This window comes from Chrysemys picta, chromosome 1 (genome assembly GCF_011386835.1).
Source record: "Chrysemys picta bellii isolate R12L10 chromosome 1, ASM1138683v2, whole genome shotgun sequence".
Lineage (NCBI taxonomy): Eukaryota > Metazoa > Chordata > Testudines > Emydidae > Chrysemys > Chrysemys picta.
The window spans coordinates 292,248,997-292,720,455 of record NC_088791.1 but is presented as its reverse complement, the minus strand read 5'-3'; the positions used below and the strand labels follow the sequence as shown (position 1 = coordinate 292,720,455).

The 471,459-nt window shown below is 42.3% G+C and overlaps 3 protein-coding genes and 1 long non-coding RNA gene across 29 annotated transcripts; 1 reads left to right on the top strand and 3 right to left on the bottom strand.

Moving 5' to 3' along the window:
* Nucleotides 1-38,429: 38,429 nt before the first annotated feature.
* Nucleotides 38,430-40,924, bottom strand: LOC101943534 (E3 SUMO-protein ligase KIAA1586-like). The gene is given in 4 exon segments (XM_065582083.1): nucleotides 38,430-38,766; nucleotides 38,768-38,814; nucleotides 38,816-39,424; nucleotides 39,426-40,924. Coding segments are annotated over 4 exon segments (1,146 nt in total). The 5' UTR covers nucleotides 39,579-40,924.
* Nucleotides 40,925-51,164: 10,240 nt separating this feature from the next.
* On the bottom strand, nucleotides 51,165-117,045 carry AKAP11 (A-kinase anchoring protein 11). 11 transcript variants are annotated; one of them, XM_065581173.1, is made up of 13 exons: nucleotides 116,872-116,988; nucleotides 114,314-114,465; nucleotides 111,613-111,720; nucleotides 98,210-98,326; nucleotides 85,239-85,286; nucleotides 83,048-83,182; nucleotides 79,806-80,070; nucleotides 74,522-79,184; nucleotides 71,263-71,418; nucleotides 64,333-64,416; nucleotides 63,562-63,608; nucleotides 59,611-59,771; nucleotides 51,165-55,592 (listed from the first exon to the last, which is right to left on the bottom strand). In XM_065581173.1, the coding sequence occupies exons 3-13, from the start codon at nucleotides 111,670-111,672 to the stop codon at nucleotides 55,446-55,448; spliced, it is 5,883 nt and encodes a 1,960-aa protein (XP_065437245.1). In that variant the 5' UTR covers nucleotides 111,673-111,720; nucleotides 114,314-114,465; nucleotides 116,872-116,988; the 3' UTR covers nucleotides 51,165-55,445. The 11 variants fall into 11 exon arrangements, 9 of the variants coding, with proteins under 9 accessions (XP_065437245.1, XP_065437246.1, XP_065437244.1 ...); XM_065581174.1 differs by lacking the exon at nucleotides 116,872-116,988 and adding an exon at nucleotides 115,482-115,591; XM_065581172.1 differs by lacking the exon at nucleotides 114,314-114,465 and having other exon boundaries at nucleotides 116,872-117,045.
* A 3-nt stretch (nucleotides 117,046-117,048) lies between these two features.
* LOC103306512 (uncharacterized) lies at nucleotides 117,049-164,210 on the top strand. The gene is made up of 5 exons (XR_010597785.1): nucleotides 117,049-117,190; nucleotides 118,713-118,851; nucleotides 145,867-146,028; nucleotides 158,385-158,703; nucleotides 163,222-164,210. It is a non-coding gene; the product is annotated as an uncharacterized LOC103306512 (long non-coding RNA).
* DGKH (diacylglycerol kinase eta) lies at nucleotides 149,857-422,444 on the bottom strand. Of its 16 annotated transcripts, XR_010597782.1 has the most exons (32): nucleotides 421,153-422,444; nucleotides 412,277-412,459; nucleotides 278,537-278,647; nucleotides 276,869-276,949; nucleotides 241,170-241,274; nucleotides 240,696-240,828; nucleotides 227,261-227,367; nucleotides 226,409-226,534; nucleotides 225,384-225,486; nucleotides 223,355-223,517; nucleotides 219,870-219,984; nucleotides 218,789-218,928; nucleotides 216,550-216,637; nucleotides 212,842-212,927; nucleotides 209,477-209,576; nucleotides 207,261-207,537; nucleotides 205,483-205,611; nucleotides 195,076-195,210; nucleotides 193,377-193,494; nucleotides 192,496-192,606; nucleotides 192,238-192,334; nucleotides 189,140-189,247; nucleotides 188,399-188,453; nucleotides 186,283-186,396; nucleotides 185,862-185,996; nucleotides 184,062-184,228; nucleotides 175,096-175,201; nucleotides 173,597-173,689; nucleotides 161,528-161,647; nucleotides 161,296-161,404; nucleotides 159,701-159,831; nucleotides 152,010-152,287 (listed from the first exon to the last, which is right to left on the bottom strand). XR_010597782.1 is itself a non-coding variant. In XM_065581182.1 (31 exons), the coding sequence occupies exons 1-31, from the start codon at nucleotides 421,513-421,515 to the stop codon at nucleotides 152,198-152,200; spliced, it is 4,044 nt and encodes a 1,347-aa protein (XP_065437254.1). In that variant the 5' UTR covers nucleotides 421,516-422,444; the 3' UTR covers nucleotides 151,542-152,197. The 16 variants fall into 16 exon arrangements, 13 of the variants coding, with proteins under 13 accessions (XP_065437259.1, XP_065437260.1, XP_065437254.1 ...); XM_065581182.1 differs by lacking the exon at nucleotides 188,399-188,453 and having other exon boundaries at nucleotides 151,542-152,287; XM_065581184.1 differs by lacking the exon at nucleotides 188,399-188,453 and having other exon boundaries at nucleotides 151,542-152,287; nucleotides 192,238-192,331.
* Nucleotides 422,445-471,459: the final 49,015 nt, after the last annotated feature.

Genomic DNA, 471,459 nt, shown 5'->3' with positions numbered 1-471,459 from the left:
GGGTCTCTCCCTTCCAGGGGAACCCCCACCCCCTGGCCCCACCTCACCTCAGTATATGGCTACTACCCAGTCCCCATCTAGCCCCCATTCACTGGGGCAGACTGCAGTATATAAGTCACTCAATCACAGGCAAGGGGAGTTTGGACCCTACGTTTGAGCTGCCCCCTGCAACCACAGTACCTATTCAGCCTTATACTAGGCCTGCAGCCTGGGGGGTTTCCAGGCCAGAGCTCCCCAGATCCTCTGGCCTTCCCCCAGCCCTGCTCCACCTCATGTACTCAGGTACGCTCCCCAGCAGCCAGGCCCCTCCCTCTCAAAGGCGAGAGAGAGAGAGTATCTAATCTACTCCTAGCCCACTGCCCTCTTATAAGGGCCAGCTGGGCCTTCACTGGGGCATGGCCACAGCTGAGGCTGCTTCCCTAATCAGCCTTGGAGCTGCTTGCCCCAGCCACAGCCCTCTCCCGGGCTGTTTTTAACCCCTCCGGGCAGGAGCGGGGTAATCACCCCGCTACAGTGATCCATGTTTAACGTTCATTTAAGACATGTTTTGCTTTATTTCATTCATATCTTTTTGCATATATATTGTCATTTTATAACATTTTAATCGTTTTTTATTTGATTTTATGTGAATAAAGGTGTTTTTCATGTCCTCTCTCTCTCTCTCAATTTCAAAAGCACTATCTTTCATCCCGATGCAGAACAGGAAATTTTTTTAAAATCTCAAAAATTTCCATGGGATGTGACCAGCTCTATACATAAGCACCAGCAAATAACTCCACTGCCATTTTAGTCTTACAATTAAAAGGGAAAGGCAATTTAAAAACCTGAACCTGCAAACACACACATGCATTACTTTACTCAGGCGAATAGTCTGATTAATGGGACTGCTCACATGAATAAACATACGTACCTGTATAAACATTTGCAGGAACAGATGCTCACAATGCAATGTAGCCAGGAGCACTTGGTTACTCTTGGTTTACTTATTATCAAATAAAATTTACATGGGTCATCTGTCAGTGAAGCAGCTTCAAGAAGTTTGTGGGAATAATGTTAGGATGCAACATTTGCTTACAGCAGACTGGCAACAAAATAAAATCAAAGCATCACAGAAATTAGACATAGCAAAGCTAGTATTTGCCCAGCCAATACAAGGAAGATCATGTAGCTAGCCAGAAAAAATAGGATTCTCTCTCTCTCTCTCTCTCTCTCTCTCTCTATATATATATATATATATACACACACACACACACACAAAATTATAATTTTTTTTCTCTTTTCTTTTCCTCACTATGAAGGGTTTTAATTAGTCTTGCTTCATTTTCTCCTTTTTGGCTGTAGGGTTGTTGAAGAAAGAAAAACTTGCAAAAAATGTGTTCTAAACAACAATTCAAACCATTCAAAAATAGTTCAAAAACCTTCCAAAAAAAGGTCACCTGTCAGCAGAGACCACCCACCAAAAATTTCACTTTGAGGTGGAAGTTTCAAGAAGGTTGAAATAACTGAAAACAGGAGATTAGAAGAGAAAATGTTATGCAGCCTGAGGGCCACTACAATCTGCTTAAAATTTGCTGTTTCTATTAACATTTTTGCTAGAAAATTAATTCTCTAGAATATTCACAAAAACTGAATACAAGTGGGATGCCAATTACAGCCAAAAGTTAATTCAATTTGAGTGAATATTCCTGAAAGCAATTTCTTGCATATTCATTCAGCTTTATTCAACACTAGTGCAACAACTGAAAAGTAAAGGCTGCTTTTTAGCAACTCATGACCTGTGACATTTGATGGAATTCTTTTTAATTACACAGTATTTCTGATTTTTAAGTGCCCTTTTCACCAGGACTGTGCTGCAACATTTCCAATAAAATGTATAGAACAAATAGGGTTGCCAGGCATCTAGTTTTCAACTGGAACACCCGGTCGAAAAGGAACCCTGGTGGCTCCGTTCAGCAAAGTCCAGTCGGTGGCACAGCGGGGCTAAGGCAGGTTCCCTGCCTGCCCTGGCTCTGTGCAGCTCCCAGAAGCAGCCGGCATTTCCAGCTCCTAGGCACAGGGGCGAGAGAGGCTCCGTGTGCTGGCCGCACCCCAAGCGGGAACTGTAGCCAATGGAAGCTGCAGGGGGGCGGTGCCGCCCAGTTCTGAGCAGGGCCGGCTCTAGGCACCAGCTAAGCAAGCAGTTGCTTGGGGCAGCAGATTTGCAAGGGGCGCAAGAATCCAGCATGGGAGCTGAGAACCAACAGGGGGCCCTGGGAGCCCTTTGTTAGCTCCCTGCCTATAGAGCCAGCCCTGGAGCAGGGAAAGAACTACATTTCCCAGCATTCCCTTGGCCACTAGCAACAGAAAAGGGTGGGGGAAGGAGTATGGAACTGAAATCTGCAGCTTGCTGTGAATGGTAGGAACAGAGACAGCTCTAGGTTTTTTGCCGCTTCCCCCCTCTCCCCGGGCTCCCCCCGCATCCCTGTATTGCCCCAGCCCTGGACTCTCCCTTGCCCACACACCCTGCTGCCCCAGCTCTGGCCCCCACCCACACCCCTTGCCGCCCCAGCCCTGGGCTCTTCCCCCCCACCTGCACCTCCTGCCACCCCAGTCCTAGGGTCTCCCCCAAAGAAGGAATTGGGGGGACTAAATGGATGGTGCACCTCTCCATCTGAAGCCTAGCAAGGGAGGTATGTGGATCCCACTAGAATTTAAAATGAAAAGTAAGTTAGGGGAAGCTCTGGACCTGGGCAGCTTTAGATACAGTACCAGGCACTTAGGAGGATTTCCACTTCTGAGCCATGGAAGCAGAAATTGACTTTTCCTTTCCAGATATACCTAATATTCAGAAAGGGAATCTAGCACCTGCCTTCCAGATTTGAACACCCTCAAAATTCAGGAGTGCTCAAGCTCAGTTTGGGCGGCTGTTACTTCATTTCCCCCAAATCAAATATACTGATCCACTGTAACTTGCTGTAGAAAAAGTAGAATAAATTGAGCAAGAAATGCTTCCCAGTGGTTATTAGGACTGGAATTGCTATTTTCAACAGCCATTGCTTTTTTAAGTTTTAGTTGTTTAAAAGGAAGACCGTGATAGTGCATTCCCCATAGAAACAAAGAATGGAACAAAAGAATAATAAAGGCACCTCAACTTTTTCTCATTTATGTAGGACAGTCTTATAATATGCATCCAGATATCCTCCAGTCACACAAACTGAAAATTGTTCCACTTTACTGCAGTTCTGTAACCATACGGGAACCAATCCTGTCTGTATTCTGCGCACATCCAAAATTCCTGCTGAATGACCCGCCCTGGGAGCGAGTTACCAGTGACCCAGGGCTGGGGCGGCAGGAGGGTGCAGTTGGGGGCAGGGGGAGAGCCCAGGGCTGGGGTGGGGGACAGCCAAAAAATGTTTTGCTTGGGGCAACAAAAAACCTAGAGCCGGCCCTGGTTCTGAGGAGCCGTACGGAGCCAGGGCAGGGAGGGAGCCTGCCTTAGTCTCACTTCACCACTGACAGGGAACCACCTGAGGTAAGTGCCGCCCTGCCGGAGCCTGCACCCCAAATCTTCTCCCACACCCCAAAGCACAGCTCCAGGTTGGAACCCGCTCTCACACCCAAACATCCTCCAGGAGCCCACACTGCACACCCCCTCGTACACCCCAACCCCCTCATCCCCAGCCCCACCTCTGAGTCCACACCCCCAGCCGGAGCCCGCACACCATCCCGCACCCCAACCTCCTGTCCCAGCCCTGAGCCTCCTCCTACACTCCGAACCCCTTGACTCCAGCCCGGAGCCCCCTACTACACACCAACCCCTTCATCTCCAGCCCCACCCCAGTGCCCTAACCTCCAGCTGGAGCCCTCACCCCCTCCCACATCTCAACCCCCTGCTTCAGCCCACTGAAAGTGAGTGAGGGTGGGAGAGGGAGGGAGGGGAGCTGGAGTGAGCAGGGGCGGGCCTTGGAGAAGGGGCGGGGCAAGGTTCGGTTTTGTGCGATTAGAAAGTTGGCAACCCTAAGAACAAACTCGCAGAATGTTTGTTCCTGCTCCCACTTACTTCAGTGCGTGCAGGATTAGGCCCCTAATTATGCTACAATCTTGGAAAATCTATGGTGAATTCTGTTCTTCACTCTATTAGCTTGATCCTGAAAAGTGCAGAGAGCTCTGACCCTGACCCAGCAGAATACTTAAGCATGTGCTTAACTTTACACATACAAATAATACTTTTGACTTCAGTGGAACTATTCACATATTCAAAGTTGAGCATGTACTTAAATGCTTTGCTTGATTGGGGCTGCAGTGTTCTACACTTTGCAGAATCAAGCCCTGTGTCCGTATCTTACCACTGAAAAGCAACATGGGGTTTAATACCTAGAGAGAGAATGGTTATTTTGATTCTACATTAAATTTATGGTGCAATTTTCAGAAGTTCCTATTTCATGTTCACATTCAGCCCTGGCATAAGTAGCTGGAGTAGCATTAAACTAGCAGATAACTATCCAACATGGATGACTACTTTCTTCACTGATGAAAAATTGTACATGTACATGCAACACGTGTAACATTATACAAGGGAGTTTCAATTTACCCAAAATTCACTGCTAAATTTATATAATGGACTTATTGGTAGATATTTTTAATACACAGATTCAAGAAGCTAACAAAAAATGTCACAAAGAAAGTTTGCACTGGTCTCAAATCACAGCATTTCTGAGTACTTATTTAATTTTGCACTACTGCTAGCACATTTCACACCAGAGACATGGTAATGGGGAGCAAGGCATGAATGATGATGAAAAAATTGGCATTTTCTTCTTTTTTTTATAATAAAGGATTTTATTTTAGATTTTTCTTAGTAGACTGTGCTAACCATCCAAATCAAATAGTATTGATGCTCAATAAAAATATTTTGGTTTTTATTCTTGTTTAATAGTATTTGGGGAACAAAAAAGAAGTAGGGAAAGATGTGCAAGAAAATAAAATTCAAATAATCTCAAAGTTTTGTACACTTTTTAAAAATACATAATTTTCAATTAAACAAAACTCTGGAAATAAATCATCCAAACTACCCCTGCTAATAGTTTACTGTCTGGTTTGAGTGAGCTTAACCTTAAGGTGTGGTAGGCTCTGGAAACTTACTGTGACTCATTGAGTAATAAGTAGCTACAACATAAAACATCAACCCACACACAATTTCTCTGCCTCATTCTGTATATCTTTCATTTGAAAAGAAAAATAAATGAATTATTTCATTAAATCTGTTTTTAATCTTTATGACAGAAAATAATGTATATAAAGGAATAATACTTTTTCTTGAAAACGTATTAATATATCAAAGAAAACAGTTACCTTTTCCATAACTGGTGTTCTTCAAGATGTGTTGCTCATGTCTATTCCACAATAAGTGTGCATGCTCGCCACGTGCACCGGTGCCGGAAGTTTTTCTCCTAGCAGTATCTGTAGGGGGAGCACCCCCGGCAACCCCTGGAGTGGCGCCTGCTTGGCGCGGTATAAGGGGAGCTGCGTGCTCCCCCCACCCTCAGTTCCTTCTTGCCAGACAACTCCGACAGAGGGGAAGGAGGGCAGGATGTGGAATAGACATGAGCAACACATCTCGAAGAACAGCAGTTACGGAAAGGTAACTCTCTTTTCTTCTTCGAGTGATTGCTCATGTGTATTCCACAATCAGTGACTCCAAACTATCTGTTGGAGGTGGGTAGGAGTTCACAAGTTCCCAGGACAGAGGACAGCCCTGCTGAACCCGGTGTCATCCCTGGTTTGGGAGATGATTGCATAATGCGAAGTGAAAGTGTGAACCGACGACCACGTGGCGGCCCTACAAATGTCCTGGATGGGAACGTGGGCCACAAAGGCAGCCGATGAGGCCTGTGCCCGGGTCGAGTGTGCCCTCACAATGGGTGGCGGGGGGACACCCGCCAGCTCATAACAGCAACGGATGCACGAAGTGATCCAATTAGAAAGCCGCTGAGTGGAAATCAGCTGGCCTCTTGCACGCTCAGCCAAGGCGACAAACAGTTGCGAGGACTTTCTGAACGGCCTAGTCCGCTCGAGGTAGAAAGCCAGAGCCCGCCGCATGTCGAGCATGTACAGGCGGCATTCCTCACTGGATGCGTGAGGCTTGGGAAAGAGGACCGGTAGAAAAATGTCCTGACCCATGTGGTAGGCGAAGACCACCTTTGGGAGGAACACGGAGTGTGGGCAGAGCTGGACTTTGTCCTTACGAAAGACTGTGTACGGCGGTTCGGAGGTCAGGGCCCTGAGCTCTGAGACTCGCCTGGCCGACGTGATAGCGACCAGGAAGGCCACCTTCCACGAGAGGTGAGACCAGGAGCATGTGGCCAATGGTTCAAACGGGGGACCCGTGAGACAAGCCAACACCAGGTTTAGGTCCCACTGTGGAACCGGGGGTCTAGAATACAGGAAAAGATGGTCTAGACCCTTAAGGAACCGGCCAGTCATAGCATGGGAAAACACCATGTGTCCTTGCACTGGCGGATGGAAGGCCGATATGGCCGCCAGGTGCACTTTGATGGATGAGGGCGCCAGGCCCTGGGCCCTCAGGTGGAGGAGGTAATCAAGGATAAGCTGGATCAGGGCGGTCATCAGGGAGACACCCCGGTCTGTCACCCACCTAGAAAACTGGGACCACTTCGTCAAATAAGCACGGCGAGTGGAAGGCCATCTACTTTCGAGGAGGATGCGCTGAACTTGCTCTGAGCACGTCCTTTCTTCTCCACCTAACCATTGAGCAGCCATGCCGTAAGGTGAAGAGCCACTAGGTTGGGATGGAGGAGGCGGCCCTGGTCCTGTGAGAGCAGGTCCGGGCAGAGCGGCAACGGCCATGGCGGAGCTACCGCCAGGCCCGTGAGGGTCCCATACCAATACTGGCTGGGCCATGCCGGGGCAATCAGGAGGACTCAGGTCTTGTCCAACTTTATCTTCTCCAGGACCCTGCTGATTAGAGGGAACGGGGGGAGGCATAGAGAAGCCAGCCTGGCCAAGACAGTAGAAAGGCATTGGAGATAGCACCCCTCCCCAGGCCCCCCCAGAGCAGAACCGGGTGCATCGCCGGTTCTGCAGAGTTGCGAATAGGTCCACCTGGGGAGTTCCCCACTTTCGGAGGAACCGGTGGCCCACTCCCAGGTGGAGGGACCACTCGTGCTGTGAGGAGAAGTCCCTGCTCAAGCGATCTGCCCTCTTGTTGCGGCCAGTCGGTGAGTGGAAGGCCTTCAAGTGGATGTCGTGGGCTATACAGAAGTCCCACTGCCTGAGGGCTTCAAGGCAGAGGAGTGGGCCCCGCCTTGCCTGTTGATATAGAACATCGAGGCCATGTTGTCCGTGAGGACCCTGACTACCTTGCCCTCCAGGTGCGAGCAGAAGGCCATATATGCCAGCCGCACCGCTCTGAGCTTCTTTATGTGTAGGGTCAGGTCCTGAGCCGACCACAGGCCTTGGGTCTGAAAGCTCCCCATATGGACCCCCCAACCCAGGTCTGACGCATCAGACACTAACTCCAGCGACGGGGCTCTGTACCTGAATGGGACCCCTTGGAGCATGTTGTTCAGGGTGGACCACCAACGCAGAGAGGTAATCACAGCATCCAGCACGGTGAGGACCTTGTCCATCCTGTCCGTGGCCTGGGAGAAATTAGAGGCCAACCAGACACTGCGTCCAGGAGCACCCCAATAAATTCTATGCGTTGGACTGGGACTAACATGGACTTGGTGTTGTTTACCAGTAGGCCCAAGGCAATGCATTTGGACAGGTGGAGCGCCACATGATCCCTCACCTGTGACCGGGAGGTGCCCTTGATAAGCCAATCATCCAGATAGGGAAATATCTGTACCCTCCACCGTCTGAGGTAGGCTGCTACCACTGACATGCATTTGTAAACACTCTGGGGGCAGTGGGCAGTCTGAACAGGAGGACCGTAAATTGGTAATGATTCTGTCCCACCACAAATGGAGAAAGCACCTTTGCCCCTCGAATATGTGGATGTGGAAGTACACGTCCTTTAGATCAAGGGCAGCGTTCAGTCCCCGGGATCCAGGGAGGGGATGATGGAGGCCAGGGAGACCACACGGAACTTGAGCTTCACCATGTTCTGGTTCAGATCCCGTAGGTTCATATGGGCCTGAGACTCCCTTTGGCCTTCGGGATAAGGAAATAATGGGAGTAGTACCCCTTGCTCATGAACTCCTCAGGCACCGCCTTTATTGTTCCTAGTTCTAGGAGCCACCCCACCTCCTGCTCGAGCAGAGCTTCATGTGAGGGGCCCCCCAGGAGGGATGGGGGTAGGGGGTGGTTGGGTGGGGAGGAGGTAAACTGGAGGGTGTAACCCTGGGATATGGCGTTAAGGACCCATAGGTCTAAAGTGAGCTGAGACCATTCCGGAAGGAAAGCACACAACCGGTTGGAGAAGGGAAGCTTTATTGGGGGTGGATCCTTGATGAGGACTGGTGGGTTGCCCCTGACCATCCCGTCAAAATCGCCTTTTCCCCACCTGCTTGCCCTTGGAGGGTCCAGGCTGGGGGGCAGGCCGAGACTGCCTGTGAGGGCGTCTCTTATAGTCCCATTGCCTCTTATGGGTGGCCTCGTACTTCGGGAGGGCTGCTGGGTCGGAGTCTGCTGAGGCTTGAATGTAGGTGCCAGAGCCGGGACATAGAGACCCAGAGTCTGGAGGGTCATGCGGGAGTCCTTCATGCCACGCAGCCTTGTATCTGTTTCCTCTGTGAACAGAGCTTTCCCATCAAATGGGAGATCCTGCATGGACGATTGCGCCTCGCTGGAGAGCCCGGAGAGCAGGATCCATGACACCCTTCTCATGGACACCGCAGAGGCCATTGAATGTGCGGCCGTGTCCACAGCATCTGAGGCAGCCTGCAGGGAAGCCCGAGCTGCTGTTGCCTCTTCTTCCACCAGCGCCCTGAACTCCTTCTTATCGCGCTCCTGGACGGAGACCTCAAATGTAGGCAGGGAGCCCCACAGATTAAATTTGTACCGACCCAAGAGGGCCTGATGGTTTGCCACTCGTAACTAGAAGCTCAAAGACTAATAAATTTTCCTTCGAAAGAGTCCAGCCTCCGAGTGTCTTTGTTCTTTGGGGTCGTTCCCTGTGGTTCACGGACTCAACCACCAGGGAGTTGGGCACTGGGTGGGTATACAGGGCATTTGAAATTTTAGCCACCCCTTCATGGAGCGGCAAGGCGACCCTACTCAGTGCCGATGGGGACAACACGTTAAACGGGGAGTCCGAGGGCTACTCCATATCCTCTGCCTGGAGGTGGAGGCTTGCTGCCACCCTCTTTAAGAGCTCTTGGTGGGCCCTAAAGTCCTCCTGCAGAATGGAGGGAGGCGGGGCCGCAATCACCTCCTCCAGGTGGAGCGAAGAGGTCGGTGCGGTGCTTTGGGTGTTGGCCAGCACCAGAGGATCCACCACCTGGTTGGACTCCGAGCACGGTACCGAGGACGATCGTCCCACCGACTCCTTTGTTGGGGGTCTGGAGAGGGAGGCCAACGGTGCTTCCAAAGCTCTGGCCATCGAGCGAGCTCCCACCAGGGGGCTGCGACAGAGGCCACGGTGCCCACTGGTACCACTGGGCCGGCCACGACACCTGCTGTGGCACTGGCGGGGCCGGCTGCCCAGGTTGGCCGGTCTGGCCTGTCGAAGGATGGCTACGAATGGAGACTGGGCTGGCATAGGATCCACTGCTATCTCTCGACCGGGAGGAGCAGCAGTGTTGGGATCTGCAACGGTCACGGGACCATGATCTCAACATGCAGGACCGGTACCGGTACCGATGGTAATGGCTGCTCCACGAATGGCCTTGACAGGCGGACCCACGACAGCGAGTTGCCGGCAATCGACGCCCAGGGCTGCAGTGCCTTGGCAGAGACTTGGAGCAGAAGCCTGAACAGGAACGGCGACAACGACGTCCACCATGGTCCCGTCAATATCCGCTCTCTGAGAGGACCAGTGCCATGAGACCCTGCTGGACGGGACCCAGCCCGAGAATCCACATGGACTCTGCCCCAAGCGGACGCTGGGCGGTGATCGGCGTCGGGAACGTTCCCTCAACCGAGACCGGTACCGAGCCGGGGGCAACTGCAGAAATGCCAGTGGAGGCTTGCCTCTGGAGCATGGGGTCGACATCGGCCATGCTCCGGGCACCAGCATGGACAAGACGTCCCGGGCCACCTGGAGGGCTTCGGGCGTGGACGGCATCCGGACATCCGGAGAGGCCTGTTCTGAAGGGGCCGGACTACTCCACTCTACGTGAGTCGGAGGCCTAGGGCCCAGTGGGGATCGAGAACTGCCTGACATGGGCCTAGCCTCTGTCCCAGACTTCCCTTGGTGCCGCTGCGAAGAGGGAGTCTTCTTGGCCCTCTTGGTGTGCCCCATGGACAGGGAGCAGTGCCGACTGGACGATGGCACCAGTGGATTGCCGCATACCGACACCGTGGTTCCCGGTACCGGCTCGGAGCGGCGTGCCGGGGTCAGGGTCAGCGCTGACTCCATCAGAATGGCTTGGAGCCTAATGTCCCTTTCTCTCTTGGTCCGAGGCTTAAACGATTTGCAAATCTTGCACCTCTCGCTGATATGGGTTTCTCCGAAGCAGTGCAAACAGTCTGTGTGCGGGTCGCTTCTTGGCATAGAACGCCGACAAGAACCGCACGACTTAAATCCCGGGGCTCGGGGCATACCCTGGCCCGGGCTCACTAACTAACTAAACTAACTACGGTAACTAACTTCCCGGTATCGGCTCGGAGCGGCGTGCCGGGGTCAGGGTCAGCGCTGACTCCATCAGAATGGCTTGGAGCCTAATGTCCCTTTCTCTCTTGGTCCGAGGCTTAAACGATTTGCAAATCTTGCACCTCTCGCTGATATGGGTTTCTCCGAAGCAGTGCAAACAGTCTGTGTGCGGGTCGCTTCTTGGCATAGAACGCCGACAAGAACCGCACGACTTAAATCCCGGGGCTCGGGGCATACCCTGGCCCGGGCTCACTAACTAACTAAACTAACTACGGTAACTAACTACAGGTACTAAACGAATGAACAGTTCTGAGGACGAGTTACAGCAAAGCTGGAGCAGAGCAGTTCAGATGCACCTTCACTGGCGGCAAGAAGGAACTGAGGGTCGGGGGAGCACGTAGCTCTCCTTATACTACGCCAGGCAGGTGCCATTCCAGGGGTCGCCGGGGGTGCTCCCCCCTACAGGTACTGCTAGGGAAAAAACTTCCAGCACCGGTGCACGTGGCGAACGCACACACCTATTGTGGAATACACATGAGCAATCACTTGAAGAAGAAAAAATAGATAGTATATTCTTAATAACTCTATTCTGCAATCAGCCCTGTTGCTTTTCTAACCTCTGATTTTTTAAAATGAAGTTTAACATGTACACTATAACAAGCAAGCATTTACGATATATGAAAATAAATGTTTAATGTGTACACAAATATTATTAAAGATAGTAAGGCAAATCTAAAACAGAAATCACAGAATAAATATTATCTCCACCCTTCAAGATATGAGTGCAAAAATATGCTCTGCTCCTGCAAACCCTCATATGAATAAATCTTTGCTCGCATGAGTAATCCAACTGATTTCAATGGATCTACGCACATGAGCAAGGGTTGCAAGATTAAGCACATAATTAGGACAACTGTTGTCTATTTCCAAATATCATATTGCATATTATAAGTAAATGAGGCAGCACCTGCTATTAATACAATCTATTTCTTATTTTCCACTTGCCAGCTTTCCAGTATCTCAGGAAAATATTTCTTTGCTCTCTATCTGCCAGTAACAATCCAAACTATATACTCTTTGGTCAGGTCTCCAAGTTTTGGCATGATTTGTAATAAACATAGCTTTGGTGTAGATAAAAAGTAGGTGCCTAAAATGTGACTAAGTATAATTGTACTTTTTATCAGAATCCTGTGATCTTTTAACACTCCCCAAATATGGGTTTTATATAGCCCGCCAGATGAGAACACTAGCAATCTATTTCAAAACCATTTAAATCAGTGATACTGAAGTATAGTACCTCATACAGCTCTCCTCATGGATATGAATCCTGAAAATGAAGCACCTGTTGCCATGGGAACAAAATGACAATTTTGAACAACTATCTATATGCAGCCAGATGGGTTAAATCTGTATGTGCCATGGTAGCTAGCTGAGGTAAGTAAAAACACCTCACATTGAAACATCTTACAGGATGTCTCTGGGCCAGTTTCTCTGACTGTGTAAATTGGCACCACTCCATTGATTTCAATGCTCCTGTGCCATTTTACACCAGAGAATTTGGCCCTCTGAATGTCAGTGACATGAAGCCAATCACAACTGTCAGTTGGAATCCTCAGTTTGCAAGGCCTATGATTCAGTGTGTGACCATCTCTCCCGCACTGCCCCAAACTCCTATGCCATGATAGCTAGGGTTGTTCAGAGCTATGCGAAGATGCTGTCAAATAGGTAACATCTCTAGGCCTGGTGTGGGGATTGGCAGAGGATGATAGAGAAACAATGAATGTTAAGATCTGGACAGGAGGTTTAACAGCATTGAATGAACCAGTCCTGACCAGAACTGGGCTTGTTGTAATTGTAAAGAGGCTTCGCGCACAGAGCACTAAGTAATACTCTTCTTATTGTAACTGTTACATAGCTTTTTAATGAATAATGACACTTTGAGATCCTCAGACGGAAGTAACTAAAACAGAGCAAAGTGCTTGACTGTCACCTACTGTTTAAAATAGGTAATAATCCTATTTTGCAGATGGAGAAATTGAGGCACTGAGAGGTTAAGTGATTTGCCCAGGCTCACTCTGGTTCTTGAATATTGGCTACATAGATATTTCTATTCCTAATAACACAGTGAGGGTGCAATTTGATGTAATTCATTGCTGTACTCATTATTCTCCATCCATATGCACATGGCAAACACAGCCACCTCAGCTTCTCACCCTTTTCTTTTGCCTCCTTGTCATCCCATTCCAATGTCCAACAGAGAGGCTGTTGCTGGACTATGCTGAACCATCCTAAACTGGGGTGGCTTTTATTCCTGTCTTAGAAGAATGCTTCTGCCAAATTGCACGAAATAGAAGGGACTTCTGAAACATTCTTCAGGAAAATAATCTAGATCTCTCTACAAGGCTAAGGGCTTGTTGTTTTCTTTTAAAATAGAAGACCTTATATTCCAATAGCACTTTCCTAATTTTGGTAGCATAGGCCTCTATTAGTGGCGAGGGATGAGGTTACTCTGAAGGGCAGAATAAGTGAACCATAATATTCATAGCCCCAAGCAGCAGTTAGACATCCGAATCAGTGATATGATTGTGTAACTCGAAGACATCATGTGCAGACCAGAAAAACATATAAGTAGAACAGTGGACAATTCTAGAGATTTCATGTACTACACTGTCTACTACAGTCCCAGGTACATGTACACATCATACTAGTGGGCTACAGCAGTTTTCAGAAAGAAGTTTAAAGACAGTGTATAGATTAGCAAGCAAATAGCAAATACATAAACATTCACATGGACGCATTTGGGGCCAGGTTTTCAAAAAAAAAGACTTGCAATTGCGTGTGCAAAAATACAAATTGTATGCCTAATTTTTGCACAGTTACTGTTTGCACATGTGAGTCAGGTAGTTGCACATGCAAAATACCAGAACTAGCTAGTTGTGTGTACAGGCAGTCAACTGGTGCAGGTAGTCACTGTCATAGTGCATACATGTTAGCGACACAACTGTACCCATACTTCTGTACATGAATTTGCATGCCTAATGTATTTTATAATTTTGCCCTTTTGTAAATGCTATGGTAACAAAAGAAATGGGAGGAATGGACAGGATATCAATTTTCAGTCTATGAGATTACTCACGTGAGTAAGGGTTTGCAAGATCAGGCCCTTAGACATGGATTTTAAAAAAGCTTGTTTCCTGCACTACATTTGTAGACAGCACAGCGTTTCTCATTGTCCAGTGTCTCACGCAAATTTTGTTTGTGGCCATCTTGGACGCCTACAGCTTTAAAGGCAGTAATTATCCCAACCCATATGCTGCCGAGTGCATTTTCCACTGCAAATGATAGATGGCTTATCCACAGAGTTGTTTCCTAACGGTGTTTTCCACGTGTATAAAGCACTTTGTGGATACAAAGGGGGCATGTCTGGTCAATACATTATGGAAGTAAACACTATGTATAATCTGCAAGCCTCATCTTCTCCTGGACATACTTAATAATAAGTACATTTGAAACATGCAAAAGAGTAACAAATAACCCATTTCTGCTTGTTAATTTAGAATTGATCCCTGATATTCAGCACTGGTGAGGTTACAGCTCAAATTGTGTAGACAGTTGGCACAATCTTAAATTAAAGGTACTAATAAACTGGAAAGGATATGGTGGAGGGTACCTACCATGACCAAAATGATGGGGTAGGGAAAAATCTTAAAGAAAACAAAGAACCAAATGTGTAATCATAGGAAAAGAAGTTTCAATGGAACATGACAAAGGACTACAGATACACAAACTTGTCTCTCTCACCAACCAAATTGGTCCAATAAAAGATATTATATCGCCTATCTTATTTCTCTATGGATACACAAGGTATTTTATGAGGGAAAGAGAGAATCTGTTTGCCCTAGTCAAAGAAAATAAAATCAGAAATAATGAACTAAATCTGCAGCAAACTAAATAGTAAGAAAGGCAGGGAAGTGATGGAATTGCCATCACTTGAAATTTTTATGGCTGGGCTTGATAACTGTTGGAGATGGTAAGTGAATGCTACAAAGTCTTGTCAAATCACATGAGGATGAAGTAATGAATCTATTAAAGGCTTCTTCCAGCCCCCAAATGTGTACAATATTGTGTTAATGTAGCTGGTCTAAAAGTTGCAGTTGATTCATAATACCGTATCAAAAAGGCTGTCCCTACTAGCAAAATAAATCACAAAATAAAACTTATTTGAAAATCATATGGTTAGATCTTTATTTTGATTAATAGCATGTAACTATAGCTTAAGAAATTAAATTCATAATTGCAAAATAATTTCCATTTATGTTAAAAAAATGTCTAGCAGGTAGAAGGCTGAAAGTATAAAATATCAGCATTCAAAATTTTAAGCAGAATTTCACAAATGGTAAATCCCATCACTACCATTTGAGTTGAGTGAGCCAACCTAAGTTTTGTGCAAAATTGTTAATGACAGCAATGGAGAAGCGTTATTGCACAATAATACATGCATATGTTTCCATTACTTATAATAACTAGCAAAGCTAGCAATAGTGTATTATATGAGTTAAACATATCTGTGCAATCCCAAGTACTGAGCAATTATCTTATTTTTGGCAAATTTTTGCAACTTGTGGAAAACACCACAGTTCTCAAATATCAGTGGGTACATTAAGGGTCATATTATCAAATATAAATGCCTAAGAAGCATTCACACAATATGCAGATGCCAAAAAAAAGTTGTGTATACAAAATTAATTACCGTGCACACAAATGTGTACTTATGCAAACAAGGGCCCATTTTACATGTGTAAATGCATATTTTATATTTGTAATGACCTGTTTCTACAAATATATTTTCGATAAGTGTTTTGAAAAACTAGTCCTTAAATCCAGTTCGAGTGACATTGTGGATATTGAGAGATATTTTTGTTTAATAATATTGTTAACCCCAGGCATTCAAAAATTCTAAGTCAAGGGGACCCCAAAATAATGAGAGTGGTTTAAAAAATCATGAGCTTTCAAAACCATTACAGTTGGGTTCTTCAAATCCCACAACATTCATGTGAACATCAGAATGGCCACCATTTCCCATTACTTTTAATGGGAATGAAGCTATGCTACTCCATACTACAGATGGCTGCCCAATCTCCAAAAGCTTTGCAAGTAGAGCTGTAGGTACTACTTGTGAAGATGGCTGCCATCTCCTATTGATTTCAATGAGAAAGTAGGCTGCCCTCAGAGAGGATGGTGGACCCCTGTTTTTTATGAGTGTCCCAGGCAAGAGAAGATGAGTATACAAAAAAAATGTATTTGCAGGCCCCGGGGATTCAGGAATGTGGACTGAATGGAGGACAGGTAATATGTAGGGCAGAAAGGGAGACTGAGAGCAACATGGGAATGTGTGGGGGTAGGAGGAAAACTTGTGGGAAGGCAGGGAGAGGGAGTAGGGAGCAAACCAAACTAAAGGGAAGGACACGTGAAGAGTGAGGGTGAGTGTGGGCAAGAGAAATGGACAGAGTAGAAGATTTGGGTGGGAACAGGATAATATTGGTGCAAGAGACAAGGGCAGTGTGGAGTGGGCCAGGCTGGAGGAATGGAGAGCAATAGAGTAGGAAGAAGAAAAAGTGACAATACTCCCACCCCAGGGTTTAGGAGAGAGTAAGTGGAATCCCCTTCCTAGAAGGCTGGGTGGATACCCACATTTGCATTTTTGCGTGTCTGTCTGGGTGGGTAGGTGGTGTGCACTAAGGCTGAATTTTCAACCTCAAATGATCACACATACAAATTAGAGGCAAGGTTTCCACTAAAGGCTCAAAGATCTGAAGGCAGACTGAAGAACAATGGGATGTATTTGTTTATTTTTAATATCATGATTTTAAACTAATCATGAATTTTGGGTCTGACACTATTTTTGAATACTTGGGGTGGGGAATACTGTGATAAAAGGTCTTGAGATTCCTAACTGGGAACTTAGACATGTTTAAAATATCCATATGCAGGCCCCATTTCATGAAAATACTTAAGTGCTCTGAAAAGTAATGTTTTCATGAATCAGGGCCATATTTGAGAAGAATTAGAAATGTACATGTGAAAAATGAAAAATCAAGTATTTAATATGTTTTTAAAAGTACAGGCTGACAACCAGGGCTGGAAAATATTGTATTTAATCTTCAAGAAAGAGTAGTTTAATTACAAAACATTGGAGTACAAATCTTTAAAAGGATAATTTATAGATTTTAAAATGTGTGTGTGTGTGTGTGTGTGTGTGTGTGTGTATTGATAAGTAAATGCCATTCCTGTTCATTGAAATAATACAATTATAAAAGGTAAATAAATTAGTTTAGTGGTTACCAAATATTGATGCTCAAAAGAAGCAACAAGCCATCTGCAGTGTTTTCAATGGGGATTTCCAAAAAGTATAAGGTCACTATTGAGGCTACCTTAGAACAATTTTTCACGACTCTCAGTCTTCTGAGAAGATTAAAGCAAACCGCAACATTTCCCTTCCTTGCATCAGAAAACACCACTCATACCAAGGTGTCAATATATGCTGAAAAACCCTGAATTGTGCAATCCCACAAATGAGCTACAGGACATTACATTCGTACCACACTGGACTGGTAAATGGTGGCTTTCCTCATTTGTTTCCTGTTCAGAGTTCTTTGAAAAACGTTGACTTGTTCACTTACATTACTCAGAGGAGGATATAATGAGCAATTCTTTTGCAGCATTGGCAGAACTTGAAGTATAATGATAATAGGAGCAGATTCTGATCATTTTAACTCAAATTGAGTAATACTACACCATACAAGCAGTCCCATTTACTTCTGTTGGGTACACACAGAGTAAGCTGCTACTTAATATGAGTTAAAATATCAGAATCTGGCCTATGACTTTTAATATGTAACATAGCAGACTAATATCTCTTGAAGCTTTCTATTCATGCTCACAATCAAGACTATTTCAGTAAGTTAGCAACCAAAGACAACAACTTTAACCAAGATATATATATTATATATATTATATAACAACTTCTATTGTATTCTAAAAGCTCTTAAAGCATTGAAAAGAGATTCATAAGTAGATGATGAGCACATGGTAAGGTAAGTCCTCCATGTGTCAGCATGTGCTGTTCTATTACAGTCAAATTTATGCTGCAACCACGTTAGCACTAAAAATTAAATAACAAAAGCAAGGAATTCAGGGGGATGGGGTGACAGCCATAACCCCTACCACTGAATTAGGATACATGTACCTACTGTGGGATGGGATGAGACACTTTTTTGAAATATCTGCAATATCTACACAGGCACAATGAAACAAGTGAAAGTATGATTTTTCTGCTCTGAAAAAATGGCTCTGTAAAAATGACATGAGATTCCCATATTTGTCCCTATCTCTGTTTTCACATATGGTCAGTTTACAAGTATCAGGGGGTAGCCGTGTTAGTCTGAATCTGTAAATAGCAACAGAGGGTCCTGTGGCACCTTTAAGAGTAACAGAATAGTCTTAAAGGTGCCACAGGAGTTGCAGTTTACAAGTATCAGAGTAGCAGCCGTGTTAGTCTGTATCCGCAAAAAGAAGAACAGGAGTACTTGTGGCACTTTAGAGACTAACAAATTTATTAGAGCATAAGCTTTCGTGGACTACAGCCCACTTCTTCGGATGCATATAGAATGGAACATATATTGAGGAGATATATATACACACATACAGAGAGCATAAACAGGTGGGAGTTGTCTTACCAACTCTGAGAGGCCAATTAATTAAGAGAAAAAAAACTTTTGAAGTGATAATCAAGCTAGCCCAGTACAGACAGTTTGATAAGAAGTGTGAGAATACTTACAAGGGGAGATAGATTCAATGTTTGTAATGGCTCAGCCATTCCCAGTCCTTATTCAAACCGGAGTAGATTGTGTCTAGTTTGCATATCAATTCTAGCTCAGCAGTCTCTCGTTGGAGTCTGTTTTTGAAGTTGTGATATATGCCATCATGTGCCAGCAATGCCCCTCTGCCATGTACATTGGCCAAACCGGACAGTCTCTACGCAAAAGAATTAATGGACACAAATCTGACATCAGGAATCAAAATACTCAAAAACCAGTGGGAGAACACTTTAACCTGTCTGGTCATTCAGTGACAGACCTGCGGGTGGCTATATTACAACAGAAAAACTTCAAAAACAGACTCCAACGAGAGACTGCTGAGCTAGAATTGATATGCAAACTAGACACAATCAACTCCGGTTTGAATAAGGACTGGGCATGGCTGAGCCATTACAAACATTGAATCTATCTCCCCTTGTAAGTATTCTCACACTTCTTAACTGTCTGTACTGGGCTAGCTTGATTATCACTTCAAAAGTTTTTTTTCTCTTAATTAATTGGCCTCTCAGAGTTGGTAAGACAACTCCCACCTGTTTATGCTCTCTGTATGTGTGTATATATATCTCCTCAATATATGTTCCATTCTATATGCATCCGAAGAAGTGGGCTGTAGTCCACGAAAGCTTATGCTCTAATAAATTTGTTAGTCTCTAAGGTGCCACAAGTACTCCTGTTCTTCAGTTTACAAGTAAACATTCATGTGTTTGCTATTGAATCAGTGAGACACACTTAAACAGGGACTACACAATGACATTTTTATAGTCATTTTGCAAAGTTGACGTACATTTTAACTTACACCTATGTGACATTAAGTTTTGAATTTTCATTCCCTTGCATTTTTTTCACAGAGAAATGGAGGGTGTGGGGGAGAAACCCAGGAGTCATTTGCCCACCACTTGTCTGGCCATGAGCAACCCCCTGCTACAGTAAAATTCTATGTGCATTTTCATTTCCAAGTATCCAAAAAAGTGTACTTATGCATCCCTGAACAGAATGGAGTTTGCTCAGAGCAGTCAGCTGATAGTGAAGGAATGAAACATATTTTACACTACTAGAACACTTTAGAACATTTTTTGTTATTTATATATCAGGATTGAGGCTACATTATTCCAGGGTCTATATGCACACACAGACAGTCCCTGTGCCAAAGAGCTTACTTTTTCTACTATAAAAATAACTGAGTAAAATAACAAACATGTAATAAAAGAATTACAGATGTACTGTAATGCACTGGAAGTAAGTATGCTGCTCATTCATCATTTGAACTTACCCCAAAACTTACTACCTTTGAGAGGCATGTTTTTGAGTAATAGACAGGACTTATGATGGGCCCAGGTTCAGTGGTCATCTCACAATGTCATAGATTTAGAATGGGATTTGCAAAAGCACCTAAGTAATGTAGGAGCAAAAGTCCCACTGACTTGCAATGGGATTTGTGCTCCTGAATAACTAACTAGATAACTGTGATTCTTAATTACAGACTTCATTGCAAATCTAAGGTAAATTACTTTTGGTATATGGCCTGCCCCTCAACTTCTAGTCATGTAAGAGGACACTTCCAATCATTCATTCACATATCCACAATCCAAAATTATAGTATTAGACAAAATTTTAAAAAATAATAAAGGAGTTCTTTACCTCAACAGCTCTGCCAAGTATATTTAGTACAATACAGGTCTCTCTTTAAGCCTTACTTCTGCTGTGATGACTCCAGGTAAGATGATTAGCAGGCCCACACACAGCTGGTGTACCCAAACCATGTTCATATTACTGTAACGTCACCATCTTCAAACCTCACCCTTCTGTTTGTTTCTTGCACCTTGTCATTAACAAAGACTATTAACTGATCCTGACTGTGGCTGCTAGTTGTTACAAATAATCAATAATCATGATAATATAACTGCTACTATTATTTGATAATAAACATTCCCACACAGGAAATGGTTCTGCACAGTGTGAAACAATCACCTGCTATTGGCTTATGACTCCAAAGTTTCCCAGAAGGCAGATAATATGGTAAATACTGAGTCATATTTAATTTCAGTTTATTAATGGGAATTATACAATTCAAGGTCAGATCTAAATCACTAAGGCTAATGAAAATCAGGACTAGGGGATTTCTGGTTGATTAGGATTATTCATCTGGCAACCAATCCTGCTTATAATGAGCATTTTTAAAAATAAGAGTCATCAAAATCCATGAACCCGAGATGTCATAACATGTCACTGGAATAAGTCCAGGCAAATCTTTTCCAGGCTTCCTTCATTCATCAGTGTCTCTGGGCCCTGCCTTTCACATCTCGCTGATTGTCCAGTATATCTGCAACAAACAGTATTTTTTGTTGAATAAACCTTAGTTGTAGATAATCAGTGGATATTTTATATATATAAATTAGCTCCAGTAAGTTCCCACATTGCCGCACTGAGATTATATTATATAGTGGTCTCCCTGTCCCATATTGTCATGTGTTTTTCTCTGTTAGAGTCAAGCATGATGTGTTTGTAGCAGGATGCTGGTTATAATCCATTATGGTTAAAGCCGCGTAAATTGTTTCCATTTTGACTCCTTTTATTCACCTGCTGGTAACTTTCTACAGTTTCAGCTCTGTGGCTGGAATTTTCCATGCTTGTTCTCTGCCCAAAGATGAACTTGCTTTTAAAGTGGGTGCAAAAATGAGTCAGCCCTTTTTGTGTAAGAAACGAATGAGAGAGGTGGTGGATACAGTACTCCCATTCTTTTAAAAAGTGTGTGGGTTTTGGGGTTGTTTTGGAGGGCGGCAAAGCTCTGTAATCGAAATGGCTGAAGGTGGAAAGCTGGCCTGGTTTTAGAACTCATTACAGAGAAGTTCGAGTTTTTCTGTGGGAGAAAAGTGATGAGGATTTGACTAAATGATCTGCATTGGATAAGCATGTAATAGGCAAATGTAGATTTTATTATTTTTTACTAAGTTCAATGAAGGCCTGATCTGAAGCCCACTGAAGTTAGGAGGGGATTATTGATTGACTTCAAGGGCCTTTGGATCAGGCCCCAAATGTGCAGCAAAGGAAGAATGGACAACACATGCAAGCACAGCTAAATTATTGAACTGTAGTCATTTGCGGCAGAGGCTGAAGCAAGTACTTCTGCTACCCTTATAAGATGAGCTCGCGCCGTGACAAGGGCTCCTGACCACCTTGTGATGTGTTCAGAAACGGAGGCAAAGGCTCTGGCCAACTTTGCCAGGTGCACATGAAACGAGGAGCAGGAAACAGACGATGTGCTAGATGCACTGATGAAGGAGAGGTTGGGATCTGACAGGCAGGAAGGTTTGAGCGCCTACAGGGCTGTCATCATTTTTCTGTAGTAAAAAAACAAATAAAAGAACACATATGGTAATTAATCTTCCCATTAACTGCACTAGTGAAAAACATATAGAGAAGCTAATATGGTGTTTAGCCCATAGTTATTGCATATTCTACATATAGTATAGCAACTGGGTTTAAACTAAAAAGCAGAAGATAATAAGCACACTACCGTTTCACTAACGTATTGTTTGGGGGCAACTATTATCTATAAATGATTTTAAAGACCTTATCAGACAGTTCTTTGCTTCATTTAATAATATATTATGGCCTGAATCTGGAATTAAATTTTGACACTGTTAAATCTAAGAGATTACCAGTGAAGTCCCTTCTCCCGAGTAAATAAAGACAAATCAAGACAACATGAAAGGAAAATAAAATAGCTGGAAAACTTTGAGCTCCAGTTTCTCTCTGCCAGCTGACACCCAGACACTGGAACGTACACATATGGTCAGAGTGGGGGCGGCTCATGGTGTCTGGCAGCAGCTCAATTGCATGAGGAAAAAAGCAGCATCTCATCCAGCTTCCCTCAGCAGCTGGTGGAAGCACTGGCAACAGACCCCAAGGGACCTAGCCTGAGTGTTAACTGTGCTGATGTTCGAGGCATCTTGGTTAAGTTTTCTCTTGCTCAAAAAAAAATAAATCAGCTACAACTCTGCAGGTGTTTTATTCTCTGTCACACAATCACCATGTCCTCATTTGTAAACACCCGTTAACTCAAAACAAGGTTCAGACAAACACATTTCTTCACACCAAGACTGATAGTGTCATAAAATTCCATTTGCCTAAAATAGAGTAACTTAACAGTACATTTCTGACAGAGCTCCACTCGCAGCAGCTCCCATTGCAGGTGCTAAGCAGTTTTGAAAATCTGCCCTTTAGTGAGTTAAAGCCCTATGGGTAGGATGATGGGACACTGTGCTATATTCATCCTTGTGGTAAGTAAATGCAGGGATTAATTTATCAGAGTCAAAACATAATAATTATTAACAAAGTCCTAACTAGCGCCTAAAGGCAACAGGGTTTGTCTATGTTTTCACAACATCCTCGTATAGTTAAATCCCGAGAGAGAGAGAGAGAGAGAGAGATCTATATTTTCCCTTATTTATTTATTGAAAGATGTAAGTTGTGAAATGAATGGTCTCAAGAAAGAAAGAAAGCCCCAAGCCAAAGAAAGTCCCTTCTTGGGACAACATGCCTGAGTGAGAGGAGGTGAGCTGTAGCATTTCCTTCTGACAGAATGCCAGAAGACTGATCATCACAGGGCAAAAAATGGTAATAGGAGACAGGGAGGATGCGACGTACCGCAGACAGGGCACTGAGTTTTTTGTGGTTAAAATGACAGCAAATGCACACCTCTGTCGTCAACTCTCAGTACAATATGACTAGTAAAGACCACTGAAAGCCATATCCATGAGGAAATTTAGAGAAACCAAAAAGAACCTCAAAACAACTGAGGTTTTGTTTATGAATAATGATAATGTACTGAGGAAATCCATTATCCTATTTATGGTTTGTTATTCAGTGTCAGTGCCCATAGAGTACAGCACATTGTGGATATATACATTATATCATTAGAACGGGTCAGGACACCAATGTTATGATTTTGATGCAAGATGTAAGCCAGGAACTGAATGGTCTCAAAAAACAAACAAAAAACCCAACCTACTGTTTGGGACAACATACTTCAGTGAGAGGAGGTGAGCTGTACTGTTTCCCTCTGACAGAACATAAACCCTGTAACCTCAAAAGGTGAGGGGGGCTTTGTTTGCACTGGTGGGGGGAAAGGGTAGGGCTCCTCTAAGGGTCCCCCCTGAGCTGGGGGTTGGGAGATAGGGAAGTTTCAAGCATTTTAGCACAAATTATTTAACTTAAAATTTGTACAAGAAGAGCATTATTTGTTATTTGTCATTGTCTTACTTAAATTGTTTCTAATCAGGAAAAAAATGTGATTTAGGTGACCAGGATACTGTGAATAGGCAAGGTAACTCATTTTTAAACATTCCATGAGGTGAAATTTATTCTCAGACACTATTTGAGAAATACTTGTGAATACAGCTGATCAAAACACAGAATTTCTGTTTTACAGGCAATCCTGAGGTTTTGACACTTGTTTGCATCTCAAATTGGGGCAAAAAGTCAGAATAAACAAACATTTGAAAGTTCCAAAAAATTTAATTCTGAGATATCAAAACATTTTCTTTCAGGTCGGTTTGACAATCTGTATCTGCCGATGCTGCTTCAGTACTTCATGAGAGTTGTAGTTCAGGTGCGCCCCTATGGGTTGGGCTTCCTGGCCAGACTACCTCTTCAAAGATGCATCATAATCATAAAACTCCCATGATGCTCAGCTAGAGAAGACATCACAGTGCATTAAAGGACATGTAGACCAACTAGCAAGCCCCACAGGGAATATTGAGGGCATTCAGTAACCAAAATACAACTCCCATGAGGCACGGTGGTGGCTCAGGTAGATGCAGATTAACATTGAACTGATCCAAAACAAAACATTTCAATTTGAGTCAGACCAGCCTGAAACAAAATGCTTTATTTCGATTTGCCTGGTTAAAAAATTTTTTGGGCAAAAAGTAACATTTTCCTATGATAAGTTTTGATTTTTCCAGACACACATTTTCCATTTAAAAGAAAAGTCTGAAAATTTCCAAGTATCTCTACTTATGAATAATAATACACCCATGAAATCAGAGTCTGCTCACAAATGATTTGCAAATAAACACCCGCCTCAGATTCAAAATGACTGCTTCCAAATCTCACGATTTTATTGTAGGACTCATGATATGATTTAGTGTTAAAGCCCCAACTGCTGGAATCAGATTATTACCTGAGAATGTCAGTTTCCAGTAAAAAGTAAAGGTAAGTTTCTAGCCCTCATGATTGTGGGGGAAAAAGCTTCAAAAAGTGAACCCTAAATGCCTAAGCACCAGAAACATGGGTGGTGGGTATAATAGGCCAGCCCCTGGTACTGCTGCAGCCACCAGGCCCCCGGTTGTGGAGTTTGGCGGGGGGAGTTTTTATTTTATTATACCCCATGCAAGTTCTGGGGCAGCTGATGAGGCAGTAAATGCTATTCAGCTTCCTGGGTTCATCAGTAATCTCCCTGGATTCCAGAGAGATTACTGATGAAACCAGGAAGCTGAGTAGCAAACACCACCTCCTCAATCGCCTGGGGAACCTGCATGGGGCATAATAAAAACAAAAACTCCCCCTCCCAAAAGCTTTTTCTGGTGGAGAATCCAAGACACTTTCCCCGTGGTGGCTTGGTGTCTGGGGAGGCGTGGTGCGGCTGGCTCTGGGCTCCTCAGGGCAGGGGTGCTCAGGCCTCCAGCCAGCCCAGTGCTCCTCTGGCCAAGGCAGGGGGGCAACTGGGCACTAGCCTCCCCTAAGGGGGGCTCCACCAGCCACCCATGACCAGAAAGCACACAAAAAATACCCAATGTTTAAATTACGTTGTAAATATCATTATATGCTGGGGGCCTGACTCATGAGTGTGGAATACTTGAGGTTGGCAACACTGCTATTGCTTGTAACAAATTATTTTACCGGTCACCCAGAGGAGAGTGTGGATTACAGTCCCATGCCAGGACTCCTAGGGGCCCTGCCAGCAGTGACACCAAGGTGGCCGTACTAGGCACCGTCATGGGCAGAGGCACCCTAGCTGGGACAGGTGCGGCCCCTGGTGGTTTCAAGGCTTTCGAGGCCGGGGCCATAGGAGACCAGGAGGGGACTGTGTGCGCTGCCACATAGGGATGCGCTGCTGTGTAGGAGTGGGGTTCTGGTCCTGGAAACAGTGTGGTGAAGTTGCGCCTGCGCAGTGTGGCTCTTCATGCTGGAAGATGGTGCTCATCAAGGGAATTGTGAGTTGGGGGCTGGGGAGTGCCCCTTACCCTGCTCCCCAGCAGAAGCGCCAGGCAGGCAGAGCCGGGCAAGCTCCCAACCCCACTCCCTGGCGGGAGCTCGAGGCCCAGATAAAAACATCTGATGGGCCGGAAGCATCCCGTGGGCCATGGTTTTCTCACCCCTGTCTTAGGGAATGGCTACATTAAGCTGTGCCACGGTAAGCTCTCTAATGTAGCTGCTCTGTGCCGACAGGAGAGCGTTCTCCCATCAGTTTAACTACTCCATTCCCCATGAGCGGCAGTAGCTATGTCAGCAGGAGAAGCTCTCCTGCTGCCATAGCACTGTCCACATTGGCGCTTATGTCGGCATAATTTATGTTGCTTGGGGGGGGCGGGGGATTTAGTCACCGCCCTGAACATAAGTTATGGTGACATAAGCACCAGTGTAGACATCGCCTTAGTATAAATAAAGTTACATGGTTGGGTTTTTCTGATATCAAAAGATTTAGTTCATTCATCAGGGCTGGAAAAAACCCTATACAAAACAACCTGTACGTATTCAGCAGTCCAGTGACCACAGGTACATTTATCAAAAGCCCCTAGACCCACTTTCAAAAGTGACTTGGGCACTTAGGAGCCTAAATTCCATTGATTTCAGGCTCTAAGGGTGGGATCCATGAAGGGATTCAGGCATTGCAACTCTGATCATCACAGAGCCTAACTAGGTGCTAGAAACTAGTCTAAGTAGCCTAGATGCTGGGAAAATCACAGGAACACTACTGCAAGCCACAAAGCCGAGTTACACATGGAGGCTCCTATCCAATGAATGTTGAGAGATAGGTGCCTTAGTCTATCATCCATAAAAGCCAGTACACTAGGCAGGGAGATGCCTAAGCTAGCCAGTGGGAGATACTGACCGAGGTGTTTGTCCCTCCCCCTGCCCCCTTCCCCTCACAGTGATAGGCATGTAAGTCTAGGCTGAAGGGAGGCGCCTATTTCTACTTAGCGATCCATGAATGGGAACCAGCCACCTGCTGTCAGGCAGCTTTGGTTCTTCAGGCATTTCTTGTGGGAATGAGTTAGGCACCTGCCTCACTCTACAAAAAGCAGCTGTGTTAGCAACAGCTGCTGGCCACCTTATAACTTTTAGCTCAGTAGTTAGAGCACTCACCTGGGATGTGGGAGGCCTTGGGTCCAGGCAGGAAATTGGCTTCTGGATGCTTAGAGTAAGGCAGTAGTGAGCATGCCCAGAGGAAGAAATTTAGACAGCTAAGGAACTTTTACCTGAAGACTTAGGCGTCAAGTGAGTTTTGGCACCTACAGTGTTCGGCAGAAGTTTTGTAAATCACAGGGGAACCAAAACTGTAACTTAGGCACCTAAATCTGGTGTTTAGGCACCTAAATATCTTTGTGGATCTGGGATGAAGTGCTCAAATCACTTTTAAAAATGGGACTTATGCTTCTACGTCAGTTAGGCATTTTTGAAAACGTTACCTCATATTTCATAGCCAAAAAATATTGAACTGATTAATGACTGACTGGGGGAAAGAGGTTTGGAAGCACTTTACTGTTGTCTCATAATAGCCAAAAATGTAACAAAGTGAATGGAAGAGGGATGATGTAAGAGAAAAAATCTCCCAAAATAAGTGTTTTTCTGTCACTCTCAATCAGGACTTGTCCAAATAAATCTGGCGCCTATTGCAAAATCATTCAAGTGGTTTCCGGTCTGTGATAAAATTTACCATATGACTTTCTGTCTGTCCCCAGCCTAAGTCAAATAGCTGTGCCAAATCTTCTGCAGAAAGTTTGAAATCCACAGGGTCAGTTGGGGTATGCCCAGGACTGGCAAGTGTATTTTTTCCTCCTCAAGAAGGGCTTATGTTCTCTTCAGAAAGAATCAGCTTATCCCTCATACCAGGTAAATTCTATGTGTGGCCTCTATATGGAGTTAGAAGCCTAACTTTGGCAGCAAAGTTTGAAATTTTGGGTAGTGATTTTTTAACTTGACGATGAATTAAGCAGGCAGGTAATTCCTGGATGTTGCTAATTCTATCATGGATGATGAAATAAAGTAGGTAAAGGAAAAGTTTGTACAACTGAGAGAGTTTTAGTATAAAACCAGAATGCTAATTAAAGGGGCATCATGCTGTTGATTTGCTGATAACTGCACTCCAGGCACTATGGGTATGTCTACATTACAAAATTAGGTTGGTGTTATTTAAGTTGACATTGAGCCTCTGATTTAAGCAAGTCAATTCTGCCTGTCCCCACTATGCTCATTGTGTCGGCGGAGCGCATCCTCACTAGCAGAGCTTGCAAGGATGCGCAGAGCACTGCACTGGGGGTAGCTATCCCACAGAGCATGGAGCTGAGTGGAATGTTGGGTTGGGCTTGCAGTGCCTCATGGGACCAAAACATTTGTGCAGGTGGTTATGGGAACATGGCATTAGCCTCCCATGATGCACTTACCTCCCTGAAATCAATGGCAAACAAACTAAGCTTTTTTCCCTAAGCCTGAGTTACTCACGCAGATGCCATAGCACGGCAAGCATGGCCCCCACTCAGCTGTACACTGTTGTTGTGAGCATTACAAACACCTCGCGTCTTATCCTGCAGTATTTGCTCATCCGAAGCAGGAACCACCACTCGGAACAATGTGATGCCACGCAAGCAGCCCTGCTGGAAGCCATGGAGCGGAGCAATTTGCAGATGCTGGCAACAGTCGCGCATCACCTTTACATGGTGGTGCGCCGCTTCTGGGCCCGGGAAACAAGCACTGACTGGTGGGACTGCATAGTTATGCAGTTATGGGATGACGAGCAGTGGCTGCAGAACTTTCGACTGCATAAGGCCACATTCATGGATCTGTGCGAAGAGCTTTCCCCAGCCCTGAATACTCACCTGGATCACCTGGATTGATCGGTCTTCAGCTGTCATTAAGACTGTGCCGATCACAACACGTCCACCATTCTTCTCGCATTCTTGCCTTTCTTCTCCATGTTCGTCCTAAACGTTTTACAATGGCATCTTCCCACCTTCTTGGAGGCTGACCAGGTGGTCTTTTCTGTTCGCGCGGGTACCACTCAGTAATGATTGCGGTCCACCTATTGTCCGTGAACCGTGCTATGTGGCCCGCCCATCGTATCTTATTATAGCTGCTTTCCACAACAGTATCTTTCACACCACTGTGTTCTCTAATCGTTTCATTTGGGATACGATCCAGAAGGGAAATTCCCAACATAGCTCATTCCATTACCCTTTCGGCTACTGACAGCCGCTGTTCTTCTCTTTTCATCAGTGCCCACGTTTCACTGCCATACAGCATGGCTGGCAGCACTGTTGAATTGAAGATATTCGTACGTGTGGTCTTGTCGATTTTTCCTTTGAAGTGTTCTTGATGGAGTTAAACGCACACCATTTTGCTCAAATCCTTCACCAGAGTTCTCCGTTCATGTCTTGGCACATATTAACTTCTTGGCCCAAATATATGTACTGTTCCACTTCTTCAGTTTCTTCTCCTGTCACTGTTATTTGGGCTTTTCATAAGACATCTGATCGCATGTATTTCATTTTGCAATGGTTCATTTTCAGACCTACCCGACTGCTTTTCTTGTTGAGTCTTCGTAGCATGCTCTGCAGTTGGTTGGTGCTTTCGGCAATTAGTACGTTGTCGTCAGTGAATCTGAGATTAACACCACTCCTGCAATTGATCTTGTTCATAACCATTTCAAGGCAGGTGGTAAATAGTTTTGGTGAAATCGTATCTCCTTGCTTTACACCTTTCTCGATTGGGATGCGGAGGGGAGTTTCGATGAGAGTAATGTCTGTTGTACATCCAGTATTCACTTCCTTCAACAAACTGATGTACTGCGTGTTAATGCCCTGCTCTGTGAGCGCCTTTAATATTACATTGAACTCAACGCTATTGAAGCCCTTTTCATAGTCGACGAAAGCAATGCACAGCGGGAGTTTGTATTCCCTCGCTCTTTCTAGGAGCTGGCTAAGGGTAAATATATGGTCAATCGTGCTGAAATTTCTTCTAAACCCTGCCTGCTCTCTCGGCTGTTGTTCATCCAGACTCTGCGAGAGTCGGTTCGTTATCACCTTTGTAAAGAGTTTATAGATATGAGAGAGCAGGCATATAGGGCAATAGTTCTTAAGATTTTCTCGATCCCCCTTCTTGTACAGCAAGATGGTATTCGACTCCTTCCAGCTTGATGGTATTTTTCCTTCTTTGAGATATCGACTGAATCTTAAAGCGAGAGCCTTCCAAAGTTTTTTGCTTCCTGCGGAAATCATTTCTGACATTATTCCATCTTTGCCTGGAGCTTTTCCCTTCTTCATCTGGTGTAGTGTACTTTGGACTTCACTGACGATTATTGGGGGAACGCGTTCTTCTGACTCTTGGAGCATTGGGAGAGGGATGTTGATTCTTGATTTGAACAGTTCTGTATAGAAGTCCTTGCAGACCTCCTCCATCCCTGCTCTGTCAATTACTGTCTCTCTGTCCTTGTTCTTCAATGCTGTTACACTCAATCTATACAGCGCCAATTCCCACTTGCATGTCCTGAGGCTCTTGCATGATTCAGCTGTGTTAAGGAGCTTTTCTTTCCGGAAGTTCTCAAAGTCATCCTTCAGTTTTTGCCGTATAAGCTTGCACAAAGTGGAGTACTCGAGGTTGTTATCCGAGCTCCTTTTCATATTTCTCCGCTTCTCTAACAAGCTTTTTGTTTTGTTCAAGATTCTTCCCTTTGCCTTCTTCATCGTTTCAATTTCAGCTGCTTTTATGCAACGTCTTAGCTTGTCAGCAAAGATACTATAGTCCTTGTCACACTTTTCTGTCTGGCTCCAGTCAAACCCAGAAATCGCTTTCTTCAGCTTTGCTTCATCGAATGTCTTCAGGCACTGTTTCCTGTTTGCCATCTGTAAAGCTTTCTTTTCCACTACTTCATCAAAAATCAACTTCGCTCTAAGCAGGCGATGGTCACTGCCGGTGTTGAAGGGCTGCACCACAGACATCTTGAATGATGCGCTTTTTATTGACTAAAATATAGTCGATTTCATTCTTACTCTTCACGTTTGGCGCGATCCATGTCCACCTTTTTGCAATCTTCTTTTTGTACCAGGTGTTTGCCACGTACAGTTTCTGCCATCGTTTCTGCCATCGTTACCAGCCTCTCTCCTCTTTCATCGCTGCCGTATCTCCCTATGAACTTTTCGCCAGCTTTCCCTCACCCGACCTTAGCGTTGAAATCTCCCATGTGACAGTATAAGTGGACTTTTGCGTGAGGGCTCTTTCGAGCTCTTGGTAGAATTCTTCCATTTCTTTGTCCTTACTTGCACTTGTGGGAGCGTAGGCCTGGATGACTTTGAGGATAGCTTTTGACTCCATCTGAAGATGCAGCACACCAATATGTGATATTAGTTGGCATAATATGACTTTCTAAACCCAATCCTCACTGACAATAAATCTGACTCTTCCAACGTTTCTAGCGCCATCTCCCTTTCCGAGCCTCACAGTGCTTCCATCCTTCCAGTTGACTGCCAACTCCTTCTTTTGTCGGGTTTCGCAGATACCGAGGATATCGCATCTTATCCTTTTCTTCTCCTCCATCAGATGGTTTAATGTTTCCTCCCTTGCCAGAGACCTACAATTGTAAGTACACACAGCGAGCGTTGTCCTTTTCCATTTTGGCCTACCACCTGACATTTTTAGCAACCTTTCGTTGCTCAATTTCCACTCCACCACCGAAGAATGGTTTGATGACACGCAGGGAACTAAGACCCATTTACTTGTGTTGTTTTAGCTGTTAACATTAAGCCATCCCACTGGCTAGGCGGGCAGGCGTCGTACCTCCTCAAGCTTAGCTAGCCTTCAACCTCTAAGGAGAAGGAAAAATGCTCTTTCATCTGATAAACTATCCAATCCAAGGAGGGGGATTGCTCTGACACCTTTGTAGCATGGTTAGACCTACCAGGGCATACGCCCCAAAACCGTAGTTGTCAGACGGCCAGGGTCACCGCTGCACCACGATGAGGCGCTGAGCAATACTAAAATGAGAGCTGCTGTGACAGTTGAAAAGCAAGTGGTGATAGCTCTGTGGAAGCTTGCAACGCCAGACTTCTGCCAGTTAGTGGGGAATCAATTCGGAGTGGGTAAATCTAACGTGGGGTCTGCTGTGATCCAAGTTCCCAGGGCAATCATCAGCTAGGAAGGGTAGTGACTCTGGGAAATGTGCAGGACATAGTGGATGGATTTTGCTGCAATGGGGTTCCCTAACTGCATTGAGGTGATAGACGAAACCCATATCCCTATCTTGGCACCAGACCATCTTCCCAAAGAACACATAAACCGAAAGGGGTACTTCTCAATGGTGTTGCAAGCACTGGTGGATCACCAGGGCTGTTTCACCAACATCAACATGGGATGGTCAGGAAAGGTGCATGACATGTGCATCTTTAGGAACTCCAATCTGTTCAGAAAGCTGCAAGCAGGAACTTTATTTCCAGACTGCAAAATTACCATTGGTGATGTTGAAATGTCAATCGTGATCCTGGGAGACCCAGCCTACCCCTTGCTCCCATGGCTCATGAAGATGTACACAGGCAGCCTGGACAGCAGTAAGGACCGGTTCGACCATAGGCTGAGCAAGTGCTGAATGGTGGTGGAATGTGCCTTTGGATGTTTAAAAGCCCACTGGCATAGTTTGCTTACTAGGTTAGACCTCAGTGAAAGCAATATCCCCGTTGTTGCTGCATGCTGTGTGCTCCATAATATCTGTGAAACAAAGGGAGAAAAGTTTCCGGTGGGGAGTTGAGGCAGATTGCCTGGCAGCCAATTTTGAACAGCCAGACACCAGGGCAATAAGAAGACACATTGAGGCACATTGCATCTCCATAAGGCTTTGAAAACTAGTTTCATCAACAGGGCCGGCTCTGGCTTTTTTGCCGCCCTAGGCAAAAAAGCCACCCACCGCCTCCCTCCCCTCACCCCCAGTGCGGCAGGGGAGGGCACTGAGCCCGGCCGCAGGCCCGCAATCCCTGATCGGCCGGAGCACCAGGGGGAGGGCGGAGAGCCCCCGGCGGCCAGAGTGCCAGGAGGAGGGCGAAGAGCCCGGCCGGGGCTCTCCGCTCTCCCCAACTGACCGGAGCACCAGGGGGAGGGCGGCGAGCCCGGCCGCGGCTCTCCGCTCTCCCCGACCGGCCGGAGCGCCGGGGTGAGGGCGGTGAGCCCGGCCGGGGCCCTGCTCTCCCCGACTGGCCGGAGTGCCAGGGGAAGGGCGGCGAGCCCGGCTGGGGCTGCTCTCCCCGACCGGCCCGGGGCCCCGCCGCGCCGCCCCCCTCCAGGCACTGCCCCAAGCACATGCCCTGTTCATCAATGACCCACAGTATTATGACACATGTGTGTGTTGTTCCTTCCCAAGCTGTCCCCTTCATTGCATGTACTCCCCTGTAAACTACACCCCCACTAACTACAGTATGCTGAATGAATAAAGAGCCTTTTCTCCTCAAGCCATTAATTTTTATGATGCTCACAAACAGTGAGAGGCGGCAAAGAAAAGTAAGATAACCTGGGCTGATAACACAGGGGGGAAGAAACAAGGACATCTTGCTTACAATTGCACTTCAATAACAATCAAAGGTGTGGGAATGGGTGCCTTCTGGTCCTTGTACCCTCCCATGGAGTTGAGTGTAAGGGACACTGGACTTCTCCCCCACCCCCACATCCTAGGCCGTCTGGGAGAGGAGGATGTGGAACTTGTTGATGATGGCAGCAGGTTCAGCATAGGCTGCAACAGAACTCTAGCATCCAGCTGCCTTTCTTAAACCTCAGCCAGACGCCTCAACATGTCTGTTTGCTCCCTCATAATCCACACCATCTTGTCCTGCGTGTCATGCTTGTGTTCCCTGCATGCTGTCCTGTCCTTGGGGTCACTGTGCAGGCTCTCTGACAGTGCAATCCTTCATGCACTGAGCTCCGTCTTGTCACTCTCAGAGACATGCTTTAACTCATTGAACATGTCCTCTCGAGTCTTCTTTTTCTGCCTTCTACTCTGGGAAAGTCTCTGTCCCAGCGTGTTGGATGCACCTACAGATGAGGTTTCAGCTGCAAAGAATACAAAGCACAAGGGTAGCATTGACAGTGCATACATTGTTTCTGGTGCAAGGTTAATTCCTTTTATAAAAGAAATACCCCTCAATGCACTTCCCTGCAAGCCACAATGTAATCACAACCGCTGGCTACAGCAAGAGTTGGTTTGCTGCTACAGCCATGGTGAGTCAGACTATGAGGCATGGGCGAGAGGTCTTGTGCTGCACCTTTTGTTAAGATATCCATGGGATCAATGGTTCCAACCTCAGCATAACCCCCTTTCCCATAGAAACCTGGATGGTGCTTGAGGACAGGCACCAGCGTAAAGCCCCACAAATACTTTGATTGTTACAAAAACAGCACCGGGTTGGGGTGGAAGGGAGACAAACAGGAAGCATTGCCCCTCTCCCCCCCTTTTTTAAAATGCTGGCTGCAATACAGGATGATCCCTTCTAACCACAATCAGGGCATGCTCGGGAAAGCGTGGTTGTGTGACCCAGAATTCACTAAAGAGAGGCGTATTACTTATCGAATTGCTCTCTCCAACAACAGTGATTTATGTGCTTCTTTGGTTTTACATTGGTTGTGTTACTGGAAGCTTATCTTCCTTAGTCAAAATATGCACATTTCTCTCTCCAGATGCAGGATTATTCATTATTAACTTTCTTTCTTTCACTACCCTTTAGATAAGCTGCATAGTCTACTCTTTTGAAGTCCCAGTCATTTCCCTAGTTCCACTACATCTATTATAATTCAGTAATATTGCCTTTTTCTGTGAACCATGTCCCTGCATTTCAGCAATCAGACAGTATTGTGTATGGTGCTTGGTCTGTAGATAAGATAATAAATGATCTTACCTACATTTTGCCCATGTCACAATTTTATTCTCTGTCATCTATGAGCCTGGGCAAATGTGTTTTCTTCTGAATCTGGCATAGAAATCACATCCTTAGTCATAAAATTTATCATCAAATCAATATCGTCCTATAATCAGGAACTGCTGCTCCTACTGACATGGAGGGGGAAAGAGAGAGGAATGTGTCTTCAAGACAAAGTAGGAATTTCAAAGGTAGGCTTTACATTTGGTGATAAACCAAGTTTTACTGTTATCTCTGACAACAAGATAGTAAAAATGAAGCACATAAGCATGTAGCTAGTCAAAAAATAAAGCACCTGGCTCATTTGCAGATCAAAACTACACCATATGGTTCCTAAACACTGTTCAACTGTTCATAGGATTAGGATTATTTCAGATACTTCAATTGATACCCCCCCTTTTTTTTTGTTTAAAGAAAAAGCCACTTGCAGTACATGTAGATGATTAAACTACATAAAAAATATATCACTAAAAGTCCTCAAACAGAGAAATCCAACAGGGTTCTTCCTTAAAGATACAGTTAAGTGTAAGGATTTAGATAGGAAATGTTTGCAAGATTATGATACAAATCAAAGACCTGAATCATTGTTCTTTGTTACTGTATGTACTGTATCCAGGCAAAGAAAGTACATGCAAAATATCCTAAACTTCTACTGATGTGCCTTAGATGAGGAATGGGAGCACTGGGTAAATTTCCAGATTTTATTATAGCATTTTAAAGCTCCTAATTTTGATCAATTGATGCCTTGAAATGTAGCTTGAAATTGCCAACGAGCTTGACGTTGAACTAGTAGAACTTGTATAAAACCACACACGATTCTAGAAAAATGGAATATGGAAAACCCTGACTGATTAAAAAAAACTGTCCCAGATGCACTGACTCATCATTATACATTAAATGATTAATCACTTGTCCTCATTGTTAATATGAAAACAGGAAGTGCACAAAACCCGCACATAGTGCACTTCTATCTAATAAACTCTGACTAGTCAGGCAAAAAGAACGCACTGCATCAACTATTATATATTAATTTAATATATTGGCATATACTGAGAAACTGAAACTTTGCTAATTTATAAACAGCTGACAGCGACTATGTATGGGACAAAGTTCCTCCTCTGCCTTGGTGGGTCCTGCACTTTCTGGCGGATTTGCTCACCTCAGAGGTTCACGGCAGCCCTCAGTTTGGCCATTTCTGCTAGAGGCTCAAACCTGCCATTCACTCAGATAACCTCATCACTGGCCAGCATGGGGGAAATGGAGAACAATCCCCGCAGTCTCTATGTTCCACTTAGTGGGTCGGGGACAGGCCAGATCCCTTTCCAAATTAGACCTTCCCTTCTGGTGTTGCTTACAGACCAGGTCAACTCCTCCTGTGTCCGATCAGGAGTTGGGGGGATGGCTTCTCTGCCAAGAAGTCCTCCAAGTCTGATGAAGCCTCTGAAAATGGCAGGTGATACCATGACCAACAGAGGTGTGGGGCAGCTGAGGAGGAGTGGCTAATCTGCCAGTGTTGGAGGCTGCAGGGCTGAGAGAAGTGGCAAGGGTGGGTACAGCAGTTCAAGGTGGGTGGTAGGGACCAGCAAATCCATCCATCCCAGTGTCCAGGGCACATCCCGTTGCCTGCCGAACCAGGATAGGGTACGTGGAGCCAAGTGCCAGAACTCTTGCCATGGCTGAGGAGCACGCACCCGCAGGCTATCATGTCCCTTGGTCATCACAGGGACCGGCGGTGCCAGTGGGTCTCGCTTCCAATTTGCTTTGCCCCCGGCCTTCGGGGGTGGCCCTGCAGGGTCATCACATGACGACATCTCAACTGACCAGGCCTGCCTTGGGGAGGGAACGTGATGCATTGCAGCAGTCCATGACAGGGATTTGCTGCAGTGTTCATGAGAGCGCTTGCAGCTCTCCTTGGTTGCCTTCTCACATCTCAGCAGTGACAGTGGATCCAAGTCTGAGGCCGAGGGCAGAACGCTCACCCCTGCTGAGGTGTGGTGCACCATCAGTACCAATGGTCCGGGATCGGATTCCGCACAAGGCTGGAGCACCTCCACCATGAGGCACTTGCGGAGGCGCAGAAGATGAGCATCATGGATCTTTGACAGGAAGGACTTGCAGATGTTGCAGTGGGCGGCAACATGTATCTGGCCCAAGTAGTAGAGACAATCAGTGATGAGCTGCCAAAATCTTAACAACTGGTTCCCTATAAAAAGTTCTGATTAAGGGATGTGTCACAGCATGTATTTTTTGATTCTTTCTCCATAAGAAGTGGCAATGCATTCAGTCATTGGGAGTCATACTTAACAATAAAAAAAATAAAAAACATTTTTACATGTTTATTACAATAGAAACAAAGTATTGCTTTATTAAACGAATGTAAAATACATTTGAAAAGAAGAAAATATAAAGAAGAGATGTATGAGTAAGCAAACAATATTTAAGAATGAAATGCCTATTATTCTTGTATTTTAACATATTACATGTGAACTACTTAAGTTATTAAAAATAAAAAGTGTAATATATTCATGTTGAAGTATACAATACAACAAACAATATTTTAAAGAATACTTAAGTACATTATTTATTACTAATTAGGTAGTAATTTCCAAATGGCTTCTTGATCTTCTCCATAATCTTTGGTGTTGGATACACGACCGCTGGTATCTAAAGTGTATCGATGACTTCTCATCCATGATTTAACATATGGTATTGGGTTCCAAGAACTTAGTAGTTTTCCCAACAAATTGATGGTCATAAAGCTTGAGATATGTTTAATTGTTAAATTCGCCCTTTTATCACTACAAATAATATTCATCAACGAAAAAGCTCTTTCTGCTTCTGCAGAACTAATTGCAATTGTGTTCATAATTTGCTTTGCTTTCCTTATTGTTTCCAGATCAGGAAGATTTTTTGATTGAATGTTATTCTCTACCTAGTCACGAAAATCATTTAAAATCAACTACAAATTTTATGAATTTATTTAATTCAGGCACTTTTTCTTCTCCTGATTTCCAAGGTAACAGGACTTCTTCAATATTCCACGAAGTGGGATCCATAACATTGAATAATTCAATTATTTTAGGTGTATTACTAGAATGACCTAAATTATCTTCTTTGTATTTAATGTGATTTTTATTTAATAATCTTGCCTTCATTTTTTCAATAATACACTCTCTATTACTTTGTCTCATGGCAGTGATTTAAACCTTACATTATCTTCAACTCTATGCACTTAAAAGCATCACTTTCTATCATTTCATTCATTTTATTTTCGTGTATACCAGTGTTTCTCAAACTGGGGTCGCCGCTTGTGTAGGGAAAGCCCCTGGAGGGCCGGGCTTGTTTGTTTACCTGCCCCGTCTGCAGGTCCGGCCGATCGCAGCTCCCACTGGCTGTGGTTTGCCGCTGCAGGCCAATGAGGGCAGCTGGAAGCGGTGGCCAGTAAGTCCCTCGGCCCGTGCCGCTTCCAGCAGCTCCCATTGGCCTGGAGCAGCGAACCACAGCCAGTGGGAGCCGCGATCAGCCAGACCTACGGACGGAGCAGGTAAACAAACTGGCCCGGCTCGCCAGGGGCTTTCCCTACAGAAGCAGCGACCCCAGTTTGAGAAACACTGGTGTATACCAAATCTATCTTTTAACTGTATGAAAAAGATCAATCGTTCGTTTGATTAGCTTATCTGCCTTTGTTAAACTCAATTGTCTCGCTTGCAGTGCATTTGATAATAATGCAAGTTCATCCAAAATGTCAATCATTAATGCCAAGTCTTTTAAAAATTCTTTGTTTTTCAATCTTTTTTCCATGCCAGAAAATTTCTTATTTTTGGAAAAATAAATATAAAGAGCTGGATAAGCTCTCCAGACTGCTTTGACAGCTGTAAGGCTACAAGAAGCCCATCGTGGACCAAAAACATGGCCTATTTTGATGATTTCAATATATAGTTCTTCAGAAACTTGTTTAAGTTCAAACTGACTTATTTGACTGCTGAAAAATTGCACAAATCTTGTCCAAAAAAAATCTTGAAATGGCTTATTTCATTGATATCATTTATAGCATCATCTAAAGCCAGTTGTAGCTGATGATTCAAACAATGCCAAATTATAATGTTTGGAAAATCTTGAATCAGTCTTGTAGCAACTCCAGATTTATGTCCAAGCATGGTGCTTGCGCCATCAGAACAAAATCCAATTACATTTTTCTTTAAATATTCTGTGTCAAATCCTGTATTGGTTAACATATTTCTCAAAGCACTATAAATATTGTCTGCTTTTGTTGAATCTAATTCCACTAAATCAAGCAAAATTGTTAGTGAAGAATCTTGTAATTCACATTTTATAAGAATTACAAGCACAGTATTACTTGAAATTGTAGAAGCTTCATTAATAATAATACAAATCTTTGAATTGTTTTTGATGATTTTACTAAAAATTTGTTTTCTTATTAATTCAGCAATATGCGCTACGATTCTGATGGCCAAAAATCGAGAATGTAGGCAGTTTCCTAAGTCGGTTTCATTCTTAATTTGTAGCTCTACTTCATCCTCCATATCTGACATTGGTCAGTTTCTTTTTACTAAGCTGTAAACTATGTTGAAAATTTTGCTGGTTATTGCAATATTTTTTTTCAGTAAGTTTATCTATCACTGTAGTGAGAGGTTCTTTTTTAGATTCATTTAAAATATTTATAACTTTCAAATGAGAGCTTGATTTGAAATGTTCCTTCATTTTTTTTCTTAATGAAGCTTGCTGAACTTTTTTATCAGTTCCAGATGCTTTCATAGTACACTTTTGCCATTCCAAAGAAATGTGTAAAGATTTTCCTCCAAGGACCCCCAAATGTGATGTATTTGCACAATGGGAACAGCCAAGTTTTTTGCCTTCAATTATCAAGTCATTCTATTTCTTTAAAAAATATTCTGCCTGCTTGGAAGTCCAACAATCGGGTACTAAATTTTCAAAATCATGTAAATCCTCTTCCATTGCAGACACATTTTCAGATGATTCAGCATTTAAGGTATTTTCATCACCAAAATTATTGTCATTGGTGTTTTCAGTATTTAAATCATTATTTTCACTGCTAGAACTACTGACTAATGACTTTGTCATTTTATTAGAAAACCAATCACTAATGCTTTTCTGGCATTTCATTATGAAGGGTAAATAATATTGAATAGAAAAATTTAATCTTCGAATAACAGTCCAGTTAGTATTAGACACCGAAATATCACATGCAATTTACTAGAAACAAACGGACTATGACTCACTGGTCATGTTGAATTGTATAGAAAACAGTTGAGCAAGTGCACGAATGAGGCAAGAGTGATCCCTGTTGTTAAAATAAGAAACGTTTGTCTCGCATCAGGATGAACTTGGATGCAACCGAGTCGCAGCCTGCAACGGCATTAGACGCACACGCGCATAGCAACATAAATCTTGACCTATCTGTTGTAGAAATGGCTCTTTAACTGCTAGAATTTCGCATCCCTTTGCATTTGAAGTTTATTTTGTACACCGTATTATTTTCTACACCATTTTATAAGAGTAAGATTATTCGGTTTTAAGATCATTTTATAACATTTGTTTTCGTAACAATTTTTAACAACCGGTTCTAAAACTGCTTCAAAATTTAACAACCGGTTCACACGAACCGGCGCGAACTGGATCCAGCTCACCACTGGAGACAATGCATGTGCTCATCATTCCCAGAGAACAAGCGAGGGCATGAGGCGCAGTTCTTGAACCCCAGAATGGGGGGCATAATCCCCCAAAGGGCTCAAGGGAGGCCCCATACAGGGCTACTATGTACACTAAATAACTTATTAACAGAAGTAAAAAGAAAGAAGCAGGTTTCAGACCAGATTTCAGAGTAGCAATATGCATCCGAAGAAGTGGGCTGTAGTCCACGAAAGCTTATGCTCTAATAAATTTGTTAGTCTCTAAGGTGCCACAAGTACTCCTGTTCTTTTTGCATATAGGGACCGTCACTCGAAGAAGAATATTTACAGAGGGATGAATGGAGGAAAAAAACAGGGTGGGGGGGGGAAGATAGGGAAAACAGTAAAATACGTTTACATCCAACACAACGGCCCATGGGCCTAGGGGTACCACAATATAAGAGGGCAGACACCGAGAACTGCATCTAGACTCCATGGGCTGTGCATGGAGGCTAACCCCCAGCCCTGCCACTTCCATGACCCTCTGCCGGAGCCCAGAGCCCCCCTCCCCCACCGTGGACCCCAGCCCCCACCCCAAGCTAGCCCCCCTAGCCCCAGAGCACCTTAATTTCATAGAATCATAGGACTGGAAGGGCTCTTGAGAGGTCATCTAGTCCAGTCCCCTGCACTCACGGCAGGACTAAGTATTATAGACCATCCCTGACAGGTGTTTGTCTAACCTGCTCTTAAAATCTCCAATGATGGAGATTCCACAACCTCCCTAGGCAATTTATTCCAATGCTTAACCACCCTAACAGTTAGGACGTTTTTCCTAATGTGCAACATAAACCTCCCTTGGTGCAATTTAAGCCCATTGCTTCTTGTCCTATCCGCAGAGGTTAAGAAAAAAAATTCTCCCTCCTCCTTGTAACAACTTTTATGTATTTGAAAACTATCATGTCCCCTCTCAGTCTTCTCTTTTCCAGACTAAACAAACCCAATTTTTTCAATCTTCGCTCATAGGTCATGTTTTCATTTTTGTTGCTCTTCTTTAGACTTTCTCCAATTTGTCCACATCTTTCCTGAAATGTGGCACCCAGAACAGGACACAATACTCCAGTTGAGACCTAATCAGCATGGAGTAGAGCAGAAGAATTATTTCTCGTGTCTTACTCACAACACTCCTGCTAATATATCCCAGAAAGATGTTCACTTTTTTTTGCAACAGTGTTGCACTGTTGACTCATATTTAGCTTGTGGTCCACTATAACCTCCGATCCCTTTCTGCAGTTCTCCTTCCTAGGCAGTCATTTCCCATTTTGTATGTGTCCAACTGTGATTGTTCCTTCCTAAGTAGAGTACTTTGCATTTGTCCTTATTGAATTTCATCCTATTTACTTCAGACCATTTCTCCAGTTTGTCCAGATAATTTTGAATTTTAATTCTATCCCCCCAGAGCACTTTATAAGTGTACTCTCTATGCCATTATCTAAATCATTGATGAAGATATTGAACAGAACTGGACCCAGAACTGATCCCTGCGGGACCCCACTTGTTATGCCCTTCCAGCTTGACTGTGAACCACTGATAACTACTCTCTGGGAACTATTTTCCAACCAGTTATGCACCCACCTTATAGTAGCTCCATCTAGGTTGCATTTCCCTAGTTTGTTTATGAGACGGTCATGTGAGACAGTATCAAAAGCTTTACTAAAGTCAAGATATACCACATCTACAGCTTCCCCCCATCCACAAGGCTTGTTAGCCTGTCAAAGAAAGCTGTCAGGTTGGTTTGACATGATTTGTTCTTGACAAATCCATGCTGACTGTTACTTATCTTATTATCTTCTAGATGTTTGCACATTGATTGCTTATTTTCTCCATTATCTTTCCGGATACAGAGGTTAAGCTGACTGGTCTGTAATTCCATGGGTTGTCCTTATTTCTTTTTTTGTAGATTGGCACTATATTTGCCCTTTTCCCCAATTTGCTAGAATCTCTCCTGTCTTCCATGACTTTTCAAAGATAATCGCTAATGACTCAGATATCTTCTTGAGTATTCTAGGATGTATTTCATCAGGCCATGGTGACTTGAAAACATCTAACTTCTCTAAGGAATTTTTAACTTGTTCATTCCCTATTTTAGCCTCTAATCCTACCTCATTTTCACTGGCATTCACTATGTTAGACATCCAATCACCACCAACCTTCTTGGTGAAAACCAAAATAAAGAAGTCATTAAGCACATTTGCCATTTCCACATTTTCTGTTATTGTTTTTCTCCCCTCATTAACAGGCCTACCCTGTCCTTGGTCTTCCTCTTGCTTGTACTGTATTTGTAGAAGGTTTTCTAGTTACCCTTTATGTCTAGTTTGATTTCATTTTGTGCCTTGGCCTTTCTAATTTTGTGCATACGTACTTGTGTTATTTGTTTATCCTTTGTAATTTGACTTAGTTTCCACTTTTTGTAGGACTCTTTTTTTTGAGTTTTAAATCATTGAAGATCTCCTGGTTAAGCCAGGGTGGTCTCTTGTCATACTTCCTATCTTCCCTATGCAGTGGGATAGTGTGCCCCAATAATGTCTCTCTGAAAAATTGCCAACTGTATTCAATTGTTTTTCTCCTTAGACTTGCTTGCCATGGGATCTTACCTACCAACTCCTGGAGTTTGCTAAAAGTCTGCCTTTTAAAATCTGTTGTCTTTATTTTGCTGTTCTCCCTCTTACCATTCCTTAGAATCATGAACTCTACCATTTCATGATCACTTTCACCCAAGCTGCCTTCCACTTTCAAATTCTCAACCAACTCGTTCCTATTTGTCAAAATCAAATTTTGAACAGCCTCCCCCCCCCCCCGTAGCTTTCTTCACCTTCTGAAATAAAAAATGGTCTCCAATACATTCTAATAACTTGACTAATCTGTGCCCTGCTGTGTTATTTTCCCAACAGATGTCTGAGTAGTTGAAGTCCTCCATCATCACCAACTTGTGTGCTTTAGATGGTTTTATTAGTTGTTTAAAAAAAAAAAGCCTCATCCACCTCTTCTTCCTGGTTAGGTGGTCTGCAGTAGACCCCTACCATGTCATCACCCATGTTTTTTTACCCCTTTTATCCTAACCCAGAGACTTTCAACAAGTTTGTCTCCTATTTCCATCTCAACCTCAGTCCAAGTGTGTACATTTTTAATATATAAGGCAACACCTCCTCCCTTTTTTCCCTGCCTGTCCTTCCTGAGCCAGCTGTACCCTCCTATACCAATATTTCAGTCATGCGTATTAACCCACCAAGTCTCTGTGATGCCAACTGTCATAGTTGTGTTTATTTACTAGCATTTTGAGTTCTTCCTGCTTATTCCCTATACTTCCTGCATTAGTATGCAGATATCTAAGATACTGATTTGATCCCCCCCCTCCAGTTCTGTCTGGTCTCTCCTTTATCCCTGCTATAACAGCTCATGCTCCTCCCAAATTCTGACCCCTTCTCCCAGGTCTCCATGTTTTTGACTTACCTGTGGACTTTGGTCACCTGCCCCCTTTGAACCTAGTTTAAAGCCCTCCTCACTAGGTTAGTCAGTTTGTATCCAAATATGCTCTTCCCCTTCCTCGATAGGTGGACCCCATCTCTGCTTAGCAGTCCTCCTTCCTGGAACATCCTGTGGTTAAGGAAGCCGAAGCCCTCCTGGTGACACCATCCTCGCAGCCAGGCATTCACCTCCAGGATGCATCTGTCTCTGCCGGGAGGTGAATTTGCGTTTAAGCAGTAAACAGAGTCATCAAGCAGGAAGGGGAGACAAAGGAGGTTCAAACATGTGGAAGAAACAAGCAGGGACTATTCTGCCACATAGACTCTTGTTTGTCTGAGCAATTGGCTGAACAAGAAGAAGGACTGAGTGGACTTGTAGGCTCTAAAGTTTAACTTTGTTTTATTTTTGAATGAAGTTATTTTTTGCACATAGTTCTACATTGGTAAGTTCAACTTTCATGATAAAGAGATTGCCTACAGTACTTGTATTAAGTGAACTGAAAAATACTATTTATTTTATTTTTACAGTGCAAATATTTATAATAAAAATAAATATAAAGTGAGCACGGTACACTTTGTATTCTGTGTTGTAATTGAAATCTGTATATTTGAAAATGTGGAAAACATCCATAATATTTTTATAAATAGTATTCTATTATTATTTAACAGTGCCATTAATCGCACAATTAATTGTGATTAATTTTTTAATTGCTTGACAGCCCTAGGTGAGGAAGACAATACACCCAGAAAATCCGGGTCATGATCTTCCTCTCCACATAATCCTGTGGAGCCAGTTGCTGTTACTTAGGAGAGGGGAAATGAGACTCTAGTAGAATGTACAGATATCGATGCCATGCATAAGGATCCCATAGACCCCAATAGGCCAGTACAAAGTGGCAAAGGCTGGTTGGGAGAGGCTCAAGGCAGTGGACACCAGCAATCCCTTGCCAGGTACTCTTGCTTGGACAGTAGATGGGTCAAGGAAACTCTTGAAAACCATGTCTGGGCTAACATCCCTGGGAGATGATTGTTCATCCTGGTCACTGGATTCAGCCTACAAGGTCAGATCAGATCAGATTCCACTGTCGGTATTGTTGACACTGGTGGAAGGAAGTTCTGGCTCGACTAGATGTGGAACTCCTTTTCCTTGTGGTAGTATCCTCTTCTTGGGTTAAAATGTCTCTCAGAAACAAGACTGGAAGTAGAGGAAATTATGGGTCCAGTAAGGTGAAAATGCCCTCTGTGGTAGTCTACATTTCAATCTGTCCCCAGGTACAAGGGAGTCTGGTTGTTGATTCTGCCGGATCCAGTGCCATAGCAGACTTAGTGCTCAGTGGATCCTTAGGGGGCCAGGCCAGCACTGTTGGAGAGAGCCCAGTCTGGACGTCTTGGTTGGTACCAGTGAATGTTGGTCCTTTGGCTTGCTGGAGATCCTGGCCGTCACCAGAGTTGGTAGTGAGGCTGGTACTCTTAGAACTTTGCTTCAGCATGATTTTCCTCCAGGATTAGGAGACTTAGGCAGACCAGATCTTTGGGACCTGTGCATGAAGACTCACCCAACTTGGAAGGAGTCAGAAAAGGACCCCTTCTCCTGGAAGCAGATTTAGAGAGGGATCTGTTTTATGTCTGCAAGACTGCCCCTTACTCTCCTGAGAAGCCCAAGACAATGGGTCTTCAGATTTTCTGATCTGGTTTCTGCTCCAGAGCTCATGCTCAGCAGCTGTGGCTAATGTATTCTCCCTGGCCTGGATCTAACTGAGACCTTTTTTTTTTTTTATGAGGTGCTTCCTTAGTTAAAAGCTTTTGTCTCGCTCAGGTCAGGTGTCAAGGAGCAACAGATACTGCACTTGACAGAGCTACGCACCTCACCAAGGCAGTAAAGGTACCAACAGTGGTGGTAGCCACTAAGCAAGAAGAAGCAAGGACAGAAGACCGTTTTTAATCCCAGAATTCTAGGTACAGCCACGCTCCTCAAAGGTGGGCTGGAGAGAGTCCCCAGGCTTGGGAAAAACTAACCTATGATAACTCTGTAGAATACTATAAAAATTAACAAACTATATACAATTCTAGTTACCGAGATGAAAACAATGCAATCATAACTCCAGTCACAGGGGATTCTGACTCAGGGCATGCAGTGGAAAGGAGGAACTGGAGACGTGGTCAGTCCACACTTCCCTTATACCTTCAGTGTAGAGCAGGAGGAGATTCAGGGCCTAGGTGTGGTCCAATGACACTATATGCAATATTTTCTGGTCTCAGGTGTATGGTGCACATGCATACTCACATGTGGGATACATATAGGGACCAGCCCTGTGTTTTAGATATGAACAAGATTACAGGTTATAGTACTTGCCAGACTTTGAATATAACACAGATATTATGTCTTTGGGAGAATGGTGCATGCTGGGAAAGGGTCATATGGGACCTCAGTCTTTTAGGAAATTTCTCAAGACTTCTGTGAAAAATCTCCAGACTTTTAACAATGCAGCCACTGTTGGTGCTAAGGTCATGGGTGCTACAACAATGAAGATGACACTGTATAAAATCCAGGAGGAAGAGATATGCTGGATTATTATTGCCAAACCCATGTGTTCAAAAATTATGAGTCAGGACACCAAAAAAAAAAAAAAAAAAAAAAAAAAAAATCACGAGACTGGCTTTAAAGCCATGCGATTTTAAAAAATAATTGTGTGTTCTTTCTTTACGCATCTGGTTTTTATATGCACTTGGTTTACATTTTCAAGCTTTTCTCCACAACCATGATGGCTAGAAATTTCGTTGAAAAAGAAAAAGAAAAGAAAAAGTGAGGCTACAAAAGGTGGGGGTTAAAGAAAAACATCACATTGTGGAACTTGCAAGAGCTGGCAATGCTGCTTGTTGTTCAGGCATAGTGAAAATTAAGCAGCTCTCCAACCCTCCATCAGACCCTGACTTCTCTCTCCTTTTACCCAGTAATCTGGATTCATTTTTGTAATATGGAACATATAATTCTGATTGCATGTATGCACCTCTCCCCGCCCCGCACACATCCTCCAACCTCCCTCAAACCACACAGCCCTGCCTGCAACCTAGCTAAAGGAAACCCATTACAATATAATTAAAAATGAGGTTGGACTTATGTTTCTTTCTTTCCTTCCAATGACAGAAACGCTGAGCCATAAAGTGCAATGTTGGGGTGCAAGGTAGCCATGAAGAAATCTCAGGGTTTTCAGTTGTTCTTTCTCGCACAGCCCAATGGCAGCTATCTTTAGAAAGGCTTGAGACACATAGCACCTATCCCCTTGACTGCCTGGAGATTAGTCACCCTGCTACAGATACTGGATTTATTGCATGACTGTGTATTCGCACATGGGAGTTGTAAACACAGGACACTTGTGAGGAAATTAATCTACCTTTAAATGAACTGAGATGTCTGGATCATTAGGGTAATATAATGAGTAAAGCCCTTGCTCTCTAAATTAAGTAGATAATACATGAATTTTTGGTAGGATGATTGAAACCTCATCTTAATTATGGAATCCAGTGTTTAGGTTTTAAAATAGAAAATTAAAAAAGAATGATGCTACCAAACAGCCTTTATTTTGTTAACATGAGTACAGAGGGCTAAGGGTTATCTGCCAATTCATCTATATTAGAGCAGCATGTTCTGTGGGTGGTTTGCATAGGAATGCTTCCGTACTCAAATTATTGTTCTCTATAATTATAGAAAGCTATTACATTGAGGGAAAATATAAAACAAGATTAACCCTAAGCATACCATAACTACAAGGTAAGCATGCATACTAAACAGCACGCTCAAAGACAGTATAAGGAGAAGGAAAAAAGTATCTTTAATCAAAAATGATCCTTAGTTCTTCTCTAAAGCTAGGTCTATAAGAAGCCTTACAAACAGCTTCTCAAAAGCTCTTTGATCACATTAAGGAGGCCCCTCCAGACTCTTTTGGGAATTTCCAACACCCACCTCTTTATTTTCTCAGGCAGTCACAGGAAGAGAGAGGTTTTACTGAAGAAGCCAACATTTATGAGGCCAGTCAAGATGTTCCAGCTTAACCCTTTCACTACTCCAACCATCCCACCCCAATGTCAGAGCAACCAAATTTTTTCTGCTCTCCGGATTTCAACTTTAAATTGAGATGTCAGTTCAGTTAGCTCCTAAATCAATGGTGTCTGAAATGTGCACCCTTGTGTTGCTATGGAGATGCTACAGCATAGTTCCTTTAAAACTCAAATGAATTTATTACATGTTAATTCAAAGTAACTAGTTTTAATAATTAATGGGTATGTTACATAATAGAATAAATTTAAAGAGTTCAGTTTAACGTAGCAGTTAATAAATGTTACTCTGTCTCTGGAAGTGATTTCCCCAGGCAATTATGTTACAATTAGCTTCTTCCTCAGTTTATTTTCCATGGAGAGTTTCTTGCTTGGTCATTTCTTTTATATTCCACTCTTCAAAGGAAACATGATTTATCTCCTGTGAATCTAGGGTTTCCATGGTGACAAGATGGTAAGTTAGCCCTTTACTGTATTTCTGTTCATATTACACTAATACTCTTGGAGGAGAAGGAAAAGCATGACTGATTTTGTGTGGTTAACCAATCTGGCTGTAATGTCTGCTGACAGCATAAGGTGAAGACGTGATAATCGTGAAAACATACCCTTTTTCAATGAGAAATAAATAAAAAATCATATCCAGTTTGTTATTAAACATAATGGTCCAAACTGAGATGATGTAAGCAACTCTACTGATTTTGCTGCAATTGTGACTGCTAATAGCAGGGTGAGTCTGGTCTTATGTCTATGCAGGGTAGCAGCTTCCATACAGCACAGCAAATATGCTTGGTCTGTGCAAACAATACCGTATGTTAAATTTACATTATATTTCTGTAGCTACTTAAGCTTTCTGGTCAGCATAAAATTTCAGAGTTTTGACAGTAATGAAACAGATCCCAAACCTAAACAAGCAGATTTTTTTTTTAAGTGGGGGGAAAAAAAAACAAAAACTATAATTTAGGTTGTTTCTTCTGCTTTGCTGCTTGATGGTTTCTGGGAGGTGACCTCCTTCCATGGCTTACACTCCAAACTGAACAGTCTCCCCAGTTGTTGGTTTTTAACCACTCCCGTTGGCCAAGAATCAGCAGAGTGGGAGTCACATCAGGACAACAGGCTGCGGTCTGGAAAAAAACAGTGTGAAGATAGCAGTGCTGATCAGATGGGGACAATGACACAAATGAAGTAGGTGTGAACAAGGAGGTACCCTTGTGGACAAGTGAGGTGTTCTGGCCACCGGGTTTTTGGAAGGTGAGCCTGGGAAGCGTGGCTGTGGATAGAGGAGTTGATGTGAGAGAAGATACCACAGGGATAAGCAACAGACAGAAGGAGAACTCTAATCCATCTCAGTAGTTATACAACTATATACATCCAAAACATGGATTAAACAAATAATCCCATCTCTGCCACCTTTTCCACAAACAGGAACAAGGCTCTTTATTATTTTTCTTGAAAACAATGCTGAAGAGAAGGATCTGATATTTTCTCCTGAAGGCCCTGATTCATGGTCCTTCTTAACTGTTGTGGAAAGGAGCTCCAGGATCAGGGGCCAGTCACTAAGAAGCTTCTTGTTACCACTCACACTGGTCTCACACTTGTCACAGATAGTTCCCTTGTTTCTGAGGATCATAGACACTGCAACTTGCCTTGATGGGGTGTGGAGGGAGACGGGTTACCAGGCATACAAGGTAGCAGTCAGAGCATCGTTCTTCAACCTCAGCCTGCAGTCCTAGCATGACACTTCCCTGGCCACACCTCAATCTGATCCTCAGGACGGTAATCAGCATGGAAGTCAGTCACATTGGGAGCTCAAGGTATGGACGGGGCAGAAGCCAGCAAGGAAACAAGGGAGGTGTAAGGAGCGGGAGCAGCGTATGTGCTAGTGGAATGGTATGGAGTAACTGAGGACAACAGAAGTTTTAGTACGTCTGGATTAAACAGACATTGCCAGACTGACTTGATGTAGTTACATAGCTGAGCAGAAATCAGAGAGAACCAGAACCTGTTACAAAGAAGTTCCTAGAGGCAAGAAAAATCTCCAAATCATGAATATATCTCCCCTACTCATCCCCACCAAATTTCCTTTTTGTCCTGTTTACTTTTTTGCCATGTAATGTAGCAAGCGTGCATACAATATATTTTCAAGCCATTCAGTAGAGATTTCCATTCAGTTGAATGTGAAACAATCAAAAGCATAAAAGTCTCCCTTCTAATGGATTTCTTGAAGCAAAGAATGTTACCAAATGAAACTATCAAGTACATACAAAAATATCCATAAAGACCACTTGGGTTTTTTTTTTTTGCTAAAATTATATTTTTTTAAGAATTGTGAAATCAACCTCCCCAACTTCTTGCTCCTCAAAACAACTGTTTTCAATATGTTAGTATAGCAACAAACATGTTAATGTAATTTACTTCTTCCTTGAGTATTTGACTCATTCTCCACATTGTGTCTTTGAACTTAGCACCGTCTAGTCACTTTGATGTAGTTTACAATAAAGCAATTCCTTATCTGACAAGTTAAGCAAACCAAAATTAGTTCATAGAACACCAGATCAGTTAAGTATTTTTAATCAATATACATATGCATATATTTTCATTACCACATATCTTCTTGCATTTACCCTGAAGTCTCCATAGCAGTCTTTCATCCTTAGGGATTCCTCAAACACTGCACAATCTATGCAGGAATCACTTCACCCAGCACTGAACTGTCAACACTTCAGGGAGCTGCTAAGCACACAACACTACACTACTGTTTAGAACACTGTATTGAACTGACAAGTGTAGGGGAGACTTAGGTGGGCAGGATGCAATTCTCAACTTGGAATTTGACAAGAAAACCAGCATTAACTTCTCTAACTTTCATAAAAAGGACCAAGAGATCTTTTTACTACAAGTGGTCAGAACCTTGGTTTTCACCTCTCATGCCAAGGAGAGCACTACCATGTTTTTTAACACCCTGCTGGGACACCGATTTAGTGCTAACTCAGTTAGAAGACCATCTACTCTAGCACTAGTGCTATTTACTGTCCCAGCCTTTGAGTTCTTTCACATAACCAGGACCAATCCTACTTAGTTTGTGAGAGCTGAAAAGAAAAAAGGAAAATTTTAAGAGTTTACAATAAATGACAGTTCTCTTGAAAGCACACAAGATGTGTTTATTTTATTTGAAGCCACTGCTAAAAACAAGGACAAATTTAGTGCAACCTGAAGTTCATAATCTGGTAACTGAATACATTATCAAATTACTAAAATGGCAAAATATGTCACTTTTTTGCAGTACAAGACCTTTATATTGTATTCATTTAGTATAGGTACATAAACATTTAAAATTATTCACTCTGCTTCTGGTATACAATTGAGTCACTAAACTGGGCTGTGAATTATCATAAGAATACACAAATAACCAAATAAGCAGCAGTTACAGCTAACAACAATATAGTTTGGTATTAAATACTATTCAGACATTACAAAGAACAATGACCCTCTAGAACTACAACTCCAGCTATACAACAGGAATGTACAAAGATGGTACAAAATAAAGTGATTACAGTGGTCAGACACTGTACCTACCTCTTCAAAGCTCAAGTACAGTATAAGTTTGACAGTAGTGGCTCTTGCTGAAAATCTGAAATTGTTAAACTAAACCAAAAACAACACAAATTTCTGAAACCAATATTTTATTCCTTCATATAATTCTTTGTAAATAGCTAATGCAAATACTAACTCCTCTTGTGCTGGTGACAATGTTTACTACTTACTGCGTTCCCACCTTCCCAAGTCTGAGCATCTCTTTACAGAAGAGGTCCCATAGATACAGTTACATTAGAAAAATGTAACATTCAAAATCGGATACATCTTTGAGAGACATCATAAGTTCCGGAATGGTGATTTTTTCGCTCAAAGAGCACCAAGGATAGATGTACTATTTATATCACTTTTAACTAAGTGCCTAGGCTTGAGTTATTTCGTGTTCTCATTTTGAAAGCGAAACACTAGATCTTGCTAATGGCATTTTACCATATGGGCTTGTTAGAAATGCTTTAAAAAAATCCTAATATTAAGGCTTTTGTTTGCATCTTGTTTTACAAATTGGAAGAGAAAATATATTTGTTTTAACATTGTCATTTTCACTGCTGTTTTATAGAGGGACCCTTCTTAACGTGCTTTAACTACAGAATCTTATAAAATATATCAAAACATTACCAATTTTCAAAATACCAAAGATATATTTATAATTTGGTTACTAAATGGTATTCTGGAACAGTGTAGCTATTGCATATATTTCTATCAATCTAAAATTAAAGAATAACCAAAACAAGTTTCCCTAATTTTAGTATGCCAATAAATACACACAATACACATAATGGGATAAATTCTGCTTTATTAAACTTGTCTAAATCCTGGAGATACTTCAGATTTGGTCTGGTTTGAGAGATCATCATTTGGCCCACTATCTCGTTCACGGTGAATTTTCATTTCATTACACTTGTACGCTGAAGGGAATGGTTTAAATAAACTAGTTTATGGAATAACCTTTGATTCACTTTAGAATAGAAGACAATTTTCCTCATTAACAGGACAGATTATGTCAATCAGATTTGTTCAGGATAAGGATTCCCACGAAATGTTATAGCTTTGTTTATTTAATGACAATTGCATGAAAGTTAAATTATCAGTAAACTTGTCTCCTATTTTTAATATCCAACTGGTAATTGAAAAAAAAAAAAAAGAGTCCTGAAGCCAGATGACAATGCCTTAACATAAATTTAAAGAAGATTTGTAAAAAATATTATCTACTTTAAAGTAAAAATTAAGTATTTTCCATCAAAAACCTATACACATATATTTGAAATCTGTGCTAATTATTACTTAGAGAAAAAGCTAATGGGTCAAATTCATTCCTGATGTACCACTTAGGTCAATGCAGTTAAACCGTGGATATATTTGGGGCCAAATTCTCTAAGCAAGAATCACTTTTTAAAAGTTATACTATCGTTTTAATGTAAAATGAACTATTTCCTGCTTAACTACTGTTTAAATCTTCATACATGTCAAAGAACCTACTCATCTGTCTACCTTTTGTAGAAAACCAACCTCATAAAAAAGTGATAATCTGTTAACCGACTTTGTAGAAATCCATCATATTCTAAAATTTGTTAATCTGTTGATGCTGCACGGAAATTTTTGGAAAATTGTTCTTTTTACAGACAGTTGTGTATTTACATTATTTTTTGTATTTCTCATCCCTGTTTTAATTTGGGACACTAATGGGGACTTGGAAACCTTGGACCAATATTCTGTGCTGTCCTTCAACCCTTGAAAGATCACTAATGGGATTGCAAAGAGCGTAAATCAGAGCAGAATTTGGCACAGTGGAATTGTTTTTAAGATTCATTTGGCTCGCGTTGCTTATCACTTAAAGTCAATTTTCTATTTGTGATAATTCTATTGATTGCTCTGGCAAACGGGAGAGGTCACAAACGGAGCTTGGTTTCAAATGAGGACTAAGCAGAAAGAGCCAACGTTCTCAAAAAAAAAAAAAAAAAAAAAAAGACAATCAACCAACCATGCACATGCACACATACCAGGAAAACATAAGCCCCTGAAAAATATCTTTTTTGGGGAGGGTGGGGCTTGGGGAGGATGACAAAACAACAAACCTTAATTCTTCATATTTTCAAAGCACTGTAAAAAAACAATTGTCATTATTTGCATTATACACACCGGGGGATTTAAGACAAAGAAGTTAAGTAATTTGAGCAAGGGCACATAGCAAATCAGAAGCAAAACTAGGATTAGAACTGTCTCCTTGTGCTATACTTAAATCAACTAGACTAAACTGCCCATATGAAACAAAATTATCTCTAAATAGGTTTTTTTTTAATTTTGCCATGAGACACCAATTGTTTTTTTTCAATTAATGAGATGATACAGCAACATAAAATTAAACTCAGGTAACAGTACCTGAGCAGACATAAGAAACTGGAAATTTAAACTGGTGTCAGTGGTCTAGGTTGTATACATTAATTTTTTTATATATATTAGACACATACATACACACACACACAAAAGAGGACTCCCATTAGAAGTTAAGTCATCTTTCAGTTTGATTTGAAGAAGGACCTGTATCTTAACCACATTCCAATGTTGGCAGGGGGTGGTCTTTTTATAGATTACTGGAACGGCTAAAAGATGAGCACTCTCATACTTTTTCAAAGCACAATGGCACTGCAAGGAAAGTGCTGGTGGGCTCACCAGCTATATGCATGGACCCTTATCTGTAACCAAAGATGAAATTGTGAGAGTTGCTGAGCATATGCAATTTCCATTGTAAGTTCTCAACTTCCTAGGATCTGGCTCTAAATTTGGTGATTTAAACAGCTACAGTCCTTTAAAGTCAGCTGGCTGTTTAAATTCCTACAGCCACCCAAAATAGATAAGGCACCATGATTCTCTTGCAGTGACATCACTTTTGAGATAGCATCCTGGTATTCGTCAGGGAGCACTTTATCCCCTAAAGGGTCTGCAAAACAAAACAAGATGATTAACTATTAGCACTTACAAACCAATAGGCATGTAAAGACACACAGACAAACCCTTCAAGCATAGGACAACTAGACAGCATTAGTAACCAACCTCACAGTTCCATTTGCTAAAAGACTTGATTGAATGGCTTCCTTTAAAATAAGAATTTTAGCAAAAGGTATTGAAGAAAAATGACAACCAATTTGCAAAACTTTTCTCTTTTTATATTTTAAGAAAATTTATTATTTTAAAATGGTCCTTATTCAGAAGATCAATTTGTGACACAAAAATCATTTATATGTGGAGGATTAGGGATAAGGAACTGTTTTTCTGAAAAGACGGCAAAATTCCAAGAGGAAAATCTCCAACAAGTACTTACTATTTCTAATGCATTAATATGTCATACCAACATATCAAAATGCTTCAAAACATAGAATTTGCAATAAAATTGGTTGCATGTAAAATTGAAACGTTTCTTTAGCAATTCAAACTTAATAATGCTATTAATATAGTATGCCTCCAATTATAAACAACTATACCAATACAGTGGGAATCCCTGCATATCCTGTTTTATCACCTGTCAACTATTGTCCATGGACAAGATCTTTCTTCATACACATTCTATAGTCTGAACACAGCAGTATATACAAATATGCGTGGATGGACAATACCCTGATATCAATTATGAAGATATGCACTGGATAAACATACCATACACAGTGTCACAAAATACTTACAGAACAGCTATATTTACTTTCACCCCAAAGTCTCTTAAAATGCTGACAGTTAATAGACCATTTGTCAGTTAAATTTTAACACTATACATCTTTGTCCTTCATGTATCCTTCTAAAGGAGAAATGAAGGGAAGAATATTGGGTCTTTGGATTTTTCAGACATTTTCCAGAAGCCAGCCAAATAAAGGTTTATTCAGAAGTCTATCCCCATCAGACATCTTCTCCATCATTTCACAGTATTTCAGCACTGCTTGCAAGAGATCTCCCACTTTCCAGTCTCTCTCTCTCAGTCTTTTTGAAAGCTAGAGAAACAACAAAAAAATATTTAAGCTAGTGAAATAAATAGCTTGAATGATTGACAGTTATGAAAATTCTCCTTGAAACATCAGGTCTTATTAGAAAACCAGCTGTGAAGAGTTAAACATTATTCCACAGCTATAAAAACAAAACTTCCTCAAGGACCAAACATTTTTTTAAGTTAGTTTCCATAAAAATTTCTTCTCAAGGAAGTGACATTTTCAAGTGATATGGTCTCACAGCAGTGTGGTCTGTGGTTGATGGGGATTGCAGAAAACAGGAAATTCTGAATTTAAGATTAATACATTTGCTACCATCCCCAATAGTACACATGTAATACTGTAAAAGACAAAAGTTAGGATTAATATAAGGATGTGGATTTTCCTTTCACAACATATAGTGTGGTTTGGTTGGTATATATACACTCTGCCCTCAACGGAAACACAGTCTCCAGTTAGGAAATTTCAATGTCTCCAAAGAAAACAAACAAACAAAAAGTATAAGTTGAACTTCCAATTACAAGCAGAGTCAGTGTAGTTGGAAACTACTTTTCCCTCAGAGATCTGAACCAGGAATCCTCATATATTAGATATATACTAAGCACTGTGAGACAGTGACAAATTAACATGTTTTGCAAGCCTCAAGTTTTACAACCTTTTATTCTGGTTTCTTCCACCATTGCACCCACTGTTTTTCTTTACATTTAGCTCATCCATGCTTGTCTTCAGTAACTGAAGGCTGTTAGTCCAGCTTGAATCCCCTCTCTAACAAATATTCCACATCAAGAGGAAGTTAAAATACAAAAGAAACAGATTTATAGCACATCTACCACTCTTGTCTAAATGAGTAGAGTAGACCCCGGCAAATATTAAAAAACTGGCAAATACTAAATTTAATTTTTTGAGGCACAGAAACTATTAGCAAATGATGTTGAATTTGGAAAACAGTTATGGCCAACCAAAAAAAAAAAAAAAAAAAAAGGGGGGGGGGGGGGAATTCAAAAAGTCATAACACATTTTTTGACTTTTCACTTTTTTTCCAGTAAACAATTTTTGAGCACACACCCCCTGCTGCGCCGGCTCTACCATTTTTGCCAAAGCAAAAAAAAAAAAAAGCGCTCTTCCTGCCGTGCACCCCCAAGGATCCTCTTGCGCACCCCACTTTGGAGACTATTTCATGAAGATTCCAGAAGTGAGGCTGCTCAATTGTCATAATCCAAACATAAATTTGGCTGATGTTCTTAAACTGGATTATTTTCTAGTGGCTAAGTAAATATATTGTAAACACTTTATCAGTTTTTGTAATTCATATACTGGGAAAGTAAAAATATAATAAAATAAAGATACAAAGACGGCATCTGGCTCTTCTAAATCTTATTGTTTCAATTCAGGGTTCAAAGTCCAAGCCCATACTTTCTTCATCAGACTGGTCTATTTCCTACTGTCATCAGAACAGCTATATATTTCAGTTTATTCAAGTAAAAATGAGGTATTTTTAAATGGGTGGATGGAGACCAGGACGCCTATAATAGTTAGGTCCAGTTTTGTTCCTTTGAGTCCGCAGTTTAATTATTTTTCCCTCTATAAATGACTGTCATCTTTATTAAAGCTATTTATATTGCTCACTGTTTTTTTTTTTCCCCTTTTTAAATTGTGCATTTTCCAGAACTCTCTTGAGCTTCCTGTTACTGCATTTGATGAGTGGTAGCAAGTGTTAAGAATAATGGATTCTTCGTTGGGTTTACAGAAAAGGGATATGGTAGATTTATTAAGTGTGCATGATACGGAGATGAGAGTTGTTTTCATTAAGTGAGTTATCATTTGATTAAAAAACAAATTTGATTATTAAATAAAAAAATTGATTATTTTCCCCTTTTTAAAAATAGTTAAGGGCCTGATCTAATGTGTATAAAATTCACTGTGACAAGCCCCAAGACAGTAAGCCCAAAAGCGGAAGGATATAGGTCATATGTTCAGATTTTATGAGATCTTTTAGTAGGAGTTGCTCTGTTCTCTTGGTGTCAAGGATTGTCAATTTCAATTTAGTGGCATCTCATCTGACAGCTATTTCAGAAGTACTTCTATTTATATATTAGTATTCAAGTTATGGCCAGTTGGGGAGGTGCTGTGTACTTCTGAATAGTAGGTAACTTAAAGTACCTAAATAAGGATTTAGAGGCATGAAATTTTAGGCACCCATTTTTGAAAATCAGTTTGTATGCCCACAACCTCCCCCCCCCCCCCCCCCCAAAATACTGTATTTAAACAATTACATCATATTCTTTATAAAAAGACCTTGTGGGGTTAAAATACTGTTGTTTACTTTTAAATCTTATTTATATTATATCATCTTCAGGGCAGGAACTGTCTTCTACACTGCATACTACTACTCTACCACTACCGTACAGAGCCTAGCACAATGGGGCCCTGTTCATAGGCACAAAAACAGCAAACAGAATAAATAAAAAATAAAGAAGTGAAATGCACAGAGTTCGGAAGTTTAGTGTTTTTAATTCACTGAAAGAACTGAAATCAAAGGAGTTACTCTAGGTCCTAGAATTAGGACCAATATGCTTGGTGTTTACTGGTTGATATATCTGATTGTTTGTTGGGAATGTTAAAATGTTTTTATGGAAAGTAATCATCATATCTGGAAGAAATGATTTAGTTGGGGATTAGGTCCTGCTTTGAGCAGGGGGTTGGACTAAATGACCTCTTGAGGTCCCTTCCAACCCTGATATTCTATGAAATAATGTTAATAAATAATAAACAAACAAACAAAACAACTAGCGTTTATGCAGTACTACATAAAGTGCTCTGAGAAGCCAGATAAGTAGCATTTTCCCATTTTACAGATGAAGAAACTGTGCATAGGAATCAAGGTTGGTTTTTCTTTGTTTTTTTAAAGGAAACCTCCAAATTAAGAATAATGCCCTGATTCTGAAGTGGGGCTCTGGATAAACTGTCCACACTGAAACTATAACAGGAATGAAGCCCAAATGAATAAGAACAAATGAAATTTTAAGAATCACTTTAGAAAATCTTTCATCCTCCAAACCTTCAATCCTCTGATGACAGTTTTCCGAGTTATCCAGAAATGACACTGATGGTACCTTGTTTCAAACCATAGGAAGATGATAAGTGTTATTGGGTCAGATTGGTCGTCATTTGTTAGTTAAGTTCAAGCATAAATCTCACATGGTGCATTAAAAGGTTACAAATCTGTGAGAGGCACTATTTCCCCAGTATATCCTCTGACTCCCCATTGTTATCCCATTTGATTTCACCCAACATGTTACTACAGTATTCTAATTTTTTACCTGTGGTAATTCAAATATTTCAACCCACTTCAAAATAAGGTACTGGGAAAGCTCAATCAATATACAATATCTGGTTTCAGTAGTCAGTTCATATTCTGATGCTTTCTGAACTGTGTGACCACTACCTCCCAGTGTAGCACTCATAATGGCATGCCAGGATTATGTTTACCAGAGCCCTATCACTTAAAATGATTGCCCTATCCCTGTAAGGGTTTGGAGCTCTGCTGACTTGATTAATGATTACACAGTTGGGAAGCAAAGTGTGGTCCCAGGAGAGTATGGTGTGCTCTACTGGGGATTGCACAAAGCTATAAACCAAATAATTGCAATTTAAGATCACTTGTATGGATAAGGTCTTGGCAATGGCAAGGGTCAATTTTTTGCTAACAAACAAATGCTGCAAAAATAATGCTTGAAAATGGAGTCCATTCAGTTAAAGGGAAGCTTTTATATTTTATCTGCTTTTGATTAAATTTAAATGAAATAAGTCATTAAAATATATGGTTAACTGAGCACTTGATACAATTCTGTATATGCTATATTCAGAGACAAACAGGCTCTCATTCTCTCTAAGGATTAAAATAATTAAGTAATTTATCTGAATACCTCATACTTCATTGGCAAATGCAGCAGAAACAGATAATAAATACTATAAAAAAATCTAATCACACTTTGCAATCACATGGCAACACCGCAGTACTCACGAGAATGAATTCCTTCGTAGCAGTGTCATGAAAACGAAGCTCAGACACCTCTGTTTCAGAAGCCGCCAGCCACTGCAGGGTCGTTCTCAGCTGGGGGTCCACCATATGTGGTTCCATGTCAACATTCACTATTAGCAATGCCTTTCCTACCTGCCCCACACCTAATATTAAAAATAAAACGAACAATCAAATCTGCAAGTCAACCCCAGACTCTTTTGAGACAGGTGAACTAGATATTTAATGAAAATGTATATATTAAATACCTCACTTTTAACTCTCATTTTAACAAACATATTTTGATCAAGTAGCAGAGATTAGAAAACACACTGGTCTGAAAGCGTCCTATTCTCCTATATAGGTTGGGATGGGGAAGGGAAAGCATTACTAGCTCCACAACCTGTGGCTGAACTAAAGCATACCTGAAGGCAGAAAGAAATCTAATCTTGATTTAAAGAGTCCAAATGATGAAAATTTACCACATCCCCTTATAATATGTTTGAATGATTAATTGCCCTCAGTTAAAAATCTGCATTTTACTTCCAGTCTGAAATTTGCTAACTTCAACTTTCAAACACTGGCTGTTAAACTTTCAACTGCTAGATTAAATAGCCCTTTAGTATAATATAACTTCTCTGTACAAATTACACAGTGATCAAACTGCCTCTTAACCTTCTATACAAAACACTAAGTTGATTGAGCTCCTTTAACATTTCACTGTGAGACACATTTTTTCAGAACTCAAAACCATACTTTCTACTCTTTTCTGAGTCATCTCCAATTTTTCAAGATCCTTTTAAAAAAATAGGTACCAGAATTAGGCGCACTATTCCAGAAGTCATCTCACCAATGCTAGACAGAGAGGCAATAGCCACCTTCCTACTCCTGCTTGATGTTCCACTATTAATACAACTAAGCATCATGTTAGCCCTTTCTGCCACAGCATCACAAAGGCAGCTCATATTTAGTTGGTTATCTGTGACGTCCATTGCACTCTTTTTGGAGTCCCTCTTCCTCTAAGTATGGCTTACATTCTTTCTTCCCAGATATACGACTATTTGTATTAAATGCCTGTATTAAAGTACACAGTTTACATCAGTTTAGCTTCTATAGGCTTTCATGGAATAATTTATATAATTCTATTGTAGCACACAATTTAATTGAAATTCACACCAATGGGGCAAAGCTCAGCAAGGAGGAAGAGAGATCCTGTAATGAAGAGGACTGCCCGCCCTCTGGGAGGAAAAAAAAAGGAATGCAACTGACAATGGGAGAACCAAGAGTTAATAGTAGGTACACATTTGGCAGACAACGGGGAAATGATTTGGCTATATGTCTGGAAGCTTGACATGTCATAGGAGGAAAATGCTAATTCAGAAAATCCCTGATACTCAAATGGACTGAAAGTGATGTGGTAACATGTCTACATATGATGGACTTGCCCAGTGATTACATGCTTTTCGGTTTCATATGCTACTTATTCACTGAGGAAATTGAAGACCTTCACCCAGAAATCCTATAGCTGGAAAGGTACCTCAAATAAAATTAGCTTAGAGAATGTTTGCAGTGTTGTTGCGGCTGTGCTGGTCACAGGATATTAAAGAGACAAAGTGGGTGAGGTCATAGGTGCCGACTCTGTGGGTATTCCGGAGCTGGAGCAGCCATGGGGAAATATGGTGGGTGCTGAGCACCCACTGGCAGCCCCCCTATTGGAACTTCCCCCTCCCCTCAGCGCCTCCTGCCCACCAGCAAGCCCTGCCAATCAGTGCCTTCCCCTCCCTCCCCATGCCTTCCACCCACTGCAATCAGCTGTTTCACGGCCTGCAGGAGGCTGGGGGGGGGGGGGGGGGAGGGGAGAGCGAGGAAGGGGTGGGGTGGGAAGAAGTGGGTGGGGGTGGAGCAAGGGTGGGAAGAGATGAGGTGGGGACCTTGGGGGAGGAAGGACAGGAGTGGGGGTGGGGTCTGGGGTCAAGCACTCCCCAGCACATTGGAAAGTGGGTGAGGTGATATTTTTTTATTGAACCAACTTCTGTTGGTGAGAAAGACAAGCTTTTGAGCTAACACAGAGTTCTGACCAGAAGAAGAGGTCTGCATAAGCTTGAAAGCGGCTCTCTTTCATCCACAGAAGTTGGTCCAACAAAAGATATTACCTCACCCATCTCTTAGTTTAGAGAAGACAGAACTAGTGACAGACATAGAATCATAGAATATCAGGGTTGGAAGGGACCTCAGGTCGTCATCTAGTCCAACCCCCTGCTCAAAGCAGGCTGAATACCCAGACAGATAAAGGGTAATCATGATCTCTTCACAAGTGGTCATTCTCTGATAGCATAATAAAGTCTAACCACACAACAGAACAATTAGAACTGATTTAGCTAAACAGATAAATTAACAAGAAATTCTGAAAGATGGAACAGACATTAGGAAAACTGAATGCAATTTGCATTATATTTGTTTCACACTTAGCTACCAAATGAATGCAGAGTATGTATTTTTCTGTCCATACTGTGACATACTCTAATGTTCTTCAGGACAGGGGTTATCCTACCTGTGTGTTTGCTCAACATGCACAAAGGGTCACAATCCTGATTGTGGTCTTTGGGTGATACCAGAACGCAAGCAATAAAATAATAAGAAACAACAATTCTCTCCATTGAATGATGAGTGGATAAGTGTATAAAATGGAAATAGCTGCACTAGAAAAATGGACCACAAAATTCCATAATAAAAGAGTAATATATTAAACTCTAGAAAACATTTTGGAATTGTGTGAAAAGTTAAAGATCAAGAACTGTTTTACTTATAGCCACTTGGTGGATGCTACAATTTAAAGCTCTTTCAATCAAGTAGGAAACACAAGGAAAGCTAACAATTTAATATTGAAGGCACTGCAGTATACCTACAGAGCAGAATACAATTTGATTACATTACACAAAAGGTATTAGCTGTTAAAAAGATAATTGCGTAGATAAAGACAGGAGAAGCAGGATTAATTCAGTCAATCATCTCCCTCAGATTCTTGCAGATGCTTAATGGCAAGCCAAACTTTCTTTGCTTTTCCTTAACATCTACTAATTTATTTTTTCAAAAGACGGTGGTTGTATTCCACATCAGAAAGTATGTTTCCCCACATCAAGTCACTGCAGTTGTGCAGCAAAATTCACTCCCTAGTGGAAAGAGTTAACTAGAGGTTTATTCTTTCACACTTCAGAGGCTTGTCAGTCAGCAAACTCCTTGTGGTCCCATCTAAAACATCTTCCCAATATATGGAAGTGTCAGCTGGCACAGAGATGTCATAACCAGCTCCTCCTTCATCTGGCCCACATAGGGCTCACAGACCTATAGATTTTAAGGCCAGAAGAGACTGACATGATCATCTAGTCTAATCTCCTGCACATCACAGAATCTTACCCACCTACTGCTGTAACAGACCTATATCCTTTGGTTGAGTTACTGAAGTTCTCAAAATGATTTAAAGACTTTATGTTACAGAGAATCCACCATTTACTCAAGCTTAAATCGGCAAAAGATCTGTGCCCCAGGCTGCAGAGGAAGGCAGGGTCTCTGCCAATCTGACCCAAAATTCTTTCAAACCCCGACATGGTCATCAGCTGGACCCTGAGCATGTCGGCAAGACTGACCAGCCAGACACCTGGCAAAGAATTCTATGTAGTAACTCAGAGCCCTCCCCATTTGGTGTCCTGTCTCTGGCCATTGCGGATATTTGCTACTAGCAGTCACAGATGGACCACATGCCACTGTAGACATCATAACACCCCCTCCATAAACTTATCAAGCTCAATTTTGAAACTTGCGTTTTTTGGTCCCACTGCTCCCCTTGGAAGGCTGTTTCCATTGCTGTGTGTGTACTACCAAAGCAAAATAATTATTAAAACTAACTCATGTAAAATTACAAAAGTCAGTTATCGCAACCTGTACTGAAATCATCATTACCTTCTACAACATTCTTGGGGTCTTCATCTTTATCTTCTGTTCCATCACTGGATTTTAAAAATAAAATATCAAAGAATTAACAGATACCCAATACATTCACGATGGATGGAGCCAATCCTAAGAATCAGTGATGAGTGTTAAAGAGAAAAGGAACATGACCATGAAAAAGCATCTTTGCTTCTTACACCATTTCATGTTGTAATTGGGTTTATTAACAAGTTCCCAAGGTTTAAAAAAAAAAACAAAAAAACTAATAAATAAATCCTACCTTAATATGAAAAAAATTCTAAGGGATTTTAAAAAGGAAAAAAACCATGTTGCTACTTTTGAGTAAGCAGGAAAGTTTATTTTAGCTTCATTACAAAAAACAAAATAGTTCACTGCATTCTTTCAGTTTATATTATTCATATTAAAGACCCCACTATAAAATAATTTTAAAAGTTTTCATAAGCTGAAGCAAAAGAAAAAACAAAACAGAAATCCTGTAGGAAGCAAGCACTCTTGTTTGCATGACAAAGCAAATGAACGACTTAGAGACTAGCAAAGCAGAACATGCACAAAAGGTATTTTTCATTTTGCAATTAGACATTTGCATTTTAGCACAGCAGAATTTATCCATTCAGTATGAATTCATTGTCATGATTAAGTGAAAAAAGCATGTTGATAATGTATCAGATTAACACATTAATTGTATCCCTCATCTTCAAAAGTGATGATTTCATGCATTAATTATGAGGAACCTATCTGTTCAAATTTTTGGACTCGACCAACCTGTCTGATGTTGGAAAGGATAAATTCTCCTCATACATATCTCCTTCTAAACCAAGACTGCTCCAGCTACTGCTGTTACCATTACTGCCAGGGGAAGAAGAGAACAGAGCTGAACTAGAAAAGAACAATAGCTCAAACTAGAACCTTTATTTTCCTCAAAGCTGCTTTGATGTAAGTAGGTTTGCTGGAACAGAGTATAAGCATGACCATCAGGGCTGTTCAGAATAGTAAGCTGCACAATCATGAAATCTGGTGAGCACTATAAACAGTTGACAAGATTAATTTGTACTCACACTTATTTTCCAAGTCACTGTTTACAGTAATTCTGTCCTTGGGCCCAAATCTAAGATCTTTATTTGTGCAAATAGTCTCATTGATTTCAACAGGACTGGTCACAGGTCACAACGTAAGCGTATACATATAAAATATTAGGCAAGAGCTCGTACAAGTATACACTGTGAAGAAGGCTTCACAATAAAAATATATTTCTGTAAATCTCATTCCAAAACCCCAGCAGTGATCTACAACAGGTCTGATTAGCAGGAAAAGTTTAGAATTGAAAAATGAATAATATGCAGAAAATATTTTACTTCATCCAAACTATAAAATTCTTTACAGGTGACTTTTTTAACATTGCTCTTTATTATTTAGAACGCTTCTAAAACATGACTTCTTATTTTGCTACAAGGTTTTATTTCACTAGTAGTTGGAGATCCAGTCCACAGACAGATTGAATTTATTTTTTATGTTTCTATGCAGGACAGGGCTAAATTGGGTAAAACACCACCCTAGAACAAAGAGGTGAATGCTAATTTAACTTGAATGCCTGGAACCTTCCAATATATTTTTTAAAAATGTTGCAGAACTCTGATTCAGCCAGTTTGGTGCACTTAACTAAGAACATGCTGTGTTTTAGTATGTCTGTTCACTATTCCAATAAAGAAAAACAAAAGCAGCGATTTCTAGAGTCTCCAAAAAAAGCAATTAAGTTCTAAAATTGCAGCAAACCAACTAAAATGGCACAGCTTTAAAAAAAAATTCTCAAATTCACAGAAGTATTGGACATGCAATTACAACAATAACATGGATAATTGCAATACTACAAAAACTAATTATTATACAGACAGTTGTGAAAATATTTCTCAAGCAACAGTGTGCTATATACTATGTGAACATTTTCATTTTTATATATACAAAAAAATGAAGTTTTTAGTTCTGAATTACAAATATAGCATTCCACAGCACAAACATTAAATATAGTTTATTCAGATGACTGCTTTACACATACATATAGCACCTTTCATCTAGACATTCTGAAGTGTAACTAAAAAACAAACACAGAAACTAAAAGAGATCAGTAAAAAGTGACTAGGGCCTCAGTCAGACTGTAAAAGAGAAAAAAAGTATGATGCTTGGAATCTAATAGAATTATCTTGTACATAATGCTGCTCTGATTATGGAGCAGCTTTATATATTTTCAACAAGCCACACTAATGTTTCAATTACTCAAACTAGATACTCAGCCACGTGGCTAGACTGTGTAGTAGCAAAGTATCTGTTTTCATAAGAACATAAGAATGGCCATAAAGGTCCATCAAGCCCAGTATCCTGTCTGCTGACAGTGGCCAATGCCAGGTGCCCCAGAGGGAGTGAACCTAACAAGTAATGATCAAGTTTCCTATTTTTTAACCAGTTACCAATCCATGAGAGAACCTTACCTCTTATCCCATGACTGCTTACTTTGCTTAAGAGCCTTTGGTGAGGGACCTTTTCAAAGGCTTTCTGAAAATCTAAATACACTATATCCACTGGATACCCCTTGTCCACATGATTGTTGACCCTCTCAAAGAATTCTAGTAGATTGGTGAGGCATGATTTCCCTTTACAAAAACCATGTTGACTCTTTCCCAACAAATTAATGTTCATCTATGTGTCTGACAATTTTGTTCTTTACTATAGTTTCAACCAGTTTGCCCGATACTGAAGTTGGGCTTATCGGCCTATAATTGCCAGGGTCACCTCTGGAGCCCTTTTTAAAAATTGACGTCATATTAGCTACCCCCCAGTCATCTGGTACAGAAGAGGATTTAAATGATAGGTTACAGATTACAGTTAGTCCTGCAATTTCACATTAGAACTCTTCAGAACTCTTGGGTGAATACCATCTGGTCCTGGTGAGTTATTACTGTTTAGTTTATCAATTTGTTCCAAAACCTCCTCTAATGACACCTCAATCTGGGACAGTTCCTCAGATTTGTCATCTAAAAAGAATGGCTCAGGTTTGGGAATCTCCCTCACATCCTCAACCGTGAAGACCAATGCAAAGAATTCATTTAGTTTCTCTGCAATGGCCTTATTGTCCTTGAGTGCTCTTTTAGCATCTTGATAGTCCAGTGGCCCCACTGGTTGTTTAGCAGGCTTCCTACTTCGGATGTACTTAAAAAACTGTTTGCTGTTACTTTGAGTTTTTGGCTAGTTGTTCTTCAAATTCTTTTTTGGCCTTCCTTCCTAATTATATTTTTATACTTCATTTGCCAGAGTTTATGCTCCTTTCTATTTTCCTCACTAGGATTTAACTTCCACTTTTTAAAGGATGCCTTTTTGCCTCTCTCTGCTTCTTTTACTTTGTTGTTTAGCCATGGTGGCTCTTTTTCAGTTATCTTACTATGTTTTTTAATTTGGGGTATACATTTAAGTTGAGCCTCTATTATAGTTTCCATGCAGCTTGCAGGGATTTCACTTTTGGTGATGTACCTTTTAATTTCTGTTTAACTAACCTCCTCATTTTTGTGTAGTTCCCCTTTCTGAAATTAAATACTACAGTGTTGAGCCGTTGTGGTGTTTTCCTCACCACAGGGATGTTAAATTTAATTATATTATGGTCACTATTACCAAGCAGTCCAGCTATATTCACGTCTTGGACCTGATCCTGTGCTCCACTTAGGACTAAATCAAGAATTGCTTGTCCTCTTGTGGATTCCAGGACAAGCTGCTCCAAGAAGCAGTTATATAAGGTGTCAAGAAACTTTATCTCTGCATCCTGTCCTGAGGTGATATGCACCCAGTCTATATGGGGATAGTTGAAATCTCGCATTATTATTGAGTTATTTATTTTAATAGCCTCTCTAATCTCCCTGAGCATTTCACAGTCACTATCACCATCCTGGTCAGGTGGTTGGTAATATATCCCTACTGCCATATTCTTATTATTCAAGCATGGAATTACTATCCATAGAGATTCTATGGTACAGTTTGGTTCATTTAAGATTTTTACTTCATTTGATTCTATGCTTTCTTTCACATACGTGCCACTCCCCCACCAGCACGACCTGTTCTGTCCTTCTGATATATTTTGTACCCTGGTATTACTCTGTCCCATTGATTATCCTTATTCCACCAAGTTTCTGTGATTAATTATGAGTTTGGTACTCTAATGTATTATGCAGGTTGAACCTCTCTAGTCCGGCACTCTCGGGACCTGACTGGTGCCGAACCAGAGAATTTGGTTTCCTGGTGCAAGTGCTGGAGGAACTAACTGGGGCAGAGCTCTTGACCTGCTGCTCACAAACCGGGAAGAATTAGTAGGGGGATGCAAATGTGGATGGGAGTTCAGGAGAGCTGGCTGTATTTTAAAGAATCCTTATTGAGGTTGCAGGAACAAGCCATCCCTATGTGTAGAAAGAATAGTAAATATGGCAGACGACCAGCTTGGCTTAACAGTGAAATCCTTGCTGATGTTAAACACAAAAAAGAAGCTTACAAGAAGTGGAAGACTGGACAAATGACCAGGGAGGTGTATAAAAATATTGCTCAGGCATGCAGGAGTGAAATCAGGAAGGCCAAATCGCACTTGGAGTTGCAGCTAGCAAGAGATGTTAAGAGTAACAAGAAGGGTTTCTTCAAGTATATTGGCAACAAGAACGAAGTCAAGGAAAGTGTGGGCCCCTTACTGAATGAGGGAGGCAACTTAGTGACAGAGGATGTGGAAAAAGCTAATGTACTCAATGCTTTTTTTGCCTCTGTCTTCATGAACAAGGTCAGTTCCCAGACTACTGCACTGGACAGCACAGCATGGGGAGGAGGTGACCAGCCCTTTGTGGAGAAAGAAGTGGTTCGTGACTATTCAGAAAAGTTGGATGAGCACAAATCCATGGGGCCGGATGCGCTGCATCTGAGGGTGCTAAAAGAGTTGGCGGATGTCATTGCAGAGCCATTGGCCATTATCTTTGAAAACTCATGGTGATCGGGGGAGGTCCCGGACGACTGAGAAAAGGCTAATGTAGTGCCCATCTTTAAAAAAGGGAAGGAGGAGGATCCGGGGAACTACAGGCCAGTGAACCTCACCTCAGTCCCTGGAAAAATCATGGAGCAGGACCGCAAGGAATCAATTCTGAAGCATTTAGAGGAGAGGAAGGAGATCAGGAACAGTCAGCATGGATTCACCAAGGGTAAGTCATGCCTGACTAACCTAATTGCCTTCTATGAGGAGATAACTGGCTCTGTGGATGAGGGGAAAGCAGTGGATGTTATTCCTTGACTTTAGCAAAGCTTTCGATACGGTCTCCCACAGTATTCTTGCCGGCAAGTTAAAGAAGTATGGGCTGGATAAATGGACTATAAGGTGGATAGAAAGCTGGCTAGATCGTCGGGCTCAACAGGTAGTGATCAATGGCTCCATGTCTAGTTGGCAGCCGGTATCAAGCAGAGTGCCCCAAGGGTCGGTCCTGGGGCTGGTTTTGTTCAATATCTTCATTAATGATCTGGAAGATGGTGTGGACTGCACCCTCAGCAAGTTTGCAGATGACAATAAACTGGGAGGAGTGGTAGAGACCCTGGAGGGAAGGGATAGGATACAGAGGAACCTAGACAAATCAGAGGATTGGGCCCAAAGAAACCTGATGAGGTTCAACAAGGACAAGTGCAGAGTCCTGCACTTAGGACGGAAGAATCCCATTCACTGCTACAGACTAGGGACTGAATGGATAGGCAGCAGTTCTGCAGAAAAGGACCTAGGGGTTACAGTGGACAAGAAGCTGGATATGAGTCAACAGTGAGCCCTTGTTGCCAAGAAGGCTAACAGCATTTTGGGCTGTATAGGTAGGGGCATTGCCAGCAGATAAAGGGATGTGTTCATTCCCCTCTATTCGACATTGGTGAGGCCTCATCTGGAGTACTGTGTCCAGTTTTGGGCCCCACACTACAAGAAGGATGTGGAAAAATTGGAAAGAGTCCAGCAGAGGGCAACAAAAATGATTAGGGGGCTAGAGCACATGACTTATGAGGAGAGGCTGAGGGAACTGGGATTGTTTAGTCTGCAGAAGAGAAGAATGAGGGAGGATCTGATAGATGCTTTCAACTACCTGAAAGGGGGTTCCAAAGAGGATGGATCTAGACTGTTCTCAGTGGTACCAGATGACAGAACAGGGAGTAATGGTCTCAAGTTGCAGTGGGGGAGGTTTAGGTTGGATATTAGGAAACACTTTTTCACTAGGAAGGTGGTGAAGCACTGGAATGGGTTACCTAGGGAGGTGGTGGAATCTCCTTCCTCAGAGGTTTTTAAGGTCACGCTTGACAAAGCCCTGGCTGGGATGATTTAGTTGGGAATTGGTCCTGCTTTGAGTAGGGGGTCCGATTATATGACCTTCTGAGGTCCCTTCCAACCCTGATATTCTATGATTCTATGACTGCCGAACCATGGGAGGTCAATGCAGAGTGCCAGCGGGTCTCCATAGGTGTGGGAAGTAGTAAATTATTATCTGTTTTCAGAAGCTCATAACTTTCTGGAAAATATTTCTTTCCAGCTCAAATTTTACATGCATAGGTTAGCCCCAACCTACAGATGGAGTTCTAAGGAAAGTTGGGGGGCGGGGGGGGGAGGGGGGAGTTCTCCTGCTTATGAGTTATGAAAGGTGAAAAAACGTCATACTTTTCCCAAATTTAAGTAATCTGAGATATACTTTTCCTCTTACAACTAAAACAAAACAAAACAAAAAACCAGACAAAACTATAATCTGAAATATTCATGTTAACTAGTCCTCAATAAGGATGAAGCCCTTATGTTATTTGAAAAAAAATTAAGTTAATTATATACATGTACAGTGGAAATTTTTGTTACTGTGGGAGCTACTATGCTAACTGCAGCTCTACATTAACATACTAATTAGTATCTTTGCAGATAAAATGGATTCTCTACTGAAATCTTAATTCTCCTGTGGAGCAAATGAGCTCTGCAGGAGGGAGCCCCTATTCTGAAGAGTTTATAAATCAGTGTAAGGGTCAGTTTTACAATGTTGAAAGCAACAGAGCTTATAAACTCTCCAAGATCAATAATTTCCGTTGAAAGAATTTACAAATTCAATCAACAAATCCACGAATGTGTAAACTCTACACACCTAACGTGCGCCAAATTTTTCTTGGGTTTTTTTTTTTTTGGTTGGTTTCCTCTGTTTTGGGGCTGGTTATTTATTTTTGGTAAAAACCAGCAAATTAAAATACAAAATCTTAATGATTAAGAACCTAAGCATTAAAAATTAAGAAAATAAAAGTTACTGTATTCATGTTATCCATGCCATGTTACATATACATTGCATTTAGCACTCCTGTGTTGCTTTTAAAATTAGTATATTAATATACTGTCATTAAATATATATGGTATTCAGATTTTACTCATGACGTGTGAACATTACTATAAAAACTGTAACTTGATTTCTTGCCATGAGAGTTTAAAATGCATACCTTAACTATTGATATAGGTATGAATGTGAATTAACACTAGAAAAATCCCCTTCTGAAGGGCAACACTGATTTAAACATAATAATGCTGAAGTCAATTTTAGTGAAAAAGCATCTTTCTGAGGAAAGAGAGAAAGCTAAACCAGATCTACATACATTGAGGTGATTCTGTAAGCAAATAAATGTGTTTACAGTTACCTGTCACTGAGGTGAAGGAAACTGCTGCTCTCATCGGGATGTTCATCTTCAAAGCTTAGATTGGACCAGCTGCCAGTGCTATCATCACCAATACTGAGACTCATCTGCTGGCTAACTATAGATTCAGCTGAGTGAAATCCTTCTCTTCCCATAGAGCTAAACAAAAATGAAGATGACAGCATTACTAGGTGTATTTCACATGGTTCTGCAAAAATTCACTGAGCCTAATTAGCAAAGCAGGGGACATTTGTCAACTGACTCAACTATTCCCTTTTGGATTTACAATTCTCAGAGACTATATATTACACTTTTGTAAGGAGATTCAAGTCTGGGAGCACCACTTAGGACCATCTTTCACTGGGGAAGTTGGGCAGTAGCATGGACACAAACCCTAATTTGAAAAACTAGTTTGTAGCATTCCAGCATTGGCATAGCCCTAGTGCCTGGGCAGTTCAGTCTTGTAGACTTCACATTTACTACAGTGACTACACCTACACAGGGAGGACCTGGCATCTTTGGACTTGTCTGCACGACAAAATGTTAACTAAAATTTCCCAATGTCACTCTGACCAATTTAGCTCCATCAAGGGTAACACAGTCACTGGCATTTTAAGCACCCTGTCATACAGAACTGCACAAGGGTAGACAACATGATGCTTAAAATGCTGGAGGCCTCCTACAGCCCTCTCTGTATTAGAAAAAATGTCCTAGTGTAAACATAGGCTTAGTCTCCCTGTTTCAGAAAAAATAGGCATGTCCATTTATTTATAGACTTTTCCCCTCTGCACAAGAAGCCTGAAAAATCTAGACTTTCAATACCTAGAACCAAATCAAGTGAGCAGGCTTAATTTGCATTAAAATAATTTGCATTATAAAACCCTTCATCAGACCCATTCTAATAACACAAAAGAAAACTGAGGTCATTTTGCAAAGTGGTTCAGTCTGAAAATTTGCCTGGCAAGTGCATATAAACTACGCTTAGGGACATATTGTGGCTGCCCATGTGCAGCTGTGCTATGGCTAGAGGGTACAGAAAGTCCTATTTGCTCACCAACCCTTCAAAGGAAACAGTCGTAATACGGCTGCTATGTTCACAAAGTACAAAGATGACCATGATTGTGCTACAGACAACACTTCACATTTTAAATGGGGTATGTGTGGTTCTGAGGTGTGGCAAGAGTCCTTTTCCACAACATTAGCCAATACCATTAGGTGAGTGCTATGAGGGGAAGGAGGGAAAAGGGAGAGACAGGCAGAGACACACACACATACACACACACACTTTTTATACCGTGTACTAAGTACAAATGATGAATATGTTCCTCACAGCAACCTCTGGAGTCCGTATATCTTATAGAGCCACAATGTCTCCCTCTGACACTACTGGACTGGTGCAGAGCTGCTTCTCCAATCCATCATTCTCTTGGGCTCTCAGCACCATAATTAAACTTGAAACTTTACATGAAGTTTTGATTAAAAAGCTGCATTTCTGAACCTCTTGCTAAAAAGTGACATTTCTGACATCAACAGTATAAGAACTCAACAGCACTTTATTTATAAGGTATATTCTCATTTAATATTACATATACTCTGAATAAGGATTCCAAATAATATAAGTACAAGGGCCAAGTAATATGAATTCTCAGTCTTCTATCTTTATATGCTACAGGGAACTTTCAGTGGAATGTCTATACTAGAAGGCAATCAAAAAAGGACAGGAAAAGTTCCTTCAGTTTTGGTAGCAGTTCTGTGAAAGAATGAAAGATCTATCTTTTAGAATATAAGCTCTTCAGGGCAGAGACCATAATTTATTGTGTGTTTATACACATCATAATTTTGCCTTGAAGAACTGGGAGTAGCCTGGTTGGAGCCATTAGGCACCACCACAGTATGTTAACATATCCAAGTATTACATTATACATCACCAGACCATCTCAGAGTCAAGCAAATAAAACATAGTTTATTGCCAAGCAGATCTCACTCCAAGGCCATGATGAGATAAATACATTGTTATTAATTATTACTCAGTGAAAAACTACGCTGAAGAGCTAGGTTTTGCACTTGGACATGAAAATGGTGTTATTTGAAGTCACTCTGATCTTTGTAAAATCTATTTTCATTAAGAACTAGATGTTAATGTACCTTCTCATTTACTAATTCAACCACATTTGGTGCCATCTTCTATCAAGATATTTAAAGACATTCATTTCTTTCAATATACCTAAAAAATATGGTATAGTTTAAGGACTTGTAATACATTAGTCCTTATCAATAATGTAGAAGGAGCCTGCAAACCAGTTTCTAGTCTGCTTTAATAATCCTTTATCAACAAAAATCATATATAAAAATAAAATCATTCTTATTTAATATTTCATATATACACAATTTTTTTCTTCCAGAAATTGAGACAGTGTTAAAGTGCAATTACAATCAAAATAGACTATTTAAACACCTACTTAATGTAATACGTTTGCTCTTGGGATATGTCTACACCCAGCCGCTAATTCGGCGGCTGGCAATCGAAGTTCTGGGTTCGACTTATCGCGTCTTGTCTGGACGCGATAAGTCGAACCAGGAAGTGCTCGCCGTCGACTGCGGTACTCCAGCTAGACGAGAGGAGTACCGCGGAGTCGACGGGGGAGCCTGCCTGCCGCGTGTGGACCGAGGTAAGTTCGAACTAAGGTACTTCGAACTTCAGCTACGTTATTCACGTAGCTGAAGTTGCGTACCTTAGTTCGATTTGGGGGTTTAGTGTAGACCAAGCCTTGGCGTACATTGCATGTCACAGATTCTGTAAGTCAGTACTTTACAGCTAATGCAGCTATAGACAGAATTGGATTATACTGTGGCGCACAGATCAACTGAATTGTCAACTAAATTCCAGTAATTTATATCACTGATAAAACATTCTGATCAGGATGTTAGAGAAAAAAAAAAGTCACGGAATCCCATTTACCAGAGTCACCCATCAGAGCATAAGTACATTCTAAAGTAGGCTAGAAACTAGTTTGCACTGACATTGAGCTCCTGTAACTGACAAGATCATTATTATTATTAATAAAAAATTCCAAACAGCCTGGAGGCTACCAGCAGGAGGTTCCAAAGTAAACTTTATAATTTAAAATTGTATTTTCAGAACGTAATTGTGGCAAAAAGTGCTTCTGACCATATAAATTTTCAGATTAATAAATTAAGCAAAGTGGGTGCCATTTTCTGGTAACAATAGCAAGAGAATAAGAGGGAGAGAATGTAATGTTACCTTATGTTAACAGCCTGACCAATATTAGTCATAGCTGAAGTCATTATTTCTGTAGTAAGGCTTTCAGCAAAGCTGACTCCACCATGTCCAATACCACTATCAGCTGTCAGACTTGTGTTGCTCAGCTCTCTCTCTGCTTTCTCAATAGCTGCACCAACCACCTTCTCAGAAAATACTGTCTTCTGTTCCATGTCAATGTGAATTTTGGGAATATCAAGGTGAAAAATTCTTGATTTTTGACAGACACCACCCAACCCTGAATTGGGGATCTGCCTGATTCTAGGGAGGGGTTCTTGTCCAGGCAGATGTGGAGATGAACTTCCAGTACAATACTGATATTCCTTCATACTACAGTATCTGCAGGCCGTTCCAGAAAATGGAGACAACTTTTCTGTGTAAGTGAATCTATCCCCATTTTTCCTGTTTTCAGCAGCTTGGAGAACAGCAGACTCCAAACTCATTTCTAAGGTGTCATCCACTACTTTTCTAGCATACTCTTCTATAGCTTGAATGATGCCTTCTCGGTAGCCATATTCATTTAAATTGCCTGTGCTATGATACAGTTTATGTTTTTGTGAGAAAGGAAGAACTGTTTTAGAAAGTGTTGTTTTAAGGCGGTCCCCTGTGGCTTCATCAAATTTAGATTTTCTATACAGACAGGAATCTGTTAAGGATTTTGGCAAGCAAACTGCTGACATTTTCAGTTTTCTTCTGACATCACATGTTATACGATGAGCAAGGGATTCAGAAAAATGTAACAATTCTGTACCTTCAGTTCTGTGTACTTTGTTTATTTCACAGGCTTGGCCTCCACACCTATGAACACCACTTTTCATTTGCCATTTTGTATCCATATCTTTGTTCAATATTTTGAACAGCTCAAGCCTACCATTTACCTGTGTGTTCTGTACAGGAAATATTCTTCTGTTGTATGTCAGTTTGATTTTCCTGGCAGCTTGTTGTAGGCCTGATTTTATAGATCTATAAGCAAGTCTACTAGCATACTGATCCATTATTAACTCACTGTTGCCACCTTCCCTTTTCAGAACTCGAATGATGTGATCTGCATATTCATCGGTCACGCTCTCACAGCTTGGATACCTGTAAGTCAGACCGGTTGTTCCTAAATTCTGAGGTAAAGAAAGTACGGATGAATCTACCTCTCTGGACCACTGGTTTACTACTGGACACCACCTCTCTTTTGACCTACAGTCTCTATCATCTTTTCTGAGAGAAAGACAATCTACATGACAGTTAACCCGCTTCAACCTCAGCAGCTTGCAATGCCTTGATTTTATCATCTTCTTAGCCTCACTGATAACCTTTCCAGCCATATCACCTGCATAATTCCACAACGAATGTAAAGTTTCTTCTGGGATATTTATAAAGGCAGTATACCCACATATTTTGTTTTGTGCATTTAATTGGCAGTGTTTGTCAGATTCTCTTTTAATTGTTTTATCATCTAAATGGGAAGCAGCCATTTCAGTTGCCATAGAAATGATATGACCAGCTAAATGATCAGCATACTGTACAGTTTTCTCTGAATGTTCAGTTTTCTCCACAAGCATTTCAGAGTGTTCTTCGTCTTCACTGCTTTCAACTTCTTCAGAAAGTGATCGCATGAGTTTCAGCATAAACTCTTCCTTTTCCAAGGAGTTATGTTCAGTTGCAGACAAGGCAGCAGCAGATGAGTTATAAGGTGTAGAAGGTGGTGTCGCAGGTGCAAACTCCTTTGCTAATTCTCCCTTGAGTTTCTTGGTTAGCTTCCTTAGGTTCCATTCAGAACTAGTCTGAGATGGTACTAAAGGAGTTGGTGGTGGTGTACCAGGTACTGCACAGACATTTCCATCTCTAATGCTTGATTTATCTTCCATCTGCAAAGAATCTTCACAGCCAAACATCACCAAAGAAAGGTTACTTGCACGTAGAAAACAGCTCTCCTGCCCAAAAGCTGAAGGAGCTAGCGTTGTTTCTTGCATATCATGTTTTTTCAATAGTTTACTTTGGGATTTTATTGAACAGCTTCCTGAATCAGTAAACTCTTCTACATTACACCTAGCGAGAGTCTCAGTAGGACAAGGCGGTGGAGTGCTTGAAGAAAACCTACGTACTTCATTTCCTTTATGTTCCTGAACACAATCTTTAGGCACTGAAAGTAAACACTGAGCAGAGTCAACTGACGTAACAAGAAAATTAGGTGGGTTATTCAGAGGCAGCTGTTGCGGTTCCACAATTATAGGAACAAATCTGTGTTTCTCAGATTCTTGTTTCTTTACTGCACTACGCAGTTCTTTTTTACAGTTATCTGTGTTTATCTGTAAGCCTCCATTACATTCTACAGTCTCGTGTGTGTGAGAGAATATTGATTTAGTTTCATCTACAGAATGTTTTACAATATACTTGGACAAATGATCAGCAAAAGTATTCTTAGGGATATCTCCACCAACACACTGACAACGAGGTGTTTTTCTAGTTACAAAATCTGTATATTCCTCCACTGTTTTGGTAACCCCGGATGAGGTTATTGCTTCATACGCCTCATTTACTATCATATCTACCATTGTTCCAGAGAAACTGTTGATGCTTGTTGGCCCAGTTGTTAAATCTGAAATATTATTCACTCCAGGATTGTTTGTTTGTTTGAAATCATTCTGGTTAAAAAAACATTGCGCACTACTTTCACTGTGATCTGCAGTCAGGTAAATATTTCTAAGAGAAGCCACTTCCTCTTCTCTCTTTTTTGTTGTAAAATATGGCTGTGTAGCGTCTTTGTACATTTTCAGACTGCCATCTGCTGTCGGACAAGTCCATACTTTTGCCTTATAAACATCAGATGAAGTCTGATGTTGACAAAGTGCTGTTCCAGCTAAGGGCACTGGTATTGAACTTACAACACCAGAAGTACAAAACAAGGCTTGTTGTACAGTATATTCTTTTCCAGTTTCTTGTATTGGATTCAATGCTAAAAGTGCATTATCATGAAAATTAGGAAAAGTAGTGGTAGTCTGTGTTGACTGCAATGTACTTTCTGCACTTACATATTTTATGTTGTCCATGGAAACACTAATTGCTGCTTTCGTTGTGAAGGTAACATCAACCTGGGACAATTCAATGAAAGCTTCCTGAATGACAGATTCAGACAAATCTTTGGCATATGATCTCACTACTTTGTCTTCATAATCAAAGGGCCAGTCCTGTGCAGTCGTTGGTGTTGATGGATGTGAAAACTGGCAGACTTCCATGATTCCCTCAAAAATAAGTTCCTCAGTGAGGTCTGCTGCAAATCTTGCAACTGTGTTAGTAAATATTTGTTTCTTTACGTATCGCATTTCTTTTAAAGCACTTGTTATAGCTTCACTGACCATAAAGCTTGCTAGTCCATTAATGGCACGTTCCTTCAGTGACAAGGCTCGCCGCCTTCCTATCTCATAAAAAGCCATTTGAAAGACTGAAGAAGTCAATCTAGCAGCCAAGTGACACAGTGCATTGGTGCATGAAGAAACTCCTTTTTGTAAGTCTTTAAATGCACTACCAAAACTTTTTTCAACCAGTTCTGTTGCAAATTTTTGTACGCTGTCTTTAATCATTAGTGATTTGTGTTTAGATTTAATTTTCTTATCTGGCTCCTTGTCAGAAGTTTTCCTCTGGAGTTCTGCGTTTTGACCTTTTCCCTCTTTTGAGACAATCCTATTAAGGCTGGAAATGTTTTCAGCATGTTTCTGTAGTGATGTAGACGGAGAATGAAAAACAGAACCCAGTATTTCAAATGAAACACTGTTTGCATAATCTGAATATTCATTATAAAGTGCATCATGATTTTGATTAAGCCCATCTCCATAGATATCCATCCGACAAAGACATTCAGTTGAAGCACAGCTCCCTAGTGGGCTGAAAGCTGATGATCTTATAGGGCTGAACAAACTTCCATTGTCTTCTCCTGTTTTCACTGGCCGAGGGGAGTCTGGAACATCAAAGAGGCTGCTATAGGGCGATTCTGGTTTACGAGGAGTTGGCTTCCTTACATTGGCTGGAAGAGTGGGACGATCAAACTTGAATTTTTGAGGATTCATAGTAGTAGTTTTAGAATACAATTGTTCAAGGGCAAGCTTTCTCTTCTGGGGTGGATTACCAAGGATGGGATCCCTTATAAGTTTACAAGTACTTTCCAGAGTCTGTTCCAGTTCATCAAACTGATCAAAACTATCAAAAAATTCACTTACTTCTGAGTCTGAGTCCTCTATACCATCTTTCACTACTGGAATTTTTGGTAGCTGAAGTTTTGCCTTCAAGCTTTTTTGATACCCTTCCTCATCTAAGAAGATAACAGGGCTAGGGCTGGAGCAATCTGACTCAGATGATTCAGCAGGAGAGGAAGAAAACAATGTTTTATGCAAAACATTAACATGTTGATCAGAGGAATTACATGGCTTGTAAAAACTCCTCTGTATCCAAGGATCAGAAATAGAGGTTGTGACTGAATTCTTTACAGATGAAGACAGTTCTTTAAGTCCCAAGATATTTATCAGAGAAGCAGAAGATTTGGCAGATGATTTTCGACGCCCAGAGCTCACAATGATCTTTGAGTCAATAGCTTCTAAACAATGAGCAGGGATGGTCTGTGAAGCAGCATCCCGGTGATTCTTAGTAGTATAGGTTGTACCTAAAAAGAAAAAGAAAATACTTTAAAAACAAAAGAGACTAAAATAGCAAACTGGGTACTTGATTTTGATAGCAATATCTAGATTTGTAATTATTACAATAGCTTAGAGGGTCTTTTAAGACTAGAGAAATTTTTAAAGAATAAAGTATTCCATAAACACTTTATTTTGTCAATGATAGTTCCCCTACTACTGCAGGGGAAGTTCTGCCCTTCTTCTTAGCATATGCGCAATGTGCCTTAGGTGGCGCATGGCCAGGATTCTTCACGGAATTTGGTCCACTGGTTGGATCATTAGCTTCCCCAGCCCAGGCTGGGTACTGATGAGGAGTGTGAAGTGAATGGGACTAAGAGCTCTCGCCTTCATATCACAGATTCTACTTTTTCTGGATCTGACACTGAGTCAAAATCTTTGCTTTATGTCACATGCATGCTGATGTGGAAAGAATGGTGAAATCTCATTTTTTTTTTTTTTTAAATTAAAGGGGTCTTGTATGATGGCAACTGGCAAAAAATAATTCGATATGGGTTTCATGTAGTTTACCACAGCATAAAAATCTCTCTTTAGCCTAAATTGCAACAAACGAGCTCTGCAATCTATTTCAACGGGGCATGAAAACTAACCAGCATTTTGTATCTTTGAAGGTTCATCCTCATCTAAATGCTCAAAAGCAGTGACAAAATCATCCTCAATTGAAGACACCGACTGATTAGTGTCATCATCCTCTGCATGGGACATCTCTGTTTCATGTTTCTGTAATGAGTATACTTCCATTGTATATCTTACACCAGTAGCATATTTACTCAGTAAGGTAAATACAGAATCAACTTTGATCCTTGGGAACGAAGGAGACAATCTCATCACACAAAGCACTCCAGAAAGGTGATTCTTGAGAAAGAAAAACAAGAAAACAAAACAGTGTTCTCAATAACACACTTTCATCTATAATGTAAACTTGGAATCATTTAAAATGGCAAGAACAACAAGAGCACAGGTCAAGGACATAAACTGTAGTGAAATTGCCACTAAAGACATTTGTTAATACTACTGTAATTTAAACGGTATAACAATAATTTAAGTCTTCAATGCATATTACAAAGAAAACTCCATTTTACAGATGAGGAGAGTGAGGTAAAGAGGTTAAGTGATTTATCCAACATCACTAGAGCCAAGTTTGGAGACGGTTTAGAGGCCACTCTTATCCTCTAAGTCAGGGGTCGGCAACCTACGGCACGCGAGCCGATTTTGAGTGGCACGCTGCCTGCCCGGTGAGAGGAGGAGGAGGAGGGGCCGGAAAGCGCCATGCTGGGGGAAGAGGGAAGCTTGGCTGCTGCAGGACCAAGCTTCTGCCTCCTGCCCCCACAGGGGAGAGCGGTGGGGGGGGGGTCCCGGCCCCCTGCCCCACACAGCCCCCCCGCCCACCGGTCTCCCCTACGGGGGCAGGAGGCAGAAGCTTGGTCCTGCGGCAGCCAAGCTTCCCCCAGCGTGGTGCTTTCCTGCCCCTCCTCCTCCCCCTCCCTATCCCTGCCGGCGACAGCCCTTGCGAGGGGGAGGGGGAGCGGAGCAGAGCCGAGCGGCAGCGTGCTCCCTGCTCCATAGAGGAGGCAGAGAGAGGTAGGGACGGGCCTGGGGGAAGGGGGTGGAACAGGGCATATCCCTCCCAGCCCCCTGCCATGAGCCGCTCAGGGCAGGGGGCTGGGAGCCCCCCCACGAGCTGAGCACCCCAGCCTTCTGCCTTGCACCTCCACACACACCCCAGCCCTCTGCCCTGACCTCCCCCCAACACCCAGCCCTCTGCTCTGCACCTCCACACACCCCAGCCCTCTGCCCTGACCTCCCCCCAACACCCAGCCTTCTGCCCTGCACCTCCACACATACCCCAGCCCTCTGCCCTGACCTCCCCCCCCCCAACACCCAGCCTTCTGCCCTGCACCTCCACACACCCCCAGCCCTCTGCCCTGACCTCGAGTCACCCCCAACACCCAGCCCTCTGTCCTGCATCTCCACACACACCCAGCCCTCTGTCCTGAACCCCCCCACACCCAGCCTCCTGCACCTCCTCCCAACACCCAGCCTTCTGCCCTGCACCTCCACACACACCCCAGCCCTCTGCCCTGACCTCGAGTCGCCCCCAACACCCAGCCTTGTGCCCTGCACCTCCACACACACCCCAGCCCTCTGCCCTGACCTCGAGTTGCCCCCAACACCCAGCCTTGTGCCCTGCACCTCCACACACACCCCAGCCCTCTGCCCTGACCTCGAGTTGCCCCCAACACCCAGCCTTGTGCCCTGCACCTCCACACAACCCCCAGACTTATAGAGACAGACCTTCTAAAAGACGTTAACATGTATTACCGGCACGCGAAACCTTAAATTAAAGTGAATAAATGAAGACTCGGCACACCACTTCTGAAAGGTTGCCGACCCCTGCTCTAAGTACATTCTGAATATAGGAATTCTTTAGCATGAATAAATCGCTACACTAAACAAAAACAAAAAACAAAACAAAAGAGAAAAAAAACAAACTTCTGGTTTGTTCTAAGTAGTTTTACTCCTGCAAGTAATACAATTACTTCATTATACATTATTAGTCAAAACAGTTTTAACAAATTCTAGCTATCTTTACTGACATTTGGAGAGGAAATGGGAAGTATCAAGTGTTGGGAGCACCTAACCTATCCTGTAACTTCTCTCCCCTGTTGTTTGACAGAAGAATAGCACTATATCCAAGAAGAATAAGGGCATATCTACATCACAAAATTTAGTCGACATAAGTCAACAAACAGCCACCTCAGTAATTAATTTGAATTTTAATGTCCACCCTATGCTCCTTCTGTCGGCGGTGTGCGATCTCACTAGGAGGACACTGCCGTCGACCTAACTACATCGACTTAAGCGCTATACTTCTCAGAGGTGGAGTTATTAAGTCAGCATAGTGGGTGACTTACATTGGCGGGAGCAACGTTTTAGTGCAGACACTTACAGAGTTAGGCTAATAAGATGCCTTACGTCGACCTAACTCTGTAGAGTAGACCAGGCCTCACTCAGCCAGTTTCATCTTCCTTCCAAATGGCAGTACAAAGGGACTATGGTGTGGGGAGCAGAGATATGTGGACTACTGGATGAGCACACAGGCATTTTGCAGACGGCAGCTGAACATGCAGTTCAGCTGCTTTCACTGCATGCTCACTGTCAGGCAAGTCTGCTGATGCTCAGCCATGTTCAACACAGCCAACTGTGGTTCACTTTGGGGATGTCTCCAATTTTTTCCTCTTGGCCATCGAGACTCAGACTTTTGAATGGTGAAGAGGAAGGGAGAAAGGGCCCCACAGGGACTGGTTCCTAGCACATTTTCCTGCACAAATTTGCTGTTGCCTAGTTCAGTGCTTATGGCTTCCACAGCAGAGTATCTTCCTAGAACTAGGAAGGAGAGAGGAAAGTACCTATGATAAAGTACCTTGCATTTCTTAATATTTCATAAATTGCAGCAGGAATGTCTTTAGTCAGTATAATATTTATACCACTATTAATAATATTAAAAATACCATCAGACAAGCTGGGTGAGCTCTGTGCAAACTCTGTGTAAGCTCGAAGATGTGTGTCTTTCACCAACAGAAATTGGTCCAATAAAAGATACATTACTTTACTCACCTTGTGTCTCTAATATCCTGGGCCTAACATAGCTACAACACTAAAAATACCAGAGCACTTATATAACACATATAGCTGCAAAATGCATTAATAAAGTAGCAATACTTGGCCAGGTTATTGCCAGGATTACTTTGTAACACACATTTGAAAGATGAAGAAACTGCAAAACACATTCATATTCCGTGTACCTTATAAAAAGGATTAGGAATTTTACCTGATGTTTAGAGACATCGCTGGTTTCCATGGGTTTATTTATATCCTTTAGAAAAATAACTTCATTTTCATTTAGACTACAGAAATGGAGTGATTTCAGAACATCTGGGAGCTCTACAGAAACAGCAGCCAATTCCTAATTCAAACACAAATTCACACACTAAGCATAAAACTAATATGTTAATGGTAAGGAAACTTTTTGATCTGGAGCACTAGAAAGTTAAATAAATATCGCCAGCCTCTAAGTCTGTGAAAATCACCACTCTCTTTCCCTTCAGTTTTCCAATTATATTCCCACACCAAATTGAAATCCTGCTTAAAAGGCTAGTTTACAACAGTGTTCTAATTCAAATCTCAAGATACCTCTACCAGAAGAAATATAATATCACTGCCTCTCAAGACTCAGGGAAACTTTTAAAAGCACCAAGGAGAGACTTGGGAGTAGTAAAGAGCAACAGAACATCACAGCAGGTATGTAAACACACAGAGGGAACATTTGCATACAACTGTTTCCATCTGGTAATCTCCACATGCTGTAGGTTCACCATTATCAGGCTTGTATCTGAGCAGAATATTTAAAAAAAAATAATCAATTCAGGCTTATGATTAACTAGGATTTTGGTCAACATGGAATTATGTTTACCTAAAATAAATATGTTGAAAAAAAATGAGCGTTTAATATTATATTACTTACTTTTTAATACAGCATAAACATTGAGAAATTTTTAAAATTACGCTCAATCCACTATAAATTATTGAACACAGTGGACCCAGCTTTCTCTTAGTAAACAGAATTCTTTGTGCAACCTCAAGTAGAGAGCCCAAGGTTTGGACCTGTGTGCTTAGAAGAATATCTGTAAAGTGATTATTTTTACAGCACCCTTAGTGTACTTGGCACTGAATGCAAGTCTAAGCATAATTTAACTCACAATATTTATCCTTTTGTTTTTACCTACCAATGGACCGTTAACTATGAAAGCCTCTATATTTAATGATTAACACCTTCCACGATACACCTTGTGATTTATATTAGCTATGGAGAGGATAAGTCATTTTGAGGTTCATGACCTAATCAGCAGCCTCTTTGGTATGGTTTTCTAAGACATTTATTATTTTCCATTACAAGAACACACACAAAAAGTAAAATGTCTAAAAGGTACAAGCTAAGTTTTATGTCTCCTGATTTTCTTTTACACTTTATTGCACATGTTTAAATGCAAATACTGACACCCTGAAACCAAAATAATTTTAAAATTAACCACAATGTACTAATAAAATCAACAGCTCAGTGATACTTCTAAGATTTATTTCACACCACTCTACTTCAAATTGCAAGTAAATCATATTTCTCACTTATTTGTAAAACTCTAACTACACAGTAGTCAAAAGTTCTACTTTGATATGACCTATAACATGCTGGGAAGGAGGAAAGCATGAATTGCAAAGTAGTTTAATATATGACCTATAACATCTGGAACTAGGAGAGAGAGAACTACAAAGTAGTTTAAGGGCTTGTCAACACAGAATGTGCACGCATTTAATGAAAGGTAAGTTGTTAAACAGATTTAGTTTAGTACAATTTTGTGCCTGGAGTTTCTTACATTGTTTTAAACTTGTCTGATATCATTTTAGCTTGTACCTATAGTTTACAAGAGTGTTCACATAAAAAGTAGCACTGATTTATCCTCACTTCTGAAGTTAAACCAGGCCTGAGACTAAACACACACAAGAGAGGGTTAAATCCCTAATATTTTTTATAGTTGCATGAAATAGTCATCATACTTTTGTTACACTCTTGTTTTAAAAACAAGAACTGCTTATCTAACTCTCCTAAGACTATCTTAAGATCTGGCCACGGGTATTTCAAAAAGCACAGACCCCAAGGCTGGCACTCAAATTAACAAAAAAAAAAAAACCAACCAAACAAAAAAAAAATTTAAAAAAATGGAGGTTTAAGATTTTCCAGGCTTCTATATTCCAAATGAATACAAAACACTGGCGGTCATATGAAAATAAAAAAAATTAAAACTGTTAATTTCAATGTTTAAAACAGACCATTTATTTTAAAAAGCATGTTCCACAGCATATTCTTGAAGTAAAATAAGTATTAGGGCTCCCACACCAAAAACCATGAAATATCTCAGTTATAACTCAAGTGCTGGAGACAGTCATTTTTTGTATATACACATTACCTGCATATGAGCAGCATCTGTCTCTCCAGCAAAACCTAGAAATGTGATCTGTAAAACAAGCATACAAACAATTTGAAATACAAGATCCAGAAAGAGTATCCTGGTTTTCTAATTATAGAGAAAGCTGCTTAGAACTGAAAAGTGTAATGACTATTTAAAGTAAAGCTTCATACTGTTATCCTCAAGATCCATTATGCCAGGAGAAATGGCCTTGTTCGGAGAATATAAATTGGTTCTGTTTTGCTCCAATAATTTAGGAGGAAAAACTATCTAACAGTTTGTTTTGAATCATAAGATTAGGGGGAAAAAAGTCTCATCTAATGCTTTGTTCCAAGTGCTAAATAAAAATACTGTTTCAGGAAGGCTCTTGGTCAATCTCGATGGTCACTGATTCCCAAAGGAAAGAAACTCAGGTGCCTGAAAACCAGTCACAGCTGCAGGGTGTAAGCAATTGATATCCAACATGTCCCAGTCTAGGAGTGGAAAAATTATGAGAGTCCATCCCAAGATAGGTAAAAGCAGAGAGTATGTACTCAGAGACCAGAAAGGGGAGAGCTAGCCTGTAACCATACCACAATCTCAAACTTAATTCCATTTTAACATCGGTTTATTTTTTTATTTGGGAATGCACTATACAGATTTCAATACAAATGATGCTAAAATATTTACTAAAATAAGAGTCACACAGCAGTTTAATATTAAGGTCAAAGCTGCGATACAGGCATCTACTCTGCAAAAATCCAAGATCTGCGGAATTTGATGTTATTTACCTTGGTAACCACTGCTCCGACTTCAAATATATTACACCTCTACCCCGATATAACGCAACCCAATATAACATGAATTCGTATGTAACGCGGTAAAGCAGTGCTCCGGGGGGATCTGGCGGATCAAAGCAAGTTCGATATAACGCAGTTTCACCTATAATGTGGTAAGATTTTTTAGCTCCCGAGGACAGCGTTATATCTGGGTAGAGGTGTACCACCATCTCAGATATACTTTAATGTACACAAAAACTAAGTTTAAAAAGATTATTAAGGTTGTAAAGTCACAAACAAAAAAGTTAAGAAATGCCAAAATTACAGTTGCCCATACAACCTTAATTTTGCCTCCTGCTGCATATTCATTAGGATATCTTTAATTACATGATCACATACTATTTTAGCCACAGGACTAGGCCTCATTTAGTGCACAGGAAAGTGTCCATTTAATTAGCAGCTATTTAATATTGTGTTTTAGTTTCATTGTTCTATATCAGGGGTAGGGAACCTATGGCACAGGTGCTGAAGGCGGCACGCAAGCTGATTTTCAGTGGCACTCACACTGCCTGGGTCCTGGCCACTGGCCCGGGGGGCTCTGCATTTTATTTCATTTTAAATGAAACTTCTTAAACATTTTAAAAACCTTATTTACTTTACATACAACAATAGTTTAGTTATATATTATAGGATTATATAAAGAGACCTTCTAAGAACATTAAAATGTATTACTGGCACGTGAAACCTTAAATTAGAGTGAATGAATGAAGACTCGGCACTGCACTTCTGAAAGGTTGCCAACCCCTGTTCTATATTTACCACATATTATTATTACAAACCCTGCTCTGAAGGCAGAATTATTCATTTTCTCATGGGCTCTTCTCTGATGTTCATCACTATAGTATCTTAGTGCTTTACAAACACTAATGAATTTAAGACACACACACACACACACACACACACACACACACACACACACACAGTAAGATGAGGGAATATAACTATCCCAATTTTACAGATGGAAAAGGAGTTTCCAGTGTAGCATTCAACTGCCTTAACCCGGAGACCATTCCTTCTCTTCCTGCAATCCCCTGCCTCATTCACTGCATGCCTTCCAACTTCTGGAACACATGAGACAGGAGTCCTATAGACAATAGCCTCCTTCACTATACAATCTTGATTCATCCCCAGAACAGATCCATCTTGTGCACTGAATGAGGCAAGCAAGGGTCCTGTGGAAAAAACAGTATGTAATTTAAAGATGGCACTGTAACACACAAGCACAAGGCAGCTGAATTAAGGTTGCGCACACAAACTTAACTCTGGCATTTCTAAGTTTGGATTGCTTGATTTTGCAATCTAATATTCCCATAATGTAGGGTGGTGGGGGAGGGGGGTAATATAACTTCCTAGGTTTTTAAAAAAGCTAACTAAAAAAAGACCCCAGGAATTCCATCATGTGGCATTCATATTGGGTTCACATAGGTCATCAGCAGAGCTGGAAAATTTAGATCCGCCACACAAACCTCTATTACTTGAGCTAACTGAGTAACTGATATTGGTAGTAGGTGGTCATCCTCTGTGGACCAGCATTAGAGATGAGTCACACTTTGCCAGTGGGCTTCTCAGCTATTCAATGACAGCAGAACAAGAGTGACATTCAGGAATTTGGGGTGCTATTCCAGGCTCTGGAGGGAGTGTGCTTTACGGGGCCCAGACTATTTTGCCCATCCCCCACAAGCTTATCCCCTTCTGCCTCATTCCCATCAACCTGTCCCAGACCCAGTCCTGTCTCTTCCCCACTTCAGACTCCTTGTCCCAGTCTCCACTCCTCCGGCTTATCACCCCAGTCCCAATCTCCTTGCCTAGCCAGTCCCCCCAGGCTCACTGTTCAAGCCCCGATCTCCCCCACTCCCCACACCTAGTCCTAATATCCTTGCTCAGAAAGTCCCAGTTCTGCTCTCTCCCACCACAACTCCCTTTACCCAGTCTCCTTGCTCAGTCTGTTTACCCCTCTTGGCTACTTATCCTATCTATCCTACATGCTCCCAGTCCTATACTCCCTTTCCAGTCTCTTAGAAGCATAAAATCGTAAACTGGAAGGGACCTCAAGGGGTCATCCAGTCCAATCCCCTGTGCTCAAGGCAGGACTAAGTATTATCTAGAACATCCCTGACAGGTGTTTGTCTAATCTGCTCTCAAAAAATCTCCAATGACAGAGATTCCACACTCTCCCTAGGCAATTTATTCCAGTGTTTAACTACCCTGATGGTTAGGAAGTTTTTCCTAATGTCCAACTTAAATTGCAGCAAGGGTGGTTTTAAATCCATTGCTCTTTGTCCTATCTGCAGAGGTTAACAAGAACAATTCTTCTCCCTCCTCCTTGTAACTATCTCTTATGTACTTGAAAACTTATGTCCCCCACGCAGTCTTCTCCAGACTAAACAAACCCAATTTTTTTCAATCTTTCCTCAGAGGTCATGTTTTCTAGACCTTTAATAATTTTTGCTGCTCTTCTCTGGACTTTCTCCAATTTGCCCATATGCAGTGTGTTTATAATATGCAAATTTAATCTAGGAAAATATTTACATATTTACATAATAAACAAACTCAACCTGGATGCTGAAAGTCAAGCTATTATTTTTCTTTTACATATCACTAGTAATAAAGATAATGAAACTGGACTTTGGTTAATAATTATGTTGATAAGCAAGTCAAAGAGAATTCAGCTCACTTTCAAAACTCACTTTCTAATAATTTCACTGGTTCTGCAGTGGTAATAAGAGTTAAAACTAATAAAAGGCTGTCAGTAAGGTAAGCAGACAGAATATATACAAAAAGCAGATCTGTTAAATGAGGTGCTATTTTCATAAAACATTGAAGTTGATAATGCCTCTTCAATTCAACCAATATGCACATATTTGTACTGCAATTGTTCTCTCTCCTTTACTCACCATATGATATTATATTTGAAGAAACTGCCTTTATAAAATTCAAATAGTTTTGAATGAATGCAGTTTGGACTGAAAGGTTCAAAAGATACCAAAAAAAAATCCAACACAAGTTGTTTTTTAATCAAACTTGTTCAGTATACCTTATGTTGAAATGCAATCATACAGATTAAATTAACATTTTAATCACCCTGCTCATCAGGAAACCACAGAATGTAGGGCTGGAAATGACCTCAAGAAATCATCTAGTCCAACCCCTTACAGTGAGGCAGGATTAAGTACATCTAGATCATCCCTGTCAGGTGTTTGTTCTTTAAAACCACCAATAACAGGAACTCCCTTGGTAAGCACTGTTCCAGTGCTTAAAATATTTTTCCTAATAAAAAATAATGTATAAAAAATAGAAGAAAGTGGAAGTTGTTAGTAATGAATATAGATCATATAGAAGCTAAGAACTCTAGAAAACGGCTAAAGGAAGCAAAGGGACACAGGAGAAATCTAAAGCCAGCAGAGTTAAGGACAATAAGGAACAAAAAGAATCCTGACAATAGTAGAATGAACTAATTTCTGATGTCTTTTTTGAAAACTGTTCTTGGGTTTTTACTCGAAATGCAATTCTATTTTGACAAATGTATTAATTGGTTTGTGGGGTACCACATTTATTGTCTTCATGATTTAAAAAAAAAAAAAATCTGCTCAGTTTGCAAGTACAGGAACTCCTCACTTAACGTTGTAGTTATGTTCCTAGAAAATGCGACTTCAAGCAAAATGATGTTATGTGAATCCAATTTCCCCATAAGAATTAATATAAACGAGGGGGTTAGGTTCCAGGGAAATTTTTTTCCCCAAAAGATTATATATTATATATATACACACACACACAAACACACAGTATAAGTTTTAAACAAACAATTTAATACTGGTACACAGTGATGATTGTAAAGCTTGGTTGAGGTGGAGGAGTCAGAGGATGGGATATTTCCCAGGGAATGCCTTACTGCTAAATAAACTAGCAAATAAACCCTTGAGCCCCTCAAGGGTTAACTCTCACAACACTCTACAAGGCAGCAGGAAAGGAGGGAGGGCAGACAGACACACACCCTGTGTGTGAGAGAAAAAAAATGCACATTTCCCCTTTAAGTAGCTGACCCCAGGCTTAAGTACACTGCCTTGTTAATTAAATCAGCTTGCTGAGACCTGAGACGCTCCCTCCCTCCATTGTATGTCCCCCCTGCTCTATGGAAGATGGGGTAAGCGGGGTGCAGGAGCAGGGGGGAGGGGGAGATACCCTGACATTAGCCCCTCTTTTCCCCGCTCCCTCCCATACAGCAAGCAGGAGTCTTTGGGAGCAGCTCCAAGGCAGAGGGCAGGAGCAGCACGTACTAGTGGGGGGAGGGACAGCTACTGCACAGGGAACTTAGGGGAGCTGCTGGTCCACCCTTGTTCCAACCACCCACCAGCTAGCTGCAACGGGCTGCTCTCCCTGCAAGCAGTGGACAAAACAGGCGACTGCCAAACGACATGAGAAGGGAGCATTTCACAACTTTAAACGAGCATGTTCCCTAATAGATCAGCAACTTAACATCGAAACAACGTTAACGGGGACGACTAAGTGAGGAGTTCCTGTAAAAGTAGAAGGCTTTTCTAACTGCTTAAGTGCAAACTCACCCTGCAGCTCTGAAAATCAAGCTGGATATTTTTCTTCTCATACAGACCAGATTCTGCTATTAGTTATACCTGTGCAACTCCATGTTATTCAAATTATACCCTCATTTAAATATGTGGAACATCTGTGTTAGACTTCATCAAGATTGCATAATATAATAGAGGCAAAAATGTGGTCCTTTAATTAAAACTTTAACAACTCTGTTGATAATACATGAGCCAGAAGAGAATCCAGCTCCAACTCTCATAGCTGTATTACCCCTACAAAAACAGAAGTAAACTTACATTGTCAGTAAGTCAGCAGATATGACTATAAACACACAAAGGGGGAACAGATTTACAGAGCAAGAATATGCCATTTTTACAAAAAGTCACTTTTCAGATGAGAAAAGACGGTTACTCACCGTTGTAACTGTTGTTCTTCGAGATGTGTTGCTCATATCCATTCCATTAGGTGTGTGCGCGCCGCGTGCACGATCGTCGGAAGATTTTTACCCTAGCAACACCGGCGGGTCGGCTGTGGAGCCCCCTAGAGTGGCGCCTTCATGGCGCTGAATATATACCCCAGCCGACCCGGCGCCCCCTCAGTTCCTTCTTGCCGGCTACTCCGACAGTGGGGACGGGGGGCGGGTTTGGAATGGATATGAGCAACACATCTCGAAGAACAACAGTTACAAGGGTGAGTAACCGTCTTTTCTTCTTCGAGTGCTTGCTCATATCCATTCCATTAGGTGACTCCCAAGCCCAACTTAGGTGGTGGGGTCGGAGTGAGACATTGCTGTGTGCAAAACCGCTGATCCGAAGGCAGCATCGTCCCTGGACTGCTGCACTAGTGCATAGTGAGCTGTAAACGTGTGGACTGATGACCAAACCGCCGCTCTACAAATGTCCTGGATCGGAACATGTGCCAGGAAAGCAGTCGAGGAGGCTTGGGCCCTCGTGGAGTGAGCGGTGAGGTGCGGTGCTGAGACACCTGCCAGGTCATAGCAAGTCCGGATGCAAGCCGTAATCCAGGAGGATAGGCGTTGTGAGGAGACCGGTGAGCCTTTCATTCGGTCGGCCACTGCGACGAAGAGTTGCGTCGTCTTTCTAAAGTGCTTTGTGCGGTCAATATAGAAGGCCAGGGCCCTTCGCACGTCCAGGGAATGCAAACGTTGATCCTGGCGAGTAGCATGTGGTTTAGGGTGAAAGACCGGGAGAAATATATCCTGGTTGATATGAAATGGAGAAACCACCTTAGGGAGAAAGGCAGGATGTGGACGAAGCTGCACTTTATCCTTATGGAAAACTGTGTAAGGGGGCTCGGACGTAAGCGCCCTGAGTTCAGAAACGCGCCTTGCTGAGGTGATGGCTACGAGGAAGGCTGTCTTCCAGGATAGGTACAGAAGTGAACAGGTGGCCAGTGGCTCGAATGGAGGACCTGTGAGCTTGGAGAGAACCAGGTTGAGGTCCCACGTCGGAACGGGCTGACGTTGTTGTGGGTACATCCGGTCTAAGCCCTTGAGGAATCTAACGACCATCGGGTTAGAGAATACCGAAGACGCGAGTTCCCCTGGGTGAAAGGCCGATATAGCGGCCAGGTGAACTCTAATTGAAGATATCGCCAACCCCTGCTGCTTTAGGGAGAGGAGATATTCCAAAATGAGAGGAATAGGTGCCTGCAACGGGGACGTGGCTCGTTGTTCGCACCAACAGGAGAACCGCTTCCACTTGGCCAGGTACGTGGTGCGTGTTGAGGGCTTCCTACTGCTCAGCAGAATCTGTTGAACAGAGTGCGAGCATTGCTGCTCTGCCTGGGTGAACCATGGAGCAGCCACGCCGTGAGGTGGAGTGATTGCAGGTCGGGGTGACGCAGCCGGCCGTGGTCCTGCGTGATGAGATCCGGATACAATGGAAGCGGGATCGGTGTCTGAACCGAGAGTTCCAACAGCGTGGTGTACCAATGTTGTCTCGGCCACGCTGGAGCGACCAGAATTACCTGTGCCTGGTCTCTGCGCAATTTGAGCAGTACCTTGTGGACCAGAGGAAACGGAGGGAAGGCGTAAAACAGGTGGTCTTTCCAGGGAAGGAGAAACGCATCCGAGAGGGAGCCCGGAGCTCGACCTTGCAGGGAGCAGAACACGTGGCACTTCCTGTTGTCTCGGGATGCAAACAGGTCTATCTGGGGAAACCCCCACCTCTGGAAGATGGAATGTATAATGTCCGGACGGATAGACCACTCGTGCGTCTGGAAGGACCTGCTGAGTCGATCCGCTAGAGTGTTCTGGACTCCAGGGAGGAACGATGCCGTGAGGTGGATTGAGTGGGCGATGCAGAAGTCCCACAGGCGAATGGCCTCTTGGCATAGAATTGACGAACGTGCTCCTCCTTGCTTGTTGATGTAAAACATGGCCGTGGTGTTGTCGATGAGAACTAACACACAGCGGCCACGTAGGAGGTTGAGAAATGCCTGGCACGCCAGGCGCACCGCCATCAGTTCCCGAACATTGATGTGCAGGGCTAGTTGGGGTGCAGTCCACAGGCCCTGGGTATGGTGCTCGTTGAGATGGGCGCCCCAACCCAGAGATGAAGCGTCTGTGACCAGGTGCAGAGAGGGTTGTGGGGCGTGAAACGGCATCCCCTCGCAAACCACACTGTGATCTAGCCACCAGGTGAGGGAGGTCAGGACCGAGTTCGGGACCGTGACCACCATGTTCAGGCTGTCCCGATGTGGGCGGTATACCGATGACACCCAGGTCTGGAGTGGGCGAAGCCGAAGTCTGGCATGCCTGGTTACGTACGTGCAGGAAGCCATGTGGCCCAGCAGGGTGAGGCACGACCTCACCGTGGTAGTTGGGAAGGCCCTGAGCCCTTGAATGAGGCTCGTGATGGTACAAAAGCGGTTGTCTGGCAGGATGGCTTGTGCACGTCTGGAGTCTAGGACTGCGCCGATGAATTCTATTCTCTGGGTAGGTTCCAGAGTGGATTTGTCCTTGTTGAGCAGGATGCCCAACTCGTTGAATGTGTGCACTATTATGTGGACGTGAGCTTGAACTTGCTCTTTGGTGCGACCGCGTACCAGCCAGTCGTCTAGGTACGGGAACACCTGTATCCCTTGTCGACGAAGGTACGCTGCCACGACAGCCATACATTTCGTGAACACCCGTGGGGCCGAGGATAGGCCGAAGGGAAGGACTGCAAATTGGTAGTGCACCGCGTTTACCACGAATCGCAGGAAGCGTCTGTGAGGTGGGTAAATTGAGATGTGAAAGTATGCGTCTTTCATGTCGAGGGCGGCGAACCAGTCTCCAGGATCGAGGGAAGGGATAATGGCCCCCAAAGAGACCATGCGGAACTTCAACTTTACTACGAATCTGTTGAGTCCGCGCAAGTCCAAGATGGGTCGCAGACCTCCTTTGGACTTGGGGATCAGGAAGTAACGGGAATAAAATCCCCTGCCCCTTAACTCTATCGGAACCTCCTCTATGGCCCCCATGGCCAGGAGCGTAGAAACCTCCTGAATAAGAAGTTGCTCGTGAGAAGGGTCCCTGAAGAGGGACGGGGAAGGGGGGGAGGAGGGGGGGATTGAAGAAAACTGGATAGCGTATCCCCTCTCCACCGTGCGGAGGACCCAACGGTCCGAAGTTATAAGGGACCAAGCATGGTGGAAGTGGGAGAGGCGATCCCGAAAGGAGGGGGCTGGATCCTGGGGGATGACTGGGGCGCCGTCCTCGACCGCACCTTCAAAAGTTCTGCCTGGGGCCTGAAGGTGGTCTAGGTGGCCCTTGGTTCTGGCCGGGTTGAGGGCCGGTCCACCTTCTTCTACCACCTCGCCCTCGCCTCCGGGCCGAGTCCTGTCTCTGACGAGGCGGGGGGGGGGGGGGGTAGAAGCGCTGAGGCTGCGGCCTAAATGGCCTGCGCTGAGGGCCCGCAACATGCATCCCCAGGGAGCGCATGATTGTTCTCGAGTCCTTGAGGCTCTGCAGGCGAGAGTCCGTCTTATCTGAGAACAATCCATGACCCTCAAAGGGGAGATCTTGTAGGGTTTGCTGCAGCTCCGGAGGCAAACCCGAAACCTGAAGCCAGGAGATCCTGCGCATAGCGATACCCGAAGCCAGGGTCCTCGCAGCTGAGTCTGCAATGTCCAAGGAGGCCTGCAAGGAGGTCCGAGCCACCTTCTTGCCCTCCTCTACCATGGCTCCAAACTCTTCCCTGGACTCTTGGGGAATCAACTCCTTAAACTTCCCCATAGAGTTCCAGGAGTTGAAATTGTAGCGGCTCAGTAGCGCCTGTTGGTTCGCCGCTCTAAGTTGTAGCCCTCCGGCTGAGTAAACCTTACGGCCAAACAGATCAAGCCTCTTAGCCTCTTTTGATTTAGGCGCTGCAGCCTGCTGGCCGTGACGCTCTCGTGCATTCACTGATTCCACCACCAGTGAACACGGTTGGGGGTGGGTATACAGGTACCCATAGTCCTTAGACGGGACAAAGTATTTCCTTTCCACCCCTCTCGCTGTGGGTGGAATAGAGGCAGGAGTTTGCCATATCGTATCCGCATTCGTTTGGATCGTGCGGATCAGGGGTAACGCCACCCTCGATGGGGCATCCGCTCCAAGGATATTCACGATCGGGTCGTGCACCTCCACTATCTCCTCCGCCTGCAGGTCCATATTACGGGCCATCCTACGCAGGAGATCCTGGTGAGCCCGAAGATCTATCGGAGGGGGACCCGTACATGAAGTGCCCGCCACTGCCTCATCCGGAGAGGAGGAGGAGGATGCCTCCGGTGGTACCGGATCCAAGGGGGGGTCCTGATCCCCCTGCTCTTGGGCCGGAGCATCACCTGCACTTGGGTCCATGGTGTCGGGTGGCGTGGACACGGAAGCCTCCATGCCTCCTGGCGGAGGCCGAGAGATGGTGGATTCTGGGGCCCTTCTGACCGAGTGGCCCGAGCGAGAGGTCGATGGTATTGGAGCCCCTTGCTCCTGGTGGTACGCCCACGGGGTCCAAAACGACCAGTGAGATGGTCCATGAGAGTGGTCCTCTGCCATCTCCTGCCAATGGCCCAAGTTTCGTTCCTCGGCTTGCCCTTGAGGGGGGTATGCCGATCTCGACAGGTCCTCCGAGGAGCGAGACACCGATCTTGACGGCCATGGCGGTGCCGAGAGAGATGAAACGATCCCCGTGGGCTGCGGTGCCGCACGGTGCCGGTCCGGAGATGATCTATCTCTGCGCGGTGCCGGCGATCGGTGCCGGGACCGCGACCGGTGCCGATGACCTCGTCGGTGCCGGGAGTCGGATCTGGACCTCGACGAGGACCTGGAGTATGCCCGGTGCCGGGAGCGGCCCCTCGACGTCGAGCGTCGACCGTAGCGGTGCCGAGAACTACGTCTCGACGTTGATCGGTGCCGACGATCATATCGGTGCCGAGACGTAGAGCGGTGCCGCGAAGAAGATCTTGGCCGCGAGTACGACCGGTGCCGAGACGATATTCGGTGCCGGGACTGCGAGCGGCGTGGGGACCTGCTTCGGGACCTGGATCGGTGCCGAGGTTCCAGCCCTTGTGATGGAGGGCGCATCAAGGCAGGTTTCCCTCTCGACTGGACCGGGCGAGTCAACGGTGCAGTCGGTGCCGGTGGTTGGGGCGGTGCCGGCTCCGTGAGAGCTATTAAGTCTCTCGCCGCCGCGAAGGTCTCTGGAGTCGACGGGAGACACTGTATCACCGCCGGCCTCGGTGGAGACGCTATTTGCACCGGACTCAACGGCCTCGGCGCCGGAGTCGACGGTGCTGGAGGCACCTGTTTTCGTTGCTCCACCGGCGGACGCGGCTCTACCCCCGGCACTGGGGGAGCCGGCGTCTTCGGCACGGATGTCCCCGTCTTATGGGCTTTTTTATGCCCTGGGGATAATGACCGGCGCCGAGGCACTTGCGGTGCCGACGAGGTCCGGTGCCGGGGAGGCTTGTCTGACGCCACTCGCGTGGTCGTCATAGCCGGTGCCGCCGGGGCACTGCGCACCGAGGTGCTAGGCGCCGGAGCCTGGCCCGTAGAAGGAGTGTCCGGGCTAAGTGCCGCCTCCATCAGGAGTTGCCTGAGCCGAAAGTCCCGCTCCTTCTTGGTCCTTGGTTTGAAGGCCTTACAGATCTTGCATTTATCTGTTTGGTGGGACTCTCCCAGGCACTTCAAACAGGAGTCGTGCGGGTCGCTCGTGGGCATAGGCTTAGCGCAGGAGGCGCACTGCTTGAAGCCGGGAGCGTTGGGCATGAGCCCGGCCCCGCGGCCGGGGGAGAAAGGGGGAGACGACCCCCTTAATCCCCTGAACTACAATAACAACTAGAACAACTTTAAAACTATTTAACTATTTAACTACAAACACTAGAACTACAACTATAACTATAACTGCGAATGACTAACTAAGCTAGGGAGAGTGGAGAACAGCTAAGCAGCGCTCCACAGTTCCAACGACCGTCAGGGGCGGTAAGAAGGAACTGAGGGGGCGCCGGGTCGGCTGGGGTATATATTCAGCGCCATGAAGGCGCCACTCTAGGGGGCTCCACAGCCGACCCGCCGGTGTTGCTAGGGTAAAAATCTTCCGATGATCGTGCACGCGGCGCGCACACACCTAATGGAATGGATATGAGCAAGCACTCGAAGAAGAACTAGTCTCTACAATGAATTCAATGTTTTCTCTGTTTTAGTTACAGGCAAATTTAAATTTCATGAAGGCCACTATCATCTCCAATATGTCCTGCAAGATCTTGACAATGAGGTTACTCTCTTGTATCTTGTTAGATTTTGTTAGATACTCAGAAATCCCACCATTTTTGTCCTGAGAAATTGAAAACCAAACTGGAGAAAGTCCTTAAAAGTATACTGTAAGGAGTATCTACCACTCTCAGCGGCCAATCACAGTATCACAAAAACACAACCTGTTCAAATGCATTCCTGATATGATCTTTAATTACACAGTTTAATACTTTGTATGCTGTATTAACCATGACAGAATGCAGACTGAAATACTTTTTAATGTAAAGAACGTTTACTATATCTTACATTAAAATAATCAGGACAACTTCAAGTTATAGTCAAGTTAAAAAGAAAGTCAACGATGTTTTAATCTATTTGATTTCTAAATAATATAATTTAGTTGTCCTAGTTAAAGAAATGAAACAGTATAATTTAAATTAACCTGGCCAGTTTAAAAAGTGTTTGAGACCAAACATAATTTTTGTTTTTACTAGAAGTGGTTAATATGCAGAAAGCTGCATTACATTTCTTTGACGTATCTGATGATTGGTCCTCATTAAGTTAATTCATAGTAGTACATGTAAACAAAGCCAGGACATCATAATCCATTTTTGGATTAAATTAGATATTGCATCTTCTTTTCTTAGACCACATGATATTTCTCAAAAAGCGGAAATGTTTACTCTTTTGGTAAACTCCACCATTCTTCACTCTTCTGGTGAACCTAAAACTAATTAATTAGGTAGGAGGGTAGAGTTTATTTGCAATTCAGAGTCATGTTCTACCGCACATTATATAATCCTGCAGCTTCTGTTGTGAACTAAAAGCATCCTTCATATTTATACAACAGTGTAAGTAGACATGCCATGTCAAACCTCAATAAAATTGTCCTGTTCCTCCTGCCTTAAACAGTCTTCAGCGGACACGTTACATAATTCTTTTCTGCTCTGTAGCAATGATTTCACAGAGCGTAGTACACCATCAGTGAAATCCTGAAAGGCAATGGAGAAACACATAAATGTATAGCAAATGAAAAAGCTGAGCAGAATTTTAAATGTGGGGTATTTTTTTCCACAAACATACAACTGTTTTTCTGAACACTGTTTCAAACTATTGTGTGTACAGGCCACCAGCCATCAGCTGCAAAATTTAAATGCTACTTACGATTATGGGGAATCATGCAGTTTTCAAACTGCCAACAGACCTACGCTTCTCTCCAACCAAAAGAATACCCCTCAATGCAAAAAAGCCACATTCTTTCCAAAAATGCCAAGTCCTAGCTGAGATGGTCTATAACAACAGTAGAGAGAAAAACAGGAGTTGCTATTGATTAGTTCAAACAATACCTGGACTCTTAGGATGAGCAGGGAATAAAGTATCAGGCAGATACAAAGAAAGGCCCCTATGCATCCGAAGAAGTGGGCTGTAGTCCACGAAAGCTTATGCTCTAATAAATTTGTTAGTCTCTAAGGTGCCACAAGTACTCCTGTTCTTCTATATCACTCTGTACCTGCAAATGAACCTGTACACTTTTCTTTTGCATAGGCAACAATTTAAAATTGTTCTTCCTATGGTAAACAAACACAAAAAATATGAGGAGGCTTCAGCAGTTAACAAGTAATATATTCACTCGGTCTCCCAAGTAGCCGCTAAAAGAATGATGAAAGAACAGGGTTCATTGCATGAGTTTCTTGGTGCAAATATTTAACAGGAGAGGCACACATGAACAGAAGACTATTACAGATGTTTGTAAAATAGGTACCTAAAAGCCAGTAGAATCTAACAATTCTGTAATTAAGATAAAGAACAAAAGAATCAAAAACTTGTTTATTATACCTGGAATTTAAAATCTATAGGAAAAAAAGGTTTGTAAAACTGAACAAAAAGATAAACAAAACTACTTGACTCTTCAGGTCAGGGGGAAAAAAAAAAAAAAAAAAAAAACCTCGGTGCCTTCTCATTTTACTGCAAGAAAGTACTTTGCAGAAGGCCACCAGTTTGAAAAAAAAAACTAGGTCACCTTTATTTCTGTAAGAAATGCTAAGGTAGTTCCTGAAAGAGAAGGACTGCAGTTAAGCAGTAATTGGAAACATGTCTGCAAAAATAACCAGCCAGATATAAAGTTGGTGCCAAAAAAATAAAAAAATAAAAAAATGAAGTAAATGAAAAAATGAGTTGAACCTACTAACACTGAAGTACAAAATTAACAACAAAGTTACCTAAATCTTGAATAGCTTCTGATCAGCAAAAGTAGTAGAGAGACAAATTTAACCAGGGAACGTTCGAGCTGTCGACATACCATCAGGAAAAAATAATCACTTTATGGTAAAATTTTGTCTTATGTCTTACAATTGAATCTTAAAAATGGCTCCAGAAAAATGGTATAACATGCCACTCCATAAGATGCCTGATAATTCCAGAGTGAGCAGCACTATTATCTTTCTACACCCTGATATTGGAGATTGAGGTAGCATCTTCAAAACTGTCAGACAAAAGGAGAATGTAAACCTAGATTAAGGATTCTTAAAACTGTTCAAGTTGTGGAACACATTTTAGTAGAGTGCTTGTCTCCTGGATCACTTGCCCTCTCACTGGAGATTGTACAACATCCCAACAACTAAAACAGTTATTTACACAGAAAGGTAACAGTAAGCAAGTGAAATATTTTAAAATGAAATTAATACTGTAAATGTTTTGTCCATTTGATATAAATTAGTCATAGTGTCTTAATTTGCTATTCATTTAATCTTCCTACTCCATCCTTGAGTGATGGCATAATGGCTAAAAAAAAGTATGTACAGACCCCCATGTTGCTGCTTTGCAGATATCAGCTAGAGGGCTATTGCTCAGAAAGACAGATGAAGTGGACTGAGCTCTGGTGGAGGAAAGACTTTAGAAAGACCATAGCACAACTTCAAGAGCTTCAGAGGAGGAAGGATAGCTCAGTGGTTTGAGCATTGGCCTGCTAAACCCAGGGTTGTGAGTTCAATCCTTGAGGGGGCCACTCAGGGATCTGGGGCAAAATCAGTACCTGGTCCTGCTAGTGAACACAGGGGGCTGGACTCAATGACCTTTCAGAGTCCCTTCTAGTTCTAGGAGATAGGTATATCTCCATATATTACTATATTATTCATACAGTCAGAAATCCAATGTGAGATTCATGGAGCAGACACTGACTGACCCGTAACTCTCTCTGCATAGACTATAAAAAGCCTCGGAGAGATTCTAAAGGACTTAAAGGTAGAATGCTAAAGCTCTACAAACATCTTAGGTATGAAATCTTTCTTCCGCTAAGGAAGAATGAGATTTCACTGAAAATACCAGGAGATGAATAGTTTGGTTCAGATGGAAAGCTAACTTTACCTTGGGCATGACCTTATGGCGTGGCTTAAAGGAAACCTTGTTAGCCAGGAGAGACTAAAGTTCTGCAACCCTCTTTGTGGAAGTGATTGCCACCAGAAAAGCTGTCTTCATAGTCAATAAAGATAGTCAGGTTGTAGCCATAGGTTCAAAGAGAGAGTGGGACAGGAGGGAATCCTTCCAGTTTGCAGATGACTAGATTGAGATCCGATACAGATACAGGATCACACACAGGAAAGTAAATGCTGAATAGACCTTTCAAGAATTGGGAAGCAAGTTGGTCGGAGAAAATTGAAAATCCTTCTATTGATAGAGGCAGTGCAGAAATGGAAACTAGTAGACTGACAGAACTAATGAAAGGCCTGATGACTTTAGCTGCATCAGATAGTCCAGCACAGTCTCCTCTGTGGGATGGGACAAAAACTGTTGAGATTGCACCCAAATTGAAAATCTCTTCCACTTTGCTCCATATGATGCTCTAGTGAATTCTTTTCTGCTGCCCACCAAGATGATCTGAACCTCTCCGGAGCACAATTTCTCATGAGAATTCTACCATAATTAAGCTATAAAATTTCTTAAATAAATGTATATTGAAGTGTATACTCCTAGGTAGCAAAAAAAAAAAAAGTCCCAAATCTAGTGTTAAGGTTCTATTTAGTTATAAATCATCATGTTTTAATGGTTATATCAACTAATGAGAATGCACCTTTCTTTAGAAAACAACAGAGGTACACATGGAAAAACTGATAGAACTCAATGATTTAAATGAAGGCTTTCCACTTGGTGATTTAAACTGTCCTGATTTAAATCAATCCACCCCCTAGAGACTGTTCATGCCATGAGGTGGAGACATTGGTGGTTGGGATGTAGAGACTGACCCTGGTTCTGAGACAGGAGATCCTCGACTAGAGGTAACGTTATTGGCAACCAGACAGAGAGATGATACCAATGCTACCTTGACCATGATGGTGTGACAAGGATTAAATGTTGCTTTGTCTCTTTTCAGTTTCCTGAGTAACCTTGGAATGAGAGGAACTGCCAGGAAAGCATAGAAACGATGTCTGGACCCAGGGAGAAGGAAGGCATCTCTGACTGAGCCAGGCTGCAGTCCCTTCTGGAGCAAAATCTCCTGCACCTGTTCAGGTTGGTTGCAAACAAGTCTATTACTAGATACCCCCGTAATGGAAAATCTGAAGGAGAACATCCTTTCTGATTGACCATTCATATTGGTCTACGAAAACCCTACTGAGGGAATCCACAATTGTTTCTCTCGCTCAAGGAAGGTGGAACACATTCCAGGAGACATAGTTTTTATACACAGAATCCATAGATGGGCAGCTTCCTGGCATAGCTGAGATGATCTTGCACTTTCCTGCCTGTTTAGATAAATCATGGCAGTGGCGTTGTCCCTAATAACTTGTATCACCTGGGTCTTGATGGTGGACCATAAACATCTTGCAGGCCTGATGAATAGCTTGGCTCTCCAGCACATTTATGTAGAGTAAAACTTCCTGTTGATCAAAGAGCTTGTGCTTGAAGTTGACTGAGATAGGCCCCTCCAGCCTTTGGTAGATGCATCTATTACCAGAGTCAGAGTTGGTTCTGGGGACAGAAATGGATCTCCCTTGCTTGCGTTTCACAGACCCAGCCACCAATCCAGAGACTGAAGCACTCATGCAGGTACGCAAATCTGCATATGTAGAGGATGCCTGAAAGGATGATCACTGTCTGCAGGCCTTCATTCAGCATAAGGGGAAGTCTGGTATGTGGAGTTATGTATGTGCACAAGGCCATGTGGCCCAGGAGCTATAGATAGGCATGCACTAATGTCACTGGGTTGGACTTGAGGTTTTCTGAAAGAAACCAAGCACTCTTATACCTATCTGTGACAGGGATAACAGCCCTGCACACGGCAAACTACTTAAATCCTGGGGATTTTTTTTTTTTTAAATAATAAATTCTCCTGGTAACTGTTAAAAATATTATCTAAACTAACTAACTAACTGTATACACTAAAAGATTTCTGAATGATGCAAATGCTATGAGGAGCTTTAGCTGTCACCCCATAGGTGGTGAGAAGGAATTGAGAAGGAGGCAGCAGATGTGCACCTTTTATGCCCTCATAACACAAAGTGAATAGGGCTATATGTGCTACCTAGTTGTACTTCTGGGGAGGAAAGTCTCCAACTCAAGTGCACTGGGCATACTTACCCCTGCAGTAGAATGTATATGTGCACAACCACTTGAAGGAGAACTCAGGTTTCAGGTAGAGGTACAGCATCTTCATCCACAAGTCAGGAGCAGGATTTGTTCTTAATAGCAACCAATGTATATAATTCCCAGTTATGTTATGGCCAAAAACTGGAGTATTCTCAAAGCTGCACTTGCTAGTTCTACCTATTCCACCCACACAGACAACCAGAAAACTGAGATGTTCGGTGAAGAGTCCTAGTATCAGCAACTGATCAACAAAGGCTTCACTCTTATTAGTTATACTGAGGATGTACATATTTCACCCTGAGAACCATTTGGAGCAAACCAGTGCTGATCAGTGAAGTGCTGTATTAAGCAAGGAAAATCCTTGTCACTTCTTTTCCTAGCTTAAAGCAGCAATTCAAAACTTTGCCACATCCTCTCAGTGGACAGTAAAAAAGGAAGTCCACATGTACAGATGCTTCCCACTCATACTGAACGTTAAAAAATGAACAAAAACCATCTCTACTTTCATCAGATTGTTGTAAGGGCAACTGGCTCTCTTGAACTCATCTAAAGAGCTGCTCCCAAAGATCTGCAGCCATGTATGAATTTATCAGGTGACTATCACTCTAGAGGGGAACTGATTTAACTGACTAGCTGCAGCAGATACCAACCATAACAAAAACTAACAAAATCAGACACATTTATGATTACATGAGGCTTTAGAGTTTCACTATTTGCAGATACACCGAATAGGACTGTTGGAGTGCTTTCACTTTTACAGTGTTGCCCCTTAATTAAACAATCTTCTGATCTAGTAAATTCTTAAGCTTTCACTTGAATTCAACGAGTTTCTTTTGTAAAGATGGCTGCTTGGGTTCCAAATGATAGAGCAGTCCCAAGGCCACATCCACACACCCAAATGCTTTGGCAGATAATGAAAAACTCCTTTGAAGTATCACAGTAGTTGACAAAAATTCTTGTACGTGTTTTGGTCTGAGTCTGCAGAAAAGGAAAGCCAGACTGCAAGGAGGGGTTCAATAGGAGAAGAAAAGGAGGGTGGCTCATTACTACCATACTGGCTGGCTCCATGGAACAAAGCAAGGAGCATGCACTATAATCCAATTAACTACCCTTTTGGGGAAATGTGGAGAGTAAGAGGGAGCTTAGTCAGATCCCAGCAGGGCTAGCAGACAGAAAACAATTTGGTGGGTTCCTGGCTGCATGAAAATGTAGAACTGCACAGTAAAAAAAAACCCCCAAATCAGCATTTCATGGCATATCTGAAGTGCTAAATTCAATGATACATAATTGCAGAGTCCAAAGGACCCTGACTGAGATTAGCATAACAATTCATACCTCTCGGACCTATTGATTCAGGCAGGAATCACTGCATTGGTTCACAACCTGTTCTCATGTTCAGGGATCTCTCTACAACAATAAGGGCTAAAATTGTAGTAAAAGGATAATAAAGGAAGGGTAGCCAAAGCCCCCTAAAACTCACTGGACATCAAACCTGAGAACTGTAACAAGTTAATATAGTTCAACGATCCTTTCTAAACTACCAGTTTCATAAATTCAGCTTTAAAACTTATTAAAAAAATGTACAACAGAATGGAAAGTCTACTATGCCTTGTATGTCAATAATAGTATCAAGCTCTTTGAGGGAAGGGACTGTCTTTTTGTTCTGTTTGTACAGCTCCTAACACAATCTGTTCCTGGTCTATGACTAGGGCTCTGTAGCGGGGTAGACACCTGCTCCTGCCCTGAGGGGCTTAAAGCCATCCCTGAGAGAGAGCTGAGAGAAAAGCTGGGCTGATTTGGAGCGTGTCCTCCAGCTGACGCTGCCTCCCAACAGACCCAGCTGGCCCTATAAAGGTCAGGGCAGCCAGGAGTTCAGAAGGCTCTCTCTGGTTTTAGAGGGAGCAGGGCCTGGCTGTCTAGCAGAAAAGGTACTGGGAGTGAAGCAGGGCTGAGGCAAGCCAGAGGAGCAGGGGAGCTCCTGGCTGGCAACTCCCCAGGCTGCACGGCCTGGTTTAAGGCCTAAAAGGATACTGGGTGGTAGAGGAAGGCAGCAGGTCCGAACCCCCATGCCTGTGATGAGTGGTTTATACTGCAGTCTGCCCCAGGGAGTGGGGCTAGATGGAGACTGGCAGTAGCCCAGACTGAGGTGAGGTGGGGTTAGTGGGTGGGGGTTCCTCTGGGTGGGGAGACCCAGAAGCTGAGAGTGTGGGGGTACTGCCAGGGGGGCAGCACTCCAGAGAAAGGGGCACTGGGGTCTGGGAGGGACACATGGGGGCCCAGTGGTAGCGGATCACCGGCCAATGGAGGGCGCTCCAGAGGGCTGGTGAGCTAATTCCCACAGATGACCAGCAGGAGGCACTGCCGGGTGAGTCTGCGCTAGCTTACAGGCTCCTAGATGGTACAATAATACCAATACGAAATGAAAGATCTCCAGTGACAGCTCATGTCATTCCAGAACATTGGGTTCAGCAAAACTCAAAACTTCAGAAAACCAGGAAACTCAGTGAAGGTATATGCCTGTGTAACCTTGACAATGCCCCCCCCTGCAGCTAGCAATAGCCACTGGCAATTATCCACAAGCACTGCAGCTTCATTCAGTGTGTGAGTTGTAGCTGTACTGAATGGTTTGAATGTTGGAGACTGTAGGTGGGACAGGTGGGTAGAGGTGTATTTGTGAGCTAAGCAAATGGAGACTAGTTTGAGGAGTGTCTCAGAGCTGTGATTGCGATATGAGAACAGGATCTGCTCCCACCCCACCCAGGTGTACGAGCAAAAGAAAAAGTAGCATGTGAACAATGAGGAGCTAGTCTGCATCATTCGGTTGCAAAATTGGGTAGGTTGTCTCAGTACCAAGGCATGGGAGGGTGCTTGTGGGGGAGTCTCTGACCATGGGAATTGTCAGCAGTGAGATGGGATGTAAGTGCAGTCTGTGGCCTTGGCTACACTGGCGCTGTACAGCGCTGCAACTTGCTGTGCTCAGGGGTGTGAAAACGCTCCCCCACCCGTGCGCAGCGCTGTAAAGCGCCAGTGTAATCAGCACCTGCAGCGCTGCACGCTTGCTCGCAGCGCTGCAAGCTACTCCCCTCGGAGACGTGGAGTACTTGCAGCGCTCAGAGAGTGCTCTCGAAGCGCTGGCGGCACAACTACACTCGCGCTTCACAGCGCTGCCGTGGCTGCGCTGTGAATCCCCAAGTGTAGCCAAGGCCTGTGTTTACTGATGGGTAAGGTGAAATATAGGTTTAGATGGTACCCTGTGAGTAAGTGTGAAGTAGTTGCTAAATTTCACAAGAGCAGACTAAGTGCAGGTGCAGGTAGTTCCTTCCTTGTACAGTACTCCCATTCTGTCTTTTATTATGGGTGTTTTGGGTCATTGCTTACAAATGGCAGAGTTAAGGTTACATAAGTGTGTACCTTAACTCTGTATTTCCGAGTTTTCTTAAGTCTGAGTTTTGCTGAACTCTAAAGTCTGAAGAGACACAAGCTGTCACAAGGAAATTTACGTTAATGTTTTTCGTCATTTTATTTCCTAAGGTGTTTTTTTGTTTTTTAAAAACAGAAAGAAAATGTGTCTGTAGGAATTAGTGATTATTGTAGCATGCAGGCCAAGTGGGAATATGGATCCTGGTCCTATATCCTTCTCCTCTCCACCTTACTCTTGTGGGAATTCCGCACCAAAAAATTAAAAAATTCTGCATACAATATTTTATAATTCTGCAAATTTTTGCATATTTTATTTGTCAAAATAACACTATATAATCACGCCAGTTTCAATTATTTTGGTAATTTATTTCAAAATACCTGTCAGCAAGTATATCTAACAATACAGGAAAAAATATTCCCCCAGGAGTAGAGTTAAAGAAACCCCTATGACAACCTAGTTCCTGTTTCTCTGCCTCCTTCCCCCGCAGAGCCCAGCCACAGGGTGCTCCTGGCCCCAGACCAGACATCTACACCTCTCCCCCGCAGAACCCAGTTGCGGACACCACTACTCCCCAGCCCAGCCACTCGCACCCCCTACTCCCCAGAGTCCAGGGATTCAGAGGGAGAAACAGCCTGACACTGGGTCCCAGGCTTTGTTGTATGGAGTTTCCTGCACACCACCTCCTTCCTTCAGGACTTCCTGAGAACTGCAGCAACCGGGAACCCGCCAGCTCCCTCCCCTCCCCTTCCCTCTCACCCTCTGGCCAGCAGTATCTTCTATTTGCAAGCTGTGTTCTGCCGAGTCCAGCGGCCCCTAGTGGCAGCCAGCAGCTCTGCAGCCCACTTTGAGGGGGAGGATGAAATTCTGTGCAAATTCTGCATTGCTCAGTGGTACAGAATTCCCCCAGGAGTAACCTCTCAGCCCCACCAACAAGCCCTATCCCTTCTAGTCCAGCTGCCCTCCAATCTGACCCGCACCAAACAATTTTGTTCCCACTTCCTCTCACCCCATGAAGCGGGCGGGAATGGAGCATATCCTTGATTGGTCTGTGGCAGTGAATCCAGGTTTCCCCTTAGACATGACCTTGGAATCTGACTGTCCCGCTATGGATGATGAGAGAACCCAAAGACTCTAAATAGCCACCACAATTTTCTGAAAAGATGCTGTATTCTGTCCCTGCTTGGCCAGACTGGGTTTCCCCTCACATCACTCTCACATTCTCAGTAAATGCAGCACACAGCTCTACACAGGAATCTGCAGCCATAGGAGCCACAGGGAGGTATGAAATGGCCCATTCATCTCAATGTGACGGTCTCATGAATAAGAACACCTCCAGGAGATGAATACAGCCTAAAACAATAGGTCTGAGACATGTGAATTGCTCCATTCACGTCAGTAGGTGTTCTCATCCGCCCTCATGGTGCTGGAGAGGTTCTGACATGCATCAAGCGTGCCTGTTCTTAGCGACTCACTCCAGTTTCAGCCATGGGTATGTATACACTGCAATTAACCACTCATGGCTAGCCCATGCCAGCTGACTCAGGTTCAGGCTAAGAGGCTGTTTAATTGCAGTTAGACATTCGGGCTCGGACTGGAACCCAGGCTCCAGGACTCTGTAAGGCGGGACGGTCCCAGAGTTCAGGCTCCAGCCCAAATGTCTACACCGCAATTAAACAGCCACTTAGCATGAGCCCTGCCATCCCAAATCAGCTGGCATAGGGCAGCCGCAGGTTAATTGCAGTGTAGACATACCCACTGTGTTCTTTGTGCATGCTCTGAGCTTGCCCATTCTAAGCTCTGTTTTGACTACCCGACCTCTAAACTGCACCCCTGTTGTGAGCTCAAATGAAAAGTATGTGAAAGATCATAAGCTGTTACAATAACCATGAAAAACCCTCAAGTTGTTTACAATGTTGAAAATTGTAAAAAGTGCAAGAGAACAAGACAATGAAGCTAGATTAGCCTAAACCAAGGACTGTTGAAATTATGCTTGATCAAAACAGAAGACATGGAACCAGAAGCGAATAGCTCAAAATTGGTGTGATGGGTATTAAATCTAATTGATGAACAACATAATAAGGGGGAATGAATTATATTGCCCCTTTTTTCCCTTTTGGGGTTTCTTGAAAAAGGGACTTTGAAAAAAGATCAGTTCAGTTCTCCCTCTTATCTCCCATCCCATCCTGCATCCCCCAGCTCATCCGCCAAACCACCAGCACTCCAATTCATCTCAGCTCATCATGGGCTCATCTAAAAGGACCTTCTTCCTGAAAGGAAAGCTGGCTGGCCAGCCTTGATCTTGTACAAGGAACTTTGTTTTCACCTGCAAGGTGGGAGAGGTAGTATCTTTTATTGGACGAACTTCTGTTGGTGAGAGAAACTTTCGACAAGCTTCAGAGAGCTCTGTGTACCTCAAAAACTTGTCTCTCTCACCAACCAAAGTTGGTCCAATAAAAGATATTACCTCAACTTGTCTCTCTAATATCCTGGGACCAGCACAGCTACAACACTGCAACTCACATTATACAATCCTCTGCCCATCAGTGGGATAGCTAATTGACTGCACTGCAAAGGCACATAAGATCCTGTATTGTTTTCTCTTCCCTTGTTGTTATTTTCTACTCCCACTATCTCTATCCTCTCTCTCACTCTCTTGTCTTTTCATCAAATCCTGAAGTCAACTCTGCTGTATTCGTCCAAGCCTGCCTTGTGCAAGAAGAAAAGATAATCAGATGACATCCCTGACCAGATTGTAAGACAAGGTCCAAGCAGCAAGTGTCGTGGTTGACTTGTCAGCCAAAGCACCAGCTCGTAACTAACCAGCGATCCACTATTCCAAAAACACCCCAAAAAGCCGTATTTCATACCTCTTTTCTATCCTCTCTCGCCATCTTGTCTATCTAGAACAGAGTAAGTAAATGTCCTCTACGCACCAGGACAGAATGAAAATACCTTTTCCTTTTCATCAAAGAAAGGTTGCTCTGAAAATAAGAGACTCCTATTTTGTCTCCAAAAAGAGAGACTTTAAAGGTTTTGACTAAGTTTGTTTTGCATAATCACTCAACCACAGTTTCAATATAAATGCCTGTTTTAATTTCTTATTCTTTCTTATGTTTAATCAATAAACTTTTAATTTGAACTAATGCTTTTGGGTGTTTGCCATGTAACGGAGTAAAACCAAGGCCTCTGTTTAACTTACCTATCTGTTTAATGTTGACAGTCAAAGAGTTTATAAACAGCTTTAATTCTTTAGGCCTTTGAGATCAATACTACAGCTTCGCACCCAGTGAGGCACGGCTTACCCCAGATCCTGGCACACACAAAAGGAGGCAGGGAGTAGAGCTCAGACACCCCATGTGGGCAGGGACCCCCCCACCCTCAGATCCTAGCTCACATGAGATGGGGAAAGGAGAGGGGCTCAGACCCACCCACAAAGACAAGCCCTCCAGAACCTGGCTCATATGAGTGGGCACATGGAAAGAGGTCAGCCCCCGATAGATGGGCAAGGGATCCCTCAGATCGTGCCACAGACACCCCGGGGGGGGGGGGGGGAGAGAGGGAGGCTCATACCCCCAAAGAACCATGGCCTCCCCCATATCCCAGGTCGCATGAAGGGGGCAGGGAGAGGGGCCTAGACCCCCCTCACCCCAGATGGACAAGGACCCCCAAGACCATGGTGCACACAGAGAGGATCAGGGAGTGGGGCTCAGATACCTCTGAGAGCAGGAACCCTAGATCTCAGCTCACATAGGGCAGGGAGAGAGAGCAGCTCAGACTTTCCCCCCCCCAATCCTGACGCGCACAGAGAGAATGGAAGAATGTGGGGCTGACAGGCTTCCCAACCCCTCTCATGTCCCCTACCACCTAGCCCCATTTATCCCCCTCACCCTGATGCAGCCACAAATCCTTCTCACCTATATTACCTCCACTACTCCACCCCAGCCTTTATCCTGCCAGCAAGCATTCACATATATATTTTATTAAAATATTTAGATTATATTTATTTATAAAATAAAAACAAAACCCTAACAGAGACAGAATTTAGGGATATGCCACCAAAATCAATCAAACATTCATGCCCAATGTGTGACTAGAACAGACATTGCCTGGGGTGGGTCAGGTTCAAAGGACTATTGTATATTTCCTCGAACATCCAGCTCGTGTGCAATTTTGAAGGCCAACAATTCTGTTAATTCTTCTGTCCACACATGCTCAGTGTAATCCAGTAGGCATGCAAAGACGTTTCTCAACATTTGAATTTGATTTCCCCCAATGGGCTGGTCAATGCCATGCACTCTGTTGGAGGTAACTCTGAGTATGTAAAACTATGATGCAATGATTGGAGCCCTGGGTTGATCTCTATCTGTGAGCAAAAACAGGCTGCTAGAATCCATCAACTTTTAGAAAAGCTGTTTTTTTGCAGGAGCTACATTTTGGAAACTCGTTGGTCAGAACCCTGCACCACCACGAGGTACACCAAATTTCAAGGCTATCTGAGTAACTGTGTAGATTTTAGAGCACTCAGAAAATCATTGAGGAAAGACTTCTGATATTCCCCAATCTAAAATGACTTATTTCAAAAAAGCATGTAAGATTATTAAAGCTGCTAAACATCACACCCTAAATGAAACAACAACAACATAAATAGTTATAAATACCATCCATAACAAATGGAGGACAGATTTTATTTTTCACCAAAAGCATTGCCCAGCAGAAGTTCATGTGAACTTTAGCATAAGTCAGTCAAGAACCTGGGGTGGAATTAATTTTTGTAGATATGTCTTATTATAACATCCTTAATACAAATGTCACAAAATAAGATTTGACTGTAAATAACATATGTATGTTTTCTTTTGTGGTAGGAAACTATACTAATATGAACACCTATTACTCCCAAATAAAATATTTAGGTTTGCTAAATAAGGTAATCATCTAACAGTTGCAATTTTTCTTAAAACCTTCTAGATTTCATAAGAACTACAGAAAACATGAAGCAAGAGGTAAGTCCACTATGTCCTTTGTTTAAGTTACTCAGTTTCCCAGATTTACAAATGTACCAAAGCAAAAGCAATCTGAAAGCTATTTGCCTCCTTAAATCTTTAGCCTACTAAGACAAAACAAAAATGAAAATTTAGTTCCATGTGAGCTAGGATCTGGGGGGAGGGGTGTCCCTGCCCACATGGGGTGTCTGTCAGCTTATTTTCTTCAATCTAACTCTCAAGATTCAGATCACAAAGAATTAGGTTTTTTTTTTAAAAGAACAAAATAGCTGTTTACCTTTTTCATTGACACTTTAGGCTTTGTTTGACTGCTTCGGGCCCTGGTATAAGTATCCATGGTTTAATTGCTTTTAGTAGTCATGGAAGAAAGTCAGCTCAAAAATACCTACAGAAAAACATCACATCATTATTTTGTGCTTCCCATTACCTAGCATATATTGAGAAAACTACTTTTGATGAAACAAGCAATGAATCCACAATTTTGTGACAAAAGATATCTTAAAACTGAAAGTTTAAAAAAAAATATTTCATCCATGCAGATGTTGCCTTTTAGATACTTCCCTTTAAAGTTTACATTTAGTTTCTTTTAAAGAAAAAATGTTTAAAAATCTTATAATTAAAACCAATATACTTCCCTTTAGTCAAGAGTGAGTGGGACAAGTTCCCTTGGTGAGCAGTGCCTGGGAAAATGACACATACTTTATTTTTAACATTTCACTTTGTTGTCACTGAATGGCAATGAAACTTACCAGAATTGTGTCACTGTCATTATTGGTGCCGAATAATAATAATTACAATTTAACTGGCTGTGCACACATACTCAACATATCTATATTCAAATGCACGCTGGAGAACATAAGGAAATTTTCGATTGTGCATTCTGCACACATCTTTGTTAAATCAAAACAATTTTTTCCAAACCAAACAAAAACTTTAGTCCTCAATAATGAGAGGGATGAGGTTTTGGAGCAGCCTCTCAATAAGAGCTGTGCGGCAAATAACTTAGTTAGTTCTGAGAGAGAGTTGGACTATGAGAGTGTGATTGTATGATGGAGTTGCTTAGGATGATAGGGACAGGGCTCAACAGCCAAGGGGCTCACTTCCAGTTTATGTCTTAACATTCCTAAATGCTCATAATTCAGGGTTTCAGCCAGTCATCTGCCAGACTCAAGAAGGGATTTCTCCACCCGCCCCCAATGTATTCTGGAAGGGTTTTTTAAATCTCCCTCCTCTGAAGCATCAGGGTTCTGAGGTGTCATCAAGCATTCTCTCTTTCAGGTACTTGGTTGGCTGGTTCCAGCTTACATGCTAAGGGTCTAACTGATCGCCACAGGCTGGATCAGGAAGGAATTTTCCCTCAGGCCAGACTGGCAGTGACCATGGGTTTGCGGAGGTTTGGGGTTTTTTTTTTTTAGCCTTCTTCAGCAACATGTGATTATCTGGGCATATCTCACTTAATCATTTCACTGCCAGAGCAGGGCTTCTGCCACTGGTGCACCTTGGTCCCTCCTATTTTCTGTCTGTGGCACATAACAGTCTAATACAGTGCTTCTCAAAGTCAGGCCGCTACTTGTTCAAGGAAAGCCCCTGGCAGTCCGGGCCGGTTTGTTTACCTGCTACGTCCGCAAGTTCGGCCGATCGCGGCTCCCACTGGCCGCGGTTCACCGCTCCAGGCCAATGGGGGCTGCGAGAAGGGCGGCCAGCACATCCCTGGGCCCATGCTGCTTCCTGCATTGGCCTGGAGCGGTGAACCGCAGCCTGTGGGAGCCGTGATCAGCCGAACCTGCGGACGCAGCAGGTAAACAAACCGGCCTGGACCGCCAGGGGCTTTCCCTGACCAAGCGGCAGATCGGCTTTGAGAAGCACTGGTCTAATATACTGTGGGCTGTAGTACTTTGGTCTAATTTTGGTTGTTGGGTTTTGTGAGCGGGTATTGGATTACGCTGAAGCACTATGATAGAGAGTGAGATCAGAATAGATGATCTGGTAGCCTTCACTATAACAACATTATGTCCATGTCAAGTTTCAAACCACAGCTTTTTTACAGCAGCATTATCTAAAGAGGTGTATACAGATTTTGAATTAAAAATGAAAGATTTTTTCCCCAAATCTAAAACAACTAAAGGAATTTTCCTCAAAGTTTCTGAAAAAAATTCACCTTTAGGCAAGGACCAAGCACGAAAAACTTCGATCTCATTATTGAACAGTTCAGAAAGTTATGAAAGGAGGGAGAAAACGTAAACTCTTACGCTATAACACCAACTTTAACAATCCTGGATTGGCAATAGGGTTTACTAGAAAGTCTAGAAGGTCTTTTCCATCTCCAATTTCTAATGATTTTACAATGTCTAATGTGACCTCTATCACTTTAAATAGCAGAGCTGGCAGCCTAGAAAAATCATGCTCACGCATGGGGTTTTTTGGGGGGTGGGTGGGGGGGGAGGGGAGACAGGCCTATAAATTGCGTTCACTATAATCATAGTAAAGGTTGGGTGAACAGATTTTGTCCACGGATTGGTACACTTTGGCTGTGGGAAGCAGCGCGGGCTGAGGGATATGTTGGCCGTGGCTTCTCGCGGCCCCCATTAGCCTAGAGCGGCGAACTGCGGCCAGTGGGCGCTGCTATTGGCCGAACCGGCAGACGCGGCAGGTAAACATACCGGCTTACCCTGGTCAGCCGCGTGCCAAAGGTTGCCGACCCCTGGTACATAAACTGAAAGCAGGGAGAGTCAGTGTTTTTGACAATAAGCAGTACATCTCTTAGAAAGAGAACATACACCCACAAAATTAAAACTGAGGATAAATACACTAAACACTTAAAAATCTTTAGTCTATAATTTGGACTTGACCATTCTGCTATTTAAAAAAAATTAACAACATTAAGTTAGAAAACTGTCTCCACTGCAACTGCAGTCTATATTTTTCATGCTTTATCACAAAATATAACATTTTAGGGCATGTTCTAGCTGCATAATTACCTGTGAGGAAATGTTAAATTTAGTTACTCTTCTTCTGCCTTCTTAGAATTTTAAAAATAATCTCTCTTTCACCATTGTAAACACCAAGTCCTCATCTTTTCCCCCATGTTAATGACAGAGTCAAAATTAACATGGCTATTTTTGTTTATTTCCTGGTAGTGTACACAGATGATAACATTACAATCATAAAAATAGTATAGTGTTCTTTATTCATAAACTGCTTTAGTTAAAAAAAAAGAAAAAAAGCTAACAATGTTAGGAACCATTAGGAAAGGAATAGATAAGAAGACAAAGTATCATAATGCCACTATACAAATCCACTTTGAATACCGCATGCAGTTCCCATGGCCCCATCTCAAAAAAGATATATTAGACTTGGAAAAGGTACACAGAAGGGCAACACAAATGATTAGGGTGATGGATCAGCTTCCATCTGAGGAGAGATTCAAGAATGGGACTATTCAGCTTAGAAAAGAGATGACTAATGGGGGATATAAAAATCATAAATGGTGTGGAGAAAGTAAATAAGGAAGTGTTATTTACCCCTTCTCATAACCCAAGAACCAAGGGTCATCCGATGAAATTAATAGGCAGTAGGTTTAAAACAAAAAAGGAAGTACTTCCTCACACAACAGACTATCAACCTGTTGAACTCATGGCCATGGGATGCTGCGAAGGCCAAAAGTATAACTGGGTTCAAAAAAGAATTAGTTAAGTTCCTGGAGAATAGGTCCATCAATGACCATTAGCCAAAATGGTGAGGGATGAAACCTTATGCTCTGGGTGTCCCTAACACTCTGATTACCAGAAGCTGGAACTGGACAACAGAGGATGGTTCGCTTGATAATTGCCCTGTTCTGTTCATCCCCTCTAAAGCATCTGGCACTAACCACTATCAGAAGACAGGATACCAGGCTAGATGTACCACTGGTCTGACCAAGCAGAGCCATCATGTTCTTATGCAGTACTAGCAAAGCAACCAGAAGAACCCTCAAAAATACTTTTAAATATTTTACAGTTTTCCTGAAGTAAACGATAGATGTAAGCAAAAGTAAATATGTTTTTCCTACCCTAAAATATACATGTTTAAACCATTTTAAGGAAAGTCAAATGTTTGCTTAAACTAAACAAACCCTACTTGATCCATCTGTGAAAACTTCATAATTACCATCAGAGATGTTGAGAGTCAGGTTGCTTCTGGATATGAAATTTCAGATTATCATATAAATTCTCTTTTCTTTTGCTGTCCATCCACAGTAAGAGTAAGTAATATCACTAATTTTTTTCATCATCAAGTGAATGGACTTGTACATTTTGTGTAGGACAGTGAAATTTCATAAGAAATTTACAAAGCTGATACAGCATGAATAGTTAGCAATATAATTAGGCATAAAAACAAGACATGAAAAATCCACTTGCCTACTCATACACACTGACTGGAGACCTTCCCCTGACAAATGGGTCCAATGTCACAAATTTATATATAATTTAGAATCTCAAAACCAAGTTTCTATCTATTTCCATTTTTATAGCGCCCATTACTATATCTAAGTGCTAATCCTTGGGGTTCTGAAAGAATCTTTCAAATGTGAACAGATGCAATGCTGTCTTCCTGAATCTGAGATGGACAGCTCCAATTCCTTGATTATAGCACTCATATCTTTCCCAAGAAGCAGCAAAGTGAAATTAAGAAGACTTATTTTTATTACGCTTAAACTTTATTATTTGTATTACAACAATACTTGAGAATTCCAGTCAGGATCCTAGTGTGGTGTACAGATGTTATTCAGAACTTAGGGGCAGAAGTGAAATTGGCTGCTTGGGAAAGTTACCAGCAGCCATGAGGCAGATACCACCACTAACAGGGATCAACTCACAAAAATAAAGTCTAGGAGAGCGAAATGGAAGGCTCTCTCCCCCCGCAGCCAGGAGGCCCAGACCTGACAGGCGGGGGGGGAAGGAACCAAAAGCCCTTCACTTATTCAGCAGTCAAATTTGGGGGGGTGGGAAGAGATTTCACATTTACTCAGAATCCACTAACCATTAGCTGATCTAAAGATTAAACAGGTGCGGGGGGGGGGGGGGGGTTAGGACAGGCTCTGCTCAGACTCCCAACACCCTCGCACCTGCCAGCAGCTGGAGGGGGCCTTGCCCCTCAGGCTCGCTGACGGGTCCCCCAAACTAGCTCGCCATCCCCTGTTATGCTGGAAAGCCCCAGGGAGCGAGCCCAGCGCTGCTGCGACACGCACCAGGGCCGCTACCCGGGCCAGCTCCCAGGTCGGGGGTTTCTGCCGAGCGCTCCGCGCAGGGAGGCGGCAGCGATGCTCCCCTTGAGGTGATGGGGAGAAGCGCCCCCGGATCCAGCCGTTAGCCCTGGCTCCCTCCCCTCACGGGGCCCGGGAGCGAGGGACCCGGGAAGGAGCAGCGCCTCCGCTGCACCCAGCGCGGATCGTTCCCATCCCCAAGCGCCTGCGCTGCCCGCCCGGGTCTGTCACGGGCAGCGGGGCCGGAGGCGCCTCGGGCGGGGTCTCGGGGCGGCGGAGGGGGGAGGGCCGTACCTGACTCCGCAGCGTCCGGCGCCCGCAGCCATGTCACACCCCCTCAGCAGCGCACAGCCGCCGGGCTCGCTCCGGCCGCCGCAGCGCTCTGCTCTCCGCTCCGTCCCGCCCCTCCCCTCCACCGCTCTCGCGCGACTTCCCATCAACCGTCGCGAGGTTCGCCAGGCCGCGGTCTCGCGCACAAGCTACAGCGCGCACTAGGTCAGCAAAAGGTCATGTGAGAGTTGCCCTCGCCTCCTATTGGGCGAGGGGATAGCGCGAGTCCCCGCTGGACTGAGCGAGAGAACGCAGCGGGACGGGAGAGGACGGGAAAAGCGAAGTCAGCACGCGCCTCCCAACCCAGGCGCGGCTGAGACCAGTGGAGACGGTGGGGGCTGAGCCCGCACGAGGGGAGCAGGGCACGTGCAGGGAGGCCGGCCCACGCGGGGGAGGGAGGATTCGGAGAAGCTCAGCAGAGGTGACAGCGCGCACCGTAAAAGGCCCCCACTGAGACACGTGTGGGCTTGAGCCTCGGGCTGGGGGCCGGCCGGCTGGACGGAGAAGAGGCACCCTAGTGCATCAGACATGGGGGCCAGGAGCATCCCTGCCACCAATAGGCTACCCCACGCTGCAGTGATCAGTCAAGGTGGGGGCTGGTTAGCTGTTTCAGCCCCTCTCTTCAGGCAGGTGGAAGTTTGAGTGTCAGTAGCTCCTACTCCCAGTCAGATTAATTCAAAGGCTGCAAAAAAAATGGCCATGGGTCAGCAAAAGACAACCACCAAAGCCAGCCAAACGCCAGTCTTCTAATAACCCCAAACCAGTGCACAGAGAACGCTGAGACTCCCACAGGTTTCACAAACAATAGGGCATTGAGAAGAGGGGACCTGTACTGACTCCCACACAAACACTCCCTTCAGCTCTAGCCAGGCTTTTGATCTCTCTTCTTCCCCATGCCTACCTCCCTGTGTTTAGATGTCCTTAGGGGTAGGTTAGGGTTACCATACATCCTCCTTTTCCCGGACATGTCCGGCTTTTTGGCACTCAAACCCCCGTCCGGGGGGAATTGCCAAAAAGCCGAACATGTCTGGGAAAATGCCGGCCAAGCACTTCCCCTCCCGTGGCGGCTCTGCTCCTCCCGACTCTTCAGCTCTGTTCAAGAGCCAAGCTGCCTGAGCGCTATGGGCTTCAGGCAGCCCCCTTGCCTCTGGACCCCAGCCGCCGGCCGGGCACTTCCCCTCCCAGGCTCCGGCGGTGCAGGGTCCGGAGGCATGGGGGCTGCCCGAAGCCGGTAACGCTCGGGCAGCCCGGCTCTTAAACAGAGCCGAAGAGTCAGGGGAGGAGCAGAGCCTCCAGCCGCGGCGGCTCTGCTCCTCCCCGACTCTTCGGCTCTGTTTAAGATCTGAGCGCTACTGGCTTCGGGCAGCCCCCATGCCTCCGGACCCTGTGCCGCCGGAGCCCGGGAGGGGAAGTGCCCGGCTCGGGGCGCAGGGTCTGGAGGCAAGGGGGCTGCCCGAAGCCCAAGCGCTACCGGCTTCACTGTTTGCCGGGCAGCCTCCAGACCCTGCGCCCCCAGCTGGGCGCTTCCCCTCCCGGGCTCCAGCTGCGCTGGGGAAGCGCCGGCCAGGGGCGCAGGGTCTGGGGGCTGCCCGGCAAACCGTGAAGCCGGTAGCGCTCGGGCAGCCCTTTCCGCATGGCTGGGAGTGGGAGGGAGCGGAGTTAGGGCAGGGAAGGGGCGGAGTTGGGCAGGGTGGGGAAATGGGCGGGGCCAGGACCCGTGGAGGGTCCTCTTTTTTTTATTTGTTAGATATGGTAACCCTAGGGTAGGTAAGTGCAAAAGTTTAGAAGCCCAACATCTTTTCCAGATTCTTCGGCTATGGCCTGCCCCAACTGGTACTGAACTCAATAGAAAAAGTCCTGTTGATGTCAATGAAAGTTGTATCAGGCCCCTGCTACAGGAAGCAGAAGATTCTGTTCATGGGAAGTCTGTGTCGAGGGACTGAGGTAATGACAGCACATTCTTAACCCATTCTCTCAAATGTAGCCCGAGAACTTCTTTCTTCATTCCTCCCCAACCATTTGTTAAATTCAGTGCTGCAAGAGAATATGTACGCCAAGTCTGATGACATATTCAAAGTTTACAGGTTCTCTTGCACTGTTACAATATAGCACTTAATTGTATATGCTGTAGGGGCTCTTGCTCTCTTTTCTTTCTGTCTGTCTGTGTGTGTTAAAAATGGTGTTTCAGTTGGATTCATTTTATGGCAACATCTATTGATTTAATAAAAAGTTTATAGAGGCTCCCCTATTATTTTAGCAGCCTGTAAGCAGGAGCTGTCCCACAGACACAACACAAGCAGCAGCAGGAAGAAATGACAAAGTAGAATGGTTGCTTAACAACTTTGAGCAGGATCCTCTGAGAATGCTCCAAAATGAGGGACTCCCCCCCCCCCCCCCCCCCCCCCAAATCCCCAAAGGTTGGCTTAACCCACGTTCCTGAGACCAAAACAGCCTAAGAGGAGAAAGACCTACAGAACCAGGGACCTGACCAACTACAGGCCCAAGATAGCCTGAGTATGGCTGGGGCTACCCAAACATGCACACTGCACCTGAACAAGCAGTGGTTGAGAGAAAGAACTGAATTGCTCAGTTGCTCTCAGCCACAAAGATGATATCTGTGGCTCCACTGGCCAGGAAAGAACCAACCCCCTTGTACTAGGGGACCCCAAAGAGTGACCTCTCCATTTCACAATGAGAGATATCCCACTTTCCTACCAAGCTCCAATACACTCAGCCTTGTGCTCGATTTCCATACTTTTCCCTTTCATTTCTTGTTCCCACCCATACCACTTCTAATTTCACTCTATCCTTTCCCTTAATAAAATGTTAGTTTCTTCTTACTGCTGTTTAGTCCTTCGTCATTTGGTATTTCTCAGATGCATCATAATTACCACTCTAGAGGTCAGAGGCTACACATTCATATATTTACCCTACTACTACCACCACCACCACTTGCATCTTAACCTGTATACAGGTTATCTAGCAAGTTAGGGGCTAAAATCTGTGCATTTGCTGGGGCTTGGAGCTAGGGTGACCAGACAGCAAATGTGAAAAATCGGGACGGGGGTGGGGGATAATAGGAGCCTACATAAGAAAAAGACCCAAAAATCGGGACTGTCCCTATAAAATTGCCCCAACTGGGCAATTTAATACTTGGAGCATAAAGAACCAGGAGCCCATTGATCCTCAGGAGGTCACAATGGTGGGACAAACAAGCTGCACCACTCTTGAGGACTAAGGAGGAAGTCAAATACATTGGGAGTCATTTATATATTCTGTAAACTTGTCATCCCTACAGTAGATGTTAACAAGCTTATGACCGAAAGTTCCTCATTGTTTCAACCTCTTTGTTTTAAAATACCTTTCAGTGTTCAGGACAATTGATTAACTCTATCAGAGTGGCTTTTTCTGAATGTCAAGACTTACTTAAAGTAAAAAACTTTTCAGAACAAAACAGGAACTAAATATGTGAAGAAAAGCTTTAAAAATAAACTCTGACATCTTTTTCCTTTGTTCTACAACTCCCTTTAGACTATTCAGTGATAATATATTCTGATGGCACTTTGCCAAATCTTTGAAATTCAGGATTTATAACCACCAGGAAACCATAAAAACATAACCTACAGTACACCATTGTTGGCCCAGAAAATTGTTTTCATACATCATGTTAGAAATGGAAATTACTGACTGTACTGAAATGTTGATATTTAAACAGTCTGATATAAATGTTTCATTTGTGATTACACAAGAAAATTGGTTAGTTATTGGACACTTCTTATTTTCTATGTTGCTTATGAAAAGAACATCTCACAGCAACGGTTTCTGGGCTCCTGAAACTGGATGTTCTATAGGATAAATCTAGTTTTATTTTTCATGTATGCCTGAGGGGAAAATACAAACTTATCTATTGCAAATGATTGAAAATTCAGAAGTTGGTAATTTTATTTATATTCTAGAATCTTCCATTCCTAGATGTACTAGAGCAACCTGAAAGGCAGCAAATAATTAATTGCCTTTTACATTAAATTCATTTTTTCATTTTAAATACAGGCATATAGGGAAAAGAGACAAACAAAACTTGTACAGTAACTCCTCACTTAATGTTGTAGTTATGTTCCTGAAAAATGTGACTTTAAGCAAAACGATGTTAAGCGAATCCAGTTCCCATAAGAATTAATGTAAATGGGGGGGGGGTTAGGTTCCAGGGGAAAAAAATATATATAGGCTTTTGTTTGGCAAAAAATATTTTGACAAAGTTCCTCCTCTACCTTGGTGGGTCCTGCGCTTATTGGCGGATTTTCTCACCTCACAGATTCACCATGTGGGTCAGGAAACTGCCCAGAGACCTTCCCCTCAGGTAGAAGCCACAGACCAGGTCAATTCCTCGTGTGTCTGATCAGGAGTTGGGAGGTTTGAGGGGAATCCAGGCCTGCCCTCTACTTTGGATTCCAGCTGTCTAGAGTGCCTCCTGGTACAGCTGCGTGACAGCTACAACTCCCTGGGCTACTTGCCCATGGCCTCCTCCCAACACCTTCTTTATCCTCACCACAGGACCTTTCTCCTGGTGTTTGATAATGCTTGAACTCCTCAGTCTTCCAGCAATATGTCTTCTTACTCTCAGCTCCTCATGCCTCTTGCTTCCAACTCCTTGCATGCACACCACAAACTGAAATGAGATCCTTTTTAAACTCAGGTGCCCTGATTAGCTAGCCTGTCCTAATTGATTCTAGCAGTTTCTTAATTGGCTCCAGGTGTCTTAATTATCCTGCCTATCTTAATTGGTTCTAGCAGGTTCCTGATTACTCTGTGCAGCCCCTGCTCAGGTCACTCAGGGAACAGAAAACTACTCATCCAGTGACCAGTATATTTGCCCTCTACCAGACTCCTGTACCCCACTGGTCTGGGTCTGTCACATATCCCTCCCCCTGCTCAATGCCAAGGGGTTGGGCATCTTGGGACGCCAGACAGTGCACACGTGACAAGCCATCGGCGTTGCCATGACGGCTCCCTGCTCTGTGTTGCACATGGAACTGGAAAGGTTGGAGGTATAAGAACCACCTCGTCACCCTTGTGTTCTTCTCCTTGATCCGCTGCATCCATTGAAGAGGGGCATGGTTGGTCACGTGGACAAATCTGCACCCGAGCAGGTAGTAGCGCAATGCTTCCATGGCCCATTTTACGGCGAGGCACTCTCTCTCCACCACTGCATATTTTTGTTCCCTCGGAAGGAGTTTCCTACTGAGGTAGAGAATGAGGTGTTCCTCCTCCCCAACATCTGTGCTAGAACAGCCCCCAACCCTACTTCCGATGCATCCGTCTGCAGGATAAGTTCCTTGGTGAAATCAGGGGCTATCAGTATGGGGTTACTGCAGAGGGCAGTCCGTAGGACTGTGAACGCTTCCTCTGCTGCATCAGACCATCTCAACAGATCAGGTCCACGGGCTTTCACTAGGTCTGTCAGGGGGCTTGCCCTTGTGGCAAAGTGGGGGATAAATCGTCGGTAATACCCCACCACACCTAGGAATGCCCAGACTTGTTTCTTGGGACTTGGTCGGGGCCAATTTTGGATGGCCTCTAACTTGTTCAGTTGGGGTTTTACCAGACCTTTTCCCACAATGTAGCCAAGATATTTGGCCTCCGTAAACCCTACAGCGCACTTGGCAGGGTTTGCTGTAAGGCCAGCTCGCCTGAAGGTATCGAGGACTGCCTCCACCTTCTCTAGGTGGGTTCCTAGTCTGGGGTATGAATGACCACATCGTCCAAGTAGGCAGCAGCATAACTGTTATGGGGGCGTAATAGCTTGTCCATGAGGCGCTGGAAGGTAGCTGGGGCCCCATGTAGTCCAAAAGGGAGGACAGTATATTGAAAAAGACCCTCTGGTATAGAGAATGTAGTCTTTTCCTTTGTGTCTTCCGCAAGGGGAATCTGCCAGTACCCCTTTGTCAAGTCTAGGGTAGTCAAGTACCGGGCATTACCCAGACGGTCCACTAGTTCATCTATGCGAGGTATGGGGTACGTGTTGAACTGGGATACTTCGTTTAGTCGCTGGAAGTCGTTGCAAAACCTTGTGATGCCATCAGGTTTGGGCACCAGCACGATTGGGCTGGACCACTGACTGTGGGATTCTTCGATGATCCTCAACTCCAGCATTTTTTTTTTTACTTCTGCTTTTATTTCCTCCCTTTTTGCCGCTGGCACCCGATAGGGCCTCATTGTTACTCTGGCCCCAGGGTTCGTGATGATGTGGTGATATGTCTCGGTTGTTTGACCCGGTTTTGTCGAGAACACATCTTGGTTCCGGAAGATCATCTTAGACACCTCATTCTTCTGGTCTGGTGTTAAATCGGGAGACACTCACCTGTTTGGAAGGCTTGTTTTCCCTGGTTAGGTCTTTTCGGACAGCTGTGCATGCCTCTTGTGCATGCCAGGTTTCAGAAGGTTGACGTGATAAATCTGTTCTTGTTTTCAGCATCCTGGCTGCCACACCTTGTACGTTACTTCCCCCATGGGTTCAACCACCTCATAGGGCCAGAAGCTTGCTTTCTGCCGTGGGTACCAACACCATCACCCGATTCCCTGGTTGGAACTGTCGGACTTTTGCCTGGCGATTGAAATGGGTTCGCTGGGCCTCCTGTGCCTTCTCCAAATGTTCCCGTACAATAGGGGTGACCCGGGCTATCCGGTCTCGCATCTGCATTACATGTTCTATTATATTTCTCCCCTCATTGGGTTCCTCTTCCCAGATCTCTTTGGCGATAACTAGTATGCCACGGGGGTGATGCCCATATAATAACTCGAAGGGGGAAAACCCAGTTGAGGCCTGAGGTACCTCCCGGATTGCAAACATAAGGTAGGGTAGTAGGGTGTCCCAGTCCTTCCCGTCCCGACTTACCACCTTCCTTATCATAGCCTTGAGGGTTCGGTTAAACCTTTCTACCAACCCATCAGTCTGCGGATGGTAGACTGAAGTTCTCAGGGTATGTATATGGAGCAGCGTACAGAGGTCCTTCATTAGCTTTGACATAAATGGGGTTCCATGGTCTGTTAATATCTCCTTTGGTAGCCCCACTCGGGCAAAGATCCCCACCAGCTCTTTGGCTATTGTTTTAGGGGCCATGTTCCGCAGGGGTACGGCTTCTGGGTAGCGAGTAGCATAGTCCAAAACAACAAGTATATATTGGTGGCCCCGAGCTGTCTTCTCCAGGGGTCCAGTCTCTGTTGCCTCTACTGGTTCAGAGGCGTTAGGGTGGAGGTCAGACTCAGGTGCTTCTCCCTCCTGAGTGGCCTCCTTTTCAGCTGCTCGGGTCTGCCTACCTACGAGAGCAAACTTCTGGCTTTGGGTCAGTATTCGGGTTCCCAAGGCCTTAGCTGCCTTTCTTTCCACCCAGTCTGGGAGTGGAGAACAAATCTGGGGATATTTCAGAGAAGATTGGGGGTTGACAGTCTGCTGTGGATGCCTCACTAATTACAGGGTTCCCATCTTTCTCCAATCCCCCTACCGGGAGTAAGTTTCCAAACCCTGGGAAGTCCCTCCCTATGAGCACCGGGTATGGGAGTTTAGGGACTACACCTGCTGCTACCTCAGTAGTGTTCCCTTGGATTTCGATTTTTACTGGGATGGTGGGGTAGTAACTAACTGTCCCATGGACACATGTTATCCCCGTACATTTAGCCTGTAGCAGCTGACTATGCTTCACTAGCTTCCCTGAGATAAGCGTGATAGCACTCCCCGAATCAACCAGTGCCGTGGTCCCTACCCCATTTAGTTTCACTGGTCTGGTATACATATGTGGGGTTAGTGAGACCCTCCCAAGGTGGATTAGGGAGCATGGGTCTGCCCAGTTCCCCAGGTTACACTGCATAGGCTCCTCAGCATTGGGACACTGTGAAGCTATACGTCCCCACTCCCTGCAGGCATAACATCTGTATGGAGCCCTAGGCGTTCCCCGGTCTCTTGGTTTGGGCGGTAACATCACGATCCTCTTCTCCCTCAGTGCTCCGACTCTTTGTGGCCTCTGGAGGGCCTTCAGCCCCTCTCTTTTTCCACCTGGGCCCTCCTGGTGGCCCAGTCATCCGAGCTTTAGGGCTTGGTGCTGCTAGTTTAACCTGGGGTGCCTCTTCCTTAACTGGTCGTGTCAGCTCCCTCGCTGTCCTTTGCCTCTCTAACAGGGCGACAACCTCGTCATAGGTGGCGGGTTCGTTCTGGCTTACCCAGGCGCGAAGGTCTGGCGGTAGTCCCCTCGTGTATCAGTCAATGACCAGAACCTCTAGTATCTCTTCCGGACTCCAGGACTCTGTTTGCAACCACTTTCATGCGAGATGGATGAGGTCATACAATTGGGACCGCAGGGTTTTGTCTTCCTGGTACCTCCACTCGTGATACCGCTGGGCCCGCACTGCGGTCGTTACCCCAGATCTGGCCAGGATCTCTGCTTTCAGCTGGGGGTAGTCTGCTGCAGCCTCTTCAGGCAGATCCTGGTAGGCCTTCTGGGCCTCCCCACACAGGAATGGGGCAAGAATGCCAGACCACTGATCTCGAGGCCAGGCCTCCCGTAGGGCTCTCCTCTCAAAGGCCAGAAGGTTTGTCTCTACATCATCCTCCCGCGTCATTTTCTGCAGCCAATGGCTGGCCCGTATGAGCCGCGTCCCATCATGGCCGCAGTTCAGCTCTGTAAGGGTCTTTACCAGTTCCCGCAACATAGCTCCGTCTTGAGCAGCCTGGTCCATCAGCAGGCGATTAGTCTCTTGCTTGGACATGGGTAGCCTCCTGCTGGGCTGCTGTGGCTTGTATCAGTGCCCACACTACGTCATCCATTGTGGTGGGGGAAAAAATAAACTTTTTTTTTTTAAATCACCCTCCTTCTTCCGCCGCGCTGTGCACACCAAAATTCCTCTCCTGACACCAGTTGTGACAAAGTTCCTCCTCTACCTTGGTGGGTCCTGTGCTTATTGGCGGATTTTCTCGCCTCACAGATTCACCATGTGGGTCGGGAAACAGCCCAGAGACCATCCCCTCTGGTAGAAGCCACAGTCCAGATCATTTCTTCCTGTGTCTGATCAGGAGTTGGGAGGTTTGAGGGGAACCCGGGCCTGCCCTCTACTCCGAGTTCCAGCCCAGAGCCCTGTGGACTGCAGCTGTCTAGAGTGCCTCCTGGTACAGCTGCGCGACAGCTACAACTCCCTGGGCTACTTGCCCATGGCCTCCTCCCAACACCTTCTTTATCCTCACCACAGGACCTTTCTCCTGGTGTTTGATAATGCTTGTACTCCTCAGTCATATTCCAGCAATATGTCTTCTCACTCTCCGCTCCTCATGCCTCTTGCTCCCAGCTCCTCGCATGCACACCACAAACTGAAGTGAGGTCCTTTTTAAACTCAGGTGCCCTGATTAGCTAGCCTGTCCTAATTGATTCTAGCAGTTTCTTAATTGGCTGATTCTAGCAGGTGTCTTAATTATCCTGCCTGTCTTAATTGGTTTTAGCAGGTTCCTGATTACTCTAGTGCAGCCCCTGCTCTGGTCACTAAGGGAACAGAAAACTACTCATCCAGTGACCAGTATATTTGCCCTCTACCAGACTCCTGTACCCCACTGGTCTGGGTCTGCCACAATATACACACTCTGTCTCTCTCTCTCTCTAAATTTTAAACAATTTAATACTGTACACAGCAATGATGATTGTGAATCTTGGTTGAGGTGGTGAAGTCAGAGGGTGGGATATTTCCTAGGGAATGCCTTACTGCTAAATGATGAACTAGCAATTGGCCGAGCCCTCAAGGGTTAACTCATTGTTGTTAATGTAGCCTCACACTCTACAGGGCAGCGGGAATGGAGGGAGGGGAGACAGCATGGCTGTGTGTGTGTGTGTGTGAGAGAGAGAGAGAGAGAGAGAGAGATGCGCATTTCCCCTTTAAGTATGCTGACTGCATTCTTAAGTACACTGCCTTGTTAAGTTAATCAGCAAGCTGAGACACAGCTGCTGCCAGGAAGCTCCCTCCATCCTGAGCCGTGTTGTGTTTCCCCCCTGCTCTATGGAGAGAGATGAGGAAAGCGGGGTGCAGGAGCAGGGGGACACCCTGATATTAGCTCCCTTCTTCCCCCCCCTCTCCCGCACAGCAAGCAGGAGGCTCGGGGAGCAGCTCCAAGACAGAGGGCAGGAGCAGCACCTGGCAGTGGGGGGAGGGACAGCTGAACTGCCGGCAAGCTGGGTGGCTGCTGCACAGGGAATTTAGGGGAGCGGGGAGCTGATGCAGGGCTGCCAGTCCACCCTGGTTCCAAGCCTCCACCAGTTAGCTGCAACGGGCTGCTCTTCCTGCAAGCAGTGGAGAAAGCAGTTGGCTGCTAAATGACATTAGAAGGGAGCATTGCACAACTTTAAATGAGCACGTTCCCTAACTGATCAGCAACTTAACAACGAAACAATGTTAACCGGGATGACTTGAAGTGAGGAGTTACTGTATCTAACCTAACATAAATAAGGCTGGCTGATTAAGACCACAATATGCTGGGTATTACACTGCCCAAGCATCAGCTACCTTGCTAATTACTGCTCAAGAGTTTGTAAATCCATGTGGACAAAATTCTGAGGTAGAGTAACAGGACTTAAAACCCATGTTGGAAATAGTTTCAGATTTCAGAATTGTGTCTCTTTCTCTTTAGATATGAAGCAAGGCCTACTTACATATACCTACCACTGTTTTGTGGCAGCATCCTGCCATCTTTACTAGCTAACTCCATTAATACAATAATTTCTAGTGCACATTTTAGAATCAAACCAGCCTCAGTCATTTTGGATTGCTTCATTTGCATAGCACACCCAGCAGGCCTTTAAATTAATATCATTTAAACTGCAAACTGGAAATGCTCTGTTAATTTTCTTAATTCGCCCACATATTCATTTGCTTTTTGACTCAGCATATAATTCATTTTGCAATCAACAGTGGCTTTGAGGCTAGGTGATTTTTTAGAATTTCCACTATCTCAGCAAATGCTTTGTCTGTAGATTTGGTAGGAGTAGTTATATTATGCAGCATCTTATACGTTGAGCCCGTTATGCTCCATAAGACCACCACCTTTTTTGCATCAATTGAATTGGTAGTTATGTACCATTGTAGACTCTTGACACAGATGAGCCCTTCCTCTACTAAGCTATCAAGTCGGTTTTCCCAAACAACCAGACATTTTTAACGCTTTACTTTCTAAATGAGCAGTTTACTCAGTCCCGGTGGCTGCAGGCTGCAGTTTCCTTTTCAGTTTCACTAGAGCTCATGATCATTATTCACTGTATTCCTGGATTAAGATCCTCATTGCCAGTTGTGTCTTTTGCTTTTTACAGAGCATGCAAAGCCTACCTACCTATATACACACTGCTGATCTGGCAGGTTTTGAAGCATATAACACTGCACACACTAGAGGGTGCTCAAACTATTTAAAGGGATACTACCAGATTCCAACACACTAGAATAATGTTTGGGGACTTACTAACTGAGGGATTATGACAAAATCTTCCTTGATTTCCCTCAAAGATACCAGAGGTATTTGAAATATCTACAAAATCCTGGGATGAGATCCTCATCCATGTTTCAGCTCCTTTGGGCAGACAACCTGAAAGCCTCATATCTGATCAAGGGAGAATTTTCCCAATGCAGGCACTGTAGAAGATGGCCATAAAGTTGTCTCCCAAGGATCCCGTGCAAGCCCTCATGTAGGGTTTGTGCTGGAGTGGGGTTGTGGGTAAGAGAGGAACGTCAGGGAAAGCGCTGGAGTACACAGCACTCTGGAGATTCTGAACAATGCTATAAAAACATAGAAAAGTAGGACTGGAAGGAACCTTGACAGGGCATCTAGTCCAGGCCCCTGCACTGAGACAGGACTATAGTCTGTATGGCTGCCTAAAGAGGCTGATGCAATTTAGACAAGCCCATGGCCTATGCTAAATTACACTTGAGATCTCTCCAGCCTGCAGAACAGCCCAGGATCAAAAGCGCACAAAGGTGACTTGATGCCATCGTAGGCTAGGGTTACCATTCGTCCGGATTCCCCCGGACATGTCCGGCTTTTAGAGTTAAAAATAGCATCCGGGGGGAATTTGTAAATGTCCGGACTCCCCCCCGCAGAGCATGCGCTGCTGACAGGGCAGCCGGACGGATGGTGCCACTTACATGGGGCTCCGACAGCCAGAGAGAGCCCCTCCTCCACTTCCCCTTCCTCTCCCCTGCAGCTGAGAGCACTCCCTCCCTCCCTGCAGTCGCAGATCACCAGCAGGCCGTTCACACCGGCAGTCTGGAGCTCCTCCCCCTGCTCCTCCTCCCCCGCACACTGGTCTGAGTGGCAGAGTAAGGGGACCAGGGGGTTGGAGAAGGGGCAGGGAGAGACGGGGGCGGGCTTTCTGGGGGTGGGGATAAGGTTTTGGGCAGTCAGGGTACAGGTAGGGGGTAGGATCCGGGGGCGGGGGGGCAGTTAGGGGACAAGGAACAGGGAGGATTAGGTAGGGGGTGGAGGTTCTGGAGGGCAGTTAGGAGCTGGGGTCCCAGGAGTGGTAGTCAGGGGACAAGGAGGGGGGGCTGTCAGGTGGCAGGGGTGGGGAGCGGGATCGGAGCAGTCAGGGGACAGGGAGCAGAGGGGTTTAGATGGGTCGGGAGTTCTGGGGGGGGCTGTCAGGGGGTGGGGAGTGGTTGGATGGGGCGTGGGAGTCCCGTGGGTCTGTCTGGGGGTGGGAGTGGGGGTGTGGATAAGGGTTGGGGCAGGTAGGGGGTAGGGTTCTAGGGGGCCAGTTAGGATGGGGGGAGGGTCTCAGGAGGGGGCAGTCACGGAACAAGGAGCAGGGAGGCTTAGGTAGGGGGTGGAGTCCTGGGGGGCAGTTAGGGGCAGGGGTCCCAGGAGGGGGCAGTCAGGGGACAAGGAGCAGGGGGAAGGTTGGGGGTCCTGAGGGGGGCGGGAAGTGGGAGGGAGTGGAAGGGGCAGGGGCGGGGCTAGGGCAGGACTGGGGCGGGGCTCCTCCCGTTCTCTTTTTTGCTTGCTGAAATATGGTAACCCTATCGTAGGCTGCAGTACATAATCTCAGCCCTGGTAATTAAAGTTGTCAAGATGGTAACTAGAGACTAACCTGGTCACTTTGCCATTTTCATGACCATGAAATTTTACTGTGATTCAGTTTAACCCATGAAGTTTACCAAAATTATCATTTCCAGCTTCTCCAGAATCTGTTTTGTCCTGGAATCCTAATTAAATTCCAAATTTAAATGCCAACACCTTGTAGATAACAGCTTGACTGCCATTTGATGATGGTCCACCTGTGGGTGTCTTCACAATCTTACAACTCGCACTGGGGGTGGAGATATAAAAATAATTACATAATCCCTTCAAATATACAGTACTGCGCAGTAATCCCTAAGCACTGCTATACTGCTATTTCTAAGATGTATTTTGGTTCATTATGGAGAGAGACTTCCCGGCTCTTTGAGCTCTGGTCAAGTGAAAAATTCTCTAAGTTATATTAGTACTTTTTGCAAAAAGACATGAGGGAGACTGTGCTGTTCTTTTGGACTGCATCCGTCACGTAAAAACTCCAATACTTTAATCTGAAGTGACACAGGAATGATCACATCCCATTTCATCAAACATCCTTGTACTATGGAAAGTTCAAGAGGAGTGAGAGATTATAAATCTTACTGACAGGACACTGCTGATCAAACTTATGGAGAAGTGTCCAAGTATGTATGGTTCATTTTATTAGAAATAACAAAATATTCAATAAGGTTTACATAAAATATCTCTATTGAAATAGCTCCTTGATAACGAAGACATTATGCAGAGCAGCATGAAGTCCTCTACAGTGGAATGCAGTTTGACATTTTACTTTTGCATAATGCAAGACTGACTTTAAAATCTGGAGGAGCCCAGGAAAATTATTGTGGAAGAGACTCATTCCATCCATCTCTTTTCCCTTCTCTTGTGTCATCATAGGAAACATAGGAATTGTCATATTGGATCTGTCTATAATATACTCCTGTAACTTGTCCCTGACAGTGGCCAGTTACAGCTGCTACAGAGAAAGGTGAAAGAAACCTAATAATTAAAGAATAATCAGAACATAGGGGAAATTTCTTCATAATCTCTAGAGAAACAAGGTGGGTGAGGTAATGTCTTTTATTGGAACAACTTTTGTTGGTGAGATAAACAAGCTTTCGAGCTACACAGACCTGAGGAAAAACTCAAGAAGTTCAAAAGCTTGTCTCTCTCACCAGCAGAAGTGGGTCCAATAAAAGCTATTACCTCACCCAACTTCTCTCTCTAATATCCTGGGACTGACAGGGCTACACCACCATTGCAAATTTCATATCTCTGACATTTAGCACAATCATCTTGTGTCCAAAGCATGAGCACATATCTCTTTTCTTTGAAAAAGATATCCTGTCTAATGCAACTATGAATGTTCTCACTATTCATATATGGGCCTGATCCAATAAGTCTCATGGACTTAAATGGGCATTGGATCAGGCCCCAAGTGACTCATCTAAATAATATCTCGTGCTAGTGAGTTTCACATGCTAAGTGTGGGCTGTGTATAAAGCAATACCAATGTATCAGTTTTAAATATGATCCCTTTAAATGTCAATGAATGCCACTTTGTTCACTGTGAAGAAGGGTAAAAGGAGCATCTGATTTACCTTATCGACACCATTTTTCATTTTATTTACCACTGCCAGGATCTAATGTTGAAAGGAAAGGACATAAGGACACTGGATATGAAGTTAGAAATTGCTGTGAGGCATGTCAGGGGAGTTACATGATGGAAAGAGGATAAGAGGAACGGAACTTCCTGTGCATAGCTTAAAAGGAAACCACCATGGAATGAATGACATGTTCCTATCATCACCCTGATCACTTTGCTTGGATGTTGTATCCCTTTTCCCTGCTCTTCAGCGGCTTTCGCCTTTTTAAAGCCTTAATTCTGTGCCCTGATTGGCACACATGGACCATTATAGTCACCCAGAAGTCAGTGAGAGCTCCAGGATGCTCAGCTTCTTTGAAAACCAGGCTTCTAATTCAGGTGCCTAAATATGGAATTAGGATCCTATTTTTGGCACCATTTTGGAAAATCTTGTCCTAGAGTTGTAAGTGCTAATGCACTTGCCTCACTTAAGAGCTAGCCTGCTTTTAGAAGCTGCAGATTTTAAATAGCTCAAGAGGATCAAGCTAATACCCTCAGAGCCCAGTGTAGTCAAGAGTTTCTAAGATCACCCAGGCATCATAGGTTACCTGACTATTCCTCTCTTAGTTCTCAATGCCCCGATTACTTCTTAACTTTAGGGAGGCAGGGGACACTGCATAGGGTTGCCAGTTTTGTTTGGATGTATTCCTGGAGATTTCATCACATGACAATTTTTAATTAAAGACTAATCTTTAATTCCTGGAGACTCCAGGCCAATCCTGGAGGGTTGGCAACCCTAACACTGCAGAAAGCAAGGCCTGGCGACTATTGCCCTGTTGATCTCAAAGTGTTCACGTTCTAGCTGTTCAGAACATTGTGCGCTAAGTGATATCTGGGTGCAGACTTCACAAAGAGCCACAGCTCATAAAGGTGACTGACTAGCAAAACTCCTCAATTCAGTCAGAGCAGAGACCGAGCTTTTGAGGCTTTGAGCTTTGTCAAAGGACTGGCCCATAACTCTGAAATGCCGGCATGTGGATGTAGAACATTACATGCATTGGCATTTGACACTGAAAATGTTGCTCATCAATTTTAGGTTAATATTATTTTCCCCATCATCTTCTTTGGCATAAATAGAAGCAGTCTGGTGAATAATACTAATACATTTGTTCTTACTTTATTTATTTTAAAATTAGCCTATGGATAAGATTTTATTCAGATCTACCTGAAGTTTCACTAGTTAAATCTATTTTTAAACTAGAGGGAACTGAAAAACTTTAGACAAAATCCATAATATTTCAAAAGGGGTCCATTGTTAACACTTTCCAATTTCTAAACTACTGAGCAGACTTATGTGTAACAACAACAAAATGAGTCAATGGTATAATTTTGGTGGCGAAATAACATTCATCCTTAACAAAGGGATTTAAATCTCTGCATTAATTGAAAAAATCTCAACAGTCTTAATTATGGACCTGCTAATAATGCCTCCATGATATTATAATAAAATAATGACAAATAACATTATTTATACAGTATCTTTCATTCTGAAAGATTCCAAAGCAATCAGGGCTGGAAATTGCAAACCTCTAAGCACCCATTGGCTTTGATGGAAGTTGAGGGTTTATAACATCTCTTGGAGTTACTCAGGTCCTTGCAAAAACTGAGCTGGTTAGTGATCTCTTCACTGATTATTGAAATGCAGCTCTCTCAGGGTTGAAACACAGTCGCTATTTAACAGCGGGACAGAAAGTGACAAAGAATATCATATCCACCTGAGACTGCTGGGAGAATTTAAGCTAGTGAAGTCAGGGCACTGGGGTTAAATACCCGTAGTATAAGGAAAAGTTCCACAAAATTTTAATAACCCCAAGTTGTCAGGTATCCTGTTCATTTCTCAGAAAAACTAAATCTCCAGCAGAAAAGTGGCCCCTAGCATCTTGCTTGGGGCATTGGTTACATACTGAGTCAGAGGAAACGGTGACACTTATTGCATCCGAAACATCATTCCAAGCTGCCCACTTCAGTTTTCTTCCTAGATGTCCCATCCAAGCGCAAAGTCTATTTAATTCGTGAATTCTAATACTATTGCTACAGGGTTTTGTTTGTTTTTTTCCTAAGGGTGCTTCAAGTTTACCTTTGCATTCAGTGACGTTTTGGGCTTGGTACACTACATATGAATGTTTCTATCTTAAATGTTTTTTAATTTGGCTCCATTTATAAAAGTTTTATTCTTTATATGTAGTTGTAGCATGAGTCACAATAGCTATACTTTATGAAGTAATCAGCACCTATGTATTTCTACAGTGCACAAATGAGGGAGTAAAGAAATCTGTTCACAGTAGTTTTAGAGTTTCATGGTGTTACAATTGTGCATCCACTGGGTGGCCCATTTTCAATAGAATATAGAAAGCTCATCTATTCCTGTATGCAAGCAAGAGGGGTGGATTGTAAGGTACCATTGGCCAAAATAGCTTAACTACTTCATAAATCACACAATGATAAGATTTTTGAGGAAATACCAGGTACTTTCAACAACACTTTCACTGGATTTATTCATTAAACTCGTTATTCACATCATTTTCACTGTGGTCCATATTCAGTTATGGGCAGGGGAATTGGAGCGGAGAGGGAAACTGAAAAGAAGGGCATGAAGGGCAACACATGGGAAGAGATTTTGGATGTCTTTCAGAGCAGCCAATAGCGTAATGCCTGGTAGATATCATACATACAGTTCTGAAAAAAATATTTTTATTCTATGCAAGTTAGTTTTAGGGACAATACACTAATGACTCACTTAGATACCACAGTGGTGAGTACAGTAAAAAAGCCTAGAACAGCTAGATAGAGCCTATTCATTTCATATTGAAAGTTAGCCAGCCTTTGATGATACATTAAGCACTTTGAACACAGGAGATTATAACAGCTTTGTTACATACCTCAGGTCAGAAATGAGTTTCTAGTGCCGTGACCGCTTATGGTGCTCAAGGATGGACTAAAGTTATCCGGGGCCAGGATCTGACAAAGCTGTGGGGCCCTGAGAACACATTCGCTCACCTTTTCATATTTACTGTGGGAGCTGGGAGTGAATAGGACTGAGTCATGCAGCCAGGACATCAACGGATTAGTAAAATGCTGGGAGAGTGGAAATCTTCCTCTCTCCATATTCCGATGTCCTTCTCCTAGCCCAGAAACACACCAAGAGGCAGATTCGCAGCTAGCATAAATCAGTGTTACTTCATTGAGACTATTAGCTCTATTTACATTAGTTGAGAATCCAACCGTTTTTTCTTTCCGCTCACATAGGTAGTCTTCATCTTTAGGTTTGTTTTGCATATGAATTTTTGTGTATGACAGAAACCACAAAACCCAAGTTATATTTAGACAAAAAGGAAACAAAGAGCTTTGTTCTTCAAACTGTTTCCCATTAGTCCATCAACAGGAAAATCTTGATTAAATTGTAATTTAATTGCCCCACATTTTATTAGACAGTCAATTCATTTTCCTTTTGTAGTTTATGTATTTTCAGAAGGGATTCAAGTGAATCAGATGTCTATGGCATATTGTTGATGATTCCCTAGTCAATGGATATGGTTTAATAATTTAACTTCTATTTAAGAAACAAACACTTGATCAAACATTAGATGAACTTAATCAATTATTAAATATAATTCTTGACTGAGAAGTAATTGACTATTGAATGGCCTTGTACAGTTAACGGTTATTGGATTTTCAGGAATTTAGTTTCATTTGGCTGGGCTACCTCTTCCAGTAGTTTTAGGAGAAACAATTAGTATTCCCAGCAATATTTTAATAGACTCAATATTCTGGGAATTACAAAGTAATCGTTTTTATGACGGAGCAGCCACAGGGAGATGTGATTATATTCAAAATATTAACAGTGAAGAAATTCAGATCTCCCTCGCTGCAGAGTAAGTCCTTTCCTTCTTGAATTACCTTCAGTGGACATGGAGAACAACTGATCGCTGACCTCTTTAAAACAGCCCTTAACATATTCAAAGACTTATCAGGGCCCCCCCTTCGTCATCTTTTCACAAGATTAAACATGCCCAGTTTTTTTAACCTTTCCTCTTAGGTCAGATTTTCTAAACCTTTTATCATTTGTGTTGCTTCCCTCTGGACTCTCGCCAATTGATCCACATCTTTTGTAAAGTGTGGCACCCAAAACTGGACACAATAATCCAGCTGATGCCTCACCAGTGCCAAGCAGAGCAGAATAATTACCTCCCAGCACTCCTTTTAATACATTCCAGAATGATATTAGCCCTTTTTTGCAACTGCATCACATTATTGGCTTATATTCAATTTGTGATCCGATAGATCCCCCAGGTCCTTTTCAGCAGTACTATTGATTAGCCAGCTATTTCACATTTCGTAGTTGTGCATATGATTTTTCCTTCCTAAGTGCTGTACTTTGCACTTGCCTTTATTGGATTTCATCTTATTGATTTCAGAGCAACTCTCCAATTTATCAAGATCATGTTTAATTTGAATCCTGTCCTCCAAAATGCCAACACTGCCCAGCTTGGTGTCACCCGCAAATTTTAGAAGCATACTCTCCACTCCATTATCCAAGTCATTAATGAAAATATTGAATAGAACTGGACCCAGGATAGACCCCTGCAGGACCTCAATAAATACTTCCCCCCAATTTGACAGCAAACCATTGGTAACTCTGAGTGCACATCCAGTTTTGCATCTACTTTATACTAATTTCATCTAGACCACACTTCCCTACTTTGCTTTGAGAATGTCATGTGGAACTGTGTCAACAGCGTTACTAAAATCAAGAAATGCCACATTTACAGCTTCAGAGTCCCATGATGTGCTGCCTTCCCACAAGCGTTGTGCATTCTCACTTTACAGATTCCAAATCCCTTACACCTTGACGTGCTCAGAATACAAATGCTGAGCCATGGCACTGCATTGCAATCAGATGAGTCCATTTATTTATTTCTTAACTGCTTTTGGTTTCTAAAAGTGTACTTATATATATGTTCAAAGTTGCAATTATGTAATTAGAAAATAGCCTGTAATAGCTCCAAAGGAAACAACTAGTTAAATGCATAACTAGACAATACTCCCACATCTATTTCCAGTGGCAGATTTTTAACTGATGCACAGGCGGACTGTTTCAGTGGTTCGAATGGCGTCATTTTAATATAATGTTGTTTTTCATTTTTGCACTACACCTACTCATAACATTAATCTGAAATGACAGACCTGTGTAGTGCCATTAGTTTTGCCCTTCTGACTATATTTTTGTTACCCCACTCCAACCATCATTTGGTTTTAACTTGTTTAGACCACAGGCCTCATCATCCTTTTCACTAAACATCATAAACGAGAATGGGGGAATATTTAGATTTGCTCACTAAAGTTCTATTTGTGCAACAGTTCTAGTTCCAACTCCTCAAGGTTTGTCAATTCATGCTGTTTTTGGATTTTGGTGCATTTTGTTGTCAGACTATATGTTAACATAATTTCAAGTCCTTTAGTGGTATTTACTGCATTCAATACAATGATGATGAGAATGGAATAAATAATTAGACAAACAAAAACATCTTTTACAGTGTTTTCAGTTTAGATTTAAAATCATATTAACCAGATTCTTTTAAATGGAAATTGCAGAGATCTCTGTGCATATCCCAAGATAAGAGTGTTATAATGAAACTATTAATCACATTCTTTTGTTTTTTATTCAGATACACATAAAAGAAGGTGATGGTGAGATTTTTTTGTGAAACCTACTTGTTAGTAAGGCTTATTGTTACTGATGCCTCCAAAGTATCCTGGGGAGTGAGCTAGACTATCATAATGATCTATCTTATGCTGTCTAGGATCTAATGTCTTCTATTTTCTTTCATTATTGCCATTTTAGGCTAATTGTTCATTGGGATTCAAGTTAAGCTTTGAATATTACAACAAATCATTCTGGGTCACTTCAAAAATAATACACAAAAATAAATACATGAAAACTATTCCAAGTATGGGCTCTGATACCAAGAGGAGGTGATCACGTGTAGCTCCCATTGTATTCAAGCTGCAAGCTCTGACATTTAAAAGATCTGGGTTACTAGGAGAATGCCTTTCTGATTCCATACCTTTGCAGTTATGTTCAGCAAAGGCTCTCAGGTTGGAGACAATAGGCATTGCAAGTGATCAGAACCTCAGAAGAGGCCCGTAAGTCCAAGAACTGAATCGGGTTAATGTTTCACTGGCCTTTCATAGGAAAAAAGAGAGACTCTCCTCTGCATACACCATGATCAGTGTAGCTACTATCGCATCATGTCCCCTGTGAGTGTTAGTCCAGTAGCCCACTGACACAGAGAACAAAAGCTAGTCTTTGTCTGCTGAAGTCTCCTTTGAATCTTGATAAGAGATCAGGTCACTCCTCAGTTTAGCTGGGATGGCCTCTCAGATGTTCAATACGTACCTCTAGAAGAAAACTGTTTTTACTACTGTCTCTTACCTTGGAAAAATGGGCACTGCTGTATATTCAAATTTAAAGTCAGTTGTTACTTTAGATTACACTTGCATCCTTTTTTTTACATTTAATTTGCTGTATGTCAGCAACATCTAGCACAAGATCCCTGCAAAAGTAAACACCTACACACACAGTGACCTACTTAGAAATTACATGCTGGCTTGCACGTAGGCATAACGAAAGATTTTTTTTAAAAGTCACATTGAAAGGCTGTAATTTACAACTTTAGGGCTTTGTGTGGCATACTGCAAGGAGGTGATGCACGACAGCCACACACCCAAATTTTATTCCATTTGAATATATGGAGTTTTCTTTTAAACTACAAAGGCTCAGTTGTGCCAACAGATTGAAGCAGAATGTCCTCTTGATTTAAATGGGGAATCTTGCTTTAAAACTGATGGCATTGATAAGGTCCCAAGTTCTCAATTCCACATTTTAGCAACTAAAAATGCATCCCCACTAACATTTAAAACTCAGGAAATTACGACTTTGTCCAGGACTTCGGTCAACATCCCCCACATAAAAAGAACCCAAAGACTTTTTACATTGAATGCATTCTGTTTATTTGAGAAGGAAGATCCCAAACGAGTGCCCATTACAGGAGGCATCTCTCATAATGTACAATAAAATCAACCATTGCTTCCAGCAGAATACAAAAATACACATCTCAGTGACTTCCATACAATAATAAATATGTAATCATGCATCCGACAATAAAAAGGCACAGAAAACTGGTCACTTAGTAGTCATAAAAATTACTAACTATATTAACAAAGCCACCCGAATTATCTGTACAAAGAAATGTAACAATATATTCCAAAGGTGAAAACACATAAACCATCTTTAAAATAGTATATGCAATAAATACCTCAATTGTTTTATATATTAAAAATAAAACTGTGCCATTGTAAACAGTATGTAAACAAACAAAACTCACTGTTCCTTACCGTTATTAAAAGTAAATAAAGCCAAAAGTTACAACCCTGCTCTGTTAGATATATTTCATTGGCAAGTTTTTCAGGCAGTTTAAAGTTGTACTCTTTTCTGCAGCAAACAGAGCCCACTGTGTGTCTTACTCTTAGAAATAAAGTACTACAGCATTACTATGCTTCAAAACTGACCACCTGAAATGTAGTAGGTCCTTAAATATCAACAAGATTGTCAGAACTGAAACTTAAGAAAAGCAATTTTTGCAGTGTTATGGACAAAAGTTATATGAATTATATGAAATATTATAGTGTCAGTAAAACTTAGCAACCTATATAACACCGTTCATCCACAGATCTCAGAGTGCTTTACAAAGGTGGGTAAGCATTATTATCCCCATTTTACAGAAGGAGAAACTGAGGCACAGCTTGGTTAAGTGACTTGCCCCAGGTTATACCGGAAGTCAATGGCAGAGAGCTAGAAATATAATCCTGGGCTCCCAACTCCCAGTCTGGTGCTCTATCCACTGGACTATACTTCCTCATTCCCTATATAGTCTTAGTTTGAGATTTAATTTGTTATGTCCTTTACGACAATGAGTATGGAGTCCTGCACTCACAATTCCCAAATATAATTACAGAAAGATAAGGAAGATGTGTAGGAGAGTTATCTGCTAACTTAGACCAGAATCTGCTACCACTGAAGGCAATGGGAGTTTTTCTTTTGACAACAGTGGGGGCACGATCAAAACTAGGCAGACTGGTGTGCCCATGCAAAGCCTTAGTAAGTCTCTGCACTAGCCCAGAGGTCAGTCTTTGCAGGCCGTGATTGCAGAATCAGGGCCTTTATGTTTAGTCTTTTGATGTCGGATCCTTCAAGCAACAAGCAGACAAAACTTCCAGGCCGTTCAACCAGGGCGGCAGATCAGGCATCATTTTTATCAAGGGGGTGGAAGGGTACAAACAAAAAACCTAAAAAACTATGAACCTAAGTAATTTTCCCTTCGAAAAGAAACATTAGGGAATAGGTGACATTCAGTATAGATGCCTTTAGAACATCCCTGCCAAAGGAAAATGTTTAGCTTCTCAGTTCTTCAGCTTTTGATAACATTGGTAAAGAGTCATACTTTTAAGAACTCTATTGTATCCCTGGGAGGTTCTTTACCAGTGATTATCTGTGACAAACACAGATCTGTTTCAGATGTGCATATGCCAAAGTGCATAGTGGTTCTTACTGAAATTAATATATTTAGGTCTAGATTAAGGTATTAAAAGTATAAAGGTATGTTTATTTTGATGTTTCACAATACAACATCTTTTCATGGCAAGTAGTGAGAGGCATCCACCTAAAGCATACACAGGTTCATATATCCCTTTAGAAGGAATTCCGGAAGCACTACATTATTGTATTTCTCTTCTACTAGTGCATATCAAGGGCCTGATCCTTCAGTCATTATGTTAGTAGTTCCATTCACTTTAATTGGTTGCCGCATTTGGCCCTACCACTGCATACTTACGTAATACAGTTTTATTTATCTGAAGAGAAAAGAAAAAATTCCACTCTAGGACTGAGGTCAGCACACCCCATGTCTTGATTATAATTTTAAATTAGCGTATTTTTGATCCCCCAAAAGAAGTTTTTAAAGTGTCTAATTGAAAATCTACAAAAGCCAAGAAATAAAGTGAACTATATGATATCTGTGAGTGTGAAAACTAAATGAGACAAAATAATTTTTCTGTGTCCCTCATGATACAGTAGGTCATCTATATAGGGGGAAGAAGAAGAAATGTGATCTTTTTAAATGAAGATCCTACATTAATTTTTATACATTTTAGAAAAAATATATTAAAATTCGTTATTAATTTTCTTAGGTATATCAGAGGAACAGAACAATAAAAAAATTTGAATGCTCTAAAATGCATACATTCCTACCTGTGCTGTATTTTGCAAGTTCTATAGAAAAATCCAAAAAATAACTGTAGATTTCACATTGGGAAAAATAAATATATTTCACTTATTAAAAAATCACATTAGGACAACAGCTCATAAACAATATTTTCAGAGAGGGGGTCAAATCCTGGCCTCATTCAAGTCAATGGCAAAACTCCCATTAGCTTTAATAGGGCCAGGATTTCACCAAGAATCTTTAAGAATTCTTTAGATGGCAACAATCAAAAACCCTGCTATTGCATCACATACATTATAAATATTTAAAATATTAATTAGCATCTGTAAAAGTCCTGAACAAACATTAACTAGTTTCTGCAATTCATCTGATATAAAAATACTATTATGAAAAATCCATCTTTAGTATCGTATATATTTTAAGTTTTCCTGCACATGGGTTAGAATCATTACACGCACACACAGTATGTATATAAACACACACCCTTGCTTACACACTATATATTATCCACATGTATACACATACCATGGACAATATAAATATGTATACTCGTATGTAATTTAAGTTTGCAGACTCTAATGTTCACCAATGTGATACCCATTTTTATGTGAGGAATGATTTCTATCTGCATTGAGCTGGTACACCCTGATCCTGTGAAGACCTGTACAAATGCTTAGCTTTAAACACATGGACAGTCTCAGTTTAAAGCTAAGGACATGCATAGGTATTTGTAGAATCAAGTCTCATTTTGCATGATGCTTTCAAAGATACTTAATTTTCCTGTATATAACAAATTGTAGAGCAGTTTGGCATGTTTGCACCAATAAGATCTCTGAAAGAGCTTTGATTCAACATGTATAAAAGTGTCCAGGACATTCACAATATATCTGTGGAAAAAATAGCATAAAGCATGTTGGATTGTTCTACTTGCCAAGTCATATACTCAACTCCCTTCACTTCATTTGTAAGTCAGGTCATACTTTCAATCTCTAATTCAACTACAAGCATTTGAACTATATGATGATTTCATAAAACATTTTAGCAGATTTTATTAACTATGGGATTTATCCTGCAACTCTTACATATGGACTAGTAGTCCTTACTCATGCAAGTAGTTAAACATTACTACACAATAAAAACAGAATAACTGCATGATTAAAGGCTGAAGCCAACAGGAGCAGACTTCATTTGGACTGCCAGTTTTAAGGACGGTTGCAGGATTGGGTGCTACTTTCACATTTGTTTGGTGGGTGGTGGTGGTGGTTGTTTTTATTATTGTGTTTGCAGTATGGATAATAAAAGAATCTATGCCAGCTGTGCAAACAACTTCAATGAATAGATACTAAATAGCAGCTGTGGGGGGAAAGGAATACAGCAATGGTGTTAAAATGCAGTCAATCTGATTTAAATTAACATGATTACTACAATTTTAATGATTTATTCCTCAATTTTTGTCTGGCAATCACTTTTTTTGATAGCCACTGTACATATAGCTGGGAACAAGAGAAAGAAGTCTGATTAAAAAACAAACATGAAATGCAGAAACGAAATTATTTCTACTACATTAGATGTCTTTAATGGGACTATAATTGTGATAAACATTTACGGCCTAGCATTAAAAAAAAGGTATCGTCTCCTCATGGCGTATTATGAAAGTTAGTTGAAGCGTTTGTACTCTCGGTGATTTGAGAGATCATCTGGTCCTGAGTGAACTTTACTATACTGCATGGTTGTATGTGAATACAGCCAGGGCCATCCTTGGGCATACAAGGCTGCGTAGGGTACTCGAAAATTTGGGCACCCCTGGGTCTTAATGTCCACCCTTCAACAGCTTCCTATCCCTGTTCTAATCTGACCCCTCCTGCAGGCTCCCACCACAGCTGGCTGCTGCAGCCTGGTGAGTCTTCCTCCAAAGGGGATCTAGTACTTGAAACTGAAAAAGCCTTCCAGACTGCCAGACCTATTAGCAGAACATTGAAACTGTTAAAGAGCCATTCAAGTGGTAATGAAGCCATTTAACAGTCATTGGCCAACTCCCAGTTTTTGAATTTACTGACAAAAAAAAGTGCATTACTGTAATATTTACTCAGAACATGTTAGTCTACAGGACCTTAATTTAAAATTTGCTTTAAAAATATTCCTTTAGTGTGTTGCTGAAGATTATAAAATCACATCTCTAAAAAATCCTTGCATAGGTTTTTAGATGCACAATCTGAGTATTCATCTTTAGCCTTACATACTTGGATCTTCAGACATATAGTTTTTTTAAATAAATCCTTCAAAAGGCCACCCTTATCTAAAATACACATGTGAGCCTGGGCTGCCGTCGGGGATAGGGGAACCAGTTTTATAATACTGCATAGGGACCCATAAATTCTAGGACAGCCCTGAATATAGCAGTTAAGAATGTTAACAAGCTGTATTCTCAGCTCTTCAGGAGAAGGACAGTATTTTATGAACAAGTTATTTTCCTGAGGCTGACGCACATTAAGCTGCCTGGGATTTTAACAGTTAGTGCTATAGGAAATAATTTAGCTAAACCTCCCTCTGCTGTTTTGGGGCCTAGTCCTACACTTCCTGTACTAGCAGAACTAACTTTGGTTTCAACAGGAGGTTTGCCTGTGCTAGGACTGTGCCATCTAGTTCTATTAGTTTTAAATAAATGTCAGCAAAATGTTACGTAAAAGCACACCTTATTTAACTGATTCGTGGGCTGCCATTATGGATTAAGACATGAGTCTTCTGGTTCTAGATCAGACAGAGGCATTAAGCTGAGATTTCTGGTGTTTCAAGGTCCAATCCTAAGAGTTGCCAAGAGCGGGCATTCCTCACCTCTCAAAAGTTACTCAGTGCCTCCTAGGCTCAAATGAAGCTAAGGTTTTCATAACAGCAAATCCCATTTATTGTGACTATAATCCTCTGCCGTGAACATTATTTCTGCTGTGTGCCAGTACAAAACCCTAAGATAGCTGGATAACCAGAAGGTAAAGCCCATTGCACACACAAATGTAGAGACACGAAATTCTGTGAGTCTAGGGTAACTGGAAATAAGTGTTTTGTGTGTGCATCTGCAGACCTGAACACATCCTCACACATGCTAAATATCACTTTTTTCAAGCTGTCCAAAGAAAAGCATATATTCTCACAATCGCCTACTGATCACCCCCAGGCCCCTGATCACCAACATGCACATCCTCTTTAATTTATGCCTTCATCTGAACCATGGCACAGTAAACAGCTTCCAAGAGTTTTCCCGAACCCCTCATTCACAGTTGCCTCTGTAACCAAAACGAAAATTAGTCCCAAGCAAACCCTACTTCCACAGATGTTGAGAGGAAAACATTAATTACCTTAAAATGTTAATAATTTGTTCCTTCTGAATTGCTATTAAAAGGATGCTGTAGAATAATTATACTAAAAAGAATTTTCCCTTAGGATAGGTCTATACTTACCTCCGGGTCCGGCGGTAAGCAATCGATCTTCTGGGATCGATCCTGGAAGTGCTCGTCGTCGACGCCGGTACTCCTGCTCGGCGAGAGGAGTACGCGGAGTCGACGGGGGAGTCTGCCTGCCGCGTCTGGACCCGCGGTAAGTTCGAACTAAGATAGTTCGACTTCAGCTACATGAATAACGTAGCTGAAGTTGCGTATCTTAGTTCGAAGTGGGGGGTTAGTGTGGACCAGCCCTTAGATTATGATAACAAGGATTTTAGCATTCTAATTTATTCCTTATTAGTCAGATTCATTATTTATTTTTGCATTTCTCTCAGCTTCCACATGAAAACAGACTCATCAGTTTCACTTTTGCTTTTAGTCTATTTCATGTCAGGTTCATTTTCCTGTTCTCATGCTCTAGCCCAATGCTGCAATGTTTGGGTTGCAAACACTACTTTTGAATAAGGATTTGTTTCCACCAGAATTGAAAAAAAAATCATGGAAACATTTCTACTGATCTTAGGTTTTGTAAAATATTGTTTTAATTTTATTTTAAAGAATATTTTTGACCCTGAGTGTGCCCATTCCAATTTCTTACAGATATTAGTTTGTTTTTAACTTCTGAAATATTTGTTCCACAAAAAGAACTAATAGACTAACCCTTACATACTTCAGCTATTAGAAATGTAAAAACGTGCCTCATTGTTTTTAGTACTTTAAAAACCACTGTAAGTGATCAGAGGGGTTTCTTTCTAAAAAATATGCTGCTATCTGGATAAATGTTAGTTGCTAGTGAAACAGACATGTCTAAAGAGCAGCAGGTCAAATACTATCCCCAGTTGGGTCCGTGCAAGTATAACTAAGGGCAGAATTTGGTTCCCTATATTATTATAAGTATGAACCAACTCCTGCAGCCCTTACTCAGATGTGTAATACTTACGTGAACAGTCTCATAGAAACCCACAGGACTACTTGTGTAAGGATTGCTCACATCAGTTAGGGTTACAAGATCAGGTCCAATTTTGGATCAGATTTACATTATTCTACTGTATATTGTTTTATACAGATTTTTATTATTTTAAAAAATATATATATTTGTCACTTTGGGTTATGTGTTATTTTTAGATTTATAAAAAGTTAATGGCAAACTAATTCCAAATCAAAAATATACTCGGGGAATATGATTTGTGTACAACCATATAATACACAGCACGTTTCATTAACTCCGCTGCTGTCACATACAGGTAACACTTATTTTAATGAAAGTGCACTTGTGTGATTACTTAGCTTCCCAGGCCCCTGCTCTCATTTGGACATGCAGTAGTTTTGGGGCCAGATTTTCACCAAACAGCTTCTTTTTAGGCACCTAAATAAGTGGCCAGATTTTTTTAAAAGTGCTCAACTTCTACTTAGACACTTAGGATGGAATCCTGGTCACAATCTCACCGGCTTCAGTGGGGCCAGGATTTCATCTCTAAGTTAGCTGGATAGCTCAACGGAAGCTGACAGGCAAAAACCATCTGCTTCATTTAGGTTACTAAGCCGGGATCAACACTACAGCCGGGATCGACGTTCTGGGATCGACGCTCTGATCCACTGCTGGTCAATTTAGTGGGTCTAGTCAAGACCCGCCAAATCAACAGCAGATCACTCTCCAGTCGACCCCTGTACTCTACCCCCAACAAGAAGAGTAAGGTAAGTCAACAGGAGAGTTTCTCCCATCGACCCCCCTCGGTGTAGACTCTGTGATAACTCGACCTAAGGTACATCCACGTAGCTGGAGTTGCGTAGCATAAGTCGACTTACTGTGGTAGTGTAGACATAGCCTAAGTGGGAGCTCAGGTCTTTTGAAAATCTAGCCTGTTGTGTTTAACTGCCACCTGCTGGAAATGTTAAAGCACAACTGCATGCTCACTCAAGTGCACAAAACTCAGCATTTTTGCCAATTCAGCCAGGGACGTTAAGTATTTGAATGTCATTGATGAGGGTGATAATGTTTTATTTTTCTGGGCTGTGAATGGATGAAATGTGTCTTTTGTTATAAAATTTAGCATAGCAATACACGTGAAAGTTTAAGACTTGGTGAAACCTGCCTGTAAGTGCAGGAAATATTAAAATCCTACATTTCTGATTGTTTTACTTCTCATTTTTTGGCTGTTTTGTCCTTTATCACCTTCATTTTTGAAACAAATGAATTTGTACTTAAGTGCCTATTGTTACAGCCTTTCATTCAATAATTCAGAAGAAAAACAGGGATCTCTTCTTATTCCTACTGAAGTTAATGAGAGTTTTACCACTGACTTCAGTGGGTTGCCGGGATGGACCTTGGGAATTCTAGAAAATCTTTTGTGAGAGTAAAGATGGGAAGCTTTCCAAATTCAATATAATTTCTGAGAAATAAACTGGGCTTCTGTATGGCAGAAATGAGCATTTCAAGTACATAAGCAAACCATTAACAGAGCTATTAAACATAACACAACAGCAGTAGAAAAGAACTAGAAAATGCATTTTTGTATAAAATATCAAATTCCACACTATATCCCATATATAGATAAATACACAGATTTATACAACTAGTGAAGACCTTCTATTGATGATTATTAAGTGATACTTTATAATATTATCAACACTGCTGATAGCAGTATCAGATTTTTGTCTATAAAAGTATACCAGCCAAATTTTAATTCCTATCCAACTCCTCAATTATCTCAAGTCACCAAAAAAAATCCAGCTAATTATTTTACTCAAGCCAACAATACAGTCATTTACAATTCCTGAAAACATTAAAATCTTTGCAGCTTGAACGAGCAGCATTTTGATATAAAAATCATACCTCAAAATTTATAACCTGTTACTAGAGAATCAGCAAAAGGAGGATCTTGTTGTATAAATGTAACACAGTATAATGCAATAGTGAGATATTTATCCTACTTGGGAGAAAGGAGAAAAACTCCATACAACTCTCTGTGGCTTTGAATTACTCACCCATGAATCATCAGCTAATTCCCTGGTTGTAAGATAAATATATTACTCCAACTCATTTAATCCTCAACAATATATATATATCTCACATAACTGAAACTTTTACAAATATCAACAATTTTTACACCACTAATTACTAGTTACCAGAACTGTCAAACAAATGAAGGAGTCTAATACTTAGAGGTACAGATATAGCTATGAATAAACAGTGGTAAACGTTAATAGTGCAATCATAAACATTAGGAATCAAGCAAAATAGATTCTCTGTCCTTTTTGTCTTTCATGTCCAATTGGCATTATCTATGTACAATATATTTTCTTAAATACATTTTTAAAGTAACACTACTGTACTTTCTGTTATGTCTTGGTTTATATATTAATTTACCATTTAGTGTGAAACAGGTTTTCTGTCAACCTGCCAGCAGGCAGGGCTATGATACAATGACAGAACACCGACAATCTTTACCAGGATACCTTGTGAAAAAAAGTACGTCTCATGTGGGTATTGTGCAGTTTTCATAAGGTGAATTGGCATTATTTAATCCAGTTAAAAATAATAAACTGGCAGATTACATATTTGTAGAGACAAAATATCACAGAACGCAGAGAAATCCCAAAAATGGATTATGGCATTATATTGGAAAATAATAATTCTTGCTTGCATTAAAATGATATGTTTTAGTGCACATTAGCTATAATGTTACTCCTTCCCCAGAGCAGAAGAGGCTGAGACAGAACTATTATGTTGAAACAGATACTGTTCAGCTGGGGGTTTTTTATTATTGATTTTCTCTTCCCCCTCAAGTGTAAAATCTTTTCCTTTTAAACAGAAGTGTACTGGGGGTGGCTGGGCGGGGGGGAGGGGGGGGGTAATAGGAAAAAAGTAGAAAGGGCAAAATGCACAAAAAATATAGTGAAAAGAAAAAATATAACATTTTCACATTTTTGTACATATTTCCCCACTTCCAATACCGTAAAAACTAATACCATTTGCATTTGTGGTTTGAACAGACTTTTTTAAAGAAGGCATTTTATATTATAAAGGCAGCACATGTACCATCTGAAAAAGTGGTTGCTACAATAGTTGAATGCAAGAAAGTAGAAAACATTATACAAAAAACAAACTCTGATTTTAAGATAATATATCTGCCCGTGACAATCTACTACCATTTTAACATGCATGTCTCCCTTTCCTCCTTCTAAGTAGTATAGCCAGGTCATCTGAACAAATACCATCACTTCCTTTTTAATAACAACTGCCCCTCTGTTTTGCCTTGCACACATTTGCAATGGGGCAGAGGTGAGTTGTCTACATACAGGAGCAGAAGAGTTATATTAAGTGTATTAAATCATGTTTTTTTCCCTCCAGTGAGGTGTTTTTTTTGTTTGGTTTTTTTTGGTTATAGTATATTACCTGCCGCAAGGTTTCAACTGTCATGAGTCAGACCCACCCCCACCCCCACCCACCCCCCACACACACACAACAAATCATATTGGTAAAAAAAAAAAAAGAGAGAGATTTTAAAAAATAATAGTTTGGGGAATCTCTTCATTTGCCTTCTGCTTTCTGAGCCCTTCGAGTACGTTTTCAACCTTTTCTCTATAGCCATGAGGACTTGAAACTCACTTTAAAAAAAAAAGGACTCCAGGAGCTGGGGCTTTAACAAAAAACACTAAATATTTCAAAAGTTGCTATCAAATCATAAGTTAGTAACACTGTGTTTAAAAAGTACTTTCTGCAGAAAATCCACATAGTTAAACAACATTATAGACTTTATGCCTTCAGTAAAAGGATTCCTTAGTTCTTTTTGTTCTACTCATCAGTGCATTTGGAACTGATATGCAATACATTTTTGAGTCATAGTTTCCTATAAAATTTGCTCTCCTGGGCCTCTGTCAAATACAGTATAAATAAAGTCTGAAATACTTAGTCTACTTGTACATTAAAAAACCTCCACTTACATAACTGAAGTTAAATTCTTTGGCAGTCATTTAAAAAATCTGGACTATTGATAGAAAGACAACAGCTGAAAAGTTGTCCGATCCTGAGGTAATTTTAGGAGAGTTATAACAAAGAGGAATTATTAATAATACATTTTCCTGTCCAAAAGGAGTTCACCCTTTTCAGAGGCAGTCTCTTTAGTTCTCTTTCTCAATTTCTGTATAGTCTTAAGAAATCCTGCTGCATATGCCCAATTCTATGCACTGTTTAGTGAGACAGTGAGCATGTTAGACAGAATTCATCCTATGACCAGGAAAGCAAAGAAAATACTCTAATGAATTATAATCTTGAGTTTACCAGCAAGATTAATTATATATTCTATCAGAACATCCACAAATTAGAATGCTGCTGCACATTAAGATGTACACACTGTAGCTTACAGAGAAACGGGGAGAGAAAGGAAAGATAGTTTATGGAGTCATAACAGATGTCATCTGAACATAATTAAAGGAGTCAGTGTCAAGTACATTTTAAAAACTCTCTATTGTTTGCATACCCTTTTAGTACAACAGCTTGAAAATAATGCACTTGGCAAACTGTTTTTGTTTTGGTTTGGTTTTTGCTGAAAACCTAATGGAACACAGCTTCTTTCTTTTGTTTGTTTACCCGCATAATCAGTTATGTCAGCATAGTTCTCGGAACTGTGTCCTTCTATTTACTCTACAGCAGAAGAGCACATAGCGCTTGAGACAGACAGACTTGAGCTATTTATTTTTTATTAAAATTTCCTGGCAACAGAGTGATGAAGGATGTTAGAAAAAAATGTAAATAAGACATTTACCTTCCAGGGGATAACCCCTACCAAATGAGAAAGATAGGCCAAAGTTAAACCTAATACTTGACACTGTTCCCTTTAAAAATGTGGGAAACAAACTTTTTTAAACCAAATGAAAGTCTGCTCAAATATATATATATTAGTAAAAGCCATGCCTCTTTTGCTGGCATGCTGCATTCTTGCAAACAGCAAGGAGGTATCCATTTTATACAAGCTCAGTTAGGGTATGTCTACACTTAAAAGGCTCCAGGTGCTCTTGTAGCACTTCAGTGTAGACACTCCGTACAGTGACAGGAGTGGTTCTCCTGTTGCTATAGTTAATCCACCTCCCTGAGAGGCGATAGCTAGGTTGACAGAAGAATTCTTCCGTCAGCCTAGCACTGTCTACACTAGGGGTTAAGTCGGCATAGCTAAGTCTCTCAGGGTTGTGGATTTTTTACATTCCTGAGAGATGTAGTTATGCTGATGTAAGTTTTCAGTATAGAGAAGTCCTTACTGTGTAACTATACCCAAGTTGTGAATCATCAAGATATCCTAATTATTGAAGTAGTGTTACTGTAGTTTTTATCTCCAGAGATATTTAAATTCTTTTCCCATTAGATAAATACTTTGTGAAAAATGATCTGGGAACTCAATTAATTATAAAATGACGTCTTTTTTAGATGCACCCCAACTGAATTGCATAAACCCTGTTCTAATGAAATGTTTAGTATCAGAGTAATTCTAAGTGAACCTGTTTACACTCTGTATTATTGTTTTGCGTGTGATTTACCTAAGCATGCGTAGTGTACAATTCTTGGGAAAGGGTTACCATTGTTACTACATATGTATGATTTACCAGTGCAGTAGTACTGATAAGAAACAGATTGAATATAGATATGTAGAGTAGATGTGTACATTGTTTTGGTATTTAATGAACCTTTAAAAAACAATATTAAAATGGTGCACATGGCTAAGTTCTTGTATGAGACTGGGGAAGTTTACCTCACAAAATCAAATCAGCTATAACATTAAAACATTTTATACACATAGTAAATAACATTAAATTACTTCTAGCTTTTTAAAAATGTTTCACTAACCTTTTTAATCCTCTTTTTGCATAATAAATAAAATATAGTACAGATATTCAAGGTAACTGACTAGCTACATTAAAATGTGCCATAAGAAAACTCTCTCATAATTTTCCATTTAGGAAGCTGATTGATAATTTTGTGAAGTACCTGTCTCTCCAAAACACAAGAATTAATTACCTGATATACCTACTCTACATGGGTAATTTAAAAACCTAACTATAGAATGTGTCAATTATATATAATGCACATCATTTGCTAAATATGGCACAGATGCTAAGTGTTCACATCCACAAGTCCTTTGCCACATAACATGTTCAGGTAAAATACAACACTGAAGAATAGAAAAGTGCCTGTAACCAAATAAAAGACACACAAGTAGTAATAAATTAAATCTTATTAAAACTGATATAAAAATTGTTCAAGTGTTTAAAGTATCAGATATGTCATGCAACAGAAAGACAGACGATTCAGACACGTACACCATGCATTATAGTTTGCATTCGTGGTGTCTGTAACCATACTCCTTGGCCAGTGAGTGCTAAGTACCTGAGGCAATGTCAGTCTTGCAAGCAAAACCAGGAACGTTCCATCTCTCAGTCTTCTGTACAAAATGTTTTAGGGAAGCTGTGCCTCAGAAAGTTAACCAGGCAAACTCAGGCTCTACAGTGATATGTTGCTGCATTGTAAGAGAGCTGTACTGGGCCATATGTAAGGAAAGCAATCATAACTTAATTACATTTTCCAGGCAGTGCAGTTCACTATATACCAACCTCTTTACCAAAATGTGCTTACTTGAACTTGCCAAGTTTGCACACTAAGAAAAGGTCTTCACAGAACATATAACTTTTTTTTTTTGGCACAAAACCGTTCAGATTCTCAGGTCAAGCTCTTCACCACACAAGAATGCAGATATATTAACCTGCATAGTACACCAGTGCTTATTCAACCATATAGTAAACTACAAAGACAGCAAAGTGCCTCCACTTTGCTAACTAGCAATTCTCCCTCCTTACAAGGATAGCACCAGTATTGTTACACTTCAGACAAGGGAGCGTTCTTGCCAAGCTCTTTAATTCCCTGGAGAATTCGCTTCATATGACCCACTTTCGTTATCCCCAGGTCCTACAAAAGAAAAGGAGAGGAGAGTTTTATTTACAAAAGAGAAAAAGCCCAGTACAATTCAGCCATGCAGCAGTTACAGAATCCTTTACAGTTCATTTTAAGTGATCTACAACAGCAAACACATTTCTAAATGTGGAAATAGAAAAACATAGCAAAAAATATAAATTACAGACAACTTATCAGGAACCTCTTTCTATTCAGCACAGAGAAAATTACTTACCTGCAATAACTGCTGTATCTCACACAAACCGTTACTTTTGTGTTCTCCTGACTTCTTTGCACAGCCATTAGGTTTTTTTAAATTTCCAGAAATTGCTCAATCTCCCTCTCCTCTCTAACATAGCAGTTGTTGGCTTTAAAGGATGTAATAGATCATAGCTTCCATCCATCAATTTTTATTTTATCTGTGGCCCTAACATGCCTATCTTAATCAGCAAATACGCACATCCCCATGGGAAAGTAGATGTAGGTCTACAGGTATGTAGGACAACTTTCCTTCAGAGAACAATAGCTAAGGTTAGAGTGAATTTCTCAGTCCAGAAAGATAAGTATCTTAACATGATATGCTTGGTAATTAGAGGAAAGTTTCTGACAAACATGACAATGACATCCAGAAGGAAAATGGGAAAGTACACAACAAACAAATCTGAATGTATAGTATAACTTTCTCTATGTACATCAATGTGGCAGTTAAGATCAGCTGAAATGTTCTCGATAGTGTTTTCTGGGACCCAACTCTTCAGGACTGGCAGTAGCAAGGACCTCTTACGAAGAGGCTGCCTCCCCCCAACCACCCACACCTTTGGAACTCATTCCCTTTGGCAGTGAATTTGCAGAATTTTAAGGGCATTGTGCAAGAATTAATTATTTGTTTCAGCTTATTCATTTTCATTCACTTTATTTCAACAATTTGTCTACATTTTTTGCAATAGCCATCATACTTTTATTTAACCCAACCTCTCTGGGTTGTTTATGGAATTATCTTTTTATTTTTTTTTTAAACAGTGTGTAGTTGAAATAAAAAAGGAATCGAACCTTGTTTAATTTGTGTTGGTCTAGTGGTCAGAGCAGCAGAATGGGATTCCTGACTTTGCTGCTGACTATGTAACTTCAAGCAGTTTACCTAAACTTTCTGAGTCTCAGTTTCCCCATATACAAAACCCACCTTTGTTAAACACTTTGGAATTCTTGGATTAATGATGCCAGCTAAGTGCAAGGTTTAAATATTATTAAAGTAATTTGAAAAATTATGAACATATGAAATATTTCTGAAATATAAAATCTTCCACTTTAAGAGGATATATTTTCCACATCAAGGATAATAAAGAGGGAAAGGGCAGCATAAAATAATAATTCTTATTTTAATGTACTGTAAAAACTGTGGTAACAATATATATATCATGGTATGCACGCTTTCCACAAAGAGTTCATATATATGTGTTCTGAAGACACCAAAAACTCTGGAAATAAGCATTGATACTTAAGTTATTATACAATTTAATTTCCATTTACCACCAGCCTGAGACAAGGAGAGTGTGGTATAAAATTGAAAGAAATCCCTTTTGCTATATAAAATTTAAGTGGGTACAAACTGAACACATTGGCCTCTCTTCACCTTTGAAGATTTGAGTTCAAATTCAGGTTAGGTCGGAAACGGAAAGAAATTGGTCCTGGCTCCTAATGGACAATTATCTACAGTACAGCTCAAGACCATCATATATGATGATTCAGCATAATTAGAAGGTCCTGCTCAGAATGGACCCCAGACTAAAACTGCAAGGGTTTTGCATATTTAGTTGGATTGACAGACTAATGTGAAGAAACTTGTAGCACATCTCTCTGTACTGCACTTTGTTCTATCCTCTGCTGTCAATCTCACTCTTTCCTGAGTATTCAACAAAAACATCTAAGAAAGAAAAATAGTTAATGTATGCAACAATTATTAAACACACATAACAATGACTGCAACTTTTTTCCTGAGAACAAACGGGCATAAGGTTATAGATTCAAAGTTGTAGAAAATTTTCTTATTTGCTTTTAAGTTAATTTTCTAATGAAGAAAATAAAAGTTCAAAGCAACTACTCAGAAACCTCCTTGCAACAATTTGTCAGAGGATCTACTGTTTCCATCTAAATTACAGTCACTTCAAAATCGAATGAAAATAGAAGATACATCTTTCACCATCACCACCAAACTTGGGCATGAATTTGATGAGGCTTTGCCAGGCTTTCCATTTGTAGGATTTTTTGGTAGTTGAGAATTGTAGCAGGATTTTGTTAGACTTCAGGGATTGAAAAGGGGACAGGATCATATTATGACACTTCCAGCATATCAACAGCTCTTTCCCCAACCCTAGGCCTCAGACTCTCATTACAAATTCTCCTGGCCCCTCAGTTAAAGTTTGCCGTCCTCAAGAAAAAATCCAAACAAAGGTTAAAAAAAGCTCTGAATTTTCACTTGTGGAGATCTCCCCAAATCATTCTGTTGAGAAGACAACACATATAGCGACTTTAGATGCCATCTAGATGCCAAAAAGTTTGCAGGGATTCTTTTATTCTGACTTTTGCCCTACACAAAGGGAGGGATTTGGAACAGCAACACACTGCAAATCATTCACAAAGTGCACCCCTCCCCCCATTTCCATGTCACACTGCTAGGCTACATTGCCAGCCTACCTCACAGTTTCTAGCACTCAGTGGCGTAAGTACTCAAGAGGTCCTTGAAAAATAACTGGAGAAGAACCTGATGAAAGTTCTTACAGCCATTTTCTTCTTAAATTGTTGTCAGCTGTCAGGGAATCTTCATCTGTACTATACTCTGGAGATAAGGCTAGAGAGGGTAGGCTGCCTTTCACCCCCTACTCCCCGCCCAAAAAAGGTTTGCCACTCAATCTTTGGCAAAAAGTGTTCCATTCTAATATTTCCAAACAAATAATACATATAGAATTCTGTGTTAACATCTTTAAGATCAGAGATTTCTTCTAGCTTTATTACTAATTTAACAAACATCCATTGAGTCCAAAATCTAACAAAACTCAAAGGATTTTTAAAAAATTCTCTAAAAAGAGCTGTTTTTGAAAATTGTAATTCCCATTAGAGACACAAGATGGGTGAGGTAACAGCTTTTATTAAACCAACTTCTGTTCAGTGTAGACACTACCTATGCCGACAGGAAGGGTTCTCCTTTCAGCGCAGGTAATCCAGGTGCCCAGGAAGCAGTAGCTATGTTGATTGGGGGTCAGGTTGGCTTAACTACCCCGGGGTCTGGATTTAATTTTCTAGTGTAGAGCAGGCTGCGGAGCTCTTCTTCAGGTCTAGAAAATGTACTTAGGCCTGGTGTACTGTAGGAAATTAGGTTTGTATAATGACATTGCTCATGGGTGTGAAAAATTCGCACCATAACTCTAGCAAAGTTATGAATTGGGAGCTTAAATTCATAACTTTGCTAGACACTACAAATCACGGACTGAATAGAGATACCAGCTTTATAGCTTATTACAACAAATCTATAACCCACTAACACCTCCCCTCAAGCTGCCTTTCCCCCACCCCCTTTTTCCTTCCCCCATTAATGGAGTGTGTTAAAGGGCCACTTCATCTTGAATGGTCCATTGAAATATGTGTTAACTAATTAGGCTAAACAATCTGTTCCATCGTGTATTTAGCTGTGACACTGAGTACTTTTCTCAGACCTGAAGAATGGCTCTGTGTAAGGTCGAAAGCTCGTCTCTCTCACCAATGGAAGTTGGTCTGATAAATGATATTATCTCACCCACTGTCTCTCTCCAATATCCTGGGACCAACACAGTTACAACAACACTTAATTCCTATTACTCAGTTAACGAAAACTAAAGATGAAAACAATACACAACCCTCACCATAAATTTCAGTTTGACTCTCACTATACAACCATCCAGATCCTGCATCTTCAAATATAGGACACACTTCTGTGCTGAAATCTTTCTATGGAGACATTAGAACTACAGTACCACTGTAGCCCAGTAGACACTCTTGCAGCTAGGAATATTAGCAACCAGCTCTCATGCACAGGAGCAGTTTTAAAATGCTAATAACTGTTAATATTTCTTTCTGTAAATTAGTAGAGAGGTTAATTCTCAGGGAGAAGAACTCAGCTACAATTTTCCTATTTTTGAATAATGCATGTGCAAATAAGCATCTTAAATGCATTAACAATATAAAATTAAAGGGTCAGAATCACTGCTATCCTCTGACTGCTTTGAGCTTGTCTGACCAGCAAAAAACAGGTTTATGGTTCCTGAGTGACACAGAGAAGCTGTAGAGTAGAGATGAAACCAGCATATATTACTTTCTATCCTCATAAATAAAATCCTCATAAAATGGGTGACTGGATTTTGCATAAGCATTGAAAGAAAAACAAACAAACCAACAAGAACCTCTACAATCAAAACTTCAACTGACAAGGAGATATTTCTAAAAGTTATGAGAAAGGTGAAGTGGAGGAGTTATAATAAAAGCCAGATGTAATCTTATAACAATTCAATAATCCAACCCAGCCCTCCTCCCTGCCCCCTCCACCTTCAAATTACAGGTCAAGGCAATGACAGGCCAGACTGTTTGGGCTTCCCTGGGATGCCAGGAGTTTATTGTTCCTCTCAGTGTACATGTAGCTGCACAGATTATTTGGGACTCACTTGGGGACATGCTGAGGGAGTCTGTTTGTAGAGCAGACAAAGGGAACTGAATTCATGCTCCACTCAACTGTTCAGATATGCTGCTATAACACAAAAAACACAAACATTTGGCCAAAGAGTCTGCTGGGATTTAATGAGCACTTTTGCTGGAAGTTCCACAGCTATTCTGGCAAAAATATGAAACACTCCCGACATGACACTGTGTTTACTGCACACGACCTAGCCTCTTTGTAGTTCATGGACAGTGGTTTCCCTGCACTACTGGCAATTAAAAATCAGTTTGATTCATCATTTGCCCTAGCTTAAAGGAGAGTCAGTTAATGGTCACATTGCAGAAAGCTACTTGGTTAAGTTTCAGTTTGAACACACAATCAAAATGATCCTTGCACAAGGCCAGAGGGACTTTCCTTGCCTGCTGTAACGCTGTTTACTACCGGTCCACTCCAACAATTTCGATCTCTTGGGTTTTTCCTTTCAAGGGTTTTTATCATTTTGAGAAAGCCACAGCCCCGGGGTGCCGAGTTTCTTGTCTAGCTTTTGAATCGTCTAGTCCCTGTTCAGAATGACTGCACTGCACCTGAAAGGGAGGGTGGGGAGAAGACATTGTCCAGGCTTGCCAGGGGAAGGTAGCAGTGCTTTACAGGTAGGGGGAAAGGAAGGAGGTCAGAAGATGATGTAAAAAGGGTGGATGGGGGTCAGCTTGGCCATGCTGATTCATCCCCTGGGTACCTAAGAACAGAAGGCTTTAAAAGGGGCAGATTCAGACATTAGAAGCCCTTTCTCCATGCAGCAGGCAAGGCAGCACCCACCCTTCTTCCCTCCCCTCGAGGTGCAAACATCAGGTTGGGTTAGACTTGCTGTGGGCATTGCACTAGTTACTCCTTTTTAGGGGGGCTGGGAAGGAATGTTTTCCCTCACACCAAATTGGCTTCAGGGGAGTGGGGTTTTTTCGCCTTCCCCACAGCAGGTGTCAGGGAGGACCTATTACGGTGAGGAGGAAAGGGAGTTAGGCTATATGTCGCAACTTATTCTGTAAGTGTGGGGTGGATGTCCAGTGCAGGTACTCCATAGAGAAGGCATCCAGTGACCAGATAAATGGGCTGGTAAAGGACTTAAAAAGGAGGTTCTAGTGGGGGGGTGGATGCTAAGGTCTAAGCCAGGGGTTGGCTGGGGGACCTGGATAAAAAATGAAGGGGGGTTGATAGAAGCCCCAGGTAGTTATTTGAATGACATGGAGTTGCCTGCACAATATACTTTTATCTGCCAGATAGTCCCAGACATCTAATAATAAAGCTGCGGCTTCATTAAATCCATATAAAGTTTCCTTCTTTCAGTATAGCTGGACAATGGGCAATTACACCAGAGACTGGAATGTTGTCTGAGACGTATTATTTGGATAATTTTCTGTTTCTTGGTTCTTGCAGGTTTGGGCTCTGTGAGGCCTCAATGGAAGCGTTTAATGCAGTGACAAAGAGACTCAGGGGTCTCACTGATGCAGGATAAAACAGAAGGACCAGTCATACAAGACTAAGTACATTACAAGAACACAACTACCTTTGCCAACAGCATTCCTCCCATGGCAGACATACAATGTCAGCACTCTCTTATCAGGAAGTATTGCAGGCTATGGGAGCAATTTTTTAAACAATTTAATGGTGCATCCTTACTGATGTCCACATGGAAACAGCCTAGACATGCAGCAGTATTCAGATGTGGCTTGGCACAATGACTTGTGTTTTAGAGGTAAATGTTAGGATACTGTATAAATTGAAACCTCTTGTTTTATGCAGAATGAGAAGTTGCACATTTTTGCATGCAGATTTCTCAAACACATTATCAAAAGGTCATTATTTCTCTTCCAGGAAAAAGTAATTTAATGAATCCCCAAAACTGTATCTATTACATATAATGGATGCACTTAAGTAGATCCTGAGAAAGACCAGCAATCTCAGATAACACCATTTCAAAGTGCAATGTAACTATCATTTGCCAGGCTAATATTTTTCAGCACACTAACATTTCTTCTTCCAAAACATGGTTCTTATTTATTTGAACTGAACAGGGAGGAATGGTTTTTAATTTTTTAAATAAGTGATCTCAGAAAGATAGAAGCCTTGATTTTTTTCACAAAATTAAAAACTGACCAAAAACAAAACAAAAAGCTGTTCTGAAGGATATATTTGGACACCTGACAGACAAATTCATAAGCCTGAAAATGGCCAATGCAGAAGACTATCATCAAACTGTTCATCTTCCACACACTGACTACTGAAGTAATGTATTCATAATTTTAAATGAACTTTACCTACTGACCTTGCACTAGATACATTTAAAATAATTATCACTAGCCTAATAAATTTATTATGAATAATTCACCTTCCACACTGATCCTCTTTAATAAATCTAGTTAAAACCGAGGTTTTTTTAAAGTTAACAATGTAATATAGTGATGTAGGTAAGACAATGGGAGTGCTTTCACTGAGCCTGATGAAACATACTATCATTCTATATGAAGCATGAGAAAAGATAATCTCCAATATTGCTAATATCCTTGGCTTAAAAATACAGGTCAACATATAAGAAATTCAGGACACAGGACAGCGTGTAGTAATTTACTGCATATTTGCACAGTATAAGCCAAGCTACAAGCACATAACAGAAGCAAGGACAGGAGAAAGGTTTTGTTTTGTTTTTGTCAAAGAAAATTCTGAAGAGCAGAAAAGTAGCACAAAGGAAATACCTTAAGATCTCGCCTTTCCAGGTGTAAAAGCTCAGAGCCTCGGATGTCATGGCTGATGAAGATTTCTTTGTACTCTCCCAAACTGAGCAGATCCAGCCAAGCAGCAACTTCATCTGTGCCCCATTTTTGAACTACCAAAGTTAAGAGCAAAACCCCCTTAATTTCTACATGCTCAAATGCATTACAAGCAAAGGTTAGGCCAAAGAGAGTGGAAAACAGAGTAGAACTGCCGTGCTAGCAAAGGGAAAGGTTAAAGGTGTCATTTCCACAAAAACTGAGTTTCTTTTTACATGCAGGTTAGAGGTTAGCAATAAACGTTAGAAGGTCTCTAAACAAAGATGGGGTTCTTTGCTTTGCAGCCGTGCTTTCAGCTTTACTCCAGTTTCCTCAATAAAGCCATCAAACCTCATATATTTCAACAAATTCACTTTTAATCATCTTAGGATCAGTGGTGCAAGATCCAGGTTTGTTCCACTGTATACTAATGACACTTTATTGGTTGCAGTGCAGTCAGGAAAAAAACACACACTTTAAATACTAATTAAAATGTAAAATCAACATATATACTGTAGTCCTATAGCGATCACAGCATGCAAACCCAACTTCAGAAGTTTTTCTAGTGCTCTTAATTAATGCAACAAACATTCCATTAACCACACTGGTTGCACAGGCCATTAAAAAGCTCTCTGTCAACATTGTTCTCTAAGGTTAGTTGCCCACATTAGTCTTAATAGGCCAAGTTTATTCAAAGAAACTAGTTTTATATTACTGACTTATTCTTTTGTACCTTTGTTTATCTTTCATTCAATGCTGATTAGCTTCAGACTGAAGTACTCCAATATGCTTTATATTTTAACATATTAGTGAACTGAGAAGCTAAATTCATATTAACAACTGTAGAGAGCTTGTTTTGCATTTGAGGGCAGTGTAACACACTGCCTGCTGTGAAAGACCAAGGCGTTGGAGCAGTTTTAGGTCTGTTGTGACACCAGCTATTTTCAGGGCATAATGTTAAGGCAGTATGTTCACAGATAACAGTGGGGAGAGAGGAGAGTGGAGTTTGTTCAACTTCTACTAACTAATTAAGAGAGCAGGATTTTGTTTGATGTACAGAATTAACTGTGGTGAAAACTTATTTGGGACTTTAAAGGACAACTGGTTCAATTAAACAAGTGTTAATGAAAGCCATTGTGCAGACTACCCTGAAAAACCGGAATCAGTGCTTTATACAGAAACAGAACTGGTTTATGAATGACTTGTGTTGGCATGGAGTTAGTTAAATAAAACCACCCAAACAGACACATGGGACCTTCTATCCCAAAAGTAGATGGCAAAACAGTAGCTACTGAAGTATTTTTTAAAATACTTCTTCTATTCACCTAGTTGTTTGGGGCTCCTATTGACACAAACCTGCTAAATGTACTGCATGAAATCCTCATCCCATTGACTCATCAATCAGCAAAATTTCCCCTGACTTCAGTGGAGCTAGGATTTTATCCTCTAGGTGTCGCACATTATTTTAGCTATTATGAAAGATATGAAATCACGTTTTCTTCCAAAAGTTATGATCTTTCTTGCAATGTCAAAACACATACCAGGCTGAGGGCTGCTCTTATGCTTTTGGACTTTTTCCTTTTTAAACTTTGGCACTATGCGAAATACTGTACTTCTGTTGTTTCTCTTAGAATAATCCAGAGGGGGATCCTGCATGGAAAAAGAGGAAAACAACCGCTAAACTTTAAAATTGCTTCACTTGATCATGGGGAATTCTAATTTACTCTTGTCTAGTGAAATACAATTATTTTCACTTAGGAGCAAGTGGCCTACCTCATCATCATTTGGTTGGAAAACATAATAAAGCCATGGAATCTCAGCAAGTTTTCTCAGTTCAGTCTCCACACTGTGTAATGCATCAGACAGCAGCTCTTCATGGGGGGGATCCAGTTGCTGTTTACGAACAAACCAGAAAAAATATTAAATGGCTGCCTTATACCACATTTAATTTCCCTGCGCATGCATTTCACTAATCCAGAGACTGCATCTGGGTTGGTCCTAACTACAAGAATGACTAAAACAGCTAAAACTTTGGTGTGTGCCCACCTATCTGTTTCTGCCATCACTCATCACACTCCAGAAATATAAATGGAGATTTAAAGCACATGGGAGAGTCTCCCAAACTAATGGATGTACAAGCCCAGAGAAACCAAATTTACAGTACGAAATTCCCTAGTCTTGTGGTCTTGGACTTCCATCAATCCAGAAGCACAACTGGTAATCAGCACAGTGCCAAATGTAAAAATATTAATATTTTGTGCTTTTCCCAATTCTGCTATAAGATCATAGTTGTATGCTTTTATTGCTGGACTATGATGTCACGCAACAAGGGAGGTAAGAATTTAATAAAGGCCAGTGGCCTGGAGAAAACTTAGATAAAAAACAGCATCAGAGAAAACAAGTATAACTTATAGCGTCAGGAAGCCCAACATTGCCATTCCTCAAATTTTTTCATGTGATGTACAGCTCTTCTCTGGTTAGGAAGTAGAAATGAAATGGGTGGAGTAACCAGGATTCTTCCATGAAGACCTTTCCAAGATTTCAATGTCCCTTGAATAGACTATGCAAAGAATTAGGAGCTAGGAATTCCCAAATTCTAATCCCAGCTCTGACAGTGAATGAGCAGGGTGAAAAGTAGGTATGTTGGGGTCAGAAACAGTAACTAGCCCATTTAATCAAATGCTCTAAAAAAAAGAAAGGTAAGAATCGATATCCCTTTTTGCAAATAAGGAAAAAAGAGTTGTGCAAGAAGGTAAAGTGAGTTGCTCAGGGTCACACAGCAGGTTAATGGAAGATGTGGGAATAATACACGTCTCCTGAGACCTCATCAAGTGATCCACCCACTGTGAACTGACCATATGGAATTGGGCCCTTAGTTGGAAGGAGAGTGGCACACACACCACAATAGAGTAACGGTCATTTTAATGAGTTTTGAAAATTCTAACCCATGTCACCAAGAAGGAGCTATTAAGATGTGAGCTTTGTCTGTCTTCCATGCCACTGTAGATAGTAGAGCGAATGGGGGAAATACATGCGCACATGCACAGAGTTTCCTGCCCAATGATGACAACTGTCATTCAAGAAAAACAAATTATGTATCTTTGTTTTGCTGAAACAACAAAAAAAAATCCGTACTGAATTCCACATTCAGGTTATTTTGAAAATGACCACCAAAATCAGTACAGTTGCGCCCCTTTGAAAGTGAATTTAATATTAATTAATAATTTATTTTATACTACTTCCACATTTTCAGTCTTCAGTATGCCATAGAGCAGTGTTTCCCAAACTGCGTTCCGCGGAACATTGGTGTTCCGCATGATGTAAATAGGTGTTCCATGAAAGAATCATAATTTTAAAAAAGGGTCTTTCAATTTTTTTTTATTTTAAATTTGGCATATTTGAAGCGAAGTTTACAACTCTTTTTGAATGACTATAATTTAACGAACTCTTTTTCCTGTTATTGATAGATCTCGTATTGAATATCATGGCATAAAGAGAACGTGGCACGCAAGTATGTTGACATCTACCCCTTTGGGCATGTTTCAGTTAGTGACGTTGTACCCTTTCCGCTCGAGGCTGCACGAACTGCAGTGGTATGCACACACCATTCTCTTTACGCCATATTGAATATAACATATTCCCTCAACATGTTCAAACCTGTGGGTCTTTACCGTGCTTCGCTCGAAACAATATAAATATTTGTGACAAACAAAATTTGACAAAAATCAGTATTTCTAAATATTGTTACTAAACCTAATCATCATGGATTTGTGGCTAAAAGAAGGAACTTTGAAACGAAAAGCAAGTTCTTCTGGTACTCCAACTGTGGCCGAAATAAACGAGCAAAATATTGTGACACTTCAAAGAGAGGATGAACAATCGCAGTCTTTTGTTGCCGAAAAATCTGTTAGTACTAGTGAGTTATCCAAGGTGAAAGAATTTCCATCGAAGTATATCAAAAAACAAGAAGAAGCAGGTGTTAAAAGACCGAAACGAAAGTATGATGAAAGTTATTTGTCTTTTGGTTTTACGTGTGTTGGAAATAAAGATGTTCCTGATGCGCAGTGCATCATGTGCAACAAAATACTAGCAAACAGTTCATTGGCTCCTGCTAAACTTCGTAGGCATTTGAAAACCAAGCATGCTGAATACAAAGACAAAGATATACGTTTTTTCAAGAGGAAGCATGACTCACTTGGAAATTGTAAACTTTCGATGATTAAAATTGCTAAAACAGACAACAAAAGTGCAACAGATGCATCTTATCGAGTAAGTTACCGTATAGCGCTTGCCGGAGAAGCTCACACTATTGGAGAAACACTTATCAACCCTTGCGCGAAAGATATTGTAACGTGCATGTTGAGCGAGCAGTCTGGTAAAAAAAATCAATGCTGTACAGTTATCAAATAATACTGTTGCATGCCGTATTAAAGATCTTGCCGATGACATAGAAAAAGAACTAGTTTGCCAACTGAAAATTTGCCATGAGTATTCATTGCAGCTAGATAAGTCCACTGACGTTTCAGGACTTGCTGTGCTACTAGTATTTGTCCGATATAGATTTAATAATATTATTGAAGAGGACCTGCTCTTATGTGAATCTCTGCAAAGCAACACAACTGGAGAAGAAATATTCAAGTGCATCAACAATTTTATCAGAAAGCATGAAATTAGTTGGGGAAAATGTATTGATGTATGTACTGACGGTGCTCGGGCAATGATCGGGAATATGAAGGGAGCTGTAACGCGAATCATAAGTGTGGCACTAGAAAGCACTAAGAGCCATTGTGTTCTACACAGACAAGCACTTGCAGTTAAAAAAATACCAACATATCTGAAAATTGTGCTCGATGAAACAGTACAAATTATCAATTTTGTCAAATCTCGACCACTTCAATCCAGGTTATTTAAAATTTTGTGTGAGGAAATGGGTAGTCAGCACGAAGCGTTTCTTTTACATACGGAAGTGAGGTGACTATCCAGAGGAAAATTGCTTGTGAGGCTTTTTGAGCTTTGTAGTGAACTATTGATATTCTTCACTTCAGATAATTCAGGACGAAAATTTAATGACTGTCTGACAAATTCCTCATGGCTAATGAGGCTTGCGTATCTTGCAGTTATTTTTGCAAAATTAAATGAAATTAATCTGTCTCTGCAAGGAAAGAATGTGACCATTTTTACTACAATGGATAAAATTTCGTCGTTAAAAAAGAAACTGGAATTCTGGGCATCTTCTGTAGAACCAGGGCCGGCTCTAGGTTTTTTGCTGCCCCAAGCAAAAACTTTTTGGCTGCCCCCCCCACCCCCTCCCAGCCCTGGTCTCTCTCTCTCTCTGCCCCCTCCCCCCCAACTGCACCCTCCTGCCACTGGTCACTGGTAACTCGCTCCCAGGGCGGGTCATTCAGCAGGAATTTTGGATGTGCACAGAACACAGACAGGATTGGTTCCCATATGGTTACAGAACTGCAGTAAAGTGGAACAATTTTCAGCTTGTGTGATTGGAGGATATCTGGATGCATATTACAAGACTGTCCTACATAAATGAGGAAAAGTTGAGGTGCCTTTATTATTCTTTTGTTCCACTCCTGAAATTCAAGACCTCTATGGTGGCATTCTCAGAAATGCTCCCAGTTCCACGCGCAGGGCCAGGTAGGCAGGCAGAACTTCAGAGTCTCAATGCGTGGATGAGACGATGGTGTAGAGAGGAGGGGTTTACATTCATTAGGAACTGGGGAAACTTTTGGAATGGGGGGAGCCCATACAGGAGAGATGGGCTCCACCTAAACTAAAGTGGAACCAGACTGCTGGCACTAAACGTTAAAAAGGTTGTAGAGCAGTTTTTAAACTAGGAGATGGGGGAAAGCCGACTGCTGCAGAGGAGCATGTGGATCGGACAGAGACTTCTCTTAGGGGAGAGTCTAATGATAGAGAATCTCCAGGTTATAGTAAGGAGCAGAGGATGGAGGAGGATAATGTAAGGGCCAGATCAGATGATAAACATTCACATAAAAAAGAATCTAACACATCAGAAAAGGGCAGACAAATAAACAGTGACAAGTTTTTAAAGTGCTTGTACACAAATGCTAGAAGTCTAAATAATAATATGGATGAACTAGAGTGCCTCGTGATAAAGGAGGATATTGAGGATATTGATATAATAGGCATCACAGAAACCTGGTGGACTGAGAGTAATCAATGGGACACAATCATTTCGGGGTACAAAATATATCGGAAGGACAGAACAGGTAGTGCGGGGGAGAGTGGCACTATATGTGAAAGAAAATGTAGAATCAAATGAAGTAAAAATCTTAAGTGAATCCACATGTTCTATAGAATCTCTATGGATAGAAATTTCATGCTCTAATAAGAATATAACATTAGGGATCTATTATAGACCACCTGACCAGGACAGTGATAGTGATGATGAAATGCTAAGGGAAATTAGAGAGGCTATCAAAATTAAGAACCCAATAATAGTGGGGGATTTCAATTAGCCCCATATTGACTGGGAACATTTCACTTCAGGACAAAATGCAGAGATAAAATTTCTCGATTCTTTAAATGACTGCTTCATGGAGCAGCTCGTACGGGAACCCACAAGGGGACAGGCAACTCTAGATTTAGTCCTGAGTGGAGCGCAGGAGCTGGTCCAAGAGGTAATATATATAACAGGACCGCTTGGAAATAGTGACCATAATACAATAGCATTCAATATCCCTGTGGTGGGAAGAACATCTCAACAGCCCAACACTGTGGCATTTAATTTTAAAAGGGGGAACTATGCAAAAATGAGGGGGTTAGTTAAACAGAAGTTAAAAAGTACAGTGATTAAAGTGAAATCCCTGCAAGCTGCATGGGCGCTTTTTAAAGACACCATAATAGAAGCCCAACTTCAAGTATACCCCAAATTAAGAAACACAGTAAAAGAACTAAAAAAGAGCCACCGTGGCTTAACAACCATGTAAAAGAAGCAGTGAGAGATAAAAAGACTTCCTTTAAAAAGCGGAAGTCAAATCCTAGTGAGGCAAATAGAAAGGAGCATAAACGCTGCCAAATTAAGTGCAAGAATGTAATAAGAAAAGCCAAAGAGGAGTTTGAAGAACGGCTAGCCAAAAACTCCAAAGATAATAACAAAATGTTTTTTAAGTATATCAGAAGCAGGAAGCCTGCTAAACAACCAGTGGGGCCCCTTGATGATCGAGATACAAAAGGAGCGCTTAAAGACGATAAAGTCATTGCGGAGAAACTAAATGGATTCTTTGCTTCAGTCTTCACGGCTGAGGATGTTAGGGAGATTCCCAAACCTGAGCCGGCTTTTGTAGGTGACAGATCTGAGGAACTGTCACAGATTGAAGTGTCACTAGAGGAGGATTTGGAATTAATTGATAAATTTAACATTAACAAGTCACCGGGATCAGATGGCATTCACCCAAGAGTTCTGAAAGTACTCAAATGTGAAGTTGCGGAACTATTAACTAAGGTTTGTAACCTGTCCTTTAAATCGGCTTCTGTACCCAATGACTGGAAGTTAGCTAATGTAACGCCAATATTTAAAAAGGGCTCTAGAGGTGATCCTGGCAATTACAGACCAGTAAGTCTAACGTCTGTACCGGGCAAATTAGTCGAAACAATAGTTAAGAATAAAATTGTCAGACACACAGAAAAACAAACTGTTGAGCAATAGTCAACATGGTTTCTGTAAAGGGAAATCGTGTCTTACTAATCTATTAGAGTTCTTTGAAGGGGTCAACAAACATGTGGACAAGGGGGATCCAGTGGACATAGTGTACTTAGATTTCCAGAAAGCCTTTGACAAGGTCCCTCACCAAAGGCTCTTAAGTAAAATAAGTTGTCATGGGATAAAAGGAAAGGTCCTTTCATGGATTGAGAACTGGTTAAAAGACCGGGAACAAAGGGTAGGAATTAATGGTAAATTCTCAGAATGGAGAGGGGTAACTAGTGGTGTTCCCCAAGGGTCAGTCCTTGGACCGATCCTATTCAACTTATTTATAAATGATCTGGAGAAAGGGGTAAACAGTGAGGTGGCAAAGTTTGCAGATGATATTAAACTGCTCAAGATAGTTAAGACCAAAGCAGACTGTGATGAACTTCAAAAAGATCTCACAAAACTAAGTGATTGGGCAACAAAATGGAAATGAAATTTAATGTGGATAAATGTAAAGTAATGCACATTGGAAAAAATAACCCCAACTATACATACAATATGATGGGGACTAATTTAGCTACAACAAGTCAGGAAAAAGATCTTGAAGTCATCGTGGATAGTTCTCTTAAGATGTCCGCGCAATGTGCAGAGGCGGTCAAAAAAGCAAACAGGATGTTAGGGATCATTAAAAAGGGGATAGAGAATAAGACTGAGAATATATTATTGCCCTTATATAAATCGATGGTACGCCCACATCTCAAATACTGCGTACAGATGTGGTCTCCTCATCTAAAAAAAGATATACTGGCACTAGAAAAGGTTCAGAAAAGGGCAACTAAAATGATTAGGGGTTTGGAACGGGTCCCATATGAGGAGAGATTAAAGAGGCTAGGATTCTTCAGCTTGGAAAAGAGGAGACTAAGGGGGGAATATGATAGAGGTATATAAAATCATGAGTGATGTGGAGAAAGTGGATAAGGAAAAGTTATTTACTTATTCCCATAATACAAGAACTAGAAGGTCACCAAATGAAATTAATAGGCAGCAGGTTTAAAACAAATACAAGGAAGTTCTTCTTCACGCAGTGCACAGTCAACTTGTGGAACTCCTTACCTGAGGAGGTTGTGAAGGCTAGGACTATAACAGCATTTAAAAGAGAACTGGATAAATTCATGGTGGTTAAATCCATTAATGGCTATTAGCCAGGAGGGGTAAGGAATGGTGTCCCGAGCCTCTGTTTGTCAGAGGGTGGAGCTGGATGGCAGGAGAGAGATCACTTGATCATTGCCTGTTGGTCCACTCCCTCTGGGCACCTGGCATTGGCCACTGTCGGTAGACAGGATACTGGGCTAGATGGACCTTTGGTCTGACCCGGTACGGCCGTTGTTATGTTCTTATGTTCTTTGTTTCTATGGGGAATTTGCCAATGCAATATCACTGTCTTCCTTTTAAACAAATAAAACTAAAAAAAAAAAAGCAATGGCTGTTGAAAATAGCAATTCCAGTCCTAATAACCACTGGGAAGCATTTCTTGCTCAATTTATTCTATTTTCTCTACAGCAAGTTACAGTGGATCAGTATATTTGATTTGGGAGAAATGAAGTAACAGCTGCCCAAATTGTGCTTGAGCATTCCTGAATTTTGAGGGTGTTCAAATCTGGAAGGCAGGTGCTAGATTCCCTTTCTGAATATTAGCTAAATCTGGAGAGGAAAAGTCAATTTCTGCTTCCATGGCTCAGAAGTGGAAATCCTCCTACGTGCCTGGTACTGTATCTAAAGCTGCCCAGGTCCAGAGCCTCGCCTCCCCTCCCTTACTTTTCATTTTAAATTCTAGTGGGATCCACGTACCTCCCTTGCTAGGCTTCAGATAGAGAGGGGCACTGTCCATTTAGTCCACCCAATTCTTTCTTTGGGGGAGAGCCCAGGGCTGCGGCGGCAGGAGGTGCGGGGGGAGGGAAGAGCCCAGGGCTGGGGCGACAGGAGATGCGGGTTGGGGGAAGAGCCCAGGGCTGGGGCGGCAGGAGGTGCAGGTGGGGGCCAGAGCTGGGGCAGCAGGGGGTGTGGGTGGGAGAGAGTCCAGGGCTGGGGCAACACAGGAGTGCGGGGGGAGCCCAGGGCTGGGGTGGAGGGCGGCAAAAAAACTAGAGCTGGCTCTGTCCCTACCGTTCACAGCAAGCTGCAGCATGAGGTTTCAGTTCTACACTCCTTCCCCCTCCCTTTCCTGTTAATTGTGGCTGAGGGAATGCTGGGAAATGTAGTTCTTTCCCTGCTCCAGGGCTGGCTCTATAGGTAGGGAGCTAACCAAGGAACTACAGCTCCCAGGGCCCCCTGTTGGTTCTCAGCTCCCATGCTGGATTCTTGTGCCCCTGCAAATTTGCCGCCCTAAGCAACTGCTTGCTTTGCTGGTGCCTAGAGCCAGCCCTGTATAGAACAGAATAACTTCGACTGCTTCTCTACAGTACATGAATTTCTGACTGAAATAAATTCTACAGTCCATGAAGAAGTTTCCAGCACCATTTTACAGCACTTACGTGACTTGCAGGCCTCTTTATTAGAATATTTTCCTACAACTACTAATGATGCTTGGGTTCGAAATCCGTTGTAATTACAGCCAAACCAGTTGGCTTTACTGTGCACGATTATGAAAGCTTAATTGACTTTATTTCTGACTCTGATTTGAAACAAAAGTTTAAGGATCTTCTGCTGAATAATTTTTGGAGCAGCCTAATAGAAGAGTACCGTAATGTGACTAAACGTGCAGTTCGAATGCTCCTTCCTTTTGCTACAACTTATTTGTGTGAGACAGGATTTTTGTATTATACTGCAACAAAAACCAAATATAGGAATAGACTTGATGCTGCATCCGACATGAGGATTCAACTTTCCAGCATTATTCCTAATATTAAGCGAATTTGTGATAGAAAAATGCAGAAACACCAATCCCATTAAATCCAAATTTGTATTTCTGTTTATAAAAACAGATTTTCCTAGTAAACATCTAATTTGTTTGGCGTTTGTGTATATATAAAAACAGGTTTTTTTAAGTAGAACACTGTTTTTAATTTTGACTCTTGCACTTGATTTTTGTACTACTTTATATGCGCTTTCCAGTTAGAAATTGTTAGTTCAAGTTATTTTAAATTTGTATTTTTGCTTTGTTTTATAAAATAAAATATATTTGAGCGTAAATAACGCATTTTTTTATTTGAAAACCGACTACAAAATAGTATTATAAGTGTTCCGTAATAGGCTAAAAAGTGTTCTGTGGCCAAAAAAGTTTGGGAAACGCTGCCATAGAGTTTGTACTGAAATGGAGCACTGTGTAGAAGCTGGAAATATCAGCTGAGACTTTTGGCACCAGGAACGGTGTTGGTGGCCATTTGTGATGTGGGATAAGCACAATAGCTGGATATTTCTGCTAAAAAGATCCATCATGTTGAAATTTTAAATTGCCATCATGAGGTTTCAGAGTAAACACCCCACTGAGATCGATGGGACCATTCACACTTTTCAGAGATACAGTTTGGGGTTGGGATCAGAATTAAGCAGACACATGGCATCAGTTTAAACTGCCATTACATTTTCAAAATTTCAAATTTAATTTTCATAATTAAGAGGACTTGAAGTTCATTATTTTTCTATTGAAATGAAAGCATAGATTCTAGGGCACAGTTCTGCATTGAAAGGTTGGATTCTGTGTCAAATTCTGCAGAGTTACAGAATACATGGTATCATGGATTCCATTTTAAGAGTCCATTTGTCTGTAGCCAAGATAGTCCAGACTGGTGCTCTTGCAGAGGGATCTGTAGGGATTGGACCTGCTGGATAGCAAAGATTTACATGGTTGTTGAAAGGGCCTTTGATCTCTGGTTCTGGAGGAAAAAAATGTTCTTGAGGTATATCTTGGTAGGTAGAATTAATTATAGGTATAGTAAAATACTTTCTTCCTTCTTGCCATTAGAGTATCTGTATGTTAACATTTTTTTGTAGTGAGAGCTCTTCTCTTGTAAAATGTTACTGTTTAGTGTAATCGGATTGGAAATCTTAGTTTTCCTTTGTCATGGGATTTTTTGAAGGGATTCTTTTTAAAGAAGTTTCTAAGATTTATGGAGAAAATACAAGAGTCACAGCAGCCTTAATTTTTTTTCCCCCCCACAGGCTGCTTGATGCTCTGAGTTGCACTGTGGTGTTTGGGGGAGGCTTGGACTCTGGGCATAGATGACAACGAAGCCTCTCTCTTTCCTCTGAGGAGGACATCACTTTAGAATGTTTTCATTTTCTGGATTATCCTGTTTTTGATTTGTTCTTCTCATGGCAAGATAAAAGAAGTGGACTGGTCCAAATGGAATGGGTTTCCTCAGATGGCACCTAAGGTCTCACAAAGAGTCTCAGAGAATTACATTTTGACAGTGGAAAATCAATTAATTCTGAACTTATAGTGAGAAAGTGAACTAAGGGCCTGATCCTGCTTCCACTGAAATCAATAGTGAAACTCCAGCAGAGATAAGAGAATTGACCAACTTAGTGCAAGATCTCTTCTCTGCATGTCTAACAGACCATGAAGTCTTAGAACCTTCCTGTTTCTAATGGAAAGATTAGCTCAGTGAATCAGAGTCTGACTTGTCAATTAGACCTTCTCAGTAGGGGGAGGAGAAGTTTGAGATGGAAGGAGCAACACTGGTAGAGACAACCCCAGCTGCCTCCCCCTCCCAAAAAAAATCAACAGGCAGTACAGGCAATGATGGTATCAACTGCATGGCTGTCAGGAGCACTGGGCGCCGAAAAGGGGAGTGTGGAAGAACTGGACAGATGAAAAGAAGTAAAAATAAGGAAGGAACAAATTAAGAGATCTGCTTCCTTGTCAGGGGAGACAGTTAAACTGGAGTATGGTGTCTGACTGGCAGTTTAAGTAACACCAAAAATTTCAGCTGTATCCATCATCTCCATGGGTCAGCCCAACCTACATGTTGTTTCAGCACTGATGGAAGTACAAGCCAACAAGACTGTCCAAGGCTAAGTTTTAGTGCTGATTCACAAATGAGAGTTATGAGTATCTCTAAAGTCAACACGCGGACTGACACAGAAATATATTGATATAGGATAACAACCTTGTTTAAAAAAAATGGTTTAGCATAGATACTCGAAGAGTGAGGTTGTGCCTTCTATTGACTGAAAAATGAGGGGTTTCAGTGTGTATGATTTCATAATTTAAACATGTCCTATCATCCCTTGATACATTATACCACTTTTAGAATAGCATCCCAATCATCACCTGAAGACTGTTCAACCAAATTTCTTTCCCCAAACATTTTACAGCCCAAATATTGCATTCGTGCCTCCACATTAACATATAGGAATTTGAAATCTCAGCAGATTTTTTCCCCTATATTGGATAAATGTATCTAAGAGCATTGTTCCCTTCCTAAAGTTAAATAAAGCAGAGCATGTGCCTAACATGTTAATATTTCTAGAAGTGAACTGCTGACACAGTCTTCAGATGGCAATGATTTTAGTCACTATGGAAATAGAGTGGATTTGTACCATTTATTTAGGATGTGAAAGGGTCTTTATCTTAATACCATTCCTTTCAGACTCAAGTCCCTCTACAGGAAAATATTCCAATCGATATCCATTTGTAATTACCACACACTTAGGGTAATTAATAAAATATTAATAAATTTTCTCCTGAATCTGAAGACTAAAGGCATGAAAAAGACATAACCATTCCTACTTAGTGTATCAATTGATAGAAGAGCATGAGGAACCCTGTTTCTTTCCTCCTCCCCTCACCATATCAAATGTACCAATTTCTAACAGTATGTCCAGAGCACAATGTGTTATTATTGAACAACTTAACTACTTATAGATCCACAAACAAGCAACCAGGAGAAGAGATGCAATGACTTTCAATGCCAACAAAACTTTACTGGACACTCATCAATTAACAATGGTTTTGGAAGAGAAACTAATTCCTGCCATGCTGCAGGTGAATGGACTAGGAGAACAATTCATAATCCATTCCAACTCAGTAATAGGTGTAGTATAAAATCCTCTGATTCAGGCTTTTATAGGTTTCGGGGTATAGTATTTCATTGCACTATAACGCTATGGTGCTCCTTTAGAGAAGCATGACATACACAGGGACAAGTTATACAACATTTATTTTATCTTCTTACCAAAGGAACCCTTCCTACTAGTAGAGATTCAGTTTCATTATGTAGTGCCTTCACATTGACAGCTATTTCAATGGCAGTATTTCTGGTAAGACTCTGGGGAATAGAAGCAAAACAGTCAAATAAGTTAAACTGTGAGCACAAGTACATTGAGTTTACAATCCCAACCTTGGCCAGTTTTTCCAAAAGGAACCAGCTTGATCCAGCTCTGCTTGACAAGTTTATTCTACCAGACCAAAGGGAATAAGATATAGAGCAACGTACAGAGGCCAAAATTAGATCTCAGATGCATCTCTACAACTGCCATTCAAGCTTGTGGGAATTTCACCTGTTTATTTAGGGGCAAAACAGACCGTATTAGTTTACATAAGAATCCAGAATGGAAGTGGGGAAATGTACTGTATTTCCTGGTTGGTTTTCACCTGACTCTGTTTACTGAGGGCTCAGATGTGCTAGAGTATCAAGTGACTAGCCACATGTTCTTTATGGCTGGCTAAGGCCACTAAAGAAACTCTGGACCTTTTATTAACAAGGATCATTAATGAGGATTGTTCACATCACACTTGAGGGGGCGAGCTGCCACACTTTAACAAGCAGTGGTTAGCCTGCATAGTTACTATGGTAATAAGGGCTTAAGTAGATTATGTTAGGTTAGACAAAATTGGACCGACAAACTCATGCTCATGAAATCATGTTAGTGCCCAGATCCTGCAAAAGCTCAAATTGTGGGGGTTGGGCTGGGAAATTAGGAGCTCATTTCTGCTCCTCCTGAAATTCTCCCACTAACACCATGTCCTTAATTAAAATATATGTGCATCTGTGTGTGTGTGCCCACATGACTGTACCTGGGTGTAGTTCTGTGTCCATCTCCCAGCACTCTGAGTCATGCCCTTAATGCTATGCTCTGCTGTGCCCCTGTATCTTCCTTTGCCCCCCTCTATTTCCAATATGCTTAATGTCCCACTCCCACTTAGGTCCAGTTTCCACAAAAGGGAACGTTTTTTCACCCAGCAGTACCTTCCTACTCCCCACTAAGGAGGGTGAGATGGGAGCTGTCAGGTATCCTCTGCCTCTTCCAATGTGCTCCAGGTCTGGAGGAAGGGAGTCTTTCTCCCCCTTCCTCTTCCCTCTGGTTGCCCCTGCTGGTGCTGCCTCTGCCTTTCAGACTCACTGAAGTAGAGTCTGAACAGAGCCCATCAGCTATTAAGTGACCCTACAAGCGTAAGGAGGGGGTGCTGTGGCTGCTGCTGCAGGCGCAGGAGAAAAAACATGGTTGGTTTCCTCCCCATCCCATTTGGTGGTTGTGCCTATGTCACACTCTTAAAGTTAAGCATGTTTGCAGGATCAGGAGCCTGGGATATCAATTACCTCAGCAGTTAACATGCTAGCCACTGGAAAATGGTGACTGGGACTACGGGACTACTCCAATGTCTCCAGAAACACTTCTGCACACAGGGGCTACAGTTGATTTATTATTAAATAAGGCTTTGTTGTTCCTTTACCTCAGGAAACCTTGGATTGGCTTTATTTAATGCATGTGAACACGCATTGACAGCATGAGCCAGCTCCTGTTCCAACAGGCTGTGTATTTTTGCTGCTTCACAGATTCTACAAAAATATGAAAAACAGGAAAGGTACTTTGTCACCTTCTTTTACGACCAGTTAAAATGTGATTAAAATTAAAAAACATTGGCAGATGGAAAAGAAATATTTCACAGAACATTTACACTAACTGTCCTAGAGTCCTATGTATATTTCTACATATCTAAAGCTTAAATATAAGTATCACCTTAGACAACAAAGCACTCTGCTCCCTTGTCTAAATGACATTCTTAATACAGAGAATCTGCTCTGCTTGAGGAATGTGTATTGTCTTAACTGGCATGTCATCCTACCAGCAATGGGTACATATAGATTATACTGATTAAACCAGAAATATTCATTCACATAATTCATACAGGAAACACATTCTGAAGAGAATTATTATGGTGGTGTCATGTGACAATCTGCATATCCTGTTAGTGATGCGTAATTATAAGAGGACAATCCCCTTCAAATGCAACATAAAACTGAATTTGATCAATTGTGATCATTAAAATTCTAATGGCACTTACAATCGAAGTACATTTTTTTACAACAGTAAAGGTATTAACCCAGAGGTGGGAAAATTACAGCCCGCAGGTCACATTCGGCCCACAGGACCCTCCTGCCCAGCCCCTGAGCTCTTGGCCGGGAGGCTACCCCGGCCCCTCCCCTGCTGTTCCCTCTCTCCCACAGGATGGGGCAGGAGTCCCAGGGGGGCAGTCAGGAAGGGGGGGAGTTGGATGGGGCGGCGGGGAGACAATCAGGGGCAGGGTTTCCAGGGACGGTCAGGGAGAAGGGGTGGTTGGATGGGGCAGGGGCCCGAGGGGGGCAGTCAGGAAGGAGAGGAGGGGTTGGATGGGGCAGCAGGGGGCAGTCAGGGGCAGAGGGTCCGGGGGCCGTCAGGGGACAGGGAGGGGTGGATGGGGCAGGGGTCCCTGGGGGTGGGTGGGGGCATCAGAGGACAGGGAACAGGGGGGGTTGGATGGGGCAGGAGTCCCAGACGGGCCGTCAGGGGCAAGAAGCGGGGGGGGACGAATAGGCGGCGGGGGCCGGGCCACGCCTGGCTGTTTGGGGAGGCAGAGCCTCCCCAGCCGGCCCTCCATACAATTTTGGAAACCTGATGTGGCCCTCAGGCCAAAAACTTTGCCTGCCCCTGTATTAACCTATGACCTGGCTAAATTTCTTATTTACATTATGTCTACATAAATTCCCCCTTTCTGCCTACCTGAGTCATCCCTGCAGTTTAAACTGAATATGCTGTTCTACAATTCCTGTCCTAAGCTTGTGCAGTTAAACAGTTGCTCTAGCAGTGTCTGGTTCATGACATGATTTCTGTATTATAGCATTTGAGACAGTGAACCCCATAATACAGTCCACTGTAAACTGGTATTTTTACTTGTTCATAACAGTCTCAAAAACATTTTTTAAACTGAAAATATCTATGTGAATCTCTGCCCAAAGGTGAGCATTTTAAAAAACATATACAAAACTGGTTCGGCGGTTTTTCAAGTTGAGATTGATGGGATGACAGGAGGGAAAGTAAAAATTCCACACACATATGTTGCAACTGAAATTTTGCACTTGCACAACACAGAAGGCTCTAGTTAGAAACATCAAATGTGGTGCTATCCTAGACATTGCTGAACCAGGAAAAGCAATCCAAGTTCGAAGACAATCCCTGTTTTAAAATTATGAAGGTCTGAAAACAGTGTGTGTGTCTGCATATGTGTGATAAAACATTTTAAATCCAGAGACTCTCCACTGGATATCGAGAGAGACCCCTCCCTAAACACATCTATCATCTCAGACATAAAATATCTCTCATTCAGCATCATCACTTAGGGTGCCTTTGTAGCAAGACTAAGGGTATTTACACTATATTCTGTTGAAAGATATCATTTGAAACAGAAAACGAGATAAAATGCAACATGAGTTTGCCGAAGACAGATCATGCTAGACTAAGCCAATATGTTTCTCTGATAAGATAACTTATTTTTAAAGACAAGAGAAATGCAGTAGATCTAATCTATCTGGACTTCAGTAAAGCATTTGACACAATGGACTATTATTAGTTAAGATAGGGATTAATATCGGAATTGGAAACTGGGTAAGGAACTGGCTAAAGAGGGGACGACAACAAGTTATGCTGAAAGGAGAGCTATCAGGCTGGAGAGAGGTTACTAGTGCAGTTCCTTAAGGATTGCTCTTGGGACCAATCTTATTTAATATTTTCTTCAATGACACTGGCACAAAAAGTAGGTGTATGCTAATGAGAAGAGCTAGTTAAACTAAAGGACAATATCAGCACAAGAACAAATGGGCCATGAATAAATTTAGGCTGGAAATTAGAAGATGGTTTCTAACCATCAAAGAAATGAAGTTCTGCAACAGTCTCCCAATAGTAGTAATGGGTGCAAACAATCTAACTAGTTTTAAGATGGAGCTTGATAAATTTATGGATGAGATTGTATGATGGCATGCCTGTGATAGTACGGGACTGGACTTGATTACCCAGGAGATCCCTTCCAATCTGTGTCCTATGTTTCTCTGAAACATTCAGTAAACTGACTTAAAAATGAGTGAGTGGCTTTGCTTGCGGTACACTCAAAACAAATACTTTTATAAAAACAAACATTTGTTTGTGTTTGATTCTGAATGGGAGGATTTGAAAATACATGATTTTAAAATTTAAATTCAAAGTGGATTTCTTTAGTAGGTCGCTGGATACAACACTGGTTTCATACAGCTTGGAGTTTTCAAATTAATAGCCGAAACAAATTATTCCAACTTGTAACTGATTTGGAACTTTGGGCTGATTTGGAACTGAGAAAGGAGCAGCAAAGCCTTGCTGAAATGATACAAACTACTAGAAATTCTTCATTGTTCTTGTGAAGAAAAGATTTCAGCAGATTTAGCCACCCATGAGCCCCTGAAGGGCAAAACTTCAACTGATCAACAGTCAAGAGACCCTTGGGACTTCCAGCAGAATGTGAACTCTCTTTGGTTGGTTGGTTGGTTGAAGGACCGTGTGCTGTGGCTGGCAGTTGGAAGCTGTGAGCTTCAAAGGAAGGTTTGAAAGCTAGAAGCCTCTGGTAAGTGGCTGAGCCTTAATCAGCGGGCGGGGCATTCATACAGGCCAGGGCTTTATAAAGCAGCGCACAAGCGACCAGGGAGCTTTTGCGACCAGGGGCTGCTAACAGGGAGTTTCGCAAGGGAGTTGGGAAGGGAGCAGGAAGGGGGCGAGGGTCCCTTGCCGGTTCTATCTGTTTTCCCTTTATTCCCCTTAAAACCTAAACTTCTTGCTTAAACAACACTTTCAGCGGACAGGGGGCTGCAGACGGGAGTTTGACAGAGGGAGGCTTACGATGGTTAGGAAGACCCACAACACCTGTGCCAGCACTGCTTCTGTCTCCTCCACCTGCGCCTGTAGCCAGACAGAGCGCCTGAGCATGGATGCTTCTACCCAGATCCTGGTGTGGTTTTGCAGAGACTGTAACTTGCAATTTCTACTTACTCATATCCAGGCTGGGGGGACCATCCAATGTGAAAGGTGCCTGCTGGTGGAATCTCTCAGGCAGCAGGTGGGAGAGCTACAGGAGGAGGTGGCTAGGTTGAGGAGCATCCAAATCCACGAGCAATTCCTGGATAGTGTCCATGTGGAGACAGCTGAGGTTGCTGTCCCAGTACGCAGGACTGCTGATACACCACTGGTGGAGGAGGACATGGCTCAGGGTGGACACTGGTAGCTGGTTACTTCTGTCAGCAGGCAGTGCTCCACCCCTGCTCCGAACCCTCCCGCCGTGGTAATAGGTAACCGTTATGCTCTTCTTGATACAGGAAAGAAGGAATCACCCCCTACAGTAAAGGAGGAGAAGCCTCGTATCCCTAAGGCTGGGAGGTCTGCTGCCACCACTGTGAATAGGAAACGTAAGGTAGTGGTGGTCGGAGACTCTCTGCTGAGGGGGACGGATGCGCCCATCTGTCGCCCTGACATTTCATCTCGGGAGGTATGCTGCCTGCCCGGAGCCTGTATCCGAAATGTTACAGAGGCATTGTCGAGGATTATCCAGCCCTCTGACTACTACCCCATGCTACTCATCCATGTGGGCACAAATGATACTGCGTGGTGTGACACTGAGCGGATCAAGAGTGACTACAGAGCTCTGGGAGTACGGGTGAAGGAGTTTGGAGCGCAGGTGGTATTCTCTTCGATTCTTCCTGTCAAAGGTAGGGGCCCGGGCAGAGACAGATGCATCATGGAGGTGAATGCCTGGCTGCGAAGATGGTGTCGCCAGGAGGGCTTTGGCTTCCTAGACCATGGGATGCTATTCGAGGAAGGACTGCTAGGCAGAGATGGCATTCACCTTTCGGGGAGGGGAAAGACCCTATTTGGACACAGACTGGCTAACCTAGTGAGGAGGGCTTTAAACTAGGTTCAACGGGGACAGGTGAGCAAAGCCCACAGGTAAGTGGGGAACATGGAGACCTGGGAGATGGGTCGGAAACGAGACGGAGTGTGGGCTATATTGGCAAAGAGAAAGGAGGGTCAGGACAAAACTGGGAGGAAAGATCAAACCAGTATCTTAGATGCCTATATACAAATGCGAGAAGTATGGGTAATAAGCAGGAAGAACTGGAAGTGCTAATAAATAAATACAACTATGACATTGTTGGCATCACTGAAACTTGGTGGGATAATACACATGATTGGAATGTTGGTGTGGATGGGTACAGCTTGCTCAGGAAGGATAGACGGGAAAAAGGGAGGAGGTGTCGCCTTATATATTAAAAATGTACACACTTGGACTGAGATAGAGATGGACATAGGAGATGGAAGTGTTGAGAGTCTCTGGGTTAGGCTAAAAGGGGTAAAAAACAAGGGTGATGTCATGCTAGGAGTCTACTACAGGCCACCTAACCAGGTGGAAGAGGTGGATGAGGCTTTTTTTAAACAACTAACAAAATCATCCAAAGCCCAAGATTTGGTGGTGATGGGGGACTTCAACTATCCGGATATATGTTGGGAAAATAACACAGCAGGACACAGACTATCCAATAAATTCTTGGACCGCATTGCAGACAACATTTTATTTCAGAAGGTTGAAAAAGCTACTGGGGGGAAGCTGTTCTAGACTTGATTTTAACAAATAGGGAGGAATTCGTTGAGAATTTGAAAGTAGAAAGCAGCTTGGGTAAAAGTGATCATGAAATCATAGAGTTTGAAATTCTAAGGAAGGGTAGAAGGGAGAACAGCAAAATAGAGACAATGGATTTCAGGAAGGCGGATTTTGGTAAGTTCAAAGAGCTGATAGGTAAGGTCCCATGGGAATCAAGACTGAGGGGAAAAACAACTGAGGAGAGTTGGCAGTTTTTCAAAGGGACACTATTAAGGGCCCAAAAGCAAGCTACTCTGCTGGTTAGGAAAGATAGAAAATGTGGCAAAAGACCACCTTGGCTTAACCACGAGATCTTGCATGATCTAAAAAATAAAAAGGAGTCATAAAAAATGGAAACTAGAACAAATTACAAAGGATGAATATAGGCAAACAACACAGGGATGCAGGGGCAAGATTAGAAAGGCAAAGGCACAAAATGAGCTCAAACTAGCTACAGGAATAAAGGGAAACAAGAAGACTTTTTATCAATACATTAGAAGCAAGAGGAAGACCAAAGACAGGGTAGGCCCACTGCTTAGTGAAGAGGGAGAAACAGTAACAGGAAACTTGGAAATGGCAGAGATGCTTAATGACTTTTGTTTCGGTCTTCACCGAGAAGTCTGAAGGAATGCCTAACATAGTGAATGCTAATGGGAAGGGGGTAGGTTTAGCAGATAAAATAAAAAAAGAACAAGTTAAAAATCACTTAGAAAAGCTAGATGCCTGCAAGTCACCAGGGCCTGATGAAATGCATCCTAGAATACTGAAGGAGCTAATAGAGGAGGTATCTGAGCCTCTAGCTATTATCTTTGGAAAATCATGGGAGACGGGAGAGATTCCAGAAGACTGGAAAAGGGCAAATATAGTGCCCATCTATAAAAAGGGAAATAAAAACAACCCAGGAAACTACAGACCAGTTAGTTTAACTTCTGTGCCAGGGAAAATAATGGAGCAAGTAGTTAAGGAAATCATCTGCAAACACTTGGAAGGTGGTAAGGTGATAGGGAACAGCCAGCATGGATTTGTAAAGAACAAATCATGTCAAACCAATCTGATAGCTTTCTTCGATAGGATAATGAGTCTTGTGGATAAGGGAGAAGCTGTGGATGTGGTATAGCTAGACTTTAGTAAGGCATTTGATACGGTCTCGCATGATATTCTTATCGATAAACTAGGCAAATACAATTTAGATGGGGCTACTATAAGGTGGGTGCATAACTGGCTGGATAACCGTACTCAGAGAGTTGTTATTAATGGTTCCCAATCCTGCTGGAAAGTGGGGTTCCGCAGGGGTCTGTTTTGGGACCGGCTCTGTTCAATATCGTCATTAACGGCTTAGATATTGGCATAGAAAGTACGCTTATTAAGTTTGCAGATGATACCAAACTGGGAGGGATTGCAACTGCTTTGGAGGACAGGGTCATAATTCAAAATGATCTGGACAAATTGGAGAAATGGTCTGAGTTAAACAGGATGAAGTTTAACAAAGACAAATGCAAAGTGCTCCACTTGGGAAGAAAAAAATCAGTTTCACACATACAGAATGGGAAGAGACTGTCTAGGAAGGAGTACGGCAGAAAGGGATCTAGGGGTTATAGTGGACCATAAGCTAAATATGAGTCAACAGTGTGATGCTGTTGCAAAAAAAGCAAACGTGATTCTGGGATGTATTAACAGGTGTGTTGTGAGCAAGACACGAGAAGTCATTCTTCTGCTCTAATCTGCTCTGGTTAGGCCTCAGCTGGAGTATTGTGTCCAGTTCTGGACACCGCATTTCAAAAAAGATGTGGAGAAATTGGAAAGGGTCCAGAGAAGAGCAACAAGAATGATTAAAGGTCTTGAGAACATGACCTATGAAGGAAGGCTGAAGGAATTGGGTTTGTTTAGTTTGGAAAACAGAAGACTGAGAGGGGACATGATAGCAGTTTTCAGGTATCTAAAAGGGTGTCCCATAAGGAGGAGGGAAAAAACTTGTTAACCTTAGCCTCTAAGGATAGAACAAGAAGCAATGGGCTTAAACTGCAGCAAGGGAGGTCTAGGTTGGACATTAGGAAAAAGTTCCTAACTGTCAGGGTGGTTAAACACTGGAATAAATTGCCTAGGGAGGTTGTGGAATCTCCATCTCTGGAGATATTTAAGAGTAGGTAAGATAAATGTCTATCAGGGATGGTCTAGACAGTATTTGGTCCTGCCATACGGGCAGAGGACTGGACTCGATGATCTCTCGAGGTCCCTTCCAGTCCTAGAATCTATGAATAACAATGAATATGTACACAAAAAGATACGAAGGGTTTATCGGACAATTAGACTTGCTTAGACTTGGTTCCTACAAATATTTTATTGTTCAGTAGTTTAAGAGTTAAGACTGTGTTTATGTTAAAAAAAGTGTTTTATAAAAGCAGCAACTGTGCTGTACATTTTCATTAATACAGATAATTGGGTGACTGGAGGACACACATTTTTTTGTGTTGGGGTAAGGAATAGAAGTCATTAGAGAAAAAAAGTTTGTCAGATGGGAGGATGGAGGGATAGGAAAATATTTCATAAGCCTGAGAAAAAATGCTAAGGATTGAACACATGAGGAGCCACAAGATATCAGAGATTAAAACCCTTTGTATTTTATGCACAGAAGAATTGTTCATAGATTCAGAGATCATACTAAGAGGCTGTTACTGGCCCAGGATTGAATCCTTTCATTTCTGAGCCTGGGACAGGCATAATTTCGGGGGGAAATTCTACATCTGAACGGGAAAAGAAGAACTTTTCTATAGAAGAACTTTTCTTTTAATTCGTGACTTTTTGAAGATGAGGTGGTTATCAGCATGTGTTTGATGTACTGTGCAGTTTATCACATGGATGTCACCTCCACGTATGCGTTGTAGATGTGTGTATTTTTATACATTTCTCACATGCACAGTTAGGATGTGTTTTGTATTTAAATGTAACATTTTGGTGACCTCCAAAAACTCAATCCAGTAACAACAGTATATTTTTAACTTTAATGTATCATTTATTATTAATAGTTAGGCATAAGAAAGATAATCATTTTCATTTGCTGATGATAAGTATGGAGCCAAATATAACATGAATAGATTCCGTGTATTTATAACTTTTCCATCACTTGTTACCTCTCTCTCTAATTAATGTTAACAGTTACCCACTAGATAGCTTTAATATACAAACCCAATAGTTATGGTCTCATCTAGTGCAGACAAAGAAAACAGACGAGTATCACTATTTTATTGTACTTTCTAGCTCTGAGAAATGGTACATCTATGAGTTTAAAACCCTGATATCTGAAAAAGAAGTTATATGGCTAAACCTACTTTGATCATCAGAAAATAAAATATCAAAGTGTGTATTATTATATGTATGCAACAGGGCCAACTGAACAATTTTTGGTCAGAAAATTATATGTTCCACTAAACAAGTATTTTTGTGAAAAGTGTCTGCTTTCTGCAGAAAGTGCTGAGTTTTCATCAAAAACTCTCTGGACAAACATTGAAAACATTCAGTTTTGGGCAGAAAATGTTTGATTTATCAACACAAAGTCAAAAATTTTCATGGGAGAAAACAACATTTGCTGATCTGCTATAGTATATAAAATAGACTTTTAAAAATACTGATACTGTGATAACAAATCTTCAGTCAGAATATAGAAATACCCTCAGCTTTATAAATAATTTTACCTTGGGGAGTATGCTACTAACCCATTTGTTCTACTGTACCTGGTAATAAGTTCTTCTGCAGCTTGTGAACACAGCTGGATCTGTGCAACTTCTTCTTCCATAGCCAACTCAACAGCCTGTTGAGGGTACAAGTGAGATCGAAGGACAGGTTTGCAGGAATCATACTTCTGTTTGTCTTCCCAAGACTTTAGGGTATTTTCAAAAGCCTGATGAAAATGGTATGACACATTAGCTGACAGTACTTGCTGTTTTTTATTTCAGCTTATTAGGCACACAGATTGGTACATCATTTTACATAAATATTACAAATACTCCACACTATAAATGGTGTTAAGATTAGTTTTTAAAACTAAATTTAGAGAACAACAGTTTCTTCTGTGAGTAACATCTCTCCCCTGTCCTCTGTAAAATATGCTGTTAGAGACAAATTTACATGAAGACATTACTGTAGGCATTCTTTGTCAGGACAAGATGTTCTGAACCTTATGCTGAGCACAGTGGGAATCTAACAGTCATGCAGAGTCCAAACATGAAAATAAGAAAGAAAAAAAAAAGCCCTAATAAACTTGCTTTACACAACCAAGTAGCTATCATAAAACAAGCCATGATGAAGGGAGAGAACTGAATTCAGCATCCACTCAGGCCAATGGACAGAGGAACTATGGGGAAGTTAGGAGCATTTACACCAGGGGAGGGCAAACTATGTCCCGCAGGCCGGATCTGGCCCCTCAGGGCTTTCAATCCGGCCTGCCCTGGCCCCATGCCACTCCTGGAAGCAGCCGGCACCACATCCCTGCGGCCCCTAGGGGACGGGGAGGTAGTGGGCTCCGTGCATTGCCCTCACCTGCAGGCACTGAGCCCCCCACCCCCGCAGCTCTGATTGGCCAGGAATGGGAAACCGCAGCCAATGGGAGCTTTGGGGGTAGTACCCACAGGTGAGGGCAGCGCGCCGCGGAGCTGCCTGCCCCACCCCACCCCCAGAAGCCACTGCCGGACATGCTGGCCACTTCCAGGAGAGGTGCGGGGCCAGGGTAGGCAGGGAGCCTGTCTTAGCTCTGCTGTGTGCCGCTGCCACCCCAGAGCCACTCGAGGTAAGTGGCGCCGGGCTGGAGCCCACACTCTGAACCCCCTGCACTGAGCCCCCTAACCTCCTGCCGCACCCCTCCTGCACCCCAACCCCCTGCCCTGAGCCTCCTGCTGCACCCCATACCCCTCCTGCACCCCAACCCCCTGTCCCAGCCCTACATTCATGGCCCTGCATACAATTTCCTCACCCAGATGTGGCCCTTAGGCCAAAAAGTTTGCCCACCCCTTGTTTACACCCTTGATTCTAGAATGGTAGAATAGTGCACATTCCCCCAGAGGCTAATTGGTTTGAAATGGGTTCTGTTACTATTTGGCAGGGCATGTGATCTTGCTGTGGCAGTCATGAAGAAGGCACGTTATATAGCTTATTACCTATGTAATTGCAGCTAAAACTTCCAATTTATGATAAAGTACAAAACTAGTATCTGAAAGAGAAAGTATATTATAGTCACTAATACTCTTATGTTTATACAAAAGTATACATAGTACTACAAAGACAGATAATCAGAACGTTTCCTCCTGGAAGTTTGAGGATTTCATCTCATCAAAAAAAGAAATACTGTTATGGTCAGACATTCTAGCAGGTGACAAAGATAAGAGTTAAGCTATTTGTGTACAAGAACATATCTGTACCAACCTTTTATTTATTATTTCATAAGCTATTTTCTCTTGTTATAACAGAACCAAGTTGTTATAATAATGGGCACTAATGAAGTATCCCATACAAAAGATAAAATGCTTTCTATAACTTACTCTGTCTCGTGTTAGCATCTGAGCTCTGTTTTTATGTACAATTTTAATAACTCCTGGGGGCTGGATCCATGCCTCTCCATCTACTTGCACTGGTACCCCTTCATCTCCAAGTATGGTGATCTTTACTGACCGACACTGAAAGAGAGTAAACATGTTAGTTCACAGAATAATATATTAATGAAATTGACAGTCCACCTGCATTAGACTGGTTGTTAGAAGCTGTGGCTTCTATCCAGGTTTGTCTTGAGGGTAAAACACTGTTGTATTTCATTCAGCATTTATGATGACTTGTTACCCGTTAAAATTAAAACAAAGTCAATATTTTATTAACGTATAATGCAGTAGTTGTCTAGACTACCTCTTTTCTCTGCAGCCTCCCAGCATGCCACCTATCTTGGTTGCTTTCCAACAAGACACATACCTGAGCTATTCTGTGGTGCTGCAATTTGATGACTCTTGAAACTGCCATCTGCATGCTGCCAAATACCGCGACAACTTCTAAGATTTTGTCATCAAATGATGGTGCCCCAAATATCTGAGAGGAAAAGAAAATATCAATATTAGACTCTAAGCTCTTATTGCAATCTACACAGTGCAGGGATTCTGTCTCCTTTTATGTCTGGTGCAATTCCAAACACACTTTAGGTATTTAAATAGTAGAACTAATGTATTTGAAAAATAAAGGGTGGTCATAATGGCAATTAAAGTACTTGAAAGCCACAGTATATTATCCATATATAGGGTTGGTGGCGGGTTTAAATGCACATACTGAGAAATGTTAAGCAACTCAAGATTAATGTGGCAAACATAACTATGCTAATCTTCAATTGGTCAATATTTCTAAAGTCCAAGAGCAATTAAGAAGGACATTTATTTTAACAGAGCTCAAAAGTGCTTATCTTTCTTTGTCCAGAATTCTCTTTAGACCATCTTCAAAATCTATATTGGTAAATGAAGTGTCAATGCCATTTCATTTAATGCTGAAGAAGAATCTCATAAAATTTACCTGTTTTAATAATGAAAACTTTACTTGAACATTCTGTTTTTGTATCAAACTAATGCCCCAATCCAGCAAAGACTTAAGTACATGTCCGTTGATTTCAATTGGACTAATCACAGGGCATAAAAGTTAAGCACATGAGTAAGTCTTTGCAGGACATTAGCTTGGCAGTTCCCTAAAATAAAGTTTCTCTCTCTCTAGGATATTATATGACCCTCATCATCAAGGGCATGCAAATGTCTTACATTGTCTTACATGAATATAGAACAAAAAGATTATTCTTTGCCAGGTGCTTCTCCTTCCTTTTCTATTTCAAGTAACTTTTGATATATCCAGCTTCAGTTTATTTGCCTTTAAGAAAAAAATGAAAGCTTGGACCTGAAATTACTCCAGGATACCACTTTTCCATCTTCCCAGGAACTGGATTACAGCCTACTCACAAATTGGGATGAATTCCATTCCTCCTGCTTGTTTACAAAAGCCCATTTAGCTTGTGTTTTATCTTTAGTGCAGGGATGGGTATTGTTATATTCTGGTTTCTCTGCATGTATAATTTACTTGCTTAGAACTTCTGTAGCGTGATTTTTTTCCAACAACAACAAAAGAAATAACAGTCTTCTAAGAATTCAAATTCAAGGATTAGCACACCCCCTTTCCCCCCCCGTGGGTTCTGCTTCTAATCTCCCTGTTCTTTCCAAACTAACAAACTCCCTGGGATAACTCCCCATATACAAAATTCAGTAAGTGTGTTGTGGTAAATGCAGCCAGGCTCACTGAGCAATATTTTAGGAATAGACATCGCTGTCAAGACAGCCACTTTCTTCTGTCCAGATAAGCAGAACCAGCAACCTCTCAAAAACTACCGTCAGTATTGCTCTGTTGATCAGTCACCTGAGACAGCACGAAGAGCAGTGAGTTGTGCACCTAACCTCCCACAGAATAAATGTGTCACCTTCGTGACACATTTGATTATGAGTAGCAACAAGGTTACTCCCAGACATACATGTGTGCTGCATACAAATATGATTGCTAGAACAGTCTTCCTCTCTTTCTTGACCCTCTGGGAAAAAAAGCAAAAATTCCTGAATGTAACCTGAATGGATGTTAGGGAAACTTCCATGCTGCAAACATGAATATGGAGGCCACCAAAATGCTAGATATCTTTACTCAAATGCAGCTTGAGCTGACTGCCATGTTCAAAAGACTTGTACTATGAATAGGAAAAAGACGCCAAAGAATAGGAAATAATGTTTTTGATGAAGAAGGGGGGGAAATGGGGGTGTGAGATTGTGAACTGTAAGAAAGTTAAGCACTTCAGGGAAAATGTTAGGGATAGTCTATGTTAAAACACAATCTTACTAATGAGTCTAATTTTAAATGATAATTAAATGTACAAAACCATGCCAAAGCAATACTGTGATTCAGACTTCACACACATTAAATCAGGAAATTCAAAATTATGGTAATCCCACAGCAATCACACTAGATCATTTGTGCATAAAGTACACTTCAACAGTAAGAATCCCATCTGGCATACCCTCAAAGCAGTGAAACAGTAGTGTATGTAGTAAAGTGTCTGTGCAGTATAAGGTCTGTCAAGAAAAAAAAAAGGACCATTTTGGATCAGTCCATAAGCTTACTGGCAACAATATATGTATAGATATAGACACAGAAAAAGGTAATTAAAGGATACTACAATTTTTAATCCTCTCTTCAGTTAATTTATTCTCAGTCCCTGTTTTCAGATTCACCAATCCACCTACAGCTTTTTAAAGAATAGGAGCAAAATGAAGATAGAAGCCTTGGGAACGATACAGTTGGCCAGCTCCCTTTTCTGTTGGATATGGTGCACATAAAGTGCATGCACTGGGAAACCTTGATTATAGCAGATCATCAACTAGTACATAAAAGAGGAGAGGGAATTGCTATTAACTTTCATCATTGTTTGTAAAGGAGTCATGTCTAAAAATTCCATCTTTATAGCCATATATTCTTTAAGTATTGAGCCCTATTTGGAAATTTCGGTGACCTTAAGGGGAGGAGAAAGGAAAGAAAAAATAAAATGAAAATCAAAGTGACATATTTTCAGTAAAAATGGAAAAACTTAATGCAAGAGTGCACACATTTCTAAACTGAAACCACCTTACGGAACAATAGCTTCCTGATAGTTATCCAGACTATATACCAGTACTATTACAATTAAATGAGAACAACAATAGTGCAAAGTGCTTTTTGTAATTTTTGTTTCCAAAGGTTACTTTTCTTTAATGTTACTTACATCATCCTCTTTGGTTCCACCCCAGAAATTAGTCCCACCAGCATAGCTTGGAATGTTTAGCACAGCTATGCCTTGAAGACTGGGGAGGGGGATGTATTGTCCATCACACTGTAATGCATAAAAACCTATGTGAGAATGTAAGACAAATGACCTGATAAAGTAATCAACCATTTCTAATTCACAAAGCATTTCAACAGAGTCAGCAATGGAAGTTAAAGTCAATATTGCATTAGTAGCTCTATATGAGTCTATTTTTCCTATGATGCGGAGTAGCTCTGCATAAATCTATTCTTCACACACTAATCAAGATTTTTTCTTAAACTACAAAATATTTGAGCTACAAATATCTGCAACAGTGTCAAAAGGTAACTCTCTGTCCCTTCATAGAAATTTGCTCAAGTTCCCAGCAGTAACTTTATGCATTTATATGTCAATCTCTAACTACTAGGAATTTGGAGGTTTCTTGCACCTTCTCCTGAAGCATATGGGGCTGGCTGCTGCCAATGACAGGATACTGGGCTATCAGGACTGATCTTGGTGCATATGGTCCAGCATGTCTACTCTCTTCTAACCAGAAATACTACCAACAGCAGATAGCATCTTTTAGTTGCAATTAGAATCTCATCACTGGAAAAATAACTATACTACTGCAGTGAAAAGAGGTCAAATGAGCATACAAAATATTATAAGCATAAATATAAAATGAAAAATTATTAAATGAATATGTTTAAACCATGTATAAAATGTTAATAAAATGTAAAAAGCTATGTAAGAATATATAAAAAGAGGAATACTACTTTCTTAAATAAACTAATACATGGTAGCATTCCATTTGTCAACCACATAATGACAGAAGCCATTGCAGCATATCTACTTGTTAACTCTGGGATAAAGCCTAGAAAAAAATTGCTATGAAAAATGAGAAAAAGTACTTATTGTGAGATTTCACTTTAAACTTGAGACTTCATTGGATGTTGCCACCTTCATCTCTCATTATTTCAAAAAAGGCGCCATTCACCCATTGGATAATTAGAATCCCACCCTGTAGAGGTATTCATAGTCTTGCTAAACTATTATTATTTACGTAGCATCCAAAGTATGCTAGATCCTTTTCTAAATATGCAAGAAGACAGTTTCCTACCCTGAAGTGCTTACAATATAATCAGACAAACAATGAAAGGTGGAGGGAAAGGATTTAATAAACAAGCATAATGAGAAAGGTGGAGTTAAGCAAAAGTCTTGTTTGTGCTTATATGCTTGGCTTCACTTGTATATATGTCTCAGTGCCCTGAACTGTTCATGTCCAATTGCTATCCCCTGATGAAAAGATTTCTTTCACCGTTTCCCTTGTACTTTGCATTGTCCACTTCTGACAATGTACAGAAAAACAGCCAGTCAGAAGATACTCATGAAATTCCAAACATGCAAACAGTCTCTGGAGCAGTCCCTCTCTCTACATCCCCTATCCCCTAAAATACTTAAACAACTCTGTCTGCTGCTAAAAAGTAACCCTGGAGTCAGTGTGAGAACAGTTTTGGAAGTACAACATATTGAACCCACTTCTGAAAAAGTGGCCCAAAATGTATTAGAAATATACTTAGTAGAACCTGTGATCTCTGGTTTTATATTATTCCACCTTAGCAGCAATTCAAAATATAAAAACTTAAAATATTACAGTATCCAAAGTATGGCATGAAATTAATAGATGTGATTGTTCCACTTGTGAGTTATAGTATATGATTAGTTCTAACTCTTGAAAATGACTAATTTTATATCACTCTTTGATGCTGTGTATTTTATCACAGCACATAACACATATCATTATGTAAGACAATACTAAATATGAAACTTCCACAGACTTTTCTACTTCCAAAAATATTCAGAAATAATTATGAAAAGGTCAGATTTGAATGCTAAAATATATCTTATTCAAAAGAAATGTTACAGGTTTGCAGGTTCTTAAATTAGAAATCTACCTGGAGCATACATAATGTTCTTTCCTATCATCATCTTCACTAACTACAGCACAATTTCTAGATAATTGCTAAATCCTTAGATAATGGAAACTTGCTTCTATAATACTAAACCCTTCTAAAGCGCACTCAAGAGAAAGAGAGTTACAATAAATTAAAATTACTCCCTCAGCTTAACAGGTATCTTCATATAAATAACATGAACTTTCAGATAAAATATTTAGCACAAAGAAAAGGACAATGCATGTTCTTTCCTTCCCCCATCAAACTTGTAATCATTGTAATCATTTCCCAGACTTGTATCACGGCTAATCTCTTGCTACATCTGAACTTGTTAGACATTAATGTCTTTTTCAAGTTCCCAGTATTTTGAAAAAGGCTTAAGTTTGGTTTTAGAACTAGAGTAGGAACTAGCCAGATTGAATTGATTTATACATGTATCTGTGTTGTGGCAAGACACAGTATCTTCCTACTTCTACACAGTTCCCTCAATATTGGAATTAGGAAAGTCTCTCTAAATGCCCTGGTTCTTTATATACTAAATTCTTTATGTACTAAATTCATCTGTCATTTATGATGAAGTCATTTTTAATCATTCTTAAGCCTTCTTTTCCAAGATGTTTATTAGGTACTTTGTATAGACATTTAGTCAGCTTCCATACAAGCTAAACCAACCTGAGAGGATTAATGCTTTTTTTTTTCCATAATGTATATTGTTGTTCTTGAGACCTACTCTCCATTCACTGTGTCCCAAAAGCCCCCCAAAACCTCTTATTGGTGTCAGTGAGAGATGTATATTGAGAAAACAGATCCCTTAGAGTCTATTGTCTCTTTAATTATATGAAAAATTATTATAGTGACAATGATAAAAGTTATTCAGAAACATTAAATGCCATACTTTTGCAGATTTTAAAATACTTATTGTGTGTCCAAGGATTCACATTGTGATTAACTTCTCATCCACCGCATTTCATAGATTACATTTATGAGGGATAGATTTTTCATAGTTTCACCTAACTTGTTAGGTACAAAACAAGTGAGATATTTCAAGAGGATCCCCATGTTCTGCACTGTAAATTTTAATGGCAAAAACCTCATCAAATCTGTAAATAAAATAAATATTACCTCAAGCTGAACTTTTTGTTCTAAGTTCTTATAGGTTCTTTGCAGTAACTCTTTGGTACCAAGCACCCCATACCACATCATGTTCTTCGTCCGGCTTCTGGAAATAAGTAAATAAAAATTCATATACTGAAGCATGCAATTTGTTATGTATCAAAGCTGTGGAAAGAGTCAAAAGTTAAAGATATAAAAAAAAGCAAACAGAATAACAACATTAAGAAAAATTAAAGGCCTCTGCTTTATCACTAAGAACTCCATTACCGGCACTTTTCAGGGTGTTCCTCTCGTTTATTATTAAATTCTAATGAAATTTTTGCATCTAATCCAATTCCAAAGTAGTTGTTCATGACACATTTTTCTGAATATCCTTCCCTGTGAAAAGAATACATATATGTAAGTATCCACTTATGAAGTTATCTGAACAATTACTTTAGGGCTTTGAGCTAGATTGTGGCTGGCCCTACCACAGGCACATGACCGAGGCAGGGTGCAAAGCATTTGATTGATTGATCTTAGATACTTATGTGGCCCCATTACTCAGTACTTGAACACTTCACAAACTTTAATGTATTTAAACTCACGACACCCCTGGAAGATAGGGAAGTGCTATTATCCCTATTTTACAGATGGCAAACTGAGGAACACGGGAAGTCTGTGATGGAGCAGGAAATTGAGCTCCCAAGTTCTAGGCTGGTGCCATAACCACTGGAGCATCCTTCCACTCTATAGCAGTCACAGGGACCATGGAGTGTAAGTCACCTCAAAAGGAACAGAAGAGACAGGGCCTTACTTCCACACCCCTACCTAGGGGAGCTTGTCTGGGGTGGAGGAGGTTGCATGCTCCTAAGGTGGACAGAGAACATGCTTCATGTGTGTATCAAGAAGCTTCATTGGTCACAATGCCTTCCAGTAATCCTGCTGTAGCAATGCAACTCTGCACTGCCTTTAACTCAGGGCCTCTGCCTAAAAGACACCATCTGGCTCTTTGAATTTATTGAGCATTATTATCTATAAAAATTGTGCTTCAAGGCTTGCATTATTCATTCTAGTAATTACAAAGTACAATTTCCTAAAGAAATGATTAAGGAAAAGAGACTGAACCCCAACACAGTCAATTTGAGAAAACAAGGAGATTTTCTTACAGTGAATCTGGATCAGGGTCAATAAATGGAGTAGCACCAAATGGATCAATGTTTGAAAGTAACATTTTGCTGATAATTGAACTCCCCGCAATAGAGGCAGCTAATCCAGCTCTTAAACCTGAAGGAGAAAACACAGAAACAAAACAATATTTGTTAATATAACACATGCAATTCTGAGAGATAGTATTGTCTGTAGCCAAGCACAGGATGGACGCGAAGTGCGCTTTCTCAGACAGCTCTGCTACTGCACCTAAGTTCTTACCTACATTACCTCTCTCTTCCAGTTTTGGCCTCTCTTGAGCAGAAAGGCAACTGAGTTGAATTCAGTGGTGAGGTTCACTGTCTACCATTGGAGAAAAATATCACGATTTCAATCCAAGACTACGGAGGTGACAGGTTGCACAGTAATCACCTAATGCCACTGAAGGTTACCATATTTTTCATCTCTTAGTCCAGTCACCCAGTCTCCAAACTATTTCATTACTTCAGGTTGGTTTTGGGAGGAGTTGGGGGGGGGGGGCAGGCTTCCACAGTGGGATCATTGTTCATGCAGCCTATCAGCTCATTTAGAATCTTTGAGAAATGCTTAACTCCTTAATTCGGCTTGATAAATGTACGTTCAACAGGGAGTTCTTCCCTTGCCAACCTTTTACACAAGAGAACTTCTCTGCAAAACATGTAAAGCCACCACTTTGATCTCCTAGACAGGGAGGAAGGGGCTGAAGGCAAGTGAGAGAAGGACAAAGCAGACAGAACAAACAAGTATGAAAAAATGAGGGCAAGGGGACTAGAGAACAGAAAGACAGAAGTCAGATGGGATGGGGAGGAAAGAGAGAGAGACAGGCAGGTGTAAGAACACAGAAATACAAGTTAAATGAAAATAAATAAGGAAGACATAAGAGGAGAGGCAGGCAGGGAGAATTTGATTAATGAGCTAAGAAACAATTCTTGTTTCTACCATGGGAATGGTCAGAGTCTAATTAGCTTTGCCCACTGGAAAGTTGGCAACCCTGCCATGCCCATTTTGGCGAATATCAAAGTAACATGCACAACTATGTTTAATTAATGCAGATAGAAATTTGCTTTCAAAAGCTTTTAGTTAAAGTGATCTACAAACAGTACATGCTTAGTTTCAATATATATTGTTAATACTGATAATGAAAGTTCATTAAGCCAGTGTTTTAGCAATGCTTTCTGGTATACATTTATACTTTGGGACGTGTACAGATTTCCTAACTGCTATTGTTGCAAAGTACCTTTTTACAGTTTAATTTATATTTTTACTGACAGATATGTCCCCTTGGCATTTCATTCAGTCAAAAGATCATTTCTTAACTGACTCTGGCTCTTAGCCTCTTACTAGGCTAGCACAGACTTCATCCACTAGGGGAGCAAGGTTCCTTTGACTCCACGATGAACTCAGCCCTCCCATTTCTGCTCCTCATTCCCCAAACCAAGTGCAATGCTTTTGTAATGTGTCTGGTGCTCAGGACAGTGACCAGAAGCATTTTCAATTAACATACATTCTCTATGATACCACACAAAGAGGTTATGCATATTAATTCACTAATATTTGTAAAGTTCTTTGACATCTCTGGGTGGAAGACACTATGTAAGTGCAATGTATTATTATTTAACAACTAATTGTGGCATATAGCAAGATACTGAAAGAACTAATGGAGTTCAGAATCATCATTACCTGGGCAAATTATCCTGGTGTTAAGTACAGGGAGGTTTTCTTTACCAGCTGCCACAGCTGGGGCAGAGAAAGAGCCAGTATGAGAGGGGATGCCCCGACTTGTTTGTCGATCTGGAGATTTTGGTGCAGCTTTAACTATGCCAAAAAAAGAAGAAGAAGAAATAAAGTTAGAACTAAATATTCACCCACACATAAATTGTAGATACAATTGCATATATGCTTATCTAAGATTCAGAGCCTCAACATGTTGTACAAGCATGAACTATTAATCTAACCTATTAACCCACTTTGAGATCTCTGGAGAACCAGCAAATATCTGTATTGTTTTGTATGAATATTGTGTGTCCTTCTGTGTGTTTGCTTGTGATGGGTTACTTGCTATGGAGTTAGATCAAAAGGAGTTGTTAAAGAAACCAACCAGGAGAGATGAAATAATGCACTAGATAAGAAGCACCCCAGCAAATGTTCAAACACAATAACCAGGAATATAGCTGTGAAGATGTAGCTGTTTTGCCAAGGCTGAGACTCTAGAGATCAAAAGACACACATCTGTTAAAAGATCTGCCTTGCAGAAAGGGAGTGGGAAGAAAAGGTTGTCAACTGCTGCAGGCTGACACAGACTGACAGAGAGTCCGGTCCTGCTGAAAGCACAATGTAACTTGGTTCCCAAGAGAATGCAGGACACCATAGCTAAGTCATGTCTACTGAGGGGCTGAGAAGGAACGCCAAGTGTAGTTAAGACAGTTAGTATATAGGTGTGTTATTTTAAATCCACTTCTTGGAGTGCACCTTTGGCAAATAAATTACAATTTGTTTTAAAGAAACTGCTTCTGTGTTACTACATATTATTACTGTCCACAGGCTGCTGAAGGGAAGCTCTGATAGGTGCCATGCCCATGGAGACTGCTAGATATCCCAATTGGCAATGTGGGGGGCGGGGGAAGGGGTTATCCCAGAGACCCAGTCAGAGTGGTTGGATCATGGGTATCCACCCCAAAGAGAAGTGGAGGCACAGTCATGCCTTGAAAGGGTGCAATCAGGGAACTGGAAAGGGATCTCAAAAGGGACAGCCTAAGCAGGGACTGTAACCAGAAATATCCCCATTTATGTATTTACTTCATTTATTCTACTCATGGAGAAACTCAGATGCAGGAAGTTCAAGTGATTAGCTCAAATGAAAATCCTCAGAGATACACAGAACAAGACCTCTGGAGTTCCCAACTTCCACTTCAATTCATTAGGGCACATACTAATTTAATATTACCTTAAACACTGCACTTCATTTCTGATAAATGTAATAGGATGTCCCATTGGAAAAAAATGCAGAATTAAGAAGGAAAAAAAGGAAAAAAGTTTAAAAGATTTGCTGTAATAGGAATTATGTATAAGGCCACTAATCCACATCCAAAGTTCTTGGAGTGCTATATAATAATTTCATAATAAATTATAAACAAATCTAATAAAAACTGCTCTAATAAAACTAAAGAAAAATGGAGGAGAAAGGAAAACATTCTAATAGTTGGGCGGGGTAACAAGTAATCTATAATTAGGGGTAAGACTACTTACCATTTTTAAAAAACTTTGGGAATAAAAGCAAGTCTTTACTTGGTGTTTAAAGGAAGGGAGTGGAGGAGCTGTGGCAAATGTAAAGAGCAAACACCATAGAACCCACTACAGTTCAAGACAGATTACCTGTCAATATGAGGCCCTGATTCGGGAAAGAATTTAAGCAAAAATACATAAGTATGTGTTTATGTCCATTAACTTCAATGGGACTGAAGCACGTGCTTAAAAGTTAAAGTGTTTTCCTGAACTGGGACCTAACACATGATCATGCCATCAGCTCTAGGTGCAGGCTCAAAGGGGAGATCAAACTTAACTGGGCCTACAGTGTCAAAAGTATGGTCCTGCTCTGATAAGCAACTCAATAAAATGGCTTTGTGGGGAGATCTATGTTTATTGTCTCTACCTGACACCCAGGTCAAACATGATCAGCTTACAAATAAAAATTACTAGCTTTGCAAAGTCAACATGGGATCTGAAAGCTAAACTCATCACCAGTGTAACCTCACTGTCTTCAGACTACACTTTCAGTAACACTTGTGCAACCTCCTAATGTCAATGGAATTACAAAGGTCTGACTGATTAGCCAGGTAGTTGGAATTTAGAAAACAATTTTGTTAAGATGCACAAACTGGAAACAGAATCCAGCTCAGACTCTCACAGCTGTGTGGAGTCTGCAGGAGCAACAGCAGTAAAAACGTATTATTGTCACTAAAGTGAGCTGATATACTCAATATACCATCGAGAAGGGATAAAGATAAGTAAAGAGATGCCATTTTAGATAGTCATTTTTCAGAGTAGAAATTCACATTAAAGGCTCTAACAGTGACAGTTTAAAATTCATCCACAACATTGCAGGCAGTCAGTGTATAGAGAAAGAATGCAGGGTGAGAGTATTACAATGATGGCTTCTTAAATCACTAAGGAAACACGCTGCAGCATTCTGTACTAGTAAGCTGTGACAAAAGCCCACTGCTGGAAATCATAGCAGGACGGAATTATAATAATGGAGCCCCACAGCCGCCAGGACATGTTGCTGTTGTAACGTCATAATGGGATAAATTGGGGTGCAGCATAAGAAACTGGGAAAGTAAATAAATGTCTCTTACCCATGCCCAAAACATAGTTTGTTAGAGTAAAGCTGCCATGTAGAAGTAGTGAAGTATCCAGAAAGAGTTACTCCCCCCCACCCCACAACAAGAAACTTTTTTGATTTAACACAAATAATATTATTTCTAAAGCTACTCATTACGTGACTGTAGAATTTCAACCAGAACCTTCCTCAGTTCCCTCCTGCCTGGCTTTCTGCTACATACAATCTCTTAGGGCATGATCAAAAAAGACTACCTGTTTTAAAAACCCCAAACAAGACCCCGCTAAGTGGGAATACTAGAGAGAGGATGGTCTCACATACTGATAACCCTCCACCCCAGCAAGACTTCAAACTTCCCAGGGTTGAGAACAGAAAATACTATAATTCGAGTGCATCCAACTGGAACTGACTATTGTCAAGTAGTTCGCTAAGCCAAGACAGTGGGTCTATGGGCAAGAGATGATATTCAATTGTGTATCATCAATATACTGGTGATGTTCTATCCTGTGTTTAGAAATAACACCCAGGGCTCTCTAAATCATCCTAGTGGCTGCTCTGACCCCAGAAGCAGCCAAGATTTGGAAAAGCGCAAAGATGGCTTAAAGCCACCTTAGCCCCCCACATCCCGTGAGGCTCCTTAGATGTGCAGCATGGAATCTCACTCCATTTCTTGAGGACAGGGAAAACCTCTGCATAACTGAGGATGGTCAGCATCCTTCTCTCTAAAGGCCTGTCAGCACAGGAAGTTATACTGGTATAATTGTACAGACACAGTTAAACCATTGCAACTCCCCATGAAGACACTCTTATTCCAAAATAAGAGTGGCTCTTCCCATTTTAGCTTAAACTGCTTCTAAAACAACAAAGATAAATGGGAAAAAGGCATACTTGTATAGAATAAAAGTTTCCTCTTGGAGAGTTATACCAGTATAATTGTAACAGTTTAAATTCATACTTACTGTATACTGATACAACTTCCTGTGTAGAAAATCCCTATGCTAATAATTGACAGTGACAGCCAACAGTGGCATCAAGTAACTAGGATGTGGGAGCAACAGAGCTTGCAGGTATTGGGTTTCTGGGAAATCAGAGAAGTACTGACCTTCCTCTTCCAAAACCAAACTGAACTCAACAGGGGAGAGAAAGCCTTTTGAGGTCCCGTCTCTTGTTGTCAAAAGGCTTGGTAAAGGAAACCAGTCAAGAGCTGACCCTTCACAAAGACCACATAAACTCACAGAAGCGATCAGCAGAAGTAACTGCTAATAGAATGGAGGAGAACAGATCAATAAGACGTCACACTATGTAGTCCATCAAACTGTCAGTGTTAAAGACAGTGGATAGATCAAAGATGAAAGGATGGAAAAGAGGCACTTAGCCATGGCCAGGAATAGGTCACTAGTGATCTTGGTAAGAGCAATTTGTAACACCTATTGGCTTTTGGCATAGCACTTCTGTGTGCCTGCATAGACAGAAGATGATCACACTCTTGGTAGCTCTTGGTCAACTCCTCCACAGTTTACTGTACATGCCCAAACTACTTCAACTTCTGATGGCCTGAACCATACTGACCTCCACGTACACAGAAAAGAAAAAAACCCACAGAAATTCAGTTGATCTGAACATTTTCTCTCACCATTTGCACTATCATGGTTTCAAAAAGTTCACAGAAAATATATGTAAAAAGTCAACAGTTAATATAATCTTGCACATTACAAATAGACCAGTGTGAAAATGTCCTGGATTTCATATGGGTGAATTATTATGATGACAAACTGAAGAGAGTGCAGAAAAGAACCACAAAAATTATTTGAGGGCTGGAGAAAATGCCTTACTGTGAGAGATACAAAGAACTCAATCTATTTAGCTCATCAAAGACCGCGTGGTAACTTTGTTAAGGAGTGTAAGTACCTTCACATGGAGAAAGCAAAGGGTATCAAACCTAGCAGAGAAAGTCATAATAAGAACCAATTGCTGGACATTAAAGCCAGACAAATTCAGATTAGAAATAAAGCACAATTTTTTAACAGTGCAGGGTGATTAAGCATTAGAACGAAATATCAATTAAGTGATGGTTCTCCAGCATCCTCAAAAATTAAGCCTAAATACATTTCCAGAAGATATACTTGAGTCAAATTCAAGTTATTGGGCCCCACACAGGGGTAACTGGGTGAGGATCTACAGCCTGTGATATACAGGAAGTCAGACTAGGTCATCTCATTGTCCCTTCTGGCTTTAAAGTCTAAGAATTCACAAATTAACTACAGCAATTATAAGGAGATGATACTGAGGTCATAATATCAACACAAAAACATGATTCTCATGTGTATGACAAAACACCATTCTTAAGTGTTAGGGAGCTAACAGAAATACAGATGGAAAATGATATTCAAGTTTTACCTAATTAAAATTATTATCTATTTAGACTAAGGTAATTAATGCGAGGAAAATACTACTTTCATCAAGCAACTGAGGGAGACTCTCAGAGGATTAACAAATAATACTCAGAACACAATTATCTTTCACTCTGCATAATGCTACTCAAAAATTCACAGTGCTATTCTTACAACCCGTTTTCTCGGAACTCAGGAGCAAGACAGTAGCATTAAGAGAAAAATCAGCAGAACATCTGTTCTTTATTTGACAGATGAGACTCATGGGGATAAGCTGCAATAAAAATGAAGTTCTTCTGTTCATGCTCTGATAAAAACTAACACAGCCCTCGTGAGTAAAATTGATGTTTCATTGCAGGTAATTGAATTAATGTTTCATGGTTTCTCCTGAAACACCCATCTCCCACTGACAATATGAACATGTACTCCACTTCACACATTAGATGTCTGAATACTGATACAACTTCCTAATAAGTATACTAGTATTACTCTAGGAAGCAATGGTTATTTGATGCACAAACAAGTTTAGTATTGTTGGCCATTCCTATCTGACAGAAATGTTTATCGGCCATGAAATCAGCAAATGCAAACTACCACAAAGTTAGTTTAAGCTTCCTCTCTCTCTTTTTGCAATGAAAACTGAAATAACAAGGATGTTCAACTCTGCACATGCCGTTTTAAATAAAGGTCTACATATTTATTTTTAAATACTGTGGTTCTGATATGCAACCCTCCATTATTTTAAGAGCAGAATTTGTGGAAGTACAAATTCAGCACAAGTTTCTGTAGATGAAGCAGAGACTTCTTAGAAAAATAAATGAAAGCATGTAATTTTCTCTAACATAGCAGACTCTCTGGCTTGTCCACCCCCAAATAATTAAACTAGCCCATTTCTGTTCAGGTATGGCAATAGGGAGCTACAGCACATGGTACAACCCCATTCTAAAGGTAATTCCTAATCACAAACAATTAATTAATTAACAATACAAGTAAAACAAAATTCTAAGTTTCATTCTTTATTATAATTAAACTTTAAACGTAATGGTCATAAAAATTCCCAGCCTTAGAGTCTGAAATCCTCTCAAAAAGAGGCTCAGCACAGGCAGCAGAAACAGAAGCTTCCCACATTAGCCCTTCTTTGTGCTCTAACCCTGATTTAAAAGGAACCACCTACACAGACCAAGTTCAGTCTCCATGCCCATTCATAGATTCATAGATTTTAGGACTGGAAGGGACCTCGAGAGGTCATCGAGTCCAGTCCCCTGCCCGCATGGCAGGACCAAATACTGTCTAGACCATCCCTGATAGACATTTATCTAACCTACTCTTAAATATCTCCAGAGAAGGAGATTCCACAACCTCCCTAGGCAATTTATTCCAGTGTTTAACCACCCTGACAGTTAGGAACCTTTTCCTAATGTCCAACCTAGACCTCCCTTGCTGCAGTTTAAACCCATTGCTTCTTGTTCTATCCTTAGAGGCTAAGGTGAACAAGTTTTCTCCCTCCTCCTTATGACACCCTTTTAAATACCTGAAAACTGCTATCATGTCCCTTCTCAGTCTTCTCTTTTCCAAACTAAACAAACCCAATTCTTTCAGTCTTCCTTCATAGGTCATGTTCTCGAGACCTTTAATCATTCTTGTTGTTCTTCTCTGGACACTTTCCAATTTCTCCACATCTTTTTTGAAATGCGGTGCCCAGAACTGGACACAATACTCCAGCTGAGGCCTAACCAGAGCAAAGTAGAGCGGAAGAATGACTTCTCGTGTCTTGCTCACAACACACCTGTTAATACATCCCAGAATCATATTTGCTTTTTTTGCAACAGCATCACACTGTTGACTCATATTTAGCTTGTGGTCCACTATAACCCCTAGATCCCTTTCTGCCGTACTCCTTCCTAGACAGTCTCTTCCCATTCTGTATGTGTGAAACTGATTTTTTCTTCCTAAGTGGAGCACTTTGCATTTGTCTTTGTTAAACTTCATCCTGTTTAACTCAGACCATTTCTCCAATTTGTCCAGATCATTTTGAATTATGACCCTGTCCTCCAAAGCAGTTGCAATCCCTCCCAGTTTGGTATCATCCGCAAACTTAATAAGCGTACTTTCTATATCAATATCTAAGTCGTTAATGACGATATTGAACAGAGCCGGTCCCAAAACAGACCCCTGCGGTACCCCACTCGTTATGCCTTTCCAGCAGGATTGGGAACCATTAATAACAACTCTCTGAGTACGGTTATCCAGCCAGTTATGCACCCACCTTATAGTAGCTCCATCTAAATTGTATTTGCCTAGTTTATCGATAAGAATATCATGCGAGACCGTATCAAATGCCTTACTAAAGTCTAGGTATACCACATCCATAGCTTCACCCTTATCCACAAGACTCGTTATCCTATCAAAGAAAGCTATCAGATTGGTTTGATATGATTTGTTCTTCACAAATCCATGCTGGCTATTCCCTATCACCTTACCACCTTCCAAGTGTTTGCAGATGATTTCCTTAATTACTTGCTCCATTATCTTCCCTGGCACAGAAGTTAAACTAACTGGTCTGTAGTTTCCTGGGTTGTTTTTATTTCCCTTTTTATAGATGGGCACTATATTTGCCCTTCTGGAATCTCTCCCGTCTCCCATGATTTTCCAAAGATAATAGCTAGAGGCTCAGATACCTCCTCTATTAGCTCCTTGAGTATTCTAGGATGCATTTCATCAGGCCCTGGTGACTTGCAGGCATCTAACTTTTCTAAGTGATTTTTAACTTGTTCTTTTTTTATTTTATTTGCTAAACCTACCCCCTTCCCATTAGCATTCACGATGTTAGGCATTCCTTCAGACTTCTCAGTGAAGACCGAAACAAAGAAGTCATTAAGCATCTCTGCCATTTCCAAGTTTTCTGTTACTGTTTCTCCCTCCTCACTGAGCAGTGGGCCTACTCTGTCCTTGGTCTTCCTCTTGCTTCTAATGTATTGATAAAAAGTCTTCTTCTTTCCCTTTATTCCTGTAGCTAGTTTGAGCTCATTTTGTGCCTTTGCCTTTCTAATCTTGCCCCTGCATTCCTGTGTTGTTTGCCTATATTCATCCTTTGTAATCTGTCCTAGTTTCCATTTTTTATATGACTCCTTTTTATTTTTTAGATCATGTAAGATCTCGTGGTTAAGCCAAGGTGGTCTTTTGCCACATTTTCTATCTTTCCTAACCAGCAGAATAGCTTGCTTTTGGGCCCTTAATAGTGTCCCTTTGAAAAACTGCCAACTCTCCTCAGTTGTTTTTCCCCTCAGTCTTGATTCCCATGGGACCTTACCTATCAGCTCTCTGAGCTTATCAAAATCTGGCTTCCTGAAATCCATTGTCTCTATTTTGCTGTTCTCCCTTCTACCCTTCCTTAGAATTGCAAACTCTATGATTTCATGAGTTTCACTTTCACCCAGGCTGCCTTCTACTTTCAAATTCTCAACGAGTTCCTCCCTATTTGTTAAAATCAAGTCTAGAACAGCTTCCCCCCAGTAGCTTTTTCAACCTTCTGAAATAAAAAGTTGTCTGCAACTTTCAGTTCTTCAAAACCGTAGCCTCTCTGGTAAGTGTACATGTCAAGGCTGTATCCCCACTTTGAACTTTAGGGTACAAATGTCGGGGCCTGCATGAAAACTTCTAAGCTTAACTACCAGCTTAGCTCTGGTCCCGCTGCCACCATTTCCCAATTAGATTCCCTCCCTGGGAAGTCTTGAGAAACCTTTCACCAATTCCCTGGTGAATACAGATCCAACCCCCTTGGATCTAAAACAAGGAGAAATTAACCATTCCCCCTCCTTCCTTTCACCAACTCCTGGTGAATACAGATCCAACCCCCTTGGATCTAAAACAAGGAGAGATTAACCATTCCCTCTCCTTCCTTTCACCAACTCCTGGTGAATACAGATCCAACCCCCTTGGATCTAAAAACAAGGAAAAATCAATCAGGTTCTTAAAAAGAAGGCTTTTAATTAAAGAAAAAGGTAAAAATCATCTCTGTAAAATTAGTATGGAAATAAACCTTACAGGGTAATCAAACTTAAAGAGCTCAGAGGACTCCCCTCTAGTCTTAGGTTCAAAGTACAGCAAACAAAGATAAACACTCTAGTAAAAGGTACATTTACAAGTTGAGAAAACAAAGGAAAACTAAGACGCCTTGCCTGGCTATTTACTTACAAGTTTGAAATAGGAGAGACTTGTTTAGAAAGATGTGGAGAACCTGGATTGATGTCTGGTCCCTCTCAGTCCCGAGAGCGAACACACTCCCAAACAAAGAACACAAACAAAAGCCTCCCCCCCTCAAGATTTGAAAGTACCTTGTCCCCTTATTGGTCCTTTAGGTCAGATGCCAGCCAGGTTACCTGAGCTTCTTAACCCTTTACAGGGAAAAGGATTTTGGAGTCTCTGGCCAGGAGGGATTTTATAGTACTGTACACAGGACAGCTGTTACCCTTCCCTTTATAGTTATGACAGTACATTTATTTGTGTTAATGCCAATTTCAGTAAAGTTTTGGTTCCCTCTTTAAAATATATTAACAACAATACAGGTCTAGCACATAAAATCAGGTGTAAGGATATCAAAGTAGATGAATATGGCCCAGACTCCAAAGGGCACATTCTGGATTCTTAGCATGTCATCTGCCCAAATACCACATAGAGAAACAAAGGTTTGGAAAGATACCCACATAGAAAAAAATTAAGTTAGGGTTGTGAATGTTGCACCCATTAACTAGCATTAATAGAATGCTGTAGTTTAAAAAAAAAAAAGCCAGAAATTCAGGATATTAACAATTAAGGTTCCAGCATCATATTAAACTCACCAGCCTCCTACCTATGAATTAAAAACTATCAGCAGTTTCCATCTGAAACTAAAATCTGTCCTGTTGAGAACACAAATTCTAACAGATGATCTTGGATTGTCTCATATAAACCTGCACTGATTTTTTTCAACCTATATCAAATCTAGGTTAGCTTCACTCTGCTGTTTCTCAGGAAGGTGTCAAAACAACAGAACAGAACCATATGATGCCTCAAAGAAGTTATAAACTTTGCAAAAACAACACTCAAAGCTTACAGCACTGAGCCCCACTTTCAGGCCTCACATCTGTTTCAAGAGTCCCTACAGTAGCAGATGAAGTTCAAGATGGCTCCTGTCAAGAGTTATATAGGACAGTTTACTCACAAAGAAGTCTTTCCCCCCCAAAAAAGTGGAGCCTGTATATGTGCATCAGAATCAGGCTAATAATGGAAACTGTCTAACCAGTTTAACTCTGAAGTCACTACTTTGGCTTCATAAAGTAATACTCTATAGAGTTTTAAAGAATTTTTCTCTGGATTACTTACTTGTCTGAGATTCGTATTCCTTTGTATCTTCCTCTTTTTCTTCTTCTTTGGATTCATCCAATTCCTTACTATATTCTATAGGGGATTGGTTCACTTGTTCTTCAGTATGAGCATTCTGTTCATCCACAACTGCATAGCAGGAGGAAAAATAGTTAAAATTTCTTCAGAGAAAATACGCATATGTAAAGCTTCTGTAGAAAATTAACATCCTACTACTGTAGCACTAATTTAGGACATACAGATATTGAGAAAAGGCCTGTTCTGCCTAATCAGTTCAAGAGCAGTTAGCAATCCTCTGACAGTGATAATGGAATAACTAAACTGAGAGGTGATTCACCACCATATTGATAATAATACTTTAAAAACGGAGCTCTGTGACGGTTTGGCAAAGCTTCCTGCAGATAATTTTCAGTACTTTTCTTTCTGAAGGAGAAGAGTTACAAAAGTAAACAAAACATATTACATCAGAAATCCCGTCTAGCCCAGTTAAATGCTATAGAGTTGGATCAAATTTTCTAATATCACTGTATTTTCTGAGAATATGTTTTGGGTCTAATTTTCAAAATTACATGCACACAACTGAGTGCTTAATTTGTGCATGCAATCAGGTTTAGTGGCTGAGCACGCTTAAGGCTAGTTATGTATAAGTGGCCACCTGCATTCACAAATAACACAGTAATTGTGAGACTCAGTGCAAAGCAGGTGCATAGCTACAAGTACATTTTTGTAAACCTGACTAATTTTGAAAACAAAAGTTTCTCTTTTACTTTTGAATAAATGAAACTCTGAATTACATTTCTAAAATGTAGCCTACCTATGCTATGAGGAACCTGAAGAGAACACTCGGACATTGTCACATTCTGTCCATTTTGTAGTAAACATTTGCTGATATACAACATATGAAGCTACACATTTAATCAGAAAAATAGGAATCGAAAATATATGTGCAACACAGGTAAATTAACACTACTGTTGAAAGCAAAACTTTGCACTATGGAGCCTGATTTCTCAGCCGCTGCATGCAAGCTACTCCCTCTGATACCTATAGAAGCTGCACACATGTAGCACCTGGAGAAGTGGGTCCCTGACTTCTGATGATCAACTATGCAATCTTATCACTACTTTCACCCAATTTTGGCATTGAATTTCTTCATTTTTAAAGAAAAATATTCCTGTAAGCTAAATTACACTATAAGACTTTTCTATAAGAAAATAAATTCAGTAACTGGAAATTTAAAAAGTAGTTTTAGTGCAAGATTAAGAAAAAAAAAAGGGAATGCCTATTTCTGCAAATTTAAAAAACAAAACCCAAAGCATATGTGCTTGTAATCTTCTCAGGAATTCAGACCAACATGACAAAAGGAGCAAAGAAAGTGGTACTTGGTACAATTTCATACATTGTTGAGTATATCTCCACTAGCTACTCCCTTTGGCAGCAAACAAATGTCATGTTAAGGACTCCATCTTGTCCCTCAAATAGCACAGGAATGAATATAGTATAAAGATGCAGACAGACAGATATATATATAGATATATATATATGTGTTAGAATACCGCCTATCCTATATATATATATATGTGTTAGAATACCGCCTATCCTATATATATATATAGGATAGGCGGTATTCTAACACATGGCATGTCTTGCCAGATAGCTAATAACAACCATCTACTGAATTTATGTAAGAATATGGGAATCAAATATTAACAATGGAACTTTATGCTAGCAGAAACAGTGACACTCTATGGTTAACAAGCAAACCCTTGCTGATGTGCACCTTTTTCTGCTTGTTCAATGATTTGCCTCACTGCTTTCTTTAAACTGTTTGCCCGCAGCATTAACTGTTCTCTTGGTTTGAAGATTTTCTGAGTGGAAGACTTTGCAATGCTCTCTGTTAACTGTTCCTTGCTTTCAGACAAGGATTCTTCACTTGAAAACTCCTCAACTTCTTCCTCTACAATGGGGGGAGTGATCCGTGGTAGGATGGGAGTAGCCTGGGCTTCGGTGTGAAGAGCCTGGAGCAATAGGTCTAGCTTCTCATTTAATTCTGAACACTAACAAAGTTACACATACAAACAAAAAGAAAAAAAAATCACTTGAGTGTCAATTCAAAAGTTAACTACCAGATTGTCTAAAGTCTACGCTGGGTAATGATTTGTCTGGAGCAGGATATTTTTTGTATTCTTCATTAAACACTACTTTAATAGTTTTCTATTTTGTTTAAGCATACAGTGAAGAAAAAAATATCAGAGACTGAAATACAAAGGCATAATTGTACAATAACATAGCCAACAGAGCAAGTATTCTTTTTTCTGCAATGTAATTTTTTTCTCTCAAACCAGACTCTTAATTTCCTTATCCACTCTAGATCACGCATCTGTGATTTCAGCCTGGCCCACTATATGTACTATTGTGCCCCCTCCTCCAGCTGGTTATTTTCTCTTCACAATCCCATTGTTTTATTGCAATTAACTGTATCCCTTTCAGAGAGAAGTCAATTCCTACAGCAGTATATTTCTGTGAATGTCTGTGGTTGTAGCTATGAATTTTCCTCACTTTCCTAATATATGCCTAGGACAGCAGTTCTCAAATGGTGGGTCAGGACCCCATAGTGGGTCACAACCCCATTTTAATGGGGTCGCCAAGGCTGTCTTAGACTTGCTGGGGCCCAGGGCCAAAGCCCAAGCCCCACCACCCAGGGCTAAAGCCGAAGCCCAAGGCTCATGTTACAGCCCCCCTGCCTGGAGCTGAAGCCCTTGGGCTTTGACCTCCCTGCCCAAGGCAGTGGGGCTTGGGTTTGGGCTTTGCCCCTCCCCCCCCCATGGGGCAGTGGGGCTCTGGTGGGCTCAGGCTTCAGTCCCCCATCCTGGGGTCTTGTAGTAATGTTTGTTGTCAGAAGGGGGTCACGGTGCATTTAAGTTTGAGAACCCCTGGGCTAAGATATATACTCTCTATTAACTGAAAAGTAATTTTCAATTGATAAGCTTTTCAATAACATCAAGTGTCCATTATTTAGCCTCACCAAAAGAAGGCTGAGGGGAGATATGATTGCTGTTTATAAATACATCAGAAGGATAAATACCAGGGAGAGAGAGGAATTATTTAAGTTAAGCGCCAATGTGGACACAAGAACAAATGAACATAAATTGTCCATCAATAAGTTTAGACTTGAAATTAGACAAAGGTTTCTAAACATCAGAGGAGTGAAGTTCTGGAACAGCATTTCAAGGGCAGCAGTGGGGGCAAAAAACCTAACTGGCTTCAAGACTGACCTTGATAAATTTATGGAGTGGACGGTATATTGGGACTGCCTACAATGGCATGTAGCTGATCTGCGATGGGTAGCAGCAAATATCTCTAATGGTTGGTGGTGGGACACTAGATGGGGAGATCTCCGAGTTAGCACAGAGAATTATTTCCCAGGTGTCTGGCTGGTGGGTCTTGTCCACATGCTCAGGGTCTAACTGATCACTATATTTGGGGTCGGGAAGGAATTTTCTCCTGGGTCAGATTGGCAAAGAACATGCAGCATGGGTCACTTGCACATTTAAAATAGTGCAAATAGTAGATTCTCTGTAACTTGGAGTCTTTAAATCATGATTTGAGGATTTCAGTAACTCTGCCAGAAGTTAGGGGTGTATTACATGGGAGGATGCGTGAGATTCTGTGGCCTGCAATGTGCAGGAGGTCAAACTAGATTATCATGTCGGTCTCTTCTGACCTTAAAGTCTATGAGTCTTGTTTTTATTTTGTGGAATGGGAAAGAAAAAAGGTCATCTTTAGTAAATTTAATAGATTGTTTTCTAATGTAAAGTTGGTCCTTTTAATGGAAAGAAAAACAACTTATAGCCACTGACCTCATTGAGAATAGGGTCGGGTCTCCTGAACTATTTTTGAATTAGAATACCCAGTCCCCCTAAATTAATTTAATTTTCATTAAATTTTAAAAACCTAATAGTAGCTGGGAAAAAACATGTTAAGAAAAGTTCTTACTTTAATGGCCATGGTATCAGCTTCCTCTGCATTTTCCATTGTTTTTTCATAGGTCTTCCCAATTTTGGATACGAAGTCCTTTACAGTTTCACATAATATCCTTTGGATAAAGAAAGGGAGTCAAATAAAAAGAAATTAACTGGATGTATCTATTCATACTGATTATTGGATGTATTTTTTTAATTACTAACATAGTTTTGGTTTTCTTATTACAATTCCACCAAACTCAAAGAGAACTCCCATGCTTCTTTTGCATGAGAACATTAAGAAAAAGTTATAGCCAAAGTTTTAAAATCACACACTTCACATGTGGAAGTGGACGAACCAATAAAATTATAGCCATTACTCTACAGTGTATATACAACTGTAGACCATTCTGGTTGTAAAGGGGACACCATCAAATAATTTTGAAAAGTAGATTTTATATTTTTCTTTTTAAGTATCCAGTGCCTTTTGGTACACATTGGTTCCCTACCCCTTCCTTCCGTTTTCACTTCTATTTCTAACTGAGATGACATTAACGTGGTCATTTTTATTTATTGCCTTGTTTGCATACCTTTCAGTATCAGTATCATCAACCATACCAACAGAGTTGATAACAACTTGTGCTTCCTCTACGGACTTAGGCCAATCTGCAAATCACTCCACGTGGGTAGACCCTTGCATTCATGCAGACTTCAGTGAGACTCTACATGGGTACAGGGGTCTGTACCGGGGCAGCACCCACCTCTCGAGAGTGCCTCCTTCTGGTCTGGTGTGTCTGCAGTCTTTCAGTTCTGGTGACCCCTGTCAGTGGTTCTCACGTGGTTTTCCAGTGACTCAGCCCTCCGGCTGAGTCACACACACACTGTGTATGTGTATCAGAACAGACCCCTTCTGAGGTATACAGTCCACAAAGCCTGTCTCAGCACCCCTTGGCTGGTGTTTCTCTAGCCCTCCCTGGTCTCAGTCTTTAAGTAATCCTGGCCTGGGTATGGGGCCATACTCCTAGAGCTTCCTTTCTGGAGACACTACCTTCCTATGGCCCACCCCAAGCTCAGTCCTTATTCAGTCCCAGCAGCCAGCCAGGAGCTCCTTTGTTGCTCCCCCGGTCCCTGCCCACATTGAGCTGTCTGTGGGTCCTGCTGCTCTTTCAGACAGACAGGAACACAGTCCTCTCTTCTCCAGCTCCAGCCAACAATTGACTGCTGCTCTCTTCTGCAGCTCCTTTTTTATGGCCCTGTTGGGCCCTAATTGGCTGCTTCCCTGCAACCACTCTAGGCCGCTTGGAGGACTTCTTTTCTGCTCCTTCCTGGCCTGGGCCTAGTCCACCCCATCACAGGGTCCATTTACAGAGTTCTCAATGCAGGATCGAGACCTTTGAGACACATGCTATCCTGAGATATACCTGTCCAAATGACAGTGATGTGAGTGACCTTTCACTAGTGTAAATGAGAGCAAAATTTGGCCTTTGTTGCTTACTCTGAACATACAAAACAAATTTATGCATTGGGCTTGCATGAACACCTAACATTGTTAATTGTGTGTAGTTTCAATTCACAATGAATAAATGGTGGATCTTAAAATGAGAGTCAACAATTAAAATCAAGAGTTCTGATCATCTGGCACAGATAAATATTAAAGGTGCAGTACGTAGACCGTCCTGATACAAACTGCATTGTAATAACCTGCTTTCTTACATGGAAAAGAATTGTAATGACAGATGCATACAATCTTGGCTCTATTGTCAGTCAATTGGCCGCTGCCAAAATGAAAAGCCCCTTTTAATTTGAGGGAGTCAACAATCAAGTGGACAAGGGGGATCCAGAGAATATAGTGTATTTAGATTTTCAGAAAGCCTTTGACAAGGTCCCTGACCAAAAGCTCTTAAGCAAAGTAAGCAGTCATGTGATAAGAGGGAAGGTTCTCTCATGGATTGGTAACTGGTTAAAAGATAGGAAGCAAAGGGTAGGAATAAATGGTCAGTTTTCAGAATGGAGAGAGGTAAATAGTGTTGTCCTGCATGGGTCTGTACTGGGTCCAGTCCTATTCAATATATTCAGAAATGATATGGAAAAAGGGGTAAACAATGAGGTGGCAAAATTTGCAGATGATACAAAACTACTCCAGATAGTTAAGTCCCAGGCAGACTGTGAAGAGCTATAAAAGGAACTCTCAAAACTGGGTGACTGGGCAACAAAATGGCAGATGAAATTCAATGTTGATAAATGCAAAGTAATGCACATTGGAAAACATAATCCCAACTATACATATAAAATGATGGTGTCTAAATTAGCTGATACCACTCAAGAAAGAGATCTTGGAGTCATTGTGGATAGTTCTCTGAAAACATCCACTCAATGTGCAGTGGCAGTCAAAAAAGCAAACAGAATGTTGGGAATCATTAAGAAAGGGATAGATAATAAGACAGAAAATATCATAGTGTCTCTATATAAATCCATGGTACGCCCACATCCTGAATACTGCGTGCAGATGTGGTTCCCCATCTCAAAAAAGATATATTGGAATTGGAAAAGGTTCAGAAAAGGGCAACAAAAATGATTAGGGGTATGGAACAGCTTCCATATGAGGAGAGATTAATAAGACTGGAACTTTTCATCTTAGAAAAGAGATGACTAAGGGGGGGTATGATAGAGGTCTATAAAATCATGACTGGTGTGGAGAAAGTAAATAAGGAAGTGTTATTTACTCCTTCTCATAACACAAGAACTAGGGGACACCAAATGAAATTAATAGGCAGCAGGTTTAAAACAAACAAAAGGAAGTATTTTTTTCACACAACATACAGTCAACCTGTGGAACTCAGCAAGGTAAAATGGAACACTATGATTTCATATGGGATTCACGATTTCTAGAGAGATGAGCCCTCATATATAGAGGTGTTCAAATTTGGGATCAAAATTCTGTGGCTTGAGCCCATATTTAATTATTCCATATAGCTGCAGACTCCTACTTCCACATTGGTTATGTGTGTGCGTCTAATAGACTGGATGTGAACAAAAAGAACCCCTTTAAGTAAACCAGATCTCTTATATGCAAAAGTAAAAATATGGCTTACATTTTAACTCAGTATACTAATGTCTTAATTAACTAAGTGATTTTTGCATTACATGATCTTTAAGATTTCTGTGTGATTGATATGTTTAAATTACATTAACACATACAATATAATTATACAATACAACATAATTATAAAAAGAAACCAGCTGTATTTTATAACATGTAAATCAGGATACTGTTAGGTCAAACTATCTGATCAAGAGTCAGAAGGAATTTGAGCTTATTGGAAAGGTTATAATATTCATATATGTAGATGGAACACTGGGATTTATCCCACACACTATATATCAAAATCATCAACTCACTTGGCAGATGATATGACAACTGAGTGTTGATCAGAATTGAGGATTTTTGTGAGATGAGCAGCAACTGAATCCTCATAAGCAGATATCTGAAAATGCAGCAAAAATGAGTCTTCATATTCCACCCGTGTTAGCATTTAACACAAAGCGGTAATTATCTTCCCAGATAAGTGGGATTACTTCCAACATATTAGATCTACACTTAGTGCAGAAAGGTCAGATGCCTCCCCTTAACTGCAATTTAATATTCAAAATCACAGTGACTGTGAGACGTTGAATTAAGAGTTCTATCTTTTCTGGGTAAAAAATGAGTAATAGTTATTTCTGTACTAAAAATCCAATTAAAGGTTTCTTTGAAGTTATCACTCTCCATAGCCAACAATATCATTCTATTTTTCCAGATGATGGTCTGAACAGATTTCAGATCTGTAATAGTCAGAAACTTTTTTCCAGAAAAAAAGTGAAAGATACCCTGCAACTAAATCAATGGGTTGGGAATAAATCATAGTTTTAGGGCCAGCTTCTGAAATCCTTATTAAAACTGAATAGTACCTCATTCCACAAGTTGTCCCACTGAAGTGAATAGGGTGAGCAGTGGAGTATGGGCTACTAAACTGGTATAATACTATCAAAGCCTTAGTGAATAAACCATTTGTGACAAGATTCTGCTTGACCTTTATGTAGATGCATGCAGGGAAGAGCACAGAGACGTCCCCTGCCCCCTGCTTGCACAGTCTGTGTAAGGATCACACAGAACTGCACACCCTATGTTCAGGGAGGGTAGGGAGGCATCATGGACCAGGACCATGTTCATAGACCTCACCCTGCACCAGCATGTAGGAGCAGCAAGCTACACCTTAACAGCATTTGATTTTTCTCTGTGCACCAGAGGGCTATTCTGCCTCCTAACACACTCTCTAGGGTGGTGCAGCTCCACGCTATCCCTAATGGTGGGCAGTCCATATCAGGTATGGATCTAGCCCTTAGTTTAAAATCTAAGTTCTGCTTCAAAATGACTGTGTGTTCTTGAGATTTAAAGATTAGTGACTTGGGTTTCCATTCATGACATGGAATAAGTAGAAATATAATTTCTTCTTTTCCTTTATCCACACACCTTAGCTCCAGAGCTCTGATATGAAAGCATCTTTAATTTTAAAGAGAAAATAAATAAAATGTAGCATGGGAGAACAAACCCTGATGTCTGAGCTTCCAATGTGGCTCAAATGAAATGGTTATGATGATAATGAGAGTGTGTGTCAATATCTACCATTTTAAATCAATGCTGCAATTTGGTACAACACATAATGTAAGATTAGTCTATTAGTCTCTACTATTTCAAATACTTAAAATTCAGTTTAACCCAAACTAAACCATACAGAAAATATTAATATGCAGAGGGGTGGGGGGGTGGAGGCAGTTCAAGGTGCCCAAAAGAAAACAATCCTTTATAATTCAAGATAATTACAGTTAGCAAAACGGCCTATGGTACCTATTCTCTAAATACTAAGATTAGAAGTATTCTACAACTAGTTTCTTTAGCTTTAATTGGAACTACATTTAACAATTTCGTAGGAAGATATAATGGAACATTCCATACATTTTCTTTTTCTTAACTGTAGAAGATGAGGATGTATTTGAAGGCACTGACCGTTCTACAAAATGGTAGAAGAATACATAATCTCTGCAGTGCATTACTGACATCTATCCACTGGGGACAGAGTTGTATGGTAAAGGACCATAGGCGCGGGAAATATGTGTGCTCCGCTCCTGAACCCCAGCTGCTGTCAGCCCTGTGCCCAGGGTCCCCTGGCTGCTGCCAGCCCTGCACCCAGGGCTCTGCTCCCATCCCCAGCTATGGTCCCAGCCTTGGCCTCCTTACTCCTGTCTGTGTACTCCCCTCCCGGAGCCACGACCCTGCTCCTGGCCCCAGCTCTGGGGGGTGGGGAGACAAGGTAAAAAGTTTGAGGACCACTGGCTTTAGCACCCCCACTGTAAAAAGTGTTCCAGCACCACTGCAAAGAACAGTAGAATTTCAGCTGTTGGGACCCCAGCTTCTCTGAATCTCAGTTATCTAATGAACTCCCAGCATTTAACAACTCCTGACTATCCAAATAGGTTTGGTAATGTTTAAATGGTTAAATTAATCAGGGACCTACTAATTAATTTCTGCTTCTCAATTATTCTTAAGTTAAGATTGATAGCTACATGAAATCTTGCAGGAGGGTGATATTTTTCCATTTCCAGACATAACTACATTTTTATGCCACATGAATTTAATCACAACACTTCATCCCACCCCCAGATTGATGCTACAATGGGAGCGAGGTAGGCAGCTAGTTTGAAAGCTGTATTAGGATATTCCACCAGTCCAGCAATTATTTGGAGACTTCTGAATAGACAAAAAGGGGAGAGAAGAACATGAAGTCCTGTAAAACACCTTCATCAGGTCCAAAATGCCTTTATTCTTGTCAAGAAAGCAAATTCCTTCCCCAAAAAAATCTCATTTCATTTTCCCCCAAATTCAAGATATACTAGTAAATGTTTGCAAAAAGAACAGGAGTACTTGTGGCACCTTAGAGACTAACAAATTTATTAGAGCATAAGCTTTCGTGGGCTACTGCCCACTTCTTTGGATGCATATAGAGTGGAACATATATTGAGGAGATATATATATACACACATACAGAGAGCATGAACAGGTGGGAATTGTCTTACCAACTCTGAGAGGCCAATTAAGTAAGAGAAAAAAATTTTTTTTGAAGTGATAAGCTAGCCCAGTACAGATAGTTTGATAAGAAGTGTGAGAATACTTACAAGGGGAGATAGATTCAATGTTTGTGATGGCTCAGCCATTCCCAGTCCTTATTCAATCCTGAGTTGATTGTATCTAGTTTGCATATCAATTCCAGCTCAGCAGTCTCTCGTTGGAGTCTGTTTTTGAAGTTTTTCTGTTGTAAGATAGCCACCCGCAGGTCTGTCATTGAATGGCCAGACACGTTAAAGTGTTCTCCCACTGGTTTTTGAGTATTATGATTCCTGATGTCAGATTTGTGTCCATTAATTCTTTTGCGTAGAGACTGGGAATGGCTGAGCCATTACAAACATTGAATCTATCTCCCCTTGTAAGTATTCTCACACTTCTTATCAAACTGGGCTAGCTTGATTATCACGTCAAAAAAATTTTTTTCTCTTACTTAATTGGCCTCTCAGAGTTGGTAAGACAATTCCCACCTGTTCATGCTCTCTGTATGTGTGTATATATATATATCTCCTCAATATATGTTCCACTCTATATGCATCCGAAGAAGTGGGCAGTAGCCCACGAAAGCTTATGCTCTAATAAATTTGTTAGTCTCTAAGGTGCCACAAGTACTCCTGTTCTTTTTGTGGATACAGACTAACACGGCTGCTACTCTGAAACCTAGTAAATGTTTGCTTTTACAAGAAAATTCTTGCATTGTTGGTGTGAGTTCTTTCTGATCGCTCTGATGAGGACCACCCACTTGCCTCACTCTTTTTTGGAAAAATAATATGAAATATTTTAACCAAGAAACGGAAACCTTATTATATTGTATACTTATGACATGAACTAGATCTGACTTAAAGAGCAATTGAAGAGACTTATTTCCTGTACGACTTCTCAGAACTGTTTTCGTTATCTTTTCAGTGTTGTCACTCAAACAGCTAAATGTATGCAAAATAAAGCCTCACCTGACATTCCTCAGATTCCTCTTCTGGAGTAACTGGAAGAATAGACGGCTTTGATGGTAATTTCAGTTCATATGACATTATACTCCATCTGAAGGAAATAGAAGCAGCAGCTTTTGAAGTTTTCCAAATTATCAGATTCTTCTAAGAACATCCACAAAACAAACACTTCCACTTGTCAACAGAAAGAAAATTGAGTGACCAATTACTAAATAATCACACACATAAGGGGTCTTTCCTGGGGTTTTCAGCCTCAAAAAGGATTTCACTCTGAGTATGACGAACAACAAAAACTCTTATTAGAAAGTTAGTGGGAGTTGTGAATTATCAGCATCTCTTGAGTCAAGCCACTGAGCTATGAGAATTCATTGTCATCTCACAACGATTCACTGTTTAATTGTTTAACATGTATTACCTACGATATCCAAATTACTTCCTGTATAAAAAGTCCCATCAACTTTCATTATGCATCAGCTACTTATAGCAGGTAGTGTGGTGCACTGGATACGACACTGGATTAGAAGTCAGAAGACCTGGCTAGTATTCCCAAATTCTGCTACTGCCCTACTGTGTAACCTTGGGAAAGTCACCTCACACCTCCCTGTGCCTCAGCAGCCCCATCTGTAAAAGGGGACTAATAGTACTTACCTTCCTTTCTAAAACACTTTGAGATAAGAACATAAGAATGGCCATAGTGGGTCAGACCAATGGTCCACCTAAGCCTGTATTTTAGGGTAATTTTGTACAGTCTACAAACTTTGCAACCTCACTGTTTACCCCTTTTCCCAGACCAGTTAGCAATATGTTGAGCAGCTCTGTTCCCAGTGCAAATCCTTCAGGGACCCTCCTATTTACCGCTCTCCATATGAAAACTGACCATTTATTCTTTCCCTTTGTTTTCTATCTTTTAACTAGTTACTGATCCTTGAGAGGACCTTCCCTCTTATCCCATGACTCCTTACTTTGCTTAAGAGCCTTTGGTGAGGGACCTTGTCAAAGGCTCTCTGAAAGTCTGAGTTCACTATATCCACTGGATCACCTTTGTCCACATGCTTGTTGACTCTTCTCAAAGAATTCTAATAGACTGGTGAGGCATGATTTCTTTTTATAAAAGCCATAATGACTCTTCCCCAACATATCATGTTTATCTGTGTCTAATAATTCTGTGCTTTGCTGTGGTTTCAACCAATTTGCCTGGTACTGAAGTTAGGCTTACTGGCCTGTAACGGCAAGGATCACCTCTGAAGCCTTTTTTAAAAAAATCAGTGTCACATTAGCTATCCATCAGTCATTTGGCACAGAGGCTGATTTAAGAGATAGGTTACATACAATACTTAGTAGTTCTGTAATTTCACATTTGAGTTCCTTCAGAACTCTTAGGTGAATACCATCTGGTCCTGGTAACTTCTTATTGTTTAGTTTATCAATTTGTTCCCAAACCTCCTCTACTGACACCTCAATCTAGAACAGTTCTGGGACAAAGTATCTTCATTAATATCAACTTCTTTCTGGCATAGAACAGTATTGCATAGCACTGACAGTATGAAGCTGCTAAAACTAACATGCCGCAAAATATGCAAAAGAAAGCAAGTAATTGCCAAAACATGACCTTGGAAACAGTCTATGGAATTTACAGGGAGAACTGACCCCAAGTTTTTTTTAATTAAAACAGAAAAAAGTGATTTATTAATAGTCTTCTAGGCATGTTTCTGAATGCTTACCTTAAAGTTATTACTAAGAATCAATAACAAGAAATTTTTATGTTGTAAAATGATCCAGTGATCAGATGAGGAATTCACGATAAAAAGGACTCCTGATTTTGTGTGAGAGACATAGGAATGGGGGTAGTGTGTAATTATTTTGTAATATGCACATACATACACACACGTGTACAAAACACATACACACACCAATAAACAATAGGGTATGATGTCTTCATTGGATTGTTAGCACAGCCAATTTGTTTTTTAAACTCAAAGATCTTCCTTTGCTACATAAATGAACACAGCTGCCATGCAGCTCTCATGCAAAACAAGGAAGAGGGAGAATAGTTGCTTTTGGACCAAAAACTAAGAAAATGAACTCAACTGGTGATGGGGTTTGTTAATGTGCTATCTTTTAAGCTGTTTAAACAACAAAAACAAATTAAACCTCTGAGAAAGAGTTTTAAGCCATTAGAAACCCGGGCAAGTATTTCTGAAATTTGTCACAAATACACATACACACATACTTATATTTTTACCTGTCCAGCATTTTAGTGCTGGCTCGTTCTAACTTTTCCAAAATCTGAGGAAGTTGTGTGTCATCATCACATGACCCTCCCCAACCAAGGACACGGGCAAGATCATTTCCAGTACCAAGGGGAAGCACTCCCAGCTGACACTGAAATACAGCAAAAGAACAAATCTTTTTTTTGCAAATAAAAGAACTGGAAGCATGAACTAACACGTGGTGGGCAAACTTTTTGGCCCGAGGGCCACATCTGGGTGGGGAAATTGCAGGCAGGGCCATGAATGTATACCTGGGGCAGGGGGTTGGGGTACGATGTGCAGGAAGGGGCTTGGGGCAGGGGGTTGGGGCAGAGGAGGGGTGCGTGCAGGAGGGGGCTCAGGGCAGGGGGTTGGGGTACAGGGGGGGTGCAAGTACAACAGGAGGCTCAGGGCAGGGGGTTGAGGTGCAGGCGGGGGGCTCAGGGCAGGGGGTTGGGGTACAGGGGGGGTGCAAGTACAACAGGAGGCTCAGGGCAGGGGGTTGAGGTGCAGGCGGGGGGCTCAGGGCAGGGAGTTGCGATGCAGGGTTCATACTTACCTGGAGCGGCTCCGAGGTGGCAGTGGCGTGCACCAGGGCCTGCCTGCCCTGTCCCTGTCCCCACGCCGCTCCGCTTGTATGTGGCCCCTGGGGGTAGGGGAGCAGAGGGCTCCATGCGCTGCCCTCGTGCTGCCCTCGCCTGTGGGTACCTCCCCTGATGCTTCCATTGACCACAGTTCCCACTTCCCAGAGCGGAGCAGGGCCCGCGGTGCCACTGGGGTGGCAATCCCGCGGGCCGGAACCAAAGCCCTGAGGGGCTAGATCCGGCCCACGGGCCACAGTTTTCCCACCCCTGAACTAACACAAATGTTTACCCTTTCAAGAAGCAAATGTTAATTATATAGCTGATTACTAATTCAAACCTGTAGGTCAAATCCTATGGTCCTTATTCAGTTCAAATTTCCCAGGGACTTCAGTGAGAGTGTTGATTAAGTAGGGACTACAGGATTTGGCCCTCTACCTACCTACCTATCTATCTATCTGTGGGAAAAGGTAAAAAAAAAGTAAGTACATACACTTGCCTGTTTGTGCAAGCTGAGTTTATCAATTTCTGACAAAACCCAACCAACGCTTCCATCTCCACCACATACAAGAATCCGGAAATTGTCAAACTTCTGAAATAACCGCAAACTAAAGGGAAAATGCAGCTCGTTAGAATGCATGCCCATTAATGGATATTCAATGAAAATGCTTGTGTTTACAGGACATAGGTGCCTGCTTTTGCTTTTATGATAATAGGGATGTAGATAAGTCCAACTACTACACCATATATAACTTACACTTTTATCTGTTACAATATATTCTACCTACCCTATTTTCTGGGAAATAACATGCAGAATTTTAATGAAAAATTTCCCTTTAAGATCTCATGCACAGTTTTCAGTTTTTTTAAAAATATGAGGTTTGTCAGAATACTGAGCCAAACAAGAGACCATGCGCTGAGAATGCCAATCAAAGTCAGATGTTTGAGGTACCATGGCAGTCAATGGGAGTTTTGCACCAGTAAAGGTTAAGTTATGACTGCAGTGTGTGGTCCAGAATGTGGATGGGGTGGACAGTCCAGTCCCCTGCCAACTTGTGACTTTTCTAAACCAAAGGAAAATTAATCACTATACATGACATGATGATCATCGGAATACAAGGCAAACAGAGCGAATATATTTCATACTGGATCTTCAAACAATGTCTTGTTTCTACTCATAGACTTTACCTGCCTCCAGTTCCTTCAGTTCTCCAAATTCTGCCAAGATACACAATACAATATTCTCCTTAGGTGATAAAGAAAAGGAGGACAGAGGAGACAGAGAACAAACGGAGAGGTGAGACTAAGAGGAAAGGAGAAGGAGACATGAAGAAAAAGAGATCAAAGAGGAGAGAGCAAGAATGGGAAAACTATGAGAAAATAAGGGGAGAAATACTAAAAAAAATACTGATTCTTTACATGATAAAAATAGGTCTGTGTATTTTTATGCATATTATTTTCCAGAACATGTATCATCTTAGCATTATTTCTAAAAGAAGCACATAATGTGAATGTCGGATTTTTGAAATGTTTATGACATTTCTAATGAAAATACTGAATCTTGTATAATAGGCAGATGTATATTCAAAACAAGACACAATATTACTTATCTCAAACAGTGTTTGGAATCACAAAGCTGATGCCAAAATGATATTTGCCACCCCAGGAACAGAAATAATCCTCTAGAAGTACACTGTACAGAGAATAAGATTTTGCCTTTCAAATAGCTGAAAACAGGAAATTATCAGCATCACCTGATAGACCAGGTGCCACAGACCCCAGTTTGGGAACCACTGCCCTAGTGAATCACCTCTCAACTCTAGTACTGTGTCAAGTATTTAAACCAAGGTGCTTTTGAGATACAACTTTACAAAAACTCCAGACTTTTAAAAAACTTAAGATACATTTTTCATACTTTCATATCTCAAAAATGGCTTGTCCAATTCAATTGAAGTTTCCTCTCTTTTTCCTCTGGCAAGAGACTGCATGTGAAATATTAGGTGGAAAGGATGTTTTCTAAGTTAAGTCTGGATCTAAATTAGGGTTATGCTGGAAAGTGAGTTACAAATATAGATTTAAATATAAATATAGATACACGCATTTTTCATTTGGGGGCATTTTTAATTTTTTATCATACAAACATAGTTCTGCGCATAAGTGCTGGAACTAGGGGTAGGTGGTGCGGTAGCACCCCCTGTCTTGAAGTGGTTTCTATTATATACTGGGTTTACAGTTTCGTTCAATGGTTCTCAGCACTCTCACTACACAAACTGTTGCAGCATCCCTGGTTCTGCATCTTTAAAAATGTAAAATCAATATATTCACTTGCTGTTACCTGACATGAATAGGACATTTAATCACAAAGCAATATTTGAGTGGAATGCGTTTAGGTCACAAACATTTGTATATAAATTTAGTATTTTATGAAAGCATTGACGTAGCTTGAAGTATGGCAATCACTGTGCAAGTTTCCCTCCTATATCTCTACCAATTTACTTAAACCTTGACTTGCATTACCTCTGCTATTTCAGTCCTGGCTTTGTCTCAAACAAAGACATGACAAATTTTGTGTAAAGCTCACAGAATAACTCATTTGCATTTGTGACCTAAACTGTAACCTGAATTTAGGTCTCCAGTGGTGAAAAGCTCATGTACTTAACCAACCACATGATTTCCTGTAGTATTTTCAAAGTGCCATTTGTGTCCAAAATTCTAAGGGCAAGTCTACACTACAGCGCTACATCGGGGCAGCTGCACTGATGCAGCAGCGCTGCTGTAGCATGTCTGGTGAAGATGCGATATGCGAATGGGAGAGCGTTCACCTGTCAGCATAATTACTCCACTACAGTGAGAAGCGGAAACTATGGCCTAGTCTTCACTTACCGGCTGGTCCGGCGGCACGCCATCGATGTTCTGGGATCGATTTATCGCGTCTGGTTAAGACGCGATAAATCAATCCCGGATCGATCCCGGAAGTGCTCACAGTCGGCGCCGGTACTCCAGCTCGCCGAGAGGAGTACACGGCGTCGACGGGGGAAGACTTCCGGCCGCGTCTGGACCGCGGTAAGTTCGGACTAAGGTACTTCGAATTCAGCTACGTTATTAACGTAGCTGAATTTGCGTACCTTAGTCCGAAGTCCGGACTAAGTGGGGACCAGGCCCAAGTCGCGACAGAGCATCTCCTGCTGACATAGAGCTGGTGTGAACAGCGCAAAACTTGTGTTGCTCATAGGGGAGCTTTTTCACACTCCGGAGTGACGTAAGTTAGAGCAACTTAACTGGTAGTGTAGACCTGCCCTAAAGCTTTGTTAGAATATTATTCTAAAGCTATTTTAAGACATTACAGAAATATTTACACATACATATTTCTGTATATAGATATTCACAATGAGCTGCCAATCATAGCTGAACTGTATGTTGAAAACACACACAAAAAAAAGAACAAATTTCTTTCAGCTGTGTATAATGCCCTGATTCAGGAAAGCACTTAAGCATGTGCTTAATTGCCTTCCTAAATCAGGGCCTTAGTAGGTATGTCTACACAGCCTGTGGCAGATCAGCCCCCTCCCTGGGCTTCAGAGCCCAAACTCCAGCCCCAGCCCTAGTGCTGCCTACACAGATATTTTTAGAGCACTAGCACGAGCTCCACAAGCCCCAGTCTGTCACTGCTGCAGGCTGTATAGACGTAACCGTAGAGACCACAGCCTGGAGCTAGCCAAAAGTCCATGAAAAATATGAATGCATTTTTAATTTCAAGTGAATCTTTTTTTAAAATAAATAAAATCCTACACACCCTCAGAACTGATAATGAAGTTATAGGTGACTGGTGTTTTAAATTTTACTTTTATCCATTACAGATGTTAATAGGAAAGCAAATATCAGAGATTTGTAAAAAATACTATAATTAGAGGACAACTGAGTCACCTTTGTACTCAATTCCCTTTGAAAAGGCTTGCTCAAGATTGAAAAATTCATTACCCTAAATGAGGTCCTCCATTCATTAAATCAAACACCTGAGCAGGATTTAGCGACTGTTTGAATCGACGAAGAAACTTTACTCCCTGATTGTCTCCACTCTTTGAGTTAACAAAAACTAAAAGAGGACTGGCACAGGATGGCGGGCATGTGGCTTTCCAAAATCCTGTGAACAAAGTTAGAAAGAATGAAATAAATAAGATCTTTATATATGAACACATTCAAGCGAAATCACGAGAAAGGAGAGGAAAATGGATGAAAGGACAAAAGGGATGCAATCATACGACGCATAATGCAAAAACTGAACTGAGTATTAGCCTCAAGGAGAATAGCAATGTTATATTAAAACTACTTCAGATTTACTACTCTGTTTTTTGTCTCCCGGATTTTTATCTGAAATTTTGTCTACATTTAGCAAAACACAAAAGAAAATAGCTTTATTTTCCACAGCAAAAAGGTGGGTTGATGGAATGTTTCAATTTTTTCCAGCACACATCACCATAACATCAAATACATTTTCCAGATATAAACCATATTTTTTTCTGACTTGTTGTTTTTAAAAGCTTCTATCAAGTTGCACCACATTGCAGTAGTGTCAAATTGAGCCCTCCAATCTACAAAAGTTCCATTCCCACCAAATTTAAGAACCCCCATACATTTCCACTAAATGTTACATTGTTAAATTACTCCCAACGGAGACTTTGCATAAAAACTTTTATTTCAGACTGAATTTATACAGTTGAGTTATAATGGAAGGACAGAACAACACCCTCTTACAGTCTGATCCAAAGCTTACTGAAGTCTTTGCAAGACTTTCAATTGTCTTTAATGGGCTTTGGGTCAGGACTTTAGTAAACAGTGCTAATGGACAGTGTTGTCATGAAAATCACATTCATTGAGGGCCCAATGGGAGTTACGGCTGCTCAGCACCACTTTGAATCAGGCTTTAGGTGACCAGGTTTCGACTCTTATTTCAGGCAAGAATAAAGTAATTATCTCTTTTTAATTGTCTAAAAACAAATCTGAAAGCTAAAAATCTTATCAATTCTGATGAATTAGAAAAAATTAACTTTGAAAGTGTAAGAAGTTTAATATAATTCCACTTTCTATTAATGCATAATTTAAAACAATATTATTTTTGACTGGTAAGCAATCTAATTGCACTAATAATGAAAGCAATCTTCTTAGCATGAATAATAAATAGCAGCAATTTCACTGCTTCAGCCAAAGACATTAGACAGTAAGTTTACAGTCAGTGAACATCTCCAGTATTCACAGTCATTTATATCAATCCCATACATAAAAAAAGTGCCTAACTTAGAGGTAAGGTAGTTGGGTTGCATATGCCACCAACATAAACTATATAAAAAAAAATGAAATAAAACAGTTTAGTTTCTCAGCACTCCACTCAACAATTCATCTTCCCAACCTCAACTTCACCTTCTTTCCTGCACCTACAGTCAAGCTCATCTCGATCCTGAACAACCAATGAGCACATTTCAATTTTCACTATCTTTAATGGTGATCTGTTCATGTTTCAATGACTAACATAGTGTTTCTGATTAAAATAAAATTTTGATAGAAAATGGAAATGATATTTTTTTATCCTCAAAAACATCAGAAGAGAGTGCATCTGAGGAGTTCAGTAAGCTAATCTTTGCGTAACACAAAACAGTGATTTGGAGTTAAAGAAATCATTCTTTGTGTTTTTCGAAAGTGGGCCATGTCAGAATGCATGTGTGTGAAGTTTTCAAGGACTCTGGTTGTTTAGCTGGCGGATCCCAGAGAAACATGAGGAGAACAGAAAAATGTTAAAGGGGAGCATTTAAAAATATTTCCTCTGCAAGCTATTATGTACTTTTCTAAAATATAATTACATGGAAAATTCAATTACCATCTGAAGAGTTATTGTGCTAAATTTGGAGACTAAATTTATCTGAGAAAAAGAGGGATTTTAGTCCTGCTTCAGGTAGAAATCTCAGTGAAACCATAACTATAGAATACCTACTAATGGCCCTGTTATACTACGTACCATCAGAATCTATGCTGTTGAGTGCTGTTGGAGGTATGATGGATACCTTACATTGTCCAAGCGGACATTTTCGAGGATACAGATCTTTACAGGCAGTGTGAACCTGAGGAAAAATAAGTTAAATAAATGTTTCCCAACATTTAATCTGATTTTATGGTAAAATTGCAATAGATACAGTAGCTAGATATTATTCAGAGATGGGGTAATATATAACAGACTATATTGCAGTATATTCAAACATATACAAACATTAAACCATAGATTGTTTAGTTATCTATTTCTAAACAAAATATTCTGAATGCACTACGATACTTAAAAATTCTGCAGATTTCCCACTTCGAGGAAAAGCACCTCGAGAATTACAGGACGCTAACAAAAGATAAAGGCATCAAGGGAAGAAATGCAATTATATATTGATGAGAAGACAGTGATAGAATGATGGAGAATTTAAATCTATACCACATGAAGAATAGTACAGAAGATAGGAACCAGGGTAACAAAGTCTCAGCAGTTATATATTTCAGAATAGATTAGGACAATTAGATTTATATTTATTAGAAGAGACTAGGAAGCGAAAATGAAAGACATACATATAATTATAAGGGGCACAGAGTATGCCACCAACTATTCAAGCAGATGAGCTGCTCAAATCACAAGGGGTCTCTAGTACAGGATGAAGTACGAAGGGCCTGATCCAAAGCCCATTGAGGTAAAAGCAAAAAGTCTCCCCTTGATTTCATTGAGCTTTGAACCATGGCCTCAGGGAGTTAGGAGAAATGCAAAGGATAAATGATACATAGCAAGGACTATTAAAGAAAAACTTGTATTTGTTGACCTATTAAAACAACAGACAAGTGGGACAGACATTCTAGATTACGAATGTTACTGATCTGTCCAACTCACTCTCCATGAGCTGCCTGGTCCCCTTCCCTTCCAAAAGGTTAAGTAATAGAAAAATAAGAATAATGGGTAAATAATCATCCTGGCAGAATCCAAGACATTTTTACAAGTCATATGGTACCTACCATAGCTTTACACCAAAGGCACTTCCAATCTTGGAGGCGTAAAACGCTGCCACAGGTCTTGTCGCAGACAGCACATTTGGCACTGACAGGCAAATTACCCTCCAACCATTGGTGAGGCATAGCTATCTGTGAGGAAGTTGTTATAAAGTTAAATGCCATGGCACGGAAACTTGCCATTAAAACTACAAAAAGATCAGTAATTCAGTGTCCTCCTGAAACTTTCCTCTGATTTACTCTTTGCACCAATATCTAGATATGTAAATTTCTGTATGCGTGCATATTTTTGGCAATTCTAACACTAATCTTCTAGATAAGAGTTTCATGCCAGTGGCTGTAAAATTAACTCATCTCCTTTGACACAACTCAGACAAAAAGTGTTACATTTTCTACTTTTAATTTTAACTCTTACATGTATCAATAGGACTACTATCTCTATGTCAATGAATTCCAAACAGATCTTCTGGGGAACTGGTGTCACTTATAAGTAGACAAAGCAGGCCGAGAAAACAGCATATCAACAAGACTAACACAGATACACCTTCTTCGCTCAAGTAGGAGAGAAAGGGGCTTCTCACAGCAATTCTCAAAGCTCAGAGAATCCATCCATACTTCCTCCAGAATTCTGTAATATGGAATTCTTCCCTCTAGAGCCCATTGATGGTAAATGTGTCTCCTGAAGAGCCCCTGAATTTTAATATAGTATCTATAGCAATACAGCCAACTACCATTCACTTTAATGGGTCATATGACAACATTTCTATACTGGCCAATTAAAAAATAAAATAAAATAAAATAAAATACCCACCAAACAATTAACTGTTGTGAAGTATTGAAAGCCTGAATAATACTTACACCATCTTCATCCTCAATGATATCTTTCCCAATGGAGGCTAACGTAGTCCACTTGCAATTATTTGTTGCCCTGACTGCACACCTTTTATGTGCTTTAAATTTACACACTAGAAGAAAGACACAAATGTACTTTATATTAGCTACTCCCTGATTGCAGTCTCTGTAAAGTATTACATCAACAGTTACGTTTTCAGAAATTCAGTCAAATGCAAATCCCTCGATAAAACAGAGGAGTACATGTTCACTTACTGTTTCAGACAAAACACAAACCAATTAAAATAAAGAAAATTCAGAGTTCAAACTCATTCTACCTTTTACTTGCTGAACTGTGTCTAGGGATTACATACTGCTGTTTGCTGGCTGCAAGATTACTCACTATTCTTTAAGATCTACAGACATTAAAACATGGAATGGCAGTCTTGTGTCTTCTTGCTCTTGTCAATTATTCATATGTAAACTTTAGTTATTTTAATGACTTTTTAAAAAATGCAATTCTTTTATATTGTAGCTTTTAAAAATATCTTCCATTGACATGATAAAAGAGACAGCACAAATCTCTTGCTCAATATATTTTGAATGCAACCCTCATTACAGTTATCCATGGCTTTGTCACCTTGAAACTGAATTACTGCAATTGGAATACTCTGCATGGGGTTATATTTGGAGACCATTTGGAAACTTTAGCAGATGCAGGATGCAATAGTCAGTTTGCTTAGTTATTCAGGGAAGGAGCCTATTATAGCTGTTCTCTGAGATTCACATGGGCTCCCAATTAATTTCCAAGTGCAATTCAATGTACTTATTTTGACCTATAAAAATGTAATTGTTTGGGTCTTGGCTACCTGAGAAATTGTCTCTCTCTTTGTGTGACATAGCAGTAGCTGAAATCACCTGAGGCATTTGAACAGCTAGAGCTCTGGTTTAAATGTGAAGGAAATGCTTGCAGGGCATTTCCAGAGAAGGAATTTTATACTGGAGCAAACTTTTCTCTTTGTCCAACGCAGCCCTTTGTGGCACAATAGAAGGCCTGTTTCCAGTTTCTGTAGACTTCTGAGAAGGAGGAGGATTAGGAGGGTATGTGTCTATTCAGTAGACTGGGAGTTATTGTTGAGTCTCATAGGTTACCTGGGTAAGGACAAACCCAATTTTTAATAGATTTATTTTAAAAATCCATAGTTGTTTTAATGTATTATACATATGCCTCATGCATGTGGTTTGTTATTTTAAAAGTCTGAATAATTTTTATTTTGTTTGATATAATTCGCATACCATGTAATGAAATCATATTGTACCAAACAGACTGATGGATTACAGTTGAGTCTTTACGTTAGTGGAAGTGTATGAGATCATTCCATGTATAGAACTTTATATTTGCAATAACCATAAAAGCTTTATAAGAGCACGGGCAGTAGCAGTAGTTTCTTTGCAAACAAATATAACTATCAAATGCTTTGGCCCAACATTTGTCCAAGATTAAAAGTGCTAAAATCTGGCACAAAAGGTCCCTCTGGAGTCTGGACCACACATTTATTTATATTTTTAATACCATTGTTCCATTGCCAGATTTTAAAAAAATGAACAAGGCCTTTGCTCCTGCCTTGGCAGGGACTGGGAGAACAGGAAGGCATATGGTCCACCCACAGAAGAACAGAAGGAGCATCCCAGTTGCTCTCTAGCAATCCCCATGGCTATTTCAAAAGCAACATTCATGGGCTCCAGCAGTACCTATGTCTCTCCCTCCACAGCCAGACGAATAGGGCCAGATTCTCAAAAACGCTCAGCACCCACATTGGTGCCAGATTTCCAGAGTGCTCAGCTCCCCTTAAGGCACAGAAATAAGGGATGGATTTTCAAAGTGCTCGGCACTCTGCACTTTCCACTGGAACAGCCTGGGACACACTTTCCAAAGAACTGAGTACCTCCTGTGCTCAGCTCACTTGAAAATCCACCACTTAATCTGGCATCTGAATGGGAGCTAAGCACTTCTGAAAATATAGCCTTGACAGTGGGTGCTGAATGCTTTTGAAAATCTGGTCCATGAATATGGGGTCATGAGAACAAGAGCAGCACTAGACACAGTGATTCACACTTTTGTCACCTGCAAGCTGGTCTACTGCAGGCATCCTTGTGGCACCTTATTTGGGCATAAGCTTTTGTGGGCTAGAACCCACTTCATCAGATGCATGGAGTGGAAAACACAGTAGCAGGTATATATACACCAGGGGTCGGCAACCTTTCAGAAGCGGTGTGCCAAGTCTTCATTTATTCACTTTAATTTAAGGTTTCACGTGCCGGTAATACATTTTAACGTTTTTCAGAAGGTCTCTCTATAAGTCTATATATTATATAACCAAACTACTGTTGTATGTAAAGTAAACAAGGTTTTCAAAATGTTTAAGGAGCTTCATTTAAAATACTGATCTTAAGACACCGACATGCTCAGCCTGCTGCCAGCCTGGGGTTCCGTTCACCTAGGCTGGCACAGGGCTGAGCGGGGCCTGCAGCCGGGACCCCAGCTGGCAAGGGACCGGCAGCCAGAAACTCAGGTTGGCAGCGGGCTGAGCGGGGCCAGCGGTTGGGACCCCAGCTGGCAAGGGGCCAGCAGCCAAAACCCCAGACCGGCAGCGGGCTGAGAGGGGCCAGGGGCCGGGACCCCAGACCGGCAACGGGCTGAGTGGGGCCGGCACCCCAGACCGGCAGCAGGCCGAGCAGCTCAGCCCGCTGCTGGTCTGGGGTTCCATCCGCTGGCTCCTGCCAGCCAGGGTCTCAGTCGCCGGCCCCGCTCAACCCGCTGCCTGTCTGGGGTTCTGGCTGCCGGCCCCTTGCCAGCTGGGGTCCCAGCCACCGGCCCTGTTCAGCCCGCTGCCAACCTGGTGCTCAGGGTGGGGGGTGGGGATGTGGGGGGTACAAGAGTCAGGGCATGGGGTGTGGAGGGCTGGGTATGTGGGGGGAGTGCAGGAGTCAGGGCAGGTGGTGTGGGGGGCTGGGTATGTGTGGGGAGTGCAGGAGTCAGGGCAGGAGGTGTGGGGGGCTGGGTATGTGTGGAGGGTGCAGGAGTCAGGGATGGGGTTGTGGGGGGGATGCAGGGAGCTGGGGTGCAAAGAGGGTGCAGGGGTCAGGGGAAAGGGCTGGGGGCATGTGAGGGGGTGCAGGAGTCAGGGCATGGGATGTGAGGGGGCTGGGTATGTGTGGAGGCTGCAGGAATCAGGGATGGGGTCGTGGGGGGGATGCAGGGGCCTGTGGTGCAAAGGGAGTGCAGGGGTCAGGGCAGAGGGCTGGGGGGGTGGGCTGGGATCAGGGGGGTGCTCCCTGCCCCCTGAGCGGCTCACAGCAGGGGGCTGGAGGGATACGCCCCGCTCCTACCCCGCTTCCCCCTGCCTCTTCTCCACCTCCTTACCGGTCTGAGCAGCGAGGGCACTGGGGCTGCTCTTCTCCCCTCCCTCGCAAGAGCCATTGGCGGCAGGGAGAGGAGGCGGGGCTCGACGCAGCATGCTGGGGGAAGAGGCGGGAGAGGGGGAAGCTTGGCTGCTGGCGGAGCCTGACCTACAGCAGCAGCCAGCAGGACCAAGCTTGCTTCTGCCCCCTTCCCCCGCTAGAGAGAGCAGTAGGCGGTGGGCGGAGAAGAGCGGGCTGGGTCGGGCAGGATTTTTAATGGCACGCTGCTGCCTGCCGGGGTCTGGCTCAGCCCACTGCCATGCGTGCCATAGATTGCCGACCCCTGATATACACAGTACATGAAAAGATGGGAGTTTCCTTACCAAGTGGGGAGTCAATCTAATGAGTCAATTCAATTAACAGTAGAATACCAAGGGAGGAAAAATCACTTTTGTAGTGGTAATGAGGGTGGCCTTGGTATTCCACTGTTTTTCCTCCCTTGGTATTCTACTGCTAATTGAATTGTTAGACTGACCCCCCACTTGGTAAGGCAACTCCCATCTTTTCATGTACTATGTACCTGCTACTGTATGTTTCACTCCATGCATCTGATGAAGTGGGTTCTAGCCCACGAAAGCTTATGCCCAAATACATTTGTTAGTCTCTCAGGTGCCACAAGGACTCCTCATTGTTTTTGCTGATACAGACTAACATGGCTACCACTCTGAAACCTGCAAAACCACTGTGGACTAGATTGTAGAGTCAACCATGAGCCCTAAGTAAGAGTCAGTGTGCAGTTGTGCTGCCTGAGAAGCAGACCAGAAATGAAACTGACTCAGTCACAATCTGGAGCCTACTTGACTCTTGCTCCAGGGGAAGCAAGCTGTGCTACTTCTAGACCTAGCAGCTTACTTCCCCCTGTACATCAGCTCAGCTGCGATGGCGATCACATGGGTGGGGATGAGGGGCTGCAGAACCAAGGCTCCCCACTTCACCAACCTTGCCTGTCCTCCTATGCAGGAATAGGGTGACCACATGTCCCATCTTATAGGGACAGTCCCAATTTTGTGGGCTTTTTCTTATATAGGCACCTATGACCCCTCACCCCATCCCGATTTTTCACTCTTGCTGTCTGATCATCCTATGCAGAAGCAGCAACCCCACAGAGGCCACTCTCATTCCTACACACAGACCTACATTGTGGGTAGCCAATACAGGGGAGTAAGGGGATTCCTTGTGCCCTATTACTCCTTTGAGAGCATGAAAAGGGAATCCCAACCAAGCCCTGTATCTAGGCCTGAAGGTGGAATCAATGCAAAGGCTCCAGTTCAGGCAGAATGCGGCAGAAAACCTCAGGTAGACAGGCTGTTGTGAGGATATCATACTGTGGTCTGATCCCTCCACTGGCTGTCAGTCTGCTTCTCTTGCCAGTTCAAGGCCTTGGCCCTGATCTACAAAGCAATCAGCAACTGAAGACCAAGCTATATCATACACCACATCCTCGCCATGACCCACTAAGACAGCTGTACTCTGAAACAATGCAGAGTATGAAAGCCGTGACAAACACAAGAGTGGGAGGCAGAGGGAGTTCAGCTGTAGAATGACCTTCCGGAGGGGATTAGACTAATCCATAATATGATCACCTCTAGGGCATGCTGCAAGGAAAGCATTTCTCAGCATACCTGGAATGATTTTTACAAATGGTTATATGTATATATCTCAAGCAGAATTTCTTGTAACCTTGGAAGGGAAAGGAATGAAGACCTCATGAGATCCTCTAGGAACTTGTTATGCAGATCCAATTCACCTGTGAAGAACTTAGATGCTCTAGTGATGGGAATGAGGGGTCAGAAAGAATTAAATGTCCTCACTTCATTACAGTTCAGTGGAAGAGCTACCCTTCAATCAGATAGCATGGCTCTGGGTCCAACGTCTAGTCAACCTGGATGGCTCGCTGCCTGATTGGCTAGGACTATGGGTGCTAATTAAGACCTGCAAATTCAGACTCAGGACCAACCAAAAAAATTCAGACTCAGGACCAACCTACCTATCCCCAGCATTCCAGTAAAAAGGCAAGTGTCCAGTCAGGACCAGCCGATAATCCCCTGCAAGTGACAGCTCACATGTGCTCTCTGAACACCCTGCCTCTTGTCCATCTGCAAATAAGGCTGCCTAAAGACAGCCACATCTATAAACCCACCCACCACCAGAAAACAATGCCTGTCACCTGTATGTTAAACATTGTCAGAAATAAGGGCCATGGGAAAGAACAAATGAATAATGGGGAAGAAGTCTTGCAATTTGTGAGGAGCTTTTACAAACAGAAGTTTTTGTAAATTATGAACTTGTTCATAGTGTCCCTTTTAGCAATGCCACCATTTAAAGATAAGATTTATAAAGAAAAGTGGAATTCAACCGTAACTAACATAGAGCTTTGCAAATGTGACATTTTAAGCGCTCCTATCTCAAATGATACTGGGGCTGATTAATAAATGAGTTCTGTTGCACCCAGTTCTGTAGCATCCAGTTATATTTCTGGATGTCAGCTGACAATTTGCTGATAAAGCTTAAAAGAAAAGGAAAGGAAAAACGCAGCCAGTCAGAAACCAGGTTATTCATAAATATACAGTATATAATATTAAAAAGTATAAATTGCTTGGTAAAGTTCTCTGATTAACTGTAATATACAACATTTTCCCCTGAAAAGCAATTAAGTAGACCGTGTAATTAGTCAGCATTGTCACAGTTTCACCAACATCTGTTGCCAGATACAATAATTAAAATTTATAGCAATTATTAGGTATAATAGAAATAAAGTTAATGAAATAGAACACTGTCATGAGACCTCTTGCTTTGAAAACAAACATCTTTGTTATAACATGGTTTTGCATAAAGATATTTCATTTTCTTGACTGATTTATTAATTATACTGCATTGAAAAAATCTGCATGTCCTGCCAAGCCTCTCTCTGTTGTTTTACAAAGTTTCTTTTTGGTCGTTTTCAAAGAACAGCTGCTTACTTGGAATGTTTTTCCTGACTTCAAAAGCTAAAGCCAAACTTTTGAAACTGACAAGGAGATCGCTTTTCTGGTACCCATAGTTTATGTTGTCAAGAAACAAACAGTTGTCCAGTGAGAGTCCCCAGAAGCTGTTATTTTGTTTCCAAGAATACTGGGCTTAAAAATCCACACTGAAAAGAGATTCAAACACTGACATGAAAACAACAAAATTCAGAGCACTCTAATTGCAGCCTGAATTAGATAAGCCTGTTTAGGAAAATCATTTGGAGATCCCTTGTTAGTTTCCTCATTGTCATGTAAATTTAGTCAGCTAATAATAAAATATTTATATACTACACACACAAAAACTATGTTAAAAACATTAAGATTGAATGGTCAGGCACTCAAATGTTAGGAAATGCCACAATTAAGGCTGCCTCTGCAACCTTAATTTGACTCCCCTGTGCATATGCATTATGATACTGTCTTTAACTATAAAATCACATACAATTTTTTCCTCACAGGACCCCTAGTCTCATTCGGTGCACAGGATGGACAGTGCACAAATAACAAACAGCTATTCAGTGTTATCTTTTATCCTCAGTGTTCAATGTGTGGCCCTAGCCCTATTTAATCCATATTATTCAAACCCTGCTCTGAATACACAATTATTAATTTCCTCATGAACTCTTCTATGGCACTTATTGCTATAGAATCTGAGTGCTCCAGAAACATTAATGAAATTTATCTTCACATCACAACAACCCTGTGAGATGAGGAGGCGGCATTACCCCCATTTTACAGATGAACTGAGGTACAGAGAGAATAGGTCAAAAGCATCACCTAATTTTGGATGCCCAAACAGAGATGCCTAGGACCTGATTTTTCAGTGCACTTAGCAGCACATAGTACTATATATGTTCAAAGCTCCCATTGACTTCAGCTGAGGTTGCGAGCACTCAGTACTTCCACAAATCAGACCCCAGGGTCTCATGTTGTGTGCCCAGAAAATGAGGAACACACAATTAGTGACCACCAAGAAAAGTTTGGTTTAAGTGACTTGCTTATAGCATCACATAGAAATTCTGTGGCAGAGGTAGAGATAGAATCCAATCCTCAAGAGCAGCATTCAATTAATGATCTTTTCTCTTCATACAATCCACTGCCTCATTCACTTCCAATTTCTACAATAAATGAGGCAGAGGGCCTACCACTCACAGCCTCCTACACAACACAATCATGATTCGTCCTCAGAGTAGGTCCATTGTGTTCACTGAATGAGGTAGAGGTCCTGTGGAAAAAATATGTGATTATGTAACTGAAGACAGTCTCATAATGCACAGGTACCGCAAGGGGGACAAATTAAGGATGCACAGACAACCTTAATTCCGGCATTTCCTAACTTTTGATTGTTTGACTTTGCAACATTACAAATGTTCTTTTAATGTAATTTGTGTGTGTAAGAAATAAGGTTGAAAGTGTCTCATTTGCACTGAAATCTTTAACTTACCAGATATGTCTGATATTGAATTGTCAATGTTAGCTCTGTTATGAAAAATGTATCGACTCTCTCTATGATACTATATTCAGAACTAAACCTGTGTTGAGTTTACTCTATAATTTCTATTCAGAATACACATAAGAGCAATATTCCTTAGAAAGTGATATGGACAGGAGTATAGAAGCACCAATAAATACTAAATTTATTAGTGGTGAGTGACTGAGGCTAAGGAGCGTTCTTAGGGTTCTGTGGGTTATTATGGTTCTTTGTCTGAAAACTCTCTCTCCACTTAACCAACCTCCTAAATTCAAGAGTCCTAAATAAGGCAGACTTCACAACTTTGAGGGAAAGATAAGTTTGGAAGGGATGGGGAATGAGAATTTCACTTAATTCTATTCTGCATGGAATTCCAAAGCAAGGCACATCATGAATTTATCTGTATTACCAATGTCTATGCACAAATGCAATAGGAATCAGGATGTTATTGACACTAGCTAGATGGAAATCTTAACTTGCTGGCATCACATATTTAGTGGGATGATTCTGATCACTGTAGATAGTGTATGTAGAAGAGATAAAAAGGAAAGAAAAACTGGAGGAATAGCACTGTATTGCCGAAATAATTATGAGCTACAATTACACAAAGAAGAAAAACACTCGTGGACATCTGCTTCAGACCAGCAGGTCTGGAGGGAACGAAATATTACTGGACCATTTCTCAAAAGTTTTTAAGCTGCAAGACACTAATTGAGAGAATTTTTTTACCTACAAGGTAACAAATACAGCTAACCAGGAACCAAAGAATACAAATAATCTAAGACCTAGTCTACATTGGCAGCGCTTTAACATGCCTTGTGTGGTCACGGCGCAGCGCTGGGAGAGAACTCTCCCAGCACTTTAAAAAAATACACCTCAATGAGGGGCGTAGCTCCCAGCGCTGGGGCACTGTTTACACTGGCGCTTTACGGCACTGCAACTTGTTGCGCTCAGGGCAGTGTTTTTCACCCCCCTGAGCGAGAAAGTTGCAGTGCTGTTAAATGCCAGTGTAGAAAAGCCCTAAGTTACACAGAAGACAATTCATGTGCCAGAAAGCAGATACACCAACAAGAAGGAAGACATCCTGGATCTACTGATAAGGAGAAAATCACTGAGTACATGTGAATAACAGGGAAGCATGGAACCAGTGACTGTGCACTAACTGAATTTAGCATAGAAATAAATGGATTCACAGAATACAGAAGTACATGGGTGTCAAATTTCAGGCATGACCATTTTAGCAAATTAAAAAAAACAAGCCAGTAAGACGTAATGGGAAGAAGTGGCATTGAAAATTTCTGGGTTACTCCTAGAGTGACCAGATAGCAAGTGTAAAAAATCGGGACGGGGGTGGGAGGTAATAGGTGCCTATATGAGAAAAAGCCCCTATAAAACCGGGACATCTGGTCACCCTAGATACTCCTAAAAGACATCAGACCCACTACATTACCTCTGATAAAAAGACTGTGGAGTACAAGAAATGGCCAACATGGTATTACAAAGGGCAGCTCAAGCAATATCAGATTTTAAAAAATGTTCTGGAAACAAACAAGGGAGACAACAAAGCAAAGACTTAGTCATGTAGGACTTATAAAGAAAGTACAGGCAAGCAAACAACCAAAATGAGCTTGTTAGCCAAATAAATTAAAGGGGATTAACTGCGGCTTTTACAGGTATACAATATCAGGGGTGAGGCGGAAATACTGCAATACTAAAAAGAGAGTCAATCCATAGATAAATTAGGAAGATTAATTTAATGACTAGTTGAGATACTCCTTTTATGAAATTTCCCTTCAATGAGATTAAAAATATATATATTTGAATGATTAGAAAGGAAGGAAGACTCTGTAAATATAAATTAAGAACAGGTGAAACCGGTGAAAGAATATTTGAATATATACACATAAAACTGTCCAGATTATATGCATTCTAGAATCCAAAGGACATTAGGAAACAAATTACTCTACCATTAAGAATTAGATCTAAAAATCATGTAGAAATAGAGATGTAACCGAAAACTAAAATAAAATAGAAGTAATATTAATTTTCAAAAAGGGAAAAAAGATCGATCCTGGCAATTACATTGATGTAAATGTAACAGCCAGTCCTAGCTAACTAATAGAACATTAAGAAGCAAAAAACAAAGGTACTTAGCTAGTGGAGAATGGACTACAAGTGTTGAAATCACAGAATCATAGAGTGTAGGAGAAATACACGAGTTTACAAAAAATAATTCTTGCTAGAAAAAACTTACTCTTTTTTATTAAATACGTACAATATTTGCTCTTAAAGGGAACGCAGTAGATGCAATATATTTTAATTCTGATTAAGCACTAGATACTGTGTCTCCTAAAATCGTACTTCAAAAACTTCATGAATGACTGAAAACTATCTGAATGACTAGGGAAATTAAATGGGAAATGATAAATAGCAGTGACAGTGGAGGTCAGCTACACCATCACTAACTTCTGTGATATATGTAACCCTCAAGGAGATTACCTAGATTCCAGGGGCTCTGTGTGCTGGTGGCTTCCCAAGCTGCCCTGGTGACCCTGCCAGGAAGGAGCAAGGGGAGTGGAGGCACTGCCAAATAAATTCATATAGGAAGAAAAAGAAGGTGCACCCTACTGAGTGGGTAGCGGGATTCAGACGAACCCAGGACTGTCAATCAAAACGCGTAAGGAGATTGGCACTAAAGGGGGTAACCAGGTGGATAGGGGGGTGCTACACTGGAGGTACTGTTGGGATCCCATCTTTTAAACTCAGACCTTAAATTTACCCTTGCTGATTTCCCAGGGAAATTGAATAAATTTCCAGTATGGATTACCAGAAGAGGCTTGTAACTTGGTGTGAGCTGGAGGCAGCCGACCCTGAAAACCACTTCATACTCACTAATGTACCCAAGTTAGACAAATCGAAGATGAGACTGAACCCTGCAAGCAGGCCTGGAGCTCACCAGCCCCCTTCCCCCAGCCAGTTCTACTAGGGTTACCATTCGTCCGGATTCCCCTGGACATGTCCGGATTTTTGAGCTAAAAATAGCGTCCGGGGGGAATTTGTAAATGTCCGGATTTCTCCCCCCCCCATGCAGAGCGCGCATGGCTAACAGGGCAGCCGGACGGATGGTGCCACTTACATGAGGCTCCGAAAGCCAGAGAGAGCCCCCCTCCTCTCCCCTGCGGCAGAGATCACTCCCTCCCTGCATTTGCAGATCGCCTCCGGCAGTCTGGAGCTCCTCCCCCGCTCCTACTCCCCTGCCAGCCAGCCTGCCGGGACGGGCGTGCCGGGACAAATGGCTCAGGCCGTTCCTGAGCAAGTTCACAGAGACATTAGGCGAAGGCCAACAACAAGGGGGCCAGGGGGTCGGAGAAGGGGCAGGGAGGTTCTGGAGGGGGCAGTCAAGAGACGGGGGGGAGTCGGGAGTTCGGGGTGGGCTTTCTGGGGGAGGGTGTGGATAAGGTTTTGGGCAGTCAGGGTACAGGTAGGGGGTAGGGTCCTGGGGGGCAGTTGGGGGGGTCTTAGGAGGGGGCAGTTAGGGGATAAGGAACAAGGAGGCTTAGGTAGGGGGTGGAGTTCTGGGGGGCAGTTAGGAGCAGGGGTCCCAGGAGGGGGCAGTCAGGGGACAAGGAGCGAGGGGGGGGGTTAGGAGTTCTGGGGGGGGCTGTCAGGGGGCAGGAGTGGGGAGAGGGATCGGAGCAGTCAGGGAGCAGAGGGGTTTAGATGGGTCGGAAGTTCTGGGGGTCTGTCTGGGGGTGGGGGGGTGGATAAGGGTTGGAGCAGTCAGGGTACAGGTAGGGTCCTAGGGGTCCAGTTAGGATGGGGGGGAGGGTCTCAGGAGGGGGCAGTCAGGGGACAAGAGGCAGGGAGGCTTAGGTAGGGGGTGGAGTCCTGGGGGGCAGTTAGGGGCAGGGGTCCCAGGAGGGGGCAGTCAGGGGACAAGGAGTGGGGAGGAGGGTTGGGGGTTCTGAGGGGGGTGGGAAGTGGGAGGGGCAGGGGCGGGGCTAGGGCAGGACAGGGGCGGGGTTAGGGTGGGGCTCCTCCCGTCCTCTTTTTTGCTTGCTGAAATATGGTAACCCTAGTTCTACCCTTTCCCTGACTGGCCCAAACTGCTCCAAAAATGGCTTCTCCCCTCTCCTGAGTTCCCAGGGAAGGGCACCTCACTCCCTATTGGTTGCCGAGCAGACTCTGAGTCTGCCCTTGGCTCTCCTTTCCTACCAGTGACAGTGTGCCTCTCCCTGAGCTACCTGCACACAGAGCCCCAAGAATCTAGGTAATCTCCTTGGGATTTACATATATATTCATATCATTGTCCCTGGACAGTTTCACCCTGCTGGATGCCTTCAGATGGTGAACACTAAAGGACAGGGACCTGACTCTGGCTTTAACACAGTTTACCGGCTATACAGCATGGAGTACAGATACTCCACAGTACAGATAACAGGAACAGAATTCTACAGGTAGTTAGGTAACAGACAACTTAAAACCTATTTCTGAATAATATATTGTGCAATAACCGATTACCGTATTTCCATTATTATACAGCAGCAAGATTTTGCTGGGCAGTTAACAATTTTGTAATTAAAGGTCTAACCATTATTATAAAGAGTATTTAGACCATATTTTTCTTCCCAGTGAAAAAGCAATACCAAAGCTTGTGTGTAAATGGCATATATATTCCATAAGGACACATTTGCACTTAATTTACTGCCACATTCCAGGAAACAAGGTAGACATATCACTGCTTTTCACAGAAGTTACAGTGAAAAGCCAATAAATGATAAAATAAAACTGAATATTTTCAAGGTTATTATAGAAATTATCTATTATACTAGATAATTCCTGCACTCTAGTTTAACACTGAACCTTTAGTCCCATCCCAGTTTTTATTTATGTTGGATTTTAGCTCTTTAATTATCAAATTATGAAAAACATATAAATGATTTTTTATCCATTATGTGACCAGTGAAGAAGCATATTTTACCCTCCCTGCCTGCACTACAATATCAGTCAGCAGCAAGAGAGCAGCAAATCAGACAAAAACTGGGAAGAAATAAGGTCATGGACCCAACTAAGGAGTTAACTGTTGTTCCAGATTTTTGCCGATGACAATATTTCTATTTTTTCCTCTTTTCTTTCAAAGGAATGCTATATCAATTCTGAGAACCGAGGAAAGAAAATGTTGCACTTTTGCTCCACATCATTTTTGAAGTGCAAATCAAGGTAATCTCATCTTCTCTCAAAAACATTACACTCAGGCAAGCACATATGGGGGGAGGGGAGAGGGGGAGGTATTTGTAGCAGCAGGAACCTTTTATATTGAGATGAACTAGAAAATAATGTCCAGAGTGTGAATAATGTGTGTCATATTGTTAGCATTTATTCTGACCAACATAAATGTTCCTTTCTATGGCAATGAGTAGGTTTCTTCTTACTCCATAGCATTTTCAGTACTATTACCTGCCTATAGACTTTTAAGTTTTTATTAGTTTGTAGGACATTGTAAGGAAAAATATGTTGACTTTACCTTCACAAGACAGGCCATGAGAAGTAACTCCAGAGAGGCTCTCTCTGCACACATTACAGAAGGTAGGTCGGGCATGGGAGCAGGCGTACCAGTTATGCATCCCTGAGAAATGTTCCACATTAAACTGTGCGGTCTAGTAAAGGAGAAGTTAAGACAAATTTGCAAGTACAGAACACAGCTATAGAAACTGAAAGTACTTAGGAGTTCCATATTTATGCTGGAAAATTCAATGCGGAGAAGTACATTGAAAGGAGACTAAAAGCTCTCTGTCTCAAAACCTCAGAACAAGAGCATAATAGCATGAATTGTACTAGTAAAATAAAGATTTAACAAAAACTGCATTTTAACCTTACAGGTTTTTCACACTCCACAAGACTGTATGTCTTGGGTTCTGTGTACTGTAGAGCTTGGTATATTAAATCAATATGTATCCTGAAAGAACAACAACATGCACTGAAAGGGATATTATCTTACCTCATAATGTTCTCTAGACTGTACAGACTTCAGTGAGCTGATCCAGTCCTCCATCTCTTTTCTGTTCTCAGCACACAATATTAGCCTCCGGAATGGAGTGATTATCTGAAAGAGACTTCTCAATTTAATGATTCTGAATATTATAGATAGGAGAGATCATTACAGAATGTAACATCTGACAAGCCAATTTTTCTTCTCTCTGATGATGCAAGTGAAATGCACACCCTAAAACTGTATGATAATCAAAACCTTGAATATCAATGAGTTGTGTGTTGTTTTTTAATCACTGTCTTAAAATGGTAAAGTGAACTTTTCTCAATTTAAATTCCCAGGATTTATATCAGGCTTTCATATGGGCTTTAAAAAAAATTATTATTTATGTCTCTTTTTCAGCTCTTTATCCATATGTAAATGTAAAACTCCCTGCAAAGCTCTAAAATGGCTAATAAATCTTTCCATAAATTATTTTAAACAGATGTCAGTTCTGTTTCATAACAACATTATAGCAACTGCAAAGTCTATAATTACTGTAGACGAAGACAAATCATACTGATAAACAAAAGCCGAAGATTCATAAACATTCTGCGCATTTCTCATTCCTACATTGGTGATGACATTGTATTTACATAATTGTTGTAATCAAATATAAAAACTTGATTTATGAGTTAATATAGGAATACACCTACACAAGCTGTATAATCAAAAGACACAGAGCAAAAAACAAACAGCTCAAACCCTATGCAATGGTGCCTATGCAGTGCTTCGGTGCACTCTTGGAACAGGTTGATGTTGTGCGGGGTTCAGTAGTCTGGATTTAGATCTTAGACACTGTATTCATCTTGAAATCTGAAGACTGCTGAATCTTGGAGATTCAGAGTAAAGGTGTTTTTTTCTTTCCCCACTAGTAGATAAACAATTAAAAATAACAGTAAGGCACCAAAAACTATCAGCCAACTCCCACAGAAATTATTTTGAGCACCGCACTAAAATAGATATTGTAGTTGCTTTGAGAACAACGAAGGAATCTAAAATAAAAATCTAAGTAATCAAAGGAAGAGTCATTTGCTTCTTCTGCAAAAATTAAAAACTAAAGCGAAAATCTTGTTCAGTCTGAACATGTATTTCATTGTTCATATTGCCTACATTTGGAAATTATCTAAGTAAAGTAACAGCATAAACCACAGGAAAACTGTTAATTTTCTCTCATGGTGTTATAAGGTTCTTGTAACATTTACAATACATACAGTATTAGTAAGTAATTATTTACAACTGTTTTTACTCACCCGGTGACCACGAGATAGCCTCTGCTCCTGGTTTGTGCTATGCAGTTCTTCATTAAACTGAACTGCACTTTAATATATCTGACAAGCAACCTAACTGAAATACAGCAGACTACAAGTCACATGGAAGGGCAGCACAAACCTTTGAGCTTTTTTTTTTTTTTAATGTACAAGCTGCACATGAAACTGAAGGACTCCACTCTGTTTTCTATTTCCTTCAGTCTTCCCCACCCTTTTTTTGATAAGACTTATTAACATCTGTCCACTTCTCTTCCTGAATAACAGTTAATGCAAAGAGCAATGCTTCTCTCATTAGTTAGGAGCCAAATGGATGCTTTATTACTTCAAAATGTTTTTCTGACAGCTCATCAAATGAAGCACAAAGAAGCCATTAAACCATAATATAACCCTGGTTCCAATAACAAGCACCAGGCTTCATCGAACTCATAGATATTATATGAACAAATACTTCCGCCAGTCTTTATTTTCCAATATACTGTATGATATCATAATAAAGATATGCATTTATAGCTTTAAAGGAAGGACAAGGCTGCCTTAGTCACACAGCTAGGTCAGAGCATTTCATGTCAATTCCTTCCTTCTGACTACCAACAGAAAGTGTAGTGAAACACATTTAATGCAAAAATACATTTAACTACCTTTGCTCCTTAAAGTTCTTCTTGAAAAACTCTTGATAATCTTTCCAAAAAAACACAGATCAAATACATATATCACTGATGTCTTATCTTTAGTAATATCATTCACATAGAATCCCTTAAGTGAAAAAGTCGAAAAGTCTCTTTGCCAAAATAACTCACGTATAACCATCCCAGATATTCCTATAGCAATACTGGTTTTATTTAATATTTGTTCATATAACTTACAGCAGGCTGTAGCAGAGTCATTAAGTTATACGATTGATGGCTACATATGAATGTTAGATAAATTATTATTAGAGCTATTAAAATAAACACACTGGAAAGTTGGAAGAGCCCCACATATTTGTAGATACAGGACGTAAAAGGCTATGAAGACTAATCTACTTATATTCTTTCTGCTTCACACACTTCCAACAACAAGCTTCAAGGAACAGCCAGTCTGGTTATTGTAAGGGAGCCAGAATACAAAACAAAAAGACAACCTGATGTTATATGAAATAAAAATACCTATGCTGGAATAACATTAAGTTTCTGACCTCCAACCAAGAGAAGCAATGAAGCTATGAATTCAGGTTCTCTCTATCCTTAAGGGGTTTCCTAAGTTGAGAATGATCTTATGTACCATACAATAGGCCATCCTTCTCTTCTCCATTTACACTGAAGGCTATAGGCGCCGACTTCCACTGTTCCCGGTGGGTGCTCGACCCTGCCCCTGGCCCCACCCCTGCACCGCCCCCATACCACCCCTTCCCCAAAGTCCCCACCCCTGCCCCGCCTCCTCCCCTGAGTGGGTCGCATCCCCGCTCCTCCCCCCTCCCTCCTGGAAAGTCCTAAGCGCTGGGAAGTAGGCAGAGGAGTGGGGACGCGACGCGCTCGGGGGGGAGGGAGAAGGGGGGAAGAGGAGGGGAGCTTGACTGCCGGTGGGTGCAGAGCACCCACTAATTTTTCCCCGTGGGTGCTCCAGCCCCAGAGCACTCACGGAGTCAGCGCCTACGCTGAAGACCCCTCTATATGGGAATATTCACAAAAGGTAAGCTGAATCAACTACATTTGACTGAATTTAAAGTGCATTAAACCACCGTGTGGATGCTTTAATTCAGAAATAAAGTGCTCTTAGTTAACTTTAAAGTGAACTAGAGCCATTTTACTTCTGAAGGAGAGCATCTACACAGCTGTTAAATGTGCTTTAAAATAATGCACTCTAAATTCACACCTCTAGTTAATTTGGCTTAATCTTCCTGAATGTCCCCATGTAGGCATGTCATGAGTAATGTCACATGGTCCCATGGCTAAATACGTAAAATTAGCATACGGTGCTTACACTTAAAAAGTCTCTTACTTTGTGAGTGTGCACACTGTAAATGTCTGCGGGTTTCTAATTCAAAGTAAGCAACTTAAGAATTTGTTGAAACATACATGGTTAAAATGTATCCCAGCACAGATGACCCACCCATGGTTCTCCATACCTCCTAAGCTCTTAAACAGAAGGCTTAAGTGGGGCTTAAATAGTGTGTTAATCCTTTGTTAGATTTCATTACTCTGGTGTAACTTTTACCCATAGTATAAAAAATCCTTTTCCTATCTTTTTGGGAACCACAAAAATCAAGAATGCCCCATTTTAGTCTTGTTAGGACATGATTCATTCACTACAAATATCACAGGTTTTCATGAAGCAACACAAAATTCACATAAAAACAATTTCAGTAAAATATTAGGGCTATCCAATCAGGCCTAAAGAGTTTGAAACAGGCAGAAGAAACCTCCTACAAGATCCTCCCAACCACATCTGCTATCCACGAACATATATATAATGTATACATACAAATACATTATCTCATCAATGGCTTTTTTCCAATGGTATTGCACTCCAACATCATATTTAGTTTCCTTTCTATTGTTACTCAATTCTTACTCCACAGATGGGCATCCCTACCCAATTTGTATTTGTATGTTTTTTCTCGTCTCCCTGAAATTGGAAGAGAAAAGGTACGAAAAATGGCAACAGAAATGATTAGGGATATGGAACAGCCTCCATAGGAGGAGAGAGAGACTCATAGACTTTAAAGCCGAAAGGAGCCATCATGATCATCTAGTCTGACTTGCACATTGCCGACCACAGAACCTTGCCCACCCACTCCTATAATAGACCCATAATCTCTGGCTGTATTACTGAAGTCCTCAAATCATGATTTAAAGACTTCAAGTTACAGAGATTCCAATATCAGGGGGTAGCCGTGTTAGTCTGTATCTACAAAAACAACAAGGAGTCTGGTGGCACCTTAAAGACCAACAGATTTATTTGGGCATAAGCTTTCGTGAGTAAAAACCTCACTTCTTCGGATGCATAGAGTGAAAGTTAGATGCAGGCATTATATACTGACACATGGAGAGCAGGGAGTTACTTCACAAGTGGAGAACCAGTGTTGAGATTCCAATATTTACACTAGTTTAAAACAGCAAGTGACCCGTGCATCATGCTGCAGAGGAAGGCAAAAGCCCACAGGGTCTCTGCCTATCTGAGCAGGGGGGAAATTCCTTCCCGACTCTAAATATGGTGATCAGTTGGACACTGAGCATGTCAGCAAGACCAACCAGCCAGATACCTGGGAAAGAATTCTCTGTAATAATTCAGAGTCCACCCCATCTAGTGTCCCATCTCCAGCCACTGGGGATATTTGCTACACTCCACTGTAGTCTCACCATACCATCCCCTCCATAAACTTATCAAGCTCAGTCTTGAAGCTAGTTAGGTTTTTTGCCCCCACTGCTTCCCTTAGACAACTGTTCCAGAACTTCACTCCTCTGTTGATTAGAACCATTCGTCTAATTTCAAGCCTAAAATTATTGATGGCCAGTTTATATCCATTTATTCATGTGTCAGCATTAGCACTCAACTTAAATAACTCCTCTCCCTCCGTTTTTTATCCCTTTGATGTACATATAGAGAGGAATCACATTTCCCCTCAGCCTTCACTTGGTTAGGCTAAACAAGTCAAGCTCTTTGAGTCTTTTCTCCATTGCTCTGATCATTCTTGTAGCCCTTCTCTGCACCTGTTCCAGTTTGAACTCATCTTTCTTAGACGCTAGTCTTTTTCATGGCCCCATCACATTGGCTGGAAAAAGGGGTAAACAGTTAGGTGGCAAAATTTGCAGATGATACAAAACTACTCAAGATAGTTAAGTCCCAAGCCGACTGCAAAGAGCTACAAAAGGATCTCTCAAAACTGGGTGACCGGGCAACAAAATGGCAGATGAAATTCAATGTTGATAAATGCAAAGTAATGCACATTGGGAAACATAATCCCACCTATACATATAAAATGATGGGGGTCTAAATTACCTATTACCACTCAAGAAAGAGATCTTGGATTCATTGTGGATAGTTCTCTGAAAACATCCACTCAATATGCAGTGGCAGTCAAAAAAGCAAACAGAATGCTGGGAATCATTAAGAAAGGGATAGAAAATATCATATTGCCTCTATATAAATCCGTGGTATGCCCACATCTTGAATTCTGCATGTACCTGTGGTCGCCCCTTCTCAAAAAAGATATATTGGACTTGGAAAAGGTTCAGAAAAGGGCAACAAAAATGATTAGGGGTATGGAACAGCTTCCTTATGAGGAGTGATTAATAAGACTGGGACTTTTCAGCTTGGAAAAGAGATGACTAAGGGGGAATATGATTGAGGTCTATAAAATCATGACTGGTGTGGAGTGAGTAAATAAGGAAGTGTTATTTACTCCTTCTCATAATACAAGGACTAGGGATCACCAAATGAAATTAATAGGCAGCAGATTAAAAACAAACAAAAGGAAATATTTTTTCACACAATGCAGTCAGTCAGTCTCTGGAACTCTTTGCCAGAGGAAGTTGTGAAGTCCAAGACTATAACAGGGTTCAAAAAGAACTAGATAAATTCATGGAGGATAGGTCCATCAATGGCTATTAGCCAGGATGGGCAGGGATGGTGTCCCTAGCATCTGTTTGCCAGAACCTGGGAATGGGCAACAGGGGATGGATCACTTGATGATTACTTGTTCTGTTCATTCGCTCTGGGGCATCTGGCATTGGCCACTGTCAGAAGACAGGATACTGGGCTAGATGGACTTTGGTCCGACCCAGTATGACCATTCTTATGTTCTTGATGTTAGTCCCTAAATTCATGGCTTTCCACTTTGCACTATTAAATTTCATCCCATTTCTATTACTCCAGTTTTCAAGATTGTCCAGATCTTCCTGAATGATATTCCGGTCCTCTTCATATTGGAAATACCTCCCAACTTTGTCTCATCCACAAATTTTGTTAGCACACTACCACTTTTTGTGCCCAGGTCAGTAATGAAAATGTTAAATGAGATTGGTCCTAAAACCAATCCTTGAGAAACTCCACTAGTAACCTCCCTCCAGCCTGATAGTTCCATTTTCAGTATAACCTGTTGTAATCGCCCCTTTTACCAGTTCCTTACCCATATTTCATATTAATCCACATCTTCTCCAATTTAACTAATAATTTCCAGTGTGGAACTGTATCAAAAGCCTTACTGAAATCTACTGCATTTCCTTTGTCTAAAAAATCTTCTCAGAGAAAAAGATCAGGTTCGTCTGGCATGATCCAGTTTTATAAAACCATGTTATATTTTATCCCAAATCCTGTTGACCTCTAGGTCCTTAACAACTTTCTCTTTAAAAATTTCTTTCAAGACCTCAATATGATTGAGATCGAACAGGCCTGTTGTTTCCTGGATCACTTTTTCTCCTTTCTTAAAATTGGGTATTATATTAGCAATTCTCCAGTAATAGGGTACAACCCCCGACTTATTGTATTCATTAAAAATCCTTGCTAATGGACTTGCAATTTCATACGAGAGTTCCTTTAGTATTCTTGGATGGAGATTATCCAGATACCCCAATTTGGTCCCATGAAGCTGTTTGAGTTTGACTTCCACCTCGATGTGATAATTTCTACTTGCATATCCTCATTTCCATTCCTGCCACTACCCCTAAACTCCTCATTACCCTTATTGAAAACTGAGGCAAAGTATACATTTAGGTCAAACTCAAACTCAAATCACCACAAGGGCCACATGAGGACTAGTACATTGGCCTGAGGGCCGCATCACTGACACATTTTCATATAAAGGTACAAAAGCCACCATCCCCACTGCCCCCAGCCCCACCCTCACTCCACCCCTTCCATGAGGCCCCATCCTTACGCCACCCCTTCCCCGCCCCCATTCCAACCCCTTCCCCAAAGTCCCCACCCCAACTCCACCCCCTCCCTGCCCCTATTCCAACTCCTTTTATGTAAAACACTGCCTAGAATATTTATGCAGTTCCACAAAATACAATATGTGATATTGTAATTGTATTGTCAATATTGCAATGAGAATGCTGACTCATTTGCAGGTCTTCTGGAATTTTGAATCTGCTTTGCAGCTTCCCTCCTTGCTGTAATCATACTCACAACTAATTTTTATTGTCTCAGCATATCCTGTCTTATAGTGACCCTAATACCACCATTAGGAACTGCCATCATTGTTTTGAAACAGGTATATCAGCAGCGCTGACTGATATCATCATCAATCATAGGCAAAGTGAAAAACCAATTCAGAAAGCACAAACACAGAATATGCTAATTAAGAAAAATAACAGTGTAAACAGCTCACAGGGGGAGACAGTAGTCATGGCAAAACACTCAACTTCCGGGAACATTATATTTACACTGAAAAACTTTACAGTGCTTTAAATTACTACTCGCAGGCATTACACTACTATCACTTGACATGGCCAATCTTAAATTTGTTTAGTATTCACTGTAGCACACTGATCACAATTAGCCTGTTTGTTATTTATATGGCTGTCATAGTTATCACTCTAATTTAGCTGCAGTCCATTATTAAATTGATGCTTAAAGTGTTACCATTATATTTAATATTTTCTATTTGTACTAGGCAGATGGAGAAAACACATATTCATCATTCAGCTCCCTGTTACCGGACTAGCTGCACACTGTCCTTTCTTGGGAATCTCTTTGAGTGCATCCTCTACAGGCATGAGGCCTTAAGCCTTTATGTATTCTGGAATTGTCCTGAAATGAAATTCTACAATTTGTCCATCCTCAGATCAGGACCTGGATTACAGCCCCCTGGTTACCAACTGTGATTTAGTTAGCAGGTCCAACAGGGACTGGACCCTGCCAGGATTTCACTTTGGAAGGCTGTTATGGCATATGTTTGCAGCAATACAGAAACAGCTTCTTCAAAACAAAGCCATGATTTATTTTGCCCAGAAGGTACACAGCACTTAGAAACACAGATTTTAAATAACTAAAGAGTCCTACACACACACACACACACACACACACATTTCCTTAGCTAAGCTTAGCCTTTTCATCTGTAGCTCAGGCGGATCTGGCTTATTCCCCATCTTTGAGTGGGGAGAAACAGCAGACACTGCTTGCACCCAGGTTCCTCTCTGCAGAGGTGGATTAAGGTTTCCTGGGGCCCTGAGCCAGAGTAAGTGGGGGCCCCCCCACCCCATCTGCCTGTGGCCCCCACCCCCGTTCCATCCCTTCTGCCTGTGGCCTTGCTCGCAGCCTCACCCCTTTCTGCCCTTCCCCGGGGCCCATCCCTGTTCCACCCAGGGTCCCCCCCAATTCTCCCCCCACTGCAGGCCCACAACCCCATTTGCTCCTTTTTGCCCCCTCCCCACTGCAGCCCCAAGACCAGAGAAACTCTGTCCCTGCACTATGGCCCCGGGGCCACATTGGGGAGTGAGAGCTTCTCCCGTCCCAGGGCTGCAGCAGGGGTCTGGGTGCTGGGACTTCCCCTACCACCCCCCATGCTTCTGCCGGGGACGGAAGGGTGCTGGAGCTTGTCCTGCCACTCCATAGCTTCTGTCAGGGAAGGGGATGGATGCTGCGGGGGCGGGAGGGAGGGGAGAGGGCTTTCCCCATCCCACAACTACTACCAAGGACAGGAGCTGCTGGGGGAGCTTCCCCCGTCCCACGGCTGCTGCCGCATATCGGGGTTGGGATGTGGGGTCTTCCCCCGCCCATCTGCCAGGCGGCCTAGGCTTCAGGCTTCTGCCTCCATCAGCCGATTTTTTCCAGGTCCCTGCAGTTGGCTGGGGCCCCTGAGGTCCACTGGCTAATCCGCCACTGTCTCTGTCTTGGTTTCTCAGCCACCCTGTCAGCCTTTTCACTGACACTTTCTGCCCAACCTCTGACCAAATCCCCCCTCTCTGTCTTTAACAGATCAATGTTTTTGATCTCCAGATTCTCAGCCTTGGCAAACAGCCCTGTTGCCACAGTCTCAGCTGAAGAATCCTCTTCACATCTATAAACTTTCCTATTGTTTGAAGGAATGTGTCTTACCTAGGTCATTGTTTTACCTTTCCTGGGTTCCTTGATAAGATAATCCCCCTCTACAGCCTCCTTTGATTTAACTCTATGCACTCAGGCAGGTAACAATACCAAATTGAAGGGGGAAACAGAATCATCATAATAAAAAAGTAATACAGACATTTTTCCAGTTAGTCACACAGCCCTTTTGGATTTGTAGAAGTAAATCATTGTACAGAGTTTGCATACAGTATTGGATACATAAAAGCAACAATTGTATCCATGCTAGTCACAAAAGCACAGAAACATCCCACTGATTTTTTCATTCTATTAGGGTACAATAATTCAGGGAAAAAATACTTGGAACATATTAAAAGCCAAAAGTAGGCACTGGAAATGCTATTACAATAAACGGTATCTCTGTTTCTCCACTCTAGGGTAAAGTTTCCCAACTGAGAAGCAGGAAGCCTAATGGTTAGAACAGGTGATCTGAAAATGAGGACTTTTGGGTTCACTAACTTGCTGAATGACCTTGAAGACTGAGTCATAAGTATAAATTTCCCATTTTGAAAAAATATTGAAAAAAAGTTTTGAGATTGTTAAAATGTCCTGTTTTGAAATTTTCTTACCAAAAAGTTTCCTTCTCAGTTCGAAATTACATTTTGAAATTTAAGTTTATTAAAGATTTAAAAAGGGGTTTTTAAATGTAAAAGGTCAAATTGAAAACAAAACATTTTGAAATTATTAAAACAAATAATTTTGATTGACCCAATCCCTTTGTGTGTGTGTGGGAGGGAGAGGGGTGTGCAAAAGTTTGAGTTGAATTTTTTTGTCCCAATTTGGGATGAGAAAAATTTTGAAATCTTGAAAATTCTTGCAGGACAAGAAAGCCATTTCCCACCCAGCTGTAGCAGATGCCCAGTTGAGGAGTGACTGTACAATAGCGCTATCAAAACCACCCTGGAAACTTCTGCCAGCAAACAATCAGTGGTAAATTGAAGTTGTGAATCAAACTCCATGTTGCTACTCTACATATATCCAGTATGGGGATGTTACCTAAGGAGGTCACAGAGGCTGCCTGAGCCCTAGTGGAATGAGCTTTAACCTGTCCAAGTGGATCTTTCTTAACCAAAATGTAACAAGTCCTGACAAAGTCCAAGACCCACTTAAGCTCTGGGATGATACGGATTGCTTCTTAACCCTTTCATCAAATGCCACAAAAGAGACTAGGTGTGCATGTGAATGGCTTGGCCCTAGCCAAATAAAATGGCAATGTTTTTGTGGCATCCAATGTGTGAAGTTTCAATTCACCTGGGGTAGAATGAGGTTTAGGGAAGGAAACTGGGAGGTGAACAGACTGATTGAAGTGGAAGTCGGAAACCACCCTAGACAGAAACTTCAAATGAGGCATGAAAGTGACTCTGTCCTTGTGAAAGCTAATGTAAAGGGGAGTACCAGGAGGGCCTGGTTGTCGTCACACCTGATGTGATGGCCTCTAAAAAGACTGTCTTCATCAACAGGTGGTACACAGAACAGATAGCCAGTGGCTCAGTCCAGCTCACATTAAGTTAAAGTCCCAGAATGCAAGGGGTTCCTAGAAGGGTGAGAAAACATGTGAGCCCTTTGAGGAATCTTGCCACTACAGGAAGTCAGTGTAGCCTCTTGTATAAGAGGACAGTTTGCAGAAATTGCTGTCAAGTGTACCTGTATTAAGCTAAGGGACAGACCTGATTGTTTCAGATGAAGTAAATAGTCCAGTTTAACTGGAATCAAGGCTGCTACCAGCAAAGGCTGATGCTGCGCTGGCTAGACAGAAAACCTTCAACGTTTGGCACTGTATGTCAGTCTGGTTGAGGGTTTCCTGCTTTGAAGCAAGATGAATTGAACTGCAGCATAGCAATTCTTTCTATAAACATCAGCAAGCCAGCATCCAGGCTCTATCAGCTGCAGGGATGATGAATCCAGGTGCAGGATCTGGCCATAGTTCTGCAAGATGGGTTGCCATATTGATATGTTCACAAGGTCTGAGTAACAAAACTGCCTGGCTGATAGTGGGGATATCATGATGACCTGACCTGTGTCCTGCTTCAGTTTCTTCAAAACCCTGGATGCCTGTGGAAAGGCGTACGTCAATCAGGAGCCCAAGTGATAAGAAAGGCATCCAAGAGGGATCCCAGACTCACATCTCCTCTGGAGCAGAACCACTGGCATTGGTTAATGTGACATGTCACAAAAAGGTCTACCTACAGGAAACACCATCTGCAACAGATGCACAGGAGGACCAATTTCTTGAGGGACCACTTGTGTTATAAAGAGGATAATGATCAACTGTTCTCCATTATCACTTAAGGTAGGACAAGAAGTAACGGGCTTAATTTGCATCAAGGGAGATTTAGGTTTGATATTAGGAAAAACTTTCTGACTATAAGGGTAGTTAAGCTGTGGGACATGCTTCTAAGGGAGGATGTGGGATCCCCGTCATTGGAGGTTTTTAAGAACAGATTGGACAAACACCTGTCAGGGATAGTCTAGGTTTAGCTGGTCCTGTCTCAGTGCAGGGGGCTGGACCTGATGACTTCTCGAGGTCCGTTCCAGCCCTTATCCAGCTATTCATCCAAAAATTCTTTTAGTCTGCCTGGAGAACCCAGTTTGAACTATTATAAGTGAACCTCTCCACGGGGTGGCTTCAAAGGAGCTAATAACCAAAAAAATTACATTAGCATCCCTCTCCTCCTACAGGAGTAACATATAATTCCACAATGCACAACTGCATTTTTAATACAATGGACACCAAAGGTATTAAACCTAATTCAATAAGGTTTAACTTAATCCCATAAGGTTTGCCTAGGATATTGCAGGATTTCGTCAGTCTGTCATACTATGCATTTTTACAGCAGCACAATGTTGCCCTGACCTCAGCTGGGTCCTCCAATGAGAGCCCCAAATTGCATTACTCATGATAAATTTGTGAGTGATGGTAACATCATAATTTTAACACATATTAGAAGGGGATGAGGGCAGACGAGGGGGGAGGGGGGTTAAGAAAATCTAAAGAGAGCACAAAACATGGTTCCATTTTTTAAAAGCATCTCGATTTTTTGAAGTCTGACTCATATTTCTTGTATTTTTCGGGTAGGCAATACTGCATTTGAATTGGGACATTGTGACAGGTGTTCCCAGGGTGCAACCTGAACTGTAGGACCACTAAGCCCTCTGTCCCACCAACCTGGGCGCCCTCTCACACAGTGACGCTGTTGCTAAGCCACAAACCTTTGTCAGGCACTGTACTTATACAGACATCCACAGGCAGGGACACACCTAACTGAGTTACATGCTTCTCATGAACCATGAATGAACTAAATAGAGAAGCTCCAGCCAATTCTCCCAAGCTTCCCAGCCTTGCATCCCAAACCTGTACCATCTTGCACTAGTCTTGCACTAGTCAGAAGCCTGACAAGTGTAAGTTCATTAAGTTTGCCACTTCTACAAAGGAAAGTGGACATACACCAGCTTTTATAACAGGGATCGGCAACCTACAGCACGCGTGCCAAACACGGCACGCAAGCAGATTTTGAGTGCACACTGCTGCCTGCCGCAGTCCCAGCCCCCAGCCCCACTCATCCCCCACCGCTCTCCCTTGCGGAGGCAGGAGGCAGAAGCTTGGTCCTGTGGCAGCCAAGCTCCCCCCCTCCCCTGCTTCTTCCCCCAGCGTGGTGCTTTCCTGACCCTCCTCCTCTCCTTCCCTGCGCCGATCAGCTGATGGCCCTTGCGAGGGGGAAGGGGACGAGTGGCAGCATGCTCCCTGCTCCGTAGAGGAGGCAGAGAAGAGGTAGGGACGGGGTCCCACACTCCCAGCCCTCTGCCCTAACCCCTGAACACACACCCCCCAGGTCTGGGGTCCCGGCTGCAAGCCCCTTGCCAGCCGGCGTCCCACCGCAGGCCCCGCTCAGCCCACTGCCGGCCTAGGTGAACAGAACCCCAGACTGGCAGCGGGCTGAGCAGGCTGGCGGTGTAAGATCAGCATTTTAATTTGATTTTAAATGAAGCTTCTTAAACATTTTGAAAACCTTGTTTACTTTACATACAACAATAGTTTAGTTATATAATATAGACTTATAGAAAAAGACCTTCTAAAAAAGTTAAAATGCATTACTGGCACGCGAAACCTTAAATTAAAGTGAATAAATGAAGGCTCGGCACACCACTTCTGAAAGGTTGCCTACCCTTGCTTTATAACCCGAGCAGGTTTCCTAAGCACTTCAACCAAAACACACTGTTTTACGTAAAATATAAAACAGATATATTAATTACAGAAAGATAGATTTTAAGTGATTATAAGTAATAAGCACAGAAATGAAAGTCGGTTACATAAAAAATAAAAGATTCACAGTCTAAGTTCTATAAACTAAACAGGATTTGAATCAAGCAGTGTCTCACCCGGATAGATAGTACAAGCAAGTTACAGATCTTCAATACACAGGCTGGAACTCTCCTTCAGCCCAAAACCACCTTCCCAGTTCAAAATCTTTGTCCTCCAGACATGTTTCTAGGTGTTGAGTTGTGGGAGGAATGAGGCTAAGTGATGATGATACTTCCCCTCTTTTATAGTTTCTTCCAGCTTGCTGGAAAGCTCTATGCTCATGACCCCATTGGTCAAGCATTCTCCATTGTCTATGTGCTCTTTCTGAGAAGTCTCCATTGTATACAGATCCTGGCATAGTCGCTGGAAGTGTGGATTCCCTTTACTGGGCCATCAGCGCATCTGGCTACTCAATTGTTGTACCTGAAAGGCTGGTTGTGGGTGTTCCAAAACTCACAACATATTTCAGTAACACACATATAGTAAAACTTCATATCTTCACATACAATGATAGCACATACAATCCAACAGGATATTAATGTTCAACAGATCCAGACTTTTAAAAATTATACCTCACAAGGCATACTTTGTACAAAACATATCATAATTATATGACAGTGGTGAATATGGGGGTGGTCCAGGGTGTTGCTTTGAGGCACAGAGTGCCATAGACTTTCCACAATATTATAGGTCACAAATATTTTAAACAGACAGCAACTAACAACAGAGAGGCAAGTGAGCAGTACATGTAGAACTTGAACTGAAAGTTGGAACAACCTAGAGAGGCACCCGGCATTTCAGATACATGTTAACAAGGGTGGAAATTTGCCTGCAGCAGGAAGGAGGGTGGTTGGGTGTCTGAAGAGGGATAAATCTGCACTTGACTGGTGATATTACTGTTAAAGGCATTCTGGCTCTGATTCTGCAAGGTACTTAAGCACATATGTAACATTAATCCCATGAAGTTGTGTGCTTTAAGTCACATACCTGGTTAGGTACCTTATTGTACTGGAGCCTTTGCTGTGAAATTTTGTAAGTGGTCACCTGGCAATTCTGTAATTCTGGTTCTGTAATTCTGATTACAATGATAAATATAGGGATGATTTTTAGGGAGAAGGGAAGGGTTGTTATACTACCTGGATTTCTTTAAATAGTTTTTCCTTTATAAAAAGGCTAGAGAAAAAGTTTTGTAGTGTCTGCGATATACAGCACCCAATAAAAGCATACTTATTGTATTAACTGGTTATATTCACAAACAAGGTAAAAGCACACTTACACACACAAAAATGTTCAAAAGCAGACTCCTTTTAAAGAACCTAGAGCTCAAAAAAACCAAACTAAGAACCTCAGTTACTGCACAGGGTGAGTAACCATCTCTTCTTCTTCGAGGAGTGTCCCTGTAGGTGTTCCACTTTAGGTGAGTGTACAGCAGTGCCTGTCAGTGGAAGGAATGGGCTTCAAAGTTGTAGTCATGGTGGGTGATAAGATGGTAAGTCCAAATGGAGCATCTGACGATGAATGCAGCTCTAATGCATAATGTTGTATGAATGTACGAGCTGACACCCAGGTTGTGCTTTGCAGATGTCCATTGTGATATTGCACTCAATTTGTTTTATGAAATTATGTTTATAAGTGTGAATATGATGAACTGGAATATGCTTCATGCAAAAGATCTCTTGTAAGGTATCATTACAAAGCTTATAATCTACTGAGTGTGTTCATCCTATTTGTATGAATGTATCATTCTTGTATCTAAAACTAGAAATATGAAGTATTACTCTGAGGTCCTATTATAATTATGCAATTAGGCCATTAATAGTGGCTTAGGATCTTGATGGCGCCCATTAACTGGAACAATTGGTTGTAAATGGCTGTTTACTTGCAAGCCTTCCTGTATACGTGGGTGCCAGCCAGTAAGTAATGAAGTCTCACAGGACATGTGAACATGTCACATGATACTGGAATCCATCTTAAACCTGGTGCTTTTCTATTTAGAAGGAAGGGTAGGAACCCAGAGAGAGACAAAGGATTCCTGCCTTGTGCCAAAGATATAAAAGGGGTGGAACAGAACAAAGGGGGCTGCGGTCATGAGAAATCCCCTAGTTACCACCTGAGCTGGAACTAACAAGAACTATACCAGGGGAAAGAATTTGGCCCAGACTAAGAAGGAATCATGTGAAAGAAGTTTATTGGAACATCTCTGAGGGTGAGATTTACCTGTATTCAGTTTTTTAAATGTATTAGGCTTAGACTTGTATGTTTTGTTTTATTTTGCTTGGTAACTTACTTTGTTCTGTCTGCTATTACTTGAAACCACTTAAATCATACTTTTGTACTTAATAAAATCACTTTTGTTTATTAATTAACCCAGAGTAAGTGATTAATACCTGGGGGAGCAAACAGCTGTGCATATCTCTCTATCAGTGTTATAGAGGGTGAGCAATTCATGAGTTTACCCTGTATAAGCTTTATACAGAGTGTAACCCCTTTGGGGTTTAGAGATCATGGCCTCTTTAAATCTTTTTCCTAGGTGGGAGGGGAGCAATGAGAGAAAGGAGGTAAACTCAGGGGTGTGGCTCTGGAGGAGAAAAGGGCTACAGTCCGCAGGCCCTCAAAAAGTGAAGCAGCAGAGAACCTTCCTGAAGCCTGGGAAGGACAGGGAGGCCAATCAGGGACATCCCAGGACAGGAGCCAGGAGGAGCACTGTGCCAGGGAGGAATCTCTCGAGAAGGACAGGCCAGAGCTGCATGGGGCTGTGAGTACTGGGGCTTTTGACTCTGTACTGAGAATAAGGAGGGAAGCTGCTAGCTAGTTAAGTGGGGAGGTGGTTGCTCTGTGTGGCTTTGCAGAGAGCAGCAGAAGAGGGCACCGGAGAGGTTTGCTGGGGAAAGTTCACTGGAGCTGAAGACGACCAGGAGCAACCCACTGGACTGGAACTTTGCTCAGGACTCCTAAACTCCTGAACTGTGTGTACAGACACATTGCTCAGACTGTGCTACCACTGGGCCTGTGGGGCCTTGGTTTGGATGCAACCCTGTTCTACTGCTCCCCCTATATTTCCCCTTGTTGTTTTTCTCCTCTCATCCTTCTGTAAATAAATATCTCCCTTTGTTATATCCATTCTGCTTTTCCTGTGGGTGGGTTTGGAACAGGTGCCTCTGGGGTGGAAGGGCTTTTTCCTGCTGTATTCCTGAACGCGCTGTCTATTGGCCAGAGCTGCCTGCAGATCAGACTCCATCTTGGTCATGAGGGCGCTAAAGTTACAAGAGTAAAATGGATTTATTTGGGGTTTAGATCCTATTGGGAGCTGGGTGTCTGGGTGCTGGAGAGAGGTGACCTGCTGAGCAGCCTTTGGTTAAAGCCTGCAGCTTTGGGGGCATGGTTCAGACCTGGCTCTGTGTTGCAGCAGACTAGCATGTCTGGCTCACCAAGGCAGGGTTCTGGAGTCCTAAGCCATCAGGGAAAATGGGCTCAGAAGTAATTTCTGCACTTCAGATGACAGTCCCAAGGGGGTCTCTGTGACCGAACCCATCACATCCATGATGGGGACATTGTTAAGGAAAGTTATTGAAGCAGCTAGAGCTCTGGTGGAGTGTGTGTGGGTCCCCGCTGGGGATTTAAGCCGTTGTTGACGACAGCAAAAGTCAATGCATCCAGAGATCCATTTAGTTTCTGTTTAGATATGGTGCCTCCTTTTGAGCATGCTGTGATAGAGAGGAATAATTTTGGTGATTTTAAAAAAGCCTTTGTTCTCTTGATGTAAAAGACCAGCGTCCTTTTTACGTCCAGGGTTTGGAGTACTGCTTCTTGTTTATTCCCATGGGGTTTCAGGAAGAACGATGGGAAATGAATGGGGTGTTTCAGATGGAATGAGGTGTCAACCTAGTTAAAAACTTGGGATGCGGTCTTAAGGTAACTTTATTTTTGAAGAATGTTGTGTATGGTAGGTATGCCATGAAAGCCCCTACCTCCCCCACCAATTTGGCAGACATGATGGCAACAAGAAAGGCCCCCTTAAATTGAAAGGTGAAGTAGTGAACATGTCACTGGTGGTTCAAACGGTGGTCCAATATGGCCCTATAACAGTACATTAAGTTCCCATGATGGAGTAGGGGTTTGTATTTTGTGGTAGACATTACAAAGGCCCTTAAGAAAATGCTTGGTGGCTGGGTGAGCAAAAATCAATAACTCATCCACCTTATGGTGGAATGCCATGATAGCTGCAAGGTGTACTCTGGCGGAATTCATGGAGAGACCCGATTTCTTATGTTCCAACATATAGTCCAGTATCAGAAGAAGAGGAGAGTAGACTGTGTGATTTATTTATTTTGGCCCCATATAGTGAACCGTCTCCTGTGAGGGCTAATTCCCCACTCTGGCACTTCGAGTGCAGAAGGCAGGGGCCCACAAGGATTCTAAAAATTAATACTGGCCACTCCAGGCTTGTATTAAACTCCCTAGGTTACAGCTTTTCTCTGACCTTGGATTGGTAGATGCTGCCACCACCCAAGAACCCCTTTGAGAGCCCAGGAAGGCACACTCGGGAATTCCTTCCTGTGGGGGTAACCTCAAGCCCTTTCACCCCCTGTCCTCTTCCCCCCCTCCCCATGGAAGAGCTGAGAAAAAAAATGGAAATCAACTGTTGCCACCAGCTAATTAAACAACATGTGCACAAACCTCTTAAGACACAAAGATCCAATTCTGTTCTTCAAAAAGGTAAATGTATTAATTTAAAAAAAAGAAAGAAAATACATCTGGGAACTCAGGCTATTGCTAGATTGTAAAAGAGCAACTACATGGATGAAGCACCAAGATTAGCTTTCTTGAGGTCCAGTTTAAAGGTTACAAGCAAAACAAAAGCACCTGGGGTTAGCACAGAGGAATCCATAAGTCATAACAAAATAAAAGGAATAAACCTAATTGCGTCTTCCTAGACATTTCCTGATCTACTTACATATCTGGGATTTTAAATGAGTAGTTTCTAGGTAGGATACTGATGATTTTTTCATACCTGGCCCAACCTTCTTACAGCAAAGCTGCTGCCCTGTCCACCTTTCCCGGGAGAACAACAGACAGGCAGACAAAGGGGGTCTTTTTTTCAATTTTAAAAAGTTCTAACCTTCCCATTGGCTCTTTTGGCCAGGTGCCCACTCACTTCCATTTACCGTGCTTTACAGGTAGAGCAATTAGAGAACAGCTACTAAGAGGGATTTTATAGCTACTGGCTGGCTAGGTGTCCATAAAAGAGAGCTACTCCCCTCTCTTCATTTATCACACCTCCATTTGTGTAGGTAGGTATGTCGAGTAGTTGGTCTATGACTGTTTAAAATAATGTCCCTTACTTCCTCTGAGCAGGTCATTTTGGCTTCTCAGAGCCATGGAATAGCCACGTCTTGAGGTGGAGTCTTGTCAGGTTCAGATAGTGAACCTGGTCCACATCTTGTGAGAGATGATGAGGTAGAAGAGGAAGAGTGTGTGATGGGCACACAGCCATCTTGGGGGTGGGGGAGAGGGATAGCTTAGTGGTTTGAGCATTGGCCTGCTAAACCCAGCATTGTGAGTTCAATCCTTGAGGGGGCCACTTAGGGATCTGGGGCAAAAATAAGTACTTGGTCCTGCTAGTGAAGGCAGGGGGCTGGACTCCATGACCTTTCAGGGTCCCTTCTCAGTTCTATGAGATAGGTATATCTCCATATATTATTATTAGGTAAAGGAACCACGGTTTGCTAGATCCACATGAGGGCTATCAAGATGACTTTGGAATTGTCCATTCTGATTTTGTGTATGACTCATGATAGAAGAGGGGTCAGTGGGAAGGTGCACAGTAGGGGTGTGTCCCATTTGATGAGAAAGGCATCGCCCAGAGAATGGGGACCCAATCCTGCTCTGGAGCAGAACTGTGGACATTTGGCATTTTGTGTTGTCCTGAGGAGTTCTACAGTTGGGAACTCCCACTGTCTGAAAATATTCAGTAGTACTCAAGGGTCCATTTCTCACTCGTGATCCTGGGAGAATTCTCTGCATAGTGCATCTGCAGTGGTGTTCTGACATCCTGAGATGTCGATGTTGTGGCTGATTCACCAGGTCCAAAGTAGCATGGCTTCCATTCATAGGTAATGTGAACATATCCCCCCGTTACTGGTTTATAGAGAACATGCAAGCATCGTTGTCTGTAAGGATCTTTCAGGTTTTGTTCTTGATCATAGGTAGGAAATGGGAGCACGTATTGTGAACCGCCTACAGCTCCAGTAGGTTTATATGTAAGAGGAATTCTGATGGGGACCAACAGTCTTGGATAGTGTGAGTCTGCACGTGTGCCCCTCAACCTAATAGGGAAATGTCTAGTGATCATCACCATTGGAGAGCTGTGTAAAAAGGGGACTCCTGCACAAACCTTGTTTGGTCATGTCCACCACCGTAGGAGTCTTTTACTTTGTTTGGCATCATAAGACATTTGTTTATGCTGTGTCTGTGCAGAACATAGACTGTTCAGAGCCAGGCTTGCCGGCATCACATGTGCAGTCTGGCATATTTAACGATGAACATTGTTGTGGACGTGTGGCCCAATAGTTGTAGGCAAGCCCTGGCCAATGTCTGCGGACTGTCTAACGTTGTGAGTAAAGCTGTGAATTGTTGTCAGGGCAGAAAGGCTGTAGCCTCCAGAAAACTAAGGCAGGCTTCGATGAACTCCATTTTCTGCACAGGTTCTAATGTTGATTTTTGTGCGTTTATTTGTAAGTCTAGACATGTGAAAAGAGCTACTGTGTTTTGAGTTGCTCCTAGTGCCCCTTGTTGAGTCAATGCTTTCAGTAAACAATCATTCAAATAGGGGAATATTATGATCCCTTATCTGTGGAGGTGAGCTGCCACCACCAAAAATACCCAAAGGGCAGTATTTTGTACCGAAAGTGGTCTGCTCCTAAAACAAACCCAAGGAACCTCCTGTTTGAGGGATATATTGTTATATGAAAATATGTGACCTGGAGATCGAGGGCTGAGAACCAGTCCCCTCTTTCCAGTGCTGGAATTATGGTTGCTCATGTGATCATCCTGAAGCGTTGGGTCTTCAGAAATTCATTGAGTTGTTGTAAGTCGAAACTAGGCCTCCATCCTCCAGTTTTTTTCTGGGTTAGGAAGTAATCTGAATAGAATCCCTTCCCTCTGTGTTGTATTGGTACTGGTTCTACTGCGCCTAGGTGTATGAGGTGGTTTACCTCCTGTCATATCTGTCATAGCAGATATTCATGAGCAGAGTCTTTGCAGAGGGACGGGGAGGAAGGGTGGATAGGAGGCTTCTGTAGGAGACCATTGTCCAAGGGGAGTCCATGATTTGGGCTCAGACGCCCGGTGCAGAGATTTCTCCGTCATAAAGAGTTTCAACTGCAAGTCTCTCGTCTTCCTGGTGCAGGCTTTCAGGTTATGGCAATGTGAGCACTTCTGTGGGATGTGTGACTCACCAAGGCAGGGACACACCGCGAGTTCCCATCAGAGACTGGAATAGAGAGTCTGCACTTAAGGCAGAGTTTAAAACCCAGGGAACTGGGCATGTCCCTCAGAGAAGGCTTTTTCCCCAGAAGGGAGAACAACTACTTTACTCTAAAGGGTCACTAACAATTGAAACTTAATTTCCTAATATGAGAGTATTTTTTTAATAAAAGGGAAGTAAAATAAACAGAAAAGAAAGGTAACTATAAGATAATCGACAATTAACTTTTAACTGAATGCTATTAGGCTGGGTACCGAGGCACTCCTAAGTGCTCCGACTCAAGCCAAAGGCAGCAGAGAAGGATCTGGGAGGGTGGGGGGGAGGAGGGAGGTTTGGTCGCACAGTGCTTATAACTGCCTGAGGCACTGTAAGGCAGAGACAGTGCATTTGCGACCCAATCAAGCACTACTACAAATCTCTGATGGCAAGCACAGGGGCGCATGACTACCTTAAATGGAGCACCCACAGGGATACTTCTCGAAGAACAATCTTTTAGTTCGTGCCTACTGGGTCCACATGGGGTAGTTACAGTGCAGCACTTTGGTGCATACTGCTATTCAAATCCCTGTAGTTAGAACTGTGGGGCAGTGTAGACATGCCCTAAGTTAGTCATAGGATTGTTTTCGGCATCCAGAAGGTTCCTTCTGTGTTGACAGATAAAGAAAAGCCTCTTTTGTAAGAGATTTTTTCCCCAATATATTAACTTCTTCTTTATTTCAGCATCTCACTTGTAAAACCATTTTTCAGCATCAGTAACACAATATTTGTTAGACCAAATTCTGGGGATGCACATTAGTCAGAAGTTTGCAATCTAGTCTTGCATCTGTTTCTCAGCTCTTTGGGAATTATGAAGCTCTTTGGGAATTATGAAGTATAATTTCATGCTTTCTAAAGTACTGCTTAAATTCATTCCTTTTCTGTACCCATTTCATTCAATCTCTTTTTTCTTGTTCTCCTCCCTCCTCCACCCCCTCCCCGTTCTCCAAAACCAATAATTCAACTTTTATCATTCTGCCAGGCATTCCTTGAAAACTCTTCCTTTACCCATCTCCTGATTTCTCCACCTCCAAATATAACCCACTTTATCTGGTAATCCATCTTAATTATCAATAATCCCCGCTTTTGGTTAGCATCTTGTATTTGACTGGACTATTTAGTACTTAAATCCTGCTCCCACTGAAGTCAATGGGAGATTTTCTATTACCTTAAATGACAGCAGAGTCACACCCTTTGGCTGTAACACTTCCGGTCAAAGAATGCTCACCTAGGTTTGTAACAATGTATGGCACTGAATATATGATTTTGAAAATAGTAATACTGGAGTGCTTTTATTCAGCTTTTCATAGCAATATTTGCAGAACTGCTGCAAAAAGCAACATCTTCAAATGACTCATATGTACTTTAATTCAATGACCTATTTCTTGGCAGGAAAACATAAAGCACACATACCAAAAAGGCACAGTATTTATCCCCATCTTTTGTTAAGTATACTCAGGTCATGAATTCAATAAAGTAATAGCATCACCCTTCACCATATTAGTATTTGGGATACAAACTGTCTCTGATGAGTCAGCAGCTTAGCCAATAAACAAAAAACAAAACATCTCAAGACACTGTAAGCCTGGGCAAGAAAATGATAGGTATCGAGTTCTCTCAGTCCCCAGTGAAGCCAGCATCACTTAGGAGAAACTTAACTCCTCACAGGATGGTGTCCTGTCTGTATATAGTAGAATGATGATGCAAAATCATGTAGTTCTATCAGACTCACTTGACAGTTGCTAGGCTGGGAATATGTATTTCCTTGATAACAGAATTTCACCAGTCACTAAAAAGTGTCCCAATGGAATGTCTTATTAAAGTCACTTTTTGAAACACAGTTATAAAAGGGTCACTTCAAAAATGCAATCAGTAAATGCAGGTAGGAAAAAAACTACCTCCTTCCTACAAAGATTTATTTTCTTTGTATACGTTATACACACATTAGATGTTATAGATCATACGATATTGTATTTTTTAAGATATAATTATTTCTATAATGCCATAACATGTGTCTGATACTTTATAGACAGAAAACTTTACAAATAAATTATAAATTATTAAAAAAGAAGAAACTGTGTCTCTCTTTTTTAAGGAAACACTTTAGACCATTAAACAGATTTATGCATTGTAAATGGATGATTACCAGCCTATTTTATTTGAGAGGAAAAATGTAGTTTGTATTAGTTGTTGATTCATAAAAGAATACATGCAATTTTGTGACTGTGTCAGATTTTTATGAGACTTGAATATGCAGTAAAAGCAATAGTGCAGGTCCACTTTCTGATCTTGCTGTATTATTTACGATCCTGCAAAAGGAACAATGTAGTGCTATGAGGGTCTGCCTTAGTGAATCCCTTTGCAGGGTCAGGGCCCTATTTACAGTCAAGAACAAGCAAAATAATAATGACATAGGAATTGCCCTGCTAAAAATGTACAAATAGAATAGACCCTCTAATCCAACATCCTGTCTCTAGCAAAGTCCAACGGCTAAAATGAGAAAAATAATTCCTTCAGATGAAAGGATGAAAGCCTGATAATGAACCTAACTATGTGATTTACAAGGAAGAGAGATTTCTTCTTGATATGAACTGGGATTGAGTTTATGACACAAAGGATGAGACAGAAGGAGAGAGAGAGATTTACCCTAAGCCACTATTTACATCTGTCACAAACCAGCAATTTTCTGGATATCATCTTATTCCTTGAACATTTATTCTGTTCAGGTCTAAAGCTGCTATTTCTGATCTTATTCCTGCCCATCCTTTTAAAAGTGATGTACTTGTCACAGAATTACAGGCTTCTGTCTTCCAGCTCTCTTGGGCAAAGACACACATCTCTCCCCTCCTGACTGGGAATTTTAAGGCTGCATAACTCCCTGGATTACACTGTGATATTCCCAGCCAGAAAGACAGCCTAAAAAAAGGCCAGCATCTGTGCTTTGTTTTCTCGCTGAAGGTTATGATCAGTATATTGTCCGCAGTTATAAGTTACCAAGCAGCTCCTTATAAGCATGCATATTTATTCTGAAGGTAAAAGCATTACAGAGAAAACACATTAAAACAATAAAAGAACTTACATCTATACTAAACATCTTACCAAAGGTTACCCCCAACTCCAACCTAGGGCTCTGGTAGGTTTTAGTCCTTCAAGACGCAGAACTGGGTTTTCTCCTTGATTACAAGTTATCTATCTTAGATTCACAACCAGAACATAGGCTGGGCAAATCTGCCATTTATTTATATATCTCAGGCCTTTGATCTTGGCCTTCTATAACAGGCAATCAGCAGGCAATGACCCTCTCCTCAGGGAGTTGCTTCAAAAACTAGGGGAATTTGTAATAACATCTCCCAAGGGATTCCCCAGAAAATCCATTTTAATTATCCCAAAAGTCCATACTTGTCTGGCACATTTTCAATATAGTCTTTCAAACTCCCATACACTTCTCAGGTCTCACAGGTGGCATATCTCCCCACTAAGGATGCTATATGCAATTCCAGCCCATCTTAATACGATAAAGTCTTCGAAGGTTATTGCAGGAGATTGCTGAATCAGGGTCTCAATGCATAGCAATGTACTGCAACTACCTTCTCCATGTATGAGACTGTTGTGACAGATATGGCAATGTATTTAAGCACATGTCTAAAGGTATGTCTTACACTGCAACTGGGGGCATGAGTGGCAGCTTACATAGTTGCACCTGCCCTAGCTGTACTCTGCTAGTTATAATGTGAGTTTCAGCACTGGCTGCACACATTAATACCAATGAGCTTGTACAGCCTGCGCTGAGCCCCATGTTGTGGCATCATCGCCGCTATTTTTAGCGAGCTATCTAGCGTACATGAGCTCCCATTCACTGAAGATGTACCCTAACTGTCACATTGGAAATTTGCATATTTAAAGGAAGGCACTCTCTTATGTATCTTGTTGAATTGGTATGCAAAACAACACACTGTATATTGAAATCAAGCACCAACCATTTTTCTTTTTGAAACAGTAATATACCTGGATAAAAATAACACATGTGCCTGAATTTAGAGATCACTGTTTATCAAACAGTAAATATATTTGTCCTTTACATCCAAGGCATTGTTAACAAAAACTATTTTGCATGCTGAAATTGTTCTAGAAGTATTTTGCAAGATTTTTACTGGCATTTTTATCAATGTTTTTGTTCAAAGTTATAATCCATCTTAGTGTATGGATTTGAAGCGGGGTGGGTGGGACAATTTAAAAGCAAAAGTTTCCAAAGAATGAAATTTGATGATTGTTGTGCATTAATTTATAAAACACTTATCACTGTCACTTGTACTCACTGCCTTTACAGAGTAACATAAAATGAAACAAGACAAGGAAATAAAACATATATTTAATCTATATTAATCTCTTTACTGCTGTAGTTATCTTTAAGTCTTTTTGACATTTTTTTTTCAAATTCTGCAAATTAAATAAACTATGTAATTCCCTTTTTGCCCCTAAAATTATTAAGTTACCTGTGACCTGCTTAAGCCAAATAACTGTAGAAAACAAGATCCATGAAAATATTACTAAAACAAGACTATTTGTGTAACCACTGTCTTAAAAACCTGATAATTATTTTTTTCTCTTCTGAAGTACTAAGCTTTTATTGTAATAGCCCCATTCCCATGGAGTTTATCCATGGATTATAGCCTCGCCACTCAAATGCTTTATTGCTATTTCATAATTAAACTCGGAGCGTCACTGTCTCCAGGCACACTAGGGAAGGAGACAGCCAGTGTGCCATGTCTGACCTAAAAATGCTTAATCTTAAGAGTCACACCCAGACCCATCAAAGCATCCATAGATAGTATAAAATGGTGCATTACTCTGGAAAGCTTCCAGTTTCATTACATTTTTTTAATCATTATCAGGGTAAAAAGTATAAGTGTTAAATGGAGTAAAAAAATTTAAATACTTCATAAGACTCTAACACTAATTGTTTCTGTAGCTCCCATTCTTTGCTGCAACATAATTAATTTGCTATTTCAGTTTGGTTTGTTTTTAAAACAGCATGAATATGAGAAAGACTCCATACAGGACTGAACGGAATACAAAGCACTTCCCCCACTAATTCACTAATGTGTGACTATCGCTCAGATCAATAGCAGTCAAAACTCATTATTAGCCATGGTCTATTTAATAATCCCTCAAACAGCAGGCAACCTAAATTACTAGTAGACCACAACCAGGTCTCAGTTACTAGTAGACTACAATCACAAAGGATATTAATTGACACCCTTGACAGCAGTCTCTGCAGAAATGCCGAGAACTAAATGGACATGGAGACTGAACTATCCGCTCCTGGGTGAGTCATACTGTTGAGGTATGTGTGCACAGAAGCTTGAACTGTTGCTACCCATGCTCTACCTTGTTTTCATAAAGAAAGGGCTTCAGTCTGCAGATAATCACCCTGGGACCATTTGTTAGCATTGCATTGGAACAAAAAATAAAAATAATTTGGAAGCGTTTAGATGGGCCAATTTTAAATCTTAAAGAGACACTACTCATTGCCCTTTTTGATAATGGCAGAGGACAGAATTCAAAAGAAAACGTTTATAGGTAACTCATGGGAAAAGGAAATAGAAAGGTTACTCAAATTCTTAAAAGTTAGTCTTTTCAATTAGCATTGCAAGCAATGTAATCCATCTGACTCCAGAAAATGTGGAGTGCTGGTGGTTGACAGATTGATGTTTGTTGTTGTTAAATTTATTTAAGTGGCTCTACGACAAAAAATTATTTTAAAATCTTACATGACGCCTGTAGTACCCAAAAGTAAAGAAGTGATTAAATGCTTCTAATTTCTCCAGAGAAAAAAACTTCTAATTTCCTGCTGTTGGCAGGGAAAAGATAGTCTAGTAACTCTTGCACTCAGTTATACCGAGTGGACTACAGGAGATGGATCACTTGATGACTACCTGTTCTTTCTGTTCATTTCCTCTGAAGCAACTGGCATTAGCCACTGTTGGAAGACAAGATATTGGGCTACATGGACCTTTGGTCTGACCCAGTATGACCGTTTCTTATGATCTCTCTCTCTCATTCTCTCTCTTTTTAACCTTGACAAAAGCTTAGAACAATTTGGACAACAAGAATGGAAGTGAAAATAGTTCAAGAATCTAAGGAATTCATCCTGTCCATCAAAACATATTATAGAAAGAGCAATCCCACAAAGCACTATGCTTTTAGCCTTTAGTGGCTATCAGGAGTTGGGAGAAAGAATACAGCTGACTCTAAGAATTGATTGGGGTGTCAGAAAAAGAGGTGCTGGATAAGCAATCTCATTAAAAATAGCTACTGTACCAGAGGATATGAGAACAAATGTTGAACCTATATTGCAAAGAAGGCTGTGTGGATGATCAAGGGAATTACATATCAGTAAGCTTTACATTTATACCACGTAAATAGGATGAAATGATGATTAAAAATAGAATAACAAAACACCTTAAAGATCATAATAAGAAAGGATCTAACCAGAACAGCTTCTGCAAAAGAATATCACACCTCACTAACCTATTAGAATTCTTTTAACATGTCAAACTGTTGGATAAAAGAGAAACCAGTTGACAGATTATCCAACAAGTTCTTGGAATATATTGGAGACAATTTTTTATTTCAGAAGGTGGAGGAAGCAACTAGGAGAGAGGCTGTTCTAGATTTGATTTTTGACAAATAGGGAGGAACTGGTTGAAAATTTGAAAGTGGAAGGCAGCTAGGGTGAAAGTGATGATGATGAAATGATAGAGTTCATGATTCTAAGGAATGGTAGAAGGGGAAGCAGCAGCATAAAGATCATGGATTTCAAGAAGGCAGACTTTAGCAAACTCAGGGAGTTGGTAGGTAAGATCCCAGGGGGGCAATTTAAGGGGAAAAAGTTTGAGACAGTTGTCAGCAGTTCAAAGAGACATTATTAAGGGCACAAGAACAAACTATCCCCACTGCATAGGAAAGATTGGAAGTATGGCAAGAGAACACGCTGGCTTAACCTGGAGATCTTCAATGATCTGAAACTGAAAAAAAAAAGAGTCCTGAAAAAAGTGGAAACTAGGTCAAATTACGAAGGATTAATATAAACAAACAACACAAGCATGTAGGGACAAAATTAGAAAGGCCAAGGCACAAAACGAAAGTAAACTAGCTAGAGACAAAAAAGATAACAAGAAAACATTCTACAAATACATTAGAAGCAAGAGGAACACCAAGGACAGGGTAGGCCCTTACTCAATGACGGGGGAAAGATAATAGCAGGAATATTGTAAGCCAGACATATGAAGTTATTCTTCCACTCTACTCAGGTGGAGTATTGCATCCAGTTCTGGGCGCCACATTTCAGAAAAGATGTGGACAAATTGGAAAAAGTCAAGAGGAGAGCAACAAAAATGTTTAAAGGTCTAGAAAATATGACCTATGAGGACAGACTGAAAAAATTGGATTTGTTTAGCCCGAAGAAGAGAAGACTGGGGGGTGGGGGGGGAGATATGATAACAGTTTCAAGTGCATACAAGGAGGAAGGTGAAAAATTGTTCTCCTTAACCTCTGAGGATAGGGGCAAAAAGCAAAGGGCTTAAATTGCAGCAAGGAACATTCAGATTGGACGTTAGAAAAAACTTCCTAACTGTCAGAGTAGTTAAGCACTAGAACAAGTTTTTAAGAACAAGTTAGACAAATACCTGTTAGGAATGGTCTCGTTATTACGTAGTTCTGCCTTGAGTGCAGGGGGCTGGACTAGATGACCTATTAAGGTCCCTTCCAGTCCTACACGTCTATGATTCTATAATTTATTAGCTTTCAAAAGGCCTTTGACAAAGGCTTGCAGAAGAAGCTGCTAAAGTAACTAAGTAATCATGAGATGAGAGACAAAGTATTGTCAAGGATCAAAACCTGCCTAAGAGACAGAAAACAAAGGACCAGGAATAAATGGTGAGCTTTCATCACAGCAAAAAGTTAACAGCTGGGTGCCTCAAGGTTCTGTACTAGTGTTGGTGTTGTTTAATATCACTGCTAACAATCTGAAAAGTGGATCAAGAAGGAAGGTGGCTACATTTTCAGATGACAAATTATTTTGAGTATTCAAGCCCAGAGAAAACCGAGGAACTTCCGAGGGACTTAAACAAGCTAGGTGAATGGAAAACATGATAACAGATGTAGTACATTGTTGATAATGCAAAATAATGCACACTGAAGGGAAATTTTTAAATATTCATACACCTTATAGGGATCTAAATTAACTGTATCGACTCAGGAAAGGGACCTCCCTGGGGTATCACTGAACAGTTCAAAGAAGGCCTCTGCATAATGTGCAGTTGCTGTCAAAAAAGCAAACAGAATGTTAGGCTGCATAAAGAATGGGAGAGAAAATAATATGGAAAATATTAGGATCCCATTATATAAATCAGTGGTTTCCCCTCATCTGGAGTACTATGTGCAGTAGTGGTTACCCCCCCCTCAAAAATTATATTGCAGAATTTGAAGGGGTCAGAGATGACTGGTGAGAATGCACAGGGGCATGGAAAACCTCTCCTCTGAAAGAAAGACTGTGACACCTATAGACACCTATTTGGATAACAAAATATCTATAAAAACAAACAAAACAAATTATAAGGGATATAAAACCTCTTGCTTCAGGACTCAAGCAAATTTCTAACTATGTAGGGTAAGGACAAGACTTCCAGGAGGAGCAGATTATCCCATATCTACCTACTGTAAAGTTTCTTGCACCTTCCTTTGAATCATCTGATGATGGCCACTGTCAGAGGCAGGATACTGGACTATAGGTCTGATCTAGTGTGGCAATTCATATGTTCCTAGCAGAGACTGGTCCAAAATATGGTTTCATTATTTCCTTTATTACCCACAGAAGTCACTAGCCAGCAGAACTACACCACTGAAGTTTTTCCCATTACTCGATGATTTAGGAGAGATAAAGGAAGTGAGCATTTATGGTTTTGTGAGCATTTGCAGGAAGGGTTAGAAGTACAACTTAACAGCTCAGAGATAAAATTCATACCCTACTGTTAACCATCTTTCAGTCACACCTGTTATGGCCGGTGATATCGGAACTAAAATTTTCCAAACATCAATTAGGATTAAAAATAGGTGCTATACCACCTGGTGCCTGTGCATTTCATATGATTGTACTAAGCCAGGTGGATTTGCAGTAACCATAGCATTTTACATACACCTGTAGATCAATGACTGAAAATAAATGTGGTTAATATTTATGTGCATTTTTAAAATGTTTTGAAGTTATTTAACGTACTTTATTTTAATGAAAAAGCAAGACAGTGATAGACACTGAACATAAAAGCTACATTGTCAAAACTTTTAAAAGATCCCTTTTAGCATTTATATTTGTTGTCCTGAGAAGCTTCATATTAATTTGGACCTGCCTGTCCTAGAACCGTAATAATTAAATGTAGAAAGATTCCTACTAAGTATATCCACCTGAGCCAATGGAAAATAATTCCAGCACAAGACCTCTCAAATGCTCCAACTGATTAGAATCCCACTGTCACATCTTGGAAAAACTCCTCCATATCTAACAGAATTAAGAGTCATTTGCACAATAATAAAGTAATTTTCCTGAATAAAGGTATGATATGAGTGAGGCACCTTCATTTCTCCCTGTTCAAAAATCCAAGTAGAGGTAGGATACAAAGGAAAGAAAGGCGAAATTGGACACTGTTCCATCTCCAGTTTGGCTATGAGTATAGGAGTCTGATTCACCCTAATGCCCTCCCCACAAAAGGAACAGCTTGTGCTTTTACATTCCTCAGCTTGTATTGAAATGACAACTAGAGATGCCTCTTTACCCAATAAAGGCATTTCCAGACTTTTGGTAATGCCTTAATGGGTGTTCCATTCCACCAGGGTGGGGAGAGGGGGGTTCCTGCACTTCCTTTCATTACCTTTACTAACATTAGACAGATGGACCAGGAAAATGGAAGCCCTGAAAATATTTTTTAAATTTTAAAATGTCCAAAGAGATGTTTCTCAACCCCACCTTTCCCCCTTTGATTATTTAATATTTGATATGTCCTTTAAGTCCAACAGGACTAGTTTTCTTTTGCCCTGCATCTCATGTAGGCATTTAGACCAGTTCAAAGCAGGTGTGAAACATTGTTTTGCACACAGTTTGCTCTGGCACAAATGACTACACACTGTGCAGGGCGATGGAGAAACAAGTCCAGCTTGCTTGTGCATTACCCTACTATCAAACCATGTCAGCACAATTATGGATATCCACATTGTGACTGTTTTTTGTTTGTAGAACAGGATAACACAAGTATAGAATGGAGCTGAGGAACAGGACCATATTATGTTATGATTATGAACTAGGCTGTAAGACCAGTCCCTAAAATGGCTATAGAACCACACTGTTCCATGCACACTAAAAACAGAAAATGGTACTAAAATATGGGTGTTTCTTATTTTATCAGACAGCCATGTACTGACACAGTTATACTCTCAGGGCTGGTCCACACTAACCCCCCAGTTTGAACTAAGATGCGCAACTTCAGCTACGTGAATAACGTAGCTGAAGTCGAAGTATCTTAGTTCGAACTGCAAGGTACTTACTGCGGGTCCACACGCGGCAGGCAGGCTCCCCCGTCAACTCCGCATACTCCTCTCACAGAGCAGGAGTACCGGTGTTGACGGCGAGCACTTCGGGATCGATTTATCGTGTCTAGACAAGACGCGATAAATCGATCCCAGAAGATCGATTGCTTACCGCTGAACCCGGAGGTAAGTATAGACGTACTCTCAGTGTAGATAGGCGCAGAGATTCTCTACAATAAGTAGTATTCCAAAGTAGAAATCTAATATTGCTATTGAATTGCTGAGTATAAGACACCCACATTTCTAAACAGCTCACTGAGGCAGAGGTTGTACACTGTGTTGCAGGGAGGGGACTCAAACAAGCTTAGCAGACTACTTAGGGAGCAACATAGGCACTTAGGACCTGATTCAAACCCTGCTGAAGTCACTAGGAATACTTTCCATTACTTCAGTGGATTTTGCATCAGGTCCTCAGAGACTGAAAAAGCAGTCTACACTGCTCATCAGTACAAACCTGTCCACTAGACACTATTTGTCAGTAAGGAGGTTTGTCTGGGGGTTGAGATATTCATGGGTAGAAATAATTATGAAGAACAAACTGAAATAGATGTTATGTTACATGCTTTATTAGCTGGCTTCTTTTTATTTTATTTTATTTTCCTTCAAATCTCTTCCCTTTCCTCCCACTTCATTTCGGTGAGAAAGTATTTCTGGTGAATAAGCATAACATTTAGTCACATAAAATATTCGACAAATGTGCAATATATGCACATTTCAGATAAATCCAACCTTAATGCTGTGTTGTGTCTAATTTTAGGATGTGGGTTCTTCCCAAGGATAGTGCTTACAGTGTATTAAAAATCTCAACATGCACCTTTCTATCTCCAAAAAGATGTAAGACTAGAAGGGGTGAAGGGGAGAGAATATAAAGCTTTCCATGGAAAGCTGATTTTTTTAAAGTGAAATGGCAAGTCTGAAATTTAAAATAAGAATGGATTTAAAAAAAAATAAAACCAAATTACTATTTCAGTGAAACTACTAAATATTCATGAAGGTGTATTTCCCTCTCCCAAGAGGCAAGAAAGAGTTACCCCATCCCAATCATTACTGGACAGCAGCACAGTGACACCCATTAGGACGGAGGTTATTCCATCCAAAATAAACCTACGTTAATAATGGGTGTCACACATTAGGACGGAGAATCAACAGTATGCTAACCACATCATCTATTTATTTCTTGACAGATTTTTAATAAACAAAATGCTTACAGGGGAAAGCTGAAGATAACCCAAAGAAGCAGATAATGAAACTGGTTTGGGATACATTACACCTCTACCCCGATATAACGCGATCCGATATAACATGAATTTGGATATAACGCAGTAAAGCAGGTTTCAGAGTAGCAGCCGTGTTAGTCTGTATCCGCATCTGAATCTGTATATGCATCCAAAGAAGTGAGCTGTAGCCCACGAAAGCTTATGCTCTAATAAATTTGTTAGTCTCTAAGGTGCCACAAGTACTCCTGTTCTTTTTGCAGTAAAGCAGTGCTCCGGAGGGGAGGGGGGGGGACTGCGCACTCCGGCGGATCAAAGCAAGTTTGATATAACGTGGTTTCACCTATAACGCAGTAAGATTTTTTGGCTCCCGAGGACAGCGTTATATCGAGGTAGAGGTGTATTTCTTAAAGAAAGAAGAGAAAAGAGAACTCTCAGTACTCCCCAAGGAGAAGTGCTGAAAGGCAGAGTTTCTGGAACCTCTACCCTCAGTATTGGTCAAGGGGTAAGGACAGAGATGTACTATCCCACTGAGCTTTGTTGCTGTCAGACTATGTCACACAAACTCAAGGGGAGAAGACAAAAGACCAAGATGAGATGAGAGCTGGTAACAAATGGCAAGGGCCAGTATATAGTCCACTCCGGAAGAATTACAGACCAAGATATAATTTAAATAAATAAATTTAATAAAACTTCTTAGAGAATGCTCTGCCCAGGCTGGAAAACCTAGTAAGATATGAAAATAATACACTATCCACAGCTGTCAACACTATGGCTCCAAAGACATCTTCCCCAGTACCTTCTTCGCTAATCTCCATGGTTCTCAAAAAAGCTGTGAAAAATGAAGTAAAAAAACAAAATATCCTTCAGAATTCTCCAACCTATTCCAGAATCCAGCACCAACCTCTGTAAGGAAATCCAAAAGAAAAGCACATAGAAGACAACTCACATCAAAGATGGACTCTCTGGAGTTCAAGATATGAAGACCAAGAACAGAAAAACCAGTATTACATCCTTTTTTCAAAAAGAAAAAAACCCAAAAAACCAACCCTCTCTATTCGTCTCATAGGAATTCTTAGATACACTGAAAGAAATTTGGGCCAGTAACTGAGACACACACCCAGGCCTTTCCTCTACTGATGAAAGATAGCCAAAGAAACTTTGAACCTCTGTTCACACAGGTAGACTACACTTCTTCATCATTCCTCAGCTATCCCAATGCTGGAATGATAAATAGTTCTTGTCTAAAGCTAAAACCAGGCAAGATGGAAGTAGAATTTCAAATAGGTAATGAAAACCACTATGAAAAAATAGCTAACATTCCATCACCCTCATAGAGGGCATCTGCCCCACTGTCATCAGAGTGGCATGCAGCCAAGAGGGCTTTCTGGACTCTTCACTGACAACAGATACCCAAACAGCAAAAGCGCTAAAAAAAAAAAAACCCGGCCTTTTTCTACCTTCCCCTAGCCAAAAGATCTCATACTATCTTGCCAGATGTGGATTTGCTCCTCGAGACTTTGTTATTGACGATCACTGTATCTGGGAAGGAATTATAAATGCTAAAGAAACTTTAGTCAGTGCAACAACCTGACCTCCAACCTAGGCTGATAAAAGCACGCTTCCTCTGATCACATTAGCTACTCATCGAACACCAGAATGAGTGAGCCTCTGGAATCTTCATCAGCAAAGCTTTCATCAGGCAGGCACGGGACCTCCTCAGAAATTGACTCTTACTACGTGACCAAGATTACCTGGGACAGCTAAAATCCTCAGGAAAAATGGAAATATTAATAGTTAGATTGAGAGTGGTGGGAGTTGCAGATAAGATGATGAAATCCTAGTACCACTGAAGTCAATGGTAGAATTTCCATTGATTTCATGGAGCAGGATTTCACCCAGAGTCTTCTTGGCAGCTAGTCCTTGGCTTTAAAACACCTTTCCATGAGAGTTAAGAATGTTCACAAAACCTCACCACTTTTGGTGGGGAGGGGGGAAGGAGACACAACAGACTGATCTTTATCCCACTTATTTCCCATAATGAAATAATTTAAAACAATTACAAAACATTCAGCCTTCCCTTAGAAGCGTGAAAAGAAGACAACATTCTAGGTTTTTGTGTAAAACTACTATATGGATTTATATAAACTTGTAATGCCCTCACTCATATGCCACTGTATAAATAAGGTATAACTACAAAGACAGCGAGGTTGAAACCAACTAAGAATAATATGGTTAGCAAAAAACCCAATTATTTAATACAGTTGAGGATCAGAATTATCAATTTAAGAATAGGGAATTAAAATCACACTTAGTGATAATCATCCAGGAAATTTAACTTAAAACAATATAACACATTAAAAGATAAACTACAGCATAAAATAAAGATGATTGAAAATAAGGACAGTTGATATTCACTGTCACTATTTTTTTAATGTTCTGTATCAGCATTTTATGAAACAAATATTAAATATACTAAAAGCTGATAAAAGATGTGCATGAAACTGGATTCAGAATTATCAACAGTTAATATAATGTTGTCATGACACTACAGGCTATTTCATTAATACACTTCCATATAAAGGAAAATGAGAAATAACTTTATTGAGAGCATTCTTGATGGTCTTAGTTACAGTCTTTTTATAGCTTTCAAGGCTACAGTTATGATAAAGGCACCATACCGTGAAGCTGTTGTTGACGTTTTTTGTGCTCGATTCAGCTACACTGGCATCTGACAGGTCAACTTCATCAAATATTAGAGACTGTGAACGGAAAATAACACAAACACATTAAATACCACTTTTAAGCACACTTACCCTACTGCACTTTCACTTCCACCTTATTGTTTTAGGAATCAAATGAAAAAAGTAGAAAATTTACTAAGCAGATAAACCTTTCTAATTTCACCTTTCAGAGGGAGCCATGTAACAATCTGATCAGTAGGAAAATTCAAAAACATAAGCGGGCTGAAAATGAATTTTATCCCAGTCAAAAAAGTAATCTTCATTTCAAAAACACTGTTGAGAAAATTTACAATATTATATTCAGCCTTGGAGTGCCACTTAAGCATGCCATAATAGAGTCAAAGAAGACAGATACATATAACAATCTGGCAGAGTCTACTTTAAACATCACAGCCTATTAGCCAGCGTTAAGTCTGCTGGGAAAGGGTTATGGGTTCTGCTGGCTTACTGAGGCTCACTGATGACCAGTAAAACAATTCCAGTCATGTGTCTCTCCTCCCTTCCTGTGCTGTGGGCAAAAGAGAGTAAAAAAGAAAGTTCCCCTTCTCCCCCCGCCACACACACATTCAACTCATGGCAGGGAATCTAAACTAAGGATGGTCCTGCAGTTGAGGCAGGTATGACTGGGATGGCAGGGGATCTGGATTTAATTCCCAGATCTGCCTCAGCTTCCCATCTGTAATATGTGAATGATCCTGCCATTTCCCCACCCCTTGTCTGTCTTGTTAATTAAGGTTGTCAGTTCTTCAGGGCAGCGACTGTACAACTGTGCCTAGCTTGGGTGACTCATGCCCTCATTCTTACCTACGTGACTCCTTTGATACCCCATGCAGCTCAGTCGCAGAGGAGATTGTAGTGCATCATGGGAAATGTAGTGGGGTCAAGGAGGCCAATCAATAGGAGCAAATGAGGGCCTGAAGCACCTGAACTACCACACCCAGAAGGCACCATGGCGGCTCACGCAGAAGCAGCTTAATGATAAACTGACTTGAAATTAAATGTTTCAGTTCAGTTCAACAAACAAACATTTCCATTTGGACCAAACTGACCTGAAATGAAATATTTCATTTAGATTTTCCCTAACAGAAAGGAGAGTAATTTCTGAAAATGAAATTTTCCTACTGAAAATTTCAGTTTTTCAGAACTTAATTTTCCATTGAAAATTCATTTCAAGGGATAACTCCTGACTAGCACTATTTTAGCATAATCATTTAAGTATCTTTCAGGAAATTGCCCTTCAGACAATAATAGCTTGAACTTTGATGTTTAACATTTGAACAATATCCCTCCAATGCTTTTTTCCTTTTTAAAATTTATTTTCCTAAGTGAAAAAACAGAAATCAGCTTATTAACATTATTTGACTAATTTGTTTAAAATGGGTAAAAGAACAGAAACAAACCACCATACCGAAAACTCAGAGGTTTATGTAACCTGTCTTCTTTTGCAGGTTAATTTTGTATACTAATTTTTATAAATAGCAAATTGGTTGTGAAAACAATCAGTGTTATTTTAAATCAATGTTCTAATTTTAATAAACCTGAGAAACAACTGGTGCTACAAGCATAAGGCATTCGTTCCCATAAGGCAGTCTCTTACATCCTTACCTTTGAATCCTTGGCATAGTAAAGGGTACGGCCTCGAAGTTTGAAATAACGTTTTTTCCACCTCTGAAAAGAACTTGTTTGCTTCAATAGTAGCCCTTCCTTTATACTTGTCTGAAAAAAAGAAAAAAAAAATTTACATACATAAGACCTGGTAAAAATATCCAAGTATCTAAATATATTATATAAAAAAATTCTTAGACCCTTGTAAACAATTTTCTGTTCTGTATAAAGATATTCATTATTTTTATTTGTATTCACGTATATGAGATTATGATTGATTCTATCATTTGACAATCAAACTATGCACAATTATTTTTAACAATGCGAATACTGGCAAAATGTTAATTTTGTGTACGCATTCAAAAAGCAGTGGAGATATACACAGAAAATGCAAACAACTATTCTGGAGATTAAATTGCTATTTAATTGTATTACTTCTATAATTCCAAAACCACAATACTGTAGTGAGCAATGATTGGCAGTTGCACAATTCTAAAAAAAATATTAGCTATCTATGCCATATAAGCGCAGACAGATCCTACTCTGTGGCATCTGTACTCTTGTTACCCCTTTCTTCTAACTATTAAAATGGAAAAGAAGACAGCAACTGAAACTTGGAAGAATAGTGTCAAGAGCACAATAAATTAATGTGTTTAGAAATGTTTTGGTAATATCTGTGGCTTCATCACACCATTGATTTTTAAGCACTCTCCCTGTAAATTTCATAGGAGGAGTTTTTATAACTCAATGGTATAATATAGTTGTGCACAGTGGCCTATATCACTGACAGTCTTAAATACTCTTTTGAAGTACACTATTAAAAGGGAAACGAAGATACATATGGATCTGGATTCTCTGCTCTAAAGTGGTCTCTGAAGCATGGTATTTCCATTTTGTATTATGTCATGATGCAGATGTCATAGTACAATGCAATTTCTAGACAACATGATGCAAAGGTCACTTACAAGTTGATCTGGACCACTTATAAGCTTAATCAAAGGGCATCTGACATATTCTTCTTTCAATGGATGTCAAATTCTTCTTAACTTTAACATAATACATTCACAGAAAAAAGGAAAATATACTTTTTTGTTCCTCTATTTCCCATTTATGAATGTGAAATAATTATGAAATATATCCATAGGATGGCTACTGTACTAAATTCTTTAGTGTTTTTTTCTAATAAAATGCCCCAAAATATACCTAACAAAGATAAAATATTTTCACGTGATGTAATGGATTTAATTTGTTAACAATTCAGTCAACAGTAGTCATAGGCACACACACGAGTTTTGGTTTGGTTTGTTATAGCCATACTGTACTTGTGTTTTGTACCCCTCTTTGAAATTTTCATGGTGCTCATGAATTACGTGCATATGATTTATGTATATGTAACACAATTCAAAAGTGAGAATAATACAGAAATCAGCTCCATACAATATAAGCTCTGTATCCAATAGTCCTAATTCCCTCTTCAAATACATAATGAGCATTGGCACTTATCTTAATATTATCCTGAAAGTGGAAATATCTAAATGTATGTTATGATATAAATGGCATACGTTACGGAAGATTAGAATGTACATTAAAACCTTTTTTCATGAAGGAGATACATGAATTTAAAATCTATAGAAAGAACATAAATCTGTTGGCCTATTTGTTTTTCTAGACTTTAAAAAACACACTGTTTTCCTGAAGATTAAATTAATTCCTTAATGCCATTTCTACAAAAACAGGCATTATCATGGCTTTCTCTCTCCCTTTTAGAGCACTAATAATATCGCACAAACACTCCAACATGTTTAATGTAACCAGGGGATTGTTCTGTCCATTAAATGGCTCTGGAATCGTAAACGGATTATTAATCAAAACTTTATGACAAATCTTTTAAACTCCCATTTTAACTATGAGAAAGTTGTTTTCTCAACAAAAAATACCCTTCTAAAGTTGGAGGTGAAAAAGCATTTAACCACTACAGCATATTTTTTTCATATGAAGCTATTACAACAGATCTGGATAATAAATATTCTTATTAATTTAAAATAGTCAGGTAATGTACTTTCATTCATTTGTGTACAGTGTAAATGCTTTCATCAGACATACTCTACTGAGAGCAGAGCACTTGCATCATCCAGTTCCACTGGTACAGAATCCAACCCTTGCTACAGAACTTTGCTCCAGGGATGCAATAAGACCAGACCTTCACTTGCTTGGCAACAGATGATACGTAAAGCTACAATTTAGTCATGGACGGCAAAGACTTCCGTGACTTCAGTCAGTGCCGGCTGGGAGCTGCAGGGTCCCCTGCTGCCTGCGGAGCCAGGGAGCTGTAGGGTACCCTCGCCGCCCCAGGCAGCAGGAGCACTTACCACTCCCGGCCAGGGCCGGCTCCAGGCACCAGGCACCCAAGCACATGCTTGGGGCGGCACCTGGTAAGGGGCGGCGGGGGGAGCGCGGCGCGGCATTCCGCGGGGTGGGGGGGGCACTCCGGCAGCGCGGCGCTCGGGGGGGGGGGCGGGCTCCAGCGGCGCGGCGCTGGGCAGGGAGGCGGCACTCTGGGGGGGTTCCAGCGGCGCTTGGCGGGGGCGGGCTGCGGTGGCGCGGCGCTCGGTGGGGGAGGGCAGCGCGGGGCTTGGCACGGGGGGGCGGGCTCTCGGCGGGGGGGCGGCGCGGGCGCGGCGCTGGAGGGGGGTTCTGGCGGCGCTCAGCAGGGGGCGGGGGCGGGCTCCGGCAGCGCTCAGCGGGGGGGGGGGAGCGGCGCGGGGCTCGGCGGGGGGGGTTCCGGTGGCGCTCGGCACGGGGGGCGGGGGCGCTCGGGGGGGTTCCGGCGGCGCTTGGCGGGGGGGCGGCGCAGCACTCGGCGGGGGGGCGGCGCTTTTTTTTGCTGCTTGGGGCAGCAAAAAAGCTAGAGCCGGCCCTGCTCCCGGCAACCACAGGCAGCAAGGGGAAGCCCCACAGTTCTGACCCACCAGCGGAGGGGGTCCCTGGAGCTTCAAGCCTGCCCACCGCTATCCAGGCTCCCCATTTTGTCATGGATATTTTTAGTAAAAATCAGGGACAGGTCACGCGCTTCCGTGAATTTTTCATTATTGTCCGTGACTTGTCAGTGATTTTTATTAAAAATATCTGTGACAAAATCTTAGCCTTAATGATAGGTCACTACGGAAGGAGACGGAGAGGTCTTGGCTGGTCTCTCTCACCTGGGACCAGTCCTGGGAGATGAGGAGGAAGTAGTGATTGAAGCTGTCAGCAAACAGCATGGCCTGGAGAGAGGGCAGCAGCTTTCCCTGTGGCTCCAGCTCCCAACACTAGCTCCCTATTTTCCAGAACACTGGGCTGCCCTCTCTTCAAGCTACCTCCTCAATCTCTTCTGCTTCCAGGCATGCTCCAGAAGAAGAGGTGGTGGCTTGGCAAGGACATATATGTGCTGTGCAGCAATGCAAAGGGGGAAACAACATACATATGTGGGTGCCTCCTGGAACCCAATGCATGCTCAAAATGGGATGCTGCTGAAAAGGAAATTGGGAGCATTGAATTCACAGAGGTGTGCAGCTCTTGGTTGTATGTTGTATATTGATTAGTGAGTCCCACAGGTCAATGTGGTGCAATCCTGGAACACATGGGCTTTAATACTTTGTGTAGAATCATAGAATATCAGGGTTGGAAGGGACCTCACAAGGTCATCTAGTCCAACTGCCTGCTCAAAGCAGGACCAATTCCCAACTAAATCATCCCAGCCAGGGCTTTGTCAAGCCTGACCTTAAAAACCTCTAACAAAGGAGATTCCACCACCTCCCTAGGTAACCCATTCCAGTGCTTCACCACCCTCCTAGTGAAAAAGTTTTTCCTAATATCCAACCTAAACCTCCCCCACTGCAACTTGAGACCATTACTCCTTGTTCTGTCACCTGGTGCCACTGAGAACAGTCTAGATCCATCCTCTTTGGAACCCCCCTTCAGGTAGCTGAAAGCAGCTATCAAATCCCCCCTCATTCTTCTCTTCTGCAGACTGAACAATCCCAGTTTCCTCAGCCTCTCCTCACAAGTCATGTGCTCCATGTAACATGTACAAATGCAGACTTTTATCCCCATACATTTTTGGTAGTGATCTCTGCTACTTGGCAGATTACCTGGGCCCCCTCCTCAGGAAAATTCCGATTGTGCCCCTACTTTGGTCCAAAAATCTAATCTTCCTTAGCGTCAGGAAGTCTTGTCTGTGCCTGCTGTGGATCAGCTCTCTGAAACCACCAGCTTCTGGCAAGACAAGCCTGACTTTCCAGGCCTTCACAGGCCTAATTCTCTCTGCAAAGGTTAGCAATAGGTACGCACCAACTACTGAGTCCTCTGAGGGTCGCTCTGGACTGCTCAGCCCATTCCATTGAACACACACAGAACTCTGATACACTACTTCCAAAGGAACAGCACCCCTCTGTTTATAAGATTCAGCTCAGGATCCACCTCTTGGGGAGGTGGAGTATCTACGCCGATGGCAGCAGCTCTGTCGTCAGTGTAGGTAGCGTCTTCACTAGTAAGTGTAGACAAGCCCATAGTTTATCATCAAAGAATACTGATTCAAATGATAGAAAGTAAGAATATTGGAAACAAATGGTTACACATAAAACAAAATCATAACATGCTTTCTAGAACCTAAACTTAATTAAAAGGCACTGCCCAATTTCCTACAATATAGATTACCCCAAGTACTTCCCCCAGCATTTTCAACCAATTTGGCTGAGATCCCTTTTCATAAAATCAAGCCCACTGGCAGCTTAGCCTCACAGATTAAAGGAATAAGGGTATACCTCCATGCCTCTTAGTTATTTCCCCAAAAGTTCATTGTTCTTACTGGTTCACTTCTTCCTCTAAATTTCCTCTCTTTGAAGATTTCACAATCCTTCATTAGCATTTGGCTCACACTGTGAATAGATGCCAATTTTGAACCATATGGTCCTTAATTTACACCTAAACAGACAAATAGACACACATTTCTTGCCTGAAAGAAAACCTGCTTTCCACCATTCTGGTGACCAGTCTCTAGTCACAGACCTTAAGCACATAATTTTCAGTGTATATGCATAACTCCATATGCTTTGCAATGATTATGATGACCAGTGTGATACAGGCTTTCATTAGAGACCTTACATGACATTCTTTTGATGAAACCCCTACTAATCCATCTGCCAGCTGGCATCCAGAGGTCCTTGGGTCACATATAGATCACATTTCTAACCCCCAGAGTTGAGAGGAAAACCTTCAGTTACAAATGGAGCAGACACAAAAGCAGTAATGATGTCTCCCTGAGTCTTCAGACAAGAAAAATCAAAGAGTCATGAACTGACCCATTCACCTCAGCAGAATATTAACTCTGAAGCATAATGGAAACAATTGTCAATATTGTTAACTACTTCACTGCTGTAATTTGGCAGAAGGATGCAGTTAATGGGAGCATCTCACAAGCCCGCACTGTGATGCTTTCAAAAAGCTCTGTCTCCCATTCAACTGCTAAAACCTCCAGCTTCTCCCATGACAGCTTGTGTATGCAATTATACACAGTCACTGTAAAAATCTGCACACAAACTGAAAACTAAAAATTTAGGGACAGAGCAAACCCTCATGAATAAAATAGCCAGTACAATGCAATTTTCCTTTAGTAATCAATGAACTTGGCTGTACACTCAACAAACTGAAATTAATGCAGAGGTGGGCAACCTACGGCCTGCGGGACCATCCTGCTCTTGAGATCCCGTCCGGAGAGGCTAGGCCCTGGCCCTCCCCGCTGTCCTCCCCACCCCCCGCAGCTATGCCGCCGTGCGGGCAGCGCTCTGAGCGGCATGGTAAGGGGGCCGGAACCGTAGGGTTGGATAAGGGGCAGAGGGTCCCGGGGGGCAGTCAAGGGACAGGGAGAGTGAGTGGTTGGATGGGTGGAGATTCTGGGGGGCAGTCAGGGGAGCGGGGGTGGTTGGATGGGGTGGGGGGAGGTTGGGAGGGGGCACATAGGGGACAAGGAGCAGGGGGGGTTGGATGGGTCAGGAGTTCTGAGTGGGGCAGTCAGGGGGTGGGAAGTGGGAGGGGTAGGATAGGGGGTGGGGGCCAGGCTGTTTGGGGAGGCACAGCCTTCCCTACCCGGCCCTCCATACAGTTTTGCAACCCCAATGTGGCCCTCAGGCCAAAAAGTTTGCCCTCCCTTGCTCTAAGGTGATAGTCATTAATTCAGGGGTGGCCAAACTTTTTGGCCCGAGGGCCACATTGGGTTGCAAAACTGTATGGAGGGCCGGGAAGGGAAGGCTGTGCCTCCCCAAACAGCCTGGCCCCACCCCCTAACTGACCCCTCTCACTTCCCGCCTCCTGACTGCCCCCCTCAGAACCCCTGTCCCCTAACTGCCCCCTCCCAGGACCCCCCACCGCTAACCGCCCAGGACCCCATGCCTATCCACCCCACCCCCCCCGTTCCCCTATCCACACCCACGCCCCCTGACAGGCCCCCCTGGGACTCCCACACTTATCCAAGCCTACTGAGGGGAAATATTGAAACCAACTATGTACAAAGTACTGCCAAGCTCAAAAAAACACACTGAAAAAAAAATCAAAGAAAAAATTACATTCTTCCTAGTCACTTTCAGTTATATAATCTTAGGGACAACTTAAAAAATTCAGACAGAAGAGTGATTTTTCAAGATGACCTTTTGTTTTTTGACTTTACCTAGGTCATCGGAAGCCTGGACAGTTAATATTTTGGTTGCTAAGAACACACACCATTTTTTAAATAAAACAATATACAGTACATTCTATCCTCCAGAGACACTGCCTATTGATTTACCTTCCTAAATTTGAATACCAAAACAGATCAACAATATTTCTGTATTGCTGTGAGATTTCTACATGTTCACAGGGCACACAGTTATGATCTGAAGCAAGCACAATCCTAAGCACATTACAGAAAAAGAAAATCTCATGGTTCTCATTAACTCATACTCCCTTAACTTTCCAAGTCTTCTGCAGATCATTACATTTTTAATAATGTGTCTTTTTCAATCAAAGTCTTGAATTTTGATCAAGATGGGATCTTGGATTGCAAGTCTATGCTTTGTTGCCAATCTCAAAACAGTAGTTTCATTACTGCCACTTATGCTGACAGCTCTGTATTAATCGTTTCAAAATAAAAATAAATTGTATCTACAGAGAACAAAATCTTCACCCAGTTGTTCAATGTAAGAGTACATTTTTATTGAGGGTTTCTTGTGACACCAAAAAAGACAAAAGGGTGACCTTTAAATATAGCTATGCCAGGGCTATGAATGGGTACAGTTAAAGAAATTAACAGAAAAAAATTGATAGAAAAGGTGTAAGTAATTTAATGTAATAAAAAAGACTAACAGTTTCAATATGTATCTAAAGATAAAAATAAACACCAACAAAAACTAGAAACCCAATGTAAATTATCTTTATGCAGCAATTTTTTGTGGTATCATAACCAATTGTACTTCTCTGACCTGTACGTCTACAGATTTTTCTCCTTGTTCAGCTGGTAAATCACCTCTGGCCACAACTAAAATTCCAACAATTCCTTAGTGTGATTTGATCTATTTTGCTTTGAAACAGGACTAGATCATAGTGCACTAAGGAACTATTAGTACGTGTCAGCAGGGTCTGCATGGACAGTTAGCATGCGGCAGGCTAGCATGAGATAGATTCATATCCAACTTAGCATGAATGAAATAACCTATAACCAAGCCCTTACTCTCTCTGTGGCCCTGAGTAATTATCCTTTCTGCTTCAGTTTCCCCATCTACAAAACATTTATCTCATTAGTTCATGTTTGTAAAGTTCTGAAAATGGAAAATACTATGTAAATGAAAGACAATTAACTGAAAGAACAGACTGTTCTTATTAACAAGGGGAATAGAACAGCTGTAAAATATTGCACAAGGGACAGATCACTTACAAGGTTGTGATTTAGTTCCGAAGACTTAAGGTCTTGTGTATTATTCCCAATTGAGCTAACTTCTGTCTTAGAACACTAATTTACAGCTACTACTTGGAATATCAAGTACTGTTCATTTTAGTTTCACTAGTTCTGAGTTAAAAGGTTTAAAATGGGTAAAATGACTCTTTCCAGGCAGAAGAGTGGAATGCAAATACCACATATGTCAGAAAATCAAAATCGCAAAGTTATAGAAACGTATATGACTTTTTCCAGAGAAACAATCAAATTACACTGCTGATTAGGCTAATTTTAATGAAGTCATGCTGCACGTGATCCTGTACCGAGTGAAGTCCATGGGAGCGTTGCTATTGTCTTCAATGGCTGCAGGGTAGGCACTCAAAGATTTTGTTGTTCCATAAAGTACATGTAGGTGTAACTATAAAATAAAACGAACTACTAAAACTACTCAAGAGAAGATGCCTCCCACAAGCAAAATGCAAAAATCCCATTATAATTCCACAGGGAAGAGTAAATAGTTTCTGTGGTTCTAGGGTAATGGTCTAACACATTTAAAATGTATACAGCAGCAATCATCCCTTACTAAAGGATGTAACAATAGCATTGCTGCAGAGAGGCATATTAACACTGCTGCACACTTTCAATTCAAATCATTCTTTGAAAGAAAATATAAACAAAAATTACAATAAAATCAATCTTATATTTAGGTCTGTCTCAACAAATATTCAATTTTTCATTTATATTAATTACTCTGTTGGTTTTCTCCCTTTAAGAACTCTAACAAATTCCATTGATTAAGACACAACTCTAAAGAGTTGTACTCAGTAGAAAGCAGCCTATTATTTCTGGCTATCAAATCCACTAAATGTTATCAACATTTGTGAAAATACTCAACTTTCAGACAATATAAATGTTGTGAAGACCTATGAAGTGATAGGAGAGTGTTCCCAGAATCTTAATATTTATTGACTTTTCTAAAGAACCTAAACATGCATCAGTACTATACCCCTCCATTAGTAAAGGCTTTCCAAACTATTTTGGTTACAAAATGATCTGTCATTATACCATATTGTTTCTGATATTTTAATAGCTTTAAGTCTGTATAAGACAATGACAGGTGTTATAACAAACTGCAGCTCATATCATAACTCTAGTTTATCAAACTCCTGTTAGTTGACACATTAAAGTGCTGGGTATCTTTGAGACTTTATAGATAGGCTTGGAAGGATTAGACTTTTATTGGTAAATGTCAGTAAATGTCGATTTCAGCATACACATACAAACTGACAAAAAGCTATTTCCATGGATAATCATCGAAATATACAGATAAGCAAACTAAGAAAAATGCTGCCTGAGAACTTAGAGTTTAAGAATACTTACTGAGTATATTTTGACATCCAATGTTGACAATTTGTGTTCTAACAGTTATAAAGTGTTAACTTTGTGAATCTCAGCATCTAATGCCATTAAATAATTACTGTCAGACCCGTCTCCATAATTCCTGCAACTGTGAAAATGTATATTGATAAAAATAAAAAATGCTTTAAAATGAACATTTCAGCGAGTAGCTGTGGATATTCTGGATCCTTTCCCAACGAAGACACCCAGAGGAGAGCAGTACATACTGACTTTCATGGATTTTGCTACTGATGGCCGGAAGCAGTAGCTCTAAGCAACACCAGTGCTAAAAGTGTGTGCCAGGCACTAATAGACATTTTTGTCAGGGTAGGTTGGCCCTCTGACATCCTTACGGATTCGGGAACTAATTTCCCAGCAGAGACCATGAAAAACCTGTGGGAAGCTCATGGGGTGAACCACTTGGTGGCCATCCCTTACCACCATCAAACCAATGGCCTGGTGGAGAGGTTTAATGGAACTTTGGGGGCCATGATACGTAAATTCGTAAATGAACACTCCAATGATTGGGACCTAGTGTTGCAGCAGCTGCTTTTTGCCTACAGGGCTGTACCACATCCCAGTTTAGGGTTTTCACCATTTGAACTTGTGTATGGCCGCGAGGTTAAGGGGCCATTACAGTTGGTGAAGCAGCAATGGGAGGGGTTTACGCCTTCTCCAGGAACTAACATTCTAGACTTTGTAAGCAACCTACAAAGCACCCTCCGACACTCTTTAGCCCTTGCTAAAGAAAACCTAAAGGATGCTCAGGAAGAGCAAAAGGCCTGGTATGATAAACATTCCAGAGACTGGTCCTTCAAAGTAGGAGACCAAGTCATGGTCTTAAAGGCGCTCCAGGCCCATAAAATGAAAGTGTCGTGGGAAGGGCCATTCACGGTCCAAATGCACCTGAGAGCTGTTAACTATCTCATCGCATCCCCCACCTCAAAAATAAAGCCTAAGGTATACCATGTTAATTCTCTAAAGCCCTTTTATTCCAGAGAATTAAAGGTTTCCCCGGGAGCAGATGACAGAGTGGCCTGAAGGTGTCTACTATGAAGGGAAAAGTAATGGAGGTGTGGAAGAGGTGAACCTCTCCACAACCCTGGGACGTATGCAGCGACCGCAGATCAAGGATCTGTGCATTAGTTTCGCGCCAATGTCCTCAGCCACCCCAGGACGGACTGAACGGGCATACCACTCCATTGACACAGGTAATGCTCAGCCAATTAGAACCCCACCATGCCGGGTGTGTGTCTCCTCACGCCAAAACTGCTATAGAACGGGAGATCCAGGACATGCTACAGATGGGTGTAATCCACCCCGTAACAGTGCATGGGCATCTCCAGTGGTTCTAGATCCCAAACCAGATGGGGAAATACGCTTTTGCGTGGACTACCGTAAGCTAAATGCTGTAACTCGTCCCGACAACTATCCAATGTCATGCACAGATGAGCTATTGGAGAAACTGGGACGTGCCCAGTTCATCTCTACCTTAGACTTAACCAAGGGGTACTGGCAAGTACCGCTAGATGAACCCGCCAAGGAAAGGTCAGCCTTCATCACCCATGCAGGGGTGCATGAATTTAATGTGCTTCCTTTCAGGCTGCGAAATGCACCCGCCACCTTCCAGAGACTTGTAGATGGTCTCCTAGCGGGATTGGGAGAATCTGCAGTTGCCTACCTTGATGATGTGGCCATTTTTTCTGATTCATGGGCAGAACACCTGGAGCACCTGGAAAAAGTCTTTGAGCCCATAAGGCAGGCAGGACTAACTGTTAAGGCTAAAAAGTGTATAATAGGCCTAAACAGAGTGACTTACCTTGGACACCAGGTGGGTCAAGGAACTATAAACCCCCTACAGGCCAAAGTGGGTGCTATCCAAAAGTGGCCAGTCCCAAAGTCAAAGAAACAGGTCCAATCCTTCTTAGGCTTGGCCGGATATTATAGACGATTTGTACCACACTACAGCCAAATTGCCGCCCCACTGACAGACCTAACCAAAAAGAAACAGCCAAGTGCAGTTCGGTGGACTGATGAGTGTCAGAAGGCTTTTAACCAGCTTAAGGTGACACTCATGTCTGACCCTGTGCTAAGGGCCCCAGATTTTGACAAACCATTCCTAGTAACCACAGATGCGTCCGAGCATGGTGTGGGAGCAGTTTTAATGCAGGAAGGACCAGATCAAGAATTCCATCCTGTTGTGTTTCTCAGCAAGAAACCGTCAGAGAGAAAGCCACTGGTCAATCAGCGAAAGGGAATGCTACCCCATTGTATATGCACTGGAAAAGCTACACCCATACGTTTGGAGATGGCGTTTCCAACTATAAACTGACCAACCTGCGCTAAAGTGGCTTCATACCACCAGGGGAAATAACAAAAAACTTCTTCAGTGGAGTTTAGCTCTCCAAAATTTTGATTTTGAAATATAACACATTTCAGGAGCTTCTAACAAAGTGGCTGATGCACTCTCCCATGAAAGTTTCCCAGAATCAACTGATTAAAAATTGTTCTTGGAATGTGGGATATATTGTTAGTTTTTATATAATCAGTAGTATGTCTAAAGGTGCATGTGTCTTATTAGCTCTGTTTTCTCCTAGAGCTCCAGGAAGAAATCAGTGTGGAACCGGCTGTCCAACACTATCTTTGATTTGGGGTGTGTGTCATAACTATAAAGGGAAGGGTAACAACCCTCCTGTGTACAATACTATAAAATCCCTCCTGGCCAGAGACACCAAAATCCTTGTATCTGTAAAGGGTTAAGAAGCTCAGGTAACCTGGCTGACATCTGACCCACAGGACCAATAAGGGGACAAGATATTTTCAAATCTTGGTGGGAGGAAGGCATTTGTTTGTGCTCTTTGTTTTGGGTGTATTCGCTCTTGGGACTAAGAGGGACCGGACATCAATCCATGTTCTCCAAATCTTTCTGCACAAGTCTCTCATATTTCAAACTTGTAAGTAACAGCCAGACAAGGCGTGTTAGTTTTATCTTTGTTTTCTCAACTTGTAAATGTTCCTTTTGCTAGAGGGTTTACCTCTGTTTGCTGTAACTTTGAACCTAAGGCTAGAGGGGGTTCCTCTGGGCTCTTTGAATCTGATTACCCTGTAAAGTTATTTTCCATCCTGATTTTACAGAGATGATTTTTACCTTTTCTTTAATTAAAATTCTTCCTTTAAGAACCTGATTTATTTTTTCATTGTTTTAAGATCCAAGGGTTTTGGATCTGTGTTCACCAGGACTAATTGGTGAGGGTATATGCTCAAGCCTTTCCTTTCACCCAGGAAAAGGGGTGTAAGGACTTGTGGGGGTGGGGGGAGAAATTAGTCTCAAATCTGCCCAGGAACGGGGGCCGGGGGCGGGGGGGGTTAGAGACTTGGGAAATATTTGGGGAAAGGCAACAGAGGGTCCTGTGGCACCTTTAAGACTAACAGAAGTATTGGGAGCATAAGCTTTCGTGGGTAAGAACCTCACTTCTTCAGATGCTCTTGCTAATACTTCTGTTAGTCTTAAAGGTGCCACAGGACCGCCTGTTGCTTTTTACAGATTCAGACTAACACGGCTACCCCTCTGATACTTGGGGAAAGGCAGAGTTCCAAGTGGCTCTTTCCTAAGATTTGGAACACACTTGGTGGTGGCAGCTTATTGTTAACCTAAGTTGGTAAATAAGCTTAGGGGGCTTTCCTGCGGGTCCCCACATCTGTACCCTAGAGTTCAGAGTGGGGAGGGAACCTTGCCAGGCAGGCTTATCTCCACTTTATCAAAACTGCAAACATTTGATCACCTTATTTGTAATGTGTTTTTTAAATTCTCAATGTAACATAATGCCTATACTCCCTATTCAAAGGCAAAATACTTCTGTACATGCCAGCATTATACTTATGACACAGATCTACAACAAGCACGAAATTTTAAAGTGAAAACTCAAGTCCATTCTTAGCTCTTACCATTATGAGAGAAGAAACTCCACACCAGGCAGTTCTCCTCCCCCTAGTATCAGCTATAACTTAGAATTACTTTACTTTCTTTTGTTTAGATCATAAACTTCATATGTAAATATACTGTAACACTGTCTTATTATCCTTCACTTATTTATTACACAGGTTTTAGGATTTTTTAATCTGACCGCCTCCTTTGCGCCCCCTTGTGGGCCAGGGTCATGCTACAGGCAGCTCATTTCTCTCTGGATGTGAAAACTTCATTTTCTTTGTCAAAAATAAACCCAGTTCCCCCAAGGAGGGGTATTAATAAAAAAAACTGCAACTAAAACTCAAAATCCCAAATAAACTCCATTCATAAACCACATGACACACGGTTTCTCTTCCTCCTCCCAGGTCTTTCTGCCTGGGGCCTTTGCAGTCTCTCCTGTGCTTGGACAGAGTCTCACCCAAGCCTCCTTGCCTGGAGAGTTTTCCTTGCTCTCTGCAGACTCTGCCACAGTTTCCTGAGTCTTGCCCCCTTCACTGCAACTTCCTGCTTCTTTTATACTTGGATCATCTGACAGATGGGGCTCAGGCAGAAATCACAACTGTCTTAGCCCCAGGCTTTCCAGTCCCTGGGGCAGGCCACCCTGTTACACTGACCTAGTCAATTTCTATTAAATTACAGTAGAACCTCAGAGTTACAAACACCTTGGGAATGCAGGTTATTTGTAACTCTGAACAAAACGTTATAGTTGTTCTTTCTCAAGTTTTCAACTGAACATTGACTTAGTACAGCTTTGAAACTTTACTATGCAGGAAAAAATGCTGCTTTCCCTTTATTTTTAGTAGTTTATGTTTAATATACTACTGTACTGTATTTGCCTTTTTTTTTCTTTTTTTTTAAATCTCTGCTGCCTGATTGTGTACTTCTGGTTCCAAATGAGATGTGTGGTTGACTGGTCAGTTCGTAACTCTGGTTTTCGTAACTCTGAGGTTCTACTGTACATTGTTTGAAGAAAAAAAATTATCCTGAGTAAAGATGTCGTATGCCAAATTTTCAGCCACTGAAGAAATGTAGGGACTCTTTAAAAACTCCTGAACCTAGTTCATACTAGTGTTAAGTCTCTAAGGCCTTGGCTACACTTACCCGCTAGTTCGACGGCTGGAAATCGAACTTCTGGGTTCGACTTATCGCGTCTAGTCTGGACGCGATAAGTCGAACCCGGAAGTGCTCGCCGTCGACTGCGGTACTCCAGCTCGGCGAGAGGAGTACCGCGGAGTCGACGGGGGAGCCTGCCTGCCGAGTGTGGACCAAGGTAAGTTCGAACTAATTCGAACTAAGGTACTTCGAACTTCAGCTACGTTATTCACGTAGCTGAAGTTGCGTACCTTAGTTCGAATTAGGGGGGTAGTGTAGACCAAGCCTAAGGTGCCACAAGTACTCCTGTTCTTTTTACATTAAAGATAGGTAAAGTTGTTTTCTGACACCTCTCAATGAAGTGTTATATATGAAAACAGGTCAATGTGTTTCTTTGGTATTTGCTTGTCTTCTACAATAACAAACCAGAAGATAATACAATTTTTTCCTCATAATCATTTACCTGTTTCTGTGGAGTTTAGCTTTGTGTGAATCTCTAGGTGATCGCTTCAGGATTGTCTGAAGAGAGATGATTAGTTCTGTCCTATTGAGAGCATGAAAGTAGTGAGGAGACCTTTGGAGACAGTACTGAACCATCTTCTTTGTGCATGTGGCCTAGGGGCTGTGTTGAATGCCCAGTTGCATGAGATGCAATAAGATGAGAATTGTGTGTTACGATTTTATAATAGGCCTTGTGAAGAAGACACAAGTTTTTAACATCTTAGCATGGAAGACGCAACTGCCAACATTGCAGGGTTCTGATAGCTCATGAGAGAATGATGTATTGGCTTCCGAAGGGCCCTCACGCAAGATCATTCCAGTTAGTGGTAATGAAGGGCATTTGGTACTTCCAGCCTACATACCATAGCATTGCCAGGTCTACGATTAATAAAACTGATCCATAATTCTTTCAAGCAGCATGACCTGAATTTGATATGCACACCTGGCAGCAGAATATAGTAAGTGTGAAACATTTCCATCAAATAGTCTCATGCAGAAAGAATTGGTTTGCATAGTAGCACTTGAGAACAAAAGCTAGTATCCAGAGAATAAGTTCAGTAGCAAAGAAATGCAGAACTTACACTTCAAAGTATATTCCTAAAATTACAATTTTCCTGCCTTTGTTTTTGGTTGTTTTTATTAGGTTTTTTTTTTGGTTGAGTTTTTTTTTTTTTTTTTTTTTGGAAAAATTTAAGTTGAAATAAATTAAAGAGCTGTGTTTAGGGGACAAGAAGGAGAAGACAAAAAAGTTATTACAACTACTATTGCTAGCATTTATAAAAACCAAAGAATGCAAAAGGAAATAAAACCTTACTATTCACATCACACCATTTTGTAACCCAACTGTATTTTTAAGCTTCTTTGCAGATTTTTAAAACTATGTGTAACTACAATTGGCATTCAAGCCATTGCCACTCAATCACTTCTCTATGTCTCTTCCCCTTCCCCATGCCAAACACGTGCTTGCTAGAACCATCATGGGGCATTTCATTGATATTTTCTTTCCACTTAATACCTCTACCAGATCATTCCTGGGAAGCGGTAGGATATTTATATATAATCTCAGTAAACTGGTATAGTCTTCAACAGCAATTCAATAAGTCAGTGTTATAAGAAGAATGCTTTCAGAATCCTTTCATTGCCAGAAAGCATTCAAAATGAACTGCTTTACAAAAAAGTTTTCACACAAAAGGAGGAGGCACAGAGCATTAAAAGTGCCTCAAACTTGTTTTATCAGATTTCCTCTTAAGATTCTTGGTCAGCTTTTTGATTGCTAATCTCAATCGTCCAGCTACCAGGGGGTGCGCTATAAAGCTGATTAAATTGAGGCCATTTGCTTCTAAGAGAGTCCAGACATGAGCCCCTTTCCCTTCAATCATTTGTTCTGACTAGTCATTCAAACCATCCCACCCTGCTCAGTTGGGGGGAGCAGAAGAGTTTAGCAGAGCGTTAATTCTATCTGATTGTTTTGGTTGAAATCCTCTATTCTCTGTCCACTTGTACTGTACTTCATTTATCAAAAAAGACAGACTATGGAAGAACACAGTTTAAAGGAAATAAGCTTACAACAAAGTCTCATTTGCATATGGGTGCTATTAATTCATGCTCTGATTCTAGGAATACATCTAGGCCACGTGCGCTGCAGTGACATTGCTGCAGCTATGTTCCGTAGCATAGACATCTGTAGCGCAGACACTTGCTATAGAGAGAGAAGAGATTTTTCTGTCGTTGTAGTAAATATACCCCTTTGAGAGGCAGAAGCTAGCTAAATGGAAGAATTGTACCATTGACCTAACTGCATCAACAGTGGGGGTAGGTCGACCTAACTACATTGCACAAGGTGTGACTTTTTTCACAGCTCTTGATGTAGCTAGTGTGATCTAATTTGTAGGTGTAGACCAGGCCTAAATTTTAGGCTCTAAGCCAGGACCTGGGAAGTATATTACATGGGAGAGGAAGGTGACAATGAACTGAAAGCCTTTGTACCTATTAGAAAGACAACTAATCCCATGCAATCTCACTTGTTTAAACAGATTTTTAATATAGTCAATCACTAGCAACAAGACAAGAGAGGAGAACAAGAGTGATTAATCCTATCTCAGGAAGATTTTTTATTGAAAAGATCTTTCTCAAACAATATCATTGCGCTCCTGAATGTGATTTCTGTGGCAAGAGAAGAAACAGAGTTTGGAAATAGGGATATTGACAGGGTGAAGATTTTTTGTTTGATTGGTTACTTTTGTCACATAGTATTGATTCCTTGTCAGATTTTACAACATGAATTTTGAGCAGATATGATGCAACTGGACCAAGACAATTAATAATACCATGAAGGCATAAGCATATATCAACAGATAACTGTCTTTATTTATTTTTTTCACCACAATAGGTTGGTCCCATCGGTGTCCCCACTGTTTGGCAGCTACCATCAGAAAGAATCAGATTGTCTGAGGAATTACATTTGAGAAGCATAAACAAAAGACACTTCCCCCTCCATACGGATGAGAAGCTGGCTTTATCTTTCTGCACTGGAATCTTGAACACCATCAGCAACTGGACACATGGCAGCTAGTACCGCCAGGACAGGCCCTTTCCCACGACCTGAGACAAGTTAAAAATCAGGCATGTTGTTTGCAGTAGATTATCCCATGAGCTGCAGATACGGTCGCTGTGGCATATTTTTCCTTTTATGAAGACAGAAGACTTTTAGGCTGTAAACTGAAATATTGACTAATCAGAACCACAGGACAATGGAATTAGCTAAAAGCAGCCAGATTATTTCAGGAGGCAATTGAGCCAACTTCACTGCAGCTGTAGCCTATAAGGTATGTCTATGCTGCAGCTGGGGGCGTGACTCTCAGCCTGGGGAAGACAGACTCAGACTAACTCAGCTTGAGCTAGTATGCTAAAAATAACAGTGTGGACATCACAGCATCAGCAGAGGCTTGGGCTGGCCACCTGAGGTCAGACCCAGGGAGTCAGATGGGACCAAGCTCAAGTGGCTAAGCTTGAGCCTACACTGGAGTCGCAATGTCCACACTGCTATTGTTAGCATACTAGCTTGAGCTGAGTTAGTGCAAGTCTGCCTACCTGGGCTGGGAGGCTTGCTCCCAGCTTCAGTGTTACCTTAAGTTTGCACATTCACTTGAAGGTTGCCTGAGTTACTGACAGGATGGTTAATCTAATCCAGTGTTTCCCAAACTTAGGACGCCGCTTGTTTAGGAAAAGCCCCTGGCAGACCAGGCCGGTTTTTTTACCAGTCGCATCCGGCTGATAGCAGCTCCCAGTTGCCGCAGTTCGCTGCTCCAGGCCAATGGGAGCTGCTGGAAGCGGCGGCCAGTACGTCCCTCGGCCCGCTCTGCTTCCAGCAGCTCCCATTGGCCTGGTGCGGCAAACCGCAGCCAGTGGGAGCCCTGATCGGCCGGACCTGCGGACGCGGCAGGTAAACAAACCGGCCCGGCCCACCACGGGCTTTCCCTAAACAAGCGGTGTCCCAAATTTGGGAAACACTGATCTAATCTAACCCATAGTTGTTATCTCTAAACTATTTTGTCACACACTTTGAGCTTCTTTTTGCATGTCCAATATGGCAACACTGAAAAAGCAGACCACCTGTTCTGGTTATAAACTTGAAATTCCTTAACAACTCTTGAGAAAACATCGTTGTTAGTACGAAGTGAACTTTCCCCTCTAACCTGTAAATCAAAGAAAGGTAGCTCTGGTAGCTGGTGGGTCCCTCAAAGACTTCCTCTGAACATGTGCAGGCAGAGGAAGTTTTAAAGAGTTGGAGTTATCTCCCCCTTTCATTAATTAGCATCGTAAGTGTCTTAAGAATTAATTTGCTTTCTAAATATAAGTATGTGGGGCAGTAGCAGGGCTATATTCTTAAACCTGTTTATGCTACACTGAAAGTCAGGTTTGAATGTATATACCTGTAAGTTAATGCAGGTCTGGATTCACATGGGGGTTCCATAGAAAAAAATTAGGACAAGCATTGACACATTAATACACGATGAGAATGGCAGGAGGCCTGAGATGCACTGATTATTGCAGTCTAATCACCTAATACATCTCCTCCCCAATCACTTTCTGGACAGTGGAACCAATCAAAACAGGGTTATTTAATTAGTGGACTCAGCTAGGAATAACAGGCACCAGGAATGTGTGTTTTTTCTGCCCTGGAGACTGGCTGTGTTATAACTGAGGGGGTGAGCAGTTACTTTAATTGCTTTTAACATATTTTGTTTACGATGAGTTAAGTGGCGATATTAGTTTTATATATTTAAGTAATTTGGCCACTCATGGTTGCAGTGTAAGTCTGTTTTTCTATATTGTTCCATTTGCAGTAGAGGCTGCTTTAGTTGAAGTCTCATTTACAATCTTATTATATTTCACTTTGTTTCAGAGCTCTGCTTGAGTTTTTGTTTGTTTATAAATGACAAACATAACTAAAAACAGACTTCACACAAAATTCTGATCTAAATGGAAAACAAAGTGAATTTGGGGGAAGTGTCCTCTTGCCAAATAACTTTTTTTGCTGTACTAGTCACCAAATATCTACTTCAAGCTGGTGGCAGGTTGGCGAGTGGTGGCCTGTATTATATTTGTAGGTACTGAAAATGTACTTAGCATTGTCCAGGGTACTAAACCCTCAAGAAGGCTGCAGTCTAAACAAGCCATGTACGAAGACAACAGGATGCACCGGGAAGCCCAGAGGAAGGAATAACTTCATTATTCTTTTAGAGGCAATGGCAGGATGATATTATTATTGATTCACTTCTTTCAGGCACTGTGGAAGAAATAAGTCTTTAACAGGAATTTTAATGTATACAGAGCAGTGGCATGGCAAACAGGAAGTGACGGGGGATCCTTACAGAGGTGATGACATAGAAAGAAGTACTGAGAGGAGACTGGCTAAGTATGGCATCATTGCCAGAGAAGTATACAACATGAGGCTAGGAGGATGCAAGATGCAATGGAGTTATACAGGGCCTTGAAAGCGAGAAGAAATTTAAACTTGATGGGTTGACAATGGGAGACTGAGTGATCTCAGTGGATGGGGTGATATAGTCACATAGATGGCAAGGCAGGCAATCTGGAAGCTGCATTTTAGATGGACTTGAAGGGTCACTGAATATTTGTTTTTTTGTTTGATGAAAGAAGTGTGCACTTATGTGACACCCACACCTTCCAATTTAACACCTTTGTCAATGATAAAAAAATTAAAAGATCCAAGGTTGTTGTTTTTTTTAAATCTTCAGTCATGTTGCCCAAGACTATGGATTCCAAATATCTAACATGAGTCCAAGCTTTGAGACAAGGGGACAAAATGGAAGTCGTAAGGCCAGTCCCATTGCCTATTTGGTACTCATCATAACAAGGCCTGAAGCTATATTTTGATAATACAATGGTAGTTCTGCTTTAAATGAACAAGAATATTTCTAATATTAAACAACATGAATGCAGTATAAGCTTCTTAAAGGTCTGAAATGAGTCACTAGGAGACTGAAAATTGTTATGATGACTCATAATATAAGCTAGTTCATCAATTAAATTTACTGAAGCTGCCAACGATAAAAAAAAAAAAGATTGGGATAATTTAAATCTGTAAATCTAAAATTTTATTTTACATTTTATTAAAACATTTTATTAATATTCTGTTTAGCAATTTTTGTAAAACACAGTCCAGATTTTGGGCCTAAGTTCCCAGACATTCTTCTTTGCAGCCCAGAAAAAAAGCTGTTGGCAATAACTAGTTCTCATGCCTACTTGCTAGATAATATATTTTTGCATACAAATAATGTCTACATTACACCAGATTTATGTGTACCAGGAAAAGTGTGCCGGTAGAGAAGTCATTCTTAATTCGATATAGCTAACATCTCAATCAAATTCTAAAATGATAACAAAAATGCCAAACTGGTAACCTCTTTATGAGAAACTACAATTTCCTTTATTTTTAAGTAGAAAAGATATTTATGTGTGCGATCTAGCCATATCATCCTTCACATGAACAATAAGGATTTGTTGTTACTTGTATAAAATTCAATTACAGCCAGTTACCACAAGGTGGGAGTGGTGTTATGGTAATGCTCAAACACATGCAGTGCCTTATGCTTAGCATTCTACAGTGACTGCTGCGAACACTGTCATTCAACAAAACATCTGTGGCCCCATTTCTGCAGTAGACTGTGGAGGGGCACACCCGTGAGCCTGCGTGATGCTACATTTACTTCTACCCCCTGCACCTACATGCAGTTAACTGCAGGGTAAAGTCCTAAAATATGGAGGGGGGGGGAGCAAAAAGGAGTAATATAACAAACAGTCTCTGCTGTCTGTGAACAGTTTGTTGTGAAAAACAAAACAGTCACAAATTAACATTCAGCCAGAAAAGGTCTGAATAATTTCTTGTAGTGATTTATGGCTCTATCAAATTCATGGTCCATTTTGGTCAATTTCACAAGCATAGGATTTAAAAAATCATAAATTTCATGAATTCAGCTATTTAAATCTGAAATTTCATGGTGTTGTAATTGTAGGGGTCCTGACCCAAAAAGGAGTTGTGGGAGGGTTGCAAAGTTATTGCAGGGGGGGTTGAGGTATTGCTACCCTTACTTCTGCACTGCTGCTGGAGGCAGGCCGCCTTCAGAGCTGAGCAGCTGGGGAGTGGCGGCTGCTGTCCGGGAGCCCAGCTCCGAAGGCTGAGCTGCCGCCAGCAGCAGCAGCACAGAAATAAGGATGGTATGGTATGCAGGGCCGGCTCTAGGATTTTTGCCGCCCCAAGCAAAATCAATTTTGCCCCCCCCCCCCGTTTTTTTCTTACCCCACCCCCCGGCCCCGCCTCAACTCTGCCCCTTCCCCAAATCCCCAGCCCTGCCTCCTCCCCCCAGGCTCTCAAGCCTGGGAGGGAGGGTGAGCAGCGGTACGCGAATCAGCTGTTTCGCGTGCCATGGCGCGCGAGCGGCGGCAGCAGCGGAGGTGAGCTAGGGCGGCCGGGGCACATTTTTAGGGGCGGCAGGGGTGGCATTCTGGCGCCGGACAAGCCGCCCCTAAAAATGTGCCACCTCAAGCACCAGCTTGTTTTGCTGGTGCCTAGAGCCGGCCGTGATGGTATGGTATGGCCACCCTTATTTCTGCGCTGCTGCCTGCAGAGCTGGGCCCTCAGTCAGCAGCTGCCACTCTCTGGCCGCCCAACTCTGAAGGCAGCAGTGCAGAAGTAAGGGTGGCATGCTATGGTATTGCTCCCCTTACTTCTGCATTTCTGCTGGCGCGGGCGCTGCCGTCAGAGCCAGGCGCCTAGCCAACAGCCGCTGCTCTCTGGCCACCCAGCTCGGAAATCAACACAGAAGTAAGGGCAGCAATACCATGACCCCCTGCAACTCTCTTTTGGGTCAGGACACCCAGTTTGAGAAACGCTGGCCTCCCCCGTGAAATATGTATAGTATAGAGTAAAGGCACATAAAAGACCAGATTTCACAGGGGGGAGACCAGATTTCACAGTCCATGATGTGTTTTTCATGGCGGTGAATTTGGTAGGGCCCTAATTATCAGCAAGTTTTTACTGACCATATGATTGCACTAAACTTTCATTAATCTAGGAAACAGAGCCTGATGCCCTGAACTCGAGTGCCATGCAAGTAGACCTCTATTTAACATTTCTGAAGTACTAAATGGCCTGAGGCTGGATAAATTTTTGCTGACTCAAGTTGGTAACACGTCAGTGGTTGATTATTCCTTCCATAAACATAGTATTCAATATTCTACACACTTATTTTTAAGGGACAATTTCCTTTTAAAAAAAAAAAACATAAGGAGTTACAGGGAAATGAATGGTACCTGAAACTTTTTTTAATTGACTGGACTTGAATGTTGACATCTCTTTAATCTGAAGCATCAAATTTCAGACACTACTAGAAGTTAAATATAATGCCTCCTTTTAGGCTGAGTGGCTGAGACATAGAAATGGTAAAGTGACTTGCGTAACTGAGGTCTCAGTGGGTCAGCAGTAGCAGAATTATGAATCCCATCTCTCACCCCTCTGCTCTAAACACTAGACAACATTCCCTTCTCTCATCTGAATCCAGAAAATTAACTTGTGTGTAACTTATTAAATACTTCTCTCTGCAATCTCTTCTCTGGGAAAGTGTTAAGGCTAGGTTAGAGATTTTTTTTTTTAAACTCCTGCTACAGCACATGCATAATCCAGACAAGGATAGCCATTTGCCCTATTACAATAATCTTAGTGCCAAACCTGATTTTAGAGCCAAAGTCAGATTGGAAAGGACCATTCTGTCATAGCAAGTGAGATGCTGCTGAATTTGTGTAGTCACCACCTTCCCAATTATCTTACCCAAGAAGGGGAGACTGCACAGTAGTTGGCAGCAAGTGAAATTTTCTTGAGGTTAGATCTGATCACTGGATGCTTTAGGATTGTTAACATTATGCCCTCTCTGAGGGGACAGGTAGCAATTGTCCTGGTTATTCTTACCTAGCTTTCAACTGCTATGAAAAGCATAGACCAAAATTAAATATAAGTGGCGAAGACTTCCTTCAATAGTTTCAGCATCTGTGCTTTAAAGTCAGACCTAAACGTAGCTGGACCACTTTCAGCTCTAGCACTTCATAGGAAGTTGGAGAGATTGTCATAGTTACACTTGATCTTTTCTGTGAATAACCTGCACATCTTCCTGTTCATCAGGCTGGATATGAAAAAATATGGCCAATCATTCCCGCTTTCTTTGGTTAGATTTGTGCTGTTTGCTGCAACAAGTGTGCCGAGTATTAGGTAAACTGTTATCTAAACAGATCTTATTAATGCAAGCAAGGTCAGGTATTTAATCAGAGATCAAGTCATACATGATGCTGGTTCATTGACAACATTCATCAAAGCCAAGATGGTGCTATCACAGCAAAGCAGACGTTGTAGGGGACTCTTCAAATTTTCAGGACCAAAGTTTCATAGAGTTCCAGTGACTTAGATTAGCTGCATATTCAATTGTCAGAAAAAAATAACTCATTTCCTCTACACAAAGTGTAAGATCTGAACATGAGCATTAGATTTTAAAAAGGGGGGATACTCTGTGGCTAAGCGTATACTGTGCAAAATAGATGTCTATCATGCTGACCAATATTGTCTCATTGTTCCCTTGTATTTCCTCCACCTTTCTGTACCTATCCGTTGTCTCTTGTCTTATACCTAGATTGTAAGCCTCTTGGGGCAGGGACCATCTTTTTGATCTTTGTTTGTACAGCACCTAGCACAGTGGGGTCCTGGTCCATTACTAGGACTCCTAGGCACTATGATAATACAAATAATAAATAAAAAGTATTGGGGGGAGGGTCAAAGATGGACGCACAAAGCTGGGATAATGTTTTGGAAAACAAAACAATGAAAATAAATGCAATCTCAATATTCAAGAGTTAGATAAGCACCTTAAATATTTTATGGGTATTTAAAACAAATTCCTCAAAGATCCACAGGGTTTCCTTAACTAAGGCAACTTTCTCCAAACCACTACACTTGGCCTCTAGCAATCAGTGTCTTCTCAGATGTTTCCCAGAATCCCTTGTCCTGGACCCAACAGATATTCAAATACATTGATGCAAATGTGGTACACTATTCATGTCTAAGATCTAGGTTGAGTGTAGCTATCCAAATCCAATTAAGTGAAATAGTCCTGAGGAATATGAGTAGTTATGAGACACTCCATTCATCTTCCCCACCCCATCACACACCCATTTCCCTTCTCTAATGCTACTCATGTCAACTCTCTTAGGGGTAATAACTCAAAGGTTTAAAACTGCTTAAACGACCTACCTCAGCAGAATGTTATATGATGTTATGAGTTACAGTTGCAAAATACTTTGAAGATGCAAAGTGTTAGAGTATGAGCACATAGCGGCTAAGCACCATCACAGATCAACTTCTGGTGATGTCTGGAAAGAATGGACTCCAGCATGCAGGAAAACCCAGAGGACAAGGAACACTGAGATAAAGAAGGGAGCAGGAACAGGAAACTGACAGCCACTGACCCACCAAGACACAAAGTAAAATTACAATGTTCCCATTTGAGATACTGTAGAAATGTTTGTTGGCATAGCTATACCAGCAAACTCTTCTAGTATAGAGGCAGCTACTACCAGCAAAAGTGTGCTTTTACCAGTATAACTGCATCTACATTCAGGCTTTTGCCACTATAAAAATGCCATAAAACCCCCTGACATTATTATATTGGCTAAAGGTTCTAGTGTAGATCTGGCCCTGTACCGCCAAGCAGATGTGCAAAAGTTTGTTGAATGAATTCTGCAAGATTTCCCACCTATACCAAATCCCACAGCAGTCTCAGATTTCCAGCTAGGAGGATCTAGCCCTGAAATTTCTTTTATCTGTATGAAAAAGATGATCTGATTATTTCCTCCAACCACTGCACAGTTTTAAAGATAACAGATTGATGGGTTTTAACTAATTCATGTTGATATCTAAACGTAAACATGAATTTGCACCCGAACAGTTCAAAGAGCAACTCTCCACACATCTTTCACAAGTCCAATATAATTAATTTGAGGAAGGAAAAGCAACTCAGTAATATCATATCACTGACTTCATCTTTTCATGATGTCCTCTGACATATAGACCACAGGAAAATACATTCAAAGTAGATACCAAAATGTAACAAACAGAAACAAACAACACAACTGCAAGTAGATCTACTAAACTATAAAGAATATCTCTTTGGAAACTGAGCAGATGTTTAGTTGCATTAAAGATTAATTTCTGTAATAAGGTAGTCTGAATGTGATCTCATCCTTTGGCAAATAGAAGTCTGTTTGAATTTTAAAATAACGCAAACACAAAATACCATTTAAGCATTAATGTGAATGCTGATCTGTGTATTATTTTGCTGGCATAAGTGGTGTGACTTTGATGCAAGTCTTAAAATTCACATATCCGGGTATTTCACTCAGGAATAAAAAGGATTGCTAATTAAACCACAGAACTAACAGTCAAGAGCATTCTAACATGTTCTCTCCCTCTGGTTTACTGTACAACCTTGAAAAAATCTTTCTGTGTGCCATTTTCCTAAGCTATAAAATGGGGATAATACCTAATGCACAAAAGGGGTGAGGATGTAATTCACTAGTGTATGTCAAACATTTTGAGTTCTTCAGACAGAACATGCTATGAATGTGCAAAATAGTATAGCTCCAGCCAGTAAAAATACCATCAAATGTATAACCAAACATCCTAAAGGGTTCGTGTGTGTATTTTCATATAATACATACTGTAATTGATATAAAAAGATGTCCACAAAGCCTCACTCAGCCAGAAAAGTTACTTTTTGCTTAATTGGAGCCAATATAAAAATCTGACATTACAGCAATGTAACAGAGTTGACCTCTAAGTGTAGACTTAATTCCCTCAAAATAACTCTATTTTGATCAATTTAGAGGGATAAGGTGGTTGAGGTGATGTTCTCTCTCACCAACAGAAGTTGATCAAATAAAAGTTATTACTTCACCCACCTTGTCTCTCTAGTATCCTGGGACTGACATGGATATAACAACACTGCATACTCTGACAAATGACATTTAGCGGGTTATCCTTTAACTAAACGTTTGAGATCCTCAATTACCACAGCATTCACAATGGGCATTCTGAATCCAATATATTAATGAACGAATGTCCTCAAAGCTGGCATTGTTCACACTTGAAAGCACAAACTCTGATAGAAGCATAGAAGCACTGAAGTTCTGATGACATCACAAAACATTTTATAATTGTTTATTCTGAAGTGCAATGATCTCAGCAGAATTTAGAGATGTAGTACAGTCATCAATGATCTTACTTACATAAAATCCCTGTGCTTTGACTGACTGACAGGAAGTTTGATTTGCACTATTATTTCTCAATAATCCCAGTAAAGATGCTAATGACACTTACTCACAGCACAGCAATTTGCATTGACGTTTGGCTATTTCTCGAACAGTGCTGTATGAAAATTCATTGTGCTGTTTACTCCCCTCAGATGTCCACAACAAATATGGATGCATCAGTTTGATCTCCCTCCCTAGCATCAGTCACTCCATATAGCCTGGCTCTTCCTAATCCTACTTACTTGTGTTGCTTCTTGCTTTTGATGAAAGCTAAATCAACTCTTCAAAGAGTAATTTTTAATAATTATTTGTATTTATTTTTAAAGCTCCTCATCTTTCTTTATCGTAAGTAAGAGTAGCGTTGACTGGCAGGTAAGGAACAAGGGAAGGGAGCGGTACCCTCACAGTTCACATTCAGAAAAAAGGAGAGAAGGGAAGCTTTTAATTTATTTTAAGCAAGTAATTTACTTGTGGGTGTGGAGGATAATCCTGAGTAAGCAGCATATAGGACTGAGAGGAGCAGTCATGGAGGAAGAGACAGGGAAAAGAGTAAGAAGGAACAACAGCATATTGAAATATACCAGCTTCTTGGAGATGCTCTGTGCTAACTCAGTCATAACGACGATTCCCTTGGCCTCTACATAGCCTTAGCCAAGGATACAGTTACCACCACATAACAAAGTACATGTTTAAGCAATCACAACCTCTTGATGTCTATATGACCTTGTATCTGAAGCTCTATGTATTATCTCTCTGCAGCATATTCTTTCTTGCTTGCTTGCTTTCAGAGTTCTAAAATGCAACTTTAGGCAATCATCCTGTACTCTGGGTGCCTATTAAAATCACACTGTAATGCAAAATAGACTGCCCATAAATCTATTCACCCTCTCAGGTTTAGGAAAGAGAGAAAAGATAAATAGCTAATAAATAAATATGCACATGTCCTGCTGTTTGCAACTACCAATTCCCAACCAGTGGATTTCAATTCAGCCAATGAGTCTCCATTAGCCACAAGCTCTTTATGAGGATGCCAGGCAGAACCAATAGCCCCGCTAAATTTAGATGGTCTTTGAGAGCAGGTGATGGATTGATATAAGTAGGTCTGCTCCTCCAAACTCCACAAGGAGCAGTACAAAGCCACCTCCTACTGTTACTAACAATTTTTCTTCTCTCTAGTTCAGAGTTGCAGCCACTCTCTCGCAGTCAGAATAACTTCTCCCAAACTTCTTCATTGCACGGGGTAAACTTAGCCCATCAGAAAACTAGAAACAATCTTATGTGATTTGACAGGTCACAACCAATCATTCCAGTTTGAACTATTTTAATGCAACGCAAACAAATCTGCCACTGAATTTTCAGTTCTCTAAGCAGCAAACCAATATTAGTATAAAAGTGAGTTGAAATTTTCTGAAATTTCAAAATATTGCTCTAATTTGATCAGAATTATGAAGTCAAATCCTGACAAAAAATATTTTACTGTAAATATTTTGCCCTACTACTTTTGAAACATGAATTATATTAAATCAGCAAAATACTAAAAGTGGAGTTGTCAGCTGATATGCTCTAAATGTTGATCACAATTTTAGGCATATCTTTCAGTTCAGATTTTTTAAAAATTAGCCAAAACAGTCACAAGTTGGTTCCAAAGTATGTTGCTTTAAAAATAATATCTCTATACAACAGATGCATTTTATGGGATTTAATTAAAATGTAACAGTACTTTTGAAATATAAACCCTTTTGTAAAATGAGTATTATGAATTACTTCCTACAGAAATCCTGGTAGTTTTAAATATTTATACCTAAATGAAAAAACATACAGGCTCTCATACATACAAAAGTGAACAGCCAGTGGAATCACTTCCTATTTTGTTAACTATGGGGAAAAAACGGTACCTGGTATGTGTGTTCAGTAATGACATGCATATAGCTTGGGATCTTGGAACAGTACCAATTTCAGCATCTCCCCTTTCTAGATGAGATCTGACCAACAAAATAGCAGCATATCATGCCAAAAGAACAGCTTCTCACAATGGGACTTATCTTCTTATGTAATTGGTATGTTCACAGCAAAACCAAATAAGGCAATAGGCTCTGGGTAGAAAGTTTTCAGCTGATAATTCAAAGTACAAGGAAGCCATGTGGGACATATAGGGATCTATGGATCACACACAAAGAGTCCAGTCTGTTTTATCAAAGGTAGAGTGAAAGGACATTTGGTGAAAGGAGTGGATGGGGGAAAAGACCTAGAAAATTCCAGCACAAACAGTTCTTTCTTTTAAAAAGAAAGTGGAAAAATCGAGGACAGCAAAGAGAGAAAGAGAATAGCAGTACTAACCTCTCACAATGGAGAGCCTAGTCTAGCTAAGTAATCTTACCACAGTAAAGGATTATAAAGTATCTGACAAATGAGTCAAATTAAAACCCTAGCTCTGCCCATCTGCAACCCTCACAGCTGAGAATGGAAAGGGACTGAAAATTGACCTCACCAAGTTTTAGTTTGCTTCCTGTCTCCATCTGCTGGTAGATCATATTACCTATGTTATGTGCTAAAATATTTGGCTACTGGAAAACTGGAAATTAGATTTTTAAACTCATTTAAGCCCTTCAAATGTTATAAAGTCACACAATGTAGGAGAGGTTCAGTTTCATCACTTTTCTTCTCAGCAGTTAGAAACTTTAGCGTCATAAGACGACTGACAAGACTATAAAAACATCTCGGCTTCCCATCTGTAAACGTGTGCCACTTCCACTAGCATGAATGGAATTACAGTTGAAGGGTGATGAGAGAATAAACCCATTAAAGTTTCATCTTTAGAACCACAGTCAACATCACTTTAAATAGAAGAGGCAAAAATCCATGACTAAAACTGTAATGAATACATGGGGCCTCCAAACATTTCATTTAATCACATGCAATGAGTTAGTTTTAAACCTGTAACGCAGGGGTCGACAACCTTTGGCACACGGCTCGCCAGGGTAAGTACCCTGGCGGTCTGGGCCGGTTTGTTTACCTGCCGCATTGGCAGGTTCGGCCGATCGCGGCTCCCACTGGCCGCGGTTCGCCGTCCCAGGCCAATAGGGGCTACAGGAAGCAGCGCGGGCAAGGGATGTGCTGGCCGCGGCTTCCCGCTGCCCCATTGGCCTAGGACGGCGAATCGCGGTCAGTGGGAGCCGCAATCGGCCAAACCTGCCGACGCAACAGGTAAGCAAACTGGCCCGGCCTGCCAGGGTGCTTACCCTGGCGAGCCACATGCCAGAGGTTGCTGACCCCTGATGTAACGGATGTTACCGGTATTTCCTTTGGCATTAATCAACCCTTTTTACCTTGCCAATTTTACTCTGTTTTTATCATTCCATTTAGACACAAAATTCTTTAAAAGAAAATCTCTAGTCTTTAACTCTGAATTAGCAGATGTTCATTAACAAATAGGAACTTTATACGTAATAATGATGTTCAGTTATTAGTAAAAGCAATATATTTCCACACTCACAAAGTAATAACTGGGGTAAGGACACCCCTTCTTCCCTTCCTGCTTCACTGTCACTACAGAACTAAACAACAAAGATAGAGTATTCTGATCACTGGCTGCACCCATGTTGCTTAGCACATCCACACACATTTTTTCAGGACAAAGCATACCTAATTACAAACTTGTTCACTGCTTGGCTGTTCATGACTGTGTTAAATAAAACCTGGATTCATTTCATTCTTTAAAAGAGAATCTATTTTTGTCATAAGCACATCTATAATTAACACAGCCTTCAATCATCCTTGAAGGTTAAGTGAGGACACTAAAAAAGAAAAGAAAAGAAAATCAATACACATTCACCCAACCACGGTGGGTCATTGAAAAAAAAAAACAGCTTGCCTTTAGCTTTCAGTTGCCAATGAAAATGTTAAGTTACTGTTCTCCAATAAGCCTACTTCAAGTCAAACTAATGAAAAGCACAGGGACAATTATGGAATTTGGAAATAAATATAAAGCTAAGCAATTTATACCTAACTTCAACATATAACTACAATTCACATACATTTCAGCTTGTCTCTCAAGCCAAATTCAGTACATTTCCTATCATGGTAATAGGGTTTGTTCAATATTCCTTAATTAAAGGTGAACTGCAAGCAGGGTAGGATTTTTTTGTTTGTCTTTTAAATATAAAAGAAACTTGTCCAAAGAAAACCAAATACGGTACTAATTTACAAGGTTGTCTGACAAAAATATAATGCCTCTGGCTTCTTGGGAGTCAGCACCTGGGTACATTGATGAACTGGTGAATCCAAATTGAGGTTGAAAATAAAAAACAGCCTCCCATCTTAGTTTCTTTACAAATACCACCAAACAGTGGTAAAGCCTTTGGAAAGGCTGAGCACATAATTAGCCCCATGCATTCTTCTTCATGGGTAACACAGGGCCAGAGGTAAAAGTTAGTATAGTGGCAGACTGCAAAAAACCTCCATTACTCCATTACTAAGCTACTTATCTGATGCAAGGCTAAAATTGAAAGGAAAAAAAAAGCCTCTTTTGTGCATTCACAAAGAAAACAAGAGGCTTTTTTTCAATTTTAGACTTGTATCAGATAAGTTGCTTAGTCAATGACCCAAGATTTTTAAGTGCACATCCACAACTTGTTCATCAGCCAATGAGTAACTGAGTTGTCAGTTTTATTATCCAGACCAGGGTTTCTGGTTGTACCCAATGTAAGTTTGTTTGACAAATGGCATTGCCTCCTTCTTTGGTTATGCTTATGAAAAAGTATTTGTTTTCAAATAGGAAAACTAATTAGTAGGTGCCTCAGTCCCTTTCCACCTCCTCTCTGCAAACACATAGGACAGGGAAAGTTTTTGTGAGTACTTGCTGCTAAAATACCAACAGCACATCACTGCCTTGGCCTCCTATAAATCTCAGGGGAGATGTGGGTTCTGTAGGATGAATCCCCTTCCATTTCAGTGGGGCTTGGGAAGGGAAGAAGGAGAGGAAAATGTAACCCCTCTTCCCTCAAAAACAGAAAAATTTAAAGGAAACTGCAATGGAAATTCTTTATCTTCCTGTCCCCTCTACACAAAAAAACTACGTGTGAGGGGAAATCTGGCTGTAACACATTATATAGGGTTCAGCTTTGTTTGGGGCTCGAAGGGGCTGTTGTGGCAAAGGCTAATCAAAAAATATTACAATTTTATTAATCTTTATTTACTACGGATATAATTGGTTTCCTTTGTTAATTAAAAATTAAAATATGCTCTAATGTAAAATTTAAGAATACACATAGAATAGATTGAGGGCCAGATTCCTCAACCCCAGGTTTCCTTTTTGCCAATAAATGTAAGAGTGAGCAAAAACTATGTATGCAGTTATTTATGCCTACAAAACTACAGGCACAAAGAGATGAACTAGACTAACACCATGCTTCTGAAAATCAGGACCTCAAAAATATATTGCCTTAACAGATTGTTTTGATAGAGTCTCATGAATAATATCATTTGCAAATAAAATATCATTCCTGACTAAGCATAACTACTTGGCAAAATTCATTAAATTTTTTAACCCACTTATCATCTGTTTTTCATTTCTGAAGTACAGTTTCATCCTCTTTTGTAACATTAAACCAAGAAAATTGCCAGTGGCAAAATAAACATAATGTTTCATGTAAGGTTTCCAAGATTCTGGTGGGAGTTCTGCACATAAAAAGTATTCTTGTACTCTGGGTTACAACATTCGGCTATTTAAATATTAAAACAGTGATGTAAACCACATTAGTAAACAAAACAAACCTTTTCAAGTAAGTTTATTTTTAGAACAAGTCCTAGTATTCTCAATTCAGCAGCATTTTCTGAACAGTGTTTTTCCCTTAAGATTTCTGACTGCCAAGGCTCTATTATCTACTCGGTGGTGGGAAGTGAACTTTTGTAGATAGAATATAGACAATTTAAAGGGCATCATACAATATTTCCAAAGGGGCAACCAAAAGGATTGTGAATGTCATGTATTAGTGTTTAACAGTGTTCAATTCAAGATTAAATCTAAAACTTTGCATTTTTAACATCATGAAAAGCTTGACTATCAGGAGTCTCTTCCAAAAGTTTATATGATAAATGTTAATCGATAAAAACAAAGAAACCTAATTAGTTCACAACGCAACAGAACACAGCTCCATTATTACAGTAATGATGATAATGTGAGTTCAACTTATTCAGCAGACTGATTCCAGCCTGAGCTGAACTGTACTGTCATATCTCTGTGTGGAAAAAACCTCAAAAGCTGGTTATTTGGGGGGGGGGGGGGGGAATATTTCTGGATAATAGCCAGTAATACAGGGCTATGTCAAACTGATAGAACCTTACATTTCTAAGCACCATTGTCACAGGAAATAGGGGTCAAGGTTAAAATGTGACCTGCTGTGGGAAGATATGGTTAATCTCAGGCTTTATGTGGAACAAATTTGTCTTTTAAAAAATATTGCTAAGAATGGGGGTCAGATGATACTTATTTAGTAAGGAAAAAATAACCACTTGTATTTTCCTCTCGCTCCACACTTACATGAATGAGGCTGTATGCAGCTCTTTCACACACATTCTTTCAACATATCAGTTAGTAAGTGAGAACTAGTTTTCATAGAATCATAAAACTATAGGGTTAGAAGGGACGGCCGGGGTCATCTAGTCTAACCCCCTGCCAAGATGCAGGATTTGTTGTGTCTGAACCATCCAAGACTGATAGCTATCCACCCTCTTTTTGAAAACCTCCAGTGAGGGCTTCCATGACCTCCTGAGGCAATCTGTTCCATTGTCCTACTGTTCTTACAATTAGAAAGTTTTTCCTGAGATTTTATCTAAATCTGCTATGCTGTAATTTGAACCCATTGCTTCTTGTCCTGCTCTCTGTGGCAAGAGAAAACAACTTTTCTCCGTTGAACTTTGTTACTCAACAACATCTTGTAAACAATACCAAGGAAACATTGTTCATTCCATTAATGATTGAGCAAAGGCTCTACTATAGATTTCTTGGAAACAATATTTCTCTCATTGCCACCCAAAACACCTGCTGACAACAGACAGCAGGAATGTTATAACAATTAAAAATCTCTAATACTTAATACAGCACCTGCCATCAGTAGAACTGAAAGCCCTTTAGAGCATTTATAGAATTAGTTACAATGAGCCTGTAAAACAGGCAAGTATTAGCCCTATTGCATTTTACGAATGAGAACACTGAAGCCTACAAGGCGTGCCTTGCACAAGGCCATAGAGGAAACCTGGCAGTCAGGAACAGAACACAGATCCCATGATTCCTAGTCCAATGTTTCAATAAAACCCTCCCCTGATGAACACAGCTTCTGTGCTGCTCATAGCTCCCACTTCTTTGTGTGTATGTGAGTACACAAGCATGAACACAACAGGATCCAGTAAAATGGATCATAATTACATTTATGCTACAGTTGCAGAAAGTGCAATATTTATAAATATTCCAAAATAAAAACCAATCTGTAACTAAAATGCAGATGTACCTCCTCAGTGGCAAAATTCTGATCAATAAGAGAACATTAAGGACATTACTATTAAGGCCAAGTGGACAATCAGAAAGTGCCGAAGGCAAAAAAAAAGTGTCTGGTAGCCCATCTAATGGTCATGGGTCACATATCCATTGTGATTAAATTGATATGCAGAATTTTTATCTGCAGCAGCAAAGAAGGGGGTGGTTGTACTGGTTAAAATATGAATAAACCTACACAAAGAATCCTACGCATAAAAATAAGTAAGTTAGGACACACTGAGAGACTCAGAGAAAACAGTTTATTAATTATTGTTATTTTTTTCTGTTTGTGGGTGCATAAAACATGGAATTTGAACATAGAGAGATCAGGTCTCTGATGCACAAATGAGAAAGGAAATACAAACAGAGTCTAAACTCACATTTAACTAAATGTTCAAATACATTACTGGTTACCTTAACCCAACTGCCTAATATAAAAATAACTGAAAACACGGCATCAGTAAAAATCCAGCTTATTTAACAAGAACAGCATGAAGATCCCCTGACCAAAAATACATGATCAAAGATGGGAATAGATTTCAAAAGCAGCAATATGGACGTACAACATAAAAGAGTCACGTCATAGGAAAATGTCTAATATTTGATGATTAAAATAGCTCTCTTTTCCCACACAGTAACCCCATACTAGGTCACATACCCATATGCATGCATAGCATCTACATAGCAGGGTGAAAAATAGCAACAGACTGTTCCTTTATCATAGGTCACGATAATTGGTAGACTAATGAAGACAGGGGCCTATGACTAGGAATGAGAATTTAAGAAACAGACACAACACATGCTCAAGGGCAGCATTTAAGTTAATGACAGGCACATTTCAAACTCTAAGACTGGAATGTGCTTTTAAAAAAAAAAAAAAAAAAAAAGCATGTGTGCACACGCGCAGCCTCCTTAAACATGAGAAATTTGAGTAACTACAGTCACCTGAAGAAGAGCTCTGTGCAGCTCGAAAGCTTGTCTCATTCACCAGCAGAAGCTGGTACACTAAGGGATATTGCTTTACGCACCTTGTCTCTCATATATCCTGGGACCAACATGGCTACAAAAACACTGCAAACAACAATCACTTCTGTAAGTGTTCTTTCAAATAGGACCACGTTAACACGAACTTAAGTTTGTGCCAACAGCGTCCACACAGGGCAGTTAGCTCACAACACTTTGGTGGGCTCTGCAATTCACACCCCATAGTCCACAAGGCGGTGCAGCATAGACAAGCCGTAAGTGGTGTTTAAATGTGTGTTCCTTAAAATATATTATTTAACACATTTTTAAAATACACCTCTACCCTGATATAACGCGACCAGATATAACACAAATTCAGATATAACGCGGTAAAGCAGCGCTCCAGGGGGGCGGGGCTGCGCACTCTGGCGGATCAAAGCAAGTTCGATATAACGCGGTTTCACCTATAACACGGTAAGATTTTTTGGCTCCCAAGGACAGCGTTATATCAGAGTAGAGGTGTATATCTTTTTTTCCCCTTGTTTAGACAGTGCTGTGTTTGAAAAACACCTATCACGTTTTGGATTTTTCCACAGATTAATGAACAAAAACCAATCACCACCCAATTAGAGGCCTGAGTATAAGAGGTGCTGGACATCCTCCACAGGATAATGGAAAGAGAGTACTTAACACTTTGTAGAAGCACTCAGCACTTTGCAGGCCCTGGCCTGTATCTACTATCTTGTGCCACTTTAAATATCTTGTTTTAATCTTAAAGGGAAAGGACAAAACTGGAACTGAACCATTACTCACAACTGACTGAATCTTTGAGAGGTTCTAAGAAGTCTGGTTGATCTCTGTTGTCTTTGTCTTCACGTTCTTACACCTCTGCATCATGGTTTCAGCCAGGACAGTGTTTCAAACTCAGAACTGGCAGTGTGGTTCTAAGCTCTCCTAACCTAAGAAAGGCTATTCAAGCAGAAAAAAAACTAACAAATTTATCTGGGCATAAGCTTTCGTGCGCTAGAACCCACTTCATCAGATACATGGAGTGGAAAATACAGTAGCAGGTATATATACACATATGTATACACACATACACATACACACATGAAAAGATGGGAGTTGCCTTACCAAGTGGGGTGTCAGTCTAACGAGACAATTCAATTAACAGTAGAATACCAAGGGAGGAAAAATCACTTTTGTATTGGTAATGAGGGTGGCCCATTTCAAACAGTTAACAAAAAGGTGTGAATAACAGTAGGGGGAAATTAGTATGGGGAAATTAGTTTTTGTAATGACCCATCCACTCCCAGGCTTTATTCAGGCCTAATTTGATGGTGTCCAGTTTGAAAATTAATTCCAGTTCTGCAGTTTCACATTGGAGTCTGTTTTTGAATTTTTTTGTTGAAGAATTGCCACTTTTAAGTCTGTTATTGAGTGACCAGGGAGACTGAAGTGTTCTCCTACTGGTTTGTGAATGTTATAATTCCTGATGTCAGATTTGTGTCCATTTATTCTTTTGTGTAGAGACTGTCCAGTTTGGCCAATGTACATGGCAGAGGGGCATTGCTGGCACATGATGGCATATATCACATTGGTAGATGTGCCCATGATAGTGTGGCTGATGTGATTAGGTCCTATGATGGTGTCCCTTGAATAGATATGTGGACAGAGTTGGCACTGGGATTTGTTGCAGGGTTTGGTTCCTGGGTTAGTGTTTTTGTTGTATGTTGTGTAGTTGCTGGTGCAGTGTTTCTAATGTGGCCTTAGCGGTATCCATAGGGCCAGCAGTGTCGCCATCTGGAGTGCCTCACTCATGCGTCGGTATATTAGGTGCCGCCGGCCCTAAACCCTCTCAGTTCCTTCTTGCCGGCAACTACGACAGAGGGGCGTTAGGACGGGTAAAGGAATGCACATGAGCAACCTATCTTGAACAACAGTTACGAAAGGTAGGTAATCATTTTTTCTTCTCTGAGTGCTTGCTCACGTCAATTCCATTCTAGGTAACTCCACAAGCAGTATCCTTGGAGGTAGGCTTGGAGTTCAGTTCACGGTCGTGCAGCTTTCAATACTGCTCCGCCGAAGCCAGCATCATCCCGGGCCTGCTGGGTAATCATATAGTGGGACGTGAAAGTGTGGACAGATTACCAGGGAGCGGCCCTGCAGATATCCTGGATCAGCACCTGGACCAGGAAAGCTGCAGATGAGGCTTGCACCCTAGTAGAATGGGTGGTGACAATCCCCAGTGGAGGCACCTTTGCCTCTTCATAGCAGAAACAGATGCAGGCAGTGATCCACTATGAAACTCTTTGGGCAGATATCAGACAGCCCTTCAATCTGTTTGCCACCACAATGAACAGCTGCGTCGACTAATGGAATGGCTTAGTTCTTTTGAGCCAGAAGGCTAACGCTCTCCTGACATCCAGAGAGTGCAATCTACACTTCTCATCTGATTTATGAGATTTCAGAACGAAGACCAGTAAGAATATGTCCTGGCTGGCATGAAACTGTGAAACTACCTTAAGCCGAAAGGCCAAGTGCAGCTGCAGCTGGACCTTGTCCTTGTAGAACACTGTGTAGGATGGCTCCGAGATAAGTGCCCTAATCTCAGAAACCCTCCAGGCAGAGGTTATTGCTACCAGGAACGAGACCTTCCACAAGAGTACAAGGAGAGAACAGGACGCCAATTATTCGAAGGGGGAGCCGGGGAGCCTTGACAGTACGAGATTTAAGACCCACAGAGGGACTGGGTCATGGACGTGAGTGTCGAGTTGCCCAGACCTTTTAGAAATCGGACCATCGTGTCATGATCGAAGACTGACCTACCCTGGAATGGAGGATGGAAGGCCAAAATAGCGGCCAAGTGGGCCTTGATAGATGAAAGAGCTTGGAGCTTGAGTTGCAGAAAGTAGTTCAGGATCGATTGCAGCGAGGCCTGCTCAGGCCAAATATCTTGGTCCGATGCCCAGCACATGATCCACTTCCATTTGGCAAGATAGGTCACCCTGGTGGAGGATTTTCTGCTGCCCAACAGGACTTGTTGGACAGAACCCGAGCATTCCTGCTCCTCCGCATTTAAACATGCAGCAGCTAAGCTGTCAGGTGCAGCGCTGCCAAGTTGGGGTGCAGAAGACTGCTGTGGTTCTGGGACAGCAGGTCCAGCCAGAGTGGCAGCTGTGGCAGGGCAGCCACCAAGAGGTCCAGCAGTGTGCCAAACCAGTGCTGGTGCAGCCAAGCTGGAGCTATGAGAATTACCTTCGCCCTATCATGTTTGATTTTCATGAGGACTCTGTGGATTAATGGCACTAATGGGATGCATACAACAGAGCCCCCAACCACGGGAGCACCATGCCGGTTGAAAGGGGCACAGGCAGTTGAGGAAAGAATAGGAGGGTGGATCCTGTAATCTGACTGGGGTGCCATCCTCGAGCACACTCTCAAAAGGCCTGCCTCTGGCCCTCATGGTGTCTCGAAGGGGCGGGTTGAGCACATGAGTCAGAGGACGAGAAGCATCCTTTATCTCTGTCCTTTCTCCTGTAGGCACCTTGCCGAAGAGGCCCCCAGGATCTAGGAGTCGAAGAAGGCCGGAACTGCTTTCTGGCCTACTGCTGAATGTGGATGCCCAGTAAGTGTAGGGTGGCATGAGAGTCTTTAAGGCCATGCAGCCTTGCATATGTCAGCTCAGAGAAGAGCCCCGTGCCCTCAAATGGGAGGTCCTGAATGGTGGACTGTATCTCTTGGGATAAACCCAAGGTTTGCAGCCAAGAGCTGCACCTCATTAGCACCACCAAGGCAACAATTCTGACAGCCGAGTCTGTAGCATCCCAGGCCATCTGTAGGGTACCCCTTGCTACTGCTTTGCCCTCCTCCAGGATCGTGGCAAATTCTTGGGAGAGGTCCTGGGAGAGGACCTCCTTGAACTTGCCAAGGGAGTCCCATAGATTGAAATTGTACCTGCCCAACAAGGCCTGGTGGTTGGACACAAGTAACTGTAGATTGGGCACTGAGTAAATATTCCTGCCAAAAATCTTCCACCCTACAGTTCCTGCCAAATTTGTCTTCTTTAGTCTTAGGCATGTTGCTCACCTGGCCTTGCCTATCCCTTTCATTGGCTGCGGACACAACCAATGACCCAGCTGGTGAGTGAGTGTAGAGATACTCAAGCCCTTTTACAGGGACATAATACTTCTTTTCCACCCATTTAGAATTGGGCAGAATGGATGAGGGGGTCTGCCACAACACTTTAGCGATTTTGAGGGCCCCTGGGTGGACTGGCAGCGCGACCCAAGCTGGAGTAGCAGCCGATATTACATTAAAAAGGTCATCCGACTGCTCTGCCAACACTTTATCCTCCGAGTTTAGATTGGAAGCCACCCTCTTGAGGAGAGCCTGGTGCTCCGTAAAGTCATCGGGAGAGCTGCTAGTCTGGGAAGGCCTGCCACCGCTTCATCCGGCAACGAAGACAATGAGGGCATCACAAAGGGAGGGGTTGGTTCACCTTCTCCTTCTGAGGATGGCTCCCTAGGCGTCAGCACCTGCTGTGCTATCCGTATCAGATTCCACACCGTGCTCCAAGCCTGGTGGGGATGGTTTGTCCAAGGCGGCCAGGGAGGAGTGGTAAGAGTATGGCACTGGCATCATGGGCATGCCCCAAGGGTTCCAACAAGGCCATTGTGCCGGCCACTGGCCCTGCTGCCATAGGTGACATGCCGGTCTCCAGAGCCGCCAGAGATCTATGCTTCCTTGGCAAAAGGCTGAACTCGGACCAGTCACTTTCCGGGGACCAGAGTGGGACCATGGAAGCCTGTGGGTACGTCTTAATTTTTCCAGGATCGATATATCGTGTCTCGTTAAGACGCGATATATCGATCCCTGAATGCGCTCACCATCGACTCCGGAACTCCACCAGAGCGAGCGACGGTAGCGCAGTCGACGGGGGAGTCGCAGCCATCGATCCCGCGCCATCTGGGCCCCAGGTAATTTGATCCAAGATACTTCGACTTCAGCTACGCTATTCGCGTAGCTGAAGTTGCGTATCTTGGATCAATCCCCCCCCCCCCGCAGTGTAGACCAGCCCTGTGTCTGCCGGCTTACTCTTAGCATCAGAGACTCATGCCTGGAGGGTGGGTACCGGAGCCTTTGCACAGAGCAGTACTGGGACAATGAAGACCGGTGCCCACGATGGTGAACGGTCTTGCACCGGTGGGGACCAATGCATGGAGGATCATCTAGATTATAGGGACCTGCACCGGGGTGATCACTGGCAAGAGGCTGGTCAGTACTGGGAATGCAGAGACCAGTGCCTCGATTCCGGTGTCCCATGTCGCAGAGAGGGAAATCGCGAGCATGGTGCCAGAGACCTGGGTAGTCTGGCCGGTGACCGAGGTTGCAAGGACAGGGTCCTAGGTCATGAGGATGTGGAATTACACCTGTGTTCTGGAGACCGGCAATAATCCACCGCCCTTTAGGGTGGTCCCATAGCCGGCTTGCCCTTGTGTTGCAGTGTCTTAGCCACATCCAGCGCCAGGCGCGGAATATGCAGCACCAGCAGGCCTTTAGCCATCTGGGCAGCCTCAGGCATCAAAGGCCCCAGTAGGAGCCGGGGTCCCCTACTGCTCCCAAGAGTTGAAGGCAGATCCCTGGTTGGGCTGGGGGTCTGACCGAAGCGGCATCCCCTTGCAGCTCCTATAGGCACATGGTCTGAACTGGGTCTTTTGCCCAAAGCTCTCTTCCCCTTTTTGGGTGGCGCCAGGGACCTTGTTTCTTTGTCTGATTTTTGGTTACCGTCAAGGAGGAACAGTGCCAGGGGGAACCCGGTGCCAGTGTGGCGCTCTGCCCTGACACCGAGGTGCTGGGCGTGAAGACCGATTGAGAAGGTTCTGACGCCCGGTGAAGTGCAGCCTCCATGAGGAGGGCTTTCAGGCAGATGTCCCGCTCTTCCTGGGTTCTCGGACGAAAGTTCTTACAACAAATCCTGCACTTCTCCTTTGTGAGACTCTCCCAAGCACTTCAAACAGGTACTATAGGGGTCACTAACAGGCATAGGCCTGTTGCATGACTAACACAGTTTGAAGCCTGGGGAACAGGGCATGCCCTGCCCCAGGGCAAAGTCCCTGCCAGGACTCTAATTACTAAACTAATACCTAACACGGAACACTTAATGACTGAGAACTATATCTGAGAACTATATACAAAGAAGACAGTCAATGGGCTGTTAGAAAAACTGCTAACACTCTTGCAAGGCAAGATAAGGCACTCCGACCAACCCTCAAGGGCGGTAAGAAGGAACTGAGAGGGTGTAGGGCTTGCGGCGCTTAATATACTGATGGACGAGCACGGCACTCCAGAGGGCACCACTGCCGGCACTACAGATATCGCTAAGGCAAAAATCTCCAACAACTATGCACGTAGGCGCGCACTCCTAGAATGGAATCAACATGAGCAAGCACTCGAAGAAGCCTGTTTCTATTTTCAGGCTGAAACAGTGAAAATCCTGTTCTGTGGGCACATCTAGACCATGGATTCCTGAATACATTCACATTAGCATCTGAACTTGTGGATGCCTATCTGCAATTTTGAGGAGTCACCCACCACTAATCTGTCTGACTCTATCACTTAACCAAATACCATCAAGCAGCAGCAATAAAAGCAAAAATAGCTTTTTAAAACATTATTTTTGGCTTGAAACGCTTTATTCAACATTTGCTGGCTTTCTATAGTAAGCTAAACTAGTACTCTAGTTTAAGCACTCCACAGCCCACAAAATGTTTAAGCCTATTTTAAATCTCAGATAATTTGGGTGGTTGAAGTTTTGGAAAGAGGAAGTTAGTTTAAAAACAAAACTACAACGAAATAAAAAAATAACTTTCTACTAGGATAATATTCCAATATCAAAACTTTGGATAATACATGCTTCCAACAGTGACCAAGGCACCTATTAGCAGATAATGGGTTGTGTTGTATTTAAGACAGGACAAAGATGCACTATCACATCATATGTTATACACCCAGATACTATGGCGATGAGCATAGTAATTAAAAACCCCTATAGATAAACAATCCTGAGTAGATCTGCAATACCTTTAAAAGGATATTCTTCCTAGCTTGAGTTCTCAAGAAGCAACAGCCTTTTCTTTCTTTTTATATTCATGTAGGACTCCCAAAAATAGGTACAGCAGTTTATCATGTAAGGGCCCAATCCAGTTCCCACTGACAACAAAGAAACTCTCTCATTGACTTCAGTGGGAGTAGGATTGGGCTCCCAACAAAGAGCTAACAATTCAGCTTCTCTCGTAAGCAACTCTTTTCATCTCAGGCACTATAAGGATGGCAGCTGAGTTTTTTGTTTTGTTTTGTTTTTCTTTTCTTTTTTTTTCATTCTTACTTGACCTATAAAAACAACAAGCCTTTTCTGTGCATGCTTCCAACCAAAAAGTGGGCACATTTGACTTAGATGCAAATTTCAGGGTACTCCAGAACTTTATGCTAACACAGATAAACATAAAGAGTGAATTGTCATTTACAGTAGTGTTTTTCCCCCATCTGTTTCCTACCATATCTTAGATCAGTCCACAAACATGGTTTGGCACATCTCATTTCCTCATCATCTAAAGTCAAAATGCTTTTTTTATTATGAAAAACAATATCACAGAATAAAAAACATATATCCTTCTACAGTATTTTAGGTTCGGCATTGCTGACTCAGAGAACATTACCAGCTTGTTTTCTTTGGCAACATACTGACTTGGGATTCACATTAAAGTGTTGGATTCTACAGAGTCTAACGAAAGAGGAGGTATTGTACATTAGACCAACCAAGAAGCTTTAATTTAAAAAAATGCTAAGCTTATGTCCTATTTATTATGCTTTCTTAAAATAAATGAATGCAAAAACCCAGCACTATCATGTAAGTAAGCAACTTACAGCTATGGTATTGGCTATTTAGAAATACTCATTTCTACTGAGACAGACAGATATGAGAGGATACAAAAAGTCCCTTTTTAATAGTCATCCTCATAATAAAATGCCGAACATTAAGGCGATTATATATCAACATTATTACCCACTATATTGTTACACAGTTAACACTTTTGTTGGGGGGGGGGGGGAGAAAGAAAGAAAGAAAATCCACAGCATTGAACTATAATGCTTTGCAATCCTTTAATGTTGTGCATAGTTTTGGCTTTCATTTACACAAAATATAAATAAATTGACTCTGGCTGTCGATTAATCGCAGTTAAATCACACGATTAACTAAAAAAAAATGAACTGCAATTAATCGCAGTTTTAATGGCACTGTTAAGCAATAGAATACCAATTGAAATTTATTAAACATTTTGGATGTTTTTCTACATTTTCAAATATATTCAATTACAACACAGAATACAAAGTGTACAGTGCTCACTTTATATTATTTTTATTACAAATATTTGCATTGTAAAAATGATAAAAGAAATAGTATTTTTCAGTTCACCTCACACAAGTACTGTAGTGCAACTTCTCTGTTGTGAAAGTGCAACTTACAAATGTAGGTTTTTTTTGTTACATAACTGCACTCAAAAACAAAACAAGCCCACTCAGTCCTACTTCTTGTTCAGCCAATTGCTAAGACAAACAAGTTTGTTTACATTTACAGGAGATAATGATGCCCACTTCTTATTTACAATGTCATCATAAAGTGAGAACAGGCGTTCGCATGGGACTTTTGTAGCCAGGTATTTACATGCCACATATGCTAAACATACGTATGTCCCTTCAGGCTTCGGCCATCAATCCAGATGACATGCTTCCATGCTGATGACGCTCATTCAAAAATAATGCGTTAATTAAAGTTGTAACTGAACTCCTTGGGGGACAATTGTATTTCTCCGGCTCTGTTATACCCGCATTCTGCCATATATTTCATGTTATAGCAGTCTCAGATGATGACTCAGCACATATTGTTTGTTTTAAGAACGCTTTTGCTGCAGATTTGACAAAGCATAAATGAGATTTCTAAAGATAGCTACAGCACTTGACCCAAGGTTTAAGAATCTGAAGTGCCTTCCAAAATCTGAGAGGGATGAGGTGTGGAGTATGCTTTCAGAAGTCTTAAAAGAGCAACACTCTGATGAAGAAACTACAGAACCCAAACCACCAAGAAGGAAAATTGACTTTCTGCTGGTGGCACCTGACTCAGATGATGAAAATGAACATGTGTCGGTCTGCACTGCTTTGGATTGTTATCAAGCAGAACCCGTCATCAGCATGGACACATGTCCTCTGGAATGGTGGTTGAAGCATAAAGGGACATATGAATCTTACTGCATCTGGCATGAAATATCTTGCAATGCCAGCTACAACAGTGCCATGAGAACACCTGTTCTCACTTTCAGGTGACATTGTGAACAAGAAGCGGCCAGCATTGTCTCCTGCAAATTGTAAACAAACTTGTTCGTCTGAGTGATTGGCTGAACAAGAAATAGGACTAAGTGGACTTGTAGGCTCTAAAGCTTTACATTGTTTTATTTTTTAACGTAATTTTTTGTACATAATTCTACCTTTGTAAGTTCAACTTTCATGATAAAGAGATTGCACCACAGTACTTGTATGAGGTGAACTGAAAAATACTATTTCTTTTGGGTTTTTTTACAGTCCAAATACTTGTAAACAAAAATAAATATAAAGTGAGCACTGTACACTTTGTATTCTGTGTTGTAATTGAAATCACTATATTTCAAAATGTAGAAAACATCCAAAAATATTTAAATAAATGGTATTCTATTATTAACACTGCAATTAATAGCACAATTAATTTTTTTAATCACTTGACAGCCCTAAAATTGACATATTTATGGAAAAATTATCCTCACGAGAAGCACTTCAGATCTGCGATGCCATAAGAATCTCAAGTGTTGACATGTTATGTTATTAGCCTAAAACAAAAACATCTAAATTAATGCACAATCAGTTGCAAGTGAGAACAACAGACCTCTACATCTACATCTCATTTCCTTAATCAATGGTGTAAAATTTCTGAGAGTCATTGCTCAAAATTCTGCTTATGATAACAAACATTGATATTACCAGGCGCCCTTTAGATACAGATCATGATACCAGTGAGTAGGGATACATTGGTCAGGCCATCTGAAACTCACTGTTAGATACCAGGGAGCCTATTGCTGACTGGCCTTGGGTTGTGATGTCACACTGTCTGACCATGTTTGTAAAGTTGAGGGGGGCAGTTTGTTGTAGTATGAGCTGGTTTTTTATGGTCTTCATGTTTGTTTTCCTCTCTATTGTCTTCAGCGCACTCCTAAATTATTCATTTTCTTATTTTGTAGTGACTGACATATGAAGATATTGGGTGGACAATTATTGCACCTAAGCAACAGGAGCTCATAGGCGATACACTAGCCCGCCTGATCATAGGACAGTGAAATGGCTCCTGGATCTAACACCCCTTTTTAGAGAAAATCTTTCATTGGGGTGAGAGGTAAGGAATGTAGAGGTAACTCTCTTCTGGGGACTGGCAGAGGTGGCAGAGGAGGGGAGGAGAGGGAACAGGGCTGGATGTGGGGTAGAAAGGGATGGGGCAGGGCTTGAGCCAACAGAGAGGAGTAAGGTGTAGGGTGGAAAAGGCATCTCCCTCCAGGACGGTAGGGGAAGCAGGGCTGGGTGTGGGGAAGAAAGGGAGGGGTAGACCAGTTCAGATATAAAGATCTGGGGCTTGATTCCTGTGACGGTTCTTACTGTGAGTCACTTTGTTACCCCCCTGCCTCCAACGAGAGGGGGGCCCGCTTGTGATTAAATGGGTGTCAGCTTCCTGACACTACCAGCCAGTTAGCCACCCAAACACTCTCCTCAGGGCTCTGCCAGCCCTCACACTGCCTTACAGGTTAACCATAGGTTGACCCCAGTCCCATTTCCCGTTTGAAATGTTCCCCTACAGTGTCCAGCCCTTTATCTACTGAACACTCACAGAAATACCAGGTTTCTTGTCCCTAGTTTGTTTGAATGAACTCAGGATCTGCTCCTTGTATAACATCACAGCACTGAGATATATTTATAGTGAAAACAACAATAAGTTTATTATCAATGATTCAAGAGATAGTAAGGAAAATGGAAACAAATAATGCCTAGCTATGGGGTAACAGGACAAGTGGGGCCACACCCCAAACTAAAGAGACTTGTAGGAAGTAGCCACAGGAAAGCCGGTCTTGATCCCCCCTGCTGGGAGGGAGACCCATCTCCCCCTGACCTACACAGGGCCCTGGGCTGGGACCCGGTGGAGAGGGGGGGCCCGGGTACCCCTATCATCCCTTCTGGCCTACCAGCTGAAAGACCAGCGATCTAGCCACTAGGTCACGCACAGAAAACCCTAACACAGTTTCATTGACCAGTTCTGTAGCGGGGCAGTTGCCCCGCTCTGGTTAGGAAAGGGTTAAAAGCTGGCTCTTGGAGAGGGCTGGGGTTGAAAGCAGCCAAGAGACGCTGATTGGGTAGGCAGCTGCAGGTGTGGCCACACCCAATTAGGGTCCAGCTGGCCCCGATAAAAGGGCTGGGAGCTAGGCAGAGGGAGTCTCACTCCAGAGGTGGAGTGGGAAGGACCTGGCTGCTGGCTAGAGAAGGATATCTCAAACAGAGTAGTGCTGGGGAAGGACAGGCAGAGCTGGGGAGCTCTGGTCAGGCGAGTCCCCAGGCTGAGACCAGGCTAAAAGGGCCCGTGGTGGTACTGAGGCTGCAGCGGTGCAGCCAGGCCAAAAAACCCCTTGCCAATGACGAATGGCCATTTCAGACTACAGTTTGCCCCTGAGAAAAAGGGCTAGATGAAGACTGGCAGTCGGTCACTGAGGCAAGGTGGGCTTTGGGGAATTGGGGTTCCCCAGGGAGGGGGATCCCATAGTGTGGGAACACTGCTGTGGGGCAGTACCCCAGAGAAGGGCACCGTGGGCCAGGACGGATGTGTGGCCTGAACTAAAGGGTGGTACTAGAAAAAGGGAAAAGCAGTCGGCAGCAAGGGAGACACTAGCCAGCAGGAGGCGCTCAGAAGCTGGAAGAGCTAATTCCCAGACCAACCAGCAGGAGGCATCGCACCGGTGAGTGCTCCACCGTGCTACAAGTTCCGAGAGGTATTCCGTGTCAAAGAAAGCATAAAGGTTCTGTTAGGAGACGCACACAAGTAAGCATTGGAGGACAGCATCACTGATAGAGTAGACTGAAAGCAGAAAAGGACAGGACTACGCTATAAAGGGACTTGAAGGTAAGGATCAGAAGCTTGTATTTAATGTGGTGTAGAAATAGAGGTCTGTGAAGGGATTTTAAAAAAGGGTGATATGGTCTGAATGATGGGACAGAAACTATGCTATTCAAAACACTACTTAGTATCATTTTATATGCTTCTTCCTATAAAACATCAAACCCATTCCCTATAGCATCTATGGCAGAGGGCCATTTATTGGACAATGTTGTTTCTTGCACACACACACACACACACACACACAAAAAGAAGTACACGGCCTTCCCTTTCCCATCTCTTCATGTGTTTCTATAGAATTGCCTTCCATATAAACAGCAGCATTCAGTAATACATGGAAAAACAAATAAGGTATGTAAACTTGCACCTATAGAACATTTTCTTTCTTTAGAAATTTAAATACAGTATAAAAAGATCCATTGCATATAGAATAGCATTAATAGTTTACCCCTTCAGCATGAAACCACCAAAGCCCTTCTTTGTCTAGCCTGGTCTCCTTTAAATAGCATAGTGGATTTATAGTTGTGGAATATAGGGTCAGTGTCTACTTGGTAGATTTGCTGCATATATGCATTCCTCCTCAATTGATGGGTCTGTGACTTTTAGCAGGCAAGAGAAGCAGTTTTCTGCTTAAACCTGGGCCCACCTATGAAGGAAGAGGCAATGGGGCTAAGCTGTTAACATTTGGACTGGGATGAGAGAGGTCAAATGAACACAACCCCCTTGTGTCAGGTGAGGCCTTGTTATGACTGGTCTATTCTGCTAGTTAAATAAAATACCTTTTGCTAGTAAAATTGTGGCCCTTCAATCTCAACTAAGCAATATCCACCACCAATTAAGCTTTCAAGTAGTGTAAGCTATGAATGGTATTTCTAAGGTGCTTTTATAATTTTACATGGCATGTGTTTCACATACTATATGTCTGGTTTCTGTTGCCAAATGTTTACTTCTTATTGGAAACCACTGGAGCATTGTAAATGTATGGCAACCAACTATAATTAAACATTTAGTTAAAAAGATAATTTCTCACTTTAAGAATAAGGAGGTCAGTATGGACTGAATTTCAAAGAAGTTTTAAATATTGTAAAAAGCCAGCAGATGGCACCTAAATGCAAGTTCAGCCAAGTCCTGGAGGATCAACAGCCTAGAGGGGCAAAAAGCCGGAGGATTCCATGACAGCTAGGAGGAACCAGGGGATAGGAGTGTGTGCACACACATGGGACCTCTGTGGAAAGAAGAAAGACTGTTTTTCCCTGAGTGCAGGTGTGCGTGAGCCCAGGGAAAAGGGCTGTGATGAACACTGCTAGCCTGGGACTTGTGGTAAGCACTTCGATCTGAGGATTGCATGTGTCCCAAGGGCAGATGAAGGCCAAGAAGCTGAGGAACAGAACCCCACCAGGCTGGAGGTCCAGAATGAGCAGTCACCAAAGGAGCAATGAACTTCAACAGCCTAGCGCAGCACTGTTTTATGTGTACATCTGATGGCATTAAAGGCCTCAGGTTGGGGATAAAGGTTTTGGGCACTTCTGCAGGTGGGGGAAGGAATTGTGCTACTGGTTCACGGTCTCACTGTTCTTATTGTATTCCCTTAGTTTCCCATCCCTATTGCAGCCCTTTGGTCTGAACTTATTCCCTTGCCTAATATTCTTTTATATAAATGGTTACAAACTCTGTGTAACTGGGTTATATCTCAGGAGCTCCCATACCCATGTCAGCTAAGGGTGCAAATGCCCAACCTGAAGAGGAATAGGTGCAGGCTCGCATGCTTTACTTCAAGTGGATGGAAGAGCTGGCTCAGTTTGACTCCCAGATTGTACATTGCCCAGGGAAGCAACACCAGAATTCCGATGCCTTGTCCTGGAGGCCTGATTTAGGAGAAGATGAACCGAAGGTGGAGGTGTGCCATTCTCTAAGGGTGGGGTGAGGAATGTCAATCAAGTTTGTAATGCTCAGAGATACAGAAAAGGTCAGTGGGTTAATAGACTGGCATAGGAGCCAGCAGAAAGATACTGATATAGAGAAATTTATAAGATGTGAAAAAAACTGGTAGCGATGAGTTCCAAGAGGAAATTCAGCATCATCCTCACCTGAAAAGGTATCTGACTGTGGATGGCAACCAGCTATAGTTATACAGTTTAGGTAAAAGGATTTGGTAATTTCTCACTTAAACGGGGAGGCCAGCTCCCATTCCAATATGGTTGGAGTTTGAAAGAGGCTTTAAATATAAATCCCCCTCTGAAATCAAGTAAAACTGAGAACGTGATAAGAATGGATCTTTTAATTGACATGTGCCCAAGGGGCAAATATAAATCATAGTGTCATTGATACAATATGAGTATTTATTACTAATGTGTGAACTCTCATAATTACTGTTCACAGATTTTGAATTAGATAAAATTGGTAAAATATTACTTAGGTTTTGAATATGGGTGCTTTATCTTACGGTGATGTCACACACAGAAGATGGTTTTTGGAGACACTCTCACGCATGACAGAATTACCAACTTGAGATTTCTGAGGGAATTATGAAATTGTAGCACTACATCACTCGATATAATACACAACCGGAGTGAACAGGAGAGGTTTGCAAACATTGTTAGTTCCACAAATTTGGGGGGGGGAGGGGGAGAGGGGTTTTTAGCGTCATAGTAAGATCTGTTGGCAAAATGTGTTTTTCTGTTTTGTTTTGGGATATGTCAAATCATGTTATCCTTTACTAACATTTGCTCTCACAAGAAAAGCAGAGAATTACAGAAAATCTCCAATTATTTCAATCAAGACTCCATTGATGCCAACTGGCAAAGGGTTTGTTGTTCTGCAACTGCAACTTCTATGAGGCCTGATAAACTCACTACACCAAATAGGTTGCTGTCCTAGTATTTATCTATAAAGAATATCATGTGGGATCTTAAATTAAAACCAGGATCACACTGGTTATTAATATAGTTTGTATCAAAGAGTAGCTTCCCACCCCCAAAAAAGGTAAAGAATTGATTTTACCAGACACAGCAAAGTATATTTCTGTCTGCCTAGGTTCATATGGAGAATAAGCATTGTAAATCAAACAAAATGGGAGCTACACTTGCATGTCAAGTCAACAAGAGGATGTGAAGACAACCTGGAGCCAGCACACCAAAGAACAAACAACAGTGGGGCATCTTTATTCTGAGGTCAAAACAATGAATTTTTGGAAATATAAAAAAAAGCTGAAAGCCATTGTGGTATCCATGTACTGAGGAAACTCCCTGTAGGGTGTAGGAATATTCCTGAAAACTTGGATCTGGTTTTGACTGAAAACCAGCAGCTTTGTCAAAGACTGAATCCTTGGGAGAAAATTCACTTTATAAAATAGGAAGTGTAACCATTAATAAGTGTAGAGCTGGGATTGCATTTTTTGTTTTGTTTTATCAGTTTCCACCTCTTATCCTTTCTCAGTATCTTTTAAATCATAAGAACGGCCAAATTGGGTCAGACCAAAGGTCCATCTAGCCCAGTATCCTGTCTTCTGATAGTGGCCAATGCCAGGTGCTTCAGAGGGAATGAACAGAACAGGCAATCATCAAGTGATCGATCCTGTCTCCCATTCCCAGATTCGGCAAACAGAGTCTAAGGACACCATCCCTGTCCATCCTGACTAATAGCCATTGATGGACCTATCCCCCATGAACTTATCTAGTTCTTTTTTGAACCCTGTTATAGTCTTGCCCTTCACAACATTCTCTGGCAAAGAGTTCCACGGGTTATCTTAATCTTTGAAAATAAACTTTTTGTTGCTTTCACTCTAAATATATTTAGTGCTGTAATGTTATAAAGGACCTGATCCTGAATTGCACTAGTCAAGCTGCATGTACACTGTAACTGACAGTTACTGTGAGAGTCCTGTGATGGGGCTGGATACTGCAGTGAGTGTTGCGGGAATTGGGGGTTATTATTACGCTCACAAAGCAGAGTAATTATTCCAGGAGCATCCCTGGATTTCCAAGAGCATTTTTTCCAATCTGTATCTGGCAAGACAATTGTGACCGTTACTTGTAGAAGTAGAGCTTGCTACCATCATCCATGTCTTTGCCATTTCAAGACCACACTATTGGAGAGGTCTGCTTGAGGCTACATCTTGACACAGCTCAAAAACTTAAGCTATGGGAGTATGCAAATTTCAGTGTTTAGCAGTGCCCAAGTGAAACCAATTAAAAGAAAGAGTTAGTCAGTTTATGGCCAGTCTATGGATTTGAAATTATTTGTTTCAAATTCAATTAAACTACCAACATCTCCATTTTCAAATATTTGGCTGTCATTACCCTTTATACATATACTTCTGAGTGAAACTATTCTAGGGATATTTATCCTAGCTAAAAATAAATGAGCATTTACTTCTCAGCAATGTCAACCTCTAATTAAAACCAGTTCTCCGGCCAGACATTATACTAAAAAGAAAAAGCCTCTAGTAACAAAATTTTCATTGTTAAAGCAGAGCTGTTCATAAGCAATTATACCTTGTCAACTCTAACAGTTAATCTAACCTCTTCAGTGACACCCAGTTATTTTTGCACTGAACATCCTGATACAAACCAATAATTATGGCCCTCACTTGCTATCTCCACTGACATTGATTTCCAGACTATAAAGACATAGGCACATAAGCTCATAACCTTAAGGTAACCACAGAATCATTAAGGTGTTATTTTTTTGAAATATGACATTTATTTCTGAAATGGTTTGAACATTCATTAACAAACATTTAAATCTTCTCCATGCTTGTATTTATTCTGCCATTTTAATAACTGCTACTAATAGACTGCTACCCGCAATAGGAGACCTTTCCATTGTATGGGTCATCTTTTCACTTGCAGTAAGTCATTTAAAAAAATAAATTAGTACCATAATGTATAAACCACAACAAAGGTACAACTTATTAGCTCCTAACTTGTTTTCTCCAAGGAGTACTGGGCTGTTTCTCACTAGAGAAAGGGGGCAGCACAAAATTGCCAATCAGGGGTTGTAGAGGTACGGACGATGGCCCCTCCCACTCTAAATTTACTTGTAGAATAGGTTATGTTACAAACAAGCATTAAAATCACCTTAAACTAAACTACGGTAACCACTTACATTTCTATTATTATACACACATTTAGAAGCAGAATGCTAACACAAAATTGGAAAAGACTGAAAGACACAGATCAGAAGAAATTAACAGTTAAGAAAGGTTTCCCTCTTTATTGTAGTACAGTAGAACCTAAGAGTTATGAACACCTCGGGAATGGAGATTGTTTGTCACTACTCTGAACAAAACATTATGGTTGTTCTTTCAAAAGTTTACAACTGACTGTTGACTTAATACAGCTTTGAAACTTCACTATGCAGAAGAAAAATGCTGCTTTTAACCATCTTAATCTAAATGAAACAAACACCGAAACAGTTTCCTTTCTTTTTTAAAAACTTTCCCTTTATTTTTTTAGTAGTTTACATTGAACACAATACTGTTCTGTACTGTATTTGCTTTTTTCTTTTTGGGTCTCTGCTACTGCTGCCTGATTGCGTACTTCGGGTTCCAAATGAGGTGTGTGGCTGACCGATCAGTTTGTAACTCTAATGTTCATAATTCTGAGGTTCTACTGTATGTCTGTCTATCTCCAAAATAGGGATGAAATGAGCTGTGAGTTATTAATAGGGAAGGCAAAAATAGACAACCCTGTATTTTTAAAGAAACAAAGATGGATAAATTATGTATACTATTACTTTAAATGAGACTCCATAGGCTGGAAGACATTTCTCACAACTGCATCAGAGAATGCTTGCAATAGACTTTCTAATATTTAGCAAAGGTGTAAATGCCAACGAGTAGCAGCTTTGCAGATTAGCTTGAAATTAAACATTAAATTATTTCTGCTTATGATGCTTACGTTGCTCTGGTCTTGGATTCTTATTGACTATGAAATTCAGGTTTTTAGCCAGCTACCTAAAGACCTCTTCAAAAACACATATTTTAATGCTTCCTGATATCTGACACCATGACATGATTTTTCCAATGTGAACTAGGATTTCCTCTGCACTGTGGAAAAGAGAGAGTTAATTTTAGGACAATGAACTCTGACAAAGTTGTTTAACCACCTTGATCTGACACACAGTGAAAAATGGAGCCTAAAAGTTCATCAAGCTCCTACCTCTTAAATTTTCCTAGCCAGTGTAATGGCTATAAGGAATGTCACTTTGGTGGTTAAGATGTATAGACATGGATCATCAGCTCTAAATAAGGCAAATGGAAGAAGCTGACGGACCCATATGAATTCATGGAGGACATATTGTCACATTTTGGGGATTTAGCATAAATTGCAGCAGTAGGTCAATCTAATCAAACTGGCTACATGACTTATTGAGGTCCCTTCCAGTCCTACGTTTCTTCAAGTCTATGATTCACTGCTCTTAAAAATGCATCTAAAAGTAATATGAATGGGCTCAAGCAGTCTCCCTTACCTCCTCCCTCACATACTTCAAAGTCCTTTTGACAGGTTTTCCCCATCATCTGATAAAGAAGGCAGAAAACCCCAATTAGAGTCATGCTTTGGACCTGTGGGGTGATTGACTGATTACATCCCACTCAGAGGGGGCAGAGCTAGGTAACATTTAAGGCTTATAAGAGCCTGAGGGAATTCAGTAGAGGAGAGAATGCAGAACTCCCCTGCAAGGAGAGAATCACAGAGAGCAAGACAGGCTCTTGTGAGGGAAGTCCTGAGGGACGAATGACAGCCAACTTGGCAATCTTGATGTAGCCCTGGGAAAGGGCAGAGGACTTTCTTGTTTACCATTGACTGGATCTTATTATCTTGGCCTTTTGATACCCTGAAAGGAAACAAGACTGGAGAAGTGTCTTGGCCAAAGGACTAAGTCACAGAGCACAAAGGCAAAGGACAAGCGGGTGCAGGACAGCAGAAGCAGCCAAAGGGAGTGCTAGAGGGGCAGATCCATATAACGCCAACTTCTTATGCAAGGAGGCACTTTTACCAGGAGTAGAGACTGCTACAGTCCTTAACTCTTCTTCCTTTGCAAACAAAACTGATGCTCTAGGCCTGGGATGGCCAACCTGTGCCTGAGAAGGACCCAGAATTTGCCAATGTACATTGCCAAAGAGCCACAGTATTATGTCAGCAGTCCCCATCAGCTCCCCCGCCCCGCCTACCAGCAGCCCCACTGATCAGCGCCTCACACAGCATGCTGGAGGCTCTGGGAGGCAAGGAGAAGAGCGAGGGCGCGGCAGGCTTGGGAAAGGGGGCGGGAAGGGACAGGGCCTTGGGGGAAGCGGGGGCAGGGCCTGAGATAGAGGTTGAACAGTGAGCATTGGAAAGTTGCACCTGTAGCTCCAGCCCCAGAGTCGGTGCCTATGCAAGGAGCCGCATATTAACTTCTGAAGAGCCACATGTGGCTCCGGAGCCACAGGTTGGTCACCCCTGCTCTAAGCAGAGCTGCAAATGTTGCATCTAAGCAATGTTTCTTTAGTTTGTCTCCCATTATATACTGCTGTCTTGTCAACAAACTTCAGAACAATACATTTTCTATTAGAAATTTTTCCATTAATTCATTTTAAAAAAGAGATTGCAATTAGGGTTACCATCCGTCCGGGTTTCCCTGGACATGTCCGGCTTTTTCAACTTTAAATGGCCGTCTGTGGGGGATTTCTAATAAAGTAGAAATGTCCGGGAATTCCCCCTTCCCCTCATGCAGAGTGCGGCGCGGCTGATTGGATGGCTGGGCCTGATTGAAAGCCACTCGCAGCCACTGGGGCCGCTCGCAGCCAGAGTCCCCACAGGGCCGGCTCTAGGATTTTTGCCGCCCAAAGCAAAAACAATTTTGGCCGCCCCCCCCCCCCCCCATATTTAATTACCCCACCCCCGGCCCCGCCTCAACTCCGCCCCTTCCCCAAATCCCCAGCCCTGCCTCCTCCCCACAGGCTCTCAAGCCTAGGAGGGAGGGAGGGAGGAAGGGGGAGAAGCGGCGCTGCGCCGCGGCCGCTCGGGATCTCCCCCTCCCTCCCAGGTTTGAGAGCCTGGGAGGGAGGGAGAGACTCTGAGTGGCCGCGGCGCGGGCGCCGCTTCTCCCCCTCCCTCCCAGGCGCCCAAGCCGCGACGCGACGCGCGAAACACCTGATTCGCGCACCGCTGCTCCCCCTCCCTCCCAGGTTTGAGGGCCTGGGAGGGAGGGCAAGTAGCGGCGAGCGAATCAGCTGTTTCGCGCACCGTGGCAGCAGCAGCGGAGGTGAGGTAGGGCGGCCGGGGCACATTTTTAGGGGCGGCATTCTGGCGCCAGCCATGCCGCCCCTAAAAATGTGCCGCCCCAAGCACCACCTTGTTTTGCTGGTGCCTAGAGCCGGCCCTGCCTCCCCCTCCCCCGCTCCCTCCTCCCCCGCAGAGCAGCGTCACAGTGTTTGGCTGCACGTGGAGCTTGCAGCTCTCCCTCGGCCTGGTGGGGGGGGCAGGCAAGGGACCGGGAACAGGGGGGGTTAGATTGGTCGGGGGTTCTGGGGGGGCTGTCAGGAGAAGGGGGTGTAGAGAGTGGTTAGGGCAGGCAAGGGACAGGGAACGGGGGGGTTAGATTGGTCAGGGGTTCGGGGGGCTGTCAGGAGAAGGGGGTGTAGAGAGCGGTTGGGGCAGGCAAGGGATAGGGAGCAGGGAGACTTAGATAGGGGGTGGGGTCCTGGGGGCAGTTAGGGTGAGGGGGGTCTCAGGAGAGGGCAGTCAGGGGACAGGTATGGGGTAGGGGAATTCTGAGGGGGGCGGGGCTAGGACAGCACCCCGTGTCCTCTTTTTTGATTGTTGAAATATGGTAACCCTATTGCAATAGTCTTTGTCAATGATTTAAAAAGAAAACATCTTCACACATTTGAAAACAAAGTCAATGGAACAGACTGCGACCAGTTAATTTTTTCTGTGACAGCCTGTTACATAGGGATAATGAGGAAGGAATGGAAATGAAGAATATCTCTAGACCAGGGGTCAGCAACCTTTCAGAAGTGATGTGCCGAGGCTTCATTTATTCACTCTAATTTAAGGTTTTGCGTGCCAATAATACATTTTAACATTTTTAGAAGGTCTCTTTCTATAAGTCTATAATACATAACTAAACTATTGTTGTATGTAAAGTAAATAAGGTTTTTAAAATGTTTAAGAAGCTTTATTTAAAATTAAATTAAAATGCAGAGCCCCCTGGACTGGTGGCCAGGACCTGGGCAGTGTGAGTGCCACTGAAAATCAGCTCGCGTGCCGCCTTTGGCACGCATGCCATAGGTTGCCTACCCCTGCTCTAGACAAAGGAAATCTCTAGGGCATAACCTTGGTATGTGTGGAGGATATGGATTTCACTAGCATCTTTTTTTATATTAATCTGGTCACTGCACTCCAAGATTTTGAACTATTTTATTCCCTTAATTGTTTTCTTGTCTCCTTCCCCACATCTACATTTTTGTAGTTTGCTGAGTCCCTTTTAGTGACCAAATTTTCACTGAAAAAATGGATTACAGCAACCAAGAAAATGAAAGTAGGTCAGAGGCAGCAGTGATGGGGGCGGGGACAGCAAAAGGACTTGAGGGGGAAAAGGTGAATGGTTCTCTCGATTCCTCTTATAACGAGGATCTATTATGTTGTTTGATAAGTGTCCTGATCAAGTTGTATTAAAGTTTTAAGATAAATTTAAAATGACAACAAAACAAAACAAAACAAAACAAGGAAACCCAGACACATGAAGAGAGCATTCTTCCATCAATGCAGTTTCAGTATACTGAATGATCTCTATTATAATAATCAATCCATTGTGCTCACAGCAGCTCACAATTTTAGTCTTTCTGACAACAAAAATAAGGTGCCAAATTTCACTCAAGGGCCCCGATTCTGCAATTGGGTCTGTACGGGCAAATCCTGCACTGATGGAGTGCCTCGCTGACTTCAATGGGGTTCCATGCAGGCGCAAGGATCCAAATGCAGAAATTTGATTGCAGGATCAGGGCCTCAGTGAAATATTAAAGCATAATTTAAATTAAAGGTTATGACATTTATATTAATGAGGTAAATGATTCGTTATTTTCCTGAATGCAACACTATTTTTTAGAAACTGATTAAAAAGACAGAAAAAAACTAACTAGATCATCAAATACCATCCCTACTGCAAACCCATGATATGGACTCCAACAATAAAAGGCATTCTCTTAAAGAAATTAAACTGATAATTACTCTAAATCTCCACAAATATAAAAGTAACAAGGTCATCACTTTATAACTGGGAGTTGCTTTGTGAATTCTCATCCCAACTCAAATTCTGAGCTAGCAAAAGCCTTTTATGCTATTTCTGCTGTGCTTTTTCCTTAAAACAGGTGAGGTCTTGTTCTCCAAATAAACAGAAGATAAGAGAACCGATTAAACATTCACCATATTGTACATACCCTGTTAAATCAACTTGCATAAGGGATGCTGTGGTAAATGCACATGAACTTTCCTTTGTTCTTAAAGCTCTCTAGGAACAACAACAACAAAAATACAAGAGTACTCACAGAGAGCAGAGTTATAAATGGATTTTTATTTCTAATAGAGTTATTGCCAGGATTTATGGTAAAGTTTTAGCTGAAACAAGCAGCTAAGCCTCATACAGCTGAACTCGACTTCTAGCCTTAACGTAAAACTGACAAGAAGAGGTGTGATATGGTACAAGATTGACCATAAGAGTCATGTAAAGCACCATTTTTAATTAGGCTATACAGCATTCCATTTAAAAAATCTGACCACTTTTTCCACACACAATACCGGAAACCAAAAGTCCTAGTTACATGATCAGCATCACTCATGCAAGCAGCACCCAAGATATGCTAAACACTTTCGAAACAGACAGAAACAGGAGCAAAACCAAACACAAATGTTCACTTATTTTGGCTTTCTTTTTACTTCTACCTATTTAATATTACATACCAAAACAGCTACATTGAACGAATGGTATTTTGAGTGCTTGCCTTTGCAACCTGAAGTTAGGAAATGCCAGACTTCAGAATGCTCGTGCCACTTTAATTCAGCCCCCTTGCGCATATACATTTTGATGGTCTTTTAATTACATAATCACATACATTAGAACCTCAAAGTTATGAACACCAGAGTTACAGTCTGAGTGGTCAACTGGACACACTGTGAAATCGGAAGTAACCAATCAGGAAACAGCAAAGACCAAAAAAACAAAAGAAAAGCAAATACTGTACTGTGCCTGTATTGCATCTGGGCTGCCTGTCCTCACCCCCACGTGCGGGGCACCCACTTACAGCAAGACGCTGGGGCTGCCAGCCCAAGGGAGCTAAAGCCAGCAGAGCAAGAGCTGCGCTGGGGTCTGTGCTGCTTTCACCCCTCCTTTCCCCAGTGAGGGGGACACGCTGCTTACAAACTCATGCCTGTGCTGAGTATGGAGATCACTTGCTGCTGAAACCTGGCCCGGGGTGTGAGGTGCTGGATCTGGAGCCCGAACTGCACTTTGTTCAGAGTTACGGACAACCTCCATTCCCAAGGTGTCTGTAACTCTGAGGTTCTACTGTACTATTTTCTCCACTGGACCCATTCCTCATTCAGTGCACAAGACGGATGGTGCTCCAGGAATGAGGCAGCCGTTTAATATTAGTTTTTATCCTCATCATGCAGTGTGCCTTATTTACTAGGGTTACCATATCTCATAAATAAAAAAAGAGGACCCTCCACGGGCCATGGCCCCGCCCATTTCCCCACCCCTAGCCCCGCCCCAACTCCGCCCCTTCCCCCACCCTAACTCCGCCCCCTCCTCCCTCCCACTCCCAGCCAGGGGGAAAGGGCTGCCCCAGTGCTACCAGCTTCACGGTTTGCCGGGCAGCCCCCAGACCCTGCGCCCCCAGCCGGCGCTTCCCCAGCGCAGCTGGAGCCTGGGAGGGGAAGCGCCCAGCCGGGGGCGCAGGGTCTGGAGGCTGCCCAGCAAACCGTGAAGCCGGTAGCGCTCGGGCTTTGGGCAGCCCCTATGCCTCCGGACCCTGCGCCCCCAGCCGGGCACTTCCCCTCCGGGGCTCCGGCGGCTCTGCGTAACTTACACTGTATAAGTTACACAGAGCCGAAGAGGAGCAGAGCCCCCGCAGCTGGAGGCTCTGCTCCTCTTAGGCTCTAAGAGCCGGGCTGCCCCAGCGCTACCGGCTTCGGGCAGCCCCCGTGCCTCCGGACCCTGCGCCGCCAGAGCCCGGGAGGGGAAGTGCCCGGCTGGGGGCGCAGGGTCCGGAGGCAAGGGGGCTGCCCGAAGCCGGTAGCTCTCGGGCAGCCCGGTTCTTAAACAGAGCCTCCAGCGGCTGTGGCTCTGTGTAACTGACATTGTGTCAGTTACACACAGCCCAGGGGGCTGGAGGCTTTGCTCCTCTTTGGCTCTGTGTAACTGACACTGGGTCAGTTACACAGAGCCCCGGGGGCTGGAGGCTCCAGCCGCCCCCGCTCTGTTTAAGAGCCGGGCTGCCCGAGAGCTACCGGCTTCGGGCAGCCCCCTTGCCTCCGGACCCTGCGCCCCCAGCCGGGCACTTCCCGTCCCGGGCTCCGGCGGCGCAGGGTCTCCAGGCACGGGGCTGCCCGAAGCCGGTAGCTCTGGGGCAGCCCGGCTCTTAAACAGAGCCTCCAGCGGCTGGGGCTCTGTGTAACTGACACTGTGTCAGTTACACACAGCCCCGGCGACTGGAGGCTCCAGCCGCCCCCGCTCTATTTAAGAGCTGGGCTGCCCGAGCGCTACCAGCTTCGGGCAGCCCCGTGCCTCCAGACCCTGCGCCGCCGGAGCCCGGGAGGGGAAGTGCCCGGCTGGGGGCGCAGGATCTGGAGGCACGGGGGCTGCCCGAAGCCGGTAGCGCTCGGGCAGCCCGGCTCTTAAACAGAGCGGGGGCGGCTGGAGCCTCCAGCCGCCAGGGCTGTGTGTAACTGACACAGTGTCAGTTACACAGAGCCGCAGCCGCTGGAGGCTCTGTTTAAGAACCGGGCTGCCCGAGCGCTACCGGCTTCGGGCAGCCCCCCTGCCTCCAGACCCTGCGCCCCCAGCCGGGCACTTCCCCTCCCGGGCTCCGGCGGCGCAGGGTCTGGAGGCACGGGGCTGCCCGAAGCCGGTAGCGTTCAGGCAGCCCGGCTCTTAAACAGAGCCGCCATTTTCCTGGACATGTTCGGCTTTTTGGCAATTCCCCCCGGACGGGGGTTTGACTGCCGAAAAGCCGGACATGTCCGGGAAAAAGAGGACGTATGGTAACCCTATATTTACTGCACGTCATCCAAACCGTGTATTGAACACAGAATTGTTCGTTTCCTAATGATCTATTCTAAGGTGCTCATCACGATAGAATCTGAGTGGCTTAAAAACACTAATTTTATCTGCATATCTCCCCTGTGAGGTATTATTCTTCCCATTTTACAGATGAGGACAAAGAGACTTGCCTGAGGGGTCTCAGTGAATCAATGACAGAGCCAGGATCAGACCTCGAGATATGACCTCTGGGTGCCCATCCCTGTGTTCATACCTCCAGAACACATGCCTTACTGCCAGAGCAGCCGAGCATTCACTGTTCCCACTGACTTTCGCTGAAGCTGCAAGTGCTCAGATCAGGACTCAGGTGTCTCAAGTTGGGCACCAAGAAAATGGGGGACACACAATTAGTGCCTCCCTACCAAAATTTTACTTTAAGTGATTGGTTCAGCATCACACAGGAAGCCTCTGGCAGAGGCAGGAATAAACTGAGTTCTCTGTGTGACATTCATCAGCCTTATCCACAAGAACATACTTTTCCTTCCTGCAATCCCCTTCTTCATTCTCTACACATCTGCCTACCTCTACAATGAAGGAAGCAAAGGTCCTACAGACAAGAGCCTCAATGACTACACAACCATAATTCATTCCCAAAGTAGCATCCATCCTTTGTTATCCCAGAGGACTGAAGGGCTACTGGGGCCGTTTAGTGAGTCAGAGAGATGGTTGTGCATGTTCGGTCATAATTTTGACAAGCTGCCAGAATGTTGCTGACAACATACCTTAAAGAAGGAAAATGTCCATTTTCAATAGTTTACCGTATATAGTAGATCATAAGCCGGTTTGTTTATAAGCCGACCCCCCCCCCCCCCGCTCCCAAGATGGATAAGTAAAAATGGAAAATGTTTATAACCCATTCATAAGCCGACCCTATAATTCAGAGGTCAGCAAACTTTGGCTCCCGGGCCATCAGGATAAGCTACTGGTGGGCCGAGATGGTTTGTTTACCTCGAGCATCCGCAGGCACGGAGGTAAACCTAAGTAAACAAAGTGTCCCGGCGCGCCAGCTGCTTACCCTGACAGGCCGGAACAGCAACTGGTGGGGAAGTTTTTTTGAGGGGAGATCCCACCACTAGCCCGGGACCCCCACATCTCCCCATCCCATCCCTTCCCACCTTATCTGGGGAGGGCCAGGGGAGGATGTCTCTGACCTGGCTGGAGCTGCTCCGGCAGGCTGGGCAGCATGGCTACAGCATGTTCCAGCGGGCTGGGCCGGGCGGTATGGCCGCAGCATGCTCCGGCGGGCTGGGCGGCGTGGACACAGCCTGCTCTGGGGGGGCGGGGCCAAGCGGCATGGCTGCAGCCTGCCAGCCCCGGAGCTGCAGCTGCTTCGGAGGCGAGGGGGAGAGCAGCATGGCCAGAAACGGAGAGACTCTGGCCCCACCTCTTCCCTTCTGTCTCTGCTGCCTCTCCTTGCTCCCTCTGTTGGGGGGAGGGGCTGTGTCCCGCCTCTCTCTATATATACACTTGTGCACCTTCTCTGGTGCTTCCCTTTTTTACTAAAAAAATTCAGCTTATGAACGAGTATATACGGTATATCTCAGCTAAACCTGAGTGGAATTGCGTGGGACAAGATGACAATTCTCTGGTTCCGCATGTCTCCCTGCTGAATTGCAAAGGCCTGTTGCAAATAATGGAGTTGACTGAGTTTTTTTTTTTTTTTTTTTTTTTTTAAAGTTACATGATTCTTTTATAATGAAAAGTGTTAGGCAAACTGAATATCAGAGTTGCTACTAGCTGCCCCTATAATAAAAGAATAACTATCCAAGACTCTTGGCGCCCTTGACAAATTAAAAATGCAGTTCAACAGCAGGCGGCGGCAGCAGCAATCAAAGGCCAGACAATGCATAGATCTCAATCCCACCAAAATGAATTGGGTGCTCTAGCACCTATGCAGCACCCACCTCAGTCCTCTCCACTTCCACAGACCTTATCCAATTAAGGTAATACACAGTGAGGCTGTATTCCCTTTGCCACAGGGCCCCTCATCTAGGGCAGCCATTACCCAGAAGCAAGAGGGAGCCGCTGGGGTCAGAACTAGTGTGGGGGCAGTCTCCCACAGCCTTTACTCCCAGAGGCAACCCCTGCCTTTACCCTCAATGATACATGGAGATAAACTTTGCAAGGGAATCTTTGTGAAGATTTCCAGGGAGAATGTCCTTTTATGAAGCTTTACACACTGTGGGGGAGGGACAATGACCACAAAAGAACATTTTTTCCCCACAGTTTACAACTCTCAAATGTCTTCATTCAGCTCCTCAAAACCCTAATCCGACACAAACCTCAGCCATCTTCATGCCCAAATAGAGGCCTACACATTTAGACTACTTGGAATCCTAATTACTTCAAATGAGTAAATAATTCAGGATATAGTGCATCTGTCACATTAGCCTCTTAGTACTCATTAAATAGCCACAAACAGATTGAGATTTGCTCAAATATTTTATATTTAATTTATTCACTAGGGAGGTTTTTTTGGGAGAAGGATTAAATCTCTGGATTAATTGTACTTTGCTGTGAGAATTCAATATAATCTTTATTAGGTTTTTCTGTAACAACCATCAGTGTAGGTAAAAGCACTGACCAGGTCGCATGCCGACAGCTAGACTAGACTCCTCATCACCTTTTTCCAGTTCTAAAAATTTCTCCTAGATCTGCAGAGTCACTGTTTGCTTTGGTTTTTAAAAAAGCACTCCAGCAATGGAGTTAGCAAAAAAGGTGAGTCAAGCAGCTGCTTCAAAATCATTCGCACTTTGGCTCAGTCCAATCTCCTCTTGTAGCATGTGCCAAAAACCAATTCCCTTGACCAAGAAAAACTTGTTTATATTCTCATGGAATCCTTCCTGGTTATTAGCAGCAGATGTGTCCCACAGAACTGCAACTAATTTGGCGAGTCTTCCATAGAAGTCAGGCTCTAATGTAGCTATATCTTGATCCATTAATGGCTTGGAAAATCATGCCCAGGACCTTCATTTGTTACCAGAAATGAACTAAAACAACACAGGACACAGAGCATAGCGGTGATGTGCTCTCACTGACTAGTACTGCTGAAAAGACAGGCTGCTGGATTCTACACAAGATGGAGCCCTCTCTAACCCAAATACAATACACTACAGTAATCCAGTCTACAGTGGTATATCTTCACTGCAGAGTGAACCCCAGCTCTTACTCTTACCCTAACCTGGCTCCCCTCCACACACACAACCCAAGACTGGTGGTGCTTTCAATCCAAACTAGCTGGTCCATCTTTGGGTATAGACTAAAGCCCACGTGCTGCTTTCACTCAGGTGGGTAACCCGCCCACTTTGCAAGGAGGATGTAGACTAAACCACTCGAGTGCAGATAGTCTTCTAGTGCTTCCCACAGTTCCCCCCATATATCCAGACGGACAAAACTTTTCCCACAATTCACTGGGAAAAATCATGGAGTGACACAGCCTACTGCAGCACTAAAAAACAAGAGATACGCCCCTGAAATTCCTACGACACACACAGGTGAATGCAGCACCAGTGAGGACACAACTCAGATATGGCTTTGCAGTGTGGCTACTCGTCCCCAGGCTAGGCTAACCCTGAAGGACAAACACACAGATGACCGTGGCCAGAGTCTCCTCTGGAAGGAAGGAGTGAAGTCTACTAAAAGAAGATGAACTTGGAAGAATCTGTTTCTCACTTCTGTCATTGCCTCCCTACTTCTAAAACAGCTAGAACATGGCTTCTTCTCTGACTGGAATCTCTGTTTTGTGAATCATAAAGTTATATTCTGTGTAACTGGAATATCTGTGATCATACATACTTGGCTTTTGTTACCCAGAGTTAAAAACCCCTTATGAATACAGTATGATTCTTGGTTTCCCGGTATCTTCAGAGTTTTCATTCATACTTTCCACAAGCTCCAGAGGATTGTAACCAAAACGAATCGTCATTTCTGCTTTGTCTTTCAACCCAAAGATTTCACCAGCACACTTCTCTGCTCTTAACTTTCTGGCATTGTAAATACTTTTTACATCAGTATCTCTTCCCTCCTTTTTCTCTTCCTGTTTCTCCTGTACTGATTGTACCTCTCTCGGATGACATTCTTGTGGGGATCACCAACACCAGTTTTCAGTATCACACCCTAGAAGAGAATCGCCATAGTTTAGTGAGAAACATGGACTGAGAAGGCAGTGTTTGGATCTGTATTGGATTTGAGCTAGATTTTAGGTTAGAGGATGAAACCAAGCTAGGGTTTGAGTTGTGATCAAGACCATGCTGAAACTTTATCTTGAATGTTGGAAATCACATTATATCAACTGTTGTTGCAAGATTTTGTGTGCATCTGAACTGAAAAATAAGCCTGATTTTGTATCAGATCCAGAGATTGGAAATTCAAAGTTCTTCCTAACATTCAATGAGCTTGAAAAAAAGGTTCTGGTTTTACCAATTGCTAAGATACACTTTCGTTGTTCGTGGTTATTTTTCATACTCCTTCCTTGCACTTTTGTATATACACTTTAGTACATCAATCAACTTATTCCTCATTCCGAATTAATCGATTTTATGTCTTGCTAGATTTTAATTAAATGAAAGCTCCCCTTTCCCTACCTAGTTTAAAAGCAGCATTAACATGCCCCACTAGTTCAAAATCCAAAAAGTCAGTACTTATTCTAAATCGAGACCATAAAATCCAAACCAACTATTCCTAATACTCAGATTCTAGGGAAAAAAATCTTAAGTATTAAACATCCTTGTAAGCAGCTGAAGTACTGCACATATATAGTTTAACAGTCAGATCCTACTAGACTATTCACACCGGCAGTTGCACGTTAACTACGGGAAGTACAGATCTATCCAACAAGACAGTGCTATAGTGGTCCTGATCATTACGACAGGTAGCCAAAGGCTCATCCTGGGTTCACAAGATACAGAACATAGCTATTAAGGGGACTAAATTGTACCTGTATCTTCAGACACAGTGTTTGATATTTTACATGCTCAGGTTAAAAAAAATCATCTTAAAAACATTAAAATAAAATTAGAGCTTCCTAATGTTGTCAAAAGGCTTATAATTAACAGATTCAGAAGAACTATTGGAAATATCAAGTAAACTTTGATCAACTATAGAAAATAATAGGTTTTAATTGTTCATTTTTTTCTGTTTAAATATTATAAAATGAGCTGAGAGACCACTCGGAGAGGTTGATGAAGATTCCAATTTGTTAATTGTGAATCCACATCCATATAATTTAGAACCGATTGCAAAATGGTAGAATATTACTATTATAAGTGTAATGCTCTTCAGAATATCAAATATTCCCTTCTGCCAGAGACAGATGGCCTTTAATCGTGTGCTTCAGTTCACCCAAGGCATGTCCATAAGATACCTCAACCTTCAAATAACCCTCACAAACTATATACTTGACACATGGTTATGTGACAGAAAGATGAGATATCCTGGTGACCAATGTGAAAGAGAGGTTAATAAATATGTATACCAGCAAAAAACAGTTGTTAATTTGGGGAAATCAAATATAACAGGATGTTTCAAATGTAGTGTTTGCGCCTTAAAGAAAAACACTGAAACATTAAAGCAGAATTTAAAAATAGTCATATTTATCATTCTAGGATTTACATTTTCATGTCACCCCGTGTTTATAACAAGCAGATTCTATACCCAAACAACAAGCTGACATCATTTGTTATTTTATATCTTATATATCAGAGTTGATAGCTAAAAACAAGATGACCTGGCAGCATTACTGAGCAGAAATGACAGGAAGAGGAAGGACTAGAAAAAACTATTTTAATAGATTTGTTGGGCAATTTAAGTTATACTTTTCCTAAGAGAAATTAACATTCATACTGCATTAATTACCTTCTTCCACTATGCTACTGGTTGCTAAGCAACAGCATCTGTCGCTATACAAACAGTCCACCAAAAAAAGAAGAAAGACAAAACACTATGTAGTAGAACACTAAGAAACAGAACACTTAAGTGTTGTGCTCAAAGGTTGTTTTCAACCTGGAGAAAGCAATGTAATTTTAATGTAGTATACATGTAAGATTCAAAATCTGAAATTCAAACACGAACGAGTTCAGGCCAAAATTTTCTGAAGTATTCCTAACTTTGTGCACTTCAGCTTTTGAGTGTCTAAGATGAGATATTTCAAGCCTGATTTTCATGAGTGTTGCTTACCCATAGATCCCATCAATTTACGGTGAAAATGGGTGTAATCAGTAGCTGGAAGGGGGAATACTCAAGCAGTAATTGCACCAAGGGGAGCACCCAAAAACTGAGGTACACAAAACTAGTGGACACTTCTGAAAATTTTGGCCTCAGCTTTTACTGACAAATGTATAAAAGCTTAGTATACGGCATGTTCAAGCCATATCAATTTCAATGAATAAGGGTAATTACACAGCAGTTGTCAAATAAGAGCCTGGTTTTGACTCCCAGTAGGGGACGGAGAAACTGGCTTTCAAGATAATTAAGTTCCGGGCCAATGGGGGCTGCGGGAAGCCGCGGCCAGCACATTCCTCAGTCCGTGCCACTTCCCGCAGCCCCCAATGGGAGCTGCGATTGGCTGAACCTGCAGACGTGGCAGATAAACAAACCATCCCAGCCCGCCAGTGGATTTCCCTGACGGGCCACGTGCCAAAGGTTGCCAATCCCTGCCATAGTGCCTCAGCAAAGGAGAGTGTGTTCAAACATCATTCACCTACCGCAAGATCAGAAAGCTGAGAGGAAGTTACACAGCTACAGGATCCCAACCAAAGAAAGTGCAGGTGTTGGGAAAGGATTACAGGAAGGCAAACAAATTCCAGGCTAGATTGTTAGCAGGAGCAATATTACTGCTAGCTGCCATGGTTACTAAGAGTATTGACCAGGTTGTATAGAGACATAAACCATATCCACTAACTTGTAACAAAGTTATTTAAAAGTTGCAGTCTGGACGGGGCCTTCAGAACTAACATTCAGGGCCAAACAGTGTTATTTTTTCCCTTTTTTAAAGCTGAAACATGGATCACGCTACATTTTCCAAAAAAAATTCAAATGTTTTTGTGCTAACGGGTGAAAAAAATTGTGTACAGCTGCTGCCAGGCAACCACACCACAATCATAGTAGTCTTTGTATGTATCAGCATATCTGCCTTTAAGACTTCATACATTGTCTGAGAACAATATGTCCACCATCCTTTTAGCTGAGAACAACACAATTTGTATTAATCACTTAAGGGGATTTGTTGGTTGTGAACAAATACTCATTCTAGAGGTCCAGATACTGACCATGGTGCATTCCCAGGTCATGTTTGGAATAACAGAGCAATTAAAAAAAAATCAAACCCTGTTACTAGCTGTATGGTGCCACATGCCATTATAATCCCCAACCAATATACATATCATGCCTTTTCCCCGTTTGTCTGGACATTCCCCTTCTCTGAAATGATGAGCCTGGAAAAAAGGAGACCCAGTACTCTGTCTCCCACCAATAAGTGCGCCAACGACCAATGAGTGGTTCACAGATCACAGCTTGGGAACTTCCAATATAGAATATTGAATCTAAAACAAGAATCACCACCTCACTGTTAAAAATTTAAAGGCACATACTCTATTTTGAATTTTACATGTTGTTCACTGGCGCCTCTACACCACTCAAGATTCTCCCCAAACTCCTGCATCCTATTTCTTCAATCTGCAGTTAGAAAAGGTATCAGAATGCACCTGTAGGAACAATTACAATACAATGGAAATTCAAATTGAAAATCACTTACAAACTGTGAGAACAAAGCTCTCTGGTTCTACATTTTCCTTACACTCCCTTCTTTTTCTTCAAAGACCTCTGTCTCATGCAAATATGCTGGTTTTACTTCAGGTGCCTCAACACTATCCACCTAGATTTCTTCACCAAGAACTTCATCAGGCTCAGAAAAGTGTATGAATAAGGGAAAAGGAAGAAAGCAAGAAAAGCTAGTACAGAATCAGGTCATGTCAATCTATATGCTTCTACAGCCCTCCAGCACAACGGTGTCTAAGCACTTGACAAGCATTAAGGTACTTATTTTCATCACATCATTGTAGGATAGGGAAGTTTTTTGTTTTTTTTAATCTTGATTTTACAGATGGGGACAAGAAGCTGGATTATTAGTGTGTTTTTTATGTTTATTGTTTTTAAGGTTGATAAGTACTGGCACCTATTTTACTTATTCTTCTCAGAACCTGGTCAAGTGGAGAATATTTGGCTGCAATATAAGTTTATAGGAGGTGCTACTATACTATACAGCTGTGTTCATGCTCTGACTGAATAAGCAAATAGTTTTGATAATCTGTGTACTTACAATTTAAATTTTAAATAAATTCTATTAGGTATAATATATCCCAATGAACATATCCCATACAATATATATGCTTTCATTAGGTTATTGTTTTTTTTTTCTATAATATAGGGGTTAACTTTTGCAAAATGTTTTAAATCTGTCATGTACGAGTTGGAAGTGCCTCATAGAACATTAAGGACACACTCTCTATTCTGTTGTAAATAACAAGCATTGCTCATAATAGGCTTCTGGAGGAAATAGAGGTGAACATTAACATTTGTTGAAAGACTGTTTTTTTCCCAATGTACCTCAGAAAAAGAGTTATACTCACACAAAAGATACATACAGACTCCAGAAGCACTGAATGATTATATTGTCAAGATTCTGGAAATGAGGAAGTACATTGAAATATAACGTATGTGTTTCTAATATCTTGAATTCTGTTATTGCTAAAGTTATTTCACTCCCCAGATTCCCATGTTATTTTGGGTGGAGATTTTAACCTCGTTATTGCTGTCAGATGCTACCGGTGTGGTGCTCTGCTTTCTCCTATGTTGATATCACTCGGCTGCGTGCGTGTGTTCCCTCTGTGTGCTGTCCCAGCTCTGCAGATAGCTGACACAGCAAACCCGACGAGAACCCAGGCCTCTGATACCAAGGTTTATATCTCAGGGCCTCCTCTTACTACAGTTATTACTTGAGTAATACAAAGGAGGGCAAGTTAAATCATGCTTTCTGTAAAGATTTCAATCTTTGGAATCAACAAAGCAGAAAGATTGTACTTCCCCCCCCACCCCCTTCCCACACAATTAATCTTCTACAAATGATTGTTTATTTTTAACTTCCTGGTATACTGAATATCTGTCAGAACTTGTTCAGCTATAACAACCAACATTGTTATGTCAGGTCACTCCATTCTCCCTCACACACCCATACCACCTTCCCTCCCCTTTAACAAAATGGATCTGGATTTTTTTATTATTATTAATATTTTTTTCTGGAGACTTCGACCTTCTTTTTTCTCTCTCTGTGATCCAATGTTCAAATAACTTAGTTTGTCTCAATAAGAGCTCTTCTATCTGATTGAAAAAAAAATCCAAAAAGAAGTAACTCTACTAGAACTGAGTAAATACAGCAAAACATAGATGCAAACATTTGGACCAAAAACTAAAATGTTTTTGTTCTCAAGAACATCTGTGGAAAGCAAAAGATTTAGTCTGGGAGCACGTGTAATTCCGTGGGCAAGTTAATGATAGAAAGGCAAAGGTGGTCATTTGATTCATAAATATCTAAATGTCACCCTCTGCGGTATGGCAGGGGGACTTGCTGGTCTCTCCAGCTCCCAGTCCTCCAGTTGGTGAATAATGGAATTTCATTGGAAATGGGTTGTGTTGGATATCATTCAAAAGCCCTTTCTCCCATGAATACAATATCAAACATGACAAACCTAGAACAATTATGTATATATGCAAGGAAATGTTTAAAAATCATCTTTTTAAATTATACTTTAACATGGGTCTGTCAAACATGCAGCCCTCACAAAGTTAAATAGTGGCCCTCAACCAACAGTACAGTGTTATCTGTTAATGCTCAGAACATGATACCTGATTCATTTTTTAAATGTTACAATTACTATAAATGGAAGGAGTGTGTCAAGGGCAGGTTTATACATTTTGCTGCTGCGCCGTTCAACTTCCTTGAAGATACAGCAGATGGCAAAGGTATTCTTCATACTACTGTTATGAACGGCTATCAGGAGCATATTAATGGGGACCAGTCCCAGCCTCAAGTGCTGTCTGGATCAGCAAAGAACATTTCCTTGAAGGAGCATCCTGATTTCATGGCTCACTTACTTTCCTACCAATGTCCAAAAATATGGAAGCCAAGAAGTCCAGTTTTCAGTGAAGCAGCAGTTAAATTGACTATAACAGAGTTTTCTATATTCACTGGCCCTGTCCTCACTTGTGCAAAAGTGGGATGCACTCCAGAGGTGACAAATCACTGAGTATGGCTTCAGTTGAAGAGCTAGAAGACAGACCATCAAATGATCCAAACACCGAAGACATATCATACTATACTATTTCAGGAGAAATGTAGTTCCAACATAATCAGCCTTTAACTAGGTACTACACAAAGTGCCAGAGCAAATTACCTGGGTATGCATCGTGACAATCATACCTGCTAGCCCCACTGATCACTGAGGTCAATTAACATTTCTTATGCAGTTGAAATGCATGAACATATACATCTGCGGAACTGAATCAAAATGTGTTGCAACACTAGACAAGAGCCGTTATTGGCCTGTTCAACAGCTAATAATGTCCATGATGATCTTCGTGGACATTACACTCTGTGTCCTGGCGAACTACACATATTCTTCACAGCAATATGTGCAATTGGCTCCTTTGTTCATGGCACTATTATCCCTGAGATCTGGGGGATTTTGTACAGTGACAGTACTGTGAACCAGATTCTTGCAGAGAAAAAGTTGTGACATGCTATAGATGCACACACCAGGGGTGAAAGTAGAAATAGGGACTTACCGGTACAGGGCTGGGTTGGGGCCGGCTCTGACCCCCGGAAGGGGAGGGGCCTCGGGTGGAAGGGGTGGGGATGAGGGGGGTCAGAGCCAGCCCTGGCCCGCCCTGTACCGGTAAGTGCCATCCCCCGCCGGAGTAGCCGCGGCAGCTGGGGGCTCCGGCAGCAGTTTAAGGAGCCCAGGGCTCGGCCACTGCTACCGCCCCGGGCCCTTTAAACTGCTGCCGGAGCCCCCGGCTGCTGCTGCTATCCCAGGGCTCTGGCAGCAGGGCTCCGGGGGCTATTTAAAGGGCCCGGGACTCCCCTGCCTCTACTGCGCTGGGCCCTTTAAATAGCCCCCGGAGCCCTGGGGTAGCTGGGAGCCCCAGGCCCTTTAAATTGCCGCCTGGGGAAGCCGGGGCGTACCAGCTTACTTTCACCTCTGGCGCACACCCAAACACTCATTGCCTTTCAACAATACTACCTAGACGTCATCTTTGAAAAACACACTCATGTTTTAAGTCATATCCTAAAGGGTACAGGACTTGCAAGATAATTGCCATATATCCGCATGTTTTCCAAGAAGCAGACAAATGGAGAAGAATTACCACCACCAAGGAATGCAGTTATACCTGCTATGAAGGGCAAATTATCAAGCAATGGAATGGCTCCAGGATGATCAAGCACATCCAAAACAACGCTCCCCCACTGGGCATAGATAGGTCTTGGAGGATGGACTGATTTCACAAGTTATGTGTCAATCAATCATTCAGCTAATCAAATGCATGTATGCAAAGAACAGATGCTCACCATCCTGCAAATATTTGGCCAGCAGCCTGCCTTGTACAGAGATGTGCACGTGCGGTGCGGGCAATGGTCAGTGTGAAAACATGTCTAGCGCTGGTGCCCTCGATTGAGCTAACACTGATGAGGACTTTGATGAATAAATGTTTTCAGTCCTACATATGAAAGCTAGCTTCCCCAGGATTACCAAAAATCAGTGTTGTTTTTATGTAAGCAATGCATCCGTGTTAAAGTATAATTTTAAACAAAGTTGATTTTAAACATTTTCTTGAATATATATCTACATAATTGTTCTAGGTTTGTAATGTTTGTTATTAATGGTTCATGGTAGAGAAGGCTTTCAAATGATACCCAACTCAACCCATTCCAGACAAAACTGTATTATCAAAATTTCCATCGACAAGAGGACCTGGAGCTGGGGGGGCAGCGAGTCCCCACTGCCATGCCTCAGAGGACGACACCACTGAAATTATGATTATGTACATTTTTACAAGCCAAATGGCCCCTCCCTTACCTTTCTATCACTAATTCACCCCCAAAAGGAGATTTTACTACATTATGCTCCCAGACTAGCTAGCGAATATTCAGCCTTGCTCAAGTGTTTGCATTGCCATCTTGAAATCTCAAATTTCTGCTGTTTACAAAAGTTTCAATCATGCAATCGCATAGGTTAAATTTAAGATATTAGTTGGGCTGGGACCTGCCTCCCTGAGAGACTGCCTCTCTGGGATATTGTCACAGCTGTCATCAGGGATGGGACTGTTGTAATAGTTGGCGCCTAACAGGCCTACCCCAATTGTGAGCTCAACTGTGGGGAAAGTGGAACATTTTATAAACATGTATCCAATCACCTATGTTAATGGGAAAAGGTTTAAAAGGGAGACACACTGAATTAGCCCCCCAAAAAAGCCTACTCATATAACTCAAGGACTGTGTTAAGACCATGTCTGGTAAATAAAAGAAGTGGGGGACCGAAATTATGGACCAAAATTGGTATGTCAGAAATCAAGACTAATTGGTAGACAAAATAATAAGAGGATGAGATATTTTGAGGTCCGTAAAAAGAGAGTTTAGGAAAAAATCATTACATTAGTTAATTAGATGGCTGGTTCAGAAATGGGTGAACTGCTTCACCATCATAGCTGCCATTCCCACCCCCACTATCTCCTGGGACTCCGGGATCCACCATGACTCCCCATTTGGCTTTCATTGTCCTGTCTCTGAGATATGTCCTGACCAAACCAGATCACATGGAAAGAGACATAGATGACATCACCACCTCTACTGGATCCAGCTAAATCTCAAATACTACCAAAGATGCAAGATGTGGGTTCCTGATAATGAGTCCTTTTCTTTTTCCCACCCTATTGCTCCTCTTTCTTCTATCTCTTTTTGTCTTCTGTTTAATAAGAATCTGGCTTAGCCAGCCAAAGCCATCTTGTTTGCAACACCACTGTAAGCCTGTGACCAGAAGGGCAGCTTAAAGCAATCCCCTAAACAACTTCACTCTGGTAAAAGTTTGCCAGGTCTCAGAGTGGTTGATGAAACCATGCACTGTTCCCGTGTTTCTTCAATGGTGAGGCTGCAAGAAAGAGTCAGCTCTTGGCAGGGGGCTCAGGGCTTCTGCCCCGCGGGATCACTGGGACTCAGCACTTTAGACCTGGCAGGGAGCACTGGGACTCGGGACTTCAGCCCTGTGGCTCTGCTCCTGGTTTCAGCCTCTCAGGGGGTGCCAAGGCTCGGGACCTTAGCTACAGGGGGAGAGCTGGGGCTGAAACCAATGCTCCCCTCATACCTAAAGCCCTGAGCTCCAGCATCCCCCATGGGGCTGAAACCAACAATGGAGCCACAGGCCTGAAGCCCCGAATCCCAGCATCTCCCACAAGGCTGAAGCCCCAAGACCCAGTGCTCCCACCCTGTGTCTGCAGCCACAAGCCCCTGAGGCTGAAGCCACAACTGTTAGCCCCAAGGCAGTACAGTATTCGCTGCTGCCTGATTGAGGATTTCTGGTTCCACAGGGTGTCCAGTAAGTCCATAACTCTGGTGTTCATATCTTTGAGGTTCTACTGTACTACTTTGATCGGGTTTAGCCCAAATTTGTTGATGTTATGGACATGCTGCAGGGTCCATCTATTGACCCCAGCTTTTGGGAGAGAGGACATGGTAAATGTTGCTATTTGCAGTGAGGAAGTGTTTATTTGGTTTTTATTGGGTTTCTCGATAGTCATTTTCTGGTTTTGTGGTGAGGAATTGTTAATTTCTAAGATATGAAAAGAGATCTGCATCTTAAGTTAGTCATTATTCCATCCTTCTCACACCGCTGTTGACACATAGGGTGGAAACCAGTATCTTCCATACCCTTCTGCCATTAGCTGCTGTTTCCATCTGCACTGTTGTGTTGAGATTGACTATTCTGCCCTTCCTGATAAGGGTTCTTAAGGTTTCTCTTGAGTGCCATCATTGCCTCACACTAGTTGGTTTCCACTTGACAGTGTCAGGATTCAATCATAGGCAGTCAGAACCAAGGACCAAAGCAGGGGCAAACCTGAGGCAGGGAGCAGTGAAGCAGTGCATAGTCAAGTTCCAGGCCAAGGTCAATATCAGGGTCAGAGTCAGGTTTTAGGGTCCAAATCAGAAGGTAAAGTCCAAAGCCAAGGCCGAAGCCAGGAGTTCAAGAGTAAAGAATGGTTGTGGCAGCTATAGGAAGTCCACACTGTTGTCTGGATGCTTCCTGGAATGCACCATCGGTTTAAATAGGGCAGGGAGCCTAGGGGCCATAGGGCTGCTGCCTGTCAGACCACTTGAGATGGGACTTCCCATGGTCTGTGTCCAAAACAGGTTGTGGGCAGGGGAGTGCAAGCTTGTTACAGCTGCTGCTAAGTGACACCATGGTGATATCAGCTAACTAGCAGCTCTGCAGGCCCAAGTTCTAGACCAGTTGGGCCTTACAGACAGCTTCATGTTGGAGTGTGCACGCTGGCATCTGGAATACATGCTCCAAATACATCCAACATGTCCGTCTAATTCTAGTGGAGACAAGCTGCAGGTTAGTGATTCTTTGGATCTCTTTTGTTGGTGATAAAGTCTCTCCAATCAATGCCAGAATCTTACACAGGCGTCTAGTTTTCTAGCATTTTTTCATATAATTTTTACAGATATCCAGCTCTCACAGCCTTAAGGAAACTCTCAGGGTTTTTTTGGTACAGTGTATCTTTAATTTCCATACATTGTTGAGTTTAGTGAATGCTGTGGATGCCTTTCCTCTCCTTTGATGTCACATCTTTCTTGAGGTCACTGTTGGCTAGTATGGTGCTTACCAGATAAATGAATTGTTCTACTTTCTTGATGTTTTTGCCTTCTAATATGATGTCTGGGTTTCAAGGATGTTTGTTTTGACATAACTGATTTAGAGCCTTGCTTGGCCAGCTGTTTTTGCTACGGTGCCTGTCTTTCTTTATAGCTTTTCAGGGGTATCACTCAATTGTGCAATATCATTGGCAAAGTCCCATCTTCTAGGCATTTGCCCTCAACTCATACTATACCAATGTTTATATTGCCAATACAATCCTCCTTTATCTAGTTTATGGTAATGCCAAAACAACAGCAGAGAAGAATACAACCCTGTTTCATGCACATCTTAAATTAGGTACTTTAAAAATATATATATAATAAAATCAAAATAACTAACATAAGTAATGTTTGCTCTAGTTTTCTTCCACACAGCTGGCAGAAGGCATATGCCCATATCCCTTCAGTTTGCTTTGTCTGCAAAATCATTAAGTTAAGTTATTTCATTAAGTTACCAGTTGTTCTCAAAGGGCATGGAGGACACTTGAGAACCACAGAGAATAAATTGCCCAACTATGCTATTATTACTTGCATCTAATCCCAAATCCTGTATTCTACCAATAACAATCAAGTGACTTAGGTTTATTTGCTCAACAAATCCAAATGATTGCTCTGCTCCAGGCTGTGTGCACTTCATTTCTGCGTTAGCACCTTTCTCTGTTATTCTACACTTTGTTCATGCCCCCTTCTTACTTCTCCTTCCCTAAAGTCCCCTCCAATTTTGGAGTTGGACTGTTCTGTGTTCCCCAATTTACACCTAAGATTTGTATTTTAAAAAGTGGCATCTTTCCTTCAATTTAGTGTAACAATACCTCTTCATGAAACAAACCTGCAGCATGCACAAAGGAAGTTTTCTGTAAGCTTTATTTGGATGAAAACGTGTAAGTTATTTGTTACTATTTTTAGCTATTTTGCCATAGTTTAAAGTTTACTTCCTTAAATAGCAATCTGGATGTTTATCTACATGTAGCTACAATCTTAGGGATCACAGATGAAAACAAAGCCTATTCTCCATTTCATATGGATTACTATCTTAAAATTGCATTCCCCTTAAATAGGATCAGCTATAGTTCAGAAGTATTGAAAAACAACTTCACAAAGCAAAACCATGTGTCTTTATCTGCTTATTTTTATTAAGATGTGCTGCTCTTGCTGATTTTTTAATACGAAACTAACTTCCTGAGTTTTAGAGCCAGGCTGTTGAGAATTACAGAGTGGCAGCATCAACTCTAATTAAACTTGCCACTGAATTTCTACTACAAGACTTATTCTGGTCCCTCTGCACTGCAATTGAAATAAATAAAAACTAGAGTCAAAATTGATCCAGGTAAAGGGCAGAATTTTTCTAACAATTTTTATGTGCATTTAACAATAGGTTCTCAAGTTAATACAGAGATCAGGGCTAAATATATATATATATATATATATATATATATATATATATATATATATAGGCCACTTTGGAGCAAATGAAAGGAAAGAAAAAGAAACACTACAGGAAGAACAAGAAGGAGAGAGATAAAACTTACTTTACTGGATTCAATAGGTTGAAATCTAGTGTTAACAGGGTCAAAATTTAGTGGATTAAACTCAAATTATGAAGATTTTAAACAGTAATTTCAGAAGAGCTTGTCACTTCCTGAAAGCTCACACAACCGCTAGGGATCGAAGTATTTATCTGAAAAAACAATAGTGTCCAGATATTTTCATTGAAAAATAAACTTGGTATAAAATAATTCCTGGGGAGGTTCCATCTCTTTCCTTGGTACAGCATAAATCGGTGGGATAGTAAATTTAGAAGAGATAATGAGGTAAAATATAGGGCAAATGAGTGAGGAAAGATGGAAGTGAAAGAGGATGGTGATTCAGGGTGTAATCCAGAGTCTATTGACTTCAATGGGCTTTGGATCAAGCCTAAAAGGGGGGAGGGGAGAGAATGGAAAGAACAGAGGATGAGAAATGAGAAACAAATTTACATGTAACAAAAAGGAGAGAGAAAAAGGCAAACAGAAAGAAAAATACATAAGAATCAAAAAGATGAGACTTAGGGAGTAAACAATTTTATGGTAGTATGGGAAGTTTTGTGCCAAAATACTACATAAAGCACACAAACACATTTGCTACAGATGTCCAGGGACATGACTGCATAGGAGGAAGGGGCTTGCAAAACCTACATTTAAATGAAAGATGAGTACAGGAACTTTGTTCTTATAGGGATGCATCCACAGTAGGAAAAAGATGTGTTCTTAGCTTGTATTAACACATGGCTAGCACAAGATAAAATTCTAGAGAAGGAAAGTTTGTAGTTTTCACATGTGTTAGGTGGTCAAGGTAAATGTGTTAGCTAACACAAGATAAGAACATACCTTTTCTCCTAGTAAAATAAGGCTATGGACAGGACAGGAGATATATAAGACCAGAGCAGCTTGTTTTGGTAGCTTTGGTGCACATTTGGGATTTTAATAAAACCAAAAAGTTGTTTAGCCTGTTAGACACATTCTATATATGCGGACTATAAAAATCTTAATTCCTAAAATACTGGAAACTGCATCAATTATCCAGGCAGCAAAGACCAAGCTCTAAGTTTATTTGCTGTATTTACATCAATACCAAACCTAGATCTTTATAAGGTCTTAATGTCAAGGGCTATGCTCCTAAATCCGTATACTGCAAAACAGACATGCATACTTTTTTTGCCTGTCTCTTTCAGATACAGTTCTTCTCCTTTCACTACTCACTTCCATACAGTGTATCCGAACATGACAAAATGATACTATGCTTCATCACTACACAGGAGACTTTGAGCGACCTGATGATGACCCTCTTATTTTGATCACCCATCCTTAAATACCAGACTTCTCCACTCGTCTAACATGAGCGCTATATATTCCTCTTATGCTGCCCATACCTTCTAGAACAGGGGTGGGAAAACTACAGTATCTGGCCCTTCAGACTTTTTAATCTGGCCCTCAAGCTCCTGCCATGGAGCGAGGTCTAGGGCTTGCCCTGCTCCACATGTGCCATGGCTCCCGGAAGCAGTAGCATGTGCCCCCTCCAGCTCCTACGCGTAGGGGCAACCAGGGGGATCCACACACTGCCCCCACTCCAAGCACCATCCCCACAGCTCCCATTAGCCACCCACCGAACCCCTCCCACCCTCGGTCCCACACTCCTGCACCCCAGAACCCACCCCCCCTGCCAGAGCCCTCACCCCCCCACCTCAACACCCTGCCCCAGCCCGGAGCCCCCTCCTGTACCCTAAACTACTCGTTTCTGCCCCCCCCCAAGCCCACATCCCAGTCGGAGCCCTCACCCCAACCCCCACTTTCATGAGTATTCATGGCCGCCATACAATTTCCATACCCAGATGTGGCCCTCAGGCCAAAAAGTTTGCCCACCCCTGTTCCAGAATATCCTCACTGTCCCATATAAATCCTTGACTTTTTATAATTGTGATTATTTGGGGAAAATCTATGTACAATTTACAAATTTTGTTAGAGATTATGAATTCTCTGTATGTTTAAACTCTTATGATTAACTTCACTGTATCCACACCTCATACTCTTTGCAGTAAGGAGACAAAGAGGGGTGTCTTTCTGAACAGGACCTTTGTTAAAGACCAACCCCTGGCTAGATCTTGCCCAAACAGAACAATGGGATGGCTGCATCCTAAGTGAAACCAGTTTTCTCCACTTATCTATGGATACCTAAAGTTTTAAGGAGTGGAAAACCCCCGGAAGGAAACAAAAAGACATATGATGTCAGAGCAGGGGTTAAAAACACAAAGGCTGTGAAGTCGAAGAGGGACTCACCAAGAGATTCAAAGGGGAAGGTTTCCTGAGCAAGAGGGGGCCTGTTGACTATGGGAGTAGCCAAGGCTAAAAGGAAGCTGCAATAGCAAAGTTACACAGTTATGATTGAGCATTCAACCAATTCTGTGCTTCTGTGCCTCTCTATTTTTTCAGACATTTATACCTTTCCACTAGAATCATCATTTGAATGCAAATTTCTTAAGCTTGTTCTCTGTCCAAATGAGACATTATTATTATTATTATTATTATTTTTAAATGATGGTGGCGATATACAAAACACATTTAAAATAACAGAGGGTCCTGTGGCACCTTTGAGACTAACAGAAGTACTGGGAGCATAAGCTTTCGTGGGTAAGAACCTCACTTCTTCAGATGCAAGTAATGGAAATCTCCAGAGGCAGGTATATATCAGTGTGGAGATAACGAGGTTAGTTCAATCAGGGAGGGTGAGGTGCTCTGCTAGCAGTTGAGGTGTGAACACCAAGGGAGGAGAAACTGTTTCTGTAGTTGGATAGCCATTCACAGTCTTTGTTTAATCCTGATCTGATGGTGTCAAATTTGCAAATGAACTGGAGCTCAGCAGTTTCTCTTTGGAGTCTGGTCCTGAAGTTTTTTTGCTGTAAGATGGCAACCTTTACATCTGCTATTGTGTGGCCAGGGAGGTTGAAGTGTTCTCCTACAGGTTTTTGTATATTGCCATTCCTGATATCTGACTTGTGTCCATTTATCCTCTTGCGTAGTGACTGTCCAGTTTGGCCAATGTACATAGCAGAGGGGCATTGCTGGCATATGATGGCATATATAACATTGGTGGACGTGCAGGTGAATGAGCCGGTGATGTTGTAGCTGATCTGGTTAGGTCCAGTGATGGTGTTGCTGGTGTAGATATGTGGGCAGAGTTGGCATCGAGGTTTGTTGCATGGGTTGGTTCCTGAGTTAGAGTTGTTATGGTGCGGTGCGTGGTTGCTGGTGAGAATATGCTTAAGGTTGGCAGGTTGTCTGTGGGCGAGGACTGGCCTGCCTCCCAAGGTCTGTGAAAGTGAGGGATCATTGTCCAGGATGGGTTGTAGATCACTGATGATGCGTTGGAGAGGTTTAAGCTGAGGACTGTAGGTGATGGCCAGTGGAGTTCTGTTGGTTTCTCTTCTGGGCCTGTCTTGTAGCAGGAGGCTTCTGGGTACACGTCTGGCTCTGTTGATTTGTTTCTTTATTTCCTTGTGTGGGTATCGTAGTTTTGAGAATGCTAGGTGAAGATCTTGTAGGTGTTGGTCTCTGTCTGAGGGGTTGGAGCAGATGCGATTGTACCTCAGTGCTTGGCTGTAGACGATGGATCGTGTGGTGTGACCGGGGTGGAAGCTGGAGGCATGAAGGTAGGCATAGCGATCGGTGGGTTTTCGGTATAGGGTGGTGTTAATGTGGCCATCGCTTATTTGTACGGTGGTGTCCAGGAAGTGGACCTCCCGTGTAGATTGGTCCAGGCTGAGGTTGATGGTGGGGTGGAAGCTGTTGAAAGCATGGTGGAATTCTTCCAGGGCCTCCTTCCCATGGGTCCAGATGATGAAGATGTCATCAATATAGCGTAGGTAGAGAAGGGGCATGAGTGGACGGGAGCTGAGGAAGCGTTGTTCCAGGTCAGCCATAAAAATGTTGGCATATTGTGGGGCCATGCGGGTGCCCATAGCGGTGCCACTGGTCTGGAGGTATATATTGTCACCAAATTTGAAATAATTGTGCGTGAGGATAAAGTCACAGAGCTCAGCAATAAGTTGTGCTGTGTCATCATCAGGGATACTGTTCCTGACAGCTTGTATTCCATCTGTATGTGGGATGTTTGTGTAGAGAGCCTCTACATCCATGGTGGCTAGGATGGTGTTTTCTGGGAGGTCACCAATGCATTGTAGTTTCCTCAGGAAATCTGTGGTGTCACGGAGGTAGCTGGGAGTGCTGGTGGCGTAGGGTCTGAGTAGGGAGTCCACATATCCAGACAGTCCTTCAGTGAGAGTGCCAATGCCCGAGATGATGGGGCGTCCAGGATTTCCAGGTTTGTGGATCTTAGGTAGTAGATAGAATAACCCCGGTCGGGGCTCTAAGGGTATGTTGATTTGTTCCTGTGTTAGTGTAGGGAGTGTCCTGAGTAGATGGTGTAGTTTCTTAGTGTATTCCTCAGTGGGATCTGAGGAAAGCGGCCTGTAGAATTGGGTATTGGAGAGTTGTCTGGCAGCCTCCTTCTGGTAGTCAGACCTGTTCATGATGACAACAGCACCTCCTTTATCAGCTTCTTTGATGATAATGTCAGGGTGGTTTCTGAGGCTGTGGATGGCATTGCGTTCTGCACGACTTAGGTTATGAGGCAAGCGATGTTGTTTTTCCACAATTTCTGCCTGTGCACGTCGGCGGAAGCATTCTATGTATAGGTCCAGACTGTCATTTCGACCCTCAGGAGGAGTCCATGTGGAGTTCTTCTTCCTGTGTTGTTGGTGGGAGGGTATCTGTGTATCAGTGCGCTGTTCAGTGTTATCATGAAAGTATTCTTTGAGTCGGAGGCGGCGAAAGTAGGCTTCCAGATCACCACAGAACTGTATCATGTTCGTGGGGGTGCTGGGGCAAAAGGAGAGTCCCCGAGATAGGACAGACTCTTCTGCTGGGTTGAGTGTGTAGCTGGATAAATTGACGATATTGCTGGGTGAGTTAGGGGTACCTCTGTTGTGGCCCCATGTGGCAGGTAGGATTTTAGACAGCTTACGGTCCTTTTTCCTTTGTAGAGAGGTGAAGTGTGTAATGTAGATCTCCTGTCTTATTTTAGTAAAGTCCGTTTGTGTGGAGGGTTGGTTATTTATGAGAGTCTCCAGGTTGGAGAGCTCTTTCTTGATGTTTTTCTGTTTGCTGTATAGGATGCTGATCAGGTGGTTCCTCAGTTTCTTTGATAACGTATGGCATAATCTCTCACTGTGGTCTGTGCAGTATGTAGATAGCAATGGATTTTTCACCTTCAGTCCATTTGGTATGATGTCCATCTGTTTGCATTTGGAAAGGAAGATGATATCTGTCTGTATTTGTGCAAGTTTCTTCATGAGGTTGATAGATTTCCATTCCATACGGCTAAATGCAGTGCCTTGCATGGTGTCAAGTATCAGAGGGGTAGCCGTGTTAGTCTGAATCTGTAAAAAGCAACAGAGGGTCCTGTGGCACCTTTGAGACTAACAGAAGTACTGGGAGCATAAGCTTTCGTGGGTAAGAACCTCACTTCTTCAGATGCAAGTAATGGAAATCTCCAGAGGCAGGTATATATCAGTGTGGAGATAACGAGGTTAGTTCAATCAGGGAGGGTGAGGTGCTCTGCTAGCAGTTGAGGTGTGAACACCAAGGGAGGAGAAACTGTTTCTGTAGTTGGATAGCCATTCACAGTCTTTGTTTAATCCTGATCTGATGGTGTCAAATTTGCAAATGAACTGGAGCTCAGCAGTTTCTCTTTGGAGTCTGGTCCTGAAGTTTTTTTGCTGTAAGATGGCAACCTTTACATCTGCTATTGTGTGGCCAGGGAGGTTGAAGTGTTCTCCTACAGGTTTTTGTATATTGCCATTCCTGATATCTGACTTGTGTCCATTTATCCTCTTGCGTAGTGACTGTCCAGTTTGGCCAATGTACATAGCAGAGGGGCATTGCTGGCATATGATGGCATATATAACATTGGTGGACGTGCAGGTGAATGAGCCGGTGATGTTGTAGCTGATCTGGTTAGGTCCAGTGATGGTGTTGCTGGTGTAGATATGTGGGCAGAGTTGGCATCGAGGTTTGTTGCATGGGTTGGTTCCTGAGTTAGAGTTGTTATGGTGCGGTGCGTGGTTGCTGGTGAGAATATGCTTAAGGTTGGCAGGTTGTCTGTGGGCGAGGACTGGCCTGCCTCCCAAGGTCTGTGAAAGTGAGGGATCATTGTCCAGGATGGGTTGTAGATCACTGATGATGCGTTGGAGAGGTTTAAGCTGAGGACTGTAGGTGATGGCCAGTGGAGTTCTGTTGGTTTCTCTTCTGGGCCTGTCTTGTAGCAGGAGGCTTCTGGGTACACGTCTGGCTCTGTTGATTTGTTTCTTTATTTCCTTGTGTGGGTATCGTAGTTTTGAGAATGCTAGGTGAAGATCTTGTAGGTGTTGGTCTCTGTCTGAGGGGTTGGAGCAGATGCGATTGTACCTCAGTGCTTGGCTGTAGACGATGGATCGTGTGGTGTGACCGGGGTGGAAGCTGGAGGCATGAAGGTAGGCATAGCGATCGGTGGGTTTTCGGTATAGGGTGGTGTTAATGTGGCCATCGCTTATTTGTACGGTGGTGTCCAGGAAGTGGACCTCCCGTGTAGATTGGTCCAGGCTGAGGTTGATGGTGGGGTGGAAGCTGTTGAAAGCATGGTGGAATTCTTCCAGGGCCTCCTTCCCATGGGTCCAGATGATGAAGATGTCATCAATATAGCGTAGGTAGAGAAGGGGCATGAGTGGACGGGAGCTGAGGAAGCGTTGTTCCAGGTCAGCCATAAAAATGTTGGCATATTGTGGGGCCATGCGGGTGCCCATAGCGGTGCCACTGGTCTGGAGGTATATATTGTCACCAAATTTGAAATAATTGTGCGTGAGGATAAAGTCACAGAGCTCAGCAATAAGTTGTGCTGTGTCATCATCAGGGATACTGTTCCTGACAGCTTGTATTCCATCTGTATGTGGGATGTTTGTGTAGAGAGCCTCTACATCCATGGTGGCTAGGATGGTGTTTTCTGGGAGGTCACCAATGCATTGTAGTTTCCCCAGGAAATCTGTGGTGTCACGGAGGTAGCTGGGAGTGCTGGTGGCGTAGGGTCTGAGTAGGGAGTCCACATATCCAGACAGTCCTTCAGTGAGAGTGCCAATGCCCGAGATGATGGGGCGTCCAGGATTTCCAGGTTTGTGGATCTTAGGTAGTAGATAGAATAACCCCGGTCGGGGCTCTAAGGGTATGTTGATTTGTTCCTGTGTTAGTGTAGGGAGTGTCCTGAGTAGATGGTGTAGTTTCTTAGTGTATTCCTCAGTGGGATCTGAGGAAAGCGGCCTGTAGAATTGGGTATTGGAGAGTTGTCTGGCAGCCTCCTTCTGGTAGTCAGACCTGTTCATGATGACAACAGCACCTCCTTTATCAGCTTCTTTGATGATAATGTCAGGGTGGTTTCTGAGGCTGTGGATGGCATTGCGTTCTGCACGACTTAGGTTATGAGGCAAGCGATGTTGTTTTTCCACAATTTCTGCCTGTGCACGTCGGCGGAAGCATTCTATGTATAGGTCCAGACTGTCATTTCGACCCTCAGGAGGAGTCCATGTGGAGTTCTTCTTCCTGTGTTGTTGGTGGGAGGGTATCTGTGTATCAGTGCGCTGTTCAGTGTTATCATGAAAGTATTCTTTGAGTCGGAGGCGGCGAAAGTAGGCTTCCAGATCACCACAGAACTGTATCATGTTCGTGGGGGTGCTGGGGCAAAAGGAGAGTCCCCGAGATAGGACAGACTCTTCTGCTGGGTTGAGTGTGTAGCTGGATAAATTGACGATATTGCTGGGTGAGTTAGGGGTACCTCTGTTGTGGCCCCATGTGGCAGGTAGGATTTTAGACAGCTTACGGTCCTTTTTCCTTTGTAGAGAGGTGAAGTGTGTAATGTAGATCTCCTGTCTTATTTTAGTAAAGTCCGTTTGTGTGGAGGGTTGGTTATTTATGAGAGTCTCCAGGTTGGAGAGCTCTTTCTTGATGTTTTTCTGTTTGCTGTATAGGATGCTGATCAGGTGGTTCCTCAGTTTCTTTGATAACGTATGGCATAATCTCTCACTGTGGTCTGTGCAGTATGTAGATAGCAATGGATTTTTCACCTTCAGTCCATTTGGTATGATGTCCATCTGTTTGCATTTGGAAAGGAAGATGATATCTGTCTGTATTTGTGCAAGTTTCTTCATGAGGTTGATAGATTTCCATTCCATACGGCTAAATGCAGTGCCTTGCATGGTGTCAAGTATCAGAGGGGTAGCCGTGTTAGTCTGAATCTGTAAAAAGCAACAGAGGGTCCTGTGGCACCTTTGAGACTAACAGAAGTACTGGGAGCATAAGCTTTCATGGGTAAGAACCTCACTTCTTCAGATGCAAGTAATGGAAATCTCCAGAGGCAGGTATATATCAGTGTGGAGATAACGAGGTTAGTTCAATCAGGGAGGGTGAGGTGCTCTGCTAGCAGTTGAGGTGTGAACACCAAGGGAGGAGAAACTGTTTCTGTAGTTGGATAGCCATTCACAGTCTTTGTTTAATCCTGATCTGATGGTGTCAAATTTGCAAATGAACTGGAGCTCAGCAGTTTCTCTTTGGAGTCTGGTCCTGAAGTTTTTTTGCTGTAAGATGGCAACCTTTACATCTGCTATTGTGTGGCCAGGGAGGTTGAAGTGTTCTCCTACAGGTTTTTGTATATTGCCATTCCTGATATCTGACTTGTGTCCATTTATCCTCTTGCGTAGTGACTGTCCAGTTTGGCCAATGTACATAGCAGAGGGGCATTGCTGGCATATGATGGCATATATAACATTGGTGGACGTGCAGGTGAATGAGCCGGTGATGTTGTAGCTGATCTGGTTAGGTCCAGTGATGGTGTTGCTGGTGTAGATATGTGGGCAGAGTTGGCATCGAGGTTTGTTGCATGGGTTGGTTCCTGAGTTAGAGTTGTTATGGTGCGGTGCGTGGTTGCTGGTGAGAATATGCTTAAGGTTGGCAGGTTGTCTGTGGGCGAGGACTGGCCTGCCTCCCAAGGTCTGTGAAAGTGAGGGATCATTGTCCAGGATGGGTTGTAGATCACTGATGATGCGTTGGAGAGGTTTAAGCTGAGGACTGTAGGTGATGGCCAGTGGAGTTCTGTTGGTTTCTCTTCTGGGCCTGTCTTGTAGCAGGAGGCTTCTGGGTACACGTCTGGCTCTGTTGATTTGTTTCTTTATTTCCTTGTGTGGGTATCGTAGTTTTGAGAATGCTAGGTGAAGATCTTGTAGGTGTTGGTCTCTGTCTGAGGGGTTGGAGCAGATGCGATTGTACCTCAGTGCTTGGCTGTAGACGATGGATCGTGTGGTGTGACCGGGGTGGAAGCTGGAGGCATGAAGGTAGGCATAGCGATCGGTGGGTTTTCGGTATAGGGTGGTGTTAATGTGGCCATCGCTTATTTGTACGGTGGTGTCCAGGAAGTGGACCTCCCGTGTAGATTGGTCCAGGCTGAGGTTGATGGTGGGGTGGAAGCTGTTGAAAGCATGGTGGAATTCTTCCAGGGCCTCCTTCCCATGGGTCCAGATGATGAAGATGTCATCAATATAGCGTAGGTAGAGAAGGGGCATGAGTGGACGGGAGCTGAGGAAGCGTTGTTCCAGGTCAGCCATAAAAATGTTGGCATATTGTGGGGCCATGCGGGTGCCCATAGCGGTGCCACTGGTCTGGAGGTATATATTGTCACCAAATTTGAAATACAAAATACAAAACCTGTAGGAGAACACTTCAACCTCCCTGGCCACACAATAGCAGATGTAAAGGTTGCCATCTTACAGCAAAAAAACTTCAGGACCAGACTCCAAAGAGAAACTGCTGAGCTCCAGTTCATTTGCAAATTTGACACCATCAGATCAGGATTAAACAAAGACTGTGAATGGCTATCCAACTACAGAAACAGTTTCTCCTCCCTTGGTGTTCACACCTCAACTGCTAGCAGAGCACCTCACCCTCCCTGATTGAACTAACCTCGTTATCTCCACACTGATATATACCTGCCTCTGGAGATTTCCATTACTTGCATCTGAAGAAGTGAGGTTCTTACCCACGAAAGCTTATGCTCCCAGTACTTCTGTTAGTCTCAAAGGTGCCACAGGACCCTCTGTTGCTTTTTACAGATTCAGACTAACACGGCTACCCCTCTGATACTTGACACCATGCAAGGCACTGCATTTAGCCGTATGGAATGGAAATCTATCAACCTCATGAAGAAACTTGCACAAATACAGACAGATATCATCTTCCTTTCCAAATGCAAACAGATGGACATCATACCAAATGGACTGAAGGTGAAAAATCCATTGCTATCTACATACTGCACAGACCACAGTGAGAGATTATGCCATACGTTATCAAAGAAACTGAGGAACCACCTGATCAGCATCCTATACAGCAAACAGAAAAACATCAAGAAAGAGCTCTCCAACCTGGAGACTCTCATAAATAACCAACCCTCCACACAAACGGACTTTACTAAAATAAGACAGGAGATCTACATTACACACTTCACCTCTCTACAAAGGAAAAAGGACCGTAAGCTGTCTAAAATCCTACCTGCCACATGGGGCCACAACAGAGGTACCCCTAACTCACCCAGCAATATCGTCAATTTATCCAGCTACACACTCAACCCAGCAGAAGAGTCTGTCCTATCTCGGGGACTCTCCTTTTGCCCCAGCACCCCCACGAACATGATACAGTTCTGTGGTGATCTGGAAGCCTACTTTCGCCGCCTCCGACTCAAAGAATACTTTCATGATAACACTGAACAGCGCACTGATACACAGATACCCTCCCACCAACAACACAGGAAGAAGAACTCCACATGGACTCCTCCTGAGGGTCGAAATGACAGTCTGGACCTATACATAGAATGCTTCCGCCGACGTGCACAGGCAGAAATTGTGGAAAAACAACATCGCTTGCCTCATAACCTAAGTCGTGCAGAACGCAATGCCATCCACAGCCTCAGAAACCACCCTGACATTATCATCAAAGAAGCTGATAAAGGAGGTGCTGTTGTCATCATGAACAGGTCTGACTACCAGAAGGAGGCTGCCAGACAACTCTCCAATACCCAATTCTACAGGCCGCTTTCCTCAGATCCCACTGAGGAATACACTAAGAAACTACACCATCTACTCAGGACACTCCCTACACTAACACAGGAACAAATCAACATACCCTTAGAGCCCCGACCGGGGTTATTCTATCTACTACCTAAGATCCACAAACCTGGAAATCCTGGACGCCCCATCATCTCGGGCATTGGCACTCTCACTGAAGGACTGTCTGGATATGTGGACTCCCTACTCAGACCCTACGCCACCAGCACTCCCAGCTACCTCCGTGACACCACAGATTTCCTGAGGAAACTACAATGCATTGGTGACCTCCCAGAAAACACCATCCTAGCCACCATGGATGTAGAGGCTCTCTACACAAACATCCCACATACAGATGGAATACAAGCTGTCAGGAACAGTATCCCTGATGATGACACAGCACAACTTATTGCTGAGCTCTGTGACTTTATCCTCACGCACAATTATTTCAAATTTGGTGACAATATATACCTCCAGACCAGTGGCACCGCTATGGGCACCCGCATGGCCCCACAATATGCCAACATTTTTATGGCTGACCTGGAACAACGCTTCCTCAGCTCCCGTCCACTCATGCCCCTTCTCTACCTACGCTATATTGATGACATCTTCATCATCTGGACCCATGGGAAGGAGGCCCTGGAAGAATTCCACCATGCTTTCAACAGCTTCCACCCCACCATCAACCTCAGCCTGGACCAATCTACACGGGAGGTCCACTTCCTGGACACCACCGTACAAATAAGCGATGGCCACATTAACACCACCCTATACCGAAAACCCACCGATCGCTATGCCTACCTTCATGCCTCCAGCTTCCACCCCGGTCACACCACACGATCCATCGTCTACAGCCAAGCACTGAGGTACAATCGCATCTGCTCCAACCCCTCAGACAGAGACCAACACCTACAAGATCTTCACCTAGCATTCTCAAAACTACGATACCCACACAAGGAAATAAAGAAACAAATCAACAGAGCCAGACGTGTACCCAGAAGCCTCCTGCTACAAGACAGGCCCAGAAGAGAAACCAACAGAACTCCACTGGCCATCACCTACAGTCCTCAGCTTAAACCTCTCCAACGCATCATCAGTGATCTACAACCCATCCTGGACAATGATCCCTCACTTTCACAGACCTTGGGAGGCAGGCCAGTCCTCGCCCACAGACAACCTGCCAACCTTAAGCATATTCTCACCAGCAACCACGCACCGCACCATAACAACTCTAACTCAGGAACCAACCCATGCAACAAACCTCGATGCCAACTCTGCCCACATATCTACACCAGCAACACCATCACTGGACCTAACCAGATCAGCTACAACATCACCGGCTCATTCACCTGCACGTCCACCAATGTTATATATGCCATCATATGCCAGCAATGCCCCTCTGCTATGTACATTGGCCAAACTGGACAGTCACTACGCAAGAGGATAAATGGACACAAGTCAGATATCAGGAATGGCAATATACAAAAACCTGTAGGAGAACACTTCAACCTCCCTGGCCACACAATAGCAGATGTAAAGGTTGCCATCTTACAGCAAAAAAACTTCAGGACCAGACTCCAAAGAGAAACTGCTGAGCTCCAGTTCATTTGCAAATTTGACACCATCAGATCAGGATTAAACAAAGACTGTGAATGGCTATCCAACTACAGAAACAGTTTCTCCTCCCTTGGTGTTCACACCTCAACTGCTAGCAGAGCACCTCACCCTCCCTGATTGAACTAACCTCGTTATCTCCACACTGATATATACCTGCCTCTGGAGATTTCCATTACTTGCATCTGAAGAAGTGAGGTTCTTACCCACGAAAGCTTATGCTCCCAGTACTTCTGTTAGTCTCAAAGGTGCCACAGGACCCTCTGTTGCTTTTTACAGATTCAGACTAACACGGCTACCCCTCTGACATTTAAAATAGACCTTGTTCTTCAGGCATTAGAGTGCAGACTATAATAAAAAATGTCAGTAAGTCAAGAATACAAGATACTGAAGACATAAGTACAATATTATGTTAAAATATGTCATTTATTCTAGAATCCAGTTACATTTTAAAGGATAAATAATATAATGTAAATAATAAAGTAGAATGGAAGAAAGCAAATATGAATTCAAGAGGCAGCCATTAGCAACTTAGCACATATATAGTGCATTGAAAACAAAGTGTTGAACATGTATTAACTAATTAATCTAATTAGTACTGCATATTACTAACCATCTAGAGACACAAAGTAATTGCATCTCTGATACTGAGCAAAAGAACGGGTATACAAAGTAGTCAAGCACCAAGTTTTATTTGCGTAGAAGATACCAACTCGTCAGTCTTTTGAATCAATAACTTCAAACAGGATCTAGATCTCAGAAGTAAACTATTCTCACAAGAACTAGCTGATCATATTAAAAAAAAATCTCATATCATAATTAAGAAAATGGACATATAGAAAGACCAATACAAATTGCTGAGCCAGGTTTCATCACATATTTCACATTGCATTCATCCACCAGATTATTTTTACTATCTATTTAAGGTTCTTATTCAACCCTCATCCCTATAGTGTCTGAGCACCTCCATCACCAACATAGGATCACAAATATAATTCCTCCACAAGTATATTCTGCATCCTTTACAATGCTGACAGACCCAGTTCTCACACCAACAAGCTGCTGAGACTCTCCACAGCAAATCTTACAACTGGCTGGATTTTGGAAGGTTTTAATCCTTCTGGGGGGGTGGGGGGGGGGAGCAAGAACTTCTGTAGAGCAGCATAATTTTAATGCTAATAGTGACAATGCAGTGAATGAGTTTTAGTGCAGCAAAACAGATCAGACACTTAAACAACAAAAAGGAGGACAGTGACATGAAAAAATGAGTGAGCCAAAAGAAACAGTAATAAAAACCAAGGAGAAAAAATTTAATGTTCAGGGGAGGAAGGATGAAAAACAAAATATGAAAGCCAGTTGGGTAACTGAAACCTCTCTACCTGAACAGAAAAAAAAAGCCAGAAATAAAGGGAAAAAAGACAAGAGCGGCTAAGGGAAAAATACAGTACTAAAATTCTGTCAGGCACTCTGATGGACTAAACCAATGTTAATATAGCAGTGGATTTAAAATATTTTAAAATTATATTTTAAAACATATATAAAATCCAAAAAAGACTAAGAACAAAAATGTAAACAGATGCAAGACCAAAAAGAAAATAAATATTGAAAAAAAAAAAAACAGCTTTATTTTCTCCTGAAAATGATCACTAAGCAATGGAAGAAAAGCAGTAGTAAATAGTGTCAGAAAAGAAAAACAATTATAGAAAAGAAACTGAAAGAGGTGGTAACTGTTTTGAACAAGTGATCTTACTGAACACAAATTGAGTTGCTCATTTTTAACATAATTAAAAGCATGCTATTATTTTAAAATGCTGTTATGTCTAAGTTGCTCATGATTTTTCCTGAAGAAAGCTCTATTGCAAGAATTCATGACAAATAACAACATACATATCTTAAATGGTATTACACAAAAAAATTTGTTTTAATTCATTAAGCTGTGTAATATTTTATAAAGTACCTACTGCTTCACAGAATTTGAAGAGCCGGCTAACCCAAGTCTTTTATAGGATCACAAATAAATCTCAGCAACACTGCCCTTGACAAATGTGATTAAAAAAGAGACCTTAAATTTGTAGTGTGGTTTCACTCTCTCTAGATTCTAATATTTCCCTACCCCCAGTTATATTTATTGCTTCAACATAATCTAATATAGGTAGAATACATCTGATTGGCTAAACTGAACAGCTGGACTAACAATAAAGTGTTTCTTTATAAAGCAATATTTTGAGCTTCAAGTTTAAGATACCTCACGAGCTTACAACCTTCTTGCGGGGGAGCGGGGGAATCCAGTAATTACCAGTAAATATTGAATTACAAATTTTTGTGGTATTTATTATATTTTTAAACATCTGCACCTGCCTACTAGCATCATGAGGTTCTAACTGCTTTCAGTTAATTTCAGACTAAGAACAACCAGAGCAGCCACTCACGGTGTTCCTCCTGCTTTCCCACCTCAGCTGTTCTCCTTGCCCCTGGAGAGTCAGGGAAGAAGCAGGGACTGAATAAAGAGAGATTAGCACACAGTACCCAATGCTGCCTCCTATCTCCCAGAATAGCACTAGCCTGTACCCCCACTTAATGCCTGCCTGCAGTGAGTATCTGGGGCTGTCCAATTCTCTCCTGTACCTCATTTCAGGACTGGGACATGGAGGACACAGGAGGACATGGGTGCAGACAAGAGCCACAGGTGAACACAGAAGGGGATGGACACAGTGATAAGGGGAGACAAAAATGGGAAGGCACTGAAACAGGCGGGGAAGAGCCACAGGGGGAAATTGGAAGATACAAACTGGGACCCTCCCTCCTGTCCTCTCTCTCTCCTTTGCTCCTTCTCTCCCCCCCCCCTTCCCTGTTGCAGACTCTCTACCAACCAGTGCACCAGCAGCAGCGTTTTGCCTGCAGCAGGACCTAATGCTCATCCATATTAAACCGTCTGAGCCCTTGTCTCCACTAGAGTCCTCAAATGTTTTTGCCAAAACATTTTAAAAAACACACCAGTTATCCTAGTCTAGACATCCCCACCGCCTCTCTGGGGTTCCAGCTACTGCTCCGTTGCCAGCCGGGGTCCCGGCTGCTGGCCCCACTCAGCACCTGCTGCCGGCCTGGGGACCCCTGGCAGCGGGCTGAGCAGGCCGACGGCTGAGACTCCGGTTGGTAGGAGCCGGCGGCTGGAACCCCAGAGTGGCAGCGGACTGAGCGCTCAGCCCACTGCTTGCCTGGGGTTCCATTCACTCAGCCGGCAGCGGGCTGAGCAGGGCCGGCGGGGGGCTGAGTGGCTCAGTCCGCTGCCAGTCTGGAGTGCCGGCAGCACTCAGCCTGCTGCCAGTCTAGGGTTCCGGCTGCCGGCCCCTTGCCAGTCGGGGTCCTAGCCGCCAGCCCCACTCAGCCCGCTGGCTGTCTGGGTGAATGGAACCCCAGGCTGGCAGCAGGCCGAGTGGTGCCAGCGGCCAGGACCTCAAACCGGCAGCAAAATGAGCCGCTCATCCCGCCACCGGCCCCGTTCAGCCTACTTAGCCCAGACCGGCAGCGGGGCTGAGCAGGGCCTGGGATCCTTGTCTGGGGTTCCAGCCACCAGCCCCGCTCAGCCCGCTGCCGGTCTGGGTGAATGGAACTCATCCAGACCGGCAGCGGGCTGAGCGGGGCCGGTGGCTGGGACCTCAACTGGCAAGGGGCCAGCAGCAGACTGAACCACTCAGCCCCCCGCTGGCCCCACTTAGCCCGCTGCCAGCTGAATGAATGGAACCCCAGACCAGCAGCGGGCTGAGCAGGGCTAGTGGCTGGAACCCCAGACAAGGATCCCAGGCAAGGATCACACTAAATTGATAAGATCTGCATTTTAATTTTATTTTAAATGGAGCTTCTTAAATATTTTAAAAACCTTATTTACTTTAAATACAACAATAGTTTATTTATATAATATAGACATAGAGAGAGACCTTCTACAAACGTTAAAATGTAATACTGACACGCGAAATCTTAAATTACAGTGAACTTGGCACACCACTTCTGAAAGGTTGCCGACCCCTGGACTAAGTAATTTCCTAATAAAGTATAATCTGTTGTATTATCTCTTTCCAGCATTTAGTCAAGGAACCGCGACAGCCTTTGCTCTAACAAAATTACTCTAATTTATTACAAATAGAAATTAAAGTTAAAACATCTCAAGCATCGAATCATATTAAGATGATAAACTCTTCCCCTATTTGGGGGCATCAAATTAAACTGCTTATGAAATAATATATAAAAGCCATTTAACCTAATGTGAAAGTTAGCCCCACACGGAAATCTTGTGTAAATTCAATCCTCTGATAATTGACTTAGTGAATTACCACTCCATGTCCTTAGTTATTTGGATCCATACTTTCAATAAAACCATTAACGAAGCAAATCACAAAACATTCACATTTTGTCCTGACAAGTTTTTAAACTGGAAAAACTGCCCTATTATGAACAGCTTCTCACAGGGTAGAAACTAGCATCAGCAAGAGGAGGGGCAGGGAACACTGCAGACCAGCTCTGGTTTGGACAGTGGCAGAAACCTGAGCTTATGAACACTGGACAAAGGTGTTCGTGGATGAATAGTTTTCTTATTATTCAACCAGATAGCTATCTTGCTCAGGTTCTTATTCAACCTGATATTCTATAATGACTATCATTATCAGATTATTCTAAAAGATGGGAAAGACTTGAAGGAAGTCAAGCAGTATATTTACTTTTCTTTTTTTTAAATGCCAGCCAACTGGGCCACCCAGACCACCCCAGCACATTTCTGCCACATTACACGTGAAGGGTAGAATGTCCTTCAGAATCTCTAGCAAGCATGGAAACTAAATTACAGGGTGAAAAAGTGGCAATGCTACAAAAATCTCTAGCGTCTACAGAAGACAGCTGAGATCAAGACCCCAACTCTATACTCCTTGCAACACATAAACCCCTTATCAACTTCAGTGGGAGCTTTTCTTCCTCATGGGAGTATGGAATCAAGCTCTGTGTCAGGGAAAGTTATCCACACTTGAATGTCAAGTGTTTAAAGCAGAGATCTACCTAGATAAAACTAAGTGATAAAGTACATCTATATAAGAAAAAAACTGGTGAAGAAATTGAGTGTGGGGTTCACAACTACAGGAAACTGAAGAATTTGGAAGGCCAGGAAGGAGCACGGAGTATTTGGGTGCTTGGGGCTGAAAAGGGAATAGAGCATGATGAGGTTCATGGGACTTGATAAATTCTTAAACTAAACCAGGGGTAGGTAACCTATGGCACGCGTACCAAAGGCAGCACGCGAGCTGTTTTTCGGTGGCACTCACATGGCCGAGGTCCTGGCCACCGGTCCGGAGGGCTCTGCATTTTAATTTAATTTTAAATGAAGCTTCTTAAACATTTTAAAAAACGTATTTACTTTACATACAACAATAGTTTAGTTATATATTACAGACTTACAGAAAGAGACCTTCTAAAAATGTTAAAATGTATGACTGGCAGGCGAAACCTTAAATTAGAGTGAATAAATGAAGACTCGGCACACCACTTCTGAAAGGTTGCCAACCCCTGAATTAAACCATCAAAGAAATCCAATGTACCCTATGTCAAACTCAGGAGCGACTTTATGCTGTGGTTTATGTTTTGCTGTTAATTTAACAATAAAAACACCAGGAAAGGGAAAGTTATGAACTTCAATCAAGTGCGTGCGCTTAGGATAAAACTTAAGACACTTCACAATATGAATGCTCGATTTTCACCTACTATCACAGTGATACCTGCAGACATGTTTACATACATTTCCAGCAAAGTAATTTTGTAACCAATATATAAAGGGAATACTTTTCACACTTCATCTGTTTTTACACTGACAGGAATTATGTTCCTATTCTAAGCATGAAGGTTTAAAAAACAGGCTTCAGACAAGACATCTAATATATTTGCTGGTATCATCTGAGGTTTCTTAAAGGCACAGAAGCTGAATTTCGTAAACCTTTACACTGTATACCTTAACAGGAGTATGAATTCTTACTTAAAAAGAGAAGTTAATATGAACCAGTCAGAACACACCATATTTAATGTAACATTGAGGGGTTCAGAACAATTGTCCAGTGATTCATGATGAAATGCTATGTGGGTGTGAAACTTAATTGATCTGACCTACCACAGTTGCAGTCGTTCACATTGGAAAACCTGGAGAAAATAGATTTGATACCTAAAAGCAAAAAGTTACTTCAGCAGCTGCTTCAAGTATTTTTCCATATTCTTGATAATGAAGTAGATGACAACCTGTCTATTACTACTGTTTTCAGCAGAATTAATGGGTTTTTTTATGCATTTTTCTCTATTTGTACTGACATATTTTCACAGTTGTGGGAAATTGGGGCGGGGGGGGCAGTCAGACAATAACTATTTAATGACTGCAGACACTGAGATTCAAAAAGTTAAAGCTTTCTAACCTTGAAAACAAATTGTCAACCTCACGTCAAAATATACAGAGAAAATATCCTTAAATCAAACTCTAATAAATTCTCAAGCAGCATTTTTCTTATTTTGCCTACCTGTAAATAGATTACCATCTACAGAAATATTTTTTGTCAGTTTGTGTAAAGTGAAATTGGTATTTACTGACATTTACTGATAAAAATCTAATCCTTCCAAGCCTAATTATTACCAGACACGTGTCCAGATGCATCTGCTATATCTCACTTCTGAAGTTTATTAGTTTGTGAGTTTTCATTAGGCAGACCCAGGAGTAACAATGTAAATGGGACGTGTTCATTAGCAGCTATGAACAAAATATACACTAACTCAGTGTTACAGCACATAAAATTAATACAATTTAGGAAAGCAGTTTCAGTTAATAGATGATCAAATATTTAAAATTTCATTAAGTTGTTTCCAGAGTCAGTCAGACAAAAGACAGAGACAAAAATCAGTCAGTCTTAATTATCTTTCTTTTAGATCTTTCAGATCAGATAGTCTGCTCTACTGATAAATTAATTCATTGCATTGATGTTGCTCTTACAGATGAGCAGAATTACCGTGGATCACTAAATTATGGGTATATACAATTCTTCTGAAAACCGATATGTGGCAAACTGTTCAAACTCTGTTCAATAACCACCACCTTAAAAAATTTTTTTGAAGAAATAGACTGTAAATATTAAAATATCAAAGTCTTAATGTAAGATCATTCTTGGGTTTATAATTGTAGGGTTCCATCCTCTCCCAGTTCACATTGCGTGTACCTTGCAAAAATCTGCACACAACTATTTGCCAGTGTGTATTGTTAATTGGAATAGATGGTTAAGGGTTAAAAACTGGAATCTGCTTTATGCTAAATGCACCTGATGTAACAAAACTCATTACTTGTAATGTATAAAAATTTGAAAGCACAAGAAAGTAAGGAAATATACATGGGGACTCCCATACTACTGGGAGAATTCTGGTGTATCAACTCAAAATACAGCACTAAATACAAAACAAAGTACATTATGTCTTGATTCATTATTTTTGACACCGCAAAACCGTAGCTGGGTTCTTCTGCTGAAACACACTATTAGCAGATGTTGGAATTGAGCCCTGCTAACTCATTGGAGCATGTGCAGCTCATTAACCTACCCTGGATATAAGGGAGGTGGAAAAGGCTGCTCTGGTCAGAAGAAGCTGAAATCTGGGGCTGAGCAGTCCTAAGGATAAACCCTAGGAAGTGTCATACGCTGGAGTTTGTCTAGTTAATTTGTTAAGTCAAACCCCAGAATTTTTGAATCTACAGAGCATGTGTTCATTGTTTCCAAGCAGGATAGGAATTCAATTTAAAAAAGCTAAGGAAATCACAGACAATATTTTTTGCGATGCAACAAAGCTCCATGATTTGAGCCACTGAGGAAGATCAATTTCACTTCCAATTAATCCTTCAGTGAGAGACTTTACAGAAATACTGGCACATCTTTGCTTTCCCTCTGACAAGAGCTCCCCTAAATCTCCTCTCTCTGTGCAACAGTTCAACAAGGTATGAGTTAGCAGCTATTCACTTATGATGAAGCAGAAGTGAGCTTTCTTTTGTTTCTCCAATGCCCAGGTCATAGGTTCACAAGAATTGTGTGTGCCAAATACCATTTCCATTTGACTGTTTCCCCCTTTCCCCTTTGCCTCATCACCACTGCTAAAGTTTCCTTCCTTCCTGCTGCAGGCTTCTTCTTTCACAAGTTATCAGATACCCAAGGAAATCTGTGTGTTAATGAGAAGGAGGTGTTTTCTCAGTGTAATAATTGTGTTAATAGCTAATGACTGGTCACTGATTAACTAGAACTTTACTGCTGGGGGAATTCTGCACCACAGCACATGCCCAGAATTTATGTCCCCCACAGATTTTTTTGCTTCCCACCGAAAAATGACTGTCTGATGGGGAAGCAAAGGGAAGCCACAAGAGCGGTCATGCAACCCTTCCCTGCAGTATGTTTCAGGTGCCCAGGACAGCCAGCAGAGAGGTAAATCACTGTGGGGCAGGAGGAGGGCCTGGAGAGATCTGACTAGTGGCTCCTACCCTGTGCTGGGCTCAGCTGCTAGTCCTCCCCAGCACAGCCGGGACGGATGGGACTTCCTCTTCCCCTGTATGGCATCTGGGGCCGTGTCAGACCCATCCCCAGATTTCTCCCCCAGCTGTGGGAAGCTCTGCAAATTCCCACAGCGTGCTTCCTATGCCCCTCTCTCCTCAGCTGCAGGGGGAGGGATCTCTGTACAGGGAGCTGTTCTCCCATCCACCCAACCCCCATGCATGCAAACCCCTTCATACCCAGACCCTCTGGCCGAGCCTCCCCCCCACACCTCCCCCCAACCAGTCCCACTCCCCCTGCACCTGGACCACCCCGACAAGCCACCCACACCACCACCCAAACAAGCCCTAACCAGCTGCATATGGAACCCCACTCCACTGAGCTCCACTCCCCCAGCATCTGGACCCCTCCCACACCGAGACCACCCTGCCAAGCTCTATCCTCCCCACACCCAGACCCCCCTGCTGAGCCCCAACCACCTTCACCTGGACCCCCCTGCAGAGTCCCGTTGTCATTGCACCCAGAACCCTCCGACAAGCCCCTGTGCATCCAGATCTGCCCCACACCCAGATCCCCCACTGAGCCGCCTGCACCCAGATTTCCCCACACAGAGCCCTCTAAACCCACACCTGGATCCCCCCACACTAAGCCCCTCCACTTGGATCCTGCCTTGTTGAGCATGCCTGCCCATACCTGATGCACCTGACATGGAGGGGCAGGTCCCTGGGGTGTTTCTGGGGCAGGCCCGGTCCTTACGCTATGTCAGGGTTGGGTGCAGCCTCACTGCTGAGTCCATGTCCTGGGGTGGGGAGCTGCACAGTGATCTCCCACCTCTGCACAGCCAGTGGCTTGTGTTCCCCACTGCCATGCTGTAGCCTCCACATTTATTTGACAAATAAACTTTGCAGAATTTTAAAATATTGTGTGCAGAATTTTTAATTTTTTGGCATTTTTTAGCAAAGGTGTTGTCAATATGGGTACTGAAGTCTCCCAGAACGATAAATCTTGGGAACTTAATTATCACACCAGACAACTTCTCAGTTAATTCCACTAAGAGATTTTTGCTGTTTAACAGCCTATACAGTTGCAGGCTGTATCTGATGAATTTGTCCTTGGATGCAGATTTTTACCATCTCTCAATTTCCCATGCCTCTTCATCTTATTCCTTCCACTGTTAAATTTACGACAACTGAATGTTTTAAAAAACATAGGCCAGATTTTCAAGAGAGCTTAGCACTATCCACTCCCATTTAGGCACCAAAATGTTATCAAATTGGAGTTGCTGGGTCCTGAGCAGTTCTGATAATCTGGCTGATATTTATTTGAACCACTATTTGCTATACCACATATTATGTTCTACATTTTAGGATGTTTGTACAGTTTGTGAAAGGTGCTATATAAATTTGAATTGCACTAAGTACAATGTCTTATAAAACTTTGTTTTCCAGGATTATTTTATTTTACAAAGACATTTATACAAAAAGTACAGTACTACTTTACTAAGAAATAATCTGTAAATTTTTATGTATTCATGGAAACTTTAGTGATGTTATATAAGTGAAGTGAATTATGTAATTACACACTGCTCCTTAACATCTCAGGACCTAATAGAATAAATGTTTATATTACTTACTTCATACAAATGTCAACACTGAAGTTAGTCCATGAAGATAAAATCAACTTCTTTAATATCCTAGTTTCTCTGCACTTACACTTAAAGCTGTAACGCGATTATGGAATAGGACTAAACTTTTGTACTTTTATCCTCTCAAATGCACATGGATGTTTCTTAAGCACATGCTGAGACACCATTATACCTCTGATGTTTCACTTAAACTCTACTCTTACTTTTAAAACTTGTTGGTACTAAAACTGAAACACTATAAACTTGACAGAACTTAATATTTACGGGTTGAAGAAATTGAATATGCTTTAGCAACTTGCAAAAACTTTTCTACCAAATGTTCCATTAGGAAGGTAAAAATTCATATTCTTCTGAAAAGTTAAGAGGCACAGACATTCCCAGTTGTTGTCATGGGTACAATTGCGGAGAAAAATGTCATTGTGTCCCTACAGATAAATGCATATGCCAAATACTCAGAATATATTGTGGGTAAAACCACAGATGTTCAACATTTTGACATTAAAGAGGAGTTTCCTCTCTAAATATATACTGAATACAAAGTTATTTTTAACTAAAAAGGTTGTGGCATGAAAAAAAAGAACAGACCAGGCAGTTTTTAAAAAAAAGTTGGCACTTTCATAGTTCATGATGTAATGGAGGAAAAAATATTATGGAACAATAGTATGAGTAAAGGATCATCAAACCAACTTTGAGTTGTCTGGGTTTTGTCAGTCCATGTACAAAAGTGATGTTTAACTACACTGTAACTCTACTTCATAGGGTGGTGGTGGATTGATTTTTTTTTTTTTTAAACTCAGATTGTAAAATGTTTAGGGCAATGAGGTGCTGACCGTGATGTGGTCTCTAGATATTACTGCAATACAGATAACTGTAAAGGTGTAAATACTTGCAGTATGTAGGCATTTTTATTTGGAGAAGAAGTAAGATAAGTTGAATCACTCCCTACTCTTCCTTCCTCTCCACAGAGGTGCTCACTGCAAAGACAGATTTAAAAAAATTTGAGGAGATCCAAACATGAGGCATTTTTCCTCATGCCCTTTTCCCACAACCCGACTGTTAGGTATAGGAGGAAATAAGTTGTCTCCAATCCATATAGGTCCCTTTCTGCCTTACGTAGGGTTATCATACGTACGGATTTTCCCATACATGTCCGAATTTTTGCTCCTCAAATCCCCGTCCGGGGAGAATTGCCAAAAAGCCGAACATGTCCGGGAAAATGCTGGCATCCCTGCCCCAGTCCCCTGCTTACCTGAGCGGCTCCGGCAGGCTGCGAGCTGCAGGAGGATTCCCCGCTGTGGCGGCAGCGGCGGCTGCTGCTCCCCCCAGACACCTCAGCTCTGGGGGGAGCAGCAGCCGCTGCCACGGGGGAATCCTCCTGCAGCTCCCCCCAGTCACCTCAGCTCTGTGCAGCTGAAGAGCAGAATTGCCCGAGCGCTACCGGCTTCACGGTTTACCAGGCAGCCCCCAGACCTCCAGACCCTGCGCCCCCGGCCGGGCACTTCCCCTCCCGGGCTCCAGCTGCGCTGGGGAAATGCCCGACCGGGGGCGCAGCGTGTCTGGAGGCTGCCCGGAAAACCATGAAGCCGGTAGCGCTTGGGCAGCTGTTTCGCGTTGCTGGGAGGGAGGAGGGGGAATGCGGGGCACTCAGGGGAGGGGGCGGAGACTTTGGGGAAGGGGCGGAGTTGGGGCGGGGCCAGGGCAGGGAAAGGGCAGAGTTGGGGCGGGGACTTTGGGGAAGGGGCGGTGTTGGAGCGGGGCCATGGCCCTGTGGAGTGTCCTCTTTTTTTAAAACCTTAAATATGGTAACCCTACCTTAAGTTTTGCTACACGTGAGTTGCAACAACAGTGCTAAAAACGGAGTTCTTGGTATGAACCAGGTGGGGAAGGCAGAGACTCTCCTAGCACAGAGAGACATTTAAGCTCCTTCTACCAGTAATGAACTAGGGACCAAACATTTTCTTTCCAAACATGTTACCACTATTATAAGTGCAAGCAGAACTAAAGGCACCCCGCTCACCTCAGTGGGCTCCTAATACAATATTCATGTGTTAACTCAATAAAACATCCTTCTTTAGAAGGAAGAGCTGAGTTTCAAGCCAATCCACAACCCAACCATAATAAAAACACCATAACAGAGGCTCAAACTACACGTATACCCCAAATTTAACCACAACAAAAACAGTCACAGGACCTAAAAAAGTTAGGCTACGTCCTCACTATGGGAGGGGGTGAGGGGGGGATTGATTTAAGATACACAAATTCAGCTACGCGAATAGCGTAGCTGAATTCGACGTATCAGAGCCGAGTTACCCCGCTGTGAGGACGGCGGCAAATCGACCTCCGCGGCTCCCCCGTCGACGACACTTACTCCTACCTGCCCTGGTGGAGTACAAGCGCCGATTCAGGGATCGAATGTCGCGTCCCGACGAGACGCGATAATTCGATCCCTAAGAGATCTATTTCTACCCGCTGATTCAGGCGGGTAGTGTAGACGTAGCCTCAGTTTAAAATTTAATTTAAAGTTTAAAAGTCAAAATAGATAGAATTGCCTACATTTCTAGTAGTTTGATTTAAAAATTCTTACTTTTTTCCTAATTGAAACAAAGAAGATATAAACCTCATACTTCAGGGCAAAAGGCAGACGCTAACAGTTGGGGATTAAGAAGAAACTTACCTTATGGCCAGTTATTCCATAAATGGGCACCACAGAGTTTCTGGCACATTGAACTGAACTAGAAGGCCAATGTTGTATTCCTAGGAATACTATATACATCATTTTCACTTTACATATTATGGAATTTATGCTTCTTACACATTTGTTCAATAATATGCTGTATAAGCAATACTTCTAATTACTGCAGCAATTTACAGATTATCTTTTAAACCAGAAGAGCCAGAAGCCTTTTTTGTAAATGAGTTAATAGTTTCTGCAGAAAATGATGTGACTGTGTGGGAAAAGGTGTTAGAACTCCCAAGTTGAAAGTGGCTGCTTTACATGATATATTGAACACATATACAATGCCTTCTGGGTTTTTTTTAATGTTTTATTGCTTATCCATTATTGTTAGAAGGAAAATATGTTTTAGATTGTTATGACAGGGGAATAAAAATGATTGAGCTACTTAGTTAAAAATGTTTTTACATTCTATTGTTTTTCTAAAACAGGTTGGTAGAATTTTGTATGTGAATTTCATTGTACACCAAATCAGGATACCAGGGCATAGTGATGGGTCCTGGTATGGTAAAGTTTCAATAGCTGCGCACTTGGCTTGGGTAAGTATTACTGCCTGTTGTAAAAGTGCTAGATAGGTAATAGGGTCAGAATTCTGTGCTAAAGCAGAACACCTGCTTTGCCTATTTGCACATCAGTACTTGGAATGCCCTTCCCTCTCTGTTAGCTTTGGGATCTTATCAAAATCTTTTAACACCTGTATGTGCTCTCAGAGTTCTTTTATAAAGTGTATCTGTAATTAACTAAAATTAACATTCCAATAACTTAACCATAGTACAATGTGTACAGATCCAAAAGGTGTGTTGGGCAGTATTAAGTGTTCAGTTGATATCTTTACTTATCGGGGTAGGGCTTTACATTATTGTGCTCTTCTAAGCCCACCCGTATTTCTGATTCATTGTAAGCTGGAGAATCTTTTTCTGCCTGAGGGACGACTGCCTCTATGCTGAGCAAGGCTTTTTGCTCCATTCAGGGAGCCAGTCTTTTTTTCTGCTTTTGGCTCATTGAAGATCTTAGGATGAGAACATAAGAACAGCCATACTGGGTCAGACCGATGGTCCATTGATCCCAGTATACTGTCGCCTGACAATGGCCAGTGGCAAATACTTCATAGGGAGTGAACAGAAAAGGGGAATTTACTGAGTGATCTACTCTCTGTCATCCAGTCCCAGCTCCTGGCAGTCAGAGGTCTAAGGGTACCCAGAGCATGGGGTTGCGTCCCTGACCATCTTGGCTAATAGCCATTAATAGACCTATCCACCATGAATTTATCTAATTATTTTCTGAACCCAGTTATAATTTTGGCCTTCACAACATCCCCTGGCAATGAGTTCCACCGGTTGACTGCATTGTGTGGAGAAGTACTTATGTTTGTTTTAGACCTTCTGCCTGTTAATTTCATTGGATGACCCCTGGTTCGTGTGTTAGGTAAATAACACTTCCATATTCATTTTTTTTTACACCATTCTTGATTTCGTAGACCTCTATCATATCTCCCCTCAGTCATCTCTTTCCTAAGATGAACAGTTTCTCCTCATATGGAAGCTATTCCATACTCCTAATCATTTTGTCACCCTTCTCTGTACTTTTTTCAATTCTCTTATAACTTTTTTGAGATGGGATGACCAGAATTGCACTCAGTATTTAAGATGTGGGTGAACCACGGATTTATATAGTGGCATTATGACACTTTCTGTCGTCTTATCTATCCCTTTTCTAATGGTTCCTAACTTTGTGAGCTTTTTGACAGCTACTGCACATTGAACAGATGTTTTCAGAGAACTATTCACGATGACTCTAAGATCTCTGTTTTGAATGGTAACATAATTTAGATCCCAGCATTTTGTATGTATAGTTGGGATAACATTTTCCAATGTGCATTTTTCAACGTTGAGTTTCATCAGCAAGTGGAATATGAAGGAGCAGATGAGCCCACGGAAAATCCAGAAAAGAAATTTGAGGTTGAATTTTTTAATTTGTGATGGATAAAGCAATATCTGCCATTGACTAAAGGTTTAATACCTTACAAGCACATCATGAAGAGTTTGGATTTTTGTATGACATAACTAAATTCAACAAAATAGGAAAACAAGAGCATCTAATGACAAAGTGCAAGAACCTGGAGAGCCTCCTGAAGCACGGTGATAGTTTTGATTTAAATGGACTTGAACTGTACAAAGAATTGAGTACATTGATGACAATGTTGACACATGCAAAATCAATGATGGACATTGTACAGTTTATTCATACCAGCAAACTTGTTGACATATATCCTAATGTGTACATTGCCTCTAGTATTCTACTGACAATTCCTGTAACAGTAGCATCAGGGGAACGGAGTTTCTCAAAACTAAAGCTCATTAAAAACTATCTCCGCTCTACAATGAGTCAGGAATGCTTGACTGGTCTTGCTATTCTTGCAGTCAAACAAGACATCACTTTGTCTTTGTCATATGATGACATTATTACTGATTTTGCAGCCAAAAAAGCCAGAAAGATTGCTTTTAATTAAAAACATATCCTTGTTTCAATACCTCTTCATAGAAATTTCCAATAAAATGTTGACAAATTTTAAAAAAATTATTTGCATCATTCTGTCAATAAATCAGAATTTTTTCTATAGCACTACTTCTTTAGTGCAAGTACAGTGCATCGACTTTATAGTGTGCTTAATTAGTTTAAACTGGTTTTAATACAGTGCATGTGGCAAGTTTTCCAACACTGTAAACTTATGTTTGTGTTGCTAAAAGCAAGTCGGGCATAGGGGCACCAGTTTAATAATACCGCATAGGGCACCGTAAATCCTAAGGACGGCCCTGCTCACACCAAAGACAATGCTGAGAACCAATTCTCTAGTAAACTAACTAAAGATTTATCAGCTAAAACAAGAAATGAATTATTGAGAGGTTAAAACAGGTAAAATACATTAGACAGGTGAGTTAAAGTTTGTAAGTCAAAAATGATAGCAGAGATGTAATAATCTCTCAGTTTCCCAAAAACTTTTCAGGGAACCCAGATGTTTCTGGGGATCTCCATTTTGCATTTGGTATCTTCCCCGTAAGAGTCCAAAATAGTCAGAGATACAGGACCATTCCTTAAATCAATATTTATAGCTTCTTCTCCAGAAAACAATCTGAACAGTGTCTTCACTCACGTGGGTTCAAGGAGTAGGAAAGGCAAACTGTGAATTTCCATTGTTGAACACAATGGCCCTCGATTTGAAGTTGGCGGATCTTTTTCATTTAGATTTCCAAGGCTCCAACTGCATTTGATGGGTAATTTAATTACAAGGATATACACAATGTAATAGCAAACAATAATCTTTCGTGAGGTTTACAATCAAGTACATTCTTCACCTTAACACTAGCACACACACTTAATGTCAGGTTAACTAGTTACAGGGATATGCATAATGAAATGCAATAGAAATCAACAGGATACAGATAAGTGAAGATAATACCATTAACATTTCTTTAGAAATAAGCTAACACACAAGTGAATTGGCCTGATTACACTACAATACTTTTTGACACTCCATTAGTATATGAATGAATTAGCCTGCAGACCTGTCCTGAGCTGGCACCAGGGTAGACAGCATCACACCCTACACTGCAGTTTGCTGTAACTGTGGTGTTCAAATTGCACTGTACCCATGAGTGCATCTCTGTCTCTATCCTGTATTGCTACGCCCACAAGTTTCCAAGAACAGTCAGCACGTCTGTCCCCAGCCTATTCCCAGGATGTTGGTACTTCATGTTGTGCTGTTTCCCATGCCTTCTATGAACCCAACAAAGAGGACAGATCCCTCACTCTCATAGACCTTGGGAGACCCCAACCTGAAGCAAATACTCACTAGCAACCACACACCACACAACAAAAACACTAACCCAGGAACCAAACCCTGCTACAAACCCCGGTGGCAACTCTGTCCACATATCTATTCAAGGGACACCATCACAGGACCTAACCACATCAGCCACACCATCAGGGGGCTGATTCACCTGCACATCCAGCAATGTGATATATGCCATCATGTGCCAGCAATGCCCCTCTGCCATGTACATTAGCCAAACCGGACAGTCTCTACGCAAAAGAATAAATGGACACAAATCTAACATCAGGAATCTCTCTGGTCACTCAACAACAGACCTAAAAGTGGCAAATCTTGAACACAAAAAACTTCAAAAACAGACACCAACATGAAGATGCCGAACTGGAATTAATTTGCAAACTAGATACCATCAGATTAGGCCTTAATAAAGACTGCAGAAACCTGCACAGCTACCTAGGGGGAAAAAGCTCTACTGCAAATGTTTCTAAGACAGCAGTATTATATCCCTGTATGTATTCTCTGAATTTATTCATTTTATTTTAATCAAAACACACCAAAAACAATATGTATTTTTCTGCAGGTTTTGCAGGTTTCTGCAGTCTTGGGAGTGGTTGGGTCATTACAAAACCTAAACTTAATTTCCTCAATACTAATTTCTTCCTACTAAAAGAAGAACAGGAGTACTTGTGGCACCTTAGAGACTAACAAATTTATTAGAGCATAAGCTTTCGTGGACTACGTGGACCTGTTCTTCTTTTTGCGGATACAGACTAACACGGCTGCTACTCTGAAACCTTTCTTCCTACTGTTACTCACATCTTCTTGTCAACTGTCTGTAATGGGCCATTCTCTTACCACTTCAAAAGAGATTTTTCCTCCCTTGGTATCCTGCTGTTAACTGATTTATCTCATTAGACTGACCTCACATTTGGTAAAGCAACCCCTATCCTTTCATGTATTATACCTGCTCCTGTATGTTTCACTCCATGCATCTGATGAAGTGGGTTCTAGCCCACGAAAGCTTGTGCCCAAATAAATCTGTTAGTCTCTAAGGTGCCACAAGGACTCCTCGTTGTTTATACTCCCCTGAAGTACTCAGGTTGCTGCTTGCATAGGCTATAATTCAGCACAGATCACTAGGTTTTTCATACTGAGGGAGATTATAATGACTAACAAAATTAACTCTTGATTGCTTTGAAATGGGTTTTCACTCTAATATCAGCTCCTAAAGATACAAGTCCTTGCTCAGTCCAGAATGAGTTTTTATAGCCAAATTATAAATCCCTAAGACTAGATGTTTGTAATAGAAATGTTAAGATGGTCTTTAAAAGAACAGGAGTACTTGTGGCACTTTAGAGACTAACAAATTTATTTGAGCATAAGTTTTTGTGGGCTACAGCCCACTTCATCACAAAAGCTTATGCTCAAATAAATGTGTTAGTCTTTAATGTCCCACAAGTACTCCTGTTCTGTTTGCGGATACAGACTAACACGGCTGCTACTCTGAAATCTTTAAAAGAATAGTAAAAATGGTACTGGTATAATAAGTGATGTATTGTCAGGATACTGCCTGAACTACAGGCTTAGCCCTTCGTCCTAAATCTTAAAATTAAAAGGAACATTGCTGAGGATGTGAATACCCTCATTGCTGAGACATACAGTACCTAAAAAGGAGTGAAGAGTTATGACAACAAGGAATTCTCTAACTGACAGCACACAGAATTTCCCATGTAAGCTCCATTCTCTAGGGTAAAATTCAAGTGCTGCACTCAGTCAGATTTAAGAGGTTGTTTAAAAAAAAAAAAAGAGAGAGAGAGACTAATTAGCACTATATTGTTAAGTGGTGTGTGACTTGCAGCCCTTCTACCTTAAAATAAAGTACTTTTGCAATTAAAACAAAGGCCATCATTAAATGTAACGTCAGAAACTTTTTCTTTATTTATACCTCTGAGATGAATAATCATTTTGTACATTGCACAGCTACCTAGGGGGAAAAAGCTCTACTGCAAATGTTTCTAAGACAGCAGTATTATATCCCTGTATGTATTCTCTGAATTTATTCATTTTATTTTAATCAAAACACACCAAAAACAATATGTATTTTTCTGCAGGTTTCAGGCATAATTTTTTCTATATTCTAGTCTAGACCATGATTAAATTACATCACATCTGCCTCCTCAGTAAGGGAAGATGTAAAGATCATTTCCTGATCATTACAAAACTCTGCACACATCAAAATCTAGGCTTTTGGTATTACTTAACACCTTGGGGTTGACAGCTGGAGTCTGTATTTCTCCACTGCCATATGTTGTAGTAAAATGGATTAGTGATATTAGCAGCAACTCCAGACCCACCAACTTCAAGGTGGTTTAAGGTCAAATAAAAGCAAAGAGCAGGCTTAGGATTTGAGAGAAGGCAGACCTAATTGCAAGACTTCCTAACAGTTTGAGAAATGTTTTATTACAGCCTACATGAAAGACACAGCACTTAAAGGGAAGAAAATTAAGAAGGAAATAGACAGAGTGATAAGTGTTAATGGGGAAAAATGCACCCACACTACTGCACAGCTCCATGCTTTTGTGAAAGCTTAACAGGTTACCAAAAGAACCCAATCAAGAATGCCATCTAGCTTCTTTATGGAGTTCTTACAGGAGGAGCTACTATTTTCTGTTCACCACAGAATGAAAGGATTCAAGGTAGGTAAGATGAGAGTAAATGGCACTGAAAAATTAAAAACAAGGAGACCCTTTAAGATCCCATCTACACTATGGTTGTGATTTTCAAGGGAACAGAAGGAAATTCAGTACCTAACTCCCTTCAGCTCCTTTGAAAATCCCAACCTACAAGTCTAACTATAACAGCATGCAACTGTCTGACACAAAAAGAATTACTGGAGTGGGGATCATATTATAATATGGCTTTTTGTTTGTAGTTTGAACAGAACAAGTTTATGGACCTTTCCCAGGACATAACAGGATTCCCTAGCACTGTCTTATAATCATGCCGTCTTATCTGTAGCACAAAGACTTATGTCAGAACAGTGACCCCTTATCAAGTAAGAACTGTGCAGTGGCACTCTAAAGGGGAACTGGTACATAAGTGGTCATTCTGTGTCACTGTACTGTATTATATGAGTCTGTGGGTAGAGATGCTGATCTGCTAAAGATGTCACTGGGGGCTCCCAGGAGCCCTTTATTAAAATTGTGCCACCAAATGGAAGAGAAAGTTAAAGTGATTACCCTCCCTCTGATGGAGTAGCCCAGTCTTTGGTTACTGCTAAATCATCCCTATTAGGGCTCATTTATACCTAGGAAATACCGAAGTATTTCCTTTGAAATAACAGACTGCAGAAGCTGTTTTTCAGAAAAGTGGCAAACATTCACATAGATGATATCTCCTGGGGGAGGACATCTCCCTACATCACTTATAAAATCTTTATTCTACAATAAATCTTTATCCCAACTCCTTTCATAATACAATATATTTTTCAAGAATAAAGTATAGTTGTTGTTAGCACAAGTCAACATAATATGAGTTGTTTGCTGCCTCCTTCCTTGGTTGTGGTTATTGAAAGTATTTAATTCTAATGGGAAAAATATAGATTCCCCAAGCACTCCCCCCTCCTTTCTATCAGCACTCCGGCTTATCACAAGCTAAGTGGGTAATTTTATGATTTATTTTAAGTAAGAGCTCTATATTAAATTATTGGCAGTACATCATTGTGCTGAAAGAGGATGGGAGAGGATTAGAATCCATGATAGAAATTCTTTTTTTTATTTCAAGTTTTCCTCTTAGTGACAGATTTACTTCTCCAAGAATCCCCCCATGTTTGCCTCTTTTTTCAGTACAATATAAATTATTCTTCACGTTTTGTTTTATATATATATACACACACACACACACCCCCAAAGCATTTAATTACAGTCTACTTTATACAAAAAGTGTGATAATCACAAACCTACACTCAGTCATGATATTTGGAATGAAGTTGATATTGCAACAATTTGATCACAATTTCTAGAAAAACATCTTTCTCCATCAATAATGCATTCACCTAGATTTTTTTTTTTTAAGCTCAATGAGACTACTCACTTGTATAAAGTTAAGAGTGTGTGTAAGTGTTTGCAGGTTTAGGGTCTAAACTTGTAGCATTTACTTTAAAATTAAAAAAATTAAGGGAAAGACAAACGTCAAATCAGTATGATGTATTCTGGAACACAATAGCTTAGATAACTTTGAAGTCATGAATTACTGTATCCAACTGACACAGAGTGACAACAGCTATGATCCAGTGATTATATAGAGAGTAGAAAAGACAGCACAGGATAGAAGAGAAAGTATTAGATGAATAAAATGAAAAGAACAGAAGGATCTAGGAAAGAACTAGGGAAAACTGAAAGTTGCGGGGGGGCAGCCAAACCCTGCTTAAGATAATTTCAGAAACCTATTAGCAAAGCAGTATCAGGCCATAGCCATTTTATCAGGTTCCGGCCTGGTTCACTGTTGTTGATTTTGACTACTTTCAATGGAGATTTGAGTAGGGTTACCATACGTCCGGATTTTCCCGGACATGTCCGGCTTTTTGGGCCTCAAATCCCCGTCCGGGGGGAAATACCAAAAAGCCGGACATATCCGGGAAAATAGGGAGGGAGGGCCCGGCAGTGCGGGGCTGGGGGTCGGCACGGTGCTCGGCAGGGACTGGGGCCAAGGGCGCGGGGCCAGCGCGGTGCTGGGCCAGGGGCTGGCGCGGGCCCTGGGTCGGCGCAGTGCTGGGCCGGGGGCCGGCACAGTGCTGGGCCGGGGGAGCGGGCACTTGGCCGGGGGCCGGCGCGGTGCTGGGCCGGTGGCCGGCGCAGTGCTCGGCCGGAGCCGGGGGCGCGGGCAGTTGGCCGGGAGCCAGGGCCTCAGGGCCCAAGTCGGGCGGGAGACGCCAGGGCCAGAGCCTCTTGGCCTGGGCCGGCCGGCCGCCGAACGGAGCCGCTCGGCCAGGAGGGCCAGACTGAGCCGCGAAGCACCCCGCCCCAGCCTACCTGCTTCCTCCCTGTTTCAGGCTTCCCGCGAACATTTGATTCGCAGAAAGCAGGGGAGGGGGAGGAGCAGGGGGCGGAGCGTTCAGGGGAAGGGGCGGAGTTGGGGCAGGGCCGGGGCCCCATGGAGTGTCCTCCTTTTTAAAAATTAAAATATGGTAACCCTAGATTTGGACATGATAAGGACAGGAACAACAAACTATTTGAGAAAAGGAGTTTTAGTGGCATAAAAGTAGGAATGGGATTCAGCTCTCTTTGTGCTGCTATAAGAAAAATCAAATACACTTGGGACCAAAAGTGTTGAATAACATTCCTGATATTGCAAAAGAACAAGGACAAATTGTTATGATATAGCAGTCACAGACATGGAATATTGGCTTCTGATAGACTTAGAAGAGCTCAAAATATTTTTAAGAGTATAAGATTAAGAGGAGAAACCCGCCTGCTAGCAGACAACACACAAAAAGGATTCCAACTACAGCACTGTTAACAGTTTTAAATTTTACATGGTCACACACTTTGCTCTCTGAAATTTTACTGATCACTAAAACATACATGCTTGGTGCCCTGACCTTGCAAAACACTTACTTATGTGAGTATTCAGGATCAGAGCTTATTTTTATATTGCCTAATGCAAAAAAGAAAAACAGTTTGTTTATTTTTTAAAAATCACAGCTGTTAAGAACAGTATTCTGGGCGGACATCAAGCAAACAGGGGCACTAAACAGGAAAGTTTTAAGAGGGAGTTCTCCAGGTGAAGGAGATCCCTACGTGACCCTTGGGGTGAATTTGTTGTCTGGTACTGTGTTCCTGGCTTCATTGAAGTTTATAGTGTGGTCTGTTCGGGGGACTGTGTGCTGAGCCTAATGGCCAGCTAGGCAAGGCGGAGAGCTTCCTAACGACGCTCTAGTCTGCCATCTTTTGATCCCTAATCCCTTTAGGATCCCTTGATGAGGAGGTGCAGCTAACTCATGGAGAAGAAAAAAGCCAGCTCGTAAGCAACCGCAAAAGCTAGTGAACAGGAACGGCAAACAGAGGAATTTGGGGAGTTTAGGGTGGGAGAGCAGATACACCTACTAAACATTCTCTAAACTTAGGGCAATAACCCCACCAATGGAAAAACAACACACACAAAGAACAAACAAACAAACAAAAAACCCTTCAGGGGTAGAAAAATAATGCAGGCAGAAGTCCAGCAGCAGAGTTGGGGCACTCCATTTTACTGCACTGAATGCAGCATGTATGATTACCTGCCTTGTGGGCAGGTGGCGTACTTGTGCATCCGGTGCAAGCAACTCATGGTTCTCAGAGACAGAGATGGGTCTCTCAAGCCAGGGGGACTGAACTGGAGGAGCTAAGGGAAACAGAGAAATACACAGATGAGACTTTCTGGGACACAGGAGAGCTGTCCCACTCCCACTCTGAACTGTTGAGGAGGATGAAAGTCTCAGGGAAGGAGAACATCCAACTGGAGCAGAGGGAAATGATCCCATAGTTGGGACCCTCCTTCCAGATGATGTTGTGGTATCCTCTTGCACTGAGGATACCCTTCTAGGGGAGGGAACCCCAATTATTAGGAAGAGACAGGTAATAGTACCAGGGGATTCAGTTGTTACAAATATGAATAGTTGGGTTTGTGATGACCGGGAGAATTGCATGGTGAATTGCCTGCTGGGTGTGAAGGCTGAGAACCTTTTAAGACATTTAGATACACTTATGTGCAGTGCTGGAAGGAGTGGTGGTTGTGGTTCATGAAGGTAGCAATGGCATAGGGAAAGGCAGGACAGAGTTCCTGGAGGCCAAATTTAGGCTGCTAGGTAAGAGATTGTGCTAGGTAAGAGATTGAAGTCCAGGGCCTCCATGGTAGCATTCTCTGAAATGCTTCCAGTTCCACTCACAGTGCCAGTTTGACAGGCAGAACCGCAAGATATCAAGGTATGAATGAGACAGTGGTTTTTGGAGAAGGGATTTGGGTTTATTAGGAACTGGGGAATCTTTTGGGAAAGGTGGAGCCTATACAGGAAGGATGGATTCCACCCAACCCAAAACAGAACCAGATTGCTGGCATGTAAAGTTAAAAAGGGTCATATAAAAGTTTTTAAACTAAGGGTTGGGGGAAAGCCACCATGTGCAGAGGAGCACATGGTTCGGACAGACACATCCTTTAGGGGAGGGTTTGTTAAAAGGGATACTCTATATCCTAGTAAAGAGGAGAGGATAGAAGTTGATAAAGTACAGGTAGGAACTGAAGAGAAACAATTAAACAAAAAAAAATCCCTTTCGATTACAGCATATGAAGGCAGACAACTAAATATTGACAAATTTTATAAGTGCTTGTATATAAATACAGTAAGTCTAAATACTAAGATGGGTGAGCTTGAGTGCCTGATATTAAATGAGGACATTGATATAATAGGCATTACAAAAACTTGATGGAATGATGATAATCAATAGGACACAGTAATACCAGGGTACAAAATACTGTAGAACTGTGTTTAACCGAGCCTCCATTATCTGGATTTCCATATTAACCACATTGGGGCTGACAGCCCAGGCGGCAGGGCTCCAGCTCTCAGCCCCAGTTTCATTAATATGGCTGAAGCGCGAGCCCTGCCATCCGGGGCTGACTGCCCGAGTCCCACCGCCCAGGGCTGAAGCTCTGTACCCGTTCTCCGGATTATCCGATCAGGCCCCGGTCCCAAGACGGGGTTCCACTGTATATAGAAATGACAGAGTAGGTCATCTTCTGGAGGGAGTGGCACTATATGTGAAAAAAGCATAGAGTCAAATATAGTAAAAATCTTAAATGAATCAAACAGTACCATACAATCTCTATGGATAGAAATTCCATGCTTGAACAATAACAGTATTGCAGAAGGAATATACTACCGACCACCTGACCAGGATGGTGATGTGATTGTTGAAATACCCCATTATTAAACTATTAGCTATTAGGTTTTCTGTTTTTTGTAGCCTCTCTAATCGCCCTGAGCATTTCACAATCCCCATATTGACTGGGAACATGTCACCTAAGGACAAGATGCAGAAATAAAATTTCTAGACATCATTAATGACTATTCTTGGAGTAGGTAGTCCTGAAACCCAGGCAGGGAGAAGCAATTCTTGATTTAGTTTTAAGTGGTGCACAGGATCTGATCCAAGAGGTTAATACAGCAGAACCACTGGGTAATAGTGACCATAATGTAATTACATTTAATATCCCTGTAGGGGGGAAAATACCAAATAAAACCCACTATAGTAGCATATAATTCCATACAGGGGAACTACACAAAAATTAGGCGGCTAGTTAAATGGATATTAAAGGGAATAGTCACAAGAGTGAAATGCCTGCTATCTGCATGGAAACTTTTTAAAAACACCATAATAGACGTTTAAACCAAATATATACACCCCAAATTTTAAAAAACAGTAAGAGGACAAAAAAATATTACCACGGCTAGGAGTAAAAGAGATGGCTAGACACACAAAGAAATCAGGGCTTTGGAGCAGAGCCCGGAGCTGGAGTGCAGACCAGTAGGTTTTTGCCCAGAGCCGGAGCGGAGCCGGAGAGGAGCAATTCAAAAATTTGATTGCTCCAAATCCCTGAAAGAAATCTTAAAAATTGGAATTCAAATCTTACTGAAGAAATAAAAAGGAACACACTTCATTTGCCAGAGTTTAATAGTATACCTAGACAGGCCAAAAAACAAACAATTGGAAAAGCAACTAGCAAAAGACAGAAACTAGCAAACAAAAATTTGTTTAAGTACTTCAGAAGCAGAAAACCTGCCAAACAATTAGTGGGACCACTGAACAATCAACGTGCTAAATGAGCACTAAAGGAACACACAACCATTGTGGAGAAGCTAAATTAATTCTTTGCATTGGTCTTCACTGCAGAGGATGAGAGAGAGATTGCCACACCGGAGCCATTCTTTTTAGGTGAAAATCAGAGGAACTGTCCCAGACTCAGGTGTCAGTAAAGGAGATTTGGGAACAAATTGATAAGTTATACATTAATAAGTCACCAGGAACAGATCGTATTCACCAAAGAGTTCTGAAGGAATTCAAATACAAAATTGCAGAATTACTAATTGTTGTATTAACCTAACACTTAAATGAGCCTGTGTATCAGAACACTGTTGGATAGCTAATGTAATGCCAATTTAAGAAAAGAAAAGAAAAGAAAAGAAAAGAAAAGAAAAGAAAAGAAAAGAAAAGAAAAGAAAAGAAAAGACTCCGGAGGCAATCCTGGCAATTACAGGTCAGCTTGACTTCAGTACCAGGCAAACTGGCTGAAATCACATAAAAGAACAGAATAATCAGACACATAGATAGACACATAGATGAACACGATATGTTGGGGGAAGAGTCAACATGGCTTTTGTAAAGGGAAATCATGCTTCACCAATCTGTTAGAATTCTTTGAGGAGGTTCAAAAACATGTGAACAAGGGTAATCCAGTGGATATAGTATACTTTGACTTTCAGAAAGCCTTTGACAAGGTATCTCAACAAAAGCTTTTAAGCAAAGTAAGCAGTCAGAGGATAAGAGGGAAAGTCCTCTGGTGGATCAGTAACTGGCTCAAATATAGGAAATAAAGGGTTGGAATAAATGGTCCACTTTCACATGGAGAGAGGTAAATAGCAGGATCCCCCAAGGATCTGGACAGGTACCAGGGCTGTTCAACATATTCATAAATGATCTGGAAAAAGGGGTAGACAGTGAAGTGGCAAAGTATGCAGACAATACTAAACTTCTCAAGATAGTTAAGTCCTAAGCTGACTGTGAAGAATTACAGAGGGATCTCACAAAACTGGAGACTGGGCAAAAAGATGGCAACATAACTCAACACGGAAAAATGCACATTGGAAAATGTTATCCCAACTATACATACAAAATGCTGGGATCTAAATTATGTTACCACTCAAAACAGAGATCTTAGAGTCATTGTGAATAGTTCTCTGAAAACATCTGTTCAATGTGCAGAAGCAGTCAAAAAAGCTCACAGAAAGTCAGGAACCATTAGAAAAGGGATAGATAAGACGACAGAAAATGTCATAATGCCACTGTATAAATCCATGGTATACCCACACCTTAAATACTGCATGCAATTCTGGTCATCCCATCTCAAAAAAGTTATAATAGAATTGAAAAAAGTACAGAGAAGGGCAATAAAAATGATTAGGGGTATTGAACAGCTTCCATACGAGGAGAAATTTAAAAAAGATTGGGACTGTTCAGCTTGGACAAGAGACAACTGAGGGGAGATATGATAGCAGTCTAGAAGATCATGAATGGTGTTAAGAAAGTAAATAAGTGCTCTTTATCCTTCACGTCACACATGAACCAGGAGGTTTAAAACAAACATAAGGACATTATTCTTCCAAGCCTCCAGCATAAGGAAGTACTTCCCTATACAACTCAGTCAACTTGTGGTACTCATTGCCAGGGGATGCTGCGAAGGCCAAAGGTATAACTGGGTTCCAACAAGAATGAGATAAGTTCATAGAGGATAGGTCCATCAATGGCTATTAGCAAAGATGGTCAAGGGTGGAACCCCATGCTCTGGGAGTACCTAAACCTCTGACTGTTAGGAGCTGGGACTGGATGACAGGGTGGATCACTCAATAAATTGTCCTGTTTTGCTCACTCACTCCAAAGACAGGATACTAAGCTAGATGGACCATTGGTCTGACCGAGTATGGCCGTTCTTATCTTGCTCACTTACCTCTACAAGGAATACCCTCCATCAATGGGACTGTAAGGCCCGCTGTCCTCCTTAAGACCCACTTCTATCAAAATACAAGAAACTGGCCAGCTGATCATGGCTACTTAGAATAGCAATGGGAATAGCTGATAATAATAGCTGATTTAAAATAATAATTTAATTTTCTATTCCTTTTCCCTTCCTTTATCTGTTGCTTGTCTTCCTAGGGCTAGAGTGTGGTCTAGGGTCGTGCAGTCGCACAGGGACATAAGGAGGGTAAGATTACACTCCTGTACAAAAGCTGCCTACCCAGGCCTTGGCTCCAGGTATACAAGGGTGAATGGGTACTAGTCACACGCTACTCTCAAGAAATAGGTGGGCAGAGCACAGGCACATTTCCTTTCCCTGCTCCTGGAACAGCACAGCTACACATCACTGCATACACAGTATAGAGTACAGAAGCACAATATAACCTCTAGAGCAGTGGTTCTTAATCTGGGGTGCATGCACGCACACCCTGGAGGTGCAAGATGCCCTTTCTGGGCATGCCAGATTTTTTTAGAAGGTAAATCATCGAAAACACAAATTAAGCACAGGCACGGAAGTACAACTACTTTGTTTCATCAAACCAATGTATTTATTAATATTATACATTTTTAACGATTACTGTAATATACTAACAAAAAATAGAACTAGGTTTAAAGAGTGCAAGAACATATTTTTTAGGTTTAAGGGGTGCAAGAACATACTTTGATTTTTGATAAGGGGTGCGAGAATATATTTTGAGAACCAAAGGGGTGCAGGCTGCAGTAAAGGTTAAGACCACTGCTCTAGAGGTTAACCTCTTTGAGACAGGGACAGTATCTTGCGTGGCTATAGCTCCTAGACAGATTATGAGCACTACTATAATGCTAATAAATTCATAATAAAATAAAGGGGCTACAGAATTCTAAGCAGGGGATTCAGTACAGGGAGAAATCCTTTCATTGCATCTTAAAAGATAAAACCTGAAATAGACAGGAAATAGTGTCTTGCTATAAAACACCTTAAGTCCAATGTTCATTCATGACACAAAGAACAGGCAGCAGTCAATCAAGCTTCGTGAAGAAAGCTTCTTAACTTCAGTTATTTCCTGCAAACGTACATTATATTGTAATGGAGACTTCTATATTGTATGCAGTGTCTGCTCAGACAAATTCACTCCTGGGGAAAAATCAAATTTAACAATATAAAAGAGCAATAGGTCTGACGACTACGAAGGTTAAGTCTGTTTATTCTGCCTTTAATGAGAAGCTGTGTGAACTATAAAAATTCATTTTTGTTTCCTTAAAAGCTCTGGTTTAACCTGAAATGTTTGCTCTTCTTTGCTGACCCAAGTGACTCATTTCTCTGTTAACCTTCTATTGCAGATCTCTACCCAGCCTTCATTCCCAACAGTATTCATATATTAGAATACTGAAAATTAACACACAAAAGAAATTAACAATGTATGTAACAATTGGTACATCATAATCTTTCATTAATGCAACCCTTGCCTTCCATACCCTGGTCTTCCTAGTATGCTTTTGCTATCCTTTGTTGCATTATATCTAATTTTAATTGTCAGTTCCTTAGGAGAGAGACCTGTTAATGTTTGTCCATAAAGCACAATCATAGAGCTGTGTGAATAGTCAAGTAATAATAAATGGTTACAATACTTCAGCAGCAGTAAGGAAGAGGTTTATTTAGCTTCCAGCGTAACAGTTTCACAATGATCAATCTGAAATAGGTCAGTATTGATGATGCAGAAGAGAGTAGAGTTGCCTAGCACACATCACACAACAGTAGGGTGTGTCACCATGAGAGGGCAGCAACCACAAGTACCCAGGATTCCTCCAAATCTACATCCTCAACAGCCCTCCTTGAGCCCAGTCCCCTTCTCTCTCTGTGCAAGTTACCACACGAACCCTCACAGAGCAGCAGCCAGGAAAGAGTGGGGGGGATGTCAGGATGCACAAGTTACTAAGAGAGATTCAAAACAAGTACAGGTGTGGCTGTGTGCATCTATCTCCTCCATGATCAACATTAGATGCATAAGTGGAAGGAGGAATTTCTCTCTGATGGGCAGCTGGGACTAACAACTGGCTACAATGACCCATTCAGACTTCCTCAGCTAAACCAGGGAAATCCCATCCTCCTCATTGCAGCCTTGTCTACACTACAAAATTAAGTTGATCTAAGTTAGGTTGACGTACAGCCACCACAGTAATTACTATGATTTTTCATGTCTACACTACCCTCCTTCTGCCAGTGATGTGTATCTTCACTGGCAGTACTTGCACCAACTGAAGCGGGGCAATGGCGGGTGGCTGACAGCCTGAACTGGAGCTCCACCACTGGGGGCTGACAGCTCGGGGCAGAGAGGCTCCAGCTGTTAGCCCCGCACTGGGCTGACAGCCAACAGGCGATGTAAGTAACGCAGTATCTACATGGACACTGTGTTGCCCTAACTACATCGACCTAAGCACTACGCCTCTTGCAGAGGTGGAGTTATTAGGTCGATGTAGTGGGCGACTCACATTGGCGGGAGCAACATTGTAGTGTAGACACTCATAGAGTTAGGTTGATGTAAGGCAGCTCTGTCATGTAAACCAGGCCAGAGATTTGGGGTAGGCACTGCCCCCACTGTTGTTCCTGAGTACAACAGCCGCCGTAAGTGATGTCTGTGAGACAGTCACAAAATGAGCAGCTGGGATTAAGCAACCATGTAACAGTACATAACTATCCAATGTGGCCTGTAACCCCTTTGGATCTAGTTAAATCTCCAGAGATGTGGAACTTAAGGTATGGCTACACTTAAAAAGTTACAGCAGCACAGCTGCACCACTGAAGCCGGGCCGCTGTAGTGCTTCAGCATAGTCACGATCTACACCAATGGGAGCTGCACTACTGAAGCCGGGCCGCTGTAGGGCTTCAGCATTCTCCTGTAGCAGTATGTAATTCACCTCCCCGAGAGACACTAGCTAGGTCGACGGAAGAATTAAACCGACATAATTTTCTAGTGTAGACCAGGCCTTAGGTCAGGTCATCTCAGCACAGAAGCATGCTAGATCTGCAAGATTACATGAGTACAGAGCATTGTTTTACAGGAGTTTCACTCATTCCTTTCAGGGAGGACCCACAGGATTGTGATGTGTACATCCTCTCAAAGAGTTTTCCTGTGTAGTCCTGGAGGGGGAGTAAGGGGGATTAACTTCCCATTGAACAAGTATGGAATCTCACAACCTCACAAAAACTAAATACTTAGTTTCAAATACCCATTAAGGTTACTAAGTGACAATAATGCAGCTCTCTCTCATATCATTTACAAAACCCAAACACTTAAAAGCAAAGAAATGAATAGCTAAGGACATCATAAAGGCCACTACACACACAATAAACATTTTTCTCATTAAATATACAGTAATGTCTATTTCATCACAACACAACAATGTTAAAATCTCCAACAATCCTTGTAGGAGAGTTATGTTATTTTGGCTGCAGTATTTACCTAAATATTTTCTTTTTAAAAGAATACTGCTGAACAGTAACATTTATCAAATGACAATAAACTTATTTGAAAAATACATTATTCAAATAAAATAGCAAATATAAGCACTAACAGAGAAAACCATAAGTATATACGTATGTGGACTTGTTGATCGTCTTTTATGATCCCGATCCAGCAAAAGCACTTAAGCATGTGCATCACTCTAAGAATGCGACAAATATCATAAACATCAATTGGACTACAAACATGCTTAAATTTCAGCACATGATTAAGTGGTTTGTGGGATCAGGGCTTATGCTTCTTTTTTTAAGTATCTTGTGTAGTGTTTATATTTTGAGCTTACCAATGCAATAACAGCTATTTTGGGCCACCATTATGGTTGCTGCATTGTGATGAAACACATGCTTTATAAGAATAATATTCCTGTTTATCATGCGTGCAGTGTAAGACATACATGCCACGACTGTGTTTGCTTGCCCTTAGTTTCTTGGCTTTAGTAACAATATGATAGCTAACTAAATTGTTGTCAATCAGCAACCACAATTGTTAGGGAGGTTTTTTAAATGAAGTTTTGGTTTTGAAATTTCCCTTTTTGGGAGGGAGGGGTGGCGGGTAAAGGGGGGATGTAATTTTCCCCCTTTTCCACAGAAAAAGATAGAAAGTTGTTTTGTTTTTTAAATAAGTGAGATTGTCAGGTCACCAAATTATTAAACTGGGGGGGAGAGCGGGGAGAAGCAGACCCGGCCATGTTAATAATTTCTGAGGAAGCCAATCTCATTCATTACACACTTAACAAGATATGTATGTTCACCATACAGCTGAGCAAATAACACATGCATGCACAGCACAGCCTATCCTCACTCCAAATACTAGTAAGAAACAGTAAGCAAATCACAGAAAAGTAGACTAGAATCCAGTTCTCTTGATTCTAAATCCAATGCCAATTCCATGGGTCCATCCTGCCACGTCACTGAACCTCTCTCTGCCTTAATTACCCCCATCAGATAACGTTAATACAGTTTTGCATTTACACAGTGCTGCTTCAAATCATATTTGGGGCTGCAGTCATTTAGTATGCCAATACCCTACTCTACATGACTTTCTCATTGAGCTCAGACTCTGCAGTCTCCATGCTATACATGCCTGGCTGAGACAGAATTCTGGATGAAAGCTAACTGTATGAAGCTAAGTCCAGACAAAATGGAGGTGATGCTGACAGATGGATGGATGCAGAAACCATAAGGAATGGGCAATGTCTGCAATTTATCCCTTAAATGAGGAGTTATACTCAGCCTCCATTTCAGAGGTTCATAATGGTCTTATTGAAACCATCACCATTCCTAAGTCAAGTGACATTTTTTGTCTAGGGTGCTTTCTATCATCCTCAGCTAGCCTAGACAATCCTAGCCTTCCATTCTTATATAAACCTCATCACAGTAATCTATGCTCTGGTTACTTCCAGGACATACTACTGTCATACTATGCATTCTACTATAGGCTGCTATTGAAAACTACCTGGCTGTTCCAGTTAGCGCATAATGAAATGTGGTAGTCTGATGTGAGCAAATTAAACCTATGCTCTGCGCTAGCTTCCTATTCACTGCTGGAAACAATTCAAGATGTTGATGGATTATCTATAAAGCCTTAAATGGATTGAGACCCAGCTGTTTCCTAGAACATTCCATCCCTGTGCCTTGGCATGGCAGTTACAGTATACTCTTGCCATTTGGGGCTAGGGTTGGACACTTGAATTTGATGGTATAAGATATTATTGTTAGAGAGGGCTCTTTCTTCAGGAATACATTCCTTCCTGCACTCCATCAAAGCCAGAGTTTACTGATCTTTAGGTCATACTGCAAGATAAACATGTTCAGTCTGACTCTTTAGCCAGAAGGGCATTCAGTAAGCAGAGGGGAAAGGTAGGAAGCAGTCCAGCCTTGAGGTCTTATTGTATGGCCATTAGATATTATTTATTTTAATTATAATTAATAAAACATTCCATTCATAAAACACCATCAATTATTCTTACATGGAGTGCAAACACTTCCTAGTCACACCCATCTGAACTAACAAATAGCATTTGCTAAAACCCAGAAAAACTTAGAAGACGTTAATTTTAAATGTCAGCTTTCAAAGAAGCTTTAAACAATCTTCACTAGTCAAACAAACATAAGCCTTAACATTTAAATTTTCATTCCACAATTAAAAGGAAAACACATTGCAAGGCTAATAATTTGTTAGACCTTGTTGATTTCCCCCCTCCATATATATTACTACAAATTGCATTCAACTAATTAGAATTATCCTGATTTAAATAACTTGGCCAGGAAAGCTGTTTAAAACATTGTGACAAATTTCCTCCTCTATCTTGGTGGGTCCTGCGCTTATTGGTGGATTTTCTTGCCTCAGAGATTCACCATGTGGGTTGGGGAACAGCCCAGAGACCTTCCCCTCTGGAAGAACCCACAGTCCAGGTCAATTGGGAGGTTTGGGGGGAACCCGGGCCCGCCCTCTACTCCGGGTTCCAGCCCAGGGCCCTGTGGACTGCAGCTGTCTACAGTGCCTCCTGTAACAGCTGCATGACAGCTACAACTCCCTGGGCTACTTCCCCATGGCCTCCTCCAGACACCTTCCTTATTCTCACCACAGGACCTTCCTCCTGGTGTCTGATAACGCTTGTGCTCCTCAGTCCTCCAACAGCACACCCTCTCACTCTCAGCTCCTTGCACTTCTTGCTCCCAGTTCCTCATACTCGCACCACAAAGGGTACGTCTACACTTACCGGAGGGTCCGGCGGCAGACAATCGATGTTCTGGGATCGATTTATCGCGTCTGGTTTAGACGCGATAAATCGATCCCGGAAGTGCTCGCCGTCAACGCCGGTACTCCAGCTCGGCGAGAGGAGTACATGGCATCGACGGGGGAGCCTCCCTGCCGCGTCTGGACCCACGGTAAGTTCGGACTAAGGTACTTCGAATTCAGCTACGTTATTAACGTAGCTGAATTTGCGTACCTTAGTCCGAAGTGGGGCGTTAGTGGGGACCAGGCCAAACTGAAGTGAGCTCCTTTTTAAAACCCAGGTGCCCTGATTAGCCTGCCTTAATTGATTCTAGCAACTTCTTCTTAATTGACTCCAGGTGTCCTAATTAGCCTGCCTGCCTTAACTGGTTCTAGCAGGTTCCTGATTACTCTAGTGCAGCCCCTGCTCTGGTCACTCAGGGAACAGAAAACCACTCATCCAGTGACCAGTATATTTGCCCTCTACCAGACTCCTGTACCCCACTGGTCTGGGTCTGTCACAGCATGTAAAGTGTTCCTTAAACCAGCACATAGGAATATGGAACTATAATAATGTGAGTCATATCACTCAATATTTAAAAGGCAGCACCCCAATATACAAAGTAGGACCAAAAAAAAAAAAAAAAGAAAGCTACAGTATTGCCTTAAGGATATATTTACCAATTATGTTTCAGCAAATGCTGTCTTCCTCTTGGAAACAATCAACATATAAATAACAGATTATAACAACAATAAATATTAAAGATAAAGCCTTGAAAGATTTGTGGGAAAGACTTTCACATATAGACAGGCTATACAAACATGTCTGCAGAGTTCTGTAGAAGTTTTACATGAGTGCATAAAACTGGGTAAAGATTCTCTTGACCTTTGTTCCCCAACCCCTTTAAAAAAAATTATTCAGAAAGCAATAAAAAGAAAATTTCTCACATTAATCTAGATAAATGTTTGATTTTCTTGCCTTTCTTCACATCTGTAGCTCACCAGCCAGCAGGAAACAGTTTCATTTGTTATTTTTCTAACCAAAATAGTATCAACCCTTTCAAGAAAATATACTCCTCAAAAAACACCAAAAGTTCTTTCAAGAACTACTTGTAGCTATCTACCATAGATTGTATAAGCACCTCCCTTTCCTCCCCCACTTCTGATATGCAGCAAGAAGCAGCATAAGTTTTGCCAATGTATATATGACCAAAAAAAACTCAATAGATTTCATTTCAGCTATACGAACATATATTACAAATTGAAGTGGCAATGACCACTATTCTTAAAATAGCATAACTTTTCCATTCTAACTGCACTCTCTCCTACAGTCCATGCTCAATAGCTCATAACTTTCTGAAACTGTCATGTTTTGGACTAAAATTTTCCAAGAGTGATTTTTTTCTGGAAAATTGTGTAATGTGGTTCACTAATATAATTATGAGCAGAGTGCAGAAAGAGTGCACTATTCCAATTATAAAAATAATTATTCTACCCTTTTGTGAACAAGGCTACAAATGAAACATCCTAAAGTGAAAAGCTGATTTTGAATTACAGAACAGCCCCCAATGACAAGAGTTGCTTGAACTGAAAACTGAGTTTGAGACTTTGAAAAAAATCTCATTCTCAACAAGTTTCAGAAACATTCAGCTAAGGAGGGTTGGGCTGTGCAGGCCTGCATAACTAACTTAGTTGTATAGTGAAAACGACACTGCTGGTACACATGGGTTGAGGCAAGCACTTCCGAGGCTCATTCCCTGTAGAGTCTGCAGACAGTGTCGGGCCAAAGAAATAAAGGAGGACCACTGCGCATTTTCTAACTTTAAATCTGCCCCTTGTGAATATGCATGACAATATAATTTAAAGATGCTACACGTGTTTCTATTATTGAAAAATAAATTGTCAGTTACTTTGAATTTGAGAATTAATATATGGTCATACAGACAACTGTAACACATACGCAAAGGGAACTAAGTTAAAGTTAGATTTGACACCTTAACATTCTCATGACAGTTTTTTGTACAGAAAATAATATTGTTTTGTCAAATTACCATTGGGCTTACAACTGGTCAGCTGGTATCCAAGTCTAAAACTGCCAAATAAACCCTACACAAAACAGACTACAGAAGAGAAAATAATATTCTCTGAAATCTAATATTAATACTGTCATCAGTCACTTACTAGAGAGAAACCTATACCAGAAGCAAACAGCAACTGACTAAAGAGACTTAGCACTATGAAGCATGTGGTAGATTTTGAAGCATTTCTGAAAGTTCAGTTTCATAAGTGGTTGGTGTTACATACTGAAGACAATAAAAATATAGTGTCAATTTAATTATTTTATTTGTATAGCCCTATAATGATTGCTGACATTTCAAAAGCAAATGAGGAGCTTAGAAAAAGTATGATAATTCTAACGATAACTTTTATCGTTAAACAAAATAACAATGCAGTATCATGCTGACTTAACACATCCCAATTTCAGAACATCTACTTGTGTAAGTACAACAGTACTTGTGTAAAATCAGCAGCAGAAATATTTGGTGTAGGGGGAAAGGAAGAGACAGTCCACAGGACAAGGGAAGTTTATTTACTCCACTCAATTTTTATTTCTGCATGTGACATTGCACTCTATATGATTTTATGAAAGTATGCTGATGAGTGTGAATATAATGTAACTAAAATATGCTTCATGAAAAGGTCTCTTGTAAGGTATCATTACACATGCCTAGAACCCCGACCAGGGGTATTCTATTTGCTACCCAAGATCCATAAACCTGGAAATCCTGGACGCCCCATCATCTCAGGCATTGGCACCCTAACATCAGGCTTGTCTGGTTATGTGGACTCTCTCCTCAGACCCTACGCTACCAGCACTCCCAGCTATCTTCGAGACACCACTGACTTCCTGAGGAAACTACAATCCATCGGTGATCTTCCAGAAAACACCATCCTGGCCACTATGGACATAGAAGCCCTCTACACCAATATTCCACACAAAGGTCGACTACAAGCTATCAGGAACAGTATCCCCGATAATGTCACAGCTAACTTGGTGGCTGAACTTTGTGATTTTGTCCTCACCCACAACTATTTCACATTTGGGGACAATATATACCTTCAAGTCAGCGGCACTGCTATGGGTACCCGCATGGCCCCACAATATGCCAACATTTTTATGGCTGACTTAGAACAACGCTTCCTTAGCTCTCGGCCCCTAACGCCCCTACTCTACTTGCGCTACATTGATGACATCTTCATCATCTGGACCCATGGAAAAGAAGCCCTTGAGGAATTTCACCATGATTTCAATAATTTCCATCCCACCATCAACCTCAGCCTAGATCAATCCACACAAGCGGTCCATTTCCTGGACACTACTGTGCTAATAAGCGATGGTCACATAAATACCACCCTATACCAGAAACCTACTGACCGCTACACTTACCTACATGCCTCCAGCTTCCATCCAGGACACACCACACGATCCATTGTCTACAGCCAAGCTCTAAGATATAACCGCATTTGCTCCAATCCCTCAGATAGAGACAAGCACCTACAAGATCTCTATCAAGCATTCTTAAAACTACAATACCCACCTGCTGAAGTGAAAAAAACAGATTGACAGAGCCAGACGAGTACCCAGAAGTCACCTCCTACAAGACAGGCCCAACAAAGAAAATAACAAAACACCACTAGCTGTCACCTTCAGCCCCCAACTAAAACCTCTCCAGCGCATCATCAGAGATCTACAACCTATCCTGAAAGATGATCCTTTACTCTCACAGATCTTGGGAGACAGACCTGTCCTCACTTACAGACAACCCCCCAACCTAAAGCAAATACTCACCAGCAACCACACGTCACTGAACAAAACCACTGACCCAGGAACCTATCCTTGTAACAAAGCCCGATGCCAACTCTGTCCACATATCTATTCAAGTGACATCATCATAGGACCTAATCACATCAGCCATACCATCAGGGGCTCGTTCACCTGCACATCTACCAATGTGATATATGCCATCATGTGCCAGCAATGCCCCTCTGCCATGTACATTGGCCAAACCGGACAGTCTCTCCGCAAAAGAATTAATGGACACAAATCTGACATCAGGAATCATAATACTCAAAAACCAGTGGGAGAACACTTTAACCTGTCTGGTCATTCAATGACAGACCTGCGGGTGGCTATATTACAACAGAAAAACTTCAAAAACAGACTCCAACGAGAGACTGCTGAGCTGGAATTGATATGCAAACTAGACACAATCAACTCAGGATTGAATAAGGACTGGGAATGGCTGAGCCATTACAAACAATGAATCTATCTCCCCTTGTAAGTATTCTCACACTTCTTATCAAACTGTCTGTACTGGGCTAGCTTGATTATCACTTCAAAAGTTTTTTTTTTTCTCTTACTGAATTGGCCTGTCAGAGTTGGTAAGACAACTCCCACCTGTTTATGCTCTCTGTATGTGTGTATATATATCTCCTCAATATTTATTCTACTCTGTATGCATCTGAAGAAGTGGGCTGTAGTCCACGAAAGCTTATGCTCTAATAAATTTGTTAGTCTCTAAGGTGCCACAAGTACTCCTGTTCTTTTTACGGATACAGACTAACACGGCTGCTACTCTGAAACCAAACATTACAAAGCTTATAATCTACTGAATGTGGTCATCCTATTTGTATAAATGTATCACTTGTATCTGAAACTAGAAATATGAAATATAACTCTGAGGGCCTACTGTAATTATTCAAAGTGCGGGCCATTAATGGTGGTTTGGAATCTTGATGGCTCCCATCAACCAGGACAATTGACTGTGGATGGCTCTGTTTGCAGGCAGGCCTTCCTGTGAGTCAGGCTGGGAGGAATGAAGGCTTGGGGTCTTACAGTGACATGTGATCATGTCACCTGAACTGGAATCCATCTTTAACCTGGTGTTTTTCCATTGAGAAGGAGGGGTGGGAACCCAGAGGGACAAAGGATTCCCACCTTATGCAAAAGATATATAAGGAGGTGGAACAGAACAAAGGGGGCGGCCATCATGAGAAATCCCCTAGCTACCACCTGAGCTGGAACAAGGGCTGTACCAGGGGAAAGGATTGTGCCCAGACTAGGAAGGTGTGCAGTCTGTGAAAGAAACTTATTGAAACATCTCTGAGAGTGAGATTTTATCTGTATTCAGTTTTATTACTATACTAGGCTTAGACTTGCATGCTCTAGTTTATTTTGCTTGATAATTCACTTTGTTCTGTCTGTTACTACTTGGAACCATTTAAATCCTACTTTCCATATTTAATAAAATCACTTTGTACTTATTAATTAACCCAGAGTATGTATTAATACCTGGGGGGGGGCAAACAGCTGTGCATACCTCTCTATCAGTGTTATAGAGGGCGAACAATTTATGAGTTTACCTTGTATAAGCTTTATACAGGGTAAAACAGATTTATTTGGGGTTTGGACCCCATTGAGAGTTGGGCATCTGAGTGTTAAAGACAGGAACACTTCTTAAGTTGCTTTCAGTTAAGACTGTAGCTTTGGGGCATGTGTTTCAGACCCTGGGTCAGTGTTGGAGCAGACGGGTGTTTCTGGTTCAACAAGTCACGGTACTGGAGTCCCAAGCTGGGAGGGAAAGCAGGGGCAGAAGTAGTCTTGGCACATCAGTTGGCAGTTCCCAAGGGGGTTTCTGTGATCCAACCCGTCACACTGTAGTTGCCTGCATTTTCACTAGAGTACATCTGATTCATCCCACAATAAACCATAGGCTAGAAAAACAACCACACATCTGAGGAGCAAGGTCAGCTACAGAAGATACAAATCCTGCTCCTCATTAACCAAGTGGGTAACTACACTCATCTATCTAATCTGCTTCAAAGGGTTTCAGGGACCATTTTCCTGAGACAAGCAAACTTTTTAAAAATGTATCAGCTCTAAATTGAAACCTCTTTTCCCAGATAGGCTTCAATTCTTAAGAGCTGAAACAAGACCATAACAGTTTTCTTAGATTGTAGTTTGCTCTTCACTAAACCCAGTTGTATTTTAAAGTGACTAGAACCAAACTGATTATGATAGGCGGATTTTTGGAACTCCTGCCCCAAACAGCTGGAATAAGCTACCTGTTCTGTTTAGGTAGGTATTGTCTACTTTCAAGAAACTTTTGAACTATCATCTTGAAAGGAACTGAAATAGTATGCCACATTTAGTGTAAATAAGGACAGAATTTGGCCTTTGGACTGCAGAGTGTTTTCTGCTATTTTAGGTTAATTGTCTTGCATATAATATTGCTGGTACAGTACTGAGCATGCAGCTATACAACTGTATAGCTGCTGTTTCTCAAGAGCCCTCATGAAAAGGAGATGCCTATTTTATAAGGTTATCCCAGTGAGCAACATTTTAAATATTAAATGTATACTTCCTCATTCACAGTGAGGAAAAAAAAGTGAGGGAACTCACGTTACTTATGAATTTATTGCAATTCCATCTATTTGGGACTGCAGCTGAAGACCTCTCAAACTTCAGATGATGCACAATGTGGCAAACTTTATTTAGTGGCATTTTCTTCAGAGAGTATATTACACCTGTGCACCACACCACAGCTTCCAGGGTAAAGAAGCTGATTTTAACTTATAAGAGCACTAAATGATTTGGGTTCTGGATACCTTATAGACTTTTTCTCTCTTTGCATGATACCCTGGCAGTGGAAAACAGCAAGGTGCTTAAGCGAACAGCTCCCAAGTTTAAGAAAAGAAGATGCTTTCCCAAAGGATATTTTCAGTCTTCAACTTCACAACTTGCTCCCTCCACCTCAGTTTGTCAGAGTCCAAATTTGTTTGCTCTCCAGCCTTCTGGAGGGTACAAAGGATAATTAAGATTCACTGACAGAATTTTGATATGGACAATGGTCCTATTTGTACCATGGACATGCCCTTAGAGTGTGGACAGGTGGTTTATTGTTAAGCTTGAAACTGTAGCCATCCAAGCCAAACTGACATGTAATACCACATTACTAAATTCACATCCAAATAAAATAGCTAAGTTACTTAAAGAGCTGATCCTGTTACTCTTACACATGTTGAGTAGTAATGTAGGGTGAAAGTAATACCATTGAAACTTGTGGAGAAAATGCTATTCCACATAAGTGGGGCAAAATTGGACCTTCAATAAATAATGCTGCAGCAGAAGTCTTAATTGAGGAGCAGTGCATAACTGATCAGTCTAATGAGGTCTTCAAAGGCAGTTTTCTTTCTTTTCATTTCCCATTTCATTTTTTTTTAGTCAAGTAAACAAGTTTTTTGTATTTAACTCAGAAGAAGAGCTGAAGTTTAGCGGTTCACTTTGAGCACTGCCAGTTTTAGAAATGACAAAATATATGTTTATGAAAGGAGCAAGACAGGCAGTCCATTAAGATAAACACATTTGATTAACGTTATGATATACACAACATTTAAAAAATCCCCTACTGAATGATTACCATATGGTGGTTCTTTGCAGATGGAGTTTTCACTAGTGATCAACTGTACCAAAACATCTAAAAATAAAGTTGTCCTAAACTAAAACAAAAAATATTACCAGCAGAGGCTTTTGCATTCTAAGCTAAGGAATCAATACAAGATGCAGAAATGTTTCAAGAAACTATGTAAACAAACACTTGAGAAAAATAGCAGTGTTAAACTATACTGCCCCACAAATTTGAACAATAAATGTAATATACCTGTTTGGGTCTCTTTCAAAAGACTATTCTTAGCTGCCAGAGGAACCCAATCAATTTAAGTAAAACCTTGGCCTACAAACACTCACTGAGTAAGTGAATCTTAACAAATCTAATTTCAATGAAAGGGACTAGTTGAGTCAAAGAGCAGTCCTTGGTGTTCTTTGCTCCAGTGGTTTCATGTAACCACTGATCACCAACCACTACAATAGCAAACATACAACACCCTTAAACTAAATGGGAGTTGTCTGTCTAAATATAGCTACTTTTAAATAATGCATCATGAGTTATAAAATAAAGTGCTAGTGAAGTATTTATTACAGCTCTTTTCTTTAACAAAGATATATCACTTTTAAGTAGGTGGAGAGTTATTTATATTCTGGTTTGCATATTATCATTGTCAGTTGTAACTGATAAAGCAAGAATCTAGATTTCCTGAACACACACTACACAACAGTTATATCAGTAGTTAGTTTTTCCTATACAAATCTGATTCACACACACACACAAAAGGAACAAAAGATGCAAGCTAAGTTTAGAAAAAGTGACAATTCATTAGGTGTCTTTTTAGCATGCAAGACAATAGGAGACTTGTGCGATCTTATTTCTCACAGAACTGATTCTATCACATTCATATACTCCATAACATTGCTTTATGTGATTATACAACCTTTTCAGAGCTGCTTGAAAATTAACAAACACATTTAACATTGCAATATTAAAAAGAATTGTTACTTTTTAAATATTTTGAAGATAGTCACATGCAAGAGATGTCAAGACTGAATTTTTTGTATGGTTTTAAGTTTAAAGAATAAGAAATATTTGTCAAAAACAAAATGTTAAGTAATGCTTTGCTACAAGAATTTCCCCCAATGGGGAAAGTACAGATCTGTAATAGTAAAACTGACTTTTAGTAACCAAAAGGGAATGTCACCCTATCTTCTTAACAGGTGATTCCTGAGTAAAATTTCTTTCTACCCTAAACTGTTGTATAGTGTTACTCTATGCTGATAAACAGTTGATGCTTTTCACCTGGAGGTGGCTGCACTTAATCTTTTACTAAAGTGAAATCCATATTCTGCCACTGATCCTCAAACTGCCAACAATAAGGAGAGTTCTGCAGAGAAAACAACAGTGAATGACCTGTTGTATAAACAATGTGGGCCTGCAGAGTCGTTTTGACCCTAAAAACTGACTCTATGATTGCTCAGTAGTACAATGTCTTTACTGACTTCACTACATCCATAGAAACGTTAACTTCGATGGGGGCGCTGGGCAGGCAGGCAGTTTCTCTGTGCAGATCCAGTTGCACGATCAGGGCATAGTTGTAAAGTGTTTTGAGAGCCTCCTGAGTAGGAAAGTATTTAGCAGTGGTTATCTAGAGCCTCAAGAGCAATCTTATCTGCGTTCGTTTTACAGGAAAGGTGTGAAGTCGATAAGAATGAGAAAGTAAGCAATTCCCACCTGGGTGACTTCAAAGCCCTCAGACAGCCAGAAAACTTTCCCTTAGGCATTAACATTAAATTTTAACAGCTATTTTTAAGTATTCACGCCTAACCGGAGGAATGGATAGACGTTTCCTTCCATATTTCCAGCGTGGGCTTCAAGCGGAAATCATGTTTCCTTCGTGGCACTCCTGCTTTCAAAGAGGAATCGTACGTGCCCTTGTGGGCTTCAAAACTTGTGCCTGTACTTGGCCGTAGGTAAGGCGCTGGTCATTGGGGCTAGCGAGCTCCCCACGAGCTGGGACACACACTGGACCCAGCCCTGCCTGGCATTCTCCCAGCGCTGAGGCCGCTCAGCTGGGAGCCCGAGGGGCATGCAATGGAGAGTGAATGGAGACAGCTCCGGGGCTGGGCTTCGGCCAAGGAAGAGGCGCTGGGCTGGCTGGACGGATGCTGCCCCTCTCTGCCCGGGACGCAGCGGGCAGGCTGCGAGCTTTGCAAGCAACTCGCCCCAAGCCCGGTTGCTCAGCCCCCTGCAGGCGGGGACAGAGGCGGGCGCCCCAGCTAGGGGGAGGCAGGAGGAGACCCCAGGCACCGGCGCGCTGTGCGGGGCTGGGGAGGGACGCGGCAGTCTCTCCGGCTCCAACAGGCAGAAGCTCCCCGGGTGTCCCGGGGACCATCCCGCCTGGCCCGGCTCTTACCTTGCTGCGGATCTGGCCCGAAGTGGACACTTTCCGGATGAGTTTCTGGGGGCCCTCGTGCTCCCCCTCGCTGTCCGAGGACTCGTCTCCCGCCGCCGCCGTTCCCACCGCCGGGGGCTGGGGCTGCTGCTGGAGCCCGGCCCCGCTCATCCTCGCCTCGGCCCCGGCCATCTTCTCGGACTCCTGCCGAGAAAGAGCACACGAGTTCGGCTCAGCCCGGGCTGCCGCTCCCCTCCCCGGGCAGGAGGCGGCGCAGGGGGAGGAGGAGGCGGCGGCGGGGACAAGCCGAGGAGGAGCCCGCAGCCAGCGCTGGAGGAGCGGCCCGCCCGGCCGCCATCTTCCGCCGCCTCCCCCTGCGCTCCGGGGCCGGGGCAGGGCCGCGCTACCGGCTCCCACCTGAGGGGGTGGGGGGCGGTCGCTGCCCCCGGGAGAGCGGCGGGGACACGCTCCCCATTGAGCCGGATCCCCCTGCCCCGGCGGCGCCCGCTCAGAGCAACAGGCTGGACACCGCACCCGGGGCGGTCAGGATCCAGCCCGGGACGCTGCCTCAGGTCGGAGCTGGGGGGGCATCGATCCCCTCGGAACCGGGCCCCGCGACTTTGTGTGGCTGGCTCCAGAGCCGCTGCGGGGGGCTGTGTGTTCCCCTCCCCTGCTCGCTGCCCAACCGCCCTCTGTGCAACTTTCCGCGCTACTCGGCTGTACAAAGGGACCTATGGCCGAAGGGGGGCAGCCGCCGGGCGCTGCAGGCTGGGGGCATGCAGGATGAGTGCATGTCCCCCGGCCAACACAAACACACACCAAACGCGGGCCAGTCCCACCAAGGCAGGCGCAGAAATTTTAGGGTTCGCTGCTGGAGTCTCAGCTGCTGGCTTTACTCTCGCAGCCGCACTCTGACCGCTGTGTGGGGATGCTGAGCCGCTGGCAAGCCAGGGTGCTGATGATGGAAACCATGCACGTGGTGTTTGTTATTACTACTTCAAGCTTGTTGCACCCCCAATTCCAGCACCACTGCTGGTAAGAAGTCTAGTCTGTTCCCCTAGAAGTCAATGGCTATGTCTTCATTGCACCACCAAACTTTTTAATCTGGATGTAAAATGCTAGTGGAGACAATGCACAGGTAGTTCTCCATGTAGCTAGTGGAGGTAGACTCCAGGTGCGGGGTGTAGTGTTGATTTCAACTACCTACACGGAGGTAAAAAATACCGTGCCCCTTGTCTCCACTAGGATTTTACATCAAGATAGCTATCTCTGGATTTAAAAAACAACACCACACCTTTATTGTAGTGAAGACAAAGTCAGTGACCTCAGTGATAGTGGGACCAGCATACCTAGCAGTAAGATAAATACTGTCTATCTGAAGGCTTGTCTACATTACAAAGTTTTGCTGCTTCAGAGCCGCAGACTTCCTCTATCGTGTATCACGATAAAAGTGCTTTGCACAGGTATAACTTGTTCTGGTTCAGGAAGCATAATAATCTGTCCCAGCATAAAGCACCTTTATACTGGCATAACTCCATATGCAGTGGGTTTATAATGGTATAATATAGGTGTTTTTTTTTAAATCACACTCCAACCAACATAGTCACGTTGATATAATTTTCTAGTGTAATGTAGACCTGCCCTAAGGATTTATACTATCACCCATCTCTGTAGAATCTGAGCCCCTTCAATGTAATATCAATTAGCAATAGTGAAGTCACTAGTGGATTTTATGGAGGTTTTTTGTTTTTTCTCCCTTTTTGAGGTATAAAAGATTGTTTAGGATTGGGTTATGTGTATGTAGAAAGCCTTTAAAAATAAGACACTATTTTGCTCTAGATGAGAAAGACCTTTGTTGCATTGGTTCAGTTTAAAGTTTGAACCTTAGCTTGTAAGCTGTTTAGGGCAGAGACTTTTTGTTCCTTGTTCAGTTCCTAGCACAGTGAGGTCCTGGCCCATGATTGGGGCTTCTAACTGCTGCCACAATACTAACAATAAATAACAGGACACCACTAGTATCTTTTGTTTTGCTCCCACGTGTCTGAAACATTACACATCTGCAAGGACAGGCTTACAGTTATTTTCTTGTATTGTCTGTCCATCTCCCTAATGACCATTTTTGTTGTTTTTTCCATTTGCATCTTTTGCTTATTGTCACTCTTTTAGTCTCATGTTCTGCAGCTCAAACTTTTGTGACACACTGCCAGAGTGTTTCAGCTGTGAGAATCTTAAAATCCTTGTGGCCTGTTGGTTTATAATCAGTGTATATGGATAAGTATTTTAATCACAGAAACATTTAAGAGAACATTTACGAAAAACACACTGATGTTTGTCAGTGTGTGTATTTAACATAAGGCAAAGAAATATATATTCCATCCACAATTCCATTCATGTTTTTAGAAAGGAATCTGAAATCCCTAATATGTCACAGGAACAAAATGGAAACCATAGTTTAGGCCCTGCTCCTACAGATACTTATTTATGTCTTTCATTTCACTTACTTGAGGAGTCCTACTGATTTCACAGTATTTGCAGGATCGGAGCCTTGGTTTCATGTTGTTGTGTGAGGCACTTAAAGTCAGATGCTGCCACCCTTGCTCATGCCTTACTCTACTGGAAATATTTTAAAGGAATTTGCACATTATTTTCTGTATCTTTAGGGGCCAGATCCTGCCATAAGCACCACTTCACAGATATGATAACTACCTGTAATACAGCACTTTTCATCCTAGCTTAATTGCCTTTGATTGTGGGTAACAAAAGAAGCTAATGGATGAATATGCCGATGTTTAATTCTTCTCCAAAGGGGAACTTATGTGAGTCTCCTTTTCTATAAATCTATGATATAATGAGATGACAAACTGCAACAGATCCTGACTCATTTACAAATACTTGATATACTTTAGGAATGTGTATTCAAACTGAATATTTATGTGTGTGTTTGGTTAATATTCAAATACTAAGGTGACCTTACATGCAACTATATCCTGATCTTATTAACACTTGCTACTACATTAGTGCTTACCACTGTGAATTGTTGAATTTAAGTCAGTGGAATATCTCACACTGGTAAGCACTACACTGAAGTTATTGGGACAACGCACGTGAGTAAGATGGACAGGCTTTGGTCCCATATTTGCGAGTATCAGAGGGGTAGCCGTGTTAGTCTGAATCTGTAAAAAGCAACAGAGGGTCCTGTGGCACCTTTAAGACTAACAGAAGTATTGGGAGCATAAGCTTTCGTGGGTAAGAAGTGAGGTTCTTACCCACGAAAGCTTATGCTCCCAATACTTCTGTTAGTCTTAAAGGTGCCACAGGACCCTCTGTTGATATTTGCGAGTATGAAGCCTTATCATGCAAATATTTGTGTATATGAATATTATTTATTTATTTGTATTACAGGTTTGGGGCCCGATTGTGTTGAGTTCTGTATAGAAGAAAAAATAAATGACATTTCTTGCTACAAAGAGTTCACAAATGGACTTCTGCTGCCATGTGATGCACCACTGCAAGATTAGTGTCTACACAGAGCCAAGACATGACAGGAAAAAGGGCACATTAAGACCCCAAGCATGTTACAGGGTTGCATATTAACTAAGTGTACAATTCTGAGGTTGTATATTATAACTCAGTGGGATTACACAGTTGGGTATAGTTACTCACCTGAATAAGTGTTTGGAAAAGCACGCCTTAGATATTTTTTTTCTAAAGCAGCATTTAGTTGCATGTAATTTAGACCCTGATCCTGCAAATACTTAGGTGATTAAAGTTAAGCATATGTGTAAATGTTTCCAGGATCAAGACCTCACATTGGAATTTTTACATTTTTAAATGAATAGCATCAATATTTTCCAGATCAGAATACTAATCTAATTTTCTTTTTCAAACCAGTTTTACTTTTTAGAGAGTCAGTGACTAATTTAAAAATACATATTGAATTTGATAAAATATTGGATCATGTAGCAATTGATTTTAAATATATTTTACCATATTATATATTAAACTTACAATATTAGATATTTTTAAGTTAAAAACCCCACTTCTGTCACATATCTAGAACCTGTGAGTAGTGGACCCTAGACCACTGGCAAGGGAACTACAAATTTAACTAGATAGCTAACAGCTTCTTGCAGCCAGCCAAATGCAAAGTTGTACATCTAGGAACAAGAAATGCAATCCATACCTACAGAACACATGGAGACTGTACTCTGCAAAACAGTGACGCTGAAAAGGATTTAGGGGTCATACTGGACAAGCAACTGAACATAAGTGCCTAGTGCGATGTGGCAAAAATGGCTCATGCAAGAGTTGAATGTATAAATGGGAGTAGTGAGGTGGAGCAGGAAGGTGTTAGCTCTGTATATGTGATTGATGAGACTGATACAGGAATACTGCATCCTGTTCCAGTGTCCACATTTTAAAGGATGTTGAAAAAATGAGAAAAGGGCGGAAAAAAGGATGTGGGGCTGGTGAAAATGCCTTTTAGGGAGAGACTTAAGGAGCTCAATCTGTTGAGCGAATCAAAAAGAAGATTGAGAGCTTACTCGATTATGGTGTCTAAGAACCTTCATGAGGAAAAAATACTCCAGGGATCTTTAACCCATTAGAGAAAGGCATAATAAGAGCCAATGGCAGGAAACTGAAGCCAGACAAATGCTATGAATTTATGAAACCCCAAGTAATTGGATGAAGTGCAGGAGGGCTAGGAAAACAGCCAGTGTGCAGGAATACAGTGTAGCTCCCCAGTGGCTGCTACACCACCCTGTGAGCTTGCGCAATAGTCCTAGATGCTCCTTGTACTGTGTAGGAATTGCTAGATGTGCTTAAATATGGATCTCATGATTCCTCCTAAGGGCTGTCCCCACTGCCATCCTTCACTCTACAGAGCCAATGCAAGACTGCTGTAGCAGCTACAGGCCTTCAGTTGTGAACAGGGCATGGCCCTCCCCAAAAGAATGATTTGTATCTCCTAATGAAGATTTCAGCTTTACAAAATTGGAATGCTGGGGAAAGAGCTACATTGTTGGGGGGTGTTCTGTGCTAATATTTTATTATCTTAGTAGCAATAGTCTAGATCTGTCCAAGTGGCTGGATATGGCCCATAATTACAGATCATTCATAATATGGTTTTTTCAGAGTTTTTAATGGAAGTTTGTGTGATAATATGCTCTATATTCTGCAATTAGTTAATGTTTGTAGAGTGCTTTGAAGGTGAATAAAATTGTGTAAGTGCTAAATCACCCTGAACTGTTCATTTATATGAATGTAAAAATTTCTTATTGTAAAAGTACATATTGTGCCTGTACAGAGTCAATTTATAAAATATCAATGTTTCTACAGGTTCTACTTTAGAAAAGTGCTAATCTACATAATCATGGCCACAGTCCTCACACAGGGAAAACTGCCAATGATATTTTCCTCATTGAGGACAACAGGTTCAGGCTCTCATCTTGCTAAACTACTACAATTATACCTTTGTTATTATACTTTATCTTATAACTTAATCAAATTGATTTAAGTCAGATTTGGTATAAGAAATTCTCTCCCAAGTTGAGATTTATACATCATGTTATAGCCAACAGTGAATTTGACTGTTAACTACAGTAGAATGAATGACTTTGCTGTCAGTTGAATTTGGTTCATGGTGCACTTAGGTGAGACATTTATATGTACTTACATATGCAGCTATTCCATAATATTTGGATATGTTTTTATTCTTGCTTTCTGTTTAACATGTTTTTATATTTCATATTATTTTTAATAGTTGTAAACATTTTAATGAGAACTAAAGCAGATGAAGATTGGTGGAAAGAATAAAGTAAAATGTGAACATTTCAGTGCAGATCCTCAAGTGGTGAAATCTAGCATAGTCCCATTAAAAAGAAGAACAGGAGTACTTGTAGACTTGTAGTACTTGTAGACAAGTACTCCTGTTCTTTTTGCAGATACAGACTAACACGGCTGCTACTCTGAAACCTGTCATAGTCCCATTGAAGTCAATGTTGTTATGACAGATTTCACCAGCTGAAGTTCTGCCCCTTCATATTCAAGGAACCTCAAAGTGCTGGACAAATCATCTTTTTTTAAACACTGAGATTTTAGCTGTACAGCTTTTAATATTGTCAGTAGAAACAGCATGACTGAAACCCATTTGCAATAACAGCATTAGATATTTTTTTCTCACAGCAAATTATAATAAGATTTGATCACAGAAACATGAGCAAAGAGTTCCAGCTCCCATGTTGATTCTCGTGTTTTTGGGCAAGTCACCTGGCTACAGAAATTTTATTACCATGGTGGCTGTATTTCAGTGGTGACTGAGGTGGCTCCGTAAGTACAGGCTACAAAAGCCTATCAGTATACTTCTAGATGAAGAGCTATGGAATATCATGAAAAAGGCAATATTAGCCAAGACAAAGGGATTATTTTGAAAAGTACCAGTACTTTTGATCAGATAGAAGATCAAATCTACACATCATAAGTGGCCAGCATTAAGAGTCAATAACTGAGTTTAGACTCTTTAAAGTGTTACCAACCATGTGTAACACACATTGTGTATATTTCTAATTTAAATACACACATAAATTGGCTGATCCTTCAGGCCTAACACAGACAAAACTATTGAATCTCTGCATGAGGACTGGGCTTCACAATCTTATGTATTACTTCTACATATTTGAAATTACTAAGGGCCTGATCCAGCTCTGGCTGAAGTCAGTGGGAGTTTTCCCCTTGTAAAAGTGAGCCCTAAATACAGAAAATAATTGCATGGAAGTTTGAAATTTTACACATATACATCCCAGATTTTAGAAGCAGGTGAACTTGCGTTTTCTGTTCCATGTCCATTTTTGGTAGTTTACAGAGAAGTAATATAGGAATAGCCATTCCATGTAACTGCGGACAACTTGAACGGGTATTAATATACACAGTTCTGGAAACTGCAAAAAATGAAGTAGTTTCCCCTATAATGTTTGTCCCTCTCTATGGTTTTTCAGGGTCTGTGTACTTCCTAATTTTCCCTGCTGCAGTTTCCTCTATGAAATTATTTTGTTTCTTAAATAAAAAGTCAGCTGTAATAATAGTGATGTGGCTCTTGCTGCAAAGATGTAACCGGCTAAAACAAAAAACAAAAAAAATTGTTCTACAGAGAAGACATTAAATGTTAACTAGAGGTACCCATAATCTTGCCCATAATGAGGGGGGTGATTGAGAGCAGATTTGTTTCTTGTTTATTCAAGCCACTGGATGTGAGAAGGAAGGAAATGTGCCTCAATCCTTCAGCCAGAAATGACGCTAGGATTTCCAACCTGTGGGACTGAATTTGCTTTGTGTTCTGAGTTTTGGCTGAGTTTTAGATGGTGGCCTTCAATGTAAATACTACAGTTTAATAAAGTAACACATTAAATGGGAATCAGATTCGCCGTTTTCCTCTCAGGTGTCTAATCTCTTTGGAAGGCTTCCTTTCACATTTATTTAATCGGTTCGGTGTCAGCAACATGTTATTGAAAAATGAATGCAGCTGTTTTCGCTATCAAAGCTGCTTCTCAAGTAGGATTTGAGAACTCTGTGTACTAAATGGGCCCGGGGGGGGGCACTGAACTTTTAAACAATACAGACAAAAAACATCCAGGAGTTAAGGGCAAAGAACTATAGAGCAACTGAACAAAGGTAAGGTTGACGAATCTTAACTGTTAGTATTTGAATTTAATTCACTATGGGTGTCTTCAAAGAGAGACAGTGTAAGACTACTACACTCTTGAAAATGCAAATACAGAAACAACCAGCCAAAATATTCTTATCCTGGGCCATCTGTACAAAACCGACAATAAAACAAAGTGAAATGTGCACATGCGGCTGGGGGTGAAGCTAAATCCCGGGCGGTGGAGACAGCAAGCAGGGGAGAGGAGAGCACGGGGCTGACACTTCAGCTTGGAAAGAAATCACACAGCCCTTCAGACACTAACTCATAATCAGATACAGCATAGCCTTGTATTTCATCCATTTCAAGTACAGTATCAGGTCAATATGTCAGAGAGAACACAGCCTCAGCAGCCTGAGATCGTATTAAATCCCACAAGTGACTTACCCACAGGCTATTTTTATCCTTCACTGCACGTTGTGCGTGTTTGTGTGTATTTGCACAATACAGAAAGGCTCAGCAACGGAATCTGGTAACATTTCAGAGGGAAAATTGATACAATCTAGTGGCTATATAGGTGGCATGATTTCCTTTGATTGAAAGGGGAGACTAGGATTTGCCTAAACAAACCGACAAGCCCCCACTCAGCAGCTTGCCTCAAGTTTGTGTCATATCCTCATTTCATGTTTAACCAAATAAATTTGCCGTCAGCAAGGAAAGGCCCCATCCCTCTGAATGTTTTGCTAAGAGAATAGTTAAACCAAAGACATAAACAGCAATTTATTTCGATTAGAGGAATGATCTTCCTTTGAAATATGTGGAGAGATTCAGATTGTTTTCAGGACATAACCCCACATATCAGAACACCGGTTCTCTCCCCTCCGTCTTTCCCTGAAAAAAACTGTTTACTACAGAGGGGATCATCTTATTTCCTTCCCCTTCCCCCTCCAGCAAAGTTGTACACTAGCCTTCCGAGCTGAGCCCAGGATTCCCACCAAACCAATTAAACTAAAACAGCAAAATAACTCCACTTCCCACGGAAGACAAAACCAAGAACAAACCAGACAGACATTATGGGCACTAATAATAGCGGGGAGAGCGAGAGAGCGAGAGACCGCAGACAAGCTCTGGTGAGTGGGAAGAAGTGAAGGGGAAACTGATAAGGCGGAATGAGGACAACACAAACCCTTGGCTAAACAATAGCGGCAGGCAGGCGAGTAGGAAATGCCTGTGCAGTGCAGAGCGTGCATGTACCTACCAGTTCCTCCCAGGCAGGGCTGCGGGTGCTATAGGAAGGGTGCCCATGCTGCTCCATCACCCCCCACAGCAGGGCTCTCTCCTCCAGGCTGGGGAGAGCGGGGAAGACAGGGCACCGCCGGCTACGGCTGCTGCTTCTCCTGCTGCAGCTTGTGTCAATTAACCAGCTTTGCTGTTCTCTCTCCCGCCCCTGCACCGCGCTCCCTTCCTCCTCCTTCACCCGTCTCTTTTCACTCAGCCTCCTCCTCCTCCTCCTCCCCCGTCCTGTTTCTCTCCCCCTCTCCCACGGGCACGGCGCGCAGATCCCTCTCTCCAGGGACCCGGGGCTGCAGCTGCCTCGCAGCCCACATGACCCTCCTGTCATCCCATATATGGTGTTGAACCAATAGCGGCAGCTTTTGCCGTCACTGCCGCCTCAGGATCGAGCCAGCGGGAGCTGCAGCGAGCGGCTTCCCCTGCTCCCCCTAGGGCTGTGGAGCACGAGCAGCTCGCTGTGGCACCGAGTCCCCCCGCCCCCTTCTAGGCTCCCCCGGGGAAAGGTGCTGTGCTGGCAGCCCAGGGAGTTGGGTCAGCGACTCCCGATAACTGCTTACAATGAAAACTGCGCCTCAGTTCTGCTAAACTGGTGCCTGCTGTGACCTACATACATCGCCGGGTTTCCAGCGTGGAGCCTAACCCCCTGCTCCCCTTGAAGTCAGGAGGGGTTCGGCTACTGACTTCAGTTGCGCCAGGATCCGGGCTTCAGACCGTGCCCCGGCGCTTGATTTGTATCCCCTCTCCTCTTTTGCGCCCAGCAGGTGTCAATTAGCCACCCAGCCCCCAGTGGCACGGTCCGATTAATCTGCTGTCTGCTGCCCCGTGTTCCCGCTGGCTGCCACACACGCAGCACGGCACTACATTACCACATGCACCAGGGAGTACACGCAATCGCATTTGACATAAACCGGTTTAAAAATCGTATATGGGCTGTATTCCATTTTTCAGTGTGGGTACGGTCCAGCCGCCTGCTCCCGCCCTCTTGTTTCCTTCTCGAGGGTGCTGCAAGGCTCGCCCACTCCGTGTAGACTAGAGCGCTCCGGTATCATGTTGGGCTTGTAATTTTTAATTCCCGAAGAGTGTTGCTCCTTTTCCCTCCCGCAGGGCGCTGTCTTCTTGACCTAACGATGGAGCACGTTTCCGGAGCGGAGTCTGAACCGCAGCAGGATGAGTCTGTACACGCCCAGGCGGCCAGGCCTGCTTTAACACGAGCAAGTCAGATTGGTTGCTGCCTGTCGAGAAAGGTAAATGTGAAGGAAAGAGCAGGAGCTTCCAAATGCTCACATCACGCAGCTCCTGTCTCAAGTACTTGACCGCAGGCTCCCTGCTAAATCGGGAACCTCTGGAGTTCTAGCTTCACAGTGAAGAACTCCAGTTGATGGATGGAGCCAAGATCCCGAGGGGGGAAACTTTGTCTTTAGGTCTCTAACCTCCGTCTCCGATGGTCTGGGTGCACTGCCAACGGTCCATCTTTAGTGGCTCTCGACACCCGCTGACTATCCCCACAGGTCTCCTGCAGGACGAAGTGTGGTCGGGTTGATTTCAAAAGAGTCCCGGGGAGGGTGTGTGCGCACATGTACACCCCTGTGTGCTTTTCATTTCCTGAGGCCAACCTTCCTTGTGGCGACTGGTAGGATTTCTTTGCTCTCCATCAAGCCCTTTATTAACGCACGCTGTGTATACTTTAGACTTCTCAGTTTACTAGTTACCGGAACACCCTTGAATCACAGCCAATGTATTAAAACTGCTTCAAGTGGATGTTGTTGTGCCTCTTTATGAGCCTCAACACGTGTACTCTTTTGCCTCTGACAGTTGCTGGAGAATTGGCAAAGTGTCTACAAGACAGATGGGAAGGTTGGCACATTTGAAAGGCTGCATTTACAGAAAGACAGATTAAACACATGAAACTCGAAGAATTGTTGACGACAGCTAAAAACAATACTTCCTCCATCTTACACGTACCTGTCCTTTCTGTATTCCTTTTCATTCGAGCGTGCCAGGACATGCCCTTTAGAATCTGAAGCAATCAAATCGGACTTTTTAAAATAATGTCAATATCACCTATTCGAAAAACTCCAACAATCAGAACAGGACTTACTATTTCTAAACTATAGTTGCCCTTCAAAAGAAACGGGGGAGGGGGAAATTTGTCTTTATGATGATACTTCAAAAGGTAATCATTTTTACAAAAACTATCTTAATGTTTAAAACCTTTCCTTTGATACTAACATTTTGGGAAACTACTATCTGATCTCTAGTTTTACCATTTTGTAAAATGTATTGAGAGTTTACAGAGACCCTACCCCATGTAGAGCCTTCTGTAACCAGAAAAGGGAGAAGACCTAGGGGACTAATCTACACGTGCGTTTTTGGATTTTAGTTAAATTGATGCAGTCTCATAATGTGGACCAGTTCTATTTGCACAGAGGCATTTATAGGAGTATAGCTTGTTTCGTTAACTGGTATAACTGCATCCACTCTAGGAGGTTGCACCAATTTAATGAAATTGGTTTTTCTATTGATTTGTTAAATCAATACAAAAACTATGTAGACAAGCCCAGAGACCCCATGAAGACCATCTACCATGAACTTCACTATTGCCAGTCTATATTATGTGAAGGTACTCAGTTACTATATGGATGGGTGGCAGTATAAAACCCTAAGTGGGTGACAGATCAGGTCTTTCAGGTGTAGGATTCAACCTATTTTACCATCTTTTATTATGGTTTCAGTCTGTTTCATGGCATAGAGACAGATCTGCTCAAAGCAATGGATGGTTTTATAGCAATGGATAAGGAAGCTATTCTTTTTGATAGTAGTAGATCTATCAGCAATCTGTTGATAGACAGGTGGTGGTGGGACTGTACCCCTGGTGGGAGTAGACAAACTGCTCTCCAGTGGTTCCTCTTGTTATTGGAGGGGAAGTCTCAAAAGGTGATGATGGGTGATTGCTCATCATTGCCTAAGAGTCTTGTGTGTGAGGGCCAACGAGCTTCTCTCTTGTCCCTCCTGTTGCTCATGTAGATAAGGTGCTGCTAGGAGATGTGATCATGTGAAGGGTGTCTTTACTAAGATACTAACTTTACACTGATGTTACTCAGCTCACCTCTTTTACTGGTGATCTACAGTAGGTTCTGACATGCCCGTTGTTTGCACTTTTTGTCATCTGGTCTTCTTTGGCCTTGTCTACACTAGGCTTTTATGACAAAAGTGTCACACCATTGCTACCAACTAGTAGCAGCAACAGTAGGTGAGCGAATGTAGAAAAACTGCCCCCCTGCTCTCCTTAGAAGACTGTTCCAGACCCTCACTCCTCTGATGGTTAGAAATCTTCACCTAATTTCAAGCCTAAACTTGTTAATGGCCAGTTTATATCCATTTGTTCTTGTGTCCACATTGTTGCTTAACTTAAATAACTCCAATGAAGAGATGGTTTTGATGGAGTCTCGCCAAGACAGTGTGCATATGATGGTTATGGAGGTCTTGATTCTGGAAAAAATTAGGATGTTATCCAGATAAATGATGAAAAATTGGATCAACATGTCCCTAAAGATGTGAAGATGATGAAATGCTGGAAGATTGCCGGGGCATTGCACACCCAAATAGCATAGCTAAATACTCAAAATGGAAATACCTGGTATGGAAGGCAATCTCCATTTGTCTGCTTCCTGAATCCTCACCAGGTGATAATCTTCACAGAAGTCCAACTTTGTGAAGACCTGGTAGAGCGGAGTCTTTCAAACAGCTCATCAATAAGTGGTAACGGATACCAGTTTTGGATTGTGAGCTTGTTCAGAGCTGGGTAGTCCACAAATGAAGGAAGGAGCCATCTTTCTTTACCACAAAGCAGATTGGGGCCCCCCCACTAGGGATCAGGAGGTGCAAATGAACCCCTTCTTCAGGTTTTCCTCAAGATAACTCTAGAGTTCCTGTAGTTTGGGTTTGGAGAGAGAGTAAATGGGAATCTCTGTCCCCGGCTGGAGGTTGATGGGGCAGTCAGCTTCAGTGAGGTGGTAAGGTGTTGGCTTTCTTTTTGTCAAACACATCAACATACTGTTGAGATTTAACAGGAATAGGGAAGTCCTGGGGATTGTCAGGGTCACCTTTGAATCCTCTCTTTGTGCCTCTGAATTCTTTAGAGGACCAAGTAAGCCACAAAGGGTTGCTGGTCCTGGGTTGCCTCTTGGGAAACAGGACTGTTTGTGAGATGGGGAGTCAAAGTGTATCATGCCCAACCGCCAGTGGATGTGCGGATCATGGGTGACAAGCCCAGGGATGCCAAGGACAACTGATGAATGCGATGCACAAATTAGCTCAAACTGGAGGACTGCTCAGTGACCTCAAAGGGTAGTTACCTCTAAGGGAGCTGTCTGGTAGATGACTAGTCCTGACAAAAGGATCTATGGAATCCACTAAGTCAGGAGAGGGGCGCCAACCCAGCCTGGCTGGACCCCCCCAATTGGGGCTGAAGCCTGGTGTTTCCCGACCAGAGCACAGTTGTACCTTGGTGAGGCAGCTTGATGCAAAGTGTCCTGATTCTCTGCAATATAGGCATAGGTCTGATGCCTGACATCAATTCTTCTCCATGTCAGAGAGCTGGGCTGGACCTGATTGGCTTGCATGGGTTTGGGTAACAGAAGAGGGACGAGTTTTCCAGGAGCAGAGACTCCCAAGCCAGTGTCTTCCCAGTAAGCAGGCTAATAATCAATCCCACTGGTCAGTATGACCATGGGCACAGAAGAAATAGGAATTGACACTGATTTAGAAACCCTCAACATGTGTCATGATCACCAATGAACTTGTCAGGCAGAGGGAACTTGCACTTGTGGAATGTGGGGGTCAGAGCTGAAGGCAGCACGGCTTGAGCTTTCAGAACAGCATTCTGCACCTGCAGTGGGACAACCCTCTGCTCTATGGCAACTCTATGGCTCCCACTATCTCTGTCAGAGAGATATTGGCCTTTGAAGATCAATGTGTGCTATATCATCTCTAGTCCCCTTATTGTTTGTGTTGGGGCTGCTCAAACTGTCAGTGACTGTTACAAGGGCATTCATTCCATGTTGGAGTAGAAGTCAAGCCTTTTGATCAGGACAGGAATTGGTAGCCAGGAATCAGAGCTCAGGGTCAAAACTGGAGTCAGTGGCCAGATGCTAGAGCCAAGAGTCAGAGCCACAGTCAGAGGTCAGGAATTGGAGCCAAGTGTCAGAACTGGGTTACCTGGAGTAAGGCAAGGCTGGAGTCAAAGCAAGACCAGGGGCTGGGTCCAAGGTAGAAGCAGGGCTGGAACAAAGCGGGATTAAGGCTGGGAACAAGCAGGTGCAGGAGCTATCCCAGCCATGGATGAATGCTTTGAGTTGTCACTGAACTACTGCTGCTGCTGGGTTTAAGAGCTGGTCTGCTGACCCTTCCAACCAATCAAGCAATGTAGCCAATCAGGCAGCTACAGGCCAACTGTGCTTGGTAGATTGCCCAGAGACTGGCTCTGCTGCAGGCCCTGATTCCTGGCACACTTTTAGGAAGAAAAAAAAAAACCTTTGCCCAGGTAGCGAGGATCAGGTCACCGGATCAGGCTTTTCCAAGCTTGCTGGTCCAATGATCACTCCATATCCTCTCCATCCTCCCATACGCAGTCTAGCCACCATTTTCTTGTCTATACTCTTGTTCTCTGCTCATGAGAAAAAAATCAAAGGAACAAATACAAAATGGAGAATAACTGGCTAAGTGATAGTACTACAGACAAGGATCTAGGAGGTCTATTGGATCCCAAATGTAATATGAGTCAACAATGTGATGCAGTTGCAAAAAAGGCTAATATCCTAGGTTGTATTAACAGGAGTATCATATATAAGACACAGGAGGTCCCACTCTGTGGGAGCCGCGATTGGCCAGACTTGCGGACGCGGCAGGTAAACAAACCGGCCCGGCCCTGCCAGAGGCTTTCCCTACACAAGTGGCGTCCCAAGTTTGGGAAACACTGCCTTAAACCAAAAAGGCAAGAGCAGTTTGACATTGATCTCGCCATGCATAGTAGCTACAACAAGAGATTGCTTGTGGCATTCTCGCAGGTGCTAACCACAGTGGAACGCCGCTTTTGGGCTCGGGAAACAAGCACTGAGTGGTGGGATCACATCATCATACACATCTGGGATGATGAGCAGTGGCGGCAGAACTTTCAGATGAGGAAAGCCACATTCATGGGATCATGTGATGAGCTCACCCCAGCCCTGCAGCGCAAGGACATGAGAATGAGAGCTGCCCTGCCATTGGAGAAGCGCGTGACGATTGCACTGTGGAAGCTGGCTACTCCAGACTGCTACCGATCGGTCGCTAACCAGTTTGAAGTGGGAAAGTTGACTGTTGGACTTGTGTTGACAGAAGTGTGCAGGGCCAAAAGACCATGACTCTGGCCAACGTGCGTGACATTGTGGATGGCTTTGCACAAATGGGCTTCCCTAACTGTGGAGGGGTGATAGATGGCACACATATTCCAATTCTGGCACCAAACCACCTAGCCATGAGTACATTAATCAGAAATGGTATTTCTGTATGGTTCTCCAGGTGCTTGTGGATCACCATGGGCATTTCATGGACATTAACGCAGGCTGGTCCGGAAAAGTGCATGACACACACATCTTTCGGAACACTGGCCTGTTCAGGAAGCTGCAAGCAGGGACTTTCTTCCAGGACCAGAATATCACTGTAGGGGAAGTCAAAACGCCCATTGTGATCCTGGGAAACCCTGCCTATCCCTTAATGCTGTGGCTTATGAAACCATACATGGGGCACCTTGACAGCAGCAAGAAGCGGTTCAACAACAGGCTGAGCAAGTGCAGAACGACTGTTGAGTGTGCTTTTGGCCATTTAAAGGCCCGCTGGTGCTGCCTATTTGGGAAGCTGGACCTGGCTGATGACAGTATTGCTATGCTTATAGCTGCGTGCTGTACACTCCATAATATTTGTGAAGGGAAGGGTGAAAGCTTCACTCAAGGCTGGACCGCTGAGGCTCAGCGCCTGGAGGCTGAATTTGAACAGCCAGAGACCAGGGCTATTACAGGAGCACAGCGTGGGGCCATAAGTATCAGGGATGCCTTGAGGCAGCAATTTGAAGCTGAAAGCCACTAATATTTATTGCTATGCTCAGGAGTGCAGTGCTTATAATGCTAGGAGGTGATTGTGATTGGTGCAGATGATGCACTATGAAGGTTTAAGAAAATTGCCTGTTGCTTTGCAGGGCTCTATTTGCTTTCAAGTAATGGAATAAAGATTGCTTTCAAACCAAAACAATTCTTTTATTAAAAAACAACAACTAGAGGAGAAAGACAAACAAAAAAACACATCAGCACTGAAGGGGATAGGGAAAAGGAGGGTCCCAGGAGGAGGTGGGGGTCCCGAGACAATTAAAGATTTGTGTATGTTCAGGCAGGGCCGGATTTAAGCCGATTCGGCCGATCCCCCGGAATGGGGCCCCGCACCTAAGAGGGCCCCACAACGTCCGGGGCTGCCAGCGGAGCAGAAAAAAAAAAAAGCCGCGTCCTCCTTCTCCCCACTCCCGCCAGCACTTGCGCTGCCATACAGCTGATCAGCGCAAGCCTGGGAGGAAGGGGTGAGGAGGAGGAATGCGGTGTGCTTGGGGAAGAGGCGGGGCCAGGGCAGGGATTTGGGGAGGGATCCAATGGGGCAGGGAGGGGGCGGAGTTGGGGCGGGGGAGGCGCGAGACAATTCACGTCCCGGCATGGGGCCCCGCACCTGCTAAAGCCGGCCCTGTGTTCAGGTATCATATCCAAACTTCTCCTTTGGAGTACAGTGCAGCAGGTACTGTATTTCAGCAGGGCTAAACTGCAGAGGGATGGGTGTTGAGTGCAGTGGGTACTGGGAGTCCGCAGGACTGGACTGTGAGGGGGAGGAGTGGAATGCAACAGGTACAGACTGGAGCCAGAAGGTTGATAAGAATGTGTTGGCGGTGTCTGGGGGGCGCATGGGAAAGAGTTTTGCAACAGCCGCTGCAGGGGAAGGAGGGTGGGCATGGAGCTGCTGGATTTGCAGTGCTAGTAGCTCCTGGAGTGTGTCCACTTGGCACTCCATAACCTTTAAGAGCCGCTCCGTGGCCTCGTTCTAGTGTGCCGCATTCTCCTTTTGGTCCCTCTTCTCGCTGTCCCGCCACTCCTTCAATTCTTGTTTTTCAGCCATGGAGTGCATCATGACATCACGCAGAAAGTCCTCTTTAGTTCTTCGAGGCCAATTTCTAATTCTGCGCAGACGTTCAGCCGGCGATAACAAAGAAGGACGATGGGCTCCCAAGGTCATATTTGTGAAGCCAAAATGCAACATTTTACAGAAGCAGTTTTGTTTGCAACACACAGACCACTGATTCAGTGATTTAAAACACAGCCACTATTCACATACCGATCAGTAACTGGCTGATCCCAGGCAAGCACACATGAACCCCAAAACCCCCAAAATGGTGAGTAACCGCAGGGGCAGGGGAAATCAGTGTTCCAGGACTGTACTTACACTGGGCATGTGGCACTTGGGGAGAGCCAGCACTGTAGTGGGGGGGACTTATAATCATTACTGTCCCCACATTTTCCACAGGTTGTGTTCATTATGGAAGACATCTCTCTGCTGAGGGTGAGCAGGGAATCAAGGGAGGGTCTTCTCCAAGACTACAGCTTCCGCCCTGGCCCTTATGCGGCTTGCCTGTGTGCGCAGCAATGGTTCCCCCCCAGCCCCACCATGACGGCAGAGTGGCACGGGAAAGTTACCCATATAGATTCAAGGACTGGAAGGGACCTCGAGAGGTCATCGAGTCCAGTCCCCTGCCCGCATGGCAGGACCAAATACTGTGCTGTAGCCCTGGCGCAGAAAGCTCTACGCCTCTCGTTGGGGTGGGTTTTTTACAGCGCTGCAACTGCACAGTTTCTGCACACTAAGTGGCTCGGCAGTGTGTACACCTCGGGAGTTACCCGCAGAAAGCTGCTTTATTGCGCAGAAACTTGCCAGTGTAGACAAGGCCTCAGATTAGATTTAGCAATAACTTTCTAACCATAAGGCTAGTTAAGCACTGGAATAGGCTTCCAGGGGAAGGTGTGGTATCCCCATCACTGGAGGTTTTTAAGAACAGGTTAGACAAAATCCTGTCAGGGATAATACTAGGTATACAACACAGAGGGCTGGACTAGATGACCTTCTAAGGTCCCTTCAGGTCCTACATTTCTGTGATTTTATGATTTTGCCCCTAATGTGCAGATGACAACTGCTGCACTACATATTCAAAGAACATATTCCATTTTTTATATTGCTTTATGTTTCTTCCTGTTACAAACATCTATCTATTATAGCATTGGTGTGTACTAATTTTCCTCAGTCTATGCCAACCTGTTTCTTCTTTCTTCTTGGTATCTGGCACATATGCCCATTTCAAACAAATTCTTTACATACAGATTTCTCTTCAAGGAGATATTACTGTTCATCCACCATTTTGTATATATGCCAGTTGGCTTTTCTTTTGTGTTTATAATTCTACATAACATTTTGAAATAGGGCTTAATCAACATGTTAATTAGGTCGTTCCTGCCAGACAGATTTGTAGTTGCAGCTTGCATTAGATCATTAAAATGGCCCAGATATTAAAAACAGAGTAAACTAGTCATATTTGTCAATCTGGCAAACATTCTGATAAGACTGAAGTAAATACCTGTGGACTAGGGAAAGGATTTTAAAGAACTTGCAAGCATTTTATGCTGTCCCATTATACACTGCACATATTGCTGGCAGCTTCCTCAAAACCTCCAAGTCATTACTTCTGAAGCAGCACTTTGACAAATTATTTGTAGCAAACAGCTAGTGACAAATTCTGCATTTCTCTAGTTCGCAGACAGAATGGATTTTATGGATTTGTTTGCTATTCGTGATAGTTCAACAAATGGTTCATGTGAACAAATATTAGCCTATAGATTTTGCTCACAAACTGCCTTCACTGTGTATATTTGCTATTTGTTACTACCCCTGGGTGACTATGATGGCCAGTCCCATGGTATTGTTTCCTGGATGAATGAGTACCTATAAAAGAGAGGAAAGGCTTACTCATTTTACTGGAAGTTTGAGTTCTGCAGTGAGAGGGTAGAAGTACTTTATGAAATAAGGAGGAGGTAGGCCAGTGGTTTTAGATTGTTTTAGGACATTTTAAGCCTTTTTCTTAATGTAGCACTTGAGTGAACCCAGGCCTGAGAAAAATCACTGCTGGAAAAAAACATGGGGAGAGTGAAGCCCTAGTTCACTATGGTAAGCATGTACATTACTTTAAACACAGGTGGTCCCCTGAAGTCAGTGGGATCACTTGTGTACTTGAACTTGGGATGTTATGTTCAAAATGGGTTTTAAATTTTATTTTGACAGTGGTGAGGTTTGCGGGGATTCATACAATATGATTGAGAAGATTCTTCAGTAAAGGCAAAATGCTATTTTATTTCAGAAACAGAAAATATATAAATGTACACAAACAAAACAAATAAAGAATTAATCTCCAATTATCAGTCACAGCAGCTATGGGGCAGTGCACAGAACTGACAGCACTAAGAAGCCCAGTGCTAGGGTACCTTATCTCTACTTTTGCAACATAATGCACACTGATGACACTATATAAATAATGATTGAAAGTGTCCATTAAAACAAGATAGTGGCAGGCTGTCAAGTTGTTTTAAAGATGTGCTGGGTCAGTCACTGCGCAATAATTGAATTCCATTTATTTTTAATAGATTCTAGTGCTTCACTGAAATGTATTTCTACGGTCATTGTTCCATTTGGTAAGGATGTTTTTAATAGAAGTGGAATGCATGCCAAAGTGAAATAGTTGGATTTTCCATTCAGGGCAGCTGTGGATCTGTCAGGCAAGTGAGAGGCTAAGCAGAATTAGGACCAGAGGCGACCCCCAGGAGTAGTCTCACATGGCCTAATCCCCAACTGCAAATCTCAATACTGCCAAATCCATTCGAGTACCACTGTATCCTGAAAACAGCAGGAAACCTTCAGGAACATGGCGTATGATAGGAATGGTTGTTACTGCATTCCTTGTTTGTCAATCAAGATATGCCTTCAGATTTGGCCATGTCATCCCCACAAGTAATTACTCCCCATTCAAGTCCTTCAAGTCCTCTAATTTTGGGGGGGGGGGGGGGGGGCTGGTGTGTGGCTCTAGGCAAACCAGTGTTAGGGACCAGGACGTAGGCAGTCTAGTGGTCAGAACAGGCATCCAGGTCAGGGAACAGAGTCAAGGGTCAACACCAGGGTCAATTGCTGATTACCAGAGCCCAGGGAAAGCCAGAATCAGAGCCAGGAATTGAAGCTGGAAGTAGGAGCCAGGGTCAGCGTAACAGAGTACTTCACTGTTCGTTCCAAAAATCAGTCAGAGACCGCTTAATATGCAAGCACCAGTACCTTTTATTCCTTGTGTCAGTTCCCACCACTGTTTATATACAGTCCATTCCACCCAGCTCCCTAGGAGACAGCTAGCTTCTTCAGCCAGCTGGGAACTACAGCCACAGACTCCTCCCTATCCTGTTCCCCCCGCTTCCTTCCTGCCAGCTTTATATAGCCTCCTGGCTAACAAGGCCCGCAGGTGTTTTTCTTTAGGCCCTTTGGTGAGCCACACCAAGTCAGTACCAATTAATACCCCTTAATGGGAGCTGGGCTAACAGGGGCCTGGCCAGAACCCTGTTACAGTCAGATATCAACTGCCAGAGCCAAGGGTCAAGACAGAGTCAGAACTAGGACTGGTAACTGATGGACAGAAGCAAAGCATAAGGGCAGGAACTGGAGGAGAGGAAAGGATCAGACAAAGAGCAGGAGCACTGTGGGAAGTAGGAGCAAAGGCAGGGGCAAGGCAGGAATCAGGAACTGGCTTGGGTGCAGCATGCAGGGTCTAATACAGCAGCAGAGGAATCACCTAGTTGCTCAGACAACTTGCTATGCCTCCTTCTGGCTTATATAACATGATTGGACCAATCGGTGGAGCTGGGTGATCCTCCAATCAGGGCTCCTGTGGGTGATGTCTTGGCTGAGGTTAGTCCTGTTAGCTTCTCGGGCTGTCAGTTTTCACTAGATATTGGGTGGTGGCCAAGATGCAACAGCTGTCTGCGCATTCAGCAGCCTGGGTTTGAGCCCTGGGATGTCACAACCAACTCACTCATTGTAAACCCCACCAGTAGGCTGTAAAAATGATTGATCTGCAAGAATGAAGAGCATCCTCAGTCAACTAGTTGTATAATTTTAGAAACCATAAGGGTAAACTGGTTGGTGGTTGGGTCACACTGATTATATCATTTTCACAGAGTTGAAAGGGGGCATTATACCACAGAAACTCTTCTAAATTATAATGGGAAAGAAAATTCCATCAAAGCATCAATACGTGTATTGGCACATCCTTTGACTATAACAATAAAGGAAGGGAAAACCAGTCATGGGTGATTGATTGGTAAGAGGAGCTGTTTTGGAGATACTGAGAAGTAACGCACTCAGAAATTAACAGTGCATATTAAAATGTAGGTAGTGTGTGAAGCAGGGATTTAAAGCCATTAGGCTAGATATTGTTCTCAGAATCAGTGGTGAAACTCGGGATTCACACCACTGACTTTCATGGATTTACTCCAACCTCACACCAGTGCAAGTGAGCTCAGGATCCAGCTCAGTGTTTTACATTTTAAAATTCCAGAGTGAATTTTTAAGAGAGTCTTCAGGGCATGGAACAGATATGCCATTTCTGTATAAAAGAGTGTTACTTTCTGATCTTCCAACTCTTCCAAGGCTTGTCTCACAAAATCTTAAACCTTTATAAAAAGCCATTGTCTGACCCAGGAAGCTCTTAGTGCCAACTGGCAAGGGGCACAGAGAGGGTGCATAGGGATTACAGGCATAGGCACCGACTCCATGGGTGCTCCAGGGCTGGAGCACCCACAGAAAAAAATTCTGGGTGCTTAGCACCCACCGGCAGCCATCTCCCCTCCCCCCCCCCACCAGTGCTTACTGCCCACTGTGATCAGCTGGTCCGCAGCATGAAGAAGGAGCTCGGGGGGGGGAGGAGCAATGGGGATGGGGTGTGCTTGGAGGAGGGGGCGGAACAGGGCATGAAGAGACGAGGTGGGGGCATAGCAGGGGCTGGAAGAGACGGGGCAGGGGCAGAGCAGGAGTGGGAGGAGGCAGGATGAGAGTGGGAGCTTGGGGGGTGGGGTGGGGTGGGGGACAGGGCCTGGAGTGGAGCAGGGGGTTGAGCAACCCAGGGCCTGGAGGAAACTGGCACCTGTGGTTACAGGAATCTCCTGACTCTGCTTACCAAAAGAGTGTCATGTGAGGTCTTGAATAAAAGCCTGTGTCACTCTCATAATCAAGATAATTGTGAAATGCATGTACAGATACTATGTAAGAAGTTATATAAATATACTGAAAATATGTTCTTAATGTCTGTGTCTGGGGGGGTTGGTCACCAGCAAAGGTGAAAAACAGGCTCTGTCAGAGAAGAGACGTTTGTCCTTCCATCTGTTTACAAGTAAATTGGGTATTGTCTCATTCACAGTGGGTCTCCTGTCACCAATCTGAATGCAAATGAAGGGTTGTAAGAATTTTAGAAAGAAACTAAGGGCTTGTCTACACTGGCAATTAACAGCCCTGCAACTTTTTCTCTCAGGGGTTGAAAAAACACCCCCCTGAGCACAGCAAGTTGCGCCGCTGTAAAGCACCAGTGTAAACAGTGTCCCAGCTACTCCCCTTGTTGGAGGTGGGTTTTTTTGCTGTGCTGCAACCCTCCAAGCACATTAAAGCGCTGCTGCAGCAGTGCCTTACCATTCCCAGTGTAGACTAGCCCTAAGAGCATGTCTACATTACAGAATTAAGTTGACTTAAGTTAGGTCGACCTACAGCCACCACAGTAATTCGTGGCCACACTATGTTCCTGTCGGCGGTGCGCGTCCTCACCAGGAGTGCTTGCACTGATTTAAGTGGGGCATTGTGGTGCACTGACAGTTGGAGCCCTGCTGCCTTAGGCTGTCAGCCCTGGGGCGAGCGGGGCTGCGGCCATCAGCTCCAGGGCGGGCAGGGCTCTGGCTGTCAGTGGCAGCAACAGGAGATGTAAGCAATGCAGTGTCTACACGGACACTGTGTTGACCTAACTACATTGACCTAATTGGTACGCCTCTTGTAGAGTTATTAGGTCGGTGTAGCGGATGAATAGCAAAAATCCTCAACTGCTGGACACTATCTGAGTTACCACAGAGAATTATTTCCCAGGTATCTGTGTGGTGGGTCTTGCCCACATGCTCAGAGTCACCATGTTTGGGGTTGTGAAGGAATTATCCCCTGGGTCAGACTGACAGAGACCCTGGAGGGTTTTCACCTGCCTCTGCAGCCTGGGGCACTGCAGGTTTAAACTAGTGTAAACGGTGAATTCTCTGTAACTTGAAGTCTTTATGCCACAATTTGAGGATGTCAGTAATTTAGCCAATGGTTAGGAGTCTATTTCAGGAGTGGTTGAGGTTCTGTGGCCTGCAATGTGCAGGAGGTCAGACTAGATGATCACAATGGCCCCTTCTGTTCTGACTTTAAAGTCTATGAGTTAAATCGATAGAAGGAACATTGTAGTGTAGACGCTTACACAGTTAGCTCACCATAAGCTGCCTTATGTAGACCTAACTCTGTAGTGTAGACCATGCCTACCAGAAAGAGAAAACAGCAGAGGGTTTATCTTATCTTAAGGTGCACTGCAAAGGTATGCTATATTTGGGGGGCAGAGAAGACACCCAGGCACCCTTCTCTGCAGAAGTCAACAGGCAGCGAGTTTGCTTAATGAAAAAGAAGTCTCAACCCGGCTTGGTTGAAAATACTGGAAAGAACTTTGGGTGAGATAAGTTTCTTTAGACTGGAGGTTAACCTGTTAGTTAATTTAGTCTCTAGAAAGTGTGTTATGATTTTGTTTTTTATGTAAGCATTTGTTTCCAATATTCTTACTCACTATCACTTGAATCTCTATTCTTTGATAATAAACTTATCCTTGTTCTTACTGTAAGCAGGGTTTAAATAAACTCTCCCTGACAGGGCAGGTGGGAGGTCCAGGGCTCCCAATAGCAGCCCTGGCTCCCTGGGCAGCTCTTACTACAGCCCTGCTCTGCCTTCTGGCCTCATCACGGGGTCGGGCTTCAGGGGGAAGAGGAGGAGCAAGGGGCGGGGCCCTGTGGTGAGGGGAGGGGCTAAGGCCTACCTCAGCCCCCCACCAGGAAGAGGCTGGTGCCACTAGTATGGGCTGTGATTCGTGGCAGTGGAGCCGATTACCCTATCAGCTCCCTCGCGGTTCTGCGCAGCTCCTGCCGTCGCCACTCTGCCCATGTTAAAAGGTGGGTGTGCATGACCCTCCTGCTTTTAAAAATGGGGGGGTGACACTGCATCCTATATTCTTCACAGTGATATTAATATGACATAATTATATCATAATTCTGATGTATTTTATTCAAGATAAGGCATACAAAATGTCATTGGAAAGGTTATGATTTGCCAAATATGATTATCCTATTTGCATGTATGTATAATTTTTTTATCTGCAGTTAGGAATATTGACTATGTATCTATATTTCAAATGTGTTTATACCTGGAGAATGCACACTAGAGAAGATGCTTTCATTCTAGATAGCTGGCTGGGAAGGGCCCGTTCAGGTTAATGAGCCATTAGAGAGAACAGTATGCCTTAGGAGAAACTTATCTCCTACCTGGGGAGCCTTCCTGAGCATGCTATAGACAGCCTCCGAGTAATGGCTGCTGTGACACTACAGGGACACATGATCAGGTCACCTGGTGCTGGACTCCATCTTGGGATGTCAGCATTTTTCCACTGACTGGCATGGGAACCAAGCTTTGAAACAAAGGGTTCATGACCTATGCAAAAGCTATATAAAGCAGGGGAGTGACATCATCGTGGTTCTTCACTGACTCCCCCACCCAAGAAGACTCCTGGAAACACCTGAGGAACAAAGACTGAACTGGAGGGAAGTGCTGGATCCAGGATAAAGGGATTTTTAGCCTGTGAATGGAACACTGGGGACTCCAAGCTGTAAGCAAGTGCAGCTTGCCCCTTAAGAATCTGCAGCCTGCTTGTGTCGTCATTTAGGGTGAGAATTTGCTATTCATATCTGATCTATGTAGTATATTAAGCTTAGTTTGCGGTTTTTGTTTATTTGCTAAGTAATCTGCTTTGATCTGTTTGTTATCCCTTATAATCATTTAAAATCTATCTTTTGTGGTTAATAAACTTGTTTTTGTTTTATCTAAAATCAGTGAGTGGGTATTATAACTCGGGGCAGAAAGCTGTTGCATATTCCTCTCCATATTCCTCTTGAGGGAAGGGACGAATTTCATGAGCTTACGCTGTACAATTCCCTGTGCAGTGCAAGACAATATAATTTTGGGTTTACACTCCAGAGGGGGTACATGCCTAGGAATGGGGAGTACCCTAGCTGGAGCCTTCCCATGCAGGGGCTGGTCAGAGCATCTGCATATAACTGCAGCTGGGTGTGTCCCTACCTGTATGTGTGCTGGTGAAAGTGCAGGGTGGAGCCTAGAGCGGGCTTGGCAGCTTGTCACAGCAGTACAGTGTAAAAGGGAGCCCAGGCTGATGGGTCAGGGGTCTCAGTAGTACCCCAGTTCCAGGTGGCACCGTGGGGGGAACCAGTCACAAGGGGCCATGTCCCCCCTGGCCCTCCCAGTTTCTGCACCCTTGACCACAATGCCAGCCTTTTGCTTCCTGAAATCTCCTGCCTCATTCACTACACACCAGGAGTGATGGAAGCTATTTAAAAGTGTGGGGGGGGCATGGGTGTCCATACCATAGCCCTGCCCCCTGCACTGCCCTTTTCCCCAGAGGCCCTGGCCCTGCACCACCTCTTCTCCCCAAGACCCCAGCCCGCGCTTGCTCCTCTCTGCCCCCTCCCCCCGTTGCTCACTCTTAAAAGTGATGGGGCCATGGCCCCCTGTCCTCCCCTGTTCTGGCGTCCCGCTACACACCTTCCAACTTCTGTAGTCAACAGGTCTGACAGACAACAACTTCATTCACTAGACACCTGATTTATTTCCTATTTGTTCATGCTGACTCATCCCAAGCTCAGCATGGCTCTCTCCCTTTTCGCACTTGCTCCAGTGGCTCCAGCTTACCAAGCAGGTGCTTGGGGCGGCCACTTTGGAGAGGGTCGGCACGTCCAGCTGTTCGGAGGCAATTTGGCAGACGTCCCTCACTCCTGCTCGGAGCGAAGGACCTCCTGCCGAATTGCCGCCGCAGATCGCGTTCGCAGCTTTTTTTGTTTGTTTGGTTTTGTTTGACTGCTTGGGGCAGCCAAAACTCTGGACCCGGCCCTGGTTCCTGGTATGTGGACTGGAGTCTTTAGAATGTTTCAGAGATTTTGTCAGGCTGCCAAATGTTTCCTGAGGAACACAAGTGAGAGAAAGGAAGTAGTGATTGTTAACACTTTGCAACTCAGCTAAGGGCTTGTCCACATTGAAAGTTATGCCACTATAAAGGTAGAGTATGAATTTAAACTGCTCTAGTTACACCAGTATGACTCCCTATGTTGACACTTATTCCAGAGTTCCTTTTTCCGGTTTACCTTATTTGGAAGTGGTTTAAACTAAGATGAAAAAAAATCCACAGTTATTCTGGAGTAAGAGTATTCTCATGGGGAGTTACACAGGTATAACTATAGTGGTGTAATTAAATGCTATAACTGGAAAAAAAATCTGTATAGATGAGCCCTGTATCTGAACAGAGTTTCATGGGACAAAGAAGAGATGCTTCTGTAACTTGAAAAGACACTCCCCGCTGAGTATCAAAGGCATGCTGAAAACAATAAATGTGTTAATGCTTCTCAAACAAAAGATCAGAAGAATCCTTAATAATTAAGTGTTCGAGGACCTAAATCTAAGGGTCACTCCCAGCTCCCCCTATAATACACAAATCATATCTGTCATGGTTGCTGTATGTTGAAATCCTTGATTCAGACTTCAGCATGCCTGTGGCACGTCCAGGCAGCAGTGGATTATTTCCCCAAGGGAAGTATATGACTTCACTTCCTTGTGTGCCTAAACTCCTTGATTAAACCCTTGTCCCACTGTCCATGCCCCACTTGATTACTCAATAGTGAACTCCAGTGTATTGACCATAGGGAGAGGCAGTTCTTCCCCCAAATCCCATTTCTGTGATTTTTTCCATTAGTTAAATTGGCTCTTCTCTGTGCCATGTTGCAGTGGGATTCATATAATTCCAAATCCTTGTAAAATAGAAAAACCTCTGTTTCATGAATCCACAAAATCAAAAGTTTAAAAATGTCAGAAGAACTACTGCTAAAATTAAAATACAGATTCATTAATCATTATGTCTTAAGACAATGAGAAAGTTTTCCATTTTTCCATCAAGAGAATTACAAAGAATTTCTAACTCACCCATGGGATTCCTCTTATTCCTAAGAGCCACTAATGTGGTCTGTTTTGTATAGATTACAAAATGTTCAGGAATAAACATGTTAAGGACATGCAGTACTTCCCCTTTAAATATATATATTTTTCTTTAGGAAAGACAAAAACTACCAGACTCACTTAAGAAACCAAGCTCTATCCCTTACAGCAGCCCTTAGGCATTCTGTAGCAGTTATAGAAATCCTTCTGACTCACCTGTTTGGCCTTTGGAAGAGTTCAGAAAATCTTACTAATATCTTCCAGGGTGGAGAGAAGGAGACAAGTCCTAGCAGGCTTTCCTAAATCCAATGCTTTTGAAAGAGCATAGGTTCCTCAGAGCAGACCGGGGAAGTTTTGCCCACCTTGGCTTGAATCAGACAGGGTATTCATTTTACCTAATCTTACAAACTCTCCAAACATGGCTTTGCCTAAACCCATCTCAAGTACTCAGCAGCCATACTAATTTAAAAAAAGCCTTTTTCAGAAGCAAATTGTTTACCATGGTGTGACACTACGCTCCATATTCTTTATGAAAATATGCTTATAATATGGATATGACATAACCAAGATATATTTTATGCAAGATGGCTCTTGTAAGGTATCATTGGAAAGATTATGATTTACTGAATGTGATTATCCAATTTGTATGCATGTATCATTTCTGTATCTAAAGTTAGGAATATGGACTGTGTAACCATTACAACTGGATGTGTATTGGGAAGACACCCACCAGACAACAGGCCATCAGATTTGATGAGCCATCAGGAAGGGGAAACAAAACCAAGAAGATACTAATCTCTCTCCCTCCTGGGAGGCGTCCGGGGATGTAACTGTGACACTACTAGGTCAAGTGGTCTTGTCACCTGATACTAAACATTATCTGGGACTTCTTGTAACTTTCCACTGAGAGGGGACGGGGGTCAATTTTGGGAAACAAAAGGATTCCCGCCTTATGTAAATTCTATTTAAGGGTGGGGAGGAAGGCAAACAGGACTCCTCCTCTCCATGGCCTGTCTGCCCAAGAAGAAAGACTGCAAAAGACACCTGAAGGGAAAGCAAGGGGGCAGTCCAGATTGAGACAGGGGTCCAGTCTGAAAAGAAATATAACTGGAACTCTGAACCACAGAAACTTTACAACCTGCCTAAAATAACATTTAGGGTAAGAAATCACATTTTGTAACCTGTTTCTTAAGTATAGTGAGCTTAGCTTGCGTAAAAGCAGCAAAGAGTCCTGTGGCACCTTATAGACTAACAGACGTATCTTCAGCATACCTGAAGAAGTGGGTATTCACACATGAAAGCTCATGTTCCAATACGTCTGTTAGTCTATAAGGTTCCACAGGACTCTGCTGCTTTTACAGATCCAGACTAACACGGCTACCCCTTTGATAGCTTGCGTAGTTTGTTTTACTTGCTCAGTGATCTTCTTTGGATATGTGTGTTATCTCTTATATTCACTTAAAATTCACCTTTTGTAGTTGTTAAACTTATTTCTTGTTTATAATATAAACCTGGTTGCACAACTCACAATTGGGGTGTGGGGTAAGAGGCTGTGCATGCCTTCCTCCACATGGAGGGGGGAGGCAGATTTCATAATATATCTTTTGGTCTTCACCCCAAGGGAGGTGGACACCTAAGTGTTGGGGGCAAGTTCCTTAAGCTAAGCCTTCACAGAACTGATCTCAGTGTCTGTTTCGTTCTGTAGTTTGGTGTGGCCCTGCCTGTGTGTGTGCTGGAGGAAGCTTAATAGAATAGCCAGCAAGACAGCTAAAAAGGGTATCCCAGGCTGGCATAATAGACAGGCTCAGACATCCTAAGCAGGGCAACCCATCGCACCTGGGACCCAACATTTCTGCTTACTTGAATCTGACTTAGAAGAATATGTCCCCCTTTCAGTGAAATTGTCTAAGGTAAGAAGATTATCCATGTGTGTCTGTAGCCTGCACCTTTCTGAGGAGAAACTTCAGGGGCCTTAATAATCATAAACAGGGATGACATTGGCTACTTGCTTGATCATTTAGCCCTTAGCATCCTTACACCACTCCCATTCAAATCAACACGATTATTACATGTGGAAGGATTAGAAGTTCAGGAATCTCTAACTGGAGGAGGGACTGCAACTTTTCTACATTAAAAGGACCATACCAACTCAAGTGTTATTCAATAAACTAAGGATGGACCTATAGTGAGTAGTGTATCTGACACTTCATTACACCCCATGCTCCCTTTCTCACAGCAGAATCTTCAGAGGCTTGGATACCTCATCAGCCAAGACAACCTTAGGAATGCAGCTACCCCCTCTACACCTGGCCAGCTCTTCTAGCTGGTGTAGAGGGGAGAAAAGGGCCATGGCCTCATCTCCTGTGATAGGGTGCTGACCCCATACAAGGCAGAACAGGTTGTTAGGATAATTAACCTGATAGCCCACATCTTGGGCCACCCAGGGACTGAAAGCCTAATTGCTGATGAAACCCATAGCTGATCCTGTATAAAGTCAGCAAGCTGAGTCCAGAAAAGGGCTGTAGGGGAAGTAGTCTGCAATCACTTCCTGGGACAAGAGAGATGTGTTTGGGGCTACCTCATCTGGCAAAAACCCAAGAATGGAGGAGGCTACACTTACTCCCTGGGAGGCAAGAGTTTGGGCTGGTAAACCCAGATGAGGGGGCCAGACAATAGAGAAGGAAAGTAGGAAGGAGTCCAGAGAAACAACAACAGGGTCTGGGAGCAAGCAGTCCATAGTTGCTAGACATAGGGCTTCTGGGCTGGAATCAGGAATAGTGGATGGGCCCAGTTTTCCCCTACCAGTCAGTGGGGAAGTAGCATAGGACCTGGCCTTGGAGCAGAAGACTGTCTGGAACAACATGTGGACAGCTGATCCAGTGGGACTTTGATAGCCCAGAAAGGGAGGAGTATATAGTGACCTGGCTGGAGGGCTGAATCACGAAAAGGAAGCACTGCGAATTCTGTAGAGTTAGGAGAGATACAGTGTGAGCAAGCCATCAGAAGCAGGGAGTGTCAGACCTGAGTGGAGCTAACCCCTAGACACAGTTACAAGAAGGTGCCCAGTGGTGAGTAAATCCTGTGACAACCATTTTATGCCCTGAGGGGTGCATGGAGAGGTGGGTCCCAGCACTCAGGGAAATACATGGTTTGTCTATACTGCAATTAAACACCTACAGCTGGCCCATGTCAGCTGATTCATGCTGCGAGATTGTAAAATGGTGGTGTAGACATTCAGGCTCAGGCTGGAACGTGGGCTCTGGGACCTCCCCTCTTCTCTCCCCCATGGGGACGTCTACACTGCCATTTTACAGCCCTGTAGCCCAAGTCTGCTGACATGGGCCATCCAAGGCTGTTTTAATTGCAGTGTAGACCTACCCACAGGGGTTACCCAGCTGCTGTGCATAGCCAGGGAGGAGTTAAATCCTTTTCACCCTGCCTGTGCATCTGCCCAATAGTCAGGCACTAGCTGGCCCTTTGCATGTTTCTTTTTCTTCCATGTAGCCTGTCATTTTAGATTCACAAGAGCAAAGAAGTCTGTGTCTGAGTAGCTGAGAGGATGCCTGGTTGGTGCATGAAATTCTTGAACTGGATTTGTCTGTTACTTAGTGATTGGGAAGTGGCAGCAATGAGAAGTTATGGAGTGGTGAGACTGAATAACAGAAGAGAGATGACATTTTACAGCAGTAAATCAGGATTTATGAGGCTAGTTATAGTGAAGGGAAGATGGAAAGCTGCACTAATGAGAGAATGGAAAGGGTGAGTAACATCCATCATTCTGCCTATTCATATTGTGGTAGGTGCTACTTTTTACATTCCTTTACTTAACTTTTTCATACAGAAAGAACAGCAAAAAAAAAAAAAAAACTACTGTTTTTTCTTCAGTACAGTTCCTTTATATAATGATTCAGCTACAAGATGTATACATTTACATGCCAAATATATAAATGAATACAAAGTAGAAAAAATAAATAAGTAAAAATGCAAGACATTAGTGCTCTTACAATTACTGGGTTAAACGTAACACTGGTGTAACTCCATTTAGGTCAACAGTTGAAATTAGCCATTATACACTGATTAATATACTATGGTATTGTACTATGCTTTTGGGGGAGTTTTAAAAGGAAAGTTAACTAGATCAGGGACAATGATTAGATTTTTTTTTAAAACCTTTAAATAAAATCTAAACAAATGTCTAAGTGAAATTTAAAATTCACTGAAAAAAAGAAAAAAGATGCAGCATGTTGGACATAGAAGCAAAAAGCAAAACATTTGGAGAAAGCTGGGAGGATGGTTGAGAAAAATGCAACAAAAACTGAACATGAATGAGCCTGCAAGTCACAAAGTAAACAAGCCAAGTTATTATGAATGCTTTATTTTTGTAAGCCTGGAGGAGATTAAAGAGTTGCACAGAACAGTATAGGCATGCTTGTCTGATGGGTAAATAATGAGAAAATCCAAGCTTCCTTATGAAGTAATCACCAAACCTATCACCTTTTCTGTTCCTTTTGGCTTTGCCTCATGTTCACCCTGACCACACCTGGAATCCACATGGCAGCTTTTGGGGTAGTTCCCGCACTTTTGAATGAAAGACTAGAATAGATACAATTCTTATTTTCTCTTCCCTTGAGAACATTTTATTGCTGGGGGCACAGTTAACCTGGGTCTGCAGGGCACCCTCTAATGTCTTGTAGGTGTAGAATGAGAACTAAGATTTCTTTGCTGGACAAGTTTGACCGTGACTGTCGAAAGTTCCATCGGGTTTTTTAAACCAGTGTCCTCTCCTGTTCGTGTTTCACCTTTAGAGTTATCCCACAGACTGGTCCAGGGTGAGACTTATCAGTCTGCTTACTGGAGAGGCATTGACCTGGGCCTCTCCGCTTTTGGAGAAATCTAGTTCCCGGACTTTGTCTAAGCCATGGCAGTGATTTTTGATGACCTGAGTCATACATATATGGCAAAAGCTGCACTCCAAGGACTGAGGCAGGGATGCCAGCTGGTTGCTAATTATGCCACAGAATTTCAGTGCTTGGTGGCAGACATTGAATGGAATGAGGCCATGCAGTGCTATCACTTCCAACTTGGTTTAAACAATGAGATCAAAGATGAGCTGGCATGGGTGGAACCCCTGACTGGGCTGGACACCTTAATCAACCCAAGTATCAAGATTGACAATTGCCATTTAGAACACAGTCAAGAAAGGAGGATGGTTTCCTGACCCATGCCTATGTTGATGGAACTTGCCAGACAACCTCCTTTGTTCAGTCAACAACCTGAACTGATGTAGCTTGGCACGGCCCCACCTCTTCAATGCAGCAAAGAACCGATGTTGGGTGTCTGGTCTATATCTGTATTGCAGGGAACCTGGACATTTTGCCTTGAGCTCTCCTGCCAAGGCTTGATCCACATCTTGGTCAGGAAACACCAGGCCCTGACAGGGGAGTCTGAGCTGGGATGGCATTTCTTTCCTTGCTCTCACCTGCAGCACCCTCACTTTACCAATGGTAGACTGGCAGCATCTAACCAGATTCATTCAGATTCTGCTTGGCTCTGGTACTATTCAGAGTCAACTGGAGGCACTAGTGAACTTTGGCACTTCCAGTAATTTTATGGACTTAGAATTCACTTGAGTGAAGAAGATCGCAACACATTGCAAGGCTTTCTCTGATTTGAAAGAGTCCACTAATGGATCTCTTTCCTTATCAGGCCCAATCATGCAAGAGACTGTGTCCTTGGAGTTCAGTTAAGTCTGCACCACGCATTTCCCAGTTATTCTTGGCATCACCTGGCTCACCACTCATGATCCACGCATCCTATGAGGTGCATGCATGGTGCATTTTAGTTCTCCATATTATCAGTCTTGTCTCCCTAAACACAGAGTTCCAGGTTGGAGATTCTCTGTAGTTCAACCTTGCATAAGCTGTGTGTGCCTAGGGATTCAGGGATGGAGGAGGCCAGTGCAAGAGCACTCTTATTAGCTACCACAGCCCTCCTAGCAGGCTTGGTGATCCCAGTGAAATACCAAGACTGTGCAGATGTTCTCAGTAAGAAGGCTGAGATCTTGCCACCTCATCGTCACTGTGACTGTCCGATTGACCTCCAGTCTGGTGCCAAGTTTCCCTTGAGCAGTATCTGCTCGCATCCTCTCAGTGTCCTGAACAGAGCTTGGGTGGGCAGAGCAGTGATGGTTAGACCAGGAGTCAGAACCAAGGGGCAGGAGTCCAAAGCAAACTGAAGGCAAGTCCATCACTACAGCTGGCGAGGGTGTCCACTTTGTTGCACAGACACTTCATGGAACTCCTCTTGATCTTAAACAGGGTCCCTGGACCTGTCAGGGGCCACAAGGGAAGCTGTCAGTTCAGCCTTCTGAGGTGGTACTTCTTGTGGCATTTACCTCCACAGGATCTAGTGGTAATGCATGCAACCCTACGATGGCTGCCAGGTAGTGACAGTGGAGGTGTTGGCCACCCCAGAGACCTGGGTTCCAGGCCTGTCCCCACGGAACCTCGGACTTGGAACCTGAGTTACAGGTGCTCCAAGACTCTCTGACACCCTGAAAAAGGGGTTCGTTTGTCCCTCCACAACCTCAGTGGGGGCCCTGATTTTCTTTGTGGCTAAGACAGACAGCTTCCTGTATCGTTGTGTGGATTACAAGGTAACTATCTGGAATAGATACTCCCATCAATGAGCTCTTCTAGAGACTTTGCTCCACCAAAGTCTTCACTAAGCTCAATCTCCATGGGGCCTATAATTTGGTCTGGATTTAGGAAGGGAATGAGTGGAAGACTGCATTCTGCACTCAAAAATGAGCACTTTTAAGCACGTGGTGATTCCCTTTGGGATGTGCAACACTCCTGTGACCTTCTAACACTATTAATATCATCTTTGGGGGACATGCAGGATCAGTTCATCATCATATCTTGACAATATCTTTTTTTTTCCTAGAACCACACCCTTCATGACCAACATGTGAGCCACATCTTGCACAGGCTCCACTAGAACCACCGCTATGCAATATTCAAGAAATATAAATTTGGATCAGAACACGATCCAGTTCTTTGGATATATTGTTTTCCCCCCAAGGGCCTAATTATGGATCTATGCAAGGTAACTGCCATCTATGACTGGACAGCTCTGAAAGATGCATGAGGGGTACAGCGATTTCTGGAGTTTCCCAACTTTTACTAGCCATTCAGAAGGTTTTCCTATCTGGTAGTCCTGATGATGGCAATTCTTTGGAAGGGAGTCCAATTCATCTGATCCTTGAAGGCCCAGTACACTTTTGACCAACTATAAACGGCTTTTACCACGATGTCCATCCTCATCCATCACAATCTCACTAAGTCATTCACTTCACCATTGGAGCAGTATTATCTCAGCAAATGACCAACTTCAACTGTTTGTTTCTTTTATTCCCATAAATTGACCCTGGCAGAGAGAAACTATGATATGTGGGGGGAAAAAAAACTTTAAGCAATCAAGGGCAGCTGAAGAATGGTGTCACCTGCTGGAAGGAGTCCAGTTCAGGTTCTTAAAGATCACAAAAAACTAGAGTATTTCCACACAGCCAGACACCTCAATCAGCATCAGATCTATTGGTCCCTCTTTTTTTGCCCAATTCAAATCATGATGACCAACCACCTGGGAGCAAGAAACGAAAAAAGCAGATGCACTGTCTCACAAGGAAGAATGTCAAACATGGCACTGAACTTTTTTCCACAATTCTTATTCCATCTTTAATGGAACAGCAGACAGCAGTCTGTCCTCCATTCTGTCCCTGTTACCTCATTATCCATTTTCACCTGGATCCATCATACCTTGAGTAATGCAGATACCCAGCCTGGCTCCTGACTTCTGGCTGCAGGACAGGATCCTCTACTCTGGCCCACACGTGGTATTGGCACATATGGTTACCTTAAGCTCACCCAAAGAAGCCAGATCTGGGGGTCCCTAGAAGGTGCCCTGGTCGGAGTGGGTACTGTCAGGAATGAGGGCCTGCAGGTGAGACAGGACCTACCTAACTGAGTCTCTAACCAGACTAATATGTGTAACCCTTCTGCCCATCTAAGTTGGCAGCAACAAGGGCCGGGTTCTGTATCTAGGGGTTCCGTTTCAATAACGCAATGCAAAACTGGTTCGAGCCCCCACCCAGTGACCTGGGACAATTACATACTACCCCCTGGGTGCCTCTAAGAGGCAATACTTCCCCTCTCGCAAGCACGGATTCTGAGTGTAGCAGAAAATGTTTAATAACATGAGGTAAACGACATCAGCATTAAATTGGAAAAAAAATGACAAACAGGATTCATAACACAAACCATGAGCAAAAAACCCACCCCAGCAAATTGGGCTGTGTCCTTTCCCTTTGGTTCTTGAATCCAGCAACCCAAAAATCACCCAGAGTCCCCAAAGTCCAACACCCCCAAAGTCTCTTGGGTCCAGCAACCACCCAAAGTCCCAAAAGTCCAACAAACCCCAAAGTCTGTTCCTGGTCAGTGCAGCCCCAGAGTAAAAGGGGGGGGCACACAGGGTGTTAAGGGGCACCTTATGTGATCCGAGGCCGGCCGACTCACTGTGGCATTCTGCAGCAGCCTTCACCACGAGCCGGTCCACAAACTGCTACGCTCTACAAGCTGCTCTGCTCCGCTCACCGACCTGTGAGCCGCTCCAGCCATGCCCGCAAACAGCTCCGCTCGCCGTTCCTTGGGCCACTCCAACCACCCCCGCAAGACTCCACACCGCTCGCTGCTCCTCCAGTCGTCCCCACAAATTGCTCCACCAGCTGCTTAGCAATATAGCTTCAGGCTCCCCCACTAGTTAATAACTTTAGCTCTTTTTTGCGTTCAGTTCTTAGCAATTTCAGCTCATAGTAGGGGAGCCCCAGTGCTAGTGCACCATTGGCCCAAAGTGAATTCAGCTCAGCAGCCTGTAACTAAACTCCTAATGGAATCAAAGTTAGCTCTGACATTCAACAGTGGAGAGAGGAGGTAGTGCAATTGGTGTTTCAAACCCTCAGAGGGGGCCCATACCATCAGGTACAAATACCTGTCCCCATCCTCTCTCAATTCACTGGGTTGTGTAACCCATGCCCCTTGTCAAGCAAGTGCTACTTAGGTAATGGTGAAGGACTCACTCAGTCCTTCTGTCATACAACAGTTCCACTGGCCTTGATTCACAGAATCAGGGTAACAAAACTTTATTCTTCCTGCCCCAATAACAGAGAAAACTGGGGATCCCACACCAGCCAAAGTAACCACTTTGAGTTGCTGTTGTTTCATGCCAGGCGAGTGGGTGTGCCTATGCAAACAAGATCAGCCCCTGGAGTTCTTTTCCACACTCGCCATAATTCACCACCAGATGTCAGGGTAGAACTCATCCTGACTCTGCTTACATCAGCATGCCTGATTGGCCTACCTGCCTGATTGGCTGAAGGGATCCAGCAGGTATGCTCTCTAGACCAGCAGCAGCAGATTTTCAGCTCTTCAACACTTACGATCACAGCTGGAGTGGCCTTGTTTGGTGAATGCGGTAGGTGTAATAATCCATGATCTACATACATCCAGTAACCACCCCAAACACACCAAGAAATCTGTTATCTACAACCAGCGCTCAGATACCACAGGAGGAGAAAGTCCAGGATTTACACCTTAACATACTCAAGACCACCTGCACCAAACAAGGACACTCAACCAGAGAAGTAGATCACATCATGGAATGGGCCACTCAAATACCACAAGAGAACCTGCTTCAATACGGAAATCAACTCCCCTCTGACCGCCCACCCCTAGTTGTCACCTATAACCCCACTATGGAACCGATATGGAGAATCAAACAACTACAACCCATACTCAATGGGGATCCCATCCTGAAAGAAATCTTTCCTGAACCCCCTCTTCTGGCCTTCAAACAATCTCCAAGCTCATCAGAAGCGAGCTCCCCACAGACCAGACACACCAACTCACAGAGGCACCAGACCTTGCCAGAACAACAGATGCAAAACCTGTAGAGACATGTACACTGCTACAACACCCTCCACGACACACCTTTCAAGATCCATGGATCCTTCACATGCCTATCACAACATGAGGTGTATCTCATCCAGTGCACTGACAGCCCCAATAGAACTTTGTGGGTGAAACCAGGCAATCCCTACACTCTTGAATGAACTCTCACAAGAAAATGATAAAAGACAAAAGCACCTGTTTACATCACCTGTGGGAGAACACTTTTCATATAGCAATCACTCTATATCTAACCTATCAGTCCTCATCCTCAAAGGAAACCTGCACAACACTTTCAAAAGTCAAGTCTGGGAACTTTGCTAGACACTAAAAATCATGGACTGAATAGAGACACTGGCATTATGGCTTATTACAACATCTATAACCCACTAACAGTCCCACACCAACTTCTTCTCCTCCCCCTCCTATGATGGGAGGGATGTTAATGGGCTACTTCACTTTGAATAGCCCTTGAAATTTGTTAACTACTTACGCTAAACAATCTGTTCCATCTTGTATTTAGCAGTGACACTCTGAGTAAGGCTGTCTACACTACGAAGTTAAATCAACTTAAATTATGTTGACGTACAGCCACTGCTGTAATTGAACCGCTGTCGCATAGAATAGTAGGACTGGAAGGGAGCTTGAGAGATCATCTAGTCCAGTCCCCTGCACTCATGGTAGGACTATATTATCTAAGCCATTCCTGACAGGTGTTTGTCTAACCTGCTCTTAAAAATCTCCAATAATGGAGATCCCACAACCTCCCAAGGCAATTTATTCCAGTCCATGTCCACACTAAGCTCCCTGTGTCGGTGGAGTGCATCCACGTTAGCAGCTCTTGCATTGACAGAGAGAGCAGTGCACTGGGGATAGTTCTCCCACTGTGCAACTGTCTGCAGGGTGTTTTGGGAAGGATTTGCAATGCCTCATGGGAGTAGGTTCAGCATCACATGATGCAGGTTTCTCAATCCATTATTCCATGGGCATCCTACTAGGTTTCCAACTGCTTTTCACCTACCCTGGTAACCTGCGAGCCAGGTATCTCTATCAGAAAGCATGGATCCTGCATTGCTCTTCAGTATTGTGCTGTGTGTTATGAACACAAGGGCATTGAGTTCATTGTGAGGAGCTCAACAGAGGGGCTATTCTGCTGAGGGAGGCCTGGAAGGAGCATTTTAACACTACAGCAATCCACGTTACTGGGGCTCAGTCTGCTGAGCCTGGCATTGTTTGTTTGCACCATGCTATGAACATTGCAATGATTGCTGTGTGAGCCAGACTATAACAATGCACATGCGCCTATTTCTATTGTCTTGAATGTTAGCAGCAGCCACTATATGATGGAGAATAATAAAGATAAATTCAGTTTCCATAAGTAGATTTTTATTCCACACCCATGCAGATATACCTATGTAATGCTGAGGTAAACTTCATACATGCAGGGGAAAGTATCTTTAAAGAGGAGGTAACAGGGAATTCACAAGCACATACATCAACAAGGTTCGCACAGCTGGGTGTGTATGCATCTGTCATTGTGTTTAATCTCCCACAGGGTGGACTGCCTTGGATACTGCTGCGGTATCTGCTACTACTGCTGTGGTGTCTGTTTTTACTTCTCCAGGGAAAGTCTGAATTTTATTTATTTTATTATTGAATTTTATTTCCTTAAAACCATGCCTTCTTTTCCCAGAGCCTGAGGCTAAGTAGCCTGACCCACTACCTGACAGCTCCCCCCATATACCATCACCCTGACCCCAGCCCCCTTCCTGTAGAAGTGGCCTATCTGCAGCCCCCCACCAGAGCAACAGTTTTTCTCCCACTATGCCTGCCACAGCTCTCTGACTTTTACATGGCATTGCTGCATGTCCCTATCACAGCTCTTCTCCTCCATGCCCTGAGCAAGTTCCTGTGGCTGTAGCGCAGCTGTGCCTGCACAGTCTCCTCTCCCCACAGACCCAGGAGATCCATCACCTCCTGTGTAGTCCAGGCACTAGGTTTGCTGCTTGGAGCTTGCATGACCACCTGGGCAGTTGCTATGAGAGCTCTCCATGCCAAGCAAACAGGAAGAGCAATTTCAAAATTTCCTGGGGCTTTAAAAGGGGAGGGGTGCATGCCTGTATACCTGGCTGCAGGGCAGCAGAATTCAAACTGCTGACCAGAGCAGTCAGGATGGGCATGGTGGGACATGTTCTGGAGGGCACTTAGGGTGACATAAGCAATGCAGTGTTTAGACTGACACTGTGTCACTCTAACTATGTCATCCTAAGCTAATAATAATATATGGAGATATACCTATCTCATAGAGCTGGAAGGGACCCTAAAGGGTCATTGAGTCCAGCCCCCTGCCTTTACTAGGAGGACTAAGTACTGATTTTGCCCCAGAGCCCTAAGTGGTCCCGTCAAGGATTGAGCTCACAACGCTGGGTTTAGCAGGCCAATGCTCAAACCACTGAGCTATCCCTCCCCCATAAAGCACTATGCTTCTTGTCAAGGCAGTTTTATTACATCGGCGTAACAGGAGAATTAAATTGGTGGGAGGAGTATTGTATACCTCCACAGTTAGGTTGACATAAGCTGCCTTATGTTGATTGAACTTTGTAGTGTAGACACTGTTTCCCAGACCTGAAAAAGAGCTCTGTGGATGTCATTCCCTCTAAAGTAATTAACTCCTGTGTTACTATGTATCAAAACAGTGTGTCACAAACTATTTTGTATTATCTAGTGCTTTGTCTGAGCAAGCCTTCCTTTTTTAAAAGAACTCCTACAATATTAATTAACCTCCTCCCTGAAGAGAGTCTGAGCAAAGTTTCTGATGGAACAAGTTTTAACATTAAGTTCTCTCTCACTCCTGAGCTTATTTTTTGATTCAAACATTTGTACTATTTATAAAAATTGATCTCTCAGTTATAAAGCTAACATAAAATTCTAATCAGCTAGTAAATCAGACTGTCCCACCTTGGCAATGATGAAAAATAGACAGAATCTGAGGACTGCCACATTGCGCTCTCAAATTCTCTGACTTTTTTATACCTATTCACATGGTCTTAGGAAAACAAAATGCTGCTTTCAATTTTTGGTTTGATAAAAATAGCTTCATTGCTAAAGTTTCCATGATGTTCACAAAGCTGCACTCCTAATCTGCTGACCTTTTGAACTGCGTTCAATTTGCTTGGCATATCAAATAGTTCAGTACATCCCTAATAATTACTTAAAAAGAAAAGACTTTAAAAGGTGAAAACCCTTTTGAAGAGAACATTTTTCAAGAGATAAGATGCTTTACCCAATTGGAAGAATAAAAGAACAACCTAAATACATTTATTCTGCATGATTGCAGCATTTTGTCTGTGTTCACATCTTTTCTGCTAGATTTGACCTATAAATAAGACCGTGGGTCTGGTTTTTCTGCAACCTATTATGCATCAATGTGGTACAATATCTTTTGAATGTTAAGATTTAATGTAGGTTGTATAATCTATGTTTCATTTTGCATTGTTACTTTTCATTTAGTCAAGATTTTTAAAAGCAGCATTGCTACTGGTGAAATACACAAATGTAAAACAATCTGCCTCCATGATGTTTTTCATTTCACTTCAAAGAGACTTTAAAATTAAAGTCAATAATCACATACATATAACTGTCCCAAATATTAGGTCAGGTCTGTGACCCTAAGTGTCCCTCAATGCCTACTGGCCAAGGGTTCACTATCATAGTGCAGCAACTCCTATCAGGCCGGACCAGGCCTGCTGACAGGGGAAGGGGCAATTGCCCAGGGGCCCCCAGCCGCCACCACCACCGCCAGCAGCACAGCGGGGCTAAGGCAGGCTTCCTGCCTGCCCTCACTCCACACCGCTCCCGGAAGTGGCCGGCACATCCCTGCGGCCCTAGGAAGGGGGTCTTCGCATGCTGCCCCTGCCCCAAGCGCCGACTCCACAGCTCCCATTGGCTGGGAACTGCAGCCAGTGGGAGCTGTGGGGGCGGTGCTGGTGGGTAGCGGTGCACGGAGAACTCCTGGGCCCACTGGTTAGGAGCCACTGCCAAAGGGGTGTGTCAGTCGCTTTCGGGAGCTGCCTGAGGTAAGCGCTGACCACCTGACCCCCTCCTACATCCCAACCCTCTGCCCCAGCCTGGTGAAAGTCAGTGAGGGTGGGGGACAGTGAGCGATGGAAGGAGCAGGGTTGGGGCCTCAGAGAAGGGGCAGGACAGGGGCATGGTCTCAGGGAAAGTGCAGGGCAAGGGTCTTTGGGTTTGCGTGATTAGACAGTTGGCACCCCTACCTGGCGGACATCTGGAAGCCCTGGCCGTGCCAGAAGAGCGCAGCCGGCAGCTTGCTGGGCACCAGCCAGCACAGCACTGCCCAAATGTCAGGTGGACCGCATGCACATGGGCACAGCTTGTGCGTGCATGGGGGCCCATTGACTGTTCTGCCCTGGGGTCTGGAATTGCTGTCAGCAGACCTGGGCCTGACAAACTCCCTATAGCTAATAAACTGCTGTCATGTCACATAAGTGATCACATAAAAACTTCACACTAATATCATTAAAGCATTAATGTCATTAAGAAATGTATGTATTAACACTATATCAAGAATATGGTGTAGACAAGTCCTTAGCAATTTCTGTGAGTGTCCAGTGACAGGGGCTGGATGCTGCAGGGCAAAGCTTTTCAAGGGGGTTCAGAAATGAATATGCACCAAGTGTTACCTACAAGACCAAGCAAGGGCTGGCAGAGTCCTGAGGCATTTGTTGGGCTAGCTAACAGATACACAATTTAGCAGCTGACGCAGGGGAGTAACAAGTTGATTTACAGTTCTGAACACCCTGAGAATTAGTTAACATACTTCAATAAAACTTAATATCCATATAATAAAATGTGGTTTAAAAATTCTACTTTACAGTACGGTCATTCTTTTGTTACCCAAAAGAATAAATGTGCTTGAAAAATGAAGCAGCACAGAGAACTGGCAGATAAATGTTTAATATAGAGCTGGAGTAGATTCTGAAATAGAAGTCAGGTTATTAGAAGGTAAATACATATCACAGTGATGATTGGTTCACAATCTACAGTGATTTACAGCCAAATAGTTTATATAAGACACTGACCTCAGATGAGCTATGTAGTAACATTGGCTTTGGCTACTTTAGGCAACTTACCACAACTTCACTCCATCTGTAACTACGATGCTGGAAGGAGGTTCAGAAAGGTAAAATGAGACATAAGGAAAAAAAAGAGGTTGCTTAAAGTTGAATTCATAAGCAGAGAAATATTTGTAGAATTAAGAGATCATTAAGTAGTGTGACAAAGTTCTGTCCTTGACTCCATGGGTCCTGCATTTCCCTGACAGATTTTTGCTAGCCTCAGAGGCTCACTGTGACCCTCCACATAGCCCTTCTCTCTCTAGAGGCAAGGGTCACAGTCTACTGAGCCATTTCCATCATAAGCCAGGGAGGGGAGGGAGGAGCCCAGGCCCACCCTCTACTCTGGGCTCCAGCCCAGGGACCCTAAACTTAGCAGCTATGAAAGCTGACTTTTTGGAAATAGGGCATGTACAATTCCCTGGGCTACTTCCCCACAGCAGCCCCCACTCAATATCTTCTTCACAATTACCACAGGGCCTCCTTCCTTGTACCTGATATAGATTTGTACTACTTTGTTCCTCCTATAGCTCCTGACAGCCACACCACACTGACTAACTGAGAGGCTTTTAACTAGTTCCAGCCAGTCCTTGATTGGCTTCAGGTGTCCCAATCAATCTAGCTGTCTCTCCTGCCTTCTAGAAGGATCTTAATTGGCCCTTAAGTGTCTTGATTAACCTGGAGCAACTGCCATTTTGTTACCATGGTACCAGGGATTTGTTTAGCCTGGGGCTAACATACCTGTTCCTCACTACTTTACCGTAGCCATCTGGCCTTGCCCCATCACAGTAGTATTTATTAATGAACGTACCGAGGAACAGAGTGTCAGTTCTAGAATGCTTATTTTGTTAGTTTTGAGCCTTGTCAGCCAAGTCAGTATAAAACTAAGTGAGGTTTAGAGAAGTGACAGGAATAGATTAAGGAATTTCACAGCCTTTTCTAACTGAACCTTAAAGAAGATGCCAGGTACTTGTTAAACTTTTGGAATAAATAAAATAAGGAAATATTTCAAAAATCACCCCTCCCCCGCAGCCATGGGTGAAACCTTGAACTTAAAGGCACCTGTATAAGTTTAGCTGGGCCCTCGTCCTGCAAACAATTGTGTATATGATTAACTTTAATACCATGAGTAGTCCTATTGAAATCCTCTTCTATTTTCAGTTGGACACAATATTCTTCTTCATTTCCTGTTCTAAAACTATTGGATAGTGTTGCAATGTTGAACAGCCTCTTTGTTCCCCTCCAGAAATATCAGCATTTCATTACTGATTGAAATTATTGCAATAGGTTGGACGAATATATATTGAATGCTAAACTTGAGTACCTGTCAAGATAGATAATTATATATTCATGTTACACTACACTATCTCCTTGTCTTCCCTCCAGTCAGTAGGGACTGGATTTTCTTTGTTTGGGTTTTGTATTGCTCTTTAATGACCTGAATCAATCAGGAGCTTGATTTTACATCTCATCTGACAGAGTTTACTTCAGCAGCACTGAACACCATGTGGTAGTATTGGGTTAGTATGCACTCACAAGGAAGAATGCCTCCTACTGAAATACAGATACCAGCTCCTGTAGACTCTGGGTTTTTCTTAACTGTCTTCCACCCAAATGCTGATGAGGTCCAATTCTTCTTAGCCTGTGAGAGCAGACAAGGTAGAAGTTGCATAGGATGCAGTTTTTAAAATAAAAAGTATATATATGCCAAAATATTTTGTACAAATAGAGAATGACAGCTTAATTGAATATGAAGTGGGGAAGTATGCTAGAATTATTAAAACTTAGATTTCATCCATGCTCTGAATGTCTCTAGCCTCTGTCTTCCAGAAGCTGGGAGTGGATGACAGGCAACCATCAAGTGAGCCATAATCCCCTGTTCTGTTCATTCCCTCTGAAGCACCTGCCATTGACCACTGTTGGAAGACAGGATACTGGGCTAGATGGACCGTTGGTCTGACCTAGTACGGCTGTTCTTATGTCCTTCTGCATCTAAAGTAATTATAAGAGATGAGTTGATATGCTTCTTCAAGTGTTCCTGGCAACTTGTACAAGATGCTGTAACTAATTACCAATACCACTGAAATTACTGGCAAAAGTATTTATTCTTAAAAATTGCATTGATTTCACCATATATCTGGTATATCAGAATATTTAATTCTCTAACCCCTTTAATTTGAAATCTCCAGTTTTTCTTAATTTACCCACATTCTTCCAATAAAACATCATTCATATTTTATAATTAAAAAAGCAAAAACATACACAAATACCCTTTGAATAGAAAAATTCCTCCGAGCTCTGTAAATATCCAGTAAGTTTTTGGAATGTTTTGGTAACAACTTTGTTTCAGAAGGAGGAGGAAGTAACCAGGGAGGACTTCATTGTCACTAACAGGGAGGAATTGGTTGTTAATCTGAAGGTTGAAGGCTGTTTGGATGAGAGTGGTCATGAGAGGATAGATTTCATGATTCTAAAGAAAGGAAGAAATGAAAGGAGCAGAGTAAGGACAAATAACTTCAAAAAAGCAGACTAACAAATTCAGAGAACTGGTAGGTGAGGTCCCATGGGAAGAAAATCTAAAAAAACAAGAAGTTCAGGAGAACTGACAGTTTCTCAAATAGATAATATTAAATGTAAAACAGCAAGCTATCCCAAGGTGAAGGAAAAATAAGAAGAACAGTGAGAGGCCGATATGGCTCCATCAGGTGAACTGAAAAAAAAAATTGAAGAGTGGGAACATAGATAAGTGATCTCTCTCCTGCCATCCAGCTCCACACTCTGACAAATAGAGGCTAGGGACACCATTCCTTACCCATTCTGGCTAGTAGCCATTAATGGACTTAACCTCCATGAATTTATCTAGTTCTCTTTTAAACCTTGTTATAGTCCTAGCCTTCACAACCTCCTCAGGCAAGGAGTTCCACAGGTTGACTGTGCGCTGTGTGAAGAAGAATTTCCTTTTATTTGTTTTAAACCTGCTGCCCATTAATTTCATTTGGTGGCCCCTAGTTCTTATATTATGGGAACAAGTAAATAACTTTTCCTTATTCACTTTCTCCACACCACTCATGATTTTATATACCTTGTCATAACTATAAAGGGAAGGGTAACAACCCTCCTGTGTACAATACTATAAAATCCCTCCTGGCCAGAGGCACCAAAATCCTTTTACCTGTAAAGGGTTAAGAAGCTCAGGTAACCTGGCTGACACCTGACCCAAAGGACCAATAAGAGGACAAGATACTTTCAAATCTTGGGTGTGGGGGAAGGCTTTTGTTTGTGCTCTTTGTTTTGGTGGGTGTTGGCTCTTGGGACTAAGAGGGACCAGACATCAATCCAGGCTCTCCAAATCTTTCTGAACAAGTCTCTCATATTTCAAACTTGTAAGTAATAGCCAGGCAAGACGTATTAGTTTATCTTTGTTTTTCTCAACTTGCGAATGTTCCCTTTGCTAGAGGGAGGTATCCCTGTTTTGCTGTAACTTTGAAACTAAGGCTAGAGGGGGTTCCTCTGGGCTCTTTGAATCTGATTACCCTGTAAAGTTATTTTCCATCCTGATTTTACAGAGATGATTTTTACCTTTTCTTTTTAATAAAATCCTTCTTTTAAGAACCTGACTGATTTTTCCATTGTCCAAAGACCCAGGGGGTTGGGTCTTTGATCACTTTGTAACCAATTAGTTAGGATATTATTCTCAAGCCTCCCAGGAAAGGGGGTGTAAGGGCTTGGGGGGATATTTTGGGAGAAGAGGAACTACAAGTGGTCCTTTCTCTGTTTCTTGCTAAATCTCTTGGTGGTGGCAGCATACCAGGTTTTAACCTGAGCTGGTAGAAATAAGCTTAGGAGGCTTTCATGCGGGTCCCCACATCTGTACCCTAGAGTTCAGAGTGGGGAAGGAACCCTGACATACCTCTATCATATCCCCCTTAGTGTCCTCTTTTCCAAGCTGAAAAGTCTTAGCCTCTTTAATCTCTCCTCATATGGGACCCGTTCCAAACCCCTAATCATTTTAGTTGCTCTTCTCTGAACCTTTTCTAATGCCAGTATATCTTTTTTTGAGATGAGGAGACCGCATCTGTATGCAGTATTCAAGATGTGGGCGTACCATGGATTTATATAAGGGTAATAAGATATTCTCTATCTTATTGTCTATCCCTTTTTGAATGATTCCTAACATCCTGTTTGCTTTTTTGACTGCCGCTGCACACTGCATGGATGTCTTCAGAGAACTATCCATGATGACTCCAAGATCTCTTTCCTGATTAGGGTCAGGCCGGTTTGTTTACCTGCCGCATCTGCAGGTTCGGCCAATCACGGCTCCCACTGGCCGCGGTTCACCGTCCCAGGCCAATGGGGGCTGCGGGAAACGGCGTGGACCGAGGGACGTGCTGGCCACGGCTTCTCGCAGCCCTCATTGGCCTGGAATGGCGAACCACGGCCAGTGGGAGCCGCAATTGGCCAAATCTGCGAACGCGGCAGGTAAACAAACCGGCCCGGCCCGCCAGGGGGCTTACCCCGGCGGGCCGCATGCCAAAGGTTGCAGATCCCTGATCTAGTTTCTCCACAATGACTTTATCGTCTTTAAGTGCTCCTTTTGTATCTCGATCGTCCAGGGGCCCCACTGGTTGTTTAGCAGGCTTCCTGCTTCTGATGTACTTAAAAAACATTTTGTTATTACCTTTTGAGTTTTTGGCTAGCTGTTCTTCAAACTCCTTTTTGGCTTTTCTTATTACATTTTTACATTTAATTTGGCAGTGTTTATGCTCCTTTATATTTATCTCACTAGGATCTGACTTCCACCTTTTTAAAAGATGACTTTTTATCTCTCACTGCTTCTTTTACATGGTTGTTAAGCCACAGGTGGCTCTTTTTTAGTTCTTTCACTGTGTTTTTTAATTTGGGGTATACATTTAAGTTGGGCCTCTATTATGGTGTCTTGGAAAAGTGTCCATGCAGTTTGCAGGGATTTCACTCTAGTCACTGTACCTTTTAATTTCTGTTTAACTAACTTCCTCATTTTTGCATAGTTCCCCTTTCTGAAATTAAATGCCACAGTGTTGGGCTGTTGAGATGTTCTTCCCACCACAGGAATGTTAAATGTTATTATATTATGGTCACTATTTCCAAGCAGTTCTGTTATAGTTACCTCTTGGACCAGATCCTGCGCTCCACTCAGGACTAAATTGAGAATTGCCTCTTCCCTTCTGGGTTCCTGTACCAGTGGCTCCAAAAAGCAGTCATTTAAAGTATCGAGAAATTTTGTCTCTGCATTTCATCCTGAGGTGACATGTGCTCAGTCAATATGAGGATAATTGAAATCCCCCACTATTATTGAGTTCTTTATTTTGATAGCCTCTCTATTCTCCCTTAGCATTTCATAGTCACTATCACTGTCCTGGTCAGGTGGTCGATAATAGATCCCTACTGTTATATTCTTATTAGAGCATGGAATTACTATCCATAGAGATTCTATGGAACATGTGGATTCATTTAAGATTTTTACTTCATTTGATTCTACATTTTCTTTCACATATAGTGCTGCTCCCCTCTCCTCCTCCCCCACCCCTCCGCACGACCTATACTATCCTTACGATATATTTTGTACCCCGGAATGATTGTGTCCCATTGATTGTCCTCACTCCATCAGGTTCTGTGATGCCAATTATATCTATATCCTCCAAACACACGGCACTCTAGTTCACCCATCTTATTATTTAGATTTCTAGCATTTGTGTACAAGCACTTAAAAAACTTATCATTGTTTATTTGTCTGCCCTTTTCTGATGTGTCAGATTCTTTTTTATGTGAATGCTTCTCGCCTGATCTGGCCCATAGTTTATCCTCTTCCATCCTCTCCTCCTGACTAAAACCTAGAGAATGTCTATCAATAGACTCTCCTCTAAGAGAAGTCTCTGTCCGATCCACATGCTCCACTGCAGCAATCGGCTTTCCCCCATCTCTTAGTTTAAAAACTGCTCTGCAACCTTTTTAATGTTAAGTGCCAGCAGTCTGGATCCACTTTGGTTTAGGTGGAGGCCATCCTTCCTGTATAGGCTCCCCCATCCCAAAAGTTTCCCCAGTTCCTAATAAATCTAAACCCCTCCTCCCTACACTATCGTCTCATCCACGCATTGAGACTCTGAAGCTCTGCCTGCCTAGCTGGCCCTGCGCGTGGAACTGAGAGCATTTCTGAGAATGCCACCATAGAGGTCCTGGATTTCAGTCTCTTTCCTAGTAGCCTAAATTTGGCCTCCAGGAAGTCTCTCCTACCCTTCCCTATGTCATTGGTACCTACTTGTACCACGACCACTGGCTCCTCCCCAGCACTACACATAAGTCTATCTAGATATCTTGAGAGATCGGCAACCTTCGCACCAGGCAGGCAAGTCACCATACGGTTCTCCTGGTCATCACAAACCCAGCTATCTATGTATCTAATGATCGACTCTCCCATTACTAACACCTGCCTTTCCCTAATGACTGGAGTTCTTCCCCCAGAGAGGTAACCTCAGTGTGAGAGGATACCCCAACATCATCTGGAAGGAGGGTCCCAACTATGGGAAGGTTTCCCTCTGCTCCCATTGACTGCTCTCCTTCCCTGAGCCTTTCATCCTCCTTAACAGTGCAGGGGCTGTCTGACCAGAGCTGGGACAAATCTACAGTGTCTCGGAAAGCCTCATCAACATACCTCTCTGCCTCCTTTGGCTCCTCCAGTTCTGCCACCCTGGCCTTCAAAGCCCGTACGCGGTCTCTGAGGACCAGGAGCTCCTTGCACCGAATGCACACATACGCCACCTGCCCACAGGGCAGGTAATCATACACGCTACACTGAGCGCAATAAACAGGATAGCCCTCATTCTGCTGCTGGGCTTCTGCCTGCATTCTCTCCTACAGCTACCTAGGTTAACGATATGGTTTTTGTTAAAATCAAGAAGTTTTGATTATGGTTTAGTTTAAAGGTTTTAAAGAATGGCAAGTGTCCCTCGCCCCCTTCCCACTCCCCTTCCAAATTCCCTCTCAAACCTCGCTGTTAGCGGTCCCTGTTAATAGATAAACTGTTAAAGCTGAGAACAAAAGAACACCATAAACATGTAGGGACAAAATCAAAAAGGTTAAGGTGCAAAATGAATTACACCTAACAAGGGACATAAAAGGCAATAAGAAGAGGCTCTATTAGGACTAAAAGAAAGACAAAGCATAGGTCCTCTACTTACCAAGGAAGGAAAGCTAAGAATAGAGGACATCAAGAAGGCTGAGGTGTTTAATGCCTCTTTTGCTTTGGTCTTCACTAAAAAGGTTAATTGTGAATATATACTTAGCACAAACAATATTAACAATTGGGAAGGAACACAAGCCAAAACAGGGAAAGAACAAATTAGAGTATTTAGATAAATTAGATGTATTCATGTCAGCAGGATCTGATGATATTCACCATAGGGTACCCAAATCTTGGAATTGTTAATTATGTTTGAGAACTCATGGAGGACAGGTAAGGTCTCAGAGGACTGGAGAAAGGCAAACATGGTACTTATCTTTAAAAGGGGGGAAAACAGGAGCTGGGGAATTATAGGCTAGTTAGCCTCACTTTGATACCTGGAAAGAGCTGGAACAAATTATTAAGCAATCAATTTGTAAGCAGCTAGAGAACAGAGTTATAAGCAATAGCCAACATTGATTTGTCAAGAATAAAACATGCCAAAGCAACCACATTTCTTTTTCTTTTATTTATTTATTTATTTGACAGACTTACTGGTGAGGTGGATGGGGGGATATCTTGATTTCAGGAAGGCTTTTAACAGAATCTAACAAGACATTCTCATAAGCAAACCAGGGAAATGTGGTCTAGATGAAATTACTACTATTTGGTGGGTGCAAAACTGGTTGATAGACCATACTCAGAATAGTTATAAATAGTTTGCTGTCAAACTAGGGGAACATATCTAGTGGGGTCCTGCAAGGATCTGTCCTGAGTCCAATACTTGTCAATATTTGTATTAATGACTTGGATAATGGAGTGGAGAGTATGCTGTGGATGTCACCAAACTGGAAGCACTTTGGAGGACAGAATTAGAATTCAGAGCAGCCTTGACCACTTGGACAATTGGTCTGAAATCAACAGGATGCAATTCAATAAAGACAAGTACTACATTTAGGAAGAAAAAAATGGGGAATAACTGGCTAGACAGTTATAGTGCTGAAAAGCATCTGTGGGATGTGGTGAATCACAGGGGGCCATGGATCAGTGTTCACATTGCATTCCCCACCAGTACCTGGCCCAAGAGGGGGGGAGCTAATGATCCAACTAACTATAAGGATAGTTAAGCACTGGAATAGGCTTCCAAGGGAGGTTGTGGAATCCCTATCATGGAGGTTTTTATGAACCAATTAGACAAACACCTGTCAAGGATGGTCTTAGTATACTTGGTTCTGCTTCAGAGCAGAGAGCTTGACTCAATGACCTCTACAGGTTCCTTGCAGGCTACATTTCCATGAATTAGTTGATTGGTTAATTAACTGAGTTAATTTGAATATTGAGCTGTCTTCCCTTAACTGCTCATTTCCATATTTATAAGTACATAGGTCTTTATTTAAAAAAACAAACCCTAATATTTCATTATGTATGTACATAGCAGTAAACTTAAAGTCAATGGAAGTTTTGTCATTAACTACAATCAGGCCAGGATTACACCCAGTATTGTTTTTCAGTGTTACTTTTTTATTATGTTGATCGACTTGTCCGGTACCCATAGCTTCTAGCAATATTCCACAGGGTCTTCAATGGCACTACTCATCAGGGTGGACTGGTTTAAATCAAAGTGATGGTCAAGATGGTCCTTTTGACCTTAAAGTCTATGAGTCTAAATCACCAATTTCAGTCCCAATTTAAATCAGCAAGCAGGAAACCTTGATTTAAGTCACTGATTCTAATCTCCTTTTGCATTTGTATCTTTTACTTATTTTCCTAAATAAATCTTTGATTCTTATTGGTTGGTAAACATTAAAACATGTTGATTTGCAACTAGATATAACCCTTACACTCAATTTGGGCTTCTTTTTGCTAACCAGAATATAACAGAATATAAATATAACATTTATATAACAATTATACAGCTTATTTATACATTATATTCAGATTCTTAATATTTACATTTTTATTACACTAGTGGTGAATAATTAGTTTCTCCCTTAATAGATTATTATTAATTTTTGCTTTTGATTTGCTTCAAGCTCTACTTGGATGGAAATTAATATTCAATTAATGCACATATAACATATAACATTTGTTTTTTTTAGTTAAATAAAAGTACGTTAAGTGTGCTGGATACATAAGAGAAGAGCTTATTAAAATATGTTTTACATTTAAAACTAACTGATTTATTAAACAAAGTATTAGTTATAGTTAATGAATGGACTGATTATTTTTGGTCACCACTGTCCTTCAGGATTTTAGAACTAGCAGCTCTCTTCTCAACCCTAGTTTTTATTCATAGATTCTAAGACAAAAATAAGCTTCCCTGCTTTTTCAACTCCCAGTTGATTTCTTAACTTTGAATGAACTGTCATTGAACTCAGCTAGTCAAATGAACTGAAGTGAAGAAAATTTTCTCTGTGCACCTGCAGAAGAGGCTACTATTGACAAAAGCTGGCTTAGCACTTCAACAAACTACTTCAAAGTGCTTAGCCAGTGACTTCCATCAGTTCTGTGGTTTGACTTTTTAAAAAACTTTGGCAGTAAACATACTAATTAATATTTAAAAAAATAATTTAAATGATTTTAAGAGATTACAGTAAGTTTGTTATAACACAGGTTGTCAAATATATTTAAAATAAACTTTCAAGTTATTTTTAAAAATAAACCTGTATTATAAAAAAATCCTGTTAAAAAAAAAATCAATGATTTTAATCCACCCTGCTACTCGCAGTAGTAAAGATAGGCAGGTGAGTATATGCATGCTGGATCAGGGCCTTATTTTTAAATCTTCATTTTTTTCACCTCAAAATCCTCTAATTGCCAGTTATTTTCCATTTTTCTTAGTCCTGAACCACTAGAATCACTGTTAGTGCTTAATACCATAAACCTACCAATACAGAATGCCTTGTTTTTCATAGCTTAGGCAAAATATAAAATACAATAGGGGAAATCTATTCAGCATTTGATTTGTGCTATCTTCTTCAATAAGCTTGTATTCCTATAGGACCTAGCCCTATACAAATTACAATTAAACTGTTACAAAAATTCCAGAGCAAATTAAGTTACAAAATCAAATATTTTACAAATATCCTCAGCAGTATCCAGAGTTGTGTACCAGCGGCAGAGATTATAACGCTGGTTTGAAAAGTTCATAATATTGTATCTAAAACTGCGCCAAACTTCGCTATTAAACAAAATATATTTTACATTACTTTAGCATTTGCTTTTTACACTACTTTTCAAGATACTAAATTCAGTCAGAATGTGTCCCTCTTTTCAACCAAGTATTTGCAACTATGTTCTGCAGCTTTGAGATGAGACTAACATTTGGTTTTACAGATAGCATAGTTTAAATCAATATCAATCATAAAATAATCATATCTTTATAACACCGCCACAAATAATCAGAATAATGACATTTTACCTAAAAAGATTAGGGTACCTGTAGATTCAGAGGAGAATAACTCACTATGTGAGTATCCTGAGGGCAATCCTGTTCTCCACCAAGCCAGAAAGGAGGGAATGAACAAGAGAATTCATTTTAGAGAACTATGATTTAATCTGTGCCCTACACATAAATCTAGGGTTTAACAGGATACAAGACCCAAAGCTCAACTACTTAATATTTCTGTATGCAAAGTAAACATAGCTGAGAATCTTAAATATGAATGTTTGTGTACCATTAACTCAGTATATGAAAGAGCAATACAGATAATTAGAGAATGGAAATCTGTAGCATCATTTAAATATAGCTTTTTTTCTCTCTCAAACACGAGAAAGTCCTGTTGTAATAACTGGATCTACAAATGTACCCTGATTGTGAGCTCATCTGTAAAAAGTGTGTAAAAGCTTATAAAATGTCATAATAACCTATAGTAACAAATGTTGATGGGAAAAGTATGAAAGAGACAAAAATCTTTATTAGTCTAAACAAAAAGGGGACTATGTTAAAATCATGCTTGGTAACAGAATATGTGGAACCCACTAAAATTAACAAAGCATAGTTGGTGTATCAGATATTAGGCCTAATTGGTGGACTAAGGGATGGGCTATTCCATTCACCATTCTCCTTTTGGGTCCTTAAAGAAACAAACTTGGCGGGAACATATGAGAAGAATTAAGTGAGGCTAGTAGAGCAAGCCTCATCATCATGGCTGCCATCCCCACCATTTTCTGGGATCCTAGACCTTCTTTGTCCTAATTCTGTGGGATGTGCTGACTAGACTGGGCCAGTGAGAGGGATCCAGATGACTCAAATGAATCTCTGCACATCAGAGAATTCTGGTTGATCATCTGAGCAGACATTAAACAGCAAGGATGATAGCACTGAACCATGGGGCAGTCCATTCCACTAAGTACACCTTTGACTTTTCTGACCATCCATCTTAACGAAGAAACAAAATAAATTTAAACATCTGTGTAAGTGCTTGCAAGATCAGAGCTAAAGCCCAATTCTGCAGAGACTTGTACAGGTGTTTAAACTTTATGCACCATACGTGCAGTTCAGCTGCTCACAGTGAGTAAAGTTAAGCGCATGTGTAAATCTTTCCTGGATCAAGACCCAAGCCCTTATGCTGATTTCTTGTTCTATTCATGGTGCAGTTTCAATACGGACCTTAATTTTAAAGCCCTGAATGATATGATACCCAGACTTATCTCTTCACTGAAGATCAGTTGGGAGTATTTTGCTGTCACTTTTTGTGGTTAAATACTTTAGGGCTGATGGCAGAAGCTGCTCCCTGGAGGAGGTCTCTCTGTGGAATTTGCTTCCGTGGGTGGTCAATTAGATTTGAATCTTAGCAAGCCTCAGAAGATGGAAATAAAATATTTTCATTTGTTTTAGCTTATGTCCAATTTTTAGGTGTCATTTTTTCCCTCATTTTTATTTTGCTTAATTTTATTCCTTAAATAAGAACAGCAATATCTAATCTAGATTATTTTTTCATAATTTATTTACAGCAGTGAGGTTGCATGGGGTGTAAAAAAAGAGTAGAATTTCAACCTCTGTCTAACATTTGTCTCGTAAATAAGTGTCTCACTGCTAAAGCTGATGCCCTTAAAAATCAATTAAAAAAAACCCAAACCTTATTTCTTCTGCAGGAAATCTTTTTTATACCACTGATTCTCAAAAATTCTTAAAAGCAGTAATATCAAAATACAGCATTCAGACAAATCTGACACCTTTATAGTAACAGTAAGTGTTAGCAAAAAGGGGACACTCCCCTCTTCAGTGCCTCCATGTGTTCGGGTGTAGTGCTGCAGTCCTTTTCCTGCTCTTAGTACCCCCTGTAGGTTGTAAACCACACTGGGCAGGTCCATAGTGGCTTGGCCTCTGACCACTTCACACAGTCAAAATGAACCTCTTCCTGGGTAGCAAACAGTCAAAAATATAGACAGTCTATCTGTTCCCTCCTGGGTCTTCAGCCCCAGCTCTGGGCCCTTCGTTTGGGCTTCCAAACAAGCTCTGTCCCCTTCTTGGGGCTTAGGTGAGACATGCCCCCTCTGCTCTTAGGTTTACACCACTTTGCCAGTTGGGGAACTCAGGCCCACCCACCCAGGCTCCAACCCAGATACCATATTACCAGCAGCAACATACTGCTCAATTTAATTCAATGCTACTACTTCTCTGGGCTTCTTCCCATCTGACCTCTTTATCTTCACCCTCAGCTAAGGGCCAAAGTTCTCAGATCCCTCTCTCCCTGCAAACCCAGATATGCAAGTGTAGCTAGAGATAAACCCTGGCTTAGGGTGACCAGATGTCCTGATTTTATAGGGACAGTCCCGATTTTTGGGTCTTTTTCTTATATAGGCTCCTATTACCTCCCACCCCATCCCAATTTTTCACATTTGCTGTCTGGTCACCCTACTCTGGCTAATCCTCAGGCTCCTGTAAATAGATTTCTTTCTTTCTTTCTTTCTTTCTTTCTTTCTTTCTTTCCAGTACCCAGCACACCCTCTACACTGGGGACTGTGAGGAGGACCAGTATAGAACCATTACACTAGCTCTCCTCCATCCAGTGAGCCTGTCCATTTTTTGATCCCTTACACCACTGTGGTGTTCAGACACCCAACATAAAATGTTTCACATCCTTGCTCCTCATATTATTTGTTCTTTAATAGTAAATTTCCAAACATTATTTTCTGCTCACATTTTTCTCTCTAGTTTTGCTTCTCTCTCTTCCCATTTATTTCATGTATTTTGACACAATCCAAGAAAACAACAGATGGCAACTTCATTCAAGTGGGTGTTATCCACAAGGGACTGAATCGAGTTCTTGTATTCCAATAACATCCTGTCTTTCATGTTAAATGTTTCAGAGGCACCAATTATGACTCTCTTGTATGTCTCCCAGTAAAAGGACCTGCTCCAATGCCCACTGAAGTCAATGAAAAGATCAGTCCCTAACTGAACAAAATTTGGGGAAAAAGAGAGAAATACGGCTCAAAATCAAACTCAAGCTTAGAAGATTTGGCTCCGGTGTTTCTTATGCACAATGCATTCTAGGATGTAATTATAAGAGACAGTTTCTAGATATATTGAAAATACAGTCCATAAAACCAGCAAAACAAACCGAAAATGCTGTGAGAAAAGTGGAGCAGTGGGAAGTTAGGCTCTCTCCTACAAAATGTGGTTGGCAGAATTAAAAAACTGGCAAAAGTTGTTCTAGAATGCAGGAAAGAGCAGTTAGTTACACCAGCAATCTTGCTGAGTCCTGCCACCTACTTTTACTTGTTCCATTATATAGGAACCTCAGCTGCCAATAAGGCCTAGAAGCTGAGGGATAGGTGCTGTAGAAATGCTTATAAATAGACAGGTTGGTCTCTCTCCACCTAGCAGGGCAGGAGGCCACCCATCCATCCTCTGACTATATTACCTGGGCAGGAAAAAGGGGAAAAGACTGCCTGTCCATCACTACAAAAGACCATCTCACTGTGATGGAAGAGTGGGCTACATATACCTTGGGGCAAATGTGGTAACAGGCCATGGAACTGTTAAGGAGGAATATGATCAACGAAGTGCAAAAGTTTACCTCAGGAGATGGATGAAGGTTTTAGCTTTTCTTTATTTGCTTGAACTGTTTAGCCTATGTCTGACTCTGCTGCATAGAACACTACATTTAATCTGATTAATACCTGCTGGTTAGCTAAGGAGCACACCCCACTACAAATCATGCCAAAACACAGAAGAACATTGATTGGTTGGGTCTGAAGGTTGATGGGCATATTGCTAAAGCATGGGGGAAGCACAGTCCTGTGGCGAAGGCACTGGCTAGAACTCTGATCTGTGCTGAAGCCACCAGGCGTCAAAAGATATGTGCAGCTAAGTATCATCAGTAAAAAAGTGGTAGTGAGGTGAGAGTACCCCCTCAGCAAATAAAGCACTTGAAACAAAATCTCCTCTATATTTAGACAAGCCAGAAACAGGTCTTTGAAAAACCATGGCCTGGTCAATCTTGTATAAAGTGAAATAAAAGATTGCTAAACAGCTGTTTGGAATTCCATATAGGCATAAAACAATCTGCAATTCTTCTATAAATAAAATGTTTTGCACTATACTTTTCTCTTGATAGTAAACTATTTACTACACTGGGAGCTGAAATGATGGCTCTTTCCCATGAACTTCTTAATAATCACAGACTATTCCAGGGCTGAGGAACAGTTTTTTAAAATATTTTTTTTAATAGGAGCTGAATTATTTCTGCCTGAACTACTATATTTAGCAAGAAACTTGATATAATGAAATGTATCTCTCTTTTCTAATAGTGATAAGCAGGTAAGATGATAAGCAAACTATAGTAGTAAATAAATCAGTATTTTTGATGTTAAGGTTTGCTCTGGCTAGAAACTGATCTCCATGCACCCTTCTGTGTCTTTTTTCCTCATTCTTTGTGATCCTGATGTAAGCATGGTCTGCTGAATTCTTCCCTGACAGCCAGGGCCGGCTCCAGGCACCAGCTTGGCAAGCAGGTGCTTGGGGTGGCCACTCCGGAGAGGGGCGGCAGGTCCAGCTATTCGGCGGCAATTCGGCGGACAGTCCCTCACTCCCGCTTGGAGTGAAGGACCTTCCGCCGAATTGCCGCCCCAGATCGCGATCGCGGCTTCTTTTTTTTTTGGCTGCTTGGGGCGGCCAAAACCCTGGAGCCGGCCCTGCTGACAGCTAGCTGGGAGGGGGAGAGACTTCAAGAGTAAACTGTATTAACATGAACACACATAGTGTGCTTAGATATCCAGCAGATAGGACAGTGTGTTGCTCCAAAGTGATCAGCTTTAGCTGGTGTTGGATTACAAATCACCTTAGTACTGAATGCACAGGTAGTGAAATGCTGTTACCAGTGTTGGCATTATTGTGAATAAAGGGGAGCAGAAGAAGGCACCTTGCTTGCTCCAGCATCTGAGCACTTGCTTTGGCTGGCTGCCCAAATGAGGTCACCCTCAGCTGAAAGAACCTCGTTAAACCAGAGGCTTGAATGCCAGAGCCCTGTGGAAGTAAAAGGAGTGGGGACAGATATCCTAGCCAGGAGATGTGTGGCCCCTCCCCAAGGGTCCTGCCCCAGACTAGTTTAACCTGTTCCTCCCCACTGTTCAAAGAAAGAGCTAAATAGGCTCCATTAGGAGCCTTTTTGTTATTTTAACATGCTCAGTCAGAGCTGAAATCAGTTGTAGTGGGGTAGTGTTTCTGCCCTGCCCTGCTAAAAGCTGACAATTACTAAGAGACTGATGTGCAGAGGTCACAGCAGAGAGGCAGGTAGCAGCAGAAGATGATTGAGAGCTGGCTGGCAAGGCAGTGATAAGAACGAGCAGCTGGCAAGGCAGCAAGGAACTGTGGCTGGCAGGACGGCCAGCGGAGTGGAGCAGCGGCTGGCAGGATGGCCAGCGGAGAGGAGCAGCGGCTGGCAGGATGGCAAGCGGAGAGGAGCAGCGGCTGGTGGGGTGGCTAAGTGACGAGGAGCAGTGGCTGGCGGGGCAGCCAGCCAAAGCAAGTGCTCAGATGCTGGAGCAAGCAAGGTGCCTTCTTCCCTGGGTGTGAGGTGAACTCACACAGATGTGCCTCTGAACCCTGGGGTCCTCTCTGACCATGGATGACCACTGTGAGTGGGGTATGGTGAGGGAGCAGAGAGGGGCACAGAAAAGGAACTCTTGGTTGTAGGACTCAAGAACATGAAGAGGAAGACACTGCCCCACACACTCTGGGGTAGGTGTCCTGCTCACAGTTCTATGATTATGAATCCTGCTTGTGGCATTTTCCCTAATTAATGTCGGGTGACTTCCCTCCTTTCATTAAAAGTTTCTTTTCTACACTCAGACTCTGTGCTTGTGAGTGGGGATTATTGCCTCTCAGAGGCGACCAAGGGTGGTGTGTAATTTTCCCAGGTTACTGGGTGGCAGCTCGAGCCGGTTGTGTGTTGTGTCAATGGAAAAGAAGCCCTAGATATTTAACCCAGCCCTGTTTGCTGCTGTCTCCACTTGGC

Coding starts and splice junctions, on each gene's coding strand:
- DGKH (XM_065581182.1), bottom strand. CDS start 421,515: ATGACAGGAGGGTCATGTGGGCTGCGAGGCAGCTGCAGCCCCGGGTCC. Junction 225,487..226,408: donor GCCTTTGGTGTAAAGCTATG/GTAGGTACCATA, acceptor ATTTTTCCTCAG/GTTCACACTGCCTGTAAAGA. Junction 205,612..207,260: donor CATTGAACAAGCAGAAAAAG/GTGCACATCAGC, acceptor CCTGCTATGCAG/TTGTGGATGAACAGAATGCT.
- AKAP11 (XM_065581172.1), bottom strand. CDS start 111,672: ATGGATACTTATACCAGGGCCCGAAGCAGTCAAACAAAGCCTAAAGTG. Junction 83,183..85,238: donor CAGATGCTGCTCATATGCAG/GTAATGTGTATA, acceptor TGTTTGAATTAG/GAATTGGCTGCTGTTTCTGT. Junction 64,417..71,262: donor TTCCTTCACCTCAGTGACAG/GTAACTGTAAAC, acceptor TTCCCCTGGCAG/TAATGGTAACAGCAGTAGCT.